Source organism: Pygocentrus nattereri, chromosome 17, assembly GCF_015220715.1.
Source record: "Pygocentrus nattereri isolate fPygNat1 chromosome 17, fPygNat1.pri, whole genome shotgun sequence".
Classification (NCBI taxonomy): domain Eukaryota; kingdom Metazoa; phylum Chordata; class Actinopteri; order Characiformes; family Serrasalmidae; genus Pygocentrus; species Pygocentrus nattereri.
In genome coordinates, this window is record NC_051227.1 from 17,706,158 (window position 1) to 18,248,657 (window position 542,500).

General features: G+C 39.9%; 5 protein-coding genes across 6 annotated transcripts in view; 1 reads left to right on the forward strand and 4 right to left on the reverse strand.

Annotated features, from left to right (window-relative positions):
* LOC108440474 (calsyntenin-2) overlaps positions 1-95,736 on the reverse strand; it is a 232,051-nt gene extending 136,315 nt beyond the window's left edge. Inside the window, exons 1-2 of the mRNA XM_017719342.2 lie at positions 95,521-95,736; positions 20,931-21,053 (exon numbers count right to left, since the gene is read on the reverse strand). Of these exons, the coding sequence (XP_017574831.1) occupies positions 20,931-21,053; positions 95,521-95,596 (199 nt within the window). The 5' untranslated portion in view covers positions 95,597-95,736. The remainder of the gene's footprint in view (positions 1-20,930; positions 21,054-95,520) is intronic.
* Positions 95,737-107,623: 11,887 nt separating this feature from the next.
* LOC108440475 (IgGFc-binding protein) lies at positions 107,624-136,002 on the reverse strand. Its single transcript, XM_037546780.1, has 15 exons — positions 135,997-136,002; positions 134,196-134,531; positions 133,397-133,970; positions 131,964-132,163; positions 130,811-130,952; positions 129,548-129,876; positions 123,904-124,477; positions 120,849-121,447; positions 117,784-118,348; positions 116,002-116,594; positions 114,702-115,263; positions 111,997-112,199; positions 109,725-110,105; positions 109,031-109,317; positions 107,624-107,830 (listed from the first exon to the last, which is right to left on the reverse strand). The coding sequence occupies exons 1-15, from the start codon at positions 136,000-136,002 to the stop codon at positions 107,821-107,823; spliced, it is 5,361 nt and encodes a 1,786-aa protein (XP_037402677.1). The 3' UTR covers positions 107,624-107,820.
* Positions 136,003-162,911: 26,909 nt separating this feature from the next.
* aplp1 (amyloid beta (A4) precursor-like protein 1) lies at positions 162,912-265,586 on the reverse strand. 2 transcript variants are annotated; one of them, XM_017719336.2, is made up of 17 exons: positions 265,378-265,586; positions 199,734-199,919; positions 191,669-191,798; positions 188,723-188,832; positions 184,997-185,193; positions 184,399-184,715; positions 178,030-178,157; positions 176,468-176,542; positions 176,029-176,187; positions 175,204-175,332; positions 174,254-174,353; positions 172,678-172,845; positions 171,806-171,829; positions 171,651-171,715; positions 166,031-166,096; positions 165,652-165,795; positions 162,912-164,177 (listed from the first exon to the last, which is right to left on the reverse strand). In XM_017719336.2, exons 1-17 carry the CDS (start codon positions 265,441-265,443, stop codon positions 164,079-164,081), a joined length of 2,163 nt encoding a protein of 720 aa, XP_017574825.1. In that variant the 5' UTR covers positions 265,444-265,586; the 3' UTR covers positions 162,912-164,078. The 2 variants fall into 2 exon arrangements, with proteins under 2 accessions (XP_017574825.1, XP_017574824.1); XM_017719335.2 differs by having other exon boundaries at positions 188,723-188,835.
* Positions 265,587-269,508: 3,922 nt separating this feature from the next.
* zmp:0000001114 (suppressor of tumorigenicity 14 protein homolog) lies at positions 269,509-357,821 on the forward strand. Its single transcript, XM_017719338.2, has 19 exons — positions 269,509-269,973; positions 297,420-297,570; positions 301,517-301,689; positions 310,301-310,371; positions 312,804-312,973; positions 318,149-318,184; positions 320,213-320,441; positions 325,586-325,725; positions 327,331-327,434; positions 330,587-330,696; positions 331,636-331,766; positions 332,346-332,450; positions 333,234-333,341; positions 334,308-334,421; positions 341,548-341,667; positions 341,761-341,941; positions 351,000-351,271; positions 351,794-351,930; positions 357,171-357,821. The coding sequence occupies exons 1-19, from the start codon at positions 269,956-269,958 to the stop codon at positions 357,330-357,332; spliced, it is 2,532 nt and encodes an 843-aa protein (XP_017574827.1). The 5' UTR covers positions 269,509-269,955; the 3' UTR covers positions 357,333-357,821.
* Positions 357,822-371,300: 13,479 nt separating this feature from the next.
* Positions 371,301-444,137, reverse strand: kirrel3l (kirre like nephrin family adhesion molecule 3, like). Its single transcript, XM_017719339.2, has 15 exons — positions 443,733-444,137; positions 400,517-400,669; positions 397,575-397,724; positions 395,412-395,569; positions 390,504-390,654; positions 389,652-389,757; positions 388,691-388,839; positions 387,796-387,923; positions 381,743-381,869; positions 381,292-381,392; positions 378,020-378,218; positions 375,648-375,752; positions 375,320-375,429; positions 374,594-374,683; positions 371,301-374,141 (listed from the first exon to the last, which is right to left on the reverse strand). Exons 1-15 carry the CDS (start codon positions 443,770-443,772, stop codon positions 373,641-373,643), a joined length of 2,268 nt encoding a protein of 755 aa, XP_017574828.1. The 5' UTR covers positions 443,773-444,137; the 3' UTR covers positions 371,301-373,640.
* Positions 444,138-542,500: the final 98,363 nt, after the last annotated feature.

The following is a 542,500-nucleotide window of genomic DNA, read 5'->3' on the forward strand; positions in this document are numbered from 1 at the left end:
AGGAAGTTGGGGGGGACAGGGTCATCTGGGATTCTCTGCTCTCCCAACTGCTACCGCGACCCTGTCTGGACTAGCGGTCAACAATGATGATGGATGATGATGATGATGTCCCTGTCCTATTTCACTTTCTTACCCTCTCTCTTTTCTCCATCTCCGTTTTTAGCCATCTTTCTTAATCTCAATAACCTCACTCTCTCCTTCTTCATTCTTTTCTATCTCTACTTTTCTCTCTTTGACGCCCTTCATCGTTTGTATTTCTCTCACACTGTCTTCCCTTTCAGTCTTTACTCTCTCTCTCTCTTTGTTTTGCTCTATCACTTTTGCTCTCTTGTTCTGTCATTCTCACCCTCAGTCTCCTTTTCTTTCTCTCTCTCTTCCTCCTATGTATTTCTCTCTCCATTGCTTTCTCTCACTCTCTCCCTTTTCGCTCTCCTCCCTCTTTCCTCTCTTTCTCCTTTTCTCATTCTCAATGTCTTTCTTCTTCTACACTGCTCAAAAAAAAATTAAGGGAACACTTAAACAACACAATATAACTCCAAGTAAATCAAACTTCTGTGAAATGAAACTGTCCACTTAGGAAGCAACACTGATTGACAATCAATTTCACAGCTGTTGTGCAAATGGAACAGACAACAGGTGGAAATTATTGGCGATTAGCAAGACACACTCAATAAAGGAGTGGTTCTGCAGGTGGGCACCACAGACCACTTCTCAGTAACGATTGCTTTCTGGCTGATGTTTTGGTCACTTTTGAATGTTGGTGGTGCTTTCACACTCGTGGTAGCAGGAGACGGACTCTACAACCCACACAAGTGGCTCAGGTAGTGCAGCTCATCCAGGATGGCACATCAATGCGAGCTGTGGCAAGGTTTGCTGTGTCTGTCACCGTAATGTCCAGAGGCTGGAGGTGCTACCAGGAGACAGGCCAGTACACCAGGAGACATGGAGGAGGCCGTACGAGGGCAGCAACCCAGCAGCAGGACCGCTACCTCCGACTTTGTGCAAGGAGGAACAGGAGGAGCACTCCCAGAGCCCTGCAAAATGACCTCCAGCAGGCCACAAATGTGCATGTGTCTGCACAAACGATTAGAAACCAACTCCATGAGGATGGTATGAGGGCCCGATGTCCACAGATGGGGGTTGTGCTCACAGCCCAACACCATGCAGGAAGCTTGGCATTTGCCAGAGAACACCAGGATTGGCAAATTCGCCACTGGTGCCCTGTGCTCTTCACAGATGAAAGCAGGTTCACTCTGAGCACATGTGACAGATGTGACAGAGTCTGGAGACGCCGTGGAGAGTGATCTGCTGCCTGCAACATCCTTCAGCATGACCGGTTTGGCAGTGGGTCAGTAATCGTGTGGGGTGGCATATCTTTGGAGGGCCGCACAGCCTTACATGTGCTCGCCAGAGGTAGCCTGACTGCCATTAGGTACCGAGATGAGATCCTCAGACCCCTTGTGAGACCATATGCTGGTGCGGTTGGCCCTGGGTTCCTCCTAATGCAGGACAATGCTAGACCTCATGTGGCTGGAGTGTGTCGGCAGTTCCTGCAAGATGAAGGCAATGAAGCTATGGACTGGCCCGCCCGTTCCCCAGACCTGAATCCGATTGAGCACATCTGGGTCATCATGTCTCGCTCCATCCACCAACGCCACGTTGTACCACAGACTGTCCAGGAGTTGGCGGATGCTTTAGTCCAGGTCTGGGAGGAGATCCCTCAGGAGACCATCCGCCACCTCATCAGGAGCATGCCCAGGCATTGTAGGGAGGTCATAGAGGCACGTGGAGGCCACACATAATACTGAGCCTCATTTTGACTTGTTTTAAGGACATTACATCAAAGTTGGATCAGCCTGTAGTGTGTTTTTCCACTTTAAATTTGTGCGTGACTCCAAATCCAGGCCTCCACTGGTTAATAAATTTGATTTCCAATGATGATTTTTGTGTGATTTTGTTGTCAGCACATTTAACTTTGTACAGAACAAAGTATTCAATGAGAATATTTCATTCATTCAGATCTAGGATGTGTTATTTGAGTGTTCCCTTTATTTTTCTGAGCAGTATATATATTTATTTCTGTCATTCTCACCCTCACACTCTTCTCTCTCTCTCTCTCTCTCTCTGTCTCAGAGACAGCTTCGTAGAGCCAATCCCTCAGACAGCCGCCAATAGCGCTTTAAGTGCCCCCGTGAAAAAGCCACTGCAGGGAATCAATACAGGAGGGATAAAAGAGGAGTGAATAGTGCTCGTCCGCAGAGCTCACCTGACCCCTCTAAATAAGCTCTCATCAGGCTCCTGAGGTCAGGGGGTTTTACAGGAGTCGATGCATTTACTGTGAGTGGCAGGCTAAAGGCAAATGCTCTCAGTGGACGAGTGGACACACTTCGCTATATTTAGACTTAATGTAGTTTTGAATCACAGTCATTACAGACAGAGAAGCCTGAAGAAACTATGTTAAGGTTTCTGTAAAATGAAATATGACTGTTTTAGTGGTCCTGTTAACCCCCGTAAGCTACAGTTATTGCCAGCAACAGCATGAGCCCACTGTCATTTTACATTGACTATCCATTTGTAAACAAGCAGAGAACATTTATGACCAGTACAAATTCAAAATTTTCAGTAAAAGTGGAAAATTTATGATATGAAGTTGATGGATAGTTATTGTTGTTACTTTTTTGCCATTTTGTGTTATTTGACATCAAAACAATGCAAAAAAAGACTTGGCCTGTCAATACAGAATATACACTTAATATATGTGTAATTAATTATGTAATATATGTAATTTTATATTTACAGATTCTGAATACCTCTAGTTTTGGAAAAAAATGCTTTTGGACTGCCAATCAACCGTTTTTCATCAGCCATATTTCATTGTTGGTTTGTGACTGGACGTCCTCTGATGTTGCAGGCAAAAACAGGATACAAAGCACACTCTTTCCAGCACCCCGGACACCTGCTTTTGTGCTATACTCAAAGGAACTGAAGTCTTTTTTCTTGTCCTTATGCACAGTTCATGTCTCAAATGTCTTGAAGCCATACAAATCCTTCTTTAACCTCAAATGTCATCTCTCTTTCATCTACACCAGTTAAAACTGATTTGACAGTTGAAGCCCATTAGGGATCATAGCGCTCCCTAAATAGGGACTGTCCCTAAAGAAAATGCCTTATGTTTTATGCATTCAGGTCCAGATGTATGTACGAGTGGAGGCACAAAGCAATACGTGCCTTGATGCAAATGGGCAAAAACAGCATAGCCCCACCCACTATGCTCAGGAGGGTTTAGAAGGCTCAGTGAAATAATGGAAGTCAACAAGCTGGAGACAAAACAGAAAATAAAAATTCAGTGACAACGATGGTTAATAAAAGATTCAATGTTCAGTTATAACATTCCACATGTTCCGAAACTGTAAATGGTTGTTACACTTACAGTGGGTTGCAAAAGTATTCATACCCCTTGAACTTTTCCATATTTTGTCACATTACAACCACAAACATAAATATATTTCACTGGAATTTAATGTGAAAGACCAACACAAAGTGGTATACAATTGTGAAGTGGAAAGAAAATTATACATGAATCAAAACATTTTTTACAAATAAAAAACTAATAAGTGCGACGTGCAAAAGTATTCAGCCCCCTTTTCCCTGAGTGCAACCAATTGCATTCAGAAGTTGCCTGATGACTGCTAATGACTCAAAAGGGTCCACCTGTGTGTAATCTAATCTCAGTACAAATACAGCTGCTCCGTGACGGCCTCAGATGTTGGTTAAGAGAATATTGGGGAGCAAACAGCATCATGAAGTCCAAAGAACACACCAGACAGGTTAGGAATATGGTTTTGGAGAAGTTTAAAGCAGGCTTAGGTTATAAAAAGATTTCCCAAGCTTTGAACATCTCACGGAGCACTGTTCAATCCATCATCCGGAAATGGAAAGAGTATGGCACCACAGTAAACCTGCCAAGACAAGGCCGTCCACCTAAACTTACAGGCCGAACAAGGAGATCACTGATCAGAGAGGCAGCCAAGAGGCCCATGGTGACTCTGGATGAAATGCAGAGAGCCACAGCTCAGGTGGGGGAAACTGTCCACAGGACAACAATTAGTCGTGCACTACACAAATGTGGTCTTTATGGAAGAGTGGCAAGGAGAAAGCCATTGTTAAAAGAAAACCATAAGAAGTCCCGTTTGCAGTTTGCCAGAAGCCATGTTGAGGACACAGCAAACATGTGGAAGAAGGTGCTTTGGTCAGACGAGACCAAAATAGAACTTTTTGGCCACAATGCAAAACGCTATGCGTGGCGGAGAAATAACACTGCACATCACTCTGAAAACACCATCCCCACTGTCAAATATGGTGGTGGCAGCATCATGCTCTGGGGGTGCTTCTCTTCAGCAGGGACCGGGAAGTTGGTCAAAGTTGATGGGAAGATGGATGGAGCCAAATACAGGGCAATCTTGGAAGAAAACCTGTTGGAGTCAGCAAAAGATTTGAGACTGGGGCGGAGGTTCACCTTCCAGCAGGACAACGACCCTAAACATAAAGCCAGAGCTACAATGGAGTGGTTTAAAAAAAAGAATATTCATGTGTTAGAATGGCCCAGTCAGAGTCCAGACCTAAACCCAATTGAGAATTTGTGGCAAGATCTCAAAACTGCTGTTCACAAACGCTCTCCATCCAATCTGACTGAGCTTGAGCTGTTTTGCAAGGAGGAATGGGCAAGAATTTCAGTCACTAGATGTGCAAAGCTGGTGGAGACATACCCTAAAAGACTTGCAGCTGTAATTGCAGCAAAAGGTGGCTCCACAAAGTATTGACTCAGGGGGGCTGAATACTTTTGCACGTCGCACTTATTAGTTTTTTATTTGTAAAAAATGTTTTGATTCATGTATAATTTTCTTTCCACTTCACAATTGTATACCACTTTGTGTTGGTCTTTCACATTAAATTCCAGTGAAATATATTTATGTTTGTGGTTGTAATGTGACAAAATATGGAAAAGTTCAAGGGGTATGAATACTTTTGCAACCCACTGTACATGCAACCTAATAATCCGTCAATAATCTGACTATTAGCCCAATGGGAATAGAAAATGTGCGTGTGTACACCTCAATCTCAGTAGACTAATCCGATGGAGGCCTTTCAGAAACTGAAGCAGAAGGGGCCGAGCCCAACTCCTGAAAAATACCTCTCACACCATAATCCCCCCTCCACCAAACTTTACACTTGGCACAATATAGTCAGAGCAGTACTGTACTCTTGGCAACAGCCTAACTTAGACTCGTCCAGAGTCCAGAGGCGGAGCTTTACATCACTGCATTCCACACTTTGCATTGCGCTTAATGATGTAAGGCATGGATGCAGCTGCTTGTCCATGAAAACCCATTCCATGAAGCTCTCTATGCTGTTCTTGAGCTAATTTGAAGGCCACATGAAGTGTGGAGGTCTGTAGCAATTGACAGAAAGTTGCCGACCTCTGCGCACTATGCACCTCAGCATCTGCCAACCGCTTTGTGGCTGAGTTGCTGTCGTTCCCAATTGCTTCAACTTTGGTACTATAATACCACTGACAGTTGACTGTGGAATATTTAGTAGTGACTGGACATGTTGTACAGGTGGCATCCCATCACGATATCACGCTGGAATTCACTGAGCTCCTGAGAGCGACCCGTTCTTTCACCAATGTTTGTAGAAGCAGTCTGCAGGCCTAGGGACTTGGTTTTATACACATGTGACCATGGAAGTGATTAGAACACCTGATTTAAATTATTTGGATGGGTGAGTTGAAAATGTGTCTAACAGAAAACAGAGATCACTTCCAGCATTTCATGTAATGCAATCAATTACACATATGTCAAGTTACGTAGAACATTTTATTGGTTCAGATTGCTTCAACTTAACAGGAGTTGCAACAGAATATTTGGGGCCTCTTTCGAGTGAATCACATACATACTTAAACTTTCCCAATCAGCAAGTGTGTCACATCATAGCACAAATTACGGTCTGCAGAGGAGATGAAGTTTATGCTTTGATCTTTAAAATGTGTCCAGCTCATGTGTCTCAGAACATGACGTCGTCCTCATCCATCCGTTTTCTAAGCCGCTTCTCCCTCAGGGTCGCTGGAGCCTATCCCAGTGGTCATGGGACAGAAGGCAGGATACACCCTGGGCAGGTTGCCAGTCCACCGCAGGGCAGACTCCGCCCTCATCGTACTCATGGCCTTATTTAATAAGGACATGTGAAGTACATTTTCCTGAGTCTGATATCATTTTAAAGCAATTAAAAAAAAACAAGAGCTGCTCACTGCTGCTCATCTCACTCTGACTGGACTCACATGATGGTTGTTGTCATGGTAACATCTACACTAAGTGGTTCTCTATGCATGTACAGTGTATCACAAAAGTGAGTACACCCCTCACATTTCTGCAGATATTTAAGTATATCTTTTAATGGGACAACACTGACAAAATGACACTTTGACACAATGAAAAGTCGTCTGTGTGCAGCTTATATAACAGTGTAAATTTATTTTTCCCTCAAAGTAACTCAATATACAGCCATTAATGTCTAAACCACTCGCAACAAAAGTGAGTACACCCCTAAGACACTACACCCCTAAATGTCCAAATTGGGCACTGCTTGTCATTTTCCCTCCAAAATGTCATGTGACTCGTTAGTGTTACTAGGTCTCAGGTGTGCATAGGGAGCAGGTGTGTTTGTAGTACAGCTCTCACACTCTCTCACACTGGTCACTGAAAGTTCCAACATGGCACCTCATGGCAAAGTACTCTCTGAGGATCTTAAAAGATGAATTGTTGCACTACATGAAGATGGCCAAGGCTACAAGAAGATTGCCAACACCCTAAAACTGAGCTGCAGCACAGTGGCCAAGATCATCCAGCGTTTTAAAAGAGCAGGGTCCACTCAGAACAGACCTCGTGTTGGTCGTCCAAAGAAGCTGAGTGCACATGCTCAGCGTCACATCCAAATGCTGTCTTTGAAAGGTAGGTGCAAGAGTGCTGTCAGCATTGCTGCAGAGATTGAAGAGGTGGGGGGGTCAGCCTCTCAGTGCTCAGACCATACACCGCACACTACATCAAATTGTTCTGCATGGCTATCACCCCAGAAGGAAGCCTCTTCTGAAGTCTGTACACAAGAAAGCCCACAAACAGTTTGCTGAAGACATGTCAACAAAGGACATGGATTACTGGAACCATGTCCTATGGTCTGATGAGACCAAGATTAATTTGTTTGGTTCAGATGGTCTCAAGCATGTGTGGCGGCAATCAGGTGAGGTGTACAAATATAAGTGTGTCATGCCTACAGTCAAGCATGGTGGTGGGAATGTCATGGTCTGGGGCTGCATGAGTGCAGCAGGTGTTAGGGAGTTACATTTCATTGAGGGACACATGAACTCCAATATGTACTGTGAAATACTGAAGCAGAGCATGATCCCCTCCCTCTGGAAACTGGGTCGCAGGGCAGTGTTTCAGCATGATAATGACCCCAAACACACTTCTAAGCTGACCACTGCTTTATTGAAGAGGCTGAGGGTAAAGGTGATGGACTGGCCAAGCATGTCTCCAGACCTAAACCCAATAGAACATCTTTGGGGCATCCTCAAGCGGAAGGTGGAGGAGCGCAAAGTCTCGAATATCCACCAGCTCCGTGATGTCATCATGGAGGAGTGGAAAAGCATTCCAGTGGCAACCTGTGAAGCTCTGGTAAACTCCATGCCCAGGAGAGTTAAGGCAGTTCTGGAAAATACACACAGACTACTTTTCTTTTCCGAAATTCTGTAAAGCTGCTTTGTGACAACAAACAAAAGCGCTATAAAAATAAATTTGATTTGATTTGATTTTCATTGTGTCAAAGTGTAATTTTGTCAGTGTTCTCCCATGAAATGATATACTTAAATATCTGCAGAAATGTGAGGGCTGTACTCACTTTTGTGATACACTGTACGTAATTTTGAATCTGATTACTTGTAGTGTGCATGTAAATGGAGATTTTCTGTCAGATTGTTGAGTAGAGTGAACAGATTAACACCTCAGTCTGAATATACAACCTGAATGTATTCCATCGGACTGGCAAAAATCTTTGCATGTAAACACAGCCAATGTTAATTTGGCAGTAAATGTTCTTTTAGCATGTGTTTATCTAACTGCTGTGTCTGCTGTTGTTAAAGAAAGTCTCTCAAAAACATCTCTAAAAAATGTAAATGTATACCGTATTTTAATGTTTTAATAATTCTCTGCCAATAAAACAAGGTGTAAATTTGCATTTTTCAAAAGCGTGTTGCTCAAACTTCAGTAAATTCAGCAGAATATGTAGTCAGCTGTAGGTGTAACATCTCCACCCACATTTTGCATGTTCCTCTCATGTTTTCATCGATTTGTGCCTGAAATTGGAGTAAAAGGCTCAGCACTTTGGGCCCTGTGTGTGGAAAATGCATTGTTTTTAGTAATTTTAAGTCTGCTTTGAGAAAAGTGGTGCCTAATTCCTAATATTTTATACAAAGAAAAAACGATATAGGTAGCCAGTGTGGTCCTTTCAAACCAGGAATGATTTGAATTGTCTGTTTCATTTTTGTTAGGATGTTGCTGCATTTTGTACAAGTTGTAGAGGTTGGATGGTTTTCTTAAGAAGCCCAGTGAGAAGAGAGTCACAATAATCAACTCTGCTGTAATAAATGCAAGAAAAAGATTCTCTTTATCACTCTGAGATACAAAAGGCAGACCTTTAGCAATATTTCTCTAAAAAAAGCTAAGGAAATAGCTGATATTTCATGAAAAGTAGGTGATAAAAAAGGTACTTATTGACTGTGTTTACTGCAGGATAAAACAGAGCTCAACCCAGGTTTCATACTTATGGTATATGAAGCTAAGGAACTGAGCTTCTCATAAAGCAGCTTTCTCTTTAGTGTCACAGATCAATATTTCAGTTTTTTCATGAAAATTGATATTATGTTTCCTAATGACAACTTGTACAAAGAGAAAAGCAAAAGTCCTAAAACTGAACCTTGTGGGACTCCACAAGAAATTATTTTATGTATATACTTATTTTTCAAAATTAATATATGTATTACAGTCATATGTAAAAGCATGTTCTCTGTAGAAGACATGTTAATCTATTATCACTTCAAAATCAGCATGTGATTTGACCAGAGTGCCCAAACATTTGTGTGCTACTATGTATATTATGATATTATGTTTCCTAGTGACATTACCTGGAGGTAACACGTACAAAGAGAAAAGAAATGGCCTTAACACTGAACCTTGTGGGACTCCACAAGAAATTCCTGAAGGAAAAAAAAAAAACATTGATATTTTCATTGTAAGTTAATGTAAAGAGAATTTATTCCAAGCACGTATTATCATTTTGCAAGTCCATTCCTTGCAAAACGTTTTTCACAATGGAAAGGGCAGCAGGTATGTCCAAATAATGTCAAAAAATGAAAAACTGGAATGGAAAATGGAAATACAAGGTATTGTTGCTACAGTGATTATATAATATTCACATTTCAGTTCCAATACAAAAATGTTCACACTGTGCTTCTTTCATTTAGGGTTGTGTATGGGCAAAGAAATCCCGGGCAATTGTCAAAGTTAACGTATGCTGGGCTGCTCAGTGGGAGACTGCTGACTCAGCTATGAGTGTTTATTCCTGTGCATTTTACCAGATTGATTCATCTGATTTGCATTACCATATTACACACATGAATTATTGAATGCATAAAATGTTTGCAATTACCCTAAAACTAACATACTCATGCCCAGCCATCAATCACAATTACACTGCTCTCTTTTTGACTTCAGTTAATTAGGTTGAAACATCTTCAGTGTTTGCCTTGAATCATTAAGCATTTTCCCCGTAACTAACTGTAGATTTAAATTCATGTCATACAGAACACTACCTGACACATAGGCAGGTTATTTGTTATGCCCAATGCAAATTTGATTGCAGTAGCAATTTGTGTGCATATCTGACTGAGTTCATGTGTGTATTAATATATGCTATATGAAAAGTCATCGCAGTGAAATAGAAAAGTGAAAAGCGAAATAGAGTAGAATTTATCATATCCTAAAAGCACACTGGTGAAGCTCTTTAATAATGGCCCGAGAATTGAACCCTGGGAAACCCCTTAAACAATGACCTCATATGAGCAGGCCATTATGTGCTGGACTTGCATTTTTCCTCAGATCTGCTCTTCTTAACCCCACTTTATAACCCCAATAAGCTCCACTTTATTGTAGCCCCCCTTTCACTATACATTTCCATCTCTCTCCTATTTCACTTTCCTGGCATGCTCAAAGGCACCCACATGCTTGTCAGTTCATCTGCTCTTTGATATGTGAGATGCAGATGTAAAGAAAAGCTGGAGTCATATCAGGAGGAAGCACATGAAAGTGTAGCTTCAGAGACACAGATAGCAAATTAAGCTAATGTTCCCTAGTTTCAGACAGCATCCCAGGGAGCTGAAATACGTGACAGAGCAGCCTTATCTGAGCTGTATCATGATTTGTGTGTGTGTATATATGCAGCTGATGAAATCTGGAGTTTCAAAAGTGTTTGCAGAGATATTTTGGGAGAAAGAAAGAATAAAGAAAATTGGATATTGTATCTAATGAATGAATGAAGAATGGAAAGGCAGTTGGTCCAGATGACATACCTGTGGAGGTATGGAGATGTTTAGGAGAGAAGGCAGTGGACCTTTTAACCAGGTTGTTTAACAAAATCTTGGAGAGTGAGAGGATGCCTGATGAGTGGAGAAGCAGTGTACTGGTCCCCATTTTTAAGAACAAAGGTGATGTGCAGAGCTGCAGTAACTACAGAGGTATAAAGTTGATAAGCCACACCATGAAGGTATGGGAAAGAGTTGTTGAAGTAAGGCTAAGGCGAGAGGTTCAGATCAGCGAGCAGCAGTTTGGTTTCATGCCCAGAAAGTGTACCACAGATGCAATTTTTGCATTGAGAGTGTTGGTAGAGAAGTACAGAGAAGGTCAGAAGGAGCTACATTGTGCCTTTGTGGATCTAGAGAAGGCATATGATAGGGTGCCTGTGATAGGAACTGTGGTACTGTATGAGGAAATCAGGTGTAGCTGAAAAGTATGTTAGGGTGGTGCAGGACATGTATGAGGATAGTGAGACAGTGGTGAGGTGTGCAGTTGGAGTGACAAATGGTTTCAAGGTGAAGGTCGGGTTACATCAGGGATCAGCTTTGAGCCCCTTCTTGTTTGCAATGGTGATGGAAAGGTTGACAGATGAGGTCAGGCAGGAGGATCCATGGACCATGATGTTTGCAGATGACATTGTAATTTGTGGTGAGAGTAGAGAGCAGGTGGAAGAGAATCTGGAGAGGTGGAGGTTTGCAACAAGAGTGAAAGGGAAGGTTTACAAGACAGTAGTGCGTCCTGCTATGATGTATGGTTTGGAGACTGTGGCTCTGTCTAAAAGACAGGAGGCTGAGCTGGAGGTGGCGGAGATGAAGATGCTGAGATTTTCGTTGGGAGTGACAAGGATGGACAAGATTAGAAATGAGCAGATCAGAGGGACAGTGAAGGTGGAGCAGTTTGGAGATAAAGCCAGAGGCCAGGTTGAGATGGTTTGGACATGTGTTGAGGAGGAATAGTGGATATATTGGTCAAAGAATGTTGGAGATGGAGCTGCAGGGTAGAAGGAGAAGAGGTGATGGAGATAGTTGGTGTAAAAGTAGAGGAGGCAGTAGATAGGGCAAGATGGAGGCAGCTGATCTGCTGTGGCGACCCCTAAAGGGAGCAGCCGAAAGAAGAAGAAGAAGAAGAAGAAGGATATTGTATCTAATGTCAGTCAACTTTATAACCTCAATGTTCTCTGCCATGTAATGCTATAATCACAATAATAAGATCTGGAGTTAAAACTGGAAATCAAATATGACATTGTTTTCCAGCCAGTTATTTAATTATTACCTTTGATTTATTTTCTAATCAAGTCAGTCTATTCATACTTCTACCATGGTAACAGCTACAAAGGTTCATTTAGTTAAAGCTAGATGTGCACATGTGCAGTGTTTACTGTTGGTCTGTGTACTTTGAGAATAATAATAATAATGAGGTACAGGGATTTTTTGATGGTGTTATGCTTATCTAGTCTCAAACAGAAAGGGAGGTCAATGTGAGAATCTTAAGAATTCTGCTAAAGAATGAGGCAGAAGAGTAAATGATGGCAGTTTAATTTTAGCGACAAAGCTCAGTTTCATTCATCTCATTTCCAACACCTTCAACTTCAAATGCACAAGTGTTTTATTATCTATGGCTGACAAGATGCTGCAGTTACAATATGGCAAACCACATATTTCATATTTTTAGTCTTGAGGCAGATACACAAAAAAGTAATTACAAAAAAGTCCATTACAAACTACTACTAACTAATAATCCCAGCACTCATTACTTCACATATACCCGAGCAAAACTTAATATATCATAATTTATAACTTTGTCAAACCATTCAACAGTAGTCTCTTAGCTAGCCAGTAATAACTAATGTTACCAAAGTAATGAGAGGCTCTGCTGTACTCCATCCCCCATCTGTATAGGACACTACTTTGGTCATAAAAACATTACTTCTACACACAAATAATACATTAATAATATACAGAAAGCTGTGTACTATATGCCCAGCTATGGACAACATATGGCTCCAGAGCCACATGTAGCTCTTTTACTGGCTTGTTGCAGCTCCACAACAGAATTAGATTTATATGTGAAAATAAAATAATCCTCTTTTACAGTAAAATAAAGCTCTGCTGATTGTTCTAACAATAAAATGGTCTTAATCACTGCAGATAATGCAGCCTATATATGCTAATGCACCCTTTATTCCTGAGGCTTGGTGCGCAGACTGCTGGTAACATAGCAACGCAGACAACAATCTAGCCTAGCTAGTAGCTGACAAAAAGGCAAAGAGAAATTTTTAAGACAAACATCAATAATTTGGAGACGGATGGACTTTACAGTGATCCCCACTCCAACCGGTTTTCTGATACGTTTAATCTGCAGTTAAAAACTGTCAAACACTAAAACATTACATTCTGCCAACTTAGGCACCATTTAAGGTGGAACAGGAAAATCTGAACAAGAAGCTGGAGAATAAAAAGCGACTTCAATCTTGTAAAAAGTCGAAGGTTGTAAACCTATGTAAACCACTACATAAGGCACTTGGAGTCACTTCCGATTCACCTGATGTTACAAATTTAGCACAGTGTCCCTCTGAACTCCAGCAACAACAAGCAAGTGACAGAAAGCCTTTGAACATTTTTATTACTCTTGCACACTTTAATGAGACAAGAGACCATAATGATGACTTATATGAGCGATACAACATGGAGCACCATGCATCACATTGTCTCCTGTCACTGTCAGTACTACAGATTTCAGCCTTTGTTGGGTAATAAAGCCTCAAGCCATCCTGTCACATCTGCCACTACTGTGTCCATATGGATAACAGAAAAATAATGTGGCTTATTGTTGTTACATGTTCCCAGTCACACTCCGATCAAACGTCATATTGTTTAGGCCTGGTGGGGTACCATCAGCACTGTTGGGTCTTATCCACTTGTACCAGCAAAACACACTCTAACACACCACCAAATCAGTGTTACTGCAGTGCTGAGAATGATCCACCACCCAAATAGTACCTGTGAGGGTCCGTGGGGGTCCTGACCACTGAAGAACAGGGTAAAAGGGGGCTAACAAAGTATCAGAGAGAAAAAAAAAAAAAAATAAATAAATTATATATATATATATATATATATATATATATATATATATATATATATATATGTGTGTGTGTGTGTGTGTGTGTGTGTAAAAGACCAGCAGTCAGTATCCTTGCCTTTTAAAGACACACAGCCAGTCATGCTGATTAAAATGATGAATGCATAATACTATTCAGCATTAAAAATGTAAAGCTTTCAAAGCTGTTCCTGAATGAAAATCAAGTTTGGTCTGTTTAGGGGAGATTCGGTTCCTCAGCATGTTCATCTTTATCCATCAGTTTTATAAGAGCATGATTAGATGTTTTGACAGATTGTTTGCCGAGTTTGCAGCACTCCCTGCACTCGTGCTGTGAGCTGACTCAGACAGCATGTGTGTGTGTGTAAATTACATATACGGACAGACATGAATAATCAGTACAAAGAGAATATAAGCTTTAAATGCATTGCATGAAATTAAAACTTCTCGGTCGTGGGGGAGAGCTGGAGCCTATCTCCGCAGTTATTGGGCACACGGCAGGACACACTCCGGACAGGTCGCCAGTCCCTCGCAGGGCAGACAGACAGACATATTCATCCACACACTCACACCTAGGGGCAATTTAGCATGTCTACTTGGCCTGACTGCATGTCTTTGGACTGTGGGAGGAAACGGGAGAACCCACACAGACACAGGGAGAACATTCAATCTCCACAAAGGAAGGACCCTTGTCGCCCAGCCAAAAGTCCAACCCGGCACTCATATAAGTACCAAAGAGTCAATAATCTTAAGTCAGTCACTGTAATGTGTTTACAGGAATTGAAACTGTGACGCACTATTAGAAATAAAGGTTCTGTAAAGGTACAAACAATGTAAATGTTCCCCCAAAGGTACATCTGTGATCTTCAGGCCCAATTGTGAACCTTAAATATGCTTTTCCAGGGTGAAAAGAACATATGTACCCTGGAGGGGTGCTGCCCCGGTGATAGTGTACTACCTTTTTACCTTATTCAGCGTCTCCATTCCACTGCATTTATACAGCTAAGAGTACTCATATTACTATAACATGTGTGTAACGCACTGCATTACTCCCAACATTCGGCCAAAATTCTGCCACTGCCAGTGAGAATGGCAGTGCATCACATCGGTTGGCAAAATGTTGTGCATGTCAATAATAATGATTATTAATAATAATAATAATGATTAGTAATAGTAATGATTTTCAACTTTTCTGTATTCAAAACATTTTGACATAATTACCTAAACAGACACAGCACTGTTATACTAGTAGCCCTATTACCATGGCAACATTTACATACTACCATTTACATACTACCATGTCAGTATCACTGCAGTGCTAAGAATGATCCACCACTCAGTAGCATCTGTTTGATGATCACTGATGAATGGAGTGGTGAAAATCTGTGCAGGTAAAAAATTAGTCTGTAATTGTAGCACAACAAAGTGCACCTGTATGGTAAGTGGAGCTGATCAAATGAACTAACATTGTAGATACAATATAGGTATACAATATAGGCCAGTGAGTGCATATATTGTTCCAGACAGATACAAACAGGGCAATCAGAAATGAAAGAACTGCATTGTTTCAATGCATTGCGAAGAGTGAATTAATGTAGAAATAGAGGGAAAGAGTAAAGAGTGGAACTGCCTCCTCAAACTGCACTAATTTATTGCTCCTAATTAATTCAGTCTTCAAGTTTATTAATAGCTTTTAGAGGGAATAACTTCAAACTCTCTGCTCTTGTTAGAGCTTGTGCCCAAACTTGTGTAGCAGTATTCAAAGTACACATACATACTGTGTGTATTAGTATCTTTTGGATGTAAGACTGTAAAGGCAGTTATGGCTACACCTACATCTATGAACCTAATCTCAATAATCAAAAGAAAATATGAAATTAGAAATTTTGTAAGGAGGACAGCCTCAGTCTTCCATAGCAGCCCTGGTCAGCTTTTACAACAGAGCGCCAGGTCATTGATTTAATTGAGTTAATATTGAGTTAACCTGTGTGGAGGGTTTTAAATAAGTTAAGGTGCTAAGTTAACCCTCTACATTTTTCATCAAGAAAAGCTGATAATTGCTTTAACAAGTGCAGATGATACATTTTCAAAGCATACCAAACATCTCTCTCTCTCTCTGTGTAGAAGAGAACGTTTCATTATGATCTCAATTTGATGAAAGGTTATTGTTGTGTGTGCCTTTTTTGTGAATACTATATAATTGATTATGTAACCACTCAAGAAAGGTACTGTTTAAAAAGCCGTGTGATTTGTTTTAACTATCTAGGTAGACAAAATAAGCTTCATTCATTTATTACTTCCAGTAATTCAATATCATTATATCCACAGAGTGAACACAGTTTCCAATTTTCATCACCAGCGTCCAGTGGGAGCAACAGCGGCTTCACGTTCCAATCAGTGAGCACATATGGATGGTTCCACTGAACTGGTACAAAGTCAAAACACATTTCAGACTTTTGACTGACATGGACTTTTCTTTTCTCACAGTGACCTTATGCCTTATGTTTATTTTATTAATACAAACGAATGACCATTCAGTTTTGTCACTACCAAAACAATCATAACACTACTGAAACTTTACCCATGTTTCAGTAGTCACTATTTCAAAGCAGTAGTGACAACTGTAGCTTTATTTAAAAGAGAGGGCTACAATCACTTGTTTACAATTAAGATTAAGTGACCCTTATTAGTCCCATAACAGGGAAATTCCACCGCTGCACTTAACCTATCCATGAAGCACACTTGCCCAGAGTGGTGAGCAGCCCTATCTGCAGTGCACAAGGAGCAGTTGGGGGTCAGGTGCCTTGCTTAAGGGTACTTTACTCATGTCAGCTATGGGGATCAAACCGGCAACCTTCCCCTCACAGGGCTGGTTCCCTAACCTACTAAAATACTAGCTATTACATGACTAGAAAACACAGGTTTTAACAGCTGTACACAAAAAAAACATAACATGTTTCATTAAAACACAAAATAGTTCACTTAATTGCTGAAAATGTGTGTTGCAGTAGTGACTTAATGTTCCATGCTTATTTTCCAACTTTGGAAGACATTTACTTCAAAACAATGGGATCTAACTGCTTCCCATGTGGTCATGAGGGACAGGGATGCAGACTCACCTCCTGCTCCAAAATTTATGGTCTTGGCTAAAATTTGGTTTCACCCACGGACTAAAACTGTGTTTCATTAATGACAAAAATGTGGCAAAGCATCTTTCTTTTTAATTAAACTCATGATGAATGTAAATCCTCCAATTTCACTTTCACAAAGTATTATTTTCATAAACTTTTCAAATGGAAAGTATCCGATAAATTATGATCCTGCATATATTGAGCTTATTGCTGTCTCAATGTCTTGGGTTTAGAAAGACAAATAGATATCTAAGGTCTGAATATTAATTGTTTCTTAAAATAGTTTTTTGACTGTGCGACTGCAGTCAGTTTGAACTAATTAAGCAGATTGGTCCATGTATATGATATACTGTATCAAATTGAAGGAATTTATTGTATAATGTGTTTAGTACATTATTATAAGCAGAATTGTGTCTGCATGTGCTGAAGTTGTATTTAGGCTGCCTATTTTTGTTTTCCCTTACATGGTCATGTCTTTCACATCGATCACTTGTGATATAGGCTGGGCCCAATCTTAGTATTAGTCCAGCTACAAAACTGCATGAGTCCATTGTCTTATGAGCTGGCTAGTTGTCTTATACCTACACGCAATGAATAAACCTCCTTTCTCCAGACATTCAGCTAGTTCCCTGATTTGGGATGGGGTTTGGATTCTTCAGTATATATAATCTGTGATTCAATTCCTTTGTGACTGTAGCCTCTCACTCTCGTTCATACAGCTCCTGGATTCTCATTACAGTTGATGCTCTTGAGGGGAACTGGAGCTCCATGTTGTTGTTGCTTTTGTTAGTTTGATGCTGATTTATGTATCTATTGTTCTGTCCCCAGCACTGTCCAGTGTAATCTGCTGAAGATATCACCTTAATAGCCATTTAAAGCCCTACTTAAAGCGAGCACTACAATCACTTGTTCACAGTAATATACATAATCACACATTCTATAATAGCAACACAGAGCACATGAGCACCTGGGCTTCAGCCTGCCCTGCTACTAATGGATGGAACTGGCCCCCCACCCCTTCCCCTGACCCCCCCCCTCCCACCCAGTAGTTAGAGATAATAATACAGTTAATGGGTCAATAAGTTGTGGCTGCTTTGCTTCTTAAAAAAAGCACTTTTTCTTCTGGACACCAGCAAAATTTTTCTACCATGTCAGAATTTTCTTAACGTTTTACATTGATAAATGTAATGTAAAAGATGCAAATGCACACACACACACACACACACTTGCACACACACACACACACACACACACACACACACACTTGCACACACACACACACACACACACACACTTGCACACACACACACACACACACACACACACACACACACACACACACACACACACACACACACACAGATACATGCAGATAGACTCGGATCCACGTGCTCGTTAAAAGCCACCCCTTGGCAAAGCTCTCTTCTCCTCTCCCACCATTATTTTTCAAAGGGAGAGCACGTCTGAGGGTCCATCACTGCTGACATTTTAATCATTTATGCCTTATCAAACTTAGGAGGAGATTAACACGCTTTATGCCTGGTGCTAATATGCAACGACAGTGGAGAAGATGAGAGATGGAAGAGGAATGATGGTCCAAACTAAGCATGAACAGAGATTTGACTGCAAAAGAACAATTCGTGAATTTAATGGCACAGAAAGGATATTGTCACATAACAAAAGTAACTTAAAAAATTTTCTTAACTTAAATCCACATTAACATAACAAGATACACTATGTGGACAAAAATATCGGGACATCTACACATTATACCTACAGGAGCCTTTATGAATCCCATTCTAAATGCATAGGCATTAATATGAATTGGTCTTTCCTTTGCAGCTCTAACAGCTTCCACTCTTCTGGGAAGCTTTCTACAAGATTTTGGAGAGTGTCTATGAGCCAGACTCATCCATTAGACTGACAGATAGAGAAGCGTGATTCATCCACAGAATACGTTTTCACTGCTCCAGGCTCAGTAGCTGGATGCTTTACACCACTCTATCCAACACTTGGCGTTGTGCATTCTAATGTTGTTTCCAGAGGCAGTTTGGAACTCTTTAGTGAGTGATTCCACAGAGGATAGGCAGTTTACTAGTCAGCACTTGGAGGCTCCACTCTGTAAGTTTGCATGGTCTACTGCTTCATGGCTGAGCTCTTTGTGCTCCTTGATGCTTCCATTTGCAATAATAGAACTAACAGTTGGCTGGGGCAGACCTAGCAGGACAGAAATTTCACAAACTGTCTTGAGGCAGAGGTAGCATCCTATGATAGCACCATTGCACTGCTAGTGACTCTATATTTAGATTGCGAGACTATGTGTTTAATTTTATCCACCAGTTAGTAATGGAGGCACAACTTAATTATCTCATTCCCATGCCTTAAGATCTTGTTCCCACATGTTAACAAGGAGTGGCTGAAACACCTGAACTCAATAATTAGAGGGGTGTCCCAGTACTTTCAATTGGCCTGATTTTATTAAAAAGTTGTTGAGCACTTATATCATACAGAGCCCTGCTGGTCACATACATATATAAATAAAAATAATGCGTGGCTAAAACGTAATTATCTCATTCTTAGGATCTTGTTCCCACATGTTAATAAGGAGTGGCCATGCATTACTTTGATGTATATGGAATATCACCAGCAGGGTCCATATTATCGCTGCATCTTTTGGGTAGTTTTTATTATCAGCATTTTTATCACTATATATTTTGATAAATTTTTACTTTGAGTATTTTTTACTGTAAGCATTTGTTTAATTGCATTTTCAAAATATACTTTTTAGTCTGAGCACGTTTACTACAACATACTCTGAATACTTTTACTGCATATTTCTATTGCATTTTGCAGCTGAATATTTTGATGAATTTTATTTAGACCATTTTCTCACTACACACATTGTGTATGTTTTATGTTTAATATTTTGAGCCACTGGGCACTTTGATCACTTTCATTAAGGGTATTTTTATCGCTATGTACTTGATGCAGTGCAGCCAAACTGTTCCAGTAGCGCAGATGATGGAAGGTCAGTTTGTATAGCCCAGTGTTTTATCTCCATGATGATTAATGGCTGAAACACTGAATGGTTGCCAGTGGAAATAAAGTGGGCAGGAACAAGAGCTTGTTTACAAACAAGAATGTGTGTGTAGTGTGTGTGTGTGTGTGTGTGTGTGTGTGTGTGTGTGTGTGTGTGTGTGTGTGTGTGTGCGAGTATTAGGAGCGTTTAAAGTTGAAACCTTATCTCTCCTGTATTTAGGCCCACAATTAAATTTCTCACTCTCATAACTACCAAACTCACCTGGTCTATTGTTTCTTTTTAAAATTTATATTTAACATTATTATCATATTTTAAGAGAAAAACATCAGTAAGTTCAAAAGGTCAAGAGGAATGGAAGTATGTGGGGAAACAGAAGTGTGTATATATATATATATATATATAAAGAAAAATTCAGTCTTAAAAATGCCATCACTGTGAGATTTGACTACAACCAAAGATCATAATGTAAACTGTATCAGCTGTATACATACACACACACACACACACACACACATAGTGTTTGTGCCTCAGGCAGACTTGGCCGTGATGTTCAGTTTGTTTTCTTGGCTGTGTGTGTGTGTGTGTGTGTGTGTGTGTTAGGTGTGAGGCGATATGGACAAACATCAATAACAGACAGTGAGAACTGAACTGAAGCCTTGTGGGATCTGGATACAAAGAGAATCTGGCAACCCAGAGGAGAAAATCTGGACACAAACAAAACATCAGGCCACCGACAACGGCAGCTGGAGAAAAGACACTCCCTGACACACACTCGCACACTCTCTCTGCCACAGGGGAAAGGAGTGCCTGTTTGGGGGTGGGGGTGTTGGTGTGGGGGGGTTAAGTGGCAGCCAAAATTTGGCTGAAGTTTTTTTGACTTCAGAGCTCTCTGTCTCTGTCTCTCTCGGTCTCTTTGTCTAAAACTACAATGTTGCTAAAGCATAAAAAACTCTCTCTCTCTCTCTCTCTCTCTCTCTCTCTCACCTGCGTATGGCACAGGTGCGTCTTTATCCAGGGCCACTAATGGAGGGTCCAGCAGAACCTCATCTGTGTTTTCTGTGATCAGCCCCCGATAAGATGTCTCAATCCACGGCTTATGTTTATTCACTGTAACACAGAGAGAGAGAGAGAGAGAGAGACCATCATTGTTAGTTCAAAAAAACTTTACACTGAATCATTCACAGAGATTCACACCAACAACTCCACAGTACTTCATTCACTACATTCTCCCCTTTTCTCTCAAAGCTGGAGACACAGACTGGCAGAACAAACAGACACAGCAGACAGACAGATAGCGCCATCATACACTTCATAAACAAACACACACATCGCATGTTCTGAGGAAACACATGGCACCTCATAAATGTGCATGAACACAGATTTCAATAACAGGTGTTTAACTGCGTAAGAGTCTTTACTAGAGAAGATATCTGCATTATTCACTCACTCACACATACAGCCCATCAAATCCCTCCACCTGCTATTTTTACATCTCCTTTATTCTTCCCTTCACTCTCGTCTTTACTCTCTCTCGGTGAGCTTGTCTTTCTGCCACTCTGACTCTACCATGAGAATGATTTTAACTTAACAGTAAAATATTACAATAGAATTTACAGAAAAAAGCACAAATATAATACAGCACACCCTGACTGCTTAAAACACTGGAAAAAAAACAAAATATAAAATCATAAATAATAATAATAATCATCAGCATCATCATCATCATCATCATTATCATAATCATCATTAACTGCTTATATATGATATATAATATCACTCTTAGAAAATATGGTACTTCAAGGGTTCTTTAGTAAAAACAATGGTTCTAAATGTAGCACCAAAACTTACATTGTAACAAGCTTGACATCACAATAATAGCAGAACCCTTTTTGGTGCCTAACAGCACCATTTTCAAAAAGGTTCCGTATAAACCTCATGCAACACATTCGCCATCAATCTGAAGAGCCATATGAAGAAGCATTAAAGCATGCAAATGGTTCTTTCAAGGTGCATGGTTCTATAAAACCATTGTTTATACTAAAGAACCCTTGAAGCCATCTTTTTTAAGAGTGCACACACACACACACACACACACACACACACACACACACACACACACACACACACACATGTAAATACCCATATGGATCTTTTTACTGAACTGGTTCAAAGTCAGAGTTCACATTTGAGACTTGTGATTTGGACTTTAGACTAAAATCATTTTGCTTTGAGTGACCGTGTACTTATGTTTATTTTATTAAACTACAACTACCAAAAACTACAACTACCAAAACCATCATAACATTACTGAAACTTTACCAAATGCTTCAGCAGTGAATGTTTCGGTGGTGGGAATTTCAGCTCATTTTGAGCGAAACTCAAAAATGCTAGCCAGTACATAACTAGAAAACAGATTTTTTTTTCTACTGAAAGTCAACCCATTTTTCCACAAATCTGAGCCGAGGGGAACTTCACACACGCTCAGATAGTGGAAAAACTAAGCATCCCTGTCCAGAACCTCCAGAGAGCCCTAGAAGTTACTGCATTAGATGGAGACCGTGTGGGGCTTAGGCCCATCACCCATGCCACCATCCCTATCGAAACCTAAGCTAGCGCATTGCATTCAGAAAAACAGTCCTTCCTGATCTTAGAACAAACCGACTTTGAAGTCATTCTTGTGCTTCCGTGGTTAGAAAAACATAACCCGACCATTTCGTGGACTGATTATATAGTTAAACAATGGTCAAATTACTGCATGCAAAATTGCCTTCGTACTCCCTCTAATTGCTATCAGATCCACCACCATCGAAAACCCAGACTCCGATTCCCCCTTTGAAATTCCCCAAGAATATCTAGACTTAAAGGAGGTGTTTAATAAGAAAAATGCCACCAAACTGCCACCCCACAGGCCCTATGATTGTGCCATAGACCTGGTCTCAGAACCGGTACTGGCCAAAGCCCGAGTGTATCCCCTAACACAGGAAAAACAGAAGGCCCTGGACGTCTATATTGATGAAGCCTTAGTCCAAGGCTTCTACCTTAATCCACCCTTCTACCTCTCCCTTAGCCTCTAGTTTCTTTTTCATAAAGAAGAAAAATGGAGGCTTAAGGCCTTGTATACACTACAGAGGTCTTAATCAAATCTCCAAGGCCTATCCACACCCCTTGCCAGTAGCACTAGAACAGCTCCAAGGAGCCCAATACTTGCAATGCTCTGCTGTCTGGCCTCCCTGCTTGGGCTTTGAACAGGCTGCAACATGTGCAGAACTCTGCTGCTAGGGTGCTGACCCATACACGATCGTGGATGGCCGCGACCAACTTCTGTAAAGGAGTTACAGAAGTTTTTAGGGTTCGCTAACTTTTACCATCACTTTATTAGGAATTTCAGTGCAATTGCTGCCCCTATGACTTCTTTGCTAAAAGGGAAACCCAAGAGAATCACCTGGAATGAGCATGCAGAAAAGGCATTACGAGACCTTAAGAAAGCTTTCACTAGCTCATCCTGACCGTGATCGACCTTTTGTAGTCGAAGTAGATGCATCAGAATCTAACCTAGCATTAAGCCTTTTAGCTGTCCTAAGGTATTCTAAATTTAGGCTAGGTGGTCTCTGTTTTTCTCACGCTTTCAGTTCAGTATCACCTATAGACCCGAAAACATTCGATTCTCCCCCCAGAGGTAAAGATCTCATCCATTCATTGGAGGATCGATGAGGAGATTGAGAAAGCTCTACCACATGTACATGCGCACCCGGACTCTGTCTTAGGAAAAGACTTCAATGCCTAGGATTCCGAGACAGATCATGTGGTTTCCCCCCACACTTGTCAGCGATCACAGTTGCCTGAGTACTGAACACTTTCACCTGAGAGACTTAATTCCCAGCCTATATAAGTTGAGACTTTTGTTTGTATCTTCGCGAGGTACTGTTAGACGCAATTACTGAGCGTTTTCTCCCCATCGTGTTTTCCTTGTTTCAACGCTTAGCCAAGTTTGACCCGTTGTCGATTCCTGTTTTGCCCTAGAATACTTTTGCCTGGCTGGACTGTTTTGTGTTGTGAGTTTGGACTGGACTTTGGCTACAATTTGTGTTTCTCCCTCTTTGGATTTTCCTGGCTGCTTTGTTATTAAACTATATAATATCTCACCCGCGAGCGTCTGCTATTCTGTCCGCACGCTACACATGCAGCCTGATAATCCATTAATAATCTGACTAATAGCTCAAATGGAATAGGATACGTCCACATAAACACCTCAACTATAGAGCTGATTGACCTATTCTGAATACAATTTCTATCTGAATGAATTAGGTGGGTAATCCTGTAAATAATCTATTACGTAGAAGAATAATAACTGGGTAAACTCTGTATCTGATTATATTCTCATTTGGAAAGTTTAAGTATGTTCTGCACGTGCCTTCATGCTCTCATGGAAGCTTATGGCACCAACATGGCAGGAGCAGAAACTGGTTCATGCTTCAAATTTAAAAGAGTTATCAGGATGGAGAACTGTAAAGTTCTCAATGTTTTTAATGAGCTGTTCGGGTGAGTGGAAGAGCAAATGAACAACAGTGAGTTTAGAAAAACTATAGAGCAAATTAAAAAAGCCAACTGGAAACTCACGTGATGCTTGTTGCCGTGGTAACATCTACACTAAGCAGTTCTCTATACTTGCTTTCAATTATGGACCTGAATGCTTGTAGTTTGCATGTGAATAGAGATTTCCACCAGATTAATAAGTAGGATGGATATAAACAGCCCAGTGTTCATCTATAATGGGGATGAATTCAGTCTGATTGGTGAAAATCTCTGCATGTAAACAATCATGTCACTCTTGACCTCAGAGACCGGAAACATGATTAAGTCCTTCATGAGCATCTCAGTCCTGCTTTCCTGCTTTACTGCAGATGAAATCATCAAAGTGAACACAAACATGAACACACGCACACACACACACACACACACACACACACACACACACACACACACACACACACACACACACGCACACGCACACACACACACACACACACTAAAGTCACCTGCTATAACTGAAGTACAGTCTCAGTCCGGAGGGATTCACTGAGTCTCTGACCTTTCAGTTTTGATTTTAATTGGCAATAATCTCACAGAGCACATGCACACCTACAGACATCACCATGACGACGTTATACAAACAGTCATGTCTGAACATTTACTGTACCCATACTTCTTAGAGAGAGAGAGAGAGAGAGAGAGAGAGAGAGAGAGAGAGAGAGCGAGAGAGAGAACAGAGGGAGGGAAATAGTAAGATAAAGAGAAAGAAAGAGCGTGTGAGTGAAATAAAGATGGAATAAAATGATCTGTAATTAAAATGAAGTCTGGAGTGAATTAAACTTTGATAAGGTCAGCTCACACACACACTCCATCTCTCCAAACACTGACTGAGAGAGAGAGAGAGAGAGAGAGAGAGAAAACGGGGACACACACAGTGTAACAGTCTCTGTGACGCTCTGTGAGTCTCCTGAATAAACAGAAAGTGGAACAGTGTTACAGAACCAAACATCTACAGGGGCTGTGAGACCAAGTCACTTTGTGTGTTTGTATTCAGCCCTTTGCAGGGACTAATGTTAGTCAATGTTTATTATGTCATTCAGGGAACATTTGGCTTTCACATGGAATCATGAAGACAGATACATAGATAGATAGATAGACAGCTTTCAGCAATACAGACAGATAAACAGATCTTAACGACTTCACTTTAGTGTGTGTGTGTGTGTGTGTGTGTGTGTGTATGTGTGTGTGTGTGTGTATGTGTGGATTTAGATGTAAAGTTCTCATGATGCTCATTTGTGAGTTCTAAGCTTCCATTATTTGTTGAGTACATTAGATTCATACCTCCAGAATAAAACTAAAGAATTTTTGACAAAATATTATTTAAAAAAAAATATAAAAAGTATTCAGAGCAGTAAAAAGTCAAATGTGCAGTGCAGTGTGATTGTACTGGATATCAGCACAGTGGTTTTTCACAATTTACACACACACACTGACACAGATTTCTCTGAGGGGCATCAGTACATCTCCTCTGTACAATGTAAAACAAGCTGATAATTAGACTCTGACCTTTATCTGCCTTTACAGGCGTGTCCTGGGAGAGAGAGAGAGAGAGAGAGAGAGAGAGAGAGAGAGAGAGAGAGAGAGAGAAGAGAGGAACGAGAGAGAGAGAGAGAGAGAGAGAGAGAGAGGAGAGAAAGAGTGAGAGAGGAGAGAGAGAGATAGGAGAGAAAGAGCGAGAGAGAGGAGAGAGAGAGAGAGAGAGAGAGAGAGAGAGCGAGAGATGAAAAATGACCTACTACCCTGCCAGAATATGGCAACCTCATAATGCATTCTCTACTACAAAAAGATCAACACACACACACACACACACACACACATGCATGCACACACATGCACACACACAAATATTTAGTCATATTGAATATGTTGCCACCAGAGACAGTGAATTAAATCTGCATATGAGATCCTTTATCTGGTCAAACAGTCTATGAGCTTTGAAACACAACAACAGCCCCCTCACAAACACACACACAGAAACACACACACACACACACACACACACACACACACACACACACACACACACACACACACACTGCATGTTAACAGTGGGGCTGTTTTAATCCATGGACAGGTGTCTGGAGCCATCACCACAGCTGGCTGCTAGGAATTTATACATTTATACACAAGCATAAACACATGGACTGTGCTTAATGTCTGGTCTGATGAGGGAGCTCACCAACGAGCCGGATTAGAGTCACAGCATTGTACAAATACACTCTCTCTCTCTCACACACACACACACACACACACACACACACACACACACACACACACACACACACACACCCAGGTTTGCATTTCAACAACATCAGGATGTAGGACTATATTTATACTACATCTGTATTATATATGTAAGCAGTATATATAATAATAATAATAATAATAATAATAGTATACCCCATTTGTATAACATACAATATATATATATATATATAAAACACAAGACTTGTCCAGAAAGTCGCTGGTTCGATCCTCTGAGCCGACAGTACCTCGCTGTTACTGAGATACCCTTGAGCAAAGCACCTCACCCCCATCTGCTCCCAGGCACTGTGGATAGGGCTTCCCACTGCTCCGGGCAAGTGTGCTCACTGCCACCTAGTGTGTGTCTTCACTAGTGTGTATGTGGTATTTCACTCGGATAGGCTAAATAGTGGAAGCAAAATTTCCCCATTGTGGGACTAATGAGGGTCACTTAATCAATGCAGGGGGGCTTCATACCCTTCTAGCCTTCGCTTGGCACCAGACATGGTGAGCTCAGACTTGTGTGTGGCTGCTCCAGAGTGTCCTGTTCTATTGTCAATGCTTTTCTATGGAAATTATACAAGCTGTGTGCATTTGAACACCTGTGTCAGCAGTGAGTGAACTTAATGCAGCTGAATTCACTAATGAGAATTGGTGTCCACAAACTTCTGGACATATAATGTAAAAGACACTATATGTAGGAATAACGTAGTCTAGGTTATTTAGCAATATGTATATACCTAGATATTTTACTTATTTCTAGAAATCTTAGTAGATATTGCTGATTTGGTAGACATTACCTGATATATGAATATTTATATTTATATTTATATGAATATATGAATATATTTTCTATAAATGTTTTCTGGTTTTTGTTAATGGTATTTTTGCAGCACATAATTAATCATAAAGCACATCCCCAGTGTAAATACCTGTTTGTTGCTCCTGTCGGTTTGCCCTGTTTTCCTAAAGGACATCATCGTCCTGAAAATGTATGAAAACCAACACACATAAAACAAAAGCTAGTGTTTTCAATCCTTCACACTAACCCATTACTCATTATCTTCTCTCTAAATCACTGAGGAGGCTAATTAGCTGCTAATGCTGCATTAAAGCCCCTCTCTTCTGGACATTTAATATCAAATACACACAAAAAGCTTTTTCATTCTTTCATCAGCCACCTTTCCACTACCTTTAGCTCTCTGTTCCGCCTCTCTCTCACACACACACACACACACACACTTTCTCCATCCCTGAGCTCTGAGTGTGGATGAAAGGTGTCATTTTGGCTCAGAGTGCTCGAGGAGAATGCATTCAGGGTCAGAAGTCACAGGGTCAGCCAGCCTTTTAGGAGTGGAAATGTGTGATGAGGCAGGCCAGTATTTGTGTGTGTGTGTGTGTGTGTGTGTGTGTGTGTGTGTGTGTGTGTGTGTGTGTGTGTGTGTGTGTGTGTGATGGAAAACTCTTCAATGCCACATTTTTCTAAAAGGAAAAAAATCTAATTTATACAGTTTTTTTTTCTGTGTACCAGTAGTTGATCAAGTCTGGTGCCTGAAGTCTGCTTCTTTAGTTTTTGCACTGCAAACTTATATTCCAGCAATTAGAATCACAGACTTCAAGTCTAAATGACTAGTCTCAAGGGGCCAGACGTGATCTCATAATGGGAATGAACATGTGGGGACAACCTGTTGAACATTTGGTGCTGGATTGAGGTGAAATCCACCACTAACAGAAGTGCACACCCTCTAAAGCCAACCCTGAAACTCCTCTTCTCTGTGCTCTTTCAATGTCCACAATAAAGTTACAGCATGAGCCAAACAAGCACACGGGTCGTATGCCTGGCCTTATTGGGGTGGTCAAGTGCCAGGAGTACCCAGGCAGTCATGGGATTTGAACCCACGATGTTCCAGTTTCAGGTCGCCTCTTTAAAAAATATGGTTCTTCATGGGTTGTTCAGTAAAGAAAATGGTTCTATATAGAACCATGTAGACTCATTTGCATGCTTAAATGGTTCTTCAGATGGTTCTTATAGAGAATGTGCTGTATTTGGTTCTTTATAGATCCCTTTTGAAAATTATTCTATGTAGTGCCAAAAGGGGTTCTATTCAGTTTGTGTTGGTCATCCTCTAGTGCTTCATCAGTGGTCACAGGATGCTGTTGGCTGGATATTTTTGGTTGGTGGACTATTCTCAGTCCAGTAGTGACACAGAGGTGTTTAAACACTCCAGCAGCACTGCTGTGTCTGATCCACTCAGACCAGCACAACACACACTAATACACCACCACCACATCAGTGTTACTGCAGTGGTGAGAATGACAGCAAATAGCACCTGCTCTCTGAGGGTCCATGAGGGTCATGACCCCTGAAGAACAGGGTTCTAGGGGGCTAACAAAATATCAGAGAAACAGATGGACTAGTCTGTAATTGTAGAACTATATATATATTATATATTACTTATTATACATTGATATATATGGAATGAATTTTCAAAAAAGGTTCTATCTACAGCACATTCTCCATGAATCCGAAGAATGCTTTCACAATGAAAGAAGCCCATCCATCCTACCCACCCAGAGAGCATGAGGCTAATTTTGCTATCTTGGACTGGAGATCAAACTCAGTCTTTGTTGTTTTTTTAATGTGATTTTTTTTTTACTGTAATTCCATTTAAATATCATTTAAATATGGCGGCTTTATATAAAACATCAAGGCATGAAGAGAGTGAGGAATACAGCAGTCAGTGAGAAGAAACAACCACAGAAACTGAAGTCTTGAGTAGGCAAATGAAATAGACACCTCCTGCAGAACGTCACTGTGTGAAGCCACAAAGGCAGAGGAGAAGCCATTTGTCTGCCGGGTTCTGCTCCTCTAAGTGTGTGATCATTTTCAGCAGTGTGGTTTAACTGCTTGTATTTGTCAGACAAGTTTGTTCTGGTGAATAAATGTGCCACTGACTCAAAGATTAGACAGGCTATTAAATAAAGGTCATCAATAAAGGTCGTCATCCTGTCATCAGGCTGTAGAGGGAAACGATTAACCTGAAAGGCAAAGACTTGAAAGGAAAATGAATCACAGCACAGAACTGTGTGCATTTATTTTGCTATGTGACACTTTCATCCCAAAACAGGCCATTTTTCAGCACTAAAAGGAGGGTGTGCAAACTCCTGGAAAATGATCTTTAACACTTTCTCAGAATTAACCTTACTGAGTGTCAACTCACTGCTCACTAACGTGTGTTTGGAGACAGTGTGGCATGAGGAAGATCTCTGCTATCCTGTTCATCAAGTATACAAACAATGTAAATGTTCCCTCAAAGGAACAGCAGTGGTTTTAAGGTCTAATTGTGCAACCTAAATATGTTTTTCCAGCTGAAAAGTTCATATTTGTACCTTTTCATAATCAAATGTTTTAAAACAGAACAGTAGAATAAAAGCCTGGAGGCGAGACGGGGTGTGTGGAGTCAGTACAATGTAGAAAATATCATTTCAGTGGATTATGGTTCAGTTATGTTCCCTGACCTAAAGGTCCTGAGATGTACCCTTGAGGTACCACCCCAGTGAGAAGAGGGGCACTGCCCCAGTGACCTTTTAGAACCTTTATTTCTGAGAGTGTTATTTCAACAATCATATTGTGATGATTTTCTAAGTGAAAATAAGTCAACACATCCTCTACAGGGAACACACTTGAAAAATACTTTTTTCTGCAAATCTAAGTGCACAATTTACATTTATTTGTTGAACATATTGAGGAAAAAAAAACTGTGCCATAACTTTTGCACAGGCCACACTTTATGTTACATTTTTCCCCCATACATTCAATTAAAAAAAAAAAAGAAACAGTAACTGAAGTGTGTTCAATTCTCAAAAATACAGTTTCAACAGGGGTGCCCAGTCTTTTGCCTATGACGGTACCTATGGAAAACTAGCCCTCTGAAATCATGTGTGATTCTGTAGTTAGAGACATGCTTATATTAAGTACTCAGAATCTATGCATGTTTCCTCTAAGGAAAAATGAATGGCATTTTTGAAAATCACCATTATCACACAATCCTACTGTATTTGTATGGATGTAATAGTTTTACTCTTTAAAGACTTCATCAGAACATCCAGTCATATTTGGAGGGGCGGTGTACGCAGGGCAAACATATCACCTTTAGAACATTTTAGTTTACTACAGAATGTGATAGTCGTATTTTTTGCCTTAGAGAGAAACTGTTAAGAAATTCCTAATATAGGCCTGACACCAATTACAGAATGATGCCCATCTTCAAAGGTCATTATCTTTAATATCCATTTTATATTTCAGAAATTCATCGAGCAAGAAATATATATGTCCTATAGCTGAAGGTAATGCTGCTCACTCCCAGGGCATGTCTGAGGGACAGACACTCAGCATGGTCATATAGATGGTCATTTGTTTCCCCAATCAGATACCACATTATTTCTCTAATTCCACAGTTGAAATTTCCTGCCCTTATGGAGGCATGTGCCAGGAAAACCTCCCAAACCATTGAGAAGAACCAAGATTTGAATGGATCAGCTCGATAAAAGCATCAAGAAGAACCACTGAGAGGAACCAATACTCAAAAGGAACAACTCTAAGTATTAAGAGTCCCACAATAGAGAAATTTCACCTCCACATTTAACCCATCTGTGTAGTTAAAAACCCACATACACACACCGAGGGGCAGTGAGCACACTGGCCCAGAGTGGTGGGCAGCCCTATTCATAGCACCCAGGGAGCAGTTGGGGGTTAGGTGCCTTGGTCAAGAGTACTTCAGTCATGTACTGTCAGCTCAGGGGATCTAACTGGCGATCTTCTGGTCAAAAGGCTGGTTTCCTAACCTCCAGCTCATGACTGTCCCTAAGAGCATGAAGATAAAAAGCACAAAGAGGAACCACTGAGAAGAACCAAGACTCATAAGGAAAATCTTTCTAAGAGCATGAGGTAGAACCACTGAGAAGAACAAGACTCATAAGGAAAAAATTCCCAAGAGCATGAAGTAGAACCTGATTACAATGAAGATTAAACAGAGGCACTAGGGAGGGAAGGTCTGAAACAAAACCGAAGGACTAACATTTAAGAATCTAACAGGAAAAACAGTTCCACAAGTACATTCAGCTCCACTGACAGTTCTACACATCCATCACTCCAAACTGTGGAGGAGGTGCTGATCCCTACAGCAGCACGAAGGTCAAAAATACCACAAGAAATACGTTTAAGAACACCCCACAAGGAGCACTCATACTCAGCCATGAGTGTGTGAGTGCTTGTATGTGTTTGACTCACAAAGGCTACAGATACACAGCACGTGATGTAGTTTTACATTGGTTCTTCCCTGCCCTCTTCAGCTGCTCTCAGATCAAGAGCGTTTTCTATTCAAGAGAAGTTTTATCAGAAAAGAGGCCAAAAGAGAAGAAACTGAGAATGCAGACAAAGAGAGCAATCATGAAAGAGACAGAGGGATAGAGAGACTAATCCATTCATGAGAATGAAACACAGTGATGCGTGTCATGAAGGAAGAAAGTGCTCCACTGTAAAACTCACCCTTATCATAGCAGCTCTTGCAACACACTCAGTAACCGCTCTCACAGACGCGCACTGCAAAAAAGTTGTATTTTGGATCTTGAGTCTAGTCAATATAGCTGGCATTTCTCATGTTGAGACTGTCCTAACCTTATTCAGATTATTTAATGCGAAAAACGCAAAAATTCTGAGATCATTTTACTTCATACAATAATTTAAGACAAGTAGAGAGAATGTAGGTGGAAATACAAAACAGGAAAATTTGAACAACCTGGAGAATGAGAAACGACTTCAGCCTCGCAAAAAGTCAAACACTGAGAGATATTTTACAAGAAACTATTCTACTTTTGTGGAAAAGTTTCCTGTCAGAGATGTAAGCAGCTATAGCTGAACTAAAGCTTAAAGCAGAGCAAAGTAAGTCTGTAATAGTACATTAGCACATACTGAGACATATTTAGAGCTAAGACAGTAAAATGATACTTCAGTAAAATGGATACAAAATGTAAAATGCTCCCAAGGTGGTTTGATTTTTGTTGAAGCTTGAAAAAAATGGCCCTTCTTAATATTTAGTTTGCTGACCGCTGGCCTAGACATTTAATTGTGCCACAGTAAATTGAGCAAAAATCAAATTTACTAAATTTTCATTCTTACTTCAAATGCAATCAGCTAAGAGCTACAAAGTAAAAATAGCTAATAAGCAAGGGATAAGATTAGCACTGTGCGAACTGCATGCCTAAATCTATACACACTGCCTCAAACCAAGTCAAGCTGTTTAGTAATCTCCAAGAATTTTCCTGATATGTGTTTAACTCTTTGATATCCTGCTACCTTCAAAACGATAAAAAGGACAATAACACATGTTAAATTCAAGTCCAGATTCATACTGGATTAAAATCACTCAACAATTATTACCGTCAGACTGTAAAACTACACACACTGCAGATTCATACTGGATTAAAATCACTCAACAATTATTACCGTCAGACTGTAAAACTACACACACTGCAGATTCATACTGGATTAAAATCACTCCACAATTATTACTGCTAGACTGTAAAACTACACACTGCAGATTCATAGTGGATTAAAATCACTCCACAATTATTACCGCCAGACTGTAAAACTACACACACTGCAGATACATACTGGATTAAAATCACTCCACAATTATTACTGTCAGACTGTAAAACTACACACACTGCAGATTCATACTGGATTAAAATCACTCCACAATAATTACTGTCAGACTGTAAAAACTACACATGCTGTAGATTCATATCAGTTATTTGCCTGTTTCTTGTACATCCAATTTCAACAGTAGTGCAGTCTATATAGTGCTGGCTTGAACTTTGCTGACACTGGCTGGCTTGACACTACCTGACGGTAAAAAGTGCTTCCCAAACGTTCCTGTGGCTTTGAAGACTGAACTCTGCTGCTCAGATTTTAGAGAGAAGTGGCTCATCAAAGCCCCAAAATGCATGGCCAGCCTGCAGCTCAAGCACAGTGAGGCAGTGGGCCAGCGGGCTGGCCGGTTTTAATCTGACCTCAGGCCTGTCCAGCTCACTCTAATCTTTACATTACTCTTGGCTAATGGTGTGGCTATTATGTGGCTATGTGTGCAAGTTTTAGCCGGCCTGAGCTATGAGCTGCTGCAGATTGATGGATATCAGAGATGAAAGTCTTCAGCTAAGAGTTTGGTGGTCTTGTTGACTGAATGGGGGCAAAACACACACACACACACACACATGTAGAAGCACAAACTCTGAGATGGATTAGACAAACAGCAGAAAGAATTAAATGAACTGAACGAAAACATGTGAGCAGAGCTGAAAGCTCAGTGTTTCTGTGGGAGTGAAGAAGAGAGAGCGAGATAGAGAGAGAGAGAGAGAGAGAGAGAGAGATGGTGGGAAAAGGTGAGAAAAGAGTGACGATGAGAGAGGGTGTGTGAGGGAGGAAGAGACAGAAAGAAGCATGAGCAAATGAAAGACAGACAGACAGACACAGACAGACAGACAGACAGACAGACAGACAGACAGAGATAGAAATGGACACAGCAAAAGAGAGATGAGAGTGAACGTGAGAGTGAGAATGATCCTTTCGGTGTTCTTATGTGCCTTCTCTGTGTGTGTGTGTGTGTGTGTGTGTGTGTGTGTGTGTGTGTGTGTGTGTGTGAGATCAGTATTCAAGGTGAGAGTCCATAAATATTTCAGTTCGCTGAAACCTTCACTCACAGAGATATCAGCACTCAGTCAAACTGGGGAGAGAGGGGGGTGAAGAAGAAAGAGAGAAAGAAATATGAAAGAGGAGAAAGAGAGGTGAAAGAGGAGGAAAGACAAAAGAGAGAAAAATGAGGGAGAGAGTGAGAAGAGATGGAGAAAGAGTGGTGAGAGAAGAGGGAATAAGAAACAGAGGAAGGGTGGAACAGAAGTGAGGGAAGAGGAAAGAAGAAACAGAGGGAGTAAAGAGAGAGAGGTGAAGGAAGAGGGATGACAAAAGAAAGAAAAAGACAGGGAGAGAGAGAAAGATGTAGAAAGAGAGGTGAGGGAAGAACAAAGAGAAAAAGAAAGAGAGAGAAGAGAGAGGTGAAGGAATAGGGATGACAAAAGAAAGAAAAAGATAGGGAGAGAGAGAAAGATGTAGAAAGAGAGAGGGGAGGGAAGAGGGAAGAACAAAGAGAGAAGAGAAGGAGAAAGAGAGAGGTGAAGGAAGAGGGAAGACAAAAGAGAAAAAAGAGGGAAAGAGGGAGAAGAGATGGAGAAAGAGAGGTGAGAGAAGAGGGAACAGAGGAGAGGTAGGGGGGAAAAGAGATGAAGGAAGAGGAAAGAAGAAACAGAGGGAATAAAGTAAGAGGTGAAGGAAGAGGGATGACAAAAGAGAGAAAAAGAGAGGGAGAGAGAGCTGTAGAAAGAGAGAGGTGAGGGAAGAACAAACAGAAAGAGACAGAGAAGAGAGGGAGAAAAGAGAGAGAGGTGAGGGAAGAAGAAAGAGAGACCCTCACAGAGCAGGTACTATTTAGGTGATGGAGCATTCTCAGCACTACAGTAACATTGATGTGGTGGTGGTGTTTTAATGTGTGTGTGTGTTGTGCTGGTACGAGCGGATCAGACATAGAACAGGGATAAGTCAACTGACTAAGTTAGGGGAGCAGAGAAAGAGAGAAAGAGAGAGACAGAGAGAGAGAGAGAGAGAGAGAGAAAGAGAGAGAGAGAGAGAGATGAATAATGACTCAGACTCTGTGAACCAGAAAGACCCGAATCTACAGAGACGCAAAATCGAGGCCAAAAAGAACAGAGAGAGGAAGAGACAGACGAACAAGATCCGTAACATCACCCAGAGCAGAGAACAGCAGCTCTAATCCTGAAACAATCAATGGATTAGACATCAGGAGGAACAAGGGAAGGTAGGGGAGGGGAGGGGAGGGGAGGAGAAGAGAGACAGAGAGACGAGGAGAAGAGCAGCGAGAATATAAAATAAAGCACAAACAATCTGATGGAAAGTTGTCCCTCAAAACACAATAAAGTGGTCTGAGTGGACAAATGGACGGGACGTAATAGAACACAGCAGCATCACATTGTTTAAAGCTTATAAATATACAGCTCTTTAAAAGTGTAAGTCTAATTTTGTTTGGATGGTTCCCTATAGATGTTCTACAGATATTTAAATCATTAAAAAACTTTCTGGTCATGTTCAGTTGATTATCAACAATATTATGGTTAGGGTTAGGTTTAGGAGTAGCTGTAGGTTCTGCCTTGAGGTTAAGGTTAGGGTTAGGTTTAGGAGTAACTGTAGGTTTTGCCTTGAGGTTAGTGTTAGGCTTAGGTGTAGGAGTAGCTGTAGGTTTTGCCTTGAGGTTAGTGTTAGGCTTAGGTTTAGGAGTAGCTGTAGGTTTTGCCTTGAGGTTAGTGTTAGGCTTAGGTTTAGGAGTAGCTGTAGGTTTTGCCCTGAGGTTAGTGTTAGGCTTAGGTTTAGGAGTAGCTGTAGGTTTTGCCTTGAGGTTAGTGTTAGGCTTAGGTTTAGGAGTAGCTGTAGGTTTTGCCTTGAGGTTAGTGTTAGGCTTAGGTGTAGGAGTAGCTGTAGGTTTTGCCTTGAGGTTAGTGTTAGGCTTAGGTTTAGGAGTAGCTGTAGGTTTTGCCTTGAGGTTAGTGTTAGGCTTAGGTTTAGGAGTAGCTGTAGGTTTTGCCTTGAGGTTAGTGTTAGGCTTAGGTTTAGGAGTAGCTGTAGGTTTTGCCTTGAGGTTAAGGTTAGGGTTAGCTTTAGGAATAGCTGTAGGTTTTGCTTTGAGGTTAGTGTTGGGCTTAGGTTTAGGAGGTTCAGGGTTAGGGATAGATTGAATTAACTCTTTCACACTGAACTTGAAGTTCAGTCGCATTTATTTGAAATTTAGTTGAATGTTACTTAAAGACATACTGAGCATTTACAAACCATCCACAGTGAAGAAATATACCATGAAATGTTTCAATCTGTTTAATATGTCATGCTTGAAATATCTTTTTTTCATTAGTAATCCATTAAAGGATATGAAAAATGTACACTTCAGCAGAAAGTTGCACCATTCAAATACAAAACAAAATGAATTTGTGGCATGTGCAAAGGTTTGGATACCCTTCAAGTTGTGAAGTATGACAACTAACTTGTTAGACCTTAATTGACTTGTTAAGGCTGGTTAGACAGATCAGGGATTAGCATTAGATTCAGTCATTTGATGACAATACCAGAGCGTAATAAATTCTCTACATCATTAACACTTTGCTAATAGTCAAAAACCATGGGCTCCTCCAAGCAGCTGGCTGAGGATATGAAAATTAAGCTAACAGCGTTTAAAGCAGGTGAAGGCTAAAAAAAAAGATGCCAAAATGCTTACAGCTCACACTTTCTACTCTCTGAAATAACAATTAAGCGGAAGACAAGGCAAGATCTTGAAGACCATATAAACTCTCAGAGAGATCTGCTCGTGCGCTGAGCAGAAAAGCAAAGCAAAACCCCCACATGACAAAAACGGACCTGTAGCTGACTCAGGAGTGGTGGTGTATTGTTCTGCTGTGCAACACTGTTGCACAAACATGATCTGCATGGAAAAGCAATCAGAAAACCTTACCTGCAACTTCATCATAACGGTGTCTAAGGTATGTAAAACATCTAGATAGACATCAGAGACATTTTGGAATTAGGTACTGTGGACTGAATAATTGAAAACTGAATTCTTTGGATGTCAAAGTCTTGTAGAAATACAAAAAAGCAGGATTTGATGAAAAGAACACCTTGCCAACTGTTAAGGATGGATGGATCTATTACGCTTTAGGGTAATGGTGCAGGCAGTGGCATAGAAAACATTGCATGGGTAGATGAATGAATGGATTCCATGTTTTCTTTTCTAAATAATCAAATATGAAGTAACTATACATTAAAATTTGCCCAAATTGCTGTAGAAGGTATGTTGACTTCTTATCACTTTGAAAATCAACAAAATATGTTATATGGTCAGAAGAGGCCACACGCTTGCAAATGGAATCTTTAAAAAAAAGTGTGTATCTTTTTAAATTGAACATTTTTAAACCTCTGTTTTATCATGAAAATGACTCATTTGTACTGTATATACAGTACATATCTTTGTATACTTTCTCTCTTCAAGTGTTTACAACTCTTTTTATGGTGAAGTCTGTGTCTATTTTTTCAGCAAAGCCAAAACAGCAGAAAATGTTTTGGCTGAATAAGGCCTTTTCTCAGACTCCAAGTCTAGACGTGGCAGTGTGTGGTGGTTGTTTTTGTCTGAAAGTGTGTGCTGATGATGGCAGTCCAGTCCTCAGCAGGGGATCGTTCTCCCTCCAGGGCTGAGAGGACTCACACTGAAATAGCTTTAGCAGGTACTGATACCACGTCAGAAAACAGTGAAGGTCTGGACTGGGTTACACCAGGTTTGCCTAAATTTACACTTAAGTTTGGGTGTAAAGTGTTTATTATGTCCTTAGTTACACTAGTTAGTTTCAACCTATCTTAACTAGTAACAACTAACGAATGGATATGTCACTTTAACATGACGATAACATGGTCAGAACCAATCTATAAACCCACTGCCCTGGAAACGTGTTAGCAGCTGGCTCTGACTTTTCCATGGAAAACAACAGCAGAATTTTGCAGATACTTTTCATAACACAACAAATAATCTTGGACATATTTTTCTGATTCTTTGCCCAGTAAATTTTCAGATTCCATCTGTTTGGGGAGCTTCTTGCCTTCACACAGCAAAATAATTAGATCTTTGCAAGTGTAAACATCTTAAATGAAGTCAATGTATCTGCTATTTCTCATTATGATACTTAGATGAGATGAGATTATTTAACTTATTTCTTAACTTATTCTAAGTATTTTTACTTGTTTTTAAGCAGTTTTTTCTCATGGACATGTCTTGTTTCATCAGAAGATCGGTTATTTGTTCAAAATAAAATTTTCTTCATTATTTCTCAAAACAAGTAAACTAATGTGCCAAAGGAGTAAGACACTTTCACAAAAAAAATCACTTAAACCAATAGAAAATATACAGAAACAGGTGGAATAATCTTATAATATTCTTACAACAGTCTCATAATGAGAAATAGTAGATTTATTGACTACATTTTAGACGTTTTCACTTGGTAAGATATTATTTTTGCAGTGCAGTCTTCAGTAAGCGAGATGCTGCTCAGTGGGGTTCAAATCGGGTGATTGATTTGATCAAGGGCTTTCCGCTTTTTCACCCTCAAAAACTCCATAGTGTCTTAAACAGTACATTAGAGGTCACTGTCCTGCTGCAAGGTGAAGCACCACCAAGTGGCCTTTGATTGGATCTGAGTAATTATGATGCTTGTGTTCACTACAGAATTCATCCTGCTGTTGCTGCTGTCTGCAGTCACGTCATCAATAAAGATGAGTGATCCAGTTCCACTGGCAGTCATATGCCATGTTACACAGCGATGAGTAACACTAAAAATAATTTCAATCAAAAAATCAATTTACTCGAGCTAAATGTATACATTGGATCCACATGAATAAGACAGTGGCCTAAAACTTCAACACAATTAGTGCTGAAATTAATGAGCTGAATGATAATTATCGGCTTGATGTATTTTATTCACATGGACATTATATACATTTTAAACAATGTAATTAAGTGCATTTGTTTTCAGTGTTGAATTAGATCATTAGCAGTTCATTTTTCTCCACACATTCCTTTTCTTTCTGTCTGTAATGCTGGCCTAACACAGCAAGTCTTTCAAGAAATTGCATGCTTTAGTATGTTTTGCATGCAACATATTCAGCTACTCCAGTAGTTTCATATTGTAAATCCAGCCTTATCCAAGAACTCTACAGTTGTTTCTATGTTTTTTGTCTATTTTAGCACTGTAACCCAGCAGTTCTGTTCTTGAGACTTAACAGTGGTTTGCGTGGAATCATGTTTTGGTCTGTATTATGCAGTTGTTATTGATCAGTAATCTTAGATTGTTGAGTAGTTGGGTACGTTTGCTGAATGCATGCAGATGCTGCTTTGTTCTATTTTATTTATTTATTTATTTACTTATGCATTTTTGCTGTATATTTGTGTGTATTCATCCAACACCACGGCTGCTCTGAACTGAGTAAAGCGGTGCTCTTTGAGAGATAAAACCAGCAGACACACACATACAGATATAAATGCTCTGTCCTTCACTCCAGTTACTCACCAAATAAATATATTACAACCAAGTCAATCCTGAGCAGACTACACAAAAAACGAGAGAGAGAGAGAGAGAGGGGGGGGGGGGGGCTTGTGTATATATATATATATATATATATATATATATATATATATATAAACACACGCAGATCAGGCATAACATTATGACCACCTCCTTGTTTCTACGCTCAGTGTCCATTTTATCAGCTCCACTTACTGTATAGCTGCACTTTGTAGTTCTACAGTTATAGACTGTAGTCCATCTGTTTCTCTGATACTTTGTTAGCCCCCTTTTACCCTGTTCTTCAGTGGTCAAGACTCACATGGACCCTCGCAGAGCAGGTGATGGATCATTCTCAGCACTGCAGTAACACTGACATGGTGGTGTGTTAGTGTGTGTTGCGCTGGTCTGGGTGGATCAGGCACAGCAGTGCTGCTGGAGTTTTTAAATGCCTCAGTGTCTCTGCTGGACTGAGAATAACCAAAAATATCCAGCCAACAGTGTCCTGTGACCACTGATGTAGGACTAGAGGATGACCCACACAAACTGTGCAGCAGCAGATGAGCTATCGTCTCTGACTTTACATCTGCAAGGTGGACTGACAAGGTAGGAGTGTCTAATAGAGTGGACAGTGAGTGGACACAGTGTTATATACTGTAGAAATATACATACACACACACACACACACACAAACACACACACACATGCTGTTCCTGAAACAAAACAGACGATTGAAAACGAAATAATGAAAAAACATGTTCCAGAATTTTTTTCCAAGTCATTTTGGGACATCCCTTTTGGTCCATTCATCATGAAGTTTATAATGTGAAAACCAACAGGGCAGCATTTTCAAATTATGAGAGAGAGACTGTGTGATTCCAGCCAGATGTGAGGAACACTACAAAAATGATGAAAGGAGTGCACATGGGCACAGGCAGGGCAGCAGATGGGTTCCTGGCAGAATTACACAACTCACATCACCTGTTAAATATCACAGGCTGTAAAGGGAGCAAGGTGTTTGTGTACCTGAGCTCACAGATTCCTGCTTAGAAAGACTGGGAAAATTTCGAGAGAGAGAGAGAGAGAGAGAGAGAGAGAGAGAGAGAGAGAGAGAGATACAGATATAATTGGGTAGAAGAATCTGAGTGCATCTAGGCATCCACTGCATATTTAATTGCTCTATCCATGTTGCCCATATATGCTTTCTTTTATAGCAGCTGCTGCTCAGCTGGATAAGCTTTACAGAATATTGACCAAAATAACATTCAACTCAGAAGCCTAAAGGAACACTGTGACCAAATAAAACCATCACTGCAGCTACTGTAAACATGCCCACTCTCCTCCTACAGCAGAGCAGAAGCTTTCTCCTTTACAGACCAGGAAAATCCCCTTCTGATGATGTGTCTTGAAGGTGGGAGGAACTTCTGAATATATTTGGGGGAAGAGTGTTTACATGTTTTGCTAGCTGGTAATGCAGAAGGAAGGCAGATAGCTAACATTTCTGCTAGGAAGCTGAACATCTTATTGCAGCTGCATAACTGTAGTCTTCACATCATTAATACAGTAAAGAAAGGATTGCTTAAACAAAATAAATGAGTTTTATATGAGGAGGACAACAAGCTAAAAGCAGCATAGCTGTCTTGATACGTTACCTCAGTTTGGCTTTTTCTCTCTGGCTAAAGGGGTAAAACCTTGTCTCTGCTGTTCATTTTCAGCTGAATAAAGACAGAACTGCCGTTTTCTTTACAATTTGGTCCCATGACTAAGGTGAGTTACACCAATGTAAGCTTGGTTGTATTTTTTAGCCTGTGGCTAAGCTAATAGTCAAGATTGGTGACACCCAGGATTCCCAAAGGTTGTACACACACACACACACACACACACACACACACACACACACACACACACTTGCCCGGAGCAGTGGGCAGCCCTATCCACGGTGCCCGGGGAGCAATTGGGGGTTAGGTGTCTTGCTCAAGACACCTCAGTCACATGCTGTCGGCCCTGGGGATCGAACCGGCAACCAAACACAAGGTTGGTTCCCTAACCTCTAGCCCATGACTGCCCACTCTTGTATCATGTGTTTGAGTAAAGCATGCTGGGTATTGTAGTGAGAAAACGTTGATGAGGGAGAACATGAAGTGAACTGCATATGAATAATTGCAACCCAAAACTCAGTTTATGTAACAATATATACATTCAGAATCTACTGTTTATTTCAAATTATACATATTTTCTATTCATATGAAAGGTCACAGTATTAAGATAGATCAGGGTGTAGTTTTTTCAGATTATCTGAGGTAGCATTAGCATGGTGGCAAATGTATTATTCCTAGTTTCCTAGTTTCAATTAGCTGCAACAACACATGTGTAGGATCTGTATACAGAGACTTTATGAAAAGTGGGAGTGAGCTGAAACAGGCCCATCCTATCTCAATGCTGGTACATCTGAATGGCACAGTGATGTAATTGAGGGTGTTGCAGTTGGCACAAATGAACAGGAGAGTGGGTTGGTGATAGGTGAGAGGAGGCCCTGATGGTCAGTCTTCCAACTGCGTTCAGCAGGACGAGAGGGCAGTCATTATCTCAGGATAATGAGATAAATCTCAGCCTCCTCACCCCTAGTTAACTTAGCATAGCTGAAGAGATCCAAACACTCCAGTGCAAGTTCGATTCGACTAACTGGTGCTCGGTTATCACAGGTATAGATGATAAAAACTTACATCAGCAGGACCAAAGTCGACTGACTGATGGTAAAGTGACACAAAGTCAGAATCGGACCTGTTTTGTGGTGCTTTAAGCTGTAGCCTGATAGGCTAAGCTATCACAAGTTCACAGTGCCTCCTGCAGTACGGGCTCGGTTCTAATGGTTAACAGCTGCCGTTTAGAGAATAAAGGCTCGTATCTGAGAGCATTTGACTGGAGTTGACAAAGAAAAAAACAGAATTGTTCTGTGGTGCTTTGAGTTGGACCCTGCTGGACGGTGCTAATGCTAATGTAGCTAGCTATCCAGCAACAGGTGGTATAGACTGTTTCAGAAGCAGATGCTGAAATAACGCCTGTTTAGAGGATGAGAGCGTGCCGAGAGACTGGGGTTGGAGTGACAGACAGAGTGTGTTTTGAGGTGGGTGGTGTGTGCTTTGCTATTAGCCTGTTGGCATTTATCCTCTCGTTTGTGTTTTAACTGGCACAACAGATGGAAAAAGAAACCGTAACCGCTCCTCCATCTCATAAGTCTGGACAAGCATTTGGCTTGACCTTGGGAAAGCGGCCAATGCTTGCTACAGTTTTTCATTAGATTAAATAGAATTTTTACCAACAATTCTGTAAAACTTGTCCAGCCTAGCAACAGATGCAACAGAAGAACACAGTGCATGAATAGAATCTTTCAATTTAGTTTCATCATTGTATCAGAATATAATGAATATACATTACTGGTAAAAGGCCGTGAAGCAGATCCATCCTCTGTCAATCACTGCATCCATGTGTGAGTGCATCACAGTTTCACTGAGGCCAAGATAATGTCTTCAGATGCTAATCAAAGAAATTATGCTAATATTCCATATGCGCTGGGTTTGATCTGAAGCTCCCTTTTGCCTGCACCCTTTGAAGGGCCCATACCCTTCGCTTTCGTGTGGTTTATTTTTTTCCTGGAGGTCCATGCATGATGTTTGTGTGGTGTATGTATTATAAACAGACATAATTCATTTTTATATGGCCATTTACCATCATATCTTTATCCATTAGAATCAAACAGGCCGTTTATGGGTGTTTTTGTTTGTTATTGCTGTACTGTCATATCTGTGCTTTAAATGAGCTCTGTTCCAACTGAGTCTTTAAAAAGCAGTCTTTTTGTAAATATCCCTAACTTGAACAGGTCTGGCTAACATGCCCAAATGTTAATGTGCAGGGCTGAAGTGCTGTAGGCTGAATAACTGGATATACACCAACTGGCCGCTTCATTAAGTACACCTTATTGTATATACACTCTGTCCATTGTGTCAGCTCCACTCATCATATAGGAGCACTTTGTAGTTCTACAGTTACAGACTCTAGTCCATCTGTTTCTCTGCGTACTCTGTTACCCTCTTATTCATTGGTCAGGACTCCCATAGGACCACCGAAGAGCAGGTAGTATTTGGGTGGTGGATCATTCTCAGCACTGCAATAACACTGACATGGTGGTGGTGTGTTAGTGTGTGTTGTGCTGGTCTGAGTGGATCAGCTGCTGGAGTTTTTAAACAATGTGTCCACTCACTGTCCACTCTATTAGACACTCCTACCCTGTCAGTCCACCTTGTAGATGTAACGTCAGAGAATTAGAATAGTCCACCAACTTAAAACATCCATGGGCAGCATCTTGTGATCACTGATGAGGGATCAGAGCACTGTGCAGCAGTGTCTGTCTAGACCAACAGGTAGGAGTGTCTAGTATAGTGGACAGTGTATCAAACCTCCAGCAGCAGTGCTGAGAACTGACCAATGCCCCTTCTAATTACTACTGTTGACACAAGCATTTTATTGCACACAAAAACGTTGTACAGAAAAGCACTGAGCACTAAAATGGGACGCTCTGGAGAAGCTGCACATGAGCCTAAGGTCTCTATGGTCAATGTTGAGCATTGGCTAGAGGGATTTAAAGCCCCACCCCTCCCACACTTTTGGGTGGACAGATTATCATCCAACTGATCATCCAACATCAGTCCCTGACCTCAATAATGCTCTTGTGGCTGAATGCAATCAAATCCTCACAGCAATGTTTCAACATCTGTGTAAAGCCTTTCAGACTTTCAGACTAATGCTGTAAATACCGATTACGTATTTATGACTTATTATAATCAATTTCATACAACCCCAATTCCAATGAAGTTGGGACGTTGTGTAAAACATAAATAAAAACAGAATACGATGATTTGCAAATCCTTTACAACCTATATTCAGTTGAACACACTACAAAGGTCAAGATATGTAATGTTCAAATGGATAAAGTTTATTGTTTTTTGCAAATATTCACTCATTTTGAATTTGATGCCTGCAACACGTTCCAAAGAAGTTTGGACAGGGGCAACAAAAGACTGGAAAAGTTGAGGAAAGCTAAAAAAACACCAGTTTGGAACATTCCACAGGTGAGCAGGCTAATTGGAAACAGGTCAGTGTCATGACTGGGTATAAAAGGGAGCATCCCTGAAAGGCTCAGTCGTTCACAAGCAAGGATGGAGCAAGGTTCTCCACTTTGTGAACAACTGCGTGAGCAAATAGTCCAACAGTTTAAGAACAACGTTTCTCAACGTGCAGTTGGAAGGAATTTAGGGATTTCATCATCTACAGTCCATAATATCATCAAAAGATTCAGAGAATCTGGAGAAATCTCTGCAAGTAAGCAGCAAGGCAGAAAACCAACATTGAATGCCCGTGAACTTCCATCCCTCAGGCAGCACTGCATTAAAAACTGACATCATTCTGTAACGGATATTAACCACATGGGCTCAGGAACACTTCAGAAAACCACTGTCACTGAACACAGTTCGTCGCTCCGTCTACAAGTGCAAGTTAAAAGTCTGCCATGCAAAGTGAAAGCCACATATCAACAACACCCAGAAACGCCGCCGGCTTCTCTGGGCCCGAGCTCGTCTGAGATGGACTGACGAGTCCACATTTCAAATTGTTTTTGGAAATCATGGGCGTCGTGTCCTCCGGGCAAAAGAGGAAAAGGACTGTCCGGATTGTTATCAGCGCAAAGTTCAAAAGCCAGCATCTCTGATGGTATGGGGGTGTGTTGGTGCCCATGGCATGGGTAACTTGCACATCTGTGAAGGCACCATTAATGCTGAAAGGTACATACAGATTTTGGAGCAACATATGCTGCCATCCAAGCAACGTCTTTTTCAGGGACATCCCTGCTTATTTCAGCAAGACAATGCCAAGCCACATTCTGCACGCGTTACAACAGCGTGGCTTCGTAGTAAAAGAGTGCGGGTACTAGACTGGCCTGCCTGCAGTCCAGACCTGTGTCCCATTGAAAATGTGTGGCGCATTATGAAGAGAACGGAGCCCCCGGACTGTTGACCAACAGAAGTTTTACATCAAGCAAGAATGGGAAAGAATTCCACCTGCAAAGCTTCAACAATTAGTGTCCTCAGTTCCCAAACATTTATTGAGTGTTGTTAAAAGGAAAGGTGATGTAACACAGTGGTAAACGTGCCCCTGTCCCAACTTCTTTGGAATGTGTTGCAGGCATCAAATTCAAAATGAGTGAATATTTGCAAAAAACAATAAAGTTTATCCATTTGAACATTAAATATCTTGTCTTTGTAGTGTATTCAATTGAATATATACGTTGAAAAGGATTTGCAAATCATTGCAAATTTTTATTTATGTTCTACACAACGTCCCAACTTCATTGGAATTGGGGTTGTAACTTATCACTGTACAGTTGTACATTGGAAAAGAGCAATACTAGTGTATATTGTGTATATGTGTATATTCAGAGTCAGTGTATATATTATATATTTTATTATATACATATATATATATATATATATATATATATATATATATTTTTTTTTTTTTTTCTGTATTTAAATTCTATAAGGGGGCTATGCACCTAAGATTTTCACTCACTTTCCACCTGTGTAGATGTGATGTAACAGTAAACGTGATTTGATTTTGAATAATTCTGCTTCTAAATTGGCTTTAATTAGATTTATCAATAACAAAAACATCCTGAATAACTCATGATGCGTCATCGCCATGGCAACCTGAACACTGGAATGTGACAGAGATAAAGAGACATGATTTTAAAAAAAGCAAAGTGTAATTAAAGGTGAATAAATATACATTTTCTCACTTTGTGTTCTTCATTTCTATATTAACACAACATAATACATTAACACAGTTGTTGCCAAAAGTGAATGAACTGAAAGCCAATGTTATTGACACAGTATATTTTACTGGAAGAGATGCACACAATTAAAGTAAATTCAATACATGACTGTAAACATGACTGTGTGGAAAATGGGAAAAAGTAAAGGCAGACAGAGAGTGCTAAAAGGAAAGAAGTGGAAGGAAAGCAGCTGCTGATCAGAGATGCCTGGATATCTAAGCATCAGCCTCCTAAAGCTTGTTAAAATTTAAATGACATTGTCCACATTTTACAAAGCAAACAAAGCTCAGCTGAATGAGCCAATGAGTCTACAAATCTGCCCTGCACAGGCAGGATATACGGCAGTTTGGCTGAGAAGAAGAGGAAGCGAGAGAAAGAGCGAGAGAGAGAGAGAGAGAGACAGAGAGAGAGAGCAAATAAATACATATAAGAGGGTAAAGTAACACAAAACACATCTGAGCTACTTCTCTGGTGCATAAACATTAAGACAGGGACATAAGTGCACATTGTACTAGTTGGAAAACACAAACTGTAAATTACAATGCAATAAATAGACAACAGACAACACAATGCACATACACCAAACACAAACCAAATTCTGTTAGTTTACTTTAGAAAATTATATATTGTTTCCAGGCATTTTTCCTTTCCCACTAGCAATGTTGCAATATTTAATGTAAAATCTTTAAGTGATAGTTTGCCCATTTGGAAAATTGTACCCCCTACACTCCCCCAGCCAACTGAGGATTGGAGGAGAATAGCTGATGATTTAGCACCAGTCTAACTGCACACCTACGTAATCACTTGCCTCAGCCTGTGTCAAGGTGTAAAGTAATCTCACCGCAGCACGGTCTCGGTTCTAGTGAACCGATGATTAAAAACACCTGTTTAGAAAATAAAGCCTCAATTCGAATGATTGGTGCTGAGGTGACTTGTTCTGTGGTGCTCTGAGTTGGTTGCTTGAGTATTTGTTGGGTCTGATTTAGTGGCACAACAAAAAAAGAAAAAGAAAACATAATTTAGAATCATTTTGCCAACTGTGGAATTAGACCTCTGCATTTAACCCATACGTGCAGTGAAACGCCCACATGCACACACACTAGTGAACACATACACTAGGAGGCAGCGAGCACACTTGCCCGGAGCGGTGGGCAGCCCTATCCACAGTGACCGGGGAGCAGTTGGAGGTTAGGTGCCTTGCTTAAGGGCACTTCAGTCACAGACTGTCAGCCGAGAGGATCGAACCAGTGACCCTCTGGGCACTGGAACTGTCCTTCCCTAAAGGTTCCAGTAATACACACAAAAAAACCTGTAAGCATTGAATCTTCACTAAACATCCTGACCGGACACAATTTAAAACGAGTACATTCTCACTTCCCTCTTGGAAAAATGTATCATGTGAAGGTTTTAGTCTTTCAAGTCACTCAATCACACTTTATCATTCATTATCGGTTTTCTAGCAACTCAGGTATTCATGGCAACTAGTTGGCTATTTAGCTAACCAGTTGCATTTGTCCCTGATTTATGCTTTGTTATATGCTTTGGTGTTAATATTTGCCACTATATCTATCCAGACTAGTTATAAAATATTACAACATGCTATATTTAGCATAATAACATAAAGGAAACATACATTACATTTTATAAGCATTGCACATGTTTATTATCATAAATTAAATGTAACATGAAAGTAGGTTGGCCTGCTAATAGGCTCACTAGGTCTAACTAGGCTAATAGCTATCAGGCTACCTAGGTCTAACTAGGCTAATAGCTATCAGGCTACCTAGGTCTAACTAGGCTAATAGCTAACAGACTAACTAGGTCTAACTAGGCTAATAGCTAACAGGCTAACTAGGCTAACAGCCATCAGGCTAACTAGATTCCCTCAGAATTATTTATCAGAATTAGAATTAGAATCAGAATCAGAATTGTCTGATCTGACCTCAGACAGGGGCATCGCAGTCAGTCCACCTCAGAGGCAAGACTGAGACTGCTCATTGATGGTTAATGACCAAGCTCAAGGACTAACAGCGCTAGTTTTAGCTTCATGTTTTCAGTCATACAGTGTTAGAAACAACAGAATCAAGTCTACTAGAGATCCTGAACAACTCCACACGGTTTGATGCACGTTTGTGAGGATTTAGGCCTGCAGCTTGTACAGTAATAAACAGGGTATAAGCTTCCATTCTAAACTTCAGACACCAAACATGTCTGGGCTGATGAATTTGGGGTTAAAGGGGAAACTGTGTATAAAACAAATGGACCAATATTTGTCAGACCAATAAAGCAGCCTGAAGTGAAGTGAATTCAATTGAGAGAGAGAGAGAGAAAGAGAGAGAGAGAGAGAGAGAGAGAGAGGGAGAGAAAGAGAGAGAGAGAGAGAGAGAGAGGAGGAATTACGAGCTTAACTGCAGATGAAACATTTACATTTAAATGAAAAGGGAGGGGGATTCACCAAATCTTTCAGCAGATTAGAGTCTGTCTAAATGAGCAAATGACCTAAAAGCTCTTCGCCTCATTTTGACGGTCACTTAGTCACAACATTACCATTCAAAAACACCAGACAGAGCAAAAACACACTGATACACGGAGCTGAGCTGAACATCTGTAAGATCTAGCATACTGTGAGAGAGAGAGAGAGAGAGAGAGAGAGAGAGAGAGAGAGAGAGAGAGAGAGAGAGAATGAGTCAGAGAGACAGATAGAAATAGAAAACAAACAGTGAGAGAAAAGGAATGAATAAAGAAGAGAGAGAGGGTGATAAACTAAGAGAGGGGGTGAGGAAGAATGAAAGAGTCAGAGAGACAGATAAATGAGTGGGGTGGACAGAAATGAAGGGAGAGAGAGAGAAAGAGAATGAGAGAGAGGAAGGGAGGGAGGAAGGGACAGAGGAAGGGAAGAAGGAAGGGAAGGAAGGAAAGAGAAAATGAGTAAGGGATAGTGACAAAAGAAGAGAGGGAGAAGGAGAGAGAGAAGAGAAAGAAAAAATTAAAAGGGAGAGAGACAGAGAGGAAAGAGAAAACAGTGAGAGTGAAGAGAGGGATTAAAAGGGATAGAGACCGAGAGAGGAGAGAGAAAGCAAGAACAGTGAGAGAGTGAAGAGACGTATTAAAAGGGAAAGAGACGTGAGAGAGGATAGAGAAAGAGAAAACAGTGAGAGAGTGAAGAGAGGGACTAAAAGGAGAGAGACCGAGAGAGGAGAGAAAGAGAAAACAGTGAGAGAGTAAAGAGAGGGATTAAAAGGGAGAGAGACAGAAAGGGGAGAGAGAAAGAGAAAACAGTGAGAGTGAAGAGAAAGATTAAAAGGGAGAGAGAAAGAGAAAGCAGTGAGAGAGTGAAGAGAGGGACTAAAAGGGAGAGAGACTGAGAGAGGAGAGAAAGAGAAAACAGTGAGAGAGTAAAGAGAGGGATTAAAAGGGAGAGAGACAGAAAGGGGAGAGAGAAAGAGAAAACAGCGAGAGTGAAGAAAGGGATTAAAAAGGAGAGAGACAGAGAAAGGAGAGAGAAAGAGAAAAGAGTGAGAGAGTGAAGAGAGGGATTAAAAAGGAGAGAGACAGAGAGAGGAGAGAGAAAGAGAAAACAGTGAGAGAGTGAAGAGAGGGATTAAAAAGGAGAGAGACAGAGAAAGGAGAAAGAAAGAGACAACAGTGAGAGAGTGAAGAGAGGGATTAAAAGGGAGGGAGACTGAGAGAGGAGAGAGAAAGAGAAAACAGAGTGAGAGAGAGAAAATAGAGAAAGGAAAGGAGAGAGAAAAGGAGAGAAAAGCTATAGTGGTGTCTCCCCTCTGACCAACCCAGCCCTCGTGAGTGAATTATTCAGAGCGCAACACTTAAAGGCTGGAAATGAAAGAAAAATAAAAGAGGGAACGTGAGAATGATAACAAAAGAGAGAGAATGAGAGGAAATAGAATTCAGTGTGGTTCCTATCTCTCTCTCTTTCTCTCTCTCTGTTTCTTTCTAACCCTTATCCAATCTCTATCTCTGTCTTGCTGTTTTCTCTCTTTCTCCCTCTCCTTGTGCTTGTGTGTTTATTTCTATCCCTCACCCAGACTCTCCTATGTTCTTTCATTCACTCTTTTCTTTCTATCTTTTCTATTTTTCTTCCTTCTCTCTTGCTCTTTCACTTTTCCTCCTTTGTGCCCTTTTCTCTTTGTCTCCCCTTCACTGTATCCCCCTTTTCCCCTCTGCATCTTTATCTCATTCTTTTCTTTCTCTTTCACCTGCTTTTTCTTTTACCCACCACTTCACTCCCCCAATGTCCTTCTTTTCACTCTTTCATTTTCTGTCTAACTCTTGCTGTCTTCCTTTTGCTGTTTGCTGTTTTTCTCCCTCTCCTTCTGCTCTCTCTTTCCTATACCCCCCCCCCCTCTTTATTTACACCATAAAATTGTTAACATTCAAATTAATTAATCATCAGACGGGCAAAACTGTGGGCTTAATATCTGCACTTTAATTACAGCTGGTAGGTGTGTGTGTGTGTGTGTGTGTGTGTGTGTGTGTGTGTCAGAGTGAAATAGATAAATAAAACCTACTGGATTGGACAGTAAACACATTCACTCATTCAAATAAATCTCCCTGTTTCAAATGAAATCACAGTTTCACAGTTTCACAGTTTCACAGTTTCTGTTTCACAGAAATCAGATTTGCACTGAATTTCAGTTAAAAGATAATTAACACACTGCTTAATCCTCTTCTCCAGAACAATGATTTCTTTTTTTAAAATTATTTTTCATTATTCAACATTTTGAATAAAAGAGAAAACGCTGTCACACCACAAACTAATTTATGAGTATAATAAGCACAGAGCAGTAGAAAAAAAACTGCACTGGTGAAATCCTTCCAAAGCTCCTCCACAATTACGCCCAAATAATCATTAGAGGTATGAAACATATAATTATATATGATCAAGCAGAGAAACTGTGTTTAAAGTGCAGATTCTACATTTTTAATCCATACATGCTTTTTGTATTTGTAAGTAGAAGAGTGGATATTTTATTATGATTTGAATTTGGTGAGAATGTTATTTTGTTTTTTGCAGAAACAAAAACATTCTTCATTTTTGCCATGTTATTGCCATTTTTGCCATCAAAAGAAGCAGGAAAGGTCAGAACTTGAGAGGTCAAACTTGTAAAAAAGGTCAAATCTGCCGATACAGAATGCAAACTGAATGTAAATGTTATTAAGAAAGTAGTAATTGTCACATTAAGTATTATAGCCAACAACATTATTAACATCAGACCAGCAGCTCTCCAGATGTTCTCCACATTTTTCCTCTATCTCTATGTGTTGTGAGTTGGGCTGCTGTAAATATTCCTCAAATTATTGAAATAAGATGTAAATACAGTATCTAAACATTGTAAAAGTTTCGCTGAATGTGTTTATATGCATTGAATAATCTGATAACTGCAGAAAATCAGTAATCTGATCAACATGTTTACATACACTTTGGTTATCAGATAATGGGGAAGCTCCAGGTCTACATGAGTCAGACAGTAATCAGATTTCTGCTTTAGAACCAGCCAATAAACTCACAGATGAAGACATGATGTAAACATAATGTAAAACTCAAACTTGCTGCGACTTTTTTATAACATCCCGCCACTTTAACTGAAAATATGAACAAACATCATCAAGAATATTTAAATCCTTCATTTCGCCAAGCATGTATTTGCTTTCAGCTTCACTCCAAAAGTGTTTTGCTGCATCTCACGCCAACACTGCTCACTTATTTCCGGTACCGCCGTCTGTTTTCACACATGCAAAGACGGAGAAATCCGAAAGAAAGAGTAAGAGTTTACATGCACTGAGAAATCTGATTACTGACCTCAAATCCAGCCTCTTTATCAGATTTCTTAATCAGATTTCTAGACCTCACACCGATCTCATTCAATTTAAAGTTATGAGAAGCATTTCAGCCTGGACTGCACTTGGAATGAGGTACAATAGAAGGTAGCCAGTAACACTTTACTGTAGGGTGCTGTTCAAAAGGCAACATGACACCTACATAAGCTTGTCATAACAACTGACATAACCCTACATAACTGTTTATAAATGCTTGTTCCAATAAGCGCCATTCGCTATAAAGGTTACACTTGCCAATTTTGATCAAAGTCAGCTAAGGTAGCCTTTATGATAGATGACGCTTGTTGTAATAAGCATTTATAAACAGTTATGTAGGATTATGTCAGTTGTAATGACAACCTTATGTGTCCTATAGCCTTAAGAACAGCACCCTACAGTTAAGTGTTACTGGGTAGCCAATCAGAGCAGCAACCATTCATATATATCAAGCATAGGTACAGTAACACAAACAGGCTGATTAATTCTAAGAAATTTGGAAAGTGGTCATATTAAATGAATCATGGCAAATAAAATCACATAAATGTCATCAGGGGAAAAGATCAAACAAAGAAACAGGTAGGATATGGACCCCTGAAATTCACTCCACTCACAGTGAAGTGATACCAAACCCAGACACTTTCGCAGAGCTCCACACAGCTACTGCCGAGCTTTCTGTACCCACATCTGTTTCGAGAACCGGCTTTTTTTACAGTTTGAGTACTATAAATAAACCTCATTTGAAATTTAACAAGTGCAGCTCTACTTATCAATTATTGAAGCTATTTCTATATTTCCACTCTGCCAGCTATGAAAGGCATTCAGAGTGTTTGGCAGATGTGGACAAAGCAGTTCTTCAAACTGGTATATGAACATGTATCAACATACTCTATTCATATTTCAGAGTATGTACAGAGAACATGTTTCATTTTAATTAGGATCAGTGTGGCTGTGTAAGACAGCCGGCAATATGAATATTGTAGATTTATACATCACTCTGAGAAAGAGTAAATAACATACTCAGAAATAAAGCAGTACAACAAAGAACAACATCAACAAAGAAAAAAGCACTCACTACTGCAATCAAAGAAAATAAACAATAATCAGGGATTTGTGCATGTGGGTGTGTGTGTGTGTGTGGGTGTGTGTGTGTGTGTGTGTGTGTGTGTTGATTCAAAGTTTTCTAGCATTTCAATTTATCTTATGCAGAAATGTTAATCTTAAGACATTTTATGCAGTGATTTTTCATTTTGATTATTACGTGATTTTGGAGCATTTCTATTGGTCAATCCACTAATTCAAATGATTAAATTGTCTTAAAGCACTAAATTGTTTTACAATTGTTACTTTATTATACATACAGATAGTCATGGGCTGGCAGTCAGGTTAGGGAACCAGCCTTGTGACTGGAAGGTCGCCTGTTCGATCCCCTGAGCCGATAGTGTGTGTGTGTGTGTATATTATATAATGTGGGTTATTTACATTTATAAATACACTGATCAGACATATCATGATCACCTCCTTGTTTCTATGCTCAATGTCCATTTTATCAGCTCCACTTACTATATAGGTGCACTTTGTAGTTCTACAATTATGAATTGCAGTCCATTTGTTTCTCTGCATATCACTCACACATATACATATATATGTGTTTATGTTTATTATTGAACAACAACTATGTTCTCAATCAACCCAAAAGACTCATAAATATCAAAGCTTAATAATATTGGAAGTTGGAGTGGGTTTTTTAGATTTGGCTATCTTAGGAGGATAGATGTTTGTGCAGGTAACTATTACTGTGCAGAATTATTAGGCAACTTAATAAAAACCAAATATATACCCATCTCACTTGTTTATTTTCACCAGGTAAACCAATATAACACCACAAAATTTAGAAATAAACATTTCTGACATTCAAAAACAAAACCAAAAACAAATCAGTGACCAATATAGTCACCTTTCTTTACGATGACACTCAAAAGCCTTCCGTCCATAGATTCTGTCAGGTGCTTCATCGGTTTACGATCAACAGTGTGCGCAGCAGCCACCACAGCCTCCCAGACACTGTTCAGAGAGGTGTACTGTTTTCCCTCCCTGTAGATCTCACATTTTATGAGGGACCACAGGTTCTCTATGGGGTTCAGATCAGGTGAACAAGGGGGCCATGTCATTATTTTTTTACCTTTACTGGCCAGCCACGCTGTGGAGTATTTGGATGCATGTGATGGAGCATTGTCCTGCATGAAAATCATGTTTTTCTTGAATGATACCGACTTCTTCCTGTACCACTGCTTGAAGAAGGTGTCATCCAGAAACTGGCAGTAGGTCTGGGAGTTGAGCTTCACTCCATCCTCAACCTGAAAAGGTCCCACAAGTTCATCTTTGATGATACCAGCCCATACCAGTACCCCACCTCCACCTTGCTGGCGTCTGAGTCGGAGTGGAGCTCTCTGCCCTTTACTGATCCAGCCTCAGGCCCATCCATCTGGCCCATCAAGAGTCACTCATTTCTTCAGTCCATAAAACCTTAGAAAAATCAGTCTTAAGATATTTCTTGGCCCAGTCTTGACGTTTTATCTTATGTTTCTTGTTCAAAGGTGGTCATTTTTCAGCGTTCTCTACCTTGGCCATGTCCCTGAGTATCAAGCACCTTGTGCTTTTTAATACTCCAGTAACGTTGCAGCTCTGAAATATGGCAAAACTGGTGGCAAGTGGCATCTTGACAGCTTCACGCTTGATTTTCCTCAATTCATGGGCAGTTATTTTGTGCCTTTTTTTTCAACACGCTTCTTGCGACCCTGTTGGCTATTTGCCATGAAACGCTTGACTGTTCAGTGATCATGCTTCAAAATTTTGGCAATTTCAAGACTGCTGCACCCCTCTGCAAGACATCTCACAACTTTTGACTTTGCAGAGTCCGTCAAATCTCTCTTCTGACCCATTTTGCCAAAGGAAAGGAAGTTACCCAATAATTTAGCAGACCTTATATAGGGTGTTGATGTCATTAGACCACACCCCTTCTCATTACAGAGATGCACATCACCTGATTTACTTAATTGGTAGTTGGCTCTTAAGCCTATACAGCTTTGAGTAGGACAACGTATAAAAAGGATGATGTGATCAAGATACTCATTTGCCTAATAATTCTGCACACAGTGTAAATATATATATATATATTAGTTTCTGTTCATCAGACTAAGTGGTGATTTACCTACCATGCAAAGTGTACACTGCAAATAGTACCCTGTCAAGTGAAATTATTTCCAGTCAATTTATCTAATATTTCTTATATGTAGATGGTTATGCTCTTGTTATAAGATTATTAGATTTATTCACTAGTTTTAAGATAATAGTCTTAATCTAGTCATTTAAGACAAATATACTTGACAAGATACTATTTTTAGCAGTGCATATATATACCAACACTTTACACTGTGTGAAAGATTTCTGATGATCATTCTCTTCTTTACTGTCTGGTGGTCTGTTGGCTAACTATTTTCAAATGATACATGATGAGTGATAACTCAATCCAGCATGTAATGACTTATTATATTCAGCTTAAGAAATATATAAAGCCATAAACAGAGCATAATAACAGCACCACGGTCATCTGCATCTTGTAATGCTGCGGAGCGAGGACGCGGACGCATACACTGAGATAAGCGACTTTTATTGAGGGCAAATACAGTCCAGGATCAGGTAGCCAATACAAAGAGCAGGAGGGACAGATATGACAAAGAACACAGAAATCCAAATACTTAACAAAACACTTCGAACAGAACAAGCAAAACATCCAACACATCAAACAAAGACCAGCAACCAGACAGGGGAAAACATAGGGCTTAAAAACATGAGGGTAAACGAGGGACAGGTGGAAACACAGGTGGAGACAATCAGGGGTGGAGTAATGAAACAAGAGGGCAGGACTGAAAACCAAAACAAAGCGCATGGACAGGACTGGGAAGTAAACACAACATGAGCACATGGACAGGACTAGGAGGGGCCAATCGTGACACATCTGCACATATTTACCAGGGAAAATAAAACAGGAGTATAAGTGGCGGATATCTGAATGTCGTTTAAGATGAACCCATTATCTCTGAGATTTACTGTCACTCTACATTAGCCCATAGCCCCCTCCATCTCTCTTTCAGTGGGAGTAATATTTGCATCTCTTAAAACATCCAAATAGCTCATTATGCACCTCCAGTGCAGCAATTTACATTTACCCAACTGTAAACTTTTAATGGTCATGTTCTCTCGCTCTCTCTGTTTATCAGTAAAAAGCACATTCAGATTTGAACAAAAGCACATGCTTTAAACACAATGCTGACAACAGTCATCATAATACACTGTGTGCAGAATTATTAGGCAAATGAGTATCTTGATCACATCATCCTTTTTATACGTTGTCCTACTCCAAGCTGTATAGGCTTAAGAGCCAACTACCAATTAAGTAAATCAGGTGATGTGCATCTCTGTAATGAGAAGGGGTGTGGTCTAATGACATCAACACCCTACATAAGGTGTGCTTAATTATTAGGCAACTTCCTTTCCTTTGGCAAAATGGGTCAGAAGAGAGATTTGACGGACTCTGAAAAGTCAAAAGTTGTGAGATGTCTTGCAGAGGGGTGCAGCAGTCTTGAAATTGCCAAAATTTTGAAGCATGATCACCGAACAATCAAGCGTTTCATGGCAAATAGCGAAGAAGCATGTTGAAAAAAAAAGGCACAAAATAACTGCCCATGAATTGAGGAAAATCAAGCGTGAAGCTGTCAAGATGCCATTTGCCACCAGTTTTGCCATATTTCAGAGCTGCAACGTTACTGGAGTATTAAAAAGCACAAGGTGCTTGATACTCAGGGACATGGCCAAGGTAAGGAAGGCTGAAAAATGACCACCTTTGAACAAGAAACATAAGATAAAACGTCAAGACCGGGCCAAGAAATATCTTAAGACTGATTTTTCTAAGGTTTTATGGACTGAAGAAATGAGTGACTCTTGATGGGCCAGATGGATGGGCCCGAGGCTGGATCCGTAAAGGGCAGAGAGCTCCACTCCGACTCAGACGCCAGCAAGGTGGAGGTGGGGTACTGGTATGGGCTGGTATCATCAAAGATGAACTTGTGGGACCTTTTCAGGTTGAGGATGGAGTGAAGCTCAACTCCCAGATCTACTGCCAGTTTCTGGAAGACACCTTCTTCAAGCAGTGGTACAGGAAGAAGTCGGTATCGTTCAAGAAAAACATGATTTTCATGCAGGACAATGCTCCATCACATGCATCCAAATACTCCACAGCGTGGCTGGCCAGTAAAGGTAAAAAAATAATGACATGGCCCCCTTGTTCACCTGATCTGAACCCCATAGAGAACCTGTGGTCCCTCATAAAATGTGAGATCTACAGGGAGGGAAAACAGTACACCTCTCTGAACAGTGTCTGGGAGGCTGTGGTGGCTGCTGCGCACACTGTTGATCGTAAACCGATGAAGCACCTGACAGAATCTATGGATGGAAGGCTTTTGAGTGTCATCGTAAAGAAAGGTGACTATATTGGTCACTGATTTGTTTTTGGTTTTGTTTTTGAATGTCAGAAATGTTTATTTCTAAATTTTGTGGTGTTATATTGGTTTACCTGGTGAAAATAAACAAGTGAGATGGGTATATATTTGGTTTTTATTAAGTTGCCTAATAATTCTGCACAGTAATAGTTACCTGCACAAACAGCTATCCTCCTAAGATAGCCAAATCTAAAAAAACCCACTCCAACTTCCAATATTATTAAGCTTTGATATTTATGAGTCTTTTGGATTGAATGAGAACATAGTTGTTGTTCAATAATAAACAGAATCCTCTAAAATACAGCTTGCCTAGTAATTCTGCACACACTGTATATACAACAATCAGCAGACAACCCATCACTTTCACACACACAAACACACACTAATAAGCAGTGAGGGATGGTAACTAAGTAAATGTAATTTGTTTCTGTACTTAAGTAGTACAGAAGCAGTAGAGGCCTTTTTTGAGTTTTGATTTAGCTCTTAATCATATGATGAAATTTTAGAGGCACTGTAAAATGAATAAATGCATAAATAATAGACTTAGAGAATAAAGTCATAATGTTTCGAGATAAAAAAAATATTGCGGTATGACACTGAGAAAAAAAGTCATAATATTTAAAAAATAACGTCATCGAATTCTGACATTAAAGTGGCATTAATACCAGGAAAGCTTGAAATATTCTGCCCAAAGGCTTTGCAAAAGGAAGGTAGCGACCTCCTCGTGCTAAAATGAGGGGAGTTAAGTTGGTGGACTTAAACTTTCATATCGATTTCACCCATAAAGAAATACTCCTGGCACATCAGCACCAGCCTGTTATTAGTATAAGAAACAGCTGAGCAGGAAACTGTGCTAATTTAGATTAAAGAGTCAGACGGACTCGGAGGAAACTGTCTGTCTGTTTTGTTGAAGGAAAATCGCAGGCAGGGTCATCAGGGCTACATTTCCTCACCATTCTAATCGGGACTGTAGTTTCACAGACAATGAGTATGATGATCAAAATGATACACAAGAACACAATGAGTGTGTGGAACTCTGGTGCCAGTACAGCAACCGAGACCCCAACGCGTTATGGTAGCCCCCCCCTACAGTTAGCCCACTTTATCCTTGAAATATCCCGAGTTTATTCTCATAACTTAACATTTATATTCTTGAAATTGTATGACTTTATTCTTGAAGTCTACTACTTTAATTTTTATTTTCAGTGGCTCTAAAATGCCGTCGTATATTTGACGTCACTGCTCTAACCAAACTTTGAAATCATAAATGGTAAACTTAGATAACAAATATTAACTTTATTCATGTAACAAGATTTTATTCTTAGTAATGTTTTTGTTTAATTGATCATAAATTGTCCACAAAAATTATAGGGCTCAAAAATATCTCAAGAAATTAAAGACACTGTAATACATCCTGCTACCGACTCGTTCAGTTGTGGATGTGCAGGCATGGCCATGCGAAGCGACAAGCATAAGCTCCCCACAGAGAGAGCACTGGACATGAAGTAAGAGAGACCTAAAACATGTAAATAATTGTTGTTGTGGCTCAGATGCTGTATATATGCAATTGTTGGCCTGCTCTGTGCAGTGTTATTGGGTGATTTGTGCAGTATTACAGCCTACCGTCCTGTAGAGGTGTGTGGTAATTGATGACCTGCCTACTATCCCAGCTGTTCAGTAGCACCAGGCAGAGGTCCCCCATGGTGTGTTCAAGAAAAGGCCTTCTTCTAAAAACTCTATGGTTCTCTCATCTCCTTCTTGCTACTTTACTATTTATCTGGTTTGATATACTATATGTCCAGAAGTTTATAGTCAACTGCTCAACAGCGTTTCTTCTGACCAGCGTCCCCTCTTTCCTGCAGTAACAGCTTTGACTCTTCTATCAGAATCAGAATCCTTTATTGATCCCAGAGGGAAATTGCAGTTGTTACAGTTGCAACCATTTATGTAAAATAATAAAGACTTTAATCATTTAAAATAAATTTGCAATATGTATGCGAGATTTAAGTTCTTATGAATACAGAAAAGTGGCGGTGACTGTGATAATAAATAGGAAGGCTTTGCACCAAATGTTGGAATATTGCTGTGAGGATTTGATGGCATTAAGCCACACAAGCATTAGTGAATGTTGCAGGATTAGGTCTGGATGATTACTCATCCCAAAGATGTTGGTTCGAGCTCCATCACTCCAGAGAATGCAGTTTCACAGCTCCACAGCCCAGTGCTGGCGGACTCTATATTCTTCTAGTTAATGCTTGACAGTGAGCATAGTGACCATGGGGGTCATGTGCAGCTGCTCCAGAGCATTGGATGATCAGATCTGGATCACTACAACTCATCCTAAAGTATTTGATGGAGCTCTATCAAACCAGAGAATGCAGGCATGGTGACCTTAGGCTCATGTGTTGCTGCTGTAGAGCATCTCATTCTATTGCCAGTGCTTTTCTATGGAGATTGTATAAGATATGTGTGTGCAGTTGTACACCTGTATCAGCAATGGATACACCTACATCCAGATTTCACTCATTAGAAGACTGCCTGGATGTTTTTGGATGTATAGTGAAATATGGTGTTAAATTTCATATATTTACTACTTACATCTAAAATGCCCTGTCTAATTATTATTTCCATGTTACCATATATAATTCATATATCATGCTTTAGATGTCATCATCATGTTCTCTGTTTTCTGCAGCATATCCTGACTGTGTAAAAGTGGGAAGTGGGAGTCAGATAAGTGCTCTACGCTGCTGACCTGGAAGTTTTGTGTCCAAGGAGAACAACAAAACAACAACAAACCCAGCACTTATCCTGAAGATCTGCTGATATGGTTGCCTCGTGAAAAACTGCATGCAATTTCAATGTATACAGAAGATATGAATCCCAAAAGTGCACTGGATCTGGTCTAAAAATAGAAACTGCTAGGGAGAACCTGTAAGAATGCAGGACATGGAGACAGTTTGTATCTTCAAGCTGCCTCAAGCCATACTGATGACGGCAAACAATGAAAAACCCAATCCTAAACAGAAACCTGTAGAAAGGTGCGCAGAATGGCTCTAAACAATGCGCTAGCAGATGTTACTGCAAGGCATGCAGTCGGCTCCTGGATGGGACGTGATATTTATAGTCTGAGGGTGAGTGTATAAAATTACATACAGGTGCAGGTGAAGCTGAGACAGGTGCGGTTAAGTCCGAAGTTGCAGCAAGGGTGAGTGAACAAAGAACCTCAAGTAAACACATTGGGCCTTACTGTAAAAAAAAGTCCTTTTTAATCTGTGACCTGCTATAATTTTACCTCACTTGTCATATTAATGTATATTATTGGCCATAATAACTTTAGTAATAAATCTTATAACTAGACAACAAAAGGTGATTTTAGTTAGATTTTTTTCAATCTTTCACATATTTTGAACAACATGAGGGTCAATAAACAGTTGTCTTCCATGATCTTTGATCACCACTTACAAAAGGCATTCTAGATTTTAACGGTTAATAAAATGTATTGTTGATATTATTCGTCTTTCTCTGTAATTTTAGTATCATCTAGAGTTCTGTTCATCAGATTGTCATAATATCTGATTTTATATTATTATCGCAAAGGAAACACTGTCACTCATATGAAGCATTACTTTAATAGAGCACCAAATCTATGTACTTGCTAATGCTCCCCCTTGTAGAGAATCTTTAACCTGCTCAACATGTGTGAGTGAGTTACAGTCAGGTCCAGGTAGTGACTGGCATCTAAAAACTTTTATTTTAATTTTGAACATAGATTTAAAACATTTACTAGAGACTCAGACTTGGCCACACCCCCTCACATTATCCAGCACTGTCACAGATGTTCAGGACTGGGTTGCACCAGGTTTGCGTACGTTTTTACTTAAGTTTAGGCATAAGGTCTTCATCAAGTCCTTAGTTAAGAAATGTTAGTTTCAAACTAATCTGTGAGTTGTGTCTTAACTAGTAGCAATTAGCTAATGCATATATCACTTTAACATGAGGACAACACATTCAAAACCAATCAACACACCTGCTGCCATGGAAACACAGTGGCAGCTGCTGATGTTTTCAATAGAAATAATATGCAGAGTAGAAGAGAACGATGTGTACAAGTTAAACTCAATAAAACTAATTATCTACAAATCACTTTCTGTTTATTCTTTAAAATTTCCTTAGAGAACCAAATGCGCAGCTTTTAAATGACAGCTTCTGGATAACCGACAAAACAGCAGATCAGTTTAGCTGTTTGGGCACCAGTCACACTGAGCTGCAGCTCTGTGTGTTTAGCTTCATGCTCAGGGTTTAAACTGGTGTTGATTAGTGCTGTAAGTACAATCACAGCATATAGTGTTTAGAATTGTTAGCTTAGTTAATGAAAAGAGTCATGTTTTTCTTACTTTTTTTGTTTTCTACATAGTTTCTGATGGTTTCCCTAAAACTTACACCATCTCAGGGGGAGATGTAAATATGTAGAAACTAGCTCAACATTAAAACTAGTTTGTGTGGTGCAACCTGTTCTGATTTAGTAATGCATAATCCTGAACTTAGTGAACACTTGCATTGAACTAGCCTAGGTTTGAACTTATGCACAGCTGGTGCTACCAGCCACTGATCCCTAAATCCTCAAAACCCATATAATTTTCTCTCATCTGTTCTACAATAAGAGAATAGCAGTATCCAGCTGAAGTCCCACAGGCCAAGCCTCAGGCTAGACAAAGCCTCAGCTTGGGTGGAAGAAGCTCCTGGTTGGGCAGATGTGGTTGGTACAGTGTAGTGGGTAATACCTATGCCCTCTTTGCTGCAGATTGGGCTTTGATCCCATGCCTGTGCAGGTGCCCTGTTCTGTGCCAATATGAGTCCTTGAGCTAGTTTACCTTCACCTACCCGTTGTGAATGTAGTTGTATTATGAATAACTGTGCTTTCAATTTTTTTTGGCTTTAGCTTCCTTGTCCTTTACACAAAACTCAGACACTTCCCATCCACTTATAATAAATAAGTGATGCAGAATTCAATTATTGATAAGCATAGTGATGTTACAGTACATAGAAGGTTGCCTTTATGCTGCATGTACAATGTGAAGCAAACCATCTGCGGTCACACCATTTAAAAAAATGATAGATGTTTATGTTAGTGGCAAAGTATTTCACTGTTTTGCTGAGACATATTGGATTGAGACTATATTGCTCACTGTGTATCAAACTTTACCTGCTGTATCTGCATGCTGAGTTTTATTTTCCCTGCAGTCGCCTGTTTGTCTGTGTGTGTTGTGACCTTGGACTGTTTAAACCTTTGTCTTCAGTAAATATCACTCAGCCTCCCACCTTCATTAAGCATAGAGATGAATATGAAGAATAAACAAAGTTGCAACACTGTCTGTCTTTGCCTAGTAAAAAAACACATAAAAGTAAACACCACTACACATATTCTCACTGACTTTACAGTCCTTTGTTTTGTATTTCCACTCTGTGTCCACTGGATGAGCTCCACCTGCTATGGTCCACTAGTCCACTAGTGCACAATACAGACTTTAGTCCATCTGTTGCTCCACAATTTGTCAGGTCCCCTCCACTCCATTCATCATTAGTCAGTTTGTGACCATAGGCCTGCTGTTATCCAGATCATTCTCAGCACAGCAGACACTGACATCATAATGTGTGTGGTGTTGGTACAAGTGTATTAGACACATCGGTGTTTCTGGGGTTTTTAGGTGTTTTTTTACATGTCAGTATCACTGCTAGGTTAAGGAGTTGACCAGTACTCAAAACTATTCAGCCTAGATTGGCTTTGCGGTCAGAAACTGTCCATTAATGAATGACTAGAGGATTGACAACACAAACTGTGCGTCAACAGATTAGCTACAGTCTGTAACACCACACCAGCAAGATGGAGCTACAAGAGAGGGGTTTCCAATAAAGCGGCCTGTGTGTTTTCAAACTTTTTGAACCGTTTTCGAATCTCAAGTGGACTCAGACCAATGGGGCATGGTTTTCTGTGCACATGTGAACATGTTAAATGAACTCAACTTGACTCGGATTTGAACCTCAGATACTTAGTCACAACCCAGTGACTGAAGGCTTGACTTGGACTTGCATCTCAAAGACTTGAGACTTGATTTAGACTCACGCCGTAGAGATTTAAGACCTGACTTGGACTCTCACCTCAGCGACTCAAGACTCAACACTGACCCGTACCTCAGAGGCTTGAGACTTGAAATGGACTTGTGCCTTAGAGACTTGGGACTTGTCTCAGACCTCAAGGATTTGAAACTTGACTTGGTCTCACACCTTGAAACCCAGTTCTGACTCATATCCCAATGACTAAAGGCTCGACTTGGACTCACACCTCGAGTTTTGGACTCGACTCAAGATTTGACTCAAACTGGCACCTCAGAGACTTTAGACTTGACTCAGACTCACATCTTAGAAACTTGAGTCGTGACTCGGACTCACACCTCAGAGATTCGAAGCGCAATTCGGACTTGTATTTTTAAAAATCAAAGCTTGATTATGACGCCCCAGAGACTTGAGACTCAGACTTGTACCTCAAAAATTTAAACTCGAACCAAGAAACACAAGACAAGGACTCGCAAGAGATGTGTGTATATATTCTGCTGAGTTTTTTTTCTGTTTCAGGAAAACAGGAGTAATTTGTATGGCTTTTTTGTTCACTTGTAAGGGTCTCCAAAAAATTCTGCTTCCAGCCACGTTATTAATAATACACGCTAACCATCTTGTGAGTGAATGTTTTATCACCTGCGTTACCAGCTGCAGTCCCATCATTCGCTATGCGCTCTCCTCATAGATTTTGTAACAGATTTTGAAGAGCTTGGCATGAGATTCAGGGTTAGGCTGAAATTCCAAATCCAGATTCAGAACACCATAATTATCAGCAACGTCTCCCCCTCTGTGAAATAGTGTGTATGTGTGTGTTTTTTATAAAGTTACTGTCCAAATATGTCCAAACCTTTATAGTAAAACCTACAAGAACCAACAACATGCTTCAGAGTTGAAAAGTGTTTGTACAAATGCTCCAAGTTATTTATTTTTTTTTCAAAACCTTAAACAGTAAAACCAATTCTTGGGGTTACTAAGGTTAAGATTAGGAGTAGGATTAGGGATAGGCTTAGAAAGTTCATATTAAAAATCTGTATGTAAATATTAAACACAAAGGGACATTTGATTACATATAAGCACTTACTTATTTATGAAACACATTGGGCAGTGTATTATTACATTGATTACATTATTAAACATTGATTTTCTCAGTGATTTCTCAAAGATAAAAGCTTTAAGTGCTGTTAACCTGATGGTGACAGTTTAGTGGTCTACTAGGTCTTGCATGCTTGATAGTAGTCTCATTCATACACTCATTTATTCATTCATCCATCCATCCATCCATCTTTCACCACTTATTCCGGAAAGGGTCACGGTAACAGTAGGGAAAGCAAAGAATCTCAGATCACCCTCTCCTATGCAATTTCTTCCAGCTTATTCCAGGGGACCCAGTCACTCCCAGGCCAACTTGGAGATACAATATAATCCATCTAGCACCAACGTGTCAAACCCAACCACTAAAAGAGCCATGTTAAAAAATCTCAGCAAATCTGGGGGCTTGCTCTGATTTTATTTCATTTTTGCTTAACATTTCGCCATGACCAGAACGGGCCATTGTTTATTCAAAATATGCCAAAACTGCAACACTAAAACAGGCAGTGAATTCTTATTCAAAGATAATTCTAAATAAAAAGAAATAGTTTTAGGTAGTTTAGGTAAAAAATGCTTATTTGCTTGAACTAGACACATTCATCTTTTCTTTTTGTGTAACCGCTGGTCCAGAGATTGTTGTTGGTCAGAATACACTCTGTATTTCAGTACATGCTGGGGACCATAATGCATCTCAGGGTAAAATGGGCTAATAATAATAAAAATAATTTCACAGGCTGAATAGGACTGTGAAATGGGCCTGACTTGCCTTTGACACATTTACAGCATTTGGCAGACACTCTTATCCAGAGCAACTTACAATATGATCATTTTACACAGCTAAGTGAAGGCAGTGTTAGGAGTCTAGTGTTGGTACAGTGTAAGGCGTTTGTCCAGGCAGAGGACTGAACCCCAGTCTTCAGTATATAAGGCAGCAGTGTTACCCACTACACAACACCAACCAAGTGGACTCTAGCTGGTCCTAGGATGACTCTTTTCCAAGTAGGATGTGCCACACTGGGAGGTGGCCTGGGGGCATCCTCATTAGGCATCCTGTCTCTCTGTCTATGTGGAAACTACAGTTTTTTCACTTATTTTATTTTGACTCTTATTCCTTACACAAGTGGATCAATGTCCTGGCATTGAATAAAAACAAACCACTGTGTGTACTTGTGTGTGCACTCACAACAGTGCGAGGAACAAAGTAAAGATGAAAGGAGACCGCACACAAGTGTGGTTTGAATTTCAATCACGGGCATGGACAGAGGCATCAGAGAGCACAGACACACACACACACACACACACACACACACACACACACACACACACAGAGTCGGCGAAAGCTTTCCCATTAGACTCAGCCACATCCTCAATAAACTGATAGGAGACAGGGCAGAATGCTGGAACACATCAGCCGTTCATATTAATGAGCCGTTTACTGCGGACTGAGCACCGCAGCCTCACACATCAGAGCTGTATTAGTGCACAAACCTCTCTTTTCCATAGAAATACTGCATATGGGACACACTTTGCATTTTTGCCCTGATGGAAAGGCATTCCTTTGGTTATTGCTTTCCCTCATTAAACACACCTGATTGAAATCATCAGCTTATTACCAAACCACTTGTGGATTAAATCAGCTACAGTATTGAGTAAAAGTCTTAGACCACCCTTCATTTATTTAATTTCTTGTTTAACCAAGAACCAACCTGCAGGCCCAATGTTTTATTACATACTTCTATAACCTAAAAATAGCTCAACTAGTTTGCAATGAACTAGTTTTCAAACATCTGTGACAACATCGTTGTAAAAAGTGCTATAAAAATAAACTTGAATTGAATTGAAAGTCCCTGTAGCTACTGAATGATAAGTAATGAACTACTAAGCACAGGCTCTTCATTTTTCAGGAGATGTTTCTCGGGTGATCAGATGTAAGATAATCCACTCGCAGAGAGAAAGAGAAGGTCAAAGAAAAATAAGTGAAAAAGCAGAGTTTCCAAAACGGGAACTGTCCCCATCAGACAAACAGCATGTAAAGCTTTCATCTCTGAAACAGAGGAGAAAATCAAGCTGCTTCAGATCTGAAAACATCCACAGGTGTTTCTGTCCAACCTTCCACTGTGAGAAGACCACTCAGCGTTATGGGACTGAAAGGATGTGTAACTGTCAAGAAGAACCTCAGTGAGAAAAGGAGATGGACACCTCAAACAAAGAAGCTGAACAATGGACTGACAATCCCAAAGCCCAGACCTACACACCCACTGAATGTGTATGGATTACTGAGATTACAAAGAGTAGAAAATGCAAAACCAACTTCTAAGACTGAACTTTCGTGGAAGAACTGAATGGAAGCTGTAATAAATATAAAGAATGGACACACTAAATACTGAATTAACTGGTGTTTTATTACATTTCTGAGGCTTCTGTGAATTTTCTATTTTTCTCTGACACTGAAATATAAATATCTTGTGTTTAATGGCCATTTTGATTGGACATTATATGCATTAAGGCTGATCTCAGAGTTTTAAACAACACTGTTTATTGGAGATATTGATGTTGGAAAGGATGAACTTACAGTATGGTTAGCTTGCATTATTAGTAAACTTGCTGGAAGCAAATGTTATAAGATTCTTGCAAGTGAACACAGCGGTCATTAAAAATGACTCCTGTTTTCTTGAAACAGTAGAACAGCAGAGTATATATACTCACTGGCCACTTTATCAAAAACCCCTCATATGTAATATCACCTTGCTGGCTTACAGTGTATGCTATCCACCCTCTAGATTAGGGATCACCAATCATTACAAAGAGTTGGTGTGGCTGCAGATTAGGGGTCACCAATCTTCACAAATGTTGATTCACAAATGGCTGATGTGGCTGCAAGTTTTCATTCCAGTCAAACAGGAGTACACCTGATTGTGCTTGTTTACTAGTTGGCTTTAGTCTTCAAACAAATAATCATTAGTTGCACACCAGCTCTTTGCAGATAAGACTGGTGACCCATGCTTAGTGCTTTATCAGTTTCTGACCACAGAGCCACTCTTGGCTGGATATCTTGACTCTCAACCTAGCAGCGACACCGACACCCTCTGTCTGATACACGAGCACCAACACCACACACACTACCATATCAGTGTCACTGCTGTGCTGAGAATAGACCAATACCAAAACAATATCTGGACAACAGCAGTCTTGTGATCAGAAACTGACCAATGATGAATGAGATAGAAGGTGGTTGAGAAACATGCAGCAACATATGAGCTACAGTCTGTACTTGTACATCTGGACCTACAAGGTACAGGTTTCTAGTAAAGTGGTCAGAGATAGAAGTCCAATGAAGTGGTCAGTGATGGGGCACTGAAGCTTTTGTCCCATTTGGATGGAGATTATTCCTTTAAAGATGTTCTAATGGCCATATAGATGTATTCACTTCACTCTTCTTAATATCAGGAATCAGATCTAGTAGCTATTATGTGATATAATATGCATCATTTCATGCACTTGAATAATATTTTGATGACTTTTCAGATCTTTCAAATATTCATTTTGTGTATCATTTATCAGGCTTAGCTTCAGTGCGCTTTGCTAAGAGTGTAGCGCTGACTCTTGCAGAAAAGAAGTCCCTCGGGTAAATAGTGTCTTATTTTATTTTTTGCAAGCAATGCAACTCATTAAGTGCTTACTCTTGTTTTATTATAGCTTAAAAGATTTGGTTTTCCAGTGATCACTGGAGAAATTAGTATTTCTCAGGCAGTGGTGATGAAACAGTTTAGCTGTTTGTCACTTCAAAAGTTTTTTGTAAATTGATAGCCTTAAAACACAGTTTGCTAGCACAGACTATGTTGCTGACCTTAATACACCAGACTCAACTGATGTTTGTAAAATAATGATTTGAGTGCCTCTCAGCTAATTACAGCCACCTCAAAGCAACCTTCCTCCATCAAAAAGCAGAAAAACCTGCAGTGAGAATGGCAGTGGCAGTAAATTAGTCAGAAATATTAGCTAAAGCTATATTTGAGCTGACCTGTCCAGGGTGTATCCTGCCTCTGGGCGAGACGGCTGCTGGGATAGGCTCCAGCGGCTTAGAAAACGCGTGTGTGTGTGTGCGCGTATTTGAGCTGGATTCGTTTTACTGCAGGTGGTCTGGTAATGTAATTTGTGTGTAATTTGACTAGTTGATTTGTGCAAGATCAAGGATCCATGTAACTTCCCCAAATTACCCTAAACAGCCTGGACTAAAACATCATCATGTGGACATGATGTCCTTGTCCAGCAGGAGTGACCTCCTCATCCCTTTTCATGCATTTCAACTCTCAATGAAGCTGAAGTCAGCGTCTTTTTTGCCAGCTTGTTGTCCGAATTTTGATGTTTTGATTAAATGGTTCAACAGTTAAGACTACAATCTAGAGCCTGAAATTCTTATTTGAATTTTCCTGTTCCACCTTAAAAGGTGCAGCAGCTATACTACATTACAGCACCTCAGCTTCTTGTTTGAATGTTTTTGTTCCACCTCAAGAGTTAAGACTACATTATGGAGCCTCAGCTTCTTCTTCAAATTTTCCTGTTCCACCTTAAGAGATGCCGCAGGTAAAATTATAGTCCAGCACCTCAGCTTGTTTGAATTTTCCCATTCCACCTTAAAAGATGTACAAGACTACAATCCAGCACTTCAGCTTCTTGTTGAAATGTGCCCGTTCCACCATAAATTGTGCCCTCACACTGCGTGGATGGTCACTGTCTAGGACGGGCAAAACAAAACATGGGGAGGGCAGACATTTTCACAGGGCAGGACTTACATGCAAGTGTGGCTGGACCAGCTACAAAAACAAAAAAACAGATAAGCTCAGATTACAGCTCACACAGAGTGGACGTGGCTTCATTCTCTGCTGAGGACGCCTTTATTCCACTATGTTTTCACCTAGAAAATAGTTGTTTGCTGCTATATTAATGTTGTCATATACATCACCTTTAAATTAACACCTACAGTGTCGATCCATGTCCCCCTGTACTGTAGGTGTTAATTCAATACTGAGGTATTTATATCAACATTGGACCTTTCTGGATTCCGGGGATGTTATGGAATGATACTGGAGTTAATAAGCACAGGCAGATGTTCTAGAATGTTCTGGAACACTAGACTGAAAATTCCACTTCAGGCCCAGCGGCCCCATGAGTGTGGTTAATCCTAATTAAAGCCGACTCCCATTCACATGCACTTAACTCACCAAGCAGAGCGGACCACATTCACCACTGTTAAATCAATTAGAGAACTTCACACACGTGAGCGGAGACGAAGGAGGGGCACTCATCCATCTGCATGCATTCCTTTTGTTATTAGGCATTAATTAATATCGCTTCATTATAACTTTAATAACAGTGCACTGATTGAAGCTACATATTCCTGATGGGGGTAACATTAGCTTATATGTGAGTTGATGAATGAATGAAATCAAGCTGGCTAAACAACTCTTCGCCCTTACTCATAGTTCTGTATGCTGCATTTTTATAGTATTATTATTATTATTATTATTATTATTATTTTGAAAGGCACCCTCTTTTACTCCAGCATGTCTAATTCTAGCTAATGACTGCTATTGCATGTAATGCTAATGCGATATACACACTTTAATAAAGACAATGGTTCTAAGTAGAACCATGTCCTCTCAAAGAACCCTTGACATTAGTAAATGATTGTTTGCATCATGATAGGGTTATTCAGATTAATGTAGATTGATGTAAAAGGTTCTATATAGAATCTTTTTGAAGATGGTGCTATATAGCGCCAAAAATGGTTCTTCTATTGTCACCACTTTTAGCACATTCTCCACCAGAGGAACCCTTTCATGATGCAAAGAACTCTTTAATCATACAAAGGGTTCTCCGAGTGTTTATGGTTCTACATAGAACCATTTTCTTTACTAAAACATTTGAAGAACCATTTTTTTTCAAAGGTGTAAAGTTAGAGAAACAGCCAGTGAATAGCTTTGTGTCTTTCTGATGAAAATGTCACTAAATAATGTATTTGTGGCAATAAATAAAATAAAAGGGGGCTTGGCCTTATGTCTGGGGGGATGTCTAACCCCAGAGGTCTACTCTTACACTTTCACTTATAAAGGAAAAAAAATCAGCTTTTTTCCCCCTCAGAATCAAATGTAATGCTCTCTCTAGCCATAATCATATTCAACATTTTAACTACTTTTATTATAATTATGCAAATGCATGACTAGAGTGGGACTTGCTTTTAGATTGGGAGTTGCAAACAAGCTCATCCCAAACTCTACACACACACACACACACACACACACACACACACACACACACACACACACACACACACACAACATTGTCTTCATGCAAAATAACCTTTTTTCTGAAATCTGTGCATTTTCATCTTCTTAATTTCCTACTTACATTTATTATTTGTCACTTTTACCAAAAAAAGGTTTTAAATAGAACCAAAAAAGGGTTCTTTGGCTTGTATCAGTGACTTGTAGTGGAACCCTTTTTGGTGCCAAACAGCCATCTGAACTATCTACATCTGCAACACATTCTGCATCAATCCAAAGAGCCTTTAAATGACACAAATGACACCCTTTAATAATGCAAAGTGTTCTTTGAATGTCTATATATTCTGTATAGGACCATTGTCTTGACTAAAGAACCCAAAGAACTCTTGAAGAACCATCTTCATTCAGAGTGTATGCTACACTGAGGCTAGTGAAAAGTGAAAAGTGGTGAACGTTTTCATTTTAAATATAACAATCATGCCAATCGATATGCTGCAAACTAAGGTCAGCATTTCTCTCCACCCAACTGCTCGGATATGTCCTCATCCTTTTTTTGTTCCTGTCTTATCAGTGCCACTTTTTCCAGTTCTTGCCACTGCTGTCCATCTTTGCATGATTAATATATTAAAAGTGCTTCATTCAGTAACAAAAATGTACTGAACTCTGTAGAGACCTGTCTGTTTTGTCAGCCAGTAACAGATTTTCACTGTCATGGTGGATGTGATACGCTAATCTCTGGAAGCTAAGGTTAGCTTCTTTTTCAAACTCCCATTCCATCTTAAATGATCAGCATTTACATTCAGATGCCTGTATGGATGCTAGTGTGTAACTGCTGCACTATTTAAGGTAGAACGAGAAATAAGAATAATCTATTTCCTGTACAAGACTGAGTAACACTCAGCAAACGGGGCTGTTTTGGGGCTGGGGCTACCATTTGAGGTGGGTACCACTAGTTTAAATTGCTACAAATATACATTTGGTTGTAAAGAGTTTTTATATTTATATGTTAGCGCACAGTAACCAGCCTGAAACACTACTGGCCCACTACGTGTTCTCCCAACTCTCCTGATTACCCACTTCGGCTCTATGTAAACGCATAGGCAATTATTATCCAATATCAAAAATTTTGATTAACTGAGCCGAAAAATTCTGAATTAATTAGACTATAGCCATTCAGTGAATGCGTTGAGACTAGATTTGGCCTTATCATTTCATCACGGAAAAAATAAAAAGACCGAGGGAGGGGTTGCAAATTACCTTGGGGGGGCTTCTTCACGCAAATTACCCTAATTATGCAAGCATATTTAAATAGAGTAGCAAAACAAGAAGTCTAATAATGTTAGACTTCTAAGGAATAACATGATTTCTTCTTTGTGCGAGAAACATACCACAGGACCACATTTGACTGAATTTAAAGGTTACATGCTGTAAGGTTGCATTTTACATTTAGCTGATGTTCGTCCAAAGCTGCTGCCATTAGTCACCTACAGGCAGAGATGCCCTGGAGCAACCTGGACTTAAGTGCTTTGTTCAAGGGCACAGTGACAGCATCCATCACCTGCTGCTAAACCCATGAAGTCATGAGTAATAACCAAATCCTCTGGCGCCAGATTTACCACCACTTATTTGGCCATTAATGCCTGAATTAACCCTGTCTTACCTAATATTTCATCACTGATCCATTCACTCTTTGTCTTTGTCCCCTTTAACTCATTAAAACAGATGGGAAAACTGTGGCATGAATGGCAAATGGGAGGCATGAAAAAAGATGAATCCAACCCAATATTATTCTCCTTATACTGGGCATATACGGACTCATACTGTACATCTCCATATTGCTCTATATTGGTGCCTCCAGCTTTGATTGCAATTTGCAGCTGTATTACTGCAATGGCATTTGTCAAAAGTCCCTCAGCAGATCAGCATGTGAATAGAAATCAATGTGTTCCATCAAAAACAGCATCAGTTTTGGATTAAAACTAAATTCTAGTTGAACATCATGGTTGCAAACAAAAATATGACATTTGTATAAAGTTTTTGCACCTGATAGCTGTTTTCACTGTTACAATTAGTACACACACACACACACACACACACACACACACACACACACACACACACACACACACACACACCTTCTAAGCCACTTGTCTTTCTGGGTCACCAGGGGAGCTGGAGCCTATCCCAGCAGTCATTGGGTGGAAGGCAGGATACACCCTGGACATGTCACCAGTCCATTGCAGGGCACATTTAGTACGTTTACATGCAAATAACAATCTGATAAATGCAGAAAATCAGGTCTAATCAGATTTCTACTTTCCAGCCATCCAATAAACTCAAAGAAGAAGATGTAGCGAAAATACAACTCAAACATTGCGCCAATTTACCCAGATAGAAGCTCTCTTCATCAGATTTCTTAATCAGATTTCTAGATCGTACTCCGAAATTGGAGTGAGCTTTATGACTGGATTATTTCGTGCATGTAAACTCACTGATTTAGCATCTTAATGTTACTGTAGTAAAAGTTAAACAACAAACAAAGAGCTTACTCTCCTTCTCAACTAATTTGCTGTAGCATTTGTTGAAGAGCAGCATGAAAAAGAACCTGCCTCAAGTCTTTTGGAAAATGTGCACGTTGGTAAATGGGTCAGCATGTGAAAGTGGAGCTTTCAGGGAGTTTCCTATCACTGTATAAAAGAAGCCCCATACTGCTTGTATTGTTGGGTGCATTAAGCGAGCATACACAAACACATTCAGAATGCAGTTCACATCGCTATGGAAATGCTTATTGATTTCTTTTATCAGAGTAACAATAGAAGGTCTCTGAAGTAAAAAGGTTAAAAGGATGGAAAGCTATTATATTTTCACACTTTCATGAAGACATGGCAGCAGCACATGCATTTTGGAGCCAAATTATTCTTCTCCTCACACACATTTCACTCATTAACTCAGACTGTATAATTTAGACACGCTCACTAACTCCTTCCTCACTTTCTCCTGCCTTTGTACCTGCACTGTGATAAAGTGTTATCTGTGTTTGGCTGCTAATTCCTCATTCAGGGTGTTTGCTGCCTTTGTTCGGCCATGTCAAATACATGCACAATAAGGCAAAACGTGTTATCTACATTCAATTAGTCATGTCTGATAAGGTGCAACACACTGGCTGATAAAGTGCTTGGTCTGCATTTGACTGCTTTGGCCTTCAGTATCACATCAGTGAATGCATTTGTTCCTACACCAATAACATTAACAAATCACATAGGCAGTAATGGCAACACATTTATGAAGAGTTTAGAACAACAGCTGAGGTATTATGGAAAACACCTTTTATTACTGTAAAGAAGGTGGTATTAATCATAATGTAGGATGTATTGCATAAAAAAAGAAAACAAACAGAAGGTCCTTAATGTGTTTGGGAATGAAACCATTCAGGCAAAGAAAAAAATACATTTACAAATTTACCCAATACATAAAGTATTGAAAGTTTTTGAACCCTCTAGACCTAAAACTTCATCAGATTTTCACACAAAAGTCCTAATAATAGATAAAGAGAACTAAATTAAACAAATGATCAAACAAAATATTACACATCTGAATGGCAAAATGAAAATAAAATTACAGTGAAGTGCTTCCAGTGAATGTGATGGCAATCAGGTATGAGTGACCACCTATTTTATTTAAAGAACAGGGATCTATCACAGTCTGGTCTTCACAACACATGTTTGTGGAAGTGCATCATGGCACAAATGGAGAAAGGAGATTTCTGAGGACCTCAGAAGTAAAGTTGTTGATGCTCATCAGGAAATGGTAACAGAGCCATCTCTAAAAAGTTTGGACTCCACCAATCCAGTTTGACAGATGTGTACAAATGGAGGAAATTCATGACCACTGTTATGCTCCACAAGAGTGGTCCACCAACAAACATCAAACCAAGAGCAAGGTGTGTAATAGTCTGCAAGATCACAAAAGAACCCAAGGTAACTTCTAAGCAACTAAAGGCCTGTCTTACAGTGGCAAATGTAAATGTTCATGAGTCCCCCATCAGGAGAACACTGAATAACGATGGTGTGCATGACAGGGTTGCGAGGAGAAACCCGCTGCTCTTCAGAAAGAACATTGCTGCTCGTCTGCAGTTTGCTAAAGATCACATAGACAAGCCAGAAGGCTAATAGAACAATGTTTTATGAATGGATGACACCAAAATAGATCTTTTTGGTTTAAATGAGAAATGTTATGCTTGGAGAAAGGAAAAGACTGTATTCCAGCATAAAAACTTTATCCAATCTGTGAAACAAGGTGGTGGTAGCATCATGCTTTGGGCCTGTTTTGCTGCATCTGGGCCAGGACAGCTTGCCATCATTGATGGAGCAACAAACTCTGAATTAATAAATAAAAGTGTTGTGGAAGGACCTGAAGCAGCAGTTCATGGGAGGAAACCCACCAACATAACAGAGCTCAAGCTGTTTTGTATGGATTAATGGGCTAAAATTCCACCAAGTTGATGTGCAGAACTAATCAACAGTTACCAGAAAGATTTAGTTGCAGTTATTGTCGCACACCAGAGGGTCACACCAGATACTGAAAGCAAAGGTTTCACATACTTTTTCCCCACACAGATCTGTAATACTGGATCATTTGCTAAATTGGTTCTCTTCATCTAATATCAGGATGGCTGCTAGGGGTCATGAAACACGTTTACTTAAAGAGGGGGATCTTTTTCACAAATGAATTAAATGAATAAAAAATATTTTTATGCTTGAGAAGGATAACTTTGTGTAATATTACATTTTGTGTGAAGATATAAAGCCTTCACTGTAACAAATATGCAGTATTAGAGAAAAATGAGGACTATGCAGCACTGTACTCAAAAATGGAATAAGGAGTGAGACTAGATGTAAAATAATATCAGTCTAAAAAGAGAGAGAAAAAAAAGAAACTAAGCTAAATGGCCAAAAGTCAAGTTAATTAAACAAATAGGACAGTTACTAAGGCAGGACTGAATGTGAGTCGATAGTATAGAATTTGATTTAGACCCTCTGGTAGGGGATAGATTCAGGAAACTGTCTGCAACTAAAGCCAGCAACACTATAGCCGAGTCCTCTCACGCTGGACATAGATCTTCCAAGCTCTCCCTTCAGGGCCGTCAAAGCCAGCACAACTACTCATGCTAACAGCTTTGTCCCCAGACCTGTTCACCCATTAACCACAGTGGACACTTTAAATGGCACTTGAAAACCCCATATTGTGATCTACTGCTCCACTATGTACCATAATGAATCTTTGAGTAACACTTTACTTGAACCCTGCTACATAACATTGGCAAAAACATACCATCGGTTAAGGCAACTAATATTAATGGTAATATTACACAGTCATATAACTGAACAAAACCTGTCATTACAACCCACGGCAGGATATAACATCTGCCATGACATGTTTATGACATGGTTATGTAAATGTTATGTAGTAGTTGGTTGCAAAATACACCCATGTTCGCACAACTGTTTAAATGTTCATGTCATTGTGTAATATACTCAGGGTTGGGTAGTACTGGAATACATGTATAATCAGGATATGAAAAAAAAACATACATTATGTTATCTGTGCAGAAAAAAGACCATAATCAGATTACACGTATTTAATAAAAATAAGATGATCATCAGAAGCATGATATTCCAACCACATACAACCCAGAAAGTTTTAGAACTCAAGTTTTCCTGAAGATATTTGAATCAGGTATTTAACCTGGTTTTCCACCTTCCCTGGTTCTACAGCACCAAACTGAGCTGATGGTAAGATCCTTTATTGAGTGTTTATTACTCCACAACATCCTACAGTTAATTGGATATTAATCAAACTGTTGTTAATGTTAACTAACTCAATTTTAATGCTGACATGAGCTAGCATTGACTAACAGATACAAAATGTGAGCAGTAAAGTTAGTTTAATTTCTTTCTTTAAAAGCTTTGGGATTATGGGTGCAAAATGTCTGGATTATAATTATTTGTAAAGAAGACAATCAGCTCTCACTTAGTTGAATTCAGAGGGCCCCATTCACCAAGTCTTTTCTTAAAATAGCTCTCGAGAAAGGTCCTAAGAAAAAGTCCACACTGTAAAAAATGGTTCGTCAGATTCCAGAATCTAAAATAATTATTTTATGTAGTAACAAGCAATTCAGCTAATTTGATTAAACTCAAAGAATCATTCATTCAAAGTACTGATTTAGGTGAATAAAACGAGTTAATTTACTTGCTACCACATGAAGTATTTATTTTTTATATTATTAATTTTGAGACTGAACTGCTGAACCATTTTTTACAGTCTATGTCAGATTCATGACAAGTTCATAACCCACAGAACTGTTCACACCTTTGTTCTCTTGTATGTATGTAGATTCTGTTCATACCTAAGAACAAATCCCAACTAAGAAAGCACTGGCGAATGTCAGAGTCTTTGCAAAAAGTGCGTAAGTGGGCTTTAAGAAAAAATTTTGTCTTAAGAATGGATGGTGAATGAGGCTCAATGCCTTTTGAATTTCTGGCAAAACTGCTCAAGGACATCTACAAATTACAATCATCAAAGTCCCAGCATGACATACCAGACACAGTTACAGGCCTTTTAGATGACAGAACCCAACTGATGGTCACTCAGAGTTTTTATAATGACCATTACTTTTAATTCTAGCTGATGAATGGGTCACCACTGTCACTGCTCACGAGTGAACTCAAACAATTTACACTGTACAGATTTGTCTCATGTTTGGAATATTTCCATATTTTGCTGCACTTAGAGTTTCCCATTTTTCCAATGTAAGTTCACTGGGGGTTTGAGGGACCATATGAGCTGCTCCATGCTGTTTTTGAATAGATGATTTTAAAATGAGAATACAAATAGCACACATAAAGTGCAGACAAAGTAAGTCACCTATAATGTATCATTTTGTTTCATAAAACTTTCCAGTTTTCCCTCTTTGCCTTGTGTTAAGTTAAATTTCCTGCGGAAAATGATTCTTCTAACAGTTTTATTTTACAGTTTTGTATAGTTTATACAGTTTTAATTGTGTCTTTATTGAATGATATGCCTTTAAAAAGAGAAGTAATCCAAATGTAGTGAAAAGTAATGTTTATATTACTTTAACCCCTTAAAATCTCAAGCTTATTACATACTAAGGCTTATTATTCAGTGGATTTCAATGGTTGAGCTATTCTTAGGTTATAGAAGTGTGTAATAACACCTGGCCTGGCCTTTTAAGGGGGTAAAATAGTACTGCTTTAGATTAGACTACAACTACATTTAAACATCTAATCTGTAATCTGTAATGGAATAAATTTTTAAAGTAAACCCAACCCTGAACATACTGTAAACAATAGTGGATTTTATGTTATACATGTATATATGTACATATTCACATTTTGATGTTCATGCTGGTTATTTGTGTCTACGGTCTTGTCTCTTACTCTATTTATTTCAATTTCACTTCTTTTTTTCCCCTTATATGCTTATATTCTTTTGAATATTTGTTATATATGTTCTTTCCTGGTCTTTCTAGTATATTACATGTCATACATGTGTGCACTCAACATAACAAATTCCTCATGTGTGTTACACACTTGGCAAAATAAAGTAATTCTGAGCCTGTGTTAAATGCACCCTATAAAAAAATAAAAACAAATAAACAAACATGAATTTACTTAATTCAAAGTGCACTTCATTTCCACATGAATAAAACATAATGCATTCATTTCATCTTTCGATTGCCTTACATTTGGCAAAGACTATGTTAATGTAATATATTTTATTCATGTAAATTCAATGCATTACATTTCTCAGTAAACATAACCTGTGAATGAAGGGTTCAGGTTCCATTTAGGAGCCGTTTGAAATAAAACATCACAATCTTCCATCAAACAGCTGCAAGACAAACGGCAGCTGAATGCTTTATTTCTGATGGGTCCATGTGCACATGATGCATTCACCGCTTTCTCTGGCCATTATAATTTCTGGTTCTGATATATGTAAATATCTGATTTATCTCTAATAGGTCCATGTGTTCGGAAAAGAAGGCTTTCAGCCAAACAATGGAGGATGCCATCAAATCACGTCAGAATTACTGTAATTATGAGCTTTCGACTGGCCGTTATTAAAAGTTTGAAACGCATTCATGAAAATGCGTTTCAGGCTGTGCTGGGATGACTGGCTTTCATCTTTTCTCACAGGCAGGAATTCAAGGCAACAACATGTACTTCTGAATACCTTCATCAGTAATCAAAATGTCATGCCACTGTCGTCTGTATTGTACAGTCATATGCGTTTACATATCGCTGCCATGGGAACAATACCTTGTATCTCAATTTTTGTCGTTTTTCAGTTTTTAAGATCATTTAAAAATGGTTGCTCTTAACATTGTCTGTAAATTTCATGATGAATTGACTAAATTACCCAACATGACATGGAAAAAAATTCTGGTTCCATTGACTTACATTAAAAGTAAGACATGTTTTTCCTTCTCCCGTAAAATGATCATTTTGGAGATACAAGGTTTTCTTCTGACAACAGCAATATCCTAGTGTAAGTACATTTTGGTGTGGAAAAAGCAAACCCTTTCATTCACACATTAATCTAAATAAACATGCATCTAGAATCAGAGAGTATAACAAGCCTTTATTATTTAATGCAACTAATCCTGCCTTTTAATGTACTCTTCTCCTTTAATAGCTTATTTACTAAGTCATACAGTATTCTTTACTTTATACTCAATGCTGCATAATATATCACACTTAATTGGCCTCTTATTTTCACTCTGATGACACAAATCAATTATAAACTTTTCCATAGCAATAGTGAATTGCGCTCTGAATGTGTGCATACACTCAGAATCAGAAACTTGCAGTGAATCCAATAATAAAGTCAGCATGGACCTTCTTTTACACAGTGATGGGAAACACAGAAAGATCCTAGATGTTGATTTATTTTATTACACTCTTAAAAATAAAGGTCTAGCTAAGCATTTTTTTCTCTAGGACAAGAGGAGTGATGAGAGGAAATATGTAACTATTTCTATTAATTACATATCGCTGTTGTCAGAACAAACCGTCATATCTCCAAAATAATAACTTTACAGTAAAAGAAAAAACCTAGGTTACATTAATGTAAGTCAATGGAACCAGATTTTTTCAATGAAATTTTGGGCCATTTCTTTTGGTCCATTCATCATGAAGTTTACACACATTAAAAATTTCAACAGGCATTTTCAAATTATGCATGTATCAAAAATGTAAAAATGACAAAAATTGAGATACAAGGGTTGTCCGCCAGCAGCGTTATGACTTTGATATCTGTGCTGTAGGGCACTAGCCACAGTGCCTGTGTGGATTCCAAACTCAACATCAGGTCCAGTGCACTGCACTTAGCCAATCAGCAGCACAGAAAAATACAGGCTCAAGGCGGTAGACAAAAAGGCCTTGACCAGTCAATTGGCCACTTGGCAAAATTACCACATTTCTTTAAACTTTTGACTAAATATTCTAAAGTCCAAAGCACCTGGTGTCAGGTTGAGTAAACACGGCTAATGTAAAATGGCCTGCTGAGTAATAGTTAAGGTCCTCGTTTATTTGTATGCTAAGGCATTTTTACATTAACTCGTTTTGTTTTATTAGTCTGCTGCATGCTTTTTATTTATCCTTGTTGTGAAAGTCTCAATGATGATGTGATGTGAATTCTGATAATATGCACTGTCCATCTGTGTTGTCATTTGCTCCTTATTATCTGTGACTTTAAACATATAACATCTACCAAGCAACACGCTTATAAATTTGGTTTAGGTTTACATGCAAGGCATCTAATGGACCTGAACTGTAACTCACACTCATTTATATTCAGCAGGCTGAGGGGAAGCTATTAGCACTCAAGTAGCTTTTGCATCCATTATTAGAATGGAGGAATGTCATGAATAACAGTTATGGAAACAATTGCATTCATTTCATCAGCTAGGTTGTGGATGACCACAGGTGAGCACTAAGGATGCTAGGAAAGAATGGACCCCAGTAGACCACAACTGGGACACTATATTAGAGTAACCAGTTGGCAAAAATACACCAATGGTTTAAATTGTAGTGTGTGTTAGGGTTATTTGGAGTTTTTAATGGTGATAATCAGCATTGGAAGTGGGATGAACAGTTATGAACAGCCAAGGTGTTCTTGGTTCTTAAACCCACCAGGCTGGGAGTACAGAGGCCTAGGTCAACAGCCAACTTGTGAGCTATGTAAGCATTCCAACAATGTTTGTATGCCGAAGCTACAGCCGATGCTAACCCTAACCGGAAATGTAAAGTGTTGAGTTCATCTCCTTCCTTCCTTCCTTCCTTCCTTCCTTCCAAGCCAACACTGAACGGATCACCAGACATTTCAGGAAAGATAGGGTTAAAGAACATATTTCTGATGTTAAGCGTAGAAAAAGTAAAAAAAGGACCCTACTGAGTCCATTATCTCTTTCTATTTTCTTTATTTACTCTTCTCTATCTCACACTTCCTCTGAGGTTAAAGATCAGACTCTGTTCCTCAGGGCAGAAAAATACATCAGTGGATCTACAAACAGAAGCAAAAAAAAAAGTGTGATAACAGCTCCGCCGTGGCTGTGCATGAGCGTATCTCTTCTGTTTTTAGCCATTCTTCACGTAGGTCACTGTCACCGTGCCATCATCCATCAATCTGAGTTTAATTCAATCACTCAAAGAGTCGCTAACACGCATGAGGGGTTCTGAAGCCCCCCGGGATTAAGAGAGTCCAGCGCTCCATCTGCTAGGAGAGAGAGCGAGAGCGCTAGAGAAAGAGAGAGGTGTGACAACACGACTGCAACTGACCAAAACAGGCAACAGATTGCCTGCCACCCACACAAAGTCACCCCAATGTGTGACTGCCACTGGATGCAATAGCAGAGAAACAACAACACAGATAGTGTGTGAGAGAGAGTTTGACTTTTAAAAATATTTTAATGCATCAGATTAAAAAGAATCCATCACTCCCCTCACCAAATACTCTCAAAGAGTTCCCTGATACCCCATTACAACCTCCAAATACCCTTCTGATACCCCCAGTTTGACTCTTTGTGGCTCCAAACTTACCAAAACAAATGAATATAGAATGCTGTTTATTAGGGCTTGTTTTTAATAAGAGGTATTAATACTGTTAATTTAAATAAAACATAAAAGTAAGGTTATATCAAGAAAAAATAAATTCATATTTTTATCTTCGTGTCAGCCATGGTTACTGACAAAATTGAGACAAATGTAAGTTACCATATGGTAGGTGCTTGAGTCTAATTGATGAACAGATGCAAGTCTTGAGTCTATAGTTTCTCGCTGGTCACAATGGTCACTATCAACACACGTTCTGCGTTGGCATACAGTTTGTATCAGGAGTTAAATTCATGTACTCACCTAATTGGTAAACTTTGAGATTAAATGTATGTGGTTGAAGCTGTAACAGAACCAGACAGATGGTTGTGGTAAAAAAATAAAAAATAAAAATGAGGGTTTACTTGAAAAGGAACATATAGTAAGTATAAGTATAACATAAACAATATCAGTCAACCAGATCCAAAGGGGCCAAGACAAGAAGGCAAAGTCAGGATGTCCAAAAACACAAAGGCAATATAACAGACAGAATCACTCAGTAGCTCTACAGAGAGAAGCAATACCTCACAAAGACCCTGTACTAAAGCCCAGGCTTATATACTAGACTAGACCTAGTCATATGGTACACACAGCAGGTGAAACAGGTGAACTCGATAGCTGATTGATGGATTATAGAGGTGCATTGGTCATGTGATCTCCCAGAGAATTCTGGGAAATGGAGTGGTTACAAATGTCAGCATTGGGAGGGATGTGTGACAGAAGCCTTTCTGTAAATCAGACTAAACACTGTTTCACATTTCTTTTCACCTCACTAAGCATTTTTGTCCATAGAATCAATCAACTTTTTACTATTTAATAACTAGAACTTTAGAAGAGAGTGAGTATAAATACCCCCAATGTTCCATCAAATTCCATGTCTCCAAAACTTCCAATATTCCCTGATATTGCTAAATTTCTCTAAAAAAACAAACACCTCCCAATACGCCTTAATATCCCCAAACAAAAGGCAGTACAATTCAATACTTCACTTCCAAACACCCCTATATAACTCCAGACACCTTTTCAAAAAGGTTCTATATAGAATATACAACATACTCTCCATCAGTCTGAAGAACCTTTCACAATGCAGAGAACCCTTAAATCATGCAAAGCATTCTTTGAGTGTTCGTGGTTCTATAAAGGGTTCTTCAGAATGATGGAGAATCTGTTCTATATGTATATCGCTGTTGCTGGAAGAAAATCTTGTATCATTTTTGATGTTTTTCAGTTATTGACTTAATTTGAAAATGCATGTGGCCTTTTACATTGTAGGTAAATTTCATGACGAATGGACTGAAAGGAATTGCCTAAAATGACTTGTTAAAAAGTCTGCTTCCATTGACTCACATTAAAAGTCAAGTGTGTTTTTTTTTCTTCTCCTGTGAAGGTGCCATTTTGGAGATATGAGGTTTTGATCCGACAACAGCAATATGTTGTTTTACACTCGTTCAGCTGGATTCTTCACTCCTGCACATACCCCAGCGTAGTACCTACAGTACAGTATCTCTTCCAAAGAAAGATCATACATATTCATTTATCATTGACAAGAGAAGTGCATCTTTAACACTCCACGACATTCCCAGACCAAACATATGGATGTTGTGTCTGGGTTAGTAAGGCCCAGGTACTTTATCCTGCTTCTTCTTCTAAGCCATAAAGCCAAAATAGCCCTGATCAAATCCAGTATTCAGTAGACGACATTTACACTGAGAGAATGATTTAAAAAATGTTACATTTAAAGAGAACTGATGACACAGACTCATCCTCACACACGCACACAGACGCCACGCTCAGTGTGACATTCATAATGCTGTTCTCATTAATCACCTCTCTTTCTCTCTCTCTCTCTCTCTCTCTCTCTCTCTCTCTCACTCACTCAGATTCCCATCCACACCTTTACACTCTCAAAAATTATGGTTCTTCAAGGGTTTTTTAGTAGTATATGCCATGAACACTCAAAGAATGCTTTGCATGATTATAAGGTTCTGTGCATTGTTTAGGGGTTCTGGTGTATATGGTTCTATATAGAACCTTTTAAAAAAGGGTTCTATAAAGCACCAAAAAGGAAAAAAGGTTCTTCTGATGTTACAATGTCAAGCTTGTAACAACAGAAGAACCGTTTTTGGTGCTATATAGAACGATATACAACACATTCTCCATTAATCTGAAGAACCTTATATATAACACTCAGAGAACTCTTTGCATGATTAAAGGGTTTTTTCCATCGTGAAAGGTTCTTCAGATCTGTTCTATATATTCTCATATGGAACCTTTTTGAAAAGGGTTCTATTTAGCAATAAAAACGGTTCTTTTACTGTAACTCGCTTGACATTGTCACAACAGAGAACTCCTTAGTGATATATAGAACCATATACAACAGATTCTCCATCAATCTAAAGAACACTTTCACACGGTTCTATATAAAACCGTGAACACTCAAAGAACCCTTTTTATGATTAAAGTGTTCTTTCATCGTGAAAGAATCTTCAGATTGATGAAAAATCTTATATATATGGTTCTACATAGAACCCTTTTGAAAACAGTTCTATGTAGCACCAAACAGCGCATTTCTATTGTGACAATGTCAAGCTTGTAACAATAGCGGAACCCTTTTTGTTGCTATATAGAACAACATACAACAGATTCTCCATAAATCTAAAGAACCCTTTCACATGGTTCTATACAGAACCATGAACACTCAAAGAACACTTTGCATCATGAAAGGTTCTTCAGATTAATGGAGAATCTGTTGTATATGGTTATATCTAGAACCTTTTTGAAAAGGGTTCTATATAGCACCAGAAAGTTACAAGCTTGACATTGTCACAATAGAGAACCCTTGAGTGCTATACAGAACCATATACAACAGACTTTCCATCCATCTGAAGAGTGCATGAAAAGAAACATTAATAATGCAAAGGGTTCTTTGAGTGCTCAAGGTTCTATATGGAATGATTTTCTTTACTAAAGAACCCTTGAAGAACCATCTTTTTGAGTGTGTATACAGGCAGAAGACTTACAGTATTATTCAATAACTAGTGGAAATCATTGAGGCACTATGACTGCTGTGGCTCGAGTATCTGTGCAAGTGTTGTTGATGGTAAATCCTCCATAGTCCTAATCCAACTCAGTGATCAGGGCTGTTTGTTAATCTGCCGTCATGTTGGCTTTAATCCAGTTAAAACGAACACCCGCTCAGCTGGATTCTTCACTTGCTGTCATACGGCTAACGTTACAGCTACAGCACTAAGCTCTGGAGTCAGATTGCTTCTCTATAGCTCCATCAGACATTAAGCTGCTCAAGCCAGTGATGGAGATGCATCCAAGGCTTTAGGGGCTTTTGAGGAAGTAATTTCTCTCATTCACTTTCTGTTTTTGCTGTAATGGCAACATACACGATTTGAAGCATATAAACATGAATATACACCAACCGGCCACTTCATTAATTACACCTCCTTGTTTTTATATGGCAAACACAAACAGAGTCTTTCACGATGAAGAATCTTTCACAGTGCAACGGTAACAGTAGAAAAACACTTTTTGGTGCTATACAGAACCCTTTTCAAAAACGTTCTAGACAGAACCATATACAACAGATTTTCCATTAATCTGAAGAACTTTCCGTGATGCAAAGGGTTCTTTGAGTGTTCATGGTTCCATAGAGAATCATGTTAAAAGGGTTCTTCAGATTTATGGAGAATCTGTTATGTGTTGTTTTATATAGCAACAAAAAGGGTTCCGCTATTGTTATAAGCTTGACATCATAACAATAGAAATGTGCTATTTGGTGCTACATAGAACTCTTTTCAAAAAGGTTCTATATAGAACCATACATACCAGATTTTTCATCAATCTGAAGAAACTTTCATAATGCAAAGAAACTTCAATCATTAAAAGGGTTCTTTGAGTGTTCACGGTTTTATATAGAACCACGTGAAAGGGTTCTTCTGATTGATGATAGCAGATGATCTATCATCTCTGACTGTACGTCTACAAGGTGGACTGACAAGATAGGAGAGTCTAATAGCGTGGACAGTGAGTGGACACATATGAGAATGATCCACCACCCAAATAATGCCTGCTCTGTGATGGTCCTGTGGGGGTCCTGACTATGGAAGAACAGGGTTGGTGTACTATAGTCTTTTATTGTCACTCTGATCAAACAGATCAGCTATAAACCTCAGAAACGGTCACAGAGAACTCAGCAATAAAGGCAGCCTGGACCTTCTCTCATTCTTACTTTTCACGTGACGTCACACTGTATAGGCACTGTCTTTTTGAGGACTGAATCAGGGAGTGACTGCGCTGAGCAATGCCTTCAATTAGCTGTGCTTTGTGAATAACTAACCTTCAAGACATAACAAAGGCCGAGAATAACGAGAGACACACAGACCTTTAATTCAGTGTTTTCAGACTCCAGCCTTGGAGCCCCTGCACTGCACATTTTCTCTGTTCACACCTCATTCAGCTCAAGAAGGACTTAAATAGCTATTAATATAATGTAATTTAACCAGGAAACCCACAATAACTGGTTGCAGGACTGGAGCTGAACTCTGCACTTTTTTGCTGCTGCCGTCTGGCAGAAGGTACCGGAGCATCCGTGCCACCACTGCCAGACTCTGCAACAGCTTTATTCCTCAAGCAATCAGGTTCTTAAACTCACAAGGACTGAGCTAACCTCCACCCCCCACATACTCCACACACATGCTCCACACACACAACTCTTTTGATGCTCTACTTGCACTAGCTTGACACATTGCTGCCACACTGTGTTTTCTTTATTTTACTCAGGTTTTTCTACCTCAGTAACTGCTGTTTATGTCTGTCATCTGACTGCGTGACTCACAGATCACAGCATGTTAATATCTCTGCACCTTATTCCACTACCTCATGTCCAGAATGAGTGCTGTGTCAGTGATGCACTGTCCTGTCTGTTTACTGTGTCTAATGTCTGTCTAATTTATCTTATTTATTGTTTCTAGTTTAATTATTTTTTAACCGTGTTGCTCCTGGAGGAAGGTAATGTCACTCCACTGTGTACTTGTACATAGATGGAATGACAAAATCCTCTTGACTTGACTTGACTTGACCCACGACATTCAGTCGCATATTTAATGTTCATGTTTCTCCATTCAAGCTTCATTTAAATCTCCAGAAACAGAGAGTGAAGTCATACCGGCTGTTTGTAGCTCCGTTAGGGGGATGACTGTCTATCCTCTCAGCTGTTAACATTAGCTAAAGTTATCTCACAGCTAAAGTTAACTCACATCTGTGTTAAGTAGCTGATGTTGTTACCCTCCTATGATGACAAAGAGTGTTTTTTCCTCTTTATACAACACCATGTGATCCTTTACCCACCCTGACGTGACGAGCTTCTGTGCTTTAAAATGCTTTGAGAGCCTCTCCAGATAAGGGAGAGGGGCTGGGTACGAGATAAATGTAAATATCAGGAAAACACAAATTTGGTAGCTTTTCGTCAGGTTAAGCAGGACCAGGAGTTCATGGGAAACTGGACTACAATCGCGTTCTTTTTATTAACTTTGTCCACAGTAAGGTGAGTAATTTTAGCCATTCTTTCACCTCTAGTTACGTTCGCACGGAGAATTGAAGCCATAAAAATCAGTCCCAAATATGGCAGCCACAACAGAAAACTCACATGACTGAAACCCTGGTATACAGTGACAGAAAACACAGTGTACAGAAAGCTCCAACTCCATATGCTAATATATTTTACTATGGCTAACATGGATATGCACATATTGTGACTGCACAGGGGGCAGATTTTAACATAATGAGATTTACTTACTTACTTAATTCTGGGTCATTTCTGTTGGTCGGATAATCATTAAATGTTCATAACAAGGAAAAAACAAACAACTGGCATTTTAAATTAAATTGTGTAAAAAAAATTTTAAAAAGACAATAGAGCCATGAAGTTTTCATATGACACTGAGAACATGCATGTGTGTGTGTGTGTATGTGTGTGTGTGTGTGTGTGTGTGTGTGTAAGAGAGAGAGAGAGAGAGTGTGTGTGTAATGGTAATGGACTATCTAAATGCATCTCGGCAGGGTGCACAGTAAGCATGAGGCAGTACCTCAGGCAACTTTGGCTGAAAGATAAGCTGTGCACTCCCAGCCCACTCCAAACTTCACACACACACACACACACACACACCCACACACACACACACACACACACACACACACACACACACACACACACACACACAGCCCTCCATGCTCCACTGAATCTATAATATGTGGATGTCTTCAGGCAATCTATGATTTATAGGAAGGGACTTGGTCATGATGATAAGAAAACATCACAGACAAACAAACTGATAGAGAGAAAATACAGGACTCTGAGCTACATTCACTTTACCAGGTTTAAGGCTATGTTCACACAGCAGGTAAAAGTGGCCCAAATCTGATTTTCTCACCAGATTCGATAGTTTTGTTTGGCTGTTAAATTTGACCCTATATGCCACATTAGTCTGAAGAGGTCTGCTCCTAAACTGACCCTCATGCACAAAAGCACAAACCTTCATGTTGCTTCAAGAGGCTCATCCAGAGGTAAACAATCACGACTGTCAACAAACACCAGTCGCTCCCAGAGGGTTCAGCTTCATCTCTGCCAGCATCACAGGAGCCATCATGAAGTTTCACTGACTGACAACCGGGCTCATCACCCAGAATGTGTTTGGCCTCATTGTAAACGTATCATATCAGTACCAATCATATGGAAGCATCTTAAATCAGATTCACATAGCATGGCCTAAATCTGATCTTTTTCTACATGTGTGACATAGATATATCATCTGTGTGTCAGTGTGAACAGCAAAAAACACATTAAATGTGACTTCATCAATTCCAATTTGAGATGTTTTCATATGTGGTACTGAAACCTGATACGTATCCAATATGCAGCAATGTGACTCAGTCTGAACAGCCAGATCTTAATTCATGCGACTTTTATGTCAATTCTACTCAACATTCATCGTAATTTTGCACGACTGAGACTCATAAATATTTGGGATAATGTTACTGCACAAAAAGTTAGAAGAGACTCATCCAAATCACTCAGGGTTTTAAGAGATTTTGAAAGAAATGATTGAACACGGCTGTAGGAGAGCGAGCCTGCTGCATCAAAGAATAGTTAAAAATCCAAAAAGCAGAGTTGGATATGAACCAAAAAAGTGACAACAGCGGTGAGCTCGTAGATATTCTGGGTGATCAACCCATCTTTCAGTCAGTGACGCTTTGTGATGGCTCCTATGAGGCTGGCGAAGATGAAACTGAACCCTGTGGGTGTGTCCGGCAGTCTTTGGCAGTTATGATTGTTTACCTCTGGATTAGCCATGTGAAGCATTGTTCTTTTGCATATGCAGGTTGATTTAGGATCTGATCTGTTCAGATTAATGTCGCATATACATCACATTGAAAAGATAACATGAACAGCCAAACAAAAAAATTGGATTTGGTGATAAAAAAGAAAGCAGATTTGGGCCACTTTTACCAGCTGTGTGAAATCTGATCTTTTCAAATCACATCTGAGCCACTTTCATAAGTGGTCCTAGACTGGATATATATCTATGAAATGGGTCCTTTAAGATGTTTCTTAACATTTGACTGGAAAAGCGCTACCCCACATCAGTCACAACATCCAAATTTGATTTCTAGGAATTAACCCTTTAAAATCCCAGGCTTATTACTGTCACAATTAGCCCCTCCCAGTCATGTCCATGTGTTCGTGTTGTGTTTTGGTTTAGCCCGCATGTTCTTTGTTTTGTTTTTTTCAGTCCAGTCCCCTCATTTCGTGACTTCACCCCTGATTGTTTCCACCTGAGTTCCCACCCTTATGTATTTAAAGCCTGTGTTTTACCCTGTCTGGTCACTGGTCTTTGTTGTTTGTACTGTTGTTTGTTTTGCTTGTACTGTTTGTGTTTGATTCTGGTTCACAATCCGTGTGGCTCTATGACCCTGGACCGTTTACACTATGACCCTGGATTTGCCCATAATAAACGTTACTTATCTCCGCATATGCGTCCGCCTCCTCGCTCCTCGGCAATACAATTACATACTAAAGCTTATTATTTAGTAACTACAGGGACTTCAATGCAAACTGACTGAGCTGTTCTTAGAATATCGATGTGTGTAATAAAGCTTTGGGATTTGGCCACGTAAGGGGTTAAAATGCACAGCAAACAAAAAAAAGGTAGACTTAAAGAGATTTTCCATCATCACATTCATGAACCTTCTTCTTTCTGTTGTGTTTTGTGTTTATTCTGTTTCTCTTCTCACCCCTCCGCTCCTCCATCCCTCTGTTCTCTCTCTTTTTTGTTGGTTTTTGTGGAGTGGTACAAAAGCAGCCACCCCTGGGACTCAATTAGACACGAAGAAGAAACACTTTCCATCAGTTCATCTGATTACATCTCTCTCACTCTCTTCCTCTCTCTCTCTCTCTCTCTCTCTCTCGCTCTCAATCACACACACACACACACACATTTATACACAGTTGCCTCCAAAACTATCTGGGCATTTTAACCATTTTATCATTCTTAGGCTTAAACCTCTTATATGTCCAGGACTCAAAGTTTTATGATACACCTTTATAATCTCAGAACAGCTCCAGGCAGTTCGCACTGAAGTCCCTGTAGTTACTGAATAATAAGCCTTATTGTAAAACAGATAGGTCCAGTTCAGATTGGCTGATCCACATTCTAAGCCATTGTAAAATCCATGGTATACACACACCTATTAACTAGAATTAAGCTGGTCAGCTAGCTAAAAGGCTAAAAGAGCCAACAGCTTAAGCACCTCTATCATTAATATGATGGCCTTGAATTAAAGTACTTACTCTATGATTAACTGTAAAACGACAATATAAAAGTCTAAAAATGTCACTTGAATGTCTTACACACTTTAAATGTTCGTGTTTCAGTCAGAAGACGCGTCAAACCCAGGCTGAATCCCAAACAGCTCCGTATCCCTAAATAGTGTGCTAAGAAAATTTTGAAATTCTAGCCTCTACAGCCAAACAGTGCATCATTTATCGAGTATTACCTTGTCTATGTCTAAATGACTGTTTCTTAGCTATAATTTGTGCCATGGGGCTACAGGATCCAGTATTTAAATTCCTATGTAGTGCACTATCTAGGGAGCAGGGAGCCATCTGAGATTCAGCCCTAGTGTAAAAAGACGGGCGCCACTGGTTTGGTGCTGAATAACATTGGGATAGTAATTTGGTGACCAAAAAGTATTTATAAAGTGAATGTTTTCACATTAAACAGTGTTGAGTTATCATATGTTCATTGTTATACAACAAAAACTTAACTAAATAAATCATGAAATTACAATATACAGTGATGGGAATCAAACGTTCTTCTCATTCAGCGGTCCATGGTTGCCTGGCAATGAAACCATACTCTAAAGAAATTTCGTTTCTTGGTGGAGTACTTGTTTAGGTCGATTATTATTATTAATAATAGCTTTTCAGCTTGCTTCATAAAACGTCATGAAAACCAGACAGCACTGAAGGTTCTGTAAAGCACAGAGGTGGAAACAAGTCTGGGGCTGTTTATCTTACAAGGTTGTGGGTGAGCTTGTGTTCACTGATCACATAATGAACTGCTGAAGTGTTTAAAGGCATTTTGAATGCAAACCTGCAGAAGTTTACAAAGAAACTCCTCAAACAATAATTATCATGAGACAGCAGCCACCTCCTGAAAGATTACTCTGAGGAAAAGCACTCCCCTCACTCCCCAGCTTAGTATATCACTGCTGTGTATCTCCAAAATGGTAACTTTATAGAAGAAGGAAAAAGCCTACTTTACTTTAAGTGTAAGTCAATAGAACCAGACTTTTTGTCCAAGTCATTCTGGGCTGTTTATTTTGGTCCAGTGATCATAAAATGTACACACAATGTAAAGGACAACAGGCATTTTCAAATTATGTCAAAAACTGAAAAACAACAGAAGTGAAGATATGAGGTTTTGTCCCGGCAGAGATATGGAAGCTAACCTGTCATAGCAGAACGTTTTGATATGTATCCACATAGTCAACCTACAGCGGTTTAGCCCCTGTTTTTCTTGCTGAAGTTATAAAGAGGACAATACAAGTCAGCCAATCAGAGCAGAGATCATTTACATATATCTGTCTTCAGGTTGCAGTTACAAATACACTCTGTTCAAAAATGTAGGATTTGGGCCGCTTAAATACACACTGCACAAATACACATCCACACACACACACACACACACACGTATGTGAGCCATAAATTCAAACCTCTCTTCACACACACACAAGAGCTCAGGTAAATACACACACACACACACACACAAGGCTAAGACCTCCACACTCACACCTGCAGCAAACCAATAAATCTCTGACTTCTTCACCCCACAGTAACATACAGCAGCTGAGGGACAGAGAGAGAGAGAGAGAGAGAGAGAGAGAGAGAGAGAGAGAGAGTGAGAGAGAGAGAGAGAGAGAGGAGAGAGAGATGGGAGACAGAGGGGAGAGAGAGAGAAAGGATAGAGAGAGGAGAGAGGGAAGAGAGAGAGATGGGAGAGAGAGAAAGGAAAGAGAGAGAGGGGAGAGAAAGAAAGGAAAGAGAGAGAGGAGAGAGAGGAGAGAGGGGAGAGAGAGCAAGAGGGAGAGGAGAGAGGAGAGAGAGGAGAGAGAGGAAGAGAAGAGAGAGATTGGAGAGAAAGAGAGAGAGAGAGGGAAGAGAGAGCGAGAGGAGAGAGAGAAAGAAAGAGAGGGGAGAGAAAGAGAGACAGAGAGAGAGAAAGAGAGATTAACGGGGGGGCTGCTATTTAAGCATGCTTTGTGCTTTGTTCCTCTACAATAGTCCAATCACTGCTCACCCTGTGGTCACTCTTTATCACTAATTGCTGGTGTGAATTTCTAAGGCACAAAGTGTTACACTGACCTGCACACCGAGCATAGAGAGAGTCAAAGCCACAGGGGAAACTGTGAGAGCAACAACAACTACACACAGATACAACAACTGCAGTGCCTCTGTACTACTACAAATAATAATAATAATAATATTAATAATCTCCTGAAATCTGATAATACACTAAGAAACTGATTTAAATATGTACACCATTTCCATATATACATATATATAAATATATTTATATATATATATATATATATATATATATATATATATATATATATATATATATATATACACACACACACGCACACACACACACACACACACACACGCACACACATACACAGATCAGGCATAACATTATGACCACCTCCTTGTTTCTACGCTCAGTGTCCATTTTATCAGCTCCACTTACTGTATAGCTGCACTTTGTAGCTCTACAGTTACAGACTGTAGTCCATCTGTTTCTCTGATACTTTGTTACCCCCTTTTACCCTGTTCTTCAGTGGTCAGGACGCCCATCGGACCACCACAGAGCAGGTATTATTTGGGTTAGTGTGTGTTGTGCTGGTACGAGTGGATTAGACACAGCAGTGCTGCTAGGGTTTTTAAACACTTTGTCCACTCACTGTCCACTCTATTAAATACTCCTGCAAAGTTAGAGACGATAGGTGTCACTGCTAGTACCTGCTCTGTGAGGGTCCATGGGGGTCCTGACCACTGAAGAACAGGGTAAAAGGGGGTAACAAAGTATCAGAGAAACAGATGGACTACAGTCTGTAACTGTAGAACTATAAAGTGCTCCAATAGAGTAAGTGGAGCTGATAAAATGGACAATAAGTGGAGAAATAGAGCGTGGTCATAATGTTATGCCTGATCTGTGTGTGTGTGTGTGTGTGTGTGTGTGTGTGTGTGTGTGTGTGTGTGTGTGTGTGTGATCACTGCTGTCGGAACCAAACATTTCATCTCCATTTATTTATTTTTTTTTAAGTTTTTGACACAACTACAAATTCACTGCTGTCTTTTACATCGTGTGTGAATTTCCTGATGAATGGACAAAAAGAAACAGCCCAAAATGACTTGGAAAAAAGTCCGGCTCCTTTGACTTACAGTAAAGGTGAAGTACGTTTTTTCCTCCTCCTGTAAAGTGATACATGGAGATGGATATGTTTTGTTGTTTTGAGTTACATCATCATTCAGAACTTAAACACATCATATAGTTCAGCGAGCATAGGGGTCCTGCCTTTAGATGCTCCATAAATCCATGTATGAAAAGTTCTCAGGCAGCATTGCTTGATGATCCAGAAGGTCATTAATATCATATTTAACCTCTCAGTTTACTTCCAAGGTTAAAAGTGCTCTGGATGTTTCCTGTTTCCTGCTGTGCCGTGTTTCATTCACGTGGAATGATGAACACATTACAATCAGGTAAAGAAGCAGCTTTACTGATGTTACTGTCCTTTCTTCCGCGGATAACAGGCCAGTGTTGACACTCTTCTTTTACCAAACGGGTCAGTCTGTCGTTTCAGTGGAAACTTGTCTCTCCACATGGCCACAACATCCAGCACAGCACTAGATAGCGCAAACACCCCCCCCCCCCCCCCCCCCCACACACACACACACACTCACACACTCACACACACACACACACTCTCTCTCTCTCTCTCTCTCTCTGCTCCTACCTTTAGCCGACAGGACGGAAGACAGTCCGAGCGCGAGACACAGCAGAAGCGCGAGGACGATGCTGGGGGTCTGCATGTCGCCCAGAAACAAAAACTACAACAACAAAACAAAGCGAAACGTTTCGGGTTTGCCCCTCGCACGCGCTCTTTCTCCCTCACACGCGCGCTCGCGCTCTCACACGCTGTCCTGTGCGCGCGAGAGGTTGCGCTGTCCCGCTCTGATGAGACTCAAACGGGAGAGCGCGAGACACTCTGGACCGGAGCGTGACGTCGGAGGGAGGGAGGGTACGCACGCGCGCGCCACGCATACACACCACACACACACGCGCGAGTGCGCGCGCGCACACACACACAGACACACACACACACAGTGACTAATGCTTGTACTGATGGAATATTTGGTTATTTGGTCTCACATTAAACGCAAACTCGCTCAGCAGTGTTTTTCAGTTGTTTGAAGCCCTCAGTGCTGAGTGGAGCAGTACTGGCTCTTCTTTCTGTACGTCTGTAAAAGTTTATCTACTAAACTTCAACCTTTACATTTACATTTACAGCATTTAGCAGACGCTCTTATCCAGAGCGACTTACAAGAAGTGCTTTGTCCATCTAGAGAAAGTATGTTTGTTAGTTACCAGTAGGTTAGAGAGAAAGACGGTCCTGAGCTCAGATACTGCTAGAAACAAGTCACTGTAGATACAGAGAGAAAAGGAAAAGAGTTGAACACAGAACAGTGCAATACAATACAACACACTACACTACACTACAATACAATACAACACACTACAGTACACTACAATACAATACAACACACTACAGTACACTACACTACAATACAACACACTACAGTACACTACACTACAATACAATACACTACAGTACACTACACTACAATACAACACACTATAATACACTACAATAAAATACAACCCACTACACTACACTACAATACAACACACTACAATACACTACAATACAATACAACACAACACACTACAATACACTACACTACAATACAACACACTACACTACACTACAATACAATACAACACACTACAGTACACTACAATACAATACAACACACTACAGTACACTACACTACAATACAATACACTACAGTACACTACACTACAATACAATACAACACACTACAATACACTACACTACAATACAACACACTACAGTACACTACACTACAATACAACACACTACAGTACACTACACTACAATACAATACAACACACTACAATACACTACACTACAATACACTACACTACAATACAACACACTACACTACAATACAAAACAATGCACTATCTTCTTCCTCCTCTTCTTCTTTCGGCTGCTCTCTTTAGGGGTTGCCACAGCAGATCATCTGCCTCCATCTTGCCCTATCCACTGCCTCTATTACACCAACCATCTCCTTGTCCACCTTCACTACATCCATAAACCTTCTCTGAGGTCTACCTCTTCTCCTTCTACCCGGCAGCTCCATCTCCAACATTCTTTGACCAATATATCCACTATTCCTCCTCAACACATGTCCAAACCATCTCAACCTGGCCTCTCTGTCTTTATCTCCAAACTGCTCCACCTTCACTGTCCCTCTGATCTGCTCATTTCTAATCTTGTCCAGCCTTGTCACTCCCAACGAAAATCTCAGCATCTTCATCTCCGCCACCTCCAGCTCAGCCTCCTGTCTTTTAGACAGAGCCACATTGCCACAGTCTCCAAACCATACATCATAGCAGGACGCACTACTGTCTTGTAAACCTTCCCTTTCACTCTTGCTGCTATCCTTCTGTCACACATCAGCCCTGACACCCGTCTCCACCCACTCCATCCTGCCTGCACCCTCTTCTTCACCTCTTTTCTACACTGTCCATTGCTCCGGATGGTTGACCCAAGATATTTGAAGTCATCCACCTTTACGACCTCTACTCCTAGCAGCTTCACCTTTCCACCTGTCTCCCTCTCATTCACACATATGTATTCTGTCTTGTCTCTACTGACCTTCATTCCTCTCCTCTCTAGTGCAAACCTCCACCTCTCCAGATTCTCTTCCACCTGCTCTCTACTCTCACCACAGTTTACAATGTCATCTGCAAACATCATGGTCCATGGAGCCTCCTGCCTGACCTCATCTGTCAACCTTTCCATCACCATTGCAAACAAGAAGGGGCTCAAAGCTGATCCCTGATGTAACCCGACCTTCACCTTGAAACCATTTGTCACTCCAACTGCACACCTCACCACTGTCTCACTATCCTCATACATGTCCTGCACCACCCTAACATACTTTTCAGCTACACCTGACTTCCTCATACAGTACCACAGTTCCTCTCTTGGCACCCTATCATATGACTTCTCTAGATCCACAAAGACACAATGTAGCTCCTTCTGACCTTCTCTGTTCTTCTCTACCAACACTCTCAATGCAAAAATTGCATCTGTGGTACTCTTTCTGGGCATGAAACCAAACTGCTGCTCGCTGATCTGAACCTCTCGCCTTAGCCTTGCTTCAACAACTCTTTCCCATACCTTCATGGTGCGGCTCATCAACTTTATACCTCTGTAGTTACTGCAGCTCTGCACATCACCCTTGTTCTTAAAAATGGGGACCAGTACACTGCTTCTCCACTCATCAGGCATCCTCTCACTCTCCAGGATTTTGTTAAACAACCTGGTTAAAAAGTCCACTGTTTTACGCTGGATGCCCTTCCTGACACAACCCTCACCATTTAATCCGGGCTTGGGACCGGCACCAGAAGTACACAAAGTACACCCCTAATGGCTGGTTTACAATACAACGCACTATAATACAGTATAATACACTACAATACAGTGTAATACACTACAATACAGTATAATACGCTACAATGCAATACAATACATTACAGTACATTACAATATAATACAATGCAATACACTACAATACATTACAATACACTACAATACAGTATAATACACTACACAACAATACAATACAATACACTACAATACAGTATAATACACTACACAACAATACAATACAATACACTACAATACAATATAATACACTACACTACAATACAATACTATACACTACAATACAGTATAATACACTACAATACAATACAATACACTACAATACATAAGTGCAGTACAATACATGACAGTCAATACTTAATTCAGTGCTCATTTAAGTGCTGGGTAAAGAGACGTCTCTTCAGTCTGTGTTTGAAGGCTGTGAGAGACTCTGCTGTTCGGACAGCCAGTGGGAGTTCTTTCCACCACCTGGGTACCAGTACGGAGAACATTCATGACGCTTGTCTTTCATGCGCCTTGAAGGATGGCTGGTCACACCGAGCTGTACTTGAAGCTCGAAGGGCTCATGGTACAGTTTGAGACATTGTAGAGTCCGTGGTACAGTTTAAAAGCATTCAAAGGGAAAATAGTGTGGGGAAAAAAAAAACCCACACTATTTTACCTCATCTGTGTATTTAGTTCTTGCTAATTTATTTACTCTTTCTTTGCTGTTAAGACCATTAAAAGGCCATTTTGGGCTTGGGAGTGTATGTGCACTCAGATACATTTCGCTGTTGTTGAGAAACAAAACCTAATTTCTCCATTTTTGTTGTTCTTCGGTTTTTGACATGATTTGAAAATGCCAGCCCTTTACATTGTGTGTAAATTTCATGATGAATGGACCAAAATAAACGGCCCAAAATGACTTGGGGGAAAAAGTCTGGCTCCTTTGACTTACATTAAAAGTAAAGCATGTTTACCATTTTGGAGATACAAGGTTTTCTTCCAACAACAGCGACATGCAAACACAATTCAGTTGAATTTATACAGAGAATACACTTACATTTGGAAGCTTTCTGCCATTTTTACATCACAATTTCTGTTTATTTGCTGTGTTTCACATATTGAATAAAACGTGAAAGATTAAATGTACCGTAACTTTTTTCAAGTATGTCATTTCAGCAAATGAACAGAACTGATGCATTAAAATGTGCATAAGTGTGTTTTATGTAAAGCATGTCTGAACTTACTTTTACTTGGACAATACAACAAAACATCTACAACAAATGCAACAAAACATCATTTGACTGGGGTGTTAAAACCTTTACACTGGAGTAAACATGTCCGTATACATGCGCACACAGTCATCAAGACCGAGGAGAGTTAAATTACAGTGTGAATGTCAAGTTCTTCATGTTTTCAGCACCGCGGACAGCGGCACAGCACAGCACAGCACAGCACAGCCAACTTTCACTCACCATTAATTTACCTTTACATTAAGATGTCTACTTTAAGCACTGCTATGTGGACCAACTAACAGACTGATACAGTACTCAGAGCAGTGGTCTCCATAGGAGGATGGGCTCCACTTCTGAGCCTTGGTTCCTCTCAGTGTTTCTTCCTCTTGCTCTTAGGGAGTTTTTCCTTGCCACTGTCACCACTGGCGACACTCACGAGTGCTCAGACTTGGATTTTTCTGTAAAGCTGCTTCATGACAGAGTTTAGTTCTCGTGATGGACGAAGTACACAAACCATGTACTTGAGTTAAAGTTCAGATACCCAAAGTAACACATTACTCCAGTAAAAGTAGAAGTTCCTCCCTTTAGACCTCCACTTGAGTAAAAGTACTAAAGTATTTACCTTCAAATGTACTGAAGTATCAAAAGTAAAAGTACTAAAAGATTCATTCTGGCTCTGATGTCCTGTTATCATTTTTATAACAAGGCTCACTTCATGAACTCATTTCAGGTGAAAATCCTCCAGCGTCTCTCTTGGTAAACCAGTCTTTTAATAGAACATCATTAATTAGTGACGCTGACGTCTATTAAAATGATGATAAGCACAAAACACTGAAGGTAAACAGTTTCCATCAGGGAGAACCGAGTGGCTCTGAAATCACTTTTACACACAAGCAAAGTTTCAGTTTAAGATTTATTTACAACTTAGTTCCAAGTTTAAGTTTAATAAAAACTGGCTTTAAACTCAGGATCACAAATGAGCTCCTTTACTATGTTGATCTGTAGGTCTCTGTTCATAAACATAAACCAGCCCAGACTAATTTACTATAAAATGAAATGGTGTTTGTAGAAATTCAGAAAAAAGCCGCGTCAGTCACGACTGCATATGTGGACATATTTCTATATTGTGCTCTATTTACACAAAGTTAGGTTAGTTCATCATTTATGTTGAACAGACTCTCCCAAAATTTTACGCTGCTGCGCTGATGTTGAACCGTGTGCTGCACTGGGTCGGTATGACCAATAGGTCAAAACCAGCTCTAAACAAAGTGACCACTGTGCCCTGATTGGTGCTCTTGATTTGTGCTTCTTTTGTTTTGACATGTCATGTTTTTATACACACAGAAACCAAAAGGAATGACAGATTTCTCAAAATGTAGTGGAGGAAAAAGTCAGATAATAGACTCTGAAATGTAGTGGAGTGAAAGTGAAAAGTCACTGAAACGAGTCCAACTAATTACATTTACTTAGTTACTGTCCACCACTGTTTAGTTAACACCTGGATTCAATAAGCTGCCCTGCCCCTTACTTAACTCTAATACAGCCAATCAAGGCCTTGGGAAGAGGTTGATTAGCTAGAGCAGGTGTGGCACACTGTTGTTGGAACTAGTCTCTCCAGGACCAGGGATGGAGGACAATGACTCAGAGCTCATGACCTGAAGACCTCACTCATAGTCTAACCTAAATGAGCACAAGTTTGAACCCTTCAGGACAAATAATAAGTGCAGGTTTTGTTAAATAAGAAACCGTAAATGTAAATATATAAGTGTACAGCATTGTTGAAGATTAAGAAATGAAGGGAGAATGAGTGCAGAAGGGTGTTGCCAAAGGTGCTACCTGAAGATATAAGTTGGAGACCAAAGCTGACATCCAGATGCTTGTGAACAGATGTACAGAGACATCGAAGAGCTCAGCTCTTTCAAGCCTGGGAAGCAAGAAGCAGAGTCTTACAGTCTGATTGTTCCTGCCAAAGGAATCATGAACAGTCATTGTAAATAAAGCAAATAACTCAAACAAATTTGAATCTATTTGTTTAAATGTATTCTAAAAATACAGACAATTGTGAACAGAAGAAAATGTAATTTGTGCTTTTCCAGACCAAAGTATGGAAAGACAACTGGCCAGACTTCCAGTTTTCCTAATTAGCGTAAGTGGACTAAATGACAGTCTAAATGGTTTTGATCACAAAAAGCATCAGTTAGGCTGAAGGTTTGCCATAGTTTTGAGGGAGCAAGTCTGAAAATTTGCATATTTAGGTGTCCCAGGCCTGATAAGAACAGTACACAGTGAACACAGAGCTGATAGACTGGCTGCCTTGCATTCAGTTAAACAAACCATAACATAGAGTAACATCTGTCTCATATAACCACACAGACACACATCTGCACGCTCATATTCATGGATATATTCCAGGATACACTACACAATGTATGCACACACACATACACACACACACACACACACACCACACACACACACACACACACACACACACACACACACACACACACACACACACAGGTTTATTATAACAAAATTGATACATTCACAGCTATCTGGCTGCGGTGTACACATGCCTGGCCATCATATTGAATCTGAATTTGTTTCTGAGCACATGTTTACATGCTAAAACACTTTAATGTAATGTATTAGAACTGCGTTACAGTACATTCTGTGTTAGACTGTGTGATATATTCATAACAATGCATCTATTTCTCCATTACAGGCCACAAATGCAAATTTGCATTTACAGCCACAAGAAGACACAATGCAATATCTTCCAACAGCTTAAGGCAATAGGCTGACAGGGAGCTATGCATATTCTTTGCAGGCCAATACAACAACTTCATTCTTCAAATTAGCTCACAGGACTACACTCTCAGAAATAAAGGTATGAAACTGTCACTGGGGCAGGACCCCTCTTGACACTGGGATGGGACCCTCAACATCTCAGTACCTTTAGTCAGGGAACATAACTGAACCATAATCCACTGAAATGATATTTTCTAAGCTGTACTGACTCCACACACCCCGTCTCGCCTCCAGGACTTTTATTCTACTTTTCTGTTTTAAAACATTCGGTTATGAAAAAAGGTACAAATACGAACTTTTCACCTGGAAAAACTTACTTAAGTTTCACAATTAGACCTTAAAACCACTTCTGTACCTTTGAGGGCCCATTTATGTTGTTTGTGCTTTGATGTATGAAAACTGTACCTGCACAGAACCTTCATTTCTAACAGTGTAGAGACCAGAAAGTAATAAATTCCTGTTACATTTCACTTTTGCATTTGCTCTACAGATACATGGTGGTTTTACAAACATAAATGCACTCTTTTTGCTGATAAATGGTTTTAAATGATGCGCTTGGGCTCCTTATGTAACTTCTTATGTAGATTCTAAGGATAAGATTCAATTATAACGTGTTCAGTGAGTGTATAAAACATGTTGTTTTATTTAATGACTTAAAACACTTTAAATGTCTGTGGTTTGGCGTCATTAATTCTGTCCGCAGGGAGCTTAACGAAAAAACACAGCCAATGATGAAGAAGCACGTCTCTTAACTGGCAGAGAGCTGAGCGGCTAATATTGCGAACATAATTTCAGCTGAAATTCATCTGCTGCACTGTGTGATTCAGAGAATTACCAAGTATCATTAATGGGAAAATTAAGTCATCATAATTAATATTTTTGATTCATTTATTTTGGTTCATTTCTTGCTCATCTTTTTGCTTTAATATTCTTTTGTGATTTTATAGTTGTATTATAAATTCTTTCTGATTTTGAAGCACTTTGAATCACTCTGTATGAAACCTGCATGAATGAAGGTTGTTGGTGTTATCAGTGGCAATAGTAGTTATTATTTATGATACAGTAAGTTTGTCCTCATTGTACATTTTCTTCACACTTCTATGGACTCTGGCTCCCTCTGCTGTCAGAGCTCTGATCTGGCAGCTGGCTTGTTCTCATATCATTTCACAATGGCACACTATAGAACCAAAAACATCCAGACACCCCTTCTAATGAGTGAATTTTGTACCCATTCCTCACACAGGCGTTCAACTGCACACAGACAGCTTGTACAATCTCCATATAAGGGCATTGACTAATAGAATAGGACGCACTACAGCAACCACATGTGAGCCTTAGGCCACCATGCCCAATGCCAAGCATGGGCTAGAGGGTTTTAAAGCCCCCCAGCGTTGGGTTGTTTTCTTGGAGTGATGGAGCTCCACCCAATACCTTTGTGACGAGTTCTAGAACTGATTGTTTTAACCTTATTAAGGCTCTTCTGGCTGAATGCAAACAAATCCTCACAGCAATGTTCCAACATCTAGTGTAAAGCCTTCCCAGATGAGTAGGAGCTTGTTAAGGTGGCAATAGATTTGTCTTGCTGTACATATGAGGACATATGAGGATTTGTGTCTTACTGTAGTTAAACAATACTACACCTAAACCTAAACCAAACCTTAACCTCAGTATCCAAAATGCAAATTTTCTGCTCATTTTCAAATTAAAAAAGTAATCGTGATGAAAACAACACATGTTCAAGAGAGGACCAGCAAAATGCATATATTCCTATCATAGTGAGGACATGGTGTCCTCACAAGTATAGCACTAAAAGGACATAGACACATGTGCATGATCTTAGCCGATTATCATCCTGGGTCACATATACAATATATATAATTCAATACACTTACATTTTGGAACATATTGGCAATATATACCAATATATTTCTTTTTATAGTGGGATGATTTCAGTACATTTGTATTAATAATCAGTACTTTGACAATTTTGTACAGTGAGTCACTTCAGATCATTATTTTCATTGTGCCTGAAACTTTTAAAGAACTTTTTGCAAACTTTTAAAGATCTCCAACATCTTTCCAGGATGTCGAACTGCTTTGTGTCTCTGATGCGAAGTTTTCACTTCAGTGTTTCACTTATATCTTCTAGGCCACTCTGTGAAGCAGAAAGTCTTTAGCGGTCTGCCTCAGGTGTGAAGGGTTTGATCTCTGAGTTGAAGCTGGAGCTGCTCAAACTTTAGCTCTATCATTAGCATAACTCCAGTCTGCTGAGAGAACTCTTCAGAGCCTACTTATCATACACTGTCTTTAATCGGCACAGAACAGAGCCATAGCTGTGGTAGCCTGTGAAGTGAACACTTTAAACTCCCTAAAACTCTAAAAGCATCACCACTACAGTGATATACTTTATTTTGCCTCACAGCAAAAAGGCCCTGCATTCAATTCCCCGGCTGAGCGACCAGGGTCCTTTCTCTATGGAGTTTGGAGTTTGCATGTCCTCCCCATGTCTGCATTGGTTTCCTCCCACAGTTCAGTGACATGCAGTCAGGCCAACTGGATATGCTAAATTGCCCCTAGGTGTGAGTGTGTGTGCAAATGTATGTGTCTGTCTCTCTGCCCTGTGATGGACTGGTGACCTGTCCAGGGTGTGTCCTGCTTTCCACCCAGTGGTCCCTGCGATCCAGGGGATAAGCTGCTTAGAAGATGTGTGTGTGTGTGTGTTTATCCAAAATGTTCAAAAGTATGCATACGTGTTTCATGTAGTGTAACAAGTTAGAAACAATCATTTTACATCATTTATTTTCATGATGCCTCCTTATTATTATATGTTTTGGTAAAAGTCATCAACTTCATCACATCACAAATTGTATTTATTCATTTATTTTCAGTTATAATTTGAGGAAGAAATAAGAAAACTGACTTTTGGCACTGTCTCATGAGCCGATTGCATCATTAAAGGTAAACAACATTCATAATTTTGTGTTTGAGCTGCTTGATGATGATACATTATGTTATAATGATACATTATAAATATTATAAAAATTATAATAATTCTCTGTGCTCATGTTAGTAGTTCTGTATTTCTGGCCTACACCAGCTCTACACACTTATAATGATGGTTCTTCAAGGGTTCTTTAGTAAAGAAAATGGTTCTATATAGAACCATGAACAATCAAGGAACACTTTGCATGATTAAAGGGTTCTTTTGCATTGCTAAAGGGTTCTTCAGATTAAATCTGAGAATGTGGTTCATACGGTTCTATACAGAAGCTTTTTAAAAATATTAGCTGTCGAGTTTACCTCTATTGATATATTCATATTCAATATTTGATATAGTCAAATTACACACATACAAGCTTAACATTATGCTTCCATTTGGCCAATTATGGTTTTAAAACCAGTGGTGCACGAAGTACAGAAATCAAGTAATTGTACAAAAAAAGTACAGATACAATATGATACAAAATATTACTCCAGTAAAAGTAGAAGTTCCTCCCTTTAGACCTCCACTTGAGTAAAAGTACTAAAGTATTTACCTTCAAATGTACTTAAGTATCAAAAGTAAAAGTACTAAAAGATTCATTCTGGCTCTGATGTCCTGTTATCATTTTTATAACAAGGCTCACTTCATGAACTCATTTCAGGTGAAAATCCTCCAGCGTCTCTCTTGGTAAACCAGTCTTTTAATAGAACGTCATTAATTAGTGACGCTGACGTCTATTAAAATGATGATAAGCACAAAACACTGAAGGTAAACAGTTTCCATCAGGGAGAACCGAGTGGCTCTGAAATCACTTTTTACACACAAGCAAAGGTTCAGTTTAAGATTTATTTACAACTTAGTTCCAAGTTTAAGTTTAATAAAAACTGGCTTTAAACTCAGGATCACAAATGAGCTCCTTTACTATGTTGATCTGTAGGCCTCTGTTCATAAACATAAACCAGCCCAGACTAATTTACTATAAAATAAAATGGTGTTTGTAGAAATTCAGAAAAAAGCCGCGTCAGTCACGACTGCATATGTGGACATATTTCTATATTGTGCTCTATTTACACAAAGTTAGGTTAGTTCATCATTTATGTTGAACAGACTCTCCCAAAATTTTATGCTGCTGCGCTGACGTTGAACCATGTGCTGCACTGGGTCGGTATGACCAACAGGTCAAAACCAGCTCTAAACAAAGTGACCGCTGTGCCCTGATGGGAGTTCTTGATTTGTGCTTCTTTTGTTTTGACGTGTCACGTTTTTATACACACAGAAACCAAAAGGAATGACAGATTTCTCAAAATGTAGTGGAGGAAAAAGTCAGATATTAGACTTTGAAATGTAGTGGAGTGAAAGTAAAAAGTCGCCCAAAATGGAAAAATTTCAGTAAAGTACAGAAACTCAAAAAACTACTTAAGTACATCAACTAATTACATTTACTTTGTTACTCTCCACCACTGTTCAAGACTAAACAGCAGCTTTGAGAATACTCAAACTCAGCTGAATCATAAAAACTGTTATCACACTCAAAACAGTAAAATGTAATGTACACATGCACTACTCTTTACACGTCTTAGGCATATGAGAAGATGATATGTAAAGTTATTTATCTGGGCAGTTGGTGTTTATTTGTTTGAGGCTTATGTTTAATTATTTGTTAAATGTTTGTTTTCTGTTTTTTTTTCTGACACTAAACAAATAATAACCTAGTATTTAACGGCTGTTTTCACCAGAACTTAATTTCTTAAATGGTCAGCGTTCACCAACAGGTCCAAAGTTTCAACACACACTTCTATAACCTAAGAACAGCTCAGCCAGTTTGCATTGAAGTCCCTGTAGTTGCTGAATAAAACCTTAGAATGCAATAAGCCTGGGATTTTAGAGGTTAACAGAGTGAGTTAAATTGTTACTATAGCATCCAGCCAACAGCTGATGCCAGGAGCCAGTGCTCAATAAAACCACACTGACCAAACATATTAAGCCTGTGCTCCAGACTTAAGTCACTGCACTTCACTGAAACAACACAACCTACTCAGTTACGTGCATTTGTATGTTAAAACCAACCAGAGTGGTTTCATTATTGTAGTATGCATTATGTAATTAAATCATGGAAAGTGCTACAAGTCAGTTTGACTTGCTCTTTGTAGCAAAACTGAAACTTGCTGGAGTAAAAAGAGAAAAAATGTCCTTGTTATTGACATGAACCTTTATTGATCGTTCAAATAGTTGAGTATTGTAACACAAGTATATTTGACATTTTATCTTAAGCAGTAAAAACATAGAGTTTTAATTATCAAATACATTTATTTATCAGAGCCAAACTCCTGTTTAAACACATAACCTGCAGAAAAGTATATAATAATATTTTCAATATTTTCACAGTAGTACAAAAGAGAAAGAAAAAGAGGTCCACAGTCATTATGACTCAAACTCATTCACAGCGGATTCAGACACTGCAGTGGTGAACTTTCTTCCATATCCTTAGAGCCCACTGAAACAGAAATAATGAATTTCATGAATTACAATTTCATCATCACTACTCTCAGCAGGGGTCTGCAACCCAAATGTTAAGAAGAACCATTTTGTCCTTTCAACAAAAACAAAAAAATGGGGAACAATAACATTTAATGTCCATTTCACCATCTTGGCTCTAAATATGTCTGCATGAGCAAAAAAAATACATAAACAAAACACAGTCTTACTTTGCTCTGCTTTAAGTTTTAGCTCAGCTACAGCTTCTTTTCTCGCGTCTCTGGCAGGAAACTTTTCAGCAAAAGTACAACAGTTTCTCATAAAACATCCCTCAAAATTGGACTTTTTACAAGGCTGAAGTCAGCTTATCATTAGCTTCAATTTCATGTTCCACCTTAAATGGTGCCTGAGGCACCAGAATAACTGCGGCACCATTTAAGGTGGAACGGGACAATTCGAACAAGACACTGACTATAGCGTTGCATCTTTTTAGTGTCTTGTTTAGTTTCTCGTTGCAGATTAACAGTATCAGGGAGCCTGCTGGCATTTTTTTATATTTATATGCAAATAAGTCCATTCGTCTCCAAATTATCCATGTTTGCCTTTCTTTGCCATGCTTGCCTAAATCTTTCTCTATGCTAATTCTTTAGCTACTAGCTATGCGAGACTGTTGTCTGTGCTGCTATGGTGACCAGCAGTCTGCGTGCCAACCTTCAGGATTAAAGGGTGAATTAGCAGATATAGGCTACTTTAACTCCAGCATTTAAGACAATTTAACATTAGAAAATTCAACAGAACTTTATAGCAAAAGAGGATTATTTTATTTTTACCAAAAATCGAATTTTGCTGTGTAGCCACAGCAAGGCAGTAAAAGCGTCGCATGTCGCTGACCCCTGCTATACACATCCCAGCTAAAAGCACTGTTATGAATCAATTAATTCAATGTTTGAATGCAGAATCATGTAGAAATAGACAATACTTGTAATAAATATTTTTTAAACATATTTGGACTTTAAATATTCTTTCATAATTTGTATTTGATGCTGAATGAAACCATTTTTCTAACCATTATGTTGGAAGAACCGTGACTTTAAAATATTTTTACAAGATCAATAATGTTATTTATTACTTATTTGCCATTCTTTGTGCACCCATACTGCATTAAACTGTATAGCAGTATACATTCCATACCATAACCTTCATTTGACTAATGACTTACCATCTGGAGAAGTCGTCTGCCTGCCAGGATGCTACAACCCCAGGCAGCATGGAGGAATTTCTCCCACTGGCTGTTACCATATCGTCTGTCAGGTTTCTGTTGAAGTTGCCACAAGCGCCGCACATTTTTCCTGCCAGACCATCACTGATGGTTAGTGTGAGCTGTTGCGTGTTGCTGTACTCCACTCTGACGCTGGACGCTCTCTCTATGACCACACTCTCGCCCGTATACTCAATCAACACCTCTTTGGCTGGAGCACTGGGATATGACACCTTCTTTCCATTTACCTGGTGGACAAACAGAAAAAGAATAAAGTCTATTAACACAACAAATCAAATTTATTTGTATAGCACGGATGTTGTCACAAAGCAGCTTCACAGAATTCCAGAAAAGACAAAGTTTTAACAAGAATGTAAAACCCCCAGGTGAGCAAGCCAGGGGCGACAGTGGCAAGGAAAAATCTATCATTTTTGGTCATAACAGTTCATGTTCACTTTTAATAATTTAAATAATTTAAATGCAAATTGGAATGCAGCCAAAACGTGTTCAGTGTCTGAAGTTTGATTCTTTTGTTTTGCAATGGAGCTACGAGGCTAATGTAGCCAGCAGGCAACAAAAGTTTATATCCTGCCAATTAGCATCGAGCTAACAGCATGCCTTAATCACTCATACAGACTTGCATTTCTTTACTCACCCAGCTGTGTTTCTGACTGTTGACTGTGATGAACGTTCCCTGTAAGAACACATAAACGTTAGCCACACTAGCAACCGCAGTCTTGGCGTACAAACGGACATCTGCCACCACGCGGAACCACTCTGGAGACCGATCATCACACAGGAAGGCCATTTGAAAAGCTCCTGGCTGGTCCACCATGCCTTGTGCCCCATCAAATGATTGCAGCAGGGCATTGGGGTAGACCTCACACCGTCCTAGTTCTGGGTGGCACCCTCGACGTCCGTCCCGAACATCACACACCTCCCCGCGGCTGCACACCTGATTTTCACATTGCAGGACTCCTCCAGGGAGGCACATACACCTCACATCGCAGCCTTTGGACACCAGCACTTCACCAGTCTATGCCAGAAGAGCAAGATAAGGGTCATAGCATCAGTCATAGCGTTCCATATTAGTAATGTTGACATGAGACCTATTAAAACTGGGAGGGTGTAAATAAGTTTGGCAGAAGAGAGCTGGAAAGGGTTAATTACAGGCATATTATCCATTCATTAGAAATGTGTATAACTGACCAAAATGATTCAATTCAGTTCTGATTCTTTTTAAAGAGATTCAGTGCATCATGAAATCTCACCATGATTAGACTCAATTCATTTGGTGCAATTCAGAATTCAGAAGAAATATATACCCAGTAGTGGATTATAGACAATAAAAGCAATAGGGGAACAAAATGATGCAGGGCACAAGTTAACACTGATGCTTTACGTTGTTAGAGAAGGTCAAGCAGCGTGAGCTTCTGGCCACATTCTCCCGCCAAAGTTCAGAGCAATTCATCAGCATTTTAAAGAGTGTTTTCAGGGCATGTAAGTATTCTTTTTAAATGTTTTTTTGCATGCTGTTTGTGTAAATCACAAAATCCAAATTTATATTATTTTAATCACCAAGTTGTTTTTGACAATGTAGCACCATTTTGAAGCATGTGAATAGGTTAGAGCCAATGCTAGCTAGGCTTCAGTACAGCCTCCCTACTGTTAACTGTTACACAGTGTTAGAACTATGCCACATTTAGTAAACACAGACAAATAAAGTTAATGTTGTCTTTTTGTTCCATTAGTTTACACAGATTTTAAAATAATAATAATTAAAAAAGAATTATCTTTATTAGTAACTTTCAGATGCTAGTGTTTTGGTTTTACAGTATAACAGTATATCAGTGAAATTGACCTTAACAGTTGGTAAAGCTGTAGTTATTCAGAAATAATGTTCCATATTTTACTGATGTGTGATGTTTTTATTTACTGTCCTTCACTGGACATCACTGTCATTGTTTGACACACAGTCTCATGTCAGTTTGGCATATAATTTGATGTGTGTATGTATCTACAGATTGAGCTGCTGGTCCTATAGAGAGATAATATATAATGCAGCATGGTTGGAAAATATCTGACTTTTACAACATATGATTATTTTGTATGAACTTTATTGGGACTGATTCATCAGACTTTTCTAGTAGGTGTTAATCAGACCCTCTGTCTGTCACAGTTAACCCACCCATGGGATAAACTGTAACAGTGCACTTCTCCACATTTTCGGGGGAATTGTACATGGATGGTAGGTGATAGAAACAAAATTCAACTGTCTGTTTGTAGTGGAGATGTATGTGTTGCTTGTATAAAAATATAATTATTCCATCTTAAATATTTTTAAAGTTATTTAACAAAAACAAAACTCTTTTAGGTTGTGCCCCACTCACCTCTACACCACGCTTTTACAGGATTACTACACTTGAAAATAGCTTTACAATTTTATTCTGGCCAAAAAAATGAGCATATTTTATTAAATATATTTAAAATTGATTTTAAAAATTAAAAACGAATGCATCTGAATTCACACATTCACGCAGCAACACAATGCTACATTTTTTACACTTCTGTGAGCTCTTAATCCTAACCCTCATCCTACAGTTAAATTACAGAATTACCTTGAAAGCACTATGTAAGGTATGAGAGTGAGGAATTAAAATGTGGGCTTAGTTACAGACCCTTAGTTTAAAGGGTTAATATTTCTGATTCAAATATGGAGGTTAAAGAAAAAAGCTGCTGGACTGACCTTTGAAACTGCTACATAAAGCTGCCTGGGTTCACTGACATTATATGGCTGGTAAAAGGCATTATGTATAAACACATACTGTATCTATACCTATTAGCTGCCTGCACACACATCATTAATCAAAGCACTTTAAAGGCCTCGTGCACTGGCAGTGTGAAAATGAGTGAGCAGCAGAACATACCTTCAAATATTTTCCATCATGAACACACCCGCAGTCCTTCAGAGGCACACACGCATCACCGTCCCACACAAATCCCTCATCACACTGGCAGCCCTCCAGACACGCCTTCGGACATCTGCTCCCTAGCCAGGTGAGGCTGGCACAGGTGTTGACGCAGTTGTCGGAACAGAGTGAATAGTGGCTGTTAGCTGGACATCGGGCAGCTGCGATTAAATGACATACAGAATATTGTTTTATTTGATCACGATGAAAAGGTCACAAATCCTTTTCCATTCAATTCAGTCAAACTGGTTTGGGCCAGTATGTCAGTTCAGGTCAATTCAATATGATATTTCAGAAACTAGCAGAGTCGCTACTTAGAGATGATGAGGCAGTTATATGTAGTAAGTAGTCGGGGGTGAACTGCCCTCAACTGGCCAGAGCTGAAATAGCTTCATTATGCTAAAATTAAAGGGCTCATATTTTACACTTTTGTCCTACACATCTACTTAGAACTGTGTTAGTTTACATACCAAACTTAGTCACTATTCATTTTTACATGACCATTTTCAACTCCTTACAACTTACAACTCCATATAAAATTGATTGTTTGGGCTAAACTGTTGTAGACTAATGTGGATGCATGCACATGTATTTGTTTTAGTGACAAAATCACAAAATTGGTTCATTCAAAATGGACTGTTTTGCATTTGTTTTCAAATATGCACTGTACATGTGTAAACACACACATTATATATATATATATATATATATATATATATATATATATATACGTATATATTGCTGCTGTCAGAAGAAAACCTCTACATTTTGTACATTTTTTTTTTTTTTTTTAGTTTTTGACATTTAAAAATGCCTGTTGTCATTGACATTGTATGTAAGTTTCATGATGCATGGACCAAAGGAATCAACCCAAAATTGTTTGGAAAAAAATGTTGTTCCATTGACATACATTAAAAGTAAAGTAAGTTTTTTTCTTATCCTGTAAAGTTACCAACAAATTTTTGTTCCAACAACTGCAATATGCTGTACACTGGTGAGCAAGCAGTATATTATGACACTTTGACAATGTATATCAAAGCACATTTGGTTTTCCATGATATCAGCCCTTCAACTGATATGAATAACGTGAAAATAATTAAAAGTGTCTAATTTGTAAATTGTAAAATGGCAGATGTTTTATTTTATTTTTTTAGACTGGCTACTCGGGCTGTGTTATTGCTTTTCAAGGGAACCTCGGTTTTCTCTTGCCAACAAGTTCTAACTTTTTTAAATACAGTATTCATTGTTTATTTGCCAAAGCATGTTGTGGATGAAGCTTTCACATGAGGTAAGAAACAAAAATAAATTTGATCAAAAACTTCATCAGATTTTTACACAAGTCCTAATGGTAGATAAAGAGAACCATTAAACAAATGAGACAATATGTCATATCTGTGAGGGGCAAAAGGTTCACATCCTTTGCTTTCAGTATCTGGTGTGACCAGCTTGTACAGCAATAATGGCAACTAAACATTTTTGGTAAATGGCGATTAGTCCTGCATAGCAGCTTGGTGGGCTTTTAGCCTTCTGTACAAAACTTCATCACGTCTTCAGCTCTGTTATGTTGGTGGGTTTCCTCCCATGAACTGCTGCTTCAGGTCCTTCCACAGCATTTCTGTATGATCAAGGTCAGGACTTTGACTTTTGAGTCCAAATCATTAACTTTATTCTTCTTTAACCATTCTTTGGTTGAATGACTTGTGTGCTTATGGTTGTCTTTCTGCATAACCCACATTCTGTTGAGTTTCAGCCCACAGACAGATGTCCTGACCTTTTTTTTTCAGAATTTGCTAGTATAATTCAGAATTCATTATTCCATCAATGATGGCCAAGATACAGCAAAACAGGCCTAAACCATGATACCATGAAAGAGCAACAACTCTTCCTCAGGAAGCTCCTTTGTTTGTCCCGTGATATGCTTCCACAAACGTGTTGTGAAGATCAGACTGTGACAGATCGCTGTTCTTTAAATAAAACAGGATGGTCACTCACACCTTAATGCCATTCCATTGATTAAAAATCCCTGGTTTTAATTTCATCTTCAAATTATCTGCTAATCCTAAAGGTTCACATACTCATAGATTCGTAATATTGGATAATTTTGTTCAATAAATAAATAATGTCTAATATGTTTGTCTCGTGTTTAATTTGGTTCTCTTTATCTACTGTTCAGATTTGTGTGAAAATCTGATGAAGTTTTAGATCAAATTTACGCAGAAATATAGAAAATTCTAAAGGTTTCACAAACTCCCAAACACCACCGTGTGTCCCCAAAGCATTAAATGTTTCTAATCTAGTAAACTAATCATCTAGTAATTGCTAAGATCAGGAGGCTCAGGACACACAGTTGCCCTTGTCTATACTAAATAGACATTCTTTCGGCCCCCAACACAAACTAAACTAAATCCAAGATTGAATTGTGAAAACAAAAGTCTGACAAAAGTGTTTTTATAAAATGCAAAATACATTATGACCACCTCTTTGTTTCTCTGCACATTGTCCATTTTATCAGAAGCAATGATTACATTATGCCTGATCAGTTTAAATAACTTCTTATCAACAATAACGACAATAATCACAATTAAGTACAATAAAGACTTTGAATGATGCTCAACCAGACAACAGGAACAGATTTTATAACATGGTTTCTGAAGGACACTCACGGCAGAAGGAGCTGTTTCTCCAGGCCTGGATATACAGTCCTGCTCGCTGGCAGATAGAGGCGTAAGCTTGAATGCTCTGGCAAAGTGCAGTCAGGCTCCCGTCCATTATGAACATGTCAAACAGACAGTTATTCACATATGCCAAGGGATCCACCTGCTTGTGGCAGCTACTGAAAGGACCAGCAGGCAATGAGATAAGTCCACATGAGTCGTTTCCACGGTACAGTGCCGCTTTGGCTGCCTCATACTTTGGACAAATCCCCTCGCAGCCTCCACACGGTACACCAGGGGGCGCCAGCATCCAAGCCTGTCCAAACGCATCCACACTAGTGGTTTGGTTACCACTGGGCAGTAGGAAGTCATCAGCAGGGTTGCCATTGTAGTTACCACATAATCCACACATGCTGTTGTTATAGGTAGATGGTACTTTGATTTCTGCATGGTTTGTAGTATAGAACACCTGCAGCCCAAAGTCAGTTTGCAGTCTGACACCAAAACCCAGTCTGGTCAGCAAGATTCTGCCATCCAGTGCTGTGGGAAGGTTTATAATTTCACTGTTCACCTGGCAAAAAAGGAAAATTCAGACAATATGATAGCAGTTTACCAGCGAGTAGGTGGTCATTTAGCATATGTTGCTAACTTCATTAGAAACCCTTCACTTGTAGCTCCAACTTACTGGTGTACAGTTAGAGACTGCGGCTCATCTTTTAAGGTTTGTCTGTCATTCTCTAGACCTTCATCAATGCTCAATTTCAGACCAAAGAGCCAATCTGGGCTGGCTATTTTTAGGTGGTCAACCTAGCAGTGACACTGATGTGTAAGTGACTCAAGTGACATCATTTACACTCTGATACACTCACACTAGCACACACACCACTGCCATGTCAATGCCACTGCTGTGCTGAGAATCGTTCACCACACAAACAATATCTGGTCAGCAGCGGCCCTGTGATCAGAAACTGACCAATGATGGATGGGGTAGAGTGCAGCTGATAACACAGATGTGTACATACATTGTGGACCTATAATGAAGGTAGAGCTCATATAGTGGACAGTGAGTACAGGGTGGGGATTCCTAATAATGTGGATGGTGAGTGTATTTACCAAAACATTATAAACATAAATGCAATATGATGATTGAACAAATGCTTCCAATTCTCTAAAATAAGCTGTCACATCTGAAATCTGGTCTATTTGTGAGTTTAGCCTGTTCAGAAAGTGCTCTACTGCATCTAACACCAACACAGTAGTTGGTGTCTGCACCACTAGGGGGGCTGTGTAAAGAGTCTTTAGCACTCACCCTCATTCTCCACTCTCCACTCTCATCTTGTCTGATCTTGATAGTGAAGTTATAGACAGACACGGTCACTGCCTTGACCGCAGATGCCCATCCAACACTTTCATTCTCTGTTTCCACAGAAAAATAAACCAGTTTCTCTCCAGCGTTCGTGCACACTTTGGCCAGAGTGTAAACGCAGACACCTTGAAAGTCAAACATCCGACCATCGAATGATGTATAATGAGGGTCTCCCGTGACCAAGCAGCTGCTGTATCCATTTGGATGGCACCCCAACACCCCATCTATAACACCACACATCTCCCCCAGCCCACAGCTGGACTTCTGGCACACAACTGCTCCATTTTCAATACATTCGCATCTCGTCTGACACTGCACATCTGTGTAGAACACCTGGCGCTTCTTGTAATATCGACCTCCATAAAAGCAGCCACATTCAGCCAGCGGCACACAGGTTTGACCACTGAAAACAAAGCCAGGGTCACACCGGCAGCCCTCAGCACAGGGTCTTCTACAGGTAGAGGAGAGACTGGCACAGGTCTCCACACAGCCTGGGGCACAGAGGCTGTACTGGCTGTTGGCTGGGCAGGACAGAGCTGTAGAAATGAACAGGACAGTGTAAATCAGGCAGGAAAGAGTTCTGTACAAGCACACAAATAAACATATAAAGTATTAATAAATGAACCCTTTAAATTCCAAAGGCTGGTGAGTGGGTCTACACTTTGTGTCATCACACTTGTAACTACATAACTTATGCATTAGTCTCAGAGGAGATACTGAATAATTCATAGTATTTGAATAATTTATTGTAGTCACTGTATAATTCATTGGTGAATGATGTATATGAGTCCTTGAATTATTTCTAATAGTTACAGAATAATTCATAGTAGTTACTGATCAATTTGAAGTAGTTACTGAATGCTTTATATTAGTTATGGAATCACTTGTAGCAGTTATTTAATATATAGTCAAATGCAAATGTTTAAGCTCCCTGGTCAAATTGCATATTTTGCTGAAAATAGTTAATACATCCTCTACAGAGAACACACTTCTGCATACTTTAATGCACATTCACTGTTTATTTGATATAATATTTAAAATACAAAATTTAAAATGTGTACTGTGAAAAGTTAGAAAACATAATGGCACACTATGGTACCGTACTAAAAACTGACAAATTCATGGTAGTTACCTATAATCTGTTGTAGTTACTGAAAAATTCATATTAGTTACTAATAATTTGTATTAGCTACTGATAAATTCATATCAGTTACTGAAAATTCATAGTAGTTACTTAATAATTTATAGCAGTTATTGAATAATTTATATCAATTACTGAATAATTCACAATACTTACTGAATAACAGGTCTAAAAATTTATAACTGAATTATAAGCCGGTAGTTTTTATAAAGTTACAACCACAAACGTGCAGTATTGGTTAAAAGCTTGGAAATACCTGAATTAATCTTTTTTATGAAGATGTATTGATCTAAAAGTTTATTTTTAAATGTTTTAAATTTATTTCTAGGAGAAATATACTGTAAATTGTGAAAATAGTGAATTAATGCTATATAATGAGCTTGTAAAGATGGACTGAATTTGTTTAACTTTTTTTTGGCCATCGCTTAATTCCACATATGCTATTTAGCTGTGCTTTTGAGTTGTATTAAATGCAGGAAATAATAAAAATTAAAAAAGCCTTTTGAAGAGTATGTGCCATGCTTGTGTTTGGAGTTTGTGAATGCAGTTGTGTTGTACTGAAATGCAGAGTTCTAACTACTCACAGCAGAAAGTGCCGTTTCTCCAGGGTCGGACAGCCACACCTTTACTCTGACAGGCCGAGACATAAACTGCTATAGAGTCACACAGCACACTCTGGCGCCCCTGATATTGGCAGGTATCGAACACACAGTTAGCTGCATAGGGTCTAGGGTCGACCATGGCATGGCACTCTTTAAATGGACCTGTCTGGTCTGTGATGATGCTGCAGTTGCGCTGGGCATCCTCCTTCTGCGTACCTGAGCAATTAAAGCACTGTGTGTTCTGGCAAAGAGCTGAGCTGCAATCAGGTGTGCTGCCAACCTGCCAGCTTTGGCCCAGTGCCATGTCATTAGGTGCTATGGTGCCATTTGGCATGGTGAAGTCATCCTGACTACTGCCATTGTAGTTTCCACAGAGGCCACACACAGCTCCACCATATACACTGGGCAGAGACACCTGGAGCCTGCCAATCCAGTCAAAAGTCACCTGCAGGCCAAAGACTGTCTCCAGGACAACAGTGATCCCACTACGATAAACCACAAGCATGTCTCGCATCTCGAGAGGGAGATCCGTGAGCAGGCCTCCAAACTAAAGAAAATAAAACAGAACCAAATTAATCCAAGTAATTCCACTACATTAAGCCACACCAAATATAGCTGTCAGTAAACTTAAGTGGCTTTTTCACACATCTGACAATCTGGAAGTGTTATACAGTATTGTAAGATTCACACATAAAAGTGTGTAAAAATATGCCTGTTTAGATTTAAGTAAGTATAATTCAATTGCCACTGTGAACATTTTGGCCACATACTGCTGAGGAACAAAAGCATAGCATTTAATAGGTCTGATATCAGTTGGATTGAAAGGAAGATTTAAAGGAAATTCATTAGTTAAGTATAAAGAAACAATGTTAACCACAGTTTGTTGTTAATTTGTTGTCAGATTTCAGTGTGAATCATGTTAATTGTGGATTATTACCTGTAAACTATAATTTAGTTTAAACATTTACAGTCCAATAACAAGGATGGAATACATTGTATTATTTTTCATCTAAAATTTGATTGTACTTCATACTCTTAATGTGGGTTACTGTAAGACACAATCCTTATGACACCAAGGAAACCAGATAAAGTTGTGATGAATGACAATGTTCTGATGTTGATGGAATATATTTTATGTATAGTGAAATGATGCACACATTCATGTGTAGACATAGAGGTTGACAATAAGTAGTTTTTAAGCATATTGTTGCTGTCCTATGAAAAACACATGTCTCAGTTTTTTGTGATTGTTTTTGTATCATTTGAGCTCAGCAGTTGTCCTTTAGACTATGTGGAAATTTCATGATGAATGGACCAATAGAAATGCTCCCAAATTGCTTAGAATAAAATCTCTTTTCACTAAATTACATTGAAAGTGTTTTTGCCCTCTCCTGTAAAGTTACTATTATGGATATTGTCATATCGCGCATACTGTGGATTATCTTTTTTTTCTTTAAACCGGTCAAACAAAGGTTATGCTTTAGAGTTTCTGAAAGCTGTATCAGTATTTTGGAATATTATGTTTTCTAAATGAGTTAATCCTGGTAATGAGCTTATGGTTTCTGCCTGTCTGGGAAACTCATATGCTTGAGAGAACATCTCTCTCAAAATCATTCCCTAGCCACACAAAATCTTTTCTATTTTTATTTTTTGAGGCATAATCATTTATAAATAGTTTGTTTTATTGGCAGCAGCCATAATTTACTTAGCAATCACGAGTCATCACAACAGCTGATAACACTACCAGTGCTTATGTTAATGTTACAGTGAAATTCTGAAACACGTTAAAAGTGAATTCTGACTAAATCTGTTATGATGCAATTAGCCTTGTGTTTGACCAAAACGAAGGCTCTGGATCTTGTGCTGGAGTGAGGTGGATATTTGTCAGTTTGTGTAAATAAACTCTGCCTGGGAGACTGTAAAAACGAAGGAAAAAAATCTCTAGGGCCAAATTTATATTATCCAAAATTTGAAATGCTGTGGCCAGAGGCAAAGGACCACCATGTTGACCACTATACACATTTGATTTGGGGATGCATTAATACTGATACTGGTTATTGTTGTCACTCTCACCCCTCAAATAGCTGGGGCCCAACTAGAAGGCCCAAAGTTTTATTACACACTTCTATAACCTAAGACTAGCTTAGTCAGTTTGCACTGAGCTTCCTGTACTTGATGAATAATAAGTCATAATACGTAAAAAGGCTGGGATTTTAAGGGGTTACATTTTCAGCCATGGCATATTCCCACCTGACATTCACTGTGTGATGTGAACCTGTTTCTAAGCACACACAAATACACTCACAACCATTTCCTCAATATATGTCGAGGCATGTAAGCTAGAAAAATGGAGGTAAAAAAAGTCTTTATGTGCAGAACCAAAGTCCATATATGCTGACTTTCATCTCTTTAACTAAATACAACTTTGAAATCTAAACTTTAATATCATGATTTTTTAAATTATGCTTGTAAAATACAGTCTCTCTACAGAGATTAGATTTTCCTCCCTATGTACATCACCGTCTGCTTTTATGTTCCTTGCACAGCGTGGCATAAGTTAGCATGGCTGTTGTTTCTCAGCATTTTTGCTCAGTACTCGGGTGTGCAGTGGTTATTTTGAATGAAACAGCTTTATTAGAAACTGTTTATAGACAAAGCTACCTGTACGGCTACATTTCACTTTGCATGTCAACTGAGTGTTTTCATACAGTGTGAGAATAAAAATCGTAGGCCTTGTCCATACACGGTGTCCTACTCAAACATATACTGTGACTCACTAAAGATTTCTAAAATCTCACAGTGTATGTATCAATTTTGCGGACATTCAACTATAGCTCTTAACTAACTCTTAAAGATAACTATTTAGGTCCAATGCACTTATTTACATTAATATCTACATAATTCTAACTTGGTATGGTATCGCAATTGGTATCAGCAAGTACTTAAAAACATGTACAAGTTCTGAACTGATGCATCCCTTACTTGAATCAAGTTCATTCAATTTGTTTTCAGCGCAGCATGTCTGTTTCACATTGTCCTGTACTCACCAGTATTTGATAAGGATGCTCTCTAGTCATGATGATCTTAACACCAAACACAGACACCATCACCGTCCTGGTCAAGCTCACTGCTGAGCTTCCACGGTGCTCATTCTGCACAGTAACATTAAAAGGCACGAGATCCGTTCTGTTAGAGCATAGCGCCACCAGCTGGTACATGCAGGAACCCTGAAAGTCATATAGCTGTCCATCAAATGTACGGTAATGAGGGTCACCAAATACTTCACACGTAGCACTGCTGGAGGCCACACACATTCTGACGCCATCCACTACAGCACATATCTCCTTGGCTGAGCATGAGTCTTCACGACACACCACCACACCGAGCGTGGAGTCGCACACACACCGCCTCCGACACTTCTCATCTGCCCAGAAGCTCTGGCCCTGCTGGTAGTAACGGCCCTCATAGAAGCAGCCACACTGGTCAGCAGGTAAACAGGTGCTGCCACTGAGGAAGAAGCCGGGATCGCAAACACATGCTTCCACACACACACCTGTGCAGTTGGGTTGCAGCTGCATAGAGGGGCAGGTCGAATTACATGGAGAAGCACAGGCCTCATAGTGACTGTGCGGCTGACATCTCATAGCTGAGGGAGAGAAAAGAGGTGGTAAGTGCTACTTGGACAACTTTCTTTTTCTTAGATTAAAGTTATCACACCCAAGCTGTGTCCTGGACCTTATACTTCAAAGGCATTTCTCATTGTTCACAACTAGGTTGGTTTCTATCCATGAAATGGAACCACACTGCTTTATGTAATATTGTCAATTGTTATATTCATCCCCCATCTATGCATTACAATGCTTTAGCCTTTTAAATTCTGCATGTGGTTAGGTCCACATTTCATTTTCTCATTGTCATAATTTCACATTACTTTCATTGAAGTATTATTGAAGTAGCTACAGAATAGATCATAGTAATCACTCAGTAATAGACCATTTAAATGGCGAGGGCCCAACTAGGAGGCCCAAAGTTTTGTTACACACTGTTATAGCCTAAGAAGAGCTCAGTCAGTTTCCAATGAAGCTACTGTAGTTACTGAATAATAAACCTTAGTGTGCAAAAAGCCTGGGATTTTAAGGGGTTAAACTTCCTGCCTTAGTATGTTACAACCAGTCAAACACTGTGTTATATTAGCCTGTTTTTAAGCACACACAAAAACACTCACTACAACTTGCCTAATATGTGTCAAGACATGTATGCTAGAAAAACCAACTTAAAAAAGTCAATATTTGCAGAAGCAAAGTCTGTAAATTCTGATTTTAACCAGTTTGACTGAATGTAATTGCAAAATCTAAACTTTAACATAGTGATTTTTATTTATTTTTATACTATTTTGTCTTTGTAAAATAGTCTGTAGAGAGGCTGTGGTGTCCTACCCATGTCCTGCCTGTAGCACCTGAATAATATGCCTGGGATTATAAAGGGTTAATCCCACTCTTAATAACTTAATAATAAATGTGTTTAACTATTTTGGACTATCCTGGAATCTACATGTCTTCTTGATTATTTTGGATTTTTGTGGAATTGCTTGAAAATGTGATAATTAATCATATTTGTATGCTGTCTTTGTGTGAGATTGAAGTGCTCGTCTGCTGTGGCAGTTAACAATGCATGCTCTCAGTGCGAGACCAGAATGCAGCTTGCGTTGCGTTGCATTATGAAATGCGCTGTGACACATTTTTGAACACAACTGTGCATGAAAGCCTGTCTGCGTAGCTCGAAGCATCTGCGTTCGCGTCCGTGCGTGAAGTATGTTTCAGGCCTAACAGGAAATCATGAGTCACAACATCTGCAATACAAATATTGCCATTTTATTTACTATCCAAACTAATTTCTTTGAGTACTACACTCACCGGCCACTTTATTAGGCTCAGTTGCTTGTTAGCACAAATAGCTAATCAGCCAATCACATGGCCATAACTCAATGCATTTAGGCATGTAGAGCTGGTCAAGACAACTTGCTGAAGTGCAGACCGAGCTTCAGAATGGGGGAAGAAAGGTGATTTAAGTGACTCTAAACGTGGTGTGGTTGTTGGTGCCAGACGGGCTGGTCTGAGTATTTCAGAAACTGCTGATCTACTGGGATTTTGACGCACAACCATCTCTAGGGTTCACAGAGAACGGTCTAAAAAAGAGAAAATATCCAGTGAGCGGCAGTTGTGTGGATGAAAATGCCTTGTTGATGTGAGAGGTCAGAGGAGAATGGGCAGACTGGTTCCAGATGATAGAAAGGCAACAGTAACTCAAATAACCATCAAAATCTCTGAGGAATGTTTCCAACACCTTGTTGAAAGTTTGCCACAAAGAATTAAGGCAGTTCTGAAGGCAAAAGGGGGTCCAACCTTTTACTAGCAGGTGAGTGCATTTCGCCTTATAATGCCCCGCATGCATATTTCCACCATAAATAGATAAAAATGCCTTATATCAAAAAGGATTATCTAAAAATGAATACATAAATAAATAAATAAAACAAACTATGTTTAAGGCAATGAATTTATAACCATTTTGTGTAATAGCTTTATGTGACGGAGCTTTTAGAGTCATTAATTGTGCAGAAATTTTAAAAGAACAGTGAAATTTCCCAATAGAGATTAAATTCAGCTGCTTCATTCAGATGCAATACATATACAGATACAATATATAATGTTTGTGCATTTAACTACATGAATTACTGCCGAAGCAATTACTTCTGCAGTGCCTGTGAAAAGTTTGGGGACACCTCGCCTTTTTAACATTTTGATTTTCCCTATCACATTTCAGCTAACTCCTATGGCCCAAAGGTGGAGTGCTGATGAGGGCTGACATCACAGCAAGAGGATGAAATGTGTGGCCTTTGGCACTGTCCCAAAAGATGCACTGTAACAAACATCACATTTTTAATAAAAAAAAAAAGTTTCTTTAAGTGAACCTGCCTATTTAACGTTTAGTGTGTTAAGCAAATTGACAAGTAAAATAGACTGACTTGCATTAAAAACCGTTTTGAAAAGGTTGGTATCCTCAAACATTTGATGCACAATATACATTGAAATCCAGGACACTTACGACAGTTGAATTTCTCTCTCCAGCCAGTAATGACGATCCCTTCAAGGCGGCATCTGCTAACGTAAGCTTCTAGGGCATCACAGAGCAGCATGGGGTTTCCGTTATTGAAGTATAAATCATACACACAGCTCTGCTGGAACACTGCAGGATCCACTTTAGCATGGCAGGGTGTAAAAACGTCCAAGCTTGTGGACGTCAGGGCACCACAGTAAGCATCTGTGTTATACAGCTTCTGTTGGTCAGCTGAAAACATGGGGCAGTCTCTCTCACAGCCATCGCTGCAGTTAGCCTCAGATTTGTTTGATTTCCAGCTGCTGGTCCACTGAGCCACTGTGGCCTGGGGAACACCAACCGGGTCTCTTAGTTCATCGTTTCGGCTTCCGTTATAGTTTCCACACAGGCCACACACACGGTTGTAGTAGCTGCTGGGCAGCTGCAGGTAAAGGAGAGAGTTCCAGTTGTAACTCACTCGCAGGCCGAAGTCTGTTTCCATGATGGCAGATGAGCCAACCTGCTTGACCCTCACTCGGCCACCAAGAAGCACCAGAGGCAGATAAAGCCTCTCTCCATTCACCTGCAGACACAAATCAACCAACAAAGATCTACCTCAAAACAATCATTACTTAATCAGGGGTTAGGTGCATCATGGCCATCTCAAGTTATATCATATATAAATATTCACTTAAGTGACTGTAAATTTGGGCTGCATGATTATCTGAATAACATTAATTATGCAAAATAAAAACTGAACGATTAAATGTACTCAAATCTGCTGAGTGATTTGTTTGAACACCAAGAAATGACTAAAATCAGCATTGAGTGTTTCTCTACACTCTTAAAAAAAGATGGTTCTGCAAGGGTTCTTTAGTAAAGACAATGGTTCTATATAGAGCCAGATCAAAAATATATAGATCAAAAATTTTTTTTGCATCATGTAACTTATTCAGAATGATGGAGAATGTGCTGTGGGTTGTTCTACGCAGAACCTTTTTGAAAAGGGTTCTATATAGCACCCAAAAGGGTTCCTCAATTGTTGCAAGCTTGTAACAATAGAAAAACCCTTTTTGGTCCTATATAGAACCATTTTGAAAAGGAAACCATCTACAACACATTCTGAAGAACTTACTCATGATGCAAATGACCATTTATCTATGTAAAGAGTGTTCATGGTTCAATATAGCATCATTTTCTTTACTGAAGAATCCTTGATGAACCATCTTTTTTAAGAGAATTTATTTGGCATTAAAATACTTAAAAAGCATTAAATTGAATTTGCTAGTTCTTGTAGGTTCCCTTGATAATTTGTACTGTAATTTCACAGGTTTCTTTCTCATGGTTAGAAACTATACAATTTCTGCACAGTATGTTATTGTTTAGTTAAGTTTTATTGTTTGGCCTTAAAAAAACACAAATCGTAGAATTTATTGTCAGATTACTTGACTACTAATATAATCTGACAACCATTACAGGAGCCTTATCCTTAACAGGAGACTCCACACTGAACTGCATCTTTGCACTCATTGCAATGTTATTATATTTTATGTCCTAGTATTATTGCACTATTTATATTCACACAGTCTGTTATAGCACTATTCATGTTTGCACTGACAGTTACTGCACATTTTTTTTTCCTCTGCATACTAATCTTTTGACATATTGCTGCTGTCAGAAAAAATCCTTGTGTCTCCAGAACGGTCACTTTACAGGAGAAGCAAAAAACATACTTTCATTTTAATGTAATGGAACCAGAAATCTCTCCAAGTCATTTTGGTCCATGGTTTTCTTCTGACAGCAGCGATACGCTGCTCTGACAGTACATACTAGGAATCTAATAGAGGTCAAGCGTTCCATAGTTTCCCCAAAGATCCCGAACTCACCGGGAATAGATTCACACAATCAGAAGAGATCGCCTGTTCAGTTTAAGATGTATGTTACTGTGCTAGCTAAGGCTAGCCATATTAATATTACCCAGCCAGCCAGATGAATGATAGCAGTGAGGCAGCAAGCTAACGTTAAAGCTAAACTTGGTTCTCCAGCTACGACCTGATTAACCCTGAACTGGTTATTAACTTCAAAACGAGTGACATTAGTCAAGCCATAGCTCTTTATAGTAGCCTGTTTAGCTAGCTAACCTAGCTAGTCAACATTCTAGTTAATATCCTAACCGTGGTAGCCTGGTCTAAAGCTCAGCTGGCTGGTGTCACTAAATCATCTTAAACTCTTAGTTTCTAGCCACATTCAGACACATTCAGCCTGTAACTGTTTTAGTTCAGTTTTCCTTTACATTTTTATTTATTTTGTCCTTTTATTTATTTAATTTTCTGTTTTACCTTTTTATTTATTTTATTCCATACTTTTCGCCTTTTACCTTTTTATTTCATTTATTTCTTCCTTTTATTTATTCTGTCTTCTGTTTTACTGTTTATTTTATTTCCATAATTTATTTTTTTATATAAACTTGGTGTTTTAACCCTCTTTCTTTGTGCTTATATTTTATTATTCTAATTATTAATCTCTATTTTATTGCATTACATTTTAGCCTGTCCACTTATCAGTTTATTCTGAATTATTTTATTTCTGCTTAATTAAATCCTCATTGCTTGTTTTTTGCTCTTACCATTTAATTTGTATTCTGTTTATAAAGTTCATTATTTTAGCTTGCCTGCTTAAATATTTGATTTTAATTTAAATTTTTTTCAGTCAAGTTAAGGGGCGGGGTTTTGGGGGGGGCGCCGAAAATATGTTTGCATCCACCTCAGAAAGTATGTAGTTGCACCCCTGCATCAATGTAATACAATGTAATGGCCTGATTTAATTTCCATAGCAGTAATAAAAGTTGAATGCTTATAAACTATGATTATATGATATAGATTTTCTATAAAAGTGAATTTAGCTGCAGAGGAACCAATTAGCACATAATTACAGTGCATCTCACATAGTCAAAATGAGTTTGAACATCCTATCAGTACAGTCATTATCAGTAATGCAGAAATGGATGTGTTGATTAACTGCGTCGCTCTTCAGCTGTTTGGCTTCTGGTTACCACTTTGGAACTGGACTGAAATAGTACAATAGAATTGTTGCTTTGTGCACCAAACTACATTCAGTTACATTATAATATAAGAAACCAATGAAAGCTCTTCAAACCTCAGAGTTAAAGTTACTAAAAAAGACCTGCTCACAGAGTAGGACTAATTACATAACCAGCACTGCACCAAGCAGTCCAGTAATTAACCTGACAGGGTCTCATTTGAGACTGTGTGAAAATGGGTGTTGTTTACGTTGCTTTCTTATGTGCCTGAGGGAAAACGCTACAGCGTCACACGCTGTTTGACCTTCAGAGCTTTCAAAGCAACTATCTCTCTGTCCTACATCACGCATATCCAGTGAACATCTCAGGTATCAGAAATCAGTCGTTATAAAGAGCCACTGAGCTTTTGTGTACCAACACCCAGAGGATGACTCACTGGATTATTAGAGTATTCCCATAAACCGCTTGCTTAATAATAATGATAATAATAATAATAATAATAATCATTTAAAGGGACATAAATAAGCAAAAATATTGACTAGAATCTACAGTTTGTTTAAAGCAGGGATAAAAATGTGTTAAAATGTGATAAGATTGGTTCTCTGTTCACTGAGCTTCCACCAAACACAATTGCGCAATGTTGCCTCAGGGCAACAAACTCACTTCCTCACTTTACAATAACATTATACATATTTAAAGACAATAATAGAGTTAAGTCAATGAAAAGCATGTGCTTGGTCATATTGTCTTTAGTGGGCACTTTCAAACCTCTTTTTTAACATTCAGTATCAATTTTTTTGCAAGGAGAATTTGCAGAAATAGGTTTGTTGCCTAGAAGCAACCCTGCGCGACTGTGCGAGTAGAACGAGGAATGGATTTAGCCTGTCACAAGCCAGGTCTCAACACATTAGAGAACACGGCTCTATATAATTTCTTCCCATTGTCACACAGGCAACCCCCTCAAGGCAACATACCCCAAAAAAGACCCTGTACACATTATTATTTTTACAAATGTTTTTGAATGTAATAATCAGTACCTAATTTTATAATTATAGAATTTAATAATCACGGAGCATTTTATGCAAGAAAGTGGAATTTTTAAATAGTCCTCATAATAGAGGATTCAAAGTAAAATAAGACAATAACATCTCTAAAGTACCTTGCATACATAAAAATCTCTACAGAAAGTACTTGACTTTTTCTGTTGTTGGAAGAAAACCTTGTATCTCGAAAATGGTCACTTTACAGAAGAAGGAAAAAATCTACTTTACTTTTAATGTAAGTCAATGGCACCAGATGTTTTACCAGGTCATTTTTGCCCATTTCCTTTGGTCCAATCTTCATGAAATTTACACACAATATAAAGGGCAACAGGCAATTTATGATAAAATATAAAGTATTATGAAAAATTATGATAATTATGATAATTATGATAGAAACTAATAAATAACAATACAAGATACAAAGTTTTCTTCTGACAGCAGTGAAATAAGGCTTTGTGTGTCATTTTTGGCTGGCAGCAGGTGACACTAAAACAAGTAATACATAGAATTTTCTTCGTGTAAACATGTAAATCATTTCTATATGAAGGCAGTATATTACATCAATATAGTTTAGTTTGTCTTATGATTTACTCACTTACTTGCTAATTCATAAAGTTACTATCCTGTTGTAATTTGAATGGTTTATTGGTTTCATTTTTTTTAATTCATTACTATAATTATTATTACTTTTTAGCATTTGTTATGTTTTTGCTATTTAACTACTCAATCCCTGATCTCTGTACTGGCCCAGCTACACTGTAAATCAGGGTCTCCCTCAATGTACAATGTGTAGTTTAAATAAAGGTTAGTTGGTTGATTGATTGATTGAAATTTGTTGAAATATATATATATAAGAGGAAAAATGATGTACACATTTTTTACAAGTAAATTCAATGCATTACTTTTTTCAGTGTTTATCATGTACTGGTAAACAATATACATATGTAATAATCAGATATACAAAGGTGTGTTACAGTGAAAAATAAGGGGCTCTGAATTCACTTGATTCAAATATGTATATCATTTTCACATACGTAAAATATAATATTAACACAATGCTGTTTTTCATTACTTTTGGCAATGATCGTGTTGAAGTGATATGTTATTCTTTTGAATACAACACAATCACTTTTTTCGGTGTATTTGACAGTGTCCGATTTCAATATTAAAGGGGAATTTGCAATGGTTCCTTTGATAGGAACCAAATGTCTGCTTCTTAATGCTCCCTTACATAAAGTTGTTTCAAAAATTGGTTATACTAAAGGTTTCAAGGCAAAAAAGCCCAAATTTTCTATTACATACAATCATAAAAACTCAGAGGACACATAAATGAAGTAAATGAAGTAGTAAATGAAACAGCTATATCTGTGCTGTAGACATGGCGATCCCTTGTTCCTTTCACCACTACTGTAAAGAGTCTGTAAGTTTCTATACAGCGTTACCTGTAAATGCTCTGTACTGACATTAGAAATAGCAAATCATTTATTTGTGTATTTATTTATTTAAAAATACAACCAGCTGTCTTTTGAGACCAACGTAATATAACCTTTTTTCAGCAGAGAACTCTTACCATGATCTGACCCCACTGGTACTTCTGTATGATCACTGTAATGCCATACACCTCCACTTCTACCTCTCGCACAACAGACACAAGGTTATTGCCACGTTTGTCGTTGCTCTCAGTCACAGAGAAGGGCTCCAGGCCGTCCAGGAGGCCGCAGGTTTTGGACAGGGTGTACCTGCAGGTGCCCTGGAAGTCAAAGTTAAAGCCATCGAAGGTGATGTAGTGTGGGTCACCCCAGGCCCAGCAGGTGGTGCTGTACAGTGGAACACACACGGCCCGGTCCCCTGTGACACGGCAAATCTCCTTTTCACGACAACGAGCGTCCACACATGGATCTAGAACAACAACAAAGAAATAACACCCAAAGAACAATGACAAGGATTACACAACACTTAGAAACACCAACCAAGCATTATGTAATGTGGCATTATGTAAGCTATGATAAGCTATGGTAAAGCATTTGGAGGGTAAAGTACAGAAAAGCATTTAGCAAAAAAAATGTTTTGGACATTTCGAACAAGAAATAAATAATAAATAAATAGTATGTGGAAACCAATCAAACATTTATGCTTCAGTCTGAATATTTACAATGAAGTCTGTTCCTTAAGACAAACAACTCCGTCTAAAATCAGTTTAGATATGTTTTACATGCGTAAAGGTTATTCACCTGTTAAGAGTGACATAGAATATGTATTTATTTATTTGTTTATTTTGTTTGTTTAACACTTGTCAAATTGCATTTCATTCAATTAAATTAAAGTAAAAATAAGTTATCATATCCTATTTTGAAAACATGTTAATGTACAATTTTCCTAAATTTAACATAGTGGCTAACATATTGAGGGAAAAAGGTTAAATAGTGGGCAAAAATGTTTGATTTTATGCTTTTTTTTTTCCAAAATATTACATTTAGCAAACAAACAGATACTAAAAAATAACAAGGTATTATGTCACTGCTTTCGGAACAAAACCTCATATGGTCACTTTACAGGAGAAAGAAAAAACATACTTTAATTTTAATGTAAGTCAATGGAACCAGACGTCTTTCCAAGTCATTCTGGACTTGTTTCTTTAGGTTCATTCCTCATAAAATTTACATCAAATTACATCAAAAACTGAAAAATGACAAAAAATGGAGATATGAGGTTTTGTTCTGAATGCAACATGTACAAATGTATATAAATATTTTCTGGCTTTATGTTAAACAAAGTTGGATCTAGATGTGCCCCTGCATGTGTACAAGCATATAACAGTGTAAATGTCTCTGACCTGTGTGAAAGCAGGCTTCGACTCCGTTCCTGACCATACAGTGCGTGCCGTTAGAGCAGGTGTGCGTCTCACAGAGAAAACCCATTACTGGATCACACATGCATTTCTGCTGACACTGCGCCTGGAACACGACCTCACCCAGCTGGACAAAAACACCCAGACACACACATTCATACGCAGTCAGGCTCCTGCATGTTGTGAATATGTGCTTATGTTAAAGTGACCAATTTTGCGCATAAAGCGTAAATACAACAGTCGCAACGCAACTACTTTAAATGTGTAGCTTATCAACCAGGACATGTTTGGTGCCTGAAACTGGCTTCCAAATGACGCTGAATGAATAACAGAAGCTTAGATCCCACCAATTAGAATCATGCAAACTACATGCCTGAGGCTTGATTTACCCATAGTACCTCTGCATGGTGGGAAAGGCTTGTTTTTCATTTCGGCGCATGTTAGTGCTTTTACACAGGCTGTGTGAGCGAAGTGGAAACTGAAGAGGTGTGGTATTTTAGAGAATAGGCCAGAACTCAATGCATCACACAGCAAAATACACGCCATGTAATACGCCACGTAAATGAATGAAAATGAAACAGAAAACAGAATTAAAGCTAAAAAACATGCTAATTATTAAATGTAATTTAATTCTTGCATGTTACGCAACCAAAACAAAAGGTAAACATTTTGTGCTGCACACTGATTTCTCAGTTGGTCTGCCAGGCTTAAAACTATTTCCCAATCACAAGTCAGAATGCCGGTGAGGGTAAATAGAAGTGCTCTTTTATAAATTGTTTTTTAATGAGCAGAGTGACCAACTGACTGTTAATCCACTCAGCAGCACAAATGCTGTATGTATGAAAGGCCAGTGTGTGTGAGCTGTAGCACAAAAGGTGTGCAATTGTTAAGTAAACTCAAAAGACTTGCTTCTGATTAACTGTTATCTGTAAAAATGGACAATTTCTGATACTGTAAAATATACTATTTTCTATAAAAATGGACAAAAGTATGTAGCATAGCTAAAAACAACAGCTGCAGCCATTCTGAACCCTGAATTCAGACCCAAACATGTCTTTTCATGATTGACTGCATTTTGGACAAGTGTGAAAATGGTTTAAATTTCATTTTTCGCCAGAAAATCCTCTAGTCATTCTACCTCATACGTGCGTCCATCCTCATAACAGCCACACTGTAGGTACTGGACACAGTCATGGCCATTGAACATGTATCCAGGGTCACAGGTGCAGCCCTCGGTGCAGTTGCTGGAGCATTTTATGATGTCAGTTAGTCCGGGACAGGCAGCAGAACAGGCATCTGCACACAGCTCGTAATGACTGTGAGCAGGACAGGACAGAGCTGGAAGGTAGCAATCGACAGCAGAGATAATGACCAATTAGTTACACTCTTAAAAAGGCTTAATTAACCCTTACAACCTGCATACCGATTAGTTAGATAGTAAATGCTTAACAATGTCTAAAAGCCTGTCAACCAATTTTCAGGTAATTTAGTTTTAATAGAAAAGACAGAGGTGGGAAATTCAGGTCCAGAAAGTAAAAATCCTTCCCAGGATTTTGTTCCAACTGCCCGGACAGCTCTGCTGATGGTTTGATCTAATTAGAGAAGCCAGGCCATGGAACCCCTTCCCTGAGTAGATTAATCTGACAAGTGCAAGTGTGTTGACAGATAATTCAAAGAGAACTCAGTCAAAACTTGATGTGAGTGAGTCTACTATTGTCATCATATCTTCAACAGTATAATGTTGATTTTGCACTTGAGAAATCAAGTCGGACCTTCCTTTTGAGCCTGTGTATGTGACGTTAATATGTACAGATGTATTATTATTTCAGGTTTTACAGAGTGACCCACAGCAGCACATATGTTTTAGCATGTTTGTTTGTTTGTTTGTTTCTCTCCAGACTCAGCAGTGATTCCTATACAGAAAATCTTGGTAACACTTTATTTGGATGGTAGATGCTTTGTAAATGCTTAGTCTGTCTTTAAGTAACATTCAACTGAATATCTATTAAATGAAACTGAACTTCAAGTTCAGCATGAAAGATTTGATTAAGTCTATTCCTAACCTTAAACCTAACCCTGATTTTAACCTCAAGGCAAAACTCTTAACCCTAACCCTAACCATACTGTTGTTGATAATCAACTGAATATCACCAGAAAGTTTGTTAGTGATTTCGAGGTCGTTGGTTAGTGTAGTGGTTAACACCTCTGCCTTGTAGACTGGGGTTCAATCCCCACCTAGGCAAACACCCTACACTATACCAATAAGAGTCCTTGGGCAAGACTCCTAACACCGCCTTGGCCTGCCTGTGTAAAATGATCAATTTGTAAGTCGCTCTGGATAAGAGCGTCAGCCAAAATGCCATAAATGTAAATGTAAAATTTCGGTATCTATAGACCATCTATATGGGACCATCCAAATAGTGTGACCAAAATCTTACATAGTGCAGCTTTAAGATTGATAACTATGTCATAAGCCTGCAGTTTATGTAAAGGATTAATCATCACTAGTTATTACTGTAAGCAATAAAGTAACACAAAAGCAAACAAGTTAAAAATGTAAGCATTACTTACGACAGAAGGAGTCTGTTCTCCAGCTCTTTAAGGCCACTCCTGCTGTTTGACATTTGAAAGCATAGGCTGCCACACTCTGACAGGCCACAGTACTGCTGCCCCCAGAAATACATACATCAAAAACACAGTCTCTGAGATAAGCAGATGGATCAACCACTGCATGGCAGGGGGCAAACGGGCCCAGAGGGTCTGAGAGCAGCCCACAGTATGCTGGCCTTTCAAAAACAGCCCTCAGACTGGGGCTGCAGTCAGGGCACTGGCTGCCTTGACAGTCATCCTCACACTGCACTCCAGAAACTGCAACTTTCCAGGCTTTTCCAAAGGCAATCTTGTCTGTTGTGATGTTACCATTGGGCAGGAGGAAGTCGTTAGAAGGATTTCCGTCAAAGTTCCCACACAAGCCACAAGTCTTGTTGCGATAGGTGCTGGGAACAGTGACCGTAACATAGTACAAGAGGTTGTAGGTCACACGAAGGCCGAAATCAGTTGTCATGACATAGTTTATCCCCTCCTTAGAGATTTGCACTTTGCTGCCATTCAAACTCCACGGTAAGTTAGTCAACAGCCCATTTACCTGTCAAAATGATAATAACAACTGATGATTAGAATCTCCTAATAAATCACATGGGGGCAATAAAAGGCTTTTAGCTTGTCATGTTTCAATGGGTGCACTGTGAAGCCCAAAATGTGCACGGACACATTTTTAGGGAGTGTAACAATATACGAGTAAGCATGACCACAGAATTCTCAATCAATCAGTTCAGACTGCAAGGTATAAAAGCAGCAGACTCTTATTTACCAAGATCTGGGCCATGTTTTGTCTCAGAACAAAGGTGTGTCCAAACACAGCCAGGGAAACTTGCTTGGTAACAGAGACTTTAAAAGCTCCATAGGGCCATCTCTCATTTTCCACCTCCACAGAAAAGGGGACAAGGTCTGTACCCTGCAGACCACACGCCTGGGACAGTGTGTAGCGGCAGGTTCCCTGAAAGTTGAAATGAAGCCCGTCGAAAGACGTGTAATGTGGGTCGCCCGCGGCCTCACACACTGCTTTACCCACCGGCTGGCACCCACGGACGCCGTTCACCACCGCACACAATTCATACAGCCCACACGAGATGTTTCTGCAAACTACCTACAGAACGAAAACAGACTGGGTTGTTGACGGTGCTGTTGTTGTGGTCCATTTATAAATCAGCACAAGTCAGACACAAATGAACAGTAATTGTGGCCAAAAGTGAACAGGAATGCTCAAAGGAAAAGAATGACTAAACTACAGCAACTGTATCTGGCAACTGTATATGTGTATCAAATATACTTTGGGGAAACACATTTTTGGTCACACACTCCCCTGAGGTCTCATGAACAACAGAAATACATTCACAATGGCTTTATGATGAAGTGTTTGTACACAGTTCACACAGACAGATACTGCACAAATCTGTTTTTAACCCTTGTGTGGTGTTCAGGTCTGTGGGACCCATTTTTAAAGTTTACCTAAAGAAGAAATTATGTGAATTATTTTAATTTCAACCTCAGATTCCTTGGCCTTTGCTCATTTTCTGTGATCATATAAAATAACACATTTCACACTTTACACTGTTTATAATACACATGTGATGTTGGGGTGAACCCGTGGGGAGTAAAAGAGTGGAGATGCTGTGTCCTTCACCCTGTTCTCCTCCTACATGATCTCTGGCTGCTGACTGGCTACAGCTGCTAAAGGAGAACCCTATGCAGGTCACTTGGGATATTTCAAACATCTGGTATTTTTACATAAATTGTTATGGCTATATTGATTTAAAAAGCAATAATGTGGTGGGTCCACCAGACCACTGACAAAACAACATTGACACTGCACAAGGGTTAATTACACCGAGGGATTAGCCATTCCAGGAATTCCCAAAGAAATGTATGGTTATAGCAAATGCAGGGAGAGTAACTAAATTCTTTGTAACCTGTAACTATTTGGTAATAACAACAGTAATAATAACTTAATAATGTACTTTGCTTTATAAAGTGCATTCTTCAGACTGAAAATCACTGGTGACTCTCTAAATAGGCTAAACAGCCCATGTGTGCTTACCTAGAAAGAAAAAGTTCATTATCTTGTCAAGTTTAACATCCACTGCAAAGTCTTGCTCATGACATTTAAAGCTCTTAACGGCTGAGTTTCAGCTAATATTAGGCTACATTCACATTGCCGGGTTGAAGTGGTTCGAATCTAATTATTAACCTTAATGTGACACAGATCAGATTTTTCAGAGCAGTGTGGACATACAAATCTGATCTGTTCAAATCAGATCCAAGTCACTTTCTTATGTGGTCTTAGATTGGATATCTGATTAGTGGCCATGTGATCTGAATTAAATGTTTTTTCACTACACATGTGCCATCATTTAGCATGGCAGCAGCACCAAACCTGAAGTGAGTACCAGCAAACACATCCGACCCCTTTTTGTCTTGATCTAAGAATGAACAGCCGGTTGGTTAGTTTGTTGTTCATGATGTGGTTTGTTCATGTGATGTCATTGATCAGGGTGTGCTCATGTGGGTCGTTTCAGGACACACATTCAGTAAGTAACATGTGAGTCACTTACCCACATCATCAAGTTATAAAGATGAACTCTGATCATAAAAACTGTGAATGTAGTCTTATTGATCTGTTAAAGTGTTCCAGCCCATCCAGACCACTTCACTTAAACTAACAGGATCACTTACAGCTCAGTTGGTGGAAGATCATGTACTTATGTGTCTCTTAATCTTAGGAAAGGAAGCTAGATAGGCGATTTTTAATCCTAACTTGTTTCAAAATTAACATGGCTTGTCTTTAGTATATCAATATCTGTACTAGCAAGCAAGCAAGCAAGCAAATTTTATTTATATAGCGCTTTTTACAACAGGTGTTGTCACAAAGCAGCTTTACAGAACAATCAGTATTACAGAGAGAAGAGAAAAAAAAGAAAGAAAATCCGGGTCCGAGCCCCCATGAGCAAGCCAGCGGCGACGGTGGCAAGGAAAAACTCCCTAAAAGAGGAAGAAACCTTGAGAGGAACCAAGACTCAGAAGGGGAACCCATCCTCCTCAGGTCGACACCGGATAGCAAACATTATTTTTATATATTATACTATATTTAGTATACTATATTTATATATTATACATTATTTTATATTATTATACTAAACACATGAAGTGCAACCAATAGTATATAGCGCGCAATAAATAACCCAATGGTGTATTTTTTTTCTGATTATGCAGGGACTGGTGTAGCATAGTGGGTAACGCTGCTGCCAACTGCATGGCAGACTGGGGTTTGATTCTCCAAAAGGTCCTTGACAGACCCCAACAGGCCTAATGCTACACAGTGTTGACAATAGAAGGCAGTCAGTGTAACTAATTATTTACAATTGAGTAAACAAGAAAAAGCTAATGGAAATATTTCTTTTTTTGTGCAAACTCAAATTATTCCTGTATAAAGCACTGAGATTTTGTAATGATATATTTAATAAAATGTATTATTATTATTAACATCATTATATAAGTACAACAATACCAACAAAACAAAATAAGCATGGTTTAGTCCTCATACCTGACCATTTCCCATGCAGCTGCACTGCGTCTGACACAGACTGTCAGGGTAGAACGTCTGACCTTGTGAGTAGTATTGACCATTGTAAAGACAGCCGCACTGAGTGAAAGGAACGCAGTCATCTCCACTCAGGATGAAGCCCTGATCACAAACACAGCCCTCCTTACAGGGTCGCTGACAGCTGAGAGTCGAGCCTAGGCTGTAACAGGTCGTTGGACAGCCTGGTCCACAAACATCATAATGACTATGGAGTGGACAATGGACTCCTAACAAAGAAAGAGTAATGGACATTAACAAAAAAAACAAAAAAAAACCAAAAAAAAACTAATTAAAGATATGCAGCACAATAGAAAATCTCAAGCTGTCAAACTGTACTAGTTTGTACAATTTGACATTGTACAACATCGTTGTAAAATAGATATAATCTTACATAATAGTGTACATAATAGGAGTGTATAGTTTAAGTCTTATATAACAGCGCACACAATAGGAGTGTACAGTTAGTTTATATATCAGCGCACAGAATAGGAGCGCATAGTTGTAATATTATAGAATGGCATACATAATAGAAGTGTATGGTTACAATCTTACATAACAGAGCACACAATATGAGTGTATAGTTATAGTCTTACATAACAGCAGACATAAAAGGGGTGTATAGTTCTAACCTTACATAACAGAACACATAATATTAGTGTATAGTTATAATCTTGTATAACAGCATATATTATAGAAACTCATAGTTATAATCATACATAACAGTGTACATAATAGGACTGTATAGTTAAAATCTTACAACCTCAATTCCAATGAAGTTGGGACGTTGTGTAAAACATAAATAAGAACAGAATAAGATGATTTGCAAATCCTTTTCAACCTATATTCAGTTGAACACACTACAAAGACAAGATATTCAATGTTCAAATGGATAAACTTTGGTTTTTTGCAAATCTTCACATATTTTCAATTTGATGCCTGCAACACGTTCCAAAGAAGTTGGGACAGGGGCAACAAAAGACTGGGAAAGTTGAGGAATGCTCAAAAAAGACCTGTTTGGAACATTCCTTAGGTGAACAGGTTAATTGGAAAAAGGTGAGTGTCATGATTGGGTATAAAGGGAGCATCCCTGAAAGGCTCAGTCATTCACAAGCAGGGATGGGGCGAGGATATTAACCACATGGGCTCAGGAACACTTCAGAAAACCACTGTCAGTGAACACAGTTCGTCGCTCCATCTACAAGTGCAAGTTAAAACTCTGCCATGCAAAGTGAAAGCCACATATCAACAACACCCAGAAACGGCGCCAGCTTCTCTGGGCCCGAGCTCATCTGAGATGGACTGACGCAAAGTGGAAAAGTGTCCTGTGGTCTGACGGGTCCACATTTCAAATTGGTTTTGGAAATCATGGACGTCGTGTCCTCCGGGCCAAAGAGGAAAAGCACTGTCCGGATTGTTATCAGCGCAAAGTTCAAAAGCCAGCATCTCTGATGGTATGGGGGGGTGTTAGTGCCCATGGCATGGGTAACTTGCACATCTGTGAAGGCCCCATTAATGCTGAAAGGTACATACAGGTTTTGGAGCAACATATGCTGCCATCCAAGCAGCGTCTTTTTCAGGGATGTCCCTGCTTATTTCAGCAAGACAATGCCAAGCCACATTCTGCACGTTACAACAGCGTGGCTTTGTAGTAAAAGAGTGCAGATACTAGACTGGCCTGCCTGCAGTCCAGACCTGTCTCCCATTGAAAATGTGCGGCGCTTTATGAAGCTCAAAATACGACAACGGAGACCCCGGACTGTTGAACAACTGAAGTTGTACATCAAGCAAGAATGGGAAAGAATTCCACCTACAAAGCTTCAACAATTAGTGTCCTCAGTTCCCAAACGCTTATTGAGTGTTGTTAAAAGGAAAGGTGATGTAACACAGTGGTAAACATGCCCCTGTCCCAACTTCTTTGGAACGTGTTACAGGAATCAAATTCAAAATGAGTGAATATTTGCAAAAAAAAAGGTTTATCCATTTGATCATTAAATATCTTGTCTTTGTAGCATATTTAATTGAATATAGGTTGAAAAGGATTTGCAAATCATCGTATTCTGTTTTTATTCATGTTTTACACAACGTCCCAGCTTCGTTGGAATTGGGGTTGTACATAACAGCAGACAAAGGGGTGTATAGTCATAATCTTACATACCAGCACAAATAATACGTGTGTAGTTATATTCTTATTTAACAGCATACATAATTGGAGTGTATAGTTTTGATTCTAAATATATTTAAATTATTTGGATGATGTAATTTTCATACTTTTTTCCACAATAAATTTTGTTGCCCCCTGTGACCGAAAGATGACATTTATTATGATACATGATAAGTTATAACCTTACGGTTATATTGATTTGAAAACAATTTTGTTTATTTATGCTTGAGGCTGGCCCAGAGTACATCTAAAAAGAATCAAAAAGAAGCTGAGATCTTATCTTACCACAAAACTGAGTAGTTCTCCAAGAATAAACTCTGGCTCCTATATCCTGACAGGCAGATATGTAGGCACTGATGGCCTGGCAGAGTATATCTCTCCTGCCACTGTATACACAGACATCAGAAATACAAGCCTCAAAGAAGCCAGCAGGGTCGAGCAGGGGCTGACACTCCAGGAAAGGGCCGTTAGGATCCCGTATGACCCCACAGTATTCGGCTGATTCGTAAGACTTTCTTTGGGTAACGTCGCAATCAGTGCAGTTGTCACCACAGCCTTGGACAAAGCCTGTAACACCATTAATCTTCCAACTTGCACCAAACTCATCAGGCCTGGAAGAGGAGTAGTTCGTCCCCCTGAGGGTCAGGTCATCTTCGGGTTTGCCATTATAATTACCACAGAGGCCACAGACTGCACCCATGTAGGTACTGGGGACACTGACAGAAGCAATGCTGTTCCAGTCAAAGGCGACTGTTAAGCCAAAAGATGTCTGGACTACAGCTGCCCAGCCACTCTTAAAGGCAGAAACCTGACCGTTGTTCAGATTTTGAGGTAGGTTCAGCAATATCCCATTGACCTGCGACAGAAGAGATGAATACTGACTGATGAAGTCTCACAAATGTTTAAAGACAAAATGTATCTTTTCATAACAGTACAATTACAAATAATAATAATGATTAGTACTGCTGTCTTAATAATAATAATAATAATAATAATAATAATAATAATAATAATCTTTATTTATATAGTAGCTTTCATGCCAGTGGCAGCTCAAAGTGCTTTACAGACAGGTGATGAAGCTTAAGAGTAATAGAAGAAACAACTAGAATTTATTTAAAATCATATAAAACAATTACACAGATAAAAAAATACAATATAATCCCAATCCTATTATAATTGGGTATGTATTCAGAATGCACATTATTAGGAACTAATACTAATAATAACTCATAACTGTTAAGAAATACTAGGTTCAATTTCACTGGTAAAGCATAAGGTAAAGGCTTTATAAGGAACATGGATGTAATACACAAAATCTGTGATTTCACAGAATAGTTCATTCAAAGGTTACACAGTATATACGTGTATATACATACATACTACATATATGGTAAGTCTGACTGAACATATGTGTGATTTAAATGAACTTACCATTACTGAGCCTTTATATTCTTTGCTGATGACAATGGTGAGGTTGTAAAGCTTGACCTGCAACAGTTTGGTGAAGGAGACCATCTTGCTTCGGAAGTCATTCTGCACCAGAACTTCAAACGGGACCAGTCCAGAATCATTGGAGCACATACCAACCAGCTGGTATACAGAGGTACCCTGACAAAAACAACAAATATAGAGATATACAACTTCATAATGCTATTTAACCTCCATATGAAGAATTATAAAGGTTTTTGTTAGATTCGTAATAGTGACACACACATATATATATATATGTATGTGTGTGTGTGTGTGTGTGTGTGTGTGTGTGTGTGTGTGTGTGTGTGTGTATGTGATTCATTACTGTACTTAAGTAGTTTTTTCGTGTATTTGTATTTTACTGAAGTTTTTCCATTTTGGGTGACTTTTTACTTTTTTCCACTACATTTCAGAGTCTAATATCTGACTTTTTACTCCTCTACATTTTGAGGAATCTGCCATTCTCTTTGGTTTCTGTGTGTATAAAGACGTAATGTCAAAACAAAAGAAGCACAAATCATGAACTCCAATGAGGGCACATCGGTCACTTTGTTCTGAGCTTGTTTTGACCTGTTGGTCATACAGACCCAGAGCAGCACTCGGTTCAACGTCAGCGCAGCAGCGTAAAATTTTGGGAGAGTCTGTTCAACATAAATGATGAACTAACCTAACTTTGTGTAAATAGAGCACAATATAGAAATATGTCCACATATGCAGTCGTGACTGATGCGGCTTTTTGCTGAATTTCTACAAACACCATTTCACCATTTTATAGTAAATTAGTCTGGGCTGGTTTATGTTTATGAACAGAGGCCTACAGATCAACATAGTAAAGGAGCTCATCTGTGATCCTGAGTTTAAAGCCAGTTTTTATTAAACATAAACTTGGAACTAAGTTGTAAATAAATCTGAAACTGAAACTTTGCTGGTGTGTAAAAAGTGATTTCAGAGCCACTCGGTTCTCCCTGATGGAAACTGTTTACCTTCAGTTTTTTGTGCTTATGATCATTTTAATAGACGTCAGTGTCACTAATTAATGACGTTCTATTAAAAGACTGGTTTACCAAGAGAGACACTGGAGGACTTTCACCTGAAATGAGTTCATGAAGTGAGCCTTGTTATAAAAATGATAACAGGACATCAGAGCCAGAATTACTCTTTTAGTACTTTTACTTTTGATACTTAAGTACATTTGAAGATAAATACTTTTGTACTTTTACTCAAGTGGAGGTCTAAAGGGAGGAACTTCAACTTTTACTGGAGTATGTATGTATATATATATTCATTTAATGCATACACAATTTAAAATTTATATTGTATTGTGACTGATTTAAATTTCACTAATTTTCCATAAATTAAGAAAATCAGCATATCTATTTTTTTTTCTGACTTGAGGCTGAAACGCTGCACATAATGCACCAGACTGACAGCTAGTTCCAGTTTTGTTGTCATGTACATAGAACATTGGTGTTTAGTTGCTTTGGATTGGTCTGACTTATATCTACAGGCAGTAAAGCTCTGTGTTATTAGCTATTGTTATTTCCCTACTTATCACTTGCTAAGACAGCATACATGATAATGTACAGTATAATAAAGTTTAATGTCTTGCCATTTTAAATTGTACTTCTGATATAAAACTGATTTCAATACTTCAATACGATACTGTACAGCATGCAGTAGGTTACGACATCCAAGAAGCTTGAAACCTAGTAGCTGTAGGAGCATGAAGCATCAACAAGATTACTTTTGACTCGTACACTATAAATCCAAATGTTTATATTTTAACCAGTTAACAGTGTTTGCTTGAGCCTATTTACTCTATGTGTGAAGAAAGTGAAAAAAAGTTTTATCTACCAAACAGCATGTTGTTATTTTTATGAAAATAAATAAAACTTTTCTTCTTTAACACTGATGTTTATTCAATGTTGCAGTCATGCTTGCCTGATTCCCCAAGCATAACAGCTCAGCTAAAAATTGTGACACAGTTAAGAAGTGTTATGGAAATGGGTTTGAAGTCTACATTTATAATGTTGGATGAGTAGCACAAGGTGATGTGAGTATATAGAGCAAAGCTGAACTCAACTGAATACCTGAAAGTCAAACCTCCTTCCATCAAAGCTGAGGTAATGGGGGTCGCCGAATGCCAAACAGGTTTTCTGGGAGACCGGGTAGCAGTCTCTAATGTCGTTCAACACTTGGCACTGCTGCCCAGCTTTACAGCTTGTATTCTGACACACTATCTGCCCGCCTCCAGCTGGGCAGCTACACCGCATGCTGCAGCGATCATCCAACCAGAAAGACTCCCCGGCAGGAACATAGCGTCCATTTTGTGAGCAGCCACAGCTGCTTGAGGGGACACACACTGCTCCGCTCAGGACAAAACCAGGGTTGCAGGTACACGTTTCCACACAAGGCAAAGAGCAGTTAGTCGCAGGGTTGGGATACATACAGGTTGCAGGGCAAGCACTGCCACACAGCTCATAATGGCTGTTCTCAGGGCAGCTGTATGCTGTGGACACATAAATGGAACAGTATGAAACCTTTATTGTCTAATTACATTTAGTGCAACACAATATGTGAAATGCTGAATAAAAATCCCTGTAACCAGACTTTTTGAAATTTGTAAATGTGGTACTACCAGTTGTGGCTGTGCCAAAAGTCTGTGATATACTATATAAAATCAAATGTACACAACTTTCTAAAGTTGTGTCCTGGATCTTTTGATGAGAACGTTACTAACAGCTTTCTGACAAGTCCTCAAAGTTCCTCAAAGTTCACCGATACCTACAGTCAATATCAGCCAATACCATGTGACGTAAGCCAAGTGTATACTGCCCCTGTAGTGTGACAGCTGGCTTACCGCAAGTGGGGATCAAACTGGGGGTTCTCTTGTTCAGATATCAGAACATAGAATAAGTGAGACTCAAACTCATGACCGTGTGATCCAGGGGTGAGTGCATGACCGCTGAGCTATCACAGTGCTGCGGTTAAGAGTTTCATTAATAGGTTGTTAAATGAAACAGGGGAGGTTAAGGCCAAACAGAAGAAATGCCAGACCAGCGTCTTCAAACTCAAACATTTAAAGGGGAATGCAGTCACCAAAAGGCCACTCAGAATTTTTTTTTGTTTGTTCGTTTGTTTTTTATTTTATTTTTTTTTAAATACTCAAGTAACCAGAACTCGAGAGACAAGAGAGGAACTAAAACAGAAATCAGTGGCTTAGTCTGAGACATGCATATAGCAGCATGAAGTCAAGATGGAGCAGAAAGCAGCGTGTGAGCACCCCTTAAGTAGGGTGCCCCCAGCTGTTACAGCTTAGCCCTAATTACCCCTTAGTGGTGACTCATCTCCCCCTAGTGGCTGGTGATGGCTCAGCATGAGGCCAGGACATTACAGTCATTTTATTTTTAAGTCTAGGCTAAAAATGTACTTGTATAGTCAAGCCTTTGGTAGTTAGTTTTCCCTGTCAGATCTAGACCTGCCAGAGTCTCTGCTACTCTGTTAACACTGTAATCTGTGATCAGTCACTCTTTACAGAACTGACTCTGTGTGTTTTTTCTCCTTTCTTTGCAGAGTTGAATAGCTGCCCATCTTGTGCGTCTGATGCTGTTGCCTCTTTTGCCTTGATTGGGTGCCACTGCTCACCAGCCATCTGGACCGGCTTGACCACCATTGAGCTTCTTGCTGTACAATGCTGTGCAATCCTCACCCTCAGATACTGCTGCTGCCACTGCATTGTCATAAACTAATGAAATTAACTGCTACCCCACCTGTTTTGTTGTGCATTGTATATTTCCGCCAGACCTACACTGAATGATTTGCGGCCTGTTTTGAACATGCACAAACACAACCACAGCCACTATATCAATTGCAGACTTTGTCTGTACACAGTGGACTATTCAAACATCACCAAAAGAATAAGATTTACATTTACATGAATAAATGATGGGTTTCCATCCTTTGTTAGCTAGATTAGCCTCTTAGCTTCAGTGCAAATCTAAAGAACCAAACATCTCTTGGTATTGGTTTCTATTGGTATCAATCACTTACGGCACTTGGCAGCTCCTCTCCAGTCCGTCAGCGGTACCCCAGCTCGTTGGCAGGCAATGGCATACACCTCTAGAGCCTTGCACAGGTAGAACCTGAGCCCACCAGCCATGCAAGTGTCAAAAAGGCAATTCTGCCTATAGACATTTGGGTCAACGACGGCATTGCAGCGGCTAAACGGGCCAACAGAGGTGCTGTTTAGGAGACCACAGTCTTGTTCACCTTCCCATGCTTTTAGTGCTTCTTCATCACAACTCTGACCCATACCACTGCGGCCATCCACAAAGTCGACACAGTCTATCAGGTTGGAGACTCTCCAGCTGATGCCGAACTCCACCACGCTAGGACTCTGTGTGTTGTATGGAGTAGTTAGGTCATCGTCCGGATTGCCATTGAAGTTTCCACACAGGCCACACACTTTTCCCTTGAAGGTAGCAGGAAGGGTCACTAGAAGATAGTTATCCCAGTCATACTGAACAGTCAAGCCAAAATATGTTTGGATGGTGGCAGAGAGGCCCGACTGTGACACATTTACTCCAGCTTCGTTAATCTGTACAGGTAAAGTCCAGACAGTGTGGTCAACCTGCAGAAAACACAAAAAATGTACAGATTTGAACCACAATATAGCATTAGTTCCCAGGCTGACTTATAAGCCTGGGCTTTTATTGCAGTGTATCTGTTTCACATGCTTATTGGAAAGAAGATGAGACAATCGATCTGTTACTGAATTGAAGTCTTAAAGTTATACAAGAAAATAGGTAAGGATAACTATAAATAATACTGGGCTGTTCTATGGAGGGTTTTGCAGGTGGTTAAACTAATGCATTGATAGACATGACTGGGCTCCAGAGCAATAGCAATTGTGACCACAATAATTAATTTATAAGTAAAAAGATTAATTAAGTAGCCAGTGGCGACAGGCAGCAACTTTGGATTATTTTTTTTTTATGGGTAACTATTTATTACTGTTGTTCAGTATTTATTAGCAGTTTTGTTTTTAGGCATTTTCTTTTACCATTTTTCATCTTAAAACGTAACTGATTACATGGATGCTCGATGAAAGACCCACACGAAGATAGACTTGAACAACCATCCACTTCAAGCACTTCATGCAGATGTACAACCACAGAAAGACATTTCAGAACTTCTTGGTTTCAGGAGTTTCCGTAGCTCAGGTGTGATAAGCTAAAGCAGACTTTATTGCAAATTCTGTTTGAAAGCAAGCAAAGACACAGCTGGGAAAATGGATATCTTAACAGGAATGAATCAGTGAGAAATGACGGCTAGAGTCAAATGCATAACATGCATGAAATTTTATTATTGCAAATAGTGCTGCTAAGGAAACTCCCTTAGCCTGTGCAGCATCTCCTGCATATGAAAATACAGCTGACAAAGAATTTGAAGAGCTTAAAATTAAATTCAACACGCCATACATAATCAAATCAAATTTATTTGTATAGTGATTTTTACAACTGATATTGTCACAAAGCAGCTTCACAGAATTCCAGTAAAGACAAATTTTTAACATGAAATGTAAAAACTCCCAGGTGGGCAAGCCGGTGGCAAGAGCTGAGGAAGAAACCTTGGAAGGAACCAAGGCTCACAAGGGGGGACCCATCCTCCTCTGGTCAAATGACCTACAAGTGATTATACTACTAATATTAATAGCAGTAGTATTAGTAGTAGGAATAGCTAGGAGTCTATGAAAACTTCAATGTAGGGTGGGCAGCTAGTCCAAGGCAGGTGGCGGTAGCTGGGGCATGGGCAGCTGGTCTGAAGTGGGTACCAGGAGAGCTCGACAGTCAGTCGTCCTTTAGTGCCTGGCCGGACAAGTGGGCAGTCATTTATTTGGAAAAAGGCAGGTAGATGGAATTAGTTTTATTCTGTTTGTTTGTATGTAAAACCAGAGGTGGGCAAAGTACACAAATCATGTACTTGAGTTAAAGTAGAGACACACAAGGTAAAATATTACTCCAGTAAAAGTAGAAGTCCTTATTCTAGACCTCAACTTGAGTAAAAGTATAAAAGTATTTACCTTCAAATGTACTTAAGTATAAAAAGTAAAAGTACTAAAAGATTAATTATGGCTTTAATGTACTGTCATCATTTTTATAACAAGACTCGCTTCATGAACTGATTTTAGGTGAAAATCCTCCAGCGTCTCTCTTGGTAAACCAGTCTTTTAATAGAACGTCATTAATTAGTGACGCTGACGTCTATTAAAACGATCATAAGCAAAAAACATTGAAGGTAAATTACATTTACTTAGTTACTGTCCACCACTGTGTAAAACAGAGAATGTGAACATTTCCAGGGTGTGGCTAATGACTCCGGCAGATCTGACTATGACAGCTTAACTAAAAGGAGAAAATCAGAAGGAGACACAGACACGGCAGCACTCTGAGACAGTTTGGCATCCCTCCGCTCCACCGTCCACAAACTTGAGTGACCGCGTGCGAGCAGCGGGGCGACAGCACCAGCATTTCAGTTTACTATAATTCCCTGTGTCCACGGACCCCTGAATCTGCTGCCTTTATCTAAGGGGGAACATTAACTACCAAAAGCTAAACTGAACAAGTGAGTTTTCAGCCTAGATTTGAAGATTGAGACTGTGTCTGAGTCCCGAACAGTTTCTGGAAGATCATTCCAGAGTTTGGGGGCTTTATAAGAAAAGCTCTTCCCCCAGCTGCAGCTTTATGAATTCTAGGAGCTATTAATAAGCCAGCACTCTGTGATCTGAGTAGTCATGATGGTTCATAATAGGAAATAAGGTCTTGCAGGTACTCAGGAGCGAGCCCATGTAAAGAACAACCCTTCACGAAATTCACCTCTCAAATCTTGTTCATGGAAAAAAAATGACTAGATGTGTCGAAATCACCTAATAATATGTACAAGAGTCCAGCATGGTGGAAGGTAGAGATACTTAAATCACAGAGCTGAGGTGAGTTGAAAATCTTTATTTTTTTACATATTATTATTTGGCACTTAAAAAAGCTATTGTTTATTTAACTTTAGGAACCAGTGGCTCTTTAAGTTAATTCATTGTCTGGAGCCCTGCATTTTTTAGTCCCACAACAGGGAAATTCACCTCCACATTTAACCCATCTGGGCAGTGAAACACCACATACACACTAGTGAACATACACACACACACACACACACACACACTAGGGGACAGTGAGCACACTTTCCCAGACCAGTGTGACATACATAAGTATTTTCTATGGTCGTCTCAAAGAAATAAAGCAGATCTAAATATTGTATGAATGAAGGACCACTGATCTCTGAATTATTTTCCCTAATATGCCCTCAGGAGAATGCCAGATAAGCATTTCATTGTGAGAACTGATGAAAGAGAAGAGAAGCTGCTGAAAGAGTTCTGTGATATTGAACAGAGCTATATAAAAATTGGGAGATCTTGCCCTTCTCTTGTGGAAATCTTTTTCAGCCAAGATTAGGGTGAGATGACTCAGCCACAGAAGAGTTAATCCATATGTGTGACAGTACCTAAGCTATTTCTGATATTAAATTAATGCCGTGATAATTTTTGACCCCCCCAACCCACCCCACATTAAGCCTCCTAGCAGTTTCCTTTCCTTTCCTTTTAGACATCTTTTGGCAACACGTTTTTTACCACCTTTGAAATTTCCTGCCAGAATCCAACATACAAAGTATTTCAGATAGGACTAAATTCTTACCCTCACTCGACCCTTCTGTGAGCGATCAATCGTGATAGTGACGCCTCCAACCTTCACAGTCACAAGAGCCACAAAGGAGACTTCGATGTTGCCTCGGTTTTCGTTTTGTGCTTGAACCTCGAAAGACGGCAAACTGCTGTTGCTCTCACAGTTCTTGGTGATGACGTAGGTGCAAGTGCCCATGAAGTCAAAGTAGCGACCATCAAACGTCCGGTAGTGGGGGTCCCCCACGGCCCAGCATACTCCAGGCTTTTCTGGTGTAGGCTTCTTCACACAAGTTGGAGTAAAGTCCCTCATCTGGCACTCCTCATTAACACCACATGTGAAGTTATAACAGGTGACAGGTACTGGTGGGAGAAGGTGAAAGTTTGTTTTAAGGTCTAAATATAGCCATTCACCTTCTATTCCACTATTATTCCTGTCAGACTCTTTAAAACTACACACACTGCAGATTCATTCTGGATTCATACTGGGTTAAAATCACTTGACAATCAGACGTGGACGAGGTACACAAATCATGTGCTTGAGTTAAAGTAGATATACCCAAGATAAAATACTACTCCAGTAAAAGTACAAGTCCTTACTTTAGACGTCAACTTGAGTAAAAGTACAAAAGTATTTGCCTTCAAATGTATTAAGTATTTAAAATAAAAGTACTAAATGATTAATTATGGCTCTGATGTCCTGTTATCATTTTTATAACAAGACTCGCTTCATGAACTCATTTCAGGTGAAAGTCCTCCAGCGTCTCTCTTGGTAAACCAGTCTTTTAATAGAATGTCATTAATTAGTGACGCTGACGTTTATTAAAATGATAATAAGCACAAAACACTAAACAGTTTCCATCAGGGAGAACCGAGTGGCTCTGAAATCACTTTTACACACAAGCAAAGTTTCAGTTTAAGATTTATTTACAACTTAGTTCCAAGTTTAAGTTTAATAAAAACTGGCTTTAAACTCAGGATCACAAATAAGTTTTCCTTTACTGTATTGATCTGTAGGTCTCTGTTCATAATCATAAACGAACCAAAACTAATTTACTCTAAAATTAAAGTGTTTGTATGAATTCAGAAAAAAAGAAACATGCCAGTCACGACTGCATATGTGGACATAATTCTATACTGTGGTCTATTTACACAAAGTTTGGTTAGTTCCATCATTTAGGTAGACGTATGTGCTCCCAAATTTTTAGGCTGCTGCGCTGACATTGAACCGTGTGCTGCACTGGTTTGGTATCTTTGGTAAACTGCACAGACTGCAGATTCATACTGGATAAAAATCACTCCACAATTATTACTGTCAGACTGTAAAACTACACACTGCATATTCATACTGGATTAAAATCACTCCACAATTATTACCATCAGACTGTAAAACTACACACACTGCAGATTCATACTGGATAAAAATCACTCCACAATTATTACTGTCAGACTGTAAAACTACACACTGCAGATTCATACTGGATTAAAATCACTCCACAATTATTACTGTCAGACTGTAAAACTACACACACTTCAGATTCATACTGGATTAAAATCACTCCACAATTATTACCATCAGACTGTAAAACTACACACACTGCAGATTCATACTGGATAAAAATCACTCCACAATTATTACCATCAGACTGTAAAACTACACACACTGCAGATTCATACTGGATTAAAATCACTCCACAATTATTACTGTCAGACTGTAAAACTACACACACTGCAAATTCATACTGGATTAAAATCACTCCACAATTATTACTGTCAGACTGTAAAACTACACACACTGCAGATTCATACTGGATTAAAATCACTCCACAATTATTACTGTCAGACTGTAAAACTACACACACTGCAGATTCATACTGGATTAAAATCACTCCACAATTATTACTGTCAGACTGTAAAACTACACACACTTCAGATTCATACTGGATTAAAATCACTCCACAATTATTACCATCAGACTGTAAAACTACACACACTGCAGATTCATACTGGATAAAAATCACTCCACAATTATTACCATCAGACTGTAAAACTACACACACTGCAGATTCATACTGGATTAAAATCACTCCACAATTATTACTGTCAGACTGTAAAACTACACACACTGCAAATTCATACTGGATTAAAATCACTCCACAATTATTACTGTCAGACTGTAAAACTACACACACTGCAGAATCATCCGAGATTAAAATGACTCCACAATTATGTTTAAATCACATAACCTACACTTGAATAAGGACCTGAGTTGCTTTGGATTTATAACATTTGACAGCTCTTTTCACCTGATGTTAATGTCATATTTACAGTCAGAAAGGACATAAAAAGGGCACCTGTGCAGAGTGCTGCTGCTCCATACCCGTTCATCAGTGCTAGTCCCACTGTGTAGACACCAAAGGCTGCACTTGGATGGGTCACAGTGTGTCTTCCCACTCCTGACTGGTAAACCAGCTCAGCCCAGGAGTACTCGATGTTTTCCACTGCCCTCCAACGGATAGAACTAGATAGAGGCGCTCCATTAAATAACAGCCCAGCCACGTCTTTGCTCGGCACCACTAGAAGTGCTCGGTTGTCAAAGCCATCTTGCCCATCCAGAGCGTATGAGTAGCAGAAACGGTCAGTGGACTGCAGATTCATCATGAAAGAGTCGTACATTTTTGACCAAGACAGTTGAACCCCATTGAACAGAAAGAGAACCTGGATTCCCTTGTCTGCAGTGATACTGAGGGCGTCTGGGAAATAGACTCTGTATTCAGCTGACAGACCAGGAGTTAATGTGGCATTTATGGTTGACCTACTTGAACGTACTGATATTTGCGTTAGCTGCGATGCCTGGATGAAGACACTGTCATATTGGCTTTGGATGGACATCGGAGGCACCAGGTAGCTGGTGCCCCAGCTTGGCACAGGCAGCAGCTGTTCAAAGACATGGTTGCACTTTGAGAAGAACCAGGTGCAAGTGTGGCCTGAATACACGGCTACAGGAAGCTGCGACAGTATTCTTGTACCAGTCAAGTCTTGATCGCTCTGAAGCTGGACACTTTCGTAAGGTACCACATTGATGACTAGCTTACTGCCAGCCACATACAAGCTGTCCTGAAACTGAACGTCTCCTTGAAGGTAAACTTCCACCGTGTTACGCTGACCCCCATTAATGAACATGAACTGCATCTGCATGGAAGGAGGAGAAACCTTTGGAGTGAATATTAAGTACTCAACTCCCCATTCGCTCACAGGATAGACCACTGTAGTGTCCGTAGTGTAGAACTTGGCGTTCACTGAGGTGACACAGACATCCTGAGTAGCTTGGATGAGGATGGTATTGCTGGATCTCTGGCTGCCGTACACTTCCACTCCTCCTGGAAGTATTACAGTGACACCTTGGCCTGCGGTCAGCCGCTCATTTTGGAAGAAGCGGAGGTTTGGCACGCTTACTGTCAAGCTACAGTTGGAGTGAACTGAGGTGATCTGAAGCTGGAAGACAGGGCTGCCATAGTAGGCAATGTAGTTTTGCATGAATGCCGTGGCAAACTCTCGGCCTGCAGTGCGAGCATTGCTGCCAGCTGTATGGAGAGTAAGAGATATAGAGTGGGAGAGAAATAAAGTGAATGAAGGAGCTTCTTATAACCAAGACATTTACAGAGATTTTTTCAAATTTAACCTCTTGGCAACACTTTTCTTGATCCCTGCTATATAACATAGACATAACCATGACATAAACATGTCATGGCAGGTATCATACGCAGGGTTGGGATAGCTACTTAAAAATTAGTAGTTAGCCACTTTGTAGCTACTTTTCCAAAATTTCTAGCTATATTTACAGCCAAGATGATAAAACAGGCATAAAATGTTGAGGCTCCCAAGGTGGTTTTATTTTGTTGAAAGGACAGAATGGCACCCCTGCGCTAGGCCTACTAGTAAGGGCAAACATTTGTAGGTGCTACAGCTATTAGCTACATTTCATAAAACTGTAGCAGCTACAGCTATTAGCAACAAAAATTGGTAGTTAGCTACAAAAAGTAGCATGTTACGTAGTTACTCCCCCATCCCTGGTCATGATGCATTTTGTTTAACAATAACTGCATCACATTACCATTAGCTGCAGAAGAAATATATTTTCTGATATATTTTCTGAAAACATATTTTCACAATACTTTTGAAATAAGATTTTGACCTAGAAATGTATTTTGAAATCCATTCATGGTGGAGATGTGCATGATAGGTGAGGCAACATAATAAAGCTTTGATTGAGAAAAGGGGCATCATTGGATTGGTGCTAAATAAGACTTGTGGTGGTACTTTGGTGACCAGTAAGTACTTATAAGTTAAGGTTTTTGCGTTAAATAGTGCAAAGTGATCATATGTTCATTTTAAACATTGACCTCAATATACAACGATGGCCAATCAACAGTTCTCCTCATTCAGCTGTCCATGGCTGCTTGGCAATGATACCATATGCTAAAGGAACTAAATTTTTTGGTGAAATACTAATGTCTATTATATTATGAAAAACTGTGTATTTTATCATATTTAATGTTGCCTGCTGTTAAGCACACTTGAAACCTTGGGTTACTGTAGATTTATCCCAGCAAAAGAGGGTTTAACTCTGCTTTGAGTCTGCCTAAGTATACCCTTAGCCATGATAAAACAGTAACACACAGCCTCTCCTGGTATATCGCTTTAGTGAATCATTCTTATCAGGGTAAAACTCTAACCCATTACATTAGGCAAACTGTAAATTGTCAGTCTCATTCTAACTAACATTAAACTTGTGAAATTTGTTGAATTAAATGATTATGGATGTCACTGACAGGATCGACTGTAGGATTTTATGTGTCACAACAGCAGCATCATCACATACCTTCATAACGTTATGAAAATGGATCAAGACATACCACAAAAGAGGAACATCAAAAAACAACCCAGGAGAGGTACAGTCCACATTTTTTTGCTGCAAACAATAGCAAAAAAAATAAATGAATACATTTTATATATATATATATATATATATATATATATATATATATGTGTGTGTGTGTGTGTGTGAGTAGAGTCGTAGGTATGCATGTAAGTTCTTTAGTAAAGAAAAAAAGGCTCTATATAGAACCATGAACACCCAAAGAACCCTTTGCATATTTAAAGAATGCTTTGCATCGTAAAGCCTTCTTTAGATTGATGGTGAATGTTTTGTATACGGTTCTATACACCACCAAAAAGGGTTTTCCTGTAGTTACAAGCTTGACATTGTTACAATAGAAGAACCCTTTTTACTGCTATATAGAACCCTTTTCAAAAAGGTTCGATACAGAACCATATACAGCACATTCTCCATCAGTCTGAAGAGTGTTTTCATAATGCACAGAACCCTTTAAACATGCAAAGGGTTCTTTGAGTGTTCATGGTTCTATATAGAGCCTTTTTTTCTTTGCTAAAGGACCCTGAAAAAACATCTCTTTTAAGAGTGCGCTTTAGACATGAAGAGCCTGATTATACACTGAAGGAGTTGTGCTGAGATTTTAGATGATTCAAATGTTTTAATCAACAACAGAGATGCTTTGTTTCTGTTTGCTTACTTAATAAGAGCTGCATAACATTTTATTCAAGTAATACTGATTAATGCAGCTGAGTACATGCACTGATTTTTAACCGTGTCTAAAGCTCACTAAACTGTAGAAGCCCATTCCCAGCAGGTACAGCAGAAAAAAATGCCTATGATTTTTATAGCAGCAGTTGGTGAACATTTTAACTTAGTATTTTGAAATTACAACTTATTTGTTAAAGTATTGACCTCTGTCTAAAAGTAAGGATTTATTTTCTCAAAATATTGACTTGCAAATTTTTACAAAAGGAAACAAAATTATCTTTTGACTACATTGATTGTACTGACTTTAACTAACTGCCTTTAACTAACAAATGTACTGCACAAAAACTGCATTTTAGCAGAGGAAAACCGTTTAGGCTGAGCCAAAGAGAACTTTATTCTAATAAAACTCTAATAAATAGCAGTTAAAATGTTTAAAATTGACTCCATTAGTAATTTAATTTTATGTTGATGCAACAAAGTGTTTGTGTACTGACTCTACTCTGTTCAATTGAATAAAAATGTGTGATATAAAGGTCATCCAACAATTTATTGTGTTTTTATTGAGTTATTCTCTCAAAATATTGACTATATTAATGACTTATTATCTTGTATTAAAGACTTACTATGTCAAAATATTGACTCAGTATCTTAAGATACTGCTTTGCTATGCAAAAATAAAGACTCGTTATCTTAAAATATTAATAAGATTTGTCAAAATAGCTTAAAAGAACAGAAAAAAATGCCTCGTGGCAGCAGGAATGGGCTTCAACACTGAACAAAACACAGAACACAATATAAAGGAGCAAAGAAAGAGCAACAACACATAGATAAGCAGGAAATAAGTACTTAAATTCAAATGAATCATATTAACATATTAAATACTTTCAAAAAGCCACTAAATCAGTGGTCTGCACAGTTTGGTAACTGCCATCCTCAGAAATATCTACTGAACCTGGTAAGTCACAGATGTTTCAAATCAAGTGTGTTTAAGCACAGAAGTCACCAAACTGTGCTGGTGGTCCTCCAGCGCTGGAGCTGAAGAGCCCTGCACTACATGACCCTAAAGAACAGCATTAAAAATCACTTACCTTCAGAGAAAATTACAGAACCCCCTCAAACCTCGTTTAAAAATGAACATACTGGCTTGTCTGAACCAGCGGGAGCGTTTTGGGAGGGGCCGGACAGGAGCTGACCCGCAGATGAATAGAATTTCCGTCCTGAGACCTGTTTAAGAATAGGATTAAATGTCTTAAGTGTATATTCAGTTTCACACTATGTGAAGCATATGTACATATGACCAAAGGATAGAGAACAGAGGAATGTGAGTTAATGGTTGTGTCCACTAAAATAGATCACGTTCCCTCCATAAAATTGGATTAAAAATGATACATTTGTGTTGAATGTTGACTTGCGTCATCTTACAGTCCAGAAGGTGTATATTAACACTTGAGAGGATCAATGAAACAGAAAAGTGTTATACAGTGATAGGGTGTCACTCATAATCTCACTCATTTTGTTTGTCATATTAGGTCAGAAGCAGGCGACACCCATTTCCTCACTGTGTAGAGTTACATGTACCTCATCAGTGACACTCAGACACTCAGAAACTGTGAGATACTGACATATAACACCAGGTAAATTCAGTCGGTAAGACAGGAAAACACATTTTTTTCTTTTCTTCTAAAATTCTCATACGCACATACAGAAAGAGAGAAAGAGAGAAAATGATGCAAGAAAGAAAGAAAGAAAGAAAGAAAGAAGGAAAGAGGAAAATGAAGAAAAAAGAAAGAAAGAAAAAGAAAGTAAAAGAGTTGGAAAAAGGAACACGAAAGAAAGAAAGAAAGGAAGAAGAAAATAAAGAAAGAAAGAAAGAATGAAAGAGAAAATAAAGAACAAAAGAAAGAAAAAAGCAAGAAGAAAATAAAGAAAGAAAGAAAGAAAGAAAGAAAATGATGCAAATAAGAAAGAAAAAAGAAAGAAAGAAAGAAGCAAGAAGACAAGAAAGAAAGAAAGAAAGAAAGAAAGAAGAAAAGAAAGAAAGAAAGAAAGAAAGAAAGAAAGAAAGAAAGACAATGATGCAAGAAAGAAAGAAAAAAGAAGGAGTAACGAGGGGAGCGAGGAGGCGGATGCACGTGCTGAGATAAACGACTATTATTATGGGCAAATCCAGGATCATGGTCAAAACGCCCAGGTTCAGATGACCAACACGGATAGAACGATATGCAGACATGATGACGAATATAGGAAAACTACAACAGGAGCTGGAGGAACGAACACCAAACAAAACCAACAGCACATACATCAAACATCCAAACAAAGACCAGCAAACACAGGGGACAAGTACAGGGTGTAAATACAAACCAGGACAACGAGGGACAGGTGGAAACACAGGGGACAAGTACAGGGTGTAAATACAAACCAGGACAACGAGGGACAGGTGGAAACACAGGGGACAAGTACAGGGTGTAAATACAAACCAGGACAACGAGGGACAGGTGGAAACACAGGTGGAGACAATCAGGGGTGGAGCCATGAAACAAGAGGGCAGGACTGAAAACCAAAACAGAAGCACATGGACAGGACTGGGAGGGGCCATTCGTGACAGAAGGAAAGAAAGAAAGAAAGAAAGAAAGAAAGAAAGAAAGAAAGAAAGAAAGAAAGAAAGAAAAAGGAAAATACAGACAGACCTTTGGCTCATTCCTAAGGTGTGGATGGAGTTGAGGACAGGGATCTGAGAGGGCCAGTCAAGTTCTTCCACACCAAACTCACCCAGCCAGGCCTTTATGGAGCTGCTTTGTGCGCTGAGGCTCAGTCATGCTGGAACAGAAAAGGGCCTTCTCCAAACTGTTCCCACAAAGTTGGAATCATGCAATAGTCTGAAATGTCTTGATCTGCCGAAGCATTAAGATTTCCCTTCACTGGGACTAAACAAACCCCTGAAAATCAGCCCCATAGCATAGAGACAATAAAGTCTGTTAAATTGAACTGAACTGAATTGAAGAAGGAAAGAGAAAAAAAAACCCAAGAAAGTAAAGAAAGAAAACTTTAGTGTTAATATGTTTTAAATTGAACAATTCTTGAAGTTTCAGTGATCCTAAGACACATGCATTATAGTGCAGTAGTTTCAGGCAACTGCCACATACAGTATCATCCCCTACGCAATTTTACACCCAGAGCCATGATAACCTGATACTTCAGCCATTAGCACGTAGCTGAGGCACAGCAAAAACATCTCCTTATTTTTGTTTACTGAAGGTAAGATCAGTAAGAGCTATCTATGCATAAAGTGGGATGAAGTAAATAAAAGATGGTGAGACGTATTATTCAGTTATTGATCTTAAGACCTATTACACAGTAAATATTATGAATTATTCAGCACTATGAAACTTACTATACTGAGGCTTATTATTCAGTAACTGCAGGGACTTCAATGCCAACTGGCAGAGCTGTTCTTAAGTTATAGAAGTGTAATAAAACTTGGGGCCTGCCTGGGGGTCCTGAGCATTTAAGGCATTAAGTGGTCAATAATCACCATTTCATTGTGCAAAAATGTTAAAGCATGTCAGGCATCCAGCAAACTCCTGAATGAACTTCATTTCCTAGAGTCCAATGGGAGATCATGTGACTGTGCAGCCGCAATCAGAGCCAGATTTCAACACAAACTCCATTACCCAGGATTCTAGATAGATAGATAGATAGATAGATAGATAGATAGATAGATAGATAGATAGATAGATAGATAGATAGATAGATACTTTATTGATAGATACTTTATTGATGAAATTTAGCAATGGGAACTCACGTGAACTCTGACTCTTGTCTGCACTCCTATCAGTGCTTGCAATCCCTGGAATTCTCACTGGGTTCACCTGTTTAGACTGCCGTATGACTAATAGATTCAGTATATAAGCCCAGTCTTAGGTTAGTTGCGAGGTATTGTTTTCTTGAGTACTACTGAGTGTTATATCCTGACTGCCTTTGTTTCGTCTTTCTGACCCCTGCTTCGTTTACCTGTTTACAACTTTGTGCCTTCTCCCATTTTTGTACTTTTGCCTGTCTCTTTGGATCCGTGTTTTTGACTTTTTGGCCTGTTTCTCATTTATGATTTTGTCTTGCCCTTTCTGCTTTTGGAGATTAAACCTCTTGTCCATTTATCTGCCAGCGTCTGGACTCTGTTGCCATGTCACAAACCAGGAAAAACATACACTCATCGGCCACTTTGTGGCCGTTCAGTTGCTTGTTGACACAAATAGCTAATCAGCCAATCACATGGCTGTAACTCAATGCATTTAGGCATGTAGAGCTGGTCAAGACAACTTGCTGAAGTGCAGACCGAGCATCAGAATGGGGATGAAAGGTGATTTAAGTGACTTTGAATGTGGCGTGGTTGTTGGTGCCAGACGGGCTGGTCTGAGTATTTCAGAAACTGCTGATCTGCTGGGATTTTCCCACACATCCATTTACAGAGAATGGCCCAAAAAGAGGAAATGTCCAGTGAGCAGCAGTTGTGTGCATGAAAATGCCTTGTTGATGTGAGAGGTCAGAGGAGAATGGGCAGACTGGTTCCAGATGATAGAAAGACAACAGGAACTCAAATAACCAACCAAAATCTCTGAGGAACGTTTCCAACAACTTGATGAAAGTATGCCATGAAGAATTAAGGCAGGTCTGAAGACAAAAGGGGGTCCAACCTTTTACTAGCAAGGTGGACCTACTAAAGTGGCTGATAACTTAAAGGGATTTTCCACTTCTGGGTCATAAAAAATTAGGCAAGAAATGTAGCCCATTTTTTTATATTATGCTTATTTTTGATTTACAGTTATTTTAAGCAAATCTTCCAATGCAGTGGATGAACATTGGCAGAGAACGCCTTGGCAATGTTCACAGTACATAAAAAGGCTATAGAGAAAAAAATACCACGTGGTTTGTCCCTTTTGTCTGAATAGTTTGAATCATATGTCCCAGAAGGTTTTTTTGTTTTCTTTAAAAGTTCGACCCGATTGTAATTTTAACATTTTCTTGAAAACTTTGTCAATCAGCTCCCTTTTTCTGTCTTGTTCATGATTATTTTTAGTGTTGTGATGACAAAAGTTCACTCTTTACACTGACCTAAAAGGTCAGTTCCCTGGACAGAGATTAGGCGCGGTCCTGGATTATGCAGCATTGTGGATATGGAGCAATGGAGGTCCTTCATTTAAAGGAAAACGTAGCCCATTGTAAATTCTCTAGGGGTGGTTAAGCTTTTGCAGAAAAATGTATGTGCAACATGCGGTAATTCAATGAATCTGACAAAATGACAACAAACTCCTCAAGCAGGTTTTGTGGGTCATTTGTAATTTTTATTAATATTTTAATGTAAGTACAATCAGCCAAACCAGTTCTCAGATTGCTTGCTCTTTACAATGCATCCCAATTCATTCCCTTCGTAATACAGATCAGCATAACCTTCCAAATCACGTCCGGAACTTGTCTTTGGCGGAATTCGAAAATATTGGAAAACAGCTTATTTTCTGCGTTTAATCACTGGAATCACAACTTAAGCACTGGGAAAGTCTTTGAAATCACTCTTTAAAGCACTGGTTCACCAACCAAACCAAATATTTCTTACCTCAGGATTATTTCACGTACTGTAATATAATGAATTAGCAATACGTGTCGCTTTCTGGGTTTCACACCAATTCATTACGATCAATGTGATGTAAAATGGGGGCCTGTTAGAAAATTCAGCAAGTTTTAGAAAATCCAGCCTCGATGGGCTCGCATTCTGTAGCATACTGAAACTCGCGAAACGTTCCTGTAAGTACATGAGAATGAACCAATTCGGATGCGATTGTGCTTAGTTTCATAGCCCAGTTAACTAGCTCATTTAATTTTACAGCAAGAGTTTTCAATCAAATGCATTCGATATGTATGTGGAACCCAATGCAAACAGCACCAAATTTTATACATGAGCAAAGAAGCATGACCCGAAGTCCAATTGAGATTGACATATAAATAAAAAATACATATAATTACATCCAAAACACAGCATTGAAAAAGGCAAGAATGCAGCAATTAAATCTCTTACATTGTTTACATTTTCGTTTGGGGTGAGGGACAGGGGGGCGGAGGGGGGGGGGGGGTGAGTTGGGGGTGTCGAGAAGAAGTTTACAAACTTCAGCTCATTACTATAGAATACAGTGTTCTAACTCTGCTAAATGCTGGTAGAAAATAATAGTTTTAAAAAAAGTTCAGGATGACACTTTAGGTAAAGGATCCTAATACAGGACATCAAAACACATTGATAAGACAGTTTTATCAAGATGATGCATGAACATTCATAAACCTTAATGCAGACAATTACATGTTAACAAAGTTTAACATACTGTTACTACTATAAATTTTACAAAATGCCACAAGGCGACAGAACTAACTAACCTGTGGATGTCTTGGTAAGATTTATGGTAACTCTTTACTGAGGGGCAACATTCATATGACTACATGGCGCCTGCATAAGCCATTTATGATAACGGACCTACATAAACCTGCATAAATGTTCCAGCATCAGTTGTCATAAAGGTTTCTTTTGGCAATTATGATGACATGCAGGTGTTATAACAACTGATGTGCGTTGGAATAAGCTTCTACAAAGGTTTATGTCATGAAAGGCTTATATAGGCCTATGAATTCTCCCCTTGATTATACTCTTTAAAAAGATGTTTCTTCAAAGGTTCTTTAGTAAAAAAAAATGGTTCTATGTAGAACCACGAAAATGCAAAGAATCCTTTGCATGATTAAATGGTTCTTTGGATCATGAAAGGGTTCTAAAGATTGAAGGAGAATGTAAATGGCTCTATACGGGACCTTTTTGAAAAGGGTTGACCCAAAAGTGTTCTTCTACTGTTACAAGCTTGACATTGTCACAATAGAGAACTCTTGAGTGCTATATAGAACCATCTACAGCACATTCTCCATTAATCTGAAGAACACCTTCATGATGCAATGAACCCTTTAATCACATAAAAGGTTCTTTCAGTGTTCATGGTTCTATATAGAACCATTTTCTTTACTGAAGAACCCTTGAAGATACACCTTTTTGAAGTGTGTACAGTGTTGTGAACTGTTATATGTGTCTTATAAATGTGCTTTATGCCTTGAGTAAGCATCCTTCAAATGAAGTGTTACTGAAGAGTCTTTGGGGCTAAACGAGCAGGTGTTTTCTCTTCTAAGAGAACGCTATACTACAGAGAACCTCCATGATCTAATGGGACTGTACAGTCTATACAGGGGATACAGGCTACTTTCTACATGTTATAGTGCAGCCAAGTCCACGTAAAATGTAACGTATTCAATTACACATCAACCTGTGCCTCCTAACTCACTACTTTTCTCCACTACTGACATTTGTCAAAGGTATCGTGGTAACCAGGATAGAGGAGAGCTGGCTTAAAGGAGTTCTCCGATGTTTATAACATCATGTTTATAACCTGATTGCAATTTGCTGCACCTGTGGCACGATGGACGATTACCAAAGACAATCATTTCAATCAGTGCGTTTACATCCACTCAATGATCTGATCATAATCAGATTTCTCCAGTTATCTAATTATCTAAATGGTCATCGACCAAAGTAAAGTCTAAAAATCTGATTAAGAAATCTGAGAAAAAGAGGCTGAATTTGAGCTCAGTAATCAGATTTCTCAGCGCATGTGAGCTCTTACTCTGATTTCTTTCACATTTCTCAGTCTGTGCATGTGCAAAAAACGGATGGCGGTATCGGAAACAAGTGAGCAGCGTTGGTGCAAGACGCAGCAAAACACTTTAGGGTGTGACGCTGAAACCATGCTTGACAAAATGAAGGATTTAAATATTCTTCATCTTCTAGATGATATTTGTTCATATTTTCAGGTAAAGTGGTGGGATGTTATAAAAAAGCTGTTTATTGGCTGGTTGCAAAGCAGAAATCTGATTACTGTCTGACTTATGTAGACCTGGATTTTCCCCATTATCTAATTACTCAAATGTGTATAAATGCATTAATCAGATTACTGACAAAATCTGATTTTCTGCAGTTATCAGATTATTAAGTTCATGTAAACGCATTTAATACTTTTGCTGTACTTACAAAAGGACAGAAAACTGGTTGACTCGAGAAACACTTACAATAGAAGTCTATGGGCAGTTGGTTCAGCATCTGCCCATTGGCTTCTACTCTTGAACAAAGTTTCTGGCCTTTCCAAAGGAAAAGAGAAATTATCCGTGATAACCGGCCACGCCACAGTCGCAACAGACACAGATCACCTTGGAAAATGTTGGCATACTCCTTTAAGTCACCTATTTGCTTGGTTAGTTCGGCTGATGAAAAAGTGCTAGTCAGAAAAGGTAGCGATAGTAAATGGTTTTGGTCTGAGTTTCCCAGCTATGCTGCTATTTCAGGGGAAAGAGCACGGTTAAGGAATGTCAGTTGAGTCTTGCCACAAAGAAATGGTAAAGTTTTCTCCGGATAACCTCATCTTTCTCCATTTCGAAGGTGAGCAAGAGACCTCCTTTCCACTGCAGGCTAACATTTAGTGTTGCGTTTGTTTTATTTTCAAAGCAGGTTCTTCACAGCAAGGACACCGACATATCTCGCTATTGTGTGCTAGAATTGAAACAGACGACAACATAAACCTCCGCTATCAAACAAATTTGAACATTGCACGTCAAAAAAGTCGAGTTTTTCCCCCCGCGGTGAGTCTCCAAGCGTTCCACCTTGAAAAACTCCTTCGAAAAGAGGCTATTAGTCGATGACGGCTTTCAAACTACTGGATGACAACAGAGAGCCTAGCAAGTCCAACTAAACTACTCACTACCGAGTACTAGCAGACTACGTGGCACGTGTCCGAAAAAAATAAGAAGCTCATGGAGTCGAAGTCTACCTAAAGATACATTCAGTCGAGTTAACTGTGTCGTTGTCTTGTGCTGGTTTATACAACAGTCCGTTTTCATTCAGCCATGTTAGGAAATTGTATTTTTTTTTGTTTTTTTTTCTCTCTCTGTGTGAGCAGCACAAAGTCATCTTTAAAGTTCGATACTCCACACATCGCGTCGATACAAATTAACAATTAAAAACGTCTATTTTTAGTTACCTTCAATTATATACACGTTGTTGTCTAACTGTGACATTTTAAGTTCATCGAAAAGCAAAAAACAGGAACAACACAAGTACGTTTATAGCATCATACACCAAATTCAGCATGCTCTTCTTTAAGTTAATGGACTGTAGGTTACTCCGATTTTCTTTTCTTTTCTTTTTTTTCTAAGAAGCGGAACAATAAATAATGATAATTGATAAAAAATAACTTTAGCGCTGATCGATTAGGTGTGTGGTACGTTTGGAGCGATGATGGGATTATTTATTTACGTGAAAAATGAAATAGCAGAGTGAGAATCGGCTGAGAGAGGCTTCTCCCCACCCGCGGACCACTGGGCTATTCTTTCCCCCCCGTATGCGTTAACCCAGAGAACTTAAAAATGCAGTTAAGTGACCGTTTATACATTTCTGTGGATGAGTTTGTCCATTTTTGGAGCTACATTGGAGTTCCCTCACAGATTTTTTTGACATTGAATTAAAAATATATTATTTCCTCCTCACAGTTTCACATGGAATCAATTTCTTTCAAATGAAAACCGTTAAAAAAATGCTCTACGACATGTTAGACACCTATTTCACTTAAATACAGGGGGACGCTGAGTCTACTCCAGAAACTGAAGCTGTTTCAGCATTGTTTTCTGGATGATTGTATGAAGTGTAAGCCTTGCCATGGTTTCAGCATCCGTCTAAACAAAACAAAAGAATAGTAATTTTGGGGGATAAGAAACATACACGCATACGTAAGCTCCCCGATTCGCTGATTAGACTCCTCTCCTCGTTTTTGAGGGTGTTTTTGGGTTAGCGTTTTAGTGCAAACTCCCTATTTGCGTGCCGTGTTTGATTTTTCATTTTGAACATCGGTCATGGAAACGTACATACGGTATACGGGGAGGGGAGGGTTGCTATGGAAACCCCTGCTAGAAAACAGGACGTGAGCGGAGGGGTGTGGGTATACACAGATATATATATATTTTCCTTTAGTTCATTTGCTCAAAGAATTTGTAGGTGGGGTTCTCATAGCCGTGGTTCTGCATCTTACTGAGCTGCCTCTCTTCTGGGGTCAGCATGGGGTCAACCTGCAGAGAAAAATGAAAGAGAGAGAGAGAGAGAGAGAGAGAGAGAGAGAGAGAGAGAGTTATCTTGTCATATAGTTATTTCTCTTTTCATTGTTCCATCATTACAGCAAACTTGCACTTAATCATGTTTGTTGGAAAGACGTCTCAGTGCCTGAAGGTTTTTATATATATACACCGATCAGGCAGAACGTTATGACCACCTCCTTGTTTCTTCACTCATTGTCCATTTGATCAGCTCCACTTACTGTATAGCTGCACTTTGTAGTTCTACAGTTACAGACTTTAGTCCATCTGTTTCTCTGATACTTCGTTACCCCCTTTTACCCTGTTCTTCAGTGGTCAGGACCCCCATGGACCCTCACAGAGCAGGTACTATTTGGGTGGTGGATCATTCTCAGCACTGCAGTAACACTGACTTGGTGGTGGTGTTGTTGTTAGTGTGTGTTGTGCTGGTGCGAGTGGATCAGACACAGTTTTGCTGGAGTTTTTAAACACTGTGTCCACTCACTGTCCACTCTATTAGACACTCCCACCTTGTCCGTCCACCTTTTAGATGTAAAGTCAGAGACGACAGCTCATCTGCTGCTGCACAGTTTGTGTTGGTCATCCTCTAGTCCTTCATCAGTGGTCACAGGATGCTGTTGGCTGGATATTTTTGGTTGCTGGACAGTCCAGCAGTGACACTGAGGTGTTTAAAAACTACTGTGTCTGATCCATAAGCCTTTCTTCCTTATTTCTCTCCTTATACGGCTTATAAAACATCATCCATCCCTCTCTCCTTATAAGGCTGCAAGTTTCTCTATGATGAACCATTTCACACCAAACTGCACTGAATGAATGTTTACATCACAACACTTGACCTAAGTGGTGCATAACTTTTGGAAATTAGTGGACTTGCCCTTTAATCTGAAGCCTAGGCTTTTTAAAAATATGATTCACCAATGACCTTTTTTAATTTAACCCAAAACTAGGCTCAATCCATGTTTTCTACAAATGCTCATTTACAGAAAACCTGTGAAGTTTGTAATTTGTAAATTGTAATTAAATGAATAATTACTGTTATTACTCACAGTAATAACTTAAACATTGCAGCATAATCTAGACACCAAAAAGGGTTTTCTATACATTTTATTCAATGTTATAAGATGTTTTATTAACAAGAAGAAGTTATTCAATGACAAATAATCTAATCTACTTTAATTACCTGCTTAGAACAATTGTTAAGTAATCTGTCTTAATCTTTGACCAATCATTTTTGAAATATGAGACATTTTGGACATTTATTTAATTATATCATCTTTTTTAGTCATTTTAGAACATATGTATCATTCTGCACCCATCTAACATTTCGTAAAGTTTTCTTTTCACAGCTTTTAACCCAGGACTCACACATTAGACTCATTTTATACATTTAAGTGCTTTTATATTTCTACAAACAGTGGACGGTAGTGCAGTAAAGTGAGCTGTTTCTCACCTCTACGATTCCGTGGCTGATGGTGCCGTACGGTTTGCGACGCACCAGCAGCAGACTGATGACCATCACCATTGCAATCGCCACGGCAACCACCAGCAGCCCCACCATCGCGCCGCGGTTAAACGTCTCCAGAACGTCCGGCTGCTGAGGAAGGAGAGAGGGACGGATGATGATGGATGGGTAGGTGGATGGAGCGATGAGTAGATTGTTAGTACTTTGGTGTCTCACTCAGCTCCTCTGAACATATGTCTGTCTGGTCCTCTGTCTACTATAGCACTGTCTATTTATAAGTGCTGACCCACCTGCTCTCAGCACCAGGAGAGAACATCTGTTAAAGAAATAGTCAGATCATAGACCATAATATACTCCATACGCTTACCAGCTCATCTCTCTGGATTCCTGAGGATTTGTAGACCACCTGTTTCAGCTCCACTGAGGTGTTGATCTGAAGAGCAGAGAGACAAATTTAACAACAACAATAATAATAATGCTTTATTCTGTCTTCTTGTCTCTGCATTTTCTTTCCATTTTATTTCTATTTTTACACATTTCAAAAACACCACAAGTGTGAAATTGTATTGGCTGAACAGAAAGGCTCCAAAATCTCATTATATTAACTTTAAGTTAATCATATTTTTTTAATCTCTTGAAACGTTATTTCAGAAAAGGTTTGTTCCATCCGTGCTGATTTATTTTGTTTTCTTTTACACTCCTCTAAGTTCTTGGTATTAAAAGGAAATACCACAGATTTTTCTACATTTCTTGCATAATTCAGTTCTTGAGATGTAAACTGGGTCTGCTGACTCCGCTCTGTCATTTTACGTGGCCGACCACTTCGTGGCTGATTTGCTGTCGTTCCCAATTGCTTCCACTTTGTTATAACATCACTGACAGTTGACTATGGAATATTTAGTAGTGAGGAAATTTCACGACTGGACTTGTTACACAGGTGGCGTCTGATCACGGTACCACGCTGGAATTCACTGAGCTCCTGAGAGCGACCCATTCTTTCACTAATGTTTGTAGAAGCAGTCTGCAGGCCTAGGGGCTTGGTTTGAATGGGTGAGTGTATACGTTTAGCAATATAGTGTATCAAACCATGTATTTTTTGAGGACTTAGTGTAGTAACTTCCTATGAAGGAGCTTTTAGAGCCGTTAATGTCTGGCTCCTATCACCACCACTGTGAACAGTTCAGACTCAGTCAGTTTCTCTAGAACAGAACATTTCATACCAAACCACTCTTAATAAGTCTGTTTACATCTCAACCATTTAATCATGTCAATTTTAAGTGTGTGTGCCGTACGACTTGCAAAGTACTCAGTAATTATTTTGTGTAAAATGATAGTAACTAATTTACAGTGAAATGACTCACAGGTTCTAGACATTAAGCTGATAAAAGACAGTAAAATATCTAATCCTTTAATAATTATTCGGAGAACCAAGGTTCTACAAACCAACTCACACCAAATTTCACTGTAATGTTACAAACAGGGAAGTACATTTGAAAAATTCTCTGAGCAGCTGGTGGTTATATGGGGTAAAATGGTGGTATAAAGACACTTGAACTGTCTTATATAATGTCTACCTTTCTATTATCTAGAACCAGACTGAGTCCGGACTGTAAAAGAAAGCAATTCTTGTTCTAGTTTAACTGGGTGTTTATGATATAGATTTTTATGACTTACTTTCCTGCTTGTGACATTACAGTGACATTTAGTGATGTTTATTTGTACTACCTTGTTACTACAATAATAATTAAGACATTATGAGATTCTTTTACTCTGTCCTTTAACACCTTAGTAGCTGGAACCTGTTACAATCATGTTACCCAACACAATTACACAGTACTTTGTACCTCACTGCCCAGAGTCAATGCCCACAATGTTAGGGAACGCAAATTAGAGTGTTACCACTTTCACAAACACACAAATATTCATATTTGTACATAAAATCCTACTTTATTCCTGTGTCTTATTTTGCCCACCGAGATCCACTTATAACATTTGTGTGATTTTATAATTAATCATAATGAACTTTTGGTAACATGTCATGGAATTTCATGTTTGTAAGCATCTATAAATGCATTTATGACATGTTATAAAGCATTCATAAGACATTATAAACATGGTTATAAATCTTTATAAAAATGAATTACACTGCATTACACTTTATAGCCATGTTTATTATACATTATGAATTCTTAATAATTAATAAATAGTGTTAATAACATGTTATACCATCAGTACCAAGGTTTATTTACGGGATTTCCAGTATTATATTTCTTGCTGTTGGTGCTGTTAGGGCCCTTCGGGGCTTCAATCCTGAATATTCAGATTCACTGCGCTTTTCTTAACCAGCGCTCTCACTTTAAATGTTACTTTACATCACAGCAAATCAAGAACCCAATAGCCCCTCCCTTGAATCCCCTCTGACATCACACTGAGCATGAAGTCACTGTGGAGTGAAGGCCTGGAGAGGGAGAGGTGAGAGAGTTGAGTTGTAATTTGTTCCCTCACTGGTTCTAACGTCAAGCGCTAGAACCCTTCACTCTGTAACACTACACTACACTGCAGTACAGTAATGCTTATTTCTGCTAGTGTTCTTTTGGATATGCAGCTTTAAGTTAGTGCCAGGCTAACGGTGGTGTACATTAACAGTGGTGTACATTGACTTTCCCACATTGGGTAAAACACTGATGGCAGCACTAGTTTAAACTCTGACATTTGAAGCCTGTGATGTGATTTACTGTGTGTGTTTTAGTGTTTCAGTAAATCCTTCACTAAATACATCAAATCAAAGCCTCACTCTTAACACTGGAGGAGGCTTTAGCACAGTACACTTCACTTTACTTAGAGTGGACAACTTATGAGCTCTTATAATTTGTGATGAACTGCACTGATGACAATTCATAATGCATAATAAGCAAGGCTATAATGCATGATGTATTTTTCTAAGTATTTATAACCATGGCTATGATGCCTTATGAATGCATTATAACATGTTATGAATGTGTTTATAGTTGCTTACAAACATAACATTCATAGAAAGTGTTACCGCATTTTTTCATGATCATCTTCCAACCTGTGTGTCTTTAAGACTGATATATGTAAATGATCTCTTTTCCAAATGGCTGCTCAGAAAGCAGTCCAGGCTGACATGAGTGGGTGGAGCTTAACTGCCGTAGGCTGATTAAGTATGTAAATGTTACAGTTTGTATTGAAGGAACGTATTGCTGTGCAATGTGTTTAGTGCTGTGTTATATGTTTATATATATAGAATTGTGGTTTGGACTCTTCTGTATCAAATCACGATAAATTCAGTACATTTGTTGACCTCAGTTTCTATATTTGGACTGTATGGCCTTATGTTTTGGTAATAGTGTTTACACACTACTGAAAAAAAAGTGACCACAATCAGATTTCAATGCTACTGTATTCACAATTTTAGAATATCATTAAATCCTTTACCAGCTAAAAAGGATCAACATTCTGAAAAAAGGGTGCAAATTTACTAATAATAGGGAAAATCGATACTAATTCTTTAGACACATTAATATAATGTTGAATAGACTGGGAGGGTTCAAAATAACAGATAATGACATAAAAGAGGAAAGAAATGATGTGGTCTATTTTTTGTAATACTCTTATTTTCAACTGATTTTAACCCAGCAGTGCCCTCTAGTGTTAAATGACATATACTGCCTCACTGCACAGGTGTAGCACTATAAACATAACTACAATTTTTTTATACAGTGTTTTATTTACATTCATCTCAATATATATTAAATCGAACTAAGGTTATCCCTAAACCTTCAACCTAACTCTCTGATGTTAATCTTAATGGGACACTTAAGCCAAAGTGAGGTTGGGATAGTGTAGTGGGTAACACCTTTGCCTTCTACGCTGTAGACTGGGGTTCAAACCCCTGCCTGGGTAAGCACCCTACACTATACCAATAAGAGTCCTTGGGCAAGACTCCTAACACCACCTTCGCCTACCTGTGTAAAACAATCAAATTGTAAGTCGCTCTGGATAAGAGCGTCAGCAAAATGCCGTAAATGTAAATATTAAACCATCGCTATGTCTGTAGGGTGAGGTTTTCACACTGGAATAACACCCGGTGACGTTTGTTTAAGGTGGGAGGAACTTCTGAAAAACTTCTGTGGCTGCTTTTTGGGTGGATTTTGTGGGCTGTTCGATTTTATTCCTGCTAGCTGGTAAATGCAGAAAGAAGGCATATAGCTAACGTTATTGCTAGGAAGCTAAATATCCTAGTGCAGCTGTGCAACTGCAGTAACTGTCTTCACATCATCATTACAGTGTAGCGAATGGATTACTCGAATGACAGAAAGGACTTGTCAGAGAAGGAGGTCAACAAGCTAAAAGATAAAGTGAGAAGCTTACTGGCCATCTAGATGCGTTACCTCAGTTCAGCTTCTTTTTTCTCACTGAAAGGGTAAAAAAGTGTCTCTGGCTTTCATTTTGGGCCGAATAAACACAGAATCCCTGTTTACTTTATGATTTTGTGTGACGACTGAGAAATAAGTTACTCCTTTGCTACTTTGCTTGCATTTATTAGCCTATATCTCAGTTGTTAGGCTATCAGTCCTGACTGATTAACACCACAGAGATTCCCATGAGTTGTGTGATGCACTTGCATTATGCATGCTGGGTATTGTAGTGAGAGAACGCTGATAAACTAAAACATGAAAACAATATAAAATTGTGAATTTTCTTTCCCTAATGAGGCCAAGCGATGTGACGCTGCTCTGAAGAATACTACATACCACAGATTAAAGTCTAGATATAGGCCATAACCCTCTTGTCCTGAAACTAAGACTTAAACCCTCTAATCCTAAAGTTAAAGAGGACCTCCACCAATTTTCCAAAAATTATACCTAACTAATGTTTAAGATGTAAACAAAGTGATTCAGAGTGGTTTGCTGTGAAATGCTCTGTTCTAGAAAGACTTGCCTAGTCAGCATTTTTCAGAGTGGTGGTGACAGGAACCAGACGTCTGAAGAGTTTAATACCGTTAGTGTCACGATTGGCTTCTCCCAGTTCTGTCCTTGTGTTCATGTTTGTGTTTTGGTCTAGTCCACATGTTTTCTGTTTTGATCCCCAGTCTGGCCCCTTGTTTTGTGACTCCGCCCCGATTGTTCCCACCCATGTTTCCGCCTGTCCCTCATTAACCCTGTTTGTTTTTAAGCCCTGTGTTTGCCCCTTGTGTTCGCTGGTCTTAGTATGTGCTGTTTGATTGTTTTGGATGTACTGGATGTATTGTTTGTGTTTGATGTATGGTTTTTGATTTTCCGGCCCCCGTTGTTTGTGTAACCTGTGTGTTTTCGTAATACCTGACTCTCCGTATTGGCCATTTGAACCTGGACTGTTCTGACTACGACCTTGGATTTGCCCAAAATAAAGCTCGCTTATCTCAGAGTATGCGTCCGCCTCATCGCTCCACGTTACACTTAGAATATGCGTCCTGATTTCTGAGACAGTTTTGTGATAGTTTTATGATAACGTTTTGGGTTTAAATGTATTTGAATCCATTTATTTTAATCAATTCAGGGTGGAGGCATATATGCAGCACGTTGTGAGGTGAAATAATCCCCAAAGAAAACTTATTTTTTTCAGACTTATGACCATGTCAACTTCAACATTCCATATAAAAACTCTGAAAACACGTGGGTTCACTGGTGGTTCTGGGTAGTAAATAAAATGGTTATATTGTGTTGTAGACATGGTGACCCCTGGTTCCCATCAGCACCACTGTAAAGAAATGTCTGTAAGTTTCACTACAATTAGCAATTTCAAGTCATCTAGAGGACTGAATTATTTGAAAGGTTGAAAATTTGGTGGAATTCCCTTTTAAGCTCAACCCAAAACGTAGGCCACTGAGTATCTGTGGAAAATCTGTAGAGGAGCACTACAAGAAAATGTGATGACTAATCACAAACGTTGGTCCAGCAGAGTTATGCCGCACAGTGTACATTTACCTTCTCCTCATATTCGTAGGTGGGACCTCTCTCAGAAGTGGTGTAATCATACTCGTCCACAGACACTGTGGGCAGAGAATAAAGTCGTATGAAATACAGTATGGAAAACAAAACGTTTGAAAAAGGCAGGCACAGCACAGGGCGTCGAACCGTACCTTTCTTATTGCTCGGCTGTGGGTCTTGATTAGGGAAGAGAAACAGAAAGACCAAATAAAGGCAGGGAAAAAGAAGAAGGAAGAAGGAAACATTGAACAGAAAGAGAAGAAGGAAGAAGGAAATAAAGAGAAAGAGAAGAAGGAAAAAGGAAACAGCAGATAAAGACAAAGGCACAGATATTAGGTTTGCAACACTATTGACTGTATCGAGAGACTAAATAATGCATCAGGAAGAGACACCCATAAAGAAGACAGTGAGTTCAAAGCACTGCCTTTATATTGTACATGTCAGCCTGGAGAATTAAAGCCACAGCTCTGAAATCAATCTCCATTTGGCGGAAAAAGAGCGTGACTCAGCACAAGTCAGTGTTTTTGTCTAGCAAACTTTTATGACCGTTTATTATGACACATCTGTGATAACAAAACCTTATATCTCAGAAATGGTAGCCAGTAATAGAAACAAATAACTTAGGAACTCTTCTCTTTTAAGGGTTACATGCACTACCAGTCACTATTCAGAGCTCATTGACATTGACAACATATAAATATACAGTTTATATGTGTGTGTTTGTCTGTGCGTGGGTATATATATATATATGTCCAAAGGGGAAACGGAAAAAAAAACTTCTGTGCTTTTAATGAAAATCAATGGAACCAGACTTCTTCCATGACATTTACACACAATGTAAAGGGAGACAGACATTTTACAGAATTTACCTACAATTTACAGAAAACCGCCATATTTAGGTTTTTTCCCTGTACGATGTGAGTTATTCTCAAATCAATAAAACATGGAATTTGAATTCAAAATTCACTTTTGCATTCAGAAGGGGCTGTGGCTTTCAGAGACTCGCGTGTGTGTGTGTGTGTACCCGTGTGGGGTGGGTAGGGTCGGTTCTGGAAGGCCCTCTCCTCTTCTTCTTCATCATCCTTCTCTTCCTCACTCTCGGCAGGCAGCAGCTCCTCCGTAGTGCGAGTCTCAGAGAATGAGGTTGTCATCAATTCACTGATATCCCCTCTCTCTGTCCGCAATAACTCCTCTACAGGGAGGGAGGGAGGGAGAGAGAGAGAGAGAGAGAGAGAGAGAGAGGGAGACAGAGAGAGAAAGAGAGAGAGGGAGGGAGAGAGAGATAGACAGAGAGAGAGAGATAGACAGAGAGAGAGAGAGAGACAGATAGAGAGAGAGAGCGAGAGAGAGAGTAAATATGGAGCAATAATATAACTGATATATCTGAAGGTATTCAGTTAATGTTCCTATATCATGTAAGCTCTTTAAGCTCTTTCAGACCAACATTAAAGCGTTGCTACTCTGCCAAAAACGAAAAGTCCCGACACAATTCAGGCTTCACGATGACTTTTATACCTTACTTTTCTCCGTTCAATCTTTCAGTGTAAGTCTATCTGAGATCATCACAGACACTGTTTCCAACATTCTTCCCCATTTCCATTTAAACATTTGTCAGAGCTGGTTTATGAGGAGCCTGGCCACTTCCTGTTTCCTCTCAAAAACAGAACCTGAAAACAGCAGAGGGCGCCGGCGAGTGTGTCCTCAATGAATGGGGGTGAAAGGAGCTAAACGGCTAAAACGAAAAGCTGAAATAGTTTTTAACTTTAAGTTTTAACTTTCTTTTAATTTTAGAAAGCAGAAGGATGTATTTCACTAAAAAAGCAAACGGGTTTCGGGCAGCCGCACGCTAGCATTACTGTTAGTTGGTGAGCAGAGCAGCTCACTGGCTCTTCGCTCTCACTGACGTAATGAACATAAATGAGACGCCCTTTTAAACTCCTATAACTCGATTTTAAAAGCGTTTCAAAATGTAACAGCAGTGGTAAATTGTTTTGTGCTGATCTGTGTTAAAGAAATGTTTGTATTCTTTTATGATAAAAATGTTTAAGCATTTATAAAGTTTGATTTTACTCAAACGCTCCATATTAACCCATTCATATTGGACTCAGGAGCGCCCTCTAGTGCTTGCGGAACCATTAAGACATTATACAGTGGTAATTCTTCTTAAATCTGTATTACACAAATAGCCACTCGCAGCGAAAGGCACAACACTCACCCTAAGCTAGATTAGCAACAGTGAGCTGATCAGCTAGCCGTGCCATCTTTGCTGTGCTTTGTTAAGATGTCTGAATAACCGAATAACTGCTTTGTTGGGCTATAAATTGGTTATACATTTTTTACTACAGCCTGTAAACAGCTCTGAATTATGCAGAGGGGAAATGGAGAGCCCAAGTCAAAGGGTCTTGACTTAGGCATGCATTTAGCATGATGCTAACTGATGCTATTAAGCTTCATAGCTTTATTAACAGCCTTATAAATCCAGTGCAAAAATAAAGAAGCAAAATTCAGACACCAAACATGTCTTAGCTGGGTGACTGCATTTGTTGAGGGGGGGACTGATTTTTCTGTCTGACTTAAAGAGAAAGAGTAGCGAGTCGTACGGATCTCATCATGGAGCTCCTCAGCCAGGGTGGGGACTTTATACAGCAGAGCCAAACTCTGGTTCATCCTCTCCTCGATCACGTGAAGGTGAGTGTACACCTGCAAGCACAAAACACTTCTCATTACTCCAATTAGCGGGATACCACACTCCCCTGCTTTCGTTACTACCTGTACTGCAAGTTTGAGGTAACTAGAAAAGCCAAGCAGTCGGAACAAAATCCTTTTACTGTCTGGACCTGAACTATCCACCTCTGGCAAGACCATAAATGTAGTTATCTGCTCTGTGGCAAAGCTAATAGTGTAATTAGTCATGTTTCTAAGTGTACTTTAACTATAAAAGCATGACAGGTCAGAACAGCGGTCAGTAAACGTTGCTTTATCCTGTATTACTGACCTGAAATATGCCATTCGCTTGTGGTTTTCCTTCAGTATTAGTGTCAACCATAAATCAATATCATGTTTAACTTCCACCTCCCACCACTCCCACCTATCACACTGCAAAAAACAAGGTCGTAGCGAGTGTAAACATCTTAAATGTCGTCAATCCATCCACTATTTCTCATTATGGTACTGTTGTCAGAATATCGTTCTAGTTCCAGACATTTTTACTTGTTTTTAAGCAGTTTTATTTTATTATATATGAGTGCCTTGTTCCATTGAATAATAAGTTCAATTATCTTCATTATTTCTCAAAACAAGTAAACTAATTTACCACCTTCACTGGATAAAATACTTAAAATAATTAAAGATGTTACACAAACAGGAGGAATAATCTTATAATATTCTTACGACAGTCTCATAATGAGAAACAATAGATATACTGACTACATTTAAGATGTTTACACTTGCTAAGACAGTGTACAGTTGCAGCTGGTCTGCGCTTACATAAAATGAATAGATAGACAGAAAATGACAGGCTGGTGGACGAATCATGGAAAGCGCAGGTCACCTGGAACTTCATCTGTTCGGCCTTCTGAGGGTCCGCAGACTCGATGTGCTGATAGTGACGCAGTGTGTGTCGCCGGTCCTTCTGCTCCGCAGCCAGATAACGCTTCAGCGCCTGCAGCACACGCTCCGGCTGAGAGAGAGAGAGAGAGGGGGGGGGGTCAGGATTGTCTCAGTGTAAACAATTTCATCATGAATTTGAATTTATTACACTGTGTCTTTGTCTCAGCTCATTTCCTTTTAGTATCTGATATAATAGTAACTTCCACTATTTATTTATTTATTTAATTATTGGTTCATCCATTCATTCAAGTGCATCAGAAGATAACTGAGTGTTATTATTATTATTATTATTATTACTTGTAGTAGACTATATTATTATTATTACTTTTATTTTGATTTGTTATTATTATAGAATACAAACAACACTTGAGGACAATAAAAAGCATAAAATTAGTACTTTAATGAAGGGCCTTTAACATTGCATAAAAAATAACATTCAAATTTAACTGAAAAAGACAAGAAAAGACTTTGTTGTTATTTGTTGTATCTTACAGATTATGTATCAATGTATTTCTTGTGTCTCCAAATTGGTGACTTTACAGGAGAGGAAATGTTCTTAACTTTTAATGCAAATTAATGTAAAAAGATCTTATTCAGAGCAATTTTTATTGGTCTGAAATTTTCACACAATGTAATGAACAGTGTCTGAGTTCAAATGATGCAGAAAACTAAAAATCGCAAAAATGATGATTTATTGTACAGGCGCTGTATCTGAGCCTCTGTATTTACGGTAATTCTGCGCTCCACCACCACCCCCCTCTCGTACCTGTGGGGGGTCACTCTGCACTGCGCTGAGGTAACTCTCCAGAGCCAGTCTGCGGTTGTTGTTCAGAGTAGCCACAACACGGGCCAGATGAGTCTCCACCAACCGCTGCCTCTCACCAGCGACCTGCTCCTCCAGAGTCTGCAGCACCGCCTGGAAATGCTGAGAGAGAGAGAGAGAGAGAGAGAGAGAGAGAGAGAGAGAGAGACTGAGTTTAATATGAAAAGTTTCACCAACTTGACAAATGTCTTCAAAATGTGCTCAGGCTCAGAAAACATGGACCAAAGAAACATTTCCATTTAGGACATTATGGAGTTAAAAAATAACATTAGTCATATTAATTAATGAATAATTCGTAGTTATTGGTCTTAAGTTTTGTAATGGAACAATAGGCCTAAAGTTTAAGGTGCTAAGTATTCATGTATGTTAATGGTTGTCTTACCTCGTTGAGTGCCTGGCGGTCAGATTTTGGGAGGTTCTTGGACTGGTTGTCTGCTTCCGCCCACTCCTTCATGATCTGATACACACACATAGTCATATGACCTCTTTTGACACGTAATTGGGTATATTATGTAATATATATATAAAAAAATTCCAAATAAGCTATACAGCATTTAGAGTTACTATGGGGTAAAAAAAGCATCAAATGATGGTGTCTGTTCTGTTCAATTACATTGATTTTGAAATGTTAGAATGCTCAATTATAATGAATACACATTTTGACCAAAATACAATTTTCTATTTTTAAGTCATTTATTTATTTTTAGATTTGTACCTGATTTTCTCCCCAAATTAGTCATCTCCAATTCCACTTGCTAGTTAGGACCCAATCACACAATACTATCAATGCTAGGAGGGTGAAGGTTAGCACAGGCTTCCTCCTAGAGGTGTGAAACCAGCTACCGCTTCTTTTTAGAACTGCAGCTCACGCAACATCACTGGACAGCTGAATGTGCTCGGAGGAAAATGCCAACTGCCAGATCTGTTACAACAACTAAACACCCCCTTTAGTGTGACCCATTTTCAATGTTTACCAAAAGAAAAAGTGATGTGATTTATCGTTATTTCAGCCCCAGGTTTCTTGTCTGTGAAGGACATATAACACATTTTCAGCATCTTCACTCTATATACCCCCTACACATTTATATTACACATGTGGTGTTGGGTGAACCTGCGGGGAATAAAAGTGTGGCGGTGCTGTGTCCACACTACATGGCCTGCTGTTAGTGTGTGTGTGTGTGTGTGTGTGTTGTTTTCAAAAAATGTGCAGAAATTCCAAAGATGATTGCATATTCTTCTCTTCACAATCCAAATAATCCCAAACCCATTCAGTGGTGTGGAGGTCTGGACTCTGGGGCGGTCAGTTCATTGTTCAGCTTATTGGTTTGATGTGTTCGTCTCCTTTTCTCAGTGAGGTTCTTCTTCAACAGTTAGACATCCTTTCAGTCCCATAGCGCCGAGTCGTCTTCTCACAGTGGAAGGATGGACAGAAACACCTGTGGATGTTTTCAGATCTGAAGCAGCTGATTTTCTCCTCTCTCTCAAAGATGAATGCTGCTTATCTGCCGGGGACATTTTTGATGTCTACCAGGTTTTCCAGGTGGCTGTTAGGGGTCTCATTTTCACTATAACTTTTTTTTTTTAATTCCAGTTTTTTCACTCATTTTTCTTCAAAGTTATGCATGTGGAATATATGATCTCTCTTAAGAAACATCCTGAAAAGTGGATAACTTGTACTTAATGGTTGTTTTGACTGGAAAATGAAATAAATGAAGGGTGGTCTCTGGCTTTTGCATAGTACCATATATTTCCATTACTGTGTAAATAGTTTGTCTGGACACATTTAGGTATATAATGTGGTTTTAAATAATTCTGTATTATATTAAGATTGCTAAAGTAAATCTAATTAAATTTGAGCACAAAATGATATATGAACTGTATTCAAATAGAGCAGTTCTGATATTGGAGATTTACACCCCTGTAAGGTACAGTAAGATGGTCCACCTCATTGATGCGCTTCATCCGCCGCTCCTCCAGGTCCATCTTGGCACGGAGGAAGTTGGCATGTTCGCTGTCATCACTGGGCATTTCAAAATAAACGTCCACTCCATCTGTAGGACGAGGAGTGGGCACTGACATTTAGAAAAGAGACAGAAAAAATAAGTCAGTACATCAGTTCATCAATCTGTCCATTAGTCTATGTAAAAAAAAAAAAAAGGAATAAAATAATGGAGAAACTAATTATGTAATCCCTCGAAGCAATTAAATTAATGTCTTTTTCTTCTTTTAATGTAAAACACTAAGTAATCAGGCTGCCTTAAATGTATTAATTCGCTGACCTTCTAATAATAAGTTAACAGCACAATAATCAATGTGGTGTATTCTGTTAAGCAACATTCACACAGTCCGATTGGTTGGGAAGCATATCTATCCATTTTTTTCACAATCACTGCATATTAATACTGAGGACCAGTTGCTAAGCAACTCCCTTTATGCTGCAGTTAACTGTTGAGTTTCTACTTCATCACATGCAGTCGTATAAACAGGTTTGGTCACCCCTGGTTTTGTTATAGTCTCTAGAAGTGAACACACTTAAATATATTACGCTGTTGTCGGAAGAAAACCTTGTATCTCCATTTTTGATGTTTTTCAGTTTTTGACAACCACATGTTGGCCCCGGTCCTGTAATATGTAATCTATATGTTGCGTGTAAATTTCATGATGAATGGACCAACAGAAATGACGCAATATTGCTTGGAAAAATCATATCATCATGTCATCATATCTTAATCAGCATGATACTGATTTTTCATTTCAAACCTAAACATTGAGCTGGAACTTCTTTTGAACCTGTGTGCGTGACGTTAACGCATAAAGATGTACAACATGGTGAGAAAACTCCCGACCCAATGCATCTGACTTTTAAATGATTATTTCATTCTTTTCAAGGCGGCTCATGGCAGCGCGCACTCACCTGCACACATATCCTCACTCAGTAAGGCTAATTCTTGCCATCTTTCAATTAAACAAAAAAAACCTTCACAGTGCGGCTTTTATTTATTGTTTGCATTTCAGTAAGTCCTTGCCTTATTTCACGTTAAAACATCAAATCATTTTTTAAGTGTGTAATATTAAATTTAGACCTCATGTAACTTTCACTAGTTTAACCAATCAGTCAAGTGTAACTAATTCATTACACAATCAATCAGTCAATCAATCAATCAATCAGTCAGTCAATCAATTAGTGAGTCATTTGTAAAATAAAGGAGGAGAAGGGAATAGGAACAGAGAGACACAGAGAGAAGGAGGAGGGGTCATCAGTATTACTCGGAGATCAATACAGATACAGTCTGCGCTGTACTCAGCGTTATTGAGTTTGAGATGGAGCTGAGACTGAGGATCTGCAAATGCACTGTCTGATCTATACTGCTCTGGGGGGGGTGGGGGGGGGCTTGTACATGTGTGACGGCCCACTCAGAATAAGATCCGGACATGAAGCATGAGCCCAGGGCTGTCATGCTAATGATGGACGGTACACGTGATGGATAACAACATAATATTACAGTCCTGCCTCTGCAGTGCTCCCTGGTTCAACTCTGCTATAGGCGCGAATGACGTGTCTTCATACCAAAGTACAATGACACGCCACAATATGAAAATCAGTCAACCAACGTTACCCTGATGATGACCTTCTTGTGCCCAGAGCAATGTAGAGAGATGGCTCTGCCCGTGCCGCACTCATATATATGAAACCATAGTCTAGAGTCTAGAGGGAGGTAGAACATCGGTGCTGTTTTGGATGTTTTTCCATACATATCGTCTCATTGCATTTAGTGTGTTATATAGAGCTCTACTTAGTTTTTATTGGTGATTCTTAGTGTGGTAGAGTGGACATGAAGTGGCGTGGAGGTTGCCGTGTTGGCATGTTTAGAAGATGTTTGAGCAGAAAGCTGGTTAAATGATTCCCTTTCCCTCATTCTTTATTGCACATGTTATCAAAAATACAAACAGCACTATAAAAGATCCTTCACCATGGTACATGCACACAACTATTTATTAAAAAATAAAAAAACCTCTTATGACTCTTCCCTGAATATTCTCACTTAATTTCATTTTCTACCTCAGGATGCATATCAGCAGCGAGACTAGCCGTCTTACTTGCAGCAGTTAGACCCCCCTACCTAGACTCGGCCTCTCCTTAAATACCTATAGCCCCTCCCAGTAGACTAAACCAAAACTAAATTCAGGTATTCATAAGGCAACAGTCACATTCCCGTTCACAGTACATACATACTCAGCATTAACTTCAAGTACATATATCTACCAATGTCATTCATGGCCAATGTTCAATATTAGCAATTAGTTCATTAAGAGCTGTGTTTTTCTTTTCCCAGGTTGATCTGTGTAGCCCCTGTCCCTGTGTCCCTCCCAGGCCCACAGACCTGCAAGAGGACTGAATGACCCACGCTGTCACTCTTTCCAGGAAACTGTCCAAGAACTGTCTCTTTACGCTAATTAAAATAAAAGGCTCAGTCATACCTTTGTCTCTTAGTTTTTGCTCATGGCTGTTGGTGATAAACTAGACCAGCCAGCATCATCACACTTAGTTATTGTATTTGTAGATATTGTAGTTTTAGCCTTTTACAGATAACTGGCCTGATATTAATAATGTTCAGTGTATGATTAGTCACCTAAATGAGAGATTAAGTGAGGATCATTGCACTTCTCCATATATCTGCTGATAAGTGCCATTACAGCTTGCAAAATGTAAGTATTTAGAGCCACTGCAGCCATTCCTGGATGAACGGTGAGGCAGTGTACAACATCAACCTGGTCACATCTCGGCCACCACCCTACTGCAAATGCTCTCAACAAATTTGTACAGCAGCCACAAGTACACTTGTAAAAAAGAAATGGCATCCTAATGGGCTAATACAAGTCTGTTTATCATAGCTTGATGTCAAACTGGGTGATACCTGAACAATGTTTAAAGAAATACACTTTAGTCAATCGGAATTCAGTAGATCTAAGAAATCGGGGCTCGGGTTATATCGAATATGGACCTGCTGAACAGACAATTAGAAGCTAGCTGTCACGATTTTAAGGAATGTTCTACCACTTGGACGCCTTTTTCTGGCATTATGTTAACTCTTTGGTGGCTTGAGTCAGTGGCTGTTAAGGCTCAAGACGCACTGCCTGATCAGAAACCCCTCCCCCCACTGAAGATGGGGATGGTGGTGTAGAAAAATCTTCAGTGTCTAAGTCGCAAAAGTAAGGTTTGATTCTGTCACTCCCCAGGTTTTCTGGTAGCTAACATACGCTAGCTCTAAAAACACAGCAGCCCAGCTCTCCTGATTACCCACACAGCCCCACCTCCAAACCCGAAGATCACTGCAGTGGTACTCCCAGTGTGCCCCTCCCATTTCCCCACTGTATTGTGCCTCATTAAAATGTGGTCTGGGCTAAAATACTCCTTATAAGGAGTAGAGTGGCATAGGAATAGGTCGAGTAGGTAAGGTAAACAGTCATATGGGTGCCCCTGTTAAATGTATATATATATATATATATATATATATATATATATATATGTATGTATTTATTTATTTATGTGTGTGTATGTGTGTGTGTATGTTTCTCTTTCTGATTTTCTCTGGCTGGCAACCTGTCTAGGATGTATCCTGCCTTCTGCCCAATGACAGACATGAAGCATGAGTCCAGGGCTGTCATGTCAATGATGGACGGTACACATGATGGAAAACATATTATTACACTTCCACCTCTGCAGTGCTCCCTGGTTCAACTCTGCTATAGGCGCGAATGACGTGTCTTCATACCAAAGTACAATGACACGCCACAGTATGAAAATCAGTCAACCAACATTATCCTGATGATGACCTTCTTGTGCCCAGAGCAATGTAGAGAGATGATGACAATGACAGCTGGGATAGGCCCCAGCACCAGGAGGAGAAGTGGCTTAGAAAATGTGTGTGTGTGTGTTTGTATATATATCCATCCATCCATCATCTTCCGCTTCTCCGGGGTTCGGGTCGTGGGGGCAGCATCCTAAGCAATGAGGCCCAGACCTCCCTTTCCCCAGCCACTTCCACTAGCTCCCTGGGGAGATTCCGAGGCGCTCCCAGGCCAGCTGGGCGATATAGTCACGCCAAGGGAGGCGTCCAGGAGGCATCCTAACAAGATGCCCGAACCACCTCAACTGGCTCCTCTCGACGTGGAGAAGCAGTGGCTCTACTCTGAGTCCCTCCCGGATGACCGAACCTCTCCCTATCCCTAAGGGAGAGTCCAGACACCCTGCGGAGGAAACTCATTTCGGCCATATATATATGAATGGATCAAAAGAAATGGCTCAAACCAGACTTCCACTGATTCACATTAAAAGAAAAGTTACTTCTCCTGAAAACTTACCATTTTGGAGATAAGTGGTTTTCTTCCCAACAACAGCAATATACAGTGGGTTGCAAAAGTATTCATACCCCTTGAACTTTTCCATATTTTGTCACATTACAACCACAAACATAAATATATTTCACTGGAATTTAATGTGAAAGACCAACACAAAGTGGTATACAATTGTGAAGTGGAAAGAAAATTATACATGAATCAAAACATTTTTTACAAATAAAAAACTAATAAGTGCGACGTGCAAAAGTATTCAGCCCCCTTTTCCCTGAGTGCAACCAATTGCATTCAGAAGTTGCCTGATGACTGCTAATGACTCAAAAGGGTCCACCTGTGTGTAATCTAATCTCAGTACAAATACAGCTGCTCCGTGACGGCCTCAGATGTTGGTTAAGAGAATATTGGGGAGCAAACAGCATCATGAAGTCCAAAGAACACACCAGACAGGTTAGGAATATGGTTTTGGAGAAGTTTAAAGCAGGCTTAGGTTATAAAAAGATTTCCCAAGCTTTGAACATCTCACGGAGCACTGTTCAATCCATCATCCGGAAATGGAAAGAGTATGGCACCACAGTAAACCTGCCAAGACAAGGCCGTCCACCTAAACTTACAGGCCGAACAAGGAGATCACTGATCAGAGAGGCAGCCAAGAGGCCCATGGTGACTCTGGATGAAATGCAGAGAGCCACAGCTCAGGTGGGGGAAACTGTCCACAGGACAACAATTAGTCGTGCACTACACAAATGTGGTCTTTATGGAAGAGTGGCAAGGAGAAAGCCATTGTTAAAAGAAAACCATAAGAAGTCCCGTTTGCAGTTTGCCAGAAGCCATGTTGAGGACACAGCAAACATGTGGAAGAAGGTGCTTTGGTCAGACGAGACCAAAATAGAACTTTTTGGCCACAATGCAAAACGCTATGCGTGGCGGAGAAATAACACTGCACATCACTCTGAAAACACCATCCCCACTGTCAAATATGGTGGTGGCAGCATCATGCTCTGGGGGTGCTTCTCTTCAGCAGGGACCGGGAAGTTGGTCAAAGTTGATGGGAAGATGGATGGAGCCAAATACAGGGCAATCTTGGAAGAAAACCTGTTGGAGTCAGCAAAAGATTTGAGACTGGGGCGGAGGTTCACCTTCCAGCAGGACAACGACCCTAAACATAAAGCCAGAGCTACAATGGAGTGGTTTAAAAAAAAGAATATTCATGTGTTAGAATGGCCCAGTCAGAGTCCAGACGTAAACCCAATTGAGAATTTGTGGCAAGATCTCAAAACTGCTGTTCACAAACGCTCTCCATCCAATCTGACTGAGCTTGAGCTGTTTTGCAAGGAGGAATGGGCAAGAATTTCAGTCACTAGATGTGCAAAGCTGGTGGAGACATACCCTAAAAGACTTGCAGCTGTAATTGCAGCAAAAGGTGGCTCCACAAAGTATTGACTCAGGGGGGCTGAATACTTTTGCACGTCGCACTTATTAGTTTTTTATTTGTAAAAAATGTTTTGATTCATGTATAATTTTCTTTCCACTTCACAATTGTATACCACTTTGTGTTGGTCTTTCACATTAAATTCCAGTGAAATATATTTATGTTTGTGGTTGTAATGTGACAAAATATGGAAAAGTTCAAGGGGTATGAATACTTTTGCAACCCACTGTATGTACTACAAACTCTAAAAGATGGTTCTCCAAGGGTTCTTTAGTAAGGAAAATGTATGATAATATGTTACACTCGTCAAATAAATAGAAATTTCAAAAATTTGTTCTAAAATGTGCAGTAAAATGCCATATGCAAATGTACACTCTGTAGAGGTTAACTCATTTTTATTTAGAAACACCCGAGAATGACCGGGAGTCCAAACTTCTAAGTATAAAATTAAAAATCTGGTTTTCATTTTGACCTCTTAGTTTAGTTCATGTGCCTTCATTAAACAGGTTTACAGTGGGGTCACTCACAGCTGTCCCCGCGAGTTTGGGGCTGTTGTGTTGCAGATTTTCCGGATTTGTCATAGTAGAAGTTGTCCAGGTAGTCCGATGCCTGATAGGGTCCGGAGTCGATGGAATACTCGTATTCCTCTGGGTCCTTCGCTGCTGTGGCCGTTGCTTCATCATCTTCCTCGTCCTCTTCCTCTTCCTCCTCTGCCTCAGCCTGCTCCTCCTCATTTGCTTCTTCTTCCTCTTCCTCCTCCACAGCCTCCTCTTCCTCCTCCATGTCGTCCTCCTCTATGTCTGTTTCGGGGGAGGGGCTGGGAGTGGGGGGCGTTATCTTCACACTGACGTAAGAAAGAGCACAAATTGAGCCAAGAACTTCATAAACATACAGGCGTTTGATGATTTAAATGTGCAGTTAGCACAACGCTAACCGGTGGGGTAAATGCATCCATTACATTATTTCCATGTACTTGACAGCCACATTGGTCTCATAGCTTCAGCGTTGTGGATGAGCAAAGTTTGCCTCTAGTTTGAGGTAAAGATGGGGAAACTATGTAAATCGGATTTGTGGTTTCCAAGAATGACTTTCCAATGAAAGTCTAAAAAGGTGTGATTCTCTTACCTTGTGGCCTCTTTCTCCCCTGACAGGGACACTAGAGGTGGAGTTGCTCCCTGAGCTGAGTCCACTCCCTCTGTTTCTCCACGACCACCTGCCCCACTTCGGCCTGGGCAGCACACATACTCCACTCCCCGGAAACGGTCGCCACATGGCAACAGCATCCCGTAACTATGCAACTCCAGACTGTCTGCTGTACAAGCCTGGAGAGAGAGAGAGAGAGGGAGAGAGAGAGAGAGAGAGAGAGAGAGAGAGAGAGAGAGAGAGAGAGAGAGAGAGAGAGAGACAGAGAGAGAGACAGAGATAAAAAGAGAGGGGGGGGTGGAAGAAGTCAGAGAGAATAAGAGAAAAAGGGGGGAGAGAAAGAGAAAGTCATAGGTAGGGAAAGAGACAAAGTCAGAGAAGGATACACAAAGACAGAATGAGAGGGAGAGAGACAGAAGGAAAGTGAGAAATTCAGAAGGTGAGAGAGAGAGAGAGACAGAGATAGAAAGAGAGAGGGGGGTGGAAGAAGTCAGAGAGAATAAGAGAAAAAGGGGGGAGAGAAATAGAAAGTCATGGATAGGGAAAGAGACAAAGTCAGAGAAGGATACACAAAGACAGAATGAGAGGGAGAGAGACAGAAGGAAAGTGAGAAATTCAGAAGGTGAGAGGTAGGGAGAAAGAGAGAGAAAGCCAGAGAGAAAAAGAAAGAGAGATGGAAGGAAAAGAGGTAAGAGGAAATCAGAGAGTGGTAGAAAAGAAGATACAGGGGGAGAAGAATGTCAGAGAGAGAGAGAGAGAAAGAAAGAGAGAGAGAGAGAGAGAGAGAGAGAGAGAGAGCAGAGAGAAATACAAGGAGATTGTGGAGAGAGACAGAAAGAAAGAGAAAGAGAGTCAAAAAAGTGAGAGAATAAGAAAGAAAGCAAGAAAGAGGGTGAGAGAGAGAGAGAGAGAGAGAGAGAGAGAGAGAGAGAGAGAGAGAGAGAGAGAGAGAGAAAGAAATAGGAAATCAAAAAGAGAGATAAGAATAGAACAGGGAGAAAAAGTTGGAGAGAGAGAGGGAGAGAGAGACATCAGAGAAAAATACAAAGAGAGTGAGAGAAGGAAAGAAAGGAATTTAGAGAGCAAAAGACAGATAACATCAGAGTTAGAGAGAAAGACAGAGAGAGACGGAGAGAAAGGGGGAGAGAGAAAGAGCAAGAGAGATAGACAGAAGGGGAGAGAAAGTCAGACAGAGAGTGAAAGACAGAAAGACACAGAGAGAGGAAGTCAGAGAGAGAGAGAGAGAGAAGGTGAAAGAAAGATAGAAGGGCAGAGAGAGAAAAACAAAAAGAGGAAGAGTGAGACAGAAGGAGAGAGAGAGAGAGAGAGAGAGAGAGAGAGAGAGACACGGAGAGAGAGAGAAACAGAGAGAGACAGAGAGAGAGAGGGAGAGAGCCGGAGAGAAAGAGGGAGAGAGAGGGAGAGAGAGAGATGGAGAGAATAGTCAAAGAGTCATGAATGTCACATGAGTGAGGGATGATGCTGTGCAGAGGCTGTAAAGGTTAAAGAGGTTCATTCTGTCTTTCTGAAGGTCTGAACTGTTGTATTGGATTCTGTTGATTTAAATGTTCCCTATAAACAAACATCACTTGACTTTGCCAGGTTAGAGGTTTAGCAGATTGCGGAATGTGGAGAGAGAGAAAAACAACACTGAAGCTGAACTTTTCCTGTACTTTTCTCCATGTTTATGGATAACAGTATGTCATACAGTGTTGAAAACCTCATCAACAAGTCTGTGTGACTTTACTTAACCACTCGAGGGGATCGGAACCCAGTTTGTGATGATTTAGGCCGATTTGGAATAAGCGTGAAATCGGGTAAATTTCATTTTTGGCCAAACCACCGCTTGTAAGAATGTTCCGCATTAAAACAAGTTTCCATTCCCTTTTTCTCTGACTGATTTTCCACATAAATGTGTCACAGACGAAGACTCCACTCCAGCTTTTTACTGAGTGTTTAAGAGCGGTGAAATTTTAATGAACCTCCTGTCTGACTATCTGTACTGCAGTCTGAGAAATTATCTCTAGTGGGCTGAAAGGAGCTGAACGGAGGAATATGGAGTGACCCCCTGTGGCCTCCACACAGCTCTCGTTAATAGGCTGGCCAAAAGTAGCACTGTTAAATCTAAAAAGCTTTTAAAACTCATGGTTGCAGTTCTTTACGCATCTGATTGGTTGTACAACTCACAAAAAACCCTGTTACATACACAATATACACACATAAACTCTAAAACAGTCCACAATGTAAGCTATGCAATAAATTAATTAAAACACGAAATCAAAATATTGTTTCCAGACATATTTAAATAATTTAATATTTAAAAGCAAACAGAAAACATAGTAACAGCAAACATAACTGTACTGCAGTGTATTCACCCTGGTATCAGATATATAGCTATGATAGATACATTTTGCATATATGTCAATATTTGATGCTTACATAAATATGCACGACATATACACTATATGGCCAATATTATGTCCTGAGCTTCACACCTATTTAAGTTTGTTGGACATCCTGTTCCAAAACCATGGACATAAATATTGAGTTGCCCCTCTTTGTGGCTACAACAGCCTCCACGCTTCTGGGAAGCTTTCCACAAGATTTTGGAGTGTGTCCATGGGAAACTTTGCCCATTCAGTCAAAAGAGCATTTCTGAGGTCAGGCACTGATATTGGATAAGAGGGTCTGGCTCACAGTTCATCCCAAAGGAGTTCAGTGGGGTTGAGGTCAGGGTTCTATGCAAGCCATTAGAGTTTTTCCACACCAAACTCATGTCTTTATAAAGCTCCCTTTGAGCATGGGGGCTCAGTCATGCTGGAACAGGAAAGAGTCTCCCTCTAACTGCTGCCACAAAGTTGGAAAAATATAATTGTCTAAACTGTCTTTTTATGCTGTAGCATTAACATCACCCTTCACAGAAACTAAGGGGCTCAAACTCTGAAAAACAGTCCCAGCCCATTATCCTCCACCAAACTTTACTTTTGGTACTATGCGTTCCAGTAGGTAATATCCTTAGTCCAGTGGTGGTGTGCTTTACACCAGTCCAGCCGACGCTTGACATTGTACATAGTGATCTTAGGCTTGTGTGCAGTTGCTCAGCAAAAAGAAGAACCTATTACACGAAATTGTCAAGTTATAGTTCTCGTTTTCTTCAGTGCAATGTTTGCCAATGAACAAACGCTTGGATGGGTGTGCCTGATTTTATATGCAGTTAGCACGGGTGTGGCTGAAAAACCTGCACTTAATAATTAGGAAGGGTGTCCACAAGGGAGGCCATATAGTATATGCACATACATTTTGAAATATACACAGATGAGGCATAACATTATGATCACCTCCTTGTTTCTATGCTCATTGTCCATTTTATCAGCCATCTTGGAAAGATCAGTTAGATTCTCAACAAGCAGCAAATGGATATTATTTAAACAATGTAGAGAAATGATTGTTTTGTTCTGTTTGAAGGTTTTGTTGATATTCAGTAATGAGAGAAGAAAAGTTCAGGATCCAGTGATCTCAAATGGAGGCATCACACTCAGCTGGTCTAGAGAACAAAGTCCACCTTACACCGAGACCGAGATGAGACTGAGTCTAAATGATCTAGAGACCACGACAGTTGCTCTACACTCTCGATAACGAGACAGAACTCAAGTACTTCCAAACGACCTGTATTTACTTTGCTTTGTTTAGATGAACTCTGTTCCTCACCTCTTTGGCAATATTGTGCCAGTAGACGTAGCTCTCACAGGAGTCCATCTGCTCCTGATGTAAAAACCGACAACGGTCAGGAACGAGGAGAGCCTCACTGACGTACTCTCCTACTGAGAGAGACAGGGAGAGAGAGAGAAAGAAAGAGAGAGAGAGAGAGAGAGAGAGAAAGACCGACAGATTGAAGGAGAAACAATTAAGCAAATATCAAAAAGACTTTGAAAGACAAAAAGTCACCATCAAATGTCCAGTTTATACAATCATTACTTCATTAAATTAACTCAGGTGCTGCTGATGGAACTGAACAGCAGAGAGAAGCCAGGAATCAAACCTGCATTTTTTCAACTGTTTTCTTCTATTTAACATACTCATAATGTTTTGAAAAAAAATTCTGTTTTGCTTTTTTGTCCATTCATCCATCCATTTTCTAAGCCGCTTCTCCATCAGGGTCGCGGGGGGGTGCTGAAGCCTATCCCAGCGGTCATCGGGCGGAAGGCAGGATACACCCTGGACAGGTTGCCAGTCCATCGCAGGGCAGACAAACAGACACAGTCACTCACACACTCACACCTAGGGGCAATTTAGCATGTCTAATTGGCCTGACTGCATGTCTTTGGACTGTGGGAGGAAACCGGAGAACCCGGAGGAAACCCACGCAGACACGGGGAGAACATGCAAACTCCACACAGAGAGGACACCGGTCACCCGGCCGGGGAATCAAATCTAGGCCCTCCTCACTGTGAGGCAACAGCGCTACCCACCACGCCACCGTGCCGTGTTTTTTGTGTTTATTCTAATGTAATACAGTGTTTCTACTGTAAAAACTCACTTTTGTTTAAAACACTTCTTATGGCCACCTATGACTTTTGCACAGTAAGAGATAAAATTACCCTTATTAGTCACACAATGGGGAAATTTCACCTCCGTATTTAACTAATCTGAGAAGTGAAACACCACATGCACACACTTGCCCAGAGCGGTGGGCAGTTGGGGGTTGGGTGTCTTGCTCAAGGGCACTTCAGTCACATACTGTTTGCTCAGGGGATCGAACCAGCAACCTTCCGGTCACATGGCTGGTTCCCTAACCTCCAGCCCACGGCTGCATATCATGAGAAATACAATTAAGCAGAGGAAAGAGCGAGGGAGAGGAAAGGAAGGAAAAGCAGATGGCCATCAGAGGGAGTAGGATTGTAGAAAAGAAACAAATGGAGGCAGATAATGGTGGAGTAAAATGGAGAAATGGGAGACACAGTTAGCATATATTAAATGCCCACTTGGGCTGATGCAGCACATTTATTAGGGAATCATTATGTACAATGTGCAAGCAGAAATCAAGGACAACTTGAAGCGAAACAGCTGTGCGTGCAGATTTTACTCGTTTATCATGATTAGCAGATGTGCACTGCAGTTTGCTTTATGAGATAAGAGTTTAGATTTCAAATTAAGCTTTAGACCAAAAGAGCAAATTCATATATTTGATGCACTTTATATTCTATATTATACAGAATATTCATATAATATATCATTGTCATTGTTAACCGCTTAGTCCAGATAGGGTTGCGGTCATATAACATATAATTCTACCAAACTGGTTCAAATCAGAATTGAAAACATTTTTGAACTTCTAACTAATATGGACTTTTTTTCAGTTTTTTACACAATTTGAGAATAGCTGTTGTCCTTTACATTGTGTGTACATTTCATAAAGAATGGACCAACAGAAATAGCCCAAAATGACTTGGACAAAAGTCTGGTTCCATTGACTTACATTAAACGTGTAGTAGGTTTTTTCCTTCTCCTGTAAAGTTACCATTTTGGAGATATGAGTTTTTCTTCCGACAACTGCTATGTTTATTTTAATACAACAAATGACAGAAAATTCTATTTTGTCACTAACAAACCAACTGCAACAGAACTGAAACTTTACCACACGTTTCTGTAGTGACTTTTTCAGTAGTGACTATTTCACTGATGATTTTAGCTCATTTTTAGCAGAACTCAAAAATGCCAGCCAGCACATGACTAGCAAACACAGCACTGAACAGCTGTACACACATAAAATCATCATGTTTTCTGTTAAAACACAGAATATTTACTTAATTGCATAAAATCTGTATTTCGGTAGCGACATTTTTTCAATGTCCCACAATGATTTTCACACTTTGGGACACATTTACTTCAAAACAATGGGATCTAACTGCTTACCATGTGGCCATGAGGTACAGGGATGCAACCTCACCTCCTGCTCTAAAATGCAGGGGCGTGGATAAAATAAGGCTCCGCCCACAGAGTAAAACTCTGTGTTTTGGTAGTGACATGAAAATGTAGGACAGCATGTTCAGAACTCAGAACCCGTTTTGATGCTATATAGAACCAATTTCAAAAAGGGTCTACACAGAACCATAGGCAACACATTCTCCATCAATCTGAAGAACGATTTCACCATGCAAAAAACCATTTAAGCATTAAACGGTTCTATATAGAACAGTCATATAACAATATTTTTAGTAATAATGTCATGTGTTTGTGTTTACCTTTTGGACTTATCCATGTGCTTCCTTGTTTTGTTTCTTCCCTGTTCTGCCAACTTGTTTCTAGTCTCTGCCCTTGATCGGTCCTCACCTGTTTCTTGTTAACCCTCTTGTTAACCACCTATGTCTTGTTAACCTATTCCTGTATTTAAGCCCTGTGTTTTGCCCTGTGAGTTTGCTAGTCTTTGTATTGTATGTATTGTATTGCTGGGTGTTAGTTCTGCTGGCCTCCGTTGTGTGTTTAGTCTGTTTCTTTTCGTCTGTTCCCCAACCTATCCGTGTTGGCTCTCTGACCCTGGACCGTTTTGACCCTGATTATGGATTTGCCCCTAATAAATCTCACTTCTCTCAGCGTATGTGTCCGTCTCATCATCGCTCTTCAGTGTTACAAATAAACATGAAACATGTGCCTCACCCAGACAGCGGTAGGGGATGACGATGAACTGACGAGTCTGACAGTGACCCCAGCCTTTCTTACACCACGCTGGGATCGTCACTGGAGCAGAGGCCTCTTCCACATGAGAGATCTGCAGACCTGGGTACATCTGAAACAAACACAGACACACACATGGACACAGCCGGACACACAAAGGGAGAGGAGTAAGGACAGATGGAATCAGGAAAGTGCAAAGGATAAAGGGTAGAGAGGAGAGGTACGAGAGGGTTTAAACAGATTAAAAAAAGGCAGGAGAAAATGATTGAGGGAATGGGGGGAGGTACTCCAGGGGCACTGGGTAAAATAGAGGGAGAAATAGAGGCAGGGAGGAAAGAATGGAGAGCAATGCAGCTCTAAAGCACTTTGTCCTTGAAGGCGCATTCCCATCTTCTGCAGAGTGAAATATCTCCTCCTTGTTAATTATTCAGCACAGCCACAAAGTTTGCAATATTACCCTGATGACTAGTCATGAATACCAATTCAGAGTCAAGCAGCTTACATTAAAACACAAAACCCCAAAGCTAACCTTGCCTAAAGGTTCAGTGTTAGCATATTAATTCCATGCTATGGCTTTTGTGGATAGGCTATTTTTAGAGGTTTTAAGTTATTAAGCTACACTAAGACTGCAGTATCCTCCAGATCATATGTTCATCTGAAATGCAGGACAATAAAGTGCTGATCTTGGCTAAGGACAGTCATTCTGCCATTATGTGTGAACACAATTTCATCAGTTTAGTTCATTATTACAGTACATTATTACAGTACAGTTATGTAGTTTTGCAGTGGGGTTCTGATGCCAGTGTGGCTAAAAATGAATAGATGCTTATCCCCCAACAATTATTATCACTACAAAGCTAATGTGGTTAACAAACAGTCGTAGCCTATATGCTATCACTTAGCACTGCTACAAAGCTAATGTAGATAACAAGTAATAGAAGCTTATAAGCTATCACTTAGCACTGGTACAAAGCTAATGTAGATAACAAGTATTGGAAGCTTATAAGCTATCAATTAGCACTGCTACAAAGCTAATGTAGATAACAAGTAATGGAAGCTTATAAGCTATCAATTAGCACTGCTACAAAGCTAATGTAGATAACAAGTAATGGAAGCTTATATGCTATCAATTAGCACTGCTACAAAGCTAATGTAGATAACAAGTAATGGAAGCTTATATGCTATCAATTAGCACTGCTACAAAGCTAATGTGGTTGTTTGTATCCACCAATTAATATCCTGCTTCCACTATGTTGAGCTGTTCAGTAATCTCTAATACTTATAAAACTTGCGTGGTTTCTAACACTGTATGACGCGCATTTATCTATAAAAATGGACAAAAATATGTACCAAAGTTAAAAACAATGCACTTTTGTCAATTTTTAAAATGGCACTATGCCATATAGTGAGGTAAAGAAAAAAAAAGGATGTTTAACTGAACTATTCCTTTAACCTGACCATGAAATAACCCCAGATCAGCACTTTTAATGTCATCATGATGAATACACCCCCACAGCTTAGGCCTCCACAAGGGCTTCCTCTATAGGAGTCCTCTGAATCATTCTGTTAGAGGAAATGTTAAAAGGGAATGAATATGGGATATAAAATAGACGGACTTTTATTTATGTCCTATGTGATTAAATTTATAAAAAAGTGTCTCGGAATCACTAAAGGGAATGGCTCAAACAAAGAGAGGAGAGGTCACTGCCTAGCACAGAGGACAGAGCAGATGAAGATCCACACTTATTCAGGAAATACATCAGTATATTTCCTCATGCAGTTCATAACTCTGCTATATATATTTCCACATATATAGGTCAGATAGCACAAGACAAGGTTAGCCAGAGAGAGCATACAGTTAACAGGTGGCTAAAACAAACCAGCATGCATGTTTTGTTGCACAATTTTAGTCATTATGCTTGAATTCAGGTGAAATTCTCAATAGTCATAGAATATTCAGAACGCGTTTATGCCACCTAAATCACAGCTAATAGCCCACATGAACGTCCATTCATATTAAAGCACCCATATCTGCATTTTTCTTACTTATTGCTGTTTCATTACAATGTAAGTGTGATTTTATGTACCAAATGCAGTCATAATTCATTTAGCCAGTTTCTCCTTTTTTGACCAAGTTGTTTATTTTACTGTGTCTTTAAGACTGATATGTAGAAATGATCTGATTAGCTGCCTTGCACTGCGCCTAATTGAAAAAAACAAGTGGCTGGAGACACTCCTTATAACTTCAAGTGTGTTTACATGCGTTTAATAATCTGATAACTGCAGTAATTTGAGTAATCAGATAAGAAGAAGAGATGTAAATGTAACATACAACACAAACTACATGCTGCAGCTTCTTTTTACAAACATTGCACCACTTTACCTGAAAATATGAGCACACATCATCTAGAAGATGAAGAATATTTAAATCCTTCACTTTGTCAAGCATGTATTTGGTTGCAGCGTTGCTCCAAAAGTGTTTTGCTGCGTCTCGCGGCGATGCTACTCGCTTATTTACGGTACCATGGTCTGTTTGCACACATGTACAGACTGAGAAATACGAAAGAAATCAGAGTAAGACTTCATATGCACTGAAAAATCTGATTATTGAGCTAAAATCCAGATTGGATTTCTTAATCAGATTTTTAAACCTTACTCTGATTTAGGAAATCAGAGCTGTTTACATGACTATTTGAATAATCATATAACTGCAGACATCCAATCATGATGCATGTAAATGCACTCACTGAGAATGCAAGAAGCCAAACAACTGAAGAGGAAGAAAATATAGATGTGCATATATATGTTAGTATTAAAATACATTTGCAATATACATCATGTTTCATATGTGTGCTAAACATGTCTAACTGTGCCATATTTATTTTAAAAAGTCATGCAAAAGTTGTGTATTGAAAGATATTGACAAGTTTTTATGCTTAAATATATGTCAAAAATATATTAAAAACAACACATATATTGAAAAACATATCCACATATACAGTATTTCCTTTGCATATGGGTTGCGACATCACAAAAACAGTGAATCCAACATGGACTGTTTTTGCAGCTTAATTTCCATATCCAGACAGACTGAACTGTAACTCTTTCATTTAAAAAATGCAAGGAAAATATGTTTTTCCATATGGGCTCTTTAAGGAAGTCAAAGGAAAGAGAACTGCAATGGATCCTGCTGCCGTTCTCTCGCTGTAGAGGCATATGGCGAGGGATTATTCTGCTGAAAACATGCTCTGGCAGCAGGATAGCTCTCCACCGGTGGACAGCCTGCTAATCTGAACAGCATCCAGCAAGGAAATGACATATTCTTTGGCTTCTTCGCTTCATTAAATCTATCATGTGAGATTTCTCGGTGGGACGAGTGCTTACGGCAGCCGTGTACGTTCAGTGTGGTGGAGTGTGCCAGCAGAAGAAGTGGCAGGAATTAGTATATTAGTACATTCGCAGCATTTGGTGAAGGAGCTGGACTGCACTAGCTGAGGCAACTCCACCTCACTGAGGATGCAGTGTTGCAATACAGGGATGCTGAAAAGCAGGTTTTGCCGCTGATAAGACACAAACCAACAGGATTAAAGAGCACATATAATGGAAAAATGCTTTGTAATAAAAGAGTTTGGTGTATGTATATGAGTGTATATATATATATATGTATATATATATATATATATATATATATATAAATAAAAGCTGCAAAAACAGGCTGTTGTGAGTTTGTTGTGAATGTCACATAACCAACATAACTTGGTTTGTTAACACATCCTCGAATCCTGTCAAATTAGCACATCCTTTACAAAGAACGAACTTTGCAAGTTTTAATGCAAATTTTTGTGCATATGCTGACTTTAACATATTTATTAACTTAACCAAAACCAAAATCAATGTAAAATATAAATTTCTGTGCAGGCCCATGTTCCCCAATATTTTACATTCGGCATATAAACAGTAATTGTTCATTAAAATGTGCAGAAGTGTGTTTTCTGTAGAAGACCTATGGCAGCGTTTTAAGGCCACTGTTAAAATCTTTATAAATAGCAGACATTAAGAATAAAGTCATAATATTTTGAGCTATAAGTTGCACTGTGTGATATTTTATGAATTAAGTCATAACATTTCAAGATAAAAGATGTAGAAGTACAACATTAAAGTGGCATTAATACAAGGAAAAGTCTCTGTATTGTGGCCAAAGGCTTTGTAAAAGGAAGGTATTGACCTTTTTGTGTTAAAATGAGGGGCGTTGAGGAATTGGTAGAGTCATACGTTTGTATCAGTTTCACCCACAAAGAAATACTCAGTCTCTCTGTCTCTCCTGACACATCAGCACCAGATCGTTATAGTATAAGAAACGGCCGAAACAGCCGTGCAAGAAACTAGAACAAAGAGCCAGACAGAGCCAAAGGAAACTGTCTCTTTTACTGAAGGAGAACTCGCAGGCAGGGTCATCTACACGGCTACATCGCTGTATCATTCAAAGAGGGCATGAAGTTTCACAGACAATGAGAAAAACAATCAAAATGATCAATCCCGAACGAGTGGAACTTCTCTTTGTCATCGTCAGCACAGGAACCAAGGCCCAAATGCGTTGGTTTAACCCACAATTAACCCACTCTATCCTCAAAATAGCGCAGGTTTATTCTTGTTTATGACTTTATTATTGAAATAATATGACTTTATTCTCAAAATATTAAGATTTTATTCTAAAAAGACACAACTTTAATCTCGAAATATTATCACTTTATGCTCACAGCCTATTATTTTTAAGTGGGCCTGAAACACTTCAACAAAAACATGTTGGACACCCGCACTTTTTAGCGACTGTACACATAGATCCACCTTTTCTGAAGTTATAAAAAAGTTTCAGCCTGGACTGCTTCTCAAATGAGCCGCAATGCAGAGCAACCAATCAGGACAGAGCTTTATCTTAAAGGCACAGTAATAGAAAAAAAATCCAGTAGGCTAATGTTATCATGAAGTGGTGCCTGCCAGTTAAATTGTTTCAAAAAGAAAAAGTAGTTAAACTGGAATCTAATATCTTCTAAGTTTCTTTGTAATAACAGCATGAAATAAGTGTTCGTACACTCAAATCCAGAAGCAATATTTTTGTCATTTCTTTGCAGAGATAAAGCAGAGCAGTATTTTGCAACATTCTTGTTCTACAGGAATCCAAGGAGAACCTGATTGGGCGGGGAAAATAACCAAGTATCATCCTTAATTCCACTAGATATGATCAGGGCAGAGCAAAAATCCTCTTAAGAAGGAGGAAGCGATGGCACTGTAGTTGCACAATATGTTTCTGCCTGAGGGGCCTGAGGGGCAAACGGCAAATAAATTTCTTCTGCTGACTGATGGCAGATATCATCAGCATGTTATTGCACGCCTAATTCACCAAACATTATCCGCTCCAGAGTTAAACTTAAATAAGTGCTGTATTCTGTGTTGCAATACCATACAACAGATGGCATGTTAGAATAAGGCCAGGTGTCCAGCTTTACCAAACGTGAGCAAAAATCTAATTTATCCTAATGAGCGTGCTTTGATTACAATATTTGTTCACAGCATGTGGTGTCTCACTGCTTAAGGAGCGTGTAGGATGCAAATAGATCTATCAGTCATGATAAATTTTCGTCTTATTAAAGTAGATGATTGCTCATAAACTTAGTTCTAAAAACAGGTTGAAGTCTCTTGAGTATGATAGACTACACAACAATCAGCCACAACATCAAAACTACCTCCTTTTTTCTGCACTCAGAGGGTCCTGATCATTGAAGAACGCAGTGGAACACAGGGGCTAACAAAGTATGCAGAAACAGATGGACTACAGTCTGTAAGTGTAGAACTACAAAGTGCTCCTATACGGTCAGTGGAGTTTATAACATGGACATTGAGTGTAGAAAAAAGGAGGGAGTTTATATTAGTTAAGTTAGGCTATGTTCACATTACAAGCCTCGTTTCTCAAATCAGATATTTTGCTCAAATCCGATCTCTCTGACAAGATGTTGCACACTCGTTTAGGTCAGTGATTCAAATCTGTCATTAATGTGAATGAACCGGCGTCCTGAAATGACACACATGCGCACATCCTACTCAGTAATATCACGTGAACAAACCACATGTATCACGTGAATCATCAGCAAACAAACTAACGAGCAGAACGAGCTTCGCTGAGAAGATCATTAACTCTGATCAGCTCTCAGCTTCATTATTAGAGCCAGACGAAGGAGAAAAAGGTGAGATGAGCTGCTTTTCCACCGTTTACAGGCTTTAACGTCTGTGCAGCGCTGCTGCCATGGTAACGATGAATGATGAATGAAGCACATGTATTCTGATGTGAATGTTCATATTAAGGTCACATGGCCTTATCGAATACGTATCCAATCTAGAACCACAAATGAAAGTGGCTCAGGCTGGATTTGAAACGATCAGATTTGTGTGTCCATACAGCCTCGAAAACATCAGATCTGAGTCACATCAGGGCAAAAAATCAGATTTGTGCCACTTCAACCTGGTAATGTAAACGTAGCCTTAGTTCTAATTTATTTTTTGTCAATGTACAATGGTGTGACACATTTCCACTCAAATATGCTATGTTTTAATGGTACCAGTAAAGGTGTACTGGCCTATAAATACAAGTGTAAAGGCTCTAAATAAACCATACCACACAACGGAGCAAGAAAAGGGTCCTGGCAGTACTTTTTCATGCATTTCACCCAGACAGAACTATGTAGGTCTACCCTGGTTGCTCAACTTCCTGTGGCTCACTATCTCACAATCCTTCACGCAGTCCTGATTGAAAACGAACAGGAGTCAAATATCAGTTAAGGATTTTGCACGCAGTAGAAACCTACCATTAAAGTAGCTACAAAATGTTAAGCCTCGAGTTAAGAATAAAGAGCTCGAATATGCTGTTGTAATCAAACTACACATGATCCATTGTAACAGTTTGGCCTTTCACAAGAATCCAAAATGCAACTTAAGATTAAGATTTTTAACAAGAACTGAGTTATAACTGCGCTACAAAACACCCATTAGGTCAAGTGGAATTTTGCCAATGTTCTTTACAACTTGCACAGCAAAAAATAATAGTGTAGAAATAAGTGAAATAATCTTAGAATATTCTTAGGACAGTCTCATGATGACAGATATATTGACTACATTTAAGATGTTTACGCTTGCCAAGATATCATTTTTTGCAGTGTGTACTGAGAAAACAATACATTTGTAGGCACAGCATGGAAAGGTAACATCTGTGCACCAAAATGCTGACCACAGTGCAGAAATGCACCCCATCTCCTCCCTGTTCCTCCGTCCTACATCAGTCCTAGTGCAGCTATGAGGGGGGGGGGTCCTGCCTTCTAGCTACAGACAGAAGGTGCCCAGAACTCTTGCCCAAGTTCTCTACCACCATAACTCAGCCTGACTCTGTACTGCAGTAGTTAAATTGCTAATGTGCTACACAATGTGAGATGTTCATTTTCTTCATTCATTTTCAGGAGAACACCTCAAATTAACTGAAAAAAACAAAGGTACATTTGATCAAATGATTGAGAAACAAGTCACAAGTGCTGCTTTATCAGTTCTATGCTTTTTCTTTTTTTGTTACTTTCTTTAAGTGATACTTTTTTAATCCCACAAACGGGGAAATTCCACCTCAGCATTTAACCCATCCATGAAGTGAAACACCACATACACACTAGTGAATACACACACACACAAGGGGGTAGTGAGCACACTTGCCCAGAGTGGTGGACAGCCCTATCCACGGTGCCCGGGGAGCAATTGGGGGTTAGGTGTCTTGCTCAAGGACACCTTAGTCATGGACTGTGGGCACTGGGGATCGAACTTTCCGGTCACAAGGCCAGTTCCCTAACCTTCAGCCCACGACTGCCCCCTAAGACACTGTTTTTTAAACAGTGTCAGTTGGTCCAGATGACTGGGAAGGCGTATAGCGATCACAGTATGTAGCAGTACAATCAAATACAGCATTTTCTCCATATAATAATGCAGGTCTAACATGTGTGAGTGTGGTTAAGCGTACCTCTTGGCAGTAGGAGAGGATTTTGTTGGGCTGAGTGAAGCAGCCCTGACGGCCCTGAGGGTCCGGCTCCCACTGCCCGGTCTCAGTGTTTATGTGTAGGAGAGGACGACCGCAGAACATCGCAATCTGAGGCTCGACCACCAGAGGGCCCCCCACCGGTCCATTCACCTCAGTCATAGCCAGAGCCTGGGAGAGAGAGAGACAGATGATTAGCATTGGCAGACAGCAATCTGATTCTGTTTCTTTCAACAAATTGTAGTTCAGTTGCAACACATCAGGAATCATGAAGGCAGCAGGTTAAAAAAAAGACAGGAAACAGTCAGTCAAAAGGCTAATGTTGCTAACAATGAATGAAGGAGGATAGCCCTGACATATAAATCAAGTCATGCTAAATGATAGCAGTTACCATCCATTTGTGGCCAGCATTGGTGGCATATTTGGCCAAGCTATTCTTTTAATGGAATAGTTAAAGGAAAAGCCACTGTTGATAACAAGGAATGAAAAAGAATAGCCTTCAGTTAGCATGTAAATGGAATCTTGCAAGTGGTGGATATCACCTTTCATTTCCCAGATAGCAAGCATATATCAGTCCGCTGGTTTGATAAGGTCGGCACCTCGCTGACTGCTTGCCACTGCTGGTCCACCCTTGAACCACCCAGATTAGTTTTTCATACAAACTCTACATTGTTTTTTAATCATAACTCATAACTCATAGTGACAACGTTATCCGATCAGCTGTGTTCTAACACTTATCTGTTGTTTAGGCTCCATGTACCCGGACGTCATAAACGTCCTTGGGGGCCCTTGTCCACCTATAACTCCATTTCATCCAATCCTCTCTCTCTACTGTCTTGTCGCATAATCACGTGATGGTCACGCCATTTGTGTGTACATAAACTCTGCTATTCTGATCAATAATCGGGAAAATCCTTCTGAGTACAGACCTAGTCTCTGTGGTCATTTGAGTTTCCCCCCAGCCGGCTGGACTCTCAGAAGGACGAAGGGCTTCTGGCTATGTTCACAGCTTTGGTATCGAACCATAGAACCTATAAACATCATCAAACGGTTCTACCAAACTGATAAAATGATTTTACAGTAAATGTTGATTAGATTAAAATAATTTTACCAAACTAATTTACCAAGTACAAATAAAGCAATGAAGGAAGGAAAAATCAGTAAATTGTAATGTGAATGATGACAAGTGGGATTTTGGCTAATACCCTGCATAACCACTGGTGGGCTGCCCTGAAAACGCTGAGCTAAACACCAGTGGGCCATCATCTTTGCCATCAGCAAAGATGCTGTGCATCAGCAAAGACCAAGTGGACAGTGGTCCACTATCCTCTTGCTATCAGGGTTGCTGCTAGCTATGTTAAGATATTTGGACAAGCTATTCTTTTAAAATAATGGTTCAATCAAAAAAAAGCTAATTTTGCTGACAAAGAATAAAAGTGAACAGTCACCAGACAGCATTATGCAACTGGAGTCAGACAGGAATAACTTGCACAAAGCTGGCAGCAACTTTAGCATGTTTGGTCAAGCTATTCCTGTCCTGCCCTGCACATTTTCACGTTTGCTTTGCGTCAAACACACCTGATTCAATTAACCAGCCCTTCCTGAGCTGAAGTGGGTGATTTAGAGCAGAAAACACTGAAATGTCCAGGACCAGGTTTGGAAATCTCTACTTTAAAGCTTAGTCAAAAAAGCTAATGTTGCTTACAATGAATGAAAGCAAATGGAAACCAGTTAGCATGCAAACGGATCTTGCTAACTGGTGACTATTATTGTCCCTTTGTTGCTAGCCATGCTAGCATAGCTTTTCTGTTAAAGGAAAAGTTCAGTCAAAAAAAGCTAATGTTGCTAACAAAGAATACAAATGAATAGTAACCAGCTAGCATTATGCAAATGGAGTCATTCTAACTAATTCTGGCCTTTCATTTGTTGTTAGCTATGCTAGCTGGACTTTGTCAAGCTATTCTATTCATTCTTTTAAACTTTAGGCTTATTGTTCAGTTCCTTCTTCCAGCTTACGTTTACGTGACTGTTTTGATTTACTCAGTAATTTTATGAAACAAAATTGTACAGTTTCGTTCACATTTCAGCAGCAAAAAGGTTTTAATGGAGTTGTTTTTGCTACACCGTGTGGAGCTTTGGCTGCACAAAGTTTACATTTGGCCTTCCGCCCGATGACCGCTGGGATAGGCTCCAGCACACCCCCGTGACCCTGAGGGGGAAGCGGCTTAGAAAATGGATGGATGGAAGTTTACATTTGTTGACCTGCACTGTGATGACCTCAGAACGCTCAACCAATGACCATAAGCTGAGCCTTGTCATTGCACAGTATTAAAAACATGTAGTATTTATTCATGTTGTTTTGAATCTTAAAATAATCAGTTGTTTGTTTGAGTTTCTCTGACGGACGGTTTGCTGATTTGAGCAATGACGTGGTTAAATCTAGACGCTGTACAGGGATGCTGCAGTTGAATGAATGTACCTTTAGTTCGTAGGTAACTGTGAGAGTGCGGAATTGAAGCAGAGACCCACATTCAGTTTATATGTTCAGATATTAAAGGGAGAAGGTGACAGTCAGAGAGAAAGAGAGAGATACAGAGGGAGACAGGAAGGAAGAGAGAGCACTCTTTATCATTACACTGAAGGGGAGTAACATGGGCTGCCGTTATTGACTTTGACATCGAGCCAGAGCCCGACTCACTGATTACTTTAAATGCGGCTTATCCATCTCCAATCAAACCCGAGAGAGTGTGTGTGCGCTTTTTTGTGCATGTATTGTGAAGCCCTCTTCAACCACAGCCTGATCAGTTTGGGAATGGAGTACAGCTGCAGAAATCCAGTCCCTACTTGCCAAAAAATAAGCTTTCAATGTGCATATATGGCTATCCTACTGGACACAGGCTATTCCATACAGAGTCACATAGCAGGTCACATTCAAATTTAATGCACTTCAATTTAATTCCTGCAAATATGGACAATTTCAAAAATATGCCACAAGTAGTTTTCATTTTTTTAGCTTTCTTTATCAGGTTTTAAACTGCATCTTCAAGCTGGATTGCTCAGATTTTTCACCATTTCTACAGAGATAAAACTCATTCAGAGTGATTTGATGTGTAGAGAAACTTACACTTAGATTTCTTTACAGCGGTGGTGATAGGAACCAGGGGTCACCATGACTACAACACAAATATAGCCACTTTATTCACTATCCAAAAAAAAAAAGAGTTTTAATATGTAATGTTTATGATGTAAAAAATTCTGAATTATTTTGCCTCATAACACCCCACATGTGCAGGAAAAAAGTACAGTTTAGGCCAAAATTGTTTCAAAACTATTGTAAAATACTGGCTTGCATCAAACAGTGTATTTATAACCACTGACCTCTTCAAACATCTGATTCCCATCACCACTATTATGAACAGCTCTAATTTGCTAGGCATTGCCTATCAAACCACTTTGAATGACTCTATCTTGACCGCCTAATTATGCAAAAACTTTGACAAATTGTGGAATTCCCCTTTACACATTGAAATACTGAACTTTTTACTGCTTACAGGATGACCAAACTGAGCTGAAATTTCAAATGAGTATAAATACATTCATACTAAGAATCACATTTCACTTCAAATCAACTAGTTGATGTTAATATATTCCCACAACAGGTTCTTCTATTGGAGGGTGAACTTATTCTGTCAGAGCTTGAAATCTTTTGTCTTCAGATCAGTTATTCTGCAAGCAGCTGAGCTAAATATTTAATAGGCTGGCATGTGTTTTTGTCTGCATGCTAATATGTAATAATCTGTCATAATTCATTTTCACATGACCATCTTTTTATCTCAGAGAATTAAACAGATAGCTTTTGTTACTGTGCCTTTAAGGGCAGAGACTGAATAAGGTGGAAATATGTAAACGCTTTGGTTTTTGTGGAATCACAACAATGACTCATTCAAAGGCTGTTTTTGCAGCTTAGTTACCATGTATGGACTGTATGGACTGTGGCGTGACACACATCTGATACATTAACAGTTACGTACTGTATCAATATGTAGTTATGTTAACTGAAGTTTGGGGGGGGGGAGCCACTCCTTCTTCCAATCTAATGTCCTATAAATTCACATCCTCACCTTCCGTTCCCATGACGAAGGGTTCACAATCACCCCCACCACCAGCAGTCTGCCCTCATACTACCACCACAATGTTAAAGGCACGTTCTGAACTCACAAAGTTATGTTTTGAAAAAGCGAGGGAAAATCAGCTTTCCATTAACAAACCTTCAAGAAAATAATAAAACCTTTCAGGAGTCTAAGTTTGAAATATTAATAGCCTGTACAGTAGAAATTTTTAGATTTATATTGCAAACAGTCCTCAAATCAAAGCAATGTGACACTCATGAGCTAGTAATGCTAGAAAGTGTTTCTTCTTTTTGTTCATTTCCTCTGTTTTTTATCTTCTTTTCTCAATCACTGACTGACCGTCTCTGATCTCTGAGCCTCCATTCTCCCCAGATACAGCGCTTTAAGAGATTATTCTGAAATGGACCAATGATTATGTTGTGATGATTTACAAAAAAGCATTTAGCCCATTCAGAACAGCGTCACTGGGTCAAAATGAATAAGCTGTTGAGTGATTGGGTGAGACACTTATAATCCGACAGTCACTGTCTATGATATTGAAATCGCAGAGTCATCATGTAAATCTGGCTCTAAGTGTGATACAATGCTTTATCCTCACTGGTTCACCTAAATACTTGCCACAAGCCCCCTTTTTCCACATATCACTGCCTTGTGGGATTGTAAGAGTGCACTGGATTTTCTCCACCATGATTTCAGACAGCCCAATCACTGAGTAGTAAATAGGGCACAATTTTGGATACAGTGTAAAAGAGTGCATTATACAACAAATAGAACACAGTTTTGGACAGGGCACAAAATAGTATAGATCAGTCACAAATGCTGTTCCCTACAGCAGTGTTCAAAATAATGCTCCTCCATTTCTGATCCCGATAATAGTGTTCTATACAGTGTTTAAATGTAGGGAATAGTGATCAGGGACCATTTCTGTTCCCTATAATAGTGTTCTATATAGTGCTCTAATGTAGGGAATAGTGATTAAGGGACCATTTCTGTTCCCTATAATAGTGTTCTATTTAGTGCTCTAATGTAGGGAATAGTGATTAAGGGACCATTTCTGTTCCCTATAATAGTGTTCTATTTAGTGCTCTAATGTAGGGAATAGTGATTAAGGGACCATTTCTGTTCCCTATAATAGTGTTCTATTTAGTGCTCTAATGTAGGGAATAGTGATTAAGGGACCATTTCTGTTCCCTATAATAGTGTTCTATATAGTGCTCTAATGTAGGGAATAGTGATTAAGGGACCATTCCTGTTAGGGCACACTTTCTTGTGATCACTGCAAACACAACGTAAGACTCATCTATACTTCATTGTTTAGTCCACTTTCTCTCCATTTGCTATTTCCAGTTCACTCCCCTCCCTTGTCCTCTCCTCTGCAGAAAGTTGGTATTGATCTGGGACGTGTTCCTCACTCCTGGAGGAGGACCCACGGGACGCCTGCAGCCGCAGCTAACAGTAACCCTGAGCTGCAGTCAGGTGTTAATATAAGCTCATTGACTGCAAAGCCACTTAGGTACATAAACACAGCACAGGGGACCAGAGAACAAGAGAAGAAGAGCAGGAATCAAAGCTGGATTGATTGGTTTGCTGGGTCTAGTTAGTTGGCACAAGGTAGCTTTAGCTTTCAGGGACTTTTGTTAGTCATTAGTGAAAAGACTGCTTTGAACACTTTGAATACTTAAAAATAAATGTGATTATTTATTGAATATTATTACATTTCATTATATTCAGTCAATATTTTATTAAGGGCAATAAGCCACTGGAGACCATGTGTCAGTGATTTTACTCTGGACTGCACCCAATATGGTTAAATCACTGTAATGTATTGCTTCAGTAAGCAGCTTATTGCTTTACTAGGAGCGCTTAAGAGTTGCTCAACAAAAGTTTTGGAGTTATGTGGGTGGGCAATGTAAAAATGACCCATTAGTGCTGGGCAGTATTGATAAAATAAAATAATGCAAAAATTTTCCAAATTACACAATATGGTATTTAGTGATTTTAAGTTAGCATTTATAAGGTTATTAAAGATGTCTTTTGGTGCTATTCTGTGAACAATGTCTTATGGTCTGTTCACGTGTTGGCTTAAAAACTTAGCTAAACTGTTGCAGTTCAACTAAAGGCAGCAAGCAGCTGTGTAATTGTTGCCATGGTGACAGCATTAGTGTTCTTGCAGGGTGATATAAACAGGTTATCAACTAGTCTGTCCTACATGCACATGTTTTTCAGTGCACATAAAGGTGCGTTTAGACCCAGTTGTGTATGACCAGGTACACCTGAACTTCAGCTGTGACTGTCTAGCAATTATTCTTCAGAAAACAGACATCCAGTTCAGTCCACCACTGCAGCTGACGGAAATACAGCAGCAGATGCTGACAGACCTTTTTGTTGGTGCTCCACTGCAAAATATGGAATATCCAGTTTGCATTCATCCATCTACTAATGTAAACTTAAACCCTGCTAACCCAATATAGCTTGTTTTGATTAGATTGTCTTGTTCGGTTCTGCATCTCTTAAAATAACACCAAAGGGGATCTGGCAAATGTTAACCAGGCAGAAAGCAAACATAAACAAAACAAAGGAAACTTGCTTAAAAAAAGGAATTTGAACTGTTCACTCTAAGTAGCAAAGGACATACACTCACTAAACATTTTATTAGGAACACTACACTTAGTGTCCATTTTATCAGCTTACACATATATCTGCACTATGTAGTTCTACTATTACAGACTGTAATCCATCTGTATACTTTGTTAGCCCCCTTTTACACTGTTCTTCAATGGTCAGGACCCCCACAGAGGAGGCATTATTTGGGTGGTGGATCATTCTCAGCACTGCAGTGACACTGAAGTGGTGGTGGCATGTTAGTGTGTGTTGCACTGATACGAGTGAATAGACACAGCAGCGTTTAATAATCCTCAAGGAGTATATATCTATAACAGTACAGGTGGCTCACCCTGAGTGAGGAGCAAACTGATGACTTCCTTGTTGATAAACTGAAATAAGGGGTGAACCACCACCCAGGCTCTAAAGGACAGCTTCAAGTGCAGAGCATTTGACAGTGAAATAAAAATGCCAACAAATAAGAAGGCAAGTATTAAGGGAGAACGCAAGATCTAGAAATAACCAATAGCTACAAAGAGAACGCAATGGAGAAAAATTTTTGATCTCCATGTTGCTAGGCCAAAGTGCTATGCCATGCAATGCTAAAGTGGAACAGTAGCAATGCTACCTCAAGGATTTAAAAGTATGCCCCTCACTGGCAAGATATCCTAGAAAATAAACACAAGACCCTTCTTTGTCTTTTCAGACAGGTGTAAACATTTGAATTGAATTAAAAAATTTGTTATTATTCTTACACTGGACAACACTTCTAGAGAGGCACCACTTGAGAAAGGTTTAGCTACCAACTTAGCCAAAGCACTGTGCACATGACAGCATGAACTCATGACAAAGCAGAGAGCTGTGTGTGAGCTCCCCTTAAGTAGCGCAACCCTAATCAGCCTGTCCTGGTTCTCTAACCCCTCCTGAGTAGTCGGAGGAGGCCAAGACACTACAATACTACAGTAAACTATCAGGGCCTGGATACCATGAGTGAAGTGAACAATAAAACAACTTGGCGAAAGATGAAACTTTTTAAATTTTATCACTATAATGCTCAATCTCTATGAAATATATGACTAAAAAATGTTACAGCAATATCAAAGAGCATATATATATATATATATATATATATATATATATATATATATATATATATGTACATGTATTGCACCCTCTGTTTATTTTTTGGACCCTCACTTGAGCTTTAGAGGAAGTCATACCTAAGACCAACGCTTTGCATGCAGATAGCCGTTTTGGTATGTAGAATGCAGCACTGGTGTAGTGTGAAGACTAATTAATGGACATAGTGCTTATTTGTTGGATAAAGCCTTAAACATTTGTGCGAATGGTGTACTGTGCTGCAGTCAGCATGTTCTGTCATTAGCAAACTAGATGTTCACTAACGTCAGAGAAATTAATCAAAAGTAGACTGTAGGTCTACTATCATGGACAGGCACTGATTTTTTTAAATGAATGCCATTCTACTATCTTAAGAGCCATGCTGTTATGTTGAGCTATTCATGTGGAGCAATACTCTTCCACAGCACCCTGGTGCTTTTTTGCCTCTGGTAATCTCCACAAATTAGCAACTAAAGCATGCACTCTGAAAGCCCTATTCATTTCTGATGAACCCTCAGTGATTTTGTTCTGGAACTGTATTGTCATATACAGTACTGTACAAAAGGCTTAGACACCTAAACACATTATTTAAAACCATGATTTTGACAATGTTTTTTTTTGTTCCTGCAAAAAACACCATGTATAATTACAATAAATACATCCAAATATAATAAAAAGTAGTTTCCCCTGGACAACCCAAGACATCACAAGAATTAGTTATATGTAATCTCTGGCACACTTTATTTAACATAATGAAGTATTGATTTCTAAATGCAAAAAGAAAACATTAACATGAAATCAATCATTATCACTGTATTGAAATGATTTCCTCATAGTTACTAACAGTAACTCTTTCAAGCCAGTTAAGAACACTGTTAGTCTTATTAATCTCTCAGAAAACAGTGCTTAGCTAGTGAAATTACAAAAAAGTAAATGTAGCATAACTCCTTGTGGAATATACTGTATCTATAATTAATGCGCTGAAGTGCTACTTCAACTGAAAGGGAAGGTACTGTTAGTGTAAGATGACAGAAGGCTGTTGTTATTTGAGGGATTTACTACGGATTATTGACAACTGTCTACAATCTGGTGTTGTTAGGACTGGTCAGTAGGGTGATCTGTCCTACATTCAACTTCATCTGAAAAAACTGAGGAAAGCATTAGTGGCAAAACTGAACTTTATCTAGACTGCAATACCATCCTATATATATATATATATATATATATATATATATATATATATATATATATATATATATATATATATATATATATAATTTAAATAATACACCCTGGTGATGCCACTTTGGAAGACTGGCAGAACATGGCATGGCAAGTAAACTCTTTCTCAATAGAGAAAATGTCTTCAATTATGGAGCAGATAGAATAAAAGTCCTGAGAATAAAAGAACTGTTGTTCTGTTTAGTCTTTTTGAAGGCAAAGATAAAATAGCTGCCTTGTGACTTCATTAGATGAACCAGACAGAAATCTCTGCTGATGGACTTAATTTTAATGTACGTCAATGCAACCAGACTTTTTTGGGTCATTTCTTTCAGGCAGTCCATCTTGAAATGTGAAGGGCAACAAGCATTAGGTACATATATATATATATATATATATATATATATATATATATATATATATATATACACATATAAGTTTCTGCATAAATCAATTGTTGAAATGTAAACAAAATAATTCAGCGTGGTTTGGTGTGAAATAGCTCACTGTAGAGAAACTTGCTGACTCAGATTTCTTTACAGTGGTGAAAACATGTGAGTTCACATTTTATTTACTATCCAAAACCACCAGTGAACCTACACGTCATCTGAGTTTTTACATGTGCCGTTGATGATGGTAAAATTCAGAATAAGTCTGAAAAAAAAAAAACAACAAGATTTTCATTGGGGACTATTTTGCTTTACATCACCCTGCATGTGCCCCTCCATGATTAATGAATTACGATAAATTGATTAAAATACATTTTAACCAAAACATTTGCACAACACTTTCATAAAATTATGTCAGACATCAGGCAGCCTATATCCAACTAAGATCTGAGGGAGCATTCGGAGGCTTTGGATGTCTGGTTCCTATCACCACCACTGTAAAAAATTCAGACTCAGGAAGTCTCTCTGTAATGGAACATTTCATGTTTCACTTCATTTTCATTTAATTTCAAACCTTTCTGAATGACTTTCTTTGCATCTTAATGATTTATGTGGAAATTTAGAAAAATTGGTGGTATTCCCCTTTAACTCAAACGCAGCCAAGCAAGTCTTATCAGTATTATTAGCCTTGTAGCTCCAATGCAAACTAGAGGCAAACTTCAGACAACAGTTATGTATTGGCTGATCGAATATATTTGGAGTAAGATGAAAAATTGTGAAATTTTTTGACCAAACCATCACTTTAAACAACTTTAGACAGCACTAGTCAAAGTGCATATAAATATCCAAACTGGGGAGCTCATGAACTGCTAGCTCAGGGCGGTCTGTAGAAACACAGCTCCTAACGCTTACTAATGTTACACTCCAGAGGCTGCCAAATTCAATGACATCCCTCATGGGGCTGTCGATCTGGCAACCCAGGCCGGGACAGGCAACCCTGTGCACTTTAATCTTCAATGACAGACAGAGGGACTGGCAGAGGAGACGCGCAGCACTCGAGCAACCAATTAGAGAGGAGATGCCCACGGGGGAAGAGGGGATGAGGAGAAAAAAAGGAGCGAATGAGAAAGTGATCAAAGGGAAAACCCTGCATCGGCTGGCCCGGGCTAAAACGTTTGAAGTTCTAATTAAAATTTATGAGGAAAATAAATATATAAAGGCGAGCTTGTAAATATACAATAAGTAGAAGAGGCCCGCAGGAGAAAGCGCATTCGCAGAGAGCTGAGAATACAAGAGGAAAACACCATTAGGACCGCTGGATTAAACATGGGGGTGGAAAAAACATCCTATCAGCATGAAAGGCTGGGTTACCGTCAATGGTGCAGTATGTGTACACGTGTCAGCATAAGGCTGATGCACTGACGTACGTCTGAGGGCCTTAGCAATTCTATACACAGTGTGCTCATTAAAAGTGGACAGAAAACTCTGCAGTTCACTGTGAACTGACAGCTAAAAAAGGGCCCAAAGCCATGACTGTACTAAAGTGCCGGCTCAGGGTTTACAAATAATTCCCCATGATTCAGTGCTGTCAGAAAAGATCAGTGCAGAAATATTCTGACACTAAACTGCACTAAACTCCTCATCCAATTATGTGTTTAAGGCCATGGCGTACTACATTCTGACTCCGTAGGCTTCTATTGAATGCTGGAATTTCTTCAGTTTTATCAAACTGTTAAAGTTTCACAACATACAATTCAGCCTGTTTTGAATGCACTGTTTTTGTGATGTCACAAAAACCAACGCACTTATGTTTTCTGTATGGCCAAAAGTATGTGGACACCTGACCATCTGACTTATGTGGGTTTATTGGACATTCCTTTACAAAACTATGAGAATAAACATGAAGCTGCCCCTTCTTTACAGCTATAACAGCCTCGACTCCTTTAGGCAAGCTTTCCACAAGATTTGGTAGTGTGTCTGTGGGAATTTGTACCAAAAGAGCATTCGTGGGGTCAGGTGAGAAGGCCTGGCTCACAATCGACCTTCCCATTAAATCTAAATGTATTCACTGGAGCTCCTCCACACCAAACTCTTCAAACCATGTCTTTATGGAGCTCAGCATCACAGTCATGCTGGAAAAGGGTCTTCCCCAAACTGCTGCCACAAGTTGGAGGCATATAACTGTCTAAACTGTCTTTGTATGCTGTGGCATTAACACCATCCTTCACTGGAACTAAGGGGCCCAAACCCTGAAAAACAACCCCAGCTCATTATCCCTCCTCCACCAAACTCCACTGTTGGCACTGTGCGTTCTGCTAGGCAGTTCCTCCTGGAATCTGTTTAATTCCAGATTTGTCAATCCGTCTGCCAGAAGTTTGACACATTACTCCAGAGAACATTTCCACCACTCCAGACTCCAGTGGCGGTGTGGTTTGCACCACTCCAGCTAACACTTGGCATTGCACATAGTGATCTTAGGCCATGAAAACCCATTTCATGAAGTTCCTGATGCACAGTTCTTGTGCTGATGTTGCTTCCAGAGATGTGCTTCGTGGCTGAGCTGTTTGTGCTCATAGATGTTTGCATGTAACAATAATACAGTTAATAATAGACTTACAGTTGGCCAGGGCAGATCTAACAGGCCAGGAATTTCACACACTGACTTATGGTAAAGGTGCCATCCCATTTCAGTGCCAAGTTGAAAGTAACTTATCTCTTCAGTATGACGCATTTTAATACCAGTGTTTCTCAGTCGAGACTGCAAGGCTATGCGCTTGCTTTTATACACCTCTTAGCAATGGATGTGGCTGAAACACCTGAACTTAATAATTAGGAGGGGTGTCCACATACTTTTGGCAAAAAAAACTTATAAAAGAAGTTAATGTAAAAAGACATTATATTGTACCATTTCTATTGGTCCAATAACACCATGGCAGCTGGTGTTTTTCAAATTAAGCAAAAAAAAAAAAAAAAGGTTTGTTTATTACTCTTACAATATATAACTCAATACAACTCTTCACTATGATGTTTTAGAGCTAGTGGTAGCAGTTCTACCCAAACAAGTCAAATTAGCATACACAATTCGATTCGCTTATAGGCAGAATACAACATCAGCATCAAGTGTTGGCCTACTAAAGTAAAGAAGTGAATTATTTACCATGTTGTTGCACTGAAAAAGTAAAGACATTTCCATACATCTTGCGACACTAGTGCTGATATCTAAGCAACCCCAAGGACCTGCATGCTTAAGGACTGGTTTGTTTTGGATAATGTGCTCTAATCTCTGGAGAGGCGAGCTAACGGCTCGCTAATCTACAGTATCTGGTTGCTGAGCTAATGGCTAAATGGATGTGTGTTTTTTTTTATTTATTTGTTTTTTTTTTCCTTGAGGAAAGTCAATGCCACAGCACTGGCTTCCGGACATTTGAGAAGATAACATGAACCTGCGCTCAAACCCCAATGCAGGACCCCCCTACTAACACACATGCACACATACACACACAGGCCGGATCAATATGCAGACCTACTGCTTTACGACAGCATGTCTAATATCGATCGCAGAAACATCAGGAGTCCTGGGGTCCGACTTAATGATCATATGAACACACATGCAACAGTAAATGCACCCACATAAGTCTCAGATAAAAGCTTAGATTGTATCCGCTCAAGGCAAAATATGTGGTCTTACACTCTATTAACTCTGTATTAAATCTGAATTTTATTCCATTTAGCCTTTTTTTAAAATGACACACTGAATAGTTACTTAACATCTGCTTTGACTGTGCAAACACAGAACACAAGATGATTTAAAATCTCTAAATGTCTCTTTTCAGTGTGTTGAGTAAAGAGAAATGTAACCTTAACTTATATTTTCATTACTGGGTCTGTTTTGTGTCCTGGCATAATTCAACAAGACTGTAAAAAATGAACCATAAGTCTTCAATGGGCTTATATGGGCTGATATCATGGAAAACTGAATTTTCCTTTAATAACAGATTTTGATAAAACAGTTTGACGTAATATGTATAAGCTGCTAATACATGTATGTATATATATATATATATATATATATATATATATATATATATATATATATATATATATATATATATATGTATATGTATGTATAAACATATCGTTCACCCTCCAGTCCACATGTGTAGAAACTGAGGTGAAAAAACAGCCTGTTTTAAATTAAATTAATTGTTTTTGTGATGTCATGAAAACCAGTGCTCTTACATACACACACACACACACACACACACACACACACACATATATATATATATATATATATATATATTCAGCCTACAGTAATTTAGCCCCGCCCACTCACTTGAAGCATTACAGAGTATTTCAGCCTTGACTCCTTTTTGAAGGAGGACCAATACAGAACAACCAATCAGAACAGAGCTCTTTTACATTCATCAGTCTCAAATGCACATGAGTAAAAACAATAAAAAGGGGTGAAGAGATGTTGGGAAATATTTACAGAAAAATTAATGATGATGTTTTTTGGTACATAAATAAACTCTCATGGAAAAACAATACATTCCAAAAAAATGTAGGAAACGGGCCCTAAAAGTCAAATTTATTGTGGATATTTTTTTAGGATGTTTAAAATAATGTTTCAGCCAACATGAATCTCTACATCTGTTGTACACAAGCCTACTTGCCAAATTGTGTCTTTATGGAGCTCGCTCTGTGCACAGGGTCACAGTCACGCTAGAACAGGAAAGGGTCTTCCCCAAAGTGCTGCCACAAAGTGGGAAGCATATAATTGTGAAAAATGTCTTTTTTACACTGTGCCATTAAAATCACCCTTCACTGGAACTAAGGGGCTCAAACCCTGAAAAACAGTCTCAACTCATTATCCCTCCTCCACCAAACTTCACTGTTGGCACTGTGCATTCTGGTAGGTAGTGTTCTCCTGCAATCCATTAAACCCAGATTTGTCCATCAGATTGAAAGATGCAGGGAAACTAAACTGCAGCTAAACTAAACTGCAGTCGAGCTAAACTGCAGCTAAACTAAACTGCAGTTGAGCTAAACTGCAACGCTAAACTGAAGTCAAGCTAAATTGCAGCTAAACTAAACTGCTGCTAAACTGCAGCATAACTAAACTGCAATTGAGATGAACTGCAGCTAAACTAAACTGCAGGTAAACTAAACTGCAGTTGAGCCAAACTAAAGTCGAGCTAAACTGCAGCTAAACTAAACTGCAGCTAAACTGCAGTCGAGCCAAACTGCAGCTAAACTAAACTGCGGCTAAACTGTTGTATGCTGATTTATGTCAAAGCATTTAGTTTTTGTGACATCACAAAATGAATTCATTCAAAACAGCTGCAATTACGTTCTTTATATTGACTGCATTGACTGGGAAGTGGATGATTTTGAAAATTTCACATTGGTTCACAAATTACATCAAACTTTTCTATTAGAAAGTGAGGAAAATTCATGATATAGGTCCTTGAAAGTAAACATGATATAAAACACAAATTCAGTCAAGCAGATGAGGCTGTAGGGTGCAAAGCTGAGCTAAAGAATGCTGTACAACACAATAAAAAACCATAGTATACTTTAGTTTTAGACCAGAGTGCCACTTTAAACTGGCATTAACAATCATGATGATAATTTTCATAACATTACCAGACTCTACATACCATATGCTGTAATATATACCACTATATACTATATTCTATTCATATATTATCAGCATCTTATCTATTAAATCAAATGATCACTGCTAGCTGCCCTCTGTCTGCACTGATATCCAGACAGAGCCTTTAACATCACTCTGTCTATTGCGTTCTATTTAATTAGCTCATGTCTGCTCAGTTAAATATAATTCAATTTAACATAATCACATTCACCTTTGACCAAATGAAATACATATGGTACCTTGTTAGTAATAAATATAAGAAAATGGATTTTTGCTGTATCAAAGCCCTGTGGGAATTTAAAAGAAATATTTAAGCTGTTATTTAAATTGTAGATATTTAAATGGTTTGTGGAATTACTAACTGGCTTTTTATTTTACTTTTTACTCCATTTGAAAAGTCCAGCTGCCCTTTACATTGAGTGAATATTTGATGGTGAATAGAGGAAATGAAATGGTCCAAAATTACTCTCATTAAATCTTGTTATACATACTGAGAGAGATGGGGAGAGAGAGAGAGAGAGAGAGAGAGAGAGAGAGGGAGGGAGGGAGAAGGAGAGAGAGACTGGCAGAGAAAAGAAAAGAGAAAAAAAGAAGAGAAAAGAGAGAGTAAGACAGACAAAGAGAAAAAGAGACAGAAAGAAATAAGAGAGAAAGAAGAAGAAGAGAGAGAGAGAAGTAAGAGCAGTAGAGTGTGTTCATATGCCTGTATCTAAAGCTGAGCCTGGTGTGTGTGTGTGTGTGTGTGTGTGTGTGTGTGTGTGTGCGTGAGTGTCTGTGTGTTTGATAAGTTTAAATTAGCTGGGCTGAAGCTTCTCTAGACGTGTTCCCCTCTGGACTCAATGTGCTGAGAAAACTGATAAAGTTTTTTTTTTTTCTGCAGTTTGCGCAAAGTGTGTATGTGTGTGTGTGGGTGGGTGGGTGTGTGTGCAGTTCATGGTGAAGATGCAGACAGATCTAGTCATCCAGTTCAGCAGCTCTTCTAATGCCTCTCTCTCTCTCTCTCTCTCTCTCTCTCTCTCTCTCTTTCTATTTTTATATGTACATGTATGTATATATGTGTGTGTGTGTGTGTGTGTGTGTGTGTGTGTGTGTGTGTGTGTGTGTGTGTGTTTGAACTTAAGCGTCTCAGCCTGGTCTACATTTTGAATGAGACATAATTCAGGGCCACTATTTGGTAAAACTACAAACAACATCATAAGTGGACTTAAAAATAAATATAAAAGTGTAGAATTTGGATTTTATTAACATCACGCAGGGCTTAGTAACATTGTTCCAATATGTAGTGATATAATGAATCATGTATACTGAGCACCTTCACTTAACTGTGAGGCTGAGCTGCTGCTGCCCAGCCTTGACTTCAGCTTCATTACAGATTCTGTACTTGGCCTCTCTCTCTCTCTCTCTCTCTCTCTCTCTCTCTCTCTCTCCCCACCCCATTCTTTCTATCCCTCTTTCCCTCTCTTTACAACTCTCTCGCCCTCCTCCTTCCTTTCACTTTCAATTGCTCTTTCCTTACTACCAGCTTCTTTCTATCAGCCTTCTCTTCGCCCCCTTCTCTCTCTCTCTCTCTCTCTCTCTCTCTCTCTCTCTCTCTCTCTCTCTCTTTATTCTTCCCATCTATCCTTCTCAATCGCCCCCCCAATCTCTGTGTTGCAGGATGACCTCATGCTCAGCAATGATGCAATCATCAAGCTCTGTGGACTAAGCTGGTGGAAGGAAAGTGGGCGGAGCTGTTCTGTCCTGTGTCACAAATCTTTTAACTAATCAAACCTATTTTAATCAACCAGGACGAGCTGCAATAAATACACATGCACAAGAGTGTTAGTGTGTGTGTGTGTGTGTGTGTGTGTGTGCGTGCGTGTGTGTGTGTGTGTGTGTGTGTGTGTGTGTGCTCGTTCCTCATGCACTCATCTCCATTCCCTCTGTGTGTTCTGAGATGATCTCATGGACCATGTGTCATGTCAAACAGGCCACTATCAGTCCATCAGTCAACACGTAATAGTTTTCCTGGAATTTAAGAATATCATAACATGAATCTGTTTCTAGACATTCATATTTATTTTAATCATTTTTTGCCAGTGAAATTACAGTATTCCTTTAGCAGAATACAAAACTGGGACAAGTGAAATCATCTGCTAATGGAATCATATCATCTCACTACATGAACCAAGTAAAATGTCTAGAAACAGGTTGAATACTATTGCTATTTTATTTTATACAATTTACGCAGATCAGAGATTACAACATTTTAGATGTTTGGCTAACACAGGCCTAGTTAGCCCAGCTAACACAGTTAAAAAGGGAAAAATGGTACAGAACCATGTAAGAACCACACAAATAACTCTTTGTATGATTAAAGGGTTCTTTCCATCATGAAATTATTCTTCAAATTGATAGAGAATGAGCTGTAGATGGTTCTATGGGGTTCTTTAGAGCTCCAAAAAGGGTTCTTTTAGTGTTATGAGCGTGACATCATAACTACAGCAGAGACCTTTTGGTGATATATAGAACCTTTTTCTATATAAACCCATCTACAGCACCTTCTCCATCAGTGTGAAGAACCATTTCATGATGCAAAGAACTCTTTATTCATGCCAAGGGTTTTTTTGGCTGTTCGTGATTCTATATAGAACCACTTTCTTCTCTAAAGAACCCTTGAAAGACCTCTTTTAAGAGTGTAGTTAGCAGAAAGGTCAGGTCAGAGCCGGCCATGCTATCTAGTTCATCCATTTTGCGCCATTTTTTCATTTTTTCACATGATCTGCTGTTTATATTGTGTCAAGATTTTATGATGAACCGACTAACAAGACTAAAATGACCTGGAATAAACATTATTATACATTCATTTACACCCAAAGTTAAGAATGTTTTGTTTTTCTCCTGTAAAATTCCCACTTTGTTCAGACAGCAACAATATACTCACTATATAAGCACACTGTCACATTTTACAGTCCTGTTCAAACATAAAATCACACAGGTGTAAAAAAACTGTTAGCCTGGTAATATTTTCTCCATCATCCAGTGATGAATAGGCAGTGGCAGTTGTGGGCTGGTGGTTACGGAACCAGCCCTGTAACCAAAGGTTTCGATCCCCTGAGCCGATAGTACATAACTGAGGTGTCCTTGAGCAAGACACTTAACCCCCAACTGTTCCCCGGTTGCTGTGGATAGGACTGCTCACCACTCTGGGCAAGTGTGCTTACTGACCCCTAAAGTTTGTGTTCACTAGTGTGTATGTGGTGTTTCACTGCACAGACGGGTTAAATAGTGGAGGTGAACACAATTTCCCCACTGTGGGACTAATAAGGGTCACTTAATGAAATGTAGCGAATACCTGAACAGTGATTTCAGTAATGAAATACTGGCACCTGGAAGAGTTAACCCAGCGCACATCCCTGATACAAACCACAGGATATCTCATTATTTGGTTTAATGGTCATTTGAACGATAGTGTACATCCCCTACACCACCAGTCGACATCTGCTCCTGCCTCAGGACAAGCCAAATGACACACAGATAAGCACCAAAAACAACACACGGGTGTTGCAGTGCAGTGCTGAGCTGCTCGAGCTACTGCTGATCTTCCTTCACTTTTTCTGTGAGCTGCCCCATTCAGCTCCATCTGTTCCAGAGTGGCTTCGTGCTTTTTTCAGTGCTCAGCAGGCAAAACTCTTCATAACTAGAACAGGGCTGAGAATTGATATGCAATACTTTCATGGTATTGACTGAATGACTTCAATACCACAGAGTATAGAAAGGCTCTGTGCTGTTCAATATCTCATATTAGTGCTTAGTCAGTCTTATCAGCATCACTGAGCCTATAAGCAGGTCACAAAATCGGGACTGTTGAACAGACGATTATCTTGTTGTGAACTTTGACAATCTGGTGAAATAATATGACTCTAAGAATCTTTCTTGTTTGAAACCTATGTAAAAGGTAAAAAGATCTAAAAGGAATACATGCATTTTGTAAAACTGTATTTTTTTACTGTACATATACATCGATCAGGCATAACATTATGAGCACCTCCTTGTTTCTACACTTATTGCCCATTTGATCAGCTCCACTTACTGTATAGCTGCACTTTGTAGTTCTACTGTTACAGACTGTAGTCCATCTGTTTCTCTGATACTTTGTTACCCCCTTTTACCCTGTTCTTCAGTGGTCAGGACCCCATGGACCATCACAGTAAGTGGAGTCGATAAACTGGACAATGATGTTGTGCCTGATTGGTGTATAGATTGTTTGCAAGTCTGTACTGACGTCAGGGTATCAGTATTGGAAGACTGTAAACAATCCCCAGTATTAAACTAGAACAATGGACAAATGGATGAGTAATGAAGGCTGCCTCTTCGGATGAGCTAATGCTAACAGTACAGCTAACCGCTACACCGTTGGAGCTATTGACTCGCCTTCTAGACGAGGACTTTTCTCCTTTGTGGATGATGGGTCAACATGTTAGACATCCAGAGTTTGTTCACTGGAACTAACTAACATCAGCCTAGTTAGTGAAAACGTTGCTGGTGTCAGAGCCAGCTGTGCTATCTAGTTCATAGCCTATCTCAGGTACGTCCACAGCTCATCCACGGCATCACACTCACGTTAAGACACTCGTGTTACATAGTATACTCTTACAACCAACCTTGGTTCTTAAAGGGTTCTTTAGGAAAATGGTTCTATATAGAACTATGAACACTCGAGGAACCATTTGCATGATTAAAGCATTCTTTAGATTGATGGAGAATGTGCTGTAGACGGTTCTGTATAGAACCTTTTTGAAAAGGTTTCTATATAGCACCCAAAATGGTCCTTCTATTGTTACGGTGTCAAGTTTGTGACAATACAAGAACCCTGGTTCGAAAAACCTTCTGCACGATTAGTGTTATTTAGTTTGATGGAGAATGTGCTGTAAGTGGTTCTGTACAGAACCTTCTTGAAAAGGACTCTATATATCATCCAAAAGTGTTCCTCTGTTGTTACAATATAAGAATCCTGGTTCTATACAGAACCATGAACACTTGAAAAACCTTTTGCATGATATCTTTTCTTTAGATTGATTGAAAATGTGCTGTAGATGGTTCTGTCTAGAGCCTTTTTGTAAAGAGTTCTATATAGCACAAAAAAGAGTTCTTCTATTGTTATGGTTTCAAGCATTTAAGAATACAAGAACCCTTCTGGGTGCCATATAGAACTCTTTTCAAAAAGGTTCTATATAGAACCGTCTATAGCACATTTATGCACATTTTCCATCAACCAGAGGAACACTTTCATGAAGCAAAGTTCATGGTTCCATAGAGAACCCTTTTCTTTACTAAAGAACCTTTGATTTAACTTACAGTCAAAGTGAAAGATGTTTATAGCAAAAAATGAACTGCAGTGTTTTTCTTTATTTCACGGCTGAATGTGCTTTTGTTAAGAGATGCTGGTAAAGGTCTCGTCTGTGAGGGTTTAAACCCCACCTGACCGCCTGAATCTGGGTGAGTTCAGCTATTTATAACCTTGCGCACTGGCGGCCTGCCATTAGGGTCAGACAGGAGCTAATACAGATAGCCATTACTGAATGGACACTACAGGTCACTACAATTTCAATCAAGACGGTGAAAATGCAAAGGGGTTCAGGTTGTTTTTATACAAGCAAGTAATATATCTGTGTTCCTCAAATGCAAGCTTCCTCAAATTTCAAGCATCTACTGTTGATGAACAATTCAGCTGAAAACACAAGGTGTTACAATGAACCCCACAGGCGGCACTAACTGTAACAGGAGCAGGAGGTTTAATAATCACTAAAAAGTCTGGTACATCGATGCAAAATTCAATACAGCTGTATGTTGTTTGAACCACACAAGCTTTCCAATTCAAAATACATGATATATAAGATGCATTAAAACATTTATGATTAGTGAAAAGAGGCTGTGTCACACATGGTAAATACATTTTGTATTCTTTACATTTTTGTTAAGTACTTGGTACTTGATTTGAACTGATTAAAAATGAAAATGGTCAAAATTGGTTCAATCTCACTGAAATATCATTTATTTACATCAAAGCGGTAGCACGTTTTTGGTAAATATGTGCATAAAAACTTCCAAAAACTGACCTTTTCTGACTTTCAGTGGAGGAATACTGAGTTCTCATTGTTTACTTTAGGAGACTCAGTCATAACACAGAGCTAAAGCGCTAAAGGTTTTCTTCCGACAACAGCGATATGCTAGGCTATCTGCTAATCTGCTATAGTGAGTTGCATCCTCCTTTGCACAACTCCACACACTCTCAGTGCCATGTCCTGCCTGTGTCCTCTTTTATATGTATTGTGAGTATTCCATGTGTATTGTGCTGTACTGTCTGCACTGCGTATATTTGAACTTAAACCGAAGGTTTGAGTGCGGACATCATATTAAAGGGGATAAAATATGCAGCACTTCCCAGGATACCACCATCACTAGTGCTGTCACAGTACCTGTGACACCTGTGATGCTGTTTTCCTCTGAATAACTCACTTATTTTATTGGTTTACTGCAAACTGAAAATGAGAACATGCTTATTTAAAAAAAAAAAACACAACAGTCTGAGATGCGTTCCCAAACTTTTGATGGGGTCTGTATGTGTAATTGTGGGTACACACACACACACACACACACACACACACACACACACACACACACACACACGTCTGTGTTTGTGTTGTTGCAGCACAGATGGCCTGATAGTGGGTGGCTGCCCAGCTCTACTAACCCCAACCCATCTCTCTCTCTCCCTTTCTCTCTCTCACCCCTCTGCCTTTCAGTTCCTCCCACTTTCTTTGATCCCCTCTTTCCTCTCTCTTGCCCCTCATCTCTTTCTCTCTCCCTCTCTTTCCTGTCACCCCTCCCTTTCTCTCTCGTCATCTATCTCTTTCTCCCTTTCTCTCTTCTCTCTCTCCCTCTCTTGTGCTCTTGCCCCCTCCCTTCCTCTCTCTCTCTCTCTTCATCTATATTTCTTTCTCCCTCTCTCTCTTCTCTCTCTCCATCTCTTGTGCTCTCGCCCCCTCTCTTCCTCTCTCTCTCTCTTCATCTATATTTCTCTCTCTCCCTCTCGGCCCTCTGTTCCTCCCTCTTTCTTTCACCCCCTCTCTCTCTTCTCTCTTGCCTTTATCTCTCTCTCTTCTCTCTTGCCTTTATCTCTCTCTCTCTCTCTCACGCTCTCTCTCTCTGTCTCCCTCTCTTTTCTCTCGCCCCCTTCCTTTCTCTCTCTATCTTCATCTCTCTTTCTCTCTTTCCCACACTCTTCTCTCTCTCTCTCTCTCTCTCTCTCTCTCTCTCTCTCTCTCTCTCTCTCTCTCTCCCCCTCCCTCTCTCCCTGGCTGCTACAGGCCGTGCAAGATTGCGGTGCATTCATCATTGTAATCACATCAATTAATTATTCAGTGCTCGGCTTCGTTTGCCTGCCAGGCCTTGATTAGGAATGTTGAGCGCGGAGGGGGTCGGGCCTGCACTCTCGGAGCCGCGTCAGGTCCTGATGAAAAAGTGTTGCGAGCTCAGGTTCGGTCAGAGCGACAACCTCTGTTAGCGCATGTCGCTAATTACACATTGCATGGTAATTGCACACTGTAATTAGCGCAAGTGTAATGCCTGGCCACTGAGGCCCCGTCGGCAAAGCCAGCACTTCTTACAGGTTGAGGTGGAGCTTCAGTGCTGGAAACAACAGATTAGGAAAGACAAGTGGAAGGAAGAGGAGTGGCTTCTCCTTCTCTTTCCCCATCTTTCATTTCAATCTCAGTCTCTCTTTATTTTTCAGATTGGCTAATTGCTCCTGATCTGGACTGGATCAAGCAGGTTTCATTAGGGTTCTTGCAGGCCGGCCAGCCACCCGCTGCTCTGGGGCTCATCAGCCCAGATTACTCGAGTGTGAGCACCAGCTGGGTAGATGGGGCAGCAGATGGCGGATGATCGGCGGCCCCCGATGGCCTGATTTGGGACAGCGTCTCCACGTCAAGCGCAACAGGGCCTGTGGCACTAAGTTTGGGGCATGCTTTTTTTTGGCTATTTTTGGCCAAACTTTAGAACCTTAAGTACTGACAATATCTATAATTTGCTCAGGAAAGCATAACATGACATATTTTATCATAATAAAGATAAATGTCATCATCCTGCCCACCCTTACATGCTTTTACTGTGTTGTCCACCTCTATATTCAGGGTCGTGACTGTCTCACAGCGTCACGATGAGTTTGTGGTGTTAAGCCAGGATTCTCCCACGTAATCATTTGGCACAAAGCCTCCCAGCAAACTCATGACTGCAGTGTTGCCCTGCACTGGGATCTCTCCGCTATACACCCACACCGCTCACAGACACAGATGGGTAGCAGGCGTGGGTTTGACTCACTATTATGACTAGTTGCTCTGTGGTGACTTGTTGAATCGGACACGTAGACATACATTTGCCTTTGCTCATATCAAAACAGTGCTGTCAGGCTTCAGCGGCGTCCTATTCCTGTTGTCTATCCTTCTATCATATTCGGCACACATACCGAGAACACTAGCACACCCGCACACACACTAATCTGCTTTGTTCAACATATGAATAGAACAATAGATCTGAAAAGAAAGCTTTAATTTCTCATCCTCCATCCGAAATGCAAAGACGTATGACTAAGCATTCGTAACACCCTACAGTCTTCCACCTTCTCTTTCAGATTGTCATCCATCATTCAACCCCTGCCACTCATTATGGGGCATGTCGCTCGTCCCGCATAAATTAAATCTGCTTCCTTTTTATAGAATAATTGCGACTACATCAAGGACGGCATCAGCAAGCCTCTTTTTCTTCCGTTAGACGGACAAAGGGGCTTTTTCATTTCAGAAATTCAATTACTTCCATTCACATTGAGACATGGTTCATAGCCCTGCTGCTTGATTAGGCACTCAGTCTGCTCTCGAGGTCTTCCTGCCAGAGCAGAACGCCCTGCCAGTGCTCAAATGAGGGTCCGAACCTGCAACACGCGTTGGACAAGTCAAGGAAAGCCTGGCACGTCATGAATCCTATGGCTCTGAAGAGGCATAACTGGATAACAAGGAAACCACCAGATATTTATTGCTGATCTCTGATACCTCCAGCACTAGGAGAACTACTGCTCTAAGGCTGGACATACACATTTTCACTACTACATTATTATGTCTATAATAATAATGTAACTAATGTTCAGAACTGATGTAAAGTAAACCCAGTCCACACAGTCCAAATATGGAAACTGCAAAAACAGTCCATTCCTGTGAAGTCACAACCCCGTTTCTGTGACGTGAAGAACCAACTCATTAACATATATGTTGTGTCCCTCCACAGCTAACAATATTAACAATGACAATTTTGTAATTGCCTCTAAAACATCTTTTGATTTTTGATGATGTCAGTGCATACCAGCAGGTGGTTAAAAATAATATTAACCACTAATATAATGTTTTACCCCCACCATCTGCACGAATCAAGGACAGAAAACGCTCAGTTCACTCAGAGACACTCCCTGATACCATGTTTTGCTTAGAAATATGTGACGGTATGGAAGGAAAATTAATTCTGGCTATCAGTTGATGTTGACTTTAATAAATCTTAGATTGAGAAAGCATTAGCAGCTATTCAAAACTTCAACATCTCTATTACTAACATAACGCTAATAGCGATGCCACAATCACTGCATTTAAATTCTCATATAAATGATTGGGTTGACATTGTATTTGTCGATTCTTGTTCATTATGTGGAACTATTAAAGTACATAAAGTGGCCAAATTGGTTGTTAAACCATCTGGCTCGCTTATGCTTCCTTAGCAACACTGTTTACTTTTGAACTGATACATTACACTGTTGTCTACAGTTACAGAGAATCATTTGTAGACTCAAGCAAAGCAACATTTTTAGCTTGAGTTTTAAAATACAGCAAAGCTTGTTCTGCCAGCATACATGCTAAAAGCATTAGAATTAGCTGCATAGTTAACAAAGAAACAGACATTACACATACTGCCCTCTAAACATGTTAAACACAGAGTTAGATGTTAATGCATGCATTCACTGCTTTCTTTTATTTCCATTTATTTCTCTCAGCTCAACAAGCTCAATTGTGATTTTGCTAGGTGTTCCATAATATTAACTTGAAATCTAATGACTGGAAAACTAGCTTAAATAACTGTGATTATGTCAAAAAAACTGGGATTAGGTGATTATGCAATAACTGTGGTTTATGTAATAAAGGTGAATTTGTAGTAACAGTGACAGGCCTAAAGGGTTATACCAACACTTTAATCACTATTAATCAAATCTGGAAAAAAAATCCCAAATATCTCCAAAATGGCAATTTTACACGAGAGGCAAAAAATATTTTTTTCCAAGCAATTTGGGAGCATTTCTATCATAACAGGTTCACCTGATGTGAACATCGTAAAAAATAAAGATGCTTTTGACAGTGATGATATGCAATCAGCAGGTCAGCACAACCAAACTATCAAATTTCATCACCTCATAGATGAGAAACAAATGAAAGTTCCTGTTTAGCTATTTACTACCACATGCAGCTCCATAAAACAGTGCCGTCCATGCCATTCACCTCTCTCTGGGTGTCTCTCTCAATTTGACAGCGTGATGGCGTGACTCATTGAAGTTCGTCACGTATGAAGTGGGCCGTGATCGCCTGCTGTTTCTGACTGAATACAGGAAGTTGTCTGCCCTTTATATTTCTCCCACCACTTTCCCTACAAAGATCAACAGCTTGCAGCTGTTCCACACAAAACACCTCCGAACAACAGTGGAGGATTTACAACGTCCAAAACACGCGTTTTATTTCTTCTTTTTTTTTTACCACAAAAATGGAATTGGCCTTTTTTAGACCATAAATTATGAAATGAAGCTATGAGATCTAGAACACTGTCAGGCTATATGCACAAAATCCCATAAGCTCAGCCTTTGCCAGCCATTGCTAATCATTTTTCCCACAGCTACTTTTGGGCTTCGGCAAAGCAGCTTACACTGAGGTTTCTTGGCAAAACCTTTGGTTTCTTTGCGGCCCATAGGGAGAATTTCACAACATGCAATTTTTCAGTTAAGCATAATGACTTTTATCCATCTGACTGCTAAATCTCTCTTGGCGAAAACTCTCTATGGTCATCGAACCGCCAAACATGGCTAAAAGTGTGCCAGAGTTGCGAATGCGTTCATATTGTTGTTAACAGCAGAACAAGCACAAGGCAGTCCATAAAATATTGATAATCATGGCAAATAAACAACTTATTTATCAGAGGATAAAAGGGAATCGCTGAACACAGGCCGACGATAACAACACACAAAGATGATTCTGATTATTGTAGATGAGATGGCGTAGTTGCGTTTCCAACTTCAGAAATGTGAAGAGAACAAAGGTGCCCCACTGTTTTCACCAGAGGCTGTGTTGTCTGTGTGCTCTGGGAAAGAAGCTCAGTCCAATTATGGAAACACAAGTGCACTTTCTCTCACTGCTCCAGGCAAAGGGCTGAAGTACTGAAGTACAAGCCAACTACTGGCTCTGCTTGGCCCTTGCTAGCCATGCTGTCAATTTCCAGTCATGCCAGTGGTTGTGCACTGAATGTCCAAAAGCATCCAGGCATGTGCTTAACTGACATTTCTTCTGAAATCATTAAGATTAAGTGACCAATAACAGACTCTACTGTTTTGTGAAGGCTTTACAATACATTCTGAAACATCGCTGCTGAGATTTGACTCCGTTCAACCCCAAGAACATTGATGAAGTTAGCAAAGATGTCAACTGATTCGGTCTGGCTGACAAATGCTGCTTCAACTCATCCTAAACTTGTTTAATCATCAAGCTTCATCATCCCAGCTCCAAAGATGTGCAAAAATGTGTCATTCCCTAAAAGGTGTTTAATGGAGCTTCGTCACTCCAACTCATTCCAAAAGTGTTCAGCTGAGCGTCATCACTCCAACTCATCCCAAAAGGGTTCAACAGAGCGTCATCACTTCAACTCATCCTAAAAGTCTCATCACTTCAACTCATTCCCAACAGTGTTCAACGGAGCTTCATTACTCCAACTCATCCCAGAAACGTTCAGTGGAACCTCTTCACTCAAACTAATCCCAAAGGTGTTCAGGTGGAGTTTCAACCCACCTTGAAAGTGTTCAATAGGATTACATCACGCCAATTCATTCCAAAGATGTGCAGGTGCAGCTTCATCTTTACAGTTCATCCCAAAAGTGCTGGTGCTTCATTATCAAACTCATCTCAAAGCTGTTCCAACAGAGCTTCATCTTGCCAACTTATACTATTGGTGTTTAAAGGAGTTTAATCACTCCAACTCATTTCAAAGTTGTCCAATGAAGCTTCAACACATCCCAAAAGTGTTCAAAGGAACTTTGTCTCTCCAACTCACTGCAAAGGTGTTCAGTGGAACTTCATCACACCAACTCATCCTAACGCTGCTTGATGGTGTTTCATAAGCTCAATTCACATCTATCAGAAAAAAATGATCAATGGAGCTTCAAGTCTTTAAGGCAATCAAATATGCCTAATCGCTTTAAAGAATGTGATTCTACAGCTCCACAGCTCAACTGAGTGTAAAGTTTTATATCTCTGACACTTGATATTGCACAAATGACCTCATTCCAACTGTTTGGAGCTACTCCAGAGTTTTGCATTCTACTGTCTGTGCTTTTCTTTGGAGATTTTATGGCTTGTACTTGCAGTTTAACATGTGTATCAACAGTGATTGCACAGCTGAATATGCAAATTACAAGAGGCATTTGAACACATTTTGCATATACATAATTTCTGCAGAGTAACACCGTTTCCTCATGGCTATACTGAAGAAGTGCCACCAGTGCTTGTAAGGCCTGTGTTTGCTTAGTAGAGAAATATGCCACAAAGCTGATGGGTAAACACCGCTAAGTGAGACTAGCACTTTGTATTGATGTACGCTTTGTGTGGCTATGCACACCACATATGACAGGAGCCTCAAGAGCTTTTGCTTCATTCTTCGTGGTTTTACCTTGTCTTTGAGAGAGTGTAATCCTGTACCTACAGTATAATCCCCCTGACAGCGCTTGCAGTGGGCCCACTTCAACTGCCTGAACAACGTCTTCTCACATCACTGAACATATGTACACTGTCAGTTCCTCGCCTGGTGGAGAAACCTGTACTGATGGCAGGTCAGAGATCAATGGAATAGGTCTTAAATGGGGCATCTAGAATGGGAGTGCTACTGCTGGGCATTGAGATGGTCAAATAAATGCTCATATGTAAATATGGAAGTTCCAAACAAACCCAGTCTTTTTGTACAGGCATTAAAAAACCCACACAGACAGTACTCTGTATTGTACTGGGAAATATGGGAAATGCCCAACTGATGAGCCGTTAACCCATATGTGCGTTAAGAAAATGAATAATTGCAGACTTGTTCACGGCCCTTGGTCCTGCTCACACCTGTATTGGGTGGTCCAATCTTAAACCGACTCAGTGCTTCGTTCATAGGGCCCAAAAATGGTTCAAATGATCGGATCATAACGCATCTCAGAGATTCTCGTCTTTGGAGTATGTCAGGAAATGAGAATGACCACATAACGCTAAACCCAATGCATCCTTGATGGCAACACCTTAATCAACTTAATCAACATCGCATCAAGACAAAAGTAGCTGCATAAATTTTATCTCCTCCTTATAATTGCGATAGCAGTTAACAGCAATCTATACACAAACAAAGATGATCACCATATTTTTGTCTGGCTGTCACTATTTTAGTAAATATCTGCAGCAACCTCCTACCATCCATGAAATCGGATTGTCTCTGACCACTGGAGATGCATTTGAGACCCAGTGCCATGTAGAAACATCTATATGACTCACTGGCCACTTATTATGAGACCACTGTAGCTAGACATTAATACAACTTATGAACAGTGCCTTAGCAAATTCAATAAAGTGCTCAGCAAAGCAGAAATAGGGTCACAGGACCCATCACCATTTTGAGCACATGAAGGTCAAAGATACAATTCATGCTTCTTTTAATAGAAATGTTTTGGGCTCCCCCGCGACCCTGAGGGAGAAGCGGCTTAGAAAAAGTGTGTGTGTGTGTGTGTGTGTGTGTGTGTTTTGGGCTCCATTTACCAGGATATGCCACTGTGTTCCACCATGATGATGTCACTGCTAACCCAGCTAACTATGAGTAGAAGCTGGCAGGGAATTTTATGGATTTTGTACCCTTCATTCATTAATGTTAAGCCAGCGGAGAACCTGCAGATATCTTAGGCTCTATGTTCTAGTATGATGACATAACAATGTAGACTTTGCTGACTAACTTATGTCAATTTAGACAAATGATCATCACATCTTCAGAGTTATAATGATAAATGATAAAACTGATTTATTTATTTTTATTTGTGATTTTTTATTTTTATGACAAGTTCATAAACTTCAACATGGCAGAGCAGAAACTGGTCGACAGAGGAGACAAAGTTCATGCTCTGATCTTTAAAAGATGGCGGTGGGATGGACGTCCGGCTTGTCTGCCTCGAACACGACGTCTTCCTCTCGGCCTTCTTTAATGTGGACATGTGAAGGACGAGTCTGACGTAATTTTGAAGCAATTAGAAACACAAGTGCACCAGCTGACAACATCTACACTAAGTGGTTCCCATGCACATAATTTTGGATCGGATTACTCGTAGTGCGCATGTAAACGAAGATTTTCCATCAGAGCTAACAGTGTCCTAGCTAATCTGATAACCAAGTTATAAGGACGAAGATGAGTCAATTTTACACGCGACTGGCCACAAAGGGGCCTGCAGAAAGAGCTTAAATATAGACAAGGAAAAAAAAATATGTAGCATGTCAAAGAAAATGGAAAAAAAGACCATTTGAATAACACTGGCACATATCTGAAGTTAGCTCAAGGTTAATGCTAACTACTGTTAGCCTCTGGAGCTTGAAGCGGTTATTCATCCAAATATGGCTAACCTTGAGTGGAAGCTGGCAGAGAGGGTAGCATGATTATGTTAACAGCTGCTAGCTTTCTCTAGGTGCTACCAACAGTAGCATTTTGGCTGAACTATCCTTTGGGCTCCCAGCAGCTGTGGCATCACATCTCTCTTTATATCCCCCCACACTCCTTTCATTCTCTGCGAGCGTTGCAAATCAGCGTCCCTCTGCTGCCTCTGAGCGTGTATATGAGGTTTGGCTCCTTTTTACACTGTCAAATCGCTAATCCTGCCTTGGAATCGCGCTCTGTTCTTTGCAGGTTATTGCAGATTAGGGGATTGTATGAGATTGGATTTGGTGGTGGTGGGGGTGGGGGTGGGGGGATTGGAGCCGATTCTAAGCGCTTTTATTCCCCTTTCTTTCCTTTTCTCTTCCTTTCTTTCCTTCCTCTTTGTAAACAAGCAGGTGTGTCACCGGGACTTTTACGAGATTGGGTTTTAATGGCACCTCATTAGTCTGATGAAAGAGCTCAACACCCATCGAATAATTTCCCTTTATCCGGGTGGTAAGTGTACAGTGGTTTAGCGCTTTTGAATAATCAATCTACATTTCGGGTCCCTGCCACACCGCCGCTGCTGGGATCGCTTGAGTTTCTGTTTTATCAGATTCTGCAAGACAGCATCCCCAGAACCTCCTGCCTCCATGTTTGTTTCTGCTTCTCTCCCAATGTTCAAAGGCTTCCTTCCTTGCTTTCTGTGTATTCGGCACGTATTGAAGTCACAGCCTGTGTTTTCCCTCGAGACCCTTCTCGCGCTCCTTTAAAAATGCAGCAACGGGTTATGCTACTCTTCATTACCTCCTCTTTCTTCTTCTCTCATCTCGCTCTCTCTCTGTTCTTCTTCATATTTATTCGGAGGTGGTTGATTGTGGGCTCGATGCTGCGGTTCCCCCAGGTTTTTTTTCCGAACACGTAACGCATTTTAATATCAGCAAAGGGCACGATTGCAGTACAGGCTTGATCTCTCTGCCGCAGGAAGAGGACACATCATGAACGGAGACAACAGTGCTGTGCTGGAGTGTTATCTACATTTTCCAAACACTTATAAAATCTCCAACAGATCTCACACTGTGAGAAATCTCTTCACTTCCATGTACCAGTATATATATATATGTATCACAGTCAAGGTACTGTAAAAATGAATGGTTAATATCCATTTTTTTGCAACAAAGAACAAAGGTTGAGTATATGACAATAAATCATCCTTACACTGTATTTTAACAATGTTGTTAATTTACAGAATTAGCATAAATTCACAAAACCAAATTGTTGCCTTCATTGTAAAGAGATTTGTGTTTGTTCTGATGGCTGTTGGTTGGTTTTTATCATGGACAAAAACTTGTCAGAATTACTAGCTGAGGTTGAATTACAGCAAAAGTTAGCATTTCTAAGAAAATAAAATATAGTAAATTTACAGATTTTACCATCACTGAGAAAATGTGTTTTTATTGTTAATTAAGAGGTTTTGTCTGCCATCCTCTTTTACTTACTTACATAAATCAGTGTTAGGTAGGATTTCTAAGAGAGCTATGATTATAAATACATTCAATTACTCATTTAAAAAGTAATAATTATAGTTTATTTTCTTGTTAAATAATTATTAATGGCCAATTTGGAATGATGGTAATCGATATTTTAAATTCTCCTACACAGCTCTCTCACAGCAAAAAGATGGACACACCCATTTCTGTGTTTATTTGACTTCTAAGTCTTTGAAAAACATAGTTTTTAACTGCTTTTAAATAAGAGTTTAATTTAGTATGTAAACATTGGTAATTGGTAACATTGGTGAACTGATCACTCCCCAGCTCATTCAGTCCATGTATGGAAACTAAGTTGCCTGATTTGAATTCGTTGCTTGTTGTGATGTCACAAAAATCTATCCACCTATTCAGCCTACAGCAGCTCTGCCCATTCATGCTGTTATTATAAGCAGTGTTTTAGCCCAGACAACGTTTAGAACAAAGCACAATTGTCAGCTATTCAGAGCAGAGCTCATTTACAGTCTTAAAGACACATAACAAAAGCAGCCAGTTTAATCTTAAAGGAAAAAGAGAGCATGGAAAATGGATATTTAAATTGGCTCACCAGAAAGTAGCCCACTCCTTCAGCCAATGAGAGAACGTTTTTATATATAGATGCTTTTTTACTTTTTCTTTATCTTCTTATCTTTCTTTTGCATTTTATTTTTTAAAAATGTAGAAACGCTTACACTTTGCAGCTAGCAGTTACACAATTTTAACTGAATTAAAAGACGAGGCAGCATGCCTAATCTGTAAAGAAACTGTTGCAGCATGTAAAGCTGCACTGTTCTGGGGATTTGGAGACCTCTCTGGTGGAAGTGTGTAATTGCATGTAATGTGTGAAACAACATGTACCATTGGTTGCGTTTCAGACCCCTTGCCCCGAATGGATGAATCTGCTGAGTGTGAGCATTGAAAGAATAGAAGAATAGAATTAAGAAAAATTTGTTACTGTGTTTGCACACTGTGAAATTAGATCTCTACATTTGAAACACCCACATACATGCAAACTAGTGAACACACACACTAGGGGGAAGTCAGCACACTTTCCCGGAGCAGTGGGCAGCCCTATCCACAGCGCCCGGGGAGCAATTGGGGATTAGGTGCCTTGCTCAAGGGCACTTCAGTCACGGACTGTCAGCCGAGGAGATCAAACCGGCAACCTTCTGGTCACAGGGCTGCTTCCCTAACCTCCAGCCCATGACTGAAAGAGAATTCAAAGAGGACTCAGTTAAACCTTGGTGAGGGACGCATCTTATGAGGATATGAGTGAATTATCTATTTCGATTGTCATCTTATCTTCATCATTCTAATGCTGAGTTAGCATTTGAGGTCTAAACATTAAGCCAGACCTTCTTTTTGAGTCTGTGTGTGACATTAATTCGTAAAGAATCTCACATAGTGGAGCTAGCTAGCTATTTTGTCTTTTTGGCTCTCGGCCCACAACAAATATTACATTTTAGCCTCCCTGAGACAAATTGTTTGGGCACCCTGGCTCGAATCTGTCTAGTTATTGTAATACGTCTCTTGAAACTATGGATGTCATTTTCTATATTTGTCATTCCCGTCGCGAAAGGACTTTGGCTTATGAAGCACGTCTTTGCATTATGGAGCATTATAGTTTGATGTTTGATGTTACTGGTGTGCAAAAATCCTCGATGGTGACATTTAGTATTTATCTATGGCCATTTGGAGGACAAAATATGTTCTTTTGCCACACCGTTGAGAGAGAGCTGTTCTAAAAACATGAACTGTTTCAGCAGCTCAGTTTAAGTGATTGAGTCAGGCTGTAAGACGGATTGATGTCTCAGAGAGAGCCAAGAGCGCAGAGATGAAAAACAGAGTGGGGGAGCAAGAGAGGAGGGGAATGAACGAGTGCACAGAGCAGGGAGGTGAGCACAACATCCATTTTATGGATCCCAGGAGAGGAAAAACATACGAGCGGTGAAAGTGGGTAATACCATCGTTTGTCAGCGTGTGGCTATTTCACCCATAAGGTCTGGCTTAATAAAATACCTTATTTTCACAAATTAGCTCAGCTAGCATGAGACTTTGTGTAAGACAACGTGTAATTCTTCGCACGTTCAATTACTCACACTCAAAGTGCTGCTAAACGCATGTTCATGACCTAAAGGCCATAAATAAGCCCTGCACTTGGTTAAAAACCGTCCTAATCAGATCAGACTATCATTCTTCATCTTTATTCTGTGGAATATGAACCATTAACCTGCTTCATGGATGACCTTGTCTGCTACTATTCACTAGCACATGATTATATTACAGAGATCACATCCTAAAATGATAGATTGGCAACTGAAAACATCTTGAATGTGGGCAATGGTGTATAATATGTCTTATTATGAGATAGCAAGTCAGGATTTGCATCAATTTCACTTTATTTAAATTATAATACTAAGCAAATGTATCTTATTGCACAGATAAGTTCTTTTATCCTGATAAGAAAACATACAATAAGTAAAAATGTCTAGAATGAGGTCGCTAATCCAATAATAATGTTAAAGTAATCTCATAATTTAGGAATAATGAGAAATATTAGATACATTCAAGATGTATTTTTTTGTAATGATCGTGTTTAAGTCTTGACTTCAACTGGCCATAGTCGAAAGTTAATGTCCAAACCGATGTTAAACCAAAAAGCTAATGTTGAAGCAATGAATGAACATAGCCATCAATTAGTACTGTATAAATTACACTATGCTGATTGGTAGCTACTACCTTCTATGCGCTGTTAGCCACATTAAGGTGTCTTTGCCATCATTAACTCATTCAAATCTTCACCCCAGAGTAGTTGATGATCACGCATGCTCATGTTGGTCATAGATAGATCAGCATGTGAAACTGGAGCTTTCTGTATGTGACTGTGTTTCCTATCACTGTGTAAAAGAAGCTCCTGCTGCCTTTATTGTTGAATGCAGTGCAGTAGTTTCTGAGAAAGTGTGCACTTTTCGCTATGTTATTGTCTCATCACCTTTGCAATCTTAGGTGTATAGCCCCCTTTGTAGCACTTAAATACAAAATAAATGAAAAGTATATTAAAAAATACACACATAAACCATAAAGGACTGAAGTGTACAGAATAATTCTACTTGTGTGTTTGCTGCTCAAATCGGTATGAATAATACATAAATAATCATAAAAGTGGATTATGTTCCAAAAACAGCCATTATTTCTTTTATTTTATCCCTTAAATTTTTAAGATTTTTACTGTGCCTTCAAGACTGATGTATGTAAACAAACTCTCTTTGGGTTGTCTTGCATTGCTCCTCATTCAAAAAGCAGTCGGAGCTGAAACACTCCTCACAAATTTGATTCAAATGGGTGGGGCTAAACCGCTGAAGGCTGAATATGAGGAGGAACGTAAATGTGTTGTTTTTTGCGACATCACAGAAACAATGAGTTCAAAATGGGCTGTTTTTGCTGTTAATTTTCCATATATAAACTGTATGGAGCAGGAGTGACTTGTATCATTTGAATCAGTGCCATTGTTTATATATTTCATCAAACTTGTTTACTTAAAAGTAAATCAAGGATGATTCCATCTTCCATGATATGGGCCCTTTAAAGGGTTAATCTCTACGCCTGAGAGGCTGTGAGACACAGAGCCCCTGCTGGGGTTTATGGGGAGGCGGCTAATGGCTGTGTTTTACGCTCCGGGTGAAAGGACGGGGGGGTTGGGGTGGGGTTCCCCCCACTATCCTCCGCTGTCTTTGTTCACTCCCACCTCAACCGGGCCTAATTAGCGTCCCACCGCATCACGACAGGCGTGATGACGGACGCGTGCCTTTTTCATCATCATCTCCTTTATCTCGCCTAGTCATCACCTTCTCTCGCTCTCTCTCTCTAACCCTGTCTGTCTATGTCTCTCATCCCTCCACCCATCTCTTTCACTTTAAACACTTATGCATACATTTTAACCCCCCCCCCCCACCACTCTTCAGCAGCACCACTTGGCCACAGAGGCCGGTTGCCGTGGTAACGCCTCCCACCGGAGATGGCTACCTTCCCTGTTACCGTAGCAACCAGCTCCCTGCAGGATTCCAAATGAGCCATCTCTCTCACTCATCTCCCTTTTATTCTCTACTGCTGCCTCCCTCTCTCTCTCTCTCTCTCTCTCCCTTCCTCCCCAACACTACAAGATAACATGCCTTTCTTTCCGTTTTACATCACAATGGGTCAGCAATATGCCCCACTGAGTGGCTAGTTGAGTGTGTGCACCTACTGACACTGTTTATTTGCATATTAAATCAACAATTACATCAGAGGCAAATGTGTAAGCAGCAGCACAGCAGTCATGATTCATGCTGGTGTAACAGACCAGCTTTCAGCACTAATTTGACCTTCACATACATACTGCCTCCAGTCTGTACCAGTAGCTACAAAAAGAACTCATTATAAGACTTATACATTTTCACAACAGGGTAATCAGTGAAGCTCCAATCAGCGCTAGCTGAAACGGTGCCATTGTAGGGCTGTCAAAGTTAACGCACTAATACGGCATCGCAACACATAAAAAATTTGCATTAACGCAGGTTCTTCTTGATCCTATGAATCATTCTTAGTTCAAGCTGCAAATTGAATGCGTGCTTCAAGTGAATCACATTGTATTAGAAGTCGTGAGTGATGGAGAAAGGCCTCTTGAAAGGGAAGCCCGCTTGACAAAACTAAGCTGAGTAGCTACTGTGAGCTTCCTATTAACATATTTTATTCATATTATGAAGTCAAACAGGCCTTATATTGTTAAAACAGTATATATATATATATATATATATATATATATATATATATATATATATATATATATATATATAAAATAAAGCACATAGTTATGTTGAACTATGTTGAAGAACATAGTTAGAAAAAAATCTCTGTTGCATCCCCACTTAAGCTCCAAACTGCTTCTGGATGGGATGCAACAGCACCACAACAACTGTGCATCAGGACCTCCATGAAATGGGCTTTTCTGGCCGCACAGCTGTACCCAAATGATAATGTAAAGCATGCTGTCACTGGACTCTCTCTGGAAATGTGCTTTTTGGAGTGATGCAGTCTGATGGGTGAATCTGGGTTTGGTGGATGCCAGGAGAACACCACCAGCCAGAATGCATAGTGCTAACAGTAAGTTTGGTAGAGGAGGGATAATGAGCATGGGCTGTTTTTCAGGATATGGGTCTCTTAATTCCAGTGAAGGGTGATGTTAATGCAAGACAGGTAAGGCAATTATATGTTTCTCACTTTGTGTCAGAAGTTTGGGGAAGAGCCTTTAATGTTCCAGCATGACTGTGACACTGTCACAAAGTGGTCTTAAAAAGGACTTGTCTGAAGGTCTTGTGTGAAGGAAATCCAGTGGTCTGCACAGAGTCCTGACCTCAACCCCACTGAACCATATAGTGTATAACCACTGAAGAACCATGTCTAAAGATGTTGTTCACCTGTATGCACACATTTATTACATATAAATATTTCCAAACCATTAGTTTGGATTAAATCCTGCTCCTGTATTAGACTCGAAAGCAGCTTCTTAAAAGCTCTCGCTCTTTCCATTCTTGTGAAAATGCCACAAATATCATAGTATCATAGTAAATATCATTAGTTTAGTAATTCAGGTGCAATTCCACAGTACTGTATGCTTTGCCTCTTACTGGCAGTTTCTGCTCCTTTTTTCCGATCAACGTGCACCTAATGGAACCACGATTTCATCAGACTGTCATGTAATGGATATTATTTTTAAAATCCTTTTCAATTTATAATCCACCCCCACCCCCCCCAACCTCCAATCACAGGAAGGACAGGAAGTGCGCAGCACTAGTTGAGGTCTTTAAGGTAAGCTTGTCCTCTTTTTCAGTGTTATTACAATATGGGGCCCAAAGTAAGTGACTCTAAAATTCCCATAGCACTAAAACAGCCTCACATTTTCTACCTCAACTCTTTGACTCGCAAGCAAACTTACCTTTCACAAGCAAACAGCTAAACATCACAAAAACACGCAGTGTCAACTCTTCTCCATTGAGTCGCCGCAAAACTGCTTTACGCGCCTCTCGATAAATCTTGAAAGACACGATCTGACAGCTTTGCGCCTCGGTGAAAATTCAGAAATAAATAATTTAGGAAGATATGCTCCATAACTTTGAACATCACTATATCGCGCAAGAATAAACATCAGTTCCCAGTGCAATGCTGTTTTCTCCTCAGTTGGTCCCAACACAGGAGAGAAATAAACATGTAAGCCTCACCTCTCCAAAGCACACGGAACCACCACGTGACTGAGACGACCACAGGTGTTTTCAAAAGTGACCCATTTGACTACATTTAGTGAATTAATCCCTAGAAATTGCAGTTATCACTGCATTTTGTAACTTTATATGAATTATTTCTCACTTCCACAAATTGTGTGGAAAGTGCAGATACTCAATATTAGCTTATAAATAGCATTAATATGTTATTATCATAAGAATTTGATGAAAATTATTGCTTGTTTTGCAGAAAGATTGACAGTGGAAAAAAGAAACAAGGCAGAAGTAACTCTGTAATAAAATCTGTAATTGTGTTATTACATTTGAATGGTATAGCAAAGTAAAAGTAATATCGCTAGATTTCCTAGGAATAAAGTTAGTGTTATTGTTAAAGTAAGGTAATGAAACTTAACATATGTGAAGTTTCATGTTACATTAGATTGTTAGTAGTAACTCTGTTATTAAGTATGTAATCGTAGTAAATCTGTAATTAAATGTTATTTAATTCAATTGTTTCATTATTTCTCAAGGTTAAAGTTTGTGTAACACAACACAATCTAATGTAACACTATGTGACATAATGCAGAATAATGCAACACAATGCAACATAACATCAGTTCACATTTTGCACGGAACGTTCATATATTTACTGGTAATAATTCTGGAATTAAAGATGTAACCGTGTCATTACATTTGAATAGTATAGTAAAAATGAAAGTAATAGTGGTAGATTTCTAAAGATTAACGATAACATAATGTAACATAATGTAATTGTTTATACATGAAATAGTAGTAACTCTATAACTGAACATGTACCTGTAGTAACTATGTAATTAAATGTGTCATTGTAGCAACTTGAAGCTAAATGAAAGACGATAGCTGATTTAAGTTTTAAAATCCAAAATAATGTAAACTAACCAAAGTTAAACTTTCATATAGAATATTTACATGTGTAATAATAACTTACATTTGAACAGCATAGAAAAATGACTAATATCTTTATATTTCTATTAGTTAAAAATATTGCAGAGAGCATTTATGTTTCCAGAGGAGAAAATAAAAGGCTGGAATTCTCCACTCCCACGACTCTTCAGATTCAATATTAGTCTTTTATTTTTTTATTTTTGTGGAGCCTCAGGCTGTGGGCTCATTCTCCAGCAGATTAGAGTTGAGAACAGCATAGTTAGGATTAAAAAAAGGTGCCTATTAGTGGGTTTTAAACACCATAATGATCGGTCCATCATTATTGGAGGTGCTGGGAGAGAACGCTGTGTTCTGAACTGATGAAGAAGAAGCAGCAGAGGAAGAAGATGAGGCACTCAGAACAACAGATTAATGATCAATGTGCTTGGATGGATGTCTGAGTGGAACAATTAGTCTGCTGTTTGGTGTCTGACTGAAGGTGTGAATGCATTTTCTTGCTGATGCTGTTTGACATTTATCGACTGGGTGGAATTTGCATTCAACAGCATGAGGAGCATGAAAGGATGGAGCGCTGTGAACGAACACATGAATGGAGGAATGAATTGTCTGAAGGTTAAGATTCACAGGTGAACAAAGAGCAACATGAAGGTGAGAAAACAGTGTGAAGTGTAGCAGATTCTGTCAGCTCTAATCATCCTTATAAACTCAAATCATCTAACCTGGAACAAGGGAATTCTCCTCACTTAACTGCATGATTAAAAGTATTAATTACCACTTATTCACCTTTTTATTTCAGATGCCCATACTTAAACTTGACTGCTGGCTTATACAGATATCAGTCCTACCCTCTAGCTATATCAGCACACAATGCTAAGCCATTGGACAGTAGAGATGTGGTTAAGTACTCAGGTAACTCCTTAAGGTGCCAGTATTTGAATCCTGAAACCATTATTTGGGTTTTCACCACGTTTCATCATGCAAAGACCAAGGCCCAATGCCATCTCACCCCTTGCCCCTACCACTTAGCCCTCTGTTTCGCATGTTCACGTCTAGGGAGTAGGGTGAAGTGTTAGGGCTACCTGGCCCTCCAAACAGAGGTTTTTCAGAGACACACCCCAAACAGTGGCTAAAGAAAATGCACAAATGTAAGACTGGCAGGGTCGCCTACAGAGCACCACTAGTAGCCTGTTAATGAAGTCATGTTCTTCTTTATTTGAGGGTTCCATTTTGTAGGGAAGATTTCAACCACTACTCCTTCTAGTTCTTTGTGGTTAACAGAATATCCATTCATTGACTCAGGTTACTTGAATATCAAGATTAGTTGCACATTCCTATTGGATAATTCAACTCAATCGCTTGGAGAAGAACACTAACTGACCATTTTGTTATGTCAGCAGAAATATAAGAAGAAAGGTAAGGGACACTGGAAGAGGGTACAGGAAAGAGTATTATGGAATAACAGAGAAATGTGAAAGAAAGAGCAGAGCTGCTGGACTGAGAGAGACACAGAGAGAGGCAGAAGATGCAGAGAGAGAGAACAAGAGAGAGAGAGAGAGAGAGAGAGAGAGAGAGAGAGAGAGAGAGAATGAGGGATTAATATTTCATAAGAAAAAAAAGGGAGAGCTTGATTAAAAAAACAGAAAGATGAAGCTGCAGAGAGTTGTAGCACAGAAATCAGACACAGGCTGGAAAAAAGTGAGGCATGAAAATATGGATGAAAGAAGGATGGCAGAGGAGAGGAGCGGAGAGGAGAAGAAAGTGGGGGTAAAAGAGATGCGAGAGGAGAGGACATGAGAGGAGATGAGACGAGAGGAGTGGGAGGCATGCAAGAGGAGAGGAGAGGAGAGTGAAGGGTGAAAAAGCAGAGGAGGGGGAAGGAAGGGAGAGGAGAGGAGAAGAGAGGGGAGTGAGGGGTGAAAGAGGAGAGTAGAGGGGAGGAAAGGAGAGGAGAGGATGGGAAAGTGAGGGGTGAAAGAAAGAGGAAAGGAGAGGAAAGGAGACAAGGGAGGAGGAGAGGGGAGGTGGGGTTGAAAGTGGGATGAGAGAGGAAAGGAGAGGGAGGAGGTTGAGAGAGGGACGCAGGAGGAGAGGAGATTGGGATGAAAGAGGCATGCAAGATGAGAGGAGAGGGAGGAGGTAAAGAGAGGGATGCAGGAGGAGAGGAGAGGTAGAAGGTTGAGAGAGGGATACAGGAGGAGAGGAGTGCGTGACAAGAGTAGCCAAACTGATCCGACAGCAAGAGTCCAGACCTTTCCGAGGCTCTACATTATTAATAAAGCTGCAGCATACTGTCTTTTTTTTAGCACAGTGTGTGTGTGTGTGTGTGTGTGTGTGTGAGTGCGTGTGTGTATAGCTGACCTCATCACACACAAAAAGCATAGCTACTTTGAGTGTGTGTGTGTGTGTGTGTGTGTGTGTGTGAAAAGTTTTTAATAGTTTTGATTTCTTATGCAAATAGACTTATCTTAAACCCCTAAAGGGGAACTTTCAGAATGGGTAGCCTAACTTTATAATAAGAGGCCCCTACACAAATCGACATAAAATCATTATCTAATAGCCTAATGCAATTAACATTATAAGTATATAATGTTAATAAATGCTACTATTTAAATTGTTAACCATTTACTTGGTGATGCAAAAGTAAAGCACCATGTCTGCTTTTCATAAATATAAAATATTTAAGCAGTTTAGTTGCCATTTATGGACTGTATGGAGCAGGAAGTGACAAAATGCTTTAAACCTGATTATGAATGATTACATATAACCTGAAACTCCTGTAAACCCTTTAAACTTTCTGTGATGGAGCGTTTAGAGGTGGACGTTAATTCTGATTCTGTAAGTTTATTCAGCACTGTGATATAGTGTGATATAGTGTGATATAGTATGATATAGTGTGATATAGTATGATATTGTATGGTATAGTGTAATATAGTATGATATAGTGTGATATAGTGTGATATTGGGTGATTTAGTATGACATAGTATGATATACTGTAGTATGATATAGTATGATATAGTGTGATATAGTGTGATATAGTATGATATAGTGTGATATAGTATGCTATAGTATGGTATAGTGTAATATAGTATGATATAGTGTGATATAGTGTGATATTGGGTGATTTAGTATGACATAGTATGATATACTGTAGTATGATATAGTATGATATAGTGTTATATAGTATGATATAGTGTGATATAGTATGATATAGGGTGATATAGTGTGATATAGTATGATATAGTGGGATATAGTATGATATAGTGTGATATAGTATGATAGTGTGATATAGTATAATATAGTGTGATATAGTATGATATTGTATGGTATAGTGTAATAGAGTATGATATAGTGTGATATAGTATAATATAGTGTGATATAGTGTGATATAGTATGATAGTGTGATATAGTATAATATAGTGTGATATAATATCATATAGTATGATATAGTGTGATATAGTATGATATTGGGTGATTTAGTATGATACAGTATGATATAGTATGATATAGTGTGATATAGTATGATATAGTGTGATATAGTGTGATATAGTATGATATAGTATGATATAGTGTGATACAGTATGATATAGTGTGATATAGTGTGATACAGTATGATACAGTGTGATATAGTGTGATACAGTATGACATAGTGTGATATAGTGTGATATAGTATGATATATTGTGATATAGTGTGATATAGTATGAATATGGTGATATAGTATGATATAGTGTGATATAGTGTGATATGGGGTGATATAGTGTGATATAATATGATATAGTGTGATACAGTGTGATATAGTATGATATAGTGTGATATAGGGTGATATAGTATGATATAGGGTGATATAGTGTGATATTGTATGATATAGTGTGATACAGTATGATATAGGGTGATATAGTGTGATATAGCGTTAACATAGCTGATCTTTTAACCAATAACCATGTCACTCTGGCCCTGTGTTGCTGTTGCTGCTGCTGCTGCTGAAGCTCTCTGATTCAGCCTGAAATGGAGAGAAAAGCAGCGGTGCTGGTGGTGTCTGCTTACAGCAGAGTTATCTCTTATCCTTCCCACAAAACACCTGGCTACCCATAAGGCCCTGCAGGCATGTATCGTCAGCCTCAGAACTGCAGAGCCACAGCCCTCATCAGTGCAGCTCAGCTACTCCACTGAACATTACTTCAAACCAAGCAAAGTCGTGTAAAACTCCCACAAAGCCCACAGCAAACCTGGCTAATGAAGGATTCAGCAGAGAAACAGAGCTGCTCGATGTACTTGTGGGAGTTTTACATGACAGCAGATGGGAGATATCAAATAGATCCATTAGTTTAGCCCACTTTGACAGGTCACATCCATGCAGCATACAGCTGTGCTTCTGCTCAAAACCAAGAACAAGGATGAAATTAGAGCCGTCACCCTTAATCAATTAAACTCAAGTACTTGATTAAAAAAATAATTGACGCGAATTTACCTTCTTGATAAACCAGCAGTAATTACTGCATGATAATAAGGAATATTCTCCTTTAAATTCTCCTACTGGTCTCAGAATGCTAGAACCACTCATTTGCATATATATAGTATGCAAAATGAGTCTGAAATCCATGTTTTTTCATGTCTTAGAATAAAATATTGCTCCATTAATTGAAAATGAGTCACTGAAAGTTAAGGAAGTTCCCCTGAAATCTATCACATTTTAATACACAATTACTGATAATTTGTTGACTTTCTAAGATGTTAAGATGTCATGATATCAGAAAATCTGGCTTATGTATATTTTAAATTCTACATTTTATGGTATGTTACATTTACAAGGCTCATTTACTATATTTTTTACATATTCTATGGTTTTATGCACCAAAAATGGTCATAATTCATTTTTCCATGAGCTCTCTTCATGCCTTAGAACATAAACAGTTTTGTTACTGTGCCTTTAAGAACGAATCTGTTCAGCTGGTTGCATTATTTAAAAAGCACAAAAGATGTGAAACACTGCTTATAACTTCAGTGTGAGTGGGTGGAGCTAAACAGCTGTAGGCTCAATCAGTGGACATATGCAAAATATGCTGACAACAAATGACAATATTCTATATTTTATTTTATATTTACTTTTTCTTATGTTGAACTATTATATTATATATCACTGTGGTTGTAACAAAACCTTGTACCTAAAAAATGGTAACTTTACAGAAGAAGGAAAAAACCTACTTCACTTGTAATGTAAGTCAATGGAACCAGATGGTTTTCCAAGTCATTTTAGGCAATTTGTTTTGGTCCATTCATCATGACATTTACACAGAACGTAAAGGGCAACAGGTATGTTTAAATGTTGCCCAAAAACTGAAAAACGACAAAAATGGAGATATGAGGTTTTCTTCCCACAACAGCGATATACTCATATAGGGATGCACGATAACAAGCACAGTAAAATGAATAAAATCCAGATATTTTAGTACAGCAGCCCTAAGTCACCTAAACATGCTGCTTTTCCAGACTACAATAAATACATAATCAAATATCTGTTTGAATGATCTGCCTAATCTTACTCTAAATCCTGAGCTAATATTCCCTTTCTAAGCAAATGTATGCAGATAATAAGAGATACAGGTGTATGCCTAATATATATTTTTTATGAAGTCTTTTTAAGGGCTTTTTTTTGCACAGTTAATCCTTGTTTGACTTCCTCTCACATGAAGGCAAAGCTTATTTATCTAGTACTTATCACAGTAGGTGTTGTCACAAAGCAGCTTTATGGAAAAATCCAGGTCCAAGCCCCCCATGAACAAGCCAATGGTGACAGTGGCAAGGAAAACAGTGGAGAGGAAGAAAGTTTAACTGGGACCAAGACTCAAAAGGGGAACCCATCCTTCTCTGCTTGACACCGGATAGCAAACAATAATGATAAATTATTGCTGATTAATTGTCAATAATAGTAAAGATAATAAGTAGTAGATTTCTCAATTACAAATATAGTCAATAGTGACAGCCCTAGAAAGATTAAATGAGCATAAAACAAATTGACATGTGAAAACTAGGCTGGTTTCACTCTTTAAGCTCTGTTTTCCAGCTCTGCCAGGCTGCTTAGCGTACAGCACCCTTGGGCCACTTGTCCAAAACATATCCGTTCAGATTTTGCCTTCTGGTTTGGATACAATCCCGGAAAAAGCCACTGACATGGCCAGATTTTGAGATTTAATCCATTAGCCAAAATCCAATCGGATCAGTCTTGAAAAAAAATGGCCCCTGTTGGTCTGCCTGCAGTCACTGACCTTTACATGAGTCTGGCATTGTTCAGCGATGGTCAAATAATATGCAAACCATTGACATGTATCTGCACAGCATGCCGCATTTTGCAAAAACCGGATGAAGCCGCCTAGAGACACCGGCAATCCGAGGCCTTCATATATTCAAACTAGGCTAGTCAGCCAAATGAGAACAGTGCGTTCAGTTCAGAACTAACCAGTGGCAGCCCTGGGGAGCCGCTTTGTATCTCCACCGCACTCCAGTATTTGTCTAAAAGTGGAAGTTTTCATCTATTCAGCAATAGGTTCTTCTGCGAGACTGCCCTAAATCTGTCCACTTACTCCATCATCCATCATTTCCTGGCTGTAGTCCTACATCCTGCTCCATTCAATGCAGTGTACTGGATGTATTTACCTTTGAGCATGTGGATTTAGTCTGGGTATTGATTCGCCATATGCTAAGCCAAGATGTCTGTTTGTGTGCCTAGACCGGTTAGTATAAACCAATGTTGACAATGGGGAGTTGTGTTCTAATGCAACTAAAGGCTAAAAAATGGGTTCACTAACACATGAGTAAACACATATTCCACACAATCAGGCTTATTTTCCCTTTAGTCCACATGTCAAGACATGTTTGGCATCTTGGACCAAAGTACAGACAACATTCAGGCTAAACGAGTACTGCTAGCGCTGTTTTTAGCCATGCTAAGTACTTTTGTTCACTTGTATAGATAGCAGTATGTCATACAGGATCAGAAACCACACAAGCAAGTCTATTAGAGAGAGTCTGAGGTGTTTTGAGGTATACAGTTAGCACAATGCTTATAAGTTTGACACAAATTGCCATTACTAGCTAGATTAGCCTTATAACTCCAGTGCAAAACTGAAGTAGTAAGCTTCAGACAGCAAACAAGTCTTGGCTGATCGACTACATTTAGGATAAGGGAGAAAATTGTGCAAATATGATTCTTTTGCCAAACTATCGCTGAGGTAATGACTGGAAACATTCGCTGTACTGCAGCCATGGGGTTGTAAACATTCCACCCGTTGTCTTTCCTGAGTGCTGTGTGAAATGCTATCACTGCCGTTTTAATGAACGTGTGTTGTACAGGCTGACAGATGTCTCCTGATATCTCCCCCCAGGCCGCCCGTCTCCCAGCCGCCCCCATATGAGTGCGGAGTGATTTCTGACAGTGATGAAGCAGTCCAGCTCCAGGCCAAGGGGTTTAGGGTTTCTCCCAAAGCACTGACTAAAGCTCTTCTTCCCCATTCTGCTCTCTTCCTCCTCCCTCCTCCTTTCCCTTTCCCATATCTTTTTTGAGCTTCATCTATCACAATCTTTCCTTTAAACCTTGATCCTTGATCACTGTGTCGCTCTAATGTGGTCTCACCATTTCAAATGGGCACAGGCCCACTAATGTTAACCTCCTATAACTCTGTACGTGGGCCCATGTGTCCCAGATGAGTCTCTGTGAAAGAACAAAAGACACACGATTCATCGAAAGTAAATCATGTTGATGTTTAGAAACATCTCATCTTCTCCTTTAAAAGTGTGGTTGCTCAAAGCTGTTGCTGAATGTTTTTGATGCGTAAAGAGCTACAGACATATACATTTTGTCTTTATCACAAACTACCTCGTAGAACAAGAAAATGCATGAATCAAAGGGATGCACCAAAATTATGGCCACCAAAAATGGTCCAAAAAGGCACTTTTTTAGTCTGAAATAGAGAAAGGCTGAACATTTTGATCAGGACATTTCATTATCATTAAATTTTCAATAACTTTCATAGCAATGAAAAAGAGCAACAGTGATTAACAGTTAAAAAAAAGCAATTCAGACAGTTTGAGCTGCAATAGATCAACAGTTAAACTGTGGGGAACTATTTTGCGATTTCTATGAGAGACATTAGATAAGAGATTTGTTACCTCTGTTCAACAAGAGAAGATAAAAACATCCAAGGACTTTTGATACCACTTGAAAACACAAAATCCCACTAAATAATCTGAATACAGCAAAACAAAAGAAGCAGAAAGTCCCTACACGAATGCCAAACTTTAGTGCCAAAGCAAACTATAACTAAAAAATAACGGAATTCATTGCCGTAGATGACCAACTATGTTCTGTTGTCAAGGGTATTGAATTTCAATGCACATATTTTAGCCTGCATACTGTAAAACATTTTGTAGCCTAAGCTCACTTTATTTGAAATGTTTTCATTTATTGTCAGATTTTTCATTAATAGCATTTTATTATATAATTGTATATTGTATAATGTTATTATCAGTCTGGTTAAACAGGATGATTGTATACACTAATCAATATAATTGCTCTCTGAAGATGCTATCGCAGTGCAGCCAACAATACAGGCAGCATGGAGCTCCTTTTACATTGTGATAGGAAACATGGTAGCACAGAAAGTTCCACTTCCACATGCTGATCCATTTCACTATGACCAACAAGGACATGCACTCTCACCAACTACAGATTTAAACCCCAGTAGTTATAAAAACAAATTCCACCATTTTTGGAAGAGCTCCTAATTTGAACTATGCATTATTTTCTTCAGTAACATGATTTGACAAAACTGGAAGCTAACTGGATTTTCTAAAAGTGTTTTTGATATGAAGAAAGCTACAGTTGTTCCATCCATTTTATGTCAGCATGTCCGTCTTTGTGGAGAAATGTGAATTGTTTTCACAGCATGGGGTCTTCAACCATGCCCCTTCACTCCTCATTGCTCATAAGCAGCCCAACAGAGAGTCCCAACATTTCGCACACAGAGAGATAACATTGTCCTAGCTATTCTGATGACAATAATTATGATTATATTATGTAATTATATGTAAATATGATTATATTCATCAAAAATATCTTGGCTGGTTTCCATTCTGCAAGTGGAAAGGCCATTGGAGGGCCTGAAGAAAGAGGGTAACCTCTTAAACTCCTTGGAACCACCAGTAGTTCCAAAATGCACTTCGTCATGTTCTTCATTACTTTCATATTTCATAAGCTACATTCAGAAGCTGGGCGTCATGTGAGGCTGTAACTCTTCTTTCCAGTCAAATAGATGGTGAAGTAATTTTAAACCCTTATAATAAAAGAAGCTGAACTCAGTTTGTTTTTCTACTGAAAGTCGAGCCGTTTTTCCCCAAATCTTATAAACACGTAGCGTCTCTTCAATGATCTGCTATGTAAAAATGACTTTTTATATAAAAATACAAAGAGCACCTACAATCTTTGGCTTTCAGCAGTCAATTGTAAGCATATAGTGATATGTGTGATCATAAAACACATTTTCTGATCATTTGAGGGGAACTTTTACAAAAAATAAATGAATTAATAAAATAAAAATTAGCATTTATGTCATGCTGTTATTGAAAAATTTGCCTTGTGATTTGGTCATGAAAATGCAGATGGAAAAAACAAAACACACCCTGGAGACTAAGAGGTTAAAGGGACAAACAAAGGACTTGGAGAACAAAGAATTGGAACTGATTGCCAGCAAGATGTTTGGTTTAATGATCCGCCTATATGCTTTCAATTTATTACAAAGCATATTACATTTGGAATATGTAACAGTATAAACCCAACATAGTCTTTTGTCCATATCATGTAGCCTCTAGTTAATAACCCATAAGTCACATGATTCAGTAATATGCCTGCAGTTTATGAGGTTAAAATTTAAGGCCAGAACTGGAGGCAGACTTAGTGGTCAATGGCTTTTCAAATGAAAATACTCTTCAGGGAAATCTCATTTATATCAGTTCTTTGGGCTGCTCTCTTGCTCCCTCTCTATCCCTCACTCTCCAAGGCCAGCGAACGTTATCTCCCAGCTGCAGAACTTCCTCCACGTGCTGTTTGACCAAATCTCCCTGCTGGGCAGGGAGAGCTCTTCGACCAGCTCTTGGTTTTCAGCCCCACAGCATCAGAAAAAAAATGGAAGCAGGAAACGCTGCCAATTAGGCTTAATGTGGCCTGCCGTTCGGGGACTAAACCCTGCATTGTGTTGCGGCGTATCGCCCTGGCTCCAGCACCTGATACATACACGATTCTGAGGAAAAGATCAGTGGAGACGTTCTCTCCCTCCAGCAAAGACCGTGCCTCCACTCCCTCATTTAACAAGCCCTTGCAATTGACTGGTAAATCCTGTTCTTTTGGCCCCTGTTCTGCACGCCGTTTATTTAGCAGCCATCTTTCATTATGGTCAAAGCCCTTGATACAATATGTTGTTTGTATTCACATGACAAGCTATTGCTATTCATAAGCACCGGCCTTGAATGCCATTATTAACGTAAGGCTGAGATAACAGCAACCGAACCAGCTCCGCTTTCAAAAACACTAATATGCTAATCTTCCCTTGTAAGAGGTAATGAGTCTCAGGCATTGTTACATGAACAGAAATGAGCACCGTCACCATAAGCAGGCATGACTCCCTGCAACCGCCTGGGAAGCGAGCAGCACAGGAAAAAGATGGGGTGTGCTTTTTATGCCCTGTGGCTCGTGTGCATGGCAGAGCAGAGCGCATTGGAAAACATTAGCGGAAAAACCTGATTATCCCCCCAGCTCGGAAATTAATTAGATGAGAAAGAGGGGATCTGGTGGGCTCCTATCTGTTTCCACAAATCCTCTGGCCTGCGGCTATAGCCACTGCGTCTCTCTGGGATGGCAAACAGCTAAGGAAGTGCTGCACACGCAGGACAATTTAGCAGTTTAACCCTTCAGGGGCCTCATCCCTCCCTCACTCTTTTGCTCCCTCTCTTTGTTCATCACGCTATCACTCCAATCCATCTTTCCAGCTATAAACAACTACACCCAAGCAAACTTTCCTGTAAGGTCTCAGTCTTCCTCAATCTCCACCGCTCAATCATTCTCTCTAGCTAGCAACTATTTGACTGAATCAGGCTTTCCAGCAAACTCTCCCTCTCACTCGGTTTTTCTCTCTCGCTCTATGCTAGTCCCTGAAGATGGAGCCATGTGCAAAAGTTTTGGCACCCCTCGCCAATGGACGGCTGTGTCCGAACTGTAATAAATGCCAGCTACACATACAGTATTCTGAGGCAGGAAGGCCCAATTATGCCCGAATCTAGTGTTTGTATAATACGCTGTCTGATGTTTCTCCTCCATTCAGCTGTTTTTTTTTATGGCTGTAGACATGTCCTCCACTGCCTTACATATTCAGTAATCCTCTGTGTCTGCGCCGATGCAGTTAAAAAGAAATAGTAGGAAACAGCACTGGGATAGTGGACAATGCTGCCTTCTAAAGCATCGACTGTTGAGACAGTGCAAGCAGCAAGGCATCGAGACAGCTGCCTTCAGTTTTGGACGCTGTCAACATGTTGTGTTGATTTTCTGAGTGAAAATAAATGAACACATCCTCTACACGGAGAACACACCTCTGCTCATTTGAATGCGCATTCGCTGCTCATTTGCTGAATGGAAAATATGCTCTGTGCAAATGTTCAGGCACATTTCATATTTTATGTTGTATTTTTTTTTTTTCCAGAATCAGAATCACTTTATTTCGCCAAGTATTTTGCATGCATGTATGACATGTAACATACAAACACCAGACCATCACACAGCAAACACGCTAAAGAGATGGGTGAATATTTGTACATGTGCAGGTCTAAGAGGACATGTAATATAATAAATATATAGGTACAAAGGAGTTACTGTAATACAGTAAGGAGGTTTGTTATGTATATTTTAAGCTTGAAGTGCAAGGGGTGCATTGGGTTGGTGAGCGCTACAGCTCTAGTTAAAAGGCTGTTAGCATGATGAATATATGTGGGCGTTCTAATGAATCAAGGTATTCATGTCATTCAGCAAATGTGAATTGTACTGGCCAAAAGAATGTAGGCCTCTCTAACCATGCCACATTACTGATTCACCAGTGCATTCTAAACCCCTTAAATTCCCATGATTAATACATACATGCTTATTATTCAGTAACTATTGGGATTTCAAAGCAAATCGGTTTAACTGTTTTAAGGTTATAGTAGTGTGTAATAAAACTTATGGCCATTTAAAGGGTTTAATATATTGTGTATCACAAAATGTATCACAATTTCCATTTGTAGAAATGTGATTGTAATTAGGGCTGGAAAAAAGTAGAGAAACTATACTTGAATGGATAAGTACTTGTCAAAATCTCGCTTAATTAAATTAAACATGGAACCAAAAATATACACTATTAAACTGATTGAGGGAAAAACGAGAACAATCAGTCGAAGTTGCATGCAAGAAACCTCTTAAGTATTTACCATAAGTTGTTTAAGGACTATATTTAAAACTGTCAAAAACTAAAGATCTGAAACTAAATGTCTAGAAAACTTTACTTTAATGTCTAGCAAAATTTACTAAGGATGCAAGTCATCACTGGTCTTTGTACTTTGAAGGTCTAAATGAAAATGTAAGCCACAAAAAGTCTTTGTTCTCTAGGAAATTAAAATGAATAAACATACAAGCATTCAAATTCAATAACACGGAAGTAACGTACATATATTCCAAAATAATATGCATAGTAAAAAAGTACAATTACTACTTACTTTTTTCCATCCTTGATCACAACACTATTATTATGTTAATTCACTCATTATATTATGACCCTTATCAGCTCATTATACTCATTACACTATTATGCTTATCAGCTCTGATGACTCCAGGCAGAATAAATTTGTCTTTGGAAGATGATTTTATTCAGTAGAGTGTCACAAAGCATAGAGGACCTTTTCTCCTAATCATTACAACATTAATACATTTTCAACCTCATTCTGTCAGCCCCCTAATGGCCATTCCACCGGATGCATGGAAACTGACTTAGATATTTTTACTTAGTATAAAGAAATAAAATATTTTCCCCATATCTCTCATCAGATTAACTAGGACTCTGTTCCCTCTCTGTGTGTCAAATGTTGTGACGGGGTTGAGCTGCTGGTGAGCAATGAGGGGTGAAAGAGGAGGGGTGAGACCCCACCGCTGTGAAAACAATTCCACATGAACAGCCATACTAACATAGAACAGACATCTGCAGCTTTTTTTCACATCAAACAATCCTGTACAACTGGCACAGCAAAATAAAAGCACGGATACACAATAAAAGCAATTTTATAAATGCTGAATTGCTTGCTCACAAAGACAAAACTTCTGCTTGCCTCCAGTTTTGTTAATCTTACATATTTTCAAAATATTCTATGAATAATATAATATAATATAATATAATAATAATATATAAGAAAAAACTGAAGAACTAAAGAGGCAGAAACTGCAGTTTGTTTTCATTGCTATTGTGAAGGACAACAGGCATTTTCAAATTATGTCAAAACTGAAAAACGTCAAAAATGGAGATATAAGGTTTTGCTCTGTATGTATCTGTCCATCTATCTATCTATCTATCTATCTATCTATATAGATAAATAGATAGATATAAATGTTTAGTCATATAATGTTATATTTTTTCCATACTACCCCAAATGGAAGTATTCGAGTAATAGCCTGGCAATAAAAATAAATAAATATAGAATAATAAAATGAAACAACTGATAAAACATACGGAAAAATCACTTTAAAAGTTAATTAAAATCAAGTGAAACAGATGCAGGCTGAATGGAGATGATTAGAGACTACAAGTCACATATGATAGTCAAATAAGATCGTGATATAAGTATTTTATCTATATCATTAAGCTCTCCTGAGCTGACAGTACATGGCTTAAGTGCCCTTGAGCAAGGCACCTAACCCCCAACTGCTCCCCGGTCGCTGTGGATAGGGCTGCCCACCGCCCTAGACAAGTGTGTTCACTGCTTCCTAGTGTGTGTCTTCACTAGTGTGTATGTGGTGTTTCACTCAAATGTGGAGGTGAAACTTCTCGGCTGTGGACTAATTAATTAATAATAAACACTTAATAATAATAATAATAATATATCAGAACATCAAAGGCTAAACCTGCTCTCTGAGTGATTTGTGTTACTCTGACCTACTTATACTACCAACTTTCCTTCAGTTTACTCATATACACACCAGATCAATACAGCACAAGAAGGAACTGCGCTTCCTGAAGCACGAGGGTAATCCTCCTCTCACCAGCGGTTCACTGAAACGGAAAAGTCGCAGGCCTTATACAGTATGAATGAGGGCCAAAGTGATATAACCCACGCTTTAGTGTTTCATAAAAAATAACACAAAATTACACGAAGCGAGGAAATTACACAAGGCCAAGCGGTTCTGTACCGCGTATTACAGGGGTATTCTGTGTATAATCTGGACGATAAAGCCAAGCAGGTCTCACTGCACACGCAGCAGAGTTTCTTCCCTCTGACGGTAATCCTACTAATGCTCTTACCACGCTGGAATTACTCCACAATAACAGGAGGGGTTTATGGCTAATAAACTTAAGCAACCAGTACTGCTGCTTTAAAAATAATACTAACAATAAAAATAATAATAATAAATGCAGTAATCCTATTAGAATCCAACATACAACTCCTCACATGCTCACACTTCCGAAACGACAACTGGAAATAGGATTTGCACCTGATCCTGATTATGCACAATTGGAGATCCTGCTAACGCTGCAAGGTGACTTACTGAAAGCCTCCATTTATTATTCCCTCACTCCGTCAGCTGCTGCTTTAGAGCTCCACGCACACTCTGATCCCAGTCTACTCACCTGGAAACCCAAATGTCACCAGATAAGCCGTTTCTTCCGATTAGAATGATGCTCTAAAGCTCCGGACGTCTTCTCTGAAACAGATCTTTTCAGTGCTATTGAAGGATTCAGTGATTGTGCCACTCAACTTTCTTTTAGATCTCTGTAAGCAGATCGGATAAACATGGGAATAAAGCAGCGCAAGCAATTCAGTCTTTGATTTGATCATTCTGTAATATTTATAAACCAATGCTGATATTAATCATGCCTCTCACAGTAGACCTACAGTACATTATAGGCTGAATATAGAGGGAAGGCCATGCGTAACGTGTATATAGTAAAGCAATAAGCCACGAGAGGCAATGCATTACTGTTGTTTTATCCCTTCTCTGTGATAAAATACTTATAGAGAACGGCAGCCAACATAAAATGTGATAAAAGACACAATTTATCAGAAAATAATTGATTATAATGATCACCAACATAAACAAGCATTCCACCGAGAAGTGTAGTTCCTGTATGGAGCGCGGCATTGTTGCCAAGCAACCATGTATCACTGAATGAGGAGAATATTTGGCCTCCCATCGCTGTACATCGAGGTCATCTTATGCCTTTTTTCACTCTTTGTCATATAACGATGAACATATGATAAGACAGCACTGTTTAATACAGAAACCTTCACTTTATGACTATTTCTGGTCACCAAATTATCATCGCAAGTCTTAGCCCCTCTTCTCACGCTGGGGCTGAATCTCAAATGGCTCCCTGCTCCCTGCCTAGTGCAATACGTAGGAATTTAAATACTGGATCCTGCAGCCCAATAGCACAAAATATAGCTAGGAAACAGTCATTTGGGACTCAGACACATCCAGACTCGATAAATGATGCACTACTTGGCTGTAGAGGCTAGAATTTCTAAACTGTCACAGCTAAAACACTATTTAGGGAGTATGGAGCCGTTTGGGATTCAGCCTGGGTTTGACACAACTTCTGGCTGAAACACAGACATTTGAAACGTGCAATCCATTCAAGTAACTTTCATTCTGCCGTTTTACAGTTAATCATATCTTAAGTACTTTAATTCAAGCCTGTGATATTAATGATGGAGGTGTTTAGGCTGTTGGCACTTTTAGCCTGTTAGCTAGCTGACCAGCTTAATTCTAGTTAAGAACATAAGTTGTCAGCCCCTCAGTTTAAACTAAAACGGGTTCTTACTAATTCAGTACACTCCGTGGTTCATATGAGCAGCATAAGAGTCAAAAGTTATTCATTAACAGCTCAAGGTTTTTTTCATCCCATGGCTCATTAATACAGAATTCAGTTGTTGTGATGTGGTCATAGGTATAGGCTTATCGTGGATTACACACACACACACACACACACACACACACACACACACACACACACACACACACACACACATTATATGCTGTATGAGCATTTACTGACTTTTTTTATGTTTTGATGAATAAATCACGTGGAATTTATCTTGGCTAATGCTGTGCTGCATCTCGATCAACCAGATTTATTGGCAAAGAGCTTTGATGACAAAGTCTGCAATTACGCCAGCTAATAAAATGGTGTAAGTGGTGTTTACTGATGAGTCATTCTCCACTGCAGGTACAGTGTGAGCCATCTGTGTGATGCACCACAGGCTTATACTGTACAGCAACAGCAGGGCTTCATAAACTCCGCAGAACTGGTATCACCCAGCATAGAAGACCATAATAGACCCAGCACGTCAGCTTTAACAACAACTCCTACTGTTCCAGATGGGACCCAGTATGGGGAGGGGCTGTAGGAGCCTTACTAGGGCTGCACAGCATATAGCTGGTTCATCATTATTGCATTGGTCTCTGCAATACTGATATCTCAGAGATTGTATTAATCAAATGTGCCCTCTAACCTCAACCAACCTGAGATTTTGTGGGTGTTCTCGTATCGTCCAACACGCGTACAAATGTATAACAACGTGCAGCACAAACAGCGTCACTGTCAGATCAAAAGCGCACATCAAATTTTGTTGTCTTTTTTTAACAACAAGATATTTTGTAAACATTTTAAGATTAATTGACATATGGAAATGGCCAAATATGAATCTATATCTACCTTGAATCTCATTACAGTAGAGTAGAATTAAGAACATTTTTCTTTCTGCAAAAAAGTCACCATTTTGGAAGTTTTTGTTCCACAGTGACAATAAGTAATATGCAAGGATAATAACAACAGCTATGTCCTATTGCAATGTGCAGCAATATAATAACTAGTAGGTCTGTCACAATCATAAACATTTGCTGATTATTAATCGCCATATGAATTATTGAAATAAAAAATAAAAAAAAATTCTTCTTTGTTTAATGCAACTATAAAAGTAAAAGCCTAAAGTAGCCAAATAGGCTTTCTTGCTGTCAATTTTCAGCAATTGCCAGCTGATAACAGAAAGACATCAAGCTCAAACGAACAAACGTCGCTCACCGCCGCCCTCTAAAGGTGTTATTAACAAACATCAACTAAACAAACGTCGCTCACCGCCGCCCTCTAAAGGTATTATTAACAAACATCAACTAAACAAACGTCGCTCACCGCCGCCCTCTAAAGGTGTTATTAACAAACATCAACTAAACAAACGTCGCTCACCGCCACCCTCTAAAGGTGTCATTAACAAACATCAATTAAACAAACGTCGCTCACCGCCGCCCTCTAAAGGTGTTATTAACAAACATCAACTAAACAAACGTCGCTCACCGCCGCCCTCTAAAGGCGTTATTAACAAACATCAATTAAACAAACGTCACTCACCACCGCCCTCTAAAGGCGTTATTAACAAACATCAACTAAACAAACGTCGCTCACCGCCGCCCTCTAAAGGCGTTATTAACAAACATCAAATAAACAAACGTCGCTCACCGCCGCCCTCTAAAGGTGTCATTAACAAACATCAATTAAACAAACGTCGCTCACTGCCACCCTCTAAAGGCGTTATTAACAAACATCAAATAAACAAACGTCGCTCACCGCCGCCCTCTAAAGGTGTCATTAACAAACATCAATTAAACAAACGTCGCTCACCGCCGCCCTCTAAAGGTGTTATTAACAAACATCAACTAAACAAACGTCGCTCACCGCCGCCCTCTAAAGGCGTTATTAACAAACATCAACTAAACAAACGTCGCTCACCGCCGCCCTCTAAAGGCATTATTAACAAACATCAAATAACAAACGTCGCTCACCGACGCCCTCTAAAGGCATTATTAACAAACATCAACTAAACAAACGTCGCTCACCGCCGCCCTCTAAAGGCGTTATTAACAAACATCAACTAAACAAACGTCGCTCACCGCCGCCCTCTAAAGGCGTCATTAACAAACATCAATTAAACAAACGTCGCTCACCGCCGCCCTCTAAAGGCGTTATTAACAAACATCAACTAAACAAACGTCGCTCACCGCCGCCCTCTAAAGGCGTCATTAACAAACATCAATTAAACAAACGTCGCTCACCGCCGCCCTCTAAAGGCGTTATTAACAAACATCAACTAAACAAACGTCGCTCACCGCCGCCCTCTAAAGGCGTTATTAACAAACATCAAATAAACAAACGTCGCTCACCGCCGCCCTCTAAAGGTGTCATTAACAAACATCAATTAAACAAACGTCGCTCACCGCCGCCCTCTAAAGGTGTTATTAACAAACATCAACTAAACAAACGTCGCTCACCGCCGCCCTCTAAAGGCGTTATTAACAAACATCAACTAAACAAACGTCGCTCACCGCCGCCCTCTAAAGGCATTATTAACAAACATCAAATAACAAACGTCGCTCACCGACGCCCTCTAAAGGCATTATTAACAAACATCAACTAAACAAACGTCGCTCACCGCCGCCCTCTAAAGGCGTTATTAACAAACATCAACTAAACAAACGTCGCTCACCGCCGCCCTCTAAAGGCGTCATTAACAAACATCAATTAAACAAACGTCGCTCACCGCCGCCCTCTAAAGGCGTTATTAACAAACATCAACTAAACAAACGTCGCTCACCGCCGCCCTCTAAAGGCGTTATTAACAAACATCAATTAAACAAAAGTCGCTCACCGCCACCCTCTAAAGGTGTTATTAACAAACATCAACTAAACAAACGTCGCTCACCGCCGCCCTCTAAAGGCGTTATTAACAAACATCAACTAAACAAACGTCGCTCACCGCCGCCCTCTAAAGGCGTTATTAACAAACATCAACTAAACAAACGTCGCTCACTGCCACCCTCTAAAGGCGTCATTAACAAACATCAATTAAACAAACGTCGCTCACCGCCGCCCTCTAAAGGCGTTATTAACAAACATCAACTAAACAAACGTCGCTCACCGCCGCCCTCTAAAGGCGTTATTAACAAACATCAACTAAACAAACATCGCTCACCGCCGCCCTCTAAAGGCGTTATTAACAAACATCAAATAAACAAACGTCGCTCACCGCCGCCCTCTAAAGGTGTCATTAACAAACATCAATTAAACAAAAGTCGCTCAGCGCCACCCTCTACAGGTGTTATTAACAAACATCAACTAAACAAACGTCGCTCACCGCCGCCCTCTAAAGGCGTTATTAACAAACATCAACTAAACAAACGTCGCTCACTGCCACCCTCTAAAGGTGTCATTAACAAACATCAACTAAACAAACATCGCTCACCGCCGCCCTCTAAAGGTGTTATTAACAAACATCAACTAAACAAACGTCGCTCACCGCCGCCCTCTAAAGGTGTTATTAACAAACATCAACTAAACAAACGTCGCTCACCGCCGCCCTCTAAAGGTGTTATTAACAAACATCAACTAAACAAACATCGCTCACCGCCACCCCCTAAAGGCGTTATTAATAAACATCAACTAAACAAACGTCGCTCACCGCCGCCCTCTAAAGGCGTTATTAACAAACATCAACTAAACAAATGTCACTCACCGCCACCCTCTAAAGGCGTTATTAACAAACATCAACTAAACAAACGTCGCTCACCGCCACCCTCTAAAGGCGTTATTAATAAACATCAACTAAACAAACGTCGCTCACCGCCGCCCTCTAAAGGCGTTATTAATAAACATCAACTAAACAAATGTCGCTCACCGCCGCCCTCTAAAGGCGTTATTAACAAACATCAAATAAACAAACGTCGCTCACCGCCGCCCTCTAAAGGTGTCATTAACAAACATCAATTAAACAAAAGTCGCTCACCGCCACCCTCTAAAGGTGTCATTAACAAACATCAATTAAACAAAAGTCGCTCACCGCCACCCTCTAAAGGTGTTATTAACAAACATCAACTAAACAAACGTCGCTCACCGCCGCCCTCTAAAGGCGTTATTAACAAACATCAACTAAACAAACATCGCTCACCGCCGCCCTCTAAAGGTGTTATTAACAAACATCAACTAAACAAACGTCGCTCACCGCCGCCCTCTAAAGGCGTTATTAACAAACATCAACTAAACAAACGTCACTCACCGCCGCCCTCTAAAGGCGTTATTAACAAACATCAACTAAACAAACATCGCTCACCGCCGCCCTCTAAAGGCGTTATTAACAAACATCAACTAAACAAACGTCGCTCACCGCCGCCCTCTAAAGGCGTTATTAACAAACATCAACTAAACAAACGTCGCTCACCGCCGCCCTCTAAAGGCGTTATTAACAAACATCAACTAAACAAATGTCGCTCACCGCCGCCCTCTAAAGGCGTTATTAATAAACATCAACTAAACAAACGTCGCTCACCGCCGCCCTCTAAAGGCGTTATTAACAAACATCAACTAAACAAATGTCGCTCACCGCCGCCCTCTAAAGGCGTTATTAACAAACATCAACTAAACAAACGTCGCTCACCGCCACCCTCTAAAGGCGTTATTAATAAACATCAACTAAACAAACGTCGCTCACCACCGCCCTCTAAAGGCGTTATTAATAAACATCAACTAAACAAACGTCGCTCACCGCCGCCCTCTAAAGGTGTTATTAACAAACATCAACTAAACAAACGTCGCTCAACGCCGCCCTCTAAAGGCGTTATTAACAAACATCAACTAAACAAACGTCACTCACTGCCACCCTCTAAAGGTGTTATTAACAAACATCAAATAAACAAACGTCACTTACTGTTGCCCTGTAAACGTGTTATAGCACCAGTCAGAAGATATTATTTTGGCAAAGCCTATGACTTATTTAAATAAACACTTTTTTTTGTTTTATTTACATGTATCTGCCTCAACCCAGCTGCCACCCAAACATTCTGTATGTTGGCATATGAACAAATAAATAGTGGAAAATAACTGCAGCAGCTCAAAAAATCACAATCAGGTGATTAAGTAATAACTGTGACAGACCTAATATGATATTTTGTACACATTGCGCAATTTTGATCCCCACACACGTTTTCATCATCCCTTCAGGTCAGACATACGGAAATCAGTGACTAAAGGCCAATCCTGACACCATGACCCAGCAGGAAGCAGGACTGGCTCTCTTTTTATTTCCTCCATCTCTCCCTGTTTGACATCTCCTTACTACTTCAAATTTATACGACTGTCACCTGAGGACAGAGCCATGAAGAAGAAGCCTTGCCTTTGTCCTCTCTGTCTTCAGGCCTAAGACGACATGTCAGTTAAGACTCACAGCTGCGTACAGTTGGCGTCTCACCGAAATAAGGTAATATGGAGTCTGAATGTAGATTCTGTTATTAACTGCACTGCTGAAGGTAAAACGCTTATGGTGCTGTTGTGCTCTATGTAAGGCAGTTTATCATGTCTAACGATTAATACTAGATTAATATCTATGATGATCTGGTGAATAAAACTCTTCTAGTGGCTAAAGCTAGCACACTGTTTAGATGATTTTGATTGCTTTTCAATAAATGCTTCAAGGACAGTTTGTGATTTGAGTCTGTGACACAACGACTTGGCTGATTTCACCAGGACATTCTGGTATTCATCTGGTTTGCTGTAGGCGTGTATTTGTGGGCGGAGACCCTTTGTGACTCATTCAAAAATGAACGCTTGTTAGCGAAAACTGCTGACAGTTGCCGTCCTTCTTCACAGGACGAAGCAAAACAGACAAGGCACTTTCCACGAGCAATTCGTATAGATCTTCAGATAAGGATTATAGAGCTCTGGATCAGCAATTAGAGTGTCTTCTGTCTTGCTTAACACTGACATGGCTGACTGAAGCCCTGCCCAGATCTCTCCTTTTGGCTGACACCTGAGTGCATACATATTCCAGCAAATGTTCAAATATCACAACAGCAGCAGAAAGTCGTTTTCATGGGCTGACATGCACTGGCATCTTTGTTCTGACATAAATGGCAAGAATATGGATACCAAAAGGTTCTTCTAAAGCACACAGCCTTTAGAACATTGCACATAACGTTGTCTAGCATAGTACTACATAGTATAACGTTGTGTAGTTTAATGCTGCATAGCATAACATTGTATAGTACAGCGCCACATAGCATAACATTGTGTAGTATAGTGCCATGTAATGTTGTTTAGCATAGGCCTCATAGTATAACACTGTGCAGAATAGAGCCATGTAATATAATGCTGTGTAGTATGGCATTGCATAACATTGCGTAGTTTAACGCTGCATAGCATAAGATAGTGTAGCATAGCTCCAAATAGCATAATATTGTGTGACATAGCACTACGTAGTGTAATGATGTGTAGTTTGGCATTGCATATCATAACACTGTGTAGTACAGCACCACACAGCATAACATATAGTATAGTGCCACATAATGTTGTGTAGTATAGCGCCGCATAGCATAGCATAGCGTTACATAATGTGGTTAGTGCCATGTAACATAATGTGTAGTATAGCATCATGTTGCATGTTTTATAGCACTGCATGGAGTAGCTTTGGCTCATGTAGCATAATTTTTTGTAGTATAACACCACACAGTATAACACCGTGTAGTATTGCCACATATTATACAATAGTTAGTTCTGGCCACGCATGATTGGTTGAGAGGCGTTCTAACCATGCTGTTATTGCACATCACTGTTTTTCCACAAAAATTGTATCCTTCCTCTAAGACGCTGTTGCTAAGCAACGACTTTGACAGCCGTAGGAGTCACTCAAGCAATTTGAACGTTTTTACTTAGTTGACATACAACCGGAAAATGGACACTGTTAAGATCACATTTGACCGACAGCCAATTTGTTCAGACTCTGAAGATGAGACGACACTAAATTCCCAAACTGTCATCACCACTGAGCAGCTTTTCAGTCGGCAGCTGTGACAGAAGAACAGCTAAACAACCTGGAATCAGCCAGAAATTAACGCAATACCATTTGCCAAACAAACGGGCTGTAAGATGTTTTACTGGCTGGAACAAAACAACATTAATATTGTCCTAGCAGAAATTGACAAAACTGAGCTAAACTTGATATTGCAGCAGTTTTGTGGCTCAGTCCGTACTTCATGTAGCATAATGACGTGTAGTACAGCACCACAAAGCATAAAGTTGTGTAGCATTGTCCCACAAAGTACAACGTCAAGTAGCATAGCGCCACATAGCATAACGTTGTAAAGCATAGGGGCACGAAGTACAACACTGCATAGCATTGCACTGTGTAGTATTGCATCACGTAGCATAGAGGCACACAGCATGATTTTGTGTAGTATAACGCCACGCAGTATGACATTATGTAGTATAGCGTCATGTAGCATAATAATATGTAATAATAATTTGCAATCTAGCATTCAAAGACTTTCGACTGATCGTCTTTCTCCTGGTACATTTGGTCTCATTTAGGGTTTAGTTTAATGCAGAGATTGAAAAGTGCTGCACTGTTGAGCTTAGGAAAACCGAGCAGTACTGGGAGATGCTGACTGGCAGTGTGCATTGCCACTGAATGACGGTGGTTTTATCTTCGCTAAAAACAATGGTTTTGCAATGTTTAGATGCATCCAGTGTGTGCTTGCCTTTAATGTATGCTGTTGGTTATCATTCTGTATAATGAGCAGAGCCTTTCAGCAATCTGAGATTAAATCATACACTATTTCTGTTGTATCTGAGGTCACAGTAACTGAATAAAAGGCATTTTCCACACAAAGCTGAGTATTCCCCTCAATTTATTCGCATATTTAACACCTGCTTATGCATCCACGCCATTCATTTTCAGCATATATCAGAGTATACAGGTCCTGAGCACCTCAGGCACTGCGGATTTTTGTCTTTTACCTGCTCTGACACGCTCCATTCAACTCAACAGCTACTTAGTAAGTGCTTCATGAACAGAGTCAGCCTTGGTACAGGTGGTGCTGCACAACACAGTTATTGAGACTCTGTTGCTACATACTTTCATTTTGTTGAAAAGCATGCAGGGTGGTCTTTAACTGTGTCACACTGAGGGTCCTTAATTGTGTTTGTAATAAATCTCATTAAAATTGCAATATACAGCAATAAAAACATATTATACATTGTTAATACCGTGCAGGCTTAAATTATATCTCGCTGCTGGCGGAACAAAACCTTGTATCTCCATTTTTGAGTTTTTGACATACTTTAGAAATACCTGTGTCCCTATACATTATATCTAAATTTCATACTGAAGGGCCTAAAAGAAATGACCTAAAATGACTTGGAAATATTTCTGGTTCCATTGACTTACATTAAAAGTAAAGTAGGTTTTTTCTTTCTCCTGTAAAGTTACCATTTCGGAGATATGAGGTTTTCTTCCGACAACAGCGATACGAAAAATACAGATTTGCCTGCATTGTTCTCACAATATTATTTAATTATTATATAAAACCCACATGGGCATGTGAAGTTTTGTGATTTTTGTGAGAGAATCTGTGAGAATTTTATATCTTTCATAGAGAAATAACAATGTGTTTTGCGTGAGCAGTTATTTTTAACTTTAAAAAAAATCAAATGAATCAACACAATTTCGTTCATTTTCTAGGTGAAAAAAAGATATGTTAACAAATCCATCCATCCATCCATTTTCTAAGCTGCTTCTCCGTCAGGGTCGCGGGGGGTGCTGGAGCCCATCCCAGCAGTCATCGGGTGGAAGGCAGGACACACCCCGGACAGGTCGCCAGTCCATCGCAGGACAGACAGACAGTCACTCACACACTCACACCTAGGGGCAATTTAGCATGTCCAATTGGCCTGACTGCATGTCTTTGGACTGTGGGAGGAAAGCGGAGAACCCGGGGAGAACATGCAAACTCCACACAGAGAGGACCCCGGTCACCCGGCCAGGGAACCGAACCCAGGCCCTCCTCGCTGTGAGGCGACAGCGCTACTCACCACGCCACCGTGCCGCCCTATGTTAACAAATCTTCCCCAGAAAATATTGCATTTTTGTAAATTTTACTTGACATTTGCTGTATTTCACACATTAACATGTTATTTAAAAAATAAATTAATATAAAAATATGAAATGAGCCAGAGCTTTTGCACAGGCCGCATTTATGTTTTATATATATTCCAATATATTACATTTAACAAGAAAGAATAAGAAAAAAAACACAATTGTGCATTTAAATGTGTAGATGTTTTCACTTATTCACCTAGAAAATCAACAAAATATGTAATTTGTCTAGCTATACATGACAATGTTTAAATGATAATCTCCAGCTGTTGAATATTGTGTGGTCCTAGTTGTGGATGGTAAAAAGACAAAAAATGTGCAGGATTTACAATCTTCTGTGTATATTTTCAGTTTCCTCTCTTTCTGCTTCATCATTCTGGGCTCTGCATTACAGAAAATCCTCTTTCAGCCCAGGCAGCGGCCCAGAGCATCAGCTGTAAACGCCTGTGTGTGTACAGAAGCAGTTCGGGCCCTCTGGGTGCTACAGGCTTTGTCAGCATCGCTGCAGAGCTTCCATCTCTGGTGCAATAACAAACCTCACAGTCATCACTCTGAACCAAACCGCACACTTCAACATGCAGTAAGTATGAAAGCCAAAACCTCAGTCCACATTTTTATGAGGGATCACAGCGGGGCACTGACACGCTGATTGGACTTAGACACCATGTTCTCAAACAGATGCAGGAATACATGCACAAAAGCTCTGGAACCTGAACTGCAGGCCACAGCCTCCCTGTCCACCCTGCAGATCGGCATTAACACACATCGCATGGACACACATATGAGCCACGTATGAAGCAGTGATTCAGCTCGTCTCTCGTTCTGACAAATTTTATACTAACTGTAAAAATATAATGTTTTTAAGTAAACACGCCCCGCCCTGCCATGTTAATATGTCTGTCCACACACACAACAGGTAACGTACAGCTGATGGCACAGATGGTGTTCTCTCTCTCTCTCGCCTTCCCCATCTCTCTCTCCCTCTCTCTTTCTCTCTCTCTCCTTTCCCATCTCTCTCCCCATCTCTCTCCCTCTCTCTCTTTCCTTCTCCATCTCTCTCTCTCGTTCTCTCTCTCCATCTCTCTCATCTCTCTCTCCTTCCCCATCTCTCGCTATCTCTCTATCCATCTCGCGCCCTCTTTCCCTCTCTCCTTCTCTCTCCATCTCTGTATATACACATTTCTCTATTTCTGTATATACATCTCTCTCCCTCTCTCTCTTTCTGTATACACACATTTTTTCTCTCTCTTTTTTATATATGCACATTTCTCTCTCTCCCTCTTCCTAGCTTTCTTTCTCTCCCCTTCTCTCTCCACCTGTCTCTCTCCCTTTCTATCCCTCTTTCTCTGTGTCTCTAATTCTTTATCCAAGTCTCTCTCTCTTTCTCTCTCTCTATTCGTCCCCCTCCACTCACAGGACATAATAATGCTCTTCACCTTTTCCCCCGTTCATCTCTCAGTCTTCCTAAGCTGCCCTCGAGCAGAACCACACGGCTCCTCTAATCATCAACAAACACCCCATTCACTCTGAATCACAAATCACACCATACACTGATCCGTCCACCCTCCTTATCTTACCTCAGCATCTCTCCACGCGCAGTAGGACAGTAAAGTCATTAATAATAATGCCCCTTTATGTCCCATCCTTTCTGTTTCGCTCGCCTTTCTCTCCTTTCTCTTCTTCTCTCGTCGTTTATTCTTGTGCTAACGCTGCGCTAAACGCTTTGCGCATTAACGTGAGCTGCGTCTGCTTCGTGTCTGGTCGCTCGGTGCCTGGCTCCAATCTCTCTCTCTCTCTCTCTCTCTCTCTCTCTCCACGCCTCAATTATTCATTTTCCTTTCCCACCTGTATTCGGGCAAGACCAGCCCTCATACTCACGCGCAGCAGTGCATTATATTGTACCTCCACTCACTGGTCACTTTATTAGAAGCACCTAACCTGTACCTCTACTCACTGGCCACTTTATTAGAAACACCTACCTTGTACCTCTACTCACTGGCCACTTTAATAGAAACACCTAACCTGTACCTCCACTCACTGGCCACTTTAATAGAAACACCTAACCTGTACCTCCACTCACTGGCCACTTTAATAGAAACACCTAACCTGTACCTCCACTCACTGGCCACTTTAATAGAAACACCTAACCTGTACCTCTACTCACTGGCCACTTTATTAGAAACACCTAACCTGTACCTCCACTCACTGGCCACTTTAATAGAAACACCTAACCTGTACCTCCACTCACTGGCCACTTTAATAGAAACACCTAACCTGTACCTCCACTCACTGGCCACTTTAATAGAAACACCTAACCTGTACCTCTACTCACTGGTCACTTTATTAGAAACACCTAACCTGTACCTCTACTCACTGGCCACTTTAATAGAAACACCTAACCTGTACCTCTACTCACTGGCCACTTTAATAGAAACACCTAACCTGTACCTCCACTCACTGGCCACTTTAATAGAAACACCTAACCTGTACCTCCACTCACTGGCCACTTTAATAGAAACACCTAACCTGTACCTCCACTCACTGGCCACTTTAATAGAAACACCTAACCTGTACCTCTACTCACTGGTCACTTTATTAGAAACACCTAACCTGTACCTCTACTCACTGGCCACTTTAATAGAAACACCTAACCTGTACCTCTACTCACTGGCCACTTTAATAGAAACACCTAACCTGTACCTCTACTCACTGGCCACTTTAATAGAAACACCTAACCTGTACCTCCACTCACTGGCCACTTTAATAGAAACACCTAACCTGTACCTCCACTCACTGGCCACTTTATTAGAAACACCTAACCTGTACCTCCACTCACTGGCCACTTTAATAGAAACACCTAACCTGTACCTCCACTCACTGGCCACTTTATTAGAAACACCTAACCTGTACCTCTACTCACTGGCCACTTTAATAGAAACACCTACCTTGTACCTTTACTCACTGGCCACTTTATTAGAAACACATAACTTGTACCTCCCCTCATTGGACACTTTATTAGAAGCACCTACCATGTACCTCCACTCACTGGCCACTTTATTAGAAACACCTAACCTGTACCTCCACTCACTGGCCACTTTATTAGAAACACCTAACCTGTACCTCTACTCACTGGCCACTTTATTAGAAACACCTAACCTGTACCTCCACTCACTGGCCACTTTATTAGAAACACCTAACCTGTACCTCTACTCACTGGCCACTTTAATAGAAACACCTAACCTGTACCTCTACTCACTGGCCACTTTAATAGAAACACCTACCTTGTACCTTTACTCACTGGCCACTTTATTAGAAACACATAACTTGTACCTCCCCTCATTGGACACTTTATTAGAAGCACCTACCTTGTACCTCCACTCACTGGCCACTTTATTAGAAACACCTACCTTGTACTTCCACTAACTGGCCACTTTATTACAAGCACCTACCTTGTACCTCCACTCACTGGCCACTTTATTAGAAACACCTACCTTGTACCTCCGCTCATTGACCACTTTATTAGAAGCACCTACCTTGTACCTCCACTAACTGGCCACTTTACTGGAAAACCCTCCTTGTACATCCACCAATATCCAGCCTGTTAGTAGACGTGCATTGCACATTACATGCATATTAGGGATGATTGATCTCATTATACCATTTAAAAGACACAATTCTTATTTTCCATCTTTCCTTCAAAATGAAACATTTTTTAGTATTTTATGTAAATGTAATCTTATAATTGTATATTCTCGCGTGAGAAACATACATTTAATGATGACATTGTGCTTTTAAATAAAAGTTTTTTGTGTTTAAAGGCTGCAGTTCCCTTCTCTGTCTGTGATGTGTGGATGCCATTCATGAAGCTTGTAGGGTTTTCTGTTTGACAGTGTGAATGACCAGCCAATCACAGCGCAGGAGGTGGGACTCCACTAGCCAACCATATAGCAGGACGTCGCTGCAAGTCGGAAAACGGGTAGAGAGAATCACGCGCATGCGCAGAACTTTGTGCTGCGCTGTGTTACTCGAGTGCGCCACTTGGTGGACAAACAGCAGCATTTGTTGCGGTCCAGTCTGCAGCTGCAGCTGCTGTGTCCATTTTCTCAGCTCCACTTACTGTATAGCTGCACTTTGTAGTTCTACAGTTACAGACTGTAGTCCATCTGTTTCTCTGATACTTTGTTACCCCCTTTTATCCTGTTCTTCAGTGGTCAGGACCCCCATGGACCCTCACAGATCAGGTGCTATTTGAGTAGTGGCTCATTCTCAGCACTGCAGTAACACTGACGTGGTGGTGGTGTGTTAGTGTGTGTTGTGCTGGTTTGAGTGGATCAGACACAGCAGTGCTGCTGGAGTTTTTTAACACTGTGTCCACTCACTGTCCACTCTATTAGACACTCCTACCTTGTCAGTCCACCTTGTAGATGTAAAGTCAGAGATGATAGCTCATCTGCTGCTGCACAGTTTGGTAATTGCACAGTCCTTCATCTGTGGTCATAGGACGCTGCCCACAGGACGCTGGTGTCTGGATATTTTTGGTTGGTGGACTATTCTCAGTCCAGCAGTGACACGGAGGTGTTTAAAAACTCCAGCAGCACTACTTTGTCTGATCCACTCAGACCAGCACAACACACACTAACACACCACCACCACGTCAGTATTACTGCTGAGAATGACCCACCACCCACATAGTACCTGCTCTATGAGGGTCCATGGAGTCCTGACCACTGAAGAACAGGGTAAAAGGGGTCTAACAAAGTATCAGAGAAACAGATGGACTACAGTCTGTAACTGTAGAACTACAAAGTGCAGCTATAGAGTAAGTGGAGCTGATAAAATGGACAATGAGTGTAGAAACAAGGAGGCGGTCAGAATGTCATGCCTGATATGCAGTGAGATTCAGTGACTGGACATCATTATTGCAACTACACGAGCATTATAAACAAATCATATGAGCATAAATCAGTCGGGATATTTGGGGGGGAAATATGGCATCATGCAATTTGTACCTCAAGGGAGCATCTTCAGCCTGACTGAGAGAAAATTTTGAGATGTAGTTCAGCACAAATGAGCAATTCCAAGAGTCAGACACAAGAGGGCAGTAGAGGCAGGCGATAGATACCTGAATTAACAGAGCAGGTGGCAAAGATGACGTTCTAACATGTTTTTCCACGTATGATATACATTAATTTATGAACATTTCTATCTATCTATCTATCTATCTATCTATCTATCTATCTATCTATCTATCTATCTATCTATCTATGTACAAATGCCTCATTAAGGATCTGCGGAGTTTGTAAGCTGCTATTATAAGCCAACAGTAAGAAATCTCTAAAGCTTATTTAACTGGTGGATAAAACTCACTGTATTTCACGTGACCCTATGCGAAGCGTCTAAAAATACATATGTGAACACGCGTGACGTAATACCATCAAACGGCACACGTGATGTGTAAATGAATCAATTAATCAATTAATTACAATGTGAGAACAACACAAATGTAAAAATGTGCATCACGTGTGAAATGTCCAAATGCGTTAGGCAGCGTGAAAGTCACGTGACTCGCGTGTGCGTCCCGAAAAAAAAATTGAGACTTTGTATTTCTAAAATATTGAAATCATGAAATAATGAGCTGAGAATGTTTTATTCAGCGTTAATAAGCAACCGTTCCGCTCCAGGAGTTACTGAGTCATTAGTGCTGCGCTGACAGTAATTATGTTGACTCGAGTCAGTAATTTGGGAAGTCGTTTCGAGATGCTGTGATAAAGGTTTAACCAAAGAACCAAAAAGGTGGGGTGATCTTTGTCCTCCACCTGGCAGGGCGAGGGGCTTCGGTGATGGACGGATGGTGGTCCGTGTAGTCCAGCGCGTCTGTTTGATCGGTTCAGCGAGTTCAGCCGCAGAAAGGAGCGCCTCACAGCGGAAGTGGCCGTGCCTCGACTTTCTCTCCTCTCACCTGAGAAGTGAGAAGTAAGGGCGAGACTGAGGGCAGAGCTTCCTGCTGCGTGGTGAACGGTGAAGCTGCTGCTCTGGAGCTTCTCTGAAGTCCAACTGAAACTGAAAGACCTGCATGTAACTCTTCTCGGAGGATCATCTTGGCTGGTCCTGTTGTTGTTGGAGTTTAAACGTGAGCCAAACTCGCCGGAGACACCATGAGCACTGCTGCTTATGTAAGTCACTGCCTGCTGTTGATTCACTCTGGGGTGGAGGAGCTGCTCTTCCTGTGTTTGACAGCTTTCATTCCACAAAACACACTTTTCCACCTTCTTCTGTAAAAGCCTGTCCCTCAAACCTGAGCGCAACATGCCGTTTATGGTTTTAGTGAAACGTTGGTTGATCCACACGGTGTCGTTACGCTGTCTTGTTGGAGTCAGAGAGAATGAAGGGGAGCTGGGTGAGCTGCTAGTCGCGTCAGATTGGCGTCTGACTGGCTTGTACTCGCTCTCTTCATCCACCTGTAGAGCTTTAAAGTTTTGGCGGTTTAAAGCTGAATTGCATCAGTTTTTCTTCCCCTTAACTTCTGCATAGTTCAGTCTTTGAGCTGTAAAGAGTCATTCAGAGTGGTTTGGGGTGAAAAGCTTCACCGTAGAGAAGCTTATAAAACTTTTAGACTCCGATTTCTTTAGTGGTGGTGATTGGAACCAGGGGCGCGAGCTCTGGTGTCTGCAACACAACACACAGTTAGTTTATTTACTATCCAGAACCACCAGTGATCCTATATGTGTCATCTGAGGTTTTGATAATGAGAAAATAGTGGCAAATCTCCAAATAAAACCTTGGAGAGAAAATAAATAATAATAAAAAATATATATTATATTAAGGCTTTTTATAGGCCAAAACTGTCCATATCATCATAAAACAATGTCCCAGACACCAGTCCGCATATAAATGATCATGTAATGTTTTTTTTTGTTCGTTATTAAACTCAGACGTCTGGTTCCTATCGCCGCCACTGTGAACAGTCCTGATTCGGCAAGTATCTGAAGAAGGATTTCGCTTCAAACCACTCTGAATGACTTTGTTTACATCTTACGGATTTAATAATGCATAAAATGGAGGTGCAATAGTGGAATCGCTCTTTAAGGACAGCGGGCCCTTGAACCAGTGTGAGTGAGGAATGTGTTGGAACTTTTTTTTAATGCATATTTGGACCTAAGAAAGGTATCAGGCCCAAAAGCTCCTCCAGTACTGAGCTCATGTCCCTGCCATCAGACCAAAACGTCATATCTCCAGAACTTAACAGGAGAAGGAGAAAACATACTTTACTTTTAATGTAGTCATTTTGGGCCGTTCATCTTGAAATTCACAAACAGCATAAAGGACAATAGGTATTTTTAAGTTATGTTTAAAAAAAAAAAAAAAAAAACCTGAAAAATGACAAAAATGGAGATGCAGGGATCTAGCACTGCAGTGGAACTTCCCAGCATATCCAGCCTCAACAGAATGCAATTAAACCCTGAAATAGGAATTAGGAATTGAATGTGTAGGAAAAAATGGATTCTATACCTCATTTACTTCAGACGCTGTGATGAGATGGGTGTTTTCTATTTCTATGGTTGTGCTGCGTGTCAGTGAGGTTGAGGTAGCTTTGGCAAAATGGGCAGCTGGTCACTAAACAATCCAATCATAAAGCAAGACAGACATACTGAATACTAAACACAGGAGATTTATTACATAACTTTTTTTTTTTTTTTTTTGACTGAATTGTTAGTTGGGTCATCTGGAGTGCGAAACCATGTGACAAAGGTTGCAGGGCTTATAAAGATGCTTAAAATATTACAGCTTCACAAGTCAGTATGTACATTAACACAGTTGACCTAAGATTAAACTAAACACTTTTCCCTTATGATTCTTTGTTTGTTTTATTTATTTTTTAAATCCTGTTTCATAGTTGTGTCTGTGAAATAGCCGTCACGAAAACAATTTGACATTAAAAATTAAATAATTTTGAATATAAAATGATATTTTAAAAAGGTTTAACTATGTATTTTATCAAAAATTAATTTTGCCACAGAGATTGTGGGCACTGCTGTTATCAGGACTCATTACGTTTTAACACGTTCTGTTGTACTCTGTTAAACGACAAGTCGAGGCTCATCAAAGAGGAAGCCTCTCAAGGCCTTTGAGGGCGAGTCACACTCGCTCACTGTATTTCATTAATTTATTAATAATTGAATTTATCAGGCGGGTCATAATGTGTGTCACTGGTGTTATGGGCTCTAATGGTTGGGTAATTAAAATGTTGTCAAATGATGCCATATTGTCCTTTTTATTACTGATTTTAAATGCACAAGGTCACCTGACCATCAGTGAGTCAGCCGCTTTACAAAATCCTCAGTTTTAACTAGAATGTCACTGGAGTCAACATCACTGGTTGCTATAGTGCATTTTACAATAGCTTGAGAACTGCTGCAGCTACAGACATGAAGACTCGTTATCCTGTGTGTGTGTGTGTGTGTGTGTGTGTGTTGCGCTGGTACGAGTGGGTGCTGCTTGAGTCTTTAAATACCTCAGTGTCACTGCTGGACTGAGTGTAGTCCACCAACCAGCAGCATTATGTGACCTCTGATAAAGGACTAGAGGATGACCAGTACAAACTGTGCAGCAGCAGATGAGCTATCATCTCAGATTGTACATCTACAAGGTGGACTGACAAGGTAGGAGTGTCTAATAGAGTGGACAGTGAGTGGACACAGTGTTTAAAAACTCCAGTAGCACTGCTGTGTCTGGTCCACTCACGAGGAGGTGGTCATAATGTTATGACTGATCGGTGTATATGGTGTGCATGCTTCATTTAGTTTGAAAATCATTGTGGCATCTGTTGAATATAGTCAGATGAAGTAATTTCAGCTGAGCTGAACTTGAGCTCAGGTTATTGCTGCTGCTGCTGCTCAACAGGATAACCCAAACCACGCCATACTGAGCTGCCAGCTTTCTTCATTCTGTGTCTCATAATCACATACATTTGGCTGGCGAGGGTCGCCACCCTGTGTTATCCTGCCTTCTGCACCAGATTTGTGAGTCCATGTCAGGGCTCAGAGTGGGTCAGTTAAGGACAATGACGTGATTAATCCCTCTGCGGAATGAGGATTAGTGGTCTCAGAGATCAAAGGTCAGAAATTCTCTTACATCAGTGCTTACATTTGTTTGTGATGGCTTTGCTGTCTGCTCTGTAGGTGTTGGGATGGGATGAAAATTTCCTGTCATGATGTCTGTGACCAAAATGATCATGGTGGCATTGTTAAATTTACATTGTTACATTTACAGCATTTAGCAGATGCTCTTATCCAGAGCGACTTGCAGTGCTTTGTCTATCTAGAGAAAGTATCTTTGCTAGTTACCAGTAGGTTAGAGAGAAAGATGGTCCTGAGCTCAGATACTGCTAGAAACAAGTCACTGTTGATGCCCAGAGAAAAAGGAACAGAGATAAACACAGAACAGTGCAATACAATACAGTACACTACACTACACTACAATACACTACACTACATTACAATACATAAGTGCAGTACAATACATTACAATCAGTTCCGTGTGCATTTAAGTGCTGTATAAAGCAATTTAAGATTAAGATTAAGTGACCCTTATTAGTCCCACAAGGGGAAAATTTCACCTAGGCATTTAACCCATTCGTGAAGTGAAACACTACATACACTCTAGTGAGCACATACACACTAGGGGGCAGTGAGCACAATTGCCCGGAGCGGTGGGTAGCCCAATCCACAGCGCCCAGGGAGCAGTTGGGGGTTAGGTGTCTTGCTCAAGGACACCTCACCTCAGTCATGTGCTGTCGGCTCTGGGGATCGAACCTGCAACCTTCCGGTCACGAGGCTGGTTCCCTAACCTCCAGCCTATGACTGCCCCAGTCATGACTGCCACATGTCTTCAGTCTGTGTTTGAAGGCTATGAGAGCCTCTGCTGTTCGGACAGCCAGTGGGAGTTCATTCCTCCACTTGGGCGCCAGTACAGAGAACATTCTCTATGCTTGTCTTCCAAGCGCCTTGAAGGATGGCTGGTCACGCTGAGCTGTACTCGAAGCACGAAAGGCTCGTGGTACAGTTCAAGATTTCACCAGTGCCATCAAGTAGGTAGGGGCTGGTCCATTTTTGGCTTTGTAGGCGAGCATCAGGGTTTTAAATCTGATGTGTGCAGCTACAGGAAGCCAGTAAAGGGAGCGCAGCCGTGGGGTGATGTGGCTGAAGATTGAAGACAAGCTGTGCTGCTGCATTCTGGATGAGTTGCAGAGGCTTGATGGCCTGCATGGGAAGACCAGCCAAGAGCGAGTTGCAGTAGTCGAGCCTTGAGATGACAAGAGACGGCACTAGTGCCTGGGTGGCCTCTTGAGTTAAAGTACACTGTACGCTGTACAAAGTACACTGAGATTATTTAAAAAGCACTGAAACACACTGAAAACCTTTCACCTTCACATTTTAAGTAGTACTTATTTTCTGGCTTTCGGACTGATTATGTTGAAATTATCACCCATTTTCATGAGATTTTGAATGATTTATGTTAAAAGTAATAGTTGGCCTTCTCGCGATTATGACTTATACCAAAATAATCTGTCCTTGTCATGAGGTTCTGATAGTTATGTGAAAATATTGCTTCTTTTTCTAAGGATTATGACTGACTGTGACAAAATATTGGTATACATTCCCAAAGTTATGACTGATTATGTTGAAACAGTGGATTGCTTCCTCAATATTTTGTCAAAATGATAATTAAATTCTTTAGATTTTGAATGATTTTGTTGATATAGTGGCTTCTTTTCCCAAGATTATGACTGCCATGTAAGTAATGGCTAGGTGGACATGAAATCCTGACTGTTTAAGTTAAAATATTGTTTCCTTTGAAACAGGACACTGTTAAACAGTAAATTTAGCGCTGCGCTTCATCATTATTTGTAATCACCGCATAGACATTAAACACAGGAGTGTGTGATTATAGCTGACTAATGTTCGCTGGTTTTTCTTGTTGAAGAACTGAAACCTGCTCCCACGCTGTGACTCAAACTCGGTGCCCGTGGGTGGTGGATGGTTAGCTGGGTGGGTGAATGGATGGTGAATGGATGGTAAATGAACAGTAACACAGATGACTTCCAGTTGTGGTTTAACTGCTGAACTCTTTGTTTGCTGCTATAAATAACCTTTTTTCTTTTTCTTTTTTCTTCTCCCGCAAAAACGTATTTTGGAAACATTTTACATTGTTACTTTCATTCATTGCGTTCTGTTCATTTGTATATGACCCACTCTGATCGACTAGATGCTGTTATACCAGGTAGATTTCTTCAGATAGCTGAGAGAATGAGTGCTACAAAAGGCCTTTGTCACCAAGGAAAGATGCTGTTGTTTTATTTTCACTTTTAACCTCCCAGCGTTCGTATCGCTGTTGTTGGAACAAAACCTTGTATCTGCAAAATGGTAACTTTACAGGAAAAGGGAAAAACCTACTTTGAGTAGTCAATGGAACCAGACTTTTTTCAAAGCCGTTTTGGGCCATTTCTTTCTCTCCATTCGTCATGAAGTTTACTCACAATGTAATGGGCAACAGGCATTTTCACATTGTCAAAAACTGAAAAACATCCAAAATTGAGAGATGAGGTTTTCTTCCAACAGCAGATATTCTGTCACTGCGTTTTCGTCTTGTCTTGTCCGTGTAGTCCTATCCAGTCGATGAGTATATTTGGACCTGGAGCTTTTTTCAGACAAAGAAGTTTAGTTTGAGAGATGGCAGTGACACAGTATTGGGTTTTAATCTGGGGCTCATTAGTGTAGTATCTCTCAAATGATGGAATACTCTCCCCAAGTCTATTTGGGATGCCACCTCTCTATCTTCATTTAAAACTCTATTAAAGACTTACTGGTTTCCGCTGTGTTATCGTTGTTCCATTTATACTTGAATGTTTACCTGTATTGTCCTTTTGTTGTTATATGTTTACTGTGTTCATGTTCTTTGATTATAAAATGTCCTGGAGCATGGGAAAGATGCTATATAAATTAAATGATGATGATGATCAATATCAGGCCAATACCAGCAGAACATGCTGGACTGGAAATCTGTAAGCAATATGTAAATATTACATTAAATACAAAGCTTTATGCTCTTAAAGAAACATTTTTAGCAGTATTGGCTTATTCTCAAAGGGCAATTCCAACAATTTTCCAAAATTTCTGAGTAATTCACTCAGTAGTTCACTATAGAGAAACTTACAGGCTCAGATTTCTTTACAGTGGTGCTGAACTGAAAGGAACCAGGGGTCACCATGTCTACAACACAGATAAAGACATTTTCTTTACTATCCAGAACCACCAGTGAGCAGAATGCGCTTTTTATTTATTTTATTTTTTTTATTTGTATTTCTTTATATGCAGTATTGATGATACTAAAACAGTGATAACATAAAGCCAAACGAATATGCTTCCTTTGCCTTACAAATCCCCACCTCTCTGCCATGAATGTATCTTTAAATAATACATTTTAGACCGTGTAGGCAGCATATTCATACCTTACTTACACTTACTGTAATAATCTTCTGTGAGGGAGCTTTTAGAGGCATTAAACTCCTCAGATGTCTGGTTCCTATCACCACCACTGTGAAGAGATCTGTAAGTTTCTCTGGAATGGAACATTTCACTCCAAACCACTCACTTTGTTTATCATTCAATCATACAGACATTTTGAAAAAAAAAAGGTTTTGGTATCAATATTGGAAAAGAAATATTGGATTTGTGCTGTCTTTAGTTAGTGCTGGTGCAACGGCCAGTATAACGATAAACGAGTGATCTATTGTGCGGCCCTGCTCTGAACACGCTGACTACTCTGGGCTTCATTTGTCAGAATTCAGTGCAATAGAGAATGGAGAATAAATCCTGCCGAACATCTCGCGATATTACGCGTTCAGGTTTTGAAGGACTGTAATATTAATATAATGAGTTCTTTCCTGTTGCCCAAGCCGAGCTTTGCCTTTATAACTCTTCATGTCTGCTTCATTAGTCTGAGAATGAGCTGCTTGGCTTTGCTTAAGTTCTGTTCTCCATGTCAAATGCGTGTTTAGGAAGATGGCATTGCTTTCTTTATTCTGCGCCATGCATTCGTTGCTAATGCAATGATGAATGAATGTTCACCGCTTTGGAAGCTGCTGGTTTTTTGGCTTCTCCGTCAGGAATTTCATACTATCTTTTCACTTTGTTACATAAAATCTGTGACGGACTGAACGGTTCCATTTGTAGTCGCTCTTGAGGCCACAGTTTAACAATACCCTTTCATTTCTCTGAACAAACCCAGAGACATTATATTTCTAGGTTCATTCTGACATTTTTTGGTATGGAACTGTCAAATCAGCAGACAAGTCATGTCCTTGACACAATAGAGAATGTGGCTGTTTTGTAGTAGCCTTTTTCTGTTTCACTATTTTCTTCCTGGCTTGATGGAAGACATGGAGAAATCCAGCAGGGAGGTGTTGATAACATACAGAATTGCCTACAGCTATTTGGCAAGTCGGTTCACGGAGAAATCACTATGTGTTTGAGCAGCAGACCAACATTAGCGTCCAATTTTACAATCTACAGACCTTTTATTAGGCCCTCTAAATGCACACAAGTAAACAATACTTGTCATTCATGACACAAACAGCTTACCAAGCGATGTTCAGCTGAACTAAAATCCAGATTTCTTTAGTTTTAGTTGCAGCTATTGTGCCATTAAGAGAAATGTAATGATGTAGTCTGGAAACATATGGTCCCCCATCCAATAAACAGCCCTGAAGTGTCTGAAATGCTGAGAATTCTGTAAAAGAAACATGACTTGTAGGTATAAAGGACTATCATCAGTTGTGCTTTACCCCTTTTTTGTTGGATTAATTGCAGCTAATGTAAGTGTGTTTCGTATTGCCTGGAAATGTTGGTTGGAGTGGGGGGGACTGCACTCTCTAATTTCTGTTTTTATTTCCTCACTGCACTGCTTACAGTTAACATCACATGTCATTGCCTTTCTCTTACTAATTTCTCAAGATATTTGATTGATTCTCATAAAATCTCAAGTTAACCTATATTTATAAGAGGATACAAATGATGGCAATGAATCTCCTGCAGCTAATTTGCTTGGAGAAGAAAGGAAAGAAAGCCTAAAACAGTTATTCGGAGAGGTGACTTGTGCCTCTTCAGAGAGGAGTGACTAAGTAATTAACATTCCTGCAGCCAGGCTGAGTAGTAATCTCAATCTAGGTAGTAGTTAGCTCTGTTATGTTGGTGTCACCCCCATCTGTTTGATGTGAGGTTGATACGAAGTACAGAGGTAGCTTTTTTATCTCACTTTATTAGAGTACTTATTTGGTCTTTCCCAACCAGTAGAGTACTTATTTGTGTCCCAGCAGGTCTTTTCAAAGAATGCAGTAAGCCTGGGTGAGTTCTAAAAAAATAAGCAACGCAATATTTTCAAGTTACAAAATCATGATTATCGATTATATCATTTCCATTGTTCTAGCAGAGTGGCTCTGGAATTCAGCTGTAGATGCGGTAGATGCTTAAACCCCTTGGGACCATCAGTGGCTCCAAAACACACTTTGTCATATTATTTATAACTTTCATATTCCATAAGTTACATTCAGAAGCTGGGCGTCATATGAGGCTGGAACTTTACTTTCCGGTCAAATAGATGGTGATGGAATTTTAAACCCTTATAATAAGACACATGCTTTGTTCATTTGAGGGGAGCTCAAAATAAATAAATAAATTAATTAATTAAAATAAAAATTCACATTTATTTCATGCAGTTACTGAATAATTTGCATTACAATTTGGTTGTGTAAATTCAGATGGACAAACCAAAATATACCCTGCAGAATAAGAGGTTAATTCATCTAAACCACTGGGACACTAAAGCTGTACACAAAGCAGCAAATTTTTCTCAGATGATAAATCACAATCTGGGAAACCCACAGCAGACACAATGGGGAATTTACTCTATCATGGCTTCTGAAGGCCCCATAATAAACCATAAAAAACAACCATATGCAAAATACAAGGTGGAGTCCAGGACCCCTAATTAACCTCTTAGACCCCTGAATATCAAAATCAGAATAAGTATGATGTTATGCTCTCGTTGTTTGTCCTGCTTCACCCGCAGTTGGCGAGCTTTTATTGTTGCTATGCATCACTGGTCTGCCTCGGGGTGGCGCTGTAGCAAATTGACCCAGTTTGTCCTTCACAGCCTCGCAACTGTAACTATGCCTGAGATAACTCTGAAAAGCTTTACAATATGCCGAGCCATATTTGTAAACCTGAAAACTTGCCCAATTTTCCCAAACTTTGGTGTAAAAGATGAATTGAAATTGATAGCAAAATAGGAGACGTATAAGGTAAAGAAATGAGACTAGAGGAAACGCTAGAAAAGAGCACTTCCAGTAGAAGAAGTGTTGTAATTGTGGCCGGGTGGGGGAAGGATTTTTTTTCACACACTGATGATGATGATGATGTTTTAACAGTAACGGTGATTAAAACATTACATCTAATAATGTTTTATATCATTTAGCAAGCTATTTTTAAAAGTGAATTAGTCCTCTGTTAGCTTGTGATTTATCACGTTTTAAGCATTGTCGTCAGGTTTGTTAGTCGCTGGTATCAGATCAGATCAGATCAGGTCAGGTCAGGTCAGGTCAAGTCATGTCAAGTCGCTTTGGTCATTCCATCTATGTACAAGTACACAGTGGAGTGAAATTATGTTCCTCCAGGAACAACACAGTGCAACATGGAACAAAAAGTGCAAATGTACAGACATGGTGTGCAAACAAAAAATTAAGCTAGAAACAATATAAGAAATACGATAAATTAAACATTAATTAAGTAAACAGACAGGACAGTGCAGCACTGACACAGTGCTCATTTCTGGACATGAGGTTCCCAAAGTGGCTGCTGCAGCTACCCAGCGGTGTATTCGATTACGCCATTAAGAAGATAATGTCACCATGTTGGTAGACAAGCTGTAACTCTGACTGTGCTCTGAGCTCGACTCCTCACTGCTTCAGATACAAACCTGCAGGTGCATAAAACCCAGGCAAAATACACCAGAAAATGACCACAAAAAAGATTAAAAGATATGTAGAGGCTTTAGATGGCGTCTCCAGAAAACGTTTCGAGGAGGAAATTGGCTAGATTGGTGGACTGGATCCATACAGCCTGCACATCTCCAGAGTTCACAACATTCCAGTGTGTGATAATTTATTAAAACGAATAAAAGTTGCACCAAAACTGCCAAAGCTTTTAAACAATAAACTCAAATATATTTTTAGCTTGAGCCAGTTTCTTATTCACCAGTCACTTGAATTTTTTGCTCCACCTTAAATGATGATGTAGTTAGTCTGAGGTTCCTTAAACATAGAATGAATTTCGAAAGTTGATGAATACAAAACTAACATCAGCTTAACATCTGAATAAATGCATCAGTTTACCTCAGTAAATGCTGCTTAATTGATAAAATACCTGCTAACTACATTTTGGAGATGCGTGCTTTTCTAATGGTATATGCCCTATTTTTTTTGCATACTATGAAGTACTAGTATGCAGTTTGAAATGCTGAAATAACAAGGCAGGCAAATCTCAGCCCTTTTAGATTTTAGCTTTCATTTGTTTTCCCTACAATAAATCAAAGTGAATGTTAATATTGCTGCTGTCCAATGAAAACCATGTATTTGTTTTTTTTTTTTTTTTTTTTTTTTTTTTTCTTTCTTTCTCTCTCTACATTTCAACGGCCCAGCTGTCCTTTACATGGTCTAAAAATTCCATGATGAATAGACCAATAGAAATGCTTTAAAATGACTTGGAACAGAATATGTATGCATTGACTTGCATTGAAAGGTGAGTGTTTTTGCCTTGTCCTGTAAAGTTAATATTTTGGAGATACTTGTTTTTCATTGGACAGCAACTATATGCTTTAAGGTTAAATAAACTACAAAAAAAAAAAAGTTTTTACTGCCTTTGCTGGATCGTTTCTGGCTTTATCTCATTACAAACCCCCACAGCACTGCTGAATGCACATGACGTTGCCTACCAGAGTTGTTGGCGGTGCGACTGGGACATATTTACAATACTATCAGTGGTCCAGGCCTGGAGTACATGTAGGACTCTACAATTGCTCCTTCTTTATATTAAAAATAAATAAATAAATAAAATGCAACCAGAAGTTTTGCTTTACGTCACCTGTGCAAGAACAGTTTTGGACACAATTAGCCTGCCACTTTATTATACATATTTATTATGCATGAACATAAATAAATATGCAGATTTTTGTAAATATGCAGAGTGATGCCTGTCACTGGCCTTGAATGTTTGTAGGGCTTGAAGGAAATAGATGAAGAAATTCGCTAAATTACATAGCTGTCAAGTTTCACAGATTACTCAGAAATGTCTGGTTTACATTAAGACTACGTCTTTTGCCTTTGCTGTGGACTTACTTTCAACTTACTTTCCCTCAGAAAATCCCATGCAATTTGACAGGCGGGTGTTCAGACTTTTACATACAGCTGTACATAATCTCTGCATGTATTCCTGGTTTTTATATATGGGATATATAAACTATATATTTATAGTGGGACACCAAAGATAGCCCTTTAGTTTATTATTGCACGATTTTGGTATATACATCCTCGAATGCATAGAACACTTCTTGTTCAGTTGGTCTCCCTATGTATAAACAGCAGACGGGTATGTAGGAGAGATTGGCTCTACCCTAAATGGCCCACCAACAGTTCTTGCAAGACTCTGCATGTTTGCTACAATGAGGGGAATGTAGCAGAGTTTTGTTCGTAGCCATGTTTCCTAAAACTGCATTACTTTCGCTTACTGTTATGTCCAAGATATTCGATTCATTATGTCCCTGGGTTTTAAACCAGGCTATATCTCTTTGAAAATCCTCTGTGCCTGAATGAATGACTGAAGACAGTAAATCCACTTTTACTTTCATAAATAATTCTCGTTCGCCATTCTCCTCATTTCCGTGCACATAAATCAATAGGTAAAAGATTCCCAAATGAATTCATCAATAATTTATGCTTATTACTGTTCAGTAATTTCTAAATCTGACACAGCTTTGTAAGTTTGGTGCAGTTACAGAGAAATGCTATTAGTGTTCAGGCATTCTCGTACTGCTTGAGTGTCGGAGTTGGAGTGATGTGTGTTTTTTTTTTTTTTTTTTTTTTTTTTTTCCTACCTTGAGAAGCTCAGTGTTTTTTTTTTATTTGTTTTTTTTCATTCACAGTAGTGTGCAAAAGTCAGAAAACATTTCAAAAGAGATTAGGTAAAATAATCTACTTGCTTAAGGAAGGGAGAGGTCAGAGCCAGAAGACCACTATCAGATAAACAGCTCTTAATGCTTTCATCTTTGAGAGAGAGCAGAAAATCAAGCTCCGCTCACATCTGGAAAAGAATCTAGAAAATGCTAAACTAACTTTTAAGATTGAACTTTTTATTAACAGCGGTTTAATGAAATGCTTCATCAAAAGTGTAAGGTGCATAATCACTGCACAGCCGATGCGTCTAGATAAGGCTTTAGCAGCAATTCTGAGAATGCTTTTCAGTTATATGGGACCTGCCTGGCCATGCATTTCAAAACTGGTTTCTGGTTTAGCTATTTCTTTGCCATATTTTTTACTTGACATCAGGTTGTACATTTAATGAACATTGGTATAACATATTATTCCAGAGTAACTAAATCCCATTTTTAAGGTGTATTCATTTTTGGAGTTGCTTCTCTCTCATTGTGGTCTTAAATGCTGAGGAAGTGAGGCCTTTCAACCAGGAAAAAACACTGTTATCTAATGTTTAAATGTGTTTTCATGCAGTTTTTGTGTCGCGTCGAGCCGAGCCAGGTGTGTTAGAGGAGAGGAAGTGTACAAACACTATTTCTCTGTTTTATAGGTCACTGGGCATGTTTGATCATGAGCAGTGGAACTGCATAACAAAGTCTGCACCAGGTGAAGTTACATGCTATGCATGGCGTGTTTCTGCTGAGCCAAATGTTTCTTTGTCAAGACCTTATTTGCTGAGACCTTGAGGAGTTTATGCAGAAGTATTTATGCACATAATTCTGCACCATTGTTGGCTTCCTTCAAGATTTTGCAGAATCTTTTATAAACCCAGTTCCAAAAAAAGGTTGGAATGGTAAGTGAAAGGCTTTAAAAACAAAATGCAGCTATTAGTTAATTCTATTTGTTCTGAAAACAGTAGAAAAGCACTATTTGATGTTTTACCTTATGAACTTTGTATTTTCTAAATATGTGAGAATTCCATATTTGACGCCAGCAACATGTGCCAAGAAAGTTGGGACAGGAGTATGTTAACCACTGTGTTCCATCACCATTTCTTTTCACAGCACTTAATAATTCTTACTACTACTACTACTACTACTACTAGTAATAATAATAAATAATTATCAAATGATTAAATCCTAATAATAAACCAATAATTACTTGAGGACTGAAGGCACCCAATGAATTGGTTTTATAAGCGGAATTGTATGACATTCTTCTGTTACCATACAGGGCTTCTGTTATTGTAGTTTGAGCGTAATGACACACATTTTTAATGGGAGTCAGTTATGGACTTCCAGCAGGTCAGTCTAGCAACCACACTCTCTGATAAAGCAGCCATACTGTTCTAACACATGCAGAATGTGGCTTAGTATGGTTGTGTTGAAATAAGCATGGATAAAAGGCAGCATGTGTTGCTCCAGACTGTGTTCAGCATTAATGGTGCCTTCACAGATGTGATGATACCCACTAATATGCCATGACGGGTACTGGCTTTTGAACTTTAGTCCGGTATCAGTTTAGATGGTTTTCTTCTTTGACCCAGCAAACAGTCTATTATTTCCATAAACAACAAACTGAATGTCCTTTTTCCCCTTTTAACTCCCAATCCAGCATTTTCTGCTGAATTTCACCCACATACTGATCAGTATCAATCAACTGTCGCTGGGGCAGTGCTCCTCTTGTCACTGAGGTGGTAGCCTCAAGGGAATATCTCAGTATCATTAGTCAGGGAACATATTATTGTTCCGTTTTAAAACATTTGAATATAAAAAGGTACAAATACAAACTTTTCACCTGGAAAAACTTATTTAAGGTTCACAGTTGGACCTTAAAACCACTGTTGTACTTTTGAGGAATATATCACTTGGTGTGTAAATAATTTGCGAATGTAACAGTCAGCTTGCTTGGTAAAGGCTAAATGTGAACAATCTACTTTGTTATTTGGTTGCATTTCTTTAATTAAAGGAGCATTCATCTACACTCTTAAAATAGGGTTCTATAGTAAAGAAAATGATTGAAGGGTTCTTTCCAGCATGAAAGTGTTCTTAAAATTGTGCTTTTGAAAAGGTTTCTATATAGCACCCAAAAGGGTTCTTCTATTGTCACAATGTCAAGCTTGTAACAATAGAGGAACCCCTTTGGGTGCTTTATAGAATGATAAGATTCTATATACAACCCTCTAAAGCATGTTCTCCTTCAATCTGAAGAACATTTGATTTCTACTCCCTTTTTTTGAGTACTGTTTTGCTGTAGTGATTAGATTAGAATCTTTCTAGAGGAACCTACTGTGATACCTTGACATGAACAATATAATGAACACAGAGACGTTATAAATGAGACAGTCACTGTCGAATAAGGAAAAATCTTAACACTAAAATGTTGTCTGCTTGCTGAGAAAGTCCCATCCTCCAGTTGGCTTGCTGGTTATGCTGCGAGCGGAGAAGGGTCAACAACATTTCAGCACAATGCTTGTAAAGCCCACTGCTCATAGCAGAGGTCTGCACAACCGTAGTGGTCAGAACAAACTGAAAAATCTTTTTTGCTTTATTCACCCAAAGGCGACTTTTTGAGATCTTTGTCTGATTTTATCAGTGATTTCAAATATGCTTTTTAAAATAGTAATTTAACCTTCAGTGTCACGTATTTTGGTCTCTCTCCATTCAAAGACAGAGCAGTCTGGTCCTGTATGGCTCAAAATAACTGCTCTGTGGCATTACAAACATAGAGGCAGAGTAAACAGACTTTCCTATAAGGGCTTTTAGCATGATGGAACTCGGGAAGTGCAATGTGTTCTGTAGGAACTTTTGTGACGTTATGAATTTCTCCTTCAATAGCGTTTAATTTTGTTTAATATACTTTCTCTTTTATACAGCAGTCAGATTTTTTTTTTTTTTCATCCACAGCAACAAACACTGACTGAAATACAGCAAAAGTCTACTTGCAGGTATAATTCTGAGAACAGGATTAATGTGTCACTCCTGTTTCACTGTGGTGTTCCAGCCGACTGGTTAAGTTCTAAAAACAACACAACAGTAATGGAGTGTAGCACTGGAACATGGCCTGGTCAGTTCAGTCTCATTCCATTTTTTTTAATGTCAAAACTTGAGAAATCAAGTACCTGGCTGTATATACACTCACCGGCCACTTTATTAGGTACTTGCTAGTAAAAGGTTTTTCTGAAGGCTTTTGCCTTCAAAACTGCCTTAATTCTTCATGGCACACTTTCAACAAGGTGTTAGAAACGTTCCTCAGAGATTTTGGTTGGTTATTTGAGTTACTGTTGCCTTTCTATCATCTCGAACCCGTCTGCCCATTCTCCTCTGACCTCTCACATCAACCAGGCATTTTTGTCCACACAACTGCCGCTCACTGGATATTTTCTCTTTTTTGGACCGTTCTCTGTAAACCCTAGAGATGGTTGTGTGTGAAAATCCCAGTAGATCAGCAGTTTCTGAAATACTCAGACCAGCTCGTCTGGCACCAACAACCACGCCACGTTCAAAGTCACTTAAATCACCTTTCTTCCCCATTCTGATGCTCGGTCTGCACTTCAGCAAGTTGTCTTGATCACCTCTACATGCCTAAATCCATTGAGTTGCGGCCGTGTGATTGGCTGATTAGCTATTTGTGTTAACAAGCAACTGAACTGTACCTAATAAAGTGGCCGGTGAGTGTATGAGCAAGTAAAAGCCCACTTGGGGTTTTATGTCTTGGCATGATGTCACTGGTTAATATGTTGTTCCTTGCACACAGTGATGCACTCAGAAGAGGTTTAGAGGTGGCAAAGGTCATTACAGTTGAATGGAAATGCAGTGGCTGCCATGATGCTCTGCTCTTGCTAAGCTGGGCTGTATTTAGTTCTTTAAACACTGGTTGATTTAAAGGTTTTTGGTTGCATTTTCAGTATGTGAGATAAATGTGTAGAGGTTAAGTGAATTTCTATGCAGGGTGTTGCGTTTAGAAGTGACAGCTACTGTCTTTAAGGTTAGGTTGGGTGTTAGAACATATTTTCAAAGAAAATATTTTCTTCTGTGGAAATAAGTGATTTTTTTCCCCTCTCTTTTGCTCTGGGTTGCGGTCAGTTCTACCAAAAAAAAAAAAATCATAGCTTGATCATAGACATGAAGTTTGAGTTGTCCACTGCCTGTATTGTGATATGATACAATGAATTGTGCTAAATATGACCAGGGATATGAACTATCAAGGTAAAAAGGGGTACTTGTGATATGAAGTTGATTTTAAAAATTCAGCATAATTAAAACAAAAACAATACTATTTATGCCTAGGAACTAACAATTTAATTGTCTCTCTTTCAGATATCAGTGATAATATGACCGGTAATCTCTGTCTGATCTGTGATTTTGAGAAATTAATGTTGCCCAGCTCTAAACTGCAGCAGGCTGTCCATGTCGTCCATTTATATATGTTTTCCAGTCATCTTATTATGATTGTTAGTAATTAAATGTGCCACAAGACACATTATTTCAGGTCTTACCATTTTGGATTCTGAGGTCTAGATTTAGTTTGATTTTTCATAACAAAATGTCCTAAAATTTCCCCCGTTATTTTGTCCTAACACTGAGCAACAATAATAACACCAGAACATTCCTGTTATAATCAGCAAGCTGCACCATTTTTGATTGACGCCCTGTTGGAGAAAAGGAGTGATCTCTATGATCCTTCCATGAAACAGTTTTCCAAAGTGCTGGACCTTAGAGGTGAATACCATTTGTTTTGTACCAAGTCTATCGATGCTGCCCACACAAAACCTTGTATCTCCAAAAAGGTAATTTTACAGGAGAAGGAAAAAACATACATTACTTTCAATGTAAGTCAATGGAACCAGACTTTTTTCCAAGTCATTTCTGGCCATTTATTTTGGTACATTTTTCATAAAATGTGCACACAATATAAAAGCCAGCATGCATTTTCAAATTATGTCAAAAACCGAAAATTGGCAAAAAATGGAGATATGAGGTTTTCTTCTGACAGCAGTGATCTGTATCTTTATGCAGTGACCCAAAACAAACAGTATTCTAGTGTAGTTAGCTATATAGACTTCCCAACACCAGGTTGGCATAATGCTGGTTTAATTATGTTAATTGGGCTAGTGATGTTAAATGTTGGGATAAAGCGTAACCTGTTATATCAAGTTTGGGACACGGGTTTAATAATGACAGCTGGACAGCTCTGTCAGTAAAGCAGCTGTTCTCTAACAGGCGAGTTGTTTATTTAGGGCTTAACTTCACACGCGCTCTTGACGTTTCCAGTGTAGACTTTCTGAAGGCTTTGGTTTGTGATCCAATTCTATATTTGAATGCTCGCTTGCTCTTAAGATACAGTATCAAATTTTCTAAGCCACTTCAGAAAGAGGCGCTCATTTGATTGTGGCTGTGGACAGAGCATAAGCACCGCCCACTGTACTCTGACAGGATTCACTCAGGTGGCTAGTTTTGATCACTGACACGAAAAGACAAAGGTATTCCATATGTTTGAGTGGAGCAACAAATGACAACGCTACCAGCAGTAATGGAAGTGTCCTGCATTAGATCATTCATTCATTTATCCTTTAAGCCACTCGTCCTCCTGGGTTGTGGGGGTGGGGCAGAAGGTGGCAACCACTTTGGACAGATCACCAGTCCATCAGAAGGCATTCATATACATTCATACCTAGGGGCAATTTAGAGTTTCCAGTGGGCCTGACTGCATGTTTTTGGACTGTGGGAGGAAACTGGAGCACCTGGAGGAAACCTCGAATCAGAAGTTTTTTTTTCTTCTTCAAATATGGAAAACTAAGCTGCAAATACAGCCCGTTTTGAATTCATTTTTCACTGATGTCAGGAGAACCAACTCACTATTAACATATGTCCATGTATTTGGCCTTCAGCAGCTTAACCCCACCTATTCATATTGCAGTTCTAAGAAATGTTCCAGCTCTATGTGCTTTTTTGATTGAGGTGCCTTACAAGTCAGCCAATCCGAACAGAGATCATTTGCATCGTTCTTAAGCACACCGATACAGAGAGAGTGGAAACCAAGAGATAAAGGCGTACAAGAACAATGTGGGATTGTTGGCTCTTTGAACTCACCAAAATAAAGAGAAATTTTAAAATAAAAAGAATTTAAAGATCCACTAAAATTAGCAGAATAGTATATTTCAGTGTGTTCTGCGTAGGACGTGAAAACCTATTTTCACTCAGAAGATCAACAGAATGTGTCATTTGACCAGGGGTGGTAAACTTTTGCATACAACTGCACGCAACATGTAAATCTGAAAGAATTTATGTAAGAATGTATGACGGTGTTTAAGCCGGTCTAACCTCCATCTGTTAGACCTCATTTCCTCCTTTAATTGTGAGAGAAAATGAGTTTATATTATGTGTTTGTGTGTTTTTGTAACTTTTTATCTAATGGAATGGTGTGATTCTCTGCCCTCTCCCTGGATTGGGAGATGTAGATTGGAGAAATCTGGCTTTGGGCTACATCAGCTTCTTGGACATTTGACTGACAGGTTTCTGCCTGCGTGAGGACTGTTATCTTCTCGTTATCTTAATATTCAGGGATGGCATAAACAAGATTGTAATCTGGGAGATTGGGAGTGGTGATGTTATCAAATCGAATCAGGTTCACACTCCCGACCTGCTGCTGGATTCAGTACGATTGCTCATCTCTTCCTCTTCTGCCATTCTCCATCCCTCACTCTGTGCTGAATTTCACTAACACACCTGGCTGCCTAGCTGACCTCAGGGACGGGTCGCTTACATGGCCGCTGTGTTTTCCCAGTCCCTTCTCTAGTGTGACATCGCTGATTTGCAGAGCGAAAGATTGACAAGGTTCGGCCGGGGTCTCTGGAGCCCAGCATTTGATGTTCTGCTGGAAAATCTGTGAGTCAAATTTAAGTCGCAGAGAGAGTAGAGAGGAGAGGAGAGGGAGGCATGACTGACATGACTCAGTCTTGACTTGACTGTAGGCGCTCATTTGTGTCTAACCAGTACCTACATATCTCTCTGCTTGAATACATCGTAGCTGTCCAAAAAAAATAATAAAATAAAAAAAATAAGTGATTTTTAATTTTATACATTATTTGATCTCAGCAACTGCCCTTAGCATTTTGTGAAAATTTCTTGATGGATGGAACTAAAGAGGTGCTACAAAACTGCTTAAACCAAATCTTTTGCTCTCTCCTGTAAAGTAACCACTTTGGAGATGCTTGTTTTCTTTGGACAGCAAGGATATACTGTAACGTTATTCAGTAATAACTTATGCACTGTATTTAAATATTATAAGCTAGACACCAGAAGGCGTTTTAAAATGTTTAATGCAGTAAATTCAAGATGTTTGGGAACAGCAAGAATTGATCAAAGATAGATATTGTGAATAAATATTTATAGTTATTAGGGTCATCTACCTGAAATTGTATCACTACTGTTCAAATACAAGGCATTCTGAATGTTAATTTAATTAATAAGTACTACTACAAGTACTATTACTACTACTACTACTACTACTAGTGATATTATTATTATTATTATTATTATTATTATTACTAACTGTACTACTAGTGGTACTACTACTAGTACAACAACCACTACTACTACCACTACTCTACTAATACTCTCTTCTGCTACTGCTACTACTACTATTGCTACTACTCTACTACTGCTAGTTGTACCACTGCTGCTACTACTACTAATGCAATAATACTACTTCTACTTCTAACAGTACTGCTACTGCTAGTACTAATACAACTGCTGCAGCTAGTACTAATACAACCGGTACTACTCCCCTAATAGTACTATTAGTAATACTATTATGCTACTAGTACAACCGCTAATACTACTAGTACTAAAACCCTACTACTACTGCCACTACTACTACTAATAATAATCATAATCATAATAAGGATTCTATGATCAACTATTTCAATTTAGAACCGTAGTAGTAGTAGTAGTAGTAGTAGTAGTAGTAGTAGTAGTAGTAGTAGTAGTAGTAGTAGTAGTAGTAGTAGTATGCCGTCATCATCAGAATGTAGACACTTTTTGTCATCCGTTTCTTTTCGACTTTTGACAAGCAGCAACAACAAAAAAATGAGATCTTATTCCTTTTTTAAATACTGCCAAAAATGATCACATACAGTCCAAATTAAATATGCTGTCACAGGATAAAACACCATAACAGCTACTGCCACATCAGTTGGGAAAGCTGCAAAACAGCAAGTATACAGAGCGGCTTCATAAGGGAACTGCTTTTAATGGACTAAGATTAACTCATTTAGAGCTAATGCATTTGCATCCCGTGCCAGTTTTGAAGCTGATTTGAGCTTTATTATCACTGCAGTAGTCTGCTCAAGGGAAACGGTCATCATAATAAAGTGATGGTCATTGTTGCGACAGTTGTATATATGGATCAGATCAATTATGGATGATCATTTAATAAACACAGACCATGATTCCTGTGAATAAGGATTGCAGGCCAGATAACGGAGAGAATGTGCCTTTTTTTTCCCCCTGAAAGTCCCAAAAATGCACAATGTAGCGTGGAAACTCTGCTCATTTAATGTTTTAGTACAGTGTGGATTAAGCCATATGTACGCTCTCTAAATATGACTTCACATAGGACTGAATCCAACCTGGCTGTGTTCCCGTTAAATGTTCTATCTAATGAGAATGAAGGAGAAGATTTATGTAACCATCCAATAAGTAAGTAAGTAAATAAATAAACTAAAATAAATGTGTATTGTTTATATTCTTGTAAATATTCAAGTGTATAAACACTACACAATACACAAGTGTTATATACTTTATATAGGGTACATTTATATGTATTATACATGACATGTTATATACAGTATATAAATCTTTCCTCCAAAATGGTCTGAAAGTGATAATTCACTGCCGCATTGATTCTGTATTGTTAGAATCGGTTATTATGTGTTAAAATACGTTTTTCATCATATTATTCAAATGATTGGACAAACTATATCAGTGTCATGTTTGTAATATAACTGTAATGCTAAAATTGTTTTTATTATTTAAAAAGCTTGCTGTTTTGTTTTTATATCTGCATCACACTGCTGTGTAAGTAATTCACATGTCATTCATGTCTTCAGTGTCATTAGTAAAAACAGTATTGAAAGGTTCAATACAAGGTTTTTGTATTGACTCACTGGTGAGGTCATTTACACCCGGTCACTGAAACATAAACACCTTCAGTGGCTGCACAGTTAATAAAGCCAAGCATGAGTATCTGTGGCAGTAATCACTACTTCTCAAGAGCAAACACTGTAACTGCTCAGTAAACCTCTTATGCGCTCTGGATGTTTTTTTTTTTTTTTTTTTTTTTTTTTTTTTTTTTTTTTTTCCCTCCCCATAGCCAGTTCAACAGGTTTGGCTATGCTGGGCTAAACGAGAGCATATATTTACAACTCCAGGGAGCCACTCCCTGCCTGCCTGACCTGTGTTTGAGAGAAATCCTGTATCATAGCTTAAGATCACATTGTCTCATTTGGCTGGTGTCAGAGAAGCACGGTTGGGCTGTACGCGCTGATCTCAGCCTCACGCTTTGAGAATGCGTGCATTTTTAATGCATTTACATGTTATGTAATACACAGTATTATATCGCTGCTTTTGGAAGAAAACCTCGTATCTCCATTTTTCAGTTTTTGACATAATTTCAAAGGACCTGTTGCCCTTTATATTATATGTAAATTTCATGATGAATGGAACAAAAGAAACAGCCCAAAATGACTTGGAAAGATGTCTGGTTCCTTTGACTTGCATTAAAACTACAGTATGTTTTTTCTTTCTCCTGTAAAGTTCTAATTTTGGAGATTTTCTTCCAACAACAGCTATATGTTAATGGTTGCTTTGTGACATACAGGACTGTGCAGTAGTCAGAGTGTTATTCTGTTATTCGGTCAGTCTGTTTGTTATTCTGAGAACACCAGCAGCTTCTTTGTTTGATGTGAAATATTCTTCCCTTTGTCTACTTTCTGTGCAAAAAAAAAAGAAACATGGGCAGAATTTAAATGTTACAATGGCTACTACTACTGGTTTTAGCTTTGCAGCATACATTTGTCCATTTTATACATAAGTGTCATGCAGTCTTAGAGAACAGATACCTATGTTGGTAACAACTTGACTGTTTGAGACCGTCCATGATTTTAGCAACATTTGGCTGTAGGGTGTGAAGAACGTCAATATAGTATAATATAGGGGTGGCCGATATGGCTTGAACATGATGGCACGATACTTGTTTTCAACATTTAGTTAATGAGCGCAATAATGGTAAAATATCATCATATTGTCCTGCCCTAGTATAATATTGCAATATTTTGGGTTTAAGTGCATCAATACACAGAGACTCAAGCATTACTATTTTATGACTTAGTTTTGTATATTTATGATGTATATTAATCCCATCACTTGACTAATAGATTCCCAGAATGCATTTTAAAATATCGCCAAGAGACTTTTACTGTGGTAAAAGACGCCTTCTGCATCTTTCATACAGTGATAGGAAACATAGTAGCTCACAGAAAGCTCAGATTCTATGCGCTGATTTTGATTTTGAAATTTGAATATTTTTAATCATTTGTGAATCATGTTTCGCCCCTCAGGTGTTTGGGCACAGTGCAATCTGGGCCCATTTGAAAAAAAGTTTGGACGTCCCTGCTTTACCTGAACCTTGCTAGTGCATGTTGTTGATATAACCATGCCTTAAACACGTTTAAGATATCGTATGTCATAATAACTCATCCCTTCATTTCAAGAATGGGTTGCTGAGATGGGCAAAATAGCTGCATATGATAAATGATCATTTAAATTGTTTGTGGCATTTGAGGTGTACAGATGCAAATGGGGCAAATATTTAAGATTTATAGAGAGTTCTTAAAGATGTACCAATATCTACCACCCCCCCCCCCCCCACCTTTGTATGCTTAACATTTTTGCAGTTAATTAATGTATTAAATAATGCATTTATATGATACATAGCTTTGTACTCTTCTGCATTAGGTCAGGTCATGAATGTAGTACCGACACTGAGTTGGGTAAAGGCTTGTCATGTTGTTGCAAATGTGTGCTTTTATATGAATCTAAGATAAAAATCAATTAAAATCTGTTAATCTCAATCCTCACTTATTCCTTTAATTAGTTTCGTGATGTATCTGCTTTTAATGCAGCCTTGTGTGATTTCTGAATCCAACCAAACTCATGGTGGGTAATTCACATACAGTGTGTGCAGAATTATTATAATTATTATAAGTTGTATTTGAGAGGATTCTGTTTATTATTGAACAACAACTATGTTCTCATTCAACCCAAAATACTCATAAATATCAAAGCTTAATATTATTGGAAGTTGGAGTTGTTTTTTTAGATTTGGCTATCTTAGGAGGATCTGTTTGTGCAGGTAACTATTACTGTGCAGAATTATTAGGCAACTTAATAAAAACCAAATATATACCCATCTCACTTGTTTCTTTTCACCAGGTAAACCAATATAACACCACAAAATTTAGAAATAAACATTTCTGACATTCAAAAACAAAACCAAAAACAAATCAGTGACCAATATAGCCACCTTTCTTTACGATGACACTCAAAAGCCTTCCATCCATAGATTCTGTCAGGTGCTTCATCTGTTTACGATCAACAGTGTGCGCAGCAGCCACCACAGCCTCCCAGACACTGTTCAGAGAGGTGTACTGTTTTCCCTCCCTGTAGATCTCACATTTTATGAGGGACCACAGGTTCTCTATGGGGTTCAGATCAGGTGAACAAGGGGGCCATGTCATTATTTTTTTACCTTTACTGGCCAGCCACGCTGTGGAGTATTTGGATGCATGTGATGGAGCATTGTCCTGCATGAAAATCATGTTTTTCTTGAATGATACCGACTTCTTCCTGTACCACTGCTTGAAGAAGGTGTCTTCCAGAAACTGGCAGCAGGTCTGGGAGTTGAGCTTCACTCCATCCTCAACCTGAAAAGGTCCCACAAGTTCATCGTTGATGATACCAGCCCATACCAGTACCCCACCTCCACCTTGCTAGCGTCTGAGTTCGAGTGGAGCTCTCTGCCCTTTACTGATCCAGCCTCAGGCCCATCCATCTGGCCCATCAAGAGTCACTCTCATTTCTTCAGTCCATAAAACCTTAGAAAAATCAGTCTTAAGATATTTCTTGGCCCAGTCTTGACGTTTTATCTTATGTTTCTTGTTCAAAGGTGGTCGTTTTTCAGCCTTCCTTACCTTGGCCATGTCCCTGAGTATCAAGCACCTTGTGCTTTTTGATACTCCAGTAACGTTGCAGCTCTGAAATATGGCAAAACTGGCAGCAAATGGCATCTTGACAGCTTCACGCTTGATTTTCCTCAATTCATGGGCAGTTATTTTGTGCCTTTTTTTTTTCAACATGCTTCTTCGCTATTTGCCATGAAACGCTTGATTGTTCGGTGATCATGCTTCAAAATTTTGGCAATTTCAAGACTGCTGCACCCCTCTGCAAGACATCTCACAACTTTTGACTTTTCAGAGTCCGTCAAATCTCTCTTCTGACCCATTTTGTCAAAGGAAAGGAAGTTGCCTAATAATTTAGCACACCTTATATAGGGTGTTGATGTCATTAGACCACACCCCTTCCCATTACAGAGATGCACATCACCTGATTTACTTAATTGGTAGTTGGCTTTCAAGCCTATACTGCTTGGAGTAGGACAACGTATAAAAAGGATGATGTGATCAAGATACTCATTTACCTAATAATTCTGCACACAGTGTAAATAGCGGGTAAAATTGAGATACTTACAGACCAAGAGGCCGGGGGGGAATGAGCGTTGATACTATTAGAGAGATGAGGGAGAGCTGGAGCGTTTGACGGATGGCTGAGCGAGTGTGTTGTGAGGGAGGTGTGTGTTGTACAGGAGGTTATAGAGTGCAGGGTGTGTGTAATGGTTTTATTTGGCTGTGATCAGGGTGACTGATAGCAGTGCCCTAAAGCAGTGACTGACCCTGTTCCCCAGTGACTCTCTTAATCTGCCACCATGATTACTATTAAAAAACCCCAATTAGGCTGCGGCAGTGGTGGCTGTAAGAACGCCTTTAATTGCGATGAGTTATCATCATCTGCTCGGCTGTAATTGAGGCCCGATCTGAAGGGTGCAGTGCATCTGACAAATTGATTTAATACCAAAGTGATTCTCTCTCCCTAATGACACTCCTCATGGCCTACACACAGATCGCTAACTAATCGCACACGTTTCTCATCACTGTGGTGTGTGTGTGTGTGTTGGGGGTGGGGTAGAGAAATTTTAAGTGTGTGTGTGTGTGTGTGTGTGTGTGTGTGTGTGTGTGTGTGTGTGTTCGGGTAAGAAATGCTTGCTGTATTCTTGGCTGGTCCCACTTTGCTTCTGCTGTGCTGTATTACCACTGCAGTAAGGAGGGGAGTGATTTATGGACAATTAGAGCTCTTTTAGTAGAGTCAGCTGTGTATGTGTGTGTGTGTGTGAGAGAGAGAGAGAGAGAGAGAGAGAGAGAGAGAGAGAGATCAAAGTAGAGTGAAAGAAGAATAGAGATCCACTAGAGAGATTGAGAATGGGGGGTTGCTTGATTTTCAAAATAGCGTGGATAAGATCTTATCTGTAAAGGAGGATCCAGTAAAGCACATCTAATCCGTGAAGGGGGGGTCCAATTAAGCAGAATTGTCTAAGCTTATTCTCAAAGGGCCAGTGTGGCTGGGGGTTTTAAATCCAGCTTGGGTGAATCCAGTAGAGTGAAGGAGAATGAGTGGATCCATTAGAATAAAAAGGGGGATCAAGCAGAGTCAAAGACAATAGAAGGGTCTAGTAGAGTGAAAGAGAACAGAGGAATCCATCAGAGTTAAAGAGACTGTGAGACAATGAAAAAGAATGAGGTATTTAGAGTAGAGAAAAATGAAGGGATCTGACCAAGTGAACAAGAATGGAGGGATCCAGTGGAGTAAAACAGAACAGAGACATCCACTGGAATGAAAGGGAAGGGGGATCCAGAAGAGTCCAAGGCAATAGAAGGGACTAGTAGAGTGAAAGGGAATTTAAAGCTCCAACAGTGTTAAGTCAAAGACAGCAGAAGGGCCTGGCAGAGGTGAAGGAAAATGGAGAGACCCGACAGAGTAGGGGATCCTACATAGTGAAAAAAAATGTGTTCAATAGAGTAAAGAGAATGGTAAGATCTAATCCAGTGGAGTGAAGGAGTATGGAGGGATCCAACAGAATGAAAGAGAAAGGGGATCCACTAGACTCAAAGACAGCCGAAGGGTCTAGAGATTAGGGGATCCAGTACAGTGAAAGAGAATGAGGTTCGTATTTAATCAAAGAAAAGAGCCTGGAGTGATCCAAAAGAGTAAAAAAATGCAAGTGAGCCAGTGGTGTGAAAGAGAATGGATGGACCCAATGGGGTGAAATGAGAATGGAGGGACCCAGTGGAGTGAGAGTGACATTCCACAGGCATTTAAAATAAACGAATATCACCCTTAAACGTAGTTGAATAAAAATCCTCATGAGGCTGAGTGGGATTCTCACCAACATTCTGGAGCATGTTTGGGGGCGGAGTGTGGACAAATCACGTTTGTTGTCACAGCAACATATACACAGGTGGGTTTTTGCAGGCTGATTAATGGCTGATCTAATAGGCTTAAAATACGACAAAAAGATGATGCAAGGGGAAAAAAGCCCTCTTCCCAGCAGAACTCCGCGTTTACCCAAGACTCTGCTTAAGTCGTTTATAACCGGAATCTCGAGCATACTCAGCCTAAGAACTGTGGATTGCAAAAACTGCTCTGACTCAGTTATTTAGGGATGTGTGATACAATAACAGAAACAGGTTTCACCAGATTTCACGCTAAGATTTTTTAGCCTATCAGATGCGCTCCAGCTTGTTTCCACGGGGTGAATGAGGGCGTTTGTGCTCTGTGTGGTATGCTGGGTTCTTTTTGGTTACTTTCCAAAAGGAGATTTTGAGAAATGTAAAATCATATTAGACTGTTGAGGAAATTTTTTCACGCTCTGTCTTGTTTTAGCTTCTCTCCTCTTTCTTTTGCTTATCTGTGTGATACTTATGTGCTTCTTAGATTGATTTTAAGGCACTGTAAAGCAGTATTTGAGCTATGGAAAAGTGTTGTGGTTGTTATTGTTGTTATTGCTGTTGTTGCTTTTGTTGTTGTTATTGCTGTTGCGGTTGCTGTTCTTGTTATTGCTGTTGCGGTTGCTGTTTCTGTTGTTGTTGCTGGGCAAGATTTGTCAAATGTATAACATTTTCGTCCCTGTACCCCTTGTCTCTAGGGTAGGAATGGACGCCATGAGGCTGTTACCTTCCTGGGGAATGACCAGAAGAAGGCATCAAAGGGGAAGAAGACTGGGCTGGTGGTGGGAGTTGTGGTGGCTTTTCTGGTGCTGGCAGCCGTGGCTGGAGTTCTAATATGGCTGTTTGCTGGTGTGTAAACCTTTCTACAGCTAAGGGGCAGAGGGCCAGGGTGTCCTTGTGCTGTCCTAGAAGGCCAAAATAAACATTATTTTTTCATGAAAATGTCAAATTTACAAATCAAGTAACCCTTTTAGACCAAGGACTAAGAAGTACAGTAAGGAAATGCTCTTAATTGAAAACTACAATGAGATGGAAACAACAACAACAACAACAACAAAAAAATAGTACTCCATAATTCAGGTTACAATAACATATGGATAACTTGTAGATATATGTGAGGCTTTTGAGAGAATTCATTGTCTAAAGTTTTTCATTTTTTTATAAAATTCATTACTGCTTTTTTGCAGTGACACAGAACTTATTTTTACGTATTTTCACTGTCAGAACAAAGGCTCATCAAGTGGTACATTTACAGGAAAAGGTACAAATATTCTTAACTTGTAGTGGACGTTCATGTAGCACGATTTTTTTCCAAGTAATTCTGGATCATTTCAGTTTATTCATGCAATAGAATGTAAAGGGTAATGAGTTTACAAGTTATGGAAAAATAGAGGTTTTAGAGGCTTTTGCATGACTGTGATAATTTCCATCTATCCACCTGTTTGGCCTGCTGAAGTTTAGCCCCGCCCCCTCATCTTAAAGTCATTCACCTTTTTCAGCCCCATCCATTTAAAAGATGCCCCTCTTCAGCTTTGTTGTCTTTGAGCTTCAAGTTTACGCCGACCACTATTAGAAAACAGTGGGCATTTCTCAATAGCAAGAACGAGTAGAACAGACTTACTTTCTTGGGACGGAAGTTCTTGGGACGGAAGTTCTTGGGACGGAAGTTCTTGGGACGGAAGTTCTTGGGACGGAAGTTCTTGGGAAGGAAGTTCTTGAGAAGTTACAAGAACAGAGAATGCACTCTAACTGTATTATATGACTGATTATACACAAATGTGTTGTTTTTCATTACAATAAAATGAAACCAAGATATCTCTGAAGTTCATAAGCCAACAGCAGTGATAAACCAAAAGCCTGTTTTTTGAGTAAATTTACACAGCTGCAAAAATTCTGGGTAAAAGTAGTAAGTTCTGGCTGTGGCCATCACTGCAGGACCTTCTTACCTAAAGGAGAGGAGCAGCTGAGCTGTGGTGCTGATCCAGAAGACAGGCTACATGCTATAGTGGTGTTTATCATTACAGATGGTATTTTTGCTAAATACAAGCTAATGTGCCATAAAAATAGCCCTATAATTATCCTTAATAATGAAGTAATTTATTTCTTTCTTTCTCCTTAGTTAGAGGGTGACACTTTCCACATTCAAAGACAAAGAAATTTCAAAAACAGAATTAGCACGATGGTGTCACCCTTGTTTGTTTGGCGAGTAAGGTGAATAAGGAGCATTGTAACTTGGACTGCGTTTAGATCAAGAAACAAAAGAGCAACCAATTAGAACAGAGAGAATAGCAGTCTTAATTCTTTTATTCTACAAGACATAAGTGCAATAATGAAATTGGCCACAGTTTGTGGCATTTCCCATCCACCCAATATTTGGTAACTTTAATAATTGGGGGCTGACAGTCCATGACTGAGGTGTCCTTGTGCAAGACACCTAGCCCCCAACTGCTCCCTGGGCGCCGCGGATAGGGCTGCCCACCTCTCTGGGCAAGTGTGCTCACTGCCTCCTGGTGTGTGTGTGCTCACTGGTGTGTATGTGGTGTTTTACTGGATGGGTTAAATGCAGAGGTGAAATTTCTCCATTGTGGGACTCATAAGTCTCACTTAAACTTAAGCCTTATGTTTCATAAGGATTTTAGAAAACAAATGACCCATATATTGTTGTAATCTGACTTGTCCTGAATTAGGTGTTATCATTTTTATTATTTCGTCCTCATGTCACTTTTGTGTGAGAGCCATTTCTGTACTTTTTTTTTACTGTCTTTGCTCCAGGTTCCTTAATTTTAATCAATTTTACATATTTCCATGAAAAATGTGTTCATCTCTATTTGATCATTTTTCATGAAGTGTTACAGTAGGCAGTATCTCAAGAAATCACTGTAAACATTTTAGAAATCACCTTACATACACACATACAACACATACAAACCTGCCAGTGCATGCTGTATAGGAGCATCCAGTACATTTCAATAAGAATGTGTGTGATCATGCATGTGTGTATTGTGTGTGATTGTGATTTGTGCTGTCTGTTGTGTCATTTAATGAGAAACGATCAAAGTGAGATGAACGCAACATTCATTTTTCTTTAAAATATGTGAATTTTACAAAATAAACAACCCTTTTGGACCAAAGGAAATCGGATGCTGTAGCCAGACTTTGTGCTCAGTGGTTCTCTAAGAACTGCTGAAGTAAATGAATTCTAAAATTCCAGTGTTGGCATAAATGGGTTAAATGCACAGTAACCAAAACACTTCTTAGAGATTGGAAAATAGTCATATAAGAGTACATGAGGTCATTTTGATGCATAAATAAAATCAATAAAATGGAAGCGAACTGTAGCATATGAACCCTTAACTTATCAGATAATGATTTAGGCCTTCAGGAGCTGAGTCAGCTGTGCTGGAGCACTGATGTGCAGGGCATGGATCCTCAGGCCTGGGATCAAAAACCACTGAGCAGTATGCTGCAGGCGTCCTGCTGAAAAGCTGAACCTGCAAGAAAACAGTCCTGGCATATCGCCATTCAAAACACTGACCCATCAGTATGCAGAGGTTTGATCTGATTGAGGTTTTCCGTATCGTGGCATGTCGCACAAAATGAAGCCTTAGAAATGGCACTAAGAATGACAATGAAAACCAAACTGAATGTGCTTTTAACACAAGCTTTTGTAAATTATGCTTAATCAAGAAGCCAGATTTTCGTCTCCATTTTCACCTGTTTTTTTATTATTATTATTAAGTCTTAGCGGAAGAGGTTATTTCTCTCTCTCTCTCTCTCTCTCTCTCTCTCTCTCTCTCTCTCTCTCTCTCTCTCTCTCTCTCTCTCTCTCTCTCTCTCTGCATTCGAATGACTGCTAGAGTGAAAGAGCTCTGATACAGTAAGCCGTGTAGAGCTCGTCCAATGTACTGTTTTTAAGACTGATGTTGATAATTAATTTAAAAATTGGATTTTTTTTTCTTCATTTCAGCAAAACGTTAAATGCTTTAGTTTGAATGCTCATTAATATTAGTTGTTTTTCATTAGCTCACTTTATGGGTAGCCTAATTTGTCAATAAACAGCAACATACGCTGCTGTAAGCGATGTTGCCTGAGAAATTTGGAAGTGACAAGCCAGGAAGAAAAGATGGGACTGCTGTTCGTTTACTTGTTAGAACGTAACACACTTTTTCATAAATAAATATTTAATCAAGTTTTTCAACAGCGACACCACTCAACTACTGTGACCTTAAATGTAGGCTATGATTTTTGCCTGACTGTACTGATGTTTTAACAATTTATCCTACCAATTGAGCAGGCGCTTATCATTTGTCTAGTATATTTATCTGCAGCTAACTCATATCAGCCAATACTATCGGCGCACCAATTGAGCAGTCGCCCTCTAATACTGTAAAGACATTAGACATAGCAGATAACAATGATGCTGAACTTTTAAAGTGCATTAACTGAAATGTTAATGATGATATTGTAAATTTTCAGTTTACTTTTTCAGTTCTTTTTAACTATTTCTGATCATTACCTAAAATAAATACTGCAACATTTATTCTTTTATAATTAAAGATTATCCAGAAGAAAATAAGTTATTATTTGGTCAGCAGTGCTTTAAAACAGGTTTCTTGCTTTGGAAATTGAAAGTTATTTTGTTTTTGTTAGTTTTGGTCATTTTTGATTTTTTTTTTTTTTTTTTAAATCCTTTTTGCATCCCTGCCCAAATGACAAGGCCTGTGTGCAAACCCAGTAAAATGTAGAAATCGGGGCAAGACTGCAGTTTTAAAATCTGTTTTTTCTCTCCCTCCAGTCAAACCCAAAATGCAAGGGTCGATGAAGGCCCCCACACTGGGGGCACAGCGGATGAAGTTGATGCGGGTGTTCAGTGGACAGATGAAGCTGATAGATGTCCCGTACGTTGCTGCATATGAGGACCCTCATAGCTTTGAATTCAATGAAACGGCCACAGCGCTGCAGGAGATTGTGAGTTACTGTGAAGATACTTGAAAACATAACGGAACAGGCTCGTGGGTGAAGGTAAAGTTTTAGGAAATTAATTTTTCACCTTTCCCTGAAATCTAGCCGATCAGCTAAGGCTCGTCAGGTTTCTGAAGTTTGGTTCTTTAGTTTTGCACTGTACAAACTGCATCATCACACACTTCCCTCAAATGGTGAATGTGTTTTTATGCACTTAACGGCAGAAAATCTGATTTAGTCAGTAATCCGATGAACTTGTTTACATGCACTTGAGTAATCAGATAATGGGGAAACTCCAGGTCTACATGAGTCAGGCAGTAATCAGATTTCCTATCAGATGCCCTAGTCAAATAAAATATTTTGTTGATTTTGATTTTGTTGTGAAAATAAGTACACATTGTCTATAGAAAGCACACATAATAAAAAATAAATAATTATGTGGCTTGTGAAAAAGCTATGACATATTTTGTTTTATTTACAATGTTTTTTTTTTTTGTTTTTTTTTAAGCTCAGCATATCATTGATGGAAGAAAACCCTGTATCGTTTTTCAGTTTTTCAATCATTTGAAAGAACTTGTTGCTCTTTACATTATGTGTAAATTTTATGATGAATGGCATAAAAGAAATGACCCCAGATTACTTGGAAAAATGTCTGGTTCCATTGACTTGCATTAAAAGTGAAGTAGGTTTTTTCTTTCTCCTCTAAAGTTACCATTTTGGAGATACAAGGTTTTCTTCTGACAACAGTGATATAAATCCACACATATACAGACATTGTGCCCTTTATCATGAATATATCATATTTTCAGTTTGTTCCCTGTCAAGGATGTGTTTTCACTTGTAATATGACCAGGAGTGTCAAACGTTTGCGTACAACTGCATGTTAAGTACATCACATAGCTAAAAGGGGTAGTAGCAAACATCTTGTCTGTATGTTAGGTCACAATTGTCATACAGTGTCAGAAAACACATAAGCAGGTCTATTACAGAGTTAACAATGCAACACTGATGATTTGGGCATGCCGTGAGCACAATGCTAATGGGTGGAGAGAAGCTTCCTGCATTTGTTAGATAAGTTATCCTAATAGCTTCAGTGCAGGCCTAAAGAAACAAACCTCAGACGCCAAACATGTCTGGATTGACTGACTGCATTTGGTGACAATTTGATGTTGTAAGCCATTTTGCTCACAGTAAATTACATCACTAAAAGTCTAGACTTGGACAAGAAATCAATCAGAATACAGACTTCTCTATGGGCTTATGTAAAGGAAATCTATGATGTGCCTTTTGTGTTGTCCAAAGGTGATGCTGGAGAATTTTGCTTCTAACACTCTGCTGAAAGCCTCATGTTGTTATTTTTTTTATTTTTTATGGAAGGCTGTTCAGACTTTCTATTGAAATACTGAGGAGATGCATTTTAGTTTCCAGAAAAAGTTTGTGACTAGCAATTAGTCTGTCTGTACTCTTACTAAACTCTTATAGTTCATGCACACACAGCAACGCTTGCTTACAGATGTACTGTACTCCTCTGACCTCACTTGTGAAAGGCAGAGAGGCTCTTTAATGGCCTCTTGAAGAGTGTTTGATCTGAATGATCAGAGTTTATTAACATGCAATGCTTTGCAGGGTCCACAGCCCTTTCTTTATTTCAGGTAGGGAAAGAAGTTGTTGAGGTCAATGTAGGTGGACGTTCTGTGAATTTTAGAAGGCTTTGCAGTGACTAAAATTCCGCTTGCTTAAGGTACCGTCCACTTTTCAATTTGAGCGTGTCTGCACTTTATTCAGATACACTGCGCAGGGGTTGGCAAGACAATAATTAGTCCTCTGCTTTGCATTGTTTTCTATGGTAGAAAAAGGTTTCACTCAGTTTTTGCAAACTGGATGCTTGTGCTTTTATGCACACTGCATGGCTCAGTCTTGACCAAACTACTCTGGGCTCAGCTGAAAAAAGTTCAGCTTGGAGTGGTTTGCAGTCTTTCATGAATTAAAAGCGTGACATGGGCATGAAGCAGTTTTTGCTTGTTTTTGCTAACAGCACTGTTTTTGCTAGTTAGCAACAGTAAGTAAACTCACTGCCCTATTAAAGCAATCTCTGAGATGATGTTCTATGTGCAATTTAACCTGCATTTTGTGTAGTGATGACTTAAGTATTCTCCCAGCTCTACTCTCATTAGTGAGTTGTGCAACATGGTAACAGTTATTATTAATTTTAGAAAAATGTTAATAATATTAAAGCCTGAGGCCAGCATCATGAATCGTGACTGCCAGTATCCAGTGTGAAACCAAATATCATGACTTTTTGTTTTGATGTCAAAACAGTTACCAACCTGGCAAAATGTAGGTTATATATATATATATATATATATGACCTCAATTACAAACAGTGGGATGCTGTGTAAAATATATAAATAAGAATAAAAAATGATTTGTGAGACATACAGACACATATTTTATTCACAATACAACATGGAACACAAAGTTGAAAGAGACATTTTACCATTTTATGAAAAATATTAACTCATTTAGAACTTGATGGCAGCAACAATGTTGGGTCAGGGGCAACAAAAGGCTGGAAAAGTAAGTGGTACTAATAAAAAAGCAGCTGGAGGAGCAATCTGCAACTAACTCACATGACCGCGTATCATCATAAAAGATCATTTTTAGAGAGTCCGAATATTTTAGCAACAAAGATGGGCAGATGTTCACCAAAAACTGCGTCCAGAAAATTGTGGAACAATTTCAGAAAAATGTTCCGCAACATAAAATTGCTAAGACTTTGGATATCTCACCTTCAAAAGATGATCATAATCTTTGGGCCCTGCATTAAAACGGGCATGATTTTGTACTGGAAATCACTGCATGAGCTCAGGAACACTTCCAGAAATCAATGTCTGTGAACACAATTCGCCGTGCGATCCACCAATGCAAGTTAAAGCTGTATCATGCAAAGAAGAAGCTATATGTCCACACGTTCCAGAAACACCGCCGTCTTCTCAGGGCCAAAACTCAGTTAAAATGGACTGAGGTAAAATGGAAAACTGTTCTGTGGACAGATGAATGAAAAATTCGTCATTCTTTTTGGAAACCACAGATGCCGTGTCAGCATGTGCTCCCATCCAGACAGCGTCTCTTTCAGGAAAGGCCTTGGCTAATTCAACAAGACCGTGCTAACCTACGTACTGCATCCATTACAACAGCATGACTTTGCAGAAGAGGAGTCTGGGTACTGAACCTGCCTGCCTGCAGTCCAGACCTTTCACACATTTGGTGCAGCATGAAATGAAAAATCTGGGAAAGAAGACCCAGGACTGTTGAGCAGGTAGAATCCTACATCAGACAAGAATGAGACAACATTCCTTTCCCAGAACCTCCCAGACATTTACAGATTGTGGTTAAAAGAAGAGGGGATGCTACACAATGATGGACACAACCCTTTAACCAACTTTGTTGAGATGTGTTGTTGCAATCAAGTTCTAAACGAGTCTAAACGATTTTTTTTCTTCATTAAACGGTAAAATGTCTCACTTTCAGCATCTCGTGTTCTATTGTGAATAAAATATGGGTCTATGAGATTTGCAAATCATTGCATTCTGTTTTTATTTACTTTTTTTTATATTTTACATCGCATCCCAACTTTTTTTGGAATTGGGGTTGTATTTTATTACCTTTTTTAAACTTTCCATTAACTTTAATAGCAATAAATTATTTCTGATTCCGAACTCAGACATGGTATAGATTGAAAGCTTAGAATCTACGCTTTCTATAGAATCTCTCCATTTGTTTCAATGAGCTGCATGTGAGAAATAATGAAACAAGTAAGAATATGTGCTTGAAGACTTGTATCCCATGGGGGCCCTTGGTCGGTTAATGAAGTCAAGCTGATGAAGATTGATGTGGGCTCAGCTGACACTGAACTGTGACCAGAATTGTGAGATAAAATAAGTCATCAGTCGTATTATTTTTATTGCACCTTCTCTGCATGCACCCAGTTACGCAGCTGAGATTTGATGTCTAAATGATTCTGCTTTCAGCTCATGCTGCCTTCCAGGGAGCTATTGTAGCGTTTCAATTTGCTCGCTTTAATATGGACGTCTCGCAGACCCTTTCATCTTAAAAGAAACAGCTTCAAACAGAGAAAGGAGCTTCAGTGCGCTGTGCTCTGATAGACTTTGACATCTGTTTGGGGGAAAAATTACAAGCAGGATCGGGTTTAAACTGTCAGTGGTGATCTGGCAGCTTATGTAAAATTTAACAACAAGCTAAGGCCTTGAAATCCATCAGCACCGTCTCTAGTCAGAGCTTACTCATGGGATTAGGTGTTTCACACGTGTTCCTTTTTGCAGGATAGCCTGCAAAGATCGTGAAGACAGAGACCGATTCTGATTCAGTGGCTTTGTGATTTAGGTCTAAAGTGGCTTTAAAGGGAAATCCCAATGAAACTTTAACATCTCTACGTAATTGAGATATAAGAAAGTCACTCAGAGTTTTGATGCTGGTTTCTAGAAAACGTATGGACTTGTTCACAGCAGTAGTGATAGGAACCAGATGCCTGATGTATTCAAAGTAGAAGCCTGTGCCTGTGGATTCCTGCGGGACCTGCCACAATATCTTGCGGCATGGACCTAGTTTCCAGTGTTGCATGCGGGAGTGGGCAGGAAACCAGCTCACAGCAGGCGAGAGTGGGAGAAATCCTGCAAATTAATGAATAGCCTAAATAAAGTGGAATGATCACTATATCGAACATATAAAGAACATAAAATGATAACATGGTTATAATCAAGTCTTTCTGTAGAGTTGCAAAACAACTGATTGTGTGAACAACACACACATTGTTGTAGCTTGCAGAGCCGGTAGAGCTTTTAGTCTGACACCCACATCTGCTGTGGTTCAATTCCTGCTCCGTGTTTACTGGGAAAAAATGGTGTTTGGTGAAGCTACTACAAAGTGAGCCTGATGACCATGACTGCTGTGCTATTTCAGCAGAGAATAATGTATTTGTGAATAGACTGTGTCACATAGTGGATGTCAATTTGTCTTGACAGGACTACGCTGGCGAGAGCAGAACAAAGCGTTTCGGTTGTGCAGTGATTGGACAAATGATTCCGATTTTCTGCGGGAGCAAGATGAAGTCTTGAAAGAGCAGGACTGAAAAAAGTCCCCTGCAGACCTCTAGTTTAAAGGCTCTATGAATGCATTGCCTGATGATCTGGGAATTTGAGTTTTAGGACGACCTTAGACTTTGTCTTAGAATTTATTTTTAAGATCTATTCATGGCAGAGAGGTACCAGCAGGGGATTATATAACAACATAGCGGTCAGTAACGTTTTGCCTTCCCACTCAAACAATGCAAACTTTATTCAAACACCCTCCCTTCAGATCTTCACTGTGAACAGTTCTGAATAAAATCTGATATTTTTATGTTAAAACATCATGAATATAAAGAAGAGGAAGGGAAACCATTGTTTTATGTTTTGTTTGCTGTTTGTGATGAAGACTGGTCTTCTCTTGCCAGAATTGCCTAAACACTTTTTCACCATTTTATATGCCATGCAGTGAAGACAAGCTTCCATTGAAATGAACAGGATGTAAAGTCGCAAGTGGGCATGTCTTGTTAGCCTTTCACAGCAAGATAGAGTGGCTACATAATGGTTTTTAACACTTAATCAAGGGTTTTAATTGAACTATTAATGAGAGATAGCCACGCGTTTTCAGCAGATGCACCACTTTGCTTCCTGCAGGTGTTTCTTGCAGCACCATTTAGATAGCGTAAAGTTAAGAAAAGAAGGGGGGAAAAAAAAGTATGATGGGTCACTTTGCAACCAAAAGTCAATAAAGCTTGTCCAAGTTATCTACAGTTGCTGCAGTGTAGTGCATTTGTGGGTGAAGCATTCATAGATCAGTTGTTTAGTAAAAGGAAAGGAAGAAAGGTGTGTGGTGTTTTTTTTTTTTTTTTTTTTTTTTTTTTTTTTTTTGGTCATGCTGTCCAGTAGATGCTCTAACCTCTTATTCTCCAGGGTATATTTTGGATTTTCCATCTGATTTACATGACCAAATTGTAAGGCAAATTATTCAGTAACTGCATGAAATACATGCAAATTTTTATTTTATTAATTCATTTATTTCCCTCATCGCTATAACATCACGTCTGAGATGATCTACGATGACCAAATCACAGCCGCAATGTTATTTCATGATACCACACTCCCTCCCATGTTATCACAGAAACTCATATGAAAAACATCATAATAACGATAAAAACACGATTTATCGCACAGCCCTGGTTTAAAGCCTGTAGTGTGAAATGTCTTCTGTTATTAATGTCCAAGAAATATAAATGGGCACAGTGTGAGTGAATATGAGCCCATGAAGAAGCTCTTAAGCTCACATTAATGAATAATGATGAGGGGTTTTATTCCTCTCTGTACTGTAATGACCCTCATGAATGTAAGAGATCAGAATTGAATTTGGTTTATTTGGGGAAAGTCGCTCTCTTGCTCTCTTTCTCTCACACTATTTAATTCAACAAGGTACAAACAATGTAAATGTTCCATCAAAGGTACAACAGTGGTATTAAGGGCTAGTTGTGAACCTTAAATAAGTTTTTCCAGGTGAAAAGTACAGACTTGTACCTTTTCATAACTGAATGTTTTCAAATTGAACAGTAAAATAAAAGCCTGGAGACAAGACGGGGTGTGGGGAGTCAGTACAATTTAGAAAATATAATTTAAATTGATTATGGTTCAGTTCTGTTCTGTACCGAGAAGTACCCTAGAGGTACCACCCCAGTGACGAGAGGGGCACTGCCCTGTGAGAGTTATGATGCGTCTTTGTCTGAGAGTGTACACACAAACACACACATACTTAATATGTAACCTTATGTGTCTGATAAGGGCATTTTATGGCCACTGTTAATAAAAATAGTAGACTTTGAGAATAAACTTGTAATATTTCAAGAAAAAAAGTCATATAGTGTGATATTTTGAGAATAAAGTCATTATTTTGAGAAAAAATATAATATTTTGAGAAAAAAAGTCATAGAATTACGACATTAAAGTGGCATTTACACCAGGAAAGGTTGCAATATTGTGGCCAAAGGCTTTGCAAAAGTTTAAGCACCTTCTCATGTTAAAATGAGGGAGTTGAGGAGTTGGTGGAGCTGTACTTCCATATCGGTTTCACCCATAAAGAAATACTGTGTCCCTGTCTCTCCTGCACATCAGCACCAGACTGTTATAGTATAAGAACTGCCTGAAACGGCTGAGCAGGAAACAGTGTTTATTTAGAATAAAGAGCCAGAGAATCTCAGGCAGGGTCGTCTACACAGCTATCGGGGGCTACACCTCTGTGGCATTCAAAGAGGGCATGAAGTTTCACAGACAGGGAGAAAGATGATCAAAATGATCCACAAAGAGACCGGAGTGGAACTCGGTTGCCAGTACAGCAACCGAGACCCCAAATGCGTTATGGCAGCCCCCTTACAGTTAGCCCACTTTATCCTCCAAATATTACGATTTTTTTTTCTAGAAATATATTATGGCTTTTTTATCGAAATATTACGACCTCATTCTCTAAATCTACTATTTTTATTTTTATTAACAGTGGCCATAACATAACAGCTGTTCCATTAAGACTGGTGTATGTAAATGAGCTCTGTTCTGATTGGCTGCCCTGTATTGTGCCTCATTTAAAAAGCAGTCTGAGCTGAAACACCCTTTAACTTCAATATCAGTGGGTGGAGCTAAACTGCTATAGACTGAACATTTGGATATACATAAATACATTTTTTTTTTTTTTTTTTAATGCCCCAGTCAAATGACATTTTGTTGATTTTGTGTGCAAGAAGGTAGAACATCCTCTACAGGGAAATATGGCATTTTATGTTCATATATGTTCATTTGCTGAGTTTAACCTATTGGAAAATATTAAATGTGTCATAACTTTTGCACAGGCCACTTTTTGTGTTTTATTTTTCCCCAGTGTATTAAATTCAGCAAATAAAATATATTACAAATTACATATTGAAGTGTGTTCTCTGTAGAGGATGTGTTTTGCAGTGTTTTGCAGCTTTGTTTCCACATTTGGACTATAGAGTATGTTGTGTTTTAAAATGTTTGTATGTGAAGAATATGTACATACAACCTCAAGCTCTTACTTTTAAACAGTTTCCTGTGATGCAGGACTTTTCATTTAAAACACCAAATCATGTTTAAGGTATAACACCTCTACCAGCTTCGTCCTGAATGTGATCATGTAAGCTGTATTTCATATAAGGCTGGTTCGATTTGAATCCAGAGCCTGCTAATGGGTTTAAGTCAAAACCAATGTTTTAAATCCTCACACAGCTTATATTATACAGCAGGGAAAAAAGGCCTAATGTCAGCAAAACCAATTTTATTTCATTGTCCTGTGCGCGAGGTTAGATGATTTTAATTTAGTCCTCAGTTCTACCAGCATCCTGCATAGAAATAGAAAACCTAAAATGAAGCAGATCTAACATTGGGTTTATGAATTTTAATCACAGCCACCGCTGGCGTGTTTGAAAATTAGGCGCATCGCTCACGGAGCGATTTATGTCTTTGCTTTAATTATGTCTTTATATCTCTTTGTTCCATTTCAGCTGAAGCAGACATTCTCCAAAGATCCCTTCATGTCCAAATACTACAACACGTCTGTCATCTCCGCCTTCAGGTAATACAGCTCTGCGAGTTCACCCTTTAGGCGAGAACAGATCCACCCTAAAGCTGAAAAGAACTGTTTTAACTCAGCAAAACAGGGCTAAACTCAGATCAGGTCAATATTTGAGCTCTCTGAGGTATTTGAATGATTAATCTTATGGAACGTATGATTCTACCATCCCAGTACCTGTATTAGATAGTAAATTCTAAATTCACCATAGATCAATTTAATTATTTTCTGGTTTTTATTAAGTGCACCAATCCTGAGTTTTTATGTCTGATTGTTTGTCAAATTGGCACATGGCCAATTTCTTTGGCCTATTTATTTTTTCATGCTATGTGGGTTAAATTACGTCATGAAACATTGGAAAAAATTACATATATACTGTGGCCTGTGCAAAGGCTATGACATTTTAAATGTGCCATAACTTTTGCACAGGCCACATTATATGTTTCATTTTTTGTATATAAAATGTAGCAATTAAACAGTATTTGTGCATTAAAATGTGCAGCAGTGTGTTCTCTGTAGAGGAAGTGTTAACATAGTATTTAATATCTTGGTGAGTGCAAACATAAATGTAGTCAATAGATTTAATATTTCTCATTATGAGAGTGACACAAGAATATTTTGAGATTTTTACTTGCTTTTTGGCAGTTTTATCTTAGGGAAGTGTATAAAGGTTATTCCATTAGCACATTCATTATTTATTAAAATAAGCAAAATTATCTTTACTATTTCTCTAATCAGCCGATCGAATAAGACACGGTCGCTAGATGAAAATGTACAGAAACAGGAGGAATAATCTTGTACTGTTCTTACAGCAGTTTCATTATGAGAAATATTAGATTTCTTGACTACACTTAAGATGTTTACACTTGCTACCATTACTTTTTTGCAGTGTAGAAAATTTGGCCAGGGGTGTTCAAACTTTTGCATATGACCTATATATCAAAATGTAAAATCAATGGTTCCACTCCTTTGTGATTGTAGCCTATTGCTGCTGTTGATACAGCTCAGGGATTCTTACAGCGGAGGCTCTCAGGCACTGTCCAGCGTGGTCTGCTGAATTACTGATGCTCCCACATCAATGCTTTTGTTTTGCTTGTAAATGATATTTTAGACTCACCACACTTTGGTGATAGATAAATTCACAGCGTTGCAGCTTTTCACACTGATCTTTCTTTTTGTGACTATATCTGTGATGAAAGAATTTCATACGAACAAAAAGAGAAACGTTTTACATTGACATGCACTGAAAATGTATACATAGCCAGCATGTTGTCAGATTATAAGGTTGACCTAAATATAATGCTCTCTTTTTGCAAATAATTAGTCCTATTTAGATACACATTTGATTAAATGCAGCCCCCTAGCAGTACAACTGCGGCCCACTGGGGGGTAGGGTTGTTTCTGGACAACAGGCTGAAAAACACTGAAGTAGAGTACACTTAGCAAAGACTGGCATGCGACATCTGTCATGACAGTGACTGGTGATGGTAACAAAACACCGTTATCATACTTTACAAAAGCATATGGCATCTGCCCTGTGACATGTTACTTGAAACCTGTGGCAGGTTTCAAGTAAAGTGCATTCAAAAACAGTGTGAATACATTTACCTTCCTCACATTAGTTACATTAGAAAATCACAACCCATTCTTTTCATAATGAAATGACTGACATATGGTCCAAAATTGCATGTCATCACAAAGTATAGGCTCATTTTATCACTAGTTATAGGCTCACTGGGCACTAGCTGCACATTACATTACATTATATCCCTCTACTTATATTACTATGCACTGCCACTTTGGTTATGCATCCATAAATATTTCATTTTGCACAACTGTTAACATACATTACAGTTTACGGTACATAGTAACTTGGCTCATTCACTGGAGGGGACATGCACCACGGCATTGTCAGCTGCATAATATTTATGGGATTTTGCTAATTATTTTTGTACTGCACATTTTATATATATATATATATATATATATATATATATATATATATATATATATATATATATATATATATATATATATATATATATACTTTTTTTTTGTATATGTTTGATTATTTATCTTCTTCTGTTTATGCATCTGTTAAATAGTGGATGGCAATACTTTGGCTCTTTTTTTTCCCCCCGTTTACTGTATTTTGTACTGCTGCAATAGAATACTTTCCCTCCCTGGGATTACTAAAGTTATCTGTCTATTTGTCTGTCTAGCTGTCTGTCTGTCTAGCTGTCTGTCTGTCTAGCTGTCTGTCTGTCTAGCTATCTGGCTAGCTTTTAGTTCTCATGTAAAGCTTCCATTTTGGAGATGTGAGATTTTATATGACAGTGATGAACTGCATTCATGCCAGTTTTACCAAGACAGGTTCTTCACATGTGCAAGTCTACGCCAACTGTAAAAATCCTCTCGTGCTCTGTGATCTGCAGTGATGGAGTGTTTGCCTACCACTGGACACGGTTTGTGGTTCCCCCGTCAGAATCGGAGGTTGTCCCCAAGCTAACAGAGGAACGGGTGCTGGATGTTCTCCGCAGAGGCATCAGGCAGGAAGGAAAACGCAGCATGCAGCCCTTCACCATCACCGACATCACCGCCTCAAGTAACACTCGCATACGCACAAGCTGCCTATAAAATGAATATAGGTTAGACTTCAGTCTGTAAAGTAATATTTTGCCAAAAAATCCAATTTACACAGTTTCTCTTTACTAATCAGCCAAGACATGTTTGGCACCTCAAGTTTCTTTCGTTAGTTTTGCACTGGAGCTACAAGGATAACGTAGCAAGCAATGTTGCTTGTTACTTTTACATCCCTCCTGTTAGCTTAACTGGAGGCCTAAATGATTCCACTTGCCTCAAGCCATGTCAGGCTGTTTACAGCAGCACTGTAAGATTTTTTTTGTTAAAATTAAAAATGACAGAAGTACCATTACTGAGTCTGGAGAAAAAATACAGGCTAAAATATGATGTGTGCATTGCTGTGAGCCGCCCTGTAAAGCCTGAAATAATAATCTTAAATTCAGAGATGCCAGGGTCAGATTTAGCAGGTGTTTGTGAACCGCGTCATGTGTCTTTTTCCCTGTTATTGTCACACATTGCACAGACTGAAAAAGAAGGTCTGGCTCAAAACTGCTTAAAAAAACAACTAAAAATGTCTAGAAAGAAGTTAAATAATCTTTCAATATTATTACGACAGTCCCATACTGAGAAATTATTAGATGAGTTTACTACATACTTATCATAACTCTTTAAGATATCAAGATTTTTGCAGTCTAGATCAGATACCTATCCAAACCATGGCCATGCACCCTTTATGAGAAGATCCCACTTGGAATTCCTGCCTTTGTTTTGCTACATATGCATCATTCAGGGTGAACATGGCAGCAATGCCTTACTTGGGGTTACTGGCAGTAAACACTACAAAAAGAATGGGTCTGACATTTTTTCCCCTTCATCTTGCTCTTATAATGAATGAGCTGTTAAGTTGGGTAGTGAGTGTACAGCTGGTATAGCAGTATAGATTTACTGTTCTCTGAAAAGAACTCAACACACAGCCTTTAATGTCTAAATAGCTGGCAACACAAGTGAGTCCACCTCACAGTGAACATTTCCAGATTGTGCTCAAAGTGTCAATATTTTGTGATCGCCATTATTATCTAGCATTGCCTTAACATGGAATTCACCAGAGCTGCACTGGTTTCTAGTGGAATCCTCTTCTACTCGTCCATGTTGACATCACGGAGCTGGTGGATGTTAGACACCTTGCGCTCCTTCTCTTTCCACTTGAGTAAGCCCCACAGGTGCTCACTTGGGTTTAGGTCTGGAGACATACTTGGTCAGTCCATCACCTTTACCAGCAAGGCAGTTGTCATCTTGGAAGTGTGTTTGGGGTTGTTATTGAGTTAGAAAACTGCCATGCGGCACAGCTTCCGAAGAGAGGGGATCATGCTCTGCTTCAGAATGTCACAGTACATGTTGGAATTCATGTTTCCCTCAATGAACCACAGCTCCCCTGTGCCGGCAGCACTCATGCAGCCCCAGATCATGATGCTACCACCACCATGCTTGACTGTAGGCAAGAGACCGTTGTCTTGATACTCCTCGCCAGGGCACACCCCACCCCCCACATGCTGGACACCATCTGAGACTAATTTATTTTGGTCTTGTCAGACCACAGGACATGGGTCCAGTAATCCTTGTTCTTTGACTGCTCGTTTTCAGCTAATTGTTTCCGGTCTTTCTTGTGCATCAGCTTCAGAAGAGGCTTCCTTCTGGGACAACGGCCATGCAGACAGAGTTGATGCATTATGCGGCATATGGTCACTGACAGGCTGATCTCCCACTTCTTTAACCTCTTGCAGCAATGCTGGCAGCACTCATGCATCTAGTTTTTTAAGCCAACCTCTGGATATGACATTGAACACGTAGACTGTATGACCTTGGCCACCGTGCTATAGCTCAGTTTCAGGGTGTTAACAATCTTCTTATAGCTTAGGCCAACTTTGTGGAGCGCGATAATTCTATTTCTCACATTCTCAGAGTTCTTTACCATGAGGTGCCATGTTGAATATCCATTGGCCAGTATGAGTGAATTGTACCCAAAACACCAAATTTAACAGCCCTGCTCCCCATTCACACCTGGAACCTTGTAACACTAACGAGTCACATGACACCAGAGAGGGACAATGACATGATTGGGCACAATTTGGTCATGTTCACTGTGAGGTGTACTCAGTTGTGTTGCCTGCTATTTACATTTACATTTACAGCATTTAGCAGACGCTCTTATCCAGAGCGACTTACAAGAAATGCTTTGTCTATCTAGAGAAAGTATCTTTGTTAGTTACCAATAAGTTAGAGAAAAAGACAGTCCTGAGATCAGGTACTGCTAGAAACAGACCGTGGAGGCCATAGGAGTACAGTGAACTCATTGTCATGTTCAAGAAACCAGTCTGAGATGATATGAGCTTTGTGACATGGTGCATTATCCTGCTGGAAGTAGCCATCAGAAGATGGGTAAGCTGTGGTCATAAAGGGATGGATTTGGTCCGCAACAATACTCAGGTAGGCTGCAGCATTTAAACGATGCTCAATTGGTACTAAGGGGCCCAAAGTGTGCCAAATAAAATATCCCCCACACCACCCATTACACCACCACCACCACCACCATCAACAAGGCATTTTCGTCAAGTTGTCTTGACCACCTCTACATGCCTAAATACATTGAGTTGCAGTCATGTGATTGGCTGATTAGCTATTTGTGTTAACAAGCAATTGAAGAGGTGTTCTAATAAAGTGGCCCGTGTGTGTGTATGCAGTGTATGTGTATATATATGAAATGCATGATGGAGCTGTTGACTCATTGTTTCACAGTTTTTTGTTTTTTTTTTTCTTCCAACTAGTAAATGTCCACAAACTTGCGTAGAGAAAAGGTCAGAAAGCAAGTTTTATTATTGATTTGTATTTCTGTGGCCCAAGGGCTGAAGTTCAGTTAACTGAGAGGAAGGAATTATTCAGTTTAAGTCAGCAAAAATTGATTTCATACACTATGAAGGTGTAATGTTGTTTTTTTTGAGAAAAGTCATTTCGCGTCAGGAAACTTGCAGAAATGTATGATGTCTGTGCTTTCAGTAGTGAGAGCAAGACCTAATGGCAGCATTCCACTTTCTTGGCATGCACAATAAGGCCTAAACATGATGTAGTGTTTACTGGGATTACTGAGAATTTGATGCAAACAGTATTTAGCACGTTTTATGTTTTCACTATATACTTTGAGATTCATCCATATTTTGTGCTAAAAACATATGCAGTGTAAAAAATCTAAATCAGGGCTGAAGCTTCTGGTTAATAATCCCTACAGGGAAAATTTGCCTCTGTCAAGAAAAGCCTGTGTTTTGGCTTCGTCTTCATGAAAGTTCAAAGCGTTAGCATTTATTTCGAGCTCATAAAGCTGTGAAGGGCCTGAGGGGGTGTAAGTGCTGAGACGTGGCCAATATAGTCAAGGAATTTGGGGCGATATGATGCAATTCACCATCAAAGACTTAGATGAGGCATTGTTTGGTCTTTATTATGATAGTAAAATAAGATGCAGTATTCCAGACAATAACTATTTTGGCTTTTAACTATTATGTCGTTTAATATTATTTTATCATACATCATAAATAAATAAATGCTAAGTACTAAGTAAAAAGTAGAAGAGTAGGATAAAGTACATGAAGATATTTACTGTATATTATTATATACTGTACAAGGTTTGTTTCAACAGCGAAATGAAACACATTGTGCAATGCTAGCTGACGAGAGAAAATACATGTCCATATGCGGTATAATAAATATGCATATATTCACACGGACATGAACTTTAGTGACATCCCATTCTTAATACATAGGGTTTAATATGATGTCAGTCCACCCTTTGCAGCTACAAAAACTTCAACTCTTCTGGGAAGGTTTTCCACAAGGTTTAGGAGTGTGTGTTTGGGAATTTTTGACCATTCTTCCAGAAGCACATTTATGAGGTCAGACACTGATGTTGGACGAGAAGGCCTGGCTTGCAGTCTCCGCTCTAATTCATCCCAAAGGGTTCTATCAGCTTGAGGTCAGAACTCTGTGCAGGCCAGTCAAGTTCTTCCACACCAAACTTGCTAATCTATGTCTTTATGGACCTGCTTTGTGTACTGGTGCTCAGTCATGTAGGAACAGGAAGGGGCTGTCCCCAAACTGTTCCCACAAAGTTGGGATCATGAAATTGTCCAAAATCTTTCCTTATATATATAAAAAATAGTTCCTTTCACTGGAACTAAGGGGCCGAACCCAACTCCTGAAATACAAACTTTACATTTGGCACAATGCAGTCAAACAAGTACCGTTCTCCTGGCAACCGCCAAACTCGTCCATTGGATTGCCAGATGGAGAAGTGTGATTTGTGACTCCAGAGAACACGTCTCCACTGCTCTGGAGTCCAGTGGCGGCACTTTACACCTCTGCATTCGACGTTTTGCATTGCTCTTGGTGATGTAAGGCTTGGATACAGCTGTTCGGCCATGGAAACCCATTCCATGAAGCTCTCTACGCTGTTCTTGAGGCCACATGAAGTTTTGAGGTCTGGAGGTCTGAAAGTTGGCGACCTCAGCATCCACTGACCCCACTCTGTCATTTTACTTGGCCTCCCACTTTGTGGCTGAGTTGTTGTCGTTCCCAGTCGCTTCCACTTAGTAGTGAGGAAATTTCACGGCTGGAGTGCACAGGTGGCATCCGATCATTGGAATTCACTGAGCTCCTGAGAGCGACCCATTCTTTCACTAATGTTTGTAGAAGCAGTCTGCAGGCCTAGGGGCTTGGTTTTATACACCTGTGGCCATGGAAGTGATTGGAACACCTGAATTCAATGATTTTTATAAACTGAGCCTTTATAAAAAAATAAAAAAAAATAAAAAAAAAAAAAAAAATATATATATATATATATATATATATATATATATATATATATATATATATATATATATATATAGAAACAATGTGTTTGTGTGTGTAAACCAAAGTGAGAGGGAATAGTAGTGAAGGGGTGCGTCAGGCAGGTGTGTAGGGAAACTGCCAGAAGAAGTGCAGTGGCCATATCCTTTGTCTCTCCAGTTTTCTCGTTTTGCTTTTGGTCTCCTCCAGTCTTTCTCATCATGTGTGTCTCTCTCTCTCTCTCTCTCTCTCTCTCTCTCTCTCTCTCTCTCTCTCTCTCTCTCTCTCTCTCTCTCTCTCTCTCTCTCTCTCTCTGCCTCTGCAGTTACGGACCCGCGGATGGCCATGAACCCCAGAACTCGTGAGTAAAGCGTGTCCCATTTCAGTCTCCGCTGCTCTGTAATTTTCCACCTGGCTCGGCAGGCTCTCTGCTGACACTCGCTGAAAAACAGCCGCCCTGCTCCATCCATCTCCCCCTGCCTGCATGAGCGCTTAAAACCTCACACGCACAGCGGACTTTAGAGCTGTCTTTTAACTCGCGCTGCCTTTTACCTGTACCAAGGATGGTGCAGGAAAGCATCTGTGTTATGTTTGCAGTTATGTATGTGTTTACTGTTAATTGAATCAACAACAGTAATGATAATAAGACAGACAGACAGAGAAAGAGAACACATGAATAGAAATATAATTCACACTTCACTGGCCACTTAATATTACTCTAATGAAACAAATCAATAAAAAGCGTTTCCATAAAGGCGTGAACTGCATTCTGAATGTTAGGCTCTATGAAGTAAATATAACGATACTTTTTCATTTTCACCATACATGTCATAATATTTCATTTTTCTGTGGTTTGTTAAGTTGTAACATGTTACATTCTCCAAAAAAGAGGACATACTGTGCAGCACTTCATCCAGTTAAGCAGTGCTAATAATTCTCTCTTGTCAGGTTATGAACTTTCAACTTCTTAACAATTAGGTCAACCGTCAGATGGCTACACCAGTTGTGAACCTCTTGTGAACTTATTTTTAATAAGACTCAGTCATTCTGTGTTCTTTACATATGCTCAGAAATGTTTATCGTGATATGATTCATGGTGACGGTGATATCATCATATCGCCGATCCCCAAATACTGCATGAGTGTGTTAGATTATTATACAAGAACATATACAAGAACAACAACTTCTAAAGGGCCAGTTACACTAGAGTTTTAGCAAAACGCATGAGAAACGTCACATCAAGTTCAATTTGTTTGATACACATTTCCATCCTTGACCTGTAGCACTTCTGCTTTGGCTAAGTTGACTTTTGAAGAGGTGGGGCTTCGTATAGCAGTGCAGAAGGTCTAGCAGCATCTAAGCACAACGTTTTAAACATTGCTAACTGGCTGTAGGGGGCAGTCGTGCACTGGAGGTTAGGGAACCAGCCCTGTGCCCGGAAGGTCGCCGGTTCGATTCCCTGAGCCGACAGCACATGACTGAAGTGCCCTTGAGCGAGGCACCAACCCCCAACTGCTTCCCGGGCCCTGTGGATAGGGTTGCCCACCGCTCCGGGCAAGTGTGCTCACTGCCCCCTAGTGTGTGTCTTCACTAGTGTGTATGTGGTGTTTCACTGCATGGATGGGTTAAATGAGGAGGTGATATTTCACTGTTGTGGGACTAATAAGGATCACTTAATCTTAATATTAATAAAAAATAAATAAAATAAAAAAAAAACCACATACTGTCTATAAATAAACACACAAAAGATTGTGTTTGAGACCGTATGAAATGAAGTCAGTCCAGAGACTATATTACAGAGTATAACTATCTATGATTTTGTGTTTTACTATATATGGTTGACAAATTAGCCTGTTTTCTAACTGTTAGCTTAGCAGCTTGGTTAAGTGCTGCTGCACAAGCCAGTCCTGCCACTGTCACCAATCAGAGTAGTTATCAATACAGCAAATCAATATGCAACTTTGTATTCTCACAAGTTGAATTGTTTTTACAGTTGTTGGTTGGTAAGGTGCTTATATTTCAGTCTAAACTTGGGACATTTATATTGCAAATTTCTAGCACAGCTTTACACAGGATGGTCAAACTGAATTCCTTGCGTCACCACAGGTCTGCAAAGTTTAGTATTCTAATTCATTTATTACATCTGATTCAACCTATCAGCTAATCAGCAAGGCCTTCATGAGTTGAGCTCAGTGTTAGAAGACGGAAGATGGTAATCCCTGCAGAGCTGTGGCCCAGAAGGGACCCAGTTTGTCACACCCGCTCTAAGAGGAGATGCATGTTATTGTCATTTTCACTTTTCCCTGCTTTAACTTTTTCACTGCATGCCATTGACAAATTCTACCTCAACAAGCAGTTATGCACATTAAGAAATGACCTCTCTCCCCAGAGGGCTGCTTCTTCCGTCTGGAGGCTGATTCCACAGTGAGGACCTTCAACTCTCCTGGCTTTCCAGACAAATACCCCCCTCAGACCCACTGCCAGTGGCAGATCCGTGCCCCTAAAGACCACGCTATCTTGGTCAAGTTCTCAATTTTCTATGTGGAGGACAACTGTGCTACTGACTTCGTGTTTATCTACGATTCACTTAGTCCAGACGGGTCTCAAGCCATCACACAGTGAGTAGATTTCCTCAGAATCTGCTTTTTGGTCAAGACTCAATGGGGTGTTTTGGGGACACAGTAAAAGAGTTCCCTTTTTTACAAAGCGATACACTGATATAAATTTCCTGGGTACCTATAATGGCTAATACAGAAAATCAGTAACTGATTGTTTAAACTGTTTGCACTTTAAAGCAAATTACACTACGTTCCAGTTATGAACTGCAGAGAGAATAAGACCGTTTAAAACTCTAAAAATGGATCAGTGATTCATTTTCTTTGTGTGCAGCTGAAATTCTAATGTTAGATGATAATAATAACAGTAATAATATTCATATTAAATATATCAGCCACCAAGATGTTGATCTATTTGTGTTTTTTATACATGGAGTTGGTCAAAGCAGCATTTGAAGACTGATTGATATTTATGAACGAAGATTCAAATGCTTATAAGAACACCCTTAAAAATCATAATACTTGAAGCTTTTTTAGTTGTCCATATGACGGAACAATATGTTCCCATTTTCACCAGTGTTTCACTTCCATGCCAACTGTGCAGGACATCCTATTTTCTTATTTGTCAGTGAGTGAAGGGTAAATGGCAGTCAAATCGCACATTACCACTTTCTATAATATATATGACTCCTCTTTTACTGCCCTGTTGCAGCTTCACAGCAGAATTAGATCTCTCGGTAAAAATAAAATAATCTTCCTTTGTAGTAAAATAAGGCTTGGCTGATCATTCTAACACAGTTTTAACAGCAAGTGGTCTTGAATGCTTATGCTCCAAAGACTGCTGGTCACCATAGCAATGACAGCAGCCTCACGATTCGATCATTTGGAGACGAATGGACTTTACATTAATATTCACTCCAGCTGGTTTCCTGATATGTTTAATCTACAAGTGGAAACTGTCAAACAATAAAAGAGGCACGCAGCTGAAGTCAGCTTCTCGTTCAAATTGTCCACCTTAAATAGCGCAGCACTCACATTCTGGTGCCTCAGGCACCATTTAAGGTGGAACGAGAAAATTTTGAACAAGAAGCTGGGGAATGATAAGCTGATATCAACCTCGTAAATCAAATGTCGAAAGACATTTTACAAGAAGCTAGTCTGCTTTTGAGGAGAAGTTTCCTCACGGAGATGTGAGAATAGTGGCTATAGATGATCTAAAAATTAAAGTAAGTCTGTGTTTTAATCCCTGTGGTTCCCTGTGGTTCAATCCCCACCTGGGTAACCACCCTACACTATACCAATAAGAGTCCTTGGGCAAGACTCCTAACACCACCTTCGCCTACCTGTGTAAAATGCTCAAACTGTGAGTCGCTCTGGATAAGAGCGTCAGCCAAAATTCCATAAATGTAAATTTGTATTGTATTTTTTTTTTTTTAGCCAATACTAGTAACACATTAGCACATACTGAGACACATTCACAGCCAAGATGGTAAAATGGACATAAAATGTTGTGGCTCCCAAGGTGGTTTGGTTTTTGTTGAAGGGGCAAAATGGCTCTTCTTAGTATTTGGGTTGCCAACTCCTAGTGTGGAACTATGATTTCATTGCAATAATCAGAGCTGCTGCTTGTGCTGTTAAGTTTTAAATGCTTGGTAAAACCTTCTGTTTTATTATAAAGGAATATGGGAGTCAAATGCATGGTGGTGCTAGAATTAGGGTACTTCCATACTTGCATAATATTGACATATTTCAGATGATTCATCAAATTTGTGTTATTCCATGGTATAAAAAAGCTCTTATTGTACATTTTGCACTGAGCATTTTGCTTATTTTTTTTTTCACCTCTGGTAAAATGACACGTTTTGTTGATTTTTCAAAAGTGAAAGTAAGCTAACACATCATGCACACTTCTGCATATATTAATAAACATTGTTTATTTAGTGAATTTGACACTTTGGTAGAAAAAAGAGAAATCTAAAATGTGACCTGTGAACGTTGCAGCACATTTTTATTTGAATTTTTTTCCCAGCATGTTAAATGAATAGAAATTGGGCATTAAAACACTGTCATGTTGGAGTGTGTTCTCTGTAGAGGAAATCAGCATGTACTATAACTTGGGTAGTTTAAAGTTTTGCATGCAGCTGTACATCAATAAACACAAAAAATCTACCTTTTAAATGTGTGCATACAGATGAAAAATGACTTTACCTCTGCTGGCCTTGGTCAAAGTTACAGATGGATTTCAGTCATTCATGTTTTACCCTATTCCTTTTTTTTTTTTTTCCTTGAATACGAAGCACAAAATCTTTTTATTGTATCCCTTCAGAAAGCTTAGACAACGTATTCATCCATTTCAAGGGACATTCCTCACTGGTTCTGGTCAGCGCTGGTTTTTGTACAGTCCTTGTGAGTCCTTGCAGGAGATTGACTTGGCTTTTGAAGACCTCACTTTTGAAATCCATCAGCTGCAGCTGCCACCTGCAGTTACCCTGAACTGGGTCACAGGCAATCTTTATAAAGGACATTTTCTTTTTTTTTTCTTTTCACATCTCTATGTACTTATGCAGTGTTCTAAACGTTAACATGACAAGTGTGAAAGCCAAAAAAGCGTGAAATGTGAATTTAACTCTGACATTGAGAAATGGCACTGCGCAGGGTGGTATTTGCTTTAAATGAGCTGCAGCAATGCTGTTATAATGACATTATCATTCTTCCTGGATGTGTTTTATCTCTCTATTTTTCTCTCCTCGTTAAATTACTTCGCTCCTTTCCTCCTTGTTTGTTAAATGACTTGTTTGGGGAAAGTGTGATCTGAAGAAATTGTTTGATAATGGGGCGATTAAAACGTCATATACATCAAATCCTTCATAACATAGTAAACAGTATTCATTTGTATGTCATTCTTCAGTATTATTGAATGTATTAATTCATAATTGGCTTAAGTCATGAATGGCTTGAGAAGTAGTGAGTAGGCATGTGCTGATGTAAACATTTTATATTACAATAATTACCAAACCTTTTAGCACGATGTAATTGAACATCATAAAAGTTGAGAATTGGGGTTTTTGGGAAAATAACTGACACCGAATAAGAGAGGACTAATCGGAATTCACATTCCTTTAAGAAATGTCCAGACATGTGGATCAGTAGTCAGTTTTTCAGTAGTAGTAGCCACATTTACATGCTGCCTGATAATCTGTTAATAATCTGACAGTCTGATTATAATCAATATGTCCATATAATACAACTCAATCTCAATAGACTAGTACCATTGAGGTCATTTGGAATACAACTTCTGTCCAATTGAATGAGGCGAGTAATCCTGTCAATAATCAGTTAAACAGAAGAATGGCTATGTAGATGCCTGTATCTGATAACATTCCCATTTTGAAAGTTTAAGGAACGTTCTGCTCATGTGCGTCACTTCATAGTGAAATTTATAACATTCAACATGGCGGGAGCAGAAACTGGTCTGCAGAGGAGACGAAGTTTATACTCTGATCTTTAAAAGACGGTGGTGGGACGGACGTCCAACTTATGTGTCTCAGAATGTCGTCTTCCTTTCGGCCTTCTTTCATAAGGACATGTGAAGCACGTTTTCCTGAGTCTGACATCATTTTAAAGCAATTAGAAACACAAGCACTGTTCACTGCTGCTCATCTCACTGAACTCATATGAGGCTTGTTGTCATGGTAACATCTACACTGAGTGGTTCTCGATGTTTGTCTATAATGTTGTATCAGATTACTTTTAGTGAGCATGAAAACAGCAATTTTTCATCAGATTGTTGAGTAGAGTGAGCATAATCTGTAATTGGAATGTATTCAATCAGGTTAGCATAAATCTTTTTATGGGAACAAAGACAGAGACTTTACGTTAAGTTTAGCTTCAGTGCATGCAACCAAAAATACATGCTGATGTGCTTTAGAACTTCTGCTTGCTTCGATGTGACTCGCTGCAGTAAAATAACTAAGCTAGTGTTACTGGGTATTACCAGAGAGCAGCTAACTCCAGCCCTGGAACTTTTAGAAGCAAAGGAAGTTCCTCTGATCCCCAACTATGGCTGGGATACGGATCAAAAAAGGTAGCAAATAATATTTAAAAATATGTACACATAATGTTTTATTCACTTTTAATGTTAAATCATTGAGTTGTTACAGGGCCTTCTAAAGTCCTGGGGAACAAACAGTGAAATATCAAATATGGTTTTCTGTTTCTAAATATCCATCAAAGCTTGGATGAAAAACATATAAGATATAAATGTGATAAAACCCAACTTATAAACCACTGATCAGACCTATCTGACAACTGTGCGGGAGTGGCTAATGAGCAGCTTGATTGACAGTTCTCTGTCCAGTACTACTAGGCTGCTCTACCCCTCACACAGAGCTAAAACCATTATCCAGATTTTATGTGATGGTGACTGGATTTAAGTCATGGATGGTCAGATGGGCAAATAGGAGGAAAAACAAATGAATGAAGTAACGGACGAACGAACACTGTGTATGGATAAATGAATGAATGGGTGACGGGCAGCTTCTGACAGCTGATCTAGCTTGCTAGCTTTTGGCTATGCTGGGTTAGCTTTAGCTCACTACATTTCTCTGAAACTCACACTGTTTTTTTGTGTGGGTGGGGCAAGAGACACAGCCCTGTGATTGGTCAGAGGAATGCTTAGGGAAGCTTAGGACGATCCAGTTTACATCAAGAGGAGATAAATGTGATAATGTCATTTATTGGTCATTGGTACATTATTCAAAGGGTTGACATGGTACATGTTTACTGTTTGCCTGCAAAAACAAGATTAACCTAATTAGAAAGAAAACACAGATTTTGTTACTCTGGGTCTAAAAACCATTAGGCAGTGGTAGAGTAAATTCCCCACAACTACTGTGAGGGATTTACAGTATTGTCCATACAACTTGACTGTCCCAGTGGTTAGTTGAATTATGAGAACTCCTCTATAACGACTGAAAATGCTTTTTTTTTTTTTTTTTTTTTTTTTTTTTTTTTTTTTTTTTTTTTTTTTTTTTATATGTAAAGCATGTGGTCATGGCTTTGGAAATCAGTCTGAAGTTTCTACAGCCCTTCTTGTCAGAAGCAACATAAACGTAGCATCATGGAGTACATTTTAGGCTAATTAGACATTGAATTTTAGCTCTGTTACACAGGGCGAATCTTGAACTGTTTTATTACCTCTCTGATAGGAAGTGTGGGCAGCGTCCACCTACTAACCCGCTAGAAGTGATCTCCTCCAACAACATCATGCTCCTCATACTGGTCGCTGACGGTGAAGTCCAGAGGCCTGGATTCAAAGCAAATTACAGCGCCATCCCCATCACTACAGGTAATGTACAGTATCATCTCCTTCACTACAGATAGTGTTCAGCGCAATCCATTTCACTATATGTGATACTCCACCTCCCACCAGATAATATGCTGTCTGCTTCAAATAGCACCTCATCACCATCAGGTAACATCTCACCCCCTCAGGCAGTCCCCCATCCCTATAGGTAGTGCCCCATCTCCTTCAAGTAACATCTCACCATCCAACAAGTCACTCATCCTTTCGCACAGGTAACATCCCACCCTCACAGGTGACGCCCTATCACCACATATAATGCCCGATTCCTCTCAAGTAACACCCCCACCCCACAGGTATCACTTGTTACCCATGGCCAACACCCCAATCCCTCAGGTAATTCCCTTTCTCAGGTAGCACCCCAAACTCTTAGGTGATGCCTCACCCTCCCAGGTAAGGCTTCATCCTCTTCAGGATGCATTCTATCCCCACAGATAACACCTCACCCTCTCAAGTAACACACCTTGCCCTTAGGTTACCCCCTAACGTTACACTTCACCCCTCAAGTAACACCCCAACCCTTTAGGTAACATTCCAACCCCTTAGGAAACACCCCAACCCCCTAAGGAAACACTTCACCCCTTTTAGGTAACACTTCACCTCCTCAAGTATCACCCCAACCCCTTCGGTAACATTTCAGCCCCTTATGAAACACCACACCCCCTTGTAGTGCTACCTCCTTAGGTAACACTACACCCCCTTAGATAACACTGCATCCCCATAGATAACACCCCTAGGTAACACCCCACTTCTTTAGGTAACCCTTCATCACATTAGGTGACACCTCACCACCTCAAGCAATACCCCACCCCTTTAGTAGTGTCACCCCCTTAGGCAACACCACACTCTCCTCAGAAACCACCAGTCCCCTCAAGTAACACCAGGCCCCTCTCAGGTAATGGCCATTAACCCTCAGGTAACACCCCACCTTTATCAGGTATAGCCCCATCCTCTTTCAGTGAATGCCCCAACTCGTTTAGTCACTAAAATACTAACTCAGAAATTTGATTCTGTACTTTGGCCCTTCAGAAAGTAAATCAATAACAATGCAGACATTAGAATTATAAATAAGGACTATTTTGGTGAGAAGATTTTACCTGCTCTACCTTTTGATAAAATTCCTGATTCATTCCTCTCAGCTGCTCCCACGCAGTTTCACCAAACTCATTACTCATAACCTGTTGAGTTAAAGAGCGGCCTACACTCAAGTAGGAACACGCTTTGTCTGCCTGACTGGCTGTTTGAATGTCAAACTGAATAACGGCATCGATCCAAACACTTACTGAAGTAGTTTTGTCTAGAGCTGATGGAGATTATAGCCTTGTTTCGTATTATGCCACTATTGGTTGGCACATGTTAACAAACTATTTATTTGTTTGTTTATGTAGTACTTTTGTTGTAGCCAACAATGTGCCTGTATACAAAGAAAAAGACAGCCAGACGAATGGAAGGTCTAGGGTAAAGTTCTCTTTAGGGATTTTTCCTCTGGCTTTTATAGAATGAAGCTCACTCTCTGTTTTCTGTGGATCACTGCAGTATAAAGCTTGTGCGATGTGCTCTGTTCTGTGGTCTGTTTGATTCTCATTGTAGCCCAGACATGTGGAAGAGTTCTGACCAGTCTAAATGGAAACATCAGCTCCCCTCATTATCCCAGCTTCTACCCACCTTTAGTGGACTGCACCTGGACCATAAATGTAACTATCTCTGTCCTGTCCTCACTTCAGTGCTGTATTGCTTAATTTACATGCTAATGAATGAAGTTTTACATGTCATCTGTTTAGTCAAACTTGGGCAGATATAATCCCTGATGTGGCCTGATCTCTAAAATTATTTCCCATTCCATAGGATACATATTATATATACACATATATACATATATACACAGGATACACATATAGGATGCATATTCCACTGAGTGAGTAAAGATCCTGATCCTGATTGTTTGATGTGAAATACTCTGTTCTAGAGAAACGTCCAGAGTCATAGTAGTTGATGGTGATGACAATAGGAATATCAAATCAAATCAAATTTATTTGTGTAGCGCTTTTTACAACTGGTGTTGTCACAAAGCAGCTTCACAGAATTCCAGAGAAGACGAAGTTTTAAAAAGAATGTAAAAACCCCCAGGTGAATAAGCCAAGAGCGACAGTGGCAAGGAGAAACTTCCTCAGGGTCTGAGGAAGAAACCTTGGGAGGAACCAAGGCTCACAAGGGGGGACCCATCTTCCTCTAGTCAAACTACCTACAAACGATTATCCTACTAATATTAATATCAGTAGTATTAGTAGTAGTAATAGGAATAGGAGTTTAATGTGCCTTTGAAAGCTGCCTTAGAGAAAGGTATTACATGAAGTGGTTTTAAATACATTGCCTGATGTCTGGCATTGTTTTACGATAAGCTTTTGGCTTATTTTTATTTATTTATTTTTTTAAATACATTCATTGCAGGAGGTACATGCAGGGCATTGTAAAGCAAAATATTTAGCAAGGAAAGCATATTTTTTCTGATTTACAGCCATTTTTCTTCATTACCATTACATAATAAATAAATAAATAAATAAATAAATAAATAAATAAACTTAAGTGCATTCAAGTTAGTAGAATCAAGTAGAACTCCAATTAAGATAATTGCCAAGCTGCATTCTGTAAAATGCAGTAAAATCACTTATTTTTTTTAGTATGCATGCAGTGAGACGCTGATATGTTTGGATTTTTTGCTCTGCTTTTTATAGCGTCTGTAATATTGACTTACAGTGTGATCAGAGTTACTGATCTGAGGAATTTGGATGGCAGCTACTTTAAAGTGCTGCAGAGAAATCACTTTTTTAGGGTGATAAATGTCCCTTTTAGAGTGTCTCAGATGCATTACTTGGATTTCTCATAGCTCTAACGTGCATAAAGTGTTCCTTTTCTCTGCTTTGGATCAGTTGTGAGCAATATGGCAAAAACAATTAACATCATGATGCTTTAAGACTTATGCATGATGAGTGTCACAGTATTTAGCTTATCTGAGGTTTCAGAAGCTGGAACAGGCAACAAAAGCATCAGTTGTGCTACTTTTAGAAAATATTATCAAAAGTATAAAAGTACTACCAAAAACAATAAATACACTGATTTTTATCAACATTTCATGTTCTGAACTGTACTAAATAAATGTGTATGTGTGTGTGTGTGTTCTGAATGATGGAAAAGTTGTGCATAGTGTCTGTTGAGCTTGTTAAAAGTGACTTATATTGGGCACTGAGAGGTAGAAGTAGCCCTAACGAAGGATCAGGATTTGACCAGGCTTATTATAGCTGAGGCAGATCTCTAAATATACGCCTTGTTTGGCTCTGAGACCGATTATTCAGACATTTATGGAAAGCAGTGATGCATAAAAATGCAGAAACTAAAACTTACAATACGAATCTGGGTCACTTAAATAGAACTACAGAGAGAAACAGTTCTGTGATGTAGCTCAAATAGCTACCAACACATGTTTCATTAGTAGTCTAGGGCAGTGCATCTCAACCCTGGTTCTGGAGGCCCACTGCTCTGCACTTTTTGGGGATTTAATGTTTTTTTTTTTTTTTTTTTTTCCTTTCTTCTTGCTCCCAACATACTTGATTAATCTAATTAGATCATGAACAGTCCATTATTGAGCTGCAGTGTTAAAAGCACTAAAATGTGCAGGACACTGGGTCTCCAGGACCAGGATTGAGAAACACTGATCTAGAGTACCTGGACTTGTTTTAAGAGAACAGGCCATGATGAATAGAACAGCTAAACTTATACGAGACCTTTTATGAGAGGTTGAATGTGCCTTTCACTATTTGCCTTTAAAGGGTCATTATCAAGGAAATTCTGAACATTTCTAATCACCATTCAGTCCTTAGTAAATTACGGAGCCACTAAGGGGCTGTGGTTTAAAAAAAAAAAGAAAAAACAGGTAATGACATTACGTTGTCTCACAAATAAACTGCGTTCCCTCGCAAATGTTTTGCATTCCCTCACAAAATATATGCCTGTCAGACAGCAAAGCTAATGTTAAATGTTGTTTTCCCAGTTTCGTTAGTCTGTGCTGAGTTTATTCAGCAATTGTTCTCTGCAGTCTCTGGAAATGTAGCGTTTAGTGTACAAAGACACTCGATCTCAGTTGCTGTTTGAGTCACTAATAACAATCATGTTTGATTTTGAGAAGTGACACTATGTCTTTGTATTTCAATCCAAGGTCAACGTAAATTCAATGAGCTGCTTCATCTCTGAGCTTAAGCAAAGCACAGCTTTTGCAAGCGAATGCAAACCGTTTGCAACGTAATGCAAAACATTTACGAGGGAATGCCGAACATTTGTGATGGAGTGCATTTTTTGCAAGGAAATGCAAAACATTTGGGAGGGGACACGATGTCATTAACTGTTGTGGGGTTTTTTTTTTTTAAACCATGACCCTTTAGGGGCTCCATAGTAAATACAGTCCATATGTGGAACTTAAGCTGCAAAAATGGCCCATTTTGAATTCATTGTTTTTGTGATGTCACAGAAACCAACACATGCGCACACATTTGCCAAATGAGCCTATAGCAGTTTAGCCCCGCCCATTCACTGTGAAGTAACAGGAGTGTTTCAGCCTAGACTGCTTTTTGAGTGTGGTACAATACAGGGCAGCCAATTAGAACAGAGATCATTTGCCTATATCAGTCAGACACCGTAACAGAAAGAGCTCATTTAATTCTAAGAGATGAAGGCCAAATGCTAATGAATTATGACTGTGTTTGCTATATAAATCACATCATTCTTATAAGTGAAGTCCAAAGGAAAAATTGGGGAATGTAAGATGTGGTCACTTTAATAACTGTTCTATGTCTAGGTTCCTGCAGGTATGAACATCCGTGTGAAGTTCACCATGTTCCGATTGAAAGAGCCTCAAGTGAACGTCCGCAACTGTAACAAAGACTATGTGGAGATTCTGGGCATAAAGTAAGATTCATTTAACTCATTACGTAAAAGTGTCATTTATGTACATCAGGTTAAAAGGTACAGTAACAAAAACAGCCTGTTTAATTTTAAAACATAAAAATAGGTGGAAAATGTAAGTCAATGTAGGTCATGTAAAAATGTTATAATTTTTGATTCATAAATTTTGTTTTAAATGGCCCTAAAGGGGAAACATAATATAAAAATGTGGAGTATGAGGCCTTTCACTTTTTACATTTGTCTACTGTTATAGCATATCTACTTTATTTCACCAAAAGCAAGGCTGTATTATGGATGTTATTGGGAACTTTCTACAAGATTTTTGAGTGTGTCTGTGGTAGATTTTGCACGTAGAAGAGCATTTGTTAGGTCATATTGATATTGTGATATTGGATGAGAGTTCTAGTTCATCCTAAAGGTGTTCAATTGGGTTGAGGTCAGGACTCTGTGCAGGCAGGCAGGCTCTTCCACACCAATCTCACCCTGCCAGGCCTTTATGGACCTTGCTTTATGTACTGGGACTCAGTCATGCTGGAACAGAGAAGGTTCCTCCCCGAACTGTTCCCACAAAGGTGGAAGTGTACAATTGTCCAAAAAGTCTTGGTCTGTCAAACTTTAAGATTTCCCTTCACTGGAACTAAGGGTTCTAGTCCAACTCCTGAAAAACAGCCCCATAGCATTATCCCCCCTCCACCAAACTTTACAGTTGGCACAATGCAGTCAGGCAGGTAACATTCTCCTGGCATTTGCCAAACCCAGACTGCTCCATCAGACTGACAGATAGAGATGTGTGATTCGTCACTCCACGAAATACGTTTCCACTGCTCCCGAGTCCAGTGGTGGCATGCCTTACCATGTAAAGTACTGTAAATAATATGGTGCTCTGTAATGACAATACACTCTTCCACTTTTTATGCATTTGTATTTGTGTGTGTGTCTAAGGTATTGTGGCGAGAGGTCAATGTTGGCCCTGACCAGCCCAAGCAACACCCTGATGATCAACTTCCACTCTGATAAGTCCTACACGGATAAAGGCTTCATGGCCGTTTACAGCGCATATGACCCCAAAAACCGTAAGGAGCTCAATAGTGGTATAAGATTTTACCCCTTACCACAAATAGTGTATACCCCACCAATAAGTATTGTACAAACTGCGTACCTAATTCATCACACTTTAAACTGTCATGTTAAGTAATCTCTAATAGACTTGCTAATTTGGTTTCTGACACTAAATACCGTATAAACATGGATATCAATTACATTGCTCATCTAAAAAACAATTGTAGAAGTAGCCGTTTTAAATATGTTTGTCTGTGTTCATGGACAACAGTGGCATCTTTTTTTTTCTACCTATGTTTTAGGAGATATGCTATAGGAGATCCATTTTTGGTTCCACAAAACACTTTTCAGTGTATGGTCCTTTAAGACAATGTTGCATTAAAAGCATTTTTTTATTATTTACAGAACGTCCTAATTAAATTCACCACCTTCTACCCAAATTAAATGGTTTTTTTTTTTTTTTTTTTACATTTAGGAACCTTTGTTCTTAATAGTGCAGTTCTTCATCTCTTTTTGTATCATGTGTTCGCCTTCTGTACTACTAAATGTCTTTGTTGTTCTGATTCTTCTCTCTATTTGTGCTCTGTGTGTAGCATGTCCTGGTCAGTATACCTGCACTACAGGGATGTGTATTGCTAAGGAGCTGCAGTGCGATGGCTGGAACGACTGTGGAGACATGAGTGATGAGAGAAAATGCCGTAAGTATGAAGTTTGGCCAGTGATGCAATGCTGAATTTATTAATGAAAGAAATGTACAGAATATATTGTTTAATTTTCTGTTGAATTCATGGAATAGCTGCCTCATATCTTGAGGTCTATGTGTGGTTATGGATGGATGGATGGATGGATGGACAGACAAGGTACTGTGCAAAAGTCAAGAACCACTGTTCCTTTATTTAATGTACAGTCAGAATGGTCATTAAGTACAAGTCATACATTTTCAGCATCAGGAAAAAAGCAGAAACATCTCCCAAGGTCAGTCTTAGAAGTTGGATTTATTTTCTGCTGTTCATGATGCAAGTAATCCCAAACACATTCAATTATATTCAGGCCAGCTCTGGGATGGCCAGTCCATTGTCCCTATCTCTCAAAGATAAAAGCCTTAAGTGCACTTTATTTGATGGGGATGGATTATGATGGTCTACCAAGTCTAGCAAAGTTAGGAGTCACATTTTCTTTATATCATTTAAAAGAAAAATAGTTTTTTTCACCTTGTTTCATTTACCTTTCCCCTTCCTTATGCAGTTGGATAATCTTATATACCTAGTCTCAGAAATATGTCCTGAAAAATGAATAACTCTAGCTTAATGGGTATATGTAAATAAAGGTTAATGAAGCATGTTTTTGCACTGTGTATGTGTGTGTATGTGTGTGTATAATAGAAAAAAAGTAAATATCTTAAAATATTAACAGTATAAATAAATTGTATATGAAATGTAAATAAGATGTTATTATAACATGTCTGTTATGTTTCTCTCTAGAATGTGAGGATGATCACTTTTCATGTGCTAATGGTCTATGCAAGCCCAAGTACTTTGTATGCGATCAGGTGAACGACTGTGGAGACAACAGTGATGAACAGCAGTGCAGTGAGTATTTCAGTGTTACAGCGTCTCCATCTGCTGTACTCAGCTTCATTGCTCTACTGCGCTCAGCTCTACAGCTCTAGTGCTCTACTGTGCTCAGCACTACTGCATTCAGCTCTACTTCTCTACTGCGCTCAATATTAGAGCTCTACTACACTCTGCTCTACTACACTCGGCTCTACTGCTCTACTGTGCTCAGCTCTGCTGCGCTCAGCTCTACAGCTCTCAGCTCTACAGCTCTAGTGCTCTATTGTGCTCGGCACTACTGCATTCAGCTCTACTTCTCTGCTGCGCTCAAGATTAGAGCTCTGCTGCGCTCAAGATTAGAGCTCTACTGCACTCGGCTCTACTGCACTCGGCTCTACTTCTCTACTGTACTCAGGATTACCGCTCTACTGCTTTGCTATACTGTGCTCAGCACTGCTGCTCTACTATGCCCAGCTTTACTGCACTCAGGAATACAGCTCTGCTGTTGTACTGCACTGCTGCTCTACTGCGCTCAGCTCTACTGCTCTACTGCCCTCAACTCTACTGTGCTCAGCTCTGTCGCTCAACTACACTCAGCTCTACTGTGCTCAGCTCTGCTGTGCTCAACTCTACTGTGCTGAACTCTACAGCTACTACTCTGAACTCTACTGCTCTACTGCAGTCAACTCTACAGTTCTGCTGCACTGAACTCTATTCCTCTACTCTTAACTCTGCTGCTCTAATGCAGCCAACTCTACAGCTTTCCTGCACTCTACTGCTCTCAGCTCTACCACTCTACTGCTCAACTTTCTCTCTCTCTTTCATTTGTACCTTTTGTACCTTTTGTGTAATGTTGTGCGCTCTCTCTGTCTCTCTCTGTCTCTGTCTGTCTCTCTCTCTTTCTCTCTTTCTTTCTCTTTCTCTCTCTCTCTCTCTCTCTCTCTCTCTCTCTCTCTCTCTCTCTCTCTCTCTCTCTCTCTCTCTCTCTCTCTCTCTCTGCAGCCTGTAATAAGAATCAGTTGAGGTGTGGTGATGGGACATGTTTGCCTCAGACTGTAAGCTGTGATGGAAAGAGGGACTGCGCAGATGGGAGTGATGAGGCATCCTGTACAGTGTGTGAGTGAACACTTGTCACTTTCAGCAGAAAGACATTGTTTCATGTTATTGGCTTCAGAATGTGAAAACAGTCCAGATGTGGACAGGCTTAAGACCAGTACCTCAGTGCTTTATCAAAAGCTCTCTTAGTGCTGCTTGAAAAGAAAAAAAACACTGTGTGGGAGAATGATCAATCAGCCGAAACGACTGAAATGTGCAGCGAATTCATTCAGGTGCGTTCACAGTGTGTTAAGTTTTCATCAACAAACCCCCTTACAAAGCATTCAGGGATAGAGAGAGTGAGCACAGACAAAGAGAAAGAGACAGAGTAAACAGACACACGGAGACAGAATAGAGAGCTCATTTCACTAACAGGAAAGTTGCATTTAAAGCTTAAAATGTAATTTTGTACTATAGGCTGTGAGGCTAATGTATACGTCAGTGATGTGCAGGGTTGTGTCAGTGCAGTTGGACAATTTTAAATTCTAAAAACTCGTCGTCCGCGTCTCTGAATGTGTAACATTAGCCCATGTCTTGAATCAGTTCTGATATGTTGTCTAGCTTCAGAACATTCTGTAGCAGTGCAAGACTGATCTTATTGGTCATGTTTGTGAAACTGATAAGACCATGCTGTGTCCTTCAACACATGAAATGCCTTCAATCACGAAACATGGACAGGGGCCTAAAATATTTTTACATTGTGATTACATCAGTTATTGAAACAAACACACAGATGCATTACAGTAAACCTTCGGCTACTTCACATTAAGACTTATTTCTTATTATTTTAACAAGAAGAGATATAAACAATATCTTATAGGCTATTATAGGCTATAAACAAGAGATGTATGAAATGTATATAGAGGAGAAAAAAAAACAGTTGGAAAACAGTTGAAGCATACTAACAGCCAAACAATATAAAAACTACCAAACTATACCAATAACAGCCAAACAATATAAAAACTACCAAACTATACCAATAACAACCAAACAATATAAAACTACCAAACTATACCAATAACAGCCAAACAATATAAAAACTACCAAACTATACCAATAACAACCAAACAATATAAAACTACCAAACTATACCAATAACAGCCAGACAATATAAAAACTACCAAACTATACCAATAATAACCAAACAGTATAAAAACTACCAAACTATACCAATAACAACCAAACAATATAAAAACTACCAAACTATACCAATAACAACCAAACAGTGTAAATACTACCAAACTATACTAATAACAACCAAACAGTATAAAAACTACCAAACTATACTAATAACAACCATCCATCCATCCATCCATTTTCTAAGCCGCTTCTCCGTCAGGGTCGCGGGGGGATGCTGGAGCCTATCCCAGCAGTCTTCGGGCGGAAGGCAGGATACACCCTGGACAGGTCGCCAGTCCATCGCAGGGCAGACAGACAGACACAGACAGTCACTCACACACTCACACCTAGGGGCAGTTTAGCATGTCCAATTGGCCTGACTGCATGTCTTTGGACTGTGGGAGGAAACCGGAGAACCCGGAGGAAACCCACGCAGACACAGGGAGAACATGCAAACTCCACACAGAGAGGACCCTGATCACCCGTCCGGGGAATCGAACCCAGGCCCTCCTCGCTGTGAGGCGACAGTGCTACCCACCACGCCACCGTGCCGCCCTAATAACAACCAAACAGTATAAAAACTACCAAACTATACCAATAACAACCAAACAATATAAAACTACCAAACTATACCAATAACAACCGAACAGTATAAAAACTACCAAACTATACCAGTAACAACCGAACAGTATAAAAACTACCAAACTATAGCAATAACAACCAAACATTATAAAAACTACCATACTATACCAATAACAACCAAACAATATAAAAACCACCAAACTATACCAATAACAGCCAAACAGTATAAAAACTACCAAACTATACCAATAACAACCAAACAGTATAAAAACTACCAAACTATACCAATAACAACCAAACAGTATAAAAACCACCAAACTATACCAGTAACAACCAAACAATATAAAACTACCAAACTATACCAATAACAACCAAACAATATAAAAACTACCAAACTATACCAATAACAACCAAACAGTATAAAAACTACCAAACTATACCAATAACAACCAAACAGTATAAAAACTACCAAACTATACCAATAACAACCAAACAGTATAAAACCACCAAACTATACCAATAACAACCAAACAGTATAAAAACTACCAAACTATACCAATAACAACCAAACAATATAAAAACTACCAAACTATACCAATAACAACCAAACAGTATAAAACCACCAAACTATACCAAGCACAATGAAACCATATAAAAAAATGCCAAACTATATCAAGAAAAAAATACCAAAAATTAACAGACCATAACACAAACAACCAAATCATGTACAGTTGAAACCAGAAGTTTACATACACTATATAAAAAGACACATGCATTTTTTTTTTCCTCACTGTCTGACATGGAATCAGAATAAACGTTTCCTGTTTTAGGTCAATTAGGATTACCAAAATTATTTCTATTTGCTAAATGCCAGAATAATGAGAGAGGGAATTTTTTTAAGGCAATTTTTATTGCTTTCTTCAAAGTCAAAAGTTTAAATACACTAAGATTGCTATGCCTTTAAACAATTTGGGACAGCCCATGTGATGTCATGTCTTTGGAAGCTTCTGATAGGTTTATTGGCAACATCCGAGTTAATTAGAGACACACCTGTTTATGTATTTTAAGGCACACCTGAAACACACTGCTTCTTTGTGTAACATCATGGGAAAGTCGAAAGAAATCAGCCAAGATATCAGGAAGAGAATTGTGGACTTGCACAAGTCTGCTTTATCCTTTGGTGCAATTTCCAGATGCCTGAAGATGCCTCGTTCATGTGTACAAACAATTATACACAAGTACGAACAAGATGGGAATGTCCAGCCATCATACTGCTCAGGAAGGAGACAGGTTCTGTGTCCCAGAGATGGATGTGCTTTGGTCCAAAATGTGCATATCAACCCAACAAAAGCAAAAGACCTTGTGAAGATGCTGGCTGAAGCTGGTAAGAGTGTGTCATTATCCACAGTGAAACGAGTACTGTATCGACATGGGCTGAAAGGCCACTCTTCCCGGAAGAAACCATTACTCCAAAAGAAACATAAAAAGTCAAGATTGTTTGCAAATGCACACAGGGACAAAGACCTTAATTTTTGGAGACGTCCTGTGGTCTGACGAATGAACTGTTTGGCCATAATGACCATTGTTATGTTTGGAGGGAAAAGGGGGAAGCTTGCAAGCATGAGAACACCATCGCAACTGTGAAACACGGGGGAGGCAGCATCATGTAGTGGGGTTGTTTTGCTGCAGGAGGGACTGGTGCGCTTCACAAAATAATGGCATCATGAGAAAAGAACATTTATGTGGAAATACTGAAGCAACATCTCAAGACATCAGCCAGGAAGTTAAAGCTTGGGTACAAATGGGTCTCCCAAATGGACAATGACCTGAAGCATACTGCCAAACTGGTTACAAAGTGGCTTAAGGATAACAAAGTCAATGTTTTGGAGTGGCCATCACAAAGTCCTGATCTCAATCCTATTGAAAATTTATGGCCAAAGCTGAAATTCATGTGCGAGCAAGGCGGCCTACACCAGTTCTGTCAGGAGGAATGGGCCAAAATTCCTGCCAACTATTGTGAGAAGCTTGTGGAAGGATATCCAAAACGTTTGACCCAAGTCATACAGTTTAAGGGCAGTGGTACCAAATACTAATGAAATGTATTTAAACTTTTGACTTTGGAGAAAGTAATAAAAATAACCTTAAAAAATTGCCTCTCTCATTCTGGCATTTAGCAAATAGAATAATAAATAATAATAATAATAATAATAATAATAATAATAATAATAATTTTGGTAATCCTAATTGACCTAAAACAGGAAAAGTTTATTCTGATTTCATGTCAGACAGTGAGGAAAAAAATGCATATGTGTCTTTTTATATAGTGTATGTAAACTTCTGGTTTCAACTGTATGAAGAACAACCAAACCATGTCAGAAACAACCAAACAATACCAAGAGCAACCAAGCCAGACGAAGAGCAACCAACGTTACCAAGAAGCAGCCAAACAATACCAACAACAAACAAACCACATATCAAGAACAACCAAATCATACCAAGAACAAAATTTCAAAAAACTACCACATTATACCAAGAACAACCAAACCATATACAATCTTCCAAACTAAACCAAAAACTGCCAAACCACGTCAAGAACAGCCAAACAATACCAAGAACTTCCAAACTATAACAAAAACTACCAAACCATAGCAATAACAAAATGATCTTCTGACAAAGAACAAATTTTCTATTGAGAAAAGCTGTTATTTGACAGTGTAAGCAGGCATGGCAGGTGTTGTGCTGCTACCACATAACCTGCCATGTTGAAATGGGTTACTGGGTATGGGAGGCAAATCCTGCCAAAAAGGAAATGCCCCGCCCAGTGCTAATTAACACATATTTGCGTTTTATGTTAGATGTTTGGAAAAAGAGATGGCAAAAAGAGGTTTGCATATACTGGGGGGTGGTGGCACAGATATCGGTTAGTAGTCTGTAGTTAGGGCTCCTCTAATGTGTGCACAAGAAAAAAAGGAAAAAAATTAACCTAAAGCCGTAGGCTGACTTTTTCAGTTGATGATTAGGAGCTAAAATATTTAGTAGCATGTAGAGGAGCACGTTTGAAAATGTTTTATTATTCAAAAATAGCCAAGAGTTATTTTAGTGGATGATGTGTCAACATGTTAGTTTGTCAGAGAAAACAATACTGAGCAGAAATCAGAGATTTAGTTAATTCACAGTCAGAATGGCTGTTAAGTGCAAGTTCTTCATTTTTAAGGTGATTTTTCTGAGGAAATCAAACATGAGATAATCCTGAACATGAAAAACAAATACAGAGAAATTGGTACTCCTGAAAATCAGGCAAGACACTAAAACTGTCCCCATCCGGTAAACGGTCCCACAAACAAAGTCCCGATGTGAAGGAGCTTTAAATGTCTAGGAGCAAAATTAGACAGTTCAGGACGGCTGCTGCTGTTTTTAGCTATTCAACAGTCTCTGTCCAGGTTTGTAGATGGCAATATATCATAGTGTCCGAAACCACATAAGCAGATCTGTTAGAGATTAACTGAACAGCTCGACACGGTTTGAGGGGTATGTACTTTACTGCATGCTGGTGGGGTGTAAGATTCTACTCGTTAGCTACATTAGCCTCATAACTAAGGAATATATATATATATATATATATATATATATATATATATATATGTGTGTGTGTGTGTGTGTGTGTGTGTGTGTGTGTGTGTATGTATGTATGTATATATATATATATATATATATATATATATATATATATATATATATATATATATATATATACATACATACATACACACACACACACACACACACACACACACACACACACATATATATATGTGTATGTATGTGTGTGTGTGTGTGTGTGTATATGTGTGTGTATGTATGTGTGTGTGTATATATTATAAAATACACACACACACACACATATATACACACACACATACATACACACACACACTCACCAGCCACTTTATTAGGTACACCTTGCTAGTAAAGGGTTGGAGGAAAAAAAAGGTACTAAATTGTCACTGGACCCCTCTTGTCACTGAGGTGGTACACTCAAGGTTACATCTCAGTACCTTTAGTCAGGGAACATATCTGTACTATATTCCACTGGAATGATATTGTCTTAGCTGTATTTACTTCACACACCCCGTCTCATATAAATACATACTTTTCACCTGGAAAAACTTATTTAAGGTTCACAACTGGACTTTAAAACCACTGCTGTACCTTTGATGGAACATATACATTGTTTGTACCTTGACAATGTGTGACCGTGTGTACGGAAGCTAAGCTGCAAAAAAAGCCCATTTTGAATACGTTTTTGTGATGTCAGTATGTACAGTATGTACAGTACTGTGTGAAAGTATTTTCAAAATCTATTTGTGTAGTATGTGTTTATCTGTTGAGAAAAGTGTTATTTGAATAAACAAAATTGATAGAAAATTAATAATATTTTACACTCATACTCACCGGCCATTTTATTAGGTACACCTTGCTAGTAAAAGTTTGGCCCCCCTTTTGTCTTCAGAACTGCCTTAATTCTTCATGGCATACTTTCAACAAGGTGTCGGAAACATTCCTCAGAGATTTTGGTGGTTATTTGAGTTACTGTTGTCTTTCTATCATCTGGAACCAGTCTGCCCATTCTCCTCTGACCTCTCACATCAACAAGACATTTGTCCACACAACTGCCGCTTACTGGATATTTTCTCTTTTTTGGACCGTTCTCTGTAAACCCTTGAGATGGTTGTGCATGAAAATCCCAGCAGATCAGCAGTTTCTGAAATACTTTTCTGAAAGACCAGCCCGTCTGGCACCAACAACCACGCCACGTTCAAAGTCACTTAAATCACCTTTCTTCTCCATTCTGATGCTCGGTCTGCACTTCAGCAAGTTGTCTTTACCACCTCTACATGCTTAAATGCATTGAGTTGCGGCCATGTGATTGGCTGATTAGCTATTTGTGTTAACAAGCAACTGAACGTGTGTGTGTGTGTGTGTGTGTGTGTGTGTGTGTGTGTGTGTGTGTGTGTGTGTGTGTAATATAAAATCTCTTTTTCCTCCCTTTGTCTTGCTTGTCTGTCTTTGTTTACTCTTCTTTCTATTTTCTTGTTCGTTTTCTTTCTTTCACTCTTTCTCTGTGATATATTTCCTCTTCATTTTTTTATTTTCACACTTTATTTCGCTCTTCCTTCCTCTCTTTTGCCATTTTTTTGCTCTTTTTCTTTCCTTTACTTCTCTTTTTCTTCACCCCACTTGTTTGTTTGTTGTTGTGTCTGTATAATTTAGAGGTGATAAGTGACCTCCTCTGTTGATCAATAAGTCTGATCGATAAGGCGGCTCTTGCATGGCCGTGAGCGAGCAAGCAGCATCCTACCAAGCCCACACTCCTTTCTCCTCACTGACAATCTCTCTTTCTCTCACTCTCTCTCTCCCTCCCTGCCTCCCTCTCTCTCTCTCTCAGCTGCAGGAATCTGCACAGCCTACACCTTCTCCTGTAAGAGTGGAGACTGTATGAACAAACTCAACGCTGAGTGTGATAAAGTCAGTGACTGTACCGATGGCTCTGACGAGGAAGGCTGTGGTGAGTTAACGTTCATTAATACGAGTCATATTTGGTGAATGAGTGTCACTTCACTGTCTCAGCATCAACACTATCTCTTCAATGGTGTTTTAGATTGTGGGGAGAGACCCTATAAACACAACCGTATCGTTGGCGGGCAGAACGCTGATGTTGGAGAATGGCCTTGGCAGGTCAGTCTCCACTACATGAACAATGGACATACGTGTGGGGCCTCCATCATCTCCAACAAATGGCTGCTGTCCGCCGCCCACTGTTTCGCCAGTGCAGAAGCTTCGTGAGTAACCCGCTGGCTGTGCATTCCAAATATACGTAGTAAAAGCACCATATATTTTATATGGGCCTCATTGGGATTATTATTATTTTTTTGTGTATGTATGTGCAGAAGTATGATCTCTGTAGATGTAATGTAATTTGAATGGGCTGCCAAAACTTTTGCATATGATTAGGCTCTTCATAGTTTTTCAAACAGCGATATATTTGTCAAAGTATAGCAACAGCATTGAAATGCAGGGCACACTTACTTAGCCAGCTCACAGTACTTACACATAAAATCACAAAAACCAATTGGCACAGTTCATCTACGGAAGTCCAGAGAGGCCTTGAGGTAGTGATCATTTTCTGGATTGTTATCTTGAGAAAACGAGTTAACTACTTTGTGATTTCAGGATAAAGTTGTTATTTTGAGATAACTAGTTAACTGTCTTGTAATTTTATTAAGTACTTAAGGTTTTTTACTGTTTGTTACTTGTTGCCATATATATATATATATATCTCAGAGTATCTCACATAGGACGGTGAGGAGTTATTCAATTATAAATAGAAAACTAAAGAATATTCACACTATAGACATTTTTTTTATTATAAATATTATAAATGGAGTACTGATTATATTGCGCACAGGAAAAGGTGATACATTCTGTAGGGGTATGAGTTCTAATGGGGGTTCTGCTGGGAGCAGTGCTGGTTTTACAGACTAACAGCAGCAGTTAGGAAGGACCTGCGAAAGCACTCCTTCACACACTTGTGTGAAACAGCTGGTCACTGAAGGAGCTGCCCAGTGCTGCCAGTGTCTCATACATGGGGTCGGAGCTGTTATGTTTATTAAGCTGTCTTAACATAACAATGTTGTTATCTAGAGATAAGTTAACTGTCTTGTTCTCATGAGATAACAAGTTAACTATATTGTGAAAGTTATTATCTTGATATCACAAGATGTTATGTTAAAATAACAATGCATAAAATTATAGCAACAGCTAATGTCCTCTGTGGACTTCCATAGTGCCCATTTAATCTGCCCATTTCACACTAATTGTTATTGTGTAGTAACGAAAACCTGTCCAGTCTGTATTCACTCCATCTACAGCAGTTTAGCTCCACCCTCTTATTTTGATGTTATAAGACAGGGGTGTCCAATCTTGGTCCTGGAAGTCTACCACCCTGATAAATTCAGTGGCAAGTTTAGATGCCCCTGAAAGCCTTTATTACCTGGATCATGTGTGTTAGAATATCTTTGGAGCTAAACTCCAGAGCTCCAGAACCAGGATTGAGCGCCCTTGTTATAAGGAGTATTTTAACCCGTAATGCTTGACTGAGGCACAGTACATAGCAGCCAATTAGAACGGAGATCATTTACATATCATTCTTAAAGCTGCCGTAATGAAAAGCGTGTTTAATATCTGAAGAGGGGCTGGAAAATGATTGTGTAAAACTAAATTATGACACACAGTCATTATAAGTGGCCCACTGGGGAAAAATAAAAAAGCCCTTTAATTGTGCAGCTCCAGTCTTGTAGTTCTGCGCTTTGTCCAGCAGGTGGAGCACTGGCCACACTCTAAAGTAGTATTTGCTTCTCTTGTTCCTCCTGCGCCTCTCCAGTGCACATTTCAGTGTTTTTCTCAGCTCCCTGTACACCTGACTCGACTCATCAGCTAATTACCCAGACTGCGGTAATGAGGGTGTTACAGCAGGGAGAATGTGCACAGTGCTAAAGTGTGACAGTCGTTCTCTTTGTTCCTGTACGGCTGCACATCAGGTCCTGAAGAATAACACCAAGCTTAAACCTCCTAAATATGTTCTGGGCGGCATTTAACAGAAAGGAAACATTTACAGTCTAATTTTAAGACAAAGTACACTCAAACACAAAAGTTTTAATGTTTTTTTGATTTTCTAACATAAAAAATGTTGCTCTATCCTTTACAGAGAGCAGGCTTAAATTGGCACTATGTGAGACATTCTGGTTAAAACTGACAGATGTCAGGGGAAAAAAACACACTAAAATATGGTGCGATTGTCAATTTTCTGCAAATTTTTGTTCTGTTTGCTTGAGGTGAACATTTTGGAGAAACAAAATATAAATGAGCTAAGTTCAGTAAATAAACAGTGTGCATTAAAATGTATGTGCTCTGAAGGGGCATGTGAACACATTTTTCCAAAGAAAATCAACAATGTAATTTGACTGGGGTGCCTATGACTGCAGGTGATCCATATAATGTAACTTGCTTGTAATTTACTCATTACTACTGACCATGAATGATTTGCTGGAAGGATTCTAACCTAATTTCTGGAAGAAAAGAATATACAAAGCAGCATATACCTCGTTATACACTAATATACACTTTATATTGTATTAGAATTTAAATTATTATATATATTCTAACAGGCCGAAGTTGGAGCTATATGGTTAGAATCATATGTCAATTAAAGGAATATTCCATATGCCCCATATGCATTGGACTGTTGATTACCATGGAACAATAGAATAATTTAGATTTGGAAAACAACAGAAAACTTGAAACTTCCTTTATAACAGAAGCCAGTTGTTCAGTCATGTATTTGTACATTAAGCTCTAGTTTATTGTCTACCTGCTTGAGAGACAGCTGGACAAGTTCTTATCACCACAGCTAGTAATGTGATTGTCTTATTGGTGATTGTATCCAACTCTAACGCATCTGATTTGACTAATTATCTTCCTTGTCTGCTAATTATCTTAACTTATTGGCTGATATGAAAGGATGTACCGCACTGTTCTACATAATCACATGAACGTCTGCATGTATAGTTTCAAATGAAGATAGTATTTTTTTTTCTCAAGCATAATGAAATGGGGGGGAAAACTCTCGTTCTGTGGAGGCTCACATAAATGCTAACAGCGTTAACATTAGCTTCCTAACTAGCTTATGTCTACTTATAGAGCTTGCAAATGGATGTCACATCGCACTGCAATATGGGACGATTCTGCCATATTGGCAGGGTTTGTTCTTTGTTTACGTGCTGCAAATCATCACTGTGAGAGCTTAAGATGCTTGGTGTTCTATAGCATTTCGTCAGGATTGTCATGCTTAACATTGATTCAAATGGAAAGGGAGTGTATTTTAACCAGCTATGGAAGGATACCACACAACTATGTCATGATAAGAACAGCCTTATTCATGGTCTGTATCCACACAAACTCCAAAGGAGTGGAGTAAATGATCTCAATGTGTTGAGGTTACCTCTTTCATTCACAGACTTTTTATAGCTGATGTCTGACTTGTCTGGCTGGAAGGAGAGCCTTAAAGACTATAGAAGAGCTCTCCTCTCTCATAGAAAACAATAAGAATAATCATAGACTACTATTTAGCACAATTTTGAAATAACAGAGAACAAAATTTACTGAATCCCAGATGCCATTAGCCTATAGCAGCAATGATTTTATGAATTTCTTTAGTGAAAAAATCTAAAAGATTAGGCAGAAAATTCAGAACACACAGTTAAACTCTACAAACCTGCTGCCTTATAATGTCAGTCTAGATCCTGAGAATATTATAATCACTGCAGAGAGGATGGAATTGTTTACATTACTTCATGAAAATGAACTAGTTAAAATTGATTCTTCCACAAAATCATCTACCTGTATTTTAGATCCGATTCCTACAGGTTTACTCAAGGAGATTTTACCAGAAAGAGCCAAGCCTATTCTGTCAATGATAAACTCCTCTCTTAGTCTTGGATATATCCCAAAAACTTTTCAACTTGCAGTAATTAGACTGCTGATTAAGAAAGCTAACCAAGTAACCTCTTAATTGCATAGGAATAATCTATTTGAGTTTGTCTGGTTTTAGGCCACATCACATTACAGAAACTGCACTAGTAAAAATTGTAAGCAATCTTTTATTATTCTCTGACAAAGGAAATGTATCTCTGCTAGTTCTTCTTGATCTTAGTGCAGCATTTGACACAATAGACCACGCTATCTTACTAGATAGACTGGAAAACCTTGCAAGGATAAGAGGAATTGCTCTTTCCCGGTTCAGGTCCTACCTCACTGATCGCTCTCAATTCGTTAATGTGAAGGGTGAATCATCTGTCCTTGCAAAAGTAAAGTATGGTGTTCCACAAGGCTCTGTTTTAGGACCTATATTATTCACAATATATATGTTACCTTTGGACACCATTATCAGTAAACACAGCATAAATTTCTACTGCTATGCCGATGACACTCGGTTATCCATCCATCATTGACCGCTAGTCCAGACAGGGTCACGGTAGCAGTTGGGAGAGCAGAGAATCCCAGATGACCCTGTCCCCCGCAACTTCCTCCAGCTCATTCCCGGGGACCCCAAGCCACTCCCAGGCCAACTTGGAGACATAATCCCTCCAGCGGGTCCTAGGACGACCCCAGGGTCTTGTCCCGGTAGGCCGTGCCTGGGACACACCCACCGGGAGGCGTCCGGGGGCATCCGGATCAGATGCCCGAACCACCTCAGCTGGCTCCTCTCAATGCGGAGGAGTAGCGGCTCTGAGCTCCTTCTGGATGACCGAGCTCCTCACTCCATCGCATAGCGTGTAGCTGTACCCGATGAAGAAAGCTCATTTCCGCTGCTTGTATTCGCAATCTCGTTCTTTCGGTCATTACCCACAGCTCGTGACCATAGGTGAGGGTTGGGATGTAGATCGACCGGTAAACAGAGAGCTTCGCCTTTTGGCTCAACTCCCTCTTCACCACTACAGTCCGATACAGTGTCCGCATTACTGCTGCCGCCTGTCTACGGCCGATCTCACGATCCCTCTTCCCGTCACTCGTGAACAAGACCCCAAGATACTTAAACTCCTCCACCTGGGGCAGGTCCTTTCCCCTTGCCTGGAGTGGGCATGCCATCCATTTCCGGGCCAAGACCATGGACTTGGAGGTGCTGATCCGCATACCAACCGCTTCACACTCAGCTGCAAACCGCTCCAGCGAGAGCTGGAGGCATCCATGTGATTCCGCCAAAAGAACATCATTTGCAAATAGCAGAGACGCCACCCTCCGGCCTCCACACATAATGCCCTCCTGACCCCGGCTACGCCCTGACACTCTGTCCATGAATATCACGAACAAGAGTGGAGACAGAGCACAACCCTGGCGGAGTCCAACGCTAACACTGAAAGAGTCTAACTTAATGCTGAGTATACGGACACAGCTCTCACTCCGGGAGTACAGAGATTGGATAGCCCGGAGTAGTAGTAGTAGTAGTAGTAGTAGTGGTGGACAAATCTCATCCACCCCTGGTGCCTTGCCACTGAGGAGCTTACCAACTACCTCAGTGACCTCCACCAGGAAAATGGAACTTGACACCCCAGAAGCCTCTGGCCCTGACTCCCGTGAGGGAGGCACGTCTCCCGGATTAAGAAGTTCCTCAAAGTGCTCCTTCCACCGACCGACAATATCCTCAATCGAAGTCAGAGTTTCTCCACCCTTGCCGAATACAGCTTGGGCGCAGCCACCCCGACCCCTCTTGAGTCGCCGGACAGTTGTCCTGAACCTCTTTGAGGCCGAACGAAAATCTTTTTCCAAGGCCTCACCAAACTCCTCCCATGCCCTGGATTTTGCTTCTGCCACCGTTGCAGCTGCCACCTTTTTCATTTTTATATATATATATATATATATATATATATATATATATATATATATATATATATATAGAGGATGATGAGATCAATCTTGGCAAGATTGAGGACTGTGTAAAAGACATAAAAGACTGGATGTCGAGTAACCTTTTCTTACTTCTTCTTCTTCTTTCGGTTGCTCCCTTTAGGGATCGCCACAGCGGATCATCTGCCTCCATCTTGCCCTATCCACTGCCTCCTCTACTTTTACACCAACCATCTCCATGTCCACCTTCACTACATCCATAAACCTTCTCTGAGGTCTACCTCTTCTCCTTCTGCCCGGCAGCTCCATCTCCAACATTCTTTGACCAATATATCCACTATTCCTCCTCAACACATGTCCAAACCATCTCAATCTGGCCTCTCTGGCTTTATCTCCGAACTGCTCTACCTTCACTGTCCCTCTGATCTGCTCATTTCTAATCTTGTCCATCCTTGTCACTCACAACGAAAATCTCAGTATCTTCATCTCCGCCACCTCCAGCTCAGCCTCCTGTCTTTTAGACAGAACCACAGTCTCCAAACCATACATCATAGCAGGACGCACTACTGTCTTGTAAACCTTCCCTTTCACTCTTGCTGCTATCCTTCTGTCACACATCAGCCCTGACACCCGTCCGACCAGACAAAACACCCAACACATTTTTGCCAGTTTCTCTCACCACCTTAGGTGTAGTTTCCCAGTCCTCAGGTAGCTCCTCACTGCCCCCAAGGGCCTGTTGCAATTTTTCCCTGAACTGCCTGCAACTATCCTCCTCCTTCAGCTTCCACCATCTAATATTTGGCTCTGTCTTCACTCTCTTCCTCTTCTTTGTTTCTAATCTCATTCTACAGACAACCACCCTATGCTGCCTTGCTACACTTTCCCCTGGTACCACTTTACAATCTCCAGTCTCCTTTAGGTGGCATCTACTGCTAAGGATATAATCCACCTGTGTGCACCTCCCTCCACTCTTGTATGTCACCCTGTGTTCTTCCCTCTTCTGAAAATACGTGTTCACAACAGCCATTTCCATTCTCTTTGCAAAATCTACAACCATCTGACCTTCCGCATTTCTGTCTTTCACACCATTCATACCCAGCACCTCTTCATCCCCTCTGTTCCCTTCACCAACATGTCCACTGAAGTCTGCACCAATCACTAATCTCTCCTCTCTAGGAACACCATCTACCACTTCATCCATCTTACTCCAAAATTCCTCTTTCTCCTCTAACTGACAACAAACCTGTAGTGCATATGAACTGACCACATTGAAAATTACACCATCAACCTCCAACTTCAGGCTCATAATCCTGTCTGACACTCTCTTTACATCCAGAACACTTTTCACAAGCTGTTCCTTTAGGATTACTCCATTTCTCTTCCTCTCTACACCATGATAGAACAGTTTGAATCCACCTCCAGTGTTCCTGGCCTTGCTTCATTTCCATCTGGTCTCCTGGACACACAGAATATCTACCTTCCTTCTCTCCATCATGTCTGCAAGCTCTCTGCCTTTACCAGTCATTGTCCCTATGTTCAGAGTCCTTACTCTAACCTCCACACTCCTGCCTTTCCTTCTCTCTCGCTGCCTTCTAACCCACCTTCCTCCTCTCCTCTTTGATGGTCTTCAACCTACAGTAGTCCAATTTCCACCGGCACCCTGCTGGTCAACAGCGTGTGATCCGCATGATAGTTTTGGCACAAGTTTTACGTCGGATGCCCTTTCAGACGCAACCCTCACCATTTATCCGGGCTTGGGACCAGCACCAGAAGTACACAAAGTACACCACTAATGGCTGATTTTAACCTTTTCTTACTTAACTCAGATAAAACAGAGGTCCTGCTTCTTGGTCCAAAAGCAGCTAGAAACAAACTGTCTAACTTGTCTCTTAAACTTAACAATTTCTCAGTTGCATCAAGTTCATCTGTTAAAAATCTTGGTGTCATGATAGACCCTGATCTGTCCTTCAATGCACATATAACTAATATCACTAGAACAGCCTTCCTGCATCTCCACAATATTGTTAAATTAAGAAATGCATTATCTCTACAGGATGCAGAAAAACTAGTTCATGCTTTTATTACTTCAAGGCTAGATTACTGTAATGCCCTGCTGTCCCAGCAAAAGCCTCAATAAGTTTCAGCTAGTTCAGTACGCTGTAGCCAGAGTCCTCACAAGAACCAGAAAATTTGACCATATTAGCCCAGTTTTATCAACCCTACACTGGTTACCAGTTAAATTTTGCATTGATTATAAAATTCTATTATTGACCTATAAAGCTCTAAATGGACTTGCCCCTCAGTACCTGACTGAACTTCTCTCCTACTATGAACCATCACACCTACTTAGATCACAAGGTGCTGGCTCACTACTCGTACCTAGAATTAATAAAGTTCCATCAGGGGGGAGAGCTTTCTCATACAAAGCCCCCCAGCTCTGGAATAATCTTCCTGTTAATGTTTGGGACTCAGACACAGCCTCAGTCTTTAAGTCTAGGCTAAAAACTTGTATAGTCAAGCCTTTGTTAATTAGTCTTCCTTGTCAGATCTAGACCTGCCGGAGTCTCTGCTGCTCTGTTATACTGTGATCTGTGGTCAGCCACTCTTTACAGAACTGACTCTGTGTTTTCTTCTTTTCTCTGCCGAGTTGAATAGCTGCCCACCCTGTGCATCTGATGCTGTTGGCCCTTCTGCCCTGATCGGGTGCCACTGCTCACCAGCCATCGGCTTGACCACCGCTGTTACTGCTTCTCCATAATCATAAACTAATCAAATTAGCCACTGCTTTCTTTTTTTCCCACTTTGTTCTACAATGCTTCATAGTAACAATGTTTGCTATCCGGTGTTGACCAGAGGAGGATGGGTTCTCCTTCTCAGTCTTGGTTCCTCTCAAGGTTTCTTCCACTTTTAGGGAGTTTTTCCTTGCCACTGTTGCCACTGGCTTGCTCATGGGGGCTTGGACCCGGATTTTTCTTCTGTAATACTGATTGTGCTGTAAAGCTGCTTTGTGGCAACACCTGTTGTAAAAAGTACTACATAAATAAACATTGCTTGATTTAGCTTAGCCACTGGTACGTTTAACTCAGTAACTGGCATGTTTTACTCAACCACTGCAGATTAAACTCAGTCACTGGCATAATTCACTCAACCACTGCAGATTGTCCGCAGTTACTGGCATATTGTACTCAACCACTGCAGATTGTCCTCAGTTACTGACATGTTTCACTGAACCACGGCGGACTCAGATGTCACTTACCGTTCCAAAACCGTTCCAAATGTTAAGTTGTTGTGGGTGTAATCTGGTTTGAGTGTTATATTCGGGATTGATTCATCTCCAAAATGATGAACTATTTTCATTTAATTTACTCTGTTCATTTAGTCTTCATTCTCTTCATCCAGTCTTTATAAATGACCACCAATCCTCCAATCCATCCTCAGATACCATGAAGCGTCCAGCTGGCTGACGTATAGTGGGATGCAGGACCAGGAGAAGGAAGACAGTAATGTTCAGATGAGGGAGGTGAAGACCATCATCACCCATCAGGACTACAACCAAATGACTCAGGATAACGACATTGCTTTGCTGGAGCTGAAGGAGCCGCTGGTTTTCTCCAACACCATTCACCCCGTCTGCCTGCCGGCCAGCTCACATGTTTTCCCCGCTGGAATGCCCTGCTGGGTCACTGGCTGGGGGGCTCTGAGAGAGGGAGGTGAGAGAGGACACAAACCTGCCTGCTGATCTCTCACCTCACTCTTCTTTTCTCACCTTACCTCCCATCACTCTTCTCATTTTACCTCACTCTTCTTTTCTCATCTGACCTCACTCTTCTCAAATCACCTCACACTTCTCTCTTTCTTGCTCGCTTTCTTTCTCTCCCTCTCCCTCTCCCTCTCTCCCTCTCCCTCTCCCTCTCTCCCTCTCCCTCTCCCTCTCCCTCTCCCTCTCCCTCTCTCTCTCTCTCTCTCTCTCTCTCTCTCTCTCTCTCTCTCTCTCTCTCTCTCTCTCTCTCTCTCTCTTCCCCCCGCTCGCTCTCGCTCTCTCTCTCTCTCACTCTCTCTCTCGTTGAGATTATCTCCACACTGACCTGGTCACAAGTTGTTTGAGGCAGTATAAAGAGAGAATGGTTAATGATGTATACTTGAATTAGCTTGCTGGAAAAGAACAGCAAACGTTTGTGTTTGTGTGTGTGTGTGTGTGTGTGTGTGTGTGTGTCTGCATGTGTGCATTCCAGGACGAGTTTCGCGTGTTTTGCAGAAAGCAGAGGTGAAGATCATTAATGACACTGTGTGTGATGAAGTAACGGAGGGTCAGGTGACCTCACGCATGCTGTGCAGTGGATTCCTCGCTGGAGGAGTGGACGCCTGTCAGGTACAGTAATAACACATACACATGCATGCACACCCCACACATACATACACATGTAAACTTGATTTTGCATGTTCATGTAATACTAAAATACTCTGTATTATACAGCCTTGTGCTGCATTATTAGTCATGTGATTTTCTAAGTGAAAATAAGTGAACACATCCTCTACAGAGAACACACTTAAATACGACATTCTTATGCTAAAGGGAAGTGCACACATTCTATATATTTGCTGAGTTTATCATAGTAGAAACAATGAAACATAAAACGTGACATAACTCTTAAATAAGTTCAGCAAATAAATAGTAATTGTCCATGAAAATGTGCAAGAGTGTGTTCTCTGTGGAGGATGTGTTCACCTGTTTACACAAAAAAAAAATCAATAGAATGTAGCTTGAAGAGTGATGTCCAAACTTGTCTATGTATGTATCTAAGTGTGTAAGCATCTTTTTCATCACTTTTATTAATATAGCACCTTTCTTATGCTCAAGTATGCTTTACAATCAAAAGTATCAAAATACATAATCAAAAATGCATGACCCAGAACATGCCCATATCTCCACAGTTCCCACAGCTAGCAGGGTGATTCCACTGACCACAGAATAGAGTCACTTAGAAAGATAGACTATAGAGTCCCTAGCTGCGATATAGCATCACTTAGCCAGCCGAACATTACCGGTCCAGGCTGCCCTACAGCTGCAGTGCGGCATCAACCAAGCAGCCGGCCTATGCTCTGATGTCATGTTGATCAGGTCCCCGGTCCAGAGAGCGTCCGGTCCAGGCTGTGTCATAGCTGTGATGTAGTGTTACCCAAGTGGCCTGCCCAAGAGCCACAATTGGAAAATCACTCTTGGCTGCTATCTCACTTGATATGATGGTAAACTCCTCAGCCAGCAGGGAAACATCAAAACAATCATCCAGAAAATACAGAATGTAAAGTGTTAATTCAGTAGCCCAAATTAATTAGCTTTCCTCTTTAAATAAAAGGAAGAAACATGGAGCTTTTGTTAGAAGCACTTTACAAAGTCAAGACCTACACACACTTCCTTTCCATTACACCCCCCAGTCACTCTCACTCTCTTTCTCCTTCCATCTTTTTCTTGCTTATTCCTTCTCTCTCTTTCTCTCTCTCTCACCTCCTAACTAGCTCACACATCTAAAAGTATGTACATGCACGTGTGAGTAACTGGAACGTTTTTGCTCATCTAGTCTGCAGTGATTGGGTCCCTGGGTATCTGGCTGCTCTGTTGCAGAGAGAAAACAAATCCACGTCTGCCAGATACACCAGGGACTTTGGGAACAACTGTAGAAATGTAATCTGCCACACATTCTAGAATAAAGCAGTGCAAGTGGAATAAACTTTTAACTGTTAGTTTCGGTTCTAACATCTGTTTGGCTGGTTAAAGCCCTTGTTAAATATTCCATACACACGAAATATTCAAAATGTTCAGTGTACTTCTGCTGCTTTGGTTTAGCACTGGAGTTGTGAGGCCACTGTAGCTGACAAATGCTAGAAGTCAGTAGACACCAAGGCCATTTCTGTAAATACATCCTTTTTCACCTTGCTTACACATATGCCACAGACTACTTTTGTGATGTTTCTATTTTTTCTAACTGTTACTCATGAGCTTTCGTACTGCAAATCTGTGTTAATATATGGAAATAATCAATCAGGTTCATACTCCTGCATGATGTGCATGAATGTGAAAGAGAGTCTGACACAACTCCTGTTGTCTGTGACGTTTTCCTTATTTTATATCTCACAGGAAGTCAAACAGTAAGTAATGCATCACCTAAACCATAACGCGTTTGAGCAACCTTAAAGAAGACATGGTGCAAGTTGAGAGAAGTTTTGAGGATGTATTCATGGAAAAATGTACTTGTTGTGTTTGTTAGCAATATTGGCCTAGTAGTTCTTTGTCTATTGTGTTACAAAGTAGCAATAGCCTACTGTAAATTAACTATATTGTTAGCAGAAGCATTGAAATTAGATGATTAAATTAGATGATGTATTTTGTTACCATTTTATAAAAGCAATATACCATTAATGGCCAGTTGGACTGTTAGTGATTTTACTCCACTTTGCCTACCTTAAATCATCTTTAACCAAAAGCTTAGTTTATTGCTTTAATATCCAAGTTAAAACATTTCTACTGTAAGTGTTTGGTGGTGATGGTGGCTCTGCTGTGGTTTGAGTGAAAACTATTTATTATGCTCTTCAAATCAAGACCCACTTATAATTAAAGCAGTAAAATTCTTACACTATGTGTGGTCTTAGCATGCCGGTGGATTTTCGTTGAACAATTCATCAAATCAGTGGAGTCCACTGTGAAAGCCCTCCAGTGTAAACATGACCTGGCCATTTCATTGCTGGAGAATTGAGCTTGAGTTGTTGTCATCCTGTAAAGTGTGTGTGTGTGTGTGTGTGTGTGTGTGTGTGTTTGTTTTTGTACATTTACAGTTATATTCATAATTTTCAGTGACTTCATATAAAAACCAGAGAAAAACAAGACAAACCTACATGACCAACACAATGGTCATGTCTTTTACTTAAGGATTTTAGGTGTAGCTTTATTTTGATAGTCCACTGTAGTCCCCTATAGGTTACCTACAGATATTCAAAATTGTTAACACAAACTATCTGGCATCAGCAACCTAAATTTTAAGAAGATCCATTTTGTCCTTTCTACAAAAATCAGTCCACATTGCGAGCCACAACATTTTATGTCCATTTTACCAAATCAAATCACATTTGTCACATCACATTTACACAGGTGGAAAGTTGGTGAAAATCTTAGGTGCATAGCCCTCTTATAGAATTTAAATACAAAAAATATCTAAGAAGAAAAAGATCTGAATGAATTAAATATTCTCATTAAATACTTTGTTGTGTACAAAGATGAATACGCTGACAACAAAATCACACAAAAATCCACAAAAAAATTATGAACCAGTGGAGGCCTGGATTTGGAGTCACACACAAAATTAAAGTGATTTATTGAAAATTTATTGAAAATGTGTGGCGCATTATGAAGCACAAAATACGACAACGGAGACCCCGGACTGTTGAGCAACTGAAGTTGTACATCAAGCAAGAATGGAAAAGAATTCCACCTACAAAGCTTCAACAACTAGTGCCCTCAGTTCCCAAATACTTACTGAGTGTTGTTAAAAGGAAAGGTGATGTAACACTGAGGTAAACATGCCCCTGTCCCAACTTCTTTGGAAAATGTTGCAGGCATCAAATTCAAAATGAGTCAATATTTGCAAGAAACAATAAAGTTTATCCTTTTGAACATTAAATATATTGTCTTTGTAGTGTATTTAATTGAATATAGGTTGAAAAGGATTTGCAAATCGTATTCTGTTTTTATTTGTTTTACACAACGTCCAAACTTATGTATGTGTGTGTGTGTGTGTGTGTGTGTGTGTGTGTGTTTTTTATATATATATATATATATATATATATATATATATATATATATATATACTCTGAATATACACACGTACACGATATACACTATACCTTTTAAATACCACGTACTGGTATAGGATAAAAATATGATATAAATGAAAGCACAGACTTACTTTGCTCTGCTTTTAGCTTTAGCTCAGTTGTAGCTGCTTTTCTCACATCTCTGGCAGGAAACGTTTTCGCAAAAGTAGAATGGTTTCTAGTAAAATGTCTTTTAACGTTTGACACTTTTTACAACTTGACGATCGTCAGCTTGTTCAAATTTCCCCCTTCCACCTTAAATAGTACCTGAGGTGCCAGAATGCTCAAATACAGTGGTGAACTGCTGCACCTTTTAAGGTGGAATGGGAAAATTAAAACAAGAAGCTGGCGAATGAGAAACTGATTTCAGCATCACAACTGCTTGGTGTTTAACAGTTTCTTGTTAACGATTAAACGTATCAGGGAATCAGCTGGAGTGTTTATAGATGCCAATAAGTCTCCAAATTATCAGTTTGTCTTAACTTTCTCTTTGCGTTTCCATTAGCTACTAGCCAGGAGGAGTTATCTGTGTTTCTGTGCGCATCAATCTTCAAGGTTATAGGTTAATTGAATTAGCAGTTAATTCAAACATTTAAGACCATCTCCTGGTAAAACTGTTACAGCAGAGCCTTATTTTACTGCAAAGGAGGATTATTTATATTTTAATCCAAAAGTCTAATTCTGCTGTGAAGCAGGGCAGTAAAATAGCCAGATGCGTCTCCGAATCCACGTGTTGCTGACCCTGATCGAAACAGTGGTGCGGTTAGGGTTAGGGCTAGGGCCAATGTGAGGGTTGGGTTCAGGTTTTGGGTTTAAGTTCAGGTTTTTCAGTTTAAGATTAGAGCCAGGTTTAAAGATAAAGAACATTATGGTTAATTTTGTAGATATTTAGTTGAATGTAACTTGAAATTAAATTCTACAAAGCATCTGAAGTGGACTATTCACATGAAGTATTACCAAGATTAGTTTTTTTTTTATTTTAACACCAAATTTTTTACATATGAAGAATTCTTAGTCATATTTAATACATGTATAATCCACTGTCCTGACATTGTACAAAAACAAGCCTTTGTGTGTATGTGTGTGCATCCGGGCTCATACTGCAGGAGATTAATTGTTGTACCCTGGTCCCTGATATGTAAATTGGGCTGATTTCCATAATTTCTACTTCTCTCTCGCTTGTTATTCATCTTGCTTCCCCTCCTGAGCACTCCTCGTACCAGCTTTCCCTTTCTGCACCTAATCTCCTTATTTTGCTCTGCTTCTCTCAAACAGGTTTTAGCTGTTTTCTCGCTGTCTCTTTGCTTCTCTCTCTCTCTTTCTCTTTCTGTCTCCGCCACTCTCTTTCGCTCCCTCCCTCCCTCACACCCTCCCTCCCATTCACTCTCGTTCGCTCGCTCGCTCATTCTTCTCTCGCACTCTCTCACATTTCAGTTTCCAATCCAAATATGCTTTATTGCCTCGACTGTTTACATTGCAGTATTGGCAAAGTAATTAGCAGTGAAATTGTATTACACCTAAAACAAATCATTCAGGAGTAATGGCAGCGGAATGAAATGAAACATTAAATAAGATGACTGAATTAGAAATATGAAATAATGGATGACAAGTGATTATAATAGTAATAATTAAAATTTCATCTCAGCCTCACCTAAATGCATGTTACTCTCACTGGTCCCATCGCTCTGTGTCATTTTACTCCTCTTCTAATCATTCTGATCTTCCTCTCCTGCCTTTGTTCTACAGGGTGACTCCGGTGGTCCTCTGGTTTGCCTTTCAGAGGCCAATATTTGGTTCCAGTGTGGTATAGTGAGTTGGGGAGAGGGCTGTGCAAGAAGAAACAAGCCTGGAGTTTACACTCGCTTAACCAAGTTCAGAGACTGGATCCGCAAACACTCAGGAGTATAGCAGCTTCGGGAGCTGCAGGACCACAGCCAGTGTTTATGTGGGCATCCTGATGTTACCAACTCATCCTCCTGCTCACTTTCAGCTCCATACACAACACTGAATCCACCCGATGTGACCCGCTGTGGTCTCAAATCTACAATGCTCAGGCTGAACTCTTTAAAATGACTTGAATGAATATCCCAGTTCAGGTTCCTTGTTGTGAAAACATTTGCCGTTTTCTCACAAAGTTTTATTAGCACTGTTTATGTATAAACCGACTAAACTAACTTCTTGACATTTTTTTAATCTTATTTCAGGGTTGATTTTCCATAAGATGGTGACTACAGATGCTTTCTTTCAATTTTTGTGTACAAGTTTTCTGTTTGAGCAGGATTCATAAATATCGCTGATGTCGGAACAAAACCTCGTTATCTCCAAAATGGTAACTTTACAGGAGAAGGAAATACGTACTTTACTTTTAATGCAAGTCAATGGACCACAGTTTTTCCATGTAATTCTGGGATGTTTATTTTGGTCCAATCATCATGATATTCGCAAACAATGTATAAAAACAAGCATTTTCAAATTATGTCCAAAACTGAAAAATGGAGATACAAGGTTTCGTTCTGACAGCAGCGATATCATAGTTACTTCAGTATAGGGGGGCATAACAGGGTTATACATAACTGGGTTTAGGAGAAATTAATCCCATGCAAATACAACAAAGATCCTGTTCACACTCGTGCAAAAGCTGTGTGCAGTATCGAACATCGTATCTCAACTGCCCGAGCCATCTCCTCGGTGTAGTCGTGCAGGCGAGCTGGGAACCATGTTCAGTTCTAGAGTTCATGGTAGTTGTAGTCCATCAGGTAATTTGAACATAAGAGAACAAATTCAAATACGTACAGGGTGCCTCATGATGTACAAAAATGCCCAAAATTTGTTTAGTCTGGGGCTGTAATACTGCATATTAAGCCAGCAACAATTTAAGATTTTTCTTATTCCTTTACAGGATTGGCTCACTAGGTTAAAACCTAAATAAAATATTTGTTAAATAAAGCCAAATCATAGTTTTAAGTTTTAATAAATAAATAAAAAAACTCTTGAGTGCCAATTGCACCCTCTTGTGGGAGGTATAGTACAGTATATTTCACATAATAGTCATTGTAGTCCAAACCTTTTACATGCTACATCTGTTTTAACAGTTAAAATGTCAAATTAGTCCTAGGATTAACACTTGCTAAAATTATTATTGTTATGTAGTTTTTATTTTAGTACTACAATATTTCAGTTTGTACAACACAACTTGCAACTTGCTCATGCAAATAAATATACATACAGCCCTGACATTATGATGCCTTTCTATCACATCTATTAAGCCTTATCGAGCCAGCAGCTGGGAACTGCTTATTACTGCTTTATGCAGCAATATTTAATACTTTCCAGTGCACTTTTTTCCTCTAATTAAGTTAATTAACTGGCTTCTCATTAACACTATTAGGCAGTGAGTTGGTTTAACTAGGGAATGGGAAACCAGTAAATTATCGGCCACTGACCTGCTTAATAATACAACACCTGAAAGATGTATGTTTCACAAATAAAAGTGGTTTAGTCACCCTAGTTATTGCACGTGTTGTGCATCAGACTCCTTCCCTGAGTGGTTGAATATGATGATTCTGGCTTGATAATTGTCTTTTAATGTCACCTTATACTGAACTTTTTTAATATTGAACTAATAAATGAATATTGTAGTGGTGTTTTTTTTGTTTGTTTTTTTTATGTATATTTAATTGTAAAAACGTGAAATTGTGTTGTTCTCATGCAACATATTTTGACACTTTTATATCATAGAACTGCTTTTTATTTGTACAAAACTTTGTTTTCTGTGAGTGTTTCCTTCAGATTGTGACTGCAGGTGCTTTCTCTTCATTTTCATGGATAAAAGATCCACAAATACACAAATCCAAAGTTTGCCTTTGTCATCATATCGTAGCTTAAAATATGGAATAAATTGTTCAGTTGTAAAAGTGATCTTTTTTAAAAGGAAGTCCAGCCTTTTAGCTGAAAGGAGATGCCGTCCAGAACTCCAGCCCAAGTTCTCTCCCCTCCTACGGTCATACACTCTCAGAAAAAAAGGTATGAAACAGTGACTGGGGCAGTGCCCCTCTTGTCACTGGGGTGGTACACTCAAGGGTACATCTCCGTACCTTTAGTCAGGGAACACAATTGTACAATAATCCACTGAAATTATAGTATATTATAGTTGTTTTAACTCCACACACCACATCTCGTCTCCAGGCTTTTTTTTATTGTTCTATTTTAGTACAAATCTTTATTTTTCACGTGGAAAAACCACTGCTGTACCTTTGAGGGAACATTTACATGGTTTGTACCTTGAATGAAAAATGTATCTGCACAGAATGTTTATTTCTAACAGTCTAGAACCTTTTCTTATACTACATATTACAGCTGTGCCAGTCGTGTTGAACTTTATAATGTAGAACTAAATAAATAACTCGGTGGTCAAGATTTATATTTATTTATTATTTATTTATTTTGGCCCATTTTTTTCTGTAAAAAGCTGCAAAAACATTTTGATTTCATGCATGGTTTACAGCATAGAAAAATTTAAAGTATTTGTGGACATATTCAAATTTTCTTTTTATTTTGAGAGTTCCCTATAGATGTCTCATTGCTAAATTGGTGAAATTGTTAGCATTAATTGTAAAAATATTAGCTGAAATTGTCAATCATGAAATTGTACAACTATTTCCTGAATAATGTTAATTGCAAAACTAACTGGTGGAATTAACATTTATCACTAGGCAGTTAATTAGTTACCAGTGTTGGGATAAATTAGAGGTTTTGGGTTGAAATTAAGGTTAGGTTTAGGATTAGATTTAATAGACTCACTTGTTGAACATAATTGACGTTTCATGCAATGTTACTTGAGCATCTACAAGCTGAGCATATATAGTGGACTCTTCCAGGCTGTTGTTGTTCTGCTGTGTCTTGCCATCAAATCGCTGGTGTGGATGATTCCTCACATGTTCACACGTCTTCACTTTGCAGCCTAAAGTGAGCATCTTGACTTTGGCGTCTTCAGTGTTTTGGACTCTCGGTGGGCCAGCTCCACTCACAAGCCCTTTTCCATCACTGGGGCAAAGGTTTCTCTGCAGTCTCCAAATTTCTACACCTCTGCTGCTTGGCTCAACCTCATCTTCCACCTCAATCTGTATGTTCTGAGGAAGGCAGTAAAATGGTGGATTAGGATAAAAATGGGGCCATCTTGGTCGTCCATTTGCCGAAACAACCAAGGCCAAGCTGGGTCCCCTGTTCCTCCGCATGCTAACGTCCCAAGCAATCAATGTGCCACAGCTGGTTGCCAGAGCAACACAGTAGGAATTGCTCTCCATCAAAGGGATGTGGACTTACAGAGGAATCTAAATCTCTTTTCTCCAGAGATGAAAAGTGCTTTTCCTCTTCACTCCTCGCACCTCGGGTCCCAAGCTGTTTCAGTTCCTTTAGCCTGCAGGCTGATGTTTAGCTCCAGACTAATTGCAACCTCTGCCTTTGTCTGTGTTGTATCTACAGTGGCCGACAAGACCATATTTATAGTACAATTAAACACACTTTGCCAACTCATAAACATGCAGTGAACGCAGGAAATACTTTCACATTCACGAACGCAGAAAAGACATGCAACTTTAGAAACGCTGCCCGTCACAACACAATGGCAGTGAGACACAACAGAAATGAGGCACCACACAACAGAAATGAGTCACAACACAGCGGAAATGAGTCACAACACAGCGGAAATGAGACACAACAGAAGTGAGTCACAACACAGCAGAAATGAGTCACAACATAACAGAAATGGGCTCAAAGTGGCTGGAATATCTATGGAAAATTAGGGAGCCTCGTTGGTGACCTTCCATATAAATAAAAATAATGTGTGGGTTATTAACGCCTGGGAATGAGATAATTAAGTCATGGTCATGACTTACTAAGTCATGACATCATGTCTAACTAAGTTGTGGCCACGCATTAGGATCTTTTCCCCCCACACCTTACTAAGTTGTGGCTGTGCATTATTTTTATTTATACAAGATGTCACCAGCAGGGCTCCACAGAACATCACTGACAGAAGTAGATAAGACACTGGAACTCTCAAATTCATGGTTAACCTGGCTGGTTAGTTTGCTGTCTGATGCACCGTAGCTGTACTGTGGTAGTTCTCTGGTATTACCTTTACAGTTAAACTCTGCTAACTCCCTTTAAAATGCAGTGACCGTAGTAATCTGCTCAAACGAATGTCCTTCAGAAGCACCTCCACTGTGTTGTGACTGGATTATCAGCGTTTCTGACATTGCATGTGTCTGTATTTGCAGCGTGTTTATGAAATGTAGCAATGGCGTTGTCATTTTGATGAAAGTGCTTTCTGAGTGTGCAGGTTGGTTTTTATTTGCAGTTTGTTGGGTCTTCTTGGCCACCGTATGTATCTTTCCCCTCTGAAAATCAAATATGGCCATCCTAACAAGTATTTGTATGTCTGTGCCATACTTAAAAATGTGTTTATTGTTTGAGCACGTTCTTTGCAGACCTCTACAGGTTTGCACCCAAAATACCTCTTTGTTCTTCTGGGTTCATCATCTCACTAATGAATGCAAGCACTGTGAGATAAAGAGCTCCAGACTTTAACCACCTCTGTGCTTTATAGAAGCCTTAGAGTGGTCTGGTTGGAGTTCTTCTTCAGGCTTTTGCCACACCTGTTTACCATCAGTGCAATACTATCAGTTTAATGTTGTGCTAAAAGTGCTTTTCTACAGAGCCCTGCTGGTGGCATCCCATATACATTAGTAAGGCATGGGAACGAGCCAAGTCGTGGTGATGACTTGGGCTTGGAGACAAGATCTTACTGCATGGCCATGTCATGGAAAGGCATGGGAATTAAATAATTAAGCCTTCATCCCAGCCTAATAAAGCATCATCTCGTCCATCTGGCCATGCAATATTTTTATGTATATGGTTTGTCACCAGCAGTTGAAAGTTTCCAAATACTCTTTGTATCATGTAATAGTTCATTGTTTTTGCAATGTGTCCTAAAATAGTCTTTTTTTTTTTTTTATTGTTCCTGATAAACAAGATTACGGTATAATTCATAAAATTCACAATGCTGTAGCTCAGTTGCATCTCTGGTTTTTAGCTGGGTGGTTGGGAGGTTGGCTGGTTGGTTAGTTGGTTCAGCGGAATGAAAATAAACTCAGCCGTTTTTTGTAATCAAATAAGTTTAATTTGAAATCTAATTAAAATATATATTTTTATTCTAATTTGATTTAAGTATTCAATTCAAGGCTGGACTGAAGGGGGGCTAAAACAGCATTTTATGGCTACTGTGAAAAGGGATTAATACACGATCTGGAGGTGTTTCACAAAGCAGGATTGCTCAGTTTAGCTGGATAACTTCAATGTGGAATGAGGATCATCCAATAGTAACGGATCCTCAAATCATCATCTTGCAGTAGTTAGACCGCTGATTAAGAAAGCTAACCTCGATCCCTGTGAACTATCAAACTATAGACCTATCTCAAATCTCCCCATTATATCTAAGATCCTGGAAAAATTGGTAACCAAACAATTAAGCTCTTATTTGCATAGGAATAATCTACATGAAAAATTTCAGTCTGGTTTTAGGCCACATCATAGTACAGAAACAGCATTAGTAAAAATTATAAATGATCTTCTATTATTCACGGACCAAGGAAATGTGTCTTTGCTAGTCCACCTTGACTTTAGTGCAGCATTTGACACAATAGACTACTCTATCCTACTAGATAGACTAGAAAACCTTGTAGGGGTAACAGGAACAGCTCTTTCCTGGTTCAGGTCCTACCTCACTGATCACTATCAGTTTGTTAATGTAAAGGGCGAATCATCTGTTCTTGCAAAAGTAATGTATGGTGTTCCACAAGGCTCTGTTTTAGGACATATATTATTCACAATATAAATGCTACCATTAGGCACCATTATCAGTAAACACGGCATAAATTTCCACTGCTATGCCGATGACACTCAGTTATATATATCAAGCAAACCGGATGATAAAATTAAACTTAGCAAGATTGAGGACTGTGTCAAAGACATAAAAGATGGATGTCAAGTAATTTTCTGCTACTTAACTCAGATAAAACAGAGGTCCTGCTTCTTGGTTCAAAATCAGCTAGAAACAAACTGTCTAACTTAACACTTAACAATTTCTCAGTTGCATCAAGCTCATCTGTTAAAAATCTTGGTGTCGTGATAATACGCTGATCTGTCCTTCGACACACATATAACTAATATCACTAGAACAGCCTTCCTGCATCTCCACAATATTGCTAAATTAAGAAATGCATTATCCCTACAGGATGCAGAAAAACTAGTTCATGCTTTTATTACTTCAAGGCTAGATTACTTTAATGCCCTGCTGTCTTGATGCCCCAGCAAAAGCCTCAACATGCTTCAGCTAGTTCAGAACGCTGCAGCCAGAGTCCTCACACGAACCAGAAAGTTCGACCATATTAGCCCAGTTTTATCAACCCTACACTGGTTACCAGTTAAATTTTGCATTGATTATAAAATTCTATTACTGACCTACAAAGCTCTAAATGGACTCGCCCCTCAGTATCTGAGTGAACTTCTCTACTGCTATGAACCATCACGCCTACTTAGATCACAAGGCACTGGCTCACTACTCGTACCTAGAATTAATAGTCACATCAGGGGGGAGAGCTTTCTCATACAAAGCCCCCCAGCTCTGGAATAATCTTCCTGTTAATGTTCGGGACTCAGTCTTTAAGTCTAGGCTAAAAACTTACTTGTACAGTCAAGCCTTTGGTGATTAGTCTTCCCTGTCAGGTCTAGACCTGCTGGAGTCTCTGCTGCTCTGTTTTACTGTAATCTGTGGTCAGCCACTCTTTACAGAACTGACTCTGTGTTTTTCTTTCCTTTCTCTGCCGAGCTGATCAGCTGCCCATCCTGTGCGTCTGATGCTGTTGCCTTGATTGGTGCCGCTCCAGCCTTCTGGACCGGTTTGACCACCACTGAGCTTCTTGCTGTACAGCGCTGTGCAGTCCTCACCTCAGATCTTTCTTTTCCCACTTTACTATAATACTTCATACTAATAATGTTTGCTATCCGGTGTCGACCATAGGAGGATGGGTTCCCCTTCTTAGTCTTGGTTCCTCTCAAGGTTTCTTCCTCTTTTAGGGAGTTTTTCCTTGCCACCGTCGCCACTGGCTTGCTCATGGGGGCTCGGACCCGGATTTTCTTTTCTTTTCTTTTCTCTTCTCTCTTTGCCTTTTAGCTTAAATAGGCACTCCAATCAAATTGAAAAATCTGAAAAAGTGCATCTTGTAAGAACATACATTTGCCTCCTACAGCAGTGCTACACTAAAAAAACATTCTGATGATGCATCTTGAAGGGAGGAACTTTTACCTGCAAGCATTTTTGTCTCTTTGTTTGGCCCTGTTTTATCTTGCTAATGCTGAAGTGAACCAGACATTTAATGTTATTGCTAGCAATTAAGATGTCCTTGTCACAGGGATTCCCAATGGCTGGTCCACTAAGTCATATCAAAACAACATTTAGGAAAAAAGTAAGCTGAGAACACAAATACATAGCCAGAAGTTAAAAACATTGCATTTGTAGAAAAGATAAAAATTCACAGCACAGAAATTATTATTGGGCCTCATTCTCCAGCTGTTCTTACGAATACATTTCTTCTTCACCAGTGTTTTCTTATTTGGAATTTGTTCTTCGCTAAGAACAGAATCGACACACACTGAAGAGCTTAAAGGTGTGAACAGTTGTGCGGTTTAGGAATCTGATGTAGACCTTGTCTTAGGACCTTTCTCAAGAACTACTTTAAGAAAACATTTAGGAAGACATTGGTGAATGAGGCCCAACAATCTTTACTTATATAGCACTTTTCATGCCAGTGGCAGCTCAACGTGCAGGCAGGTGATAACGCTTAACAGTAATAGAAGAACTCGTGAATATTACTTTATAATCAGATCAGAAAATGACGCTGATAAAATAAATAAATAATTAAATAAAGTAAGGCAACACTTCACTGTAGGGTTCTGTTCATAAGGCTACATGACATTAGCTTGTCATGACAAGTGATATACCCCTACATAAATGTTTATAAATGTTTATTCCAATGGGCGCCATCTGCCAGAAAGGCTACTTTTGCTTAACGTTGATCAAAATTGACCAGCGTAACCTTTATAGCAAATGACGCCTGCAGCATCTATAAACAGTTATGTAGGGTTATGTCAGTTGTCTTAACAAGCGAATGTAGATGTCATGTAGCCTCATGAACTGTACCCTACATTGAAGTGTTAGCAAAATAAATACCAAGAGATGTAGGTTTTTAATTAAACACTAAATTGAAGAGACTTTTTTTTTTTTTTAATTTTACCGCAAATGCTTTCCTGATGACCATGTGTCTGAGTGATCTTTGAATATGCACACATCCTACATATGGAAACCATCGACCCCTAGTGGCCGAGAGCATTTCTGGTGTGAGTGACCCTCAAATACAGCATGTTTAAAATGTATTTTGGTTCAGTTAATGCTGTTGCATCCTGGCTTAATGTTTTGCTGCTTTAAGAGATTTTTTTCCTACAAATGCAGCATTTTTTAAATGCTTCATTTCTGGTCATTTATTTGCATTCTCATGTTTGTGTTTTTCACATTCTCCCTTAATGCTGATGTGTTCTCAGCTTCTGTTTGCTTCCTAAATGTTTTTGTGATATGACTCAGGGGGCCACTGAATTGTATAGTGTGTTTGAGTAGTGCACGTGTACTGTAGTGAGAGAACATTGATTCTGATATCTCTGAAAACAAGAAGTCAGAGGGATGCAAGACTGCATTGCAGAATGATACATGAAAACAAAGTAAACATTTTTGTCCAGAATGTCTCTTTAATTATCTGTCTAACTGAGAACGTCCTGCTTTGTGAAATTCCCCCCTGGCCTTTTTTCCTCCCAGTGCAGTCCATCTGCCAAAAATTGAAGTGCCTTTGCATTCACACTGGTCATTCTGTAATAATTGTCATTCTGACACCATTCAGAGCAAATGCGTCCAGAGTTCAGGCACAGCTTATCATGGAGAATAAATAGATGCCATCTCCGCCCTTACCAAAATGACACAGCTCCTGCCCTTTGAGTCTGTGGTCACTGCTAAATGTTTAGTGCTTTAATTTATTGCACTGGTTTAGAAAAATGACGCCACTGTGGAACAAATACTATATAATACTATATAATAATATAATAATAGTGTGTAACTGATTTCCTTCGAGTTATTGGCATATTTTGCTCTAAAAAAGTATGAATATTGTTTTCGTTCTAGGTATAGACCTCAGTCACAGACTTCAGAGTATTGTATAACTGATCTGAGTAGCATGATGATAAGGTCCAAGAGGGGTCCAGTGACAGTTTAGTACCTTTTTTTTCTGAGAGTGTCTAGACTATACAGACTACTAAATGTGGTACAGTTTAAAACTAACTACAGCAAATGTTTATATTAATAAAGAAAGAGAACTTCTCTTTTTTTCCATGACATGGGCCTTATAACCAACACTGTAGTCTGTCTCCGATTGCTGCGAATGTTTTGAAATGAGGCCTGATCTTGTTTCTAAAGTGACAATTTCCTCAAGAAGGATAAATATCCCAGTCAATGTGGGTTAGCTCCCCTCCTGGAGAAGTTATTGAGCTTAATTTCAGGATTAAACAGCGAGCCTTCCATCTAAATAAATAAAGAAAATGACTAAAACTGTGGCAGGAGCATATGACACAATTACTCAGTGCTTATGAAGCGATGGTTAAAGCGTGCTGCGCGATTCTTTATGAGGTGTGACATTGCCCTGGGTGACAGCTGAGACAGGACTGACAGAGATGAGATGAGCTGTTTGAAAACGTGTCAAAGTTAATTTAATGTTAGACGCGCTGCTTCTGCATTACAGCGTTAATCCACCATAAAAAAAAGCCTTTATATGTGCACCAGGGCTGCGGTGAACTGCAATGTGACTAGAGGCGGCCTTGGCCATCATTGTTCGGCTCTGAATACGTTTTGATTACAGTCACAATGGGCAGAATTTTCCCATTAGCAGCAAGAAAAAAGATTAATAGCTGTGGAATCTTACATGGTACATGAGTACTATCTGCAGTTTCTGAGCTCGCAGTGTTTTTTTTTTTTTTCTTAAGGAAAGTCAGGTTAAAGTAGTCCAAGGTTATGCCAAGATTTGGACCATGCGAATAGCCAGAAAGTCGGCAAATTATAGAAATAGGCCTCATTGCTCTTTTTAATGTATTTAGATGTTGGAATTCTTAGAATGTTTTTAAAGTCAACCTGAAATCAAAAACTTGTTGGTCCATGTCCATGTTAGCTCCTGTCTGTTAGTCCTTGGTCATGGTTAAAATCATATTATCATCAAAGAGGCATTCAGGCCTAAAACTAGAGTTTAATGTGTTATTTATCATGTTATGTAATACTGTGTAGCCCTGCATTGAATCCCTCAGCCTCGTCTGTCAAAGGAGTAAAACACTTAAAAAGATGACATTACTAAAAACAAGTATAGATACTTAGAAAAAAAATATTATTCCTAAAATATTCATGATATATTAGCATAAAGATTCTGTTTTTTTCCCATGCAGCAGCTGTTTTGTGCTAATGTATTTTCTTGTTGAAGTAACAGTGAAAACCATGCATTTCTAAAGAAGGCACGCCATAGGCTGCTGCCTGTCCTTCTATTCGAATGGATTTTGGATGAGCTCTGGATGCTGCTGCACCAAACCCCTCACGCAGTCTCAAATGCAGCCAAATGCTCATTGAAGTAGCAGCGAAAAATTCAAGCTTCATTTAAGGCCTCCACTGGTGCAGAGAAGCAGCAGCGAAGTATGGCACTACATATGGGGAGAAACGGTGACGGAGCTGATGCTGCGTTGTAACGAAACCAACTGTACAGGAGGCCTAGAGGAGGTTTGTTACCATAGAAGGAAAAGTTTAGTCTTTCTCTTCTTGAAGAATGAGGTGGTCATCTTTACTGTTGACGGTGTACAGTCTTCACAGTACCGTTTATGAGCTTAAAATATGGAGGTTCTTACTGCTGCCAGGCTATAAATATTTACACTGTACATCTGCTTTTATTGCTACCTTTTGGGTGTTTTGACAGTGTGAAGAACCCTCAGGGCTGTTGGAGAAGGCCGAATGATCTCTGAGAGCTAAGAAATACATCCATGTGCTTTTTTGCCAGTTTTGTGTTTAATATGGTTGGTTGAAAACCAAAGATTTCAATTCTTGAAATGTTCAGTGGGATATTATTCTACCAGGATTGTTTTCTCCATGGTGTCCAGGTAGATACAACCAAGTCAACTGTCCCATTGACTAGGACTTCAGGAGCTGCACAGAAGGCCTTACACAATAAATTAGCTACCAACATCATTAGGAACTGAGAGAGGGATCAACCAATCATGTTATGATTTTACAATACGTTGAACCAATTTCATGAGGTAAAATGTTACTCTAGAAGTTATGGAAGTTCTTGATAACTGAATATAACTGTTAATATTAGTTGTAGGTTACAGGTTCATGGAAAACAAACAGCCCTATGCATCTTTACTAAAAGATTCACCGTAAAGCCACAACATCAGCAGTAACATGTAAATGAATGTCTGTTACAAGCTTTAAATGTTCGGTATAGAACAGCCAAAAACTGTTAATGTGCACCATCTTTAGTTCAGCGCTAATTTGCTAATAAATCCTATGTGGATGCTAATAGAAAATCTTAGTGTAGGAGTTTTTTTTTACGTTTTTTTTTTTTTGGACTTAGTTTTGATATCTGAGGCCTGAACTGAAGCCTAACCCTGCATTCACACCAACAGCGATGCGATGCGACAAGGTGACTAGAGGTCATTTATTTTCAATTAGATTTCTGGCTACAGGAGACAACGTGAACATTGGTGAGGCAAAGTGGGCAGAGTTGGTGATGCAACAAATTTGAATGGGGTTTAACTTTATGCAAATAAGGAGCAAAGCGATGTGGCAAATAGCACTAGGAATTGAGGATTCAGTGTAGTATGTGCTTTATCTCCACCACTGTGAAACAGTATGCTCCATTTTTGGCTCCTAGATAATTGTTCCTACTTGAGATGTAAGAATGGCTGCGGTGCTTTCACCACAAATAGACAGTAAATCACCAGGATTTTTAATTGTAGTGGGAACACATGATTTGTGCTTGGCATCAGTGAATCCATGGCAACCAATGGTCAGTGCTTATGCAGGGTAAGTTCTAAATGTCACAATTCGCCACCATATTTTTGATATTTTTTGCTTTTGCAGTTAAATAATTGACTCAAGACTGCAAGAAAACTGAAAACTGATTAAAGTATAAGAAAATTTTAGTTTTTAGTTTCATTCAAAAATGCAGTATATCCATTTGCAACAATTTTGAATATCCCTATTAAAAGTGATATCAAATAGAACATAGCACTGATATTTCTTGTATGTGTAAAACTCATTGTCAACTATGTATATCATTAAAAATAAATCTCAAAAGTTGTTCATAATTTGGAAGAAAATGTTTTCATTTTTGTGTCTTCCCAGTAATGATGACTAGTCAGCCAGATGAATACGAGAACCAAAATGAGCAGTTATAAATTGCCAGATGTGAAAGTCTATGAGATTCATCTCATCATCACCAAGGTGACCCAAGAGACCTGCTAGCTGCATGTGTTTACAGTGTGAATTACATGGTCTGTAGATAGATGTAAGTGTGAACCTGCTTAAGCGCTGGTAGAGAGGTGCTGACAGGAGTGCGCTTCATTTCATCGAGCTCACTTAAGCCTGTTCAGCTAAATGAAATATGGACGCAAACCAAGTGTGCCTGAGGTCTTTTCTGAGCACTAAATGCTGACTGTGGATTTGTGTCTATCTCAGTCTTTATAGCGCGAGCTCTGTGTGACAGAGAGAGAGAGAGAGAAAGCAACACTGTGAGAGAACCAGGAGAAAAAAAGAAGAGAATGGACAAAGAAAGAAAGAAAGAAAGAAAGAAAGACTGAAAGTATGAAAGAGTGAGAGAGAAAAAGGGGTAGGATGAGAGAGAGTGATAAAGAGGATAGAACAAGATTACAAGGGAGGTAGAGGGAGAGAAAGAGTGCGATAGGGAAAGGAGGACAGGACGAGCGAGAGGAAGAGAGAAAAGAGAAACAGAAGAAGGGAGAGAAAGAAAGAAATAGTGTATATAAAAGTCAGAGAGAGAAAGAAAGCCCGTGTGAGAGATAGAAGATAAAGAGGGAAATATGATATGAAGAGAAATAGTGCGCAAAAGATGAAAGAGAGCGAGCGAGAGAAGGAATGTCACCCAGCCCCCAGCATGGCGTGCTGAGAGAGTACGTGCGCTGCCAGCTCTGTTTGATTCACAGACAGCGGGGAGGCCGTGGAAACTCATCCATCTTTATTAAAAGCCACGCCTGGCGCTGTGGGGATTGGAGAATCAACATAGGCAGAGCCTTTAATTTATGTATTCATCAACTCTGCTACACCATTATTGTTTATCTCGGCTCCCATGTGGCATCTGACAAGATTCACTGGCGCGTGGCAACTCAACTCCACATTCATGTCTGCTTTTTTTAAAATTTATTTATTTTTTATTTGAAATGATTTTATTTAAATATAAATATGTGTACAAAGTTACAAGCAACATTTTAGCAAGTAAAACCTTAATACATAATCTTAAAAAAAAAAGAAAGAAAAGGACAATTCATTGTGTCTCGAAGAAACAAAAAAAACATGTCCTCTAACTTCCTCAAGAACGATGAAGAAAACTCAGGCCTAAGGGCGAACAGATTGTGGAGGAAATAAAACTCAGATTCAGATATATATTTCTATGCATTTATAATATAAATGTACTTTACAGTAGAGCAGCTTACAAGCTGTACATTAAGGCTTATATAAAGTATAAAAATAAAGACAAGCAATGTTGTGTTTTTCGACACAGTTCACTTTGTGAAATTTGTTCTCTTTTTTTTTTCTTTTTTCTTTTCCCCAATAGAGCCAACCACTCAGGCCTGAAGAAAAAATGGCAGTACGGGAGAAAACCCAGACGTGTGGATTGCCACGGTCCAAATCGTGTAGGGTGCGGTAAAGCAATGTCTCACACAGGGAATGGACACAGAAAGAAATGCTCAAGTACGTTCACATAGACACATCTGCATGCAACAGACAGGAGGAAGAGGGGTTTCCCCGGATTTATACACTCGTTTATCTGTAGCTTTGTAATTCACTTCTTCTTTTTTTTAAATCTGTAAACATCTTGGAGATACTTGATTGTGTCATCAAAGTCTGTAAGGTCTTAACTTAGCCCATGCTTCACTTTCCATAAAAAACACAGTAGGTTCTAAACTGTCTCAAGGCTTTGTGTTTGTGTCACACTGTTAAATTTAAAGGTGCCAGAAAGGGTCCATTGCACTATGCCTTAGATCTGGATTCTTCCAGTCCTGGACCTCCCGAACATAAAAGAGCCACTTTTGGTTCACTAAAATACCTTTTAATGAAAGCATGAACAAAAAATAATATCTTGTCATGTAAAATGATCCTAAATATACTCAGTAAATCAAGTATTTCTCCTGTTCAGATTGCTGTAAGCTTATTTTAAGATTATTTAACTTATTTCTAGACACATCTTACTTGCTTTAAGTTATTTTATTAAGTAAAATTATCTCACTACATTGGCAATAAATTGGGCTTGTTTTAAGAAATGTGAAACCAGTAAAATTATCTGTCAGTGATTATAGTGAGATAATTTTACTTGATAAAATTAACCAAAACACATAAACAATGTCTATAAATAAGATAGCTAATCTTATAATAAGTGTACATCAATCTCAAAATTGGAAATATTGGTTATATTGACTAGATTTAAGATCGTTTCACTTGACAAGATTTCATGTTTTGCAGTGAGTGTGAAGAACCTCCACATATTGTAAAGTTTCTAGGAAGAACCATTAAATTGGTATAGAACCCTTACATTAAGTCTTTAAAAGGTCCCGCAAACTCACAAGTCTCTTTTCATACTGCTTAGCACAAAGAACCCTTCATGGCACCTTGTCTTTAAGAGCGCAGATTGCCACCAACCAACTAGGCTCAGCAGAGGCACCTTTGAAGTCAATAATTCCAGCTTGTGCAGGAACCCCAAACCCACCCATACAAAAAGGTAATACATTGAAAGTACATTCCAATATAGTCTATATACAATTTTGGAATATACTCACAACACATTGCAATATGCTCCATTTTCATACGGGCAGCTCCGTTTTTGGGCGATGGTTACAAAATGGCGCTTCTTTCGTTGTCTGGGTTGCATCTTCATTTGAGGTTAATCTCTTTGTTCCACCGAAGTGACAGAAATGTACCCAAAGTGCTGCACGCATAGCCTTTATTCACTGCATTCGGATTGCCGTTTATCCTGCTGATCCGGCAAGTTCATTGTATTTTTCAAAAATAGCCCCACAAGAGCACAAACATGACACAAACAGCAGACGGAAGGCTTCTGAAAAAAAGACCCCGAACTACCATTAGTTCTTTCTTGTCTGGTCTGTTTATCCTTGAATTCCTTTGTTGGAGGGAAGTCCTTATGTCATGGACACACAAATGTGCTTACATTTCCTTCAGCATGCCATCAAGTAAGACATTTTTGCCCATTTTTTTGGATTATTTAAGTTGCAAATTGTAAGTCTGTTCTCTTTTTTGTCTTTTTTTCTTTTTCTTTTTTGATTGTGGTCCAGCGTAATGTCACAAAGTTCTCATTTACAAAGGTTAGTTTCACATTTTCCTGTGAACAGTTCATTTCATTAGTTCCATCACACCATCAACCCCTTCTGAGATTCAGAAGAGGGATTGCTTGTAGCATTCTTATGTGTCTCCTTACGTAAATGCAACAAGTCGAGTGAAACACAAAGGACGGAATTTGTTTTCACCGTAAGTTTAGCTAGTAGACAAGGCTAAACACAATTAAATTAGCTTATGCAGTCAAGAGGTGACGGAACAACACAACAGAGCTAAACTTTCTCAGAAAGTTTCCTTCAACATCCACATTCAGGTTAGAAGTGACAAAAACCCAAGGGACAGCTTTTGACCTCACTGCCCAATTCAAATCGACCCAATCTTTCTTTCTGAAAAAGAGTTTGGAGGAGAGAGAATTCCAAGCCAATTCCAATTCTAATTCCAGAGCCTTCTCTGGTTGAGCGTGCCATGCCATGGGTAAGTCTCCTTTTCCAGTACTTTGTTCACACGTGAGTCTGCATGCGCTGCTGGGATGGGCGTCCATAGTCGGACTGCTGTGAGGAAACCTGCGAGGATGCATAGGAGAAGCGGGACGAGCTGGAGACTTTGCTGGCCTCGTCTGAGTTCTCATAGCCATCCACCTTCTCGTAGGAGGCTGGTTTGACATAGCTGGTGAAGGCACGGCCATAGGTGGACGGAAGGTAGCCGGAGCCTGAATACATGGGTTCTTGTGGGTAAATGGTGGGTGTAGCTTGCTGTTGTTGTGTTTGCTGCTGTGGTTGTTGCTCGTAGGTGCTGCGTGTTCCTGGAGTAGTGGCGTATCGGTTGGAGAAGTCGTAGATGCGGGTCTGCGCATTGGCCTGCTGGCCATACAGTGGACTCGGGGAGGGCAGCTGGGATGGTGTGTAAACCGGCCTAGAGTTGGGGACGTACTCGGAGAAGCCAGTGCGGGTGATGTGGCGGTCCTCATGGCCTCTAACGTTGTAGTAGCCATTAGTAGGGTCCTGGGTGATGAGAGGGAGGGCAGCAATATTATATACATGTAGTTACCAGTTTCTTAACTATGCTAATCTTGTACCTCACTGGCAGTTATGTTCAGTATATATATATATATATATATATATATATATATATATATATATATATATATATATAATCATATAAGGTCAATCTAAAAGTTTACAATTATTAAATGCAGTCCATCTTTTGCTGTACACAAATTGCCAGCCACCATTGCCATGCCATGAAAAAAGGGTGAATGACCTTGTCCATGACAACAGATTGTACACGTATATGGTGGATCTATAAAGTAGGTGCACTTCATTAAGTGGCTAGTGGGTAAAAATAGTTTTTTCATAATCTGCAGCTTTCAGTGTTGTACATATTTTTAACAGATGTTGCACTGAATTTGATGAAATTTATTGACTACTCTTCTCATTTTTGTAAAGAGTATTACCTTGATATCTGATCTCTCATCATCTTCCTCCTCTAGTAGATCACTGTGCTCGGTGCGGGACGTCCCTGGAGACTCACTGCTGTTGGGAGCCTGAGAGAGAAAATCACACACGCCTGGGTTACATACTGCTGCGACTGCACTTTCACACTGCAAACCAGCTGAGCTCCGAAAAGCTCAGGATGTTCTTATTCCATGTGTGACTAAGCATGAAAAAGCTTAAAAAAGCTCAAATGCTGGATAATGTCTTTATATGGGCTAATGTTTTATGATATTCTCATGACTTTGGAAGGAAATTACAATTTTTATTGAGTTTCAATGTTTTGTTTTTTATTTTTTTTCTCCTTTAGCTGTGTATTTATATCCTTAACAATAAAGATGCCGCAAGTAGTTCTTTCAGAGATGCCATATAAAAATCACTTTGGGCTTCCTAAAGAGCCTTGCCTGAAAAAGAGAACTGTAAGTGTGAAGAACCTTTAAAGGCTCAAAAACCCTCATGTACTATAAAGAATTTGAAGGTTGTTCCTGAATCTTCATTTTGTGAAGCCTCTTTAGAAAGGTTTTTCACACTCACACGTCTCCATTACAAAAGACGTTATCTAAAGAACGATCCATTTGAAAGGTTCTCTTGGGAATCAAAAGTGGTTCTTCCATGGAATTGCACAAAGAATCCTTCCTGTCACCTTTGTGTTAATGAGGGTAATCTAAAGGTATTTTAGAGATGCTCACCATCGGCTCCTTCACGTCCTCCTCATCATCGTTTCCACGGGCAGCATTGTGGTCACTGTGCACGATTTGCACACGGATGTCGCTCTTGGACAGACGTGTCCCTTTTTTACCTGTGAGCAGAGCAAAGGAGAGAGTGGACAGAGATTAATGAGGAGAACAACTTCACAAAGCCCTCCACAGAGAGGCAGAGGTCAGTGCTTTGCCAGGAAAGTTGGCTGCCCTTATAATTAACCTTCTACTAGTTGGACAGTTTGATTGCCACCCATTCGTGTTCTGAATTCGCATACAAAAATGTGCTCACACCCCAACCCCTGACCGTCAACCTCACCTTTGGCTGTGTGGCGGCAGCAGACAGACACCAGGGTGATGACGACGATGAAGACGCAGCCGCCTCCAACTGAAGCACCGATGATGATCAGCATGGGGAGAACCTCTGTAACATGAAGGGAGTTGCAACACTTATCACACCGTCAATCATAAATACATACAAGAGGAGGAATATTTATGAGTGTTTGACAGCTGTGTCAGTATGTCTGGCAAGTCACAATGTGCACAGCGCAAAGAGGCAAACTGTATTTCATAGAATCATAAATTCAAGACTTTGACAGCGAGGCTAATGTAGGCAGTAACTAGCACATATGATATACTGTTTTTTATTGAAATGGGAAAAGGTATATTAGCATGGCTGAAAACAGCCACCCTGAAGCCACAGTTTACTGTACTTATAATTATTTTACTATCCAGATTTCAGATGATTGTAGCTGTAGGTTTTTCCACCAAGCTATTCCCTGTAAGCTTTAACGATTTCTTAAACCCAGTCACACTACAAGTGGTGAGCTTATGAAGCTGAAAAATTTAAGAATGATCTTGTTGTCTCATTACGGATGCTTGGGCGCAATATCTAGCAAGCCCTGCCATATTCTCTAGAGGATCGAGAGCGGACTGCCGAGTGCGCTTCAAAACCATCCGCCTCAACCACATCTCCGGCCGTGGTTTCACATATAGAAAATCATCCAGTGTGGTGTCCCAAGGCCCAACGATTGGCTCTAATCTCGGCTGGAAGAGGGGTAACCAGGCCTGACGTGCAGTGAGGCAGCTGACACTAATCTAATTAGAGATTGCGGGAGATAGCACTGCTGCCTGCCTCTCCTGAGACAAGCCTCTTCTGCCTTGATGCAAATTGCTGGCTAGGACCTCATTTTCGGTGTCTCCCACTACAAAAGCCCGCTCCCACTATCAAGCGCTCAACCTTATTTAAGCAAATTCAGGCTCCAGTGCCTCTACGTGTGCCGAGCAAAGGCCCAGCCAAGCGATACGCTGGGGTACCCATTGGCCCTTGAATTAATTGATTCAGGCTCAAAATCTATATCTGTGTTATGGGGCAGATGTATTCATTAAGTACACCATCTCCTGATTAAATGATATTGATTTGCCAGTGTATAATTAAGATAAGCGCACTACTGGAGGGCTTTTCTTTCTTGGGTCTACTTTAGCCAGTTTCCTGTGCGCTGGCCGCTGACTCTGAAGAAGGACCTGTCACGATTCATCTAGGATAAGAAGGAAGCCAAGAAAAGACCCTTTAGTTCACAGGACAAAACCTACTAAATGAAACCCTTACATTATCCCCAAATTCTGAGCAAACTCATCTCATCACAAAACCCTTGGTACCTCTTCAGTTGCATGTTTTAGCATTTTCCTTCTCCCTCTTCAGAGTTACTTTCGTTTGCATCCCCCCATTACAAATGACCAAAGCCAGACTTTGGCTTAAAAGCCTGTCTTAAATCGTTGCGTCGTTTCATCCCTTACCCTTTCTTACTCTCCCCTTAACTCAAGAGAAAGTGGAATATTGATCAGAGAAAAGGAGCCTTAAAACCTTACATCTGTCTTAGTAACTTTTTTGATTAAATTCAGCTCTCACATCTCTCCAGTTGAAGCAGGTGTAGTCTCAGCTTCAGAAGCTCTTTAGAAGAGGTGTTGCCACTATTGGAATTTTGTTCATTTGACTAGCTATCGGCACCGCCATGTGCACACACTTCCGCTCACAGGTCTGATCAGTTGGCAAAACTTTCATTTATCAAGCTAATTGCTAGCTAGCCACCAGTAGCCACTCTGCACAACATGCCAACAAAGAATCTGGAGTTCCAATGCTGATACATCTATCTACACTCTTTGTCCATTTTATCAGGTCCACTTACCATAGAGATAACTTTGCAGTTCTACTGATACAGATTGTAGCCACTTCAGTAGTTGATATAAGGTAGAGGGTAACACCTACCTTCTACACTGCAGACTGAGGGTCAGTCCTTCACTTGGGCAAGCGCAATACACTATACCAATAAGAGTCCTTGGGCAAGACTCCTAAAATTACCTTCGCTTACCTGTGTAAAATGCTCAAATTGTAAGTTGGAGAAATGCTGGAAATATAAATGTAGAATGATGATGCCTCATCTGTGGTGGTCCTGTGGGGGTCTTGGCCACTGCTAAACTGGATAAAGAGTTGCTAACAATTTATGCAGAGAAACAAAGGGACTACAATCTGTATCCGCAGAACTGCAAAGTTCTATGTGGACCTGAACTGGACAATGAGTGTAGATATAAGGTAGGTATATATAATAGTGGCCAGTGCACATGTGGTTTGAATATGAAGAAATGGAGCTATAAGTTTAGCTGAAGAGACTATAGCAGTTGAAGAAATCCCACCTTGCTCTTTGAGGGTGACCAGCACTGTGCCAGTTCCAAAGCGGTTCCAGGCCGTGCAGTTGTATCGCATTTGGAAGTCCTGAGCCAGTGTCTCGGACAGGATGAGCGAAGACACCACGCCACGGTCGCTGTTGACCGTCTGAACGGAGAAACGTCCAGAAGAGCCGGATGACAAATTCATGTCCCCGAATGTCCACATCTGAGAATGGACAGAAGAGTTTTAGACATACACACAGACACAGAGCATTCAGTGTTGTAAATTAATACAGTACTGTGTGAAGGTTTTAGGCATCTAAGCAATTTTTTTAACAATTGACCTCAGCAGTGAGTTTATCACAATATACATTAGAATAAAGTCATATTCATAATTCATATAAACATAAAAACAATAAAAAGTAACAAGAATTTCTTGGTTCCATATTTTTCCTTGACACCTTCACAGCCACCCCAGAGACTTTTTAATATTATCAGTTACATCATGAACACAATTTACTGAAGCACTGATTGGTCAAGCCAGGAGCTGCTTTTTAACTACATATAATACTGTAATACTGGGCTTCCTCGAGGAGAGGTTTGAAAATGGTTAAACATCCATAAAATTACAATTTATTTGTATATATAATCATTATTAATTAATATTCTATAAATGTTGTTTATTCAAATATTAACACTTTTCTCAGCAAATAAACACAAACTACACAAATAAAGAGATGGTGCCTTGGGTGCCTAAGACTTTCACGCAGTACTATAGTTCAGCAAAAAGTTTCCAGCAAATATAGTTAATCAGCCAAGGCATGCTTGGTTTCTGAGGTTTGCTTTAGTTCTGGACTGAAGATAAGAGATGAATGTAGCTAACGAGTAATTGAAGCTTATTAAAGTTGCACCAAATATATGCCTAAACCATCAGACACTGTTTCAAGTTAAGTAATCTCAAATAAATGGTCTCAAATAGACCTGCCTATGTAGTGTCTGACACCACATCACATACTGTTACCAATAAACATGGACAAAAGTGCAGATGAAATTGAGACAGTCTCGTAGCTCCAGTGGAGCAAACTTCAGACACCAAACATGTCTTGGCTGATCTGGAATATGTCAGTTGAGAAAGAGATGGTGAGCAAGCTGCTCTTTTTCAGCAGGTCAGTGTAGAATCACAGAGGGGGTGGTGAGGTGTGAGCTAACAATATAACAACCAGACAACAACACCCATCTCTCTCTCTCTTGCTCCTTCTCGCTCTCTCACTCACCCCTCTCTCCGTTCTTGTTTATCCTCTCTCCTCAACTCTTTCTCTCTCTTGCTCTTCTTGCTGTGAATCTTGTTCGTTTATCCTTTTACATTCTTTTTCTTCTTTCTCTTCCTCTCTTTTGCTCTCTCTCTCTTTTTCAGTCTCCCTGACTATTCCTGTTTACTTTCTCCCCTCTCTTTCTCTCTTGTTGATCTGGTTCTTGTATGTGCCCAACGTTCATCCTTTCACCTCTTCTGTTTTTTCTCTCTCTCTCTTATGCTGTCTCTCTGTTTCTCTGTCTCTCTCTTTCTATCTGCACCTTAGACCCTAATTATCCAGTGAAGGCCTTGCTCATGCAGCGGGGGTCACAAGGGGTCACCAGAGCTGGGCGCTAATTGCGAGAGAGAAACAGAGAGAGAGACAGACACAGAGAGAGATATAGAAAGAGGTGTTTAAAGTGTACATAGAGTGGGGGAGGGGAAAGGTGAGATACAGGAGCAGCCTGTAGCAGGGTCTGTCTGTGTGTGTGTGTGTGTGTGTGAGACAGTGACAATGAGAGAGAGAGAATCAAGTAAGAAAAGATCTTGGTTGGGTGTTAATAAGCCTCAGGTATGTTTTACATGTACACAAGAAAAAGTGTGTATTTGGGGAAAGGCTTGTCAAAAATGATGCTGTTCTGAGTGTAAGACCCCTTTTAAATCTGCTTGTTTCATATCAAATGTATCTAGATTGTAACCTGATACGATTTTAACCGCTAACATTTACACTGCAAATGTGTTTCCGCTTGGTCAGATTGAAATCTGACTGGTGTATGGCGCATAATATGCAACAACAATTAGTCTGTGTTATTCTTTGTTTTCCCTGTTCTATTCAGAAGAAGACTGTCTCCTGAAAAATCACAATGTTTCAAGGTTATTCGTTTCCTGACACCATCTTCTTGTAAGCGTTGGCGTAAAGCTGGTGTGAGGAAATGAATAATGCCTCAGAAATGACAATTTTGTAAGCCGTTATTCATTTCCTTACACCAGCTTTACACCAATGTCTATGGGAAGATGACTGTTTAGAATAACTGGCCTCCTGCATTAGTCATAGACTGTGTGCATTCAAATTATATCGCTACAGTTTCTCTTAGACAACAATAAGATCAGGCCTTTGCTTAAATCTCACCTGCTGCTCAGATATTTCTCCTGAGAAAAGAGTCTCCTCTAGAGTTTTAGTAGAGATCTCAATACAGTCACACATTGTGCTCAGACCTGCCAAGATAATAACACTCATCTTCATCTGCAGCTAAGCTCTCAATCTCTCCTTTATCTCTCCAGTGTCTCCTTTCGGTTTACTGCTTTTTCTCATAAAGGATTAATGGGGACTCACCAATACGCCACCTGAGCCATCGAGGAATGACATTTAAGCATTAAAGTCTCTTTTTGTGTTTATTCTAACTACTGAATTCAGAGCAGAAACTCTATCAGGAGCTGAACTGAGGGAGCAGTGATGTTTAGTCAGAGCAGTCCAGAGGGAGTTTTTCTCCCATTATGTAGAACAGAAGAGGGAGGAGTCGCAGGGTTGGGAAGGGTTTTAATTGTTGAACATGGCTGCATTTGCAGCACTGTTGCCTAACAGCAAGGAGGGCCTGGGTTCGATTCCCCGGCCAGGCGACCAGGGTCTTTAATGTGAGTTTGCATGTTCTCCCCGTGTCTGTGTGGGTTTCTCCGGTTTCCTCCCACAGTCCAAAGACATGCAGTCAGGCCAATTGGACATGCTACATTGCCCCTAGGTGTGACGACCCTGAGGGAGAATTGGCTTGTGTGTGTGTGGCTGCATTTGCGCTTGTATAACGTGGCTAAAGCGAGTCTCAGACCTCCTGAACAGGTTCGAGTGATCAGATGAATATCTGTTTTAAACGGTGCCTTAACACCTGCATTTGAATGTGGTTAATCTTTATCCTGATGAATTAAATGAACAAGTGTGAATGGGGTCTAAGATACCAAATCAGCACACACACACATGCGCATACACACGCACATGCATACACACATAAACACTTACGATCTTGTCCGGTGGGGGGCTGCTCCCCACCAAACACTCGAGCTTCCCTTTCGAATGTTTTACTGCCTGCTGAGTGGCATCAGCCGTAATGATGGGGGGACCTGAGAGAGAGAAAAGAGAAATAAGAGAGTTAATACTTTATTATTATTTTTATTATTATTATAATTATTATTATTATAACAGAGGAAGAGAAAGAGGCAGGAAAGAGAGAGAGAGAGAGAGAGAGAGAGAGGGGGGTGTGGTGGAGAGGTGTGAAGACATTTTAATGAGCGAGCACTGCATTATTAGCACTGAAGTGCGTACTGAACTGTTCAGGATGAACTCCTGAAATAACTCCTTCAGAAACAGATTCTTGGGCATTTACATTCATTAACACTCTATAAATGACTTTAATAAGCAGTTTGGAGCACTGTGTGTGTGTGTGTGTGTGTGGGTGAGAGAGTTAATTTACCATTGACAGTGAGGGTGACATCTCTTTCGGCAACACCAATCCTGGGTACGATGGCTTTGCAGGTGTACGTCCCAGCGTCTTCCTGCGTAACTGCCTTTAGCTGGAGTGTGTTGCCATTGCTGAGAACCTGCCATTCATGAACATGCAGTATTAGTAACACTGCAGTGCTCAGAACAGACAAATGATGTATCCTAAACAGCATTAAGAGTGTAATGATTTCAATATAGCATTAAAACCCAAATTAACTTAAAAAGGGCATTCTGACCTACAGAAAGAATTTAAAATATAGCATTAATATTTTATTCATTATGTCATGCTAGATACTGTTGTGAATTTTATTTTCATTTGTTTGGCAGAATTCATGATTTTGTTGCCATCATTTCTGAATATCCACCTAAAAAAGAAGCCTATTTAAAAACACCAACAGCTTTTTTACACTGTATGAAGATTATATGATGAATGGACCAATTGGCATTAACTTGAATAAAATCTTACATCAGTGAATGTTAAAATATGTTTTTTTCTCCCCTTTGGAATTTTCCAATTTAGAAAAGCGAGGTTTTCCTATGCCAACGACAATATGAATCCCACAAGGCCTTGAGTTATTCACTCATATGTATTTGGGCCTTTGGGTAATATTTTATCATAACATAACTCTATTAATTTGACTAGTGAACATTTTTCAAGGGGAAAATATCAAGGTTTTCCAAAAAAAAAATAGTAAAAACCTAAATAATTTCAACAACAGTGCTTGACCACTGACCATCGTTTGCAGTTTAAAGAGCTCAACCTGTACCAGAAAGACTACCATTTTCCTGTTGCACTATTGATTAACACTGTTGAAGCAGAATTCGTCCATACGGACACTCCTTGCATGAATATCATTATCACATCGTCAATATTTCGAGTGCATGCATATGGGACAATCTCCTGAAAAACCAATACTGTGCTGTTTATTTCAGTCCGTAATGTTCCTCCAGCTCCTTTGAGGCAGCCATAATCATTAGCAGCAGTCATCCATTTCATTACTGGAGCCTCACACTGGAGAAGGCCCACTGCCTTCGATACCGAGGGGACACTTTTGACTTGAAGCTGTAATTTTTTTCACCTTAAAGAATGGTCCGACCTCTTCCACTACTCAGTTTATTAAAGTGACTGTAAACATCTTAAATGTAGCCAATATATCTACTATTTCTCATTATGACTGTCGTAAGACTATTTAACTAATTTCTCAACACTTTTTACTAGTTTCTAAGCAGTTTTATCTCATGAAAGTGTCTTGTTCCATTGGCAGATCATTTTATTTGTTTAAAAAATTCAATTTTTTTCTTATTTCTCAAAACAAGTAAACTAATCTGGCAAAGGAATAAGAAACTTTCATTAGATAAAATCACTCAAGTAAAAATGTACAGCAACAGGTGGAACAATGTCTCATTGGGTGCAGTCATGGGCTGGAGGTTAGGGAACTGGCCCTGTGCCCGGAAGGTTGCCGGTTCAATCCCCAGCACCAACAGTCCATGACTGAGGTGTCCTTGAGCAAGACACCTAACCCCCAATTGCTCCCCGGGCACCATGGATAGGGCTGCCCACCACTCCAGGCTGTGTGCTCACTGCCCCCTAGTGTGTGTGTGTATTCACTACTGTGTACTGTGTTTAATTTATTGACTAGATTAGGTATTATACTAGGCTATAGGTATTGACTAGGCTATAGGTACTATAGACTAGGTATTATTCTTTGCAGTGTCTTATATTATATACATATAAATGTGTGTTTCTGAAGTACAGATTTTACCTCCCATAGACTTCCATGGGGCATAGAATGAGAACTGCTCCTAGAAACTCTCATTTGCTACTAATGCAGTGGAGCCATTTCTTAAACATTTGTGCTAATACTGCGCTTGCCTTAGATGTTTTTAAGGCTGGGTTGTAGACCTTCCAAAGCTGCCAGTGTTGTTGTCATATGTGAAGTATGCGCAGAATTATTATTTTTAAAAAATCATTACACTGTACATGTAAATACACCATGTTTTATGTTCTCTGTACATTTAAATTTTTTGCAGTTCAGTTCGTTGTAGCATGTTGTAACACCTTGTTGAATTAAATTATCTGAAATAAACTGTCACGTAAGCAGTCCTCAAATGGACAAGAACCGCATTCCCCAGAATCCTTTGGGGAATCATGAGGTGGAGCTATTTCCCTTGCTCCTACTTCCAGACTTAAACTCCATTACCCAGACTCCTCAGCAAAGTCACATGACTCCTGAAAGGTGCCTGTCATCCTATCATTGTTCTAGTCCACCTGGATACTAACTACCTCCAGCTGTGTATTTGTCAGATGATTGGTTAGACTAGAATATAAGCCTGGCTTTAGCATATACTACTGGTGAAGTGTTGTTTTTCTTGTGAGACTACTGAGCGGTTTTTCGCTTCTGAAGTATATCGTGTTTTTTGACCTTCTGTCTGATTTCTCTTCTACACTGTTTTTGGATTTGCCCTTTTGTACTTCTGCCTGGTTTGTTGGATTCATGGTTTTGACCCATTGTTTGTTTTATGGCTCTGATTTGCCCTTGTTTGTTATGGTCGCTATTCTTACTCTCCTGACTACTCTCTGCATCCCTGATTCTACAAGTAGAGCTTCACTTGTGTTTTCAAATCGCGAGCATCTGCTTTCTGGTTGCACGTTACATATACTCAATAAATGTGACATTTCTCCTGCTCAGATTGTTGTAAGATTCATTTAAGATTATTTACCTTATTTCTAGACATTTGTGCTTGTTTTAAGTGATTTTATTAAGTCATCTCATTTATATTGGCAGTTAATTTTGCTTGTTTTGAGTAGTGTGCTTGAAACCAGCAAACTTATGTCAGGATAGTGTGATAATGTAATAACAATCACGTAAAACAAGTAATTAAGATGTAGAAATGAGCTAAATAATCTTATAATAATCACACAACCATCTCAAAATGGGAAAAATGAGATATTAGATATATCAACTAGATTTCAGACCATTTCAATTGAAACGATACCATTTTGCAGTGTGGGCCGTGGAAAATAACTCAGCAGTACTGTTAGGTTATCCTAATCTGTCAATATTTTAAATTAATGACACATCACACCCAAATATTGCTGTATTGAAACTTGCACCAAAATGAAATTTTCAACTTGTGAGTCTTCAGGTTTACATTTATGGCGTTTGGCAGACGCTCTTATCCAGAGCGACTTACAATTTGATCATTTGGCACAGGTAGGCAAAGGTAGCATTAGGAGTCTTCCCCAAGGTTGGTTTCCTGATCAATAAAGCAACAAAGATGAAGCACTACGCTTGACCAGACCACGCAGACTACTCAATGGTAGGAGAAACATTGATTTACAACCTAATTGTAAGACCAAATACTTCTTACAGCAATACACTTCTAATAATATTATACATTTTATAACCTGGCTTGGACTACTTTGCTGCCCCAGCTTGTTTGAATGCTGTAGGTAGTATTGGATCTACATGCATTCTACATGTCAGTATTGTCCCTCTTGTAGGAAACACAGCTAACTGAATCTAGTGTTTCTAGCACTCTAGCTGCCATGTTAACGTGCAGTTTATAACTTGATGCTAATTTCTTTGGCAATTATAATTCACACAATAACCAGGGGAGGTGATGTTGCTGAGCAGTTTTTATGCTGTAGTTGTAGAAAAACATTTCAAACCCAAAATTGGATGCAGTTCTATGCACCGTGAAAGCCTAAGGGAGCTAATTTTTCCAGTGTTTCTTACTTCAGAGACGTGCATTTTAGCATAAAATCTCTCAAAACTGACTGGTCTAATCCTTCAGTTACCATCTAAAGTGCACTACTGTCTCAAAATTGTCTGGACTGGGCATACGCTCTTAAAAATAACTGTGCCAGGAAGGGTTCTTTGGAGCGATCTGAAACCTTTCAATCGATAGATCTTTAAAAAGATGTAATCAGAAGCATCCATTGAAAAGTTCTATGAAGAAACAAAAGAGCTTCTTCTATGGCACCACTCCAAAGAACCCTTTTTAGCACGTTTTTTTGTAGGAGTGTATCTGCTAGCAGTTCATTTATGCGTTTTCGCCTCGGCTGTGTTAGTAACACGCACGGCGGTGGCTCGTTAGGCCCCATTGATCATTAGGCACCCCTCCCCTCCCAACCCCGCCAAACTCAGATTAATCCGTTTAGCGCTCCCCTCGATTTTTCATTCGCAGACACTCATCGAATTAGCCAATTAATCCATATCTCGTGGCGATGAAGTAAACGCGCCGCTCGAGGATTAGATCAGCCCTGCTCTTAGATGGGGCAGAGGGGTGGAGGAGGAAGTGTGGGTGGGGGGGTGTAGGGGGTTGCTGTAGCATCAAAATTAGCCTATTGCTTTAGCACGGCCCTCTGGCTTTTAAAACTCCGTCTCTTTCTTCCCCCCTTCCTCTCTTGGTCCTTGTTTGCTTTCTCAGGCTCTTTGTGAAATCCGATTAGACAGCATGAGAGTTGTTCCCAGGAGATATTTGGCTGATGTGTGATGCAGAGGGTCTACAGTAGGCTGAAATATACCAGCGCTGGCTGACAATCAGCTCGCTCTCTAAGCCAGTGCGCTCTCGTGAATGGATAATGCCCGAGATGGCAGCGATTCGCCACACATCCCTCTGATCAAACTTATCTGTGGCTGTACTGGGAGCAGATCAGCTGTGATTAAGCTTAGTGTTTCCGTCTTAAGCTTTGCGTCACAAATCAATACAGATTGTCATTAATACCCATGATTGGTGTTTACCGGTTCTGGTCCTGGCATAATGCTGAACTGCACATTTTTGCATTTGCCCTAATCAAATGCCCTCATATTAATGTCAAGAGGGGCTTGTTAATTAGCTGATGAGTTTAGTCAGTGTTCAAAGCTGGAAAAGCACCAAAATATGCAGTATTGGGTTCTCCCGATATATCATTTGGCCAATAAAATCGGACAGTATTGTCGGAATGTCTGATGATCATTTGTAGATAATATCTATTTAACCCTTTTTCACAGTAGCCATTAAATGAAATTTCCACCTGTTTGGTGGTCCCTCTGTTTGTTTGCCTGGAAATATGTATGATTTGCAAAGCCAGAGATTTAACTGGATCTTCATCTTTGCAGATGAACAATCAATTCAACATTTATAAAAGTGATTTTACTGTGTTAATTTTCTTTTTTTTATTGTGGCAACTGTTCACAGTTATTTTATCAAGGAAGCAGCTGTCTTTGTAGAACAGCTACAATCAGCGCTGCTCCCTAGCAGCTCAATGTACAGCCTTGTTAATTTGAGTATAATTGGGTTAAATTGGGTAACAGGGTTACAAGGAAACAGTATGATATTTGATTATAGATATGTGATTTAATTATAATAATTACAAATATTTGAGTCGATTTCCATTCCGTCTGTGAAATGGCCACTAGGGGCCCACAGAAAGATGGTATATAAGAGGTTGTATAAAAAAATAAACACATCCATTATTTTAAACAACAACCAAATGTGTTCCATGAACGATGTTCTTTTTCCTTTAGAGTGAATTCAAGCTATTTACCTCATTTCAGAATATAAAGTTACTTAGTGGCATGTTTTGTATACAATCATATACAAAACTTTGGGTGCCCCGGTGAAATCACATGTTTTGAAATGAAAATAAGTGAACACACCCTCTATAGAGAACACCCTAAATATGCCATATTTCTGCATATTTTAGTGCACATGAAATATAATTTTACACTTTATTTTTTCTCAATATGTTAAATTCAGCAGATAAACAAACAGTACTTGTGTATTACGATTTGCAGAAGTATGTTCTCAGCAGTGTTTAATGAAGACTATTGTAGTTTCATTTTTTACATAATTTAAAATCATTTCAGCTGGTATTATTGGTTATTGTAACTTTTTACTCCTTAAAATTGGTATTGGTGATCAAATATACCATCCAAGCCCTTCTTGAGAACCAGGATTGGGAAATATTCCCATCATTCATTCAACAGAGGAACACTGTGAACAGCATTAGAAACATGAGACAAGAGAGTGGCATACCACACTAGATCCTTGTTTAGTCCAGGCCAGAGTTAGAGGGGGGTTTCCAGTCCAGGCGCAGGTGAATGCAGCATCCATACCGGTGTCCACTGTCAGGGGTTTGGGCTCGGATAGCAACCTGGGCCCAACTGGAGCATGAGACAGAAGGAGAAAAATAAAAACTTCTACTCACATAAACTACACACACAGCATTTCGTTACTGTTGCGTGATAAGCGCCTCTAATGAGTACGTCTCATGAGAACATGAGAGCTTTTGATGTCGTCTGGATATACACATGCATGTATGTATTTTATGGAGCTTCTGATGTGCGTCATCGCAACCAAAGTCTATTATGTCTTGCATGACTGCAGCCTTGAGATGTGAAAGGAATGTGTAACTTTCAGATCGAGCCCATTGAAGGGAATAATTGGACAGGACTTCAAGTACACATGGCAGGCTATCTCAATAAAAAAATGAAAAACCATTTGCACAGACTGGGAGTTTTGCAGGTTGTATTGAAGTAATATTCTATAAAGCAGTAGCCAATAAAGCATGAAAAGTGCATAGAAAATGGTAAGACTGCCTTCAATGAAACGCCATTAAATTTAACAGTAAACACTCTGCCTATGAAACACTCTGCAGCACATCTATGTTTTGACTGTAAGCGTGAACTTTACATACGGATCCTTCGAAAACAAAGAAAATAAAAAGGTTTTAGCAGCATATTATCACTGTAACAAAGCAACCTCTTTACTTTTCAATCTGTCAGTAACTTAAACGAACGCTGGAAAGTTTCTATCGGTCCATTCGCTATGGACTCTTCAGACATGGCAAAAGACATTTTTGAATGGCGTTAAAAAAGAAGAAAAGCAGGTTTTCTTGACAGTGATAATGAAAAAACAGTGCTGTACTTACACTGTACGTCCACCAGTGTGCTGACATTGGTGCTGCCCACAGAGTTGGACACCTCGCAGGATACAGGGTCAGTGAAGTAGGAGTGATCAACAGTCACCTCCAGACTGTCCCCATTAGCCTCGGAGATGGGGATGCCACCTTTGGACCACCTTTTAAGGCAATTTAAAAGGATTCTATTAAGATGCTAGCTCTCTACAACATCATAGGTTTCAAATTCTGAATAAAAGTGTGTAACTTCAAACTTTATATCCAAAATAATATCTAGAATGTTTTAAAATCTGAAAACTGGAGGTAGGACAATCATATCAGCCAGTAAAGCAGTGTTTAGGACTACTGGAGTCAGTTGACATCTTTTTAGCATATCGCTGTTGTCAGAACAGAACCTTGTGTCTCCAGAATGATAACTTTACAGGAGAAGGAAAAGACATATTCTACTTTTAATGTAAGTCAATGGAACCAGACGTCTTTCCAAGTAATTTTGGGTCGTTTGTTTTAGTCCATTCATCATGAAATTTACACACAATGTAAAAGGCAACAGGGATTTTCAAATTATGTCAGTAACTGAAAAATGTCAAAAATGAGTTACAAGGTTTTGTTCCAATGGCAGCACTACATAAAATCACTTTGGTCAATATTATCATTTATCATAGTATTTAGCACCTTAAAACTGGTAAACAATACTGGACAACCAGGATTGGAAAATGTTCCAAAAGATCAATTGTGGGAAAGTGGAACATTGTAGACTATATCTGTAAGAATATATAAATGGCACCATAGCATAACCTGAGTAACCTTGTAAGGTCTACCCCTATCACATGCCCACAATATGCTGAAACAGCCACGAGCCAGACATTGTGAAAGTAATCCAATCCTATCTGAGATCCTATCTGTTATCTGCTCTGATGCTCTACTAAGCTGGGATTATGTGCTGATTGTATTGTTTTTTTTTCTTTTCTTTTACCTGTAGCCAGTGATCTCTGGGTTGGCTGAGGCGGAGCAGATGAATAACACTTTAGCTCCCTCCATCACAGTCTGGGGCTGGACGGACAGAGTCACCGAGGGTGGATCTGAAACACGACACCTCTGGCTTACACAAAGCTAATCACAGCGTTTTTCAATCCCAAGTAATGAAAGCCCATGGATACTTATTAACATCATGCAAACTGTATAAACAAGATCCAAATTGTGGCACAGGTCTTTGAAAGGGGGGGGGGCAGTTACGCTGGGAAAGGCTCACTATGAGGAGAAAAATGATCACCTACTAAATTTATTTTTGTGATGTTTAACCCTGTAGGTTTTCACAAGCATTACATATCACACTTATTATCTGCAAGAATATTAATGATTTTTACATTTAGAAACTGACGGCAAGAAATGTCAATATCCTACCTTTTAAATTGATTATTTAAGTCATAAAAAATTATATTTAGTTGTTGTTTAGTTCGAAAATTCACATTTTATTCAAAGTAAAACATGGAATTTCAGCTTTGTCTCTCTGGGACTGTTCACCCACTCCTCAGTTCAAATCCTGTATGTAAATCTGTGTGGAGTTGTTAAATAATCTCAAATAGACGGCAGCCACCTTGAAGCCTACATTTCTCTGTATATTTGTCTATATATCCATGCAGTCTTGACCAATCATCTACACTTATGATTAGGAAAAAAGGTGTGTTGGGATCTGGGAAAACACTGTAAAGAGCAGAGCAGTGGGCCTCCAAGACCAGGGTTGAGAAACACCGGCCTAAAGTGAGCCAGTGGTCCTGATGTCATAATTTCACGCCGTTGTGTTGTTAAGAGCTAATAGGTTACTAACGTTGGACGTTGATGGTGACGGAGGTTTGCCGTCCGGCGGGTGCGGCCGGATTAAGGACTCTGCAGGTGTAGGTCCGTCCAGAGTCGCGGTCCTCAGGCACCATCGGTAACAAACTGACTGCTGTCTCTCTCTTCCCGTCCTCCATCAGAGACTGAGGAAACAAAGCAGCCAGGTATTAAGTCAGCGCAAACATAATTCATTTATCCAATTGTTTAAACATGTGTTTATTGATTATTTATTACTTTGTCAAAACAGAAGCAAATGAGCGGTGTTATAATGTGTGTTAATACTGTTAATCTTGTGTATTAATGTAATCTTGTGAATTTATAAAATACAGTGTTGTTCTACTTGTATCACTTCTTTTAACGCTGTTAAAAAATTAAGTACGATAATCAAATAGTCCTATTTTTCATTGGAAAACTCACTAGCAAAACTCATTTCTGGGTCAGTTTTAATTGTATGTGCCAACAATAATTCACGCCCATTGCTATGATTCAAATATTATGGATAAAAAACCTATTTAAGGCCTATTAAAGGCAGTATCTACAAAAAGGCTTCTAACAAATGGCTTCTATATACAGACAGACATTTGCTACATAGCTTCACAGAATACAGAATTTCTTTCAGCACCAGCAATCGTGATCCAGTGGTGACATCATGATCCACTGTGATATATCCAAACATGACACATGTATCATAAAGACTATCATATTGGGAGCCAGTTGGCAACACCTAGTTTTAATCCTGTCTAAATGAATGTGGATGCACCCTGAGCAGTGCTCAGCAGGATTAGAGCTCCGTTCGCCTGAGTGTGGCAGGTGAGCTTGTGTGTTTTATGGTCCTGTTTTGCTGTGAGCACATTTTTTCTCAGAGAGCCCTCCATCAGCTCTTCCTGTTTCTCATCATCTTTGAAATCTGTTTATTGTGCACGGCTGGATCGATATGGCTAAGTGGGGCTGTGGTCCGCGCTAAAGTTTAGCTGCCCTCTTGGCCTCCTTTAGCTGCACCACCGCATGCACTCTGGATTTTAATTTAATTATAACCTGCGCTTTGATTCTGACTCACTGTGCTTGTGGTTTTTTCCCATATTGATGTTAACTGTATTAGCACTTTTTTATTTTAAATGTAATTTTATAGCAGAATCGTATTGCCCTTGTTTAGTCTCATGGATGCAGGTTGTAACTGTTCTGTGCTGTGTGTTTTGAGTGCACCTCAGTAAATTTCCAATGATCTTGCAGGTACTAAAGTGTTGAATTTGAACAGTTTTATGTGTTAGAATTAAAATAGGGATTTGGAATCTTAGATTTTGCTTTTGAATTTTCCTGTACTGAATTGTGCTTTAGGCAGGCTTTTAGCACTGATGAATTGTGATGTCATAACTGGAATATGGTGTTGTTAACTATTGTGATGTCACAATTACCACAACCAGATCATGACATTGTTAACTAGTGTGATGTCACAGTTGGACCATGTAACCATGTACAATTGTAACTACTGTGATGTCAGACCTGGATCATAGAGTTCTAAACCTGTGTGAATTCACAACTGGATAATGATGTTTAACCTTTGTGATGTCACATTTAGATCATTATGTTAACCAATGTGATGTCACGATTGGATCACAATGTTAACTATTGTGATGTTACAACTGGATTGTGACTTTATAAACCAGTGTGATGTCACAATTGCATAATGGTTGGATCATGATGTTAACCATTGCAATGTCACAACTGGACCACAATGTTAACCACTGCAATGTCACAACTGGACCATGATGTTAACCTCTGTGTTGGGCTGTGATGTTAACCATTATGACATCACAACTGTAACAATCGTATCATTATGATATTTGTATCATTGTGGCATCATAATTAAATCATGATGTTGTTTGCTACTATGATGTCACAACTGGTTCATGATGTTTACCACTGCAATGCAATTCTGACATCACAGTGTATCATGATGTATTGAATCATATCAAATGTTTTGCTGTGTGTATCGCATCATGCGTCAGTTGGCAAAACCTAGACATGGCTTTAAAAATACTGTCCACGTTTAGTCTTATGGATCTACGTTTTAATTGTTCTTTATTGTCTTCTGAACACCACAGCAACTTCCTGAGACTGCTGAGGATGACGTGGTAATAAACTATTGAACCTGCACAGGCGGTATTTTGGGTTGAGGTGCAATGGCCGGATGGCTGGGGGGGTCAATCGATGCCCGAGTCACTTCAGCCTCACCTCCGACTCACTCAAAGCATTTTTACACTAGATTGAATCGCACTGCTCTGTCAACACCCTTCCTTTATTTTTCCACCATCCCTCAGCAACTTGTCCTCCCTCACCTCCTCTTTACTTTCTCCTCTCTCCTCCCCTCACTTTCTCTTCTGCTCTTTATTCTCATCCGCCTACCTGTTTTGAAGCCTGTCCTTCTAACGTTCACCTTCTCCTCTTGTCACAAGCATCTTGTTCTTTCTATTTCTTTCCATCTCATCTCACTTTCTTTCCCTCTTTCATCTTTTTGTCATCTCTCAGTGCCTCATCCTCCCTCACCTCCTCTTTGCTCCTTTACTCCTTTTTGCTGTTCTTTGTCTTCATTTGCCTACCTCTCTCGTTCCCTCTCTCTATCATTTTCCTTGTCTTTTCTTTTTTCTCCTCCTGTAAGAGCTATTCTCTTTCCTACTTCTCCATTCCCTTTCTCCTCATCCACCTACCTGTCTCGCTACCTATCTCCTATTGTTCACTTTGTCTTTTTTCCTTTTCACTTCTTGTCATTCACTCCTCTCTTTTAAACAAGCATCATATTCTGTCTTCGTATTCTTTCCATCTCATCCTGGCATTGCACTTCTCTTTTTCATCTCCCTTTATCTCTCCTTTTGTTCTCTCTCTCTCCCTCTTCCTGCCCTCTTAAACGTGGAGTTTAGTGCCGTTTAGCGTGGTCAGAGAGCATGATAAATGTGACACTTTCATGCCTGCCGCCAGTTCACGCTCTGCCGCGTTCTCCATTGTGTTTCGGCATTGTTGTGGCTGATTTCTGCTCCACCCCCCCGCTCCCTATTTCTCTCTCTCTTTCCCTCCCTCCCTCGCTCTGTCCCACTCGCTCTCTCTCTCTGTCCACAGAAACGCCACTGTATCAAACGCTTATGCCTGTCTGCGCTTCGGCATGCTCCAGTTATGCCAGAGTGCCAGAGCATTGGTGAGAGACAGGGAGAGGGAGGGAGAGACAGAGAGCGAGACCGAGAGGTGGAATAAGGAGAGAAGAGGTGGAGGGGTGCAAGGAGAGAGATGGAGAGTCAGTGCAATGGAAAGAAAGATGGAAAAGCTAAAAGAGTAACACCTCAGTGACAGAAATGCATGAGAGGTGCAGACAGAGAAAGGAAAGAAAGTGGGCAAGAGAGAGAGAATTTTTGATGTTACAACTTTTTTTGGACACGTTGTGGAGGAGAACAGCACAGAGAGAGAGAGAGAGAGAGACAGAGAGAGACAGACAGAGAGAGAGAAAGAGAGAGAGACAGAGAGAGACAGACAGAGAGACAGAGAGAGAGAGAAAGAGAGAGAGACAGAGACACAGAGACAGAGAATCAAGCTGACCTGCTGCCTCGTGGATTTTCAGCTACTTTAGACTTGCCGACTATGCATGATACCACTGAGATCACATGCAGTCTCCAATAGGCTGAGTTGGGCTGCGTCTGACCATTATGTCTACACCTAATTAACCGATCCACTGTTATCTGACCCATCGAACTACAGTTTCTTACCCTTTACTGCCGCCATCATTCAAAGTTTCCCCTTCAGCCATTAACACACGACTACAGCCCTTCACTCTCAGGCTTTTTAGGATTGGTGAATGTGTTAACATGAACTTTTCATACATTTATTTTAAAATGTTGTACATTTTCCTAAAATATCCCTTTACTTATTGTGATAAACATCTAGTTAAAATTAAGCTAAGGTTAACTAGTTAAATCAGTAACTGTTAATTAACGCAAAGACCTTTACTATGTTCTAGCTAGCTAACATTAGGCTAACATTAAGTTGAGCAACCTCAGCTACTAACTAACACAAAGAGGTTTACTATGTTCTAGCTAGCTAACATTAAGTAGGAGTAAAATCAGGTACTAACTAGCATTTGTTGTGTTTTGGTTGCTGGTATACTGGTCAGCAGCAATGGAAGCTGATATGCTGATCAGCACTAAAACTAGCATATGTACATTTATGGCATATGCTCTTATCCAGAGCAACTTTACAATTTGATCATTTTTACACAGGCCAAGGTGGTGTTAGGAGTCTTGCCCAAGGACTCTTATTGGAATAGTGCAGGGTGCTTGCCCTGGTGGGGGATTGAACCCCAGTCTACAGTGTGAAAGGCAAAGGTACACTATACCAACCACACCATATGTTATGTTTTGATGCAGGTATGCTGGTCAACCAACTGGTGACCCACTAAACCAGCACCAGACCAGACCAATGTAAAACAGTGTTTTTTCCAGCAGGGCATGTACTATAACTAACATTAACTGTAAGTAACAATGTTTTCAGCCAATGGTAGCTAACATGAGCTTCACTATGCACTAGCTAACCAACATAAGCTAAGATTAACCAAGAATAACATCAGCTATTGATAACTAATGTTAAGGTCTTCACTAGCTAAGTAAAGTTAAGCTAATATTAACTAGGAGTAACCTGGTAATGACACTTATGCTAATGGTAGTTTAGATAAGCACCTAACTATCTGCAGTCTCTATGCCTCCTGTGTTCTATTGAAATATGTGGAAATGATGTTGTATATAGTTTGAACATTATAGAGCATTTTGTAAAGTAAAAAGGCAGTGATAATAAAAATCCACCACTTATAAATATCCAACATAGCTGGCTTTGTTGACGAATCACAAGAAGCCTGCAGCCTCACCTTGGAATAGATGGCAGAGTGCATGACCTCTCCGTCCCGGTACCAGGTGATTTCTGCAGCAGGCTTGGCTCCAGACGCTCGGCAAGTCAGGTTATGGGGCGTGTGGGCCTTCAACCGCACCACGGGGCCTCCCTCGACAATGGGGTCCGACGGCGGCACTGATGGAAGAAGAATCTAGCATGAGCATAAACACAGCCAGCTGCTTTCCCTGACAGAAATGGCCAAAACAGACTTAAAATAAAAGCTTGACAAAGAATCAAATGGACAGTTTTCCCTTCACTTCAAATGTAGTACATCAAGCAAGAGCAAGTTTACTTCTTTGGTTCTGCGCTGGGGCTACAAGGCTAATGTAGCTAACGAGTCATGCAGGCTTCTATCTCACCAATTAGTATCATGCAAACTGGTGCTAATTGGTGCAAAAAATAGCATTATGCTGATTCCAAGGCAAAATTAGCACCATGCCTAAATCATCACACTTGCCTCAAACTGTGTTGAGTAATCAAAGCGACTTAGACTTGTCCATTAAAAATGGCCAAAATGAAGTATGTCAAACAGGTAAAAGCTTTTAAAAGGCTATAAATTGGATTTTCTTTTCGCTAGAATGTTCCTTTAAGCTGCATCCGTTGTCGGCAGCTTTGTGTGGTCACAATGATTCAGGGTTGAGACTGCACCGGAGATAGTGTCTCACATGCGGCATCGCCCACCGAGGCCTTTCCTAGTGAACGGCACTAAAGCATTCATCACTGTTGGCGGATATTTGACCTATATAGAGCAGGGCGGCTTGGTAAATGGGCTGAGAGATTGAGTGAGCCGGGTGTTTTCGGTGGGAGAGGAGGCCAAGTCTTGTGTTTTTGCCCTTTTAACAGGGGCGAGGTTTTGTCATTATTACTCTGTTTACAGATCCTCTCGCGCGGCCCTGTTGCATCTGAATTACTGATTTGTTCATTTATTTGCATGGCAGCGTGCGCGGCCCTCTGGCAAGCAGAGCACGCCACCTTTGATGAAGGCGTCCGTCTAGTGGAGCGCGCACACTCGCATGCTCCGTCCTGCATCCTGCCTTTTTTTCGCTCTCTGTCTGGCCGTCTCTCACCAAGCCAATTTCTGTGGCTGTATCAGAATTGTCTGAGGCTCTTTCTGTCGCTCCTGCCACTCGGACACTAATGGAATCCGAGCGCTAGGTGATTTTAATTTCCATGCGGATTCCCTTGACTGCACCCTCGCCCGCTGACTCCTTTGACTGCATCGGATTGCTTTGGTCTCATCCGGCCGCATTGATTTCCCCACACAAGTGTGCACACATACAGACTGTTCCCCATGCACACGAGTTTCATTTGCTGTTCTCCTGGCGGGGAATTTTGCCAAGAACACTGCAGCCAAGCCCACACAAAGCCTGTTATCGTTGCTGTGGCTGTCATTTTTTGGGCACTTCTGTGTGATTTTACCAAGTACATGTAGCGTATAGTAACGTTAGTATGCTGTAATGCATACAGTAATTGAAACCCCACCGACGCCTTCGCTGTATTTCTGCTGTCAGCCACTGGGTGTCAGTAATGTTACACAGTCTTTAAATCCCTAGTGAATCTCTCTTTAGCACCCCCCTCCCAATCTACCCACCCCGCCACTAAATGGCAGTGAATATGTAGATCATTCACATTGCGTTAATGTAAAAGCCGCCCTGCGGTTGACAAATTTTGTGAGTCACTGTAGAATGTGCTAACTGTGCAGACTTTGACTTTTAACCGTCCACGCGAGTCATTTGTGACTGCTGCAATCACATTATCCCGGGCCTTCACAGGGTTGATTATTGGTGGGAGAGTGAGTGAGAGCGAGAAAGAGTATATTTTTTCTTCGTGGGCTCTGTCAAGTCAGTTTTGCTTGGTTAAAAAAAAAGTAACAATAAAACACTGCTGGGGCATGATTTAAAATTGAGAATAAATTATGAAGTCATGACTTATAGTGAGTGGGGGGTGCGAGGAAGTGTTTATGCAGGGAGAAGAAAAGTTGCAGTGTTATACATTTCAGGCAGTATTTAAAACGCTGCTAATGAAATTGGCTACTATGAGGGATGCTGTAATTTCTCTGCTTTGCTGGGAGAGGTGCACCGCAGAGGGCTCTTCTCTTTCTCTCTTTCGTCTCCCACACACCCATAGATGATCTACTTACCCAGAACGGTGAGCTTGGCCCGGTGTGAGCGCAGACCCGCTTGCGTGGCCTGACACTCGTAGACCGCGTCGTCCCCCAGCTCCGCTGATTCGATCACCAAGCTGTGCTCTCCTGATGCCGGGTCGCCCAGTAGAGAGTAACGTGCCCAGCCTGGAGGACAACAAACACAAACTGTCAAGCACTGAAACCGGAGAGAACATTGGATGTCAATGGCCGATTACAGATTAAGACTGGGGTGTTTATGCTCACTCTATTCAACAACATGATGGAAAACCTCAGTTTACTTGCACAACAATCAGATCCAAAATTACTCAGTGTAGAGGTTACCATGACAACAAGAATCACGTGAGTCCAGTCCGAGTGAGATGAGCAGCAGTGAGCAGTGCTTGTGTTTTTCATTACTTTAAAATGATGCCAGACTCAGGAAAGCATTTTTCAAATGTCCTTATTAAAGAAGGCTGAGAGGAAGACGTCGTGTTATGAGACACATAAGCTGGACATCCATCCCACCACCATCTTTTAAAGATCAGAGCATAAACTTTGTCTCCTCTGCTGACCAGTTTCTGCTCCCACCATGTTGAACATTACAAGCTTTTGCTATGATGTGACACACATGTGCAGAGTGCACTTAAACTGTCTGATAGGGAATGTAATCAGATACATGCGTTTACACAGATATTATTCTTCTATTTATTCAATCACATAGGCATTGTATTACGAATGGCCTCAATACCAGTTTGTTCTGATTAAGGTGTTTACATGGTCGTCTTCTATTCCAATTGTGCTATTAGTCAGATAAGTAGCATATTATGAGACTGCATGTAAATATGGCTATTGAGTTCAGCTGGTTCTTTCAATCTGTGCTAATGTAATGTAGATTCTGCACTTTGCTGTATTTGAAACAGAGACCAGCCTCAGTTTAGGCAGAAGGAACTCTTGAGCAGGCTGAACTGATTTTACTCAACTTTCCTAAGCTTATTACATAAGTTAGCTAGCTAAAATGTAGGTATATATGAGCATACACTGTAACATCCACATGAAATAGCTTATATAAAGGTTATAGGTGAAGAAAAAGTTTGTGGGCAGGACTAAGGTCAGTTACTTCCCCTATTATGTTTACTAACAAAGCTAACTTGCTTCTCCAAATTAGGGTTGACTAAGGAGAAAGGTTACTACAGCCCATCCATCCATCCATTTTCCAAGCCGCTTCTCCGTCAGGGTCGCGGGGGGTGCTGGAGCCTATCCCAGTCATCGGGCGGAAGGCAGGATACACCCTGGACAGGTCACCAGTCCATCGCAGGGCAGACAGACAGACAGACACAGACAATCACTCACACCTAGGTGCAATTTAGCATGTCCAATCGACCTGACTGCATGTCTTTGGACTGTGGGAGGAAACCGGAGAACCCGGAGCAAACCCACGCAGACACAGGGAGAACATACAAGCTCCACACAGAGAGGACCCTGGTCACCCAGGTGGGGAATCGAACCCAGGCCCTCCTCGCTGTGAGGCGACAGCGCTACCCACCACACCACTGTGCCGCCCAGCTACAGCCCAGGCACAGCTAATTAGATAGCGAACACACAGACAAAGTAATTTTAATCCAACTATAAACATATGTAAGGACAGTTTATCTTCTCTAAAACAATGTAATTGCGCTAACAAACGTAGGGTTAATGTAAGCTAGAAACTGCAGAAACTCATTGGCTAGTGTTACGTGCCAGTGTTGCACGTTTGATTTTTTCATCTGAGGGGAACGTAACAGCTAGTGAACTAGCTTAGGTAGCTCGTTATCAGCTTCGTTAACTCCCACCCAAGCTAAGGCTTTGCCAACAAAACCGTAATAAAGAATCAGAATCAAATCAAAAAAGACTTCCAACCAGAGGATCCAATAATGCAATAGCACCCAAAAATGTAATAAACTTTGCATAAACTTAACATTACTGAGTTCTACATCTCCAACACCAACAAACAAGTTTTGTCTCAGACGGTGTGTTTTGAGGGACATTAGTGACTTAATGTGGTATATCAATGGGAGTTCAACTGTAACACATGTGAGACGCCCCATGCATGCGGACAGCTGATTACTCTCCATAGAGATGCTATCGCTTGCCCACGCAGTGACGTCCCGAGCCACCAGGAAATCGCTTTAAATGTCACCGCACGGCCGAGCGGCAATTGATTCTCCACCTTAGCTGGACCAGACAGCCGAGATGATTAGACAAATTAAACGCTCGTTTGTATTATATGCAGAGTTTGTTTTGCCTTTTCCTCTCATCCACTCAATAAAGCAGCCACAGAGTGGGAGAACCAATGACATTACTCACATTCACACACACACACACACACACACACACACACACATACACACACACTTCATCTCCCACAGTGAGTGCTAGTTACAATAAGATGCCCTTTACCTACCGGATCTCCAATGAATTTTGTCTCCTGATCTATAATTGGAAAGATTATGATGACCTGCCTTTTATAAATGGACTCTTATAGAGCATTATGTACTGAGTCATGTACATAAACTCTAGATTTCTGTGGCATTTGCAGTCTGGGCCCAGGAATAAAGTCTAAGCTTTATTATGATGTTGGCCACTTTACTAGAAGACCCTCCCTTGTAGGTCCAACTCACTGGTATACTGTCACAGACTGTAGCTCATCTGTTGAGACACGATTTGTGTTAGCCATCCTCTAAACCCTTCATCATCAACAGTTTTCCATTTCAAATCAAAGTTTTGGACCACATAGCTGCTTCACCACCCAAATGGTCATATCTGGTCAACAGTGATGGTCAAAAACTGGCCAGTGAGGAATGGGGTAGAAGGTGGCTGATAAATTATGTAGCAACAGATCTGGAAGGCCTGCAGTCGTACACCTATACAGTGGAGCTATAAGGTATTATTCACATTATAATGCACTTTGAAGTTCTTACCTGGAAGATCTCTTTCTCCACCAAGTGCCAGCCCATCTTTGGTCCACTGGACCATGCCTCGATATCCCACGATGACACAGGGCAGCGTCACTGACTGACCAGCCACCACTACCTTGTCCAGGGGCTGCTGGGAAAAGTAGGCTGCTTCAGCCACTGTAGAAAAAGCAAATGGAAAATGAAAAAAAAAGATTAGTCATCACTTTCAGAAGTTTGCAAAACTTTAGAAAAACTTTAGTAAAGCTGTAAAAAGGTTTAAAAATCAAATATAATTTTTAGAGAGTAGGTCCAGCAAAGCATGGAGCTATGATAAGAATACATATAGTACCATTTAAGGTAAAGAACAGTAACTTTTAGCATCATTATTGTTGTGCACTGTGTTGGAATCATTCACTCAAAACTGAGGCTTAATGTAACTCTTATGTTTTCTACAGCTGATTAAACCCCTTAAACTCTAAGGCTCCATACATGAGTGGACACTTCAGTTCCTCACTTCCATAACTGAATAAGACTAATAAGACTGCAGTTTAATGGGTAAGGCGAAAAGTTAGTCATATGACTTCAGTCTTATATATCAAAGTGGTCATTAGCATCACAATCCCAGCACTTTGAGTTTTTTTCTCTTGTCCAGCCTGATTTTTTTTTCTCAGCTGAGCTTGCCTGGCAGCTGGAGCATCATGGGAAAATCTCACCCTCTACCCTAAGCCTGATGGACTAACTGTCATGGTACTTGCACCAGTGCTTTGAAGTCAGTGATTTTACTGGAGGAGAGAAAAAGGGAAGGCACAGAGCACGTTAGCATGTTAACACGGAATCAGCAAAGACCGACCCCAATGTATCTGCACACTTCTCTGCCACCAGTACAGCTCAAGACATCAGACAAAAGACCAACATTACTCGAAGAGCAGGCCCCAGGTAGATCCTGCCTCTTTACACAGAGAGCTGAATCACTCAATAAGAACAGTGGTCCATACAGAACAAAACCTCAAACTCCTCCTAACCTATCAGCCAAAGCTTTTATCATTAATTAGTGTTATATTCCATAACCAATATTATATAATTTTCAGTTAACAGTGCATTCCGAACGATTGCTGTGGTTTGCCATGAGGATTTGCCTGGCATTTTTCTGACATATTGTATGAATAGGACTTTCATGAACCTACAGTCACAATGCTTATAAGCCTAAACTGTTAACTGGCCTAATGGAATATTGCTGTGACTGTTGTCTAGCTATAGACTAACAGAGCAACTGTTTTCCACCTATACAAAGCCAGACTAACTGAGCAACTGTTTTCCACCTATACAAAGCCAGACTAACTGAGCAACTGTTTTCCACCTATACAAAGCCAGACTAACTGAGCAACTGTTTTCCACCTATACAAAGCCAGACTAAGTGAGCAACTGTTTTCCACCTATACAAAGCCAGACTAACTGAGCAACTGTTCCACCTATACAAAGCCAGACTAACTGAGCAACTGTTTTCCACCTATACAAAGCCAGACTAACTGAGCAGCTGTTTTCCACCTATACAAAGCCAGACTAACTGAGCAACTGTTTTCCACCTATACAAAGCCAGACTAACTGAGCAACTGTTTTCCACCTATACAAAGCCAGACTAACTGAGCAACTGTTTTCCACCTATACAAAGCCAGACTAACTGAGCAACTGTTCCACCTATACAAAGCCAGACTAACTGAGCAGCTGTTTTCCACCTATACAAAGCCAGACTAACTGAGCAACTGTTTTCCACCTATACAAAGCCAGACTAACTGAGCAACTGTTTTCCACCTATACAAAGCCAGACTAACTGAGCAACTGTTTTCCACCTATACAAAGCCAGACTAACTGAGCAACTGTTTTCCACCTATACAAAGCCAGACTAACTGAGCAACTGTTTTCCACCTATACAAAGCCAGACTAACTGAGCAACTGTTCCACCTATACAAAGCCAGACTAACTGAGCAACTGTTTTCCACCTATACAAAGCCAGACTAACTGAGCAGCTGTTTTCCACCTATACAAAGCCAGACTAACTGAGCAACTGTTTTCCACCTATACAAAGCCAGACTAACTGAGCAACTGTTTTCCACCTATACAAAGCTAGACTAACTGAGCAACTGTTTTCCACCTATACAAAGCCAGACTAACTGAGCAACTGTTTTCCACCTATACAAAGCCAGACTAACTGAGCAACTGTTTTCCACCTATACAAAGCCAGACTAACTGAGCAACTGTTCCACCTATACAAAGCCAGACTAACTGAGCAACTGTTTTCCACCTATACAAAGCCAGACTAACTGAGCAGCTGTTTTCCACCTATACAAAGCCAGACTAAGTGAGCAACTGTTTTCCACCTATACAAAGCCAGACTAACTGAGCAACTGTTCCACCTATACAAAGCTAGACTAACTGAGCAACTGTTTTCCACCTATACAAAACTAGGCTAACTTAGCTGTTTTCTACATATACAAAGCTGGACTAAGTTAGCAAATGTTCTCCACCTATAAAATGCTATCTATGTGGAAGCAAGTGAACTGTCTTCCAGATGTACAAAAACAGGCTAACTTAATGACTTTTCCAGCCAGGAACAAACAAGGCTAACTCCGTGACTGCTATGAAAGCAAATTCAATTACCTATTTATTTTAACTATAACAAACATTTGGTTTATTTAAATCCAATTTTATGGATATTTATCAATTAATCTTTCACCAACTTGCACAGGGATGACCGGTATCCGCTGTGCCAAAATGCCTGCATGCACATACTTGAGGACCACTGTGTTTAAGGATACACATGAAGCTGCTAAAGCATGTCCACATCAGTGTGAAATGCCACAGTCAGCGGGGGGCTATCTGGTTGACTCTAATGGGGCTACCGTTGCATCATTCTGTGCTGGCAGAGCAAGAGGACACGTTTCACAACAGTTTGGATTCCCGCACTGGCTGAGGAGTCTGGTTGTCAGCTGTTCATGACTTATTTAACTCTTTTTCCTCTGTCCATATGGCAGGCCGTGTGGACTGACGGGGGGAACAGAAGCCCCCACCAAGCTGAGGAATCCGTCACCATTCCACTAGGCTAGTGTAGTGTCTGTGTGGGTGTTGGGGAGGGGGGACTTTGTAAAAATGGATGTTAAACAATCAAAGCAGTGTTAGGCGTCCCATGAGAGCCATCCGCTGTGGGCAGAAAGAGAGAAAAAGAGAGACAGAGAGAGATGGAGAGAGAGAGAGGGGGGGGGGGGGGGGGGGGGGGTTGGGGGTTCAGCACCTGCTTCTTTACTGCTTCTTGCTGGGCTGGATTTTGTGGCTACTCTCTCTCTCTCTCTCTCTCTCTCTCTCTCTCTGTCTGTCTGTCTTTCTTTCTCCCAAAAAATGGCAAGCAGCCAAAGGAGACTAAAGAGAGACAGAGGGAGAGAGAGACAGAAAGAGAGAAAATGAAAGATACAGAATGAAGTGAGAAAGATAGAAATAGAAAGAAGCAAAAGAGAAGGGAAAAATAGAGATAGAGACAAAAAGAAGATATAGAATTAAGCCAAAAGGAGTGAAAGAAAGAAACAAGAGAGAGAGAGAGAGAAAAGAGATAAAAATAAGTGAATGACAGACAATTCAAAAAAGAGAAAGAAGACAGAGAGAGTGAGAGGGAGATAGAGTGAAGAAAGATAGCAGCAAGAGAGAGAGAGGGAAAAAAGAGATAGAGACAAAGGGAAGAGGTAAAATGAAGCGAGAGAAAGAAAGTAGATAGAAAGAAGCAATAGAATAGAGTTAGAATGCAAAAAAGAAAAGGAGAGAAAGAGACAAAAGGAAGGTAGGGAAAGAGAGAAAGAATGGAGGAGAGAGAGGAAGAGAGAGAAAGAAGTGTGAGAGAGAAAAGAGATAGAAAGAAGTGAGAGAGATAGAAAGCAAAAAAACGAAAAGGAGAGAAAGAGACAAATAAGGCGTCAAAAGATATAGAGAGAAAGAATAGAAAAGAGAAAGAAAAAGTCATAGAGGAGAGAGAGAAAGAAAAAGAGAGAGAAGCTGGTGGTACTGTGTGACAGGAGGATTATTGGCTATTGGCTCGCCCCCCAGTTTTACTCTTCCCCTTCCTCTCTCTCTCTCTCTCTCTCTCTCTCTCTCTCTCTCTCTCTCTCTCTCTTTGTCTGTGTGGTTAAATAGTAGACTGGAGGACCCAATGGAGGATAAAGCTGGGGGTCTATTCAGGCTGGCCTAAGCTACCCTCTTTTTTCTGGGCCTGCGGTGTTTAAACAGACGAAAGTGAAGGGATGGAGGGATGGGGAGGAGGAGGGTCTGAGGCGGAGAAAAGCAGAAAAGCAGGGCAACATACGGCGGCCAGAGATGTGCTATTGTCCTCCTGTCCCTCGCTTTTAATAGGCCTCTTCATTTCCAATCAATCCTGCTAAATGCAAGTTTAATGGCTTTTCAATAGCAGCTTTCCAACCCCACCTCCCACCCCCATCCCCCCCGGGGGGGGGGACAGCGGGATTTTCTCTAACCCCCCCAACCCTGATCCTCTCTCTCTCTCTCTCTCTCTCTCAATTATTCTCACCGCTTTCTTTTTTCCTTTTCTTGCAGTTGAAAAGCTGGGGCTTCTGAGCTTGGCTGACAGTGTTTGGGCAGCACTCAATTATCCACTCCATCGAGAGGGGCTCGGAAAGACCCCCACTAAAACTCACACGCAGATATAGACTCCCCACTCGCTCTCTCAGCATCTCTGACTCTCTCTCTCTCTCTCTCTCTCTCTCTCTCTCTCTCTCTCTCTGTTTTATCTTCCTTTCTTTCTTGCCTACTTTCTTTCTTTCTCTCTTCCATTGTCTTTCCTTTTTTCCTCTCTCACTGTTCTTTCTTCTTTTTTTCTCTCTTTCTTCCACTCTGTCTTTGTCTATCTCACTCTTCCTCTTTATTTCTCATTCTTCATCTCATCCGTCTCCTCTCTGTCACTCCAGTACTCTTTCTCTTTCCTCTCTCTTTCATGGTCTTTTTTGTCTTATCCTTCTACTTCCCTCTCATCCTTCTCTTCTCTTATTTTTCTCTTTCTTACTGTCTCTTTCATCTCTATTCATTCTCTTATTTGTCTTTATTTGTTTTATCCTTCTACTTCTCTTATCCTTCACTTTTCACGTCTCTCTCTCTCTCTCTCTCTCTCTCTCTGATTTTAGCTGCTACAGATTTCAAGTCTTTTTGAAACTCATCTTTTCTTTCACAAGTGCTGACTGTCCTCCACAAGAGAAAGAGAGAGAGAGAGAGAGAGAGAGAGAGAGAAAGAAGAATACAGCTGTGGTGGAAGGTCTTATTCTTCAATCCATCTCAGAGGGCTTTTCGAGTGTGTGCGGAAGATCAAAAGAGTGCAGTTTGATGCTTTTTCATCGAGCACTAAACTCCTGCTCTGTTTGAGCTAGCGTTTTTTGAGCCATGCTCTAAAAATGATGTGCGCTTTCTTTCTTTTTTTTCTTCTTCCTCCTCTCTTCCCCCTTTGCTCCACTTTTATGAGCTATTGAGTCTTTTCATGGTCTCTCTAATTGTGCTGTGCTTTGGGGATTATGGCTTTTGCATTAGTTTCTGTAGGTACTGTATACGCATCGATTGCAATTAAAGCATGTAGCTCCAGTATCTAAATGTTTACGGCCTGTGATAATTCATCAGAATGGCCTGATCTTTATGGGGAATTCACACTTTCAGACATTTCCCTTACGAGACATCACTTCAGGGTGTCAATGTGTACACAAGTACACATGTATGCATGTTAAACAGACCTCCAACGCACAGTATATCAAGCCCAGCATGTTGATTCTGCAGCATCACATCAACAAGAAGTTCATCAATTCTAAACGATATATTGTAATTATATTTACAGTCATTTTTCTACCTCGGGATTTAATCACTACTTCTGGATTATGAAGCATTTTGGATATTCAGTTTATTGCAATTTAATTCTAGGATGCACTGATATGGAAATTGTGGACCACATAGCTTATTTTTCATGTATATATCTGCTGATACTAATATTAATACATAAACATTAACAAAAAGTAAAATATAAGACAGTACAATAAAAGAGCACCAATATTTTATGAAATATTGGTTTGAAATTCTTTTGTTTGTGCGTTTGTTGTACAGCTTTGTTCTTACTAATTATTTCAAACCTCTGAAGTTGTGCAAGACCAATATATTAGAATCATTTTACACTCTTGTCTGCAATGAAATCAGTTTCATTTTAAGCTTCTAATGTCCATTTCTGTCATTTTTACCTTTTAATATAATTTGAAACTATTTGCTGCTGTTTACACTTTATCTAATTTTAATGAAAATCAGATTAACAGAAATGGTCAAAATGACGTTTTTGTAAAATGTCATTATATTAACTTCCATTATAAGTTAAGAGTGTTTTTTTCTTTCTCCTGAAAAGTTAATGTACCACCTCTTCTCAATCTATGAATGCCATCACACACCCTGCGAGTATTTATAGCCCGATCATCCTCATGCAATGCCGGAGCCTGGAGTTACTACCACCTTAAACATGCAAGGTAACTCCTTTTATTGTTTGATAATATTGTCTATACAGCAATAAGTGACAAACTGTAACCCTGTTAAGTTATTAACAAGGTTAATTGCTTTGTTTGTTAATTTTCTTCTTGTTACATCTTTCCTCGAGCGCCTTGCTATGCCTTTGCTGCTGTTACAACTCTGAATTTCCCTGTTGTGGGACTAATAAAGGTTTTTTCTTATCTTAAGAATTCAGATTTTACACACTGCTCAGTGTAAATGTCAACATTGACATAAACTTTGACTGAAATGCTCGTCCTTAGACGCGACCTGACTTGTACCCACGGCTTTGACCTGAGCAGACCTGACCGCTACTGCTAAATTTCTAAAGTTCGCACTGCTGAAGAACGGATGGGTCCATGGACAACATGTCTCTGAAGAGGTGATGTGCTAGTCCTCTGGTCATCAGAGCTCAAAATACTATGACGTTCTACACTGTATGTGACTAGTTTCATCTGATATAAAGACCAGGTCATAATGTTTCCACAATGAAGGCGACACTGACTCGTTTCATCCATGGTGAGCAAGACCCTGAGCCATGCTTTGTGGTACACGCAGGCTACACTGGAGACAGAGAGAGCGCAATAAGGAAGATGCAGAGAGCGTGAAATCCAAGTTGGAATATGCCTTTAAATAAAAACAAATCTACTAAATTTGAAACCACTCATTAGAAGACAAACCTGTACATATTCTACATGGGCAAAATCGGCGCAAACCCGGCCCGAAGCTGGATATTTTGTCAGGCCCCATCTTAACCAAGCCACCATGGCGCTATGGGCCGAGCCAAAATTGTTAATCCTGTCACACACACACACTCAGGTTCGCACCATAAGCACTGATTCATCGCGCTCCAAAATCTCTTTTCAGAGAAAGGCCCAACAACACGTCTCTGCTGGTTAATGACTCATTTCAAATTGGAATAATTCCTCCTTGCTGAATTAGCCAATTCTTTGACGCTGTGTTAGCAGCTTAATTACATGAGTACGTTCCTGATGGGGAAGAGGAGGATGAAAGAGCCAGACAAAGACGAGGTGAGAGAGGGAGGGGGGTGGAGAGGAGCGGCCTGACGTTTTTGGAAACTCTTCAGGTTGTAGAGCTGCACAAAGCTATGAAGCTAACCATGTCTAGATAGATAGATAGATAGATAGAAGAAAATGTCATGATGAACCAATAAAATGAACCAATAAAAATCATCTATTTGATCATTTGATGTACAGCAGTGGTTTTAAGGTCCAGTTGTGAAGCCTAAATAAGCCTAAATAACTTTTTCCAGGTGAAAAGTTCATATTTGTACCTTTTTGTAACCAAATGTATTAAAACAGAACAGTAGAATAAAAGCCTGGAGGCGAGATGGGGTGTGTGGAGTTAATACAACTTAGAAAATATCATTTCAGTGGATTATGGTTCAGTTATGTTCCCTGACTTAAGGTACTGAGATGGACCCTTGAGCGTCCTGTCCTAGTGACAAGAGGGGCACTGCCCCAGTCACAGTGTAGTACCTTTATTTCTGAGAGTGTAAGTTATACAATAGCTCATTAACAAGATAACTTCTGAAGTTAAGACCTTTTTCACTCCTATAAAAACATCATTTTAGACAAGTTTTTATTATGACAGTATACTTATTCTGCACGAATGACATGCAGTCATAATAAAGCTTATCTCAAGGGCGGCTTTGAGGAGACTTGATGTGTGGGAGAAACGCCTCCAATAAATGAGCACAACTGAAGAATGGTAGAAATTTCAGGAATCTGCGTGGTGTGGCTTTTAAAGAATGAAACAAGTGAATGGAGAGCATTCAAAAGGGGAACGTGAGAATGAAGAGAGTCATCGCTGTGAAGACGGAGGTCTCCCCCAGTATGTCTTCCCATCCCCCTAGTAACAAGGTCAAAACACACTTGGCCTGATACACTTTAATCCGGATTTTTCAAAATGGAATATCGTTTCACGGGTCTGGATAACAGCACTTGTGTGTGTGTGTGTGTGTGTGTGTGTGTGGTGTTTTGCTGTAAATAGGGCAGTCATGCTGTGGGGATGTTTCAGGGCACATTTAGCAGCTACTTTGACTTCTGACTTAGCTTTTTTTGTCACTGTGGCCGAGCTAAGTGCAGCGGGTCCAATTCAAGCATGCTATATTAAAGAGCTTTACTTTTCTGTTCCTCTCTCTCTCTCTCTCTCTCTCTCTCTCTCTCTGTGCTGCTTTAGAGCTCTGAGTAAAGTTACCATGTCCTCGACTCTCTGGTAGCAAAACGAGTGGACAGATGTTAGCAATGATCCCTCTCTGGCTACTGTCACCAGAGACCGCACAGAGAGCCTTGACGGTGTTAAGCTCTGAGTGTGTGTGCATCTTTACTTGTTTTTCTACATTTTCAGGACATGTGTAGCAAACAGGGTTAACCGACACGACCACCAGAATGCTCCTGGCGTTGTATCTTGCTGTTTTAAAAAGCTACTTATTTCATTTTTCAAACTGAAAGGACAAAAACAGTTAAGCCTTATTCATTTCAAACGATTTTCATTTTAGATGCACATGAAAGGTTACACCCTAATAACATCTTGGGACATTATTTTACAAATAAGTAAATGAAGTAATTAAGCCATTTGTTTATGTTGTGTAATCAAACTAACATTAGCATGATGGAACTTTGTTGCCGTCGATTCCAAAATGCCTCATTTCAATTGGCAACAACAGCACAGTTCAGCTCGGCAGCGTAACATTTTAAACAGGAACAGCTCAGCATTTTAAACACTGTCACGGTCAAACAGACAGAGGCTAAAGTGGGACCATATAAGGCCTAAATAGTCTGATTTATCTGCTGTCAAGAACAACAAGCAGCCAGTACCAGTCTATAATTTACAGTAGTACCACACACAGGAGTTCTTACACATATATATATATATATATATATATATATATATATATGTGTGTGTGTGTGTGTGTGTGTGTGTGTGTGTGTGTTTGTGTGTCCAAAATGAGAACTTAAAGCAGGAGAACAGGAGAGGGAAAAAAAACATAGTCTACTTTTAATGTAAGTCAATGGAACCAGCCTTTTTTTCCAAGTAATCTTGGTTCATTTGTATTGGTCCATTCATCATGACCTTTGCACACAATATACAGAACAAGTGCTTCCAAGTAATGTCAAAAACTGAAAAGGTGACAAAAATTGGGATATGCAGTTTCTTGTTGGACAGCAGCAATATTTATTTATCCTTATCTTTAATCTTAAAAATGAATGGTTGTCTGTAAAATGTACAAAAACAAACAACTACACACAGTTTAGCCACAGTGCACGGTGCGAGCTGTAGCTCGGCTGGCGTCAGTGATGCTGACCCTGTGTGAATCGTGGCCTCATATCCATTACGCTCAGCCATCATCCTCTCAGGAAAATGTGCAGCCGCTGCATCCCTCCATCCCTCCATCTCTCCACAGAAGAGCTCTCCACTCAACCAGCCACTCCGCTCCACACACTAATAATTCAACAACGTGCACAAAAAGAGCAGCAAATGCCACCCTGGGCCACCCTTGCTTTCACCACCACTGCACCCTCCGGTCCCATCTCAGCAGAGAGAGAGAGAGAGAGAGAGAGAGAGAGAGAGAGATGAGTGTGCACTGAGAAGAAAAGTGTGAGAGAAAATTAACACCAGAAAAAAGAGAGAGGACAAAAACCTAGCTTGGTGGAAATAAGCAGGCTGGGCCGTGTTGGCTAAAAGTGATCCATTGTGTGCGCTTTAGATAAGGCCACTAAACCCAGGCTGTGGAGAGTGAGCTCGATTTCGCACCATGGAATTTTTATGCTTTTGTTTAGTGGTGGAGGGCCCTTTTGTCTCACTCTCATTGTGAGGAGTGTGTGTGTGTTTGGGGGGGGGTGTGTGATATAAAAGTGTTTGTTAGGCACGAGGCCATACGGCCAGATTTGTGTTGCAGTAAATGGTGTCCAGAGCAGTTTCAGTTCTATAGACATGCTCATATTAGTCTGAGTCTAAGCTGGTTTACACTATGAAAAGTATACTATGTTGTAAAAATATTCCACCTGTTTCTGCTCATTTTAAGTTGTTTTAAGTGATTTTATCTAGTGAAAGTGTTTTATTCCATTGGCAGATTAGTTTACTTGTTTTAAGAAATAAGGAAGATGGTTTTGCTCATTTCAAGAACTAATGCTTAAAATAAGTGATCAGCCAATGGAATAAGACATAAGACAAAATGATAAACAAAATTGTTAAATAATCTCACAATATTCTTACGACAGTCTCATAATGAGACATATTGGAAATATTGACAACATTTATGATGTTCATTTTTTCCATTGTAAGGTTATAAAAACACAATTTACTTTTTCATAGACAAAATCCACTTAGACTATAAAATTCTAATATGTTCATGATGCCCACTACAGATCTTCAGAGTTTTATTAGCCTATCCATTGGCAAAAGGCTTATTACTCAGTGAATACAGGGACTTTAGTACAAACTACTATGACTGAGCTATTCTTTGGTTACAGAAGCGTGTAGTAAAATATTGGGCCTGTCGGTGAACCCTGGCCATCTACACTACTGAGCTGGACTGTGTTGCTGTGGCTTATCAGGCAGGCTGGAAAAAACAACAACGAATTTGTCTGCCATGCTGACATTAGCTTGGTTGCATGACAATAAACTGTGTTCGATCTATCCTAGTAGTGTGACCTTTCACATACATACAAAATAGATAGCATTCAAAACCTTTATCCCTAAACATATCTCTGCTGCCACAAACAAAACCTTGTATCTCCATTTTTATCGTTTTTCAATTTTTAACATAATTTGAAAATGGCTGTTGTCCTTTACATTATGTATGAATTTCACAATGACTGGACCAAAGGAAATGGCCCAAAATTACTCATAAAACCTTCTGGTTCCATTGACTGGCATTAAAATAAAGTATGTTTTTTCCTTCTTCTGTAAAGTTACCATTCTGGAGATACGATCTTGTTCCGACAAGAGTGATATCAGTGTTATTAACCTAAAAAGTGACCATATTTAATAATCCATTGCATTTTAGGATTTTTCTTAGATTAAATACATATAAAAAGGATTAATAATTTAAGTCGGTCTGTCCTATCAAATGTTTGGTAACTACTATAAAATATAGAAGTTAAGTAGTTATGAGGGAGAACCTAAACTCTGAGTTTACCTCCTTAGTATGAATTGGATTTTTGCCAGTGTTCTGTAAAGCTTGTCCAGTGTACATGTTTGTGGGTGAAGCTTTAGACAGGCCAGTTCACGTCCATCAACTACAATGTTGCCAAACATGTTAAAGAGCTTTGTCCTGTTTAAAACAGCCACCTGCGTCTAAGTCTCCCATTTCAAGGCCTGCACAGATCATCCCTTTCTTTTTCCTTTCTCTTTTGTCCTCTCTCTCTCTCTCTCTCTCTCTCTCTCTCTCTCTCTCTCTCTCTCTCTCTCTCTCTCTCTCTCTTTCTCTCTCTCTCTTTCCCAGTCTCTTCCCCTCCTCTCTCTCTCTGCCGCCCTCTCCCTCTAACTGTTATCTCTCCCCTCACATTCCTGTTCTCTTTTCTTCTCCTCTCCCCCCCTCTCTTCTCCTTTTTAGTGCTATTTTTTTGTGTCTAAATTGCAGCCTAACAGCTTTTTAAAAGCTGTAGCACCGGAGTTTAATCCTGATAGACTCCCCTTTTCACGCCGCTCTCTTTTGTCAGACTCCTGGCACGGATCGAGACCTTTTTCACCAGCCATTCATCCCTTCGTCTATCCATCTATCCATCCGTCCGTTCATCTGTGCCCCCCCCACACCCCCACGCTTGTTTTCTCCCCCTGCATCAATTCTGCACAAGCCTCCTTTTTCAGAGTTATGTAAGGTGTGACCAATTGTTGATTTGCCTTCTCCTTGCTCATTTCTGCACTTCTCCCTGTCTTCATCCCTCCATCCCTTTGCCTCTTTCGCTCGTTTGCTTCTTTTTCGCCTGTTCTTGGCTGTTTCTCTTGTCTACAGGCAGGAAAATTACAGAGGTTTGGTGCCGGCCTGTCAGCGAGGAACAGGGAAAGGGGGATGGAGGGAAGAAAAGAAAGAGGAAAGTGTTGCTTGGAGAGAAGAAAAAACATCCCTACACCTACATTACCTGTGGAGGTTGGAGATTAGAATAAAAAGCTAAATAAATGTTCTAGTATGTTTTACACAGAGTGGCCATTTTATCGGAAACAGCTTAGCTAAAAGGGCTCCTTTGTTTTCAGGTAAAGGTTTTTTGTTAGAACCGTTTTGACGCCATATAGAAATGTTTTTCTAAAGTTTCATTCAAGAAGCATATATAAACTCATAGTGATGAAAAGACTGACCATACAAAGAATCATTAAAGCATTCAAAAGGTTCTTTGAGTTGTCGTGGTTCTATAAATAACCATTGCCTTTACTAAAGAAACATCAAAGAACCATTTCTAAGGGTTTGTAGGTGCACTTTGTAGGTTTACAGTTAGTGGCTGTGGTCTATCAATCAATTTATCAGCCCTCCTCTATTCAGTCCATCATGGGATGGGACTCATCATAGAACCACCAAAGAACCACCTCTGAACAGACATTATTTGGGTGGTGGGTCCAGCCAAAAGTAGCTCTGTGGTCAGGAACTGAGCATTAATGAAGGGATAAAGGACAGTTAACACAAACTCCATTTCAACAGATGAGCTGAAGTCTCTAACTGGCTGCAAGGTGGAGCTAAAAGAGAGGGGTTTCCAATAAAGTGGCCATGTGTAGCTTTAAACAGCGATTTTGACTGAGAATTCAAGGCTGAAGCACCAAGAATGTGCTGACTTTAAGAAAAATGGAGAAATGGACGCAGATCCCTCCTACACCCCCTCAACCTTCCCGAACTATCTCTCTTTCTCTCACTCGTTCGTTCCCACACTGTTCTAATTACATTGTCACACCGTCAGTCACACTGATCGCATCATCAAGCTGCATCATCCACCCTCCCCCGCACCAGACCACACGACCAGGCCTGTGAGTTTCGCCCCGCACTTCTGCGTTTGTTTGTATTCCTATGCATGTACAAGGTGGTGTGCAAAAGTTTGGGTGCCCCTGGTCAAATGGCACATTCTCTACAGGGAAATACAATTTTAGGCCACAGTTTCTATTTATTTGCTCACAACATGTGCCATAACTTTTGCACAGGCCACATTCTATGTTTTATTTTTCTCTATTTAAACTCACCAAACAAGCATTAGAACCATTCTAATGTGGAGACGTGTACTCTGTGAACTTATTTTTACATGGAAAATCAACAAAATATCGTTTTATCAACTTTTACATGCGACACTATGTCTGTACAGCTCCTGCGTGTGTGTTTGGGGACGCAATACACTGGGATTTTATGTACGACTACATTTGTGTGCATGAATTCCACATACAGTGGGGCCTGTCTGAGACTGCCCTAAATAATAAGGGATTGTTTTTATTTAAGCCTGAAAATGAACAAGTTGAACATTTGCTATTTATTGATGTTCAAATGCAGTGACATGTGGATGTTGGTGTGTGACTGTCAGTGTATGTCATGTGTCACTGTGTCTGTATGTATGTGTTGGTGTGTGAGGCTCATGGTCTCAGCAGGAGGCACACGCTCCTCTGTCTGTGGTGACTATCCGAACTTTTCCCAGTCTCATTACTCATTTCTCCGTCTTCCACCCCAGAGCTGAAGTGGCCTCACTTACAGCCGACTAGAACTGCAGAAAGAACTCAGATGGAGAAAGAAGTGCAGGAGTGGAGGAGAGAAGAAGAGGAGGAAGGGGGAGGAGGATAAGATTGTCTGTACACATCAGCCAACTGTCTTGACATGATGTTGATTGAGCCAGTCTTGTCATTTCATTCCTGCCTGCCCCCTGGAGCTTCTGTATGAGACTGCTGATGCCTCTCTCTCTCTCTCTGTCTCTCTCTCTCTCTCTCTCTCTCTCTCTCTTTCTCTCTCTCTCTCTCTCTCTCTCTCTTTCATTTTTTCATTCTCTGTATCGCTCTCTTCCTTTCTATCTTTCCATGCTTCTTTCTCTTTCTCCCTTCTCCTTCTCTCTCTTTCTCTCTCTCTCTCTTTCCTTCCCTTCTCTTTATGTCTTTCCCTCTCTCTCTTTCTCTGCTTCAGTGTCTCTCAGTATGATTTACAGTGCTTTTACAACATTAGCTCTAGCACTCTGTTTACATAAGCGCGTGTGTACGGTTCGCTCCGAGACCCCGATCATCATCAGCTAGCCGCTCGGCGCGCGATAGACTCCTTCGTGCGCTGCGGAGCGAGGAAAGCAAACGAATGAAGAAGACGGAGACAGACAAATAGATAAATAGAAGAATAAATAAATAAATAAACAAACAAACACACGTCGTTTTCATATCCACACCCGATTCGCTCCTCAGGCGGCCGCATCAGGGTAAACAACGGGCGCGGAAAAAAAAACAAAAAAAAAACACGAGCAACACGATAAATAAGACAACGCGATTAAAAATCCATGAAGACAATGAAAAGATCACGTTAAAACGTGCCTCCTGCTATTCCCTGGGTCGATGGCGCACCCTCTCAGAGGCATAGGAAATGAAAACAAAGGAATTTGACGCTTAGACTGAGCCACTGGGATGCCAGGCTCAATGCCCTGAGGTGTCAATTAATTTAGTCTGGGGATTTGCGGCCTACACTTTCTAATTGAGCCCAGTGGAGGCCCCTGTGGCACTCCGCAATTGGAAAAAAAAAGTGCGTTCCATAATTAATCTTTTTCTTCTCCCGCTCTCTCTTTATTATTATTATTTTTTAATGAGGGCGTGATGTTGTAAATGTATGCATCTCATTACAGCAATAGAAGGCTTGTGTCTGCTATTGTTCTAAGCGGCAGCTTTACACCAGCAGAGAAATGAAAGGCAGCGCTAACCTCAGTCGGTAGCATTGCGTTTTTTGAATCGAGGCTGTGTGTGCGTGCGTGCTGCGGTGCGCCTTTGAAAATAAAGAGAGATGGGTTCAATGAGCATCTCGTTAAGGTTGTTTAATGTGTGTGCTTTTTAAAGCTTTCGAGGTTAATGCAGAATTGGCTTCAATTCTATTGAAGCTCTCCCACTAATTTGATATGTGTTTTTTCCCCCCCTGCTCTGCTCTGCGTGTGAGGGAAAGGAAAGGAAGAAAGCGAGTGCATTAGCTAGAAAGGTGGCTTACTTTAAAAGAATTCATATGCGCTCATCATTGCATCTTATGAGTCCCTTTCCTCCCCCTTTTCCTGTTATTTATTCTTCACTCGCCTCAGAGGCAGCGGCTGAATCCCCATCGAACGATTAAACAAATGACTCCGTCTGTCCAGGGAGGAAAGAATCGGCTGAGACGGGCGAGCGGCCTCCTCAGCCGAGAAAAGGCCAACGCAGATGGCCTTCAACCAGCCCTGAATTAATCAATGTCTGTGGTTTTCTCATCTACCACAATATCTGCTCTTTTTCTTATCAAGGTGTGCCGTGTGGGGAAGGGGAAGAAAATGCAGCTTTAATTAATCACCAACTTTATGCTTTTCATCTGATTGCCCTGGACTTGAAATGCTCTTTTCCAATTACTGATGACTAAGAGCTTCCAGAAGACAAAAAAAAGGGACGGTGAGGAGGAAGAACAAAATAAAAGGAACGTTACCTACCGAGTCGACCTCAATATATCCTGCTTTGTGTAGTGGAAAAGTAGGCAGAAAAAAAAAGTAATTTCCTGAAACTCCATTTCTTTAGCGTTGATTAGCGAAGGTGCGTAATTAGGCTGAAGTCAGGCTTTTTTCCCTCCTCTTTTCTTTTCGGATTGCACAGTTTCCTCTAGAAAAATCGGGCCCTGATTAATGAATAAATGATTAATGAGAGAACTAATTAATCAATTAATTATTAAGCAAGCACTCCAAAGAAAAGTAGAGGAAGGATGAGGAGGAGCAGTGTGACGATAATACATGGTGCTGCTAATGGATGCAGCTGTGTTGTTTGAGAGGCTCAGTTTGCTCACTTTGTTTTCTGAGTGGTCAGGTGGATGTGAGGGAAATGTCAGGCCATGCCTTCATCATGGACTGTGATATGGAGTTAACAAGTCTCTTGCTTTCCGAGCTTTCCTACCTAGCAAGAACTCCTGCTAATTATAGCTAGCTGTAAATGTTGCACCTGAACAAGCTAGTTTACCAGCTACTTTACAGTTTGTCAGTTAGTGAGTCAATTAGTTAAATTGCATGTCAAATTATCAGTCAGTCATTCACTGAGTAAGTTAGTCTGTAAGAACTGTTGTGAGTTAATGTACTGTCTAGGCAATACAATTGAGTCAATAAGTAAGACAGTGAGTCAATGAATCACACTGAGTGTTAATAGTGAGTCACTAGATGAGTCAGTCATTGAGTCAGTCTTGTTTAGTGAGTCGATCAGTGAGTCAATCAGCGAGTCAGTCACTGAGTTGGTCAGTGTACTGATTAATGAGTTGTTCAGTGAATCCAAAGAGTCAGTTAGTGTCAATTAAGTATCAGTCAGTGAGTCCGTTGGTGGTAGTGATTCACTCAATTGGTCAATCTATGTGCTGGTTAACGGGTTATTCAGTCAGCCAATCAGTGTGTTGGTTAGTGATTCAGTCAGTGAATCAGTCAATGAGTCAGTGAGCGTTAATGTATCAGTCAGTGTGTCAGTTAGTGAATCAGTCAGGGAGTCTTTTAATGGGTTGTTCAGTGAGTTTGGTGAGTCAGTCAGTCTGTAGGCATTTTAGTTAGTTACTGAGTCAATGATTATGTGAGTCAGTCCGTCAGTGATTCAGTTAGGCTATTAGTCATTCAACTGACTATTCTTAGGTGGCCCACTAAGCAGTCTGCCAGCAGACCTGTTGAGTCGGTTAGCCTCACTATGCTCACTGTTAGCATCAACAAACTTCGATTGCAGTGACGTAATAACAACTAGTCTGCTGCAACCCTGAGGCACAGAAGGGGCAAAATTTACTTCCTCCATCCCATCCGGTGCTCCATCTCCTCCCTCCTCCCTCCACACCTCCCGACCCCCCTTAACTAGGGCACTCCATCAATCTTTGACACACGGTATGGGCCAGTGTGGCGTGACCGACGACGCTGGAGACGTGGTGGTGCTACCCAGCGCACCGCGAAGTATGAAATGTGGGCCGTGCCAGTAAGTATGATATACTGTAACATTTTCCAGTCAAGTTTGACCTTTTTCCCTCCTCTGATATTAATCGCTGCAGCGCTAGAATACATGCCTGATCTATTTCTCCCTTAGGAACTCCGTGCACTTTACTCAGCCATCTTTTTCTTTTCCTTTTTCTTGCACTTGTTCTCTCCTCCTGCGCTCTCTTCTCTTGCCCGATCCCGCTCTCTCTCTCTCGTGTGCGCACTTATGCTCCGGGATGCATCACGCCCACTGTTATTTTATGATTGGAGTGAGTTTACAGCAGCCTGTATAAAAAAAAAAGCTGCCCTATAAAACCCGACAGCCCCCTGAGAACAGCCCCGACTTTGGGCTTCTTTCGCGATATCTGGTGTTATATATCTCAGCAGTTTGGCTGTGACATTATTAGCGGAGTCTCTGACCAGTAGGGGCAGGCAAAGAGCTTTAGAGGAAATCTCCAGGGGCTTTTGGAACTGAAAGAGGAGGAAGAAGGAGAAGAAGAAAGAGAAAAAAATAAGACAGAGTGGGGGCCTCAAGGCTGTGAGGCGAGATTGTTTGCAGTTAATGTGACGGAAAAGACCAAGCTCAGTCTCTCTAACTATCTTTCTCTTTCTATGTTTCTCTCCCCCCTCCCTTTTCTCTCCATCTTCCTGTTGACTGGTCCTGCGCTGGCAGCATGGAATCGCAGAGCTTTTCCCAGTCCATACTGGGTGAAAAACCCTTTGTCCTTCCAGTTGGCTTGTCCCATTGACTGCTGCTCTTGGACATATGGTTCCTGTGTGCTGGTCCCAGCCCGGCCTTGCAGAAGAATGCTGTGGGTGGGGAAGCATGACCCCTCCACCTCTCCCCCCCAAAAAACCTCCCCCTTTTTACTCCCCTTTTATTTCACCTACCCTGATTCAAGCTTGATGAACTTAAACACTTCATTGTGGGCCTTTTTAGAGTCTATTTTTGCCACCAGCTTTGACAGCTAACAGAGCATAGAGGGGGTGAAGATAATGAGGAGGGCCATGGCGTGAAAAATGAAAAGGAGGACAGATGTGGATGTTTTCGCACACATTCACACAAAATAAACCCATAAATACACAGTATAAGCTGTTATTGTTTTTGCAGCATCCTTTCCTACACTGTCCCCACCTATTCTGTTCTATTTGTCGCCCTTAGAAGAAACAAATACACATTTTCCCTCCAACATGGACCCCTCCTCCCTGATCTCTCTCATTCTTTGTCTCCCTCTTTCCCTGTATCTTCTCACACGCACATACTGTTCAGCTGGACAGCTGCTCAGGCAGCAGTAATAGATGGACGCTGGGTGGTGGTGCCAGTATCTCTGATGTCCAGGCTCATGCTGGAGTGTCTCAGCGTGTCTTGCTGTGATAAGCCCTTTAATTAAGTGTCTAACAAGGACGTCTAGGGGTATCCGTCGAGGGGACACAGCCACCCATGTACGAACCCATTAACTAAAGGGTGGCCAAGAGAGATAGAGAGAGAGAGAGAGAGAGAGAGAGAGAGAGAGAGAGAGAGAGAGAGAGAGAGTGGTGGAAAATCTCTTGGTTCCTCTACACGAGCATAACAACCACAACAACAACAACAACAAGAGGATACCCAATTGACATAATTGACCTGTCCCTCTCCATGAATCCACCTACAAACAAGTTCTTTTGTAGCAATTTTTGGACAAATGTTGGCAAATATCCCATTTAAGCTAGTGAGAAACTGGAGTTTTGCACTCAACTACAGGCATTTAAAGTTTATTATTCGTTTAAAATGGGATTTGTTGTGTTTATGCGTAGAGACGTGTGGAGAGTGGACAGATTTGTTTCAAGCCTTCTTTCTTGAAAAATTATCTGCATTATTTCTTGAAATATGTCGAAAAAAATATCCACCAATGGAATAAAAATTTCAATACACAATATGATTAGAAATGGCTAGAAATACAATACAATATTTCTCATATTGAGAAATATTAGCGTCATTGATTAGATTTAACCCTCTACTGCACACATAATGAGAGAAATTTAAAATTTACATCCAAGTCACTTTTCTTGCACAAAATTAACCAGATTTTTTGAATAATAATGATATGTGCAGGTGTCCTTTTGGTGTATGTTGCCTCGAGGCAATGATGGGATGAAATGATATAGGTCCATGTTCTCTGAAGTGGTGAGACCTGCTGTCACGCAGTCAACGGGGGAATGAGACTTCATTTCCCAGAGTGCTTGGGGGATCACATGATCTTCCCCCGCACCTGTCAGCAATCCCAGTCGCCTGAGTACTGATCACTTGCACCTGACGCACTTCAGTCCCAACCTATATAAGCTGGGACTTTAGTGACAAACTTCATGAGGTATTGTTTGATTCAATTACTGAGTGGTTGCTCTACTTTGTGCTTCCTGTGTTTTGACCTTTCACCCAGTTTCGGCTACTGTTTTGCCCTAATGTACCTTTGCCTGTCTGGACTGTTTTGTGTTGTGAATTTGGACTGAACTTTAACTACGATTTGTGTTTTCTCCCTCTTTGTATTTTCCTGATTACCTGTGGTGTTAAACCTAAAATAACATTTTACCCACGAGCGTCTGCTATTCTGTCCGCACGATACACCTGCCTTGTTATAAAGAGATCTGAAAGTGCCCACTAAGAGACAAATACATGCTTTTTTTTACTGACTTCTTCAGACTCTGTCCTTTATTGTTAATGCTGTGAGTGTCCTTAAATATGTATAATGTTATTGTAAAGTGAGGAAATTGTTTGCTGCTCTGAGGCTACAACATGCAATAGAGGGTCACAGTGTTTTCCCTCAATCTAAACTTCAACTTAAACTCAAAAAATGTCACTTTTGCCAATGTTTTGTAAAAATCTGTAAACAGTTGCTACGAAAGCATGCACTTGTGGGTGGAGCATAGAGGCCTCGATGTAACTCCTTTCCTGCCATCCTGCCAGTTTTGCAGCTACCAAATATACAAACTTTATTTGCAGGTTTGTATTTGGTTCCCGGGCATCAGCTTCTTAGGCCAATAAACAAGTGAAGCACGATAGGCTCTTAAACCATCAGATGCCACTATTGATCATTAGACGGAGCGGCCAGATAACCTGGAGATTGCCTGCCTGCGGCTCCACGCTGATCCAATACCGGCTTCACAGGATGTGGGGTTTGAATCTGAGGAAGTCTAGATCAATCTGTATAGATTGATAACAAGAAGGAAAAAAAGAAGTCCCATTTGGCTTATCCACCCAAGTGGCTGCTTGTGTGCGAGAGAAAGCGAGAGAGAGAGGGAGTGAGAATGAAAGAGTGGAGAGGGTTAGAGGGTATCTCCACTGCACAGAAGGAGGGAAAAGTAAGAAGCGAAATGGTGCAGGCGAGACAGCAAAGGAGAAAATATGCTTTCCTCCACTTTCCTCTGCCTATTTCTCTCCCTCTCGCACTCTTCTGCTGCGCAATCTGTTCCGCCTACACTCGTCCACTCTCCCTTCCTCTATCCCGAAAGAGTGGCCTTGGCGTTCATGTCTTAAAACCACTCAATCTCCTTTCTTGAGGGAGGCTTCTTTTTAAAATCTTAATTAAAACCGACTCCAAAAGCCCATCTCTTCCCGAGGGCAGGCCTGAAATCAGCTTAGAACAATCAGGAGGATGGATTAGGAGCCAGGGAAGGAGGAGGGGGGGAGAGAGAGAGAGAGAGAGAGAGAGAGAGAGAGAGAGAGAGGGATGGAAAGGATAGAAAAAGCTAAAGAAAGCAAACAAGCAAAAGAATAGGAGTTGGAACACAGAGGGGGCCTCCCCATATACTCGGAGAGCGGTGGTCATAGCTTGGGCTCTGACCTCTCGACCTGGAGCTTCTCACAAGATTAAGCGGCCAACGGAGCTTCTGGACAGGGAAAACACAGTCGGAGAACAATGGCCACAAGGCGTGAAGCATATTGGATTTTAATTAGGAGCTGAAAGAACATGTTGGGGCCATTTGGGGCCATGTGGGGGGAAATAAAAAGGCTGTGAGAGCCCCCAGTTCCTCAACACTTGACCGCTCCGGTTCTTTGCTACTTCTCTCCTCACACAGTCCTCATTCTTTGTCTTTTGTGTTGGTTTCTCATTCTTTCACTCCATCCTCTTGCTTTGCTTTCTCACCGAGCTTCAAACAAGAAAAAAAGAAAGAAAAAAAAAGCTCTGGCTCGCTCACATGTGCCTGGTGAGAATGGCAAACAGAGACTTTTCGGCCTACTCCTCAGAGGGTTTATATGACCCCCCCCTTCTCTCTTTCCTTGGGTTATTTCTCTCTCGCTCTCCCGCGCTCTATTTTTTAACAAGGTGCGGCCTCTCTTGAGGAGAAAAGCTGACCGATAAGGTTAAAATGGGCTGAAAAATTGCAGGTGATTATGTGATATTGGACAGATTGAATTTTCTCAATTGAGAGAGATGTAGTTGGGGAGAGGAAAGGAATGGGGTAGAAATGGAAAGAGAGAGAGAGAGAGAGAGAGAGAGAGAGGACAGAATCATTTGTCATCAGCGCTGCCAGGAGAGAAGCCACTGGTGCCAATGTGAAGAGGAAAGGGACCAGCCTTATTTTAATGGCCTCTAAGCTCGAAGCCAGTGGAAGAGTTTTGCGCTTTTTAAGGGCCTGGGATACAAGCCGGATCGAGCCACTAATTTGCTAGAGAGGCAGGTCCGTCGATGCTAGATGTGTGAACTTTGCAGGGGCGGATTGTTCTAAGCGCCGCGCTTATTAGACCTTTTGGCTTTTGTCTTTGTACTGTGTGTTCGTCCATACAGCTAGCAGCTAGCCTGCACCAGCGCTAATTATGCCGCTAACTAATGAACACACAGGGTGCACTGCCTGCTTTTGAGAGTGCTAACATGACAGAGAGACAAAAAAAAAAAATCACCCAATGCGCACATGCAGATTTGGAGCGCCGTGCGCCTGGTCAGAGACAGGCCATCGTCACCTCCACAGGCAGCAAAAGTGGGTTGTTAATTGGTGTGAAAGCACACACACAGGCTGGCGTTGTGGGTATTCGACGAGGCTAGCTCTTGTTAACACGATACACTAGATCATGGAGAGGTGGAAAGGAGGAGGGGAGGGGAGAGGAAAAGAGGGGAAAAAACGGAGAGATAAAGCCAGACTTGTTTGCTGAGGACAATCGCAGTTCAGTGCTAGCCATGGTCCGTCCCCTGCCTGGCTTGAAGGAACGGCTAATGGACCTTTCTTCTCCCTCCTCTGTGTCCAAACAGCGGTGGCCTCATCTCTTTTTTTCCCCTCATCAGAAGAAAGCCATAGGAAATGTATTAAAGCCCACATTGCTGGGGACAAGCTCAGAAGCCCTCGGGAGGCTCACTAACCACCATTCCTTTTTAACACCATCGCTATACACGGCACTGGCACTTGTGAAAAACTCCCGCTCTCTCTTTTTACTCTCCCTTTTTCGGTTTTTCCCCCTCCTGAGCCAAAGCTGCTCCTCTTTTACACTTAAGTGAGCTCGTTAATAACATTAGCAAAACAAAAGCGGCTATGCGCCAGGCTGCCACTTCACGGCTCCACAAAAGTGCTGACTTTACCCAAGCTCTTGAATAAAAAAAAAGAAAGGCCTCTAAGCTACAATGCGAGCGACCCTTTTCACAACTAATTTTAAACCCTTGCGCTTCCCAGCTCCGTTACTGGAAGTTAGCTAGAGGTATATGGGCGCCTGAAAAGCTAATCGGTGAGCGTGGCGGATCGGTGATCCTCCCTCCGGCTCAGCTGAAAGGAACTCGGGGCTTGCCTGATTGCCCCTCGCTTTGCTGGTCAGCCTGCTTAAGTAGCTTGTGATTGAGTGGACCATTAGGGGATCATCTATCACTTCTCTAAGCTAGCTCAGTGAAAGAGCATGTCTGCACACTGGACCTGAACACATGCAAGCACATAGAAGCAATATTACATTAGCCTTTGCGCAGTTCAATTACATTAAACGTCATCTGAGTTCATTAGTAGCTTTATTGCTACTCGTACACAATTATGTTACATTATAGCCAATGCTACACTACTTAAAGCCAACGCGTCAATCTGCAAAGGATCCAAGAAGCATCTCTCTATTCTTCCTCAAGGCTTCGGCTTTAAACAAGCCCAACAAGATGTTATTCTTTCAACCCCTTTACATCCCTGCCCTGTTTTTCAGAGGTGGATCATAAATCAGTCTTTTATATCTTCTCAGCATGCTACCTGAAGTTATGCGAAAGCTCAGAGTGTTAGCTTCAGGCTAGCATGCTGAAGTAGAGTATCTCTCTGCCTACTGCTGTTACTGGCATTTCAGAAATGATGAAGAGGAAGTTTCTATGTGTGCCTCTCTCTCTCTCTCTCTCTCTCTCTCTCTCTCTCTCTCTCTCTCTAATGCTCTACCTGCTGGTACCCAGGCTCTGTGCTTTACATATTTCATTCCTCATTGACCAGTACACCTCTCTCTCTCTCATTCTCTCCCAGGGGCAGCCGAAACCCAACAGCCCCACAGTGCACAGAACCTGCGAGAACGTCCGATAGACACCCAGCCATTAAAGTGGAAAAGCTGTTTCAGCCACATATGGGGGTGAGAGCACGCTCAGTGTGTTGGTGGTGATGCCTGCTGAGGTGGGATATGAAGGAGGCTTCTTCATAGCTGCAGATTTATGGTGCCTTCATGCCATCCAGCTCAACACTAGAGACAGGCAATGCCATGATACTGCTACTATCAACAATGATATCATGGGTACTTTCACCACTCCTAGAACTAAGAACAACTCATTAAATATCATTGAATATAAGCCAATTATATATAAATTATATATAGACGGTAAACAATAACAACAACCGATGTATATTAAATGCATTAAATAGAGGTTCCCATTTACAGGGATGTAGACTGGAACTTGCTTGGGGGGATTGTTTGATGAGCCGGGGGGATTTAGTAGCATAATGGCTGAAATCCACTGTTTTATTATTAATGTGATTAATATTATTCATATTATTATACATTTTTTTCGTTTAAAGATTAGTATTTTAGCTTTGTTTAATAGTGATTTTAGTGGGGCATGATTAGCGTATGTAGGGCCTGCATATGCTTATCATCTGCATCGAGGCACAACGTCCCATGCTTCCAATGCTGGTGTGTGAAAACCACTGTAGGCAGCACATCTAATCTGGGCTGTTAAAAATGTTAGGAACCCCAGGCACAAATTATATGCTAAGTAGGTGACAGGATGTCAGCCCACTGTACTATTATCTCATTATTTTGTCTTTTCATTAAATATTTTCATAAATGCAGCACTGCTATTCTGTAGGTTGTCCGCAAACCTCAGAACAAAATGGCCAAACCGTCCAACCTTCTTTCCCTTTACAAAAGAAAACAGACCATTTGCTTCGCCCCTCTTTCCATCTCCTGTCCTGCATGTTAGCTTGCCTTATCTGCTACAGTCTGTTTATCTATATGTCTAATTATGCTGTCTCTCTTACATAATTAGCTGCTGAATAAATGGCTGTCTGCCGGAGACCCCTCCCCACCTCATCTCCTCCGCTTCCACATAACAAATTAAAGGAACAATGGGTGCAAATGGGCTCCTGCACCAAAAAGGATGATGGATGAGGCTGGACACTCTCCGAGAGTTCGGCTACCGTCCCTCCCCAGCCACTGTCTGCAGCTAAAATGCTGCATGCAAAGAAACTTCGAGAGTTCTCTACTGCGTTAGTTTCGAAACACTTTCATACTCCATGTTTGTCACCTGCCCGTGAGCGTACCTTCCTGTCATCGTGCTAATCAAACGACTTCACTTGCTCTTTGTCTTCTCTCTGTCTGTCTGTGTTTTTGTCTTTTTCTCTGTGTTCCCACTCTTTTCCCTCCCTGCCTTATCTCTGTCATTATCTCTGAGTGACAACCCAGTCCACACCAGCAACCCACTGCAAGTTTGGCTGGGGGCAGGATTTCAAAGGGAAACATGTAACATCCTGTAGAGCAGTGGTTCCTAATCTTGGTCCCAGAGTACCTTCATCCTTTCGTGTTTCATTTGCTCCAACATGTGAGCCCTTTTCATACTTAGAACCTGGTACATTGCTGGCCTACCTTTTCTGCTAATGTTCAAGCTTTGCATTATTCACATCTATATTTTACGGACATTTGCCATGATTTGCCAAGTCCTGTTGAAGAGGATGTGGTATCCTCTGCATGAACAACCAGCAACCCTTTCATTTCTTAATTAGGTACAAAATCAAGTACAGTCCCACAACATTTTTGGGCCACACTTGTTTTTGTGAAGTAGCAGCCATGTACACATGAGGGTGCACTCCTGTGCCATTTTCCACTGATGATGATATATTACCCAACTTTCCCAATAACATATTGGCCTCTGTTCACACATGAGCCCTGGAAATTGTACTAGATCTTGTGCCTGATGATTGCTGTGTCAACGATACTGTTATTTTAACTCTGCCTCGTGTTCACACTTACATCCTTCCTGTTTAATTACCATTAAATTCCTTCATAAATGCTCATGTGTGAAGGGGGCCATAGACTTCAATTCAGCAAAGGCTTGTTAATTAACTAATTATTCAGATCAGGTGTATTAGAGCTGGGAACATCAAAATATTCAGAGTGGGGAAACCCAGATACAAAGAATTTTCAACACCTTTGGAGCAGAAATGTGTATAGCTGTGGACACATGGGTTCTTCAAAGGTGGGTTGGAGGTGAAAGGAAATAAAGATAAAGGGTGGGTGTCAATGACCCGAATTTGAGCTCAGTCCACTTTCAGACATTGATTTAAAGCACCCCTTGGCTTCTCCAGCCAGTTATCCAAGAACTCCTTTTTGTTCTGCAGTGTGCAACAGTACTCAGATCCCAACTCTGCACCCAGTAAGAGATGGAAACATTTTTAATGGACTGTGACTGTTGTGGCACAGAAGCATCATTGCTGTACAGCAAGGCTGAGGTAGCTGTTGGTGTGTGCTTGGGTGTGTGCACATTTTCTTGCTTGCATTTCCTCCTCATTCCCCAGGGATCAGCAGGACTTTGGATGCTTCTATGCCACAACCGTCACAGACCATTAGAAATGCTCCATCTCTTGCAGGGCACAAGGTTTGGATTTGTTAGAGCCGTTACACAGAAAGGAATTCCTGGAAATGTGTAGCTAGGGGCACTGCATGGCTTTAAATCATTGTCTGAAAGAGATCTGGGATCAAATTCGAGCCATTGACACCCACCCTTTCTCTTCTTCTATTCACCCGCATCCCACCCTTGAAGAACCTGTGTGTCCACAGCTACTTAGTTACAGCTATGTTTCTGCCCCAAAGGTGTTGAAAATGCCCTGTTTCATTGTCCCTCTAGTATTTCAGCCAGAGTCTACCTTAGCAGCTGGGACTTTGTTGTTCCCCTTTTTCTTTTGAGAAGGGGAAAAAATGAAGAGGTTCCTTCACTTTGGTACAAGGGTATCCATTACCTTCTGAGCTAAGCCGTTGCAAGTTAATCTCTTTGACCCCTCCTGCTTCGTTTCTTTTTGTCTGCCTTCTGGTCTACATCTTTCTACACCAGCTATGCCTGGCCACACCGAAAATACCTTTAGGTAAATGGTTTCTTGTTTTTTGTGCTCTTTCTCTCAGCTTTCATTCCCCATCTCTGTTCTTCATCTTTTCGTAACACGCTTTGCTCACTAAAATATCTGAACGCTCCTACACCCACCCAATGTTTTTTTAAAAAAATAAATAAAAGAAAGACTCCTGACTGTTTCTCATATCTCCATGGCATTCGATAAAAATTACCATGCCTGGAGTTGGAGAGAGCAGCGGTTAAAGGCTTGATTGATGCGCTTTGACTGACACCCCTCACTTGATAGCAAATTGGCCAGCTTTTCTCGTGGCCTCCCACAGCAGCTTTCAAATGCGCGTTGCACCATCTCAGCGATGTGGGAGTGGTGGTGGGGGGGATTGGGGGGGGGGGGGGGTCAAAGAAAAGATAGAAGGACAGAAAAAGAATGAAAAAAGATGAAAAAGAGGAATCTTACATGCTGTACAGTTTCCTTGACTAGGAACCCCAGCTGTCTGAAAACAAAGCAGAGAAGCTTTTCACCTCTGTGTGGTGGAGGAGCCATGGCCAACGTTTGCCTGCAGTGCTGTATATTATGCTTAATGGTTGAATCGCTGGAATAATATTTGCGCTCGCATTCCAGCAGGGCTTCCAGGGTGGAGAGCTCTGGCGTCGTGGGAAGAGAGAGAGGGAGTTCAGACGATGATAATAAGGCTCTCCCTTTCAATATTTCACTGTTTATATACATAGGCTGCCTGTCAAAATCTTCATGTTCATCAAAGAGTCTTCCTTGGTATGAAGAGCAGGTTCTGCCTACATAATGATTTCAGTTTTCATTTTCAAACTGTTATTAAAAGCACATATTGCTCCACTGTCAGTACTGCTGTCACACATTTTAGCTGTGATCTTGATAGGCCTGTTATTTTCCTCTGAAAAAACCTACTTACTTTTTAAATATGTTTTATATGTAATTGCGAGCCAAGAAAGAAAACATACTAAACTGGATTGAAACATTTTGAAGAGCTGGTTGTCTCATAAGTTTTGACACACAGTGTAACTAAAGTCCTTAATGCAGTTATATTCAGCAGTCAAGGATAAAGCCTGATACTTACACTGTGTAGATGTTTAGACACAAGTATTTTCCACATTACTGACGAATAATGAAGGCAGCAAAACTAATAAATACATCAAAACTATTAAATAGTTTATATGGAATCACTTCAGAAGTACTGGCCTTTACCAAATAGGGCTATTTAGACCTGGGCCCTTCATCCGCATAACATAACTGTTTGGCTGAAATGGGTTAACTGATTGACTTTTAAAGAGAAACACAGAGAAATTAAGATGATATAAGGACTGCAGTTCTGTCAAATATTTGTTTTATAAACATCTTTGAAACATTTAAGCTTTAGCCTTTAATTCAAAATGCATTTAAGCAAAATGATAAACAAGTGGGTCCCAAATTTGGACTAATACTGTAGACAAGAGTGAGTATTTGGGTTTTAAAGGACGTCTATCACTGAAAATTAAATTTAGATATAGTGTGTAAACACTGTTAAAAGTTTCAAAACCTCATTCACACCCCAGTCCATACACACCATTTCTGGAAACTAAGCACTGAAAATGGCCTCATTTTGAATTTGTTTTTGTGATGTCATGATGTGTTTTTGTGATCATCAATTGTCATCAGCCTCTTAAACCTGCAGCAGTTTATTGAAGTTATTGGCAGACGTAAAGCCACACAGACATCATAAGTGGACATCGGGGGAAAAATGTAGAATATGGACCGCTTCTAAGTAGAAGTCAATGTTAAGGAACTGATGAAGGGGCACGACTTGATAGCAAAACAATATGTCTAAATCAGTCCTGGCAGTTTCCTTCTTCCTTTGTCTGAGGCGTCTGTCTTGTATTACTGGGCGATTGTTAATTAGCCAGTCAGGCTTTGACTAATAACCCTGCAAAGGGCAAGTAGCCCTAGTCATGAGAAACTCTTTGCTTAGCCTGTGTATGTTAGCGTGTGTATAACTGCACTCAATGCTTGCAAGCGAATAAATAAATATGTAAATAAATAAACAAACACTTCTTTACAGCCAACCCTCTGTGCATGATTCATATATGAATGTTCATCTATAATTACAGCCAACCTAACCAAGAGACAACAAACCAAGTATTCGCAGCAGTGCAAACCTTGGCCTATCGAGTCCTCACAACATGCCCTGACAGAGGCAGCTATATCTAATATTAAACTAGTAGATAGATAGATAAATAAATAAACAGTGTTCATAGCAGAAATAGGTTTTCCCTCAGCGGAGAATATCCCTCGGCATCAGGGCCATCTTTAATACTGGGTTGAGAGACCCCGGCTTGGGAAGATAACATGAACACAGATATTGCTGCAACATGGAAGATAAATTTCAATTTGCTGTTGCTTTCTGTGTCATGGCAGGAGATATGAAATTCTTGTCTTGGAGGCCTGGAGTTGATTGTAAAACAGAAAAAGCGCAGTACGGCCTGCCATTCTGCAGCCCCCAAACCACCCACACACACACACACACAAATCTGACCACACTGCCCAGTGTGATGTATGGCTACAGTAAGAGGTGACACTTTTTGCTAACACTTTTGGGCTGAGAAAAAGAAATGCAAAGTCAAGTGTTTCCAAAAATAGTAGGACCCTGTTTGATAGTGCCTTCCTCCTGAGGCATTGTTTTAATGATTTGATCTAAATTAACCGTGCCTGCTTCTAAGCAGCCCCCGCCCCCCACACCCCGCCTCCACCCACTCTCTCACCACCCCTCTGGCAAGCCGGAGAGTAAATCACAGTGCAAATACAGTCCTTAACTCAACATTGGATGCAAATCATTGGGCGATAACATTATCTAACCACTTATCTCTGGATAGCTCTTGTGAAATGATCAAATGTAAACAGATTTTAGGAACACTTTGCTATAGGGCTATAAAAAGGCCACAAGACACTTGAATTAAATTAAAGTTTGCAGACAAACCATATAAACCTACAGAAACATTTATAAAGGTTTATTCCAAAGCAATGTTGATGTAACATGAAAGCTGACATTGATTTTGTCTGATATTGGGTTTTCAGAACATTTTTGGGGGGTAAAACGTCAAAATATAACAACAAACTCTAAAGCTTAGTGTACACTCACTGTTCAGTTGCTTGTTAACACAAATAGCTAATCAGCCAATCACATGGCCACAACTCAATGCATTTATGCATGTAGAGGTGGTCAAGACAACTTGCTGAAGTGCAGACCGAGCATCAGAATGGGGAAGAAAGGTGATTTAAGTGACTTTGAATGTGGCGTGGTTGTTGGTGCCAGACGGGCTGGTCTGAGTATTTCAGAATCTGCTGATCTACTGGGATTTTCACGCACAACCACCTCTAGGGTTTACAGAGAACGGTCTGAAACAGAGAAAATATCCAGTGAGCGGCAGTTGTGTGGACGAAAATGCCTTGTTGATGTGAGAGGTCAGAGGAGAATGGGCAGACGGGTTCCAGATGATAGAAAGGCAACAGTAACTCAAATAACCAAACAAAATCTCTGAGGAATGTTTCCACCACCTTGTTGAAAGTATGCCACAAAGAATTAAGACAGTTCTGAAGGCAAAAGGGGGTCCAACCTTTTACTACCTAATAAAGTGGCCAGTGAGTGCATATCACAGTGACAGAATACTGAAGATTCATGGCTTAAATCTTCTAAATGGCAAAATGAGTAAAGCTCACTTTTGTTCAACCAGCTTGATTTAGCGGGCTTTAAATAATATCAGCATTATGTCAAAGTTACACACTCTGAGCTACAAAGTCTATGCTGTTTCATGTAAACATGACATCAAAGTTGACAAACACAACCTTAATGACAAATGTTTATAGATGTTTATGTAGGTCTATGCCAGTTGTCATGAAGGGCTTATATAGGGTGTCATGAACACTGCCCTACAATAGAGTTTCCCAAGTGGCATTTGCATATGAAGGTATGCTACCTAGCTAACACCAGATGTAGCCACCATCTTGAAGCTTAAATTTTGTCCATATTTTTCCATGTTTATAGATACTGGTTGGTCACACAGTGCCAGAAATCACACCACAGCACATCTATTAGAGATAACAACTTTACATGCTTTAAGCCGAGTCTGTGATGATTTAGGCATGTAGTTAGCATGACGCTAATCGCGACATGCCAAACCATGACATGCCTCTTAGCTCCAGTGGAAAAGTGCTAAAGAAGCAAACTTCAAACTGAAAAGGTCTTGCCTGACAATGTCTTGGTGCCTTAGGGTGATCAGTAGAGCCATAATCTGATACAATGCTAGGCGAGTCCTCTGTTGATTGCTGGCGCTACAAGAACTCGGCGCAAGATTCTGCATTTTATGAGTCACTCGGAAACCACAGAGGAACAAACTACCCATTTTAATGAAAGTGAGCACACTGACCCACTATGAGATCATATCCCTCGTCTTAGTAGAGGAAACTCGCACAATTCTCCTTTGTGTTCTCTCCCAGAGCAACAGCAGGGGAAGGATGTGCGAGGACAGAGACGAGGAGAGAGGAAGGCGAGAACAAAAAAAAAAAAAAAAAGAGAAAGGAAGAGAAAAGAGGGACGGAGGAGAGGATGGATGGCCCTGTCCCAGGGTGTTGGGGTGGCTGGCGGCAGATCCTCGGAAGCCGGCCATTAGCCACATGGGCCGCAGTCGCTAGCAGCCGATAACGGGACACAATGCCAAACTCTTTATCTCTGTGTAGCCGCATGGTCCAGCTGATTAGCTTCTCCTCTAATTGTCTTGTTCTCTATCTCCCTGCAGTATTTACCAGTGTGTGAGTGTATTTAAGGGGGTGCTGAGGATGAACATGGCTAAGGCCCTTTGGATTCATTGTTTAATATTTGAGAAGAAGACTACAACCATAAGCAAGATGTGGACAGAGGAAGCTATTGTTGTATAAAACCCAAACCCTTCACCCAACTGCTAGAACAATATACAACTGATAGTACAATCACGTTTTACACCATTGGAAAATGCCAGCCGCACTTCCATTGTGTGAGCAGTTCATGATGAATGGACCAGCAGAAATGGCCTAAGATAAAATTTTGCTACATTAATATAGATAAAAGTTGTTTCAACAGCGAGAACATGGCAAAAAATATTTTACCAAGTGCAAACCTCTTAAATGTAGTCAATAAACATAATATTTCTCATTATTAGACTGTATTCCACCTGTTTCTGCTCATTTTCACTTGTTTTAAGTGATTTTATCTAGTGAAAGTGTCTCATTCCATTGGTAGATTATTTTACTTGTTTTGAGAAATAATTTTGATTATTTCAAGAAGGGATGTTTAAAACATATACAATTATCTGCTAATGGAAGAAAACACTTTTATAAGATAAACCCGCTTAAACCCAAACAAAACTGTAGAAATAAGTTAAATTGTCTTATAATAGTCTTACAACAGTCTCATAATGAGAAACAGGAGCTATATTGACTACATCCAAGATGTTTACACTTGCTAAGATATAATTTTTTTGCTGTGAAGTGTTGGGAGTAGCACAGTAGAAAGTAATGCATTACAGTCACGTTGCTACTTTCCATGTAACAAAATCATTTAAATTCTTGTAATCAATGTCATTAGTTGTGTTACTCATATGTTACTCGTATATCATCCTTTATTATGTACAGTGCATTTAAAAAATAAAATATCCTTGTATACAATTGGAATGCACATGTACTACGTGTGACAGCTGACCACTTCAATTGTGAATGTGGGCAGTGAAAAGTGAGCTCAGGCTGTGAAAACTTGATACGCGATCTGTTGTAGCATCTAATCACACTAATATCAAACTAATGGATAAAGATTCCCATACTGTAGACAACAGAGCTCTAACCTGACGTAAACACCTCTGTAATGTTAATGTAATTGGCTATTTCTTTCTAAATAAAGCACTGAAAGGACTATTGGGTTTTCCCTTTGGGGCTTCGGGTTCTTTACACTTGGTACAGATTTGTTTTTGTTTTAGAGAGTAACTTAAAAGTAAAGTAACACATACTGAGATTGCCTTTCAAGTAATCCTCTTACAGTATGAAAGCAGTATTTAGTGATAAGCAGGTGAGGTGCAGGTAGTCTAGCAGTAGGGGTCAAATTCCAGAACTTAGAGGGTTTGTGTTTATACCCTTGGGCAAGGCACTCACCCCTCACCCCCTCCAATTGTCCCAGGCAGCGGAGCTCTGCTGGCAATACTGTGCTGCTCCCACACTGAGAACAGTGAGGCAGCAAAATTATACATTTCAATAAAGTACACAATATAATTGATTGAGTAACTACCCCAACACTGCTACGCAACTGTGACTGCATCCCTAAATGTGATTTTTTCAAAGCTGTGTGAACAAAAAAAATGGACATTTGGAATTTGAGGTTCATATTCAGTACATGGTGGCTGTGCACTTTCAGAATAAAACAGTATAAAACTGTTGCTGGGCCAGGACCCCTCTTATCAATGGGGTGGTACCCTCAAACGTACATCTCTGTAACTTCAGAATCAATTGGAATTATATCATATATTATATATCTGTTCTTCATTATCCTTTATTATTCTGTTTCAAAACATAATGTTATGAATAGGTACAAACATGTACTTTTCCACTAGGAAAAAGCTTATTTAGGGTGTGCAATTAAACCTTAAAACCACTGCTGTACTTTTGGATGAACCTTGATAACCAAGGTATGGTCAGGTATGTCAGATCAGATTATCATCTGATGTGTGGATCACATTAGCAGTGGATAACAATCACAGCTAACTTGATGTATGCAAGATCTGTCAGGCTATGTTCACACTAAGGACATATGGGCTACTTACAAACGAGCAGCTGAGCTAGAAAGATCAAATCTGAGCAAAAAACTGGAGCAACTTAGCCTAACAAAATCTGAAGTGTGATGTAAAGGATCTGAGGATATACCTTACCCTATATATGACAAGACATCAGATATTTAGCTCAAATCTGATCTGAAATAATCCAGTTTTGTGTTCACACAGCTTTGGGAAAACGGTTCTGTTCCACTTCGAGTCATAGTTGCTTATCGTTGCTGTTCTCAGATTCCTGGAACTGGTTATAAGAGGACGGAAAAAACATTTTTAACTTTAATGCAAATGAGCTTGTATTCCTCAATGCAAAGCCCAGCGGGTGTAAAACATGAAAAACAAATAAAATTGAGTCTTGAGTTTTGATATGACAGCGACGCTGTGATGGTCTAAAAGTTATGGCAAGAGAAATGGAGGGGGAAAAAAAAAGATTCTGGAGCATCTTCTCCACAGGGGGTAGTGCAATACTCAAAGGAAAACTGTTTCCTGACACTTAGAATTACGTCTCCCTGGATGTCCGCATAAGCTAAATGAGACATAACGCGAAGTGGATTTGACTCGAGGCATCAACATGCCTGCTTTACCCTGAATTAGATCCTTCCTCTCCGTTTAGCGTCTCTCCGTTGTCGGAGAGAGAGAGATAAGGAGGCTTTATTTTCAGCGTGCTCGAAAAGAGCGCGGCATATCCGCGGCTGATCCCGCTCAGATTTGCAGTGTATTCGAAAGCGGCCGTTACACCCAAAGTCAAACCCTGCAACATGCTCAGCATATGTACGCGCAGTGTAGCCTGGAGAGGAAAAGAGAGGAATCTCTCTCGATTTGCTCTCCGCTGTAAACAAATCTGACCTTTAAATCCAGCGCGCGTGTGTGTGTGTGTGTGTGTGTGTGTGTGTGTGAGAGAGAGAGAGGCTACACCGCCGGGCCCATCACACTGGACCCCGCGGAGCACGAGCCAATCAAAGTGCGCCAAAACTCATCCATATCTATGCCATGCGAGTGTCTCCTAAATAATGCAGCAGCTTCCCGCACCAGACCGTTTCTGCTGCATCGGCGCTATTGTGAGCCCTGTGTGTCACGAGCGCACGCAGACACACACACACACACACACACACACACACACACACACACACACCCCCCACACACACACACACACAAACACACATCATCGAGCTTGCTCGCCTTCCAACTTTTCCAGTCTTTTCTTTTTTCTGCCTCTCTCTCTCTCTCTCTCTCTCTCTCTCTCTCAGTCTCCAGTCTTCGCTTCAGAGAGTGAGATGAGGTGAATGGGGGGTATTGCAAGAGAAGCGAGAGACAAAAGGAGAAAGGCAAAGAAGGAAGGAGTGGAAACAGAGGTAGAAAAAGCGGAAGAGGTAGAGAGAAAGGGAAGATACAGATAAGGGGGAATAGAGAAAGGGGGAAATGGAGTGAAATTGAAAGAGAGAGAGAGAGAGACCAACAAAGAGAGACAGAGGGAGAGAACAGAAAAATAGGAGAAGAAAGAAAGAGAGAGAAAGAGAGAGAGAGGGTAAAAAGAGAAGGAGAGAGAAAGAGAGAGAGAGGGAGAATAAAAGGGGTAAAAAAGCAGAGAGAGAGAAGGAGAGAGTGAGCAATAAGTGAAAGAAGGAGCAGGAATGACAGAGAGACAGAATAGGAGGGAGAGAGAGAAAGCCCTGAAAAAGACAGGAGTGAAAAAGAGAGCAAGAAAAAAGAGAGAAGTGAAGGCGTGAGATAAAGAGGGGAAGAGAGAAAGAATTCTGTCATGCCTTCCGTTCCTTTAAACACTCACACAAGCTTGTCTTGATTTACACCCTCCACACCATGTAAACATATGGCCAGTTAACCTGCAGACGGAGCACCCCCACAGTCCTGCGTCCCTTCACAGGGACCTCCGCTCTGTGGCTCATGCATTATGCACATGGCTCCTGAACCAGGCCTCCGGTGCCACAGGGCCAACCTCCTCTGGCCTTGCTCTCCACTAACGGAGGGGAAAGAACGGATAAACCATCATCCGCTCAGATACAGCAGCCACCAACTACTGTTATGGTTAATGACACTACAGAAAGCAGAACTGTCTCACTGAGCGTCTCGCAAAAGTGAAGCGCTGACCAATAGGACAAGACATGAGGGACTTCACTAGAACACCCATCGCTTTCGGCTTCAACTATCCAGCTGAAGTGAGAGATCCTGCTTTGTGGAACACTAAATCCATGGGGTTCCACCTGAGAGTTAAACCCCGTCACACCTGTTCTGACTAACGTGCTATTTCACAGGAACAGGGTGTTACATCTTCAGGAAGAGGGTGGAAGAGACTGAACCAACAAACTATCCAGACACAGGACTCTTTTGTGTCTATCTATCTATCTATCTATCTATCTATCTATCTATCTATCTATCTATCTATCTATCTATCTATCTATGTTCATTTCTGTCTATATGTATGTCTCTGTCTAGTTGTCTGTCTGTATATCTATTTATCTACCCATCCGTCCGTTTTTCTGTCTAACTAAGGGGGTAATCTGAATCTTAGTAATATGCACAGAGTGCAGCGAGGAAAAAAAAGAGCAAGAGCAAGAAAGAGAGAGAAAGAGGGAGTGAGTGAGAGAGCAAGTATGAGCGATGAATTTCCTCTGAACTTTGCAAGGTTCAGGACTGCATGGCGACAGGGGCCGAGGCGGAAGGGAAGCGGGGGGAAAAAACGTGTGATCTTTGCACACTTCCTTTGAACTTAGCCCCTACGAGACCGAACAACCCTAAGCTAAAGGTTCCAAAAAAGACTCTCTTGCCCAAGATTACTCAGAATACTGATGGCAGAGCGCGGCGGCGTTCCGCCGGGACGCTGGGGGGACATTCCGAGAAAGCAAATTATGGATAGAGTGCGCTCGGCTTTGGTTCGGGCATACATATGAATGTGTGTGCGGTGTGGAGGAGCCTGTTTTGCTCCCAGCTTTCTGTCATGTTTCCACCTCAGTCGCTACTAGTTCCAAGCCCCCAGTGTTGTCAGACACCCCCCGAGTGAGTGCATGTATATGGGGGGTGTGTGGCATATAGAATGTGAGAGTGAGGGGGAGAGCTGAGGGGCTAGTACTTTTGCGTATATTCGCTCGTGTATGAGTGTAGGAGCGCGAGAGAGCGAGGAAGAAAAAAACTCGTGCAGCGCCACAGTGTATGTGTGTCCATTAGCCGTGGATGTGGGAGTGTGTGAGTCAACAGCATGGCGCCTGTCAGGGCTCCCAGTGTGCAGCGCTGCTTGTATAGATGTCAGGTGAGATGAGTAGTGGAGGCCATATGGGAGCTTGTGAGAACCTCACTGCTCCTCCTTCAGCAGCTGCTGCCAGTCTGTCAACCAATAGCCTTACCTACCTCCCTCTCCCTCTCTCTCACACACACACACACACACACACACACACCGTGTTCTCTGATTGGAACCCCATGTGTCAAATCCAATGCTCTGTACTTTCAGGACTCTAACTACTTTAACTACATTGTTCTTTTAAAGGCCCTTTAAAGGCCCCATGTCCCACATATCTGTAGGATTTTTAGAGGATCTGCTTTTCCTCTGTGCTCCACTTACGAGGATTGTGGGCTTTTAAACACCACAAAAAAGAAGTCAGAATTCATGTTTATGTGACCACTGTCATATGTCTTTTAATTCTTTTGAATTAATCAGGGTTTTATATATATATCCATCCATCCATTTTCTAAGCCGCTTCTCCGTCAGGGTCGCGGGGGGAGCTGGAGCCTATCCCAGCAGTCTTCGGGCGGAAGGCAGGATACACCCTGGACAGGTCGCCAGTCCACCATATATATATATCTCACTGCTGTCGGAAGAAAACTTCATGTCCATTTTCATTTTTCAGTTTTTGACATAATTTGAAAAAGCATATTGCTCTTTACACTATATATAAATTTCATGAAGAACAGACCAAAAGCAACGGCCCAAGATGACTTGGAAAGATGGCTGGTTCCATTGACTTACATTAAAAGTAAAGTATGATTTTTCCTTCTCCTGTAAAGTGACCATTTTGGACAACAGCGATATATACATGACTTCACTTCTGATTGGCTGCTTCCTTTGAAAGCTTTCAGTCCAGGATGAAACACTTCTTATAACATAAAATGCAAGGCTGAACAGGCAAATATACACAAATTGTTGTTTTTTGTGACATCATAAGCACAATTCATTCAAATCAATAGAAAAAAGGCTGGTTTAGCTGATTGGTTTCTATATATAGACTGTAGGACTGGGGAGTAAATGCTGTTTTTGTAACTTCAACGGTATTTAGGCCCACATACCACATTAAGCTCTTATTTGACAATTCAATTTTCCATGATTTAGGCCCTTTAAACCTCTTAAAGGGCCAGTATAAGAGCTCACTGAAAAAAAAGCAGTGCATTATGTGTACATGATTCAAATTTGTCCCATGTTAGATCCAGTGCAGTACAGTTTCAAGGTTTATGTCCTTTCTGATATCCCTTCAGCCACTTAAAGTGCCAGTTTATTAATCGTAAGGCTTATTTTACCCGGTATAGTCACTATGAATGAGACTAATATATAATCTGTGCAGTTCCAAGAGATAACAACAATTTTGGCCCCCCAAACTGGCCCTAAAGAGATTATTCTGCATATGGGTTTAAAGCCTTAAACTGTTTAGGACCACTGTTCAGTTCCTCACTATGTAACTGTAGAACTTAGATATTAGCCTCATATGCATGCAGTGACATGGTTAAAATATATGGGCGAGCAAAACTATGTATCTCCAAAATGGTAACTTTACAGGAGAAGGCCAAAACCTACTCTGCTTTTAAAGGAAGTCAGTGGAACCAGACATGTTTCCAAGTCATTTTGGGCCATTTCTGTAGGTCCACTCATCATGAATTTAACATGCAATGTAAAGAGCAACAGTAGTTTTAAAATTATGCCAAAAACTGGAAAACGGAACAATGGAGATATGAGGTTTTGTTCCAACATATGATGTACCATATAAATACACCTGCAGTGCATCAACACACCTGCTGTCAGTTTACTCAGTTTCAGTACTGAGTGTTGGTGTAATATATCTCACTCCATTAGAAGTGATCTGTGCATTTAATGGAGTGAATTTAGTGAGCTGTGTTTAAAGTTTAGTGAATCCACAACACTTACAGGATAAAAAATCACTCAACTGAATACGCTCAGAGTTGAAGGAGACAAGTCTCGCTGCAGTCTCCCACACCAACGTGTCCAACAACTGTTCAGGCATGCTGCAGTGGAACTCAATGATAGGCACCAGCCCTAAGGGGGTCTTTTATTATTAATTTAATGTATGGCAAAGAGAATTCTCTGTGTTGAAGTTACTTATTCATTCTTTCCTGCCAGTGTGAGGCAAAAAAAAAGAGAAAACAATCCAGGAGGACTGAGCTGCTGCCCACAGCCACCGCGCGCTGCAGCTTCACTCTGCTCAGAAGCTCCATTTGCAAATTGGCTCAGACATTTGCATGAACGTATTAACATTTCTCACTAACATCTCCTTTCCTCCTGGTTTGAGCGTCACGTGCATTTATGATTGTGTGTTTAAATCTCACTCCTGCCTTCATTAGGGTCAGCACAGGGGGGACAAAGAAAGAGAAGACAGAAAAGAGAGAAAGAGAGAGAAGGAGAGAGAAGGGGGAAAGAGAAAAAGAAGAAGAGACAGTAAGATGGAAAGAGTGAAAGAGAATGTAAGAATGTAAGATGATGGAGAGAAGAGGAAAACAGAAAGAGAAAGACAAAAAGAAAAAGAAGATGAAGGAGAGAGGAGGAAAAAAGAGAAAGAAATGGAAAGAAAGAGGGGAGAGGAAAAAGAGAAAAAGAGACAAAAGGACAGAAGGAGAGAAAAAAGGAACATGAGAAAGACAAAAAAGAGAGAGAGAATGTAAGATGGTGGAGAGAAGAGAAAGAAAGACAGGACGAGAAAAAAGGGAGACAGGAAGAGAAGGGGAGATAGGAAAGGAACAAGAGAGTAAGAGAGAGAGATAGAGAGAGACATTGAGAGAGAGAGAGACAGTGAGAGAGAGACAGAGAGAGACAGTGAGAGAGAGACAGAGAGACAGTGAGAGAGAGAGACAGTGAGAGAGAGAGAGAGAGGCCATTAGAGAGAGTGAGAGAGACAGTTAGAGAGAGACAGTGAGAGAGAGAGAGAGAGAGACAGTAAGAGAGAGAGAGACAGTATGAGAGAGAGAGATAAAGTGAGAGAGAGAGACCGTTAGAGAGAGAAACAGTTAGAGAGAGAGTAAGAGAGAGAGAGACAGAGAGAGACAGTGAGAGAGAGAGAGAGCGAGAGAAAGACACAGTGAGAGAGACAGAGAGAGAGAGATACATTATGTGAGAGAGAGAGAGAGAGAGAGTATGAAGAGTATGAGAGAGAGACAGTTAGAGAGAGAGACAGAGAGAGAGAGTTAGAGAGAGGGAGACAGTTAGAGAGAGAGAGAGACTGTTAGAGAGAGAGTGAGAGAGAGTTAGAGAGACAGAGAGACTGTTAGAGAGATAGAGAGAGAGAGAGAGACTGTTAGAGAGAGAGAGAGAGAGAGAGAGAGAGAGAGAGAGGGCTCAGCGCTGCGTTTTAGAGACGCGTTTTGCGAGTCCTCAGCCTTTGTCTCGCGCTGATATGGAGCGCGCGCGTGAATAATACAGCTAATGAGTAAATAAATAAACAAAATGAATAAAAGATTTTCCAAGAGGGGGAAAAACAACAACGCTACACAAAAAATGGGCCACGAGACGGAAAAAATTCACACATCTCATAGCTGCGGGCACTGAAGACCGAGCTCGGCGCAACAGCGCCGCCCTGCTGGCACAGAACCGCGTGGGGTCGCCAGCGTCCGCAGCCTCTTCCTCTCCATTCAGAGCTCTGCAGCCTGCCAGCGCGAGAGACAGCAGCGCGCGACTCCGACCCGGCTCTGCGCTATTTGACGCGCGCGCACTCACACAGCACGCGATGCGAAGCCGTGCTCTCCCGAAATGCAAACAACACAAAAGAAGCAGCTCGCGCGCGGGCTGCAGCAGGTCTGCAGGCTTCGAGATGCCCCCTCACCTCCTCCCAAGCCCCATAAAGACCCCCAAACACCCCAGCACACCCCCTCAAAACATCAACACCCGGAGCGAGTACAAGCCGAAGCATGAATGAGTAAAAGAGTGCCGCGCGGGTATCCCTTAGGACATCTCGCGTTTTCGCGGAGAGCTTCGCGCAAGCACACGCTCGAGCGCTCGCGCGCACGCACGCACGCACCTCGGCTCGCGCCCCGCCATCGTTTATATTTCTTTAATGCTGTTGCATTATTCTGTTTGAAAGCGATGCAGCGGTGGCCTGCGAGATGATTAAGAGGTGTTTCTCTGCTTCTCTCTCCAGAGCGCTAAAAGCGCGTCTCCTCGAGCTTTTATCGCGCGCTCGCCTGCAGATACCTGCAGAGGTGTTGTGCCTCGACTCGGTCCCCACTTCCTCCCTCATTTTTCATTAATGACTGGGGTCACTCGGGGACAAAGAAAAGTTAAACGAGGAAAGTTTCAGAAAGTTCACTGAATCCTGAATAAAGCTCAGCAGAAACACGGGAACTGGCCTAACAGCCTCAGAAATAAAGGTACTAGACTGTCACTGGGGCAGTGCCCCTCTTGTCGCTGGGGTGGTTCCCTGAAGGGTACCTCTCAGTGCCTTTAATCAGGGAACATAACTGAACCATAATTCATTAAAACGATATGTTCTTAGCTGTACTGACTCCACACACCCCGCCTCGCCTCCAGGACTTTTATTCTACCGTTCTCTTTTAAAACATTCGGTAATAAAAAGGTATAAACGAACTTTTCACCTGGAAAAACTTACTTCACAGTTAGACCTTAAAACCACTGCTGTAGCTTTGAGGGACCATTTACGTTGTTTCTGCCTTGATGAATGAAAACTGTACCTGCACAGAACCTTCATTTCTAACAGTGTAGAGACCACTGGTGTCCTGTAGACCACCTTTATATCCCATGAATGTAGTTCGAATCAGCCAGTGGTTCACCTGTTAACCTATTAGGACCCTTTGTTTGTGATATCAACACCGAAGCCAACACATATTACAAAGCCTACGGGAACCAGAAGAAAGACTTAGGCACATCTCCGTCCAGCTCATCTCTGCTGGTTGTGGATGGTAGTAAAGGGAGATGCTTTAAACACGATTTCGTTACAGTGAACGCAGTTTATGCAATTTGCACAAAAAACCTCGCATCTCCATTTTTCAGTGTTGGGCATAATCTGAAAATCACTACTGTCCTTTACATTGCCTGTAAATCTCACAAAGAATGGCCCAAAATGACTTGGAAAGGAAGTCTGATTCCATTGATTTACATTAAAAAAAGTGGAGGAGATTTTTTCCTTCTCCTGTAAAGTTTCAATTTTGGAGATACGAGGTTTTGTTCATTACGATGGTCGTACCTAAAAGTTTTGCATCTCTCCCTCTCTCTCTCTCTCTCTCTCTCTCTCTCTCTCTCTCTCTCTCAAAGTTTCACCCATCAATCTCATCCACTGTCAGTGCTGCACAAACCTGCCTCCCTTCACGGGGAACCCGCTGATCTGCTCTGGAGCCAAATGTGAGCCAAACGCACGAGGCACCCAAATACAGCGTCCCAACGGACGAGAACCAAACAGCTGCAAGCCAACACACACACACACAAGAGCCATGCGCTATTGTGATGTCCAGCGTTACTGGCTATTCATCCTGTAAAGTCCATTTTCTAGCCACGCACTACTGCAATACCCACGCTGCAGTCTCGCCTTGTAATCCAAGCTTCACTGTAATGCCCAACTTTGGCATCCAAACTCACCCACCAGCAAGAAATTCTGAAATATATCAGAGAGATCCCCCCCATCCCTAACAAACACCGCAAACCGTTTTCCAGTCCTGCTCCTGGAGCCCCCCATGTGCTCCACAGTCTACCGCTTATCCTGCTCCGGCGCCCCTATTTCATCCCACTAAGGCTCTACTAGCGACTCGGTGGGCTGACGGACTCGTGTTGGGGAAGGGAAAGCAGTAAAACACCCAGCGGCAGCGCTGCGCTGCTCACCTGCCTCTCACGGTGGAGAAGCCGCTGCTTTGACGCTGCAGTGCGTTTTTTCGCTCTGAAAGCTCCAGTTTTGACTGCAGAGCTGCTGCTGCTGCCGCTGCCCCCTATAACACCCCCAAAGACCCCAAAGCTCTCCTTACCTGCTCCCCAAAGGCACAGCGCGATGGCAAACGCCAGCATCTTTCCCAAAGCGTCCCTCCTGTTTGGAAAAAGTCCTCAAAGCTCAGAGCTCTTCGCGCTGGACCAGTCAACTCTCAGAGCCTCTCCAGCGCGCGGCTGAGAGGAAAGTGAAGCGCCAGCTTTCAGTCTCTCCGCGGATCCGGAGCGCGTTCACAGCATCGGGACCGAGGCGTTTTCCCTCCTCACTCCCAACTTTTCTCCCGGGATAATTTCTCTCCAGTCACTGTCCGAGTTTGGCTCAGTTCATCGCTGATCACTGCGCTCGCGTGTACGTGCGTGTGCGTTCGGCAGTGTTGAGTGTGTGCGTGCGCGCGTGTGTTGGCTTCGTTGTGCTGATGCTGAATGAAGCTCTACAGCCGTTTCAGTGAGAGAGCCCCTCTCGTATCCTCCTCCTTCTCCTCCTCCTCCGCCTCCTCCTGCTGCTTCTTACTCTATCGCGCCTTTATTTTTTTTCCCACCCGTATTCCCAGACCCCGCCCACGTGCGCTAGGATTGGATAGCAGTTCGTGTTCATAAGCTGTCCACCAATCGGTAAATGGTAGAGCAGGAGGCTGGATAGCGATAGCCAATCCTAGCGCAGGGGGCGGGGCCTAACGGAATGCAGGTGAAAAGAAATGTCCAACGTTTATGGCACGTCATGTTCACTACATTGAGAGCACAAGTTGGATATTGGTCGTTGGGTATCTGGTGGGTTTTGGGGGCAAGCCAATAAGTCAATCAATTAATCAACAAATCAATCAGCAATCAATCAATCAATCAACGCATCACTCAACCAATAAGTCGCACAAATAAACAAATAAATGTGGCATTTTTCATCTCAATCTCGAAAAGAGATTGACAGTAATGTGGAAGACGTGGACTTAGATCCCCATAGAACCATGTTTATTACACTCTTGATAAAGCTGGTTCTTCTTTAGCACAGAAAATGATTCCATAAAGAACCGTGAAAACACCCAAATAACCTTATGCATGATTAAATGGATCTTTGCATATGAAAGTGTTCTTCATATTGATGGACAATGTGCTGTAGATGCAAAATGGTTATCCTATTGGGAGAAAGAAGAACCCTTTTGGGTTCTATAGAGACCTCTTTCTGAAAAAAGGTTCTATGTAGAACCAGCTACCACACATTCTCCATCAATCCAACGAACACTTTTGCGATGCAAGGAACCCTTTAATCATGCAAAGGGTTCTTTGAGTGTTCATGGTTCTATATAGAACCATTTGCTTTACTAAAGAATCCTTAAAGAACCATCTTGCTCAAGAATGTAGGTAATGAAGGATAAAAGGAACGGGTGACGAAGGACTTGAGTGAAATCAGTAGGGGTTTTGGGGGGTTTAAGGGGGAAGGGGGTGTAACAGTAGGGGGTGACTTGGGTGAATTGGGCAGGGGCGTTAAAACAGTAGGGGGTAATTAGTTATGCCAGACTCTGAATAAATAAACCAGGGTTCAAAATAAACAGGTGTGCTGTTTATTTGGCAGTGGAACTGACTAGAGAGAGAAGAGGGATACCTCTAATCAGGTCTGCATTAAGCTTAATGAGGACAGTAGGCTATTGTTTGCAAGTAATCTTGGAGAAAAGATGTGCAAATGCAACTTATGTTGGGTGTCTTTTTTATCCCTTTTATGCACAAAAGAATGGAATCATCATGTAAAATATTAGCTGATGACACGTTTGTGATATTTATTGGGTCATTTTGTTGTTCTTTTGTGTGGGTTCAGCTCCTGGGCTGCTTTAACTGTTGCCCACATCTCTCACTTTGGTGCTGGCTTTTTGTTTTAGACTAAACGGATCCAAAAAGAGAAGAATAGAACCCAACGAGCGTCACTGCCTATCAGAGATGTTTACAAGTATTCATTCGAGTCTGAGTCAAGTCTTGAGTATCTGGGGTGTGAGAATTTTAGATGAGTTATTAGCTTCAGGCATCGCATTGTACTAAAGTAAGCTCCTACTAAAAACCTGTCAGGTTCGACATGGCGTTAAATAACGACCCCTTTGCAGAAGAACCTTCAGTTTGAGGCACTGAACTGAAAACTACATTAAAAGTAAATACAGTGTTTAAACGAAACAGGCAAAACTAGGCTAGTGTGTGGTTTAAATAGCATATCGCTGCTATTTAAACAACAGACTAGCCCGAACATCGTATCTCCATTTTTGTTGTTTTTCAGTTTTTGACATAATTTGAAAATACCTGTTATAACTTATATGGTGTGTAAATTTCATGATGACAGGATGAAAAGAAAGAGCCCAAAATGACTTGGACAAGAAGTCTGGTTCCATTGCCTTACATTAAAATTGCAGTATGTTTTTTCCTTTTCCTGTAAATTTACCATTTTGGAGATACAAGGTTTTGCAGCACCGAAATGCAACCATCTTTCTTTTAAACACAGCGTTTGCTGCATGTAGCACTTCATCCTCTCCATCAGACTGAAGATTTTTCTATAAAGAAAGGCTCGTTATTTGAAGACGTATCCAATCTGACATCACTACGAGTTGCAGGAGACTGCGACTGCGGTAAAATGGCAAATCTAGATCCTGAGTCGGGTCGCGAGTCAGGACATAATAACTTCCACTGCAGTTCCACTCTGTACTGGAGGAGCTTTTAGACCTGATACATTTTTCCTCGAGCTGTTTCTTAGCAGCTAGTTTTCCTTCTACTTGAGTCATTATTTCTCTGAAGTAACACACTGTTCCAGGAGTTCTATGCTACTCCACTCATCTCTGGTTGAAACACACCTGATTCAGCTCATCAGCTCATCCTCAAGCCCTTCACAAGCTTAGAATTGGGGTCTTAAAGCACTAAAATCTGCATTTCAGGGGCTCCAGGACCAGGACTGGAACCACTGCATTAACAGAAGAGTTCTCTTTCATGTCCTCTTTGTGCTTTGCCATGTTGATTGCAATCAGTTGGGTGATAGAAGATCAATGCCTTCACCCAGGTGCGAATGACATCAGTCGTGTGTCAGACGGTTGGATATTAAAGCACTTCCACATCATAGGGAGAATGATTTACAGCGTTTAGGACGAGGACTTGTCAAATTGCACCCTTGTGCCATCATGCCGGCCTTAGATATTCTGCTATGAGTGTGAGTTTGTAGGCGTTTAGTCTGGAATGTTTCCCCCATCATAAACATTTGAAAAAAATGTATAACGCTTTAAATTGACTTGATTCAAATATGTACATCAGATCAAATAGCCATGTTATGGAAAACAGTTATTCTAATTCAGTGGTTGGTTGTGTTGGTTTGATAATCTACTTCGCATGTGTTATGATATATTTTCAAATAAAGTTAACGTGTTATTTTCATGATAATGGTTTGGAAGTATTATAGGTATTTGCTATATTAACCCTCCACTGCATGCATTAAGAGAACGAAAAGAAATCTGATTCACTTTTCTTGCATAAAATTGACATGATTATTGAATTCAAATACTTTTTTAAAAATAATAATATGTGCAGGGGTCCTTTTGATGTGAGTCGCCTTGAGGCAACATTGTGCAACGATGAGATGAAATGATATAGAGCTGTGTTCCCTGAAGTGTTGAGATCTGGCTTGTGACTGGCTTAATCCATTCCACTGTTGCTCAATGTTGCTTCTAGGCAACAACAATATTTCTGCAAATTCACATAGCTAAAAAATGTTAACAAGAGGTTTAAAAGTCCCCACTAAGTGAGAATATGATCAAATACATCCTTTCTTGTTGTCTTCCTCAAATTCTGGCCTTTATCGTTAACCCTGTCAGTGTCCTTAAATATGTATAATTTTACTATAAAGTGAGGAAAATGCTTGTTGCCCTGAGGCAACATTGTGCAATAGAGGGATAACCATGATGCTAGCATAAATGTAAACATTGCCTGTGCCCATTATACTGGCACAAATCTAATAGATACCCCTGAAATGGGTGATTCTGGCAGTTTTGAAGCAGATTGTGTTCATTTATAAATCAGTCTATTAAGTAGTGTTTATGATATCAGTCTTCATGCAGCACACTCATCATCTGAGTGTTTGGAGCAAAGCTGAAATATTAACATAGCCTAAGTTGTTTGAACAAGCTGTACTATGTCCATTCATGGCATGTATTTTTGAAGGCAATTAGTTTTGACAAAATATTTGAGCTGCTCATGTTATTTAGGACTGTAATTACTTTCAAAGGTTTAATTACACTGACTTCATTACACTCACTGATAAAATGAACATTGAGTCCCATCAACTGGTTGCTGTCTTCAATGCTTTATATATTAGGCAATTAAAATATGTATATGTATGTCTATATGTGACGATTGCAAAACCGTCAAGTTTTACAATCTTACAGCCTTTTTTAAACTTAAAACTGTAATGGAAACAGATGATCTTCATCATTTTAAGCTTCGTTTTACAGTGTTTTATTGAGGTTATTGAGGTTGGATGTTTCCAAATAGGAAGAACAGGAGATGCAGGTGGTGTTATTAATTTTTTAGCCAGAATGTGAAAACATGGGATGGCACAGTGACAAAGTGGGTGGCACTGTCAGCTCACAGCAGAAGGGCCTGGCAGCCAATTCCCCAGCCTGGCAACCAACATCCTTTCAGCTTGGAGTTTGCATGTTCTTCTGTGTCTGAGTGGGTTTCCTCCCAGTCCAAAGACATTACAGCCAGGTGAACTGAAGACACACCCCTAGCAGTGAATGTGTGTATTTTTGTGTCTACCCTGTGATTTGGTGGTGACCTGTCCAGGATGTTTCCTCTCTTCTGCCCAATGATGGGATGGGCTAAGAACCACATAATAAGTGGCGTAGTGTATGTATGTATGTATGTGTGTGTGTGTGTATGTGTGTGTCTGTTTGAATGGTTAAGATGTAAAGAAGTGCATTCTGAGTGGTTTGGTGTGAAATGCTCTGCTATAGAGAAACTTACTGAACCAGATGTCCATCTCTAAAAGCTCCCTGACAGAAAGTTCATCAAATGGTCATTAATATGCTACCTGATCCCTGAGATATTGCTTTATAATAGTTTGGTGGTAAAGATTTGTCTTGTTGATCCATTTACTTTAATCCATGCATGGCGGAGGGGTACATGCAGGACATTTTGAGGCAAAATAGTCCCCAAAGCAAATGAATTTTTCAGATTTTCCACTATTTTGCCACCATCATCAATGTGACATATAAAACTCAGGAGACTCCTGTAGGTTCACTGGTGGTTTTGGTTAGTACATGAAATGACTGTATTTGTGTTGTAGTCATGGTGACTCCTGTTTCCTATCACCACCACTGTAAAGAAATCTGAACATGTAAGTTTGCCTACAATGAAACTTTCCCACCAAACCAGCCGAATGACTTTGTTTACATCACAAAGGCAGAATTATACAAAAGGAAACGTGTAAAAATCATTGGAATTCCCCTGTAAAGCATTTATTTTCCAAACTTTTAGGTGCTGCACAGACGTTATTCTGCTAAAAGTGCCTTAATTAATGCTTTATTTAATGAAAAGCAGTTTAACATCTTAACTTAATTCAACTGGAAGCTTATGCAGAGATTAATCTGTTATTATGGCTTATTATTCAGTAATAATTCTGTAATTACTATGATTGAGTCAGTAACTACTATGAAATGAACTTATAGGTTATGTACTTATGAGAGTAAGGGGTTTGAATTGTGGGCCAACATGTGGAAAATTAGAATTTAAGTGTTTACCTGGTTTTATTTAAATTGAATAAATACTTTGGTTAAAATAAGGCCAATCAATTAACAGCAATAGATAATAGTTTAGCTGAACAAAAGAAATGTCAATGGCTCGAATCTGACAAGCACTTTAACTCTACCCATGTTCATGTTTCTTTTTTCTGGGTGTTTATTGCAGCCTATGTTGGAGGAAATGTAGAGGAAGTTAATTGGTCACAATATACTAGTCAATAACACATCTGTATATGTGAGACTGCAGATTTAAATGTGTTAGCACTCTAACCTCATTTGATATAGCCGCCTTTCAGAGTTGAATTAGGTGTGTTTAAAGAAAGAAAACAGTAATGTATGCATACTGTGGCCCCGGGGACCTGAATCTGACACCTTTGCTCTATAAACATCACAGCTGTGTACTAACTGTTAGCATCCTGCTCAGTAAACAGCAGCGTCTCCAGTGTGAAGTCTACCAGATCGAGGCAGAGTGCAAGCAAGGTGTGGGAATGTGGGAATGAATGCCATGTCGGAGTCTGAACCCGTCAGCATCCGTCTTGGCTTGGCTAATCCTAGAGTAAATCCTAGGAAAAAAAAAGTGGGAAAAAAAAGCCAGTCATTTCAAGGCATAACATCTAGGACGCTTCATCTAGGAAGTCTTTTGAATGCGTAAATTATTAATCCGAAAATAAAAGAGGGTTTTTTGGGAATGTTTATTAATAATAAATACCGTTTGATATTTACTAAACTGTTCTGCGGGAGAAAAGGGCGACAGTAAAGACGTCGTTTGCATGGTAATTGTACGAACAGTTATAAATTAGGCATGAGGTGAAGTTATATGGAAATGCGACTCCCCGGGAAATGAGAATATTTTAACAAAATATTATCTCAGTCCCCATTTGACCCGGGGTCAATTAGAAAAGAAACGTCAACGTCGGCGAACGTGGGGGTTGGAAATTAAAATGGGAGCTTCCACTCCTGTCTAATTTGCAAGGCTGATGCAAAGTTAAAGTGAAACAAGTGTGTTGTCTCGAGATTGCGGCTTAATTTGACAGACAGGACACTGAAGAATTGATTAGGATCTGAGCCTGACAGGCAACCAAAGCAAGGCTACCTGAAAGGCGGCGGCTTCTGCAAGCTAGAGCAGACAGGGCTGCCTTTATTTATCCGAGGGCTGCTGCAGTTCGAGTGCAGACTCATGAGATTATAATGCAATAAATACTAAATTAAAGCCTCTTACTTCAGCCTACAGTGGTGTGTTATAGTTCTAAAATCAGCATGCAATATCGCTCTCATCTGCTGTAAAATTAATATACAATATTCATGAAAGGTCATCTTACTTTTTTCAGAGCTCATAAATCAAAGCTGGTGCTTCACAGGTTTTTTTCAGACATGTCAGTGGACACATAGCGATTAGCCTGACTCCAGCTATGATGAGCCTGTAAATGGGTTAATAAAATCAACTACCATATGGTTTATGTTGTAATAGGGATGTTATAGAACATGGAAATAACTTCTCTAAGTTTAATGTATGTTATTGTCACAAGATTTTATTTTAAGTAATTTTGAATCATTTGGACTATTTATGCAACATTCAGGGAGGCCCAGTGATTAAAATCATTCATTTCAGTGCCTTAGCATTTTTCTTATTTGGCCCTTATTTGGCTCAAATTTGGCTTTAAAAGGAAATTATGTTGTCAATTAACAAAGCTGTATATTTTATAGCTGTGTTTTATCTACATGAATAAGCAAAAATAAGCTTCATCAGAATGTATTTACCACTTCCAGTAAAGCAATAATCAATTTTTCATAGTGCAAACAAATTTTACATAAACGTCAACACGAAAATCACAAGATTCCCACACAGGATGGACACATTTTCCTTTTTTTTCCATTTTTTCCCCCACATCCAAAGAGGGCAACAGCGTCTGCATGGTCCAACTGATGAATGTACATACCATATATAGTGAACTCAATAATTATTGGCACCCCTGGGTGAAGATAATTGTAGGAAATACACTATATATATATATATATATATATATAAGTCATTCCACTTTTAAAAAAAGGGGTTCTTCAGTAAAGGAAACCAGCCATTAGGGGTGTACTTTGTGTACTTCTGGTGCTGGTCCCAAGCCCGGATAAATGGTGAAGGTTGCGTCAGGAAGTGCATCCGGCGTAAAACTTGTGCCAAAACTATCATGCGGATCACGGATATGATTGCCATGCCAGGAGTGTGGAGGTTAGAGTAGGGACTCAGAACATAGACACAATGACTGGTAAAGGCAGAGAGCTTGCAGACATGATGGAGTTTCCCAGTCCTCAGGTAGCTCCTCACTGCCCCCAAGGGCCTGTTGTAATTTTTCTCTGAACTGCCTGCAACCATCCTCCTCCTTCAGCTTCCACCATCTAATCTTTGGCTCTGTCTTCACTCTCTTCCTCTTCTTTGTTTCTAATCTCATTCTACAGACAACCACCCTATGCTGCCTTGCTACACTTTCCCCTGGCACCACTTTACAATCTCCAATCTCCTTTAGGTGGCATCTCCTGCTAAGGATATAATCCACCTGTGTGCACCTCCCTCCACTCTTGTATGTCACCCTGTGTTCTTCCCTCTTCTGAAAATACGTGTTCACCACAGCCATTTCCATTCTCTTTGCAAAATCTACAACCATCTGACCTTCCGCATTTCTGTCTTTCACACCATACATACCCAGCACCTCTTCATCCCCTCTGTTCCCTTCACCAGCATGTCCATTGAAGTCTGCACCAATCACTAATCTCTCCTCTCTAGGGACACCATCTACCACTTCATCCATCTTATTCCAAAATTCCTCTTTCTCCTCTAACTGACAACCAACCTGTGGTGCATATGAACAGACCACATTCAAAATTACACCATCAACCTCCAACTTCAGGCTCATGATCCTGTCTGACACTCTCTTTACATCCAGAACACTTTTCACAAGCTGTTCCTTTAGGATTATCCCTACTCCATTTCTCTTCCTCTCTACACCATGATAGAACAGTTTGAATCCACCTCCAATGTTCCTGGCCTTGCATCCTTTCCATCTGGTCTCCTGGACACACAGAATATCTACCTTCCTTCTCTCCATCATGTTTGCAAGATCTCTGCCTTTACCAGTCATTGTCCCTATGTTCAGAGTCCCTACTCTAACCTCCACACTCCTGCCTTTCCTTCTCTCTCGCTGCCGTCTAACCCACCTTCCTCCTCTCCTCTTTGATGGTCTTCGACCTACAGTAGTCCAATTTCCACCGGCACCCTGCTGGTCAACAGCACCGGAGGCGGTTGTTGTTAACCCGGGCCTCGACCGATCCGGTATGGCAATCATATTCGTGATCCGCATAGATTCCGTGATTCTACATAGAACCATGAACACTCAAAGAACTCTTTGTATTTTGAAACGGTTCTTTGCATGGTAAAATGGTTCTTCAGACTGATGGAGAATATTCTATAGATGTTTCTTTATTGATTTATTTTGTAAATGGGTTCTATATAGCACCAAAAATGGCACTTCTATTGTTACCAGATGGTTCTTCAAGGATTCTTTAGTAAAGAAAATGGTGATATATATATAGAACAAAGAACCATTAACATGATGAGTAGGTTCTTTGTATTGTAAAATGGTCCTTTAGACTGATAGACAACATCCTACAGATGGTTCTTTATAGAAGCTTTATAAAATGGGTTCTATATACCACCAGAGGGTTTCTTCTGTTGTTACTATGTCATACTTGTAACAATAGTGGAATCCTTTTTGGTGCTAGACATTTAAAAAGATGAATCTTCAAGGGTTCTATACTAAGAAAATGGTTCAATACAGAGCCATGAACACTCAAAGAGCCCTTTGCATGATTACGTTATTTACATCATGAAAGTATTCATTAGATTGCAGGTTGCAGGGTGCTGTAGATGGTTCTATTTAGAACCTTTTTGAAAAGAGGTTCTGTATGTTCTGTCTTTAACAATATAAGAATGCCTTTTGGTGATGTATAGAACAGTTTTCAAAAAGATTCTATATAGAAACATAAACAATAGATTCTTCATCAGTCTGAAGAACCATTTTACAATGTAAAGCACACTTTAATCATGCAAAAGGTTCTTTGAGTGTCCATGGCTCTGTATAGAACCATTTTCTTTAGTATAGAACCCTTGGAGAACCATCTTTTTTAAGTATGTAGAATATTCTCCATCAATCTGAAGAACCATTTTACCATGCAAAGAACCATTTCAAAATACAAAGAGTTCTTTGAGTGTTCATGGTTCTATGTAGAACCAGTTTCTTTACTCAATAAGCCTTGAAGAACCATCTTTTTAAGACTTGTTGTATTATTTATCTTTATTTGCTGCTAGTCTCAACTTCATTATTGTGCAAGGCCATTTCTTGCTTCCTTGAGTGAAAATATGAGGTTACGCAGGTACACTATATTGCCAAAAGTATTTGCTCATCTGGCTTCACACACATATGAACTTGAATGACATCTCATTCTTAATCCATAGGGTTTAATATGATGTCAGCCCACCCTTTGCAGCTATAAGAGCTTCAACAAAGGTTAAGGAGTGTGTTTATGGGAATTTTTGACCATTTTTCCGGAAGCACATTTGTGAGGTCAGACAATGATGATGGATGAGAAGGCCTGGCTTGCAGTCACTGATCTAATTCATCCCAAAGGTGTTCTATCAGGTTGAGGTCAGGACTCTGTGCAGGCCAGTCAAGTTCTTCCACACCAAACTCACTCATCCATGTCTTTATGGACCTTGCTTTGTGCACTGGCGTGCAGTCATGTTGGAACAGGAAGGGGCCGTCCCCAAACTGTTCCCACAAAAATGGGAACATGAAATTGTCCAAAATCTCTTGGTGCTGAAACATTGAGTTCTTTTCACTGGAACTAAGGCACTGAGCCCAACTCCTGAAAAACAACCCCACACCATAATCCCCCCTCCACCAAACTTTACACTTGTCACAGTACAGTCAGACAAGTACCGTTCTCCTGGCAACCAACAAACCCAGATTTGTCACTCCAGACACCACGTCTCCACTGCTCTAGAGTCCAGTGGTGGCGATTTACAACACTGCATTCAACGCTTTGCATTGCGCTTGGTGATGTAAGGCTTGGATGCAGCTGCTTGGCCATGGAAACCCATTCCATGATGCTCTCTACACTGTTCTTGAGCTGATCTGAAGGCCATGTGAAGTTTGGAGGTCTGTAGCGACTGACTGCGGAAAGTTGGTGACCTCTGCACACTATGCGCTTCAGCATCCACTGACCCCGCTCTGTCATTTTACATGGCCTACCAGTTCATGGCTGAGTTGCTGTCGTTCCCAATCGCTTTCACTTTGTTATAATCCCACTGACAGTTGACTGTGGAATATTTAGTAGTGAGGAAATTTCATGACTGGACTTCTTGCACAGGTCGCGTCCTATCACAGCACCACGCTGGAATTCACTGAGCTCTTGAGAGCGACTCATTCTTTCACAAATGTTTGTAGAAGCGGTCTGCAGGCCTAGGGGCTTGGTTTTATACACCTGTGGCCATAGAAGAGATTGGAACACCTAAATTCAATGATTTAGATGGACTTTTGGCAATATAGTGTATAAAATACAGCATTGTCGTTCATCAACAGCAAGCAATAATATACTCAACAAGAAGTATATTTCATTGAGAAAGACATAAGTACAGCAGCAGTACAGTGAGATTTCTATACTTTTTCCAACTTTGGACATGACTCTTGAAAGCACACCAAGCTGCTGAATCTGCTGAGAGCTGGCAGGAGCCCAGGCGCTGGTGCAGACTTCCTGAAGGGAAGATGTGTATGTGCTCCATGCTGCTGTGGCCAGAGTTTCTTCACTGTCAGCCCAGCCAAGCGCCCACTCCAACAGTCCAACATCTGCTCCGTCTCAAACTGTATACTCGAGCCACTCTTAGACCTAAATCCACCATAACTCTGAATACCTACAGTCATAACTCATCTCAGTGTACCTGTGCCAGGCACGACAGACACACCACACACAATCCAACTAACATATGGGCAGTTCATATACACACAGACTTGTTTCTAAAGTACTATTCAGATGGGATATGTTTTCTGTACAAAGTCCAAAAAGTCAGTTCGTATAAAATAAGGTGGAAGTTTTGCATGTAAAATAATGTAACATTAGAAAAGATACAAACAATTAAATATAAATCATGTAATGAGAATGTTTTGTTTTAAAAAGTTATTGATATTTTGAGAAGAATACAGTTGGAAGAACATAGCTTTGGGACCTGACTTCTTGCTGAACTCCCACCATTGCATAGATTTCTTCAGTTCCATCAGCTTCATTTAATGAGGGATTGATTGGATAAATTAGGGATTGGAAGGTAATTGTAAATAGTAGAATTCCTCAAGGAGAGCTGCGGAAATTGCCCAAATAGGGCAACACTGTCCTTATAAATTGCTTTATTTATACTTTTCTTTTGCACAATATTGGATGTTGTTATCAGAAGGCATTTGTAATGTTCATAACTGATTCACAATGGATAATTAATTTGGATATAAATTACAGTGTCTACACTCTCACAGGGTCAGTGACCCTCTTGTCACTGGGGTGGGACCCTCAAGGGTACATCTCAATACCTTTAGTCAGGGAACATAAGTGTACCATAATCCAATAAAATTATATTTATAGTTGTACTGACTCCACACACCCCATTTCGTCCCCAGGCTTTTTATTTTATCGCTCTATTTTAAAACATTATGTCATGAAAAAAGTACAAATCTGTATTTTTCACCTGGAGAAACTTATTATTGGTACACAGTTGGACCTGAAAAGCACTGCTGTACCTTTGAGGGAACATGTACATTGTTTGTACCTTGACGAACGAAATGTATCTGCACACAAACTTTATTTCTAACAGTGTATGACATGCATTTTATGTGCATATGCACATGACCGGGTGTCCACACTTTTGCATTGGACTGCACGACAATGAGCTTTATACTAATTGGCTGCCTCTTTCAAAAAGTAGTCTGGGCAGAAATTATCCCTATAACATAAGTTCTGAGTGAGCATAAACTGCTGTATACCGGATAGGCAGATAAATGGCCATGGTATTTGGGCACCTGACCAGGACACCTTTATGAGCTTGTTGGACATCTCATTCCAAAACCATGGACATTAATATGAAGCCCCCCCTTGGTGGCTAAAAAAGCCTCTACTCTTCTAGGAAGCTTTCCACAAGACTTTGGAAAGTGTCTGAGGGAAGTTGTGCCCACTCAGTCAAAAGAGTGTTTGTGAGATCAGGCACTGAGGTTGTATAAAAACGCTTGACTCACAATCAATGTTCTGGCTCATCTCAGTGGGGTTGAGGTCAGGGCTCTGTGCAGGCTACTGGGGTTTGTCCAAACCAAACATCAATCAAACTGTGTCTTTATGGAGCTCACTTTGTGCACAGGCTGGAACAGGAGAGGCTCTTCCTCGAACTGCTGCCACAGAGTTGGAAGCATATTGTGTTTAAAATATCTATGTACACTGTGGCATTAACATCACCCTTCACTGGAATTAAGGGGTGCAAACTCTGAAAAACAGCTCCAGTCTATTATCCCACCTCCACCAAACTTAGTGGTGGCACCATGCATTTCCTGAGGTGGTGCTCTCCTGGCAGCATGACAACCCTACTGCCAGGGTTTGTCTGTGGAAATTGCAAGGTTATGTGCTTGATTTTATATACCTGTTTTGCAAGATCACAAAAACAAAGAAAAAGATTTCAGTTCAGTTTCCATACATAGGCTGTTTGTACTGGGTGGTGAAAAGTACTTTAACAATGTGTACATAATCCATCATGCTTTATTTTTAAAAAGGCAAGGAAAAAATATTCTTTAAGAAAAAAAAATATATACAATTCTTTGCCACTGATGACATTTGGACAGAAGTAACCTTAGGTACCATGGTAATATTTACATCACCATATCTACCCATATTAATCTATTCCTGTGCAAGTAGTACCTGTCCAAATACTAGACATTTATATATAGTGAGACTGATGCCTCTTTATGAATTTATTCCCAGCACAGAAGTGCTCAACAAGTTCTTAACATATGTAGAGCTTCTTCAGGCCTGTCAGTGAGGCATCCCAGGTGGCTCCTCATGAAGTTGCTTGAGAGAATGCCAAGGCCTCATTTTAGGACTTTTTTAACAAGCCCCTGCTAATTTTGACTCACCACTCGGAAATGTGTTGCACTTATGTTAAGTGACCATTTACAGCACAAAGGCGGGATGGAACAACAAGAAGCAGATTTTTAAAATCAGAATGCACTTTCCTTCAGCTAGGCAAGTACTGCTATGGAAGTAGGCACTTTTGTTGACTCAGTTCCTTGCCCTTTCCAAGGAGACATCTAATGAACTTAACTAGAGCTAATATAACCTTTAACATGGCAGCAAGGATTCCCTTTAAGGGAAACGATGAGGCCAAGTTTCAAAAAGTATGTCAAAAAGGGCATTAAAAAGGGTGACTTTAGCATCTGAAGCTGTATCAGGCCAAAAAGGTGGGGATACGGTAAGATATAGTTTTGATTTGTGCTTCTTCATATTTTTAATATGCCTTTACTGTAATTCTATGTATGGAGCATAGAAATAATAAAAGAAAACCTGATATGTGTATGTCCAAAGTTTTGACTGGCGCTATATATATGAATGACATCATCTCCAGAGATACACTATCCAAGCCTGACAATGACCATAATAGTTAAAGGATCTGATTCACAAAGAGCGGCAAGTGTCCAGGAAAGATCGACAACATGTTGACCGTCTTAATATCAAAGCTCCAATAGTGCCACCCATGAAAACAGCATTTTTGCTGTAATGAAAACCCCTCTAGAGGAAGAGCAAAGAGGATATGGTTGCATAAGGTCAAGGGTATGACCCTGTTGTTGGTGTAGGGACTGCTTAAAATGTCTGTATTACGGAAATGTGACCACTCTGAGCACCTTCCCTCTTCTTAAGTTGACGCGGTTGTATTCTTAGCCTGGGGTGTGTCACGTTAATAAATTATCTTGAATTGCAGGGAGTATCAGGTACCGTCGAGAAACATTGTATATCAGTACAGTAAATGTCCTTTTGCTGGAGGATTATGACATTGCAGTGAGAAAAGAGACCAGTGTGTCATATTTTTTTCAATAGTCATCTTGTGCATTAAAGCCATTCAATATATTTTAAAAGGTATATTTTATATCCATTTTAACTGTAATGGTTTTTGGTCTGAATATTAGATTTTATGGATATGTTGGATAAAAAATTTGAATGGTTTTCTTTCCAATAAGCGTTTGTCTTTATAGTAACCTACCCCAAGAAAAGCTTCTACCCACATCACTCCTGAAATGGAATACAGAGATTTTTACGGAATAATGAAAACATGAAATACTCAGATTTGTTGGCCATTTTATCAGAAACGTCTACCATATAGGTGCACCTTATATGTCTGCAGTTCCGACTGTAGCAGTTTTTCAGCCCCCTTCAACCCCATTCATCAATGGAGAAAGAGTGCCACGGGACCACCGCTGACCATTTATTACACAGGTGGTGGATCATTCTCAGCACAGCAGTGACATGGACATGACAGTGCTATTTGGGCCGTTAAGACTGTATCAGTCACAGCAGTGTTCCTGGAGTTTTTAGACACATCAGTGTCACTGCTAGATTGTCCACAACCAAAAACCTCTAGCCAACAGTAGGCCTGTGGTGAGAAACTGACAACTGATTAAGGCCTACAGGATGACCGACTCAAACTGTGCATCGACAGATGAGCTACACTCTTTAACTGTACACCTACAAACTAGTAGCGTATTGATTCATTTGTCTTCTCAGTGCACCTTTCCTAATTCTTCTTGATGCAATGGATGATTTAATTATTTGCATTGGTTAAAAATTTTAAACACTAACTAAAAACATGTTTAAACAATATGTTTCACATACAAACTACTTGAACTGATTAATACATTGAGTCAAACTGTTCTTAATTTAAAAAATTACCTTTGAATATGTCTCCAAGTTGGCCTGGGAGTGGCTTGGGGTCCCCGGGAATGAGCTGGAGGAAGTTGCGGGGGACAAGGTTATCTGCTCTCCCAACTGCTACCATGACCCTGACCCTGCTTTCTACTGTAAAGTTACTATTTTGGAGATACATGTTTTTCTTTGAACAGTGATAATATTCTATTTATATTTTAGAATATACTGACAATACATCATACATTTCATTTTCAGAGGGGCAAATAATCAGCATTGTTTGGACTTATTATTCTTCTTATTATCATTATTCCATGTTTGGTTGGATTACTTGAGATGGATCAAAAAATGTGGGATGGATGAACTGGATGTCTTGGCTCTGCCCAACGCACAACAGATAATACAGTTGTTGAGAAAATACAGTGAGAATGATGCATCATCCTTGGAAAAGTTTGGAATCTGTTACTGCATGACATGAAAATTTGCTAGTGCAAAATTGAACATGCCACTGTATTCAGTTGAGATTTTCTTGCAAGGACACCAGAGAATTTACTTGAAGTCCAAAGTGAGAAAGAGAGAAAAAGGGAAAAGGAGGATATATATATATATATATATATATATATATACACGTGTGTGTGTGTGTGTGTGAGAGAGAGAGAGAATCCTGAGCATGTCTGCTGACCCTGACCAGCTGTTGGTGCTGGTTTGGCGTCATCATCAGGGCACGGCTGCTCTCTCTGTAAGTCCAGCGCAGTGTGTCCTGCTCTAATCCCATAGTGAGCACTCCCAGATGGGCTGACAGATTTAGACCAGCCGCTCGGATACGACCAGCTTTAGCAGACCGGAAACATCACTGCCCACTGCCACCCTCAGAGCAACGCACATCTCGGCCAAATGAAATCAATTGCTTAGATTAAAATTATCGTTGCTTGTGTTTTAAAAAATTGTGACTCCCTTTTTAGAATGTTTCATTTTTTTACACAATGTAAGAGCACCAGCCGAACTTATTGTGTGAATATTTAATGATGAATGGACCATTAGGAATGGTCCAGAATTGCTTAGAATAGTCTTGTTAAATGTGTAATTAAAGCACATTAAAGATAAGAACATTTTCTTTTGCTTCTCCAATAAAATGACTGTTCTGAAGATACATTGTTATGACAGCAGTGATAAATCCATAAAGTGGGAGATTATCACTGACAAATAGAGACAGATATTGTACATATGTTTTAAAAATAGATACTAGTGAAGTTCTTTGATACCTGAAGTTCTTTCTAATGCAACATGTTTTGTTTGTGATGATGTTATTGATCTTCTTGACAGGAGGAAAGGGCTAGGTAAGAAAGAAAAATGTTTAAAAATTCAAATGTTCTTGATGGTCTTGATGAAGGCCAACTAGGCTGAAACGTTGACGTTTTTGACTTATCATTGACATGTCTTAAGAAATCCAAGTACATTTAGAACTGTGGTTCATGCTTATTGACATGATTTGATATGATTTGATATGATATGATATGATATGATATGACCACCCTGTTTCACCTATTGAGGTGCAGTTTTAGTTTTTTGAGCAGAACAAATCGCCGCTGTTATCTGGCTTCTTCTCAGTTGATTGTACATCCAATTTTCTGACTACTTTATTGCTTAAGACAAACAAAACAACAAGCATAAGAATAAATATCACTTAGGCGACATTCACATTACCAGGTTGAAGTGGCACAAATCAGTTTTTATGCCCTAACATGACTCAGATCTGATGTTTTTTAGGGCTATAAAGATGCAGAAATCTGATCTTTTCAAATCCAACCTGAGCCACTTTCATATGTGGTCCTAGATCAGATACATATCTTATTCATGGCCATGTGACCCTTAATGTGACGCTCAAATCAGAATGCCTGTGCTTTTTTCACTGTGCATGGCCCATCATTCAGCGTTACCATGGCAGCAGCGCCATACCGAAGTGAAAGCCTGTAAATGGTGGAAAAGCAACATGTCACCTTTTTCACCTTCGTCTGGCTGTAATAATGAAGCTGAGAGCTGATCAGAGTTAATGATTTTCTCAGCGAAGCTCGTTCTGCTTGTTAGTTTGTTTGCTGATGATTCACGTGATGCTCGTGATGCTCGTGATGCTCGTGGTTTGCTCACGTGACGTTACTGAGTAGGATGTGCTCACGTGTGTCATTTCAGGAAGCTGGTTCATCACATTTATGACAGATTCCAGTAACCTACCTAAACGAGTGTGCACCATTGTGTCAGAGAGATGGAATTGAGCAAAAACTCTTGTAAAGGCTTGTAAGTGTGAACGTAACCATATCGCAGGCAAATGAACCTTGAGTGGAATCATATGAATGCTCCCATCTACCAATAGTTGAATGTTTTGTTTCAAGCAGAAATTTAATTTTTTTCAAATATCACTTCAACCTTTAGGTTTTCAGGTACCAAACAAGTGTTCAGCATATTGTTTTTGTCATAACAAAACGAGGGAAACAATGTTCTTAACTGTTTCAATTGGTCCAGCCTTCACATTATTTTGAAAATAAAATTGATAAAAAAATTGAAAAAGGGGATTTAAGGTTTTGTTCTGTGATAATATGTAACACATTCAACATAAATTTTCCCTTCTATGTTCCTGTTGGAAAAGCCTCCCAGGATGCTTCTCCAGAAGCTTACAGAATGAATGATCAAACATCTGTAAGTCTGTATCAAGAGGAACTAGTGTGAAGAATCAAAAACAGAGAATACACTTGATTTGTTGGACATATTCCATATTATGTTATACCCTGAGTATATTTATCTATATTATAAAATATTGGAAAATTGCTCCATGTTCCTTGTGCATCCTAAATCTTTTCAAACATTTAGCATATGTGTACACACTATTAAGGCTTGGTTTAATCAGAAATGTTTGAACCTGTTTAACATGAGTACAAAACACTTTTGCACTACAGTGATCTATTTAGAAAAGCTTATTAAATAAAAGTGATTGAAGTCACAGGCAGCAATACAGTACATGCTGCTGGTAGGTCTAATGTGTGGGATGCTAAGTGTTCATCTCACATTTATAACTGCCACATGCTTGAATGAATACTCTTGTAACTCTTGGCCTATCCAATTAGAAGTATGGTTATTATTATATCCTATTGATTAAGTGAGAAGGCACTTATTAACATAACCGTTGCTCTAAATCCCTGCAGATTTATCATGTTAATAGAAAGGATGGTGGTTTCCAGATATTTCCACGAGTTGTCAGACCACCTGTACATTCGGAAGTCTGTCCTGTTGAGAGCGACTTACATCAGGCATTATTCAGGATAACAGCAGGTTGTTTGCTCGAGTAATTGAGGTTGCTGCAGGGCAAAACAGCAGGGAAGCCACACCTGGGAGTTCCCTAGCAACCCTGTGGCTGTTTAATTACCGGCACAAAGTTGGGCCAAAAAAACGATGGAGTTCCACCTCAAGGGACGTCCACCTTTCGGGAGATATGGCTTACATGTTACATAACACATCATTGCAATGGCAGGCTAATTAAATTAGCTGTGTTTCAAGTAGGCCTGCTTTTTAGTGCTAACTTTAGCACTCGTGGTGTGTTCCTAAAGTGTAACACCCCTTGGTTTGGGACACTCTGTTGAAAGGAAAGTCTGTGATAGACTTATGTTACAGAGACATATATATTTTGAGCAATTTCAGCATTTTCAACAACTTCAGAGAATGTGCGACAAGAAAGCATCTCTCTAGTGTACCAGTTCTCAAGCACATAGCGACAATAGCTTTCTTGTTTTCTGCTAACTACAGGTGTTTTCTGAAGGGCTTCGGGGCCAAGCTATTTCCACAGGGTTTCAGGAGCTTTGGCCCCAGGCGCCTTGATTGAGGAGAAACAGCCAGATTGTGCTCTTGCTAACGTTAGCAGTAGCAGTGGGGTTAGCTGGCTGACAGTCAGAGGAATGGGCCATGACTGGCTGCTTGTTTTGTGCCACGATCCCTCACCACTCACGCCCACTGAAAAAATAAATACTCCAGCTTGGGGGCTACAAATAATGGATGACTTGTCCGCTGTCACTTTACATCTCGCGTCAATTCCTGGCTCGGCCATTATTAGGGGCCTTCGCTCCCTCTCTCTCACTCTCCCGCTCTCTTTCTCTCACTCTCACACCTTTGTCTTTGTTCTGCTCCGATTGCCCACACACCTCTCCGACAGGTGGGCTGTCAGTCTGTCTCTGATTTGTCATGGGTACCCGCTGATTGCGGTGGGGAAGTAAAGAAACTGTCTTGCTTTTTCTGTTTCTTTTCTTTTTTTCCAGCTCCCATCTTCCTCTTCTTCCACTTGTTTTTTCTGGACGAGCAGGCAAGGCATGTTTGGTTAAAGGTAAGTGCTTTGGTCTGCGTGGCTGCTCTGGTCCTGCGATTGATAGAGCGCTGCAGGGCCTGTTACTGGCAGCCTGACCCCGTCATGGTGAAGCACTCATCTGGACGGAGTCCCTGCATGCTCTGTCCACAGAAACCCGCCGTGTTAAACATTGAGTGAAGCCTGGTGAAATTTCGCCTCAGGGCTGATGGAGAGAGCACGTCGAGAGATGGGTGAGCGAAAGAGAGAGAGAGACAGAGCCCAGGCCCACCCTTTCAACAGAAGACATCATGGATTATTCACGTTTGCAGCTGCGCTGGTGAGAAAAATTGATGAAGAACAGCTGGCTGGAGCAGGATGTGTGTGGGGGGTTCAGAGATGGCGAAGGCGCTCCACCCTTAGCATGTCGAGAGAAGGGCTCAGCTACCATGGAGCCATGCTGTTTCCAAAGAAAACAAGACCAAAGCAGCACAGCTGAAACCAGCTCAAAGCCAAGCCAACTCGTCCGGCCAGGCTGAAGGGGAAGCCCTGGGGCAAGATGGCTGGAGAGAGGCCATTCATGGGGTTTGAGTTTAGCCCATGTCAGTAGATTAGACAGAACCTCCAAGATAATGAAGCAACAGTCCAGCAACAATTCAAAATAGCACAATTTTCATCTTTAATTGATCAGTCAAGGCATGTCTGGCATCTCCTTCTTCTTCTTCTTCTTCTTCTTCTTCTTCAAAGGGTTTGAAGAACCTTCAGATTTTATGTTCTATACAAATTTAAGGGCTTTTCCTAGAACCTTTTCATCAGGGCAATGGCAATCCTGGACCTGGAGATCTTCCCCTCCAACTCTAACCTAGCACACCTAATCAAGGCAATGAAGGCCTTGATCTGAATATGCGAGACTTCTTTTGTTGGATCTGAATTCTACATGTAGTACAAGGATTAGGCACCTCTAATGTACAGGTTCTAGGAAGAGCCCTTTAACTGGTATAAAACATAAAAACTGAAGGTTTTTCAAACCTTCTAAAGGTTTTCACACTCACAAATCTGGTTTCCTTCTCCCATGAAAGTGATTGATGCATTAGAATCACTTTTGGTTCCCCAAAGAATGATTTGTGAGTGAGGTTAAAAGTTTTGAAAAACCTTCAGATTTTGTTCTGTGCCAATTTAAAGGCTCTTGCCAGAACTTTTACATCAGGGGTGACAATCGTGGACCTGGAGATCTACCCCTCCATCTCTAATCTAGCACACCTGATCAAGGCAATGAAGGCCTTGATCTGAATATGCGAGACTTCTTTTGTTGGATCTGAATTCTACACGGAGGTAGTACAAGGATTAGGCACCTCTAATGTACAGGTTCTAGGAAGAGCCCTTTAACTGGTATAAGACATAAAAACTGAAGGTTTTTCAAACCTTCTAAAGGTTTTCACACTCACAAATCTTGTTTCCTTCTCCCATGAAAGTGATTGATGCGTTAGAATCACTTTTGGTTCCCCAAAGAATGATTTGTGAGTGAGGTTAAAAGTTTTGAAAAACCTTCAGGTAGTGAAGACCTTCATCTGAATATGAGTTTGTTGCATCTGACGTTTACAGGGAGGGAGATCACCATGATCAGGATTAGGCAACCCTGATTTTAAAGGGGCAGGGCTTACCATAGCAGCACTGAAATTTCACGTAAATTCAGCAGCATCCAGGCACAACTATTTACTCAACTCTTTAAGGACAAACGTTGCACCAGCAACATGCTCAGGTCACATTATGTTCAATAAGAGAGACACGCACAACCTAACACATTTTGGTTTTTGTTCAAATAATTTTAAACATATTTCAGTTGGAATAAATATATTTTTAGACAAGCAACACATACTGTTCATGTGCAATTCAACCAAAAATGACATGAACTACAATGTGTCAGTTTACTCCATGAGTGGGTTAATTGTAACAGACATGGAGCTACAAGTTATAATAATTGTAGGAATGTCTGATAAATTTGTGCAAACAACATTAATTTTATGTTACTCTATGCTATATATGCATTATATATTATCTATGTATAGGAAAGACAGACAGCTCAATTAATACACACACACACAATAAATTACATATGATGGAAACTGATATGAGACTGTGCTAAACAATGACAAATTTATTTTTTGTCCAGTGAAGGACAGTAAATAAAAATATCACACATCACAAATGTGAAACATTGTTTCTGAATAACTACAGCTTTACCAACTGTAAATGTTAATTTTACTAATATACTTTAATACTATAAAACCAAAACAGGAACATCTGAAATATACTAACAGAGTAGAAGAAGACCCCCATTTTCTCTTTTTCATCTTAAAATCTGTGCAAGCATACAGAACAAAAAGACAAAATGTGTTTGTTATGCTTCAAAATGGTACTACATTGTTGGCAACAACAGTGGTGGACGAAGTACACAAATCATGTATTTGAGTTAAAGTAGAGACACTCAAGGTAAAATATTACTCTGGTAAAAGTAGAAGTTCCTCCCTTTAGACCTCCACTTGAGTAAAAGTACAAAAGTATTTACCTCAAATGTACTTAAATATCAAAAGTAAAAGTACTAAAAGATTAATTAACTGTGCAACTTAGTTTAAGTTTAATTAAAAAATATATATTTTAATAAATATTTAAACTGATGACAAATGAGCTTCCTTTACTATGTTGATCTGTAGGCCTCTGTTCATAAACATAAACCAGCCCAGACTAATTTACTATAAAATGAAATGGTGTTTGTAGAAATTCAGAAAAAAGCCGCGTCAGTCACGACTGCATATGTGGACATATTTCTATATTGTGCTCTGTTTACACAAAGTTAGGTTAGTTCATCATTTATGTTGAACAGACTGTCCCAAAATCTTACGCTGCTGCGCTGACGTTGAACCGTGTGCTGCACTGGGTCAGTATGACCAACAGGTCAAAACCAGCTCTAAACAAAGTGACCGCTGTGCCCTGATTGGAGTTCTTGCTTCGTGCTTCTTAAGTTTTTATACACACAAAACCCAAAAGGAACGATAGATTTCTCAAAATGTAGTGGAGTAAAAAGTCAGATATTAGACTTTGAAATGTGGAGTGAAAGTGAAAAGTTGCCCAAAATGGAAAAACTACAGTAAAGTACGGATACACGAAAAACCTATACAATTACAATTACGAAAAACATTTATTTAATTACCGTCCACCACGGGGCAAGAAGATGGTGATTAAAGAAACATAAGTTTGGATTTTGTGATTTATACAAACAGCTCAGTAACTGAAAAAAAAAGCTATGTTGAAAAAATAACGTGCATGCCCTGAAAACACTCTTTGGCACAAATCCCTTTACAATGCTGACCAATTGCTCTGAATTTTGGTGGAAGAACGTCGCTAGGAAACATGGTAATGTGGCTAGAAGCACACACTGCTTGACCTTCTTTAACAACGCAAAAAGTCTTACATTTCAAATTGTGCCCTGCTTTCCGTTGTTCCCTGCACCTTCAAGCAGATCCAGTTAACACAAAGATTTAGCTTTAGAGACTCCTCAGCACTGCATTTTAAACACAATTACCAACATATTCTTGCTGCATTCTAGCAGGTAAAACATCTGTGAAAGTCTTCAAAACATTTGACATCAGACTTTTATAAAAAAAGTTAATCTATGAGATGGGTGCTTTTCAAGGACGCCAATGAGGAGGCTGGAGCCACTTGAGAAATGTCAGAAATGTGATGTGGGTCTATACAGCTCTATAGGAATGCACATCACCAATAACAGCATAAACCTAAAATGTCAACTGACAGAGCTGAGAAAAGTGATCAAGGACCTGCACACATAGACAAAAGTGGTGTTTAGTAACTTTCAGTTCATAAACAAGGTTACTGTTTGCATTATTCACTCCAATCAGTTCATTTTGCATGTTTTTGTTGTTTTGTCAGTAGAAATGAGAAAAAAAAAAGCTTTCAGTTTTGTATATTTTTGCCTATACATAGTGTTTTCATCCTTAATATTTTAGATTCATGTTTAATAGCAAGTATTGCTGAAAAGAGTTTGAGGTGCATCAGATGATAGAAAACACTTGTATATAGTGTGCTTTACAGGTAGAAATAATAAGATATGTCCAGGAGGCCACTTCTAGGCTTAGTTCTTCATAATACAATGATTATCTAGTAAAATTATGTTCACATTTGTGTTTTTATATTTTATGGTTGGCAAGTTGGCCATTTTGGTAACTGCATTAAAACGGATGTTTTCATGTTCATTAGCAATCTGGCCATGCTTATTTCTTGACTACAAATGTCTACTGTGACTAAATTTAAATGTGATACTTTGACAAACTATGGCTTTAAAGAGAAGCTCCACTGATTTTGCAAAATTGGTGTAAATGTGCCTTTCTAGAGATATCAAAATGTTTCACCATTGTGGTACTAGGAACCAGATGGTCGCATGTCTGCACTACACATATCACTATTATCTCCTATCCAAAATGACCAGTGAACTTACATGTGTCTTATAAGGTTTTAAAATTTCCTTTGGGTACTGCTTTTTTCCTTGTACCTCTGTTAAACACTGTTTAGGTACCTCTCCACACTGCATGCCTTTTGTGTTGTTTGGTTGGTGCCATCAGTAAAACTCACAGTGGTGGATGAAGTAAATGAATTATGTACTTGAGTTAAAGTCGAGACACCCAAGGTAAAATATTACTCCAGTAATAGTAGAGGTTCCTCCCTTTAGACCTCTACTTGAGTAAAAGTACTAAAGTATTTACCTTCAAATGTACTTAAGTATCAAAAGTAAAAGTACTAAAAGATTAATTATGGCTCTGATGTACTCTTATCATTTTTATAACAAGACTCACTTCATGAACTCCGGTGTCTCTCTTGGTAAACCAGTCTTTTAATAGAACGTCATTAATTAGTGACGCTGACGTCTATTAAAATGATCATAAGCACAAAACACTGAAGGCAAACAGTTTCCATCAGGGAGAACCGAGTGGCTCTGAAATCACTTTTTACAAACAAGATTCATTAATTACAAGTTCAAGTTTCATAAAAACTTGTTCTAAACTCAGGATCACAAATGAGTTTCCTTAACTATAATGATCTGTAGGTGTATGTTCATGAACATAAACTAGCCAAAACTAATTTACTATAATATGAAAGTGTTGAAACAGACCTCCTCGAAATCCTCTGCATACTCTGCAATCTTTCAAAATGGGTAAGTAAACTGTAAAAATTAACTGTAAACAAAAGCTGCTGCTGCCATTAGCCATGTTGAACAGCTGCAGCTACAGGATAGTATCCGAAGTATTCTTGGAGTAAAACTTTATACAAAAAATTCGCTGTAGGCCAAAAGTTTATAACAAGACTATCACAAAACAATGTCTCGGGTACCAAGCAATGATTTCATAACCATTTTGTGTAATAACTTAACAGGATGTAGCTTTTAGAGCCATTAAACGTGTCAGATGTCTGGTTCCTTGTACTGTAATGGTGAACATCTCTGACTCTGTAAATTTCTCTAGAAAGGCATATTTCACAATAGACCCCTCTGAATGATCTAAAACACTGAATGAATGAGTCATTTTGCAAAATTGGTGGAGTTCCCCTTTAACTTTAGTAGCAGCTACATAGAACTAGAAGGATAACCCAGATTTGCACTATGTGGTTCCACATTCTAACGTCACAGAGAGCCAGTCAGGGTGGCCATCAACACATCCAAACACATTTAATCACACTTGTACGCAGACATACACACATAACGGGTGGGGTTGGTAATGGTGCGTCTGCTTCTCCTCAGTGACAGTGACACAAGTGGAGACATCAGTTCTGCTTAGCTCCACAGACAAACCCCCCCACAGATCCAGCTCTATTCATAGTTAGTTGGGCTAAGCATGAAGGAAGAAGACAATAGAATAGGTTTGGATGGGGCTGTGGAGAGTTAGTGTTACGCATTTGGACTGGCAACCTACACACGCTGTTGTCCACTGCCAGGTCAGGTCTCCAGGCTCACGACAGGCTGTATGTTTATGTGACGTCGGCTGGATGAAGTGCAAAAGAGAGCTGGGGGAAGGAGATGGGGGGGGGGGTTGATATAGGGCAGTGAGGGAGCTGTTGGGGGGGTGGTGGGTGGGTTTGTTTTTAAATCAAGGTCTCGCATTGCCACGGTTAATTTTTCATCAGTCTCCTAAATTAAAAATGTGAGCAGTCATCACTTATTTGTCAAGCTGTCTCAGCGCAAAAGGTAGATGTGACAGGGGGGGTTTACGTAAGGCTCAGAGAACCGGCGGCCAAGACACGGCTGCAGATCAGGGAGAGAGAGAAAGGGAAAGAGAGAGAGAGAGAGAGCATTAAGAGGGCATTAAGAGAGAGAAAGAATGAAAACAAGCAGAATGATTAGAGGGAAAAAAGGTGTATATATATATATATATATATATATATATATATATATATATATTATATCCATTGTAAGGAAAAAACAATACCCGATTAATATGTATTTTTTCAATTTAGCACTATTTTACTATTCAGACAATGTAGGTTCACTAGTCATTGTGCACAACAGAAAAAATGGTGATATTTGTAGACATAACCACGTCTAGCTCTTAGTACTACAATCTAAACATTTGGCAAAATTGATGGAGCTCCCCTTTAAACACAGTCCTAGTCAAAGCAAAGACAAGCACACATGATCATCAGCTTAAAGTCTGAACACAACTACTGCTCACTAGTCTGTCATGTATTTGATAAAAAAATGCAAATGTTTATTAAGAAAAAGTCTTAAAACAGCAACAAAAAATCTAAATCTAGAAATCTAATCAACATGATTTATCACTTACCCCAGATCAGTCAGGACATGCTTAACTTCTGACGTTTGCTCCTTTAGTTCACAAAGGGAGATGCTAGGCTAATATTGCTAACAGACATAGTACTTGGAACGGGCCGATCTCATCTCCATAAATACATACCCAAAGCTTCTCTGAACCTGTTCAAAGGCTTCCAGATTTTAACTGGTTTTGCACAGACACATCAATGTGGTTTAGTGGTTTTATGGGGCAGTTGTGGGCTGGAGGTTAGGGAACCAGCCTTGTGACAGGAAGGTTGCTGGTTTGTTCCCCAGCGCCAACAGTACATGACTGAAGTATCCTTGAACAAGGCACCTAACCCCCAACTGCTCCCTGGGCGCTGTGGGTAGGGCTGCACACCACTCTGGGGGTGTGTGTGTGTGTGTGTGTGTGTGTGTGTGTGTGGGTGGTGTTTCACTTCATGGATGGGTTAAATGCGGAGGTGAAATTTCCCCGTTGTGGAACTAATATGTATCACTTAACTTAGAACTTGGTCTGAATTACTTTAGTCTATAAAACCAAAGATAATCTCTTCTGTGTGAACTCTGGGGGGACCTCTAAAACTGCCAGCAAAATGTGTGATATTTTACAGAAGATCACCAAAGACAGGGCTACATGAACACACAGATTCAGCAACTCGGCAGAGAAGCTAATCTTGTGTGCTCAGAAAATCAAGGTGATGTCCGACATACCTGTGACCTGTCACATATTGGACATACCTGCCTCCGCTGTGGGCAGTGGAAGCTATTGATGCCAGCCTTGAAGATGGTACAAGCTTATTTATCTCTACAGTCAAACTGCAGTCAGTGTTTATCAAGCATATTAGCTGCATGACAGTAGTTATGTGAGCACAAAATGGACAGTGAAAAAGGGAGAAAAGGTATACAAAGCTTACCTTAAATTCATGTCTCTTCGTAGAAATTTATTTGAAAGGTCTGCAGATTTGAGAATATGCCATTTGTGATCTACTCGTAGTCATCAGATAAAAAGCAACCCCTGCATACACGGAGATTTTGCAGGAAACCTCTACTGATCAGCACTCCAGTTTTTGATTCATTGCCAGTTTGCATGGATTGGCATCATTGGGGAATTTACCAGGTGGGAATATATCAAATACACCTACATTTCTTTATTCGGTTTATTTGCAAAATGCAACACCATGCCTTATTTTGGAGGTTTAAGTGTCTTGCAGTGATGAAGGCTTAGCTATGCTAACAAACGTGATGTTTTGATGTACAACATGCTCCTTGAGGTCAAGTTTGAAATCGGAAGAGTTCGACAAAGCAAGACATTATGTAACCAATAATGTAGTTCCAATTTTGGCTTAAAAGTCTGCCCATGCCACGTTACTCAGTCATCTTAAAAAACAAGCTTGTTTGTATTTTTGTAGCTTTTTGATGGATTTTTGAATAAAATAAAAAATAAAGTAAATAAATAAATAAAAATATATAAATAAATAAATGTAAAAATTGCATGTATTTTCAGAGATGACTCTGAGGTGACAGTCCAAGTCCAGTATTTGTTAGAAATGTTAGCCTAACATCCCTGCTGTAAACTGAAAAAGCACACGTCAGACATCAAACATGTCTTGGCTGATGGACTGTATCTGGAGTAAGTGATAAATCACATTAATTTATTTTTCCCAGGTATTCCTTTAACAGTGATGTTTAACTAACTTAAAGGTTTGCAGTTTTGCAAAATTGTAGATTCACACTGAATAAACACGCCTCCAGTATTTAATGTTTACTGGTGACATTTACTGCAAACCTTAAACTTACACTGTAGTTGTTGTTTGTTTATTTGTTTTTTAATATATTCCCAGGCCAACATGCTAACCATGAATAGGACTGCCCAGTTCACATTTAAGGGGAGAACTTTGGCAAAATGTATTGGGCATTTGAAAGTTAAGCGGCTTTAAGAACATATTTTCCTTCTTGTGTAACGTTTTGAAGCATAATTTCAGATACACTAAACTTACAAAGGAAATGATGTGATTATACGAAGAACAACAGATGAAAGTAAACCTCTGAAAAAATATATATAGAAGTCTTGTTGATTTTCATCTTTGAGTGTTTGATTACCTCTATTTTCGGATGTTTGTAGGGTTTTGTTTGTTGCATCCTCTCACTTTTGGCCTCATGCTGCTCCTCTGGAGGGGGAGGTGGCTGTCTGTTCCTGGGTCAGGAGAGCGACACAAACACTCTCGCTGGCCAAGAGACCACTCCCCAGCGGCTTTACACACACTCCAACAGGTGATGTGCCAGAGTGCTGAGTGATGGCAGAATGGACAGTGCTTGATGGAAAAACTCACCCACACAAACACACACACACACACACACACACACACACACACACACACACACACACACACACACACACACACACACACACATGCACATACTCACTGACGAGTGTCTGGCTGCTCAATGATTGAGCTGCCAAATGCAGGGCTTCTTGGCAACACTACCCCTATTGCGAGGCAGAGAGAGGAGAGATAGATCTAAAAAAAATCTGTTTTCTGTTTTTCATCACCTGTTCCAAAAGGTCAGCTTAGGGCTTCCATTTTACAACACTGATTACACAAACACACGCAGAATCTGTTCTACACTCATTGGGATAACGTCCAGAACACAGCCATTTACACCTTCGGCTGGTTGCACTAGCTATACATTAGCTATACATTTCGCTGCAGTCTGAACAAAACTTTGTGTCTCTAATTTTTCAGTTTTTTTACATAATTTGAAAATACCTGTTGCTCTTTATGTTGTATGTAAATTTCATGATGATTGGTCAAAAAAATGGGCCAAAATTACTTGGAAAGAATTCTGGTTCAATTGACTTACATTAAAAGTAACATATGGTTTTCCTTCTCCCGTACAGTTGCCATTTTGGAGAAACATGATTTTGTTCTAACAGCAGCTAATCATTGTATGCAAAAGTTTGCCAAATTACACATTTCATAGTTTTTTAGTTTTTTTATTTTTAAACTAAACATAATTAAACACAACCTCTGCAGCAAACAACTTAAAATATTTTCTGTAAATGTTATTGGGCAGTTACTTTATGTGTGATAAATAAAATAAAAAAAAATAAATAAAAAAGGCAAGGCATGTGCAAAAGTTTGTTACACTTCCCAGTTGTAACGTCTGAAAACTTAATGAACACAGTACTGGTTTCACAGGTCAAAGATTGCATTAGAATTTGTCAGCTGAAGACAGTTTAGGAACATTTAACTAACACAAGAGTGGTGGAAGCCTTACCTGTGACCTCACCACAAAAGTCAACATTTGAAGTATGCAAAACAAAAAGTTTATGCTGTGGACTGATGAAGTTAGAACTTTTTGACCACAATCAAAGAAGATATGTTGGAGTTAAAAAGGATCAGCGGTTGATGAAAAGAACACCTTGCTCCATGTTAAGCATGGGGGGATGGACATATTATGCTTTGGAGTTATGTGGCATCTAGCAGCACAGAAAACGAATGGAATGGTTTGATGGAAAAAAGGTTTCCATCTAATATTAGCAAATTCTGGAACAAAAGCTGAAGAAAAAGCTGCTTTCTATCGAAGATTAGGACAATGATCCAAAACATACTCAGTCTCCTCACTTTAACATCACTGAAAATATGTGTGTGTGAAAATTCCTATACCAAGAATAGAAAAATTCCTTACTGAGTTTAAAAAAAAGTACTTTGCAAACTTTGACACTTATTATTTTAAGATAAGCAATTATAGTGTGAATTAACATTTACATCATGTTATTTTTAGAGATTATGTTTACTTATTTTCACTTCGGAAATCAACAAAATATGAAAGTTGGCCAGGGCTCAAAAAATTTAACTGCAATTGAATGCTTGCCAACATAACAGCGAAGAGTTTCTCTTATATGATAAAATATCATTCCACTCTTTGCTACAGTGTCTCTCCAGACCTTCCAGGGTCCTGGATCCTCCCCTTTTTGACTCTCCTCTTCAGATCACTACCCAGGTGTTCAGTAGAGTTCCGGTCAGGGGAGTGGGATGTCAAAAGCTTGATTCTGTGGTCATTTAACCATTTTTGTGTGGATTTGGATGAATGCCGGAAGATCAAAACATGACCCACTTTTTTGGCAGAGACAGCCAAATTCTAATTAAAGTCTTCCAGTACTTCATAAAGTCCATGATGCCATGTAACAGCTCAGTCCCCTAACTTTAACATCACAAAAAATAAGTCAAGTAAAATGATCTTAAATCTAGTCAACATATCTAATATTTCTCATTTTGAGATGGTTATGCACTTATTATGCGATTATCTAACTGATTTCTAGTCACTTTTCACTTGTTTAAAATAAGTTTATGAAGTAAAATCATCTCACTGTACTGGCAGATCATTTGGTTCCAAGCACATTACTTAAAACAAGTGCAAAATGTCTAGAAATAAAGAAAATAATCCAAAATTAAGCTTACAGCAATCTCAACAGGAGAAATATTACATTTAGTGACTATATTTGAGAATGTTTTACTTGACAAGAACCCATTTTTTGCAGTGTAGGTTCTAGATGTAGATATTTGGAGGAAAAACAATATAGGTCCTCCCCCATACAAGTTTTAGATGTCTTAAATGTAGTGAATAAATCTAATATTTTTCTATATGAGACTGTTGTAAGAGTATTATAAGATGATTTCACCTGTTTCTGTACACTTTTACTTGTTTAAGTGCTTTTATCTAGTGAAAGTGACAGATTAGTTTACTTGTTTTGAGAAATAATAAAGACAATTTTGCTTGTTTCAAGAAGTAGTGCTTAGAGCAAGTACAATGACCTATCAATGGAAATAGACTTCATATGAGAAAACAGCTTAAAAATAAACATTAAAAATGTTTAGAAAGGGGTTAAACCATCTTACATTGTTCTTATGACAGTTTTGTACTGAGAAATAGTAGATATGTTGGCTACATTTAACATGTTTGCACTCAATAAGATATTATTTTATTCCCAGTGTTTGCAGTTGAAACAGTGTCCTTTTGTGTATAATCATCATTTTTACACCAAACCCACCTATTTTGTTGTTACAAAAAAGCTGTTTTTGTCTTGTCTAGCCATAGAACTGGGTTCCATTTAAGTTCAGTAGCACCTAGAACACTTACAAGAACTAGAGGGAGAATGTGGCTGTTGACAGGAGCTGTTGTACGCAGCTTTTGTTCATCTTCTAACAACAAAGCTCCATTTGAGCCAAGTTAAGATTACTTCACTTGAAGGAACAGATCCATTGGCCCAGCTGCATCTCTCAAACCACCTCCTAAAGCGATCTGAGCAATTGGATAGCGATCCATCTCCACTGCATCTTGGTTGTGTTTTCGCTTGCCTTTTTCACGATCAGACAGGTATTCAATCAGCCCAAGATGCATGAAGTGGCTAAGTGTAAATACGCTGCAGAGCGCATAGCTGTTAGATGACTGGCGTCAGGGCCTGCAGTTGTCTTGAGGTTCTATAAAAACCCTCTCTTTGAGGATCTGCTTCTCTATTTAGAAAACATGCCACATTCTAAAGTTGTGTTTCTTCCTCCAGGCTCTCTGAGGAAGTCGCTTTAATCCTTCAAAAATAGAGCAGGCGAAATCAGGGTCTAAGCCATCTATGGCATCACAACACATCTTCCCTTTATTATCACGCATCTGGAACGAATGGCCCTCCAAACGGCTCATGGCAACATGGGCTGGGTCGCGTTACCGAGCAAAGGATGTGCATCTGTTCCTGGGTATGTCTGGAGGGAAAGAGAGCGAGAGAATAGAGTTAGAGTTTCAGGATGACATTAGAGGTTGCATACGTTCCAAAAGGAAGGTGCTTCCCATCAGCAGGACTTCCGTCTCTGTTTCTTGACCTCATGGAGCTGGCCAGAGATCGAGCATTTCTGAGTTTTTTCCAAGTCAAGGTCACACAAGATAAGTCCATCTTCTATTGTTCGTCGTCTGACGAAAAGGGAAAGGAATTTTACTGACTCTTCACTTTCCTTCAGAAATCTGGAAGTCTGCATCACCTCTGTAATCTCTAAACCCATCCAGTGGATTTATGAATATTCTGTTTAGTTTCATGTCTTTGGTAAGCAAAGGTTAAATGACTTTTGAAAAAAACTTGGCCACACTGGAAATGACTAGTTTATCAAAACGTTGGTGCTTAATCTCTGACAAGAACAATATATAGCCATTAAACATTTAGAGACTCTATTCACTCTGTTCTAGAATGTCTTCCCCATTCCGGCTGTTCTAGAATATTGTCCCCAATCATATTTTTCTGGAATTTTCTCCCCCATTCACAATTATACCCCATTAACACGAGAATGTTTTATCCAATTTATGCTATTCTAAAATGTTTTCCCCATTCACACCAATCTAGAATGTTTTATCCTGGTGATGCTGTTTTAAAATGGTTTAAAATGGTTTTCCCAATTTAAACACTCCTAAAATGTTCTCCTTCATTTACACTGGTCTAAAATTTTCCCAACTAATCACATTATTTTCTCGCTTGGCTAGAATCCCATATCCTATCCACACTGTTGTACAAAGTTCTCATCCCCATTCACATTATTCTAGAATGTTCTACTATATTCACACTGTTCTGGAATATTCTCCATTTCACTCTGTCCTAGAAGGTTCTCCATTATTCCTATTGTCCTAGAATGTTCTCCACTTAATTACACTGTCCTATGTTTTCCCCTATTTCTGCTGTTCTAGAATATTGCCCCCAATCATACTTTATGAAATGTTCTCCACCATTCATGATGTTCTAAACTGTTTTTTGCCATTCACACAGTTCTAGAATGTTCTTCTTCATTTACACTGGTCTAAAATTGTTCTCCCACTTTGCTAGAATGCTATACCTTGACCGCACTGTTGTAAAAGTTCTCATCCTCATACACACTGTTCTAGAGTGTTCTACCATATTCACAGTATTCTGGAATATTCTCCATTTCACCCTGAAGTTTCAAAATGCATACTGTCCAAGAACGTTCTCCACTATTTTACACTGTTACATAATGTTCTCCCCCATTTCTGCTGTTTTAGAATATTGTCTTCAATCACATTTTTCTGAAATGCTGTCCCCTGTTCACTATGTTCTAGAATATATAACTCATTCAGACCAATCTAGAATGCTTTATCGTATTCACGCTGTTCTAAAATGATTTCCCCATTTACACAGTTCTCCTTTATTTACACTGCTTTTCATTTCATTCTGTCCAAGAAGGTTCTCCAAAATTCTTCCCTATTTCACACTGTCCTAGAATGTTGTCCAAAATGTATGCTGTTCTAGAATGTTCTGCCACATGCACATTGCTCTGGAATGTTCTTCCCCATTTTATTCTGGTCTATAATGCTCCCACATTCACATTATTCTGGAACAGTTATTAGAATGTTGCATTAGTTGTAAACGTTGATGGCGTTTGTTGGGTCAGTGTGCTCTGGTTATAAGGCAGTAGTTTCGTTTAATCATGCAGTCCTTTGACAATTCGAGCACATGTAAGAAGTTTTGAGGCACATGTTCTTACTTTCTGTGATCTATGTGTTGTTAGCCATTGTCTTGACGGACTCTGTCTGGCCAAAATATAGCTAATGAGCTCAAGTCTACAGGGACTGCAGTGCTTTTCCTCTGGCTTTCCTTTCTTCTTAAATGAGTTCCTGTGTTATCAGCAAACTAATAATAGTGTCATACTTCTGCTGTGATTCTCCCTGTGTTTCCTTCCAGGATATCCTTGCTATGTCTTACAGGCGACTTCAGACACTCACTCACACCCACTCTCACCCACATATTATCATTGTTTCCAATTATATAATTTGCTGTTGAAAGCTGTAAAAGAATTGTCTAGATTCATGAGCAGAGCTGAAAAAGATTCTGAAATAACTGAAGAAACTGCATTGCCACTATACAATCAAGAACACTGCTCTAATAGAGCCATTCATTAGAATTCTTCATATTTCAAAAGTGGAAAATTAGTGATTAAATCTTCAGGCAGGTGACTTAAGAATATAGCAAGTTATCATTTTTTGATCTTCTAAGTTGTTTCAAATAAAACTTAAAATATTAAAGTAAAATATGTTCAAATATCTTAGTTTGTTTAGTTTACAGAATCTCAACCTAACATTATCCATCCATCCATTTTCTAAGCTGCTTCTCCGTCAGGGTCGCAGGGGATGCTGGAGCCTATCCCAGCAGTCTTCGGACGAAAGGCACGATACACCTTGGACAGGTCGCCAGTCCATCGCAGGGCAGACAGACAGTCACTCACACCTAGGGGCAACTTAGCATGTCCAGTTGGCCTGACTGTATGTCTTTGGGAGGAAACCGGAGAACCCGGAGGAAATGCACGCAGACACGGGGAGAACATGCAAACTCCACACAGAGAGGACCCTGGTCGCCCGGCCGGGGAATCGAACCCAGGCCCTCCTTACTGTGAGGCGACAGCGCTACCCACCACTCCACCGTGCCACCCTAACCTAACATTATACAAATTATTATTAAATAAAATAACAGCAATTACTATGACATGTTTTTCCATGTGGTAGTTTTTAACATAATAAACACCAAATATACACATACACACTTACACAAATGTGTGGATAGAAACACAGACAAAATACACACAGTACTTTGTAAATTGTTCCGGCATCTTGAGAAAATTAAATTTAAAAGGATGTTAAACTGGGCAGTAATTTTATTTACTCAGAAAAATGCTAATATTTAAATAAAAATAAACAATATTAGTATAATAATTATTTTTTGTGTGTTTGTCAAGGTGAAACCTTGAGAGGAACCAAGATTCAAAAGGGGAACACACCCTCCTCTGGTCAAGCACGGATAGCAAACAACAGAATAGCAATATGCTTTATTGGAATATTATTTAAAGTTTTTACTGTAAAAAAAACAGCTATTGTCCATATATACTGTTTTAAAAAGTTTGCTTAGGGGTCTAAGACTTTTGCACAGTATTGAACATGCAAGTTGCTCTGTATAATATGTTAAAAATGCCATGACTGGACTGTCATGCTCGAAAATTACTTTAACAAATCTTGTTCCATTAATTTCCATTCAAAGTTAACAATGGTTCCTATTAAGATGCCATTTTGGAGATACAAGCAATAACACACAGACATATAAAGTAAAGCCCCCTGGTTCCCAGTGGTCCTCTGTGGTCTGTGATCAGGTCAGGGCAGCCCAAGCTTCAGCTTGGGCTGTTTTTCCACCGAGACGCGCTCCATTTACCGCCTTCACTTAATTAAACTCTACACCGCTGAGGTATGTTACACTCAGCAACTGCAACCGCCAATAATAAAGGGACCGTCAGCCACAACAGCGGTCAGACACGGTCATTTTTCTCTCCCACAAACCAGCCCGGGTACACTGAACTCCAGGCCTCTGTGGTAAATATTGGGCATCTGATTTAGTCACATTTGGCTCTGGCTCCATTTCCTGTGGCTTTGAAAAGGAGATTTTTCTACAGAGTATCTCTACTAAAACATGCTAGAAGATAAAAACAGATGTGATATTATTTCACATTAGGACATGCAGAAGCATTTACTGTAAACTATCAACAGATACACACCATACACATACAGGTTGAATAGGTTCAAATGGACAGGTATATACCACCTACAAATGCATTCATTGCAAAGTTGAATCACATTTAACCTAATAAGCACCTGTGGTGCAATTCATGTTTATTAGCTGGAATGCAACATAGTTGTAATGGTAAGGGATATGAAGTGTCAGGATGCAAGCATGTGTCCAAGATTTTACTGTAATTCATAGTGTAAACAAAAGAATCCCCAAAAACTGTGCATAAGATAAAGAAAGAACATTTGAAAGCAAGATACTTGAACTGAAAGAAAAAATCTAAAATCTAAGCGGCATGTAGAAAAATAATATACAACAGCTAAATCCGCAAAACTGGGCCAAACAACTACAAGACAACAAACCACAAGTATAAGTACACACAGAATGAACACTTGACAGATGAAACAGATAGTCAGGGGGCAGGACAGGGGCGGAGCTGGAAACAAAAACAACAACAAAAACACATGGCTAGGCACAGGCGACGGCCTATATCAGACATGTCAAACTGAGGACCTTCTGGGCCAAAGTGCTCTCCAATTGGTAAGGCCTTCAGGAGCTGAACTGAAGGCCTTACACTTAAACACTAATATAATTAGGAAGTAACAGTGAAATTAACCAATCATGTTTTGATTTACAAATGTGAGGAAAAAACATCACTGTAGGCCCCCAGGATGTTCTAGATACATCACTGATTGTAAATAGAAGTGAAAATCTAACCAGGTTTTAAGTAGATGTCAGTAATGGAAAGAGGTGGCAGCATGGCTCTTTACTTGAGTAGTCACTGTAAAACTGCAACATACAAGGGAAAATATATAATAATGTTTGTTGCAAGCTTGAAAAATATGAAACATCTTTTATAAAATATTTGGTCACACTTTATTTGGATGGTCCCTTATAGATGCTATACAGATAATTCATTAACCATCTTTCAGGCAATGTTCAATTGATAACCAACAACATCATGGTTAGGGTTAGGGTTAGGAGTAGATGTAAGTTTAGCCTTGAGGTAAAGTTTAGGGTTAGGGTTAGTAGCAGGTATAGATTTAATAAACTACTTCACACTAAACTCATAGTTCAGTTGCATTTGTTGACCAAGTTTTGACATTTACAGCCTGAAATGAAGGCCTAGCTTCTAATAATCATTGTTCACAACAGTTCACCATGACTTTTCCCATATCTGCAAAATAACTACAATTTGAAATTAATACTGCATTCTGAATTTAGGGATTTTGTCATTTGAGTGGTGTGTTATGATTTCTCATGACCTTGAATGAGATTATTGCCCACATTTTGTAGAGCTTTTAGTATTAGTTGCTACAAAAGAATTAATTTTTTTTGGTTATTTTGTGACTAAATTAATTCACCCACTTGGTTAGAAGTGATATTGTTTAATACAAGGCGATGTACACTAGGAAAAAGAACAGGTAATGTGACATTTTTAAACTTCACAAACTAGAGCAATCTACTGTGATGTATCAACAGATAGACATGCAGCACAAATCAAGGATGAATGCATTCAGATTGAGATGCAGATGTTATGAGTTTCCATAGTCAGTGTTATTGATTGGGAAGATGCTGTGATATTCTTACACTTTGTGAGTGTTTTTACGCAGCAGTGTGCAGGTACAGCACGAATTGAAAACAATGCTAGAGGCTATGGCCGTTCCACATAATGTGATGTATTAAAGAGCGTGCACAAATTAAGCGGCAGCCGCAAGCTGAGCTGGAAAAAAAAAAAAAAATATATATATATATATATATATATATATATTTATACAAAGTAAGAAAGATCTGTGCCTGGAGCCGAGCAGGAGAGATCAGGCACTTTGATAAACGATCATGTGAAAATGCGCTGACATGAATAAGTGAATGTTGACCACTCGCTTTAGCAAACTGATTGATGTGAGCGGCCATGGCCCTGGGGGCCGGTGTAGGCCTAAGAAACTTATCATGAAAGAGTTGAGTGCATCAAAAAAAAAAAAAAAGAAAAGAAGTGGCCTTGACTTTTCCTCTGATGTCAAGTTAACCCGTTCAAGTAGGATTCATATGTGGATGGATGTATACATATATATATACAATACTGTGCGAAAGTTTTAGGCATCTAAGCAAATTTTTTAAAAATTGACCTCAGCATTGAGTTTATCACAATATACATTAGAATAAAGTCACATTCATAATTCAAATAAACATAAAATCAATAAAAAGTAACAAGAATTTCTTGGGTCCATATTTTTCCTTGACACCTTCACAGCCACCACAGAGACTTGTTAATATCATCAGTTACAACATGAGCACAATTTACTGAAGCACTGATTGGTCAAACCAGGAGGTGCTTTTTAACTACATATAATACTGTAATACTGGGCTTCTTCGAGGAGAGGCTTGAAAATGGTTAAACAAAAACACTAACATCCAGAAAATCACCATTTTATGTATGTATACGTGTTATATATATATATATATATATATATATATATATATATATATATATATATATATATATATATATATCATTATTAATTGATATTCTATAAATTTTCTTTCTTTAAATATTAACACTTTTCTCAGCAAATAAACTTACACTACACAATAAATAGATTTTGAAAATGTGTGTTGGGTGCCTAAGACTTTCGCACAGTACTGTATATGTGTAGGTGTATATATATATATATATATATGTATTTTAGGCCTTGTAGGTCTTGAAATAGGTCTCATAATATGTGGTATTGTGTTGAAAACATAGTTTTTTTCAAAAATCTTTTTAGCAAATAAACAACACTGTTATAACAACCACAGGCTTGCTTGACTTAATGCAGCCTGGCACCTTCCATTATTTGACATCTTGCATGGATTCCTGCCAGAAAACAAAAGCCCAAAGGGGTGGAAACAAACTGTCTTGTTACTGTGGGTTCATTTCCATTTCCATGGCTATGCCACTGTCTCTGAGATGTCCTGAGAGAAGTCACATTTTTCTAGCGTTGGAATTATAGTCAACCTGACATTGGTTGACCCCTTATATATGCCGGTGGGCCCAACGTTTTATTACACACTTCTGTAAGCTAAGGACAGCTCCACCAGTTTGCATTGAAGTCTGTGCAGTTACTGAATAATAAGGCTTTGTATATAATAAGCCTGAGATTGTAATCAGTAAGTCACAAATAATAATTGGTCAAGCTATATTCATTTATGAACTTCCAAACAGCTTAGAGCACAGAAACAACCTGGTGGGCAGCTGAATTTTAAAAAGAGCATGATCAATAACTGAAAGCAGCAACAAACATAAGTTAATAGCCAGCATGATGTCATCTGTGTTTTACCTGTCTGCATCAACAGTGCATTCATGTGAATGCGAGATCACAATGCAGAGGAAAAACAGGGCCTCGGCCACATTTTTTCTGGTCGTAGCACAATATCATGTTTCCTTGTGCAAAAGTAAAGCCAGTTGTGCCCTCTCATAAGTTTGAAAAATCAGCCAGTTTATGAGCTTCTGTGGTAAAGGAGGAAAAAGGCATTGTTCAAGTTGTAATTAAAACAAATGACCTTTGCTGCTACATGTATGTGTGAGTGGGTGGATTCACATGTTCAATTAGTGCTATTCTTATCGCAGCGCTATGTTATGTTTGCTTATACAGAAGCAAAGGCGAATTCCTGACTTTAACAAACTGGCCACTTTATGATCCACTGTGGCAAGAAAAAAGAGGCATTGTTTAAGTCATAATTAAAACAAATGACCTTTGCTGCCATGTGTGTGCGTGTGGGGGTGTGTGTGAGAGTTAGCGTGTGGGTGCATGCATTCACCCACATTGCCCAAAACCAAACACGCTAATTACTGCATACCACAGGTTTCCCTTTGTCAACAACTCGTGTGATTCATTAGCGCACTCCGTTTGACCAAGAGACTCCAGGGAGGAGAGAAAAATTGGAGGGTGGAGGAGAGACGGAGTTGGTGGTTTGCCCTGTTCACTCAAAGTGAGAAAAAAATGATTGATTTACGTGCCGGGGAGATGACATGCCTGGGCCACAGCTGAAACCTGTTAACCCTCAGGTTCAGGCTGGGGTCCTGGAGGGACTTAACTTCTTAAATAGCTTGAAAACACACTTACTCAATAGTTTTCTTAGTTTACGAGCCCAGCTTAAAATAGGCCTTATTTCTTCACACGGTCACTCTTTTTTACTCCTGGTTTACTGTATCTAATATTTTTAATGCCTTTGTTTGGCCAAATAATGTTGCCGCTGCTGTTTCTGTTGCTGTTAGTCAAGTCAAGTCAACATTGATTTATATAGCGCTTTTTACAACAGACGTTGTCACAAAGCAGCTTTACAGAAAAATCCAGGTCCGAGCACTCTGTCGCCAGTGGCGACAGTGGCAAGGAAAAACTCCCTAAGGGCAGGAGGAAGGAACCAAGCCTCAACAGTTAAATGCCTTTGTTTGCCTTTTAACCCCATACTTAGAGAATTTTCCATATAATTTTTAAATTGCTTGATATAGCTTTTGTCAGATCAAAATGGTAACTTTTCAAGAAAAGCACCTAAAAACCTATTCTACTTTTAATGTAAGTCAATGGAACCAGAATTTGTTCCAAGTCATTTTGGGCCATTTCTTTTGGTCCATTCATTGTGAAATTTACTCACAATGTAAAGGCACAATAGGCATTTTCAAATTATGTCAAAAACTGAAAAATGTCAAAAATGAAGCCTGTCTATGTACTTCACCCTATGTTAATATTTATAATAATAGTTATAATAATTACATAGTACCTTAGAGAATGTTGCAGACATATTTCCAGTGAATTCCTAAAATCTGTTAGGCAGTATAATTTAGCCAAACTAACTTACTATTATGTTACCCAAAATTATTACCCTGTACTTGCCCAGTCAATATCCTGGAACTAAGGAAACTGTAAAAGAAGGCAGTTCTGTTGGTGCATCCTCTAAACTATGAGGTAATGCATTGCTGTTTTCGGAACCTCATATCTCCAAAATGGTCACTTTACATGAGAAGGAAAAAACCTTCTTTACTTTTAATATAAGTCAATGGAACCAGACTTTTTTCCTTGTAATTTTGGGCCATTTCTTTTGGTCCGTTCATCATGGAATGTACATGCAACATAAAAGGCCCAGGACCTGTGTACCCTGCCTGGAACGAGTCCTACCGGGCATGGTTGGCCTGTGGGACATCAGAGGCAGCTGACAGGTATTGACAGGCCAAGCGATCTGTGACTTCAGTCGTCGCCAAGGCAAAAACCCTGGTGTGGGAGGAGTTTGGTGAGGCCTTGGAAAGTGACTTTAAGTTGGCTCCGAAAAGATTCTGGCAAACCGTCAGGCGACTCAGAAGGGGAAAGCAGTGTGCCACTAGCACTGTATATAGTGGAGATGGTGTGCTGCTGACTTCGACTGAAGACGTCATTGGGCGGTGGAAGGAATACTTTGAGGACCTTCTCAATCCCACCGACACGTTCTCCAGTGAGGAGGCAGAGTCTGGAGACACGGGAATAGGCTTGACCATTACTGAGGCCGAAGTCATTAAGGTAGTTAAAAAGCTGGGGTGGTGGTGCCTCTTTTTAAAAAAGGGGACCGGAGGGTGTGTTCCAACTACAGGGGAATCACACTCCTCAGCCTCCCTGGTAAGGTCTAAGCAGGGGTACTGGAGAAGAGCTTATAGTCGAATCCATATAGTCCACCCGGGTCGTGGAACACTGGACCAATTCTTCAACCTCTCCAGGATTCTAGAGGGTTCATGGGAGTTTGCTCAACCAATCCACATGTGCTTTGTGGATCTGGAGAAGGCATACGACTGTGTTCCCCGAGGTACTCTGTGGGAGGTGCTTCGGGAGTATGGGGTACATGGCTCTTTGCTACGAGCCATTCAGGCCCTGTACAAACAAAGCAGGAGCTTGGTTCGCATGGCTGGCAGTAAGTCAGACTCGTTCCCAGTGAGAGTTGGACTCCATCAGGGCTGCCCTTTGTCACCGATTCTATTCATAATTTTTATGGATAGAACTTCTAGGCACAGTCAGGGGACGGAGGGTGTCCGGTTTGGTGACCTCAGGGTCACGTCACTGCTGTTTGCAGATGATGTGGTCCTATTAGGGACATCAGGCCGTGAACTTCAGCGTTCGCTGGATTGGTTTGCAGCCAAGTGTGAAGCGGCCGGGATGAGAATCAGTACCTCTAAATCAGACACCATGGTTCTCAGGTGGAAAAGGGTGGAGAGCCCTCTTTGGGTCAGGGATAAGCTCTTGCCTCAAGTGGAGGAGTTTAAGTATCTTGTTCAGGGGTGTCAGGTCTTGTCAGGGTCTTGTTCACGAGTGATGGTACAAGGGAGTGGGAGATTGACAGGTGGATTGGTGCTAGGTCAGCAGTGATGCGGGCTCTTTACCGGTCTGTTGTGATAAAGAAAGAGCTGAGCCACAAGGCAAAGCTCTCGATTTACCGGTCGATCTACGTTCCCACCCTCACCTATGGTCATGAGCTTTGGGTAATGACCGAAAGAATAAGATCGAGAATACAAGCGGCCGAAATGAGTTTCCTCTGCAGGGTGTCTGGACTTTCCCTTAGAGATAGGGTGAAAAGTTTGGTCATCTGGGAGGGACTCAAAGTAGAGCTGCTGCTTCTTTACGTCGAGAGGAGCCAGTTGAGGTGGTTTGGGCATCTGGTTAGGATGCCCCCTGGACCCTCATGAGAAATCCCCCCCAGAGAGCTAGTGGAAGTGGCTGGGGAAAGGGAGGTCTGGGCCTCATTGCTTAAGATGCTGCCCCCGCGACCCGAAGCCCGGAGAAGCGGAAGATAATGGATGGATGGATGGATGGATGGATGGATGGATGGATGGATGGACGTAAAAGGCAACAGGTACCTTCAAATTATGTCAAAAACTGAATAATGACAAAAATTAAGATATGAAGTTTTGTCCTGACAGCAGTGATATGTTACGTGCAAGCTAATTCTCCTGTGCAGTTGCTGTCATTAAGTGATGCCAAAGGAATTCTACTACTGTAACTATACAATACATTACCTCTGCCGTGTGTCACCAGCTACTCAAAGTGTAACCTTCTACTGCCATGTCCAGACTTAGATTAGCAAGTTATTAATACCCCTTACTGCTGAAATGTTTGGTTGTTGTTCAAAATAACCACATTATGGAATGTGATGTTTTCTTAAAGAGATTTCCAGTGTTTTATTGGTGGGATTTGCACTGTTCGTGACAGAGTTAGCAGAACCACAGGCAGTCAGTACTGCACCAGTGGAGGCATCGAAGAGTGCTGAATCCGGTAGAACTCAAGCCAATCAAGTTCTATTCCTGGGGCGAAGCTGAGCTGAGCTGAGTTGAAGAACTGGAGCACGAGTTCAAGCCCACCATGCATCTGTCTGAGCTTGCTCCTGAGGGGCCCTCTGATTGACAAATGCAAAAACGTCTCTGATTGACATATGCAAAATAACCTAACACAGACAGAATATCTCACTTAATAGCTTCTGAAAGCATTAAAAAAAACAAATAAACAGAAAACTGTTGAATACCTTTAACAGATGTGGTGCAGGGAGCAGGGTTTTCAATCTGGCAATTATATCTTGCCTTTTTTTTACTGACTGCATTCACAGTGAGGATGGGTCAAGTGGACAAAAAATCTCCAAGGATCACACACTGTGAATTGTAGAAATTAAATTAAACAAATGTTATTAAACCAAGTTGTTTTGGGGGTGGGTTTGTGGGGGGTTTAAACTGGGCCATATCTTCCAACAGTACAGTAATGCAAAGTATGCCTCTAAATCAATATAAAAATGTTTCAGTGACCAAACAATTAGGGTTTTGCACCTGAGTTATATTTTTAATCGTTGTGCTTCAAATGAAGGTTAGATTTTTGTTAAAACTTTTAACAAAAGATCAAAAAGATCAGCAATATAGAATGTTTTATATATATGTAGGATGATCCGTCTGAGAGCCCAACTGAGTTTTATGGGACAGAGTTTGGTAACAATTTGAGCAACTATTCTGAACTATCCAAATGAATTAGAACCAGAAATTTCAGCAAAACATGAGGGTTAGTTCAATGTGCAGTGAACACTCCAGATGAAGAGCTAAACCTGTTGTGACTCAGACGTTGCATTTGGCTCAGACCAGGCTGCCCAGGGAGAGCCGTCCATTCCCCCGCAGGGCCACGCACTGAGAGAGGGATGGATGGAGGTCGGAGGAAAAGAGGAGATAATGGAGAGTGACAGGCTCAGGGCTTTCCTTAAGCATCCGTTTGCATAGGTTTAAGTGAGTATGACATAGGATTATTTCACTCATCAGCCACTCAACACAGATGCCACATGGCACATATGAGCTGGACTCTGTGCTGATGAGTATCCGTGCTTGTGCATATATGTGTGTGTGTGTGTGTGTGTGTGTGTGTGTGTGTGCGTGTGTGTGTGGAGGGAGCGTTGTACTGTACAATGAATAATTACTGGTTTTAGTACAATGTTTATATGTCTTACATTTGGAGGCTGCTTATTTGTCAGTATACAAACGAACAAATGTAACAAATGTGAGTACTACCTACTATAATATTATCTTCCATATATAATTAAATATGAAAACAATTGCCCATAAATTTAATAATTATACAACCCAATTTCCAAAAATATTAGGATGCTGTGTAAATAAAAACTAAATGCAATGATGTGCAGATCGTTTAAACCCTGTATTTCATTGAAAATAGTACAAAGATAATGTATAATACGTTAAAACTAAGAAATGTTATTGTTTTTTGAAAAATAAATGCTCATTTTGATGCCAACAATATGTTCCAAAATAGTTGGGACAGGGGCAACAAAAGGCTGGGAAAGTTGTGTAATGGTAGAAAAAACACCTGGTGGTTGATTGACAACAGGTCAATAACATGATTGGGTATGAAAAAGCATCCCAGAGAGGCCGAGTCTTTCAGAAGTAAAGGTGAGGGGTTCACTACTCTGTGAAAGACTGTACAGGCAAATAGTGCAACAATTCAAGAATAATGTTTGTCAATGTAAAATAGTAAATAACTTTTACTTTTCATTGGCTACGGTTCATAATAACATTAAAAGATTCAGAGAATCTGGAGAAATCTGTATGCAAGGGACAAGGCCAAAAACTAGTTTGCTGGCCATGATCTTTGCTCCTTAGGTGACACTGCAGGGGCTCAGCAACACTTCTGAAAACCACTGTCTGTGAAAACAGTTTGAATGTACATACACAAATGCTAATTAAAATTCTAAAATGCAAAAAAGAAACCAAATATAAACAGTATCCAGAAATGCTGCCACCTTCTCTGGGCCCGAGCTCATTTAAAATGGACTGAGAAGAAGTGGAAAAAAAAATGTTGCACATCTGTGAAGGCATCATTAATGCTCAATGATATATATATGTTTCGGCAACATATGCTGCCATCCAGATGACATCTTTTTCAGGGAAGGCTTTTTTTATTTCAGCAAGACAGTGTAAAACCACATTCTGCATGAATTACAACAGCATTGCTCTATATTAAAGAAGTCTGGGCTTTAAACTGTCCTGCCTGCAGTCCAGACCTGTCACCACTAAAAAAATTTGGTGCATTATTAAATAAAAAATACAACAAAGGAGACTCTGAACTGTTGAACTATTGAAATCCTATATCAAACAAAAACAGGAAAACATTTTACTTTCAAAACTACAGCAGTGTCTCCTCAGTTCACAAACAAAGAAGAGGTGATGAAACACAGCGGTAAACATGCCACTGTCCCAACTTTTTTGGAAGGTGTTGTTGGCATTAAATTCAAAATGGGCATATATTTTTCAAAAAACAATAACATTTTTCAGTTTCAGCATTTCAAATGTTGTCTTCATACTATTGTCATATAGATGTAATGATTTGCACATCATTGCAAATTGTTTTTATTTACATTTTGCAGTGCCACAATTTTTTTTGCAAATTAGATTGTTGTAATTACAGCCTTGTTTCTGAATAGGCAATATGTATGTAACATGGCTGAGTATAAAAAGAGCATCCAAGAGAGTCTTTCAGAAGGAAAGATGGGGAGAAGTTCATAAATCTGTCAACATGGGGATTTCATCATCTACACTGCATAATATCACTAAAAAAGGAACAAGGATGAAAATTATTACTGTCTGTCCATGATATTCTGGCCCTCAGGCAGCACTGCATTAATAATAGATACAAATATCTAGTTGAAATCACTGCATGGGCTCAGGATTGCTTCTGAAAACCATTACCTGTAAACGCAATCTCTATAGTACAAAGAAGAAACAAAATATAAACAGGAACCAGAAACGCTGCTGCCTTCTCTGGGTCTAAAGTCATTTAATATGGACTGTGGTGAAGTAAATAAGTGTCCTGTAGTCTAACATATTAAAACTTGAAATTCTTTTTGGAAGTTATGGATGCTGCAATTTCTGGGCTAAAGAGAAGAGGGACCACCCAGTAAGTTATCGGGGCACAGTTCAAAAGCCAGCATCCGTAATGGTATGGGGGGCATTAGTGCAATTGACACCATTAATGCTGAACAGCATATACAGGCTTTGGAGCAACATATGCTTTTGGAGCAACATATATCTTTTTCAGTGAACAATTTGCTTATTTCAGCAAGACAATGTCAAACTACATTCTGCATGTATTACAACAGCATTGCTCTATAGTAAAAGAGTCTGGGTGCTAAACTAGCCAGCCCGCAGTCCAGACCTGTCACTCCCTGAAAACGTATGAAATACAAAATATGACAAAGCAATGCAAAATATGACACTCTGAACGGCTGAGCACCTGAAATATATCAAGCAAGAACAGGAAAACATTTCACTTTCAAAACTACAGCAGTCGGTCTCCTCAGTTCCCAAATACTCACAGAGTGTTGCTAAAAGAAGAGTTGATGCAACACAGTGGTAAACATGCCCCCGTCCCAACTTTTTTAGGATATGTTGCTGGCAAATTTAAAATGGGCATGTATTTAAAAATAAATAAATAAATAAAATAAAATAAAATGTTATATATTGCAAATAAGCTTATGAGTTTAAATGATTAGCACATGATTGCACTCTATTTTTATTTACATTTTACGCAACACAGAGTTGTAGACCCATAGATATAATATAAATGCAATTGCCCATAAATATAATAACAATAATGTCCCATGTGCATTAAAGACGCAGCTGTATCAGATCTGTTAGGATGTTTCTTTTGGTTTGCTGGGAAATTAAGGCCTGTTCACACAAAGTCAATTTTCTCCTGTGAAAAAAAGCCTTTTGTTGTAGTGGAACTTCACACCAAGGTCAGTGTGTTTTTTAACACCATGAGAGCATAGGAAAAACAAAAGAAGAGGAAGAAAAACTGGAATCCTCTAGTAGCGACAATAAATGTATTAATTTAAGCACTGTATCTAAAAGGTGAATACATAGAGAGCAAAACAAAAAAATGACTGTAAACATTCACTCTTGTAACATCCATTCACTCTTCGTCCTGGTCGTTCTTTTTGCCTTTTTCTTGGTTTTCCAGTGCTGTGTGTTTATCTGCCTTGTGCTTTTGTTTTCTTTCGACATGTGCTTTTGTTGTCTTGTCGGCTCCTCCCCTGTCCTGCCCCGTCTTCACCAGTTCTTTGTCTCCCAGCCCTGCCCTCTCATTACTCTCAGGTGTTTCTTGTTTTCTGTTAGTATTTAAACCCCTGCGCTTGCTCAATCCCTTCATCTTGCATTGTGTGTCTTTATATCCTGTTGTGTGGTTCCCCTCGTTGTTGATATTGTTTAGTTTTCATTTGCTTTGTTTTACCTTGTTCTGGATTTATCTGTCCTATTCACCTGTGCCCCAGTATTTGTGAACTCTGCATTTTGTGTAAATAAAAGCAACTCGCACTTGCATCCTGCCCCAATGCCTCATACGTTAAAACTCTGTTGTACTAAAATACTTATAGTTATTCCCCAGCCTTTCAGCTTTGGAGTACCACATATTAACTTTTAAAAGGAAAAAAAAAATCCTATTTTTATTCCAGTCTCTTCCCATGTTTTCACATAGAAAGGATTCCAGCACGTTAAAAATGCATCCATTGTTTTTCTTTTTGTAAAATTCATAGCTGGTGTGAATAGGCCTGTTTGTCATTTTATCTCTTTGGCCCTTGGCCCACAAAAAACATTGCACTTTGGCCACCTGATGACAAGCAGTCTTGGAAACTGCCATATGAGTACATGAAATAAGTTTCATATGTATTATATACATGTAATTCCCTGTATAAAATAATAATATGTCCCATGTGTATTATGTGCTGTATACCCATTTAAATGCATATATATATACACACGTGGACAAAATTGTTGGTACCCCTCGATTAATGAAAGAAAAACCCACAATAGTAACAAAAATAACTTTAATTTGACAAAAGTAATAATAAATAAAAATTCTATGAAAATGAACAAATGAAAGTCAGATATTGCTTTTCAAACATGCTTCAACAGAATTATTTAAAAAAATAAACTCATGAAACAGGCCTGGACAGAAATGATGGTACCCCTGAAAAATGTGACCAAACGGACACGTTAAATCAAGGTGTGTTCACTAATTAGCATCACAGGTGTCTACAATCTTGTAATCAGTCAGTGGGCCTACATATAGGGCTACAGGTAGTCACTGTACTGTTTGGTGACAAGGTGTGTACCACACTCAATATGGACCAGAGGAAGCAAAGGAAAGAGTTGTTTCAGGACATTAGAAAGAAAATTATAGACAAGCATGTTAAAAGTAAAGGTTATAAGACCATCTCCAAGCAGCTTGATGTTCCTGTGACTACAGCTGCATATATTATTCAGAAATTTAAGATCCATGGGACTGTAGCCAACCTCCCTGGACGTGGACGCAGGAGGAAAATTGATGACAAATCAAAAAGACGGATAATACGAATGGTAACAAAAGAGCCAAGAACAACTTCTAAAGAGATTAAAAGTGAACTTCAAGCTCAAGGAACATCAGTGTCAGATCGTACCATCCGTCGATGTTTGAGCCAAGGAGGACACCATTGTTGAAAACAAAACATAAAAAAGCCAGACTGGAATTTGCCAAACTACATGTTGACAAGCCACAAAGCTTCTGGGAGAATGTCCTATGGACAGATGAGACAAAAATGGAACTTTTTGGCAAGGCACATCAGCTCTATGTTCATAGACGGGAAAATGAAGCATATCAAGAAAAGAACACTGTCCCTACTGTGAAACATGGAGAAGGCTCTGTTATGTTCTGGGGCTGCTTTGCTGCATCTGGCACAGGGTGTCTTGAATCTGTGCAGGGTACAATGAAATCTCAAGACTATCAAGGAATTCTAGAGAGAAATGTGCTGCCTAGTGTCAGAAAGCTTGGTCTCAGTCGCAGGTCATGGGCCTTGCAACAGGATAATGACCCAAAACACACATCTAAAAACACCCAAGAATGGCTAAGAGGAAAACACTGGACTATTCTGAAGTGGCCTTCTATGAGCCCTGACCTAAATCCTATTGAGCATCTTTGGAAGGAGCTGAAACATGCCGTCTGGAAAAGGCACCCTTCAAACCTGAGACAACTGGAGCAGTTTGCTCATGAAGAGTGGGCCAAAATACCTGCTGAGAGGTGCAGAAGTCTCACTGACATACAGGAATCATTTGATTGCAGTGATTGCCTCAAAAGGTTGTGCAACAAAATATTAAATTAAGGGTACCATCATTTCTGTCCAGGCCTGTTTCATGAGTTTATTTTTTTAAATAATTCTGTTGAAGCATGTTTGAAAAGCAATATCTGACTTTCATTTGTTCATATTCATAGAATTTTTATGTATTATTACTTTTGTCAAATTAAAGTTATTCTTGTTACTATTGTGGGTTTTTCTTTCATTAATCGAGGGGTACCAACAATTTTGTCCACGTGTGTGTGTGTGTGTGTGTGTGTGTATGTGTGTATATATATATATATATATATATATATATATATATATATATATATATATATATATATATATATATATATATATATATAATTTTTTTTTTTTTTTTTTGTCATGATTGACCCCTCCCAGTCATCCACATGCCTCCTTGTTTTGAGTTCTTCATCATGCCCCCTTGTTTTCTTGACTCCGCCCCTGACTGTAGCCACCTGTTTTCCTCCTGTGCCTTGTTAGCCATCATTATCCTTGCTGTATTTAAGCCTTAAGCCCTGTGTTTTCCTCAGTGTGGTTGCTGGTCTTTGTTTCTATGATGTTGTTTCATTTATGTATGTTTGATGTATGAGATTCTTGTGTAGTGTTTGTGGTTTATTGTTTGAAGTGTTTGAATAGATTTTGGATTTCCCCCCAATAAATCTTGCTTCTCTACACATATGCATCTGCCTCATCATCACTTCCCAATGTTACAAATATGGCTAAGGCTGTTTTTTTCACTCCTAATTTGCTTGCTGAAGTCCACACTAGAGTGTGGGTTTTGTGACATTGCGTCTTTTTCACTTGCTTTTGAGCGTTTCACACAACACAGGTTAAATGCACCAAATTACACAAATATATTTTTGACTATTTTCTTGGTCAGAAGTTTGGCAGGAATACAAGCTCTCTGTTACTTTCATATTTACCTCCATGAAACAACTATTTGTTATTTTAACTTTCACATTTCTATCGTAGTACAAAATCCAGACCCATCTTTCACTTAGATTCTTGTCAAATTGTATGATCACATCCTTTATGTTGTATGAAAATAAAGACATTTACATGTCTGGCAACCAGAGTAAAAATAAACCTTAGTTCTCTACTTCTTAACAATCATTTGGTTTAATTAGGCATCAGTTCGAATTCAGTCAACCAAGTTATTGAATTCCAGCCCAGCAAATCCAAAATACTTTCCATATTCCATGTGACAAAATCAGATGCTTTGTTATTGCTTTTTGGCTGTTATTGCTTATTGGCGGCTTTTACTGTTATAACGAATCTGTCTGTCTAGAGTCAAACGTCAATACAGGCAGATTACATGAACAGTTCAGTCGTGTTTAGGACTGAAAAATTATGCTCTGGTGTGGAATTTTATTAATTGGTGCAGACCATGACAAAAACGCATGCCCACCAGCAATAAACTGAACCACAATTCACAGATCAAAACAGATCAAGACCACACAGTTTTTGGCAGACCACAGTTCTATCATTGGGTCTGCATCAAACAAGGCAGTGTTTAGTCCATCTTAACTTGAGTAAACAAAAAGGTTTTGCTCTTTCAGTTTTAAAAAATGAAACGTGGAGCTTTTTTCACCCTCTATCACACAATGTTGCCCCACGGCAACAGGCATTTTTCTCACCTTACAATAACATTCTACATATTTAAAGTACGTAATGGGATTAACAATAAAGAGCATTTTGAGTAAGTCAGTTAAAAGCATGTATTTGGTCAGACTGTCTCTTAATGGGCACTTTTAAAACTACCATTTTTTAATCAGGCAAATTTGCAGAAACATGATTGTTGCCTAGAAGCAACATTGTGTGACAGTGGAATAGATTCAGCCAGTCACATGCCAGATCTCACCACTTCAGGGAACACAGATCTATATCATTTTGTTCCACTGTTGCACAACGCTGCCTCAAGGCAATATACACCAAATATACACCCCTGCACATATTATTATTTTAAAAATGTATTTGAATTAAAATATTTTTTTAGTTGCATAATTAATGCATGCAGTAGTGGTAAAGTCAATGTGTATTAGTATGATCTTTCAGTTTTAAATTTGAAATATAGAGCTTTTTTAAAGTCAGTTTGTATGTGTTTTACACTGAAAAGTTGGTGTAGGAATCTCAGCCTTTCTCCCTTCAGTATCACCTTAACGAGTTTATGCCAGATTTCTCCTCTCTCGTTAATCCTGGTCCGGGCTAATGTGGAGTTATCTGGCCTCCCGTGAGGACCCTGATTAAATCGAGCTTCTGAAAGCCTATGCCTCTCTCTCTCTCTCTCTCTCTCTCTCTCTCTCTCTCTCTCTCTCTCTCTCTCACCCTGTCCCTCTCTGAGGGGGGATAGAGGAAAAGAGGCCCCCGCATCGAGCGGGGAAGTGGCACTGTCGGTAGCCTGTCTGTCACCAGCGATTAGCGGTCAGATCAAAGCCCTGATGCAATCATAGCCCCACAGAGGACCTGCTATTATCAGGCCCTGAGAGAGAGCTGCAGCTGAGTGGGTGTGTGTATATGTATGTGTGTGTAAAGGCGTTGAGGCCATGGTCCCCAGAAGCCCCACACACTCTCACTGATCTGTGCGAAGACCCCCTGATGCCAAAGCTTTGCTTATCCAAGCTCTCAGCTGCTCAGTACACACCTTTTCTTCTGGCTAATTGGGAGACAATGCACTGAAGATAGGAAAACGGTAAGCTTCAAATGTCACCTGCAGAGGTTATTAAAGAGGCTGGGCTTTCTGTTGGCAAGTGTCTCTGTGATATGCTAATGCTAATTAATGGTATCTTGTCACGGTGAAATGGGTCATTCACAATCAACCTGGTCTGACTGCTTGCATTTCACTTAATGTCTCTCAGCCCTGGAGATTGCCAGTTAACATTGTTAACCTTTATGTGGACACAACACAGGGAGACAATGGCTGAGGCCTGGAACAATTGTGTTTGATCAAGGCTCACCCATTGCGAAGCCCACTTCCTTTTGTCTCACGAAATGCCAAAATGAAAGAACAGTCACCCACCCCTTTCATCTTTTTGAATAAAGGTTTTAACAACATGGTCAGAGTTCTCTTGAAAAGCAGATTGCAGTCTCACTGGGACCTCACCTGGATAAATAGATGACACACAAGTAAACAAACTAATAATTTATATCAATAAATGAATTAAGCAACTTTTGGATTCATTCAAATTGTGAGTTGTTATTCATGGTAAACAGTCCAATGTTGGAATACATTCAGTTGTGATTTTTGTCTGTTTATTGCTCAGAAAACAACAAAAAATGATGTAAATTTGTAACAGATTAAAAGAAGAAAACCACATAAGTCATTCTTGTCATAGATTTTTACAATTTACGGCCACAATACATCCTATAATGCCACTCTTTTTTAAAGACAGATATCCTCTTCTTAGAGGTGTCTGTCCTTCTTATTTGGGCAAACTCAATAGGTATCCTTTTGCTCCAGATGGTGTGAAAAAAGTCTAATTATCCCAGCGTAGCAAACTTGATTCTGATTAGTTTCTTGGGGGGAAAAAAAAAACAAAAAAAAAAACTGGGCTTCCAATCTTGCTAATCTGATCTACTCTGCTGACACAGCTTCTGAGAGCAAGCTTTGGCCCTTTATTTCATTCATTGCACACCTATCTAGCATGTGTCCCTCTGAGAGGGCTGCAGACTGGCAAGTACAGCGCAAATCAAGGCTGTCAATGCTGTTTTCAATGAATGCCAAAAAGCTACAGTGCTGAAAAGGATGAATGAAAGTGGTCCCAAGATAGAGCCCTGTGGAACACCGATTAATTGCATCCTACGATTTATTCCTTGGTGTTCACTAAACACACTGAATATTGCATGTGGAGAGAAAAAAAAGAAGTGCTTTCATCTCGGCATTCAGCGGTGAGGTACGAATGACTCTATGTGTGTGTGCCCCTGACTGGGAGGCCTGGGTCTCGGGCGGTTTCCGTGCAGCTGAAGACAGTGATCACTGTAATCTTCACCATGGCAGGGGACGAGGCAGCTCACCCAGGGTGTGACACGCCTGTCACTGGAGTCCACGCTTGACAAAGCTCGAGCCTGACAAGTCCCACCGCTGTGAGGCAACTGTCCCTCCTGCTCCACACCCCTTTCCAACACACACACACACACATACATGCACACGCATTCACAATCACTTTCTTCCTCCTTTAGTCATGGAATAGACTGTATGGCAACCCCCTTCTTCACCTCTCCCCCGCTTTGGGTCCCAATCGGCTGTGGAGAGTGACAAGCTTGCAATGCTTGAAATCCCAGCACTGCCTACCTTTTCCTGAAGTCACAGAAGAGGTATGTGTATGTGTGACAGAAGCACTGTATGTGAGAGATAGTCCTAGAATGTGTCGAGAGGTCCTGTGTGTCCTAGTGCCAGAGGACACAGTGTTGACATTCAATCAGTTGTCTTGTTTACAACATCATCTCCCTTGGTAAGTCACTTTACATGGCAGTGGAGACATCTCACATCCTCTTCCGCTAATGAATCTCATCATTTATGCTGAGGAGTCAAAGTTGCAGGAGAAGAACTGTACACGACGATGACCTCGATACGTCAGGCGCTGTTGTCCCACTCCTCCGCTTTCTTTCTCTGTAGCGTTGTCACAAGGCAAAGAGTTAGGTGTGTTTTTTTGTCTTGTTTTCTTTTTTGCTCCTGTGCTTAACAGTTGGGCTTTTTCGCCTCTCTTGGTCAAGCTGCTCATTATGGCCTGTGAGTGGGCTGTACTGGTTCCACCTCGGGCATTCTTTCCTCTCGCATCAGCCTCATTATCCCTTGCTAGTTTTGGCAAAAGGTCAAAGAGTCATGGCCATCCCTCTGCAATCGCCACAGCAACCGTGTCCCCCCAACCCAGCTTGTAGGCGGATGAGCGGCTTTTGGAGGACGCAGAGGCTCGATTTTCCCCTCATCAGCAGGCGAGACAGAGGGAAAAAAACGAGAGACAGAGAGAGTGCCAGAGAGTGAATGAAGAGCAGGGCTGTCAGCAATGATTGATAGACGTGTTTGAGGCAGACCAGGGTGTCTGAGGCGCGGGCCACGTGGATTTTTAAAAGTGCTTGCCCCCACTGGTCACGGCCCTGTTATGTCTTCTTCAGGGTCAGAGACGAAACGAACCAGAGAAAAACAACTTGAACAATGATGCTCAAGAACGCTCCACACGTTCGACAGTGCGCATCAATCAAAGCCGGACCCCAGGCTCAAGTCTATGATAGGACACCTTGATGGCTGGTGCACAGCTTCATAGAACTGTGGACAAAGTCAGCTTAAAGGTGAATGATTGATATAAAGTAGATGATGAGGACTGAATGGTCTCCTTGACTGTTTAGTGGAGAATGTAATTCAGGCTAATATTAATTAAGGTCTGGCTAATGCTTGGTGCGTAAAATGTCTGATGTTGCTTTAATAATTCAGGTACTCTATTTGGAATTACAAAGAGCTATTTTATGTTCGCAGCATTATCTATGATATATTTAGTCTATATATCAATATGTGCAGAGGCTTTCAAATGTTTTGGATACACAATACCGCAGCCAACCTAGAATAATGTAATGTGTAAATATACAATTTAATAGAAGATGTTTATCAAAAGCAGTGGGCGTGAGTGTGTGTTGAGCTCCCCAGCCTGGGAAAAATTCCACTAAATTCTCTTTCAACAAAGCAATTGCCTCTCTCATTTATTTCAATATTGCTATGTCCTGCAGCTATAGCACAAATGGTTTTGATTGTCACAGCTATAGCAAGCTTTTGTCACTACAATAATAAATAGCTGGAGCTTATTTTTGGCTCCTGTCTCTTCTCCCAGTGCTCTGGCATTAAGTCCTGCTGCTGTTGAAGCCTCTTGGATCTAGCTAATGCCACTCCCCATAAGCAGCCTGAACATTACTGACATTTGGCCTTATGACTCTGAACCAGATAGCTTCCGAGAGCCTTCAGATCTTAGCAATCTTTAAGGCGAACAAATATAGCGGGCTTCCTTTGGGGTTGCACATTAATGCTATCACATTCACCCTACGGCTGTGACATTAAATGAGACCAAGCTAATATCTGTGGTCTTCTACTGCTTGTGTGCATGTTTGTACAAGTGTGTGTGACAGGGGAGGCCACAGGGTCCTATGGAGCTCTGTGAATCATCCATAGTCAGCGAACTGGAGCAAGCGGTCAGCGAGTTTCTAGACAAAGGCTTCACTCTCCCAGGCCTGCCCGAGGAAGAAGCCGGGCTGGGTGGGCAGTGGCAAGCAAGAACGCTGGTCACCTGGAGCTTTGGCCCAGCAGGCCCTGTCCACCTCCTAGTCGGCTCTTAATTGAGTTGCTCGCTCAACCAGGGCCTGCAGGGGACAACTGGCATGTCACTTCTGATGATCAACCTAAATTTCAGCCATTGTGGAGGAACGCTGCCAGATCAACTCAAGCCAGAAGGAGAACATGCTGCAACATTCTCATAATGTGGATGAGTGTGTATGTGTGGGTGTGAGAGGTTAGGCAACTTAGCTTGATACTAAAGAATATGCAAAGGTGCACCCTTTAGATTCTTTGGAAGATGAAAATTGGGATACCTCTGGAGAACGAAAATTGAGCCCTGCCCTTTTCTCTCAAACCATATAAATGTTCATTGTCTGTACATAAAACAATTGTATTTTATATGGTCATTCTTCAAGATCTGGTTTAGGGAGGGTCAGTTCAGCACTGTCCTGGGAATAGAGCTAGTGGATTCATTCAGGTTCCACAAGGTTTATTGCTCTTGGGTGATTGAGCTTAGAGAATGTTTGGAAGAAGAAAATTAGAGTGTCTTGGGGTGCCTTTAGAGGAAGAGAACTAGGCTACCTTTAGAAGAAGAAAATCAGGGTATCTTTGGAAAGAGAGAATTTGGGTGTCTTTTAAAGAAAAGAAAAATACAATTTGGGTTAAGATCTCTTTTTTTTAGACGAAGACATCTGGCCTGTCTTTAGAAATATCTGGGTGCCTGTGGAAGAAGGTAATGCAGTCCTCAGAGGAAAAGAAAGAGGGTGACTTTAGAAGAAGAGAAATGGAGTGTCTTAGGACAAAGAGATCTGGGCTGTCTTTAACCCCTCACATGGCCAGAGATAGAATAAAATAGATCAACCAGTTTGCTTTGAAATACTAAGCTTTAGTATGTAAAAAGCCTGATTTATGGTGTTATTCTAAGAAGGGCAATGGGGTATATTTGGAAGGAGAGAATTTGGGTGTCATTGTAAGAAATAAATTAGGGTGTAATGGGAAGAAGAGAATTGGGGTGTCTTTAACCCCCTTGAAATAGCCAGGGGGCCCAAAGTTTAATTACACAGTTCTATAACCTAAGAATAACTTAACCAGTTTGCATTGAATTCCCTTTAGTTACTAGTTGGGACGGGAAAAAGAGAACCATGGTCACTCTCACTTTTGTTTACTCCGTAGTGGGAAGACAAGCAGTGTTTATGACCTGGTGATGACTGAAGAACTAATGAACATGAGTCGTTGGGGTTTTCAGCTTTGGCAGTGGCCTAAATCAAACAGGTCTCTTGGTGAGTATCAGTCCAAATTTGTCTCTCCCCTTTGCTTTGCGACTGGAAAAACTTTGAGATCAAAAAGGACTAAAATGTCTGACCCATCCCTCCTCCTTCCTCTTCCCTCAACCAATCAGTCTGCTCATTTATCGGCACACCAGGAAGCTTTATAAATCACGTCCGACTCCATCGACCAGCGCCTTACTCATGATCAGTAGCTCAGAACAACTCATGGATTTGCTGCTCACTTTGATCAATATCAAGTTATTTAAGAACTTTGAGGGCCTGCCATTGGCCAAGCCAGAATAGCTTTAGTGTTTGTTTGTTTGTTTGTGTTTTTATTTTTTATTTTTTTTATTTTGGTGAAAGGGGAGGGTGTTAGGGCTGTTGGCTTTGGCAGGGCTTTAGATTTTGTCTTTCTTACACTTTGCGATGGTCTTCACACTTCTCTTGTTTGGTGTGGAGAGAGAGCAGCAGGTCTGGGTCTTGGCATGGAGTTGGAGAAATGGGAGGATGAGAGAGAAAGCGCTGCAGCCAGCCAGCAGAAAATAAATACGGATGGTGGAGAGAGAGAGAGACAAGCGTGGATCATCTGTTTTGCCATCTGCTCGTGCTAGTGTGTGGATGTAGCCACGGTGATGGTTGCTTAGTCCTCGGAGACTGTCGTTTTTTGGGCTTAAGAGTGAGCACAAGTCCTCCAAACATACACACACACACACACACACACACACACACACACACACACACACACACACACACACACACAAACACACATACACACAAAAACACACAGTGCTGTGAAAAAGTCAGAGACCACATTAATTCATTCTATTCCCAGTCAACAGGACCATTCATGTTATTCATGTTTCAACATTAGGATGATAAAATGTATAAAACATATATTTTACATAGAAGATACAACAACTAAGTATAATAAGAAGTATTTGGTTTGTCCACTCTTTACCTTTATAACAGCTTCCACTATTTTTTTGACACTAACTTTCAGTTTTTCAAAGAAATCGGCAGCCATACTTCCAAAGTTCAGTCTTAGATGTTGCTTCTTACAATCCATAACAACTAGTTAAGTCATGGCCACAGCTTACTGGGGTGGCAGTCATGGGCTGGATTTTAGGGAACCAGCCTTGTGACCGGAAGGTTGCCGGTTCAATCCCCTTGACTGTACGTGACTGAGGTGCCCTTGAGCAAGGCATCTAACCCCCAACTGCTCCCTGGGAGCCATGGATATTGCTGCCTACCACTCTGGGCAAGTGTGTTCACTGCCCCTAGTGTTCATGTATGTGGGTGTTTCACTGCACGGATGGGTTAAATGTGGAGGTCTAATTCCTCTGTGTGCAAAACACAGTTGGCTAATGGTTCTGCATGTGACTTAGTAAGGTGTGGGAATGAGATCCTAAAGCGTGGCCACGACTTAGTAAGGTGTAGAAATGAAATAATGCCATATTAAGCTGTGTTGAAGGCTTAATTATCTCATTACCAGGCCTTATTTATATGGGATGTAACTAGCCAGGCTCTGTAGATACTTGCACAGTATATGCATGAAACAATACTCAACCTACCCAACACCCCAACACACAAAAGGTGCCCATGCCCAGATTCTCATGCTCACCTAAATGCCGAAGCACCCCCTGTTGGGTTCCAATACAAAGCCAGGGACTCTATCTGTGTGCGTGTATGTGTGTGCGTTACTGTGCCCTGCATATTTTCCTGAGCAGCTGGCTTGCCTCGGCCATCGGGAGCAGTGGGGAAAGCAGCGTGCCAGGCTGGAATAGAATGGCTGATTGTTCAGTTGGCAGTGTCCTGCAATGTGACGGTCTGTTACTTTCTCTCCAAACGCAACTCTAAATTTGCCGATCTCAATGGGGAAGACGGCACACACACACAAACGCATGTATGCACACTCACACACGGAACACAAAAGAGCGCTCCCTGTCCTCTCTTCAGGGGTGATTTTGCTCCATTGGCCGGTAATAGTGTGAGTGCGCATTTATGAAAAAACACTGGCTGCTGAATAATACATATTCTTTATGGAAGAAGGGGGCCAAACACAGTCAGAGTTTTCAAAATCAATCTTGCTGCATGGATGGAAGCCGCAGAGCAGAGAGAAAATGGCAAACATCACCGTGCTTGGATGGCTTCATACGCTCATAAATGTATTTTTATAGTGGGACGTTTGTACCGCGTGCAAGGGGGAGTGACGGCATGCACGCGCTTGTGCGAGAGGCCCATTTGCTGTGTAGTAATAAAGTCATGCATACTGGCCAGCCAAGCCCTAATGCTCCTCATTGGGGGTCATAAAGTAATTTTAATTTAATTAGCTGCGGTGTTTGATGATCAATAGCTTGTCAATCACAGTTTAGTGACCACGGCAACGAGGTACACGTGATCAAACAGAGGCTGATTATTTTGCAATTCTAAACAAGAAGGGGAAGGGGTATGTCTTTACTGTTTACATTCTGGGTTTATGACTTAGTTAAATGTCAGGCACGACTCTGGTGGATGAGTAACTCCCACACATACACACATGCAGCCACCCACAGGCTAATGGTACATTCTGACTCTTCACTTATCCTCTGGGCTACGACGCTAAAACTCAAGAGACCACAAACATCGCAGAAGGGAGGGGCAGAGCGGATGACTCAAAAAAGGCTCTATTCTGCGTTGTGGTGGACTGTCCATCATGCTCTGAATAAGGAAAAATCTCCAGGGTAAAGAACATTCTACTAAGTTCTTGCTCGTTATTAAAATACGTTCTTACATTTATGGCATTTGGCTGGCGCTCTTATCCAGAGCAACTTACAATTTGATCATTTTTTACACAGGCAGGCCAAGGTGGTGCTAGGAGTCTTGCCCAAGAACCCTTATTGGTATAGTGTTGGGTGCTTGAACCCCAGTCTACAGCGTAGAAGGCAAAGGTGTTAACCACTACACTAACCAACCAACCAATTCTTAATTCTAGTCCTCCTAATGTTTAGATTTTCTCAACCCTGCCCTGCACTTTTTAGTGTTTTTCCTGCTCCCAACACACCTGGTCCAAATAATCAGCCCATTATGAAGCCCTTACTCAATTGAAGTTGGTGTATTGAAGCAAGGAAAGCACTAAAATGTTCAGGGCAGTCGGCCTCCCAGACCAGATTTGAGAAACATTGGTCTAGATGATGCCTAAAAACACTATTTATTATATTTTGTTTACTCATTCAGAGCTCCTAGAAATGTGAAATCATGTTGAAAGTGCTGATTCTAAACTTTCAACCCCTTCCACATTTGTGTCTGTAAGCAGATGATAAGATATTTTATTGTGATTTGAATTTGGTGAAAGTGTACTGTTTTGTGTTCAGTCCAAAAAATGTAAAATAATACAATCTACTACATTTTTGTATACTTTGATATCTTTTTTGACATTAGCAATCAGCAAAATATCAAAACTATCAATACAGAAAATAAATTGAACGTATAATTAATAAACTATTTAATTCATTTTCAAGCATTTAAACACTTTCTGCATAATTCAGTAGTTGAAGTGTAAACTGGTAAACTCAACTGTTCAGACGTCATTCAGTTATTTGATATGAAACGGTTAATTGTAAAGAAACTGCTGGTGACCCCATCCTGCACTTTTGGTGATGGATGAGCCAGTTGGGATCATTTTTGAATACAATTTTTTGGACTCTGGTCAGATTTGTACTCAAAAGATGCTGATGGTGGAAGGGTTCAGGCAGAATTTTGTCCGCCTCAGGTCGGGTTCAGACCTTTGTGCTGGATCAGGCTCGGACAGGATATTCTAGGGTTGGACAGGAAATTCTAGGTTTGAGTGCCAAAATTTTAGGCTAGAATAATTCTGTAATAGTGATGACCACAACACAAATATAGCCATTTTAGTCACTAGCCAAAATGACCATGTGTCCTCTGAATTTTTATATGTGCTGTTGATGGCAAAATAGTAGTAAATCTGAAAAACATATGTTTGTTCTGAGACTATTATGCCTTAGGATGCCCTACATGAATGACTTGAACAAAGTAACATGGGGTAAAAATATATTTTACTACAAAATCTTCTCTCAAAACAATCATAAAACAATGTCTCAGACATCAGGCTGCATATTCTTAACCACTTTCTGTGACAGAGCTGTCAGAGGCATTCAATGTCCTGGATGCCCAGTTCCTATCATTACCACTGTGAAGAAGTCTGACTTGGTGAGTTTTTCTAGAATGATGTATTTTGCATCAAATCACTTTGAATGACTTTGCTAACATCTTTATACGTAAATTAAAAGTGAAAAGTCAGTGGATTTCCCCTTTATCGACACCATGGTAACACATTATTTGAAGGCTACCTACATAGGGACTTCATAACACATGCATAAGCTTTGAATCACATGTATAAAAGCAAGCATATGTGAATAGTTTACTGCAATATCACTTAAGATGATGTTCATCAATATGTTTTGTGAAGGAAAAGACATTGTGTTGATGTAAGAGTGCCCTAAACTAAAGTGCCAGACATTTATTCCATATATCATAATTCTCTAAAGAATAAGACAGAGAAGAATTGCACTATCATTGTAAAGTGATGACTTCAAACTTGTTTTTCTATGTTATCGGTCTGAGGGGGTCTTTCATAGAGCTGTATATCCCTAACCAGACCTCTTTCGCGGATGTCAATAGAATGATACTGTATTTACTTCCTAAGACATTTTATTTCATCTTGTAGTTTCAAACCTTAACAATTGCTCTTTATATATGTCATTTGATGCTTATGCATCTGTGACAAAGGGACAAAGTGTGTAGGTAGCCTTCAAATGAAGCGAAGAAAGTGTGACTGACATAATTATGTAGGTACACTTTCTTAGTGTATTATTTTTTTTAACACTATTACATTGTGTAAACATTTCTTTGTGAATTGGCCAATATAAATAGTCCAGAATGATTATATAATGTATAATATAATACAGTATTAAACAGCAAATACCAGGTTCTGTTATAACAGATGAAATAAATAATTTACTGACGCGACTTAAATCTATAGCAGAATGACACCAGTATTTCCAGACTTCAAATGGTTAAATTATGAGTCAGTAAAGAAAGAAATAAAATGAAAGAAACTAAAAGGAAAGAAAAAAAATGAAAGAAACACAGAGAGACAGAAAGAACAGAAGCAGTATTGCTGCCAGGGCTAAGGGGATGTGTCAGTCATCTCAGTCCAAGCAGCTCCAGTGCGTGTCTGGCTGTGTTCTCTTTGATACTGAATGGTTCAGTGTTAAACAAACCTCTGTTCGTAGGCTGCCTCTGCGCTGCTCAGTTCAGAAAACCCTGACATCCCTCGTTTCACAGAAAAGCGAGGGATTTGCCATCTCTCTCCAGCAGAAACGCCACGGCCCTCATTTGGTTTGAAGCTCTACCAACTGGCGCCAGCCACCATGGTTGTTTTTCTATCCTCCATGCACTCTCTCTCTCTCTCTCTCTCTCTCTCTCTCTCTCTCTCTCTCTGTCTCTGTGTCTGTGTCTCTGTCTCTTTCTGTCTTGCACTCTCTATCTCTCTCTCTCACTCTCTCTCCAACGTTTGAAGTAGCTCTGGCATTCAGCTGCTGAGGAGGAGGACTGTAAAGCATCCTGGCCACGCGTCTGAATCTCCTTGACGGGGCAGAGCCAGGAGGTGGCATGCAAATCTGAACCTGCTGAGTCCCTAAAAATGCCCACGCTGGGAATCTCTTCATCATGAGCTTTACTCAAAACCATGGGGAACTCATCATGTTTAAGCAGAGAAGAGGATCAAATGATGGACTTCAGGAGTGGAAGGTTAGTAGGGTAGTTCAGCAGATCATCAAAAAACCCAGTGTTGTCCCTAACCCAAATGCAGTTGACCAACTAAGAAATGTTTTGCTGAAGTTTACTTTAGTTCTGCACTGAAGCTATGAGGCTAATGTATCTAATAACCAATATAAGTTTGAGTAACCCTTTATTTTGAGTGGTCCTATGTAGATGATTATTAAACTCTTAACAGGGTATCAGTAACATCTCAATGAAGAGGCTGTAGTAAAGCATCTGAATACATTGAAGTAAATATCTTAGACATGCTGTTGATACATTATTCACATTATGTATGAATCAACCTTACCTTATGTATTGTTGACATTACATAAAGTAGACCTAATATGGTACTTCCATTAAGCAAACCTAACATTACCCAGCTTTACCCAAAACCTGACCCTCACCTTAATCTCAACCTAATCCTAACCATCTCCCTGGCTCTAATCCTAACTCTAACCTCAACCTTAACCTACAACCTAACCGTAACCCACACTCTGGCCCTAATCCTAACTCTAAACTTAACCTCAACCTAAACCTAAACCTAATCCTCACCCTGGTCCTAATCTTAACTCCAACCTCAACCTAAAACCCAATCGTAACCCATATTCTGGCCCTAATCCTAACCCTAACCTCAACCTAAAACCCAATCCTAACACACACTCTGGCCTTAAATCTAACCCTAACCTTATCCGCAGTTTAAAACCTAATCCTAACCCACGTTTTAGCCCTAATTCTAACCCTAACCTTATCCTCAATTTAAAACCAAATCCTAACCTACACTCTGGCCTTAATTCTAACCCTAACCTTATCCTCAATTTAAAACCAAATCCTTACCCCACACTCTAGCCTTAATTCTAACCCTAACCTTAATCAAATCCTAAGTGAAGCTCCAGGTACTGAATAGTGTCAGTGTGTCTACAACAGCTGGGTGAGGATGTTGAGATGGTCTGTATTAAACCTGTTTCATGTTCAGTTCCTCTCAGGTTAAACATCTACAGATAAAAGTTGGACACCAAATAAAGTGAAAAACGTCTGAATTCATCAGATTCTAAACAAATGTTATTTACACAGTTGATTAACAGTCTCTTGATAATCTACTGCATGCACTCACTGCTGCTACATCATTGATCTGTTGTAGTGTTACTGAGAGTCTGTTGAGTGTTTATTTTATCTACAAAGGACCACTCAAAAGAATATGTCACCGTAGTTTCTATACCCCACCGATTATCATTATGCAAATTTCATGCCCAAGTCATCACACACTTGCCTGGAGCTGTAAATTGTTAAAGGGACACTCTGGCCAAATAAAAAATGCAACCATTGGCACATCTGTTGTAAACATGCCCACTCTAATGCTACAGTACAGCTAAGGTGGTCTCCTGAGCAAGAGTCTCTCTTTTAAACACAGGAAAAGCCCCGTTTGTGATGCTGATATCTTCAAATGATCAGTACAGTGACGAGAATAGATTACTCAAATGGCAGAAATGACTCATGAGGCAAACAAGCTAAAAGCTAAAGTTAGCATACCTCATTTTGGCCCCTCTCCTCTGCCTGGAATGCTTTGGAATTGTCTCTGACATCATTTTGTACTGAATATAAACAGAATCATTCTTTTCTTCATGATTTACGTCAAGAATCAAGGCAAGAATTACACTAATGCTAGTTTGGATGCATTTACTAGCATATATAGGCTTGGCTTGGCTAGGCTAGGCTTGGTTGACACCACAGGGATCTCCAGAGGTCGCATAACATATGCACTTCATGCTGGGTACTGTAGTGAGAGATGAACAGAAACAGGAAAATGATATCAAATCTTAATTCTACTAAACCGACGAGGCTGAAGGACAGTGCTGCACCACATAAAACTGAATAATATGACTTGTAAATACTAGTTTTAGCCCAGACAGAGATAGAATTGCTAAAGCTGTTACTGTACTTAACTATGGAACTTGTAGTTAATTTTTCTAAACAACAGTAGCAACAGGCCTGTTTGTGTTTCTTAACTGATTCAGTTTAAGGCAGTTTGCATGATGCTAATTGGTGGGATATAAGCTTCCATTACTTACTAGCTACAGTAGCCTATTAATTCTGGTGCAGCAAAACCAAATATGCAAACTTCACCACAATGTCTTTTTTTTCCCAAAGAATTGCTTTAAACTCTAAAAGCATCAATATGAGAGAGAGACAGCCAGCATAACACAAAGACATAACATGCTGGCTGTGCTTGTCTGATCACCTACACCAGCACGGTATGCGTGTGGACCAAACAGCCTCACCCTGGGGGGCTTCCCCAGCAGCAGCAGCAGCCCTGAGATGCTCTCCAGTGTCCGACGCTGGAGATGGAGTACCGCTCCTGTAAATCAGGACAACATAACAGGTGGTGATTAAAGGCAGAGCCACTGTTCCTCTGAGGACCATAAATAGCCTCTGAGCTGGCTGTGTACACACATACACACAAACATATACACACTCACAGGTTTGTATTCCTATCTTTTTGAGGTATTTCCATTGATTTTTCTATAAGAATATGCAAATGCTGCTGTGCTCCATCGTAACATTAAACTCAGCAACCAAAAGAGCAGCTGTGGCCTCTTTATGTATTTGAATAAAAGCTCCACACTGTAAAGGATTGATGAAAATTTTACATGTATCGGTAAACTAATTAAACAGTTAACTAGTTCGTCCTGTTGTGTTACATTCAAACAGACAGGGTTTACTGGAATCTTTGTAGTTTTAATGACTGGTATGAGTTCATGCAACTGCTGTAATGTAGTGTTCAGTTGATAAACAACGTGGGACAGACTTGTTGTGTTTGCAAATATTATATTTATAATGTAGCAAAACATGTCAGTACTGCATAAGAATTATACTGTATACCATAATGTAGAGAAGCAATCACAGCATAACTATTTGTATGGTCCCTTATAGATGATATACAGGTGCTTATATTATTAGCAAACTTTCTGGTAATAGTTGATTATCAACAACATTAGTCTGGGCTAGGTATATGTGTATGTTTTCGTGTTTAAGTTAAGGTTAGGGTAAGGTTTAGGATAATCTTTTATTAAATATTTAGATAAATGTTAATTAAAGACACTATACATTTACAGAGCATCACAGTACAGTGGACTGTAAAAATAAAGTATTATCCATATTAGTACTCCATAACTACTATACTGTACTATAATTCTGCAGAATATGTTAGTCCTTTAAAACTGCTGTATGATCATATAGCAGAGAAAAAAAAATATTACTTCTACCTAACTATCATATTTCCCTATAATTTAGCAAAATATATGGTACTACAAAGTCCTGTACAATATAATCAGGATGGCAGCATATGTTGCTTCAAAACCTGTATATATTATTCAGAATTAATGGTGCCTACACAAATTCTCTCACCCTTATACCATCACAGATGCTGGTTTTTGGACTGTGTGCTGATAAGCCATATAGTCCAGAGCAATGGACAGTGTAGAAAAGAGGTGAAGAAGAGGGTGCAGGCAGGATGGAGTGGGTGGAGACGGGTGTCAGGGCTGATGTGTGACAGAAGGATAGCAGCAAGAGTGAAAGGGAAGGTTTACAAGACAGTAGTGCGTCCTGCTATGATGTATGGTTTGGAGACTGTGGCTCTGTCTAAAAGACAGGAGGCTGAGCTGGAGGTGGCAGAGATGAAGATGCTGAGATTTTCGTTGGGAGTGACAAGGATGGACAAGATTAGAAATGAGCAGATCAGAGGGACAGTGAAGGTGGAGCAGTTCGGAGATAAAGACAGAGAGGCCAGGTTGAGATGGTTTGGACATGTGTTGAGGAGGAATAGTGGATATATTGGTCAAAGAATGTTGGAGATGGAGCTGCCGGGCAGAAGGAGAAGAGGTAGACCTCAGAGACGGTTTATGGATGTAGTGAAGGTGGACATGGAGATGGTTGGTGTGAAAGTAGAGGAGGCAGTGGATAGGGCAAGATGGAGGCAGATGATCCGCTGTGGCGACCCCTAAAGGGAGCAGCCAAAAGAAGAAGAAGAGTTAAACAGGGGTCCAAATGTTGTATGTTATTTATTTATTCATTTATTTATTTATTTATTTTCCATTTTGCATAGCGTGCCAACTGTTGGGATGGGGTATTACAATTGCAGCAAACTCTGAGTGCCTCATTACATACATATGTACATCACCTTAAGTATATGACTACTGTAGAATGTAGAGCACATATGAAGTGAATATTAGAAACATGGAGTGAAGAAATGCAACAACTGGTTTTATTTAGATATAAAGTATTTTCATTTATGTAACAGTAAATAAATAGTAAATCACTATGGAAATGATTGCCAGTAAGTTACTGCAGTTTTATAGTAAAATAGTTTACAGTTTACAGTTTTATTATGAAAATAGCAAAAAAGCAAAGAAAACACAGAATATTCATGTTTTCATACATTCAGAGGCATTTGGTCCCCAAAATGTGCTAAATACGCACACAGGTCCACAAACACACAGGGGATTAATCTCTGAGCTGAAAGCCTTTTCCTACCATCACACACACACACACACACACACACACACACACAGGCTCGTGCTCTGGGGATCCGTTTCGAGGAGGGTGACAGGGTCTGATCATCAGTGAGTGTGATCCTCCCAGAAGCCCCTCCCGTCCCCTATGATAAGCGTTAATCCCTGCTAGCGCAGAACCGTGACCGAGATCAATTAAAGCACAACAGATAGAGATCAGAACCGCAGCACAGCCATCAGATTAGGGGCGGAGAAGAGGGAAGAAATCAGACATTATCTCTCCCTCTCTCTCTCTCCGTCCACTATCTCTGACTATCTCTATCCTTACTCACTACTATCTCCCTCTTCATCACCATCTCTCCCCTCTCTCTATCCCTCCCTCTCACCCTCTTTTATCTCTCTCCCTCTTCATCTCCTTCTCCATCTCTCTCTTTCCCCTTCTTCTTTACTTCTTCCTGTATCTTTTTCTCTCTGCTTTATCTCCGTCTCTTTACTACTTTGTCTTTCTTCCTTCTTCCCTCTTATTGTTTCTCCCTCTCTCTCTCCTTATCTCTTTCCTTTTCTTTCCATCATCATGTATCCCTCTCTCTTTCTCTCATCAGTCTTACTGTTTCCCTTTCTTTCTTTCTTTCTTTCTTTCTTTCTTTCTTTCTTTCTTTCTTTCTTTCTTTCTCTGTCCTCACAGTTTTTTTCTTCTTCGTTTTCCTTTCCTTTTCCTCTCTATTTACTTCTTTCCATCAATCTTTTTCTTTCTTTTGTTCTTTTTCTTTTTTCTTTCTCTGTCCTCTTTCCCACACTGCTCATCCTTTATTTTTCCTCTCTTTTTCTTAAATTGATGAAATGAGATAGATAATTATTCTTTCTTTCTTTCTTTCTTTCTTGTGCTCTCTCTTTCAATCTGTCTTTATTCTTTCATTCTTCTCTCTCCTTCCTCTCCCTTGTTATTTCTCTCACCACTTTTCCCACCACTGTCTCTTCTTGACCACCCACTTTACTCCCTTTATCTCTCTCTCTCTCTCTCTTTCTCTCTGTCTGCCCCCCCCTCACGCTCTCTGTGCTGCAGTCCTCTGCAGAGTTTCATTGGGTGAAGCTGTGAATGGGGGGGGATCGATTCTTGCTGCCTCCTCACAGCCGCAGAAAGACAATAAAGAACAATAACAGTCATCATCGGCGTGCCACCGGCAGCATATCTCCAGCCATCAGCACAGTCGTTATCTGCCTGAGAGATGCTCCTCCTCGGCCCAGGCCGATTACGCTGGAGCGGCTATGGCTTTCGGCTTTTGGCCTGAGCGCCAGAGTAATGATTTCAGCTCAGGCTTTTAACTCTCAGCTTTCTACAATGACATAACAAGGCACTTCACAGCATCCACACATGACGGTGTGGATCAAAGACCAAAGGCCAAAGATACAGGAGAGGCTAGAAATGGTCTCATCGTCACTATTCCAGGGGTCAGCTATTCGGAGTCCAGCACAGTTTGATGATTTCCCCGCTCATGTACAGCTAGTTCGACCCATCAGTTAGTCATCAGGCTGAGTAGGTGGGTTTAAGCAGTGAGATCACAAAACAGTTCTGGACTCTGGCCTCCAGGAGCAGAACTGATATTCTCCTCACTGCTTTCTACATTAATGCTTCCTACGCTACACAGGACCCTATTAAAGGAGGGATTTTGTTCCTTTACTAGTGAACACTCTCCACTAGTCCTGATTTATATATACACTCACCTAGCACTTTATTAGGACCACCTCCTTACTTCTACACTCTTTGTCCATTTTCTCAGCTCCACTTACTGTATAGCTGCACTTTGTAGTTCTACAGTTACAGACTGTAGTCCATCTGTTTCTCTGATACTTTGTTAGCCCCCTTTTACCCTGTTCTTCAGTGGTCAGGGCCCCCATGGACCCTCACAGAGCAGGTACTATGTGGTTGGTGGATCGTGGTGGTGGTGCGTTAGTGTGTGTTGTGCTGGTACAAGTGGATCTGACACAGCAGTGCTGCTGTGGTTCTTAAACACTGTGTTCACTCACTGTCCACTCTACTAGACTCTCCTATCTTGTTGGTCCACCTTGTAGATATAAAGTCAGAGACAATAGCTCATCTGATGCTGCACAGTTTGTGCTGGTCATCCTCTAGTCCTTCATCAGCGGTCACAGGACACTGCCCACAGGAAGCTGTTGGCTGGATATTTTTGGTTGGTGGACTATTCTCAGTCCAGCAGCGACACTGAGGTGTTTAAGAACTCCAGCAGTACTGCTGTGTCTGATCCACTCAGACCAGCACAACACACACTAACACACCACCACCATGTCAGTGCTGAGAATGATCCACCACCCACATAGTATATATTATTATATCAATGTATTATTGTGTTACCATCTCATCTCACCTCCCTAATCCCCACCCCCACCCATCATCAATGTAGTGCAATATATATTGAATATGGGATAATTCAAGACATGTACTCAGTCTTCTTCAGCCTCACTGCGTTAGTCACATGTAACTATCAATACCTATCTTCAGTGTGGAGTGGGTCACTTTCCTGCAGCATCAGCTTTTTTGGCACCATTTTATGAGACCAGAGTGAGAGAGCACAGAGAGAAAGAGAGAGAGAAGGGCAGGACTGCCAACCACTGCTAAATAGATACATTTTAGTTGGACTCTGAGACACTGGTCAAACAGAAAGAAGCCGTTTGAGTCGGTCTGCACACATTAAGTCTGTGTCTTTCCTGTCCCAGGCAGTATGATTATGTAGACAGAGTGGAACTGGTCTGTGATGAGACGTCTTACTCAGATAAAACCACACACAAACATAGATTTGGAAGAAGAGGCAGATGTAAAGACTTAAGCTTTTACCAAGTCACTTAAGCTTTTACCAAGCTGAAAGAACCTGACTTGGCTGGCCAAAAGCTCAAATGTATTCAGTGTGAATATAACATGTACATATACCAAGTTGCACCTAACACATTAGATTACTCATTGTTGTTCATTCTCTCTCTCTCTCTCTCTCTCTCTCTCTCTCTCTCTCTCTCTCTCATACTGTCTGTCTCTCTCTCTCTCTCTCTCTCTCTCTCTCTCTCTCTCTCTCTCTGTCTCTTTCTCTCTCTCTCTCTCATACTGTCTGTCTCTCTCTCTCTCTCTCTCTCTCTCTCTCTCTCTCTCTGTCTCTTTCTCTCTCTCTCTGTCTCTCTCTCTCTCTCTGTCTCTCTGTCTCTCTCTCTCTCTCTCTGTCTCTTTCTCTCTCTCTCTCTCTCTCTCTGTCTCTCTCTCTCTGTCTCTCTCTCTCTCTCTCTCTCTCTCTCTCTCTCTCTCTCTCTCTCTCTCTCTCTCTCTCTCTCTCTCTCTCTCTCCACCACCTGCTCTGTGAGGTTCTATGGGGGTCTTGACCATTGAAAAACAGGGTAAAAGGGGACTAACAAAGTATCAGAGAAACAGATGGAGTACAGTCTGTAACTGTAGAACTACAAAGTGCAGCTATACAGTAAGTGGAGCTGGATCTTTATGATATGTTTTTGTTGTTGCTGTTGTTTTATATCTGTTGTGCATATGCTAAGCCTTTGACAGTTAATCTTTAAGTAGTCATTGTAGTTATGGCCGGCTTGATGTCTCCCTCATCCCATCCTGTGCAACAAGTTCGTCAAGGAGCACATCCCCTCTACCCAAAGAAGTCTGAGCTCTGTGTAATTAGGGGACATCATGATTGTAGAAAATGAATTGTACTATATAAATCAAGATGCCAACAAAAGAGAGTAAACGGTGGCATAAGCAGCTGTTTTAACAATTATTAGCATTAACTGGCTAGTTGGTGCAGCTGGTTACATTGGAAAACTCCAACTCCAACAGGTTTGTTGTCATGGCTGAATGATAAAAGGAAAAAACTACAAACCTTCAGTCAGGATCTCCTTTTCAATCATCCCGAAAAATGGTTGTGCTTTATTTTCTTTTCCACAGAGCTAGTGAAATCAGTGGGTTGAAAGTATGCTATTCAGTGCAATCACGCTATGCACCACTTTGATTGGCTGTTTCATTAAATTTATTTAACCAAGTTGAGATTCTTGCAACTGAGTTGCTTTACCTTATGCAAATAACTCAAAGACAACTTAATTCTATGTAGGTCTTACTGTGTAAAGCCAGCCTTACATTGGTGATGGGGTATCTTGAAGGAAGAGGTAGATTTGAAGGCCTACAGGCATGTTAAGGCATGTTACTCTTCTCCAATATTATGTTTAGTGAGTCTTTATGTTCTTTTATGGTGGATTTTCCAGAAATGTATGTCACTGTGTATGTATGTGACCTGGTGGAGGATAAATTAATAGAAACAAAATGTCCAATCAGCAGCCCTGAGTTACTCTACTTAAGGCCAGGTAAACCTGTAAATCACCCTTGTATGTGGTAGGGAATGAACACTAAGACAAGTATGGTGACGAGATTGTGGTAGTGAGTGTATGGTGATCAGTGTTAGTACCTTTTCGTGGTGAATGTATGTGTGGATATGAATATGTACATGTAGGTTCAGGCTACCAGCAGCATATCAGTAGGGAATATATCAGCTCAGCTCCAGCTCCAGCTCTATCTCTCCAACCTCCAGCACGGCTGTGATTTCAGTCCCTGCAGCAAGCCTCTCTCTGGCTTCCAGGGTTTTTTTTCCCCTGGTCTTTTATTGGGTACATCAAAAGGACAAGCTGCAAATAGATATAAGCAAGGATATCAAAATACTATTCACGAATTTTATACCTGCATTTCTATTGCGCCGCTTCTGCTGCTCATCACCTCGCTGTCTCCCCGGAGACACACATCCAAGCCACTGCGGCGGCTTTGAGCGGCGGGGAAACTAAAAAAGAACGACAAAGATAGTCTCACGCAAGTGTGTATGTCAGGAGCTTTGCTCTCTGAGCTTTTGCCTCGTCTCTCCAAGAGCACTGTTGTCCTGCCTAGTGCACGTCTTTAGCCGCCTCTGTCTTGCCCAAAGGAAATGAACCATCTGCCATTTCCTGAGCATGCATGGACACGCACCCTCTCATACACACACACACAAACACACACACTCATATACCCTCGCTATCTTTGCCAACCCCCCCTCTATCCCTCCCTCCTTCCCCACCCTTTTCAAATCTCCAATCTTGTGTTTCCTCACTCCTGTCGAGCGGGCTTCAATTACATCCCCCCCAGCTTATGTCTTGGGTGGATTACACAGTCTCTCAGTGGGCCGCCGGTATGTAGGCTATGCTGTGCCGCCGCTTTTTTCTTCTCTAACACCCTGCCTCTGCCCAAAGACAATGCTTTCGTTGGCCCGTACGTTCCTCCTCCCCCTGAAGGATCACAAGAAAAGGAATCCGAGCATCATCGGGGGCTCATCCGAGAACAAAAAGTCACAACAAAAGAGCAGATCTCATTCTCTTCTATCTTTCTCTTATCCACTTGTTTCCTAGTTCTTTCCATTCCTATTTGGCCGCTGTTTATTTTTAGCCCCACAAAACAACAACAACCACAACAACAAAATCTTTGGAGTTTGTTTTTTCCTTCCTGGCCTTTCTTTGCCAACTGGGTTGGCCTTACTTGCCGGTGACCTAGTTCGAGGGGAATGGAGGGCGGAGTTTAGCTGGGGTTTGGGAATCGGGGGCATGCGGCAGCTTTGCTGGCCAAAGCCCTGGTGTCCCGGACCGGATTGCCACAGTGCCAGCCTCAGGCTTTCTGTCATGGACTCAGCAAACCTCATCTTGCGCCTCGCCAGCTCTGCTTTGCTCGAATTCCAGCCTGGTGATTTGACCGCGATCATTTTCAGCGGTCAATCTACATTGTGCTGCCTCAGATGTACACTGGATCAGTGATGGCATTCGATCAATGGTAGCAGTGAATAGAGGAAAGAATGTCTATTATCCTTCAATTTCATCACTCTGTGTTTAAGCTCTTAAACTATAAAAACCTGTCAGCACATCCACAGTTCAAATCTTGCTTGGTAGCTGCATAGAAATTACTGAATATGAATTTAAATTGAATGAAACAAGCCTTAATTATACCCACTGCATGTAGCCTTACTATTTTCTCTGCTCTTAACCACAAAATGGCAGTTAAAGTCAAACTGCACAAATTAGCTAAAGATAGTTATTATTGTGACTGCCCCATCTTCTGCCACTGCCCAATCAGCTGTGCAGTTCATGTTTAGATTCACCTTTGACTAGTGATGTTCGCCTGTTTGCAGCAGTTTCAATTTAATTAAAAGCCTCTCTTGTTGCTTGATGACTTGGTTATTATATGAACCTTTTACCTTTCACTTAAATTAATGTGTGCAAAACTGAATTGCTGACAACTTTAAACAGCAAAGATAAAATATAGCTGGCCATCCACATACCAACAGGACACTGTGTGGCAATGCTGAGGAGGACACATCAGTACATCCTCAGAATTTGGCCAAAAGGTGGATGCATTTCTTGCTCACATTCCACGGATCCTCCTTGTTGTTTTTTTTTAAATGGGACAGTGCTTATGATGCATTCGGCCAAAAAATGCAAACTGCAAAGGCTGCAGCTCCGTAAATGAGACCCAGCCATTGACTGCACTTGGGGAAAAAGTGGCAAACTAGGTAAAGTTCAATTTGGTTGAACTTTGAGTGCAGTGGCAAAATGGCAAAACAGAGAAGCAATGAGTGCTAATAATCTTAATAATTCAATAACTGCCAGTAATCAACATGTTTATGTGCACTTGGGTAATCACATCAGATCATTGAGCAACTCTGGGTCTATATGAATTTGAAAGAAAGTGGATTTCTGCTTTGAAACTACCCAGTAAACACAACAGAAAACATGATGTAAATGTAATGTAAAACTCAAACTTCATGCCACAGATTAAAAAAAAAAGCATTACACCACTGAACCTGAAAATATGAACATATAGCATGTCATCTAGAACAGGGGACTTTACTTAAAATTCAGCAAAATCCAGTTAGAGATAATATGCTTAAGTAAAGGTCTGGAACATCATAATGTCTAACTTGCATTATGATTCAGTGCCATATACTGTTGATCGAAGTAGCTTAGTATATCAACATCTTAGACAGTCAACAACTGAATGTCAAATCAAATAAAGTACAGGGTGAGTAAAAAGTCACAGGACACTGTTTTATCTTATTCGACTTTTTATGCTGTCACAAGCCTCCACGATGCGGTGCTGAAGGTGGTGTTTGTTACAGATTTTCTCAGCATACACAATTTGTCTGCGATGACCCCAGAGGTAAAAGTTGATGATAAAATAAACAATAAAATAAAATAAAATGGTGTCCTGTGACTTTTGACTCACCCATTACAATTTAGTGATATTTCAACAATATTTAGTGTGAGTTCTCTCTTTTAGAGCACACCATGTAAAATAATCTGGCTCACCTTCTTCTCCAACTGCTGTCTCGCAACTACTGTAGCATGGGTGAAGTTAATCTTAAGAATGTTTCTCATCATTCTAGCCATATATATATATGGCTAGTGTGGGTGTTTGAATCACAAAGAATGTACATTCAGTCTGTCCTAACAATGTGGCATTTCATAAAGTAAATATCTTAATATCTTGCGATATTTATAGTACACTAAATGTATATATTTTGTCAAGATGTGAGTTGTGTACTTAGGTATGAATGGTATTTTTCTCAAAATCCTTGCAACAGTAGCTATAAAATAGCATATTTTCATGGGAGCAGGATGGAGAGGTCAATTTATACTAGTTAGAGCATAATAAATCTTAAGATTAATAAATAAACAACAAGCCTTGAATGCATCCCCACTTAAGTTAATCAACAGGCTCCAAATGTTCTTCTCCTGAACAGAGTGCGGTTTGGGAGATGTGTGTCATCGTAGCTGCTCGCATTTCATAAAACCCTCCAACCTGCCAATGTGAGACAGTACTCTTTTGACAGGCCCGTTAGCAAAAACAACACCAAGTGGGCTTCGTTAGTCTTCGGATTCAGCGTTTTTTCTTGTTTTTCTTGTCATCGTTGTTGTTTTTGTGATCTCTGCTCCTCCACGGAAAAAGGTAAACACATTCATTGCGGCTGTTGTTTTTCATCCTCATGTAATTACACACATTAAGCCTGGTTAACTCCTAATGAAGATCTCTGATTCAGTCTGCTAATCCAAGAAAAGAAACCTTACTGATACAGAAATGATAAAGAGAGGATCAAGAGGGGTAAAGGAGAGGGTGGGGGCAGTTATTGACACCATAAGCAGCAAAATCCTCACCCTGGAGGAGGGGGGTGAAGGGCTTCTGACAAAGGTTGCACAATATATTGTTTGTTAATTGTTATTGGAGTGTTAGGCTTTGCTGTACCGAATGCCGCAATATGCAATATTTTGTGCTGTGAGCACTGTGACCAATCTGGGAGTTTTTTAATCCATCATAGTAATCATATACTTTAACAAATTTAAATAGTTTTGCTCCAAAAGTGCACGCCAGTAATTATCCCCTTCAACTGTACATTCATAAAAATAAAGGTACCCAAATGGTTTTTGAGGTATGTGACCTTAGAGGTGTAATCATTAGTTACAGAACCTTTATGTTATGTAGGCTTAAAAAGGTCCTTCACAGATCTCGTCTGCAAAGAGACACCCATTGAAAAATCTGTAGAAAGACAAAAGTGGTTCTTTTATGGCATCACTTCAAACAACCCTTTTTAGCAGCTTTATTTTTAAAACGGGTAAGCTATCAGTTTTGAATCAGTATGAATTATTCCCTGAATACTATGAAAATGAGGTCCATCAACACAAGAAGACCAGTTCAACCATACATGCCCACGCCATAACACTACCTCCACCATGCTTTACAGACGAGATGATTTTTTTGGGATCATGATCAGTTCCTTCCTTTCATACTCCTAACTGATTTTGGTATTTTGGTAAGTTATTGTTATAGAACTGCACAGGCGTTTTAGGTGTTTTTTTTGAAAAAGAAAAAATCTTGTCCTCCTGTTTTTAAGGTATAGCAATAGTTTACATCTTGTGGTAAACCCTCTGTATTTACTATAGTTGAAATCTCCTGATTTTGGACTTTGACACAGATTTGCCAACCTCCTAAAAGGTGATATTCATTTGGCCAACTATTGTGAAAGGGTCTTCCCCAGGGAATCATCCACCACGGTTGTTTTCCATGGTCTTTTAAGCCTTTTGGTGTTTCTGAGTTTGCCAGGGCAGTTTTTCCTTTTTAGAATGTTCTAAATAGATTTGTCCACATTTGTTTATTTTTTTCTTATCTCGGATGAGTTTTTCAGCCTAATCGCTTGCTTCACTGGCAGTGACAGCTCTTTGGACTTCATATTGAGAGTTAACAACAACAGATAACAAATGCAAATAACACCTGAAACCAGCTCTAGATCTTTTATCTGCTTACTTGTAAGTGAAATAATAAGGGAATAATACACACCTAGCCATGAAACAGCTGTGCAGTCAAGTGTCACTGACAATGGGAGGAACAAAAATGGTTGTAATTACTGCATCATCTATCCAATTTAGATGGACCATCCTCAGATTAACGCTGAAAGTCTGCACTTTGATATTCATTATGTGATGTTAACTCAAGTTGTTGTGGTAGATGGGTAAATACACAAGGACATAGCAGAAATGGACCCTAAGGACTGGTTTGAGATCCACTGCTTTAAGGAATACTAGTTCTTCACATATAACTTAAGGCTAAAGAGTCGATAGCTAGAGGATTTGTCTTGTTGGCCACATTACACTTTGGCCTTTTAGGCACCCTGAGTTAATCATGCCACATCAACAGTTTACTCGTTTTGAATTTATTATACTATAAGGTATATTGCATTTACAATATGTGGCAATATCATATTCATGTTATACAGCCCTATTTGTAATCTGTGATCTATCCTGCAGCTGTCATTCAATAAAGCGGAGTGTGATGTCCCATGAGGCGAGACCTAGTTGACATCGTAAAGATCCAAACACAGTTGTTAAACGAACCATGCTGACGGCCAGACATCACTCATATTCATACGTGCCGAGCCCTGCTGGCTGATGCCATTTCACTGCAGGCTTCCAACCTGAAATGGCAGAGCAAGTGGCATTTAAATGTCTTTCTGCTTTTGTGAAAACAGCACTACTCTGAAATGATGCACTTGCATGCACTATAAACCAAAAAAAAAACCAGAAACAAAATCCTATAAAGCTAAGATGGTTGTAGAAGGCTATTTTTTACCGGCTGATCTCCTAATCTTTTTAATATGGCCTCGCTGGGTTTTTTATGGGTTCGGGATTTCACTCTTTATCCAGTTGGATCAAAGCTTGGTGAACTATGGGAGCCCCATGAAAGGCCACCCTCAGTACGAGGACGTGTCAAACAGATTGGCTAATCACAGAGCTAAAGCTTTGCATTGTGTGGAGAGATTTTTTTGGAAAAACTGTGACAACAATGCCAGCGCTTTTCTGCTTTGGCTGAGAAATTTCTCTCTCTTGTACTTTATCTCTGCGTGTTTCTCCTGAGGTTGCTGTCTTAGTTAAAACGTTCCCGCACGTCTCCCACTGAGGGACTCCCAGTGTTCTTTTTTTTCCTCCCTTCCTTCGTTCTCTCGGCTGCCTCAGAACCCCTGCGCCGCTCTCCAAACTCCAGGGGCCTCTTCCTCCTTCAATTCCTCCTCTTCCTCCTCACTCAAAAAGCCGTTCAGCTTCCATATGGCCACACAGGGAAGTGCTGTATCCATTCTATCGCCTCTCTGAAGACTCAAACGCCCACACTGGGCCTGCCAGCCTTTCCCAATATCACACACTTTTTAAAGCCGACCTGCAGAGAAATGAAAAATAAAGGGACAGAAAGAGCCAAAGGACTCATGGGGGAAAGGAAAAAGCCTGAAACATTTTGTCCCCGGCTTCCTCTGACACTAAAGTAACAATATGCAGGGATTGGCGGAGTATAATTCTGTTTTAATGCATCCTTTTGGATCCAGACAAGACAGATTGACTACGTGTGTCCAGGGAATAGAGACCGTCTCTCTATTTTCTTTCTGCCAGCCCCTCTCCCTCCCTCTTTCCATCTCTATCTCGTTCCATCTCTCCACAGGGACTTCCAAACCTACACTTGCTGGTCTGCTGTGTGGCCCTCGCTGCCTGAGTGCCTTCACGTCTTAATTAACGGTTTAAAAAGTAAAATAAAATTAATGGTTTTCCCAAGTTTCAACTTTCATTGCTTTCATGATTGTTTTTGCACACATCATACTTTATGTTGAACTACTACAACCCCTGGAACTGCTGCTGTCCAGCTGGCACACTTTGAAAATATCATTTTGTTATATAATATGTATGTATATATATATATATATATATATATATATATATATATATATATATATATATATATATATATATATATATATATATATATATATATATATATAATAAAATTATGTTTTTAAATAATGGCATAGTATACTTCTTAATTTTTGCAATATTTTAACCATTCTATTGTAGGTGTCATGAGCCTTACAGAATGTTGGCAAAGATCCCATTCAACTTAATGAGAAACTGCAGCTCCCAACTCAAATTACATTGATTCAGAGCGTGTGATACATTTTTAACTTTGTGTATCTTACATGCGTGTGAAAGGTCACACAGGGGATCATTGAATGTAGTTTTTTGTGTGCTTTCACTCTGTCAAATGCCACCAGCATTTTATTTTCATCTGATAGTATCTAAAGATTTCCACCACAGTTTGTCTCCATTGCTGTCACTGAGTAGCTTGACTTTAGTGATATACACTATATGGCCAAAAACATGACACCAATCCTAATTATCGAAATCAGGTGTTTCAGTCACATCAGTGCATAAGATTAAGTGCATAAATTTAAGTACGTAGCCTTTCAATCTCCATAGACAAACACTGGCAATACAATGTATTAGAGTCTAATACATACACTCCCTCACTCACTCACACTCCTTCACACCTGTGTAAATGTGATGTGACAATAAATGTGAATTAATTTGATTTAAGTTGATTTGGTTTGTTTTGATTGTACTGAAGAGCTCAGTGACTTTGTCCTACGTTTGGTACAGGAGGGATAATGGTCTGGGTTTGTTTTTCATGGTTTGAGCCTCTTAGTTCCAGTGAAGGACAACACTAATGCTGCAAAAAAGTAGATAATATGTTACTTCCATTATGCAAAGCCTAACCTTACCAACCTTACACTAAGCCTAACCTTCACCCTGGCCCTAAACCTAACCCTAACCTTAACTCTGACCCAAAACCTAATCCTAACCCTCACCCGGGCCCCAATCCTAACCCTAAACTTAACTTCAACCCAAAACCTAATCCTAACCCTGGCCTTAATCCTAACCCTTAATTTAACTTTAACCCAAAAACTAACCCTAATCCTGGCCTTAATCCTAACCCTAAACTTAACTTTAACCTAAAACCTAATCCTAATCCTAACCTTAACCTCAACCCAAAAACTAATCCTAACCTTGGCCTTCATCCTAACCCTAAACTTAACTTCAACCCAAAACCTAATCCTAACCCTCATATGTTTATGACATGTGACTGAGAGTCTGTTGAGTCTTTGTTTCATCCAAAAGAACAAAATAAAGTGTCACAAAATTTTGTACAGTGAACTTCACTTCTCTGTGCATCAGACAATAATGAACCTGACTTGACTTCTTTTATTCCAAAGCAATGATGCAGTTGGTTGCACCAGGGGCCAAAAAGACACTTACAAGAACATCATTAACAACAGTGATATTATGAAGCTTGTATAATTTCAGAGGCCGAATGAGTCCAAGATTGCTTTGCCTGTTTTATTGAAGCAGGGCAGAGAGCGTGGGCTGGACGGAGGTCAGACACTCCCTGGCACGGCCAGATTTCAGCCCTCAGAGGAGCAGAGTGATGGGCACTGAAGATTACAGCTGAGGCCGTATATTATAATAGGTCAAACGTACAAAATGTGCATCTTTTAGTTTTAATGGCTTATGAATATTTATCTGTCGGGGTCAAAGCAGGGGAGACAAAAAAAGAAAGGGACTGTAAAAATCAATGAATTGGATTTTTAAATGGGAGCCGAAGTAAAAGAGATGGAGAAAGCGAAACAGGGAAGTAAAAAAAAATAATAAAATGCCGGAAAATCACCTGATGTTTAATCGCAGGAGATGTGCACCAGGGAGAATTAACGATGAATTTGCAACGGCTGCGTTCATGTGCGTGTGTAAGAGTGTGGACTCTTGCCAGTGCTTTTGTACGCTTCCGTCTGTTTCGGTGTATATCCATGTCTGTGCTTGTGTGTATGTGTTTGCAAGTCTCTCTCACACACACCGTCATGCCCATAAATTAAATTTCTCCAGTCAGAGAACATGAAACAGGGAAAAAAAGGCTGTTCCACCGTGAAGGGATGTACGCCAGCATACTTTTAGCTCATGCTGCCCCCCCCCCCAAACCATCTAACAGCATAACGTTCTGCAAAAGAGGAGAGCGAGTTGTGCATTTCTATCTGTGCTGAGCTTCGGCTGGCCAGATAGCGATTCCTCGCCGGTTTTCTGTCCCGGCTACAGTAGCTGGCGGCTGATAGCGCCATTCTGCATGCAGTTTTCACAGGCATGCGGCCACAGGCACAATGCACAAAATTCCATCAGTTCCTCAATGCTAGAGCCTCGTGCTCTGAAACGAGGGTGAGAGAGCAAGGGAAAGAGATGGGGGGAGAGAGAGAGAGAGAGAGAGATTTGGATGGGATGAGGCAAAGATAAGGAGATAGAGGGAGAGAGTAATGAACCCCTGTGGGTGATGGGGAGGTAAACATCATAACTCAGTCAGCAAACAAACAGACAGACAGACAGACAGACAGATGGAGGCATGTAGGAGATGCATATGGTAAAATCTATAATATATGATAATGTGTTTAGCAGACTATGCATAAAGGTGAACACACAGATATTACAGCTCTATACCTGTTTCTGCAAGATAATGAACCTTTTCATCAAACACTTTCAAAGAAAGAAGCACATGGTGAGTTAGAAATTTAGAAATGTGCAAATGTTATCCTCTGAGTCTCCTCACATAACCTGAGGAAAGGAATGAATATATTGCTAAAAGCAATAATCCATGGATTAGTTTAAATATATGCTGTAGGAGTATATATATATATATATATATATATATATATATATATATATATATATATATATATATATATTTATATATATATATATATATATGAGGGTGCCCTGTGGGAAATAGACTGTTCTACAATCTAAAGCAATAACCAAAGGGAAACTAACTAGGTCTTGTTGGAATTATAGTCTACTGCAGACATATTCTAAAATAACTAAAAATCACTTTAGGCTTAAAAAGCAATTAGTACATTTTTTAGCTTAAAACATTCTAACATGAACTAAAATATAAACGGAATGTGAAAATGTGAAGAAATAACAGTTTTGATGTTACATCAAATACATCTGTGTATTGTGTTGCAGAGATATTTGCTGAAGGTAGCATGCTAACCATCAGCTATGCTAATGCCACTTTGTACTTTAAGAGGTAATCATGAGTCACTGTGGAGCTCTTAGTCAGTAAAGGTATGAAGTTTGATGCTGAACATGCAAAGTTTCTTCTGGACTGGTAAGTAAAGTGAATGAGGAGGAAGAAGTATCCTTTGTTCTCAACCAAAAACTAAAGAAAAACATAAACATTACATTCAATCTAACTCTAACCCTGACCCCATCCCTAAACCTAAGCCTAACTTAGGCAACACCCCCTCTAACTCTGAACTTAAACTCAACCCAAAACTTAAACCCAGCATTCAGTCTAATCCTAATCTAACCTCAACCCCAAAATTTAAAGCCAGGCTAACATTAATCTTAAACCAAAACCTAAACCTAAATCCAGCACTCTAAATTTAAAATTTAACATCAACCCAAAACCTAAACCTAACAGTCACTCTAACCCAACTCTGACATCAACCCAAAACCTAAACCTAGCGGTCAGTCTAACCCAACTCTAACATCAACCCAAAATCTAAACCTAACAGTGACTCTAACCTAAGCCCAGCATGCAGTCTAATCCTAAACTAACCTCAGCCCAAAATCTAAACCCAACATTCATTCTAACTCTAACCTTAACTCAAGGCAGATTCAATCCAATAACTATATTGTCATTTTAACTCTGACATCAACCCAAAACCTAAACCTGTCACTCTAACCCTAACGTTAAACTCAAATCAAAACCTAAAGTTTATGCTCATTCTAACCCTAACCTTAAATTCAGATCAATGCTTAAATTTAATCCTCACTCTAAACCGAAAATTTACCTCAACCCAAAAATTAAACCCAACACTGGTCCTAATTATAGACCCCTGCAGTAGTCTCTACAAGCAGATTCTTAGGTCCTCTGATTGCCAAGGGACCCTACAAGTATATATTTATTGCCATTCGTGGCAGTTATGATGATAGCAGAACAATATTATATGAAGCTATCATTGAGGAGTGAACTTCCAAAAACTCAAGAAAGCAGAAAGCTGTATCTTTACTTAAGTGCATGTTATAATGGATTTTATTTGTACAGAAATTGTATGGAAGTGTTTCCTGGTTTTTGGCCCTGCATGCAAAATTGTATGATTAGAGTGGGTGGTGTAGGGTAGGGTGGGTAAGATGTCACCAAGGGCCTCCAGATGTTGAGAAATAGCCCTCCTGAGACTAACTCAACAGAGTTTCACCAAAAAGTTCCACAATCTGAAAATTTGTAGATAAGCTACAGAAAACCATCAAAATAAAGAGCTTTATCAGCTGTCATCGAGGGATGTTAGCCGTGGTCCACGCCTTGCCTTGATGACGTACTTCCAAGGCTTCCAGCTGGGCCGTTCTCTCCAGAGTGTCTGGCACCGCTGTTAGATCTGAAGCCATTTTGTCTGGAGGCTTGTGGTCATCTGTACAGCACTCCTCTCAAATGATGAAGCGGGCTGGGGTCTCAGGAAGTGCTTCTGGTGGTACTGGGAGGGGAGGGGGGTTCTTATGAGACAGGTAAAGTAGAGAAATCTCTTATCTTAAACCCACCTCCCAACACATTCACCCCAACAGCCCCCCACCCCCCCACCCCCCAAGCACAATCCCTTTATTCGTGATCTAAAGCTGCAATGAGCAGATAAAGGCAAGCAGGCCTTTTCCATAAATGCACTTATCACAGGCCAACAAGCTCTCCAACTTTCTTATGACTGACAGGTCAGCCACTTGGGATTCGGCACACATCCTACTTCGTGCACACATACACACGCTGGCCTGACAGGGCTTGGCCACATACACACACACACGACTAGCCAGAAAGACATGCGCACAGTAGACAAGAGCAGGCGCAAGCTTTCATCTCAATGTTGTCAAACAGATAAGAAAGGCAGTGGACACAAGTTTGAGCGCATGCATGCATGCGTAATATCGCCCACTTTCTATCACACACACATACACACGTGCTCATTAGAGCTGCTTAGGCCTTCGCTTTAGGCGGCGGAATAAGACAGGGTGCGGAGTCAGGCAGCCAATAAGAAAATCAAACAGAACAAAATGAAATCCCGATGAGCGACGCTTTCACCTAGCCCAACTTAGCAGCATGAATTTTTCATCATTCCAGTGCGGCAATATTACCTCAGAGTCTTTAGCCTACCACTCAATAACACTCGTCGTATTTCATCAACAGCGTCTTCCTGCACAGAGGCTGCTTTCATAGCTGCAAACCTGAAGGAGTGCACAGACAAAAAAGCCCCCCCTTGCAAACCGGCAACAACTCAAAGCACTTCCCTCAAAGTAAAAACCAGACTGCAAAAAAAAAAAAAAACAGTATTTGCCTTTGAGATTGGAATACGTTAGACGGATATTGAGTGTTCGAGAGCGTTGAAATTGAAATAAAGTTTTTAGTGAACAGCTGAATGGTTAGACTGAAATAACTTGAAAGACATTCTTATTCACAAAGGCGACAGTGAATTTATTTGGTCTAAGTGTTTACGTAGGTTCCACATGAATGAAATGCATCAGATCAACGCAGATAGTGTCTTTTAGTTTGCATTCTTTTGCCATTTGTTAATAATGTAATTTATTCATGAGAAACCAGTGTGATCACTGGAATCAAGCAAAAGCAGTTTATATGTACATACATACATTTCAAAGTGTAATTCATATTTTTTCCACTTTTGGGTTTCGTCTTTAGAAAATAAGTGTGTCATTTGGGTGATGAATGGCTGATTTACCAACAACAATCAAGCAACAAGCCCTAAATGTTACCAATGTGGTAAAAAAGTGATGGTGGATAACCTTTGAGGTTTTACTAGGTTAGCCCTTATATCTTGCACGCTTAAAAATGATGGTTCTTCAAGAGTTCCTCAGTAAAGCGAATGGTTCTATGTAGAACCATGAACAATCAAAGAACCCTTTGCATGATTAAAGGGTGTCTTTCAAATCACTTAATGGTTCTTCACATTGATGAAGAATGTGCTGTAGGTCATTCTGTATAGAAACTTTTTGTAAAAGGGTTCTTTATAACACCAAAAATGGTTCTTCTACTGTTGTGATGTCAAGGCTGTAACAACAGAAAAACCCTTTTGATTCTATATAGAAACCTTTTCAAAAAGCTTCTGTATAGAACCATATAAAATATATAATATTCTCCATCACTGTGAAAAAGGTGGTGATGCTAGGTAATCATGGAACCTATGGGTTCTCTAGGGGCTCTTTAGTAAAGGTAATGGTTATTTATAGAACTGTGTTAACAGAACCATTTGAATGGAAACTTGTTTTACATTGATTTTATTTTGAAAGAATCCTTTATAAATGTAGCACAGATAAGCACTTTTTGAATATGCATACTGTGCCAAATATTTGGTGTGAAAGTAGAGGAGTCAGTGGATAGGGCAAGATGGAGGCAGATGATCTGCTGTGGCGACCCCTAAAGGGAGCAGCCGAAAGAAGAAGAAGAAGAAGAAGAAGAAGAAGATACTGTGACAAGTATATTGCAAATATGCACATATATCTATGAGATTAAATCTTTTGCCATATAGCCCATTTATATTTATGCAAGAAGTCAAAAAGTGGTGATGCTAGCTAATCAAGAGAACCTGAGCTTTTTTTTTAAAGCAAATAAAGTAAGTAAAAGCCAATCTTGCTTTTAAACCTAACTAGCTGATGTAATAGCACTCGGTGGAGACATTGCATTTAGAAAATATATCAATGTAGCACACTTAGGCCCAATCCAATTTCTCCTCTTGCCCCTACCACTTAGTCCTACCCCTCCATTTAGCCCACTCACACCTAGAGGTAGGGTGTCCTGGTTTGTATTAAGGGTTAGGGAGAAGTGTTAGGGCTACATGGCTCTCCAAACAGAGGTTTTCCAGAGGCCCACTCCAAACAGAGTGTTATGAGAAAAAAAACAGTAAGATGGCTGCACAACCAACCAAAGAAACCCATAAATGTGAATGTTTTCTCATTTAAAAAATATGATAAGCATTGTATTATTTTAGTTAAACGTTGTTTTAATGCATTCTGGCGCTTTTTTATCATAATAAGCATGAAAGGTGCTAGTCGTTTGCTGATATTCCTGTTTCACCTTGAATGGTGCAGCAGTTACATTCTGGAGCTTCCGCCGTTAGAACTGCTGCATCATTTAAGGTGGAATGAGAAAATTCAAACAAGAAGCAGGAGAATAGCTGACTTCAGCTGCATATCACTGAAGGATTAGGGGTGGGTGATAACAAATAATTATAGCATCCCCCCTCTGGAAGGGATATGATTCCCTAAATGTTAGCCCAGCAGTAAGGAGCTGAACTTTACCCTCCTCTGCTATTACTGAAGACTAGCCAGGTCGCCTACAGAGCAGTGCTAATAACCTGATAATGAAGTTATGTTCTACTTTTTTGGAGGGTCCCATTTCACAAGAGAAGATTTCAACCACTACCCCATGTAACTCAGTTCCAAGGGGCAAGGTGACACTTGAAAACATGGGATAGGGGTAAGAATAAGAAATGGGATCATGAATACCTGATACAAAGCTTCAGCAGTCATGATAACCTCTGTCTGCTACTGGAGAGGTACATGCTTATCCCTTGGAGCTTGTACTCACCTTTATTAGCTTAATGCTATCTCCAAAAAAGCTAAACAGTCATGGGCCTACATCAAGCATGAGAGGTATCACAAGTATTGTATTTACATGTGTAATGCATTTTTAAATGTTTGTATTAAGCAAATATTTATGCTTTGTAGGCCTCTTCCACTCCAAGCTACATGCAGGCCCTCATCTTTTATTGAGTAATTTATTGAGTGCATGTTTGGGGATCTACTGCATTAGAATTTAGAGCAGGATAAGTAATCCTTTCTGCTTTATCATGAGAAACAGTTGCCACATTATGCACTAATTCAGTGAACCTTTCTTAAGCCTTAAACTAAGCATAAATTAAGGCTTGTTCTGTTGCTCATCTTTATATAATAAGGGTAAAGTCGATGAGACTGTTAGCCATTTTTAACCAACCAAGCTTAAGAAGCACAAGGAACTGACCTCTTGCCCTCTTTCACAGAATTAGTATCAATTCTGAATGATCTCTTTCTTCTGATCCTGACCGAAGGTGAGGTAAGAAAAGTCTCGAGTCATGAAATCTTTTTGAACATGTTGATTTGTCGGTGACATTTAGATTCCAGCATGCTACTGTATTTATGAACACAGAATGAAGGTGAGTGCATGTTTTTTTTTCACTGATGCTCCAAGCAAAATCTCATGTTTATTTTAGCCACATATAGCCTTGCCTAATTCCCTGAGTTAGAAAACTTTACAGCTCTGGCACATTGTGCATTCTGTCTGTGCACCTTCATGCACATTAACATGTACAACTGTATCTCATTCGGGTACAAAATAAGAAATGAAAACAGAAATCAGGTGAACTTTAGTGTCTGTATTCAATACCCTCCCACAAGAGCTGCAAAGAAACATAGCAGCACCATGGGTAGTTCATAGCAAGCTCTTTTTGCAGTGCATATATAGAAGGGGTGCAAGATACACTGTCAGCCTATGTATTATTCAAAAAACGAACCAGCTCTATTCTGCCTCATTTTTGAATTAGAGATGATTATTACAATAGATAACTCGACACACCATTTTCACTCATGCACACTGCTGCTGTGCTTTTCAAAGATTAATTTAGGAATCACTCACTGAAAGGGCTTGCATAGTGGATAACACCACCGCCTACATGCTGAAAAGTAATGGTTAGGCTTCCCATTCTAGGCTTCTAGGCTACTGCTATACTAATAAGAGGCCTTAAGTGTTTGTGTGTTTGTATGTGTCAACATGTGGATGTGTAATCGTATCAAAGGCAATCTTAAAATTGCATACCTCAATGCATTTGCTGGGGTCAATTTATTGGCCTAATGCCACATTCACCTAAGAACAACTCTTTACAAGGATTAGCTTAATTAAAATATCTATCTGATTCAGCAATTGCATAACTGTATATGATTCAATTTAAATGATCCTCACTGCGCTTGAACTGGATGGGTTAAAGTGAAAATGTACCTGTTAATTGTAACATGGGGGAGTGATGATGAGGCGGACGCTGAGAGAAGCAAGCTTATTAGGGGCAAATCCATAATCAGGGAGCCAACACGGAGAGATCGAGGGACAGACATAAAAAAGGAACACAGACTAGACACACAATGGAGGCCAGAAGAAACAACACCATATAAAGACCAGCAACTAACAAGGGAAAACACAGGGCTTACATAGAAGAAGAACGAGGGTTAACAAGACACAGGTGAAAACAATCAAGGGTAGAGTCTAGAGACAAGGGGGGCAGAACAGGGAAGAATCAAAACAAGGAAGCACATGGACAAGATGAGAGGTAAGCAAAAGCACATGGAGGACTGGGAGGGGCCAATTGTGACATTAATGTAAAAAAAGTGAAATTATCAGTCAAAGCAAGATGTTCAGTCATGGTTCAAGAAATGGCTTGCATGATGCTATGTGTCTTTTTTTTATTTTTTATTTTTCATATTTGCTACGTATATACACTATATTTTCAAAAGTATTCATTCGTCTGCCTTCACACGCATATTAACTTGAGTGAGATCCCATTCTTAACCCATAGGGTTTAATACGATGTAGCCGACATCGACTGAAAAGGCTTTCCACAAGGGTTAGGAGTGTGTTTATGGGAATTTTTGACCATTCTTCTCTAAGTGCATTTGTGAGGTCAGACACTGATGTTGGACGAGAAGGCCTGGCTCGCAGTCTTTGGTCTAATTCATCCCAAAGGTGTTCTATCAGGTTGAGGTCAGGACTCTGTGCAGGCTAGTCAAGTTCTTCCACATCAAACTCGCTCATCCATGTCTTTATGGACCTGCGTTGTGCACTGGTATGAAGTCATGTTGGAACAGGAAGAGGCCGTCCCCAAACCATTCCCACAAAGTTGTCCAAAATCTCTCGGTCTGCTGTCCACCAAACTTTACACTTGGCACAATGTAGTCAGAAAAGTACCGTTCTCCTGGCAACCGCCAAACCCAGCTTCGTCCATTGGATTGCCAGACGGGGAAGCTTGATTCGTTACTCCAGAGAACACGTCTCCACTGCTCTAGAGTCCAGAAGCAGCACTTTACACCACTGCATTCGACACTTTGCATTGATCTTGGTGATGTAAGGCATGGATGAAGCTGCTCAGCAATGGAAACCCATTCCATGAAGCTCTCTATGCTGTTCTTGAGCTAATCTGAAGGCCACATGAAGTTTGGAGGTCTGTAGCAATTGACTCTGCAGAAAGTTGGTGACCTCTGGGCATTATGCGCTTCAGCATCCACAGACCCCACGCTATCATTTTACATGGCCGACCACTTCATGGCTGAGTTGCTGTCGTTCCCAATTGCTTCCACTTTGTTATAATACCACTGATAGTTGACTGTGAAATATTTAATAGCAAGGAAATTTCATGACTGGTCTCCACAGGTGCCGTCCTATCGCGGTACCACACTGGAATTCACTGAGCTCCTGAGAGCAACCCGTTCTTTAACTAATGTCTGTAGAAGCAGTCTGCAGGCCTAGTTGCTTGGTTTTATACTCCTGTGGCCATGGAAGTGATTGGAACACCTGAATTCAATAATTTGGATAGATGACTGAATACTTTTGGCAATATAGTGTATATATCGAACAAAACCTTGTATCTCCATTTTTGTCATTTTATTGTTTGTGTGTAAATTTCATGGTGAATGGTTCAAAAGAAATAAAATGACTTACATTAAAAGTAAAATATGCATAGCGTTGCTGTTATAAGAAATTCTTGTATCTCCCCAAAATTGTTACTTTACGGTAGAAGAAAAAAACATACTTTACTTTTAATGTTACTGAGTGGAACCAGACTTTTTTACAAGTAATTTTAGGTTGTTTCTGTTACACACTATGTAAACAGCAACAGACATTTTCAAATGAAATACTGTAAAGCAACAAAAATGGAGATACGAGATTTTCTTCTGACTGCAGCGACATATATGTATAACTTTGTATTTAAATTATAATGTATTTGCTTTCAGTTGATCCACTAGTGTTCCTTTTAAAACTTCAAGTTGTTGTGCTTAACAGCTAAAGGCTCATTTAAGCGGCTGACTAAGGATCTGAAACTAGTCATAACCTACTGTTACAAAGCAAAAGGAGACAGTAGAAAGATATTTAAACACTTCCTGTTTACAGTTACTCATTTGGTATCGGTATTGGCTACAATCATTACAATCATTGATACAATCATCTGTGGTGAGAGTAGAGAGCAGGTGGAAGAGAATCTGGAGAGGTGGAGGTTTGCACTGGAGAGGAGAGAAATGAAGGTCAGTAGAGACAAGACGGAATACATGTGTATGAATGAGAGGGAGGCAGGTGGAAAGGTGAAGATGCAAGGAGTAGAGGTCGTAAAGGTGGATGACTTCAAATATCTTGGGTCAACCATCCAGAGCAATGGACAGTGTAGAAAAGAGGTGAAGAAGAGGGTGCAGGCAGGATGGAGTGGGTGGAGACGGGTGTCAGGGCTGATGTGTGACAGAAGGATAGCAGCAAGAGTGAAAGGGAAGGTTTACAAGACAGTAGTGCGTCCTGCTATGATGTATGGTTTGGAGACTGTGGCTCTGTCTAAAAGACAGGCTGCTGAGCTGGAGGTGGCGGAGATGAAGATGCTGAGATTTTCGTTGGGAGTGACAAGGCTGGATGAAATGAGCAGATCAGAGGGACAGTGAAGGTAGAGCAGTTTGGAGGTAAAGCCAGAGAGGCCAGGTTGAGATGGGCTGGACATGTGTTGAGGAGGAATAGTGGATATATTGGGCAAAGAATGTTGGAGATGGAGCTGCCGGGTAGAAGGAGAAGAGGTAGACCTCAGAGAAGGTTTATGGATGTAGTGAAGGTGTGCATGGAGATGGTTGGTGTGAAAGTAGAGAAGGCAATGGATAGGGCAAGATGGAGGCAGATGATCCACTGTGGCGACCCCTAAAGGAAGCAGCTGAAAGAAGAAGAAGATTGGCTACAATCATTGGACCCCTCACATATATATTTTCATGATCCCAATGGGCCTAAAGTTGTCACTACTTGGATGCTTTTGTTAACTCTCCTGTGTTCAGGCCTTCTGCTGCAGCCTTCTGATACCAGTTGCTTTGTCTCCGCAGGGTCGGCTGATGTTTCAGCCGCCGGGGGTGGGGGAAAAAACATCACCTGTACTCACCTGCTTCATATTTATTTGGAATAAAATATCGCAGCAGATTGGCACACAGAACGAGCAGGTGTTCATCACACGTGGCACAGGCGGCTTTTGCCTAATTTATTTATTTATCCTCGTTAATGGAAGGCATTTGCATACAGATGGTATAGGCCTTGCGAGACTGCAGAGAATCGCCCTTTTTTGGCCATAGCGATTAAGAGCCTCACAGGACAGTGAGCATGCTTGGAAAAAACTGTAGCCAAATGATGTGGAAAACTGTGCCATTTTGTTTCTTCATCTCCAACACACTCCCTTCTCCACAGCTGCTGAAGCTTTTAAGTAAACTTAAAGGAGCACCTGAGGCTCCAGGGACTCTGAGCTAATCCATTATTTTGGTGCTGTTTTGGCAGTAGATGAACATATGGACTCAGAAAAGTGCCTCCCCTCAGAGAATGTCTATTTAGCGATGTTTATGTAGGGTATGGTTTGTGTTTATGTAATCATATCATGACATACTTGTGGACTGCTGATGCCAATGAATTAGCTGAGATACCCTCTTGCACAGAAGTTAAGCAAAGTTTCACTTAAATCATGAAAAAATTACATTTGCTAGATGACTGGAGAACAATCCCATGATAATTTCATTATCATAATACATCCCAAACCATCATTTTCACCTTTACCCTGTTTTCTTTGGTCATGACCACTTTGGTGTGGTGGGGGTTGGAGGGGCTACATTTGCCCCTACTAAAATATTTGTTAACTCACTTATTATGGAATATTGACATTTAAGATACTTTTTTAATCCCACAAACGGGGAAATTCCACCTCTGCATTTAACCCATCCGTGAAGCGAAACACCACATACACACTAGTGAATACACACACCCTAGGGGGCAGTAAGCAGCCCTATACACAGCGCCCGGGGAGCAATTGGGGGTTAGGTGTCTTGCTCAAGGACTCTGATAGCAATGGGAACAGATAGGGACTTTCAAAAACATTAGAAACTCATGGGTGACTTGTGCTCAAAACAGCTACTGAGGCCCACAGCATCCTTGGAGGAGGTTCTGTGTTGTATCTGATTCAGATCTCCCTCAAATTGACATTCCCCTTTATAAATCAAGCCCTTGGGAACAGAAATCAACAGAAATCAACTTGGCATTGAATTCTGCTTGGTGAATGCACAGGACCTGAGGACTTGATTTGATTACTGACTGGATCAGATGCTGACTCTCCTATGTGTTACTACAAGAGGTTGTATTTCGGTGTACTGGATGAAACTGTTGAAGAAATCCATGATTGGTTTTAAGAAAATGACATGGAAAGCCTGAACAACATTCAGCTCTAAAACACACACTGAACCGAACCTACCATTTGTTTGTAATTACTATGGAAGACAAGTGCAGAGCTGTCCCTTTTCAACCCAATTTCATTCAAAGAGATTGGCTTTGATCAGTGATTATCACTTTTTAAAGCATCAGATCTGGGTAAAAGTCTAATAAACATGGGTAACCTCTTCAAGTTATGCCTGACCATGGCAATGAGCAAGCAGTGCATTGTGCAAAAGGAACATTCTTGCTTGTGTTGATTGAAAACAGTGTCTGACAGTGCTGAATACTGAATGAGCCATTCACATGGACAAAATCAGTCCAGAAGGAGCTGACTTGCACTTCACTAAGGTAAAGCACCATTTATACATTGATAAATATGGGTTATTTGCTAAAAAATAGGTTTTATACTTACTATATAGTTGACTGAGATGGCTTGCCCCCCCAACATAAGTCTCCATAAGACATAAGTCAGGACTACCACTGAGAAAGTTTTTGGGTTGTGTCTTCTTCTGAGAACCGTAGATAATAGACACAAACATGATAGTGATGTTCTTTTGGTGGGCCTAACAATTGATGACTGTGGTAAAATGGGGCTAACAAATCATGCAGAGAAACAGATGGACTACAATCTGTAATTGTAGATCTACAATGTGATCTTATATGATAAGTGGAGCTGATGAAATGGACAACACTTGTAAATGTCTAATACACTATAACAAGTGAGAGTGCACTATAACAACTTGTTGAGTAAAGTTTATAAATCTGTTGGAAAAAATCAAACTAGTAATCTTTGCTTAGAGTCATACACGACATTGAGTTCCAGTTTTAAAAGACCTGGAGTCAGTTCTATGCTCCAATTTCTTAGTAGGTTGAACAGAATTTTTCACTGTATTCTGTAAAGTTGCTACAAGACAAAGCATGGGTGGAGCATGGATAAATACTTCATGATAAGCATCCTATGGAAGAAGGGTTCACTCTGTTTGAGTTTTAAAATACAGTGATGCTAAAACATCTTACACTTTTGCCTCAGATGCTTTAATTCCTGATCCAGAGCTCACATTTGTTAAAAAAAATCGAAATCTCAAAACACACATTAATTTTGCAAAACAGTGAAATATGCCCCCAAAATGCCAAGAATGTCCAAAAGCCTTAGAGCACGATGTAAAAGACAGTTATGAAGTACAGCATTGCTGTAGAAAGGGGAGTTCAGTTTGTTACTGTTCAGGGAAAACTTACACCAAAACAAAGTGTTGTAAGCAGCATTACTTTGGACAACACAGCTTGAGTCAATGCACTGCAATCCATGGGAAACATGGTGATATATGGAAGGCCCTTAGTAGTGCATGTGTACGTTGCATACTTGTAACATATTAAACTAAATACCTGTTGTGGAAGTGAGTTTCAGCATTTGAACATCTGCACATGATCTATACAAGGCTATCTGGATTAAATGAACCAAATAAAACTGTGTAAACAACAGGAAAGAATATGTAACAATTATGTTTGGGAATGCTCGTGTCAGTTTTACAAAAAAATGTCATCTCATTATAGAAACTTTGCAAGAATGAAGTCTAATCTTTTCTGCTTAGTCACCATGACAGCTTCAGTTAAGACAGAATTTAGGACAGAATAACCATTGTTAAGTTAATTATCCATTAACTCCAGATAAGAGAACAGTATTACACAAACATCTTAACTACACTAATCTCCTAAATTCTGTCCTAACTTTAAGATAAACCCCAGAGCTGTCTTAACTTTTGTTTTAACCATCTGTTTTTAACATTTTATGCAGCTATGCAGTAGCATAGCTCACTGTAACTAGCATGATGTTACATTTATCCACATCTAAAATAGTGCTTTTTTTTGTTTTTTTTTAATTCCCAGACTCTGCAGATACAATCTCCACCGACCTCTCTTGTTACCTTTATTTGTTTCTGTTGATGATAACAAGTCAGATAAAATATTACAGTGATGGTGGTGAATAATGAGGAGACAGAGTTGAATGTGTGTCTGTTTGTTAGGAAGAATAACATAAATGTGCTCAGCTGAAGCATTTGGGAAACTGAAACTGAAACTGTTGAGTGGCGATGCTCTGCTAAACAGCAGGGGCGCTCTCACAATATTCTTAACTTCCAAGTTTATCAAGCTTTATTTTTGTTTGACCAGTAACAGTAGGCAGCTGTCAGCTATCTGGCTAACTAGCTTGATTACTTCGATTGTGTGTTTACGTTTCAGCTGTGCTTTTAGGGTCAGTCACTCGGTAACAGACATGACAATTGATTGTCGACTTTGACTAAGTTAAGATTTCCTTGCTTGAGATAAGATGGTGTAAGATTCGTAAACTAAGATAAGGTTTGCTTTTGCAATACGGATTTGTAAATCTTGACCTGTCAGATCGTAAGACTTGTAATACAACCCCAAGTTTTTATGCAATGGTATGTAGAATACTGCTTCAGGGCCTTTGCTAACATTGTGTGTATAAAGAGTATTTCGCAACCTTTGAAATGCAGCTCAGCCAATCAGATTTCTGTACGAGAACTATTTAACAAATACAATTTTATTTCACTATTTTGGTTATGCATGAATTGAACTGCTGAGTGACATAGAAAATATTTTGAAATGCTGAACCTTGGATGACCAGCTTGACAGAATCATTTGTGCAAAAAAATGTATGACAGTGAAAATTATCTCTAATAAATGTGTAATTACACATTAATGCAACTTGGTGTTCACTTTTACTACACTACACAAGAATTCTCAATTTATTTTAAAGTGTAACTTTCACATAGTTATGGTGAAATAGCTATTTGAGTCAGGACATGGTTTTGATTACAACAACTTGATTACACAGATTAACACCTGCTTCTGTATTTTACAGCACCGACATGAAGCTAAATCTTTTAAAAGAGAAATGGATATAACGTTACAGTATAAATACTACCACATTACAGAAACATTTACAGCCAGAACAATTTGGTAGCCATATCACAGCTCATGTACTACCACAGTCATCTGAATATTAGAAACATTGGCATTTCCTGTGCAGGTGCAGTGTAAGTACTCTCACTATGTAGCATTATGTTGGTAATTACACACAGTTCCTACACTTTGCCTCCTGTTCAAAATCAGAAAAAGGCTTGCTGGGAAAATAGCAGTTGACCCTATTATACATCAATTGCATGAGAGAAAATATGCTACGCAATGACGATGCCACTGTATAATTAAATGAGTAAAGGTGAAGTTGATACTTGTGTGTTTGCATAAGATGTAATACTGTAAGTAATCTGTAATAGTAAATAAATCACCAGCATTTTGCTATTTATGTTGATTTTCTGTTTTTGACCTAATTTGAAAATGTATGTTGACCTTTATACTGTGTGTAAATTTCATGAAGGATGGACCAAAATAAATGGTCAAAAATGACTTGGGGGGGGGAGTCTGGTTCCATTGACTCACATTGAAAGTACATTGAATATTTTTTTCCTTTCTCCTGTAAAGTTACCATTTTGGAGATATGAGGTTTTGTTCCGACAGCAGTGATTTACATTAAGGTTGCATGTTTAGTTACTATGTAATAACACAGTTATAAGAGTCACTGGATATAAAGTTGGACTATATATATCAATTGAGTAGAATATCATGTAAAGATCATATGCATAACATATGCCGGGCTCATGTTTGCAGGGGGCGGGTCTGGTTGAGCAGTCGATGGTATTTTAGCAGCGTGTACCACATTATACTGCTGTGTGTTTTCATGTTTGATGAGGAGACAAAGTGACCACTGAGCTGGGTGTATGCGTGTGTGTGTGTTTGGATGAGCAGCTGTGGCTCTTTATGCCCTGATGAAGGCAAAGTGGGGAGGATTTGGGGGCATGCTGGGGAAAAAAAGCCCACCCTAATGGACAGGGGCTGATGGAGGCCAGAGCAAGCCTGGATTAAAAAGCCTCTGTGTGCGTGCATGTGTGCGTGTGGGAGCTGATGGTGGGAGGTATGGCTATTCTCGACCTTAATTTGGAGTAATTTCTCGGTCTTTCCCGGCATGGTTCAGAGGATTTGTTTGCTAGCACAGCCTGCTCCAATCTGTTCCTCTGATATAACCATATATATATATTTCAACAGGTCTTAATCCACATTATGCGGATGGAAAATGAGATACAGAGGGATTTGGAGAGATCAGCGTCTGTCCGGCGAGCGGAGGAACAGGAAAATAGCTCTCCCTCTTCTTTCGTTTTGTCTCAGCTTCCATGTTACACGGAGGAGTCCCTGATTGTTTTTCTGCCTCCTCTTGTATCTTCACCATGTAAGCTTCAAAAGCTTTGATGTAAGACTTCATGTTTTAGTGTCACTACAATCAAGGAGGAGATTTGACATGTGGAGGTGCAGGCAAAACTGTGATATTTTGATGATGCTGACAATAAAGAAAGTGCTAGCTGGCAACTACAATAAAGTATATAAAATTACACATTAATTTCTGCTGATGTAAAAGTCAATGGTTTTCTTTTATAGTAATAAATGTGTTCATTACATCTTCAATTTTGCCTTCAGTAAGTGTTATGCATGCTCAGTTGAATTATGATCAGGTCATTGACTAGGCCATTGCAGAAATTTCAATTTCTTTGCCTTAAAAAAAAAGTCTTGGGTTGCTTTTGCAGTAAGGTTATAAGGTTTCACTGTCCATCTGCACTATAAAGGGCTATCCAATGAGTTTTTTTAATCATTTGGCTGAAACTGAAAAGAAGATACAGCACTATAGGCTTCAGATATTCATCCTACTGTTTTTGTCAGCAGTCATGTCATCAATAAATACAAAAGAATCAGCAGTTAGCAGCCATACATGCCCACACTATAACACTACCTCCACCATGCTTGACAGATGAGGTGGTAAGCATTGGATCACGAGCAGTTAATTCTCTTCTCCATTGTCTTATCTTCCTATCATTCTGGACCAAATGAATCAGTCTTATCTGTCTATAAAATGTTGTACAGATGTTTATTGGCAAATCTAATCTAGTCATTGTGTTTTCAAGTTTTCCAATGGCTTACATTTTGTGACAAACCCTCTGTATTTACTATTGATAACTTTGACATAGATACACCCACTGTAAAAAAGCACATATAGATATATCCCAGCACAAATGTAATAAAGAGTTTTATTTATTTATTTATTTATTTTTCATAAGACAGCAGGCATGGTGCAGAGCATGGTAAAGAGGATAGATTAACTGTCCCTGATAGCCCTTGTATTCTTTTATAATAGCCTGGTGAGTTTTTGCTCTGTGAGAATTTGGCCCCAGGTCAAATCTATTTAAGGACCCCTGCTCCAGCACTTAATCAATAGAATACATTAGTTACATTGCATTACTTTCCATTATGAGCAATTACATTCTTGTCAGTTAATGAGAGCTTGCATTACTCTGAACTTTATTAGAAGCCCTTCCCTTATAGGTCCACCTTCCTGTAAAGTTACTGTAGCCCATGTTTTAAATCACAGTTTGTGTTAGTAATCCTTTATCTCTTTAGCAGTGGTCAGTTTCTGACCACAGAGATGCTCTTGGCTGGTCCACTTTCAGTCTAGCAGTCAACCTATATAGTGCACTTTGATCATGAGTGAGGAGTGAGTGGAAGTCATAAGGTCATATCACCAAATTGGTAAGTTTACAGGAGAAGGAAAAAGCCTGCTTTATTTTTAATGTAAGTCAATGGAACCAGACATTTTTCCCAAGTCATTTTGGGTTGTTTCCTTTAGTCCATTCATGCCAACACGCATTTTCCAATTATGTGAAAGCTGAAAAATGTCCAAAAAAAAAAACAAGTATATATATATATATATATATAGAGAGAGAGAG

Coding starts and splice junctions, on each gene's coding strand:
- LOC108440475 (XM_037546780.1), bottom strand. Junction 116,595..117,783: donor GAGAAACGGCACTTTCTGCT/GTGAGTAGTTAG, acceptor TCATTTCTACAG/CTCTGTCCTGCCCAGCCAAC. Junction 109,318..109,724: donor ACAGTCAGAAACACAGCTGG/GTGAGTAAAGAA, acceptor TTTGTCCACCAG/GTAAATGGAAAGAAGGTGTC.
- aplp1 (XM_017719335.2), bottom strand. CDS start 265,443: ATGGGACATAAAGGGGCATTATTATTAATGACTTTACTGTCCTACTGC. Junction 175,333..176,028: donor TGCAGAGTGACCCCCCACAG/GTACGAGAGGGG, acceptor TCTCTCTCTCAG/CCGGAGCGTGTGCTGCAGGC. Junction 171,716..171,805: donor ACAGCCGAGCAATAAGAAAG/GTACGGTTCGAC, acceptor CTCTGCCCACAG/TGTCTGTGGACGAGTATGAT.
- zmp:0000001114 (XM_017719338.2), top strand. Junction 325,726..327,330: donor CGCCATCCCCATCACTACAG/GTAATGTACAGT, acceptor TTCTCATTGTAG/CCCAGACATGTGGAAGAGTT. Junction 334,422..341,547: donor TGAGGCATCCTGTACAGTGT/GTGAGTGAACAC, acceptor TCTCTCTCTCAG/CTGCAGGAATCTGCACAGCC.
- kirrel3l (XM_017719339.2), bottom strand. CDS start 443,772: ATGCTGGCGTTTGCCATCGCGCTGTGCCTTTGGGGAGCAG. Junction 395,570..397,574: donor GGCCAAGCTCACCGTTCTGG/GTAAGTAGATCA, acceptor TTCTTCCATCAG/TGCCGCCGTCGGACCCCATT. Junction 389,758..390,503: donor CGTCACCATCAACGTCCAAC/GTTAGTAACCTA, acceptor GTCGTGTTTCAG/ATCCACCCTCGGTGACTCTG.